We start from the raw sequence: 576,716 nt of genomic DNA, 5'->3' as shown, positions 1-576,716 counted from the left end.
TCACAATAAAAATGCTGGTGGTGACAACGAAGTTTTTCTTCGTTTAGTAATAGCGGTACTTTGATTTGTTCTCCCAAACAGTCCAGGACTGTCGTGAAAAGCTGCGTACGAAGATTATCACTGGCTGTAGTAGCGTCTCAAGCAGTCTGGGACAACAAATTGAAGAGGCCCAGTGCTTGCACGCATGATGAATAAAACAAACAGCCAAAAATAGCACAAGGCACATCCAGTGGCTAAATATTAATGTTGCAGATACAGCCATATGTAGTACAATGGATGTCCTGTGGATGTTGTGGACGTCTATTAGATGTTGCATATATCCAGCCCTGACATCCCCACAACGTACCACTTACATGCTCTGGATGCATTTGCGATAATCCATAGTACATCCATACAATGTTTTCTGGATAAATCTGAATATCTAATGCACATACTGAATGTACAAGGTGCACAACTAATGGATGTGTCTGGCTGTCTGGGTTGATGTGGTTGTAAGGTGACTTCACAATTTCGAAGCATACGTCCCCCTGTTTTATAGGCTGCTATTGACGCTTATCACCGAGGTAGCCAGCATAGCACTATCGACCAGTGCACCTGAACATAAGCGTGCCAAAGTCGTAGCATAAGCGCGTCAACGTTTCAATAATGCACGTTCCATTAGAGCAAGCGTGTTCAGTATAGGAAGTTCTGCCAAAGAAAAAAATGTATGTTGAATGCCGTCGACCATTGCTGCTCTCCGACATTACCCGCAGATGCCACATTACTTCGTGCCTGAGTCATCCAACAGACATTTATTCACACGCGTTGCGTGCGCAAGTGCTGCACATAATGCATAGATTCTCATATTTCATTTCATTTTATTACAGCCCCATACGGGCATTACATAAGGGGTGGACGTACATATATGTATTCTACATCAGTTTAAGGATAGCAGAGCATAAGTGTTAAATACAACACACGTGAGAATTAGGTACATAATTCCATCTAGTACACACATAGATTGCATATCCCGTACGCATTTTTTTTTTATTCTGAAAAATGGTCTGTTAGTTTTTGCATGAATGTAGGTGCACATGTTATGGCGGCAATTTGGTGGGGCAGGTTGTTCCAATCTGCTGCTGCGCGAAAAGGATGAGCCTGAAAAAGTGGTAGTATGAGTGCGAGGGCGGCCAACTTGGTAGGCGTGCCGAATGCGATGTGATATATGGGCAGCGGGAATAATGTATGGTGGTTCATTAGGTGAAGTATGATAACGTATACGTAGAAACTACCCAGTCTTACAAATACCTTACTAATGACTTACCCTTACTAATGACTTGACTTGGAGTTAAAATGCTACGACGATTATCGAGTGTGACCAAACCGGATTATTTTTTCAATGACGACACGCTGACATCATAGGAATACGTTGAATGGATTAGCCTTATGGCATGGTTTTGCACCGATTCAAGTGCGTTGATTAAATATGCTTGATGATGGCTCCATACGGCACATGTATATTCAAGTTTAGGCTTGATTATGCTTTTATAGGCTAGCAATTTCACATGCCTGGGCGCTTGCTTTAGGTTCCGTTTTAAAGAACCGAGAGATTTATTAGAAGATGAGATGACGTTAGTAATATGTGTGATCCAAGTCAAGTCATTAGTAAGGGTAACACCAAGGTATTTGTAAGACTGCGCAGTTTCTACGTCTACGTTATTCATTGTGTATGGGTAAGCTAGAGGGTTACATCGGCGGGAGAATACCATTAATTTTTATTTATTTGGGTTAAGTGTCATTAACCAGCAATCACACCATTGTTGCAAGCGGTTAATATCCTCTTGAAGGGAAATTTGGTCAGACATGTTAGTAATTGTTTGGTAAACGACGCAGTAATCTGCAAACATGCGAATATTGCAGTATACATGCAGAGGTAAGTCGTTAATATATATTAAGAAGAGGAGAGGCCCGAGGACAGATCCTTGTGGAACTCCAGAAGTTACCGGTAGCGAAAGAGATGGGCTGTTGTTAACAAGGACTAACTGTGAGCAGTTACTAAGGAAAGCTTCAATCCATCGCAATATATCGGAGTGCACGTTCGCTAGAGATCGTTTTATAATAGTCGCTGATGTGCTACCTTATCGAATGCTTTCGCGAAATCTAGGCATACTGCCTCTGTCTGCTGGTTAGTATGTAGATTAGTGTGAAGATCATGAAGGAAAACTGCCAATTACATTTCGCAGGAAAATGCCTTGCGAAATCCGTGCTGTGAAAAATGAAAAGTTTCCTACGTCTAAAATTTCATAATTTCTGTATAAATGACATGTTCCATGATTTTGCAAGGTATGCTGTTAGTAAGATGCGGCGATAGTTAAGTAGAGAGTTCTTGTCACCTGATTTGTAGATGGGAACAACCTCCCCACCTTCCAGTCATGTGGTATGATGCCAGTTGAGAGTGACTGCGAGAAGACCAAGCACAAATAAGCAGCACTGATGTCTTAAGTATCTTTTAACACTTCTGAGTTTATGTTATCTACTCCGGCTGAGGATGTTATTTTAAGATTCGCAATCAGAGACAAAATACCATCAGCAAAGAAGGTTACTGAGTGCATGACACTAGTTGAGTGGTTAACTGCATAGGGACAAGCTAGGTTCATACGAGAAGAGTGACACAAAAGCTTTATTAAAAAGATTAGGACATTCATCATCTTCGACCATTTCACCGTTCTATTTATTTATTCATATACCCTAAAGGCCCATTCGGGCATTACATAGGGGTGGGGGTGGGGGGGGAGCCAGTTACAATTACAAACGTGTAAAAAAAAGAACATTGGTAAGATACAGTCACATAATTATATACAGAAAGAATAACATACGCAAGTAAGCACTAAACACAGAAATAATAACACATTTAAAAAAACCTTCAACTTGTTAACAAAAACATCATGGTTAATGGAAGATACAATGTCCCTCGGTAGTTTATTCCAATGATATATTGCCAAAAGTACTGGTGAATGACGGTACAGATTAGTGCGAGCAAAAAGGGGTTGCACTTTAAACGGGTGATCAAAACTAACGCAACTAACGCAATACTGCTTATATCCCGAGGATTGATCACCTGCCTGAACTTTCTTGGATTAGTGGCTAACATTTTTGCTAAATCTTCGTGGAACAATTACTGTTTTTCCTCCCGAATAGCTGATCAATATGCGCGTTCCACTGCGTAGTATTTATCACAGGCACATGCGCTTGTCCTGCCTTGCTGCGCGGTACAAAGTTTTTTTTTTTTCGAGCCTCTTCAAAGAATTGGTCAACCATGGCTTCTGAAGTTGTGTTCGAAACGTTATCTTTGGAAGTAACCTGTCAGCTAGATCATTTATTTTTTCTTTGAACTTTTGCCAGTTAGCATGGATATCGTGTTTGTTAAAGGATGCCTCGAATAAAATAAAGAAGTCGTACAGATTATCGCGTGTAGCCTCGTGGATGCCTTTGTTAAAAAGACGTATTGTCTTTTGAAGTTTCCGACTTGGAATTGGCGCAAAGTGAAAGGAAGCGTGAATAACCTTATGGTCGCTAATTTCATTCAGATAGGTAATTGACGATAAACTGTGTGGTCGACTTGTTAGTATGAGGTCTAATACGTTAGCTGCGTCTTGTGCGACACGCGTTCATTCAGATACAAGTTGTGTGAGGTTAAAATTAAAAGAAACATCAAGAAAATTTCTTGCTTCTCTCTGATTTACTAAAGACGGAGCTATATTGTGCCAATCGATATCTGGAAAGCTAAAGTCTCCGAAGTGGAGGAGGTCAGTTTTGGGGTATTGAAAGGTTAGTTTGCAGAGTAAATTGCTAAGTTGGCAGGCAAAATCTGGGCTACTGCGAGGGGGTCTATAGCAAACGCCCCAAAGAACTCATTGTGGAGCGGCGTGACAATGAATGAAAAGGATTTCCAAGTCGGATGTGACGCTAACAACAGAACACGATAATTGCTGACTGGCAGCTATAAGGCCGCCTCCTCCCCGCGTTGTCGTGCGTTCCTTCCGAAACACGTTAAGATTCGGCAAATCAGTGAGCACTTCCGAGTCTGGAATGTGGTCACTAAGCCAGGTTTCTGTGAGTACCAGCACGTTGCCTTTAGATGTTAGTACAAGATTAGACACGTGTTCGCGTTTTGCAGTGAAGCTTCGTATGTTAGTAAAGGTTACTGAGATAGAAGTGGGTGATACAACTGCTATTCAGGGGTGTCGATTTATTTTTTGCTTACGAAGGGGTTGCTGTACTTCTTTAATCGCCTGCGAAGCTTCACCATATTTGACCTATGAATAGCGTTTTGAAACGCAGAGAAAACGGCACAGACTTAGCTTTTGCGAAGGCGACAAGGACGAGCATACCTAACAGCGGGCGAAAAATCTTCGGCAACGCTGAAGTCAGTGCCTTTAAGGTTACGGCCATTAGAAAGGACAGCTTCCTTTGTTTAAAACAATACAAATTTAAATATAATTGGGTGCTTGCAATCAGGGGAATACCGACCAATTCGATGCGCTCGCTCTATTTCCTCAAGGTCAAGCGGTACTTTCATATGATCCGAGCAGTGGCGTAAGATAATTTTTTCCGATCTGTTTGATGGCTCTGATGCTGATGGATCGGGCAGGCCATAAAAAATGTAATTGTTTCGCCTTGACCGGTTCTCAGCATCATCTACACGGACATTCAGTTTATGAACCAGCTGCGTCGTTCGTTCACTGTCTGCCCGTATGAATTGCATATCGGCTTGCATGGATAAAACGCTTTGGTAATTGCCTTCCAGGTGCGTCAGCCTCTCGCTCAGAGTCTCTAGAGATGCAGTCGTAGCCATATATTTGTCTTTGAGATCTTGCATCTCAGCGATAATCGCAACTTGGCCAGCGGATACCTTCTTCATTTCGGCAAGTAATGCTGCGTAATCCGGACAGCGATTACTTTCGATATCCCCAGAGAGTAACAAAAGGCATCTGATAACACAAAGACACTCAGAAACAACACACAATGAGCACTGCGGACTCGGTAGCTGCACAAGAGAATAATTATTGGTGTTCTTAGCGTAAAGAGAGCTTGGTTCACAGACCTGCATGAAGAACAGCAGCGGGTTAGTGGACCACATCGTGGCACTACCACCGAGCCCACAGTGCGCCAGGGGTGGTCGCTCCCCTTTTATAGGCAGCTGGATGGTTGTTCTCGATGGCAGCAGGGCCAGAGGCGTTCCGTCGAGGATCCATTCTTTCGCTGGCAGCGTCGCCAGACGGGTTGAATCGCTGTTGGTTATCCCATGTTATAACGCGGAATGTGGTGATTCCTTACATTGTTCTCATTTATGCTCCAGTCAAAATTCCCACTTTCACCGGCATGCACGCAACGCAGTATACGGAGAGTATTTTTTTCTCCACGCCAGGCCCTTCATCAGCTCGTGCCGTAACTTGCGGTAGGGAACGCGTGGAAATTACAGGAACAAGGGAACCGAGAAGGCTCTAATAAAAGCCCTCCTGTATGACAGAAAGCCAAGGGCTTGGTAATGCCTGCATCAAGCGCCGCGCAACAAGGTTCTTTATGCAATGTTTACCATGAGCCGTCAACCTTGTGAACCGGCGACGGAGGCAAGCGATTGGCGTTCTAATGCTTTGTTGTTTTACGCAACCAACTCTATCAAGGTTCCGTCGTTTTGTTCAGGCGATACAAACAATGCGAAACAGAATGGCCGACACGTCCGCGCACCCGTCCACTGGGCGCGTATCTGAAGAAGAAAGTCATTTGTTAGGATGATCTCCACAAAAATCAATCAACGCTGTTTGACCCGAAGCCAGGAATAAAACTGCATCGATCGAGATCCCACAATTATTTGATCGACATGTGCTGCAAAAGCGCGTATCGCCACAATTCACACGCGACCAATACATGCAGCTGGCCACCGCGGCCTCACAAGGCCAAGTGGGCGCGCAAGAAAGCCCTGCTCGCCGGGCGGCGCACCGCGAGCGCCCCCGCGCCGACCGCCGTGGCGAGCAGCGCGAGCAGGCCCGAGGCCCTGCCGAGCGGCCACACCCGACAGCAGTGAACAGTGGCGGCGCCGCGACGGAACGAGTTGAGTGTCGCGTTAACGTGCTCGTACATCTCCGGCTGGTGCATCTCGGCCGACCGCTGCGCGAGGAGAACGACCGAGCTGCGAGCCTGCTTGCTGGCACAGTGCGCCGCTTCGGACGTGAACAGCATGAGCGACGGGAGGCACACCGCGTTGAGCGTGACGCACACGCGAGACGGCAGGCACCACAAGTCTCCGGAGTCGATGGCGATCAACTGGTCGACGCTAGCCAGCGTCTCGGCAATAGAATGCGTGTACCAGGCAAAGCTGCAGACACTGAACGAGGCATCAACCACTTTTATCGTGCGGCAAAGCAGGCTGTGCGTTCGTCGGTAGAAACCGAGCGACTCGTTGTTAAGCTTTGGCGGCTCAAGTTGAAACAAGGTCATGTTTAGGCGCTTAAGCTTTGCTTCGATGGTCACGAGCATGTAATAGGCCAGCAGCATGCTCATCCACACGCTTCCTCGAGCAACTCCATAACGCACGGCGACTTGTGCCAAGCTGACGACAGCTGAAGGGTTTGCACATACGGTGTCATTCCCACGGAGACAGTCTGCAGCCGCAGAGTCGCTTCCTTCTGCGTAGCACCGGGACAGTTTGGAGACCATCGTGAGACCTTGCATGGCCCACGCACCGAAAGTGACGATGAAAATTCCTCGCTCCGGTGGAGAAGAGTCTATCTCGAGTCCATCGTCTTCGTTGAGTTTCCGAAGCGTATGGCCCAAACTGTTGGCGCTCTTATGCATGGACACGTACACTACGAGCGCCGACGAAGTGGTGATCACGCTGCTCACGGTGTCCATGGACATGCCCCACCTAAGTTCGCTGACGGCTAAGTGGCTGACATACGTGAACATGACAAGGGCGATCAGAAGCTTCCAGGTGCAGTCGAGCGTCAGAGGACACGAGCGTTTCTTCATGCCACCGTCTGATAGCGACGGACCGATGCCGAGAATCTTCACGCTGATTAACAGCGGGACAAAGGTAGTTAAGAGGTCATTTTCTTCAGTTGTGCCTTCCTTGTTGTCATCCGATTTTGTGATCTTGCTTTTACTGACCCTGTAGGAATCTTCAGCGATCACAGAGAATGGCGACGAACGTTCTTTCGGCGCTTCTGATCTCGTTAGCTCGCCGTCGCTCATTTCGTGTCGTTGCAAAGTTGAATAATTCAATTACTGCCGCTGGTATAATCGCTTCTTCAGCAGCTATTGAAATGACTAATAAAACTCGATGATGGTGCGGCCCAATGAATGCGAATCGTGTTTGGAGGAGCGTGCAGATGTGATATTCCCTAGTAGAATAACTAATCGGAAATGTGAGACATATGCTGATACTTCGTGTAAAAAAATGTACTGCTTGTCACTTTGACTTACGGGTAACTAGATGAAGTCGTCGGCACTCTATTACCGGCTGGTAGCTTTCGTAGGACTTGCTCATATTGGAATACATACAAGTGGCCATTGTTGTTCATAAATGTCGTCGCCTTGGCTACGGTAGCCATATCAACCGCACTGCATATTGCGTGACCAAACTGGCAGCAAACAAGTGATGTGGCGTGCCTCGGGGCACGCCTCTCGACTTCCACCTAACAAGCGGCAATTTCTGCGCATGATGGAGCGGGCAGTCAGTAGAGTATTATTGAACGTTCACTTCGCAAAGTACAAGCGATCGAGCTCACTTGCCTAGTGCGGCTGCCGGAAACGTTAGAAGGTGCACTACTCATAAAGAAAATGGCGAAGAGCATGACGACATGAAGGAGCCTCGTTGCAAAATACCTAAAACATTGAAGCTTGCAAAAAAGAATTACCGAACACCAAACAGACAAACTGATTCGTTTGATGACTGTATCCGCGCCAATCCTTCCGCACGCGCATGCTCATTTTAAGGAATTAATTTATTTACGAGGTTGCAGAGTTCCTCGTAGTGATTGTCGATTAACTCTAAGGTTTGGTTTGCTTTGTAAGGTTTGATTCTTGCATAAATGAACCACGTGGATGACTTTGAGACGACCTAATTACAACATAAGTTACACACTTAAAAGAGGCTACGCTCGGAGAGAATATTGAAATGCTGGCAGAAAATAGAGATGCAAACATGGAAATGCTGGGAGAGGACATTGCGTTATCCCTAGTGAACTTCGATCGTACGTGCGAGAAGAAAATGTTTTCCCAGGAACCGTCGCCAGAGTTTACACATGTCACCTGGCAAAGCGGCAGACTTTAATAACCGCATGATCTAAGAGGAGGCAGGGAACTGTGACAAGTTTATCCCACTAAGGAAGTACAGGCTGTAAACGGAAGCGTTTCATTGGTGTTGCAAAACTGAAAAAGCTAGTAATCAGTCATATACAGAGTTTGGCTTGAAAAAGGCCATTGTAAGATATCAAAGGGGAGTTCAATCAAGTGAAAGCGTTTTGCGGCCACGAAAAACCTCTTCAGTCATTTTGGACTCGAGTCATTTCAAAACCTGTCACTGGAGAAGATGAGGCACTGGGTGAAATTATGATCAATATTCTAGCAACGATTCGTGAAAAATACGAAAGAAGCCAAAGAAATTCATGATCAAGATTCATGATCTGTACGCATACCGCCTAATTTCTAAATATATTACGGAGCTCAAAAACAACGTCTCGTTCATTGCACAACTGGCATCACTGCAGAAAAGAAATATCACATACGCAACCAGAAACACCGATATTTGGCACATACATTCATTCAGAACAGGTTACTGACGACATATGCTAAGAAACGCTCTTCCATATTTCTTAAACCTGTGCCAAAATTACAATTTAAGTCTCCAACGCATTCGGCCAAATGATTTGCGTCATTTCGTTTCAATTATACGCGAAAGGGTGGCACTTTTTGTTTGAAATGTACGACATATGATATTATGCACATTGCTTTGTTTTTCGGAATTGTACATTTGAGTAAATATGGGCATTTGTTTGTGCATTGTGATATTCCTTTTTGTCTTTGCTCATATGCTAGTACTGTTTGCCTTTGTTTTCTAAACATCATGTATTTGCATCGGGTAGGCGAGAGCCCGTCAAGCTGGAAATCTAGCTTTTTCTCTCTGCCTCCCACATCCTTAGGAAGGAAAATAAAGGCATTATTATTATTATTATTATTATTATTATTATTATTATTATTATTATTATTATTTAAAGCAATAGGGCAGAAGAAACGCTGGCCCTCGAGTGATTTTACTATCCAAAATATTAACACAACTATATTTGGCACAACCATAATGCAGCGGGTATGCGCCAGAGGGGACGATGCTGAAGTAGCGCGGGTTTTTAGGTGAAGCGGGGAAACGAAGAAGACGTTGTTGTTTTCCCTTGGACGACTGATAAAGTGCATTTCTTGCTGCTCCGCATACTCGTCGATCCCACGTCGTTACACCGGTGGCGGTGCTGGGTATTCTTGATGCTTGGCACCCCTTCGCGGAGCCGACGATCGAGCCCGGAATCACTATCGCGCATCGAAACACCGGTGCACCGGTTCAGTCGTCGCCTGCTGGGCTTAGCGCCCGAGTCCAGTCCACTGCAAGAAACTTCGAGAAATCGTTTTCCTCCTACAAATAACATGGCCACCGCAGCTCCATGGCACGTAACACTACAGAATCCTATGGTCCCGGAGAGCTTTCATGGTGATGCCTTTGAAGACGTCCAAGATTGGCTAGACCAGTTCGAGCGCGTCGCCCAGTACAACCATAAGACTAGCTCGGCGGACAAACTCTCGAGTGTCTATTTTTATTTGGAGGACAATGCTCGTACGTGGTACGTAAACTGGGAGAGGAGCTTTGCCACCTGGGAGGACTTCCGCGCACAGCTGCTGGATGCCTTTTCAAGCATCGACAGGAGGGAAAACGCGCAGCGTCTCCTTGAAATCCGCGTTCAAAAGCCCAATGAGAGTGTTACTATGTTCTCGGAAGATATGGCCCGTCTTTTCCGTAGGACAGACCCAGACATGCCACAGGAAAGAAAGCTGCGATATCTCTTGCGAGGAGTGAAGGAGCAACTGTTTGCCGGCCTTGTGAGAAATCCACCGACAACAGTGGCACAGTTCGCAAAAGAGGCTGCAGCCATTGAACGGGCCCTGCAGCAACGAAACCGCCAGCATGACATCAGCAACTCGGCGGCGAACACTTCCGTACTGGCTGCAAGTAACGATATGTCACTGCGTGAAGTTGTCCGAGAGGTGGTGCGAGAAGAGCTTCGGAAGCTCGGCTTTGTTGTTGCGCCTACGGAACCGACGCCAGCGCTATCTTTTGTTGCTGATGTGGTCCGGGAGGAAGTCCGGCAAGCTTTTTCAGCACCAGACTGTGGGAACGTTCCGCGGCGCCTCACTTATGCGGAGGCTGTTCGTCGTCCAATCAACGCAACTTCAACGCCGTTGACACCCATAACTACAACACCACCTACGCCACAAACAGAGCCGACATCGTCACCCTCGTCGACTCTACCGACCCCGCCGATCATGCCAGCACAAACAATGCCGTATTTTCGACATGCGCACGCCACTCCTTGGCTCCATGGAGAGTTACCGCCTAACTATCAGCGTCGGAAAACCGATTTGTGGCGCACCGTCGACCGTCGACCAGTGTGATACCCTTGTGGCGAAGCTGGACACGCCTATAGAGTTTGCCATAAATGGAACAACTATCGCGCCTCTCAACATCCAAGCTTTCCTGCCAACTATGCTTATTCTCCGTACGACGGTAGACGCGCTGACAACGACGCTCCTGTGAACAGTCAGCCACAAAATACGACGACGCCTCGACCACGTTCTCCTTCTCCATCTCCTGCGCTCTACAATTTGCCGACTCGTCGCAGTTTTGCCGACGTCACTAGGGGCAGATCCCCTAGCCCTCGACGGGGAAACTAGCCGCAGCGATCTCCGGGGGTGAGGTTGCCAATACTCTAACTTCTCCACATCCCCCGTTATCGACGAACGGCGACGTGAAGAGTACGATGACGAAAAACACGCCCAGTACAACGACAAATACGACGAATACGACGGATACAAGTACGAAATACGTAACTGACATCGTCAGCGCCGAGCTCATCGTTCGCATTGACGGCCACCAAGTAGCGACTCTGGTTGACACTGGCTCCCATTTTTCAATCATAAGCTTACAGGTCGCCGACAAACTAAGGAAGGTGAAGACACCATGGCACGGGCCCAACATAAGAACCGCCGGAGGTCAGTTGATGACACCTGTCGGGAAATGCACGGCCCGACTCTTAATCGCCGGTTCGTCGCCACCCTCGCCATCCTTACTGAGCGTTGTAAATAACTTATATTGGGCATGGATTTCCTACATGAGTACGGCGCCGTGATTAACATCCGTGACAGAAGCGTCACCTTTGCCACGAGTTCGGATAATGTCACCCATGAGAAGCAACAACCTCGCTTACGTATTGCCGCGGACGACGTCATACTTTTGCCGCGGAGTTGCTCTCTCGTACAGGTGCACTGTGACAGCCTGCAGAAGGGGACTGGAGTAACTGAACACATCAGTGCGCTAGCACTGAATTGCGGCGTCTCCATTGCCAGAGCACTTATCAATGTAATCGACGGAAGCGCCGAACTCTTGCAGACGAATTTTAGTAAGGAGCGCCGACACATCGTTAGATGCATTGCTGTCGCCTATTTCGACGAAGTGACACAAATACAAGACTGCCACCTAGCGCAGGAGTCGGCCTCTACAATCCACACAGCTGCGGCTATTGTGGACGTTAATCCGACGTTAAGAGCCGTTGAGCTGAACCGTCTTCTTGAGCTCATCAATCAGTACCAGGGCTGTTTCTCCTCTGCGTCAAGAGTTGGTCAAACGCCACTTACCAAACACCGCATCATTACCGATGTCGACGCCAGACCCATCCGACTAAACCCTTATCGTGTGGCCCCAAAGGAACGCGAAGCAATACAAAAGCAAGTGAAGACGATGCTGGAAGATGGAGTTATTCGACCATATAATAGTCCTTGGGCATCACCTGTAGTTTTAGTGAAGAAGGACGGTAGCCTGCGCTTCTGCGTCGACTATCGGAAGCTCAATCAGGTCACAAAGAAGGACGTTTATCTACTGCCACGTATTGATGATTCCTTGGATAGGTTGCGAAACGCGTGCTACTTTTCCTCAATGAACTTGAAAAGCGGTTATTGGTAGATCGAAGTGGATCAGACAGACCATGAGAAAACAGCCTTTGTGACGCCTGACGGACTTTATGAATTTCAGGTACTTCCTTTCGGTTTGTGTTCGACGCCAGCAACATTTCAGCGTCTAATGGACACTGTGCTCTCCGGACTCAAATGGCAAACATGCCTGGTGTACTTGGATGATGTGATTGTCTTTTCCGCAACGTTTGACGAACACTTACCAAGGCTGAAAACTGTTTTTGAAGCGATACGCTCTGCCGGTCTCACTTTGAAGCCTGAGAAGTGCCATTTTGGTTTGCACGAGCTCCAGTTCCTCGGTCACATCGTCAGTAGCCAAGGAGTCCGACCTGATCAGGATAACATTGCCGCCGTCGCTAATTTCCCGATTCCATCAGACAAAAAAGCCGTGCGACGTTTTCTGGGACTCTGTGCATATTATCGGCAATTTATTGCGAATTTCTCTCGCATCGCAAGGCCGTTAACACAGCTCACCCGAGAAGATATGCCTTTTACTTGGGGCGAAGACCAGCAGCGGGCGTTCCACGAGCTCCGGTAACGCATGCAATCACCGCCCGTATTAGCACACTTCGATTGGGGTAGCCCTGACTATACTGTATACAGACGCTAGTAATGTCGGTCTAGGAACGGTGCTAGTGCAATGGCAGGGCGACAGGGAAAAAGTGATTGCTTACGCCAGTAGGACACTATCCCGAGCCGCAATCGCCGCCCGTATTAGCACACTTCGATTAGGAAGCACCGACTATATTGTATACAGACGCTAGTAATGTTGGTCTAGCAACGGTGCAAGTGCAATGGCAGGGCGACAGCGAAAAAGTGATTGCTTACGCCAGTAGGACACTATCCCGAGCCGAAGCTAACTACTCCACCACTGAAAAAGAATGCCTCGCAATGGTATGGGCAATTCTGAAATTTCGTCCGTATTTGTATGGTCGGTCTTGTACCGTCGTTAGCGATCACCATTCCCTCTGCTGCCTCATTAATTTGAAAGATCCTTCCGGCCGGCTCGCCCGCTGGGGTCTTCGACTCCAAGAGTTCGACTTTGTTGTTGCATGCAAGTCGGGAAAATGGCACGCAGACGCCGACTGCCTTTCTCGGTCTCCTGTTGAGCCGGCAGCACAAGACGATGATGACACGACCCGCCGTGGTTGCTCAGTGGCTATGGTGTTGGGCTGCTGTGCACGAGGTCGCGGGATCGAATCCCGGCCACGGCGGCCGCATTTCGATGGGGGCGAAATGCGAAAACACCCGTGTGCTTAGATTTAGGTGCACGTTAAAGAACCCCAGGTGGTCAAAATTTCCGGAGTCCTCCACTACGGCGTGCCTCATAATCAGAAAGTGGTTTTGGCACGTAAAACCCCATAATGTAATGTAATGTATGATGACGACACGGTCTTTCTGGGACTCGTGGATACTGCCGATCTTTCACGCCAGCAACGGGATGACACTGAATTGCTGCCGCTTATTGATTACCTCGAAGGACGAACCAACAGCGTGCCGAAGCTCTTTGCAAAAGGGCTGGCATCGTACTGCTTGCGTCGCAACGTCCTCTACAAGAAGTGCGCGCCTCGCGGCAGCAACTACTTGCTTGTTGTCCCATCATCGCTTAGGCGTGAAATCTTACACGCCTGCCACAACGAGCCGACTGCTGGGCACTTGGGCTACACTCGCACATTGGCACGGATTCGGCAGAATTACTACTGGCCGATACTTACTGCGGTCGTCAAACGTTACGTTCAGACATGTCTGGATTGCCAACGTTGGAAATCGCCATCCGTCAAACCAGCCGGCTTACTGCACCCTGTTGATGTACCGGCCACACCATTTGCACAAAAGGCATGGACTTTCTGGGCCCCTTCTCAACGTCTACTACTGGTAATAGGTGGATAATCGTCGCCACGGATTATCTCACTAGATATGCCGAGACAAGTGCTCTGCAATGGGCAACAGCAGATGAAGCGGCACGATTTTTCTGGAATCCATCGTTTTAAGGCATGGCGCTCCCGCAGTAGTCGTCACGGACAGAGGTACTGCGTTCATGGCCCAGTTTTTAGATATCGTTCAACCAGTGGCGTAGCCAGAAATTTCGTTCGGGGGGGGCTCACGTTGCAGGTGGACCTCCTCCTTAAGAGGAAACATTAGGTCGGATGCTCCTATCTAAATACGTGTATGAGGAGAATTCGTTTTTCTCGGCAACCACTGCTCCGAATTTGACGAGGTTTGTTGCATTTAAAATAAAAACTTACATTCTAGTGACTGCTTGTTTCAAATTTTCGATTTAGGTCGTCAATATTTTATTGAAAAGTGGCAAAAATCGAAAATTTTCAGAAAACGAAACAAGTATACAACTTTGTAAATCAGCAATGATAATTGATATCACAATTCTGTGAATTGCACATAATAGTACATCTACAGCGGACAAAATTGATATGTTACACATGAGTCTCAAAAAATTAAGTATAATGGAAATATGGCTTTTGCTGAACCCTTGTACATAACATAACCAATTCACGTAAGATACACATTTACATATCGAATTTGTCCGCTTTGAATGGTGTAATGGATGCCGTTTACAGAAACGCGATATCTGTTCTTGATGCATAGCTATTATTATTTAAACTTCGTGGTTCTATTTTTTTCGCACTTTCGAATTTTTCTAAATATTTTAAACAGAGTTCAGGCCCTGAATCAAAATTCCGCTTCCAACAGGCACTAGAATTTAACATACTCTCTCAAATGCAACAAATTTCATTAAAAGCGATTTAGGAGTTATCTCAGACAACCGTTTCTGCGTTTTACATGTATCTGAATAGGCCACGTCGGAGTTGGGCCCGAGCTATAGCTTTCTCTGAAACAATTTGCCTAGGGATCAAATACACGAATAATAACTGCATTGTCATTGCCAAAGATGCTGCAAACGAATTGTTGAACGCTACGCACTGTCAATACAAGTAAAATATGTATTTTTTCATAAAAGAATATACTCGTATGTGCCAAAAATTGTGCCCAACATAACTGATGTCAATGCTTCCATGTATGTTGTCTATTTAATAAGTAAAGATGATATCACACGAACTTTAGAACTACATCAGTTCGAAGCCAGCAAAGCAGTGCATGCCGCTGATATGAAAAATGTAAAGGCCATAAAATGAACAAGTTGAGGACAAATATGTTAATGACACTTTGTCATTCAATATCCTTGTTTACATTCTTGTACATATGCAACAGCCAGTGAAAAATCTCAATGACGCTTTCATTTGTTCCAGTGTATTACGCAGCAGCAGCTGTCACCGGTCGTGTATCGTGAGTAATTGCACCGAAATTATAGTCGCAACAGAGACGACGTATAAAAAGCATGAGTTCTGCAGAATATACGAGGGCGAGTCAAATGAAAGTGAGCTAATGCGAATATATAACAAACGGGGTATTTTAATTAAAAGTAGCCCCCATGAGCATTTAGACATTTGTCCCGATGACTAAAGAGTCGCGCAATTCCCGTCTCATAAAGCTCCTTGGGTCGCTCCTTCAAAACGTCTGCAACTGACTTTCACGACATCGTCCGAGACGAATCTGGTTCCCTTGAGCTGTTTTTTCGGTTGCCCCAAAATGTGGAAGTCGCAAGGCGACAGGTCTGAGCTGTGTGGCGGATGTTGCAGCGTTTGCCGCTTGAACTTTGCCAGTTTTGTATTGACCACATCAGCGACGTGGGAACGGGCATTGTCGTGGAACAAGATGACCGAATTCGTCAATTTTCCACGTAGTTTGTTTTTGATTGCGACACGCAGCCGATCCGGCGTTTGACAATATCGGAAACAATTGATAGTCTCTCAAGATTTAGCAAATACTATCAGTAATGGCCCCCGACGATCGAAAAATAAAAGTCAACAACACCTTACTGGTGGAAATGACGGTCTTTGCTTTCTTTGGGGAAGGTGAATTTGAATGTTTCCATTGTAAGCTTTGCAGTCGTGTTTCAGGCTCTTAGTAGTGGCATGATGGTTCGTCTCCGATCACAATTGCAGACCAGAAATCGTCACCTTTATTGTGATACCGGATCAGATGAGTAAACACAGCACTGATCTTCTCCGTATTCTGGCGGTGGTTCAAAATCTTGTGCATCCATTGCGCACACAAGAACCGATAACCGAGATGTTCATGAATTATGGCGTGAACCAAACCGCGACTGATGTTCACACGCTCTGCCAGTTCATCGATGCTTATCCTCTGTTCTTGTCTCATCAGCTCATCAACTTTTGCAATTTTGTTAGGGGTGATTGCACGATGGCTTTGGCCCGGGGTTACGATGTTATCGCACTTAAACTTTATGCGGAACATGATGGCGACGGCGACGGCGACGGCAGGAATGCGCCTAGAGTGTCTATATAATTGCTATCGCAATAATATAATAAGAGTATCCGGCAGCTTAAGCGTCCCATGGTCCATTAATTTCCGCAAAAGACATAACAAAATTGCACTTTCATCATACAACAATTCGCAGCACCGCAACAACGCTTCTTTTTTCGTTTTGTGGTGCGGGGGCACCGTAATGAAAAAAAAAACGCAAAGTATGTTGGTCACAATAGAATGCCTACTTTGGGCAACTGATATGGCTATTAAAGGAATATCGAAGAAAACACGAGACGCTTGGTCCACCAAGAACCAGGCGCATACTGCTCGGCATCCTACACCGGCGAGACAAGACTTTCTGGAGAGGTTGCGCTCAAGCGAACGCGGTGCAATCCGTCGAGTCCCCACAGTGATGGCGGCTAGCGACCATTGTTTCTTTTTCTCGTCTGCTAGCTATAAAGCGTCCAAAGCTCTGCCAGGCGAAAATACACTCGGCCAGAGAAAACCGAACGCGCACCGAAGTGCGTCGCGCGCTGGTCGGGGCAACACGAGAAAAACGCGTGCGCTCTGGCTGGCTCTGGCAGCGCGTGGGTAGGGGAGCGAGAACAAAAAATAAAATGAAGAGGCTCAATGTGTCTTCGCGATTAAAAGTCAAAGTAGAAAAAACTAAATAAGAACGTAGTTGCCTTGGCTGGCTTTAGTGTCTTCACTGGATGCTTTGGCGCAGGTGAAAAAAAAAATATTTTTTTATGTGACATGACGGCACGAATGAACCACCACAACGCTTCGTCTCATCGGGCCTCGCTACGGGCTTTGTCAACTTGTCTGATAGCGTGTTGATTTGGCTTGTCTCGTTGTATGGCCCGATGTGCGACTTTGGAAAAGTCAATGCACCTTTGGCGTGGGAGCATTAAACTTACAAAGTTCCGCAATTGAAAATCTAAAGCACACGTTTGGAAATGTCAATGTACCTATCACATCAGATGTTTATGAGAACTTTATACCCATAAAGTTTCAGAACTGATATCCACGCGCTCCATAAATTCCATGATAGAGTGCAGATTCCGCGGCCTCCGTGAAATGCCGCGGCGAGCCCGTTCGCCATGAAAACACCCTTGAAACTTTGTGCTCGGATGGGGCTGCTTGCGCTATGTGACTCCCAGTGCCTGGGCGTTGCCGCAAAATTCAGCCTGAGTTCGCAATTTTCGCGGTGAAATGGCTCTTCGAGCGTGAAAAAGACGCTCTAGACAAAATCCAGAATGATTTCCGGCGCCGGGGGTTGCTTTTGTCGGCGGTGCATGGACAGCACGAAAAAATTTCGGGGGGGGGCTGAAGCCCCATAAGCCCCCCCCCCCCTGGCTACGCCCCTGCGTTCAACGTCTAAGTGGTACCTCCCACCGGAAGACAACGGCGTATCACCCTCAAACAAACGGACTGGCAGAATGACTCAAAAGGACACTGGCTGATATGATAAGCATGCACGTAGATGTAGAGCATAAGAACTGGGACGAGGTTTTACCTTATGTCACCTTCGCGTACAATACGGTTCGTCAAGAGACCACTCGCAAGACACCCTTCAGTCTCGTATACGGCCGTTAGGGTACATTAGACGCAATGCTCCCTCATGAATTTGACGACAACGAGACGGGTGCTGAAGAGATAACACACCGAGCAGAGGCAGCTAGGCAGCTTGCGCGTCTGCGAATCCATGAACAACAAGACTGTGACGCCAGACGCTTTAATCTTCGGCACAGAGCCGTAACATACAACATCGGCGACAACGTGTGGGTCTGGACACCTATTCGACAGCGTGGGCTCTCTGAAAAGCTCCTGCGCAAATACTTCGGGCCCTACATAGTTCTCCGGCGCATCAGTGGCGTTAACTACGAAGTCGTTCCAGACAGCTCTCACTGTTGAAAGCGCCGACGGCGTTTACCCGAGGTCGTTCACGTGCTTCGTATGAAGCCGTACAATGAGGACTGACAAGACTGCGCAGTTCTTTACCGCTGCTTTCCAAGCCTCTATCATCGGGACGATGATCTTTTCTAAAGGGAGAGCAAATGACACAACTATATTTGGCACAACCCTAATGCAGCGAGTATGCGCCAATGGGGACAACGCTGAAGTAGCGCGGGTTTTTAGGTGAAGCGGGGAAACAAAGAAGACGTTGTTGTTTTCCCTTGGACTACTGATAAAGTGCATTTCTTGGCGGTGCTGCTCCGCATACTCGTTGATCCCACGTCGTTACAATATATTACTACATGCCATTCCTTTGCCTGCGCCTTCTCCGATGCACAGAAGCGGCTTGTCAGATATGTGGATTGAAACATCCCACAAAACTACATACAGAAGCACTGCTCAATGTAAGGTATGATGGTACTTTAACTTGGTGTATACAGGTGGTCTCTTCTGGGAGCAAAATTGTTGAAGCTAGTGCATTGTGTTGGTCAGCGTCTTCCTTCCCTCCTGGTCCGCTGGCACTAAAATGTTTTCCAAGACAGCCAGGGTACACTAATACTCATGTCCATAAAATCTAATGTCGAATGCATAACACGCAGCTGTTGACAAATGTGTTTAAATTCTTTATTTTACAGCGCGCTGGACGCCGTATTTACGCAGCTATTCATCATCATCTTCAGCTTGGCTACGCCCACTGCAGGGCAAAGGCCTCTCCCATACTTCTCCAACTACCCCGGTCATGTGCTAATTGTGGCCATGTTGTCCCTGCAAACTTCTTAATCTCATCCGCCCACCTAACTTCCTGCCGCCCCCTGCTACGCTTCCCTTCTCTTGGAATCCAGTCCGTAACCCTTAATGACCATCGGTTATCTTCCCTCCTCATTACATGTCCTGCCCTTGCCCATTTCTTTTTCTTGATGTCAACTAAATATCATAAACTCGCGTGTTTGTTCCCTTACCAGATCTGCTCTCTTCTTATCCCCCTTAACGTTACACCCCTCATTCTTCTTTCCATAGCTTGTTGCGCCGTCCACAATTTAACTAGAACCCTTTTCGTAAGCCTCCAAGTTTCTGCCCCGTAGGTGAGTACTGGTAAGACACAGCTGTTATACACTTTTCTCTTGAGGGATAATGGCAACCTGCTGTTCATGATCTGAGAATGCCTGCCAAACGCTTCCCAGCCCATTCTTATTCTTCTGATTATTTCCGTCTCATGATCCCGATCCACGGTCACTACCTGCTCTCAGTAGATGTATTCCCTTACCACTTCCACTGGCTCGCTACCTATCGTAAACGCAGCTATTAGCTTCTTTATAAATTTGGCTTCCTGTAACAATCTGCCTACAAACAAAAGTGCGCATTCAGTGGCGTCGGCTTGAATAATCTGCCAGAGGACCGGCCCCTCGTAACACCCTCACCTGTGCACAATGTTGCTTGTCATTAAGAGGAAGCTTTAGCTCTGGGGCTCCATCGAAATACATGGGAGATAAGAAATGACTTTTTTCTGCAACCACTGCCCCAAACTTTATTAGGTTTGTTGCGTTTAGAAGAGGAAGTTAAAATCTAGTCACTGTTGGTAGCTAATTATCAATTTACGCCGTTAATGTTTTGTAGATATTACCCAAAGTCGCACATATTCAGAAAACAAAAAGATCAAGTCGACTAGTCTAACTCGGAAACAAAAACCGATATCATAATTCCGTAAATTTCCTCTAACAGTACATCTATAGCTAACACAATAATGTGTTACACATGACTCTCAATTATACCCCTAATAAGTGAGCAGGATTTTTTCAAAAGCTATGTAATGAAGGTTACAAGTACACGTAAGAGATAAATTGATATGACAAACTTGTTCGCTTTGCTCTAACAAATGTAGTTAACAGAACTGCAATGTTTGTTCTTGGTGACGAGCAGGAAAACAAAAACGGAAAACGAAAAAAGAAATGTCGCAGTTTCTCCAGAAAGGCGAAGCATCGATTGCGATAGCATATTAGCAGACAACCATATGAAGTAAGGATATCACTTTTATCGACCGTATCAACATGTAAACATTTGCTTGCTAATTAAGTTAACAAGCATGGTGCCAGCGCGCACCGCAAACATGAGCACATCAAGCTCGAAAACCGCAGACTCTCGCTGTCGAAACGCTGGCGTGAGCAGCAGCGAGCAAGGTGACCCTCGTGCCTTCCATCGCTCAACGCAAACTGAGAATGCAGCACACACAAAGCTACGAGCCATCGACGCACCTAGACTCTGCCCCCAACGCAGATCGCTAAGCTACGGCAGCGTGACATTGCGCAGCCTTCGCATACGCAGCTGAGCTGGACCTTATAGGCGCCCCACCCTCGCAACCCCTACCATCGCAAGTGTTGGGTGCGTCGCGCGTGACGGATGACGGCGCGCTTCCGCTTTCCTCCCTAAAACCCCTCAATTTTTCAAAAGTAGCGCCATTCTTAGATCTTTCCGCCACCCCGCTCACCCTGGCGTGTCTTCCTCCACGCCTCCTGTCGCCCCAGCCTCCTCCGCTCCCCCATTGGCCAATCTGTGTCACGTGGAAGCAGGCGCCGCGCTTTTGTATATTTTTTCTTTCCAGCGCGGAGCAGGCGCCGCGCTTTTGTATATTTTTTCTTTTCAGCGCGCGCCGAGCTCCATTGTTGGGCCTGCGCGACGAAAGTACGGCAGGCGGACTGACGGAGTGTGTAGGGCCAAGAACTTAATTGCGATGCCATGCTGCTGCGCCTTCGGTTGCCGCAACAGGCACAGCGAGGGTAAAAAGCTTTTTGCTTTGCAGTCCGGCGGGCGCAACGCAAAAAGTGTGGATTCGCAGGATCGGGCGGGCTGACTTCGAGGAAGTCGCACGGCGTAGTGAAGAACGCACGGCGTAGTGAAGAACGCACGGCGTAGTGAAGTAAAGGCCACGGCTACTCACAACCTCTTATTTCGAGCCTAGTTCACGCCTTCCGCTTCGAAAAAGTGTGTGTTCATGCTCTGCGTGGTTTTTAGCGCGTTGTTTGACTTGTTTTTTAATGTGCTCTCTTTGTTTCATGTAGTTTCGTCTTGCGGTGAAATGCACGCATCTGCAGCTGGCCTGTGACATAAAAGCGACTTTATTCAGAGTGTGTTTTGAGCACCAGAAGTTAGCACATTCTCGACGCTTTTGCAAGGATCAATATGACTTACGATGCAGTCTTTCAGCTTCGAATGTACGCCCGCATGTATTGATTTGGTTTGTGGTGATTAACGTTTTTAACGTTCCGAAGCGACTAAAGCTATGATGCAGGTCGTAGTGGATGGCTCCGGATAACTTTATCTAGCTCGCCTGGGGATGTTTAACGTGCACTTTGATCGTAGAATCGTACGTGGGCCGGTAAATTCCTCGTTGGCGTTTCATAATACTCGCGCGGGCGTGCTAGCGCTGCTTTAGAAGTTGGCGCCTCGGCGCGATTGTATTTATTCAATCAATTTTGTTTACTAGCTGTAACACCTTGTCATTATTTCGTATTATTGACGGCGCCTCCAGGTAACCAAAGCGGCAATAGGAACACCAAAGCTAGAACCAGGGCTGGATGGGGCTCGCCGAAGCCTGTGTATGCCAAGGGGGTATAAGATCGCGGACAGTCAATTTTGTATGCGAACATTCGCTGCGAAGCCTGCATTATTTTAATGTCACGTGCTCTTCAGAGGCATCTGTTAGCCATTACACGTGCCCTCCTGCAACAGTACTTGTAAAAAAAAAAACAATATATCGTCACGATTACCAAAGTACCCCGCAATGAAAAGAACGGACCTGTTGCCAGGCATTGCTGACCGCACACAGCCATTCCGGCTGTGTGCGGTCAGCAATCTCTCACGCGCCGGCCGAACAAAAGTATCCTGCAGGTACGTAAATGAACCTACGAAACCACGTACACATACTTTCACGCTGTCAGTACCTGAAACTTTGGTAATTACGCGCGTACTTGAGTACTCCGCGTGCTTGCATCGTGTTTCAGCAACACGAACTCTCAACGTCGCGCGCTTTACGCCTTAAATACGCCTTGAATAAGGGTCCTTTTTTCTATTTCTTCCAACACGAAATTCTAAAGGCCAGTTACGGACTGAAGAAGAAAGATCTCGATTGAAAAGCTGCTCCGCAGGGCTCGAACGAACTTTTCTGCGGATTTCCTCCCGTAGCGTGTTAGCCGTCGTCTGCTACGGCAGGCCCACCACCGGCGGCGCCACCGTCGAGGCCGCGCCGAGCGGAGGAGGAGGGAAGTGAATGGCGCTACCACGACCTACTGTATAATATGCAGTGGGTCGTGAGCGCTACTTTGGGAGATTGCGGGGTTTTATTCCTCCCTCTCGCGCCGGCGAGATTGCGCCGCGACGTCGGCTCCCCTCGCACACGCAGCGCAGGGCGCGCGGCGGCGGTGTTATCGCCCTTGGACTTCATACCGAACATCACGACGATGGCGATGGTTTAAATGCACCTTGCGTGTAACTGTTATCGCAATAAACACGATTATTTTGACCGGAACTTCAACGTAACGGAAAAATTGCACATTATTTTGGTTCTGATTGAAACCGAAATATGTTATACTGGTTTTTGGTTCAAGGGAAAAGTGGGCAATCCGAAACAACCGACGTCAGCCAACGTCAGCATTAGCACGTATATCAGGCAGGGATAATGCGACCGATAGCCCGTTGAGCGGAGCACTAATGTCAGCCTGTCGCGCAGTGCACTAGCGGATTGTCATCCTGGCGCGCAGAAGAACCGATCATTTCGTTTTCTACGCGTACAATGCTTTAGTAACCAAGTTTTATATGTCGTTTAGGTTCGTTTTATTTGAACAGCGCTTTCGCATTTCGGCGAGTAAACTCGATGATGTGCTGCTTATGAGATCATGCTCCATGTCTTGGCTCAAGGCACTGAACACGAACTCAGAACTCGTAATTCACTCATTGAGAAAAATGTGTTTACCGGTACTTTGCTTCAAAATTTCTTGCACGCGAACAAAAACCGTTATAAACCGTTACGAATAATCTTTTTGTTTTTTTTGTTATGGAGCAGAACCGGGACGGAAAATTTTCAGTGAAACGAAAGAAAGCGAAAACCATTTGGTTCCTACACCCTGGTGCAGGGCTACAAATATGTAAACTTCTTGCTTCTATTTTTTAAGCTTAGCACTTTTTGGAAGCCTTCTTGAAAATATCCAGCCTTAAATCAGAATTTTGATTCCAACAGTGAGTGCGATTTAACTTCGGCTCTCAAATGCGACAAATTGACTAAATTAGGGCGAGTGGTAATTTCAGAAAAGCCTTCCTGCATCGAACATGTTCGCAGCATCGAATAGGCGGCATCGAAGGCCCAAGGTAGAGATTCCTCTAAACGCACTTCCCAGCCTGGCATATAACGTGCCGAAACCACAATTTGATTATGAAGCATGCTGTAGACTCCGCATTAATGTTGACCCCTAGGGGACCTTGCCGAAGATGCACGGGTCACGGGCGTTTTTGCATTTCGCCCCCATCGAGATGCTGCCGGGATTGCACCTCACGCTTAGCAGCGCATAGCCGCTAAACCAACGCGGTGGGTGGTAGCGCATGCCACATCACTCCCAAGCGGCATGTAACGAAGCCTGCTTCTCGTTTGAACATCTTTTCTTTCAATTACCACACGGCATAGACGCGAAAGTCTGTTCGGTGCGAAAATATGATGGGAACACCGCATTTGGCATCCACCTTCTTGGGGCGCTGCGGCAGCCAAGGCAGATAGGCCAGCGGGCGCTTCTCTGGTCGAGTGTTCTTTTTTTATTATTATTGTTATCAACTTTATGCAAGGAGATGTTAGACGGCACCATCTGCTCCTGTTCTCATAGATCCATATATGAGCTAAAAATATGCCAAACAAAGAATAAAGAAAAGAATATAGTAACAATCTCTCTAAAGTTCGGTCGACCAAGCGTACAGCTTGCCCTTTATACTTAGGAAGCAGATGGGCTAGTTGGTTGAAGTACATATTGAAGAAGTTTGCGCATCCCTGTCTTTTCTCGGCATTATCCCCGTGTCTCCGCGCAAGAGAGAGACAGAGAGAGAGAAGTGACGCTTATTTGCACGCGCGAAAAGAGCCCCGAGGAGACTTCCTGTCTCTTCGGCTTGTTCCACCCTTATCAGCTGGCTGATGCTCCTTGGAGCTCAGTGGTGTCCAGGGCCATGCGGATGACTTTTCTTTGATCATCTTCCTTCGAGCTGGTCATTAAAATCTCCCAGGATTGTCTATCCCTATCAGGTTTATTGTATCTAGGACATGTCCATATTATGCGGATCATGTCCGCCTTTGCACCGCAGTGTTCGCAATTTATGTTCTCTATATTATCGTGCCATCTCTTCAGAATGTAGGGGTTGCAGATCACCCCCGCTTGGAGTTGCCTCCATGTTACGTCTTCTTGCTTACTTAGTTTCTTATGCGCCTCTGGCAGTGTTTTCCTTCCCATTCGATAAGTGAGAATTTCGCTGTAAGTGTTTATGCCTTCTTTTTGTTGGGGCTCCCTGGCTGGAGAGGCTGCATTGGTGTACCGGTAAATAAGCTCTCGGGCCAATGCGTGCGCTTACTCGTTGCCGGGCAAACCTTCGTGGGCTGGAGTCCATATAATGTTTACTCATTCTTCTGGAATTGGTCCTTTCTCCAATATGTTGAGCGCGTCTTTGGAGATTATTCCTGCGTTATAATTCCTGATGGCTCCGCGCAACCTTTTGCAGTACAGCTTGACCCAAGGCGTAGGCGAACATGGAAAAAATCAAAGCCGACTTCTTAAACAAAAGTGGTTCAACGCGAAGCATTCCCCCAATGCAAACTGAATCAAAGCAAAGTCCAAAGCCAAAGAGCACGCAAAGAACCCAAGAAATGCTGAGCGACCCGATGCTATGCATATGTGATTTGATTGCTTGTTTAGGATTGTATTTTATTCAACGTTGAATTTGAATGAAGACACATATCGTTAATTTATAGCCTTTATTTCAGGTCATGTAGCCGTTAATTACACGCACACACTTTCATGGACGACTTTACACTCACACAGTATTTCCTTGTGATCGCTGTTGAAGACGGTCAGAGGTTCTGCCATCGGAACATGACAGCCTGCTTGCAAACGTGAGATCAATGCAGGAACGTTGTTGCGTCGCGGGTTCCTGTAGCGCCTTCAGTTTCAACAAGTAAAGATCTAGCATAAAACGCTCGACCGAATTGCCGTACTTTTTCGACAGATCAATTTTAAAGTCATCGCACACGAGGATCGGCGTACTGTGTGGCTTTAAAATGCCCCGCACCAGGTCTGGCCATTTTGAGCTGACAAGCGCAGAGCATACAATGCGCGCTAGTGATCGTGTTTGCAAAGTACTACATCACTACGCGTCGATGACGATCACAAGACCAGTAGGTAGAAGAACAAAACTTTATTGGTAGAAAGAACTTCGTTGCCCCTAAAACGCGGTAACGCCGTGTGGCCGGGACCCTATTCCAAGGCACCGCTGGCCCTCGCCATCCTTCTTGCCCTCCGGACGAGCCTAGCCTCCGCCCCGAGGGCAGAGCTGGATAGCAATGCCTCCCACCTCACTCTCGTGTTATTATCTTCTTGTTCTTCTGTGTGAGCTGTCCACTCCCATGTGATGTGGTAGAGCGTTGGTGTGCTCCCACACCACGGACATGTCCTTGTATGCTGTTGGATAGTATATGTGCAAGTTATGTATGTGTCCGCTTGGAGCCTGCGTAACGTCGCTGAGTCCACGGCTGAAAGGTTCCTATGCGGGGCTGGGTAGAGCCTTCTGAATTCCCTGTAGTGTTGCAAGATCGCTTTATAACTTGGATCGATGGGTGTCGGGTCCTCCACCATGTTGCCATGGGCAGCTCGGCAATTAGTCGCGACTTCGCGATCGCGACTGCACAAGCGTCTCCCACATGGCTTCTGCATGCCTTTGCCGACACACGGGATTGGCCTTACGGGCGCGATCTCGCTCGCGCTTACGTTCGTGAACAGCAGCCTCTTCTTCTGCCATGCGCTGCATCCACGGCCTACCCGTGGTGACGGCCGCGAATGCATTGCGTGACGCGCGTATTGCAATGCAGATATATACAGTTCATCGGGGTGCCGTGGCGTTCAACCATCTTTCCTTAAGAAAAGCGATTTTTCTTCCCCCCGCTCCTAAGACGAGCCCGTGTTCACGCGCACTTGCTGTCTCCGATAAGCAGGGAAGCTCGGTTAATCGAGACAGGGGCGGTGTCACGCCTCGCAGACGCAACTTGCGCTTCCAGTGAACTTTGTGCGCATGCGCTACTCATGTTGAGCTCGTCGCTTCGCGCCGTTATCAGGCACCGACTGGCCAGCCAGTCGACGCTGGCGCGGTACTGCGAATGTAAACAGTAGGGCTCTACACAGATGTGTAAGTTGGCTTTCCTGCAATGCGTTTTCAGCGCTCACGGACGAATCCGTGAGACATATATAACTTTACTTTATTAGATTGCCTGGGTAGAGATCATAAACCTGTAACCTTCTCGTTCATTACCTAACGAGGTTCTCGAATGCAGCAACATTGATGCCTTCAGGTAGCACATGTGGGTTTAGTCGGCCCGAAAACCCCCGAAAACTATAACGTACTCGTGACGCCTGCGGCAGAAAGAATTTTCCACATCCGCCGCCAAGGTTTATGACTGGTGGCTCTGGCTGACGGTCCCAGGGTTAGTTCTAGTAGTAAGACATAAATGCCCCAGAAAGTGGATGGGAAGATGGCACCGCGGTAGCTCAATTGGCAGAGCATCAAAAGCGTGGCAGTTTGGGCGAGTTGGTATGCCATGAATTTTTTAGCCTTAACCGCGAGTCGGCCTAGTTGGAACAGATTAATTTTTTTTTTCATTTTTTCTGCACGAACAGGGACGAAGAAGATGAGCAACACAAGGACGAGCGCTTAAGCACTCGTCCTTGTGTTGTTCCTCGTCTTCGTCCATGTTTGTTTGCACACAAAACGCTTTTTATGCTGTTGGTACTATGAACTTCGTGCCAACAAATCACATCTTCCCTTTCATTCTGCTCATTCTAAGTCGGTCAAGAGAGGCATTGCTAGCGTTGGCCTAAATAATGGTTTCCAAAAATCATGCAATCACAACATTTTGTCTAGCTTTGCCTCTCAGTGCGAACGGCTTTCGCAGGCTGGTTATCCTGTGTCCCTACAAGTGTCAGTAGCTGAACGCATTCTAAGAGAGTTTAGAAAAGACAATGGGCACGAAGATAATCGTCGGGGTAAGACAAGCATTATTCCGTATATCCACACCGTTTCTCATAATCTGAAGAAAATCGCCAAGGGAGCGAATATTCGTGTGGTGTTTTCTGCCCCTAACAAGATTATGAGCATTTGCAAGCTCACTAACCCGAATAAGGAGGCTCCTCCTAGCTGTGATAAGAATCATAAAATGAAGTTTGTTAATTACACACATTGTGTTCTTTATTGTTTTCCACTCAAGCGCGGAAAACGTTACGTCGGTCAGACTAGCCGATGTCTGAATGATAGACTGCGCGAACATTGTTACAATGCTAAGAATTGTATTACAGCTGGGGGTTTTCTTGCACGGCACTGCGAAACGTGTGGATGCGTACCTGTTTTAGAAGAATGCGTCATTCTAGCTCGTAGTCATAATCAGCTCACAACAGAAATCATTTAAGCAAAAGCTATCATAGGCCTTGGTCATGCGTGTGTAAGCTCACCTTCATTATCGCTATCAAGCAATGAATTGGCGTATCTCGGACTGCCGCCATAGGCTGTCTGAATAAGCTTTTTTTTTTTCATATGCTTCCTTTTGCTTTTGTTGCTTTGTTTTGAGTTGTTGTCTCTTCAGGTCACATGGTTCGCTGAGTGTATAAGTATAGCCTTCTGAGTCACGAAATAAACCTGTTCTGGATTATGCTTGTGCAGTGTGGATCCGTGGACGGCACGTGACGTGAACAGTTTAGAAAGAACTCAAAGCATAGCCGTTCGTTTTGTTTATTCAAATTACACCCGGAATTTCAGTGTTTCAAGAGCAAAAGAAAGCCTCGGTTGGGAGCCACTGCAGCAACGCAGGAAATATCTCAGACTTAAACTCTTTCATAACATATTCCACTCTCGAACAGGTATAGGTCCCGGGAAATATTTTTCCAAGCCTGATTACGTTTCTCAACGGCTGGACCATGAAAACTAGGTTAAAGAAATAGCCTGCAAAATTGAAGCGTTTAAAATATCATTTTTCCCCAGAGCGATAAGCGAATGGAACAAGCTATCATCCGATGTCGCCACGATTCTCTCAAATGATCTATTTTCAAACTCTATACGCCCACTGAAGTAAGATAGTGTTTTTGTGTGTATGTGCGAGTATGAAAGCGTTCCGGGTGTATGTTTTGTTTTGCCTGCTTTATTTATTTGTTCTTTGTTTCCTTCTCCCCCCCCCCCCCCCGCTGTAATGCCTACGGGCGCTGTGGGTATTGTGATAAATAAAATAAATAAATCAGTTGGAGGTTAGCGCTCACCCTGTTCTCCGTTCCTATTCATTACCGCTTTCACCTTCCTTCTTTGCTCGTTCTGAGCTGCGCTACAAGCCTAAAAAAGTAATGGTACAGCATCGCACGCGTAATGCGAAGACGTGGGATCGTTGCCCACCTGCGGCAAGTTGTTAGAATGCACCTCTTTGGCGCCCCTTCCCGCGTTTCGCGGCACCATCTCCATCGGCCTCGCCGTAACCAAGGTCATCACCCACGCGCTGCTCAAGCTGTGCGCGCTCCTGCTGCCATCTCTCGCTCGCGGCGCGAGTATTGCTCTCCTTTCCCTTGTCCTCCAAAGCCGGATCACCTGTTCTCGCCTATCCTCTCGCCCACTTCCTCCACGCAGCTAGGGTGGCCCAACGCAGCTCCGCTGCGGTGACTCTCGCCGCTAACGTCCACACCGCCGCGTGCCTCTAAATGTCGTACAAAAATCGCTCACGTGACCAGATCCTAGGTGCCTAGGGACAGAATCGTTTAGGGACTTTCGAGAAGGCGCGAAGTGAGAAGGTGGCGCCAAGTGATCCCGTTGCACCATGTGGCGCGTTGAATCTCCGGCCCACGCCGACCGCTGGTCGTATGATGTCTCCGCAGTGGTTTCAGTATCTGTTGGCGAATAGTCGTGCAGTAGTAGGGATGTGGCAGGTCGGCTTTTGGTCTCGGTGAACTCTGGTGGTGTGAGACCCGTATTTCTGAAGAATTCAGTGCTGCTGACGATCGAAATATTCAAGAGGCGTAGCGTCTCGGCAATGCAATTTTCGAACCGGCGCTGTGCAGCAGCATCGCCGTGTTCGCCCTTTTCGGCAGCGTCATTACATCGCACATGCACCTTTAGTTGACGGGCGTCGTAGGCGGAGGTATTGTACGTGGTGCTCGCCGCGACTTACGTTACGTAAGTAATATAATGCTTAAGGTGGTGTTTGCTCACAACTGTTCACGCGTCCTTGAAATGGGGCAGCGCAGGTTTTCAATCTTGTTCAGCGCTAGTGCGCTACCCGTGACTTCATGTAATTTACTTTTATACTGGGCTTTACGACAATTGTCGTGGAGTGCTGTGAACATAACGGAGCTTTAGTGGCATCACATGGTCTGCCAGAATTCCACGAACTAAAATGCAGAGCAGATGTTTAATACTACTGGTACTAAGGGCGCGCTAAACACAGTGAGGTGGAGCTTAATACTGCACACTGTGATGTTCAGCTGCATCTCTGCCCGTTTTCGCGCTCTTAGTTTTAGCAATGGGACGCAAGGTTCTGTGCAAAGTTGGGACAAATTAATGTGTATATGTGTATGCAATAACTTCACCGCAACACATTTGTGTAATGCGGTGAAGCAAGCAGTTTATTGCGGTAACGGGATGTATGGCAGCCCTAGTTCTAGCTTTGATGTCCCCGTTACCCTGAAGATGCTGCCCAACCCGCTTTACTATAATCACAGGTGCTCTCGAACTGTCTATTTGCTGGTATTTTTATTTTCACATGCTGAATGATCCCACCGCCATACATATATGTAGTGAGGTGAAGTTTATTAAAGTTGCCAAATGCTTTGACAGTGCCAGACCTAACAGTTTTAGAATAACATGGCCAATACAACAGCCCGGACCTTCACTTTAATAATCTTATTAGGACTGTCAAACTAATCTTGCAGCACAGAAAAACAATGTAAGCACCTCAAGAGTTGATTAGCGAGTAATACTGGAAAGCACAAGTCTAGTGGGCAAGGGTGTGAAGTGCTTTAAACAATCAACAAACACAACTTAAGTGCTTAAAAATTTCTAGCATATTGATGCAGGTTGATCAGACTTACTGCGACATTGGTTGCTTTACAATGAAAATAATAGTATTGGATAAGAGGATGCAAGGGACTCGTGTGCTGCTTGTTATGCAAGCCATGTGGGTCCCAGAAATACGCAAACAGGGTTCCTATTTACGCATGCAGCTTGCATCCACTAATCTAAAGCTCTCTAATGTCAGCAGTATAAAGAGAGGCTGTAAAAATAGGGCTTTGAACTTCGCAACTCCAATTTTGTTTCTTCTATACTCATACAACCTAACACTGCGCTGTCGTGACAGCATCTGCATAGCTCAGTGCCACATTTTGCGACAAAAGCAGTGATCAGTCAGTTATAGTTGCCTGTCCTAATATTACTACAAGAATTCTTTAAACAGTTCATTTTTTAAGCAGGAAGCATGTCATGCCCAACTAGAAAATTAACCAAGCAGTAAGTTACTAGAAGTAGATAAAACATCGGCAGTCTTCTGAAGTCAGCTTGATTTGCAGCTCCTAAAATTGGCTATCATAGAATTAGGGCAAAAAAAGAACAGCTTGAATAAACGTATGTCTCATCAGAAAGTTGTGATGGTGTGCTGCAGGCTAAGGCAGTAAAAGGAAGCCATTTTGGAATTGGTCTACCTCTGTCCCAAAACCAGGCACCACACCCGAGGCGACTTCACCTATTTATTTATTTATTTATTTATTTATTTATTTATTTATTTATTTATTTATAGTACTCTCAGGGCTTACAATGAAGCATTACAGAGGGAGGGGCTAATAAATACAGATAAGTATGCAAGAAAGAAGAAAGGAAAACACGAATACTAATCAGATGACAATGCATGGTACAATGTAAAATTAACGCGAGAGCGACACAAAAAAAAGCATCTTACGGTAACAAAAATAATTATACAAAGAAAAACGGAAAACTTCGGTAATACAGATTAAAATATAAATACATGGTATATAGGACAAGTTAGAGAGACAATAAGCACGGGATGATAGAAAATAAAGCATAATACAAAATACACTGTTTGTAGATAAGGTAGATAATAAAAAGAATACTTATAAACAATACTGATCAGGAGAAAACGGAATTGCTTCGTTATACATTCGCATTAAGGCATACTAGATAATATTAGTAAGCACCTTACGGAAGTTATCTGTGTTAGTCATATAGACTAGTGGATCCGGTAGGTGATTCCATTCCTGGCATGATTTTGGAAGAAATGAATTACCATAGGTAGACGTTTTGTGGAATGGGACGATGGTCCAAGCGTGCAGAAGTAAAAGAGGCTGGTTCGATAAAGCGTGATTTGAGTGTAAGAATTAAGTGGTATATTTTACGGAAGAGACAAAGGCGAGCGATTTTTCTGCGTTTGAAAAGGAGAGATATGTTGAGGGCAAGTCTGATGCTAGTTACGCTTGCTGTGCGCTGGTAATTGTAAAAAATAAAACGAACGGAACGATTCTGCACAGCTTCTAAGCTGTTAATTAATATTAATTGATGAGGGTCCCATATTGAGGATGCATACTCTAGATTGGGCCGAATGTAGGTGACATATAACTGTTTTTTCAGGGAAGAAGGTGCGAGTGAAAAATTTCGTTTAAGATAGCCCAGCATGCGGTTAGCTTTTGATGTAATGTGTTCGATATGTCGTTTCCATGAGAGATTATTTGTAATGTGCACTCCGAGGTATCAATAACAAGATACTGATTCAAGTAGGATGTTGTTAAGATGGCAGTTATAAAAACATACTTGGCTGCGTGAGATTCTCATGAATTTACATTTTGAGGTGTTAAGATTCATGTGCCAGCGGGAGTACCAGGTTGTAACGCTATCAAGGTCTGATTGTAATGTAACCATATCAGAATCATTAGTTATTTTTCGGTAAATTACGCAATCGTCCGCAAACAAGCTTTGACATGTGCAAATTTACTTTCCCCAGCACAGAATACTCAAAGTGAGCTCAATGCACATAACCCACATTGTGGATGCAAAGACGTACGGCCAAGAGGATGCCCCTTGATGAAGTAGACACCACAGACCTCAAATTAACAAATGACACCTACTATCCCAACTGCCACACCCTCCATTCAAACCAGAAGCGCAGTACACTTACTTACCATGGGCAACTGGGGCCTACATCCACACTGCCAGTGCGACTCTGTCCCAAGAGGCAACGACCATTATCCGATATAACACTTGACGTAGGGGTGAAAATGTGCCACATTCACAAAATCAGGGTTTCAGGCTGGGTGCATTTCCGTGATGCACCTGAGTCTGCAGAATGTGAAGGTGTTGAAAAATCGCTAGTAACACGCATTATTTACAAAGTACAAAAAGCGACATGCGAACTAGAGCTCACCGGGGCAACATCCAGCCCTGACAAGCACCTGCTGCAACGTTGGGGTGAGCAAGTCAAGCTACATAGTTAAATTGTGACCACACACAACAAACCTTGATCAATGTTCTGCACAAGACTGAGCAGTCTTATGCAGTAATGTTAAGAAACTTGCCAGAAACAAGTGGATGAACCACTGCGTGTCATTTGGATGCATATGTCTCGGTAAGCTGTGACGCATTGTCGGCAATAACAGGACGAAGCAAATACTGTAATACTATTGATCTTTAGTGCTCTGTCCCCGTCTTTATTTGCACTCAATATGATATGCAGTAAACACCAACTAGGCCAAACTGAAGTTCTTCTAGTATTTTTCCAATTGGACCCATTGACCTTTTTCGACTGGAAAAAGCTCCTTTACATGTAAGCGCGATAGGGACACGTCTTTAAAAGCATCATCTAAATGCTGTGAAAGTATTTATTGATGAATATCAAATGGCCCGACATGTAAGCCAGTTATAGGGTGGTAAACCAACAAGAAGCCACAAGATTTTTGTTCTGCACTCTTCCTATAGAAAAAATAAAGGGCAACAACAAAATAGTTGATCCAAGTGAAGAATCCATTCGAGACCCTTGCCAATTTGGCAGGTCTACTATTACTAGAAGATAAGAAGGCCAAGCATCTTGAATTTCAAGCCCACAGCTCACTAGCATCTCATCACTTATTTCAAGTAATATTTATTTCGTCATTTTGCCAGAGTAAAAGTTCTCGAAACCTGCTAGATTGAATGTTTGGTTCCATTTGAATGCAGCATAATCCATATTTAGTGAACTAGACCTTTATTTAATGGTATGCAATTAAGTAGATTAAAGCAGGTGTTGAAGTGCATGTCGCAGAGTGTTTGGAGTATGCTTTCCTGGGTGATGTTGCCCAGAAGGCAGTTGTGAGCTTAACGCACATAGTAGCTATAGCATATGAAAACGAGCACTTTAATAATGTTTTACATACCGCAGAATTTAGCAGGACTTCAGATACTGATGGTCGTAATCTACTATAATTTCAACCATATGGCCATTGTCATCGCATTTTTTATATGGTCCTACAATTTATTCCCACTGTGTATAATCAAACTCTGCTAAGGACAACAGAAACAATATGACTAGAAACTGCAGAATTCTCCATCTGCGGAGGTGGCTGGCTTATTGCCGAATGAGATGCTTCGTGAGCTGGCATTGATGCCTAAATCTCAACTGCTCTGCAAGCATACAAAGTGGGTTTTGGGTTGCTCTGACCACAAGAGGAGAGACTAGAATGACTGTTGCCTGTGACATAGGGCACATACCCACGACAAGAGATTGGCTAGGATTCTCCATGAATAAAACATCAAATCGCTTTATACTCCCACTAACTTGATAGTACAGAATACTGATATGTAACAAAAATAAACGACAAAGTAACTAAAAAACAAACAGGTCTGGTTATGAATGAGCCACAAGGGGAAAAATGGAAGCATTTGTGTTAAATGTATAAAAAAATTTGCTTATGATGTCATCCTCCCAAAAGCAACAATATGATTATGCACAAACGTTACTCTTCAGGCACAGTCCAGGCTGCTCACACCATTATCGATAAGATTCGAAGGCAAACATGCAAAAGGGGTAGCTGTCAAAATTTCTTTCGGCTGAATACCTTCTGCAGAGAAGGAGAAAGTTATCCTATTCCACATCCTCTCATGAAACACTTAGCACTATTGTTACAAGCCATTCCGCGCACTGAAGGCACCAGCAATGTGACGAAGACAACTTAAGAAGCACTCATGTTCTTATTTCCGTTACAATACCAACCAACACTCGCTCATTTGAAGGTGCAAGTGCCGAATGTGACATTCTAGAATACTAATTGACACCGTGTACTATTATGAGGAACATAGAATAACTTTATTTCCATATACTTGATGGAGGAAGCTGCAAGTAAAAGCTGCTCCAGTAGAGGCAGCTTGACGAGGCCCGCAGTCCCCCTACACAATATTCGGCAACAGCATGCACGCAAACACATATGCATTATACATATATATACTCTCATGAACCCACATACTCGCATATGCACATGCACACCCATACACATATACATACAGAGCCACTGATGACTAGATCAAAAATACTTAGGGTAGCTTGTGTGGTTCTCGTGATGAATACAGATGAAATAAGAAGATGCCGCTGAACATTATATATATATATATATATATATATATATATATATATATATATATATGTATACATACATGCATACACGCTCGTATGCATACCTACATATATACACACACATATACAGAAGCATATATACACACTTTATATACATACTAGCCGAGAGGATGTACACTTAGCCAGTAATTTAAAAGTCCTGCACATACAAGCCACTCAGTTGTTGGGCCGTTATTTGCGTGACGTCAACGCCTAGATTATTATATTTATTTAGAAGCACTGGCATTGCGCATGACAGCTTTTCCCTTAAATAATTTGTTCTGGGTGTGACCACCCGCCATATCTCTTTATGACGGGTAACATAATATTTGTCATTGAGTTCAAGGTTACAAAGTTCTCGTAGAAAGGAGCAATTCAGTTTTACTTCCCGCTTAAATGCAGCTGTTGACTTGTACTGGTATAGCTTTATGTTGGCTTCCTGAAATAAGTTTATAGCATGGGAGTTGTAGGGGACATTAAAGAGCAGCCGAACAAACTTCTTTTGCAAGACAAGTAATTTATGCAAATTAACAAAAGTAGTTGTACCCCATTCCAAAAAGCAATAATAGAGGTACGAATAAAAAAGCGAGTTATGAATGAGAAGTTTAACTTTAAATGGCAACAGTGATTTACATTTCCACGTCATGCCGATGGCCCTAGATAACTGGATTGTGACTGCGTCAATATGTTCGTCCCAAATCATATTACTCGAAAACGTTACGCCGAGAGTTCTCATACTAGTAACCATTTCTGTCGTTTTTCCCCGTACATAACGTCAATATTTGAATTCACTGGCTTATTGTTAGGACAAAAGAGCACAGCTTTGGTTTTTTTGTATTTATTTCTAACTGGTTCATTATTGACCGGTCCCTCAGCATAGAGAGCATGAGATTCGTTTCATACTCTATATCTGTACAGTTTGTTCCGGAAACAAAAATACTGGCGTCATCAGCATACAGGACATATTTCGCGTTTAGATAAATCTTCGTTACATCATTGATACAGGCGTTAAAAAGAAGGGGCCCCAAAACACTTCCCTGCGGAACGCCTCTTGAAATGGGCTTCATACTTGAGCAATGCATATCTATCTGAACAAATTGCCTTCTGTTTTCTAGGTAAAATTTAATTAGTGCTAAACAATGACCTCGAATGCCATAGCTATCAAGTTTTTCAATCAATGTTAAATGGTGAATATTATGAAATGCTTTGCTAAAATGCACATAGACGCCAAGCACGAGTCTTCTTTCTTCGAACTAGGATAAGATGAATTCCTTTTGTTCCAACAGTGCATATTCGGTGGAGTTAAGCTTTCTGAAGCCGAATTGGGCAGGTGATATTATACTTTACTTCTCGAAAAAAATAATAAATTGGTGACGTAAGATTTCTTCCAGGCCCTTAGAAAAGATAGGCAATATAGATATAGGCCTATAATTTTGGATATCATTTCTGTCTCCCTTTTTAAATAAAACACTCACTTTAGCGATTTGCATTCTTTTCGGGAAAGTTGCACTGGACAAACATAAATTAATAATATATGTAAGGTACGGTGTGACAATACCTAACACGTGCTTTATCGGTCTAATTAGCATGCCTTCAGAATCACACGAGGAACTATTTCGCAGTGACATGAAAGTAGAGAAAATTTCATGTTCAGAGACAGGCTCAAGAAATGAAGAGAAGGGGCTAGCAACAGGCTTCAACTTAGACAATGTCCTAGATGAACTGTTTTGATTGTTCCTAACAAAGTGATAATGAACATAGTGGTGAGAGGGATGCCAGATATATCATTGCGATTTATGTTCAGTTTTTCTATACGAGAATGTGATATATTACGATTAAGGACAGCATTTAATCTCTTCCATAAGAAGTCAGGTTTTGGTGTAGAGCACTCAAATTCAGACTGAATGTGCCGCATTCTACTTAGTTTTATGTTCTTATTCAGTTTATTTCGATATATATTGAATTGTTTCAGTGTATCTGGGTCCTTATTTTGAATAAATTTATGATACAATTCGTTCTTGCGATGTATTTTTGCAAGCAGTTCAGGCGGTATCCAAGGTTTACGAATTTTTTTTTGCCTAAGGTGATTCTTTTTTCGGGAAAATGGTACTTGTATAACCAGAAATTATATTTATGGACATTGTATATGCCTCTTCAGCGTTGGTGATTTGACCGATAACTTCGAGGTAACAGGTTAACATCTGAGTTCTAAAAGCCTCAAGGTTGGCTGCTGTAATTGGCTGATAAGTGAAGCATCTCACATCCCTCTCGTCTCAAAAACTATGTTTAGGTATCATGATAAATATTGGAAGGTGGTCGCTTATGTCGTATGATAGCACACCGGCGGTTATGCTTTGGTTTTGCATATTTGTTATGAATAAGTCGAGTAAAGTTTCACTGCTGTCTGTAATTCGGGTTGGAGAAGCAATCAGATTTTCAAAACCATTTGACGTCATTATAGTGATCATAGCTTTCTGGTATGTGGAATTTACAGACAGATCTATGTTAAAATCACCACCAGATATCAAGAACAAGTTAATCTCGGAAACCAAACGCAGAAACTGCTCAGAGATACAAAAAAAACTATTAAGGCTCCCATTTGGGGGCCTACAACAAACAGAGAACACGTATTTGCCAGCACGTGCCGTAAGTATTTCAATGTCGTCAGATACACTACAAAACGATGGAAGCAATTCGCAATTTATTGCATCTTTCAATAGCAACATAACACCGTCCCCTCGAGGATTTGGACGATTTAAAAAATAACAGTGATAAGGAGCCAAGCTAAGTTCGTCGCGGTCATCTTCGAACCAACCCGCCGTGGTTGCTCAGTGGCTATGGTGTTGGGTTGCTGAGCACGAGGTTGCGGGATCGATTCCCAGCCTCGGCGGCCGCATTTCGATGGAGACGAAATGTGAAAACACCCGTGAACTTAGATTTAGGTGCAGGTTAAAGAATCCCAGGGGGTCAAAATTTCCGGAGTCCTCCACTACGGCGTGCCTCATAATCAGATTGTGGTTTTGGCGCGTAAAACCCCATAATTTATTTTAATTAATCTTTGAACCACGTCTCCGTGACCATGACGGCGTCGAACAAAAAGGAAAAACTAGAGATGAAATCCACGATGTCTGTTAGTTTAGTGCAGAGCGAGCGTGCATTCAAGTGAAGGCATTTCAAGGAATTCTTATGTTCGGTTACACTAGCTGCATCTAATCAACAAAACGATGTGCAATTATGAAAGTACGAACTAAGCGGGAAGGTCGTGTACATTTCGTATCACAAGTGCTCGGCCGCCATCCGCCCGCCTCAGAAATACCTTGCCATTTCGGTGCCACGCGTAACGGAACCCTTTTTCTTTCGCCCATTCTTTCACCATACCAAGTAAGTGCCAGTTCTGACTGGTCAGGTTTTCGAGTACGAAGACACTGGAGTTACTTTCCTTCAATTTATGTCTGTTCACAAACCACTGATCTCGTGCCGTTTGCCTTGTGAACCTAACGATCACACCGGGGAACTTGCCAGGTCTTGCTGGAAGGCGATGTATGGCACTAACGTCTAGTTCCGTGAGTTCGGGAACCTCCATCATGTCAGCACCAGTGTTCACTTTGTTTAGAAAATTTTCTTGCTCAGAGACAGGAATTCCATGAAATTCTAAGTTTTGCCTTCGATTTCTCCATTCCAGTTCATGTAGCTCCAGTTGTACTTGAACCGTCTCACCAACTGTTTCTGGATTTTTGTTCTAGCATGTCCACTCTTTTCCGAATTTCCGTTGTTTCCCGCTGTTGTTTCCCCGCTCTCCAACCTGTTCACGAACTTCGTCGTATTTCTCCGACATCATATGAACTGATTCTTCAATTTTAGACACTGTTTCTTTAAGGGGCATAAGTTCGTCCAACTTTCGGTTATTGCTAAGCCACAGTGATCTAATGTCCGTAACCTCATCGGCACTGGCTGCAACTTTTTGGCCTTCTTTCGCGTTCTTCGAGGCCTTACAGGAGAGACACGACCACTTTTGCCTAGCAGACGCTGATTTGCTCTTGTACTGCTTTCCTGTGAGGCCAGAGCAATCTCCAATGTGAAATCGTGCTCGATGGAACAGACATTCCAAGGAAGTGCGAAATATTTCTAATCCAGTACGTCAAGGAGGGATTCGCTGCTTGTGTCGACAGAATTGGGCAGTCAGAAGGGTAAGGTGCTAAATACAGAAAAGACCCCTGTGCAAAAATGACTGTTGATTAACCATTAATATATTGATGGGCAATTGTTGAAACAATGCACTTCTACAAATTTTCAAGAGCAATTGAGTTCACTCAACCCTTGCACAGCAATATTACCGTTGAGTGTACTCAATAAACAATTTATTGGGTAATTTGTGTTGATTTTTCTAGTTGTTTTTTTGTTGTGTAGCAGTTGAGTCCAGTATGCAATAATTAGGACTCGCATATGAAGACATTCCAAAAATCTATTGCGAAGCGTTTCAACCTCATTCCTCTCACTATGCGGCAGGTAGGTTCTTCTTTCGCCTCGCTTTCATTAAACGAAAATAATGTGTGACCAATGGGATGAAATCGAAGGTCGGCCGTCGAGCCCGGTACTCTAACCAATAGGCCACGAGCGCGCGCATACTCCTTTCATTCGAAAGCCAGTAAGCTCTGAAATGCTTGGCGCGTGCGCCACGTGCCACTTCCTCGTGCTGTCGCTACAGCTGGCGCTTTGAAGCGCCTATCTCCGGGATCGCCCCACTTTCGTAGCCGTTTTCGCTACGTAAAAACTGCAACGTTAGACTAGATTCATGACCGCCCAAGTTCATAACGATTTATTTCTTCGCCGGTGTACAAATGGCAGCGTCGTTGTAACATACACTAGATGACATAGCCATTATTGGTACGATTTAAAATGAGCACGTTTCGGGGAGCAGAAGAATGCGAAATTCACTTGCAAACACGGTGACTACGCGCATGTGGAATTCACCGAAAGTAGACACGGCGGCAGCGCGGCCGGCGAAAAGACAGGCGCCGACACGCGGCGACGCTACCTTCGAGCATCGGACGCGCTGTGGGAACCGTAAGATGCAAGCGCGCACACGCTACAAACATACACGTGTGAGGTCTTCGAATTTCCTGCGACGTACCCTCTGTCCGTAAAGCAAATATAGTTTTTTTATCCAATGTCCGTGGTACTAGAGATCAAATAACGAAAGCGCTTTGAGATCGCAACGCGCAGCAGCTATAACCACTAACTTCAAAGAGCTTCGGATTCAGCAACAGCCGCAACAGTATCGCAGCTAATCGCTGTATCTGCGGCTGCTCCCGACTCTCGCCATGCAAGAAGCAAGCCATTTATTTGAGCCTCGCCGAACTGTCGTCCTCTCATCTCCCAAGCCTGCAAGGGCCGAATCTTATTACGGTTCGGTTGGGGAACCGTTCCTTTGGCCTCACCTGATTGGCCAACATTTTGATTACATCACAGGTCGCCAGAGGCAGCGGGACGGTATCGCAATTTTTGAATACGTCACGCATCTGTCAATCATCTTCAAAGCGAACCGGTCGTAGGAACCGGCGAAGGGATAGTCCGCTTTGGGTTCCGTTGCTGTGGCTTGGCTTTGGCTTGTGACCCTGGCCGCGCGCGCCGGTCGCGCGACCCCGGACACACGCGGGCGTCGCGCGCGCGTGCGTTGGTTGCTTCCGAGGCTATTACTTGCCTTCGTCGTCTGCTTGGCGTTCCTCTTTCGGTGTCGACCACGACTGGAAGCGCGATACGCGTTCGAAGAAGTGACGGATAATGAGTTGCACCGCCCTTGCTGGCTTTCTAAGTAAACCTTTTGCAGGCTACGCTATCAAATGGAGGGGACTCAGGTGCAAGCGTACGAGTGGCCATTCCACGCAGAGGAAGGAATATTGCGCGCTGCGGTTCATCGCCACCGGCCTGCAGCTCCCAGAGGTCGGTCGGACGTGAAGCATTCATCGGAATGACCTAGATCTCTGCTGCCGACACTGTCCACAAAGTTGCTCTCGCAATTACTGTGTTCGCCGGTTGAAGGGCTGGGTCAGCTTTCCCGTGACCTCAGCTTCAAAGCCAATGCCAAGGAGATATTTGCATGGTGACATCGAATTCTCAGTGCTATCGCCAGCGTGAATAGCTCGCATATCGCCGTTCAGCAGTCAGAAGGGTTCAACCTAGGCTCGTTCAGCACTTCCTTCGTTCGGCTGATAAAACTATACAGTCAGGACGGGAAGATATTGTGGAGATCTCTTATTTGGCTGCCCTTTCTTTTTTCTCTGGTTCGGGAGTGCAGCACTTTGTTACTCAATTTTACGGCACAGCGCGCACAGTCAGCACCACACTCTTCGATTTGACTTCGCGCAGGCAATGCAGGGCCCGTGTATCGTAATGTTCGATTTCAAGTTCCATTGCTTTTATCACGCGACGCGCCATGGCGCAGATCGCAGGGATAGCGGCAGCGCGGCGGCGAGCGAGTCATGTCCGAGCCGATGACGACGGGCGAAAAAAGATGGAAAATTGATATAGTCGGCTAGTAAAGGTGTCCCTAAGAACCAATTCACGGTTTTGTCGCGCTAGCTACTTGAGAAGTGCTGGCAGTGCGTTCCTGTTGCATACATCGTGCGAGCTCCTGGTAGCAGACGACATAGCGCTGCGCTCTGCCAGCTCATTTACGCTTACGATACCGCCTGTGGGCTGAGAATGAAAAAGAATGACATTAATAAATTACTTCGGCATTGCGTAAACGCTCGGCACCACAAGTTTATACTTCAGAACTTGGCGCATAATATTTAATTTATATTTTACATTTATTTAGCAAGCAGAAACATTCTGCAATTCCTCGATTAGCTCGTCATATAATTACGTACACTTCAGAGGCGGCACCCTCTCATCTATTGGTCGCGTCCTCCCCTTCTTCCACCGCCGGCTTGGGAGTGGCACATCTAGTGACGTAAGCGGCGAAGCGAACGGTTCGTATTCCGAACCGTTATAAGATACGGCCCCAGGTCTCGTACGTTCAGTTAAATAGAAGAACACCAAAGGGAAATGAGAGAAATACAGGTAACGGACTCTTATCATACCTTACTTGTCACCTCGTCATCTGCAGAGGCGTTGCAAACTACTTTAGAAGCGTTACTTTTGTAAAAATAGCAATATCAGTAGTAATTTTTATTTCTAGGTGGCGCTATAAACGTTAAAGTAGCGTTAAGGTGTGTGTGTGTGTGTACGCGCACGAGGTTGCAAGCGTTGTAGCTTCGTTTTGCGCATACTTTTGCAAACAGTACACATGGTTACTACTAGTTTCGTAGTCGCATTTTTTGGTCGTAGTATTTGTTGTTTACGCTACAAATTAGGTTGTTCTTAAAAATTTATGAAGCTTAGTTGATGAAAAATTACTGCTAATTATTTAGCGGTCTTTAAGTGCCGTTATTTTGTGTTTGAAAGGATTTTATAACTCAATACGATAGTGAAGCTGTGAACGGCTTTCGGATTCAGTTACTTCTTGCAGTTGTGCGGTAGTTCACGCCTCGCGCTTTTTGATGAAAGTGTTTTATTTTTCTTTTCGGACATCATGACGCACATTTTAGTGAAATGCTTTAACGACGATAAGTGGGACGTTTATCCTTTGAAGTCGTTGGCTCACCCAGCTACTAATCTTCGACTGATGTGCAAGCCTGGTTGTTTTGATGAGTAGCGCGGCAGAGGTCATGGTGCCTGTTGGAGAGAAGGCACCCCGAAACAGTCGCAGCCGAACTTCTGCAGATAGGTAAGTAATCTCGTTTTCTTGAGCACGTAGCCTCTTTTTTCTATTTTGACATTGACAAGCGTGAGATGTTAAGCACACCGTTGACTTTCTTCAAGCAAACCGCATGCCCCGGAGCAAGAGCGCGCGATACCAATTCTCGCTGCCGCCGTCACTTCGTTTGAAACAATGGGCTAGGCGAAGAGGCAGCGGCACCCCACGTGCGTAAAATTGCATTGCTTCATTTGTTCCTGTCTAATGACCTTTCCTTAATTTGTATGAGAGAACACAATTGGAACATAAGGATCGGCTTCTCTGCGCAGTGATAATTTTGTACACTGGCCACGTCAGCTTTCATAGGGGCTCACGTGGCCGTCTAAGCGCTTGTTGTCGCGTTCCGATACGTGAGAGGCGGGCTGCTTTTCAAGGTATTTAGGCAGGCACTACGAGCTTAGTAGAACCGCGACAAATAATTGTGCAGCAGGTGTGCAGCTGTGCTACGCTTGTACCACTCTCGTACCGGAAGGCAGTGTTGTACTTCACGCTTACGCATTTCGTAACTATGGCGGCCTCCGTGGCAATTTGGGGCTCGAGGTCGTGCATACGATCCCTGCAGCGGCCGCGTTCCAAAGGAGCGGAATGCAAAAACGTTCGTGCATTGTGCATTGTATGCACGTAAAAATTTCCAGGAAGTCAAAATTATTACGGAGTCCCCAACTACGACCTGCCTCATAATCAGATCGTTGGTTTGGCACGTAGGACATCAGAATTATTATTATTATTTTAATTCGTTGTGGCTCATCGTATACCATACGGTTTGTATGATCACCCTTTGTGCCGTAGCGGTTAAGCGCGCCTCGATTTAGGCTGCGGCTAATGATGCGGCGCGCCGCAAAATATATTTCGCCTCTTTGGGATTTGCGGAGAACGGCCAACCGATTAGTGACAGCTTCCGCGCGGTGCCTGTACACGGATACACAGCGCAAATGAACAGAGGTGTGGTCATAGAGAAAGAAATTCAACAAGAGGGGACACTCTTCAAAATCTGGCAACAGGAAACACGTCACGCCTAGTTTCAACTCCATCCGTCAGTTGACGCGAGCATCAGAAAAAAGGAATGTGAAATAAACTTTCAGACGTTTTATTTTTTTTATTCTTTCCCACTAAAAGTGAAAAAGTTTTGCGTGTAAATGAACTTGTACTTTGCAACTTATTTTTGTTGCGTTGCCTAGCAACAAGCTAGCGGCACGGCAGACGCGCGTGCATACGTCATGCGCCAGACAAGCCGCAGGAGTGAGCGAGGCCGGCAACGCATGTGAATCTGGCGTGCTCGGCAACCCGTCTGTTTTGAATGTTTGCGAAGCATATTACTAGAGCTCAACCCAGCTCCTCAGGCGCGGCGGCGACGCCTTCATTACCACGTGACACCGTGACGTCACGACAGAGGAGAAACGGGGCTCCAACTCGCGCCGTCGCTCGCGGCGTCGCCTTCAAGGCTGACCACGTGACACCGTGACGTCACGACAGAGAAACGGGGCTCCAATTCGCGCCGTCGCTCGCGGCGTCGCGGCGGTATATAAGCAGCTGCGCTTGTTTCTAGGTGGCTTTGGCTCAACTCTTGCAAGATGGGCTGGGTGGGAATCGAACCAGGGTCTCCGGAGTGTGAGACGGAGACGCTACCACTGAGCCACGAGTACGATGCTTCAAAGCGGTACAAAAGCGCCTCTAGTGAATGCGGTGTTGCCTTAGAAACGAGCTGTTTCTAAGGCTCAGGCGTGCGTCGCTTGTTCAGGCGCACATTTCGTTGCCGCGCCGAACGCTGCGTTGCTCGACGCTCACCGCGTCCAATGCGGGGCGTGTAGTCGCTGCGCCGTAGCCCATTGTCTTACACCCCTTGGCGGGTCGACGGGAACGCTGTCGCGTTCCACTCTTGAAGGCGAAGCAGAGTAACGCATGAGTTGTTTCTTCGTCTAGCCGAACCAAATATAGCCAAGCAACAGCAGTTCACCAGGCTAAACAGTGGTTCAACAACTAAAATAAAGGCTAGTGTGCTTCGCATCCTGGGCTTAACCTTAGCTAAGCCACAGCCATTTTTTTTTTTGGCCCCCACATTCTTTTGTGTTCCGACTGCGTACCCTTTTTGCCACAGTGAGTGACTTTTCACCATTTTACGGACATTCCTGTGCATCCGTTGGCGGCGTCAAACGAGCACTTCGGAGACCACGCCTTGGCCTCCGGGGTGGCTCAGTGCCACTCGTCCGCTACCATCATGGAATATCAAGTAGAGGGAGAAAATATTCTCCCGTAGGAAGTCACTCAAGAGCAGGGATGGCAAACCACAGGTGCTAGAAGAGCTGGCGCCAAATCGCGGGAAGCTAACCCGAACGCCATGGCGACGCCTTTGGCTCCCCACAGCTACAAGTCTAGCGGCGCAGCGCTGAAGACCAAGATTATCAGGGCAAGCCGAATGCCTGTTCTTCCCAAAGAAGACACGAAGATCGTTATTAGACCAAGAGGTGGGCTTAATATTTCCAAAATTGGAGCGGCCACGGTGGCTGATGCAATACTTGCAGCCTCCGGCATCAGCCAGCCCGAGCTCACACAAGACGCTCTGTGCCCGAACTTACAGCAAAGCATCATGGTGGCCAGCACTCCCAGACGGGAGAATGCCGATCGATATGCCCGCATCACGCAAATCCGAATCACAGGCAAGATCCACGAACTCTGCGCGTACGAGACAGCCCCGCACTCCACGTGCAAGGGGGTCATTCGTGGCATACCGTTACAAGACGACCCAGCGACGGTGGATGGCAAGATTGTTAACCAGAACAATCCTCTTGCACTAGCAGCCAAGAGAATCGCTCAGACTGAGACCATCATCATCGCCTTTGACGGGCAGCGGGTACCGAATTTTGTCAGGTACGGAACGCTCCTGATGAAATGTTCCCTATATCGAAAGCAAGTGGACGTATGCCACGCCTGCGGAAGACTCGGGCATCGCGCCGATGTATGTCCAACACCGAGCGACGTCATCTGTCGGGGATGCAGCCTGCCAAATCCAGATGAGCAGCATCAATCAATGCACACCAAAATGCAAGATCTGCGGCGGTCCGCACCTTACAGCCGGCAAAGAGTGTGCGCATAGATTCAAGACGCCATACATTGTTCGCCGACGACGCTTCGAGCGTGCCAGGCAGCAAGAGCAGCTCCCCACTCCGTCGATCGTTCGATCCTCCGATCCGCAAGCCTCATCCAGCACCAACTTTAGGGGCAGAAGACGCTTGCGCTCGAGAAGCCGCTCTACAAGCCGACGGGGCTCCATAAGTCGCTCTACCTCGAGATCGCGACTCACATCGCCTTCTCCAGCGCGCTCCAGCTCCAGAAGCTGCTCCAAGTCCCGTACTGGGAGCGACTCATCCAACAGCTCACGTTCGAAGACCCCCAACGACGGTAAAGGCAAGTCCTCTCTAACGTGGGCCGATAGGGCCCGTGGCAACCAAACGCAGGCGTCCAACTCTCAAGACTCGCACGACCTGCGTCTCACGAATGAGCTCGAAGAACTTAGCCGTGCCAATGATAGTCTTAGGAAGGAAAACGCTCTGTTCAAGGAGGAAATCAGTAGGCTAGCCGCCGAGATGGCGGAAATACGAAGATTGGCGCTCACACAGCCAGCTTCCCAGCCTGCCGCACGCTCTTCGGCCATGGACACAGTGGAGGCCCCTCCCAAGACGGTTGCAGTGAAGCGGCGTGCCCTGGATGACTCAAGGGGAGACGAGATGGTAGAACTCCTGTCTGATCTCAAGCACGCCATCTCCAACATACAGACAGGTCTCTCTCACGTACAAGAAATGATCGCGCATCCTCAGCTGGGCCAGGTCGCCCTCAGCGCTAGAATACTTGGGCTGGAGGGGACCAGCCACGCATCTTTGCCAAGCACATCTACAGCACAAGTCCCAAAGTTGCACAGCGTCATTGCCTCACCGACGGAGGGTGCCATTATGAATGTGGCACTTTCGCAATCCATTCCCAAGCCCAAACATGGATAACGGAACTAACGTCATAACAATGTGGCAGTGGAATTGCGCAGGGTTCTTCAGCAAACGGGCGACCCTGCGACAATACCTAAAAAGCGTAAAGGAGAAACCCCAAGTAATCGCCTTGCAAGAAACGATCACATCATCATCTATCAAGCTCCCCGGTTTCCTTACGGTGGCTTCCACTGAAGGAGGAAGGGGGGTCGCTATCCTAGTCAGTAAAAAGTTCACGTGCCTTCAGCGAGACCTTGGTCCCGCGGACAATGGGATCGAGTACGTCATGGCCGAACTCCTTGTCGACTCCCCTACGCAGCGCTTAAGAAGAAACAGTATCTTCATACTGAATGTTTACTGCAGACCCAGCGTTCACAGAGCCAGGCCTGGTGGTATTCTCAAGAAGGCCGTGCATTTGGCCGGCTGTCAGCCTCTAGTCGTCATGGGGATTTTAATGCTCAGCATCAGGCGTGCGGCTATTGTACCAATACCAAGAAGGGTGGAGACATATGGGACGCGGCAACGGAGGAAGATCTTACGCTGATAACCGATAAAGACTTTTCAACCAGGAGAGGGAACTCGGTGTGCCGAGATACGACTCCGGATCTTACCTTTGTCAAGAACCTGGAAAATGTCAAGTGGACCAACACAGCCATAGACCTCGGTAGCGATCATTGCATCATCGAAGCGGTGATCAAGGCTGCCCGTAACAAAACGAGGACCTTTAGGTTCACTGACTGGGACTTGTTCCGAGCCAACCGCTCCGAGCGCGTCCTTAACGATGATATGGACCTAGACTCTTGGTGCGACGAGATAAAGAAGGATGCGGCTAGAGCCACCAAGGAGGTGACAACCGATCTGGAGGTGGACAGGATGGACAGTAGGCTGGCGCATCTATTGGAAGCCAAGCAGGCACTGCTCGCGAGATGGAGGACTCAGCGCCATAACAGAAGACTACGCAAGAAAATTTCCGATATAAACAAGATGATAGAGGCTCATTGCAAGGTGCTATGCAAGTAGCAATGGGACGAACTGTGCGACTCGGTGGAAGGCCAGCTCAAGAACGGTAAAAGCTGGGGTATCCTTAGGCACCTACTGCACGATGGCAACACCAAGTCCAACCAGAAGAGAGCTTTGGCGAAAGCTGTCCATTTGGCGACCGACTCGACTCCAGATGAGGCAGTCACGGAGCATCTCATAGACAAGTACCTGGAGGCTACGGACGATCCGGTGCCCCCCCCCCCCCCCCCAGTTTCCCGAGTACGAAGGGCGTGACGTACCATCTATGGACGAGGATTTTACCGTGGCTGAGGTCAAGCGAGTTCTCGCATCCCTCAACGGCAGATCTGCCCCTGGGCCCGACGGGATCACCAACAAAATGCTCAAGCATCTCGACGACGCCTCAGTCGAGTTTCTTACGCACAAGATGAATGATATCTGGTGCAGCGGCCTCATTCCCAAGAGCTGGAAAGCAGCCTACACAGTACTCATACCGAAGCCAGGTAAGGCGCCGAGCATCGAAAATCTAAGGCCCATCTCCCTGACGTCGTGTGTTGGAAAGATGGCCGAGCACGCCATGCTTAACCGCCTCACTGACCATATCGAGTCTAACGAATGCTATACACACAACTTGATTGGCTTTCGGACAGCGCTTGTGGTGTCTTCTTGTCTCGTCCCTTGTCTACATTTTGCGCTGTTACTAGCAGGATGGAAAACCAACAAGCCCAAGCTGCTATTCTTTCGACTCAGGACGCCATGAGACTGATCAAGCACCAGATCATTGACTCTACCTCCGCCGACACTAAGGCAATTCTCGACTTGGATCTGGAAAAGGCTTTTGACAACATATCGCACGCCTTTATTCTCAAGAGCCTGACAGAGTGTAACGTTGGTAAACGGGCGTACAATTTCGTGCGCTCATTCCTTTCCTCAAGGTCCACTAGACTCAAGATTGACGAGTTTTTGACCCACGAAATCCAGCTTGGGCCAAAGCGAGCACATCAGGGGGTGCTGATCTCGCCGACGCTGTTCAACATCTCCCTGATCAACCTGTCGAGGGCCTTGAACAAAATCCCGAACATTAACCACACGATCTACGCGGATGACATCACCATCTGGTGCTCCAGTGGATGTGAAGGGCAGGTCGAGGGTGCTTTGCAAGAGGCCATCGATGTGACGGAGCGGTATCTTATCCCCACCGGGCTAAGGTGCTCGCCCGCTAAATCCGAGCTCTTGCTCTACAAGAAGAGGCCCAGAGGCGGTTCGCACCGGTCCTGGAAGCCAGCAACAGAGAGCCACATTACGTTACTCACCGGTAAGGGCTCCCCAGTACCGCGGGTAGACACTATCAGGGTCCTAGGAATGTTTATCGAGTCGAACGGGGCCAATGGAGCCGCCCTCAAACGCATTTGTTCCAAGACCGAAAGCGCCCTCGGCCTGATCCGAAGAATCGCCAACAGGTACCGCGGAATCAAGGAAGACAATCTGATCCCGATTATCCACGCCTTCGTGTTATGCCACCTCGCTTATTCAGGGGCTATGCACAACTGGCTCGTATCGGAGCGCAACAAGATCAATGCCCTAATCAGAAGAGTCTTCAAGCTTGCCCTCGGCCTTCCCATCCGAACGTACACAAAAGACCTCCTCAATTTGGGAATTCACAACACATTCGAAGAAATCGTTGAAGCCCAAGAATTTTCCCAGTTTGTCAGACTTTCCGGTACCCCAGCGGGCCGAGCCATACTTGGCAAGCTGGGACGTAACCCCACGGTCGTCAGTCTCGACTCTGTGAAGCTGCCTAGCGACGTAAGGTCCAAGATTTACTTACACCGGTTGCCACGAAATATGCATCCCACCTACAACGAAGGACGAAGACGAGCCAGGGGTAAAGCTCTGCTCGCCAGTGCCCGCTTGAACAAGGACCGAACATGCTTCGTAGACGCTGATTCGTACGTTCAAGAAGAGGCCTTCTCCTCAGTGGTCATCAACGGTGATTCTAAAATACTTAGCTGCGCTACCGTCCGCACTTCTAATTCCAGCGTTGCAGAGCAGGTTGCTATTGCTCTTGCATTGACGGACAGTGTACATGACACGATTTATTCTGATTCCAACGCTGCTGTCAGGGCCTTTCAGATGGGAATGGGGGCTCCCCAGGCCCTACGTATCATCCAAAGTGCCAAAGACATGAAACATCACCCTTTGGCCTGGTTCCCTGCGCACCTTGGAACCATTGAGGGTGCCTCTATCAACCCCAACGAGGAGGCGCACTCGGCTGCACGAGGTTTGACTGACCGTGCGCTGGGCAACGCGTACTCTCCTGGGCGACCCGAGCCTCTCTGCTCGTACAACGAAATCTGCAAATATAATTATCTGTCAAGAAGACTCCTACCTTCGCCGCACTCCTCGCTGTGCAGGGCCCAGGCAGTGACTCTAAGACTTCTGCAAACAAGCACTTACCCGAGCCCCGCGGCGCTGCACACAATGTACCCCGAACGGTTCCCAAGCCCGGACTGCCCTCTGTGTGGTGATTATGCGGACTTCGAACATGTCCTGTGGGGCTGCGCCTCTGCCGGTTCCCCTTTCACTCAAGAGGAAATGATGAAGCTAATTAAGGCCCAGGATCAGACCTCTCAAATCCTGGCAGTCCAGAGGGCTCGCGAGAGGGCCGTCAGGTTTCACCTGATGGTCCCCGAGTGGGCCTAGCCAGGTGACGTGGAGCTTGCTTACGTCTATACTGGACCGAATAAAGTGGTTTCTCTCTCTCTCTCTCTCTCCCCGACTGCATTCCGACACGGCACCGCTGCACTACTGGACCACAGCAAGGTAAGGAATTTTGTTTGACAGTCTGCGACGCACTTCAAGCACATTTAGGCTTACTGCACAAAACTGAACCTATATAGTGACGCAGTTATCGAAAAACATCTCCGCAGTCCAAGCCTAGTTAATATGAGTTAATTACTTGTACTGGAAGATGTTTGCGATGCTTTCTATGAGCCCAAGCATAATTATAACTTATTTCGGTACATTTTGGCCACGCTCGCCGCACCTGGCTTTCTGACGAAAAGCACCTTGGCCGTGTGACGCAGTTTCTCGTGTACTGAATCTTACCGGGACAAGTTTTGGCGCTTTCTCTGACCCCAGACATTATTGTAACTAATTTCACTACTTTTTGGGGTACTTTTCAAGCACAGTGGTCGCGCTCGGCGTAGTGGCGCAGTTAGCGAAAAGCAGCTCGGCTGTGTGCCGCAGTTAGTTTCGCGTGTACTGAATCTTACTGGTAGAAGTTCGTGACGCATTCTCTGACCCGAAAAGTATTGTAATTTATTTGGTAACTTTTTGGGACATATTGAGGCATGCTCGCCGCGCCTGGGGTCGTGAAGCTGTTAGCAAAAAAGCAAGCCGGCCATAGTGAGTTAGTTTTGCGTGTACTGAATTTTAGTGGGACAAGTTTGTGACGCATTTTATAGCCCTGCAGCAACATTTACCTTCTTTCGGTACTCACGGTTGTCGAAAGCGTGACGAGCGATTGCCGAGACTGATAACACGGGGGTGTTGCATGCGCCGGCAGGACGCGTAAAAGATAACACGGAGGAGCTCAAGAACATCACATTTATGTATTCTGAACGACTGAAAACAGGCTTTGCACCCACGAATCTGTCTTGAGTGCGACTAGAAGGCCTTCTGCGAGCGTGTAACATGGTCTGGCTGAGCCTGTGTTGTAGCCACTTCTGTGTACTTGGCGTACCATCGCGTGGACTGAAGGCAAATTGTTTTGGAAACGCGCAGTCACCCGTATATTCGCGCACTTAAGGTGCTGGAAATAATGCCCGGGAAGGCAGGGGTGCTTGAAAATCGGATGTTTTGTTCGGATTTTATGGCATTGTTTGGGAGGAGTCTTTGCTGCGAAATGTACGTAAAAGTGAATTTATCTGTAATGCCGCTCATTCACCACTTACGCAGGTTTCGCCTCTACGCGCAATACATGCTCGCCGGTCAATATACCAAAATGATCCATGCTTGTAATTTACTTTCTTTCAGCTGATGGCATCCGGTGGAGCTTCGTACGGCAACGACTGCTGCTTACCTGGTGCCCCAACCTTGGATGAATGTAGAAGCCCGGAACGAGTATTTATATAGAGCAAAATAAACATTTCATCATTGCAGAAGACGTCTTGTGTTTTCATTATGAAATTGCACCTGAAGGATTCGGCGGAGTCTTGTAAAGGTCGTTCGCAATCATTTTTACTAAATAATGAAACGATTCCACGCCAAGGCCACGCGGGGTTCAGCAGAAGTGAAAAAAAAAAATGCCGGGCCGACCAGCGGAGCCGGCGCGGCGTGTACCAACTGATGTTCAAAACGCGCGCGCCCAAAACCGAAACCGGAAGAAGTTAATACCATCCGCTTGGTGTGCTACAGTCAATTCGGCCGCTGGGCTCTATGGGAGTGTCCGCTTTTGTTGAAATTTCTCTCTATGGTGTGGTGACGACCTTGGCAAAGAACACAGCCGCCGACAGGCTCGCCTTATCGCCTATCACCGCCGCAACGACCGCAGTAAGCATCTTTTCTAGCGTGGCGGGTTGCCGTTGAAGGCGTACTGTACAATTTTAATAGGCGATAACCGAAACATGCCACCGTTCCCTGTTGCCTCTTTGAGTTGGACCGATCCGAATTTGCGTTGCTTGTAGAAGCGAAAGGAGCGCCAATCGGCGCGTTGTCGCCTCAAGCTAAGCGTCGCACTCGAGCACCGTTAGACCTCAGACTCTGCCCAGGCGGCGCTGCGGAAAAACCCGTCGCCAGCGCCCCCATCGCAGCCTTGGCGCTAAATGAGTAGTGCAAGGAGAGCTGTCCGCAAGCGAAGGTGCATAGGCCACAATGGACCCTTCTCTTTCGTTTGTGTTGAGGCACGGTTTCCTAAAAATCAAGGACCTGGAAAGCTTCTTCCGCCCATCCACGCTTCGGAAAGGAAGCTCAGCAGGGCGAAGTACGTGTACAATATAAAATAAAGTCTCAAGTGTTATTTCGGCGTGCTGCAACTCGCAAGTACAGAGAGCATCAGGTTTGTCTATAGGCATATCAGCATAAAAATCTAAGCATTTCAAATTTGTTAATATTGAACATGTCCTGAACACAAGACTTAAGTATCTCCTGTATTTTTATGTATTTTATCGTAATTTTTGTCTCGCAATTATTTACAGAGAGTAAATCCTTTCGTAGCCTTTTCCAGGGCAGCAAACAGAAAACGTTTTCCAAGGCAGCAAACAGCGTGCGATCATAACGAAAGAGCTTCCTACAGCGCCTACGCGCTGCATCTTTCTTTCTCGCAGGAGCTACAGCATCGCTCAGTACCTTAATTTGAAGTTTTCACAGACGCTTCGAGCAACAAGCGCGCACAAATAAATGTAAATAAACGCGACATTTTTTTTTCTTTACACACGTGCGTTACTTCGCAATTACTCATCCAGTGCTCCGATAGCAACTTCATTGCTCACATTTGAAAAACGCAGTCGAGCAGGCTCAGCACATTGCGAAGCGTGCTTGTTGTATCGGCGCAGGACATACAAAATGCCGAAAGTAGAAATGAGCTCGCGATACAACGATGCTCTAGAACAAGATTTTGAATTTATAAGCGAACCAAAATGTTTGGTTAAGCTGACCTGCCAAATCTTTCCGTTCCACTTGAGTCAAGGGGAGGCGGACGCCTGTCAAAAGGTGGAGATATCGATGGCACATAAGCAGGAGGGTTCGCAACGTTGTTTTTTCCGTTACCAACGAAATGGCGGCTGCAGATTCTTGAGTTTTCGCTTGGTTACCACGGTCCTCCGTCAGGGCCACGCAACACAATTACAGAAGAACAAAATTGTCGCACTTTCTCATGCGAACCGCTATGTTGTGGGGAATGTAAGTAATCCGATTACACAACAGGTTGAACGACCCGTATCCAGAGCTCTCGCCTTTCCCCTTCATACGATCGCGATGGAAATCAGTAAAACTGAACGTCGTTATTCCGACCTTCACGTTCATGGCAATTTGCAACACAAAAGTAGCGTCGATTGCGGCGTTTCGTAGCGCGTGGAGCTATCGCGGTTGCCGTTGTTTCCGCCATCAGTCTGCCAGCAAGCGCTTTATGGCAGTTCAGCGGCGCGTCCGACTAGCGTAGAAATTCATAGCTCTCTGTCTGGGTGTTAAATGCACAAAACACTCGCAATATGGACCAAAATCTAGTTAGATCGTTGTTTCGCAGTCGCTAGCTGCATAGGCAACTTAGCAAGGGAGTTGGGCTTCGCACTACTCAATTACTGCCTCTGCGCAACGGCAGGTGGCGCTACGCGTCTTGCAAAACTCCAGAGTCTGACGTCCTTTGCGCGGCGAAGAATGACGCCTGCATGAAGCTAGCTCACTGCGCAGACGCTAGCGCATAAAACGCGCAAGGGCTTGTACGCGACGTTCTGCACACAAATCGCGTGAGATGATCGGAGCCACGCCGGAGCGGATAGCTTCGAAGAAGCGGTACATGTTCTCATTCGTACAGACACGTTCACGGTCGCATCGCTCTCGGCGTATCTTTAGGTAATTCCTGCTGCTGGACTTCTACCCAAAGATTCAATATCTGCTTGGTATCGGCTATGCACTGTCGCGTGGTCTTTGGTTCTGCGAGAGCGCCCGGAATATTTCTCCCCGCTGTGAAACATCGCTGTGCGTGTTTAACTAACATCTACCGTAGCAACCCATTTCTTCCTTTTCTCGACGGCACTCGTAAAGGCCGATCCACACGACGGGCCAAATTGCTCTTTTGGACCGCGGTCCGCGCATCACGTGATAGGACGTCACCAGTTCGTGCGTACCGCCGTTGGCACGCGCAAGACCGCGGCCCTCGTGGTCCAACAAATCGCCGAGGCCTTTCCCGCTTCCGTTTTGGCGGCGGACCGCATGCAAACCGCAGCGATTTTGGCTTAGCCAACGAATGTTGTCCGGCAGCAGAGTGTCTTCAGCCAAATCCAATCTAGTTTTCGGCTCAGCAAAAGCCGGTCAAGCCAGTCGTTTCATGTCCGCCATTCCGCCTACACGTGCGTGCAGCAGATATATTTTTTAAACACCATGTCCTCATGAAGTGACAAGGAGGTTTTTTTTTTTCATTTTGTATACCTCGTTGAGCAGTTCCCGGCTTTGTGGGACTCGAGCCGGAATGATAACAATGATAACACTCTGGCCGAGAGTGTAGCTGGTTGGTCTGCTATGGCGGTCCGCCGTGTGGATGTACTGTGCGCCGGACCGGACCGCGGCGGGCCGTGACGTCGCATCACGTGACCGAGCGGCCCGCGGTCTTGGTCCGTCGTGTGGATCGGCCTTAAAGAGTCGCAAATTTTTACTTGCCAGTATAGTGTGTACTTCTATTTCGCGCGTATTTATGTGCAGTGTGGCAGATTCTTAATCCGCGTAATCTCATTTTCTGTGCGCATTCTCTTCTCACAGGTTACGCATGCAGCAAATTCCCAGGTGTTCTACGTCAAGAGCACCTTGGCGTCGTGCAAGAGACACTGTGGTCCTGTCGCGGACGCCAATTTGTGACGACCCCTAATATGGGGGCAAAGGTTCGTGTACTCAATGTTATGACGGTTCTCTTAGGCGGAGCCTCCGAGAACCCAATTGAGGACAAAGCCGTTGGTTTGAGCACACACACAGACTTTTAATCAAAAATAAAAAGGCATAAAGCAAATAGAACGAAACGGAAAGCATGCATAAAATAAACATTCAAGAAAACATTGCGGTAAGGAACACACTTAGGGCTTTAACGAGGGCGCGAGTCCGGGCTTTCCACGAGGGCGGGGACGCGTCGCAGTCTCGACGCGGCAACGCGGCGACAAGCTGGCAGAAGGAGTGGCGCCGGTCTCACCAAAGGTCGCGGCGTAGGTTGACCGACCGGGCGCCGGGAGCGCGCCAGCTCTGGCGAGGCGAGGTAACGCTGGCTGCTGGGTGGCAGGAGTGGACGGCGGCGGCGTTCTGGCCGGGCAGAGAGCTCGGGCCCGTAGCCCGACTGCTCCCCTCTCGCCCACGGCGCGCAAGCTCGAACGCCGGCCTCGGGCAGCAGGCGGCACGGCAGACGGGGGTGGCGTTCTGGCCGGGCAGCTGGCGTAGAACTCGGGCCCGAAGCCCGACTGTTCTCGTCCTGCCCACTGGCGCAAAAGCTCACCGGCCTTGAGGAGCTGACGGTACGCTCAGGTAGACGGGCGACGCACAGGAACAGGTTGGCAGGAGGCCCCGGGCGGGTGAAGTCCTGGTGGGCTCGGGTCCGGAACCCGACGGCCCGTCTTCAACGCCCGCTCCGGTGGTTGACCTCCTCCTGCCGTCGTTTCCTGGGACTCTCCTGGCGTCTCCCCGGCGTCTCCCTGCGTGTCCTCTTGCGTGTCGCCCCCCTTCTGCCAGCGCACCACGCTTTTTCTTGTGGTCTGGCCGATTTGGCATTTACTGATTGGCTGCCCGACGCCCCGTGGTCTTTTCTAATTGGTTGCTTTTTTTTCTTTTTGTTGTCTTTCCTGCGCCGCGCGTTCACGTGCCGGGCGCTCTTCGGCGTCGTCGTTTTCCTCCTTCCAGCTCGGCGCGCGTGCACTCAGCGTCGTCTGCTCTCGACCGCCCCGATCACCGCACCACGTCGCGCACCACACATCACATAAGCCCCTTTTTTTAACAAGTTTTTCTGAGGAAAAACTGCCGCTCAGTGCGCGACACAGTTCACAACACAACAGTCATGGTCTGTCCTCGAGATTGCACTGTGAGGTTTCATGCATAGTTCACAGAGTGGCACAGTTCACTGAGCACACAGATAAAAAGGTTAAAGGAAAACACAATTCAAAGAAACCACAACAACTGAAAAGAAAGAAACTAGCATCACAGGCTATCACGACACACTCTATAAACAATGAAGTTGAAGTCACCAAGTCTGAGGTCAAAAGTCCGTGAAGAGCCATAAGCGAAGCATCGGCTCCTTCAGGTGACCCTCTCCCACATGAGACGGACCAGAGATCTATTTTCTCGGTCAGAGAACCCTGGCCAGTCCGCGATAACATTGCTCCAAGCAATAAAGCCTCTGTATGCTGCCGACCAAATCACTGTCGGCGCTCTAAGGTAATCAACAGTGTAATGTGTGGTTGCAGCATCAGTGCCAGCGGTCGAACCACACACGAGTGCATGAGAAGGCAAAGGATGTACTGAATCCCCAAAGCCACGTGTTGATTGGGTACGGAAGCCTGAGCCCTCCCAAGTGCGCATAGAGTCACAAGCAGTTTGTGTCGAGGGACGCAGTAACGACCCCTGAATACTTTTTGGGGAAACCAAACACTGTTCCACAGGAGCCCTGATATTTTCAGGTTCTTCCTGATCATGATGCGAACCCTCCAACGTGCTATCTTTAGCCTGTAGGGGTTGCTCTGCTCTAACTTTATCAACCAGGCTCATGCACGGCGACTCGGAACCATGTACGAGCCAGTCATCGCCTGCGCTGTGCTCGCGCAGCACCGGTTGAGATACGGAAGCCATTTGCTCCCTGCTTCGTAAGCAAACATCAATATCTATGCCCACAATGGCATCATTACAAGGTGTCTCTTCTTGAGACACTGTCTCTCCTTGAGACCCTTTTTTCTCGCCAAGGCCTGAGGCCATGTCGGAGGGAACCCTAGGGTCGCCGCTGCACCGCTGTGCTGCATCCTCAACCGCGGATCTTGTCCCCTCGGAGCAAGCATCCGCGAGTGCCTTGATGCGAACGCGCACCCTGCGAAGCTCCTCCTCCAGGCGTGCCCTCTCATCCGCCTGTTCTGCCACTCGGCTTTCGCACTCCCTCCGAGCTTTCGCGCATATTAACAGCCACCTGTCTTGCACCCACCTGTGCAAGTCTTCCCCCTGCAAACCCAATCGCTGGGCTACGGTGGCTAAGTCAGACAGACTAATTTCTGGCTGTTTCTTGCCTACATATGCGCCTTCTGCCTCTGCGACTTTAAGCCGTAATTGTAAATTATTCTCTTCCAATACAAGTTGCTCCCTCCTAGCATTGCGCTCCGCTGCGCGCTCTTCTCGCGCACGCGCCTCCTGGTCGTCCAACCATGCCCTCAACTCCGCACCTTCTGGGCCCATGCGTTCGGCTAGCGCTAACAAGTCTCTTGTGTTAGCCATAGTTCCTAACCGCTACAAGAAAATCCAAACGAACGGCTTTGTCCTGTCGCGGACGCCAATTTGTGGTGACCCCTAATATGGGGGCAAAGCTTCGTGTTCTCAATGTTTTAATGGTTCTCTTAGGCGGAGCCTCCGAGAACCCAATTGAGGACAAAGCCGTTGGTTTGAACACACACACAAAGACCTTTAATCAAAAATAAAAAGGCATAAAGCAAAGAGAACGAAACGGAAAGCATGCATAGAATAAACATTCAAGAAAACATTGCGGTAAGGAACACACTTAGGGCTTTAACGAGAACGCGAGTCCGGGCTTGCCACGAGGGCGGGGACGCGTCGCAGTCTCGACGCGGCAACGCGGCGACAAGCTGGCAGAAGGAGTGGCGCCGGTCTCACCAAAGGTCGCGGCGTAGGTTGACCGACCGGGCGCCGGGAGCGCGCCAGCTCTGGCGAGGCGAGGTAACGCTGGCCGCTGGGTGGCAGGAGTGGACGGCGGCGGCGTTCTGGCCGGGCAGAGAGCTCGGGCCCGTAGCCCGACTGCTCCCCTCTCGCCCACGGCGCGCAAGCTCGAACGCCGGCCTCGGGCAGCAGGCGGCACGGCAGACGGGGGTGGCGTTCTGGCCGGGCAGCTGGCGTAGAACTCGGGCCCGAAGCCCGACTGTTCTCGTCCTGCCCACTGGCGCAAAAGCTCACCGGCCTTGAGGAGCTGACGGTACGCTCAGGTAGACGGGCGACGCACAGGAACAGGTTGGCAGGAGGCCCCGGGCGGGTGAAGTCCTGGTGGGCTCGGGTCCGGAACCCGACGGCCCGTCTTCAACGCCCGCTCCGGTGGTTGACCTCCTCCTGCCGTCGTTTCCTGGGACTCTCCTGGCGTCTCCCCGGCGTCTCCCTGCGTGTCCTCTTGCGTGTCGCCCCCCTTCTGCCAGCGCACCACGCTTTTTCTTGTGGTCTGGCCGATTGGGCATTTACTGATTGGCTGCCCGACGCCCCGTGGTCTTTTCTAATTGGTTGATTTTTTTTTCTTTTTGTTGTCTTTCCTGCGCCGCGCGTTCACGTGCCGGGCGCTCTTCGGCGTCGTCGTTTTCCTCCTTCCAGCTCGGCGCGCGTGCACTCAGCGTCGTCTGCTCTCGACCGCCCCGATCACCGCACCACGTCGCGCACCACACATCACAGACACCCGTTATGTGGCTGATTCACTAGCAAGCTCGCATCTCTGTTGCCACTCTCCATCAAGTGGGATTCAACTATTTTTTGTGCTGCTCTGTGGTGTACTAGCTGCCGCATGGACGCTGTGAAGGCTTACTTTCGATTTGCTCTGGCGTTTAGTAGTAATGGATGGGCTACCTTTTGAAGGGAGGATTTACTTTTGTTTGTGAGAATGTTTACCAGCCTAACCAAGCGATATGTGCGCACTGTAAACAGCAGCACGAACAGAGGCGGACGACGAAATAGGTAGGAGCACACACGAGCGCAGGCTCAACTAGAGGTTTACTTTTGATGACAGAGGTACAAAGACACTGGTCAACTTGACAAAGGTAAAAAGCCGTGCATGCGTGGCAGAAACAGCCACGTGCGACAAGAAACAAATATGAAAAGCCATGTCATGTAGAATAAACGTGCGTGAAAAACGAGAACTATCGGACAAATATTTCGAAAAAGCGAAAGATTTGTCCGGTAAGTGATACTACCCAATGAGAAATACTCTTTTGAGAACTGCAACATTTTCCCACTAAGGGCAACAGATAACTTGGTTATGCATTTGTTTCGTTTGTGATCAATAAATATTGCTTCTGGAACTCCTCTGGTGTTGCGGTATAGAGCAGAAAGAACGATTGTTTCATCACAAAGACCAGAACACAAGAGGACTTATGGAAGCATTATTTATTCATCACGAAGAAAAATTCATAAGCAAGATTTCTGTGACCCTTAGTGGGAAAGAGTTGCTGCAGTACTTCTCGTTAATATCACTTACAGGACAAACCTTTCCGTGTTCATGTTTTTGTTAGTTTTTGACGCACATATTTATTCTACAGGACGTCTTTCGGTTCTTTTTTGTTGTGCCAGGCTGTTTCTGCTGCGCATCCATGGCTTTTTCTTTGTGAAGTTGGCCAGTGCGTTTAAAATCTTCGTCTTCACGAATAAACTTCTAGTTGAGTCAGCGTTCATGTGTCTTCCTATCTTCAGTCATCCTTCTCGTCTCTGTTTGGGTGGTTGTCAAATATAAATGTACGCCGAATTGGCGAAGTGTCCATAGAATTGATACATGAAGTTATTTGCGCAGTTTATTTCAGGAAGAACGCTATAGGGTCTTCTCTTTGTTTTTAACACTGATGTACATTTTTCTAGTTCAACTTCAAGGAGTCCCCTGAGGTAGCCATTAAGAGTGATGGTAACTTCCTTTGTGTGTAAGATTTATGAATTTCATCCATTCAAGGCATGACATGTGACAGGCCTGTTTGTAGGTATGCAAGCATTCGTAGTTTTTAAACATACTAAGCTCTACTTTTCGGTTCTCATGACGCTGCTTTGTACTGTGCTGCATTCTCCAGGCGCAGGAACCTTTTTTTATGCGGTAAGTGCATGCGTTCTTTTTGTATATATTGGAGAAAAAATTGTAGTGAGCTTAAATATGCATACTATCACTTGCAATTTTTTTCAACACGGGTTCTGTATCTCCCTCCGTCTTTGTCACTGCTTTTTCCCAATTTTTATGCAACTTTTATGTATTTTATGCAATAAAATTCTCGTAGCATTTTAATAACATTTTACCTGCGCAATTGAGGTCATTGGTGTTTCGTATACGCATTTATTTGCGTTTTTCACTGTCTCACCAATCTGGCTGTCCAATCATTGGAAACTTTTCTCATCCTTTATGACTATTTCTGGGGTACTTGATACTGCAAGTGCAGGTGACCGTTTATTTGGCTGTTTGGAATTGTGTTAGCCATGTGTTACTACCAATTTTCTGTGCTTAATAATTATTTTTTCTCTTATCGTTCAAGGTGTTAGCTTTGCCTTATCTCTTTTATTGACTGAGGTACCACATAGTTGCTGGGTATAGGGAAAAATGCCACAAAAAGTGCTCTAATTTGCTTTGTGCAAGTCCAGAAATATTACCTGAAAATGAGCTCACTAAATTGAGGAAATGCCACCAACAAACTCTTCTGTACCCCAAATTAACATAACGAAATGGTGTGCTGTTTGTTCTTGAGTTGTGCCGGGGAGATAAGCTGCATTTATTACACAAGTTTTACAAGTTTATTTCTGAAGAAAGCAAACCTGGCTCGTCAGAAACATGTGATTCAGGTGTTCACCATGCCCGACAACTTTCTAAATGATGTTTAGCAGAATGCGTTGTTTTGCAAGTTGGTTCATTGTATTTGGAAAGATGATGCGCCTACGCTTGCATGGTCTGATATTTAAGTGTTTCCCTCGAATAAACCTCGGTTGTTAGTTTGCGCCTGTCCTGTCTCCTTCCTTGTGATCGTCTACAAAGCGCATCCAATCTTTCCAAATTCTAAATGATGGCGCGTCAATTAATAGCTGAGTTGAGTGATGTTATGTTATAAAATAATTGGGCAATATGAAAATATATACATCTCGAAGACAAAAAGCTCAGGCAAGTCTACTTTGGTACTTCATTAAATTTTGATCGCGGTGAAAGACGTGCTAAAGCTTGTATATATTTACGTGAAGTTATTTGTTTCAAGTCTGTTATTCTGCCTTCTGACAGTCAGCCGTAGCTCTTCCTGTGCTGTGTTAGTGTGCGAAGCATTTTAATGCAACATATTCAGATGTCTTTTGTGTATTCAAACGCAAGCAGCTTCAAGTGTTCATGTGTTCAAAGTTGGTTGTTACAAGGGTATGCTTAAGCCCTGCCTTTTGAGTCGCTTTGCCTTTAAGTCATAAACTTAAGTCGAAAGGGAAGACCACAATGATCGTTTTGATTGAATTCATATGTGTAGGTTTTTTTCAGATGTATTTACACTGCTAGAGTGCTGTAGGTACTAGCCTATGTCTCCAGGTTCGATATAGTGGTGCCTTATGTACTGTAATAATGTTTCATGTGCACGCATCTTTAGTGTAAATAAAGGTACTTCAAATGCATCAGTCTCTCATTTGCTTTTGTTTGTGTTTGGGAAAGTTATGAGCAGGCACCGGGGCATGCAAGTGTGAACAGCAAAGCAATTTCAATATATCAACAAAAATCCACTAGCCCAAAGAAACGTCAATCATATTTCAATGACGACTTCTGAAATCTCAATGCCATCTCAACTGGGCCACAATGTACTTTTCAGTGCTGTGACAATAAATCAAAAACAGGTCAACAGAACTACCACAACGTCAGTTTAACGCAGAATCGACGGTAACCCAACAACCATTAAACACAACAGGCCGTCTAAGCACAATGGACTTGCAATGGTAACTTTACGATTATTCAACATTGAGATACCCAATGGTTTTTCAATTAAATTTCAGTGGCCAATATTCAAGCGCCCTCAACACTCAACCCAACAATTCTCCAACAAACTCTCAATAATTCCTCAATAAAAAACTCAACATTGACCAACGATATTTCAATGCCATCTCAATAATTTTTTGTACTAGCCTGCAGGCCCACTGTGCAATGCTTTTGCCAAACTGTGCGAAACTTCTATGTGTGCAAGCCCACAGTGACCAAGAAAAGAAAAACAAATTTCTTGAAGATGGAGTGAAACAAAAAATGTTACGACGATTGAGAAATGAATCCTTTGTACTCTTTAGTGGCATACGGATAGAGACAGTCTGTGAGCACAATTACATGCGACACATGCTTCTGGATCTTGACTTGGAACTCGTGGAAGTGCTGCAGGTGCGAATACCCCACTCATACTTCTGAGAGGTGTAAATTACAATACTGAGTTGGAAGAAAAACATTACAAATACTTCTTCAGAAGCTCAAACATGTGACGGGCAAGTAGTTTAGCATGACTAGGGGGAAGTATAATAAATTTTACAAATAGCGCCATTCCAAAAGAAATGGCACTGCATTGATTTTTCAGCTGACAACTATCATGTATAAAAGCTTCTAAAGTACAGCCTGAGGTAGTTTCAATCTAGGTCACATGGAATCGAAAAATATAGTGCCGAATCTAACACTGAAATTTGATATCTTGTGAACTTGAGCGAAAACTTAAATTTGAAAAGCTTTGCTCGAAAGGATAACTTTCACGCCCGTAACGCTGCTGCCCATCGCGAGTCGCAAGAGAAAAGAAAAGGCGGACTGAAAAAAAAACGCAATATAATGTAAAATAAGCTGCACAATGAAGACATTTCGTTGATATATGAAGAAGACCGTTATAGAATATCGAGAAATGTGCAGTCGATAACATGTGGCAACCGACTGACTGACGGCGGAAGTAAGGCTCGCAGGGTGTTTTTCTCTATCTACACGAATAATGCAGCACGTATTGCGCAATTAAATCGTCCGCTATACGCAGCAACCGCACTCGATTGAAGTCGCCCATGCAGCGACGCGCCATTTATTATTTCAGGACCACGAAAAACAAGGTATTCACCTGTATATAGCGGCGGTTTACCTGTCGGCAAGCCGCTAATTCACATATGGCGAAAGCAAATCTCACGGAGTCCAAGCGCACGACTTCACAATTGTGCTGACAGTGTATGCGTCGTCTCTGTGCAATCCCGTGTCCACGAATTGCTGTCAGTGTATGTGCGCCGACAGCGCCGTATGTTCGGCTGCCGTCGTTTCTCCCATGTTTATGAACGGACAATGGAGGCCAGGCACGGACTCAAGGGAGTGCGTGTGTGGTGCAATACGAGTGCGCGAACTCTATCAGCAGGGGGGAAGCGCAGGTTCTCTCGCCCCTAATTAAATGGTGCGCGGCGAAGACCTTGGCACGAGCCAGTATACAATTGGATGAACTTGTTTGGACCAACACCACTGTCTGCCGTCCTCCAACCCAGGACACTAAGGAAAGGGGAAGTTATTTAAGCGCAGGTTTTGGACTGAGCTAGGAAGTCTAGAGTCTAGAAGCTGAGCCGTGTCTGAACTGCGAGTTACTAGCAGTAAAAACAGCGCTAAACAACAGGACGAGGAGAGGGACACAGACAACAGCGCTAACAACCAAGTGTTTTTATTCTTTCAGTCAGCATATATATATACTCCGCCACTCTCTCAATTAAGGCACAGAATCAACAGACTTCAGCATGCGCAAGGGAGAAAAATGCAATTAATGCGATATGAAGGTAATCTCCTCCGGAAGGAGAGAAATAGGGGGAAGGCTTACACATGCTTCGCCGCTAACATGAATGTGGAAAGCTTCGGAACTAAGACGTGCGCAGTCATCGCGGTATTTTGACAGGTAGGTCACATCTTTAAAAGATGGCTTGCAGCCGCATTCATTGCAATGCAGTGATAACTATCTTTAGCTCGTTTTTTGAACTTTGTTTGAGTGTTCGCGCATGCGGTCATTGATGCACCGCTCTGTCTGACGGATATAAAAACTCGCGCATTAAAGAGGAATATTATAAACCACAAAGTCGCAAAAGTCACCAACAAACCTCTGTCTGTGCTGCCCTTTACAACTTTTTGTGTTGTTCTCGGTCACCCGACTGACTTCATGGCACAGGCTACCAACTTATTTCTGGCAGAGAACAACAACCTACCGCCTGCCCTGCTGACAACCTTTTTGATATTATGCGCAACCTGGTGCACATATGGGATTACCACAACCATTTGCCGTGAGCGATTCTCAACTTGAGTAGCTGCCGATTGCTTTCTTTTAAGGCTTGTTGCGAGGCTTTCAACGATGCTGGTTAAAAGCTGTGCCGGGAAACCTGCAAGCTTCAGCCTGGCTACTTGCTTTTCGAAGCTTGCATCCACTTGGTGGTCGCAAGACCTGATGAGGGCCGCCTTCATGCAAGATCTTGCAATACCGCGCTTGACTATCTTTGAGTACGCGGAGGGAAAGGGAAGAAGGTTCTTATGAGACCGAGGAGCGTAACCTCAACATACATGATTGCTTGAGAACGATAACTCGATAAAGTCTAAGAAACGCAGCTTGTTGTCTGACGGATGCTCCGTGATCAATTCAAAGGAATCTAAAGCTATGCGGAACAGGTCAAATATGCAGTGGCCGACTTCAATGCATACATCTTCTTGAGGCAAAGAGTGATATAAGTCCTTCATGTCCACGGGGAAAGCTCGGGCAGCCTTTGGACATTTTTCACGGAGAAAGGTGGAGATAGTACCTGGCGTCTTTATGAGGAAGGGGTCATCAATGTCGAGGAGGCAGAAAAACCTTTGCAGGAACACCCCCACTTGTCGTTGCCAGGTTCCGAGCTCAGAAACAGTGGTCCGAAAAGGGCACAATTCCTTGTGTGTCTTGGCGCTGAAAAACACAGAAAGACTGATTCCATTGAAGGCCTTTATGAACGAGGCCAGCTTGGAGAGTCCGGCTTTTTCGCAAAGCTAAACAGCCCTTGTTTTCACATTCGCAGGAGCCACTCTATGCATATCCTTGAAGTGGCCTAGAATGGCCAAATCTGCTTTGCTCTTGTACAAGCCACCAGGCATCATGACAAAAACACCATCTTTGTCGGATAGGAGCAGCTTGAGCCCCGCATCCCGAAGGACGGTCACTGCTGTGCGCAGCCGAACTTTGTTGCTTCTTTAGCCTGCTGGGGCAGGCAGTCAACACCTTCTCTGATGCATCTGTCGGCTTCATCTGTTCTTGCTCTACCAGCAGCTGTCCTGACGAGGCTGAGCAGTTCCGTCTTATCCACAGCAGGATTCTCACAAAATTTAGGACCAAGCTTGAGTAGATCAGCAACATTCTTCGGGATTGAGGCATCTCCTAATGTCGTTACCTCTTGGCCTTGCCCCGGATTTCTACGTCCTCTCCTAGGCAGTCAAACCACCGTCTTATTTCTGCACGTCTTATTTCTGAATCAAATCAAATCAAATCTTTATTTTCCATCAGGTGCTACAGATGGAGGGGCTACGGAAAAAAAGCTGCCACTTGGCGGCTTGACGAGTCCGCAGACCCATATATAAGGCAGCGTCTAGACAGCACCAGAGCATAAACAAGCAATAAACAAATCGAGACACTTGATCAAAGCAAATAAATAAAATAAAAAGTCCTGAGCCAGATCAATCAAACACAGTCAACACAAAAGAATGAACAGGCAATAAGCGTATCAAGGCACTTGATAAATGCAGAAGAAAAGAAAAAGTCTTGAGCTAGATAAAAACAAACACCAGAATAGCTAAAATCAGGTTAGTCAATAAGCAAACAGGTCTCTAAGTGTAACAGTGGAGCAACTAAATAAATCAAAATTTAGTGACTGATAATAGTTTAAAAGAGATGGCAGAGAGAAACACAAACGTTCGATACCAGAATTCAAGCGTGGTACAGCAACCTTCCAGTTTTCTCCACGTCTAGTATTGTAATATTTCTTATTTGTTTCTAAATGTGCCAAGGCATCGAGGCTATGAATATTTTTTTTCACCTCATATTTAAACCGAGCACTCAAACGGTAGCGGTATAGCTTGTGAGCTGTAATAACATGTGCCCTGTGAAAGAATTCTGCAGTGGTTGCATTATGACGAGCATTGTATACGTGGCGTAGATACCGTTTTTGCATAAGAAATATTTTTTGTGTGTTAGAGAAAGTAGTTGTGCCCCAGACAAGTTGGCAATAGTTGACGTGTGGATAGAAAAGAGAATTGTAGACCAATATTTTCGTTTTAGTAGAAAGCATGTACCGGAGACGACCGACTACACCGGTTATTCGAGCAAGTTTGGCTAATACAAAATTCACATGCGGTTCCCAGGACAGATGTTCATGTTAGTGGCCAAGCATGTGTAAGCCTTCCCTCTATTTCTCTCCTTCCGAAGGAGATTGCCTACCTTGACATAAAAATTGTAACAGCGCAAACACATGCAATCACAAAGTACCAAGGACGAGACACAAGCGCTGACTGTCAACTAAACTTTATTGACGGAATACGGATACCTTATATAAGGGGAAAGGTAGAAGTGAAGGGGGGAGGGAGTGATACAATCGGGGAAAATGACATTGCGCATCGATGAACGAACGTGCCGGCAGAAAACGGAATCAGGCGCAGGAAAACAAGAAAACTAGAAGACACTAGAAAAAATAAAAAAGTAGGAAAGAAGGCGATGGATGGTAAGATACAATCAATCAGTAAACGGTCGCTTCCAAAAACTGAAGCTCTGCAGCAAAAAGCGATACAGAGGGGGTGCTTACGCACTTGCTGCCATATTTCTGTATGTGAAACGCTTCCAAACTGACTCTTACAGCACTCTTACGCACTCTTTCACTCTTACCGAGAATCTTCGTCTCTCCCAATCGAGCCTCGCAACCTGTGCATGCAATTACTTGCGCAACCAAATGTGCGTACTTGTCCTTTAAGTTACTTAAATTTCGGGCATGTTCCCCCAAGCGTTCATTAATGCAGCGGCCGGTTTGGCCGACATAAGCCTTTCCACACTTCAAGGGAATGGCGTATACCACTCCTGTGGAACACTTGATGAATGGCTTCTCATGTTTTTGCTGACAACCTCTTTTTTTCGAGTTGCAGATGCGTGGGCATAACTGTGCCAGCTTGTTGGGTGCCGAAAAAACAACGGACACCCCATGCCTGTTGGCTACCTTCTTGAGACTGTGTGAAGTCTTGTGCAGGTACGGCACAACCAAAGGCTTGTCGGTCTTCCGACGGTCATCTTTTCTTCGTGTTCCCAGTTTTCGCTTCTGAAGGAGGGTCTCAGACGCAGCAATCAAGACCGAATAGGGGAACCCCGCCGCCAAAAGTCGGCTGGCCTGATTCTCAAAACTTTTCTGCATTAGGTGCGGGCACGACTTCTGAAGAGACGATTCCAAACACTGCGACGCTATAGCTCTCTTTACAGTTTTGGAATGCGCTGAATCATACGGTAACAGATCCTTTTTTGCGCGAGGGAAATAGCCCCAGCAAACGTGCTTTTCATGAAAGGTTAGTCTAAGGTCTAAAAACTATAAAACATCTGCGTCAGGTAGTTCATGGGTAAAATTGAGCCCAAGTTCATGCTTGTCAAATCCGTTTAAAGCTTCACCTACTGTAGAGAGGTAGGTGAAGGCCGTCTGCTTTTTTAAAAGCACTAAAAGATCATCGACGTACCTAAAAACCTTTAAAACAAACCCCCCCAAAAAAGACCTATCTAAACGTTTATCTACTTTTGCTAAAAATATATCACAAAGAATTGGGGCCACGCAGGACCCAATGCAGATACCGTTGCGCTGCAAAAAAGGCAGGTTGTCATAAACAATAAAAGTAGATCTCAGGTAAAACTGCAATAACGATATAAAATTATTTACTGACAACCCTGTTGAATTCCGAAATGACACTTCGCCGTTTGCTTCTATGCATTCCCTAACAGCCAACAAAAGCTGATCTTGAGGCACAGAATAAAACAAGTCTTGCACATCGACGGAGAAACCAAAGCCAATGTTATCTGTGCTCTCAAGAAAGAGCGCGACATGCGTAGATTTCTTTGTTAGGAACGGATCATCCGAAGCAAGCGCTTTGAGATGCTTTTGCAAAAACTGACTAACGTTTATTTGCCACGAACCTTCTTCACTAACGATAGTCCGGAAAGGAATATCTGGTTTGTGGGTCTTGGCAGTAAAAAATGCGTTTAGGCTGCTACCTCTGCTATTACCAATATCCCTCGCAAGTTTGTCGAGATTTAATTCCTTACAGAAGTTAATAAACCTGGTCTTGACCCTAACGGCACTCTCCTTAACAGGCTCAAAATTCTTATTGATGGCCACTTGCGCTTTTTCATTGTACATTCCCTTTGGTAGAACAACAAACCCAGTCTCTTTGTCTGCTTGAACAAGCATAAGGCTGTTTCTTTTAAACAAAGAAACCAAGCCACTTAACAGTCTTCTATGATTCTGCGCGTCAAGAACGTTTGGTGAGCACTACCTATCGCATTAATTGCAGTTTTCTCTCCTGCACATGCTGAATTCTGTTGATTCTGTGCCTTGAGTAGCGGTGGAGTACATATATTCTGACTGAAAGAATAAAGACACTTGGTTGTTAGTTAGCGCTCTTTGTGTCCCTCTCCTCATCCTGTTGTTTAGCGCTGTTTTTACTGCTCGTAATCATGAACCAACCAGCCTAAATGCTTACTCTTCTGCGAGTCACTAGTTGACGTAAGAGACGACAAACCAACGTCTGCAACGAAGCTCCCGGTAGTTACCCTCAAGTTAGCTCAACCTGCTCGAGGGAAGACGTCATCCCGAATCTCCCGGGAAACCCGGCCCAGCAATCGCATCCACCCCAACGATATCGGCTTGTCAGCGTTATTCGGGAAAGCTCTGCAGTACAGTCCACGCTTGATGGACTTGCCGCTGCTGCCCGGCCATGCGTATGCCATCATGTGTTTTCTTTGAGCTTTTTGTAGTTGACCACCGTTAAGTGTGTTTTGTGTAGTCTTAATTTCTATATTTACTGTAACTATTTGTCGTATTTCTTTTGTATTCATCATTGATCTAGATTAAGTGCATGTGTGTTAGTGTTCTTGTGTTTTTTTGCGTTTCTTTTAATCTTTGTGTCATTGTCAGGCGATAAATATTTTTGTTTTGTTTTTCTCGCAACTCTGACTCGTTCGCTGTGTTCGCTTGAGTACGGAACGACCAACCGGCTTGTATACCCCGTCGACGACTTCGCGCCGACGGCGAACGGGTGACAAGCCGTGACATTAAACTGGCGTCCGCAGACAGAACGTTCTGTACAAAAGCAGCACAGTGAACGAAGAACGAGAATCGTGACATTTATCGATTAGTGCTACTGACACATTATTGGTAAATATCAAATGCACGTACACGCGAATTGTGAGCGCGCAAGTTTTGGAAGTGTAGCGGCATTTTGGAGGGAATGGAGTCCGAGAAGTGGATATAACAAGGTAAACAGTTAGGCCTGGAGGGCACTGAACTGAGGACATGGGTTGCGGAATAGCAGGGGCAGGCCCGAGAAGAGCGTGCATTGGCTCGAGAAGAAAAATAGAGGGAGCGACTGGCGGCTAAAGAAGCCGGAGAGCTGGAAATACTATTGTTACAGCTAAAGATTCAGCTTATTCAAGGTAGCAACGGGAGCAAGGCTAGCAACGAGCACCCAGAAGTGCAGGATTTTGAAGAAAAGCAGCAGAAATGTCGGGCGCCTGTAGAAGTTGCGCACGGAAGGTGCAAAGAAGTCGTATGCACGGTTCTACCGATGGTAGAAAGAGAGGCTAATCGCTGAACCTAAATATACGTTATTGGGGGGATGCCAGATCCGTAGACCGTGGCGTAGTTGCGGAGGAGCCCGTTGATGGGGACCTGATTGGCGAGATACGGTACCAGTGAAGTGCTAGAGAAGCAGCTGGGCCAGCTGTGAAAGATTTGGGACAGTTACCGAGGGAGTACGCCAGCCGAGGTACCAATGATAGGAATTATTTAGCCGCAAAGGAGGAGGAGGAGGAGACAAAGGGGAGGAAAGACAGGGAGGTTAGCCAGCGTAAGTACCAGCTGGCTACCCTGTGCCGGGGAAAGGGGTAACGGGAATAAAAGGAGAAAGAAGAAGAGGAGAAAAAACGAAACCGGAAAATTCACACAGGAACGCGATACTACGCGCTACAACACTCAAAGACGGTCGCACAATTCGCATGTCCTTAAAAACTTCAGCAAAGCCCTTAAGGCCTTGAGTGCCGAAGTCCGTTTGGACCAGTGTCCTAGAGCTTTTTCCTCTGTAAAGGGGCGATTGTCCAGTTTTTCGAGCGCTGTCACGAGCACTGTTCTTGGCACTTTGTAACAGGGACGGTCACAAAGGAGGTGCACAATCGTCTCCTCGCAGCCGCAGGTGTCGCAAGTAGGGCTGTCGGCCATTCCAATGCAGAATGAATAGGAGTTCGTGAATGCCACGCCGAGCCACAGGCGGCACAGAAGTGTTGCTTCCGATCGTGGCAACCGTGGTTGAAAACGGAGTTGTAAACTTGGATCCAATCTGTGAAGACGTGTGTTCGTGAATTCACTGGTGTTCCACAGAGTTAGCGTAAGCTCGCGTGCGAGGGGGCGAAGACTTGTGGCTGCATCTGTTCTTGACAGCGGTATGGGTATAATCTGAGCACCATCATGGGCCGACCGGGCAGCGTCATCCGCACTGTCGTTTCCCGAAATTCCGCAGTGACCCGGTATCCACTGGTAGATGATGTTGTGCCCCTTGTTTATTGCGTGATGGTGAAGTAGTCGGATGTCTGCGACTAGTTGCTCATTTGGTCCGTGATTGAGAGGCGACATCAGAGACTGGAGAGCTGCCTTCGAGTCACATAAGATGGACAATGAATGTGATGATTTGTGACCAATAAACTCCAGAGTAGCACGGATAGCTGCGAGTTCTGCAGCCGTCGAAGATGTAATGTGAGACGTCTTGAACTTGAGGGTGACAGACTCTGCGGGAATTACCACTGCTCCAGCTGAACTGTTAGACGACACAGAACCGTCCGTGTAAACGTGGATGCGTTCTGTGTGCTTGTCATGTAGGAATGAGAGCACGGTTTGTTTGAGGGCGAAAGATGACATCTCTGTTTTCTTTTTGATACCGGGAATAACAAGAACAGCCTGGAGTGGATGGAGGCACCACAGTGGTAGAGATGGTCGTGCTGCAGGCGTGAAGTTCGACGGTAAAGTTCTATGATTGGCGGCAATAATCTTGCTAAACGCTGAACGAGGTCGAGCGGCAGGAAGGGAGGCGAGATGATGAGATGGAAGTAGGGCGAAGTGCCTGATATGCATCCTTAACGCGTCGACTTGAAGATAGGTATTGATGGGGTGGTCATGCGCGATGGCTATTGTTGCTGCCGTGGACACACATCTGGGAAGACCAAAGCAAATTCGCAGAGCTTGAGCTTGTACAGACTGGAGGGCACGGAGATTAGTCTTACCGGTCCCACCCAGTACAGGTAAGCTATAGCGCAGGAGACCGAGGAACAGTGCGTTATAGAGTTGGAGCATCGCACTCACAGACGCACCCCATGACTCTCCGGCAAGAAATCTGAGCACGTGGGTTATCATGACTAACTTCCTTTTTAGGTAGGAGATATGAGGACTCCAGGAAAGGTCTCGATCTATTATCACTCCTAGACAGCGGTGCGTGTTCTCGTAGGCAATTGGCTGTCCATTAATTCTGATAACGTACGGTTTCATTGCGTTACGCGTGAAAGCGACTATAGAGCACTTCTCGCAGGACAGCTCCAGACCTCGTGCTCGAAGATAACCTGATGTTAGTGTGGCCGCTTTTTGAAGTCTGGCGCGCACCTGGGGACGCGTCGCTCCTGATGACCAAATGCATATATCGTCTGCATAGATCGTCGACACATGGACGGATTCCGGAAGGGTATGAACCAGGTCGATGAGCACCAGCTTAAATAGAGTCACGACCTACTGTTATTCGGCACGTTCACTGAAGTGACGTGCCGCAATCGTAAAAATGTGCTGTTATTGACGTATTTATTTACGCCGCTTTACCAAATTATAACGGCAGTCTAGCTTGAAAAATTCCAAGGGCGCTTTATTGTGCCATCACACAGACAGTCACTACACTTTAAGCACTTTTCTGGAGTTGGGCTTTTGAAACGAAAAGCTTCACTACGCTAGTCAACACCGCGCTTCGCGCGAGCCGGCGTATGTCGGAATTGGCTCCGTAAGCGTGTTCGGAGTCGGCGCAGGTGATATAACCGCTTGCCAGAGAACAGGCGTGCGCATTCAACATGGGAGAGTGTTACTACCGATACAGAGAGCTGTGTTTATGGCTGTACAGAAATCGCAAGACAATGTGCCCAACAATGATGAATAAAGAAGATTAATTATCCTGCATAACTTATGGTATATATCATTGATAAGCAATTTGCATAACTACACAAGGCACACGTATAGTATAACCATAATCTTACCAAAGCATATCCATAAGTGAAACCGTAAGCATAGCCATAGGCTAAATCATAAAGCATAACCATAAGCTAAACCGTAAGAATAACCATAGGCTAAATCATAAAGCATAACTATAAGCTAAACCATAAGCATCACCGAACCTTTTCGCTTCGAGATATCCAGGCTTAACCTTAGCTAAGCCCCAGCCAATTTTTTTTGTTCAGGTTTCAACCATTGGTTCCTAATATCGGTCACGGGGAACTCAAGAAATGAAATTCCTCTTGATGCTCGGCCGCTTGACTTTCACAACGGTATGCAGCTAGAAGTAAACCATCGTGCATGAAGAAGCTGCAAACGCGAAAGCCGGCGCCCACGGGGCTGAGAATCACAGTGTCACTGAAATAGAATCTGGTAATCAAGATCTAGCGACACCAACAGATCACCAAGCACTCAGCTAATCGATTGTTTCGCGCGCGTGCGTTTGCGTCCTTCCGTGTTCTCGCTGAAAATGCTTGCTGCCCGTGCGTGCGGCCGGCCACGGGGTTGGGGTAGGTGGGGGTAGTGTTCCTGTATATGCTCCCGCAGGGAGCAGAGTTGCGCATAGGTCCGGCTTATGATCCAGCCCTGCAGTGGAGCCACTCCTCGAGCGCGCAGGAGGCAAATGCCGCGCGGTGTTCCATTTGCTTTTTTGTCTGCTGGTCGCGAGCTACACGCAGCAACTGTACGCAAGCGCTGAGCAAGATGGCACTTTTTAATGCAGGCTAAACTCGCACGATTGGCGTAGGCGCGTAAATTTAAACGCATTTCAAATGTTCACATGCGCACATCTTATGCAAAGCTTATTTTTACGATTCATACCGCAAACTTAACAGCTGCTTCGTAGCAGCAAATCTGCAAATGGAAAAAGATTGAAGAGGCAAGAGCTTCTAGATGAAATTTATTTCGTACAAGGGAATGGATGAGCAATGGCTGGTGGTAGCAGGGGATGAGTGCTGGTTCTTGGAGCCTCGGGGGGAAGAATTCAAAGCCACTGGAAGGGCAACAAGTTATTAAAAGTAACAACAGGTTGTTTTTATTAGACTAATCACATAAGATGACAAACTGGCAAAGTAATTATTCACACATTGCAGACTGTAATATGACAGCACATCGTTCTTTATCTCTTCATACTACTCAGGTTAATTTACTATAACACAGCGCTTATTAAAAGTACAAAAATAATTTCGCATTCCTCACGTCGACTAAGGCTGATCGAACAAGCGACATATTGCGGGAGGTAAATGCTGAAGCTATTGTAGCTGTCTCATAAGCAGGAGCGCTCGGTGTCTTCGCTTACTACAAAACAATGAACACCAGCACATGAATCGACTTTACATGAAAAATCAGAACGCCACCATAAAAAATAACGGTGCAGAGAAAAGCCAGGGTGCAGCGGGCAAATTGTATCTGCTGGCATTTACTCTGTTCTGAACACACTTTTCTGGAGCCGCATAGTCAGAACAATCGTACTAGCAACAAAGCGAATTGAGAGAGTTGATGAGTTAACATTCTTGGCGTATATGTGCAGCGCGACACAGACGTGTCGTCCTTTCTTTGTACCGCGTCTGTGTCGCGCTGCACATATACACCAAAAATTGCACAACTGAACAACTTCTCATGCCAGGCGTACGCATTTCAGCGTGTACACGAGTGTTACTCGAGATAAAGGCCGCTTTAGTGTAAACAAGCCGAACTCACCTCTGTAAACAAGGCGAACGGACCTCGCATATCCCGGTCCCTTTCGGAGCCGGCCGGTCTCATCCGTCCGCACGGCACCGCGTAAATAGCTTTGCCACCTTCCGTGCGATTTGCGCAGTTTGGTGCGCTGCAACCCGTCATACTTGAATACAAGTGTCAAAATGATCTGCTTCGTAGCTCTTCACCAAAGTCATTAACTTAATATCCTCGAGTGCCATACCTGCAACCCGAAGCCGATCGTTGCTACGCACGCTCGCTCGACGGTCCGCTGATTGCAATTTTGGTGGCACTGGCAAAAACGAGTCGGCGCCATTTCCGTAAAGTTGGCTTCGGAGCGCGCAGTTGATCATTTGACGTCATTTTGCCCCACGTGATTGCGCTCGGCGAATAACGGTGTGAGCGGCGCCGGAAAAGGTATGCGCAACTCTGCTCCCTGCGGGAGCATATACAGGAACACTAGGTGGGGGTGAGCACTAGCGCCACTGTTCGCGGCGGCGGTTTGGAAAACTAAAAAAAACCACACAAGCAAAAGCAAATCAACGGCGCTGGCGCAGCGCCGCACGCGCAGGTCGCCCCTTATACAGTAGGTCGTGATAGAGTGGGGCTTCCCGTGGTGGGGCTCAAGACTCCGTCTTGTGGTACGCCTCGGTAGGTGTTGCGTTGTGATGACGCAGCATCCTCTGTTTGCACACAGAATGACCTGTCCTTCAAGAAGCTGGTATCCACCGAAAAACAAGGCCGCCTAGGCCAACATCGCCCAAGGCGTCCAGGATGGCTTGATGGGTTACGTTGTCATATGCGCCTTTAACATCCAGGAACATCGCCGCTGACAGTCTCCTGAGGCTTTTTTTCGTGCTGAATAGACGAGACAAGATCTATGACGTTGTCTATAGAAGAGCGTCCGCGTCGAAAGCCTGCCATAGCGTCAGGGTATAACTTGTAGTGTTCTAGATACCACTCCAGACACGTCAGCACCATCTTCTCTATCACCTTTCCTAGACAATTGGCCAGAGCAATGGGACGATAAGACGCCACGTCTAGGGGCGATTTACCTGGCTTGAGCAAAGGCACAAAGCGGCTGGACTTCCATGCAGCAGGAACTTCTCCATCACGCCATGAATTATTTTACACGTCTAGAAGTGCATGCCGGGCTGTTTGACCGAGGTTTCCAAGAGCTGCGTATGTCAACCCATCAGGCCCAGGCGATTAGGAACGTCTACACGCTGCCAACGCCGCCTGCAACTCCTCGATGGAAAACAGATTGTCCATACGAGAATCCCGCGAGATTGGAACATCACGGGGATCACGTGTAGCGAACGATGGCGGTAGACCAGCAACCTTGAAACAGAAGTCCTCCGCTACGTCGATCTCTCTGCGACATTGGTAGAGAGCCAGGCATTTGAAGGGGTGGCGTTGTTGCGATGTTCGAAGACCACGCACTGTTCTTCATATATGTGACAGGGGTTTAAGCGGATCAAGGAAATCACAGAAGGTTTTCCATCTTAGAGACTTCAGGGAGTTGATCCGACGCTGGATCTTCTTCTGTATGCGTCTCGCCTCCCTTAGGTCGTAGATGGACTTGGTGCACACGTACGTACATTCTTTCCGCGCGACGGCGGATTGCTCGAAGCCGCTCCAATTCTGCTTCGAATTCAGAAAATTTAGGAATAGGCCTAAAAGATCTTGTGGCTTCTTGAGCAGCGGCGTTAATTAGCTTCTCGATGTTGCCAGGCAGACAGTCCTGGATCTCTTGGCAATTCTTCTCCATGAGCAACGTGTATTTAGGCCAGTCGATGTGATAAAGAACTGTAGTAGAGTGTGACTTGGGTATGCCGTCGATTTTAACATGTTGCAACGTGGTCACTACCATGCGTTTCGTTGTCCGTGAACCATTTCACACTGGCACACTGAGGCATCTTGAAACAAAAGTTAAGTCCAGGCAAGTGCTGTATGTCAATCCCCGCAGAAAAGTGGGACTGCCATCATTTAGGCAGCAGAGCTCATGGTCCGAGGCGAAGGATAGTACACGTCTTCCTCGATAGTCCATCTTTAAGCTTCCGCATAGCGGATGATGCGCATTGAAGTCGCTGGTAATAATCCATGGTCCAGGTGTCGCTGTTAAAATTGCACTTAATCTTGCGTTGTAAAATCGACTCGAAGGTGAAATGTAGGCACCTACGAGCGTGAGTGCGATGTTCTTGCATTTTATAGTCACACATACGTATTGATTGTCGTCATCAGCTGCCACTGGGTGTAAAACATACGTGAAATCGCATCTGATATAAACGATGACATTGCTGCGATCGCTACAGGTGGCAGACATGAAAGCTTCATATCCTGATAGGCGGATGGCGCTCTCAATGTTTGGTTCACAAATGACGATTATTGGAAATTTGTTCTTAAAAACAAACGGACGAAAGACCGAAATGCGGGATTTAATGCCTCTGACATTCCATTGAAATATAGACGCTTCCTTGACCTCTTTAAGGAACGAGTGTAGAGGAGCAGCCATGGTGCTTCTCAAGACAGGACAGTACCGGATTCAGGGCATCCAGTATTTGAAGTGCGCCTCGAGCCGCCGGAGTGTGTATGGTAGTCAGTAGTACTCGTAGCTTGTTCATAAGGGCCCTTATCATAGTGACAACTTGTTTGTGGTCGTCTTGGTTGCTGTCAGAAGGTGAAGCATGATTCGGCGAGCGTGGTACATCTTGTCGCTCCGCTGGTGGATCTAGCCGTGGCAACGGCGGCCACTCGTCGCATGCGGCAATGATATTGGAGACTTTCTGCTTAGGATCCTCCTTGTTACTATTGCTAGTTGTATGCGGAAGTCTGTGGACTGTCAGTTGACGCGGTGCATCCTTAGCAGTAGCAGTGGGTTTCCTAGATCTCCGACGACGTGAACGTCGACGTCGCACCTTAGTGGCAGCCTCTCTGTGCGAGGAACCATTCCTGACCATTTGCCTCAAAACTCTCGCCTCATTTTTCACATGTGGGCATTTCTTTGAAGTTGCGTCGTGACAGCCTTGACAATTGGCGCACTTTTGGTTTTCTGCGCGACAGGCGTCGGAGCTGTGCGACCCAGAGCGTCGTGAGCACACGGCGGCATTTGTGCAAACCGCACTAACGTGCCCTATCCTTTGACATTTCCTGCACTGAAGCGGCTTTAATTGGCACAAAAGGCCGTACTGTGTGTCGCAAGTGACCGACCTTGACGTGTGACGGTAGGCTGTCTCCTTTGAAAGTTAACTTCACACACTGCGAGTTTCCCAGGCGACGGGCTCGCAATATGGCAATTCCCTCTGTCGCCGGCTTGATGAGTATATGCAGGTCAGCATCAATTATGGAATTATCGATGTCGTACACAACGCCGGCCGTAGAGTCATGATCATCTTGTTTATAGCAGCGTACGTTGATGCTATCCAGAACCTTAATGTTGCTCAGAATGTCTAACGCGCTGCGGTCTGTGACATCTATAGCGAGGATGTTCTTACGGGCGTTGATCCTGATATCTTTTATCTGACCCGGAACAAGTGCCTCGAGCGACACAGATGTGGCTTGGCGGTTGATCCGGTTTAGATTGTCGCTAGCAGCCACAGGCACAAATAAAATTGTGAGGTCTGATGGCTTTCGCGTCGGGATCACAGTTGCCTTACTTGTGGAAGGAGATGTCCTGACGAGTCTTCTCTTTGCTTTGTGCTTCGCTACCGGCACGAAATCACTGTCATCCGAGGTTTCATCACTGGTCGCTGAGTAGATCACAGTGTCCTCGCTGTCGGTGTCACTCAGGCGACTAGACCGCTTCCTCGGAGAGGCCGCTGTTGACGTAGAAGGACCAGGAACCCTTCCGGGTGACTCCACCTCCGGCGCCGTGGTAAAAGGAGCGGCGTCTCCCACAAAGGAGCTTCAAATTCACAGAGACACAAAAAAAGTGTTCCACACAGTAGACACTTCGTCGTCGTCCTCCGTAGCCGCAAATCATTCAGACTGTGCAGTTCAGATGGCAATCGTGACCGACGATGTGAGTGCCGGTCAGCACGAGACGCGAGCCGAAAACTCGGTAATGAGCACCGGGAAGCGTGCTGGAAAAAAGCGGCGTCGCCGAATCGGGAATGCGGCAGAAAAGACAACGCGACCGAATAAATCGAAAGGCGCTAAACCCTGTGGGGATCGCAGTTAAAAAGCTCGCAAGGCGCGTTTGTCACTTGGGAAATTTTCATTCAGAGCGCGCCGGAGCCGCCGGACTAAGAAGAAAGGGCCGTTCGGGGCGAAGGTGGACAAAGGCCCAGGGGCGACTATGCTCCCTTGGGTTCTTTTCGTGCACTAGGCACGACACCGGAGAGCGAGGCGGTAAGACGGCGGCCATGCGCGGCCGTGAAGTCGCAGTACGATAGACAGGAAGCATGTTGCCGGTATCTACAGTTTCGGGGGTCCGCAGCAAACGGGATTGCTGACGTGCCCTTTGCAATCCGTGGTTGACACGACGAGCTTCCGGACGGCGCCCGCCTCGAGTTCGGCGTAAAAATATGCCACAGCCCCAGGCTTTGCAGAATGAGAAACGGCAATGGGGGCTTCGTGGCAACAGCTATTTGCTTCTTAATTTTAGTGTTTGGTTGGACGTTTTGGGATCTCCGGAGTAGAGATCGTTTCGTTAACCAAGTTTCGAGCTTTGTTTGGATTGGTTGTTTTAGAAACTCATGATATTCTGAAGGCGATGTTTTGCACGCGCATCAGTTTTCGGTGTTCTTCAAACTTTGTTTTCTCGAAATGGATATCCATTTTCTTTTTTTTTTAGAAAAAGATGCGCTCGTAACGTCAAGTCCAAATTGTTCGTTGGAGGCTGTAATGTTGGAGGCTGTAATGTAATGTAAGTCGGGCATGAAAGAGATCGTAGCTAGCCCATGCCGTCGTCCAACTTATCTACGCTGAGGACGTTGTTGGTTGGAGACACTTGTTCTCAACGAGAACGAGGAATATGGGGTTATTTACAGCATTGACATGATAACGTTACAGCTCATCAGTCATCAGAGGAATGCGCACGCAGCAGCCGCACAACAGCTGCTTATAAACACTCTGTCCTCCCTAGATCCCTAGGTGAGGGAAAAACAGCCGTTCAACCTGCTACAAACTCGGAGCGTTCAAAGTCATCATAGCCGCCTTTAAGGGGGGGGGGTTACACACACTTCCGCAGACGTTTCACTGACCACGCCGAGGTGAGTGGGTTCTAGGAAACACGGTGTTTTTCCCCGAGCAGGCGCCTCTTCATCCCAGTGTTGACTCTGCAGACAATGGCCGCCGCGTCTGTCCATTACTTCTAAGCTGCGTGAGACGGCAGCGCAAGATATCTTCCAGGAGCTCCCTGGATTTCCACCGCTTCTAACAACCCGTGGCGGCCACGGCGAATCCACGAACAATACTTGGTCCGCCGACCGTGTTTAGTCATAGCGGCGGCGCTCGCTTGGGGACGCGGCGTATAGTTGTTTTCCCAGAACGAGTCATCGCAGCGGGCCGGGCGCGTTCCAAGGTCTGGTTCTCCAAATATCGCCACCCCACCGCTGCGGCTGGCTGGGAATATTTTGTAGGTCGGTACCCTTGCAGGCCGTTAGTAACAGCTCCTCCATGGCCCGGAAAATCTCGACTTGCCAGTGCTGATAACCGCTGGGCAGGAAGAGAATGGCTCGTGGCAAGGGGGGGGGGGGAGATGCCTTGGCTTGCAGGGACCAGCTGTGAAATGATGACACCGCCCCAAAACATCCAACAAGGACACGCAACTGCAAAACGAACCACGCAACACAGCTCTGCGCCGAGATGACGTATCTTGGATCTCACTTTAGACCCGCTAGGCTTCAAAGAAAACATAAGAGCAGAAACAAAAATGCTGCATTTCGCTACTACAATTTGGAAGGAATTTCGTGCTCACAAATTGAGCAATAATGGAGGGAGTCCTGCTAAATGAGAGGAGATCTTCCTGGCTTGAAATTTAAAATAACAACTCCAAAATTTAGGCGGGATCCATAAACGCCGAATTAAAATTAGCCCGCTCAAACCATCCGCATTGCTATGCAACTTTCCCTTCTTATATCTAACGGAGAACTTGTACTCTTGGAGACTGAGGCTCCATCGGAGCAAGCGGCCATTTTTGTGTGACATTTGATTGAGCCACGTCACAGGACAGTGGTCGGTCTCGAAGATGAACTTCGCTCCATACAAGTAACACGACAACTTCTCGGCTGCCCAAACTAAACAAGCACATTCCTTCTCCGAAGCACTGTAGACTTCCTCTCTTACAGTTAGTTTAAGGCTGGCATAGAGGCATGTTCCTCGTTATCGTCGCCGACCTGACTACGTACCGCGCCGATACCCCTGTCGCTTGCGTCGCACTGAACTACGAATTTCTTTGCGTAGTCTGGCGCGCGAAGCACAGGACGAGAAACCAATAGCGTTTTCAAACTTTGGAAAGCGTTCTCTTTGTCCTTATCCCAGTGCACGCTATTCGGTGCTCCCTTTCGGAGGGCGTCCGTTAAAGGACTTGCCATTTGCGAGTAATTCGGAATGTACCGTTGATAGTACCCCACAAGTCCCAAAGACGAACGAATGTCTGTTTTCGTGCGTGCCAGTGAAAATCCTCCAATCGTAGCTATTTTCAGTTCGGCCGGCCGTCTCGGGCCCTGACCGACAACATGGCCCAGATAAGTACCCTGCGAGCAGCCAAACCTACACTTTTTCGCCTTCATCGTTAAGCCCGCTTCCCTCAACCGTGAGAACACCTATTTGATGTGCGATACGTGCTGTACCCAGCTGTCCGAAAAAATTGTTACGTCATCAAGATATGGCAAGGTGAACTCCTGTTCTCTCTCCCATTCTTCTCTTTTCCTAAAAAGTTGTAACCGAATTTCAATGTCTTCCTCACTGGCCTGTTCGGAAAATAGCTGCAATAATTCGGATTTTAGCATTGCCTTGCGTACCTGTAGGCCCAGTGCCTCACCAACAATCAACAATTCGTCTCTCAGCAGTGTCCTTAACTCCATGATTATTGCTTTAATGCCTTGATCCTGCTCGTTAAACCTGCCTAGGAAAACACAACCTAGCTAACAATAAACAATCTAGCTTCCCTATTGTTCTAAACAAAACAACCACAAAATGAAGCCTAGAGAGTCAAAGCAAGAACCAAGCACTCACCGTAGACACAGCACCAGGTCGCCAAGTCCATCTCACCGCTGCCAGCCAGTTGTAATGTTTGGAGTCGCGCATGAAATAGATGTTAGCTGGCCCATGCCGTCGTCCAACTTATCCACGCTGAGAACGTTGTTGAAGGGAGAGGCTTGTTCTCATCGAGAACGAGGAATATGGGTTTATTTACACTATTTACATGAGAACGTTACAGCTCATCCGTCTAACATGACTGCAAGAGGAATGCACACTCAGCAGCCGCACAACAGGTGCTTATAAACACTCTGTCCTCCCTAGATCCCTAGGTGAGATAAAAACTGCCGTTCAACCTGCTACAAACTCAGACGGTTCGAAGTCATCGTAGCCGACCTGCCTTTAAGGGGGAGGGTTACACACACTTCCGCACAGGTTTCCGCACAGGTTTCCACACACTTCCGCACAGGTTTCATTGACTACACCGAGGTGAGTGGGTTCTCGGAGGCATGGTGTTCTTCCCCGAGCAGGCGCCTCTTCATCCCAGTGTTGACTCCGCAGACAATGACCGCCGCGTCTGCCCATGACTTCTAAGCTGCGTGCGACGGCAGCGCAAAATATCTTCCAGGAGAGTTGACTGTTGGGCTAGTTGGTCGGACATATTTGAAGTAGTAACTTAGCGCGATAAAAACACGGAAGCAGGACAGGCGGACAAGGACAAACGCTTGTCCTTGTCCGCCTTTCCTGTGTCCGTTTTTATCGCGCTAAGTTACTACTTCATCTTCCAGGAGCTCCCCGGATTTCCACCGCTTCTAACAACCCGTGGCGGCCACGGCGAATCCACGAACAATACTTGGTCCACCGACCGCGTTTAGTCATAGCGGCGGCGCTTGCTTGGGGACGCGGCGTATTGTTGTTTTCCCAGAACGAGTCATTGCAGCGGGCCGGGCGCGTTCCAAGGTCTGGTTCTCCAAATATCGCCACCCCACCGCTGCGGCTGGCTGGGAATATTTTGTAGGTCGGTACCCTTGCAGGCCGTTCGTAGCAAGGCCTGTAGTGGCGCGCTGGAGCGTCAGTTCGTTTTTCGGAAATGTTCACGAGATTTTCTCTTAAAGTGCAACGCGTTATTTGGAAGAGCCGTCGTTTGACTATACAACTTTAGAAAGTGCTTTTTTTGTTGCATGTGCGAAGCGTGTCTTGCGCGGGCATCAAGGAGTATTGGTGCGTGCCTAGCCCGTGTATTTAGAAGACGGCCGCATTTTAGCACTCTGCTGGAAATCGACACAGTGCGATTGCCGCAGCCTGTTAGAAGTTCATTGATGTGGTTCATTGCACGTATGTTGTGTTGTTTGCAAATATGAGTGCTACAAGTTTCATAAGTGATGATATGAACAGTCCAGCAGAACTTTTTGCTGGGCTGGTTGGTGCATGTTACTGAAAAGCGCCAAACAGACTACACAAGAAGAGACACGGACGAGTTCTCGTCCGTGTCCATCCTTGCGTCGTCTGTTTGGCGCTTTAGTACTTCTGTAATATGAACAGTACCGCCGTAATTTGCGCTGAGCGTAGATGCTGCCAAGTGGTGTGGTGACTAGGCGATGGTTGACCAGTCGTGTTCTTCGTTTTACCCAATGTAGCGTTGCCAAGGCAGAGAAGTTGTGATGTCTGGTGTCGCAGTGGTGCGTGCTCTGAAGTAATCAGTGCAGAAGCGTCGCTGGTGGCTTGTGCTCTTATGCATCTCAGTATGGGTATTGTACACCAAGTCAGCTTTCCTCTCTTTGTACGCGTGTTGTTTGTTTCCAGAGTTCTCTCTGGACATTTTAGATTTCACGAAGAGGTGAGGCTAGGGAACAGCTTAGAAGTTACATCCCTGCTCCACGTATTGCAATTATTCATTTTGTGCTGTGTCATGCGCTGTAATCTAAACTATATAAATGCACCGCGTGCAATTTTATTGCGGATATGACGACCCAGCAAAGCACCTTCTCTGCCACTTCCCGACCCTTCAGGCTCAACTATGTGCTCTGCAAGCTATACTCTATCTCAGTAGTTCCTTGCAAACTGAGGAAGCTGCAGGGCTCCTCAGCCAATAGGAAGGCTGAAAAAATGCCACTCAAGATGTGTTCATCAGCGTGGCGTCGCCTGCTCAGCGTTTACTTCCCATCCTTTCGGTAAATCCTACACGGTTGGTGGAGTGACGCAACAAATGTTTTTGTATTGTAACCATAGTCTGTGTTTCCATGAGTGCGACAGTGCGGCTTCGTTTCATCGATGAGTTTTCGTTACGCTTTCCAGTTTTAGTAAGAGCGAACGTTCCGATATGCACTTACGCACCGCACGATTTGCTCGGCGTCTCTTTGGCGCTTGTTCCCCGCCGTCGTCTCGTACCATCGCACTAGTAAATGAACGATGAAATGAACAATTACACCATTCGTAGCATGCTGCATCGCCAGCGCTACTGCTGTGGCGCCATCTGCTCAATGGAAATCGAACCCCTTGTACTGTCCGGTGCTGCCTCTGTTGTCCTAGCAGCGTCAAAAGAAAGAGCTGATCTCAATAATTACGAAAAAGTTCCTAAAGCATTGTCCTCAGCGTGAGATGAGACTAAGCTATGATGGATTTTACCATTTATTTGTTGCTGTCAGGGTGGAGAGGCCATAAAAGACACGAATTTGGATTGGAGGAAGTGGTCAGGGCTGCAGGGGGTGCTGCCATTCGGGTGCGTAATCAAGGTTAGGGCAGCTGCTAATGTTGCTGGTGTTAACCGCCACAGTAATTCGCAGCATAAGACGTGCATGTGCAAAGCGTCTAACATCTTGCGTATCGCTGAAACGTATCATGTGTCCAACAAAAATAAAACTCTCTAATCACACCTGTAATCAGACAGTAAAGCGCGGAACTATATTCTGCTGCGCAAGGATATCGCCTGTGTGCACCTCGTGCCTTGAGCAGTGCTGGAAGTCACTTGTGATATAAAGTCTCAGCAGCTTGTATGACAGACCGCTATCGGAGGCAAGGCCTATTGTGCTTCTGCAGCTGGACTGTACAAAAACGTGTGGACGTTGGCAAACATTCCTCTTCAAGTGCGTTCACACTGGCTCTGCCAATAAAGTTTATTCTTTCTCCTTGAAGTTGATCAAGTCTCTTCAAGCTGATAATCGGCGTTATGAAGCAGGATGTAAGTTGGAGGTAACCAAACTTGAACATATGTTACAGCGAAAATATTTACACAATCAAATAAAAAGCTTGCAGAAGAACATTCATCTTAAAACTTATTGTGCGCAACAAACAGGGACGATGAATATAAGAAACACAAGGACGAGCGCTTTCTAACAACTGGTTTTTATTTTTGAAGAACCACCTGCTTATATACCCACAGATCTGCGCGATCAAGTCAAACATAGCAGGCCTATAGTGCATATAATACACACAGATCTGCGCGATCAAGTCAAAAGAGCACATCTACAGTACATATACCACTTGTGATAAAAAACAAAGACGTGGAACAAAGCCACCCGGTCAACATAAGAACAGCAAGGTGCATGAAACATCCACTTACGATAAAATGCGTTAAAGATGTGATGATAGAAGTGAATTTTCTTTATCCAACAATGAAACGGATGGATGGCTGATGCATTTTTCTTTTTTGTTTTTCAATCCAGTGTGCTTCCACAATTTCCCTCGCGGTTTGATTCCTATTCCTATACAAAATGAGGGTGCTACTAAGACAGGGGGAGCAATCATGTTCATGGCAATGCATTGCCAAATGCGTGCTAGGGCGACCTTTCAGAGTGGACAAGGGTTCCCTTAACCTGGTGTTAATGCATCTCCCAGTCTGCCCTACGTACACATGACCACACGCCATAGGGATCTGATATACAAGGTTCATCGCGCAATCAACAAATTGGTTCTTGCGCGGATGTTTGACACTACATTCTTTCTTTGCATCATCCTTACTTTCGAACTTATTTTTAACATTAGAGCACACACTACCTATCTTGTTTTTCGCTGAATATACCACATTTACTGCGTAACTACCAGCCACCTTCTTAAGTCTGTGTGAAAGGCCGTGCACATACGGAATCACTGAAATCTTGCAAGCTACATCTTTTTGCCTTTGATTCTTTTTGCATTGTCCTTTATCCTGTTTAAGTTTCTTCATTAGCCTATCGCACGACGCCAGCATCACAGCGAGTGGGTACCCAGCCTTTCTCAACCTATCAACTTGCTCAAAAAATGCACTCTTTACTGAGTGGTGACATGAATTGAACAACGCTGACCGGAAACACGAAATGACTATGCCATTCTTCACAAGCCTGGAATGGTTTGAGGCATAATTCATTAGCGGTTTTGCAGCTCGGGGTGAAAATGACCGACATACATGTTCCGGTAGGAATTCTAACTTGACATCAAGAAATTGTAGCTTGTTATCTACCGGTACTTCAGAAGTAAACGTTAAACCCTTGCCCTGAGAATTGAAGGCTTCTACAACCCTATTCCTGAAAGCACTCTTGTCTAGATGACAGCCTAAAATCAAGTAGTCATCGACATATCTGTATACCTTATTTACTACACCTTCTAAATCTTTGGCCAACTCTCTGTCTATGCTTCCCAAAAAAAATGCTACTTAGGATAGGAGCTACCTTTGACCCGATGCACACACCCTTTGCCTGTATATACGTTTCACCACAGAACCCTACATGTGTACTCGCTAAATAAAAATGCAGAAGTTCAAGAAAGGATCCAACGGCCATGCCGCACGTGTTGCGGAAAGACACCTCGTCATTCTCATTAGTTATGCAATCTTTTACAGTGCACATTAGGGGCCCATGCGGTAAGGAGTAGTAGAGATCTTGAACATCTATGCTGAATCCCCAGCTGCAGCTAGTCTTATCTGATGCCAGAAAATTCACAAGGCCATCCGAGTTTTTCAATAAGTACGGATCCTGTACTTCTAAGGAACTCAACATATTTTGCAGGAACTCAGCGACCATAACCTGCCAACACCCTCGCTCGGACACAATTGGCCTAAACGGAATTCCTTGTTTGTGGGTCTTTGCTGTAAAAAATACCTCCAATTTCATGGAGATATTTTTGGATATATAGGTGTAGTAAATAAGGTATCCAGATATGTCGATGACTACTTGATTTTAGGCTGTCATGTAGACAAGGGTGCTTTCAGGAATAGGGTTGTAGAAGCCTTCAATTCTCAGGGCAAGGGTTTAACGTTTACTTCTGAAGTAGTGGTAGATAACAAGCTACAATTTCTTGATGTCAAGTTAGAATTCCTACCGGAACATGTATGTTGGTCATTTTCACCCCGAGCTAGACAACCGCTAATGAATTATGCCTCAAACCATTCCAGGCTTGTGAAGAATGGCATAGTCATTTCGTATTTCCGGTCAGCGTTGTTGAATTCATGGCACCACTCAGTAAAGAGTGCATTTTTTGAGCAAGTTGATAGGTTGACAAAGGCTGGGTACCCGCTCGCTGTGATGCTGGCGTCGTGCGATAGGCTAATGAAGAAACTTAAACAGGATAAAGGACAATGCAAAAAGAATCAAAGGCAAAAGGATGTAGCTTCCAAGATTTCAGTGATTCCGTATGCGCACGGCCTTTCACACAGACTTAAGAAGGTGGCTGGTAGTTACGCAGTAAATGTGGTATTATCAGCGAAAAACAATATAGGTAGTGTGTGCTCTAAGGTTAAAAATAAGTTCGAAAGTAAGCATGATGCAAAGAAAGAATGTAGTGTCAAACATCCGCGCAAGAACCAATTTGTTGATTGCGCGATGAACGTTGTATATCAGATCCCTATGGCGTGTGGTCATGTGTACGTAGGGCAGACTGGGAGATGTATTAACACCAGGTTAAGGGAACACTTGTCCACTCTGAAAGGTCGCCCTAGCACGCATTTGGCAATGCATTGCCATGAACATGATTGCTCCCCCTGTCTTAGTAGCACCCTCATTTTGTATAGGAATAGGAATCAAACCGCGAGGGAAATTGTGGAAGCACACTGGATTGAAAAACAAAAAGAAAAATGCATCAGCCATCCATCGGTTTCATTGTTGGATAAAGAAAATTCACTTCTATCATCACATCTTTAACGCATTTTATTGTAAGTGGATGTTTCATGCACCTTGCTGTTCTTATGTTGAACGGGTGGCTTTGTTCCACGTCTTTCTTTTTTATCACAAGTGGTATATGTACTGTAGATGTGCTCTTTTGACTTGATCGCGCAGATCTGTGTGCATTATATGCGCTATAGCCCTGCTATGTTTGACTTGATCGCGCAGATCTGTGGGTATATAAGCAGGTGGTTCTTCAAAAATAAAAACCAGTTGTTAGAAAGCGCTCGTCCTTGTGTTTCTTTTATTCATCGTCCCTGTTTGTTGCGCACAATAAGTTTTAAGATGAATTTGTTCCAACTAGGCCGACTCGCAGTCTTGCTTCAGTTCATTTCTAGTTCTTCCGGCCCTCTTTCTACTTGTCTGAACTACAGCTTATACAACCCAGCAGTTCTGGTCCCTATTATCGCGGTCTGTGAGTGCAGAGCACGGGTGTTAAGCTGGTTCCTGAAACTTGGGGAATGCCCTGATGAAGTGTTGCTGGTGACCGGATGGTTGCCCCCGTCTGCAGGACAGGGGAGAAGAATTATCAAGATCTTGAGGTCAGAGAGCCGGAGACAGGTTTGGCATTTCAAAGAATGTCTCAAGGTGGCCTGTTCGTCTGCTTCCGATGGTCTTTTCAACGTGAAGGCTTTTAGGGACTGGTGCAGACAGACAAATATTGTGACTGAGGCTATATGGAACGATGTTCGTCGAAAATTGCCGAAGAAGAAGAAAAGAGAAGTGCCACGCCTTTTATTACTAGGGGGTGCAACGGTGGAAGCACGGCATCAGCAGGTACTCAAGTTGGGGCCGAAGTTCTGCGTGGAACCAAGGATCGACATCGTCGACAGGTTAGCACTTACAAGGGACATTGCCAGGAATGTACCAGAGAAAGAAAAAGAACGATGTGTGGTGGAATGTGTGGACGTGGTCGCCAAAGCTTCAGTAAGCGATGGATCCAGACCCAATGTTGATAGGACTGCTAAGTATTTGGTTGAGAATAATCTGCGTGTTGTTCATGCAGACAAGGAAGGCTTTCTGGTTGTTTTACCAAATGATTGTTACTTAGAAAAGGCTTTCCTAGCGGTGAATAAGTGCTTTAAGAAATGTGACGTGAGTGTAGAAAACGTAAAAAAGAAGGCGGTGGAGTTATTGAAGAAATGTGACCAAGAAAAGCTTGCGTCGCATGTAAAGAACTCAAAAGGAATGAAATTGGAGGTATTTTTTACAGCAAAGACCCACAAACAAGGAATTCCGTTTAGGCCAATTGTGTCCGAGCGAGGGTGTTGGCAGGTTATGGTCGCTGAGTTCCTGCAAAATATGTTCAGTTCCTTAGAAGTACAGGATCCGTACTTATTGAAAAACTCGGATGGCCTTGTGAATTTTCTGGCATCAGATAAGACTAGCTGCAGCTGGGGATTCAGCATAGATGTTCAAGATCTCTACTACTCCTTACCGCATGGGCCCCTAATGTGCACTGTAAAAGATTGCATAACTAATGAGAATGACGAGGTGTCTTTCCGCAACACGTGCGGCATGGCCGTTGGATCCTTTCTTGAACTTCTGCATTTTTATTTAGCGAGTACACATGTAGGGTTCTGTGGTGAAACGTATATACAGGCAAAGGGTGTGTGCATCGGGTCAAAGGTAGCTCCTATCCTAAGTAGCATTTTTTTTGGGAAGCATAGACAGAGAGTTGGCCAAAGATATAGAAGGTGTAGTAAATAAGGTATACCGATATGTCGATGACTACTCGATTTTAGGCTGTCATCTAGACAAGGGTGCTTTCAGGAATAGGGTTGTAGAAGCCTTTAATTATCAGGGCAAGGGTTTAACGTTTACTTCTGAAGTACCGGTAGATAACAAGCTACAATTTCTTGATGTCAAGTTAGAATTCCTACCGGAACATGTATGTTGGTCATTTTCACCCCGAGCTGCAAAACCGCTAATGAATTATGCCTCAAACCATTCCAGGCTTGTGAAGAATGGCATAGTCATTTCGTGTTTCCGGTCAGCGTTGTTCAATTCATGTCACCACTCAGTAAAGAGTGCATTTTTTGAGCAAGTTGATAGGTTGAGAAAGGCTGGGTACCCACTCGCTGTGATGCTGGCGTCGTGCGATAAGCTAATGAAGAAACTTAAACAGGATAAAGGACAATGCAAAAAGAATCAAAGGCAAAAAGATGTAGCTTGCAAGATTTCAGTGATTCCGTATGTGCACGGCCTTTCACACAGACTTAAGAAGGTGGCTGGTAGTTACGCAGTAAATGTGGTATATTCAGCGAAAAACAAGATAGGTAGTGTGTGCTCTAAGGTTAAAAATAAGTTCGAAAGTAAGGATGATGCAAAGAAAGAATGTAGTGTCAAACATCCGCGCAAGAACCAATTTGTTGATTGCGCGATGAACGTTGTATATCAGATCCCTATGACGTGTGGTCATGTGTACGTAGGGCAGACTGGGAGATGCATTAACACCAGGTTAAGGGAACACTTGTCCACTCTGAAAGGTCGCCCTAGCACGCATTTGGCAATGCATTGCCATGAACATGATTGCTCCCCCTGTCTTAGTAGCACCCTCATTTTGTATAGGAATAGGAATCAAACCGCGAGGGAAATTGTGGAAGCACACTGGATTGAAAAACAAAAAGAAAAATGCATCAGCCATCCATCGGTTTCATTGCTGGATAAAGAAAATGCACTTCTATCATCATATTTTTAACGCATTTTATCGTAAGTGGATGTTTCATGCACCTTGCTGTTCTTATGTTGACCGGGTGGCTTTGTTCCACGTCTTTGTTTTTTATCACAAGTGGTACATGTACTGTAGATGTGCTCTTTTGACTTGATCACGCAGACCTGTGTGTATTATATGCGCTATAGGCCTGCTATGTTTGACTTGATCGCGCAGATCTGTGGCTATATAAGCAGGTGGTTCTTCAAAAATAAAAACCAGTTGTTAGAAAGCGCTCGTTCTTGTGTTTCTTCTATTCATCGTCCCTGTTTGTTGCGCACAATAAGTTTTAATATGAATTTGTTCCAACTAGGCCGACTCGCAGTCTTGCTTCAGAAGAACATTGATGAAAAACCCACAAGTAAACGGCGCCCGACTCTTGTACTTTTTCCAAAGCTAGAGCCCAGTACAACACTCTTAAAACAGCTGCACCCTTTGGGGTATACATTTGTCCCACAAAAATAATCGTCATCTGCCTCGCTTGCGTTTCCTTTCTTGAAAACGCTGCGCTCGCTACTTTCCTGACGGGAACGCTATGCCACGCTGATAACGTGCATGCCTTTCGTGACTTGGAGGTACCGAGCTCGCAGCGTTAAAGAAAGGAAATGCGGGCAAGACAGGTGACGATTGTTGTTGTAGGGAAAGATAAGCCCCAAAGGTTATAAATCTTTTAAAGAGGAAACTGTATCTACATACGAGCAACCGAGTCTGACTGTTCGTGGTTACGGCACAGACCAGCATTCCATCGTCCTACTGATGTATCAGTGTAGTGATTACAGCTGAACAGACTGGGTTGCAGGCAGTGTTTGAATCTACTTCAGTAAACAGCAAAAAGGCTGGCCCGCCTCAAGAATCTCCCGAGCGGCACGGGTGCCTTCGGGTGCCTGCGCCATTTGACCGCGGGCTGAGCTCCGTTCGCTTCTTGGAATCCCACGCTGGCCCGTACGAGCTTTAGACGCTTGGGCACAATTGGGGAATTCTCGGCATTGCCTCCGCGCTGGTCATGAACCGCGTAAGAGTTGCTTGCCATAGTGGGTCATCTGTCGTAGGCATTTAGACTTGACAAAAGCGCTTGCGACATCGCCCGCTATGGCGACGGTGTCAGAGCTCCTTCATGGGTTGCATTCGAGCACGCACGGTCCATTACCGCGCAGAGAGAAAGCCGAGAAATTGCTTAGTGCATCACGCCGCCTATTCTGCATGTTTGAGATATGAGCGGCTTAACACTTCCTTGATTATTTTTCTCATCTATCTTTTCCCCTTTCCGAAGTGTGGGGTAGCCAACTGAGCACAGGCTGAACCTCCCTGCCTTTCCCTCTCTATTTCTGTATAATAGTTGGCTGCATATATTTATCTCGGTCGAGAAAATTGTATTTTCTTTCTTGCTGCATGCACCTCTTTCATTTAAAAAAAATCAGTCCTGTAAGTGCAAAGTGGTGTTTCCCAGTGAAATCAACCTCAAGATGTTCCGGGCGGTAACCGAATATTTACGTGGCTTAAACGCATCCACTGCCGGATTAAGAAATTTTGAAGCCGGCCGCTAAATTTTCTTCGGGGCTGCGGCGATGCTGACTATGATGCCGACAACGATTACGGTGATCAGTTAAGGTGTCAAATATTTGAGCTGTTAGAGGTGCTGCTCACGGTTTTTCAAGTTTATTCTTAGATGAAAGGTTACTTTCCTATGAACAGGCATTTTGCATCTTGATTTACCATTTGCAACATGTCTGCTTTGTGAAAACGTGTTTCGCCGGTTATATTGTTAAGTAATTCTTAATGTCTGTTGCGGACATTGCTTTTATTTACGTGTGATATTAGTCACAAATTCATAAACCACTTTACTACGATCAGTCAGGAAAAACAGAGCTGCTTTGTTGTAAAGCAACAAACATTTTAGTTACACATGGATATTTTAAATTGCTCTGCATATGTGGCATAAAATGTAGACGAATACCAGAAAGAACATGTACAGTATGAGTCACAGTTGTCTATAGTGTTCAATTAGCTGCTATGTTTCGCAAAAATAAAAATCACAGGTTGGCGCCGCTGTGACACCACGCATGGTCATGCCGCAAGCTTGGTCTATTTGCTATAGGACAAACATGTGGAACCCAGAAGCTACCACAAAGTAACAGGTTCAGACGCTGGCACCGTTCACAGCTGGCCACTCAACCACATGTACGATTCAGACTGCACGACTCTACCTGGAACCATAAAACGGAATTTGAGTCATAGCAGGTCAACTGCGAAAATAACATTACGTATTACGCCATCAACCAAATAGAAAAAAAGACAGGCGCAGTTATTGGTTTGTAATAGAGGAGGAGGTGAATCCACATTTCTTTTATAGGCAAGAGAGAAAGGTCCCTTGTGCCCTGGTAGAGCAAAGGAAGAATGCCCCTGTACTCGAAGAGCAGGTCAAGGGCGTCCGCAGAAATTCTCGCGGAGGGCGTCATTCGTTGGCCAGGGGAAGGTGAACGTCAGAAAGGCACTGTCTGCGGTCTAAGGCCCGTATTCACAAACGGAACTTACCCTTAACTTATGACTTAAGTAGCCGGTCGATGCTTAACGCGTTTCATAGACAAATCTTGTACTTAAAGTAAACTTTAATCGACACTTGAGTGCCGGAAAGTAAAGTACGGTCATTGGCAACCTTAAGTGCGACTTTCGCTACTCTCACCTAGCAAGCAAGATGGCCGCCTGCTACGGCAGCCTCGCCGACTTTGCCGATTTCGCCGGACGTGTGCGCAATATTACGGAGGATGAGGCAAACCGATACTTGTCTCCATTACGGCCATGGCGTAAGGATCGACAGAATCCCATGGAAGTATACAACGACGCGGAATTCTCGTGGCGGTACTGCTTTTCCAAGCAATCGGTGCTACGGCTGTTGGAAATGCTGTCACTGGTCCCAAAAGACAACGATCGCGGTCACCCCGTGCCGGCGCTGCTCCAGCTTCTAATCGCGCTGCGATTCTACGGCGCCGGAACATTTCAGGTTGTCACCGGGGACCTCGTTAATGTTTCTCAAGCAACTGTGTCTCGAGTAATTGCACGAATGTCAAAAATGATTGCCGAGACTTTGTTCCCGCAGCTCGTGAAGTTCCCAAATGCTAATGATTTGGCATCCGTAATGGAGGAGTTCTACACCATCGCACGGTTTCCTTGTGTGAGCCGGTGCATTGACTGCACTCATGTACCCATCAGAAGTCCCGGAGGAGATGAAGTGGAGGTTTTTCGCTGTCGAAAGGGGTACTTCTCCATCAATGTCCAGGTATGTTTATTACGCTGTCGTACAATGTACGGAGCTGCGAGAGAAACTGTCGGGTCTAAAGATTACGATAGCAGTAACCAACGCAACCGATTTCACATATACCAAATGGGCACACATTTTGCAATTAGCTAACTCCAATATCAAGGTGGCGTTTATACATTTCGTGCCTTACCTTTAGAGTGCACTTGGAATGAAATATCCTGGGGATGTGTGTGACGCTGTATTACTAGCCGTTTTTAAACACAGCTGAAAATGTGGCTTGTTTTGTATGCAAACACAGGGCCTCGGCTTCAATTTTTTTATTTGGTTACCAGCTGGCCCGGCTCGACACATGACAGCCGAATTTTCGATAATAGTCGAGCCAGAGTGCAGTACGAAGAAGGGAATCTTCCTGGCATCCTACTTGGTGACAAGGGGTACCCCTGCAGGTCGTATCTCATGACCCCTATTCGAGAGACACAAAGCAGCTTTCAGCACAGGTGATTTGGAGTTTTAACACTACTATAAAATCCTGTGAAGTAACCATTATGTTCGAAAATAATGACTTAATTGAAAAACTGCTTTGTTTAGGTACAACAAGTGCCACTCCAGGAGTCGCTGCAGTGTTGAGAGGACGTTTGGAGTATGGAAGCGAAGGTTTCCATGCCTTGAAATGATTCTTCAGATAAAAACACGATCAGTTCCTATCGTCATCACAGCTTGTGCTGCACTACACAACTTCGGCCACCTGCAGAGAGACCCTGTCCCCCCTCCTGCACAAATCCAGGCAATACACAACGCCGCTTCGCAAGCTCCCACTTCCTCCTTTCAACCAACGCCACCAGGTATGCCTCCGTTGCCAGACACAGCAAGTGGTTTCAGGATCAGAGACCGCATAGTCGCACAGTATTTTACATAAATGTAATGAGACAAAATCACAGCAACAAGAAAGACGTTTACTATTTCTTCAAAGCTTCTAGCTGAAGCTTGACAATTTCCGCTTTTCTTCTTTGGTTGGCTTGTTTAAGCCGAAGAAGCTGCATAGTTTGTCCATGTTCAGCTTGCCTGTGCAAATATTTGTATTTGTGCTCGAGGCGCATGAATTTCATTTTCAATAAATGTTCCTTTTTTTTTCTTCACGGTCGTCCTTCATGGCACTGAGGCGGGCAGCCAGTTCAAGGGAGACCGCCGTCTGCCTCTGGCAGCTGCTTGTCGCAGGGCGTCTTGTTCCAGCTGGCACAGGAGCGCTTCAAGTTGCGGCAGCACCTGGCTCTGTTACAGCAGCTTCCTGGCTTGTTGTACCATGAACGAGCTCTCGGCTGTCTGTGGTCGTCGGTAATGGGGCAGCATTCGTTTCAGGTTCTGCTGGTGGCCTTCCAGCATCATCCCATCACCAGTAGTCGGGCTCATCAGCCGCGTCTTGACTACCTGCAGTAAGAGTTGTAAGTGACCACATAGCAAGATGGCTGCTGCATTGCTACACTGAACATTCTGCAATGTTCTGAGCACCTTGGTGCCTATGCATGGTCTAAGGTTGTATAATGCACGAGGTCGCAAATGTAAGTGGGAGAATATGCAATACACACTATACAGCGCAACTATAGTCGCTTTTCGAGCTGGGTTTCAGCGCCTATCGTTTCCTTCTCGATTAGCTTTACCTCATCTCCTGGTTGGTCACACTGACAACTGGTGCTTGCATGACCTACTGAGCTGTTTACCTACCGCGTAAACAGCGCAAGGCAATTTATTATTGCGTGTATGCTCCAATCAAATTGTTTAGTAACATGCCAGCACAAGCGATTACTCTGCAACGTTGGGTGACTCGTGTATAAAAGCAGACGCGCTTGACCCGCTGATCAGATTTCGACGATCGCCGACTGTGTTCGCCGCTATCGTTGTGCTTCGAGTGTAACTTCCTTTTGTGGGCACATGTTCGCCCACTAAAGAATCAGTTTCGTCATTCACACTTTCACGACTGTTTTCTTCACCGTCACTACTACGTGACAATATATAAGCGCACAAAACCTGGTTACATAAGGCATGAAAGTGTAATAATGATTTATGTAGTACCCACGATTGCCTGTGCCATTCAAGAAATTTTGGCAATTTTTGTTGTAAAAGAGCAGTTTAGCGTAAATGACATTTCATGTCATTTACGCTAAACATGACATGAAATGTCATGACACTGGCTAACCTCCCTGTCTTTCCTCCCCTTTGCCTCCTCCTCCTCTTGAGAGGGGCCACGGATAATTACAGCTGTTGAGGCTAATGCCGTGATGCCCAGAGAGCTCCAGAGGGCATTGTGCACATTTGCCACGGTGGGGTCCAAACAAGCTTCTCGCGTTGCCTTTCCTCTCTGACTCGCTCCCGTCATGTGTACACACTCTCAACCACGCTCCAACGCGGTGTGCCCGACAGCAGCAGCCACAGCTGCAACAGTGGTAAAGTCGAAGGAAGAGGCAAAGAAAGCTTCGCTTTGAAAATGGAGCTGGACAGACCATGTGATGCGTAGGATGGATAACCGGTTGACAGAATGGGTGCTAAGAGAAGGGAAGCCCAGTCGAGGACGGCAGAAAACTAGGTGCGATGATGAAATTAGAAAATTTGCAGGCGCAAGTTGGACTTCATTGGCGCAGGACAGGAGTAATTGGAGATCGCCTTCCTCCGTAAATTCATGATGGAGCTACGACGAGGAAAGTTTGCCAAAGTCTGGTACCTACTGTGAGCGGCGAGCGCGTTTGTGTACTGTGTCGCTGTGTTTTTTGTTGGACGTGGTGAAGTGATGCAGCAAAACTATTCTCCGGAGAAATGAGAAAAAGGTACGCAGGTAAAACAAACCCAGTGTCGCAACTGAAAATATTTGCGAAAACAACCTCCAACGCAAAGATTCGTTGCTGCCCGCTCAGCGCGAACAATCGTTGGCAGCATTGTTATAAGATGCGTCCAGCTAGTGGCGTCGTTCGAGCATTGTGAAGCACTGCCGAGTGATTGTTGTCCGTCAGTGCTAACAACCAACGACTAGCACGCACTCCCTTAGCCAATGTCATTGAATTAGTAACGGTTAGAAGTTTGGTCGCAGTGTTTGTTTCCTTAATGTCAGCCCCAGTACCAAGTTGTATAAAATTGTGACCGTTAGACTGGTGCCTTCACAAGGGAACTTGGCATAAATTCGCGTCGCTGTGTGGCTTAGTACTCTTTGCTGACTGCACGCGCCAGCTGTAGAATACCTGCTGTGGCGCAATCACGTAATACGATGTGATGCCAGCGCTCGATATGCTTTCCCACAACACAGCTCTGCGCTGTGTTTCGATTCTCGTAATATGCTGCTGCTAAAGATTCCTATGGCAGTGTTAGGGCAACGGTACAAAAAAAGATGACCAACCCTATCGAAAAATGCGGGTAAGCGAAGCTTGTCCTGCGTGCACCTGGCCGGATGGCATCTCCAACAAGGCGTTGCGAAATCTGGATGAAAAATCAATCGCATATCTCACAGAGGACATTAATGAAATTCGGAGGAATGAAACGGTCCCATTACCTTGGAAGACTGCTCTCGCAGTACTCATCCCCAAACCTGGCAAAACACCTAGCGTTGACAACTTGAGGCCCATCTCGCTTACATCCTGTGTGGTAAGGTAGCGGAGCACGCGGTCCTGAATCGACTCTCCCGGTTCCTGGAGACTAACGACATTTACCCCCATAGTATGAAAGGATTCAGACCAGGCCTATCCACACAAGATACCATGAAACTGATTAAGCATCAAATCATAGACAACGACTCTAGCGACACTCGAGCCGTTTTGGGACTTGATCTTGAGAAGGCCTTCGACAGCGTTCTACATTCGCATATCCTAGCCTCGATATCTCGGCTCAATCTGGGTGAGAGATTTTATAACTATGTTAGATCGCTTCTCTCGAATAAGAAGGCTACCCTCCGGGTGGCCGATCTCGAATCACAACTGCTGGAACTTGGCGAGAGGGGCACCCCACAGGGGTCAGTCATTTCCCCCTGTTTATTCAATATAGCCATGGTTGACCTAAGCAGAAAGCTTCTCGAGATTGAAGGCATCAAACACACTATGTATGCTGACGGTATAGCTATATGGTGCACAGGAGGCAATGACGGTCAGGTTGAGGGAGCCTTACAGGAGGCAATAGAGACTATTGAAATCTATCTCGAACCCACCGGTCTCAGATGCTCGCCCCTGAAGTCGGAACTTTTGCTGTATAGTCCCAAGAAACGCGGTCCAAGGCCCAAGGGATGGACATCGTTAGAAGACACAGACATTAACTTATATACAAGAAACGGTTGCCGTATACGCTGAGTCTATTCAATCGAGGTCTTGGGCATGATCGTTGAGTCAGGGGGTACAAATGGCAAGACTATACGCAAGCTAATTGCTAAAACTGAAAGTGCTGTTCGTTTAGTTCGGAGGGTATCAAATCGGCATCATGGACTCAAGGAGGATAACCTCATTCGACTAATGCATGCCTTCGTTCTGTGCCACTTTAGATACGTGGCAGCCATGCATCGATGGAAACGGGCAGAGCGGGATGAATTGAATGCACAGCTTAGGAAGATAACCAAGCGGTTTCTCGGGTTACCCGTATACACTTGTACAGAGCGCTTAATGCAGCTTGGCATTCATAACACTCTTGAAGAGATCGCAGAGGCCCAGGAGCGCGCACAGCTAACTCGCCTCACAACAATGAAGGCAGGGAGATCCATTTTGCAGGAACTCGGTTATCACCCCGATAGAGTAGCGGAGGACTTCTGTAACGTTCCTCCGTCGATTCGTGAGAACATTGCGGTCGCGCCAATACCTAGGAACATGCACCCCGATCATAATCGCGGTAGAAGGAGGGCAAGGGCAGCCAACCTCCTTAGGCAAATACACAGTGATCAGCGAGAGGTCAGCTTTGTGGGTGCCGCTTCCTGTAAGGGACGTCGGGCGTTCACCATCGTCACTGTTGATGGTCGGCAAGGAATCACCAATGCTGCCTCGGTTCGGACGAGGGACTCCGAAATTGCTGAACAAATGGCTATTGCCCTAGCCCTGCTGGATAGCTCACGGGATGTCACCTATAGTGATTCAAGATCTGTAGTCAGAGTATTTGAAAAAGGCACTGTTTCCAAACAGGCCCTCAGACTTATTGGGGGCCAGACAATCACGCACCACTTCATTTATTGGTTTCCGGCACATCAGGGTCAGATAAAGGGTGCTCCTCCCAACCTCAACGAGTCGGCTCACGGGGCTGCGCGTGAACTTGCCCACCGCGCTACCCTCGACCAATCGGAAGCCGACTCCCCAGAGAACAGGGACACGCCCTCCACCTACAACGAGATTACTAAACACTACTATCTCAGCCGTAGAACCTATCTTGTTCCTCATCCGCGCCTCAATAGAGCTTAAGCAGTAACGCTCCGTCTACTACAAACGAATACCTATCCCAATCCGTCGCTCTTTCATAAAATCTATCCGGATACTTACACCAACGCTACCTGCCACGATTGTGGAGATATAGCCACGTTAGACCATATGCTCTGGCGGTGTGCCCGGTCACGCTCTATCATCGCTAACAGCTCGGCCGGATGGGAGGCGGTTCTCCGCAGCTCTCTTCTGGCTGACCAACTCTGGGCTGCCCAGCAGGCCCACGATGCGGCCGAGAGGATCGGCCTTCCGGTTCCCACGTGGGAGCGGCCCGCTTCGTGAAGACTCACGATCTGCAGGACTTCTTTAAAGTTTCACCATACCATACCATACCATCTCATTCAAATGACCAAATCCTGTGAATAGTGACGCATGTATTCTATGCAGACGACGACGACGATGGGAGCACTAACGACTCTTTCTTTTGGTGCGACCTCACTGGGATCCAGCCACAGGGATGCTTTTCTCGCAATTTACAATTTCATTCGAGACACAAAAAGATTACATTGCTGACTTTCTAAAATTATCAATATTTTTCATTATTTCATTTATTTAAAATACGTTAAATTATTTTATCAAAATTCTTCACAATATTTTCATCACACGTCTAAATTACAGTTCTAGTCTCACGCTTCACAAATTAAATCTAGTTTGGCTTTACTTCTAAGCATACGAAAAACCGCCTGCTTCTTGGCCAATCCCCCATAGTGGGTATGTGCCACTGTCTGGGACACAAGACAAGACAAGACTTAGCCTAGTGGGTCAGAATGTGATTGGGTGATGACAAAGAAGACGTGTCTCTGCTCTGTTTGTTTTTGAACAGATTGTCCTGTTGTTCGTGAAGAACGTCCCCCTGTGTTCTGTCCGCGTTGTACCGCGACACTGGTGGAGGTGCGGGTTAGTGACCGCGTCTGACGCGTCGGAGTCCTTCTGGGAGTCGTTCATCTAGCCCGGACGCACTGTCACCACTTACGACACCCGTGCATCGCTTTAGTCGTCGACTGCTAGGCCTTGCCCGGAGTTCTCCGCTCTTCAACCACCTCTCTCCAGCAGCTGCACACATCTCGCAGTGGCCGAAACCAGTCCACCACAAGCACCCCAAACCAGTCGGTTTCCCAATCCACAAAGGTAACCGATCTGCATACGCTGGTTCCCGATCGCTATCGCGGTGCAGTTTTCGAAGACATTGAAGACTAGCTGGACAAGTATGAACGCGTCGCACAGATTAATCAGTGGACTGAGCAGCAAAAGCTCTCCCACGACTATTTCGCCCTTGACGACAGTGGCCGTACTTGGTTCGAGAACAGCGAGGCTAGCCTCACGAGCTGCCATGATTTTCGGCAGAGGATCACGGTAACTATTGCGAGTGCCGACCGACGCGACCGCGCCCAGCAAATGATGGAGCTACGCGTGCAACAACCTAATGAGTCGGTCACAATGTTCGCCGAGGACATGGCCCGCCTCTTTCGTAGAGCCAACCCGAACATGACCGAAGATAGGAAGTTGCGCTACCTCATGCGAGGTGTAAAAGAGCAGTTGTTCGCGGGGCTTGTGCGCAATCCGCCAGTCACTGTCGCTGAGTTTATCAAAGAGGCTACGGCTATTGAGCGGGCCCTTCATCAAAGATGCAGGCAATACGATCGACTGTCCACCAGCCCTACAATCAATGCCGCCGCAGTGACTGCCGAGTATCAGAACTCCTTGCGTGAGTTGGTCAGAGAGCTCATCAGAGAGGAAATTCAAAATATTGTCACGTGGTAGTGACGCTGAAGAAAGCAGCAATACGGTGGAATACAAAACTAGCTTTTATTGGGCAAACCTGTGCCCACAAAAACAGGCTACACTTATAGCACAACGATAGCGGCGAACACGGTCGGCGCTCGTTGGAAATCTGATCAGCGGGTCAAGTGCGTCGGCTTTTATACAGCAGTCATCGAATGTTCCAGACTAATCGTTGGGACCCGCATGCCTTCCACAAAGTTCTACAACATTCGAGTCACGCGATGAAATCAGATAACACAAGGTTCGGCGACAACAGACAGCGGATAGAAGCATCGATAACTTTCCAGAAACTTCGGATACATGCAGACGCGTCCTGCGCTGTGCGATAACATTTGTTAGGCGGCGAAACGTGGTCACCCCTTAAATATAAGTGCACGTGTCAAATCATGACAATGACTGGGCTGGCCTCTTGAATCTCATTACCGGCCGTGGTTGCTCAGTGGCTATGGTGATGGGCTGCTGAGCACGAGGTCGCGGGATCGAATCCCGGCCACGGCGGCCGCATTTCGATGGGGGCGAGATGCGAAAACACCCGTGTACTTAGATTTAGGTGCACGTTAAAGAACCCCAGGTGGTCGAAATTTCCGGAGTCTTCTACTACGGCGTGCCTCATAATCAGAAAGTGGTTTTGGCACGTAAAACCCCATAATTGAATTTTAATTTTTGAATCTCATTCAAGTCTTTCTCTCTCATCTGCCTTGTATTCTCAATCTGGCATCTGGCTGTGTTTTCTGTCTTTGCTTCTTGTGTTGTTGCCGCAATGTGATTAACCAACTTGCATGAAAAAAAAAAAGTTGTATCAGCTATGACGACAGAAATGTTTGCTGATACATTCTGTTAAACGCATCACGTGGGTTGCACTGTAACTTCACCTCTTACCTCTGTTCATATGTTTATGCATCAGTGCATGCAGCAGCTCGCCAGAAGTGCGCGTGAAAGGGTGCCATATTTTGAAACAGCACCTTGCTATTGTTGTGTTTTTCACGCTTCCAGTCTTAGTAAACAGACGGTTTCGCTGCCCATGACATATGGTGATGCACATTTTCAACACGAATACCATTGTGCAACGCGAATAAATAATGACGAAATGACACCCAACTGCACAATTTTATTGTGCAGTTGGGTGTCATTTCCTCTTTGACGCTTTCATCGTTACAAAGGCACTTTTCAGTGCATGGAGCCCAGCAAAGCAGGACACTGAGAGCTTTTGCTACTTTTACCACTTAATACTTCCCTAATTTCATTGTCTGAATCTGGCCGTCACATTGCCTAGGGCTTGTGCAATGAACAAAGTCCCTGAATGAAACACGTTGAACTTTACTCCATTTTTGGTGCAAAAAAATGCTAGCAGAGTTATTCAGGGTTAATAACTGTGCTTTCATTTGTGTTACTTGCCCAGTCACATAAACAATGGCTACGACATGACTGCGATTTGAAGTGCAGAATGCTAAAGGTGCCTTTCTCGTCGTTGCCTCGTCGCTCTAACCTTGTTTTTTACAGGATAAAAGATTGTCCGAATGAAAACTGACGAGAGTCTGAAAAACTAATTATTGATCACTGAATCCAGCACCTTCAGTCGCCTGTTGAACCACTTGAAATTGAACGTGCTCATAGGCTCGGAGCTTATCACCATGGCTGTTCTGACCAGTAATTGTTAAATTCGCTCACTTCAGAGACAAAGACCACATCCTTTCGCTAGCTAACAAATTTAGAGGAACAAGTTTCGGCATTTCCGAAGATTTTTCCCCCACGGTTCACCTAGCTCGTAAACGCCTAATTGAATTTGGAAAGACTAACAACATCCAGTTCAAGCTACGTTTCAAAAAACTCGTTTTTGGCCACAAGACCTGCATTTTCGACCAGCAAGCCGATAAGGTAGTTGAACGGAAGGCTTAGCAAATACCAAAGTCGAGGCCTCATTCCACCCTCCTAATCTTTCTTCTATTGCTTTTTTGTTCACTAATATCCCCAGTGTCATTCAAATGCGTGATTCGTCATGTGGCCTCATCAACTTATCTTCACATAATGTTGTTTGCCTAACAGAAACATGGCTTAACTCGTCTATTCTAAATTCTGAGATCCTGCCGCTCCTTCCCGACATATTTCGCAAAGGTCGAGCCGATGATACTTGTGGCGGTGGCGCCATTTACGTTTGCATCCCGGTAATTATATACTCGTCTCTTGAACTACTTTAGTTGTACCGCATCCTTCCCGCGAATGCTTCTTGGCATGTGTTATCGCCCTCCTACTGCTGACACTAAATTTCTGCCGCCTATCCACGACGTCTTATGCAAGATAACTACCTCGTATCCTAACACGCCTGTACTACTTTTACGCGATTTTACCTTCCCATCAATCGACTGGTCCAATCTAGCGTCCTCTGTATCAAAAAATAACATGGCCAGCGAATTCGCCATCACGCGTCTCACATTTGGATTAGCCCAAGATGTCAATCATCCCACCCGCACTACAGACCATCTTTCTAATATCTTGGATTTTGTGCTAACTTCACACCTTGAAGAATTTTCCCTATCGCGTATCTGAATGGCCTCGGTGACCATAAGATACTGCACGCCAGGGGCGTAGCCAGGGGGGGGGGGGGGGCTTATGGGGCTTCAGCCCCCCCCCCGAAATTTTTTCGTGCTGTCCATTCACCGCCGACCAAAGCAAGCCCCGGCGCCGGGAATCATTCTGGATTTTGTCTAGAACGTCTTTTTCAAGCTCAAAAAGCCATTTCACCGCGAAAATTGCCAACTCGGGCTGGATTTCGCGGCAACGCCCATGCACCGGGAGTCACATAACGCTAGCAGCCCCATCCGAGCACAAAATTTCAAGGACCTTTTGATGGCGAACGGGCTGGCGCGGCATCTCGCGGAGGCCGCGGAATCTACACTCTATCATGGAATCTACGGAGCGCGTGGATGTCAATTCCGAAACTTTATGGGTATAAAGTTTTCATAAACTTTTGATGTGAAAGGTGCATTGATATTTCAAAACATGTGCTTTAGATTTTCAATTGCGGAACTTTGTAAGTTTAATGTTCCCACAAATATTTGACGCCAAAGGTGCATTAACTTTTCCAAAGTAACACATCGGGCCATACAACGAGACAAGCCAAATCAACACTATCCGACAAGTTGTACAAAGCCCGCAGCGAGGCCCGATGGGACGAAGCGTTGTGGTGGTTCATTCCTGCCGTCATGTCACATAAAAAAAAATATCAACATATTTTTCACCTGCGCCAAAGCATCCAGTGAAGACACTAAAGCCAGCCAAGGTAACTACGTTCTTATTTATTTTTTCTACTTTGACTTTTAATCGTTACCCGCCGTGGTTGCTCAGTGGCTATGGTGTTAAGCTGCTGAGCACGAGGTCGCGGGACAGAATCCCGGCCACGGCAGCCGCATTTAGATGGGGGCGAAATGCGAAAACACCCGTGTACTTAGATTTAGGTGCACGTTAAAGAACCCCAGGTGGTCAAAATTTCCGGAGTTCCCCCACTACGGCGTGCCTCATAATCAGAAAGTGGTTTTGGCACGTAAAACCCCATAATTTTTTTACTTTTAATCGCGAGGACACATTGATCCCCTTCAATTTTTTTGTTCTCGCTCCCCTGCCCGCGGGCTGCGAGAGCCAGCTAGAGCGCATGCGTTTTTCTCGTGTTGCCCCGACCACCGCGCGGCGCACTTCGGTGCACATTCGGTTTTCTCTGGCCGAGTGCATTTTCGTCTGGCAGTTTCAGACGCTTTCTGGCTAGCAGACGAGAAAAAGAAACAATGGTCGCTCGCCGCCATCACTGTGAAGACGACGGATTGCACCGCGTTCGCTTGAGCGCAACCTCTCCAGAATGTCTTGCCTCGCCGGTGTAGGATACCGAGCAGTATGCGCATGGTTCTTGGTGGACCAAGCGTCTCGTGTTTTCTTCGATATTCCTTTAATAGCCACATTAGTTGCCCAAAGTAGGCATTCGATTGTGACCAACATACTTTCCTTTGCGTTTTTTTTTATTATGGTGCCCTCGCCCCACAAAAGGAAAAAAAAAAAAGAAACGTTGAGGCGCAGCGAATTGTCGCGTGGTGAAAGTTCTATTTTGTTACTTATTTTGCGGAAAGTAATGGGCCATGGGACGCTTCAGCTGCGGATACTCTTATTATATTATTGCAATAGCAATTATATGGAGACTCTAGGCGCATTCCTGCCGTCGCCGTCGCCCTCATGTTCCGCATAAATTCTAAGGGCGATAACATCATGACCGTGCACCGCATGCTGTATGTGCGAGTGAAAGCATGTGGGGGGTGAGGGGGAATGGGTGAGCCGACGATGGTGGCTCAGTCTTGCGTGCGCAAGGGCGAAAAGTGAGGAGCAAGCGCGCCGCCTTCGGTCGCGCACAATACATCGGGGGGAGTGGATGGAATGCGGGCGGGATCTAGGATTCTGTGAATCTGTGATTGCGTAACATGTTTATTTGCCTTGTTTGACCCATTATATAGCGTGACTCTTTCTTAGATACGTAGATTTATTGGAGACTTATACGTATGTTTTGTGTATACGTGCAGTGAACTATGTTTCCAGTGGCACTATTTTGCCCGTTATCAAGCTGTGTCTTCGCATTTGTATATTCCATTGTATCTTCGCATTTCTAATGTACGAGGGCAATCAAATGAAAGTGAGCCTACCCACCCCGCGCAATTATGGTTCTGTTCATTATCTGCAAGGCCTGCGCGTAGCACACAGGCATCTGTGATTTACAAAAGTGACACGCAGGTTTGAGGATAAATGTTCTTTAACGCTCTCATACACTGGGATAAACATGGTTGCGTGACGTAATGGACGCTCCAGAAGTCGAGCAGCGTAGTGCCGTGAGGTTTTTGACAGCTGAAGGTGTTTCCCAAAAAGAAATTAAGTCACCGTATGGCAGCCGTGTACGTCGAACATTGCATTTCATTGGCCACTGTGAAGCGTTAGAACAAACGGTTCAAAGAAGGACGTGAAAGTTGCAAAGACGATCCCAGACCGGGCCAAAGCCATCGTGCAATCACACCTAACAAAATTGCAAAGGTTGATGAGCTGATGACACAAGAACGGAGGATAAGCATCGATGAACTGCCAGAGCGTGTGAACATCGCTCACGGTTCGGTTCACCGTCACCGTTCACGCCGTAATTCATGAACATTTCGGCTATCGGCTCTTGTATGCGCAATGGATGCCCAAGATCTTGGACCACCGCCAGAATACGGAGATGTTCGGCGCTGCCTTCACTCATCTGGTCCGGTATGACAATAAGGGTGACGATTTCTTATCCGCAATTGTGATCGGAGACGAATCATCATGCCACTACTACGAGCCTGAATCACGACAGCAAATCTTATAATGGAAACATTTGAATTCACCACCCCAAAAGAAAGCAAAGGCCGTCATTTCCGCCGTACAGGTATTGCTGACTTTTATTTTTCGTTTGTCAGGAGCCATTACTGATAGAATTTGCTAAATCTTGAGAGACTATCAATTGTTTCCGATATTGCTAAACGCCGGATCGGCTGCGTGTCGCAATCAAGAACAAACTACGTGACAAATTGACGAATGGGGTCATCTTGTTCCACGACAATGCCCGTCCCTACGTCGCTGATGTGGTTAATACAAAACTGGCAAAGTTCAAGCGGGGAACGCTGCAACATCCGCCAGACAGCTCAGACCTGTCGCCTTGCGACTTCCCCATTTTTGGGCAACCGAAAAAACAGCTCAAGGGAACCAGATTCGTCTCGGACGATGACGTGAATGTCAGTTGCATACGTTTTGAAGCAGCAACCCAAGCAACTCTATGAGACGGGAATTACGCGACTCGTTTGTCAATGGCACAAATGTCTGAATGCAAATGAAGGCTACTTTTAAACAAAGTACCCCATTTTTCATATATTCGCACTGGCTCACTTTCATTTGACTCACCCTCGTATATTCTGCAAAACTCCTGCTTTTTATACGTGCTCTCTGTTGCGACTATAATTTCGGTGCAATTACTCACGATACACGATCGGTGACAGCTGCTCCTGCGAAATACATTGGAACAAATGACAGCGTCATTGAGATTTTTCACTGGCCGTTGCATATGTACAAGAATGTCAACAAGGATCTTGAATGACAGTTTCATTAACATATTTGTCCTCAACTTGTTCATTTCATGGCCTTTACATTTTTCACATCAGCGGCATGGAATGCTTTGGTGGTTTCGAACTGATGTAGTTCTAAAGTTCGTGTGATATTTTCTTTACTTATTAAATAGACGAAAAACATGGAAGCATTGACACCAGTTATGTTGGGCACAATTTCTGGCACATACGAGTATAATATTTTATGAAAAGAATACATATTTTATTTGTATTGACAGTGCGTAGCGTTCAAGAATTCGTTTGCACCATCTTTGGCAATGATAATGCAGTTATTATTCATGTATTTGATCCATTGGCGAATTGTTTAAGAGGAAGCTTTAGCTCGGGCCGAACTCCGACGTGGCCTATTCAGATACATGTAAAACGTAGAAACGCTTTTCTGAGATAACTCCTGAATCGCTTTTAATGAAATTTGTCGCATTTCAGAGAGTAAGTTAAATTCTAGTGTCTGTTGGAAGCGGAATTTCGATTTAGGGCCTGAACTTTGTTTAAAATTTTTTGAAAAATTCGAAACTTCGAAAAAGATAGGACGAAGTTTACAAATTAATAGCTCTGCATCAAGAACAGATATCCCGCTTCTGTAAACAGCATCCATTGCACCATTCAAAGCGGACAAATTCGATATGTCTATTTGTATCTTACTTGAATTGGTTATGTTATGTACAAGGGTTCTGCAAAAGCCGTATTTCCATAAGACTTCATTTTTTTAGACTCATCTGTAACATATCAACTTTGTCCGCTGTAGATGTCCTGTTATGTGCAAATCACATAATTGTGATATCAATTTTCATTGCTGATATACAGAGTTGTAAACTGCATTGTTTCGTTTCCTGAAAATTTTCGATTTTGCCACTTTTCAATAAAATATTGACTACCTAAATCGAAAAGTCGAAACAAACAGTCACTAGAATTTAAGTTTTTCTTTTAAATGCAACAAACCTCATCAAATTTGGTGCAGTGGTTGCCGAGAAAAACCAATTCTCCTTCTACATGTATTTAGATAAGAGCATCCGACCTAATGTTTCCTCTTAGGAGGAGGCCGAGCTGCAACGTTAGCCCCCCCCCCGAACGAAATTTCTGGCTACGCCACTGCTGCACGCTACCTTTTTATGCCATACATCCAATCAAACAAAAGCTTAAGAAAAAAAAACACTAACACTTTATGACAGAGGCGACTATGACAGCATGACCCGAGATTTAACAACCTTTTATGATAATTTCACAGCTGACTTTTATCTTCGTTCACTTGAGTCTAATTGGGTACTGTTCCAAACTGGATTCTTGCGTCTGGTTAAAATGTACGTTCCTACCATAACAATAATGAACGGGAACAATGCCCATGGTGTAACAGCACACTAAAACGACTAAAGAAACAAAAACGTCTCTTCCGTTCTGCAAACTCTTCTCAATCCAAACTTAAATGATAAGAATATTACCCTGTAGTCAAGCAACATGACAAGCAGGTCGCAGAGCCCAAACGTGGCTTTCTTTTTTTCAAACACGTCGCCCTCTATGTTGCACAATAATCCAGAACGTTTCTGGCAATGCATTAATTGCCAATGGTCCAACACTGTTTTTCTTCATGACAATTCTGGCTCCCCAGTCGCCGAAACCGAGGTCGCTGACGCTTTAAACACTGCTTTCTGTTCTGCTTTTACTAATGACTACCCTTAAATTCTTCTCGTATTACCACCTTCTACTTACCCTATGGCAACCATTATTTTGATGTCAACGGAATTGTTAAAATCATCGAGTCCTTAAAAAATTCGTCCTCGTGTGGTACTGACGGCAGCAACTCCAAGGTATTAAAAAGCACTAGGCACATTAGCAGTCTTTCTCTAACGCTAATATTTCAGCAGTCTCTCACAACTGGATCAGTCGGCACTGACCGGAAAGTTGGAAAAATAATTCCCATTCTTAAAAAAGGCGACCGTACAAATTCTTGCAACTACCGTCCAATTTCCGTCACCAGTGTTTGCTAGAAACTGATGGAGCACGTTACACATTCCCACACTGCCACCTTCTTGTCATCTGTCAATTTCTTTCATCCTAACCAGCACGTATTTCACGAAGCTCATTGTTGCGACACTCAACTCGCTCTGTTCCTACATGATTTACACTCTCATCTCGATCGCAACATCCCCGCTGACACTCTTTTTCTGGACTAGAAAAACGCGTTCGACAAAGTGTCACACATTCTTCTCCAGCATAGACCTTCGCACTTCAATCTTCAACCAGACATCGTTAATTGGCTCCGTTAATTTCTAACCAGTCGCCTTCAGTTCGTTTCTCTAACTCCATCTCCTCAATCCTATCTCCCCAAGGCTCTGTCCTTGGGCCCCTCCTCTTTCTCATAAATATTAATGACCTTCCACTTCTCATCCAACATACGCCTTTTCGCGGACGATTGCGTTTTGTACCCACAAATAACAAATGCTTTAGCCTGCTCCGCTCTTCAGGAAGACCTCCAAATCCAGGCATGGTGCAGCAAATGCCCCTCAATGTCAGTAAGTGTTCTTACGTGTGCGCTTTCATCGACGTCGTAATTATGTAGTACCTTCGTACTCCTTTAGCTACTCTACTTAAACAGAGCGTGAGACATTTAAATAACTAGGAGTGCATATATCGAGTAACTTATTTTGGACCCATCATATGAATCAGTTAATTCCTGCAATCGAATACCAGGTTATCTACGTTACCTACGCCGTAACTTGTCTTCAGAATCTCCTTCATTCAAACTACTTGCATATAAAACCCTAATCCGATCTAAACTAGAATATGCTTGTGGTTCGAAACCGAGCTGCCATATTCATTCTTTCTGACTACTATAACTCAAGTGTTTGAGCCTTAAAATCCTGGTTCTGTCATCCCTCGCTCATCTCCCGCCGCAAAAGTGCTCGTTTTTTTAATGTTTTTCGATTCTTTCATTCACAGCCCACAGTAAACCCAATCATCATTCCAGCCCATTGTTTCTCCCGCCACACGCATCATAATGCTGTGTATCTACCACGCGCTCCGTATCTACGCATCAACGTTCTCTTTTCTACACATAGCCCGAGATTGGAATGCCCTTCCTTCTGACATCGCTCCCATCACTGAAATTTTTCGTTTCAAAGCTGCCATCGAAGACCATCTTTCATGTCACACCACCTAATCTGACCCACCATTTTTCAATACGTGCCTACCCCTCATGTAATGTCCCATTTTGGGACTTTGAGGTATAATAAGTAAATAAATAAATAAATAAATAGGTGTGCCCCCGACTACTGCGATTTCACCAAGGGGCCCGTCAACCTCGCTCGACGGTGCCAGCCCGAATGAGTATTATGGGCCTCACTAAGCTAATGATGTTTTATAATTGTTCTCCTATTCGTTTTACTTGCCTTTCAGACAACCAAAATCAACAATGCAATCACATGAATATGTTTCGGCGTGGTGGCTGCTAGCAGTGGCTGTAAATTTCGCGTTGACTACTGCTATATCGCCGTAGGGCCTGTCAAGCTGGACTGTGGCTACCCGAATGAGTATTTTGGGCCCAACATATTGAATGTGGTCCCTCCCAGACGTGTCAAGTCTGAACTTCGCCTCCAGGTCCATCACATGGTGAATGGTCTTCCTCCAGTGTTCCGCCGTTACGTGCTTGATGTTTTCCTGCAAGATGTCTTCGACCGTGGACAGGTTGAATTCTGTTGTCCGCAGCGATGCAATGTTTTATCTTTGCCTAGATCAATGGAATTAAATTTGCAGTGGTACGGCGGGAGCCCGAGTACAATGCAACCGGCCCTTTCAGCTGCGCTGTCTGCGATGTAGCTCAGAAAGTATTACTTTACATATGCCACCAACTCAAGCAGCCGCTTCTTCACCATCCATTCACTGTAGGCGATGTTCATGCTTTTGAGCCACTCCTGTATTTTTCCCTTCTTCCAAGCCGTCGTTACCAATTTCTCTTCTCGTCGGGTATGGTAAAGTGCATTGCCTAAAGCAATAACGCAACCAGCCGACAACTTCTGTAGAACGTCAATGAACCATCCCTCGAAGCGATTGCCGTCCATTTCTTCGTGATAGACACCTGTTTTTTGGCCTCGGAATACATCCAAGCAGCCATGGATGAAGCCATCCTCGCTGCCGATCACGATCAGGCGCTGGGCTCTCACAGAAGGTTGTTCCAGACCCGGGGGCAGGCCATTTGCTCGAGCAAGCAGGCGTCCGTGCTTCTGCACCACGGTGTCTGTCAACACGAGCGACCGAGTGTGTCCCGCCGTCGCCCATTCTTGTCAAGCCCGGTAGCGCTCCACGTGCCGAAGGTGGCGATTCCGCCATTCGGCGATGTCATCGCGCTCGCAGCGAGTGGCGGCTCTCGTGCTTGAATCCGATCACGACAAGCAGGTGACGCACAGTACACCGCTTCAGTGATGGGAGATCCATACGCTTCTCGACCATCGGTATCTCGTTGCGGCGAAAGAAATCGTGCACACATGACCTCAGCGCGCCCAACGTGAAGCTGTCATACTTCGTGCTGCGTCTTCTTTTTTACGCACTTCGTGGGCGCTTTCGCGAGCGCGTCGAGTTTGCCACCCGAAAAATGGCAAGTTTAGACCTCCCTCCTCACCCTGAACACTATGCTTTCGCTGACACCGAGCATCTCGGCGATAAACTTGCTCGTGTCCTCCACACTGCGTTCCGCCAATACGTGCAGCTGTGGAGGATTATGTTGCGTGAATCGCTGTTCAGGATGTGGCCGCTCTAGTTCTTCTTGCCAAGGCTCCTCCGTGGTGTGGACATCGAGGCGACACAAGGCTCGTTCGGAAACAAAGGATCGCGTTCCGATGTCAGTTCGCTGGGCTCCATGGCGGAAAACTCGCTCAGAACTCCATGCATCAAGTCGCGAGATTACAGACTTGCAAAAGAACACCTGACGGAACGAAAATAATAATAAGAAGAAAACCGATCAAATTCTTGAAAAAAAGGTTTCAGAAAACACAAAAGCAAAAAAATAGAACCACCATACTATTTAAATAGGGGTACTTATTTAAAACGATGAATGAAGCATTTTTGTATCTTTCCTGCCTCTATCGTCTTCTCACGAGAGGTTTGTAATGGTTCCGATAAATGCATCGTTTTTTAAGTGCTTGTTAAATAGCACCTGATTTACCTTAAGCTTAGAAAATGAGTAGTCAATGTACCGTGTACATGTAAACCAGCGCAAAAGCCATGCAGAGGCTTTGTCCTTTGCGACGAAGCAGACAACGCGCAGTGTTGTAGAAGGCAGGAGGTCATTTTTCTCTCGCGATCCACCGCCATCATCATCGACGGAAGGTGGGACGGGACAGGGATTATTCCACTTTTCCCCCGTCTCGTGCGGAAGGATAATTGCCGGACCAGTTTTCAATGAAGTTTATTCTTTCTTTCGCGATCCGGCATGTGCTGTAGCATTCCAATCAAGAGATCTCTACCAAATCAGTCATCGAGATACAAAAGTCTTATTTATACCGAGAACTACGCGCTTTAGAAGCACGGTTTTTTGTACGGGACTACTTCTCTAGTCGGGGAGGCAATCAGCTATCGCGCTTCTGACATCTGGGCGGCGCTTCTCCCGTCTTCTAAAGCTGTACCCGACTAGATGGTGATTAGAACACGCCTGCTATGTCACTTCCGTCGTCTGCAGCAAGGCTGGGCATGGCCTTCGAGACTTGCTTCCAATAATGGCTCAGGGGTGCATTTGAGAGATGCAAACGAAGAGAAATTATCACTTTTTTCTCTTGACAATCTTTGCAAGTTGCGCTGTATGCACTTTGCATTGCTGAATAACCGCAATGCAAAGTGCAATAAAAAAGGAGAAACTAAAAACAAACAAGAAAAAAGGCATACAACAATTAAACTGTGCTATCCACGATAAGCTCCAAGTTCATAGCTCATAGAGATGTATTTGAGCCCGCACATTATTTGTTTAGTAAAATAAATTAATCCGCATTACATAAGTACTCACCATAGATAATGAAGGTAAATGAATAAGCATGTACAACGGTACAGAAAAAAAAAGACAGAAAATGACTAAGCGGTGGAAACGCCAGAATGTTCGAAGTAGGGCATGAAGTTGTAAAAGTACGGGCTCCATAGATGCGGTCGTATCCCTCTCTTGTGGCGCCCTGGAGGCATGAGCTCGGGCTACAGCGTGCGTACGCTGATTTCCACGGAGGGACTCGTGTCCTGGAGTCCATACGATTTCAACATCCGGGAACTGGGAGGCTTGTTTGAGGAGTCGGTGGGCGATGGAAGATATTCTGCATCTCGCGTAGCTACGGCTAGCTGCCTGGGAGTCAGTAAAAATTTTGACGTGCTCGTTGGTAATACAACCCCACAAATTGAACAGACGGCAATACACACCTCCACACAAGACCCTCTCACGCGAAGACGCCGTAGCATGGCGACAATTACAAACCAACACATAACCCCGTTTAAGCAGACCACGCGCAATACACCCGACACTACAGTCACACAAATGTCCCCTTTGTAGCGACTACGCCTCCCTTTATCACACCACATGGGCGTGCCCCAACGTGAAGGCAGCCCCGCCTAACCCCACGACCGAGCAGTGGGAGGCTAGTTCTGACCCTCGTGGCAACTGGTGCGGCGGGAGACAGCAAGAGCCCTGGGCTATGGGCGCCTCCCCACACAAGCAGAAAGACACCTGCTTGTCCTTCCTTTTTCAATAAATGTTTTTCCTTCTCCTTGAAGCAGAGCACGAGACAAAGCTGAAAAGATTATCCTGTGAAGACATTCCGCAACAGAAGCGACCCCTCCGACGGTCCGCCCTCGGCTCACCGCGCCATCTCGGGGCGGCCGAGTGGGCGACGCCTCTTTCGCTGGGCCGAAAGCCGACCAGTGCGGCGTGCATTCTCGCGTGCTCCGTCGTGCATTCGACAGGCCACGTCCTGTGTGCCAACGAAGCTTTGTATGGCGAGCGTCCGTCCGTCCGCCTGTACGCCGAAAACTCCGACGGAACCCCATGCGTGTGAGCGCAAAAAGAGAAAGGCGAACGATTGGCTGCGCCACTAGTGACGTCGTTGCTCTCCGTCACACACGGAGGAAGGAAACTAAGGAGAGGCCCTGACGTCACTCTTTGCGAAGCTAAAGTGAAGCCGGAAGTTGGCGTTGCTCATGGCGTTGCTCCGCCTATCGGGCCAGCTCTCCTCTCTTGTTTACATTTCTCGCGAAACCACGCCGCGCTGCGCGCAACCGTGCTGCTCTGACTCGCGCGCTCCGCAGCAACAATAAGCAATCGTTTGCACGTTAGCATGATTCCGCGAAAGAGGGCAAAATTTTCCGCGGATATTCCTTCGTCCGTAGCCATTGCTGTGGCGCGGTACATTGCGTACAGCGTTGCATGCGCGTTCATTTCACCAACTTTAGTTCCTCCTGTCCCACCTGGCCACAGCAACATCCGGTAGAGCACGGTCCAGATAATGCAGCGCAGCAAAACACGGAGACCAACGCAAACCTGCCCGCACAGCGGCTTTGCCACGGTACGAAACCTACGGAGCAACACGTGTGAGCGCACAGAACCATAACAAAGCCGCCATTGTGGCCCGAAAGGCGTGGCCGCTACAGCAAAGAAATAAAAAAATCAGCAAAAAAGAGGAGAACCTACTACGTCACTTCCTCCACACTTTTCTCCTAGCGCGCGGAGGGTGTAGGGCCTCTCCTCAGTTTACTTCCTCCATGCCGTCACAGGACTTTCTCTCTGCCTCCGAAATGGGTAGGCGACGCGTCACACGTACTCGTTAGGAGCAGACAGCTTTCGATCAGCAACGCCGCGAGCAGGACCAGGAACGAGCTCGTCTACGCCGTGCCGATGCTGCAGCCCGGACACAAAAACAGGCTCGTGCAGCCGACCGCAAGCAGCAACTGCTTACCGAGGATCCGGCAGCGAACCAAGCCGTCGTTTAATGAACCGTCGGGATTAACACATTGATAAAGACCGGGGACGCACGCTTCAGCTTCGCTAGTTCACCACCCACCCCCCAAGCACTCTGTCAGGAGTGCTCAGGTGGTGATTTTTATCGAGCGTCCGTGGCATCAGAATGTACCACACTTGATAAGGGGCACGGCGTATTCAAAAGGCTCCTGCAGTTAACTTCCACCACACATGAAGAAACTTGACGCTCTCCACCTTTCACGATACCCCTAATTATCCCAATACTACGTAAGCCCATCAAGCCACGTGTGCGAAGTGACCGCTCGTCACAGTTTTGTGCTTTTCTTTTTCTCATTATGGAGACGCGACATGTGGCTTCAGCAGCCTGTTGACGGAGAAACCGGACGAACGCAGGAGGGGCGAGCGACGACCGCACGTCCAGCTTGTTTGCCACGATGTCACGTGCCGACTATCCCGCGAGACAATTTCTCATGGCAAGCTGCTTGCGTCCCGGCACCTGGACTATGCGGAAATTGGTGCTCCGGGAGTCACGTCGGGTTCGTGCACATCGCAGGTCTCGCTGCCATGAGTGGCTTCTCGGCAGCAAAGACTGACCTGGCACGCAATGCGCTTTTATCACCGCTTCAACCTCTTTTGCTGCGCATTCATTCTTGCGTTGCAACATGCTCCGCGGCACGTTCGTCTAACCGTGCGGATCGAGGCTGCGAAAATGCACCGAACAGTTGGAAGGAATTGTACTAGGTGTGTATTATTCTTTTTTTTAAATCTATAATGCCACCGCAGAACATAATCTATAATTCCATGCAGAACATTGACACCATGCAGTAAGCGAAATCCCCAAGAGCACTAACGATAATAATATGAGAATACACACCTCTGTTTTACGGCTATACTAAACTATGACGGGATATTGGCAACTGAGCGCTTCGATGGTTTGGTTTCAAACTTGGAGGTACTGCACAAAACATGACATTTGTTGCCGGACGAATGTGGTGAATTGCCTTCTGCTATACCGCTGTGTGAAAGCGAGATTGGGAGACCTTGCATTATGAAATCGAATTGTAAAGTTTAACCAACTCGCAATTCACGGGATGTGAGAGGTCGGTTGATTTCGAACAACTGGAGTTCATTAGTGTGCGCCTCAGTAGATGGCCATTTTTTCCTTCAAAATACGACGCTATTATAAAAAAGCGTCGGACACACGGCCGCGTTTGTACAGCTGCTGCCAGGCTTGACCCGAACAGTTGCTGCACGTTAAGCTTAACAAAGGCGGCCTAAGCAATATCGCACGCTTAGGAAGGGAGCCCAACAAGAAATCTCCAGGAGAAGCGAAAGACACCATCGCGTCGATTACTTACACACCTACACATCAGCAGGAGGCGAGGGGTGGGGGAGGGTTAAACATTGCGAGGTACTGTGGTTATCCAGGCAAACAAAATCAAAATAACATTAAAAAGTGACAAAAAAGAACGTACAAGATGTAACTATAGCGCAACCAAGGCCAGATCCCGCAACAAGAAAAGGGCTTCCAAATATGCAAGTACTGAATAGCACAGAAACAGGTCTCCACCGTAAACCTAGAACACCAGGAGTGTAACTAAAAACTTTGCTGGAAGCCCATTCAAACAGCCATTAAGGATGATTGCGATTAACAACAACGGTGACTGTCGCGCACACACAAGCTGAAATGCCGTTCGTCACCGCAGAAGGGAGATTACGTTTTCGCAATTGTGAGAAATGACGTCCGTCGGCTGCTCTGGAGTGGACCGAAGGCCGCCCTGCGCACGCTGTCTGTCACGCGCCTCCGACGGCGAGCACGACGGGCGGGCAGCCATAACGGCGCAGACAGCGCGTCAAAGGCGAAGGTCAATGGACCGCGTGTGTGGCCACCGTCGCGCACGGCCGTGACGGCTCGACGATATGCGGACCATCGCCCATCTTTCCTGCGAACAGACGCGGCGCCTTTGCTGACCGTTTGACGTAACCGGTGTTTCCCCGCTGCCTCAGGGGCGTGAAGCAGCCCAACGGGTGATCCGCGCCGGCGTCGTCTGCGTGTGCGTCACTTCCTGTGCGATGCACTTCCGCTTCGAGGAAAGGAGGCCGCATATAAGGACCGGTCCGCCCGGCGGCTTGTCACCTTGTGCTGGTGGTGGTCACGGCGAACAGCGCGCGCTTCTTTGTGCTCGATGGCTTCGTACCTGCGAGCTGCCATCGTGGGTGCTCTGGTGCTGAGCTGCTCGTCGGCCCGCGCCGCCACAGACACCAACCTCTACGACGTCCTCCGGCTTATCTACACAATGTGCTGTGAGTGAAACGTGTCGTATTTCTCTGCCTTACTTAATCAACCACACTTGTATTCCGGCCTGTACACGTGCGCAGCGAGGCCACAATCGAAGCGGAATGACTTGGATTGCGCTGAACGCTTTAGTGACCTATTCGAGAACAAGGATGCGGAAGGATTTCGCATCAAATGAGAGAACACCTTTGACCCTCAATCATCTTGATGGGCTCTGGGTGCATTGGGAAAGCTAATTTAATTTGCCTTCCGGACATTGACATGCCGTGACTGATCGCGCGAAAAAATTCACCGCACGTTTGCCGGCTTCAGTTCGTACTGAGTAGATTATAGCGGCACTCTCTATTTGCCGTCAGCGAAACCGAGTATATCGCAGTCCGTGCCAATGCGTGTAGCGGTAGCCCTCTTTACTGGGCGCCTGCTACATGGCCGCTCCAGAGCGACCAGGGGAAAGTGGTTTTGCTGTTGGCGTTTCAGTTGAGCCGTATGGCGAAGGCGCGCGCTTACGCGTCTACGGCGAAAGCATGTAAGAGGCGCTTCCTGTGTGCGCTGGTTTGCCTTATTCCACCACTCTAAGTGCATGACCATGGAAATGCATCGATGAAAAAAACTCGGGATCGGTACAGAAAGACATGGCGTCCTGCCAGCCCGACGAGAAACCTCATTTGTGCAGCAATGAAAAGAATAAGCTGAATGTGCCGACATCGTTCCGATTAGTGTATCCTTCGAAAGGACTTTCGCCGCCGAATCTACGTAAGCCTTGTTCGCAAGTGTTGTTGGTCGTCTTACCTTTCGTCAAAGCTGACACAAGTGTCCGCGACGAGTGATCCCGATATCTTTAAAGGGGCACTAAAACGAAAGAATAAATCAGTTGAGACTAATTGTTTGGGAACCCTGCAGGCAGTCATTTCAAAATAATAGTTTGACTATTAGATGAAAAAAATGAACGTCCAAGTACCAATATTTGAATTTCGCGCCGGAAACCCGACGGCGGTGACGCCAGGTATTCAAAAGTATGTTTTCGCATTTGGGCCGCGTTGGCGGAGTAAAGGTTCCTGAAACTTGCCATGTTTAATATTTGGTTCCTTTAGAACACAATGTAGTCAATCTGTACCACTGTATAATTAAGTAGGCTCTCGAAAATGCCATCAACATCCATGCCGTCACAGCGAGCAGGTGCGGGAACTAGTCACTGGAAAAAATTTCAGAGTACCGCAAAGGTCGGGATTTGACTGGCAACACTGAGCGGCCACCGCCATATACCTTCCAAGCCGACTGCGTCGCGGGAAGGCCGCCGTGTTGGAAGAGCTTGATATTCGGTGACACATTCGGTTGAGTGTTTACTGAAGTACAAACACTTTGTGCCCGGAGATAATGGTTGCTAAGAACGAAAATAAAATGTTATTTTGTGCGAAGTAATGCAGGCTGTGGTTGTTTTGCACGCCGATCGTGTTTACTGCTGGAACTGTGCTATGATAGTGGGCAGCAGCTTAGCGCTGCTATCGGGAGCTTATGCACACGTTTTTTTTTTTTTTTTCCCCTTCCGCGGAGCGAGCTACGAAGGAACCATTTCGTCACTTCGAGCCGGAATGAGGCGAGCTTGTGCTTTTGGGCATGAACATCGTGGACCGCCGTCGGCTTCTATTGAATGGTTCCAAGCCGGATGAAACTAACACCTGACAGTGTCACAGGCACGTACGTTCATTGTATAATTTTACAAGCTAAATCGGATACATTTAATTTAGCTTGTAAACTGATACCGCGCGTCCTCGACTCTGCCGGGCGACTTCGTCCGCCGTGTAAGCACGACAGACATGCGACTGCCGTGTGCGCACCGGTGTTTGGCCGTGATCGTAAGACGATCTGTGCACAGCAGGCGTAAAAACCAACTTCGATTGCCATTTTGCGCACTAAATCTTGTGGAAGGTCAATATGAGCCATTTGCGTGATTACTGCAACGTATGTGTACTTCTGTACACTGATAATGAGCGACAGTTTGCTACATTGCGATTTATGAACGCGGCTGTCTAGTGCGTTCATGAGCGGCTACTCTTCTCAACTTATTTATGACTGTTTTCTTAGACTGCCAAGATTTGCTGCCTGGGAAAAAAAAAGCAGGAATGCCCGCTGGTGACGCAGCACTTTTTTTTCTAAGTTACATAGGTGATGTATAAAATTGTGCTTTTAGAGCAGTTTACGTAACATACATAGTGACAGTGAAACTAAAGCTACTGGGTGTTCTGTTGTTTTGTATTTCTTGTTATGCATCAAGCACAGCATTATTTGGGTATGGACCCTAGCATTTCAACATAAAACATAATATGTATGCTGACTTCAGTTCATTGCAGGTGCTCGGCTTACAAGCTCAAAATTTGACGCATGTGTTGTGAATATCACCTCGCCATTGGTTTCAAGCTCGAAATGCGTATGTATAGATGAGCAAAGGATAAGTGGAAAAGAGGAAGTATCATGGGCCTCGTATTGACCATGCTTTTATTGACTGCGATCGTCACGCTCTGCGAAAAACAAGTGCCATGTGGGTCCAGTGACTCGAGGCGAGAGCGCGCTCACGTGCGCGGAGAAATCGTGCGATTACCTGCATGGTGCACGTGAGGACGCGGAATTCTCGCGCGACAAGTGTGCCTTCGCGTGCCACGAGCACGGAACAACCGCGTTTGTTGAGCAACAAAAGCGTACACGTGTACCCGCGTCAAGCGTGCAAGATGCGAACGATCCCTGCAATGAACTCCTATTTTCGTAGCATCACTGACACCGCGTGCACTTCGCTTAAATATCTTCTAAAACAGTGCCGAAAAGCACAAGCAAGGTGTACTTATACCTCGCACACGCGGGTGTTTTTTGTAGGCTTGAAGTTCTCCCGGCCAATTCTGTGTAACCACGCAGAACGACGCTTTCGGTCATTTTTCCCGGGCGGAATCTAGAAATAAAGTATTTCCAGACTCAATTCGGTTGCTGCATCCGAAGGCGCAGCAGCCAGGTATGATTTCCTTGCAGTTAAATGCGAACGCGACAATCGGAACACAAAAAACGTAGGGAACCTGCGCTCTAACTCAGCCGGCTCGCCCGGCGCTTGAAAGGTATATGGCGCCCCAAAGTCACGTGGTACGGTTGGGCCTATGAACGCGTCGGCGGCGCGGGGAAAACGAATGCGGTACTCTGAAATTTTTTCCAGTGATTCTAGCGGGAACTTGAAGAAGGCGTCACCACCCGTCTTTCGTTCTTGCGCTTTTTCTGGTTTACCAAGCGTCTTATCATGGTAAGAGTGGTGTTTTTGGTGTCATAGAAAGGTAATTTACTGATGCAGAAGAAATCATTTTTCTCTTTAGTGTCCCTTTAACAAGCTCTGGTGAATAACAATAACACGGTAAAAAGCGGACGATTTTTGAACTTAAGAACAAGCTCATTCGAGATCGCCAAGGAAGGTTAGCAGAATTCTGTTCTATCAACCGGAATATCTTAAAACGTGGACGTTACTTGCCCGCCAAATAGTGTGATGATTACCGAAGTGCTGCAAAAAAAAATTTTAATAATTGACTTGAAAGCCCATCCTAGCTCCCAGTGCGGAGCAAAAGCTGATCATCAATAACGCTCAACAAAAATACTTTGCTTAGCCCCAATTACGGCGACAGATGTCCTCTAATGCTGTGGTCACATTTACACGTAAGTGTCCCACATATCACCATTGCTGAAAGCTGCGTTTTTGATAAGTGTTAAACAGAATGTACATGCACTTTGCCACAGATTTTCATTTGGTGCTAAGCACACTATTTCTGCTAAATACTTGGCTTGAATTCCGTGGTGTGCACCTTATAGTTATTAACTATACAAAGCCTATTAATTTGGCTTCCTTAATTTAAAAAGGACATATTAATTAGCGAAGGCGATCTCTCATGAGCGTTTCGATTCAAAAATGGATACCCACGCGTTCCTGCGACGCATAATCCCAAAAGCAGACGCTTCACTGCAGGGACGGGCGTCATGATTTGCGCGATAGCTACAAAGGTTTTAATAAAATATTAAATAACATTCTAATTATAAGGGCCAGGTTGTCCATGCGGAATTGAGCCACTACTGAAAGCATGCGCTTTGCTAGAAAACTGTGTGCGTGCACCATTCTCCAGGAACAAGTGCTCGGGATATTCAGCGCAATGCAGTATCGTGGCGGTTGACGTTTCTGCATGTGCGAAAATACAGCACGTTCGGTGGACCACTTCGCGGCACTTTCCGAGCCCGTATCTCTGTAAATTGGTCCTAGGCTTCAAGCAAAAAGTAATGCTTTGGCTTCGGTGGCTGGCCAAGCTTCCATGTACACGTCTAGTCAAATGAAGAAAATAAAAGCGATTTGTGACTTTTTTAAAAATAGTGCTCGTATCAATGACTTCTAAGAAAATTCTTGTCCGCCGCGCTGTGAAAGCAGGTGAGTGAAAGTTCCCATTTTGTCCAAAATACCCTGTTCCTAATTGTGCGTGAAAGATCAGGCACGTGTGACTGGCATCGACATAATAAAGTTTTATTCCAACTAGTAATTTTAAAGAAATGAGCCAAGCCTGCTTGTAAAATCGTGCGGCAATGCATACTACTCACAATCAATATGTATTTACTCTGTATTAAAGCTTTATCGGATGAAGCACCTAATAAATTGTGTACAAGCGCCTGAATGTCGTACGTCGAACTCGCATATCGTAGAACGAATATGCCTCATAATTTAAACAACTCCGTAGCAGCATTCAATATAGGCAAAGACGCTTCATATAAAGCAAATTCATTGCTTTCATAAGGTCATGTCGTTTTCTGAAGCGGAAAACAAATTGACGCGCTGATACTTATTTCGGCCCCGTCATACGAGTTGCGGCATGTAAGCACCATCGCAAGAAAGTTACGGAATGGTCTTCTTAAAAAGAAGCCATAATAAGAGTGCAGTCAGCCCGGCACATGTACTCTTATTTGTATGACAAACAGCGTTTGATGCCTGGAGGGGACATTCCCACAGCACGTGTCGCGCGATTATGCTCCGGCTGGAAAGCACGAGCAGTAGCCAGCCGTTTCCATTAATACCGTATTCAGTTTGAGGATTGAAAAGGCTTTGCAGTCACTGACCAATGTTGAATTCCAATGGTAGATCGCGAGCGCTCGGCCGGATCACGAACGGAGCGCGTCGCTCCGACTGAGATCGCTCTCATCTGCTCGCACCATATCTGCGAATGGAACGCGTGCGCTCCCGCGGGAGCACTTAGTACAGGAAAATCATGTGAGAGGGCGCTAGAATAGAGAGAGGAACAAGCGCTTGGAAGCGCAACCCACCACCCCATTTCACTGTGCGTGTCAGAAGAATCATCACTCGACTTGGAAATTGTACTGTGCGAGTCGGAGCTGTCTTGGAGCGCGAACAAAATCGCACGGCGCGAAGCGTCGTCCACGTTTCCAGTGTCCGCGACCGGAAACAGGCGACCGTGACAGGAAGCAGAGGCGGGTGAAGGAAATACGTCACGAGGATTTCCGGTCAAATCTGCCGATTTCGGCGGAGCAAATATTTTTGCTCCACGGAGCAATCCGGGATCAGCGGCTGGTCCCAATCTGCCATTGGAACACACAGCTCACGCTCCCATTCTGCCATTGGAACAGGATTGCTCCATACAGAGCAGAAAAACTTGATCTGGATCTGCCATTGGAATTCAACACAAGTCAAACTAAAAGAAATACATTTTAGAACCGTTCCGAAACGTCTTTCCTTTTGTTTGACTTTGTCAGTGACTGCAAAAATTTTGCACGTCAATGCTTCCAGACGAATTTTCGTTGAAACCTTGACTAAGTATGAGGATTGGCTGGAATTTTCTCTAACGAGAAATTATAACTTATTTTTGTGAATACGGGCTGTGCCGCATTTTAGTTGCTGTCTTATGTGCCGGACTTGTATGGCAGCTGGTCCGCTGACATATTTTGACTGTGTGGGCCTTCAACCGCGTAGGTCTAGGTCACCTAGTCGCACCCAAGGTACTGCACGAGGCCGCTACAGATAAGCGCCGAGGACGGGACGCATTCATCTCCACACTTTTAATTCCGACCTTCAGTCGAGAAGCGGGGCGAAGTAGGACGCCTTCATCGTCGTCGCAGAATAACTCTGCACATTGTGCCGACAATCCTTGACGCGAGACTCGAAGCCTTCTCACTGTGACCTGCTACAGTGAGGGTTACGAAGATTCAGTATTCTTGCAGAGTTTTACGTTACGGGACGTAAGCCGCACGGAAGCGTCGGGCGCACAAAAGAACCCAAAACGAGCACAGAACAAAGCGCCCACAGTGCCTCCCCCAACGCTTGGGTGCGGCGTGGGTCCCCTAACCGAAATCTTTGTTAGGTTGCAGTTGCGGTGACGAACCAGACAGTGCAAAAACTGACAACTACGAAGAAAGTGCACGCGGTAATATGATGTGGCACAGTCAAGACGCTCACGTGCAATGCGCACTGCGACTCGCTTGAAACGATCCGAATGGCTGCGCTTCCATGGCGTCTCTCTTCTGAGCGCTTAGTTTACAGAAGAAGCGCTCACATCCCAAGACCCTGAACACTTGAACGGCACTCGCAGAGCATCGCATTTCTTTTGCGGTGGATCTGCCGAACGGATACCAGCGCTTGAGGCAGGTTTCCGCGATATCCTTCGAATACGCTCTTGGCGTCACAAATTGGCGCGGCTTCTGCGCACTTTTGTACTTGCAACCAGCAAAGCAGGAAACCATTGTGTTGGTCTCGTTATGCTAAAGTGTTTGCTCAAATCTGTGGTCACAATGACGAAGCCTTTTTTTTTCTACTTTGCAAATTCCTTTCATCGGTCTGCACTTTCATAATTTGTTTCGTAATTCAAGATTGGCCTGCTCTTACGAAATGGCCTGGGAACTTCGTGAACAGTGAGGTTTCACTGATGAGAAAGAAGGGCATACGAGAGTTTTATTTCCAAAACTATGGCATTTGGTTGCATGTGGTTTCGATGCATTTCTCTCTCGCTCTCTATATGTGTCAACCATTTGATGAATATATTTATCATAGGTCCTATAAACGCTTCAATGAGCGAGGAAATCAATTATCTTGTTTTTAAAGTGTTCATTGTATATGTGCACTAAATTTAAAAGGAAAATGCCTTGCCCATGAAAGTTCCACAATATTGAATATGATAAAGTACAGCTACCGACAAATCATGCTTGCTGAAGCAGATTCTTCAGTAATAAATAACTGACGATGCATAACAACCATTAAAAATATTGGCCTATAAAAAGTGCGCTTAAAAGCATTTAAGGGCCTTGAAATGTAGCAAGAAAATGTTGCCGATCTGTCGTAGAGGCTGCTGTGAACACTTGAGCCAAATATTCCTGCACTGCATTCAGCATGGAATCTCGCGTCAGAAACACCGAAAAATATCTCTCTCGCTTACGTCGTAGCGTCATCGTAAAGCAGCTTACGTAGCGTTATCGAAAGCAGCTGGCACAGCAACGCTATTGGCTGATTTCCTGATCGTGAGTGCTTTCTCAGTAATGCATAATCGCTAATTTTGAGTTAAACAATAGAAAAATATATGTCTGCGATCCCAAAAGGACAGCGAAAATCATTTCATCTCTGCGCTACGCGTATCACGGGACGTTCATTTCAGGGATCGCCAGTCGTTTGTGCGCAGGCGCGAGTAAGAGCGTGCGCGAGAGAGAAAATCTGATGGCCTTTGCTCCTTGAATGTATGACTCTGCCTAGACACTACGGAGGAGATTTCTTAGCGTGTCGTGTATGCGTTTGTCCCCTAGACATGCCGGCATTGTGGAGTGCGGTCGAGTCGCTGGCTGCCCATGCGGTGACGCAGTGGGCACGGACGCCGCATTTGGTGATCGCTGTGTCTGAAGGGGCAAGGTTCTGACTGGTGTTGTATAAGTCGCGGGTCGCTTTTTTTCGTCGCGACGATAGGTTGGATTTTTCACAAGCACTGCTCCAGGAGGACACATGTAATCTGCAAACGGATGCCTCAGGAGAGCACTTGAGGTTATAAAAAATGAAGCAGGCAGCGCAGGATATTCAAGGCGCCCGTAGCGGGGGTATCAAAGCTGGAAGCAGGGCGGCACGTGGGTTGGGGCCTCTGCGAGCCCCAACCCACGGACCAGCCCTGGTTCCAGCTGTCCCCTTTCCCGCTTTGGTGTCCTGGAGGTGCCGCCAATAATGCGAAATAATGACACGTTGTTACAATTGGTAACAAACACGATTGAGTAAATGTAATTACGTCCAGCCGCCAACTTTTCACGCTAAGTTCAGCACTACCGCACCCCGCGAATTCTGCAACATCAGTCAGAACTTCACTTCTGAAGGTACGTAGGACAGACTTTCTCGCGCCTGCGGCGCTGGTGCCGAGTCTGTCATCGTCACTGGCGGCCTTTCACCCACTTGCGTTCGACCGCGGTTGCTAAGGCGCTCTGCCTTCTAGATTTTCAATATATGCTGCCAGGGCTCTACTACGGTCGCTACTGCTCCCACAGAAACATCTGTGATGTTATTTACAAGGCACATTGCCGTAAGGCGCGAGAAAGCTATGATCCGCCACGATTGAGTTAGCAGGAGCGCCGCAGGTGCGAGACAGTCTGTACGGCACAGCGGTCGCCAAATCGGCCGTCAGTGCCCTCTGCTTCACCTATTTTACCACGCCAGCAGCCAACGTCGGAGCGTAAGCAAACGACCCCACTCCGCAACCGGCGGCACGCCTAGGGACAAACGCCTACATGAAAACCTCCTCCGTAGTGCCTAGGCAGTCATATATTCAAGGAGCAAAAGTCCCCAGATTTTCTTACTCGCGCCTGCGCACAAGCAGCTGGCGACCCCTCAAATGAACGCCTCGCGCGTATCTGCGTCAGCTGCACGTGGCCTCCGAGATGACCGGCCACCACGGGGTGCCGTGACGAGCCCTGCCGCACTGCTTTCAGCGCGCTAGGAGAGTCCCTCGATTTTCTATGGAGGAAGACGAAAAGGCATTGGGGGGCGCGATAAACTCCACTTCAAGTTGAAGGATTCGAAAAAATTTGCGGCGTGAGATTCGTGAAAAAACGTCGTTTATAGCACTATGATTAGTTAGAAAAGTGTTTCAGGACTCCATTTGGTGGTAAATAGGCAAGTCTGGCAAGCTCATAAAATTTATTTTTATGAAAAAGAAGGCGGTTGCCTTAGTTTCCTGTGCGTGTCACGTCACGTGTAACATTCCTCGATTTCCACCAGCAAAAGCATTAGATATCAATGCCAAAACTGAGCCGTACAGCTCGAGAGCTGCATTTCGTGACGCCACTGGTAATGTTAGAACAGAGATGCACCGTGAGGACGTGTTCTGACTATCCAACTACACAGATCTGTGATAACGCTTGTGTGTGTGTGTGTGAAAACTTTTATTGTGATGAGGTCCGGAGGCTCGACTTCTTAAGCCAAGGCGGGCCGCTCCCACGTTGGCACTGTCAGGCCAAGCCTTTCAGAGACATCACGGGCCCTCTGGACTACCCTTAGTTGGTCCTGAAACAATGGTGCCGAACAAATATTCTTCGCACAGAAAAACAACCTAACACGCTCCTTTGCTATCTTCACAGAAGCAGCGCCATCACTCCGCACACATTGTTTACTTTCACAATATTTGTAGCTAGCTCTCCTGCTGACACCGCGACAAACACAAGGTGGCCCGCATAGCTAATCCTACTGAGATCACGGATTGACAGTCAGTATTTTGAATTATTCTGCAAGAACACTACACAAATTTTTAAAATTGTTTCGACGAGGGCTGGCGTGATTGTATGGCGCAGGCGGTGCACGCATGAACGAAACAGAGATTGCGCCGCAGGGTTTCGTGTTTTTCATGTGAGGTGATCAAACGGACGCACGTCCAGTTTGCTAACCTCCACGAGGGAAGGGGTGTAAGGGATGAAAATAAAGTGTTACTGTTCTGATTTTGTGTCGAGATAAGCAAAATTGCAATAAATCTGCTGGTCAGTTATTTATCTGTGATGCTCCAACAAGGCGTTTCAAATTTCATCGATGTCTCATCTTCAATCTCATTTTGCATAATACATGCCGCCTAAGTAGTCGGAAAGCATATGCATTTTATAGCGGATAAATAAACACCGCAGGGACACATCAGCATGACGTTATTTATGTCTCCCTCAGCTGAAGCGACCAGTCGTTTCTTCTTGGGCTACAAAGAATAGTTGTTTAAACCATGAGAGCATGTCGTACAATTTTTGTGCAGGAGAGCGTTGTAGCTTTTAGAGAAGGCTTTTTTGAGCCAACGGGCAGTGAAAGCAAAGCCTGTCCATGCTCTCAGAACTGCATTGGCGGGCCAATCTTCCGATAATGTTAAATATGCGGTCAAAATCAGTCCCGAGTCCCCCACTACGGCATGCCTCATAATCAAATCGTGGTTTCGGCACGTAAAACCCCCGAATTCATTCATTCATTAATTCAATCAATCAATCTTCCGACGGGTCTCAACGAGGCTTGATCGAATACTGGCTGGTCTCAACGCGCCAAGGGTGATCGGGGCAGTTCGGTCTAGCTCCCACGCCACGGCACTCTCAAACAGGATACGCGAAAGAACCTTGACCCACACGAGGAGCTCAATTGGGTTCAAGGGCCTGCTTCCTGGCCGTCGGCCTTTCAGGAAGCGTGTAGTTGCCAACGTCGCTGCCTGAACGCACCTACGAATAGCCGAGGAATTTCGTAGATTTCTTTTTCACCCGTCGCAGCTAAGAATACGCGCGCAAAGTGTGTGCGTTGCGCGAAGACGTCGAACCGGGGCGCCGAGCAGCCGTCGCCGGGCGCGGAACGACCCGCTTTCCTTCTTCCGGGGATTCGCGCAGCCGGCCGTCGTTTACGTGTTGAGGCAGTCGGGCGGTGGCGGCACAGCCTTCCCTCAAACGCGCAGCAGCGCCGAACGAGCCATACGAGTCCAAGTGTGCATCACGTGGTGTCTGAATGCAACAATGTTGCGTTGCAGCGGCTGGACCAGCCGACCTGGAGGTTGGCATCAAGTGCATGGACCACTACTTGGGCGGCAGAGGCGGCGAGACGTTGGCGGCGGCCCGCAGGTGCTTCTCGTCTTCCGAAGCCTCGCTGGCCGACCTCTGCCTGCAGCACACCGAGGTGGGCACATGGAAGGCCAACAACTCGCTGCCGCCACCGTCACTCACAGGGGTCAGTGAACTTCCCAGTCGACACAGAATTGTGATGTGTATGGGCACGGGAAAGTATCACTCGTACAGCCAAGAGCATTTACAAGTGACCTTTCGCGTTACTTGTTGTGGGGTCCTTCGCAGTGTGTGCCTTGTGCGGCAATTCAAAACTCATTTCAGCCAACTTGCCCATACATCAGTCTTGCGTCACACTGGCACAGGCTCGTCCTGGCTCCGTTAATGGAAACGTACATGCCCAATGGGACCTACCCATTGACCCTAGAACGCTGTAGGCCAAATGTAGAAACTATAAGAAACCGTTGAAAACTAGGCGCTAGTCTATTAACAAGTCTGCTAGCTATATAAACATGGGCCTGCGTTATACTTGCAGGTTTTCCGTGAATATTTGCCCGATTTCACTGAATTTTTCACTGATTTCACTGAGGAGTGTCGCGCTCGCCGGCGCTCGGTTTGCTGGAGCTTGCACGTCCGACCTGCGCAAAGCCTGTTGTGTATACCTGGTATTTCTAAGGCGCGCACAAAGCGAAAGTTAGCGTCAAATCGCGCGTAATTCTCAACGGCGTCGGCCAAGTTTGGTCATTCCGTGCCAAGTGTCCCAGACGTGGCGCTCGACTATCGCAGATTTGACTGATAAAATTTGTGCCTGTTCGCTGAACCACACGAGAATTTCTGAAGAAAAAAATTCCTTGCCGTGGTACCCTCTCAAGTTTCACTCGCTTTTATTAAACTGTGCGTAACACACACATTTATTTCAAATTTATCTTTGTATTTTAAACATTAAAATTTTCACGGCTTTGTGAAGGTTCTGTTTAGACGTCCTATTACAATAAATCCGAAATTTTTGTGTTCCACTGCCTGTTACATATTCTCAAAAAACAAAGACAATCTTCAATGTTCACGTTTTGCTATTTAACAAACTCTCATTCTCCTCGACCAATCTAGGTATTTGTGCGATCTTAAAGAAACTGTATTTCGGTATAAAAACGGTTGTGGGAGAAATATGCTTCAAATCTTCTTGAAAAAATTGCGAAACTAGAGAAAACGTACGATTTATTGCGTTTCGACGGTATTTTTTGTACTGACGCGGTCCAAGTAACCAATATTTTGCATGCGGAATCGGATAGAACACTGCGTCGACAAACATTGAGGAAAGCCTCATCAAATCAATTTCACTTTTAGGGAAGAAAAATTTTTTCAAGTTGGTATTCGTACTGGCAATGCTCCTTGTTGCCACTTTGCCGCACAGCACGTTGTCGCGCTTGCCGGTGGTGGCGAACTCTTTATTTCGCCCAAAAAGAAGGGACGAGTCCGAGGACCGTCAGTGGAGGTCGGCGGGGATCCCTTGGGCGGCTTCTTCGACGGCGCGGACCCGGCGTTGGTCTGCTGGCTACGTGGGAGAGACTCTGGGGTGTTTACGTTGTCTGCGTTGTAATGCGTATATGCATGTCCATGTGTATGAGAATGGCCGGAGCTGAGCAGTGTTTGCACCCAGGCGCTATCTGTTGCGGAAATATTCTCCTGTGCAAAAGTGGGTGCGGGAAGTTGCCTGTTTGCAGTTTGCGCCATTGGACGGCCTCGCGTCTTGTTAAGATTGCGGTGTGCGGGAGGATGTCCGTGTAGGTGGTGAGCAGAAAACTGTGCGAGATAATCGCGTCAGGGGATGCGGGGCGGTGGGTCCCACACTCTGCTCGGCAGCTAAGATCTCGGCCAAGTGTGTGCACACGTGCGTTGCCGGAGCACAAAGGCGGGTGATGCAAGAGGGGGAGTAGAAAGTAGAATATGCGACGCCTGGCGAGAGATACGGCTGACATCGTAGTTGCGGATCGCCTGTTGAGAGTCACTGATGACGACTTTGGTATTAGGATCAGTTAGCGCCAGCTTAATGGCAACTTCCTCTGCTGCGGTGACTGTTCCTGCGTTGCGAATGCTGCAGGCTGTGTACCAGCTACGGTGCGGGCCTAGGGCTACCGCCACCATCGCTGGCTTCGAGGGGTGGTAAGAAGCGTCCGTATATGTGACATCCACAGCTGCGCTGAAGCGTTTCTCGAATTGACGTGCATGGTCGACCGTCTCTCGGTGTGGTGTTCCGGATGCATCCGTTTGGAAATGGGAGGGATGCGGAGATTTCCCGGTGGAAGGTCAATACAATTGGGAGCCGCCCTCGTTGCCGAGTTCCGAACTTGCAGCACCGCTCGGCCACCGTGCGTGACAGCCGCTCGTATTTGGCGGTGAGGGTAGCTTCGAACAGTTCGCTCACAGGTGGGGGATGTCAGCCAGAAGCTTCGGCAGGCCTAGCAATGCAACGTTGAAAAGCAGCGGCGAGAGCACGGAGCCTTGCGGCGTGCTGCTGTTGCCAGGAGAGATGGCAGAGGGATGTCTCGTGCCGGTGCTGAGTTGTATTTTGCGGTCGGTGAGCAAGTCTCGGACGTACGCATACGTGCAATGTCCGACGCCGAGATTCTGGAGTTGTTGAAGAATCGCTTCATGGAGGATGTTGTCGAAGGCCTTGGCAACATCTAGGCCGACAACGACTTTCGTGTCTACTGTGCGACGCATGACGACCTGGTGATGGAGAAGCAAAATGTCTGGGGCTGCTAGGTGAGGGCGGAAGCCGAACCTCGTGTCTGGTAGGAGGTGGTTGTCTTCGAGGTATCGAAAGAGTCTGGTCTGGATAACATGTTCCATTAACTTCCCAACGCAGGTCGTAATAGAGATGGGACGGAGGTTGACCAAGGTGGGTGGTTTTCCCAGCTTGGGGATGAAGACTAGCTTGGCGCACTTCCATTCCTGCGGGATGGTACCGCTGGCCCAACACTCTTGAAGGTAGTCGGTGAGGGCGTGCATAAAGATATCGTCTAGATTCCTAAGCATCGTGTTATAAATGTGGTCAGGGCCGGCCGCCGAGTTGGTCTCGAGGCGATTGAGTTCTGCACGGACTTGAGGGGTGGTAAAGTGGTTGGAGAGTCTAGACCAGGGTCCCTTTGCTGAGCCTTAGTCTGGCTATCTGTTCTTCAACCGTGCTGCTCGACACCCAAAGGAATGTGATGATTCTGACGTTGCTCTTTGCCCATGTGAATAGGTGGGCTGGCGTGATAATTTGATGCTTATAAGGGCTTTGAAGGCTTACCCTTGTTGCCAGACGCTTTATAATCCTTCCAACGCCGTCGCACGCGTCTTCCCATGGGAAGTAGCGAAAAATATCCACAGCAGAAATACCAAAATCTTCAACATGGCGGCAAACGTTGGCAATGTTCTTTCTATTATCACATTGCGAGGAAGTGAGAAGTCTGAGAAGTAGTGAATATACTCGGCATGTCATTCGTCAATGTGCGGAGTAATTGTGCTAAAACTGCGTTGACGGCACCAGAATCGTGCTCCAGATCACAAATGGGTGGATTGGGGCTTGCGTGTTCACCGGCGATAGGACTGTAGGGAGTCTTGTACTGTGAAGGTATGATTTTCAGCGAAATTCATCAGAATAATTACTTCGTGATCTGCTAGGCTCCCGTGAGTATCGTGCCAGCTGTTTGCTGACATAGTGACGCGTTTCTATCTGATTCAGCATCTCCAAAAACTTTTCGCTGAACTCGTCCGAGGTCAACAGACTTGTTGACCTCGGACGTCACCTAGAAGTGCACCTAGAAGTGCAGCAATGGGTGAAACCCATTGCTGCACTTCTAGGTGACTCACACCTTGTTTATTATAGGAGCTAATGAGCTCCGCGGCGGAGCCTCAGCGTTCCTGAGCAGCTCTCACACCTATCGAATGTGCAGTTTTCATTCTCCAGTGCACACGAATAGTTCCTCCATTTAAGCCACCCGCGTGGAGCTGCAAGTTCTGACACTGTGTGCAGACAGTGTGCGTTCCGCTTCCACCTGCTAAAACGCAGTGCGGAGATGAGGCCTCAAATTTGCGAATATAGAAGAACCACAATCCAGAAATCTTTTTGCACTCGCAATGCATTTCCTTTAGGTTCAGCAGGAGCAGGCGCTTTTGTTGACCACGTAGCACGTCCTTTTTTCTCGGACGACAGTAAGAAACCCATTCGCACTTCGTGAAAGTGCCTCACAGAGGACTTCTTCACTTATTGGACGGCCCGTTTTTCTACACGGTGTCCCGAGTAACCCAGAGCGCGACCTCAGCTTCTGCGCTTCACGCACTTGCCATTCCGAGGCCCCAAAGAAATTTATCATCTCTTCTGTGGACCAAGAATTTGGTGCCAACGTCAGGATTTGTAATTTCTTCTGCTTACTAGCTGTATCGTCAAATTTCTTTAACCCTTTCACCAGTGATACGTAGTCACTTCATTTGAAATGCTTGTCTTTCTGCCCCGCAGGCTGAGGGAGGCCAAGTACGAACGCATGCTTTTCTCCACGTTCTTGAGAAGGCTGCTGACTTTTCTTTTTTGAACGTAGGGTCTCCACTCTCTCTTGAGTTTAAGAGGGCTCTCCCCTACTGCAGTGAGTCTTCAGTGATACATTCAACACCTGCGGCTTCTGAGTGTTCGACGACCTCCGATTTCTCCTCTTTAACTTCAGTCTCTCTTCATGATGTCTACGTAGTGCTTCTGTCGTTTATTTCATAGCATCGACAAATGCAGCTCTGACGTTCCCCTGGCACAATGCCACGAGCGCCAAACTGATAATGGACCGGCGATTATCTGTGTGCTCAACAAAAGGGCACCATCGGGAACTTTGATGTGTCCATCTCTATGTACAACTGATAGTGGTGCGCGCATGTTGTACTGACGTCTCTAGCGGGCCTCGTATGATGAGTCGCCTCTCCACGTCACTCGGATGTTGTGCCTCTAGGAGATATTGCTTCTTGGACTGCGTTGTTTTATGGCAACCTCTTGGACCCAGAGCGCACGGTGGAAGTACTGGCAGTAAAAGAAACAAGAATGATAACGTTCAATTGCATATCGAAGAGCTGCGTTCTCATATTCCTTTTTCTAACTTCAATAATAAACTACCAAGAAACAAGCATCAGCGGTACCTACTGAATAGAAAAATGTAAGGTAAAATATTTATTATTGCCATCTCATTTTCAAAAATACTTTTGGCGTCATGCTAGGGCAGGTGCATTCGTTGGCGATACAGAGTCGTATCGTCGCCTGGCTGTATAATGTTACCGTGCACTATGCCGCCCACCTCAGAGAGAGGCATCCGGACTTTCCGCTGCAAAACAAGTTCCCTCTTGATGTTCTCTCGAGCAAGTATAGCGCTGCACTCCGTGTCTTCCATTCGAAGTCACAGGTCTAGAGACGCAGCTACGCGCCTTATCGTAAAGTGAGGATCCTTTCAGACGCATATCAATCGAGTGACCGGAGCGCGCATCCGGATTGCGGCGTCGGGAGCTGCAGAAGACGAATACTGGCTGCAGCTTCTTTTCCGGCAATTGTGTGGCTTACGGAAAGCGATGTGCTGCGCTACCTCAAGCACCAACGAGGCAACAAGGAGCAGTACGTTCGGAAGGCCAACGTCAAAAGTCACTCTGAGGAGGTTGCAGACCTGCACAAAATAGATCAAGAGCGATGTCCAGCCCGTGGTGTGGGGCCGAGCCCAGGCTGGACCACATCACAATGCGCTCCTCGAGACAACACTGACGCAACGCGGGAGTACGAATACCCTGTTCTATCCACGTGCAAGATATTTTTGCTCGGACCGCATCGGTACAAAAAATACCGTCACAATTGCTATAAAGCGTACGTTTTCTCTTAGTTTCGCATTTATTTTTCAAGAATACTTGAAGCATATTTTGCCCATAACCGCTTTTATACCAAAATATAGTTTCTTTAAAATTGCACCAATATTTAGATTGGTCAGGGAGAGTGCGAGTTTGTTTAATTAGAAATCGTGAGCACTGAAGATTTTCTTTGTTTTTGAGAATATGTAACAGGCAGTGGAACACAAAAAAAATCGGGATTATTGTGATAGGACGCCTAAACAGAACCTCTATAAAGGCGCAGGCAAAGTTTCGATGTTTACCATACAAAGATAAATTTTCAGTAAATTTATGCATTATACGCACAGTTTAGTAAAAACGAGCGAAATTTTAAAGGGCACCACGGCACGGAAGGATCTTTTGCTTCAGAAATTTTTGGCCCCAGTGCTCCGTGCGGTACAGCGAATAGCCACATCTGCGACCCTTGGCGTTGAATGACCCATGTGCGGCGAGATACCAATCGATGGACGGACGATCAGACGTTCTACTGTGGTGGGCTATCAACGCGCCTGTGACGTGTATCTGCCTGTCTTCTTTGTGGTTGCGCCCTTGCGCTACATTAGGTCATTATAGAAATCAAGCTTCGCTTTAATAAGGCACTGCCCTCCGCTCGACATCGAAACATGGCTGTGCGTGCTGCTGCTGGGAAAAGGACGTCAACGAAACGAGGACGACTGAACATTTCCCTTGGGTAAAACGCTTACCCCAGAACGAGAGCAGTCGACAATTTGCCTCCCGGGAACTTTCCGGTGGACGCTCTCCGACTCCGTGGAGCCGTGGAACAGGTTACGATGCAACTTGACGAAAGTGCAACAAAATTAAGTCTTTGAATCCGGACGAGCGCCGCGCGCCCACTGCTGCCGTTGCAACAGCGCACGGCAGCGCTTGTGAGAAAGCGGAACGCGCTAGCATGACTGCGCGAAAAAAAGCTCAAGTTTGTTCTGTTGAGTTTAGAGTTGAATTGATAATGTCACCGGCTCGAATAATTAAAGGCCAACTCTTAAACACGCTGGACTTACAACTGAAGTTTATTGTGAACACATTCCACAAATCTCCGCCACGCATGCGTATACACCCAAGAACAATAACAAGGTTTGTAGTCAATTATCAACAAAAGTTATTCACGTACACAAAAGCGAAGTCACACCCCTTCCCGACAAAGGCAACAACACGTGGATTAGCATGACAAATTTAGAAATTGAAGTTCTTTATCATTGATATGAACCGAAGGTTCACTCACACATGTATGCGCGCCCAACTTTGTCATGTGGAATGCTTCGCTAATTTCTCTTTCCAGTTTACTACGTTCTCTCCCCACTATGTATACACTCTCAAAAACTGGTTGGCATTCGTGCTTTTTGCAATGCAATGGCAAGTTCCCTCCTGTACCTGTAGGTAGCAAATAGCGATGCTCACGCATGCGCTCATTAATGCAACGACCTGTCTGGCCGATATAGGACAGTCCGCATGAGAGAGGTATGCGGTACACAACTGAAGATGCACTGTTTTTGTGAAAAAAAGTGATCTGCTTTTTTCCACAACCACTAGTCTCATCTTTCTTCTCTCCTGTGATGCTTTTGCACAGCCTAACCAGTTTGCTCGGTGCCGAAAACACTAGTGTGACGCCATTCTTAGTGGCCACCCTCTTAAGATTATGAGACAAGTCATGCAAATACGGCATTACTACGACTTTTTTTCTTTTTGAAGATTCATTGTCGTCTGCGGTTTCCAGGAGTTTCTTTTTTGTGTACTTTCTAAACAAGGATTCTGGCACAGCCATCAAAATTGAAACTGGGTACCCTGCCGACATTAATAACGCCTTCTGTGCTTCAAAACTCTGCTGCAATGAGTGGGTGCAACTCTTGTTAAGAGCATTCGTGACGCACAACGAAACTATGCCACGTTTTATTAATTTGGAGTTGGACGATTCGTACGGGAGGAGCGATTTTTTTCGATCTAGGGCAATACTGCCAACACACATTACTCTCACTTTTAAATTTAATTTGCAAATCAAGAAATCTGATCAAGTTTTCTTTGCAAAGTTCGAACGTGAACCTGCGGTCCCGAGAGGACTCCTCGAAACATGTTAAAGTCCTTCTTGCATTTGAATCAAGGCTGTCATCGGAATTTAACCTTAAAAGCACTAAAACATCATCCTCCACTTCCGGCGACGTTTTATCTACTTCCTTTTTAAATAAAAAGATGTTGTTGATCCATAAATATTTTCATAAACAACGGTTAAATTTGTTAATTTTCGCTTTTCCTTCCTGTTTGGCTGTTGCCTTGGCTCTCTCCCTTAGTAGATCACTTAATTTCTCAAATCCTTGCGACTGTTTCCAGTTTTGCACGAAAAGAGCTGCACAATTAAGGAAAAACCAGGCGATTTAACGGGTGACAGTCATATTGCCTATGAGTTTAAGGGTTATTGCAGGGTTTGATGATGGCGGCTGTCTCGCATTATATTATTTTCCACCTTGTCGCATAACCCATACCACGTGTTCCGAGGATCTGTCAGCGTCGCGGCGAGCCATTACTCGAGGAAACAATGAAACAAAAAGAAAAGTTAAACGCAATTGGCATTTTCTCTGGTCGCAACTCGTTCCACGTGCATACAGACCAGCTGACCACGAACTGAATCCCTTTCCTGGTCCCTGGATTAGTCTAAACGAAGAAGTTTGAACTAACGAAGCAACAACGATGCGCGTGACCGTTGAATAGATGGTGACAACTGAATGCATCTCGAGTTAATCGTGCGGGCACCGAATTGATGAAGAAACTGGCCTTCAAATCCCAGGAGAGGCCGATAACTACCGCCATTCAAAAGGAGTGAAAAAGGCAGCAAAATGTTGACCGCCGAATAGCTGTCAAGTCACAACATTGATTTGGCGGCGCTTTACGAGTGTGTGCGAGAAGTGATGAAGTGGGCGGCGAAGGGGCGGTGGGGTATGAGTCTTAATTTCACCCCCCCCCCCCCTTGGGTACGTGCCTGCCTGGCCTGCTTGAGTTACTCCAGTATGCTATACATGTTTTTCATCCTAGCAATTCTGTACACTCTTTTTTTTTTTTCCCTCAAAACATCTTTAACTACATTGTTCCGCTACCCATACGAGTACATAAACCGGTCGCATTAATCTCCTCCCTGCTTTTTTTCTCACCAACAATTTAAACGTCTCTTCACTGCTGACCGGTTCATGCTTCCGTCCACTTGAAACCCAAGCGCTTCTGGAAGGTGTACGCTGCGTACTGGTCTCGCTGGGTGAATCCCTTCGCGTTCCATTAGGATGTGCGCAGCGGTCTCCGGATTTTTTTTCTGCAGTGTACGCATGCCTCACCTGCTTGCGAGTGCTTGCTGCGGTATCTCCTTAGGTGTTTGTCCAACCAGCTCGAGCCTCAAATAGCAACGCTTCGTGCTATTGAACAAATTTTCCTTTCTCATTAATTTTTTCTCCTAGTCAATCGTGGTCTTTCTCGTTTCCATTCTTTGCATCAATTCGCTGTCTCTGTTTCTCTCACGTTCATTCTGATTCCTCCTGTTTGTCTATCTACACTTTCAATTGCAACGTACTTGATTGCCAACTTTCTTGACCTCTTCCTCCATTCTGTGTCCACGCTTGTTGGATACAGATATTTGTGCACTTTAGCCACCAAATTCTTTCGATCGATGCTCCTGACTCTTTCTTCAAAACTAATTTCGCTCTGTGTTTCTCTGACTTCAAACGAGGCCCAACCCACGCCTCCTTGCACTGCCCCATTGGTGGTTTTGCGTGGCGTCTGAGTGGCGCCCTCTGGCGTGTGACGTCAGGAAGCGGACTTGGCGCCCGCTATACGTGCAGGCAACTTGGTGCTGTCGACCGACCTTCTCTGCGACGTCTTCACAAACGAGGATTGAGGAACAGTGCACATACGCTGCGAAATCGAGTCCCCGTCGTCACCGCGCTTAGCGTCGATTTCTGCTGGTGTCTTCCGCTATAACCACCTTCAGTGGGCACGCGTGCGTGTACGGCGCTGGTCATTCGTCATTGCTGTTCCGTAGCCGCGGCGCACTCGTAATGAACTCGGCCATTTTTCGACGATGGAATGCAGCATTTCGCCTTCAGCTACTGCGTGGTAATACTGTGTTTGTCTGTTGTTGGATGTAGAGGACAAACCCACCGCTTTCTCCCAGATATTGGACCTTGCCGTTGAGTGCGGGAGTTTGCCGAGGTTGAGGAGGACTTTGAGATGAAAACTGGAGGTTTATTCACATTATTTACAGTAAAGATACAAAGAAATTAACAGTAATAGTCATTGCTGGCCGGCAGCAACTCGGACGCTGCGGCCCGTGGCAAGAAGCCCGAAAGAGATGAATGAAGGAATGCTTTTTGCTGCTCCCGGTCTCTGGCTTTTAACCCCTTCGGTGTCTCGAGGTCACGTCCTGTTCGGCCAATCGTCGAGCCCGCTCAGGTGTCGTCATTTTCGGTCAGTGGTAGGCGCCCGTGCGAGTGTAGTCACATTCGGCTCAGAGGGTCGCTCCATGGGCTTTATAGTCCGAGGGATCACTTGCCTCCGGTAGTGCCCTTCTGGTCTGCAACTGCCGTCACAATAGGCGGATGGGGGGGGGGTTGCTCCCAGGATTTCACGGTGAATTACAGCTGTCGTTACAGTCTAGGTGGCGTTGGTTGTTCTCCAGCGTCCTTTCAGAACCGCCAAATAGCTTTGCTCGGGACGCAGGTTACCTGGAATCCTGCCAGGCTCCCGCTTCACTTTCAGAAAGAGTCAAGCAGTGGGAGAATAACTCCACATGCGGCGCACGAGGTGGGGGACACCCACTTGTCTGGACGTGCTGCGCCTCGCGAACGTGGTGCTTCTGCGCTCCTCAATGAGGTGTGACGGCGATTCGATGTGGTCTGGTGAACTCGAAGGAGGCTCAGGTCCCGTAGCTAACCAGCGCGTGCTGCGCGTTCGGCCGTCCATTGGCAGTGGACATTCCCGTTTTGTTGCTGCCCAACCCGTTAAGCATTTCACGAAAGAAGGTTGACGCCATTCTCAGGCGGTCGCTGCTTGCGGTGCGTTGATGCACGCACTGCTTTAGCAGCGTCCAAATGCCGCCTGGAACGTAGAGGGACGAACAAAATTAGGGGGCAAAACAATGCTACGTAGCCTTGTGCTGCTGTGCTGACCTTCGCAAGATAATTTGAATTAAGCTTAATTACTTCCATCGTGACAAAGCTCACCCCTGCAAGTTAGTCAGCGTAACCCTTTCTTTCTTTGCTCCTCCCATGGGTAGCGAGCACATTTTTGGCCGAGGTTCGTCCAGCGAAGAGGATTAGCGCTGTAAAAACAGGTGACAACTCTTGCATAGATTACCGTTTTCAATATAATTTGTTCTGCAAGCGTGCCTTACGTATTTAAAACAAAACAAAAAACCTTGGAGGACGCTTAAGCTTCGCCTTTAAGAGTGGAACGCGATCAAAGGTCTCTGACCGCTGCTCACGTTTCCCGGCAACTGCAGCGTACGCAACCGTAACTAGTAGACGGACTTCTAGCCACATAATGTGGTGACGGACGCCTGCTGGGACTGGAGTACTTAGACCTCCCTCTCTCCCCCGGCCCCTCCCCTTTCTTAAAAGGGGAATAAAGTTCATTCATTCTTAAAAGGAAGTCTGAGCTTATGTGAGGCTTCCGATTCTCTTTCCTTTGCTTAACGCGGATGGCAGGAAAACTGGCTGCATATATTGGCTTTAGAATATGAAGAAATATTTCACAGCCCCTATTCGCGTCGTTACACCTGTACACTTCTTCCGAAAAAATACATTTTATTTCACAGGCGCTCAAAGGCGTTCCTGCGTTTTCTTTCTTATAACAATAGTTGCATTTCTACGCTAATAAAGTGGTGTCTTCCGAGCGGTGTCTGGTAGCCTGAAAGTGCGTTGAACAGAAATAGTCGTATGCTAACCCAAACAAACTATTTTTGCATTAGGAAGTGGTAATGAGATTTGCCTGCAATAGTGTAAAGCATTCCTGACTATTGCGAAATATGATAGAGCATGGTGCAACTAATGTTCGAGATAAACCACTTCTCATTCATCAATTACATTTTTCTACTCATTAAGTGTTTTATATATGCAACACCAAGTGACTAGAATTGTGAGCGAAGTTTTAAAAACTTGGAGGACGCTTAAGCTTCGCCTTTAGGAGTGAAACGCGATAGCATTCATAGATCCCTGACTGCTTCTCACGCTTCCCGGCAACTGCAACGTATGTAACCGTAATGTTTACCGGGAAACGCTGGCGGCGAATGCTATGAACGAAGGCGGGCTTTCTGGTAGAAAAGCGGCCTCTTGCGTGGGCCGCGCTGCGGCGCAGGCTAGCGCCATCTGGCGGTGTTGCAAGGAAGCGGTCGCGCCGCTCCGTGGCTTCTGAGATATTCGCACGCGGCGCGCGCATATGGCGGACGCCGTGGCCGGTCTATGAATGGTAGAAACGCTGGAAAAGTTTTCGCCTGACAGAATTATGTTTTCTCGTATATTCCAATTACAATCCGACGCTATCATCGCTACTATAGGTTGTGTGTAAGTCGAACTTCACGATCTTTCTACGTATTTTAGCTTGGGAAATTCAATTAGCTCAGTAACTTCCTTGCGCCAGATGGAAGGCCTAGGTATGGCCGATTCGGAAATGTTTTCGCCAAAACGGCGTCCGACGCTGGACGCCGGATTTCGTGCGCCACGGTGCCCTTAACGCTATCGCGTTAAAATGAGCACTGAAGCACCACCACTCGCGTGACCGGAGCGCCCTTTCCCATCGGTCGCGCACGATGTAGAGGGCCCGCGGAGGTAGCAAAAAGTGAGAGGCCCTACCCAGTCCGCGAGCGCGGAAGTGTGTTGGAAGTCACCTAGTATTTTTCGCTGTAGCGGCCATGTTGTCGAGGCACAATTGCGGTTTTATTAGCTTGGTGTGTGTGCTCATGTGTTTCTGCTCTGTAAGTCTCGTAACGTGGTAAAGGCCTCGCATGTGCAGGTTTGCGTTAGTACCCGTGTTTTGTGCCGCCGTGTTAGCTAGACCGTGCTCTCCCAGCTGTTGTGGCCAGGTAGTACTCGAACAAGTAAAAAAATTCAGTGCCCTTCCACTCTGTGAAGAAGAATGACCAGCGAAGCTGTGTATGCGGGCCCCTTAATGGCGAACTGCACCTCCGCCGCGGCTCGGCCGGATATTGCACTATATTCGGGATCGGCCCACGTAAGGGGAGTGCTTAAAGCCTGCTTCACCTCCACCGCGACTCGGCCCGGTATTGCAATATATTCAGTATCGGCCCACGTATGGGGAGTGCTTAAAGCCTGCTTCACCTCCGCCGCGGCTCGGCCCGGTATTGCAATATATTCGGGTTCGGCCCACGTATGGGGAGTCCTTAAAGCCTCTTTCACCTCCGCCGCGGGTCGGCCCGGCAGTGCAATATTGTCGCGTGGTAGTGACTTTCAAGAAAACAACAGAAATAGCCATTGAGCGTTGGCGCACGCAACTCTCGGACAATCCTGAGCCAGTCCGGGATGACACATCGAAGAGGAACCACTGCGAACTACACTTGGAGAACATACGGGGTGACTGACGTGAACTTTTTAGGTGGTGACAGCGGTAGGTTGCAACATCTGCAAGCAGCTGCGTCGCTGAGGCAGCAGCCGCCGCCGTAAGCAGCGGAGGCGGCCGTCGGCGGCGCCGCCGATTCCTTGACCGCATTCTCCGCAAGCTTCCGCCGGCACTCGGGACGAACGAATTCCATCTTTCGAAACGGCGCGCCGCACAGAAAGACCTGCCTATCGCATGGATGAAGGAAACTGAGGAGAGGCACTACCCCCTCCGCGCGCTAGGAGAAAAGTGTGGAGGAAATGACGTAGTAGGTTCTCCTTTGTTTTGCAGTTTTTTTATTTCTTTGCTGTAGTGGCCCCGCCTTTCGGGCCACAATGGCGGCTTTGTTATTGTTCTATGCGCTCACACGTGTTGCTCCGTAGGTTTCGTACCGTGGCAAAGGCGCCGTGCGGGCAGGTTTGCGTTGGTCTCCGTGTTTTGTTGCGCTGCGTTATCTGGACCGTGCTTTACAGGATGTTGCTGTGGCCAGGTGGGACAGGAGGAACTAAAGTTGGTGAAATGAACGCGCATGCAACGCTGTACGCAATGTACCGCGCCACGGCAGTGGCAACGGACGAAGGAATATCCGCGGGAAATGTTGCCCTGTTTGGCGTAGCAAAGCCATGAGCAACGCCAACTTACGGCTTCAGTTTTGCTTCACAAAGAGTGACGTCAGGGCTTCTCCTGAGAGACCGCAGGGCGCGGCCTCTCATTGGTCGCCTCCTCTTCCTTCGCCATTTTCTGCTTCGGAAGAGACCAACATCCTAGGTCTACCAATCGGTGGATCGGATACTGATCCCGCGGCCTGGCACGCACACTCTCAAGTTCTACAAATGGCCACAGAGGGCGAAAAAATCGACCGCGCGGCGCTGCTAACAAAGCCAGCATAGTAGAATCTCTCTGCGCTTGGTGTGTCGTCTTCTTTCACGTCCGTATCGTTTTTATGTCGCGCAATATCATTTAAGCTCTGGAATGCTTACGTTAGTTCCAACATTTCCCGCTAGAGGCACCGTAATAAGCGCGATCTTCCTGTTCGGCTGATTAATGAACTATAACCAAAAAGTAAGGAAGCTCTGGTGAAAGCAGTGGAACAAACTTTAAAGGATAGATGATTACCAGACAGTTGGCGACAAAGTAGAATGAATTTCATTTATAAAGGCAAGGGGGAGAAAGATAGAATCCACTCGTATAGACCGTTGGCCATTACGTCGGTAATATACAGGCTAGCAATGCAGGCAATCAAATTAAAGCTTCAAACTCTGGCAGAGAATAATAGCATTTTGGGAGAACTTCAGAATGGCTTCAGAATAGGTAGACGTTTAGATAACTTATTTGTTCTTACTCAGTGTATTGAAATATCAAAAGTAGAAAGCAGACCGTTATATGTGTGGCCTTTTTAGACATTACAGGAGCCTATGAGAACGTAGACCGCAACATTTTGTAGGATATTCTGAAAGGGGAAAGCTTAGGTGACGATTGTCTACAGCTTTTGAGAGAGATTTACCTAGAAAATACCGTTTGCGTTGAATGTGAAGGGATGAGAAGCGAGGAGAAAGTTCATGTCAACAAGAGACTGAGACAGAGGTGCCCTTTATCCCCGCTGCTGTTTAGATGTACATGGTGAGGATGGAGCGGGCGCTAGAAGGAAGTAATATCGAGTTTAATCTCTCATACAAACAGGCGGGTACAGTAGTTGAGCAGCAGCTCCCAGGTTTATTTTATGCGGATGACATTGTGTTGCTAGCTAACAAGCAAAGTGATTTGCAACGTCTGGCGAAATTTAGTGTTAGAAAATCAGGTGTTATGGTATTCAATGAACAAACAGTGGAGATACAGGGCCAGGAAACACCTCGGGTAACAGAATATAAATACCTTGGTATATGGATACATGAGGGCCGATATATGGAAACACAGGGAAAAACAATAACAGTGAAGGGGAAGAGAAATGCAGCCATAATGAAGCACAGAGCGCTATGGGGATACAATAGATACGAGGTCCTCCGAGGTATGTGGAAAGGTGTAATGGTTCCAGGACTTACTTTCGGAAATGCAGTTTGCTTTAAATTAGGGGTACAATCAGGACTCGATGGGAACCAAAGGTCAGTGGGTCACCTCGCATTGGGCGCTCACGGGAAGACTACAAATGAAGCTGTGCAGGGTGATACGGGCTGGACTAGTTTTGAAGTGAGGGAAGCTCGCAGTAAAATTGAGTATGAAGAACGCCTAAGGAATATGGAAGAAAATAAATGGGCTCGGAGAGTCTTCAGGTATCTGTACAGGAAAAACATTGATTCACAGTAAAGGAAAAGAACTAGGAAGCTTACCAGCAAGTATGTGACCCGTAGGGTGGGCAACAGAGCAACAAAGACGCACAGTACTACCATACATCCATAAAGTCACGCACAGCCTGAAAAAAGTGGCTAACCGGTATAATGTACCGGTGGTGTTCTCCGCTCCCCAAAAGCTTGCCCAGCTAAGCCGTCGCATAACTTGCGAAAGCCAAATGCCTGTCTGTCAGAAGAAGCATGGCCAGCGTTTCGTAAAGTGTGCCACAGACGTCGTATATGAAATTCCTCTGTCCGGCGGGAAATCCTACATTGGACAGACGGGGCGTTGTGTCAACGACCGACTTAGGGAACATGCAAAAGGTATAAAGAATAATGAAGGTGAGCGCCTTGTAGATCACTGCAGGGCTTGCACCGATTGTTTTCCATGGTTCCGCGAGGCGAGGATTTTGGGTAGAGGCAGGCATCAGACATCGCGTGAAACATTGGAAGCCTTCTACATCAAGAAAGCGGGTCCTAACTGTGTTAGTGATACATCGGTTTTTTCTTTACGAGGCTGAGCTGAAGTTTCTATCATGCCTACTTTGATAAAACTTTGTACTCCCTGTTGCCTTGTATGCATGCGCGGTGTTTTGGAGGGCTATATATGTCGAGTGCGTTCACCCTCATTAAACAGTTGAAGTAGCGCCCGTGGTGTCGTCGTCTTTCTTGTGTGTGTTGTTTTTTGGCGCAAAATCTTTTTGGTATGCAAGATCACTAACTAGCCCAGCAGTTAACTCTTCTAAAGTTTATATATATATAGTCTTGCTTAGTAACTCAGGGGACCAACTGCAATGCATGCTCACTGACCTGGAGAGGCAAAGCCGAAGGGTGGGTCTAAAAATTAATCTGCAGAAAACTAAAGTAATGTTTAAAAGTCTCTGAAGAGAACAGCTCTTTACGATAGGCAGTGAGGCACTGGAAGTGGTAAGGGAATACATCTACTTAGGACAGGTAGTGACTGCGGATCCGGATCATGAGACTGAAATAATCAGAAGAATAAGAATGGGCTGGGGTGCGTTTGGCAGGCATTCTCAGATAATGAACAGCAGGTTGCCATTATCCCTCAAGAGAAGTTTATAACAGCTGTGTCTTACCAGTACTCACGTACGGGGCAGAAACCTGGAGGCTTACGAAAAGGGTTCTACTTAAATTGAGGACGACGCAACGAGCTATGGAAAGAAGAATGATAGGTGTAACGTTAAGGGATAAGAAAAGAGCAGATTGGGTGAGGGAACAAACGCGAGTTAATGATATCTTAGTTGAAATCAAGAAACAGAAATGGGCATGGGCAGGACATGTAATGAGGAGGGAAGATAACCGATGGTCATTAAGAGTTACGGAATGGATTCCAAGGGAAGGGAAGCGTAGCAGAGGGCGGCAGAAAGTTAGGTGGGCGGATGAGATTAAGAAGTTCGCAGGGACAACATGGCCACAATTAGCACATGACCGGGGTAGTTGGAGAAGTATGGGAGAGGCCTTTGCCCTGCAGTGGGCGTAACCAGGCTGATGATGATGATATAGTCATATATAAATCGGGCCCCTCGGTTAACCTCCTTTCTTCCTGTGTATATATATATATATATATAATATAAGCAGTAACGACGTTTGCAAAGCGCTGGCCAAATGACTAAAATTCGTAAAGGGGGTCGTCTTAATTAGCCCGCTTTCGTTCTTATACTCGCATAAGAATTTACTTGACATTCCTAGTCAAGTTAGACGGACTCGCACACATAGTGAGAGAGTCTTTTATTGTGCAAGGAAGGCTTGATAGCAATACTTATTGTAAAGATCGTGAAGTGGATGGGCGACAGTGTTGTTCCATTGTGCGCACGGCAATCAGTGCACCGTGTTCTACCGCAGATCATCAGCCTCTCGGGTCTCACGAAGATGATGTGCATCGTGGGCGAGAGCAAGGCCAACGTCCCGAGGTGGCAGTCTGGCTTTTCTGTAAGTACGCGTCAATTTCGAATGCTTGCCGGGCCTGTTTTACTACGGATGAGCCAGGACTATTTTAGGCGTCGCTGTTAGTGTTCAGCGTGCATAAAATGAAAGACGCTCACTGCAGTAGAAATGACCCCAAATAATACCGCCTGATTTGTAAAGCAATGTGTGAAAAAAGGATCCGCTCAAAGCTTCACACAAGCTACTGAGTGGCTGCTCAATATCTTTAAAGGGACACTACGTCATAACATTAAGCCCAGCTAGATTAACAGATAAGGCCTGCAATAACGAATTAGTCGTTCGTAGCGAGACCGGAGCAATTGTAAGAAAAAAAATTACAATGGAAAATCAGAGTGCCGGCACCTGTTGTCGACCATTGCACATTTCATGTGACGTCGGCACTGGCTGTTTTAGAAAGTGTGGAATAGAGGGGGTCACGTGCGAATTACATCAGCTTGTCCGTTTTGACGCGGGCTGATGAAACTCATCAGCAACAGGACCGTCAGCAGCATTTGTCTACCCAAGAAATTGATGTATCGGCAAACAGAAGGCGTTGATAACTCCAAGACAGATAATATGTCGCTCTAGTTCGACTTACTATTTTCCTTTAATGTCCCTTTAAGAGCATGCTTTAAACAGCAACGGAGGCTCGACGGGCTGTGGGCACCTAGTTATAACGAAACGGATGGCATGACGCATGAAGCGGAATTCCATTCGAAAGCCCCGTGTAAATGTTTTAGGACTAAAGTTCCCTGATCGATAGGGTGAACAATTTTAGCTCAAAGCGTAAGGCGTTATTTCATGTCCACTGCCAAATGCGTACTAGCGAAGCTAAGTGCGCCAGCCTGTGCGTACACCGGGAAAGCCGCTATATACCAGCGTGTGTATCGGCGTGTGCTCGGGACTGAACGTGCCGAGAAAGCCGCGCAGCATCGATTCCCGGATTTTTTAGCCGAGTTCGGACACCAAGCTGGCTGTTACTGTGAGGGCACACGGCCGAGCAGTTTAATCAGTGATTGCGCGAGGCCGCTTTCCTTATAGCTAAAAAAAATTAAAAAATACGAGAGAGCTTGATTGTGTTCACACCAGCCGTGGTTGCTCAGTGGCTATGGTATTGGGTTGCTGAGCACGAGGTCTCGGGATGGAATCCCGGTCACGGGGGCCGCATTTCGATGGGGGTGAAATTCGAAAACACCCGTGTACTTAGATTTACGTTGAGGAACCCCAGGGGGTCGAAATTGAAAGTGTAATCAGAAAGCGTTTTTGGCACGTAAAAGGCCATAATTTTTTTTTTAATCGTGTTCACCATGTGTTCATTTTCTGTGGCGCCGTCACCCAACAAAATGGCCAGACTAACTCGTTGTCCATCGGGAAAGTCGCCGTCTTTGCCCCCGGTTGTGGAAAGTTCACGTTGGCTGAGTTTCCGAAGCTCCCAGTAGCTGGTTGGCTGCCACTGCCATATCTTGCTCAGATGTATCTGCAGTTCATCAATTAGTAAATGCCCCAGTTGGAGTATTACATAAGCGCAGAGCATAGATAACACAAAGCCAGAAACATACCAATGTGATGTCAAGTATATAAAAATGTCGCAGTTTCGCCCGAGAGGCGAAGCGTCGATTGCGATAGCAAATTAGTAAAACAGCTCGATAGTAGTTTTATCGGCCGTATAAACGTGAAAGCATTCGCTTACTAGCTGATTTAACAAGCACGGTGTCAGCGCCCACAAGCTAACATGAACTCGATGAGCGCAGACACTCGCTGTCAAAGCGCTGGCATAAAAAGGGCGCTGGTGTGAGCAAGCGCGGCAGCAGCAGCGAGCGAAGTGACCTTCCTACGGTCTGTCGCTTCAACACAGCGCGCACAAAGCCATCTGCAGACACGGCGCACGCGGCTGCTCAGGGTAAGCACTTGGCGGATGCTCTTTCTCGCGCTGCCGGTATCGTCTGTTCACCTTGGTCGCGAAATGCGCAGTTGTTGCCGCAGCACGACGCCGCCCCCCACCTTCCCTCCCCCCCCCGCCCGCCCCCACGGCCGTTCGCGCTCCAGATTGAGCCACGATCGTCGGCTTCCTCAATCCGCCCTCGTCCGCCCGCTTGCCCAAAAGGCCGATGGTGCCGCAAAATACGGCGCACGCCCAATCTGCATGAGCGGATCGCATGCGCACTCATATTGGGCGACGCGGCCTGTTGACAACTGGCAACCGTTCGGCGGAGCAAAGGTGTTCAAGGTTGGCAACTACCTTTGACAGCATACATCGCCTCCTTTGCGTAGAGGAGGCGCTGCAGCAGACGACACTGGATCAGGTACATAAACATGCAAGGCGGTACAAAGAGAGCGAAGTGGTTAGAAATCGAACAGCAGTTAAAGGACGAAGAAGCAGGTGTATACGTGCTATGCGAAGCACATCTCATGAAGACCCACCGTTTATTAGCGGCTACGTCTGGGAAGGCAGCAACAGAACAACAACGGAGAAGAAGGGAGGAGGAGGAGGTATGCTGATACATCAAGGAACAAATTGGCAAAGAATAAAGTCAACTTGCAGAGAACATGTCTGGGTATCAGTACAATTGCCGGTAAAAAGACGTGGCTAGGAGTAGTTTATTTAGGGACAGGGGACAAATGCAGGCAAGAGAATAAGCATCTAGTGAAGTGTCTCAATGACAATATAAAGCAGTTTGGAGAAGGTGCCGGTATTTGTCGACTGGGTGACATGAATGGCCACGTCGAGGATCTGGATGGATACACAAATTGTAACGGGAAGTCGATGCTAGACTTCTGTGAGCGACACAACCTAGTTATAGTAAATAGAGAAACTAATTACTGCGAGGGACAAATGACGTGGGAATCCCATAACAGACAAACGACCATTCACTACTGCTTAATGTCACAGGGGTTGTATAGCAAGCTCGCAATAATGGAAATAGACGAAGAGGGAGAGTACAGCCTCAGAAGTGATCATAAGCGTATTAGTCTACAGTTGGGAGCCCTGCTCAAAAGACAAATGCAGGGAACTCAAAAAAGGTACGCAAAATTAAATGACGAACAAATAGCGCAAATAGCGCCCGGCATAGATGAAGCAATAGAGAAACATCCCATGGAAAGGTGGGATTATAATCAGTTAGAACTACTCATTAGTACAAAAATAAAAGAAGTAAAAGGAGTAAACCGCTGGAGAGGGAAGAGGAGGCCACGAAGGTAGTGGAATAAGGAAATTAGAGAGGCCATCGAACAACGACGGTTGGCATCACAGGAACACAGAGAAGCAAAGAGGGCGCAGTTATCTGAAGAGGAAATAGGCCAGAAATGGGAATCTTATCGACAAAAGAAACAACTGCACATCCTCGTCCAGGCTAAAATAAAGCAGTCCTCTGATCGCTGGCTGGCTGAAGTTCGCGAAGCAAATAGAGGGGGGTCAAGAAAATTCTGGAACCATATAAGCTGGCTGGGTAAAGCGAACCACAGGAAGCAGGAACAGATTCACGATGCCGAAGGAAATTGTTTAGAGGGAGATGACGCTGTGAACTACATCAGTTCAGTTATTGCAGACTAATAGGTAAGACCATAGGGTAATCGCCCCAAATGAGGGAGCAACACAGGATAGCATAATAGAAAACAGCTTAGAACTGACCAATCTTAACTGGAAAAAGGCGGAAGCAAATGTTCCAAAATGCACGTCCGTGGGGATAGACGAAATTCCAATCAAGTTAATTAATGAACTTGGCCCAAGAAGCAAGGAAACGCTGATAAAAGCATTGGAGGCAGTCATAACGAGTAAGCAAATTCCGCACAGCTGGAAACAGAGTAAAATGAATTTGTTTTATAAAGGGAAATGCGTTAAGAAGAACATAAAATCCTTCCGACCAATTACGATAACATCAGTTACATATAGGCTGGCGATGCAGGCGGTGAAATTAAAAATGCAGTCATGGGTAGAAAATAATAGAATACTCGGAGAACTTCAGAACGGGTTCAGAAGTGGTAGGCGCTTGGAAATAGCTAAGGCGGAAAATAGACCTGTATTTAGCCTTCCTGGACATAAGCGGTACATACGACAACGTGAACAGGGAACTCCTGTGGAACATATTAAAAGATGAAGGTACCGGTCAGAAATTGATTTTCTACAGGAAATGTATCGAGAAAATAATGTTGAAATAACATGGGAAGGAATTGAGAGTACGACAAATGTCGAAGTACACAAAAGATTAAGGCAAGGTTGTCCTCTATCACCGCTGCTGTTCATGCATTATATGATAATCATGGAAAGGATACAATGAAGCAATCTAGGGTATAATCTGTCGTACAGATTAGGTGAAAAGGTTGTTGAGCAACAACTACCGGGTTTAATGTATGCGGACGATATTGTACTGTTAGCAGATAGCCAGGAAGATTTGCAAACTCTGGTTAATTACTGTGGAGACGAAGGAGACAGTTTAGGTTTCAGTTTTAGTTCAGCTAAGTCCGGTGGGATGTTTTTCAACGATACAACTGATGAGGAGCTTACAATACAAGGCCATGAAATACCCCGAGTGGCCGAATACAAATATCTCGGGGTATGGATAAACAAAGGGCAGATGTACACGGAAAAGCACGAAAAGTCTCTCATAGCAAAAGGGCGAAGAGATGCCGGGATAATGAAAAATAGGGCTTTGTGGGGGCAGAACAGGTATGAGGTACTAAGAGGTATTTGGAAGGGAGTAATAGTGCCGGAGCTTACTTTCGGGAATGCGGTCCTGTGCTTAAGGGCAGAAGTTCAGTCGAGACGAAGTAAATCAGAGAGCTGTTGGAAGATTAGCACTAGGTGACCACGGGAAAACCACAAAGGAAGCAGTACATGGGGATATGGGCTGGGCATCGTTCGAAGCACGGGAAGCTCAGTAAAATCCTATACGAAAAATGCCTGAGGGAATTGGACGATAATAGGTGGGCAGCTAAGGTATTTAAATACATATACAGAAAGAGCCTTGACTCACAATGGCCGAAAAGAACTAGGAAGCTAACCAGTAAGTATGCCAAACACAAGGACGGAGAAAGACAGAGCATTAAAGGACAGGTTAAAAACACGGAAGGTAAAAATGGGATAAATTCAGTGGAAAAGAAGCGTAGTGTTGAACTATATCGATACTGGAAACAGCAGATCAGGAAGGAAACGTTTTATAATAACTCAAGAGGCAGTGCCCTACTCTTTGAAGCTAAATCAGGATGTCTTAGAACGCGGAGCTATAAAAGGAAATTTAACGAAGAGGAAGACACATGTACTGTGTGTGGTAAATCTGTAGAAACAAACCACGCTTCCTGAGGCCCTAGGGTTCAGAGATAACAATAGCCGTGTAAATAAGTATTAGGTGGAAATTAGCAAAAAGCGATTGGAGGATTGATGGGTCAAAAGCAGAGAGGTGACATAAGGTTAAAAGTGTAGGAAGAAGTATTTAAAGAAGACGACGAATTTTAATTGCTTACAACACAGTTAAACAAAAATTAAAAGCTGAGCATGGTGGCAACTGCCACCACCCTGTTTCAAAGGGGACGCTCCTACCTTCCATCCATCCATCCACCCTGGCATATTTTTGCAGATGTGATTTCAAGTTTCCGCGTCATGGTGAAAATGCGACTCTAGGCTGCCACATTCTGTTCTGCAGCCGCATGTGTTGCATTGGCACCGTCATCCTTCTTCAAAACTTCGCACAGTAATCTTATCTGCGCCACCTTTCAAAGATGGATTGCAATCGCATCATGTCGCAACATGCGACGTATTCTTGGATCATTACTTTCAGTGCGCGCTGCCTTGGCTGGTTGAGCGAAACCTCTTGAATTATCCAACGTGCTGCGTTCTAGGTCACGCGAAAGTGATAGTGTGGCCAGAAGCGTTTTGTCCAAAATCCCCGTGTTCGGTGCGATGGCGCAGTTTCTGTAGCGCTAGTGACAGCTTGCAAGAATACGGAACAACTGTTTCAGCGCTGTGTGTGTACAGTAATATAACTTGGCAAATCAGAGCTGTGGGTATGCAGTACACTGAAAGCAACTTTGCATGTGAGTTAGATAATATAAAGCTCCTACATATGGGTCAGCTTACTATTATCAGCCACTTTGTTTACTAGATGTTCACTGTTACGCCTGGACTATACAGTGCCACTGGACAATGCTGTATTCCTGCAGGCACGCTAGAACACCTTGGCTATGCACAAACATCCCTTTACATAGCGCTAAAATTAAGGTGGTGCAGCTTTGCTGTCAGAATGTGCTTATAAGCATAACTGCCGAGCATTCAGAAAAGCGTTTGAAATGCAAGAGTGGATGCTCAGCTTTGCAGGTGTGACATACTACATTTATAGTGCAAGGCCACGTCGATGGGCAGGAAGGATACCACACAATTGCTCGTGTTGTTGCCTTGCAGTCACAATGCAAGTAGTTCTATGTGGTTTTTAGCTGTAAACATGTGAAGCAATCTGTAAATTCAAAACTGTTTTAAGTAATGCGGGACACCATGAAAAGCAACATAAGGCTCAGGTGTACAACTTTTTTGTTCTCACATCAGCCCTTTGTGCTGCAGGTCAAATATATATATGCGCTATTTGTACCTGAAAAGAGCATGCATTTCACATTTAGAGCTCAAAATGTTCAATGGAAAACATTTTTAATGTGTCAAACATGCATATGGTACCTTGTCTAATGTTTTGCACACAGATAGTTATGTTTGGCACAACTTGAGTAGCACATTCATAATGCACTACATACAAAATCCATTTTGCACCTCTCCTTTGATATTCTAACCTCTAACACAGAAGTATAGACTAGAATTTTCTTTATGTAAAATTCAAAAGGCGAACAAGTTTTCGGCATCACACGTCTCAATGTTCTACACATGGCACTTATTGCATGTTCTGAATGTGCATTCATTGCCGGTGGTATGTCTTCTAAAGTAAAAATAGTTTGTTCAATGTAGCTTTACCTGTATATTTTGAACTTACCCATAAGTTCTCTGCTTTACTTGTATATACCTCCTTCAGTACTGGTATTTTGCGGTGCCTCCATTAGCACAGTAAATGTTGTGAAAGCTGTTAATTTATAAAATAGAAAGCCTATATCCAATATAAACAAGAAACTTGCAGGCAAGGTAATCATTACAAACCAGCTGAGATGGTGGCACTATTCTACTTGTTTTCACTTGTGATAGCACAAGTGTTCCCACTTGTTTTGCCGGTTGGTTGTGACCGATATGCTCACGAAGGTTTGGGTCATTCACATTTCAAGGGATGAGTAACGGTTGCATACGTGCAACATCTTCCTCTGCCTATATCAATGGCTTCACTACATGTAGCAGGTTCAGCTGTGTGATTATTGGTGTAGCTGAAGTGATGTATCACACATAGTCTCCGCACACTATCTGACTGGCGAAAAGCATGCAGGAATTGGTTTTCAAGCTATTGGTTCAGTGGTGGCTTTCCACTAAACTGACTGTTGAAGAGGCAGATTTCACTTCATCAAAAGGCCCATGTGAAAATTAGCCTAGAACTCATGACGCCAAATACAGACACCATGTGTGACTGAAGAACAACACGTGACAGAACGATGAACAGTGGAATTCACTTCACCAATACACAAAAAAGTGCACCTGCATTCAGTATTTCACTTCTGATATACTAAATACAAGCCCTTATATGAGTTGTTTGGATAGCATAATCAACAAAATCCCTCTAATAAGCAATGGCAAAAGCTAAATAAAAAGCTGCTGCCTCAGGTACTGTCATTGGTCTAAAATATTCATTCTCACATGCGGCGAATACAGCCCATAAATTGGTTTACATACAGGTATGAAACTTAATAACTGCACCATGTGATAAACTTTAAATCAGATCAGTTGAATACCATATAGAACATCTTTGATGAGGTATAGTTGGTGCAACATGCCTTGATATTAGAAGTATAGACTATAAACGTAAAGTTGTGCTGTTTTATTCACACACACATGCACGTAAATGCAAGGCACACATACATTTGTGTTTACGTGTTAGTGTGCGTATCAAATGAACAGCACAACTTATACAACAAGACATAAATACAAATAATTTTTTTTGTACCAGTCTAATTCCTATTAGTTATGCAATGATATTTACTTACTTTTGGAAATGCAGTTGTTTGCTTTAAATCCGGGGTACAATCAGGACTCGACGGGAACTAAAGGTCAGTGGGCCGCCTCGCATTGGGCGCTCACGGGAAGACTACAAATGAAGCTGTGCAGGGTGATATGGGCTGGACTAGTTTTGAAGTGAGGGAAGCTCGCAGTAAAATTGAGTAAGAAGAACAGCTGAGGAATATGGAAGAAAGTAAGTGGGCTGGGAGGGTGTTCAGGTATCTGTACAGGAAAAACATTGGTTCACAGTGGAGGAAAAGAACTAGGAAGCTTACCAGCAAGTATGCGGCCTGTATGGTGGACAACACAGCAACAAAGAAGGTGTTCCCCACAAACATTGAAAAAATGAACGTGAAAAGAGCAATTCAAGTTTTGTCTCCTGCCGTGACAGCTGCACTGAAGCTCCTGCAAGAGCAAGCGAGCCACACATGCGACTCAAGTTTCGCGGGTGTCGGACCGACGGTTGAATTCATGGACACCGTTCACCGCTTGTTCATGCTCTTGCACGTGAGCAATTGTACCCAGCACATACACCAGATCAATGCCGACTGCAAGCAGTTCGAATCTACAAGCGATGAATGGCTAAACCGGCTTGAAACAAGCTTCCTCGACTACCTGGTCGATCTCAAAAGCCAGTGCCTGGCAAAGAACTTCTTAACCAAGGAAACTTACGAAGGCCTGGTGTTGCCAACTCGTTTAAATGTTGACTGCATTTGATATCTTCTTGAAGAGATATGCTTTCACGTCGTTTAATGAGGAAAATGTCGTCTGACCCAATCGAGTCGTCTTCTGGCTGGTTAAGAAAGTCAGCAGGCTCAAATGATCAAACTGATGCCCGAGCTGTTCTCTCATGTATTGAGAGGACTCCAAAGACTGGCATCGCGTCGGTGTCAAGTACGAGCAACGTAATGGCAGCAGAAGGCAACGATTGCTTGTCAACCCTGCCGCAACAGAAAAACACAAGGGGAGGAACAGCAAGCAATTCCCTGCAGATGCATGTAGAGAGCTCACAGAGCAACTCAAGAGAGAACAGCTTCTGCTTCCTACTCCAGGTGTCACAGCATTGGCTATAGTAGGCGGCTACTAGGCAAGAGCTGTACAAGATAGATTGTGTGGAGTGCGTCAGCCTGTTAACAAAGCCACACACCTCGGAGCCCTCGCACTCGCTGATAAAGCACCAAGACCGTGGTGGACTCATCGACCCATCTGGACAACATTTAGCGGTTCTCTACGCATTAGAGAAATTTATCAGAGTTCTTCTCGCACGAAGAAGGCACATGAATCACCCTTTGAAAGAGGCTGTGAATAATGCCGCTGCAATACTCCGCGAGCCCGAAACCTTGATGTGCTCGACACCAGGATACGAAAAGAACCTGCTGAAACTATTGCTGACAAAGTTTTTTTTTTCTTATATTCACAAATTTTGCTATGAAGGCGATAGACAAACATGACTTGGCTAAGTGTTTGAAATAAAACCGCTGTCACAAAAGACCCTCAAAATGTGAACTATGATGTCACAGTTCGGCGCTTTCTGGTGAAGGGCTACCTCTCCACAACATGCTTTGTGTTGCTTACTTCCGATGCACATTGTCTAGAAACATGAATTCAACGTGCGATTTTGTTTTAGTCCCATGTCAAATACGAACGCCAAACGTGTCTCCACGAGCGCGCGCGTAAGGAGCGTCGTCGCGTTGTCCGTTCTGGGCACGACCTACTGTATAATTTTATACAGTAGGTCGTGGTTCTGGGACAGGATGGATGGATGGATGGATGTTATCAGCGTCCCCTATGGAACGGGGCAGTGGGTTGCGCCACCAATCCCTTGCTATTATACTGCCTAATGTCCTACCTTAGGTTAAACAATAAAAAAGAAAAAGAACACAATGAATTACCACACCCAAATTTTCTGATCCCCTATTGCGAACTGTGCTCTTGTACGTCTCCGTTTTTTGTCGTTTCCCTACTTTTCTTCCACCAATCCTCCAATCACCTCTTACTAATCCCTATTGCGGACATGTTTACTTTTCCACTGCTCTCGCTGAACCCAAGGGCTTCAAGGAGGCCAGTGGTGCCTAAATCGACCGCTGGGTAATATGTCTTCACATTCTAATAAAACATGCTCCATAGTTTCCCTAGCTTTACCGCAGCAAGCACATGCTTCTTCTTCCTTCTTATATCTCGCTTTATATGTGCGTGTTCTAAGGCATCCCGATCTCGCTTCGAAAAGTAATGAGCTTCCCTTTGAGTTATCATAAATTGTTTTTTTTCCTCTTAAGTAGTTACTCATGGCAGGTTTCTTTTCCATTGCCGCCACCCGTGAAATTATTTCGGCCTCTCTGACTTTCCGCTTGACGTTCTTTGTTGCTGTGTTGCCCACCCTACAGGCCACATACTTGCTGGTAAGCTTCCTAGTTTTTTTCCTCCACTGTGAATCAATGTTTTTCCTGTACAGATACCTGAAGACTCTCCCAGCCCATTTATTTTCTTCCATATTCCTTAGGCGTTCTTCATACTCAATTTTACTGCGAGTTTCCCTCCCTTCAAAACTAGTCCAGCCCGTATCACCCTGCACAGCTTCATTTGTAGTCTTCCCGTGAGCGCCCAATGCGAGGCGACCCACTGACCTTTGGTTCCCATCGAGTCCTGATTGTACCCCTGATTTAAAGCAAACAACCGCATTTCCAAAAGTAAGTCCTGGAACCATTACACCTTTCCACATACCTCAGAGGACCTCGTACCTATTGTATCCCCATAGCGCTCTGTGCTTCATTATGGCTGCATTTCTCTTCCCCTTTACTGTTATGGTTTTTTCCTGTGTGTCCATATATCTGTTGCCTTCGTTTATCCATATACCAAGGTATTTATATTCTGTTACCCGAGGTATTTCTTGGCACTGTATCTCCACTGTCTGTTCACTGTTTTAATTGAATACCATAACACATAATTTTCTAACTCTAAATTTCAAACCTAAGTTGTTGCCTTCCTGTCCACAGATATTAGCCAGACGTTGCGAATCATTTTGCTTATTAGCTAGCAACACAATGTCGTCCGCATAAAATAAACCTGGGAGTTGCTGCTCTACTACTGTACCTGCCTGTTTGTGTGGGAGATTAAACCCGATATTACTTCCTTCTAGCGCCCTCTCCATTCTCACCATGTGCATAATAAACAGCAGTCGGGCTAAAGGGCACCCTTGCCTCAGTCCCTTGTTGATATGAAGTTTCTCCTCGCTCCTCATACCTTCCCATTCAACGCTAACGGTATTTTCTAGGTAAATCTCTCTCAAAATCTGTAGACAATCATCACCTAAACCTTCCCTTTCCAGAATATCCCACAAAATGTTGCGGTCTACGTTGTCATAGGCTCCTGTAATGTCTAAAAAGGCCATATATAACGGTCTGCTTTCTACTTTTGATATTTCAATACAATGAGTAAGAACAAATAAGTTATCATCTAAACGCCTACCTATTCTGAAGCCATTCTGAAGTTCTCCCAAAATGCCATTATTCTCTGCCCATGCTTGAAGCTTTAATTTGATTGCCTGCATTGCTGGCCTGTATATCAGCGATGTAATAGTCAACGGTCTATACGACTGAATTCTATCTTTCTCCCCCTTGCCTTTATAAATTAAATTAATTCTGCTTTGTCGCCAAATTTCTGGTATTCATCTATCTTTTTTAAAGTTTTTTACACTGCTTTCACCAGAGCTTCCTTACTTTTTGGTCCTAGTTCATTTATCAGCCTAACAGGAAGCTCGTCTAGCCCTGTGGCTGTGTGCTTAAGAATTTTCTCTTTTGCTTTCTTCCAGTTGAAATTTGTCGACACCAGCTCCTTTTCCATCTAAATCCTGTATGTGGGCATTCATGTCACCTAATAGGAAAATTTCAGCGCCATTACCGAAACCCTTAATATCAGCACTTACGCATTCCACTAACTCTTTTCTTCTTTGTGCAATTATTTCCAGTCCGCAAATACGTAACGCCCAGCCAAGTTTTTTTCCCACTCATTGTACCTGATAACCAAAGATGCTCCTGACATGTTGAATTTACTCTTTTCCATTTGGCTCCCTGATGGATGAGCATTCCGACTCCCCCTCCCTTTCTTTTTGACTTATTCTGTTGCACCCTTCCCAAACATAATTCTCAATCACTGGGGGCTCTTCTGAGTCTCTAAAGTGCGTTTCTGTCACAGCATACTCTTATTTGTTCACTATTTAACTGCTCCTAAATCTCTGCCCACTTTTCCTTACTTCCGCCCTGCATGTTTATGTAGCCTATTGCATGGCGAGCTCTCTTTCTTGCTTTCTTCCTTTTTCTGTCATCGACGGCGATGCTCTTCTGAGGTTCCCCAAGGAGACCTTCATTACTACCTACTCTGGCCTCCTGAGGGCCCATGGGCCCCCTAAATAAGCAACAGCACGACCACGAAGTTGTCAGCCCACTTCTCGTGCCAGCTTGTAATTGAAGTTGATCCCGTCTCATTTAAAGCTTCCATACCTTCTAACTTCCCTTTTTATTTCAACAACCTCGAAGCCTTTCTCTCGGCTCATTTTCCATGTCGCCTCATTAGCAGCCGCTACGGCTCTTTGTACGTGACTGTCACGTACAGGCGCCCCCAGCGCCATGCACACCGCGATCTGCATCTGAGGGGATAGCTCGGGCAAGTTGTCCACCCCCTCCGCCAAGCGCTGGGCTAGTCCTGGCCCTTTCCTGTTTAGGACGTCATTTAGCTCACCTGCTACTATGACACGGTTGCGCACGTGGGCATTTTCCACGAGCTTTTCTTTTGCTCGCTCCATGACAGAACCCAGTGTCCGCCACTCTTTTGTCGCCTTTCACCTTCTCCACAATTGCTTTTGAGCACCCAGCCAGGATTCAGTCGCCAGTGATAATCACCCTTTCACTCTCTCCTACCTCGCCCTACTTCCCTTTCTCCTTTTCCACGTGATTCAGACTTGACAAGGGGGATTGTCCCCTGGGCTGCTGCTTTTTCCGCGTGGCGGCCTCAAGGCAGGTGCCGCTCTTTCCAGCTAACCCTTCATCACGATGCATGGATTCCACGTATTTCGCTGACCCTCCCTCGCCTGTCACGTCGGGGGTCTGCGTTCCATTGTCATGCACATTCTCGTTCACAATGGCGGCCCTGTTAAACTTTTCCTTGGCTGCTTCAAGTCTCTTTTCAACTAACTTCCGTGCATCACGCTCCCTGTTTGACTCATTTTTGAGCTCTTGCACCTGTTTGAGAAGCTCTTCCTGGAAAGCCTCCATTTCCTGCAGCCTAGTATCGACATCACATTGTGTGCCCCTTGATTCGATGCCCTCTCCATTCTCATCCGTCTCCTCATCTGCCTTGAGGGACCCCCCGCGCACTGCTTGCTTTACCGTCTTTCTCGCCATGTATTGCACGGCTTTTTGCAAATACTACAATACTATAATAATGCTACTACTGATGCAAATACTATAATACTATATCAATGCAGAGCGCGTGCCTTTTAGCAAAGACCGATACGCACAGGATCCAAATCCTCAAAATGTCGCAAAGCAACTCTCACAACTGTTTCAAAAGCAATTAATGTCGCGGAGACCGAAGGTATGACACGCTCTCGCACGCGCTCAACCACGCGGCCACGCTCTCACTTTCCTACCAAAACACGCACAGTAAAACCACTAATAGCGATTTGTCTTGCTACTTCCAAGCTACCATTTAAAGACTACAAACACTCAACGTCCCACCCGGCTGCACGTGTTGGAGCACGTGGTAGGACGCTCTAATATCCTGCAAAACCGTATGTACATGAAGCACACCCGCGCACCCAAAATAAGAGACAAAAAAGGAAAGAAACAGAAAACCACCCAATTTCTATTTAAAGGCAAAAAATCGGCAAATAAAAAAACAAGCAATCTCAAAGCATGCACAAAAACTTATGATTTCGACGCCGCCACGGAGCCCCGAAAAGCACGTCCATTCGCCACAAATCCAAGCACAACAGTCGTTGGCTGGTGCCCACGTGTGCGCCTAACTTTTTTTTTTACGTTCTACTATAAAACAAAAACGCGATAAAGTGGCGGGACATGCTTGACCCTACCATGAACCCCCTTAAACATCTCGTTTGAGCAATGAAAGCGTTAAATGCGAACGCTTGTGGCACGAATAACTGCGTACTATTATAGCCCACATAGGCCTCGGCATTTCACTACCGGTGGTTTAATAGTGCACAGTTTTAATAGTAGAATATTTGCGTTATATATATGTACATTTCTCAATATTTTTCAGCCCGCTGACATTATGCTAAATGCAGATTTTATCTAGTACAGTATTTTCGCAGAAATGCTGTTTATGAAGCTGCTCCCGAGTGGTTTTAGAGGCAGGATAGTTTCGTGGTGCCTCGGAGTGACTTCCATGCAGTGGCGTTATTACTAGTTGAATAAAAATATTCACATCTGCTTGAAAGACTGACATTTTTTCATGATCTCGAGGCAGAAACAACCTTACCTACCATTTGGAGAAGTGGCCTGGCCAAGGGTTTGACTTGAAATTTCTGGATGATTACTGCCGCCAATGGATAATTAGATGAATTTATGGAAAAATTACGTTCTCTGCACGAAGTATCCAGGCTAGTCCTTCGATCGCACTTTAGGAGGCCTTCAGATACCCGAGGCCTTCAGATACCCGTGTGTCGAATCAATATTTAGCGCTGTAAAGCGTGGCCATTCTACAGTCATTCTTGGCCATGCCTTGTTTTGCCTAGTTAATAAGTTTTTCCTAGCCATTTAAAAATTTTGATAGTGTGTTCTTAGTCATTCTTAATTATTTGTAATTTTGCCTTGTCATGTTTAATTTTGTTGAGTCATTCTTATTAATTCCTAATTTTGCAGGGTCATTCTCAGTTTTGCCTTGTCATGTTGAGTATAGCTGAGTCAGTATTATTCATTCTCCATTTTCAGAGGTCATATTTCTTTATTCTCAATTTCACTGACTCATCCATGGACATTTTTTAAGTAAGTGATTATTAGTCAGTCATTATAGCAGAGTCATTAATTATTCTCAACGTTACTTATTCATTCCTAATCACACTCAGTTTTACTTGTCATTGTTAGTCACAGTAATTACTGCATAGTCAGCTATGGTCACTATTAAATTATTACACTAGAACTCTTACTACTGCTATTATCCTCATCTATCCACCTTAGACATCTGCCAGACCTCGAGGGTTCACACAGACTGTGGATGGTTCGCGCCTTCATGGCCCTCCTAATGCTGTTGCATTAAAGGTCACGGTCACGTTCTGGTCAAGCCAGAAGCGTGCCTATTAGCTAGCAACAAAATAAATGACTACGCTGCAAGCATTTCCGCAGCAAATCCACACCGAGATTAAGAAATTGAAGAACCTGTTGTAAGCGAATTCTTCACACCAGCATTCGTTATTGCCACACACAGGGCAATGTCATCAAATTAAAAGAATAATGCTCGAGACGACGCAAAATGACAAGTGAGTTAAGCAAGATTGTCCGCATTCTCATGAACTCGCAATAAGCTTCAAGTGTACACAGTCGTTTAAGTACTTCACAGAGCACAGCAAGCTTGGTCGGAACGAAGTCTTTAGAGCCGGTGCTACGACTCCACTTCTTTCTACGTGCGGTGTCACTCTTTCTTCGAGGCATGGTGCACAGCGTGAAGCCATTTTCATACCAGCTGGTGCACTGAAACGCGCAGCACCCGGGCATAACAAAAACCACATAATAAGCAGACCTTCACGAGTAGCGGTGCGTACCAGCCCGACGGTGCTTGACTCGCAACAGAGGGAGGCGGCCTGCTAATGGCGCCGACAACATAGGAAAACACAAGGAAGGCGTCATTTCGCGTGCGCTTCCTAGGCGATGGCCCGAGGGGCCAATGAAAAGCGCCGATCCGAGAGGTGGGAGAGGAGGGCGTGCGAGGGCTTTCGGTGCAGCGGCAAAGTTCACAGAAAGTCGGTACTTTCATATGATCAAGGGACTTTATCTTGCACTAGCTTTAGACATTGAGGGGTTTTACGGCTACCCTCACATGTTTTCACTCGCACATACAGCATACGAGGCGCGGCGACGATATTACCGCCCTTAAACTTTCTCAGGGTGTCTACCAAGTTGACATTTTCAAATTCCCTGAGTTTTCCAGGTTTTCCCTGAGTGCCTTTGCACATTTCCCTGAGTGATGCAGAACTATGTTTTATGTCAAGACAAGCTGAAACCATATCGCCTGATGCTGTCACTCTCGAGTAAGCATATGAAAAGATTAAAAAGCGACTTAATCCAATTTGAATACTAAGGAGTAGTGTTTATGTTATTCAAAAAGAGAATAGAAGGCAGGGGTTAGTAAAATGCAGAGCAAATAATGTCGGACATTCACAAATACGAATAAAAAGGATATGCACATAGAAGCAAATATATTCGAATATGAGCTATTTCTATCAACTGACAGCAAGCTCAGTGGTATGAGGACCGAACTCTGTCACAATTGAGATTCTCTCTCAACCGCTCGTAAGTCAACCTCAACTGTCCTGAGATACTCTCAGCCCGCGCACGACGCCTGAGTGTTGTTTCACTGCTTTAAAGAGTTTATTTTGGTTTGGATGAGGGACACCTGCATCTCGGCATCAGCCAAAACTTTGTTTTTTTGAACTCAAGCGCCTTCAAAACGGCGGCAGCAAGCTTCCTTTCCCGTTTATTCCTCAATGCGTACATCATTTCTGTTCTTGTCCTCCTTCTGCCACTCGTTCACCCCAAGGACCATTTGAAGCATCTTGGTCAGTTACACAGTCCACGGCCGATTTTTAGAACTCCCTAGGGGCCGCGAAAACGTTCGAAAAATCGGGCAGTTGGAAAAAAAATAAATGCGTGTCATTTACTGCCCTTAGGGGCTCAAACCGCCACAGGCACGTTTGAAAACGCTCTGAAGGCCTGTCGGTACACATATTAGGCATATCGGCGCTCGTACTGGGACAGGAAATACCGGGTGCACGTGTGTATAATTAAGGAATACATACTGTTTTCCGTGGCAATAGCCCCTTCCCACGCTTGTTATGCTTCACTGCAATACTTTTGCGTATGCTGCACCATGTAACATTTATGTATAGAGGCGAAGCTAACTTTCGGGAACCGGTATTATGCAACGCACCGTGTTTTATAAGTTTCTAAGCCAATCGCGAGGACCACAAAGGCGGAGTCCGCGCCATTGCTGACAGCAGCTAATTCTTTCAATAAAAAACTCGGCACCCAACGGCAAGAAGCTTCATAGCTAACGTCGAAGCAGCTAGGCCTAGCGTTGCCGCAGTGGTGGCAACGGCTGCCAGCGGATCTGCGTGCTAGAGTGCCGGTTCGAGGTGGCGAAGTAATCAAAACGGCAGCGGTAGCGCCTTTGATTATTGTCGTTTCGGACATGCGGTCACGGCAAAACGTCCCGAAAATCGGACGGCGAAGAGTTCTTGCGTCCGAAATTTCACACGTTCTGATACGTTGACTCCATGGGGTACGTGGCGGTGCCGCGAAGCCGTCCAAATTATCGGGAACCCGGAAAGTCGGTCGTTGACTGCTCACTGGCAACTCCTCCAGCCGACGACAGGGCGTTAAAGGCGATTCATTACGATTCCTGTCTGTTACTCGAGCCAGCATTACCGCGACTTTCGACCCTTTCAATAAAATTGCCGCTGGTTTTCCCTGACAGAGGCCCAAATTCCCTGAGTTTTCCCTGACTTTTTCCAGACTACTATAAATCCCTGAAAATTCCCGGTTTTCCCGGTTGGTAGACGCCCTGCTTTCTTTATATGCATCACGGCAATGGCAATAATGTGCCTGGAGTGTCCGTATAATTGCGGTCAAAATGAAAATAAATAACGCTAAACTGTATAAAACTTGTACAATGCAGTGAAATACAACCACAAAGATTACAATTACAACCAACACACATGTTGCGCCCCATCATGAAGCTTTCCAGTATATTTAGAAAAAAAGGTTTGTTGAGCGCAAGTTCATGGGAAAGAAAAGGACAGACCGCCTGTATACCCTTTCTTCTTTCCCCATGTACTGGTGCTAAAACAAAAGCGTTTTCTAAAAATGCCATATCAACAGCCCAAACAGTCATGTCGCGATGGCTTTCAGGTAGTAGTTGGGACGAGGTGTCATTGATTGCGCTGGATGAAATAATTACTGACTACGTACAGCCGTTTCTGAAACAGAACTAAACCAGCGCGTGGTCGGGACACCCCATATAATATTTTCACCAGCACCAAATAGGCCTGCCAATACCGCATTGGGCTTCAAGGGCAGTGCCAACAGGCAGCATTAACAAACTGCAATATTGCGGACACCATGTCCCAACAGCAACGAGGATAATACAAAGCAACCAAATAGTGAGCATTGCAGTGATGAAATGATAAAAAAACCGTTGACTTTTTCGATCAGCGAAGTGTGTGTACCCTGTTTTCGTACTGCGCCAGTTCACAAAAATGCCGTACCAACTAGCCCACACTAGCCAAGCAGCAACTAGCCCACACGAATGCGAGCATTGAGAAGGCGACAACACCACAGCAGGGCAGTCACAGACCATGCACCCCACTCCTGGCCTCTTGTCACGAGCAGCTCTCTGTTCACGGCTCGAGCATGTTCTCGAAAAGATGCCAACTTCGCCATTCGCATGCCACCTGCTCGTGAGGTACAGCAGGCAAAGGCTGGTAAAATAACTGGCTGTAAACTCAAGTGGGTGGCATTGCATTCGGAATGCCCTTGCGTGCAAACGTGATTTTGATGGCTGACACATTGTTCGCTCTTTATCTTGCTGGCTCTTTGCTTCGCTGTTTCACTTTGCCCTCTCTCGCTTATTCTCTCTTCTTCCCTGGCTGTTTCGTTCACTTTGTTAGTCTTTTTCGCTCTTTCGTTTGCGCTTTCTCTCACTGGGTCTCTTTCGCTCGCTCGTTCGGGCTATTTGCTTACATTGACAATTATCGTTGATGGCTTCGGCACAATTTTCGCTTCAGCAGAATGAAAGAAATGAACGAACCAAGAAGCAATTTCCATTTCCCTAAGTCAAGGCAAATCTGTGCAGACCAAGTTTTGTACTAGTTGTATAGCGAAGAAGAAAATTGTAGTGGTCGCGTTAGCAGCTGTTGTGGTGTAATTGAATAAGGGCGATTTCCATGTCAAATTCTTAAAATTTATCTGAATTCATTTCTTTAGCCATTCAAGATTTCTCAATAGTGATTGTTTTCAGACTCAAATAATCTTTTTCTTAAATCACCCCGATTCTTGGCCAATCCCCCATAGTCGGTGTGAGCCACACTCGGAGCAAAGCAAAGCATTCGTACACGTGGAATGTGAGCATCAGGTCAGCAAACACGATTAGGTTCTTTAAAGCGAGATATAAAAAATAACATGAATCTCGACAGACCATATAGACCACTGCTTGTTATCTTCCGCAGAAATGCTTCCCGAAAGAGGAGGACTGGATGGCATCACAAAAAGCGCTGTAAGTATCTCGCCCTTCTTGCAGCGATGCCTTATACCGTTTTTGTACACCATGCAGAATTTTTAATGTCACCTGTGGAAGATATCACAATTTTATGCAACACATAGGAATTCGTTACTTTTGCATTTTCATGCATAGGACGGCAGTTTGTTGTTAATAAAGTAAGTGGAACACTGGTGCTTTGTTACTACACGTATTACAGCGCTTATTCCTAAATCCACAAGATTGCAAGAATCTTTTCCAAATAGATGTGCCTTACAAATTCACCAGCTCAATTCATAACTTGCTATATGTGCTGCAATGTAACTAAGCTAGTTAGTGAAAGTTTGTTAATGGATTATTAATTTCAATTTCTCATGTGAGTAATGTTCACCGCTTCAAGCAACCAACTTAAGGACAATCACACTTTTTTAAATTCTGTAGTCTAAAAAAAAAAAAAAAACCCTCCATAGGCGATATCCAGAATATAGTAACTATGACGAGTTATCAGCTCTGCAATTGCTTCTGGCGCATGCAGTTAGTAAAAGCATGGCCTTTGAGATTCATTACTCAGAGGTAACCATCGCTAGGGAGTGGATTTGGCCACCACATATTCAGTTGGCCATTAAAACAAAGGCCTTTCTTTTTTTGGTTCTCTCAGGTGGTTTATCGCGAGATACCTGCTGTCAAAACAATGAAACTCCACCGCATCAAGCTTCCTCACAGAATGGAAAGGTATGTACACTATCTGGCACAGACCTATCACGATGTCGCAAAATGTAAAGCCCACCACGCCATGACTGGTTACGACTTGTAGCTTATTGAAATGGCGCACACACAAGCACCAATATTTCAAGAGAGGCCACATGTGTGCCTGATAGGCGATATAAATATAGACACACTCTGTCCTATGAAGACACCTGTCAGTGATTACCTTGACATTATTTCAAAATAGGGCCTTGAAACAACAATCCGTTCTGCAACAAGCGAAGAATTTTTGGCTGGTAGCCTTACGGTTTCATGTATCGACCACATAAATGTGCGGTCATGTAATCTAGGTATTCATTCAACAGTAGTTCAAACAAAACTAGCTGATCACTGCTTCGTTTGTATTTCTCTAACACAGTCATCTGTCACCATTGCTTCTAGCGCCTCCAAGACAGAAATTTGAATAACTGATCCAAGGTTATTTGATAGACTACTCCAACAATATGATTGGCAGTTTTCTATCAACCGTGCCCCCGTCTGAAATTTATGAAAAAATTGTTGCTCTTTTGATGACTTTAGAGAGAATCCACTCGAATTATAACAGTTAAACAGTGCAGCACTAATGAAGGTTGGATGACAGCAGAAATTATTGCTGCTATAAAAGAAAAAGATGTGCTTCGGAGTCGGTGTCACTGAGCCCCTAACTGCAACACACTTCGTTTAAAATTCAAGCTTTGCAGAAACAAAGTTATTGCAGCTATTCGCCTCGCTAAACGCAATCACTTCTGTGACAAGTTTAGGAATGCCCGTTTTGACAGCCGTAAAACCTGGTTCCTAATAAATGACCTCTGAGGTGTTGGTAAAAAACTACGTAACGATAACTACTTTCTTTCCCACTTTTCATCTGATTGCCAGAGTATAGCAAATAATTTTAATGATTTCTTTTTCACAATACTGGGTTTTCCGATACCACATCCGGATACATGTACACTGAAAACAAGTAACCTGCAATCGGCTTATCTACCATTGCCGACTGATTGCAACCTAAAAACAATTCTTTTTAGTCTTAAACTCAACAAGCCCGTAGGTACCGATGGCATCTCCGTCATCGAGCTTCGAAGAAACTACAGCTACATCAAGGACGTTTTGATAGCAATTATATCTTTTCATGTGGCGTTATTCCAGTCAGACTGAAAACGGCAATCATTATACCACTCTATAAGATAGGATCTCGAGGAAAAGTTGGAAACTACCACTCTATATCAGTTTTACCTTGCATAACACAAATTTTAGAGAAACATGTGCTGCTCATTATGAATAGCTTCCTTGATACTAACACATGTTATCACCGCAGCAATATGGCTTTATAAAAGGCAAAGACTCGGGCACTTTTGGATGATTTTTCCGATTTCCTTAATTTCTGTTTCGAAACTAACCAGGTAGCGTGTGCATTGTTTCTTGATGTAAGCAAGGCATTTGACAGTGTCTGCCACGACTTGTTGTTAACAGAGCTTTTGATGATGGGATTCCGTGGTTTGTTTCTGTCACTTCTCGATAATTTTCTCCGGGACCGGTTTGAGTACATCTGTTTAAAACTTTCACAGCAGTTTTTTGCCAATCAAAGCTGGCGTTCCACAAGGTTCAGCATTAAGCCCTCTTCTGTTTAACATTTACGTTAATGATCTGTCTAATGCAGTCTCCATTAAGATATTTCAGTATGCAGACGATACAGTGTTAGCTTCTCGCGCAAATCAATATTCTGACGCAGCTTCTCATTTATAAGAAGCAGCAATGAAGGCAATGGACTGGTTCGCCACAAATTTAATCGACATTAACGTATTAAAAACGCAACTTGTCTGCTTTCGAAGTCCTTTAAAAAGAGTACACTTGACTAGGGAACTAATATTACATAATTCACATTGCAATCCATGTTCTTGCGATCCTATCAACTACACATCTGTAAAATATGTCGGTTTGCATTTTGACAGCGACCTATCATGGGTTTCGCATGTTTCTTATGTCTTTCAGAGGATTCATTCAGTGCTTTGCTTACTCTATAAAATCCGTCACCTCTTGCCGATATCAGTCGGGAAAACCACTGCGCATGTGTTGTGCTACAGTGTTGTCTGATACGGAATTACGGATACTGCCTACGGACATTGCGCTCTTCGTTGGCAAAAAAGAATGAACTCACTATTGCGCTCCCTTTTAAAAGTTATAGGTTACGACTTGTATCTTCAGGGCAACACCGACATTTTTAAGGTATTATCAATGCCAGATTTTTCATCAGTTTTGCTGCATACAATAGCCGCGAGACATTTCTGGGACAATCGTTTTAAAGTACCTTGTGTAACTTCCCGTAGCCTTAGACCAAAACGGCGTTATCAAATACCTAGTGCAACAAAATACTGCAAAAGAATGCACGAATGCTATGTTCCTGTATTGTTTAATTATTTACCTTGTAACGTGCTGCAGTCCACATCAAAATACAAGCTCAAGAAAGCATTAAAACGTGCAGATTTGAGCAGTTATAACATATAGACTTCACTTACCTCCTCCTGTGTTATGCTGAAAACTGGCTTTGGTCTAATATGTGACAAGACAGTTTGTTTCCGCAAAGGTTTCATGGAGCATTTCCGTTTTTTTTTTAAATCTCATCCTGTTTATAATCATCTACTAATTTTTACTGTGCCATGCAAACTAATCGTGCGGCATTGTGATAATTGTACGCGCCAAATGCGCTTCTCAAACCTGTATGTATAAGTGCGTATAATATGTGCATCAATGTATGTATATACATTTATCGCTTCCCTGTATTTCCTTTTTTTTCCCTTGATATTGTAACAGCTTGTATGCTGCTTGTCATGCTCTGCCAGTCGAGCCCAATGTGGCTTTGGCAGGCCTGATGAATGTATTAGGTTTTATAGAAATAATAAAAGAGTGTTGTTGTTATTATAAAAATTGCCGGGAAGGTTTTTATTGTTGAATTTGCTGCAAACAGACATGGAAATATAAAACCTTTTACCTCCTCCGATTATGCAATGTATTATACACGCTAGAATGTGTACGAATACATGCAGCATTTCATTTATATTCTTGCAAATTACACCAATCCTGGCACGTAAGGAAAATTTGTTACAAGGCCAATGTCTGCGGGATAGAAGAAGCATGGGCATTTTCCTGCAAGAAGTGATCAAGGCCATCTGCTCTTCGAACATCTTTATTCAAAGCCATGAAATATGCTTGTGGTATGACTCTACAGTGCCTGCCTTAAACTATTCATAAAGTGAGAGCACATCTTATGAGAGGAACTTTCATTACACGTTTTTTTTCATTTAATTCAGGTTACAACTGCAGCACTCTTGTACAGAGCTACTCTCCGGCTAAGCTGGACAATTTAGCTGCACAGTCTTCCTTGACAAGGCACTGAGGACTAGCATCATAATAAAAGTTTATTTCATTTGTGATTGCGCAGGTCCCACATGAAGGCACAAACAGAGGACCAGGCTCTGCCCAGTATTATGCCAAAAAGAAAGCGGGATGTCGCCATGTTCACCTGTACATAACATAATATCATTCTCTTGTTAATTTAATATTTAAGCCACCTGTGTACAGCTTGTTAGGTTACTGTTATTTCAGACGCCACTGCAGTAGGCTGAGCTGTCAGAAGCTTTCCTCGAAGCTTTCTCTCTCTTGGAACATTAAAGTGGATGTGACCACAAGCACCTCATCTCCACTGCTGCTATCTAACTTGCACACTTGACATTACAGGAAGTTCAGCCACAAAGAAAAGCAATAGTAGCACACGCATTTGTTTTTATAATTTGGCATGGACTGATTGAAAAAAAAAGAAAACACATTGCAGATTATATTATTGTGCTATGTAGTTCGATTGTGTTCTCTACAAGCCTTATAACATTTCTTTAGCCTAAGCAAAGTGTCACAAATTAATAATTTTGTTGAGTAATTTCCAGTGCATAATCAATGACACTTGAGTGCATGCTAACAGTTAAACATATATGCACTCACTTTGTGTGTATGTCCCAAGCAATTATTTCTCTTTGCAATGTTCCGAGGCCTCCATAGAACAAATTTTGATGCACACAGCTTCAAAAAGAGTCCATAACACTTCTATGCTCGCCACACCGGTGGTGCCATAGTTTCCAATCTAATGTAATGCAGCAAGGCATACTGCAGAGATTTTCCTTACACAGCCCTTAAATATGCAGTACATATAGAATCTTTTCTATTTGCAAACGGCAGAAAAGAAAGCTTTGGTGAGGCAGGCCTCGTTGATGTCCTTGACAACGACAGTTACCGACAGTCGCACACACACACCTTGCTTTAGGCCGGGGCAGTCAAATAGGGATCCACTTTGGCTTGACACGAACATAACAGTGGACTTCGAATAGCGAAAAATTTATACACTGAAGCGGTCCACCACACAGTCAACACCAGATGTAGTTCGCCAGACCATCGTGTGCCTCAGCTCACACTTGTGAAGTGCAAGAGCTATCACTGCAAGCACATATCACCGTCAGCACATGGCACTCTTCAAAAGAGTTCCTCACATCAAGGGGTCTTGCATGCAATGGTGGGATATGATCACACAGGTTGTGGAGCGCTTCACCTAACACTAGAACACTGACTTCAGCCAGCATACAAGCCATGTTTGAAGCCATCTGCAAAAAACTAATAGCCTTCAAAATATGTCTGCAATGTCTGATACAGCATAACGCACACTCCTTTTACCAATAATACTATATCTATGTGTACAAGGAAACAAAGTGAGAGCAACAAGTTCAGTATTTACAAGGTGTGCTATTTACATTACAAACAGTGATGCAAGCTCAAATGAGGATCGAAACTAGTCCCTAAATCCAAAAGTATTGACAAGCAGAATGTATCACATGGGTCACATGTGACCAGTCAAGGACACTGTGAAGGCAATGCATTTATGGCACGCAGCTACTACTGTCAATGACAGATGCCACTTGGCTGCATCAAAGCAGCTCAACGTATTACATGCCCTCTCTGACAACAGGGACCACCAACAAATGACATGCATCTATGCACACAGTACATATAGTTCCAAACACTGAAAAATAGACTGATTGTTCTCTAGGTATGCACACCTTCGAGCAACCAATACTGCCTGCTGAGCAATGCTCCAATATACACATAATGAACATGATGAACAAAACGGGTGATGTCAACAATGGGTGGCAACTGAATGTGTACGAGTGTTCACAAAACTGAGCGCTTTGCTTTAGTGCATGTAGCATGTTCTAAGAGAATAAGAATAAAATATCACAGTCTTAAGACGAGGCTTTAGCTCGGATGTTCTTATCTAAATACATGCAAAAGGAGACGCTGCTTTCTCTGCAACCACTGCACCAAATTTGATGAGGTTTGTTGCATTTAAACTCTAGTGATTTTGTTAAAATCGGCCCTGTGGTCATCTCAGAAAAGTGCATCTGCATTTTACATGTACTTGAATAGGGAATATCGGAGTTGGGCCCAAGCTAAAGCTTCCTCTTAACACACACTATAACCAGTTAGGTGGCCCAGAAGAACCACCTAAAGTTATCCACGTTGGTAAGTATGAGGAGTCCCTCGAAACTCTCTCAAAATTTAGGCACGACCTACTCACTAGTCAAATTTAACAGGGATAGGCGGGCTAGTTGGTGGTCGATATTGGAATGCATCGTGTAACCATGCAAACAACAAAGGACAAAGAAGGAAACACACAGGACAGTCGCGCCTGTTCTGTGTGTTTCCTTTTTTGTCCTTTGTTGTTTGCACAGTTACACGATGCATTCCAATATCACTGTGCCCGTGCGTTCCATGCTTCCACAACCCAAATTTGTAAATTTTTCTTTACACTGGCTTTACTCAAGAAAAGATCAAAGTAAAACATACTCCAAACAAATTATTATAGCTGCTTCATAGATAAGTAAGATGTAGTCGCTCTTTTAGGCCATTCGTGTTCTGATGATACTACCCACACATGTGGCAAAATGTCTATGCCTTGTTTTGATACTTCCTCAAGTAAAGCCAGTGCAAAGAAATTTACAAACTTTTTTTCACAGCAGCCAAATGGCTCTCTATCTCTGAAGGTGGATCCCCACAGTCCATCATCCAAAGTTCTTTACATAGTCGGACAATGAACGAATGTGCCTAAGCTGAGATGGGATGAAGAACCAACATTTGCCCAGCACAGGTGAAGTGTGATCTACATGCTTTCAAGACACGAGGTGAAAAGGAGAAAAGGTTAACAATATCTCATCTGGAATATGTTTGCCGAGTTAATGCCCTTAACATAACCCCCTGTGGGTGCTGACCATTGCAGTGGTTTTTCTAAAAAAGAATGTGTTACCGCAAAATTAGTCTTCTACTAGGATGGCATGAAGTATGCATAACCAATTATGAATTACACACTGCAGCCACAGACACAAAAGCTAACAAGCTTGCAAAAAAAAAAAAAAAGGGAAGAAACTGCCTCAACGCTGGTTCTCATGCTGGATAAAGCTGTTTATAACCGTACAAGAGTGAATCTGTTCTGTACCAACTTGCATGAAACCTATAGAAACCTAAGTCGGATTTCAATGTTAGGAACAGTACCAAATATTCAAGAAATGTATGCATTGTGAAATTTTATTGCAACAATCGACAATACCAAGAGTCGAACTCATTTTTGGTTATGAACATCGATAATTTGCAATTTATCTCAATCAACAAAGGAACAAGTAGACAAGAGGCAAGCCGATACGTGCAGGAGTGAATGTTCCAGAGCTGTGGGCAATCTACAAAATACTGAGCAAAGCTCACTGGGCCGCCACTGTTCCGGTGTTTCCAAAAATCTAGGCTTTAAGAAGACTACACCGACTATGGCTTGCAGCAGACAAAGGGTTGTCATGCTGCACTGTGTACTTATCAGCAGCAGCTGCTTCTTCCGAGCCTAAAGGCATTCCCACACCACCAGCTCTGGAGGGGAACATTCGCAACATTCCAGACACATCCACGTACCTTGGAATCTTGTTCATACAATTCTGCATAATACGTTTCTATTTTCATTCCAATCTCGTAGAAACAAAGTATTATTACATGTTTAGGAAGATAATATTTTTGGCCAAAATCAGGTAACACTGGATTTTGACACATACTTGCAAGATGCCGAGGCCACAGCATGACAGCTGTGGCTGCACAACATTTGGATGGGAGATGATGCTGTTGAGTGAAGGCCTTGCAGGCTTTACGAAAGCTTACAAAGTCCTCAGTTCTAAACACCGAGCTCAGATCCCACACTTTCCTCAGTCACATAAAGGAAACAAGCGAAATCAAGAATCTGAGGTAAAAGCCAATGCTTCGTCCCACTGGCTCCGACTGTTGACTTTACTCAGTTTGCGCCGGCTTTGACCAATGCATTGTCTGACATCGGGTGGCAGTTAAACTACCTTCCTTCACAGGACGTTTCACCGTACCAATAAACCTCAAATCAGCTGGCCCAAACACTCCTGCAGTAGGTGGGAGCATGCACAAATTCGAATTGACAGCAGAGGCTACCAAAACAGCTGTTGAGGACAAAAATGCCGACACACAGGGAAGACTGTCCTGGCAGGAGTCTTAAACAATGACCACAGCGAAATCGCTAACAGCTTTGATGGTCACAACAGTGGCCAGCAAGATCACGATTATTGATCAGGAGTCGGCAAGATCAGGATTATTCTGAGAAAAAGGAAGGGGACTCACTTTTCCGACTGCCAAATAGTTTACCAACATGATTACTAGTTGGATTAATGCACACTGCACCATTCTGCCTTTCAGTATCATTGTGAACAAAGAATCTGTATGGCCACAAAATTTAATTTTCATGTTTTTCTCTTGGTTAATGCTTGCTTTAAATCGTCACACATACTACTCGCTAAGTATGCTTCAATCAAGCACTTGATTAGCAGTATTAGAGCAAAATGGTAACACAAATAAGCATGTATTCTACAATGCGTGCTCTACTGATGTTGAGGCACTCACCATCTCTGCTTCAAAAGTTGCCGAACAAGATCTCATCTGTAACAGCACTGCTCCATACAGAGTTGAACCTCATTATGGCGAAGTCTCGTCTAACACGAAAACACGTATTATACAGTCGAATCTCATTAATTCCAACTGATGCTGTGGTCCCATCAAAATTATGTGTATTCCAATGGGCAATGAGCAAAAACGCCCAGTAATTAGAATGCGCAAGCATTTGCGACGGTTCATTCGAACATACCGTGCTCCACAATGCTCTCAGCAACGTGCCAAATCATGGGGTGGCGCCTCCGACCAGCATTGCTTTGACCCCCGCCATAGAGGAAAGCATTTTCGCGTGCGGTGTTGAAGGACCCCTCAACGCCGCGCGCTAAGATAACCAATAAGAGTGCGTACATCACTGTAGAGTGATGTACGTGCATGAAACTGGAGCCATGCAGACCCGCCCGACCGTTCTATTCGTACTCACGTCTGGACCAGCCGGGCCGTTTGTTCCACACTATCGTCTGCTCTCACTCTTGCTTTTTTTTACAATGACGAGTCTAAACTGAGATGTCCCAATGAAAAATTTGGAGACAGTGCGCCATATCAGATTCTGTACAAGACAGACCCTGAATACAAGGACGCAAAGACAGAACCTAGTACCTCACTCATTTGTCTTTTGAATGTTGCAATGCCGCAGTAGAAAGGAGCAGACCAACATGATTACGATCACTGGAAACAACTTCGTCATCTTGATAAGACATTACTCGCGTTAAGAACGTAGAAACACAGCGCCGATCTGTCAGCAGACGAAGGAAAAAGCATGCGAGCACGCACAGGGAAGCAGAGGCGGAGGCCCAGTCTGGCCTCGGCAATTCCGCTGCTTTGGTGGCAGTCTTAGGTGGGAGAGGTAATTAGCGCTATCCATCAAGCTGGCAGGAAGGCAAATCTGCTTCCCTCCCGCCCTCCCTTGCAACTCCCTCAACGGTCTCCGCGCCACAAGCCCTGCCGGCCCGGCTCTAGCTTACTCCAAGTTTCATTTTCTGCCGTTATCGGGAAGCGGGCATTGGTTGGCGTGGGCAGTATTGTGGTCCAAGTTCGCTGTGTGCTTGCACGCCACGATATTTCACGGCTCTCACCATTTGTGCATCGTGCTATGGTGCACGGATACGTCCAGAACAAGTCGTTTCAATCTGGACAAATTTTCGGGCCCCTTCAAGTTTGAATTATTGAGATTCGACTGCATCTGTTATAAGCATATTCAACTGCGTTGCGATTCTGTTATCCCGCACTCTAGCAACGCCTACCACGAAGCTGTTATCCCACTCTATGCCCCTGAGTGGAAGGTGAGATGGCGAAAGAAGTTTTAAAAAGTGGTTCTGCTTCTTCAACAAAAGTTGACACGATGTAGGATGACACATTTCTGTACAAGTTAGACTACTGTCAACAGCAACAACGCATGCACATCAGGCAAAGAAAGAAGCAGCAATTCAGTTCTAACATCTCTGAAGTAACATCATGCCATCTTGCAAAATGAACAACCCTGTGTAGCAACAACAGTCTGTCCACATGCGCAGGAGAATGCAGTTCATGTGATCAACCAACAAAAAGATCGCTCTTCTGAGTGCATAGCACAATGGAAGCAATCCACTTGCTGCACTTCAATAAAAGTGGACAAGCCGACCCTACAGGCACACTGCTCACCATTGTTGTGATAAGGCCAATCCATCCTGTGGGCAAAAGCACAGCCATGCAAAAGCTGTCTTCTGTCACAAACTAAAGATTCACATGCAAGCCTCCTGGTCCAAGAATTCTTGCTTTCGGACATCCCCCATAACAATCCATTCTGCAATGCAAACCTAGGGAAAGACTGCTTTGTTGGTGCGGCAAGGTCTCTCCATGTGCGATACGCCTGCCTCTATGTATAGCTGGCTTAAACACCTTCACATTATATAAAAAACACAGTTGACAAATTTTGCAGCAAGGGATGCAAATGGGAAGATTGTGCAGCAGCGTGGTCCAACCCCACCAGGCTGAGCTCATAATCCCAGCTAAGATGGGCAAGTTGTCTGTTATCCGTGATAGTCCATTGTGCCAGGGGAGTTGAGCTTCTCGTGTGGAAAGTGCGATGATGACAGGAGGGGGTCACCCGCACCACCCATGGGGTCATCGTCCATGATGGTGTCATCGTAGTGGCCAAGGTTGTGGCCCGGACTGGGCACCGAACTTAGACCCGAACTTGGGCTCGGGCTTGGTGCCTCATGCTTGATGTCATACGTGTCGTGCTGAAACTCATCTGGCTTCAGGTCCTCCTGGCCACTTTTGAAGTCATACAGGTCATTGAAGGATGTGGGTCCATCGGTGATAAGAGCACTCAGCTGTGACTCGGACGTGGGATGCCATGTCTGGCTCGTCAGTTGGATGCCATGCATTTGCATCGTCTGCTCCAGTTCCTGCACACAGCAACATGGTGGCACAACCAGGTTACTGGCACAACACATTACTGGAGGGCATCCTGTGAATTTAGCATGGTGACAATGATAGCACTTCAATTGCCCAGCCATTTAAAGACCTTAGAAAACACACTTCACTGAATAATTGAAGTGTTTAGTTATTGAATAAAAGGGACTACAGACAATAGCTTCTGCTGGCGAATATATACAGGAGATGTGGAGAGATGGATAATTTAGTATAACAGTCAAACCTCTTGATAACATATCCAAGTGAATAATATTTGGTTTGCCATGCTTTATTTCAATGAGGGTATTCTACTGCTATAACGAAAACAAAAATGTGTTATCAAACTTGATATCAGTTATAGTGAAGCAAATGTTTGTTTGCAGGTGCCTCAAAATATGTATTCTGGGTCGCGATCGAAAATCTCTGTTCGGTAACTGCAATGTCACGAAGTGGGCAGTATGCAAAATTTGTGAGAAAGGGAGGGAGAGAGCAGCCAATCGGCAAGCATTGAACTCACCAGAAGTTTACTTCCCTCGTGTATCGTCTGCTTGCAGACAATATACTATAAAATGAAATGTTTCTCGTTTTCCAATTAATGATATCCTTGTATAAAAAATGTATTTTTTTCTTCTCAAGCTTAAACAAGTTCTCCAATAGTAATATGTACAACTACTACAATTTATAACAAATAGTTTACCTGCGTGGTCCCTAGGTGGTGTCGCACACAGCGAGGAAAAAAGAAACGACGGGAACAGTGGCGCACATTTCAAGAAGAAACAACGACATTCCACTGGCTCACTGGCACCCGATGATGGGGTCGAGTTTGCTGCACAACCAACGCACTGTTTGTTTCATGAAACGAAAGTGATGCCAGAATTCGCTTTCTGTCATCGCTTCAAATGCGTTTCGCACCTCCAACCACTTTCCTTCCTGTTCGAGCGACGGCAACGCAACAACCGAAGTATGGTGCACTGGAATAGGGCAGTGTGTCATCCGGTGCTGGAAACGTGCCTTTTTTTTCTATGACGGCCAGTGGTGCTGGAGCACGCGGGCCTACTGCAACTCTATCTGTCGCTGCAGCCAGGAGTCATTGCTGGAAAGAGCAAAAACGGTGCAACCCAGGGCCTCCGAGATTGGCAGTTATGGTTGTCGCGGAGGTGCGTGCGGAGCTCGCCGATTGCTTGCTGTGGCCTTTCATACCTTGTTCGCAGATTCTTTATGTGCATGGCATGTGCTGGCTCTGTCAAGTCTCTCTCTCTCCGTGTGTGTGTGTGTGTGTGTGCGCACGCATTGAGGTTCCTGCATAATGACCAGAACTCCGGGCTGCTTCAGATCGGGCACATTGAGAACATTGGCTGTATACTTGCTCTTCGGTGCCTTCTTACAGAGTGAAATAGCCAAAGGATGGCGGCTGCATTCCTCACACAGCATTATTATTATTTTTTTTTTGTTCAGTGAATCCTGGCTACCGCTTTTCTGGCTGATGCAGCAGAAAGGAATCTCGTGCAACCCACCAGGCACAGTGCAGGTGCTCCTTCCGGGCTTCTCTTCCTCGTGTCTTTCGAAATACTGAAAACATATCTGTGCTTACTGAACGGAACGAGCAGACGAGTGTTTGTCTTCTGCAACTGAAAGGCTGAGCAGATGACCAGAACGACACTGCATGATCTGTGGTCGAAAACGTGCAAGCTTAGATGGCATTATTGATGTATCCTAACAGTTTGTACTGTTTATCTTTTGCAAATTATAATAATTTCAATTGTGTTTTGAGAGTGCTTTAGTTTATAGATGCACAAAGTTTTGCCCAAAATGTTTAAATTTCGTGTGCTAGACACGTCGGTTGATAGCAACACCATAATGGTGGTGTCATCACAGAAGCGTCCCTGGTTCTCCCATTGTATTTCTGTACAGACGACACATTGCCCCATTCCAGTACACCATAACCGAAGTTCCAATCGCAAGCGCCATTTTCTCGAATTAGACTATAAATTGGATCCGAATGGGCCATTCCACGGCCACAGCCACTGTTTGGATACAATCCAATCCACCAGAACCCGCCGTGGTTGCTCAGTGGCTATGGTGTTGGGCTGCTGAGCACGAGGTCGCGGGATCGAATCCCGGCCACGGCGGCCGCATTTCGATGGGGGCGAAATGCGAAAACACCCGTGTGCTTAGATTTAGGTGCACGTTAAAGAACCCCAGGTGGTCAAAATTTCCGGAGTCCTCCACTACGGCGTGCCTCATAATCAGAAAGTGGTTTTGGCACGTAAAACCCCAAATATTATTATTATTATTAATCCACCAGACCCGCCATACGAAGCCGGTCTCGCAACGAGCGTATGATCGCTCCAAGTTCACAACTCCCATCGCGCTCGGCTCCTAGCAGACGACGTACTCGGTTGCAACATGAATGACAGGAGCACGTCATTTTGATGTCACAAAGACCTGACCGCGCCCCGCGGCTGGCGACATCAGCGTGGCCTAGGCAAATCACGTGCAGGTAACGAACAAACATGCCGAACAACCATCTCCGATCGTGCGCCTGGTTATGAAATTTTCAAATACAGTTGCCGATCAATTTTTCAGGCACACAATTATTTGGACTTCCCTATGGCGCTGCCAACTACTCCCAACTAAAATAACTGAAGTTTCAGATGCCACACAGTGTTTTGGGCATACAGAGCATCTGCGATGCTACACACATGATGGCCCTGAAGAAAGTTGTTGCCATGTCAACTGGGCACAAAATGCAACTTTGGTTGCCAATTCCCCAAAAAGCAGCTCTAAATAGGCCTAGTGGTCTAAGCAGTTCTGCCAGCTTGCCATTATATTTGCACTCGTAGAACTTATCAGCGATCGAGCACAAGATTAGACCCATTGGCTAGACTGACAGCTGCAGTAGCGGTGTCCTGGCCCATTGGTGGTCCCCTTCGTGTCCAAAAAGTCTGCCAGCGGCAAAACTCAGCCATAGCAACATATCCTGAACATAGCCAGAACATAGCTTGCATATGTTCTGGACAGTGGCTTGGCTGGTCGGAACACATTAGGCAAGTCAACATTCCGATTCCATGTGATAACACCGATCGCACAGTTGCGTATTTGCGGTGATGCAGAGTGCTTGTATGCACCATACTTTTGTGTGTATAACTTGCGTCAAAAATTTAAACATTTTACCAGTAATCTCAGAATGCAAGTTATATGCGAATTTTCATTCCATTGCTCCTTGCACAGTCAGCTTCTCGAGCTTCTTTGCTAACCTTCAGATTTCTGCCCCATATGTTAACACCGGTTCAATGCAATGATATTACACTTTCCTTTTAACGGCAGCAGTAAGCTCCCAGTAAGGATTTGATAATGCCTGCCACATGGACTCCAACCCATTTTCCTGCTTCTATCCTTTCCTTCTCATGATCAGGGTTCCCTGTGAGTAACTGACCTAGACAAACATACTCCTGTTCAGACTAGTGGCTCACTGGTGGTCGTGAACTCACTTGCCAGGCTATACAACATTACCTTTGCCGTCTGCATATTAATATTAAACCCTACGCTTACATTTTCTCGGTTAAAGTTGAGGTATTCGCATACCGATGCCTTAACCTGGTTTCACATGCACTGACATGAGCAAAAATAATCAGTGTGATTGCACGTGATTTCATCCAATATTTTTACATGTCACAGAGATGGTGCAACTTCTATCGTAGCAGCCCGAGTGACACCCAAGGCCATCAGCAGCTTGCAAAAACCGTCAACTTCTGTTAATATGACTGACCAAGCTAACTGACCAAATTGTCTGATGGGTTGTTCTAAATTACAAGAGACAGAAAAAAGGACAACATCCAAACCTACCACTGCTTTATAGTTTATATGACTGTAGTTACTCTATTCAACAACAACAATGCAATACAACAAATGACTGAGGACTTTAACCGAGAAAGTAGACCAGGGTCGAAGATAAATATGGGGACAACAAAGATAATGTTCATTAGCCTGGCAAGCAAACAAGAATTCAGGATTGCTAGTCAGCTTCAAGAATCTGTACAGGAGTATGTTTATCTAGGTCAAATACTCACAAGGGACCCTGATCACGAGAATGAAATTTACAGAAGAATAAGACTGAGTTGGAGTGCATACGGCAGGTATTACCAAATCATGACAAGGGAGCTTCCCTATTATTGTTGAAAAAACAGTCTACATTTTTTAGGTTTGTAGGGCAGTTTAGAAAGAGCAAAAAAAGAAAAAGAAAAAAAGATGGAAGGGGTAATGAAAGGGAACGGAGAACAGAGTAAGCGCTTACTCTGTTCGCCATTCCCTTTTGTTACCCCTTCCACCTTTTTTTTTTTTTTTGCTCTTTCTAAACTGCGCTACAAGCCTAAAAAAGTAATGACATACCAACTCACCCAAAGTGCCACATAGTTGAACAGTCAACAATTATTGCGTTTTACCAGTGCTAACATATGGGGCAGAAACTTGGAGGTCAACAAAGAAGCTCGAGAACAAGTTCAGGACTGCATAAAGAGTGGTGTGGATCAGAGAGCAAATAGGAATAGCACATATTCTAGCTGACATTATGAGAAAAGAATGAAGCTGGGCAGGCCATGTAATGTGTAAGGTAGATAACCCGTGGATCATTAGAGTTACAGAATAGGTGCCAAGGGAAGGGAAGCACAGTCGACGACGGCAGAAAACTAGGTGGGGTGACGAAATTAAGAAATTTGCAGGTGAAAGTTGGAATCTGCTAATGCAAGATACGGGTAAATGGAGATAGCAGGGAGATTGCCTTCGTCCTGCAGTGGACATAAAGATAGGCTGCTGCTGATGACTCAATTCTAATGGACCCCTCTCTGCTGTTGGTGCTGCCTGTTCTCAAAGAGACAAACGATAATTATTTCAGCTGCACAGGAGCTAAACTCTTAATGCAGGAACAGCCATTTGAATGTTTGGCGCAGGTCTTGGCACAGCATATTTATGTGGTCTTCAATTTTAACTCAGTCAATAAAACGTACAGTAAAACCCTTTAAGTGGAAAACCGTAAACAATTGAGAAACAAAATGATGAATAGAAATCAGTTAGGGAATGGACTCCATAAGACCCACACGCGACGAATAGACCCATCAGCGACGACTTGCAACAGGCATTGCAGATTTGGTGCACTTCATACTAGCACAAAAAGATCTTGTGGAACTAAAGCAAACCAACTAGAATGCCTTAAAATCTGTACAGTATATGCACAGGACTAATTCCTTCTACACCATCTTCTTCAAGGCTGCAGCTGACTGGGCCGCATGTGGGAGTGCGCCGCCTTTGTTTGCCAGCTACCTTCTCGCTGTGCCACCATTTCCCTGGCGAAAAATTCACCGACAATCACAATACTTACTGATGCAAAATTTGAGCACAGCTTTATACGTGTTGCCATTTAACGATATATTGGCTGGCACGGACAACCTGTTTCATGCAGCACATTGCAAACGGAATGAAGTATGGGGCGACTGCCTCCCTAATCATGAGAGGCAGCACATAGGTGACACGTGGGCATGATTCATAGCAGCCGCTGCACAGAGACCCCTGCTCCTGCAGTGCTTTGCTTTCATACAGACAACACGTGCTACCCTACTGCCATCTCGTAGCCATAGTCACTGCAAAGCCCGTCTTGTGCGGCACTACGCATGTTTTCTTGCGCTTTCGCCATACCCTCCTCCACTTTCCTCCTTGCACTCTCTTCGCTATCGCTGTCTCATCTCCCGCTGCGCTCCGCATTCGCTTTCATCCTTCGCTGTGCTTGTTTGCTCGGGGGACAATGGCGACGCTCACCGCAGGAATGGTGCCTAAGAGCCGCACTCTAAAACAGGAACGGGTCGATTGACTGCATATTTTATTTTCTTGCGAATTCAAGTACTAGAGGCATGCATGCCTCTAGTTCAAGGGCTAGAGGCATGCATGCCTGACAAAATGTCGTGGCTTCCACATACAGTTCAGGCAACAGTAATTGCTCATGCAGAATTGAAAAATGAAGGAAAAAGAAACAACAATCCTACTTTACAGTTCATTATACAGAAAATAATAAAAAAAAAGAAACAATATATACTAGTAATGTAAGACAGTGCAATGATAATTATAAAAGTAGACGAACTACAAAGATGGGAAATTGGCACAAATTCATACACTAGGAAATGCACTCGGTTGTACGTCCCCCAATTTTGCGATGACCCGAGTTTTACGACGGATTAACGCAGTCCCAGAGAAGCAATGCATTAAAAACCCCGGTTATCCGACGCAATTTTACGCCTGACCCGCATTATACGATGACGCTCACGAAGCGCGGGACGGAACGGTGGACGAAAGAAAAGTGCCATGGGTCTCTCTGCTCTCTCCCCCACCAGCAGCCGCCAGCAACGCTTGCTGTGCTGAAATAGTGCCTTTTCTTCTCCGCAATCACTCTCCCCCTTCTCTTCTCGGCGGCGTCGCCTCTCGTGTTGGGGAAGCGTTTGTTGGGGAATCGCCAACAAGGTAGCGCAGAGAGGCCTAGGTTTATCACACGTGTTTTCTGCCCAACTGCACAAGCCGGCTGCAGCCAGTGGATGCCGGCATCATTAAGTGCATCAAGCAAGGGTATCGGAAGCGGTTAGTGCAGTGCCGGCTGGCGGCTATGGAGCGCAGCGAGTCGGAAAAAAAGATCACCATGCTTGATGCCACGCATTTTAATGCCAGTTCGTGAAACGCAGTGTCACGAAGCACAATCGCTAACTTGTTCAAGCACTGTGGTTTTAAGCGAAAGGCTGCCTCCTCTGCTGGGGACACAACAACCTCGATGCCGCTTGAGGCCGATGCAGGCTTCGCGATGGCGATTTCGAGGATTTAAACCTCATCACGACCTTAACCTTGTACGTGGAGGCCGACGACAACGTTGTGATCTGCGGCGATGTGTTGCTGGATGACGCCATCGAGGAAGCTTTGCCTAGTGCCGACACTGCTGCGACATCGGGCGAGGACAACAACGACGCAACAGATGCCGTGCCTGTGCCTACCATGTTTGCCGAGGTGCTACGGCACATAGACGGCATCCGGAACTTCATCTGTTCATGCACCGCCGCAGAGGACCTCCTTTTGGACGTTGCCAAACTCGAGCGAAAGCTCTTGGTTCACGGATCAAACAAGGTCCAAAAGAAACTTACCGACTTTTTTTAAAGTTCGTGCCGGCTGGCAGGAATCGCGGCAGTGGGCATTGGAGTGCCGTAAAGGTTCGATTGAATAAAGCATGATTGGTACCTGAACTGCAGCATTAATTCTTATCGCATTTACTTTCTTGGTAATTTGGGTTTCCAAGCCCTGCAGAGTATGTTTGTAGTTTACACTGAAGTTTCTCGTAAATCCGTCGTGCGAAATAAGTAGTATATTTATAGGCATAATTTATGTTCAGATTTTACGGCGGCCGCATTTTACAAGGCTTTTTCGTGGTCCCGAGCAAGTCGTATAATTGGGGTTCCACTGCATTAACTAAATATAGAGGCACAGGCCAACACTAATTAAAGGTGCGAAGAACATGCGCCTTTGTCCAGCAGTATCGCCAATGTTCAGCTCAGTCTGCTTGTGCTGCTGGTGGCTGGTGTCTTAAGATGGTGCCTCATGCTACCTCGGCGTTCCCACTTGTAGCATCCTTGAAGGAACACACCGCCAATAAATCTATCAATTGGTGGAGGTGCTGGGTATCAGTGATGGCACTCGAGAACATGTCACTTGACTCAAGCGTGGAAAGGGCATTCAGTTCGTTGGAGTCAATATGGTAAGACTCATCTGGCATGCTGACAAAGAACGAAGAGTCAAGGTGTTCCACGCGGCCGAGACATTCACTGACGATCAACGTAAGACGCAGAAAGGGGATTGTATACAAAGATGTTGCTGAGGCCGGCAGCGACGCCAAGCGTTGCAAAATGCAGTCGAACGGCTTCCCGATTCATGAAGCATTAGATGTTGTGAAGAAGACTGTAGCATTGGCGACTGCACCACAGGAGACTGGGACAAGGGCAAAACAGCCAGGCATGGTGTCCTCGCGCACAACCATGTTTAGGCGACCAATCAAGAGCTTCGTGGCATGCTGCGTCACAGAGCGGCGAAAATTCAACTTCAGCGCATGCACAGTCAATGACGGCATTATGACAGGGTAAGAAGTCCCACCTGAGGATGACATGAGGGCATGCAGAAAGAACAATAAACTTGACTATGTATATAATGCCTTGTATAAGCACACGGGCAGTACAGGCTGCGAGAGGTGCAACATGCTGTATACTTGCCGTGTGCCGATAACTACAGCTGTGCCGGTGTTCACAAGCACAAAAGTAGAAACGCCTTCGACTGATACTGCGACCGTGTTGGCAGGAGTGGACTGGAGCAAGGACTTGGGCAACTGCAGCGCTTAGTTTTCCTGGTCAAAGGGTGTGGGTTGGCGACGCATAGGGAAGACATTGGCAACGAGATGGTGAGCTGTGCGATGGAAACTCGGAGGTCAGTACAAACAAGCTGCGAGGGACCAGGAGCTGATTGGCACATAGGTCAACTGCCATACTGGAAAGGCCAGCAATGTCGCTGGAAGTTGGGAGGCGACGACGGCAGTAGCAAGCGACGTGTCCTAGAGTGCAGCAGGCGTAGCAAAAGGGACGATTGTCAGGTGTCCTCCAAGGATTGGCGACTCTTGGCTCAGCCCAAAAGGCAGTAGGAGTGGTGGGTGGTGCAGACTGTTCCAGGGTTGAGAAAGGCGGCCGGGGAGGCCTATGCACCACCTGCACATAGATAAGAGGTGTGGCCACAGGCTGCTGGTGGTGAGCGACGGGAACAGATTGAGCTATCTCTGGCAATTACAGCGTGGATCGTTGATGGCAGATGAGAGGACGACTCGTGAGTGAAAGGGACCAAGGAAAGAGTGCTCGGGAACGGCAACAAAACTTGATAAGGTGTCTGCATTCGGCTGAGGCTGGCGAGTCAAGGCGCATTGCTTTAACTCATCGTAGCTCTCACATAAAGTGATGACTACAGGAACAGTGTGCGGTCTCCTGGCCAGGAGCACCTGCAAAGTGCCATCATTCATGCCGTTGAGAATGTGCTGAATTTCATCAGCTTTGAGCATGACGGCATTGACGCGTTTACAAAAGTCAATGACTTCTTCAATGTAGCTTGTGTAAGTTTCTCCAATCTGCTGTGTTTGGGCACACAAGCGCTGTTTGGTGCGCAGTTTGCCGATGACAGGTCGACCAAATGCTTCACTGAATGAAGTCTTGAAAGTGGACCATATTGGCATGTTGCACTCGCGATTACGGAACTAGAGTTTGGCAACACCATTAAAAAAAAAAAAAGAGATGGTCAGCTTCGCGCCATCACCCTACTTGTTTCGTGCACTCACCCGTTCGCAAGACGTAAACCAGTCTTTGACATCGGTGTCATCTCGTAGCGCTGAAGGCCTTTGGATCGCATTGCCGAGGAACCACAGTGCATGTGATGGACTGGGACAAAGGCTCCTGTGGGTCTGTGTTGTCAGTCACGATGGGTGGAAGCATTCAGATTCGAAGCTCCAGACTGAAATCGAGTGGGGAACTCCAGCAACCTCCACCACCCATTCATAAGAGGTTTATTGGTGGTGCATTTCTTCAAGCCGAACACTCGGAGATTCTTCAACTTCTACACCACTTTAGAAATTCCATCCATGTTTCTCAGCGGCAACTGGGCTGCACGTCGAAAGAGCAGCACTACATTGACACCGGTTCACACCAGCCATTGTGTCAAAGACCGTACTGAATCTCTGCAGAATAGCGTCATATCATTAATGACCAAGTCGAAGAGATGCTATGCAGCGACATTATTCAGCCATTCTACAGTTTCTGTGCGTCTCCTGCTCTCGTTCAGAAGAAGGACTGGTCTTCATTTTTGCCTTGACTACCATTGATTAAATAAGGTAACACGCAATGACATCTACCCTTTGCCATGCATCGATGACTCCCTTGACAGCCTTCAAGGAACAGAATTCTTTTTCTCCCTAGACTTGCGTTCTGGCTACTGGCAGGTCCTAATGGCTGAAGCCGATTGCCAGAAAACTGCATTTATTACACCTGATGGCCTATATAAATTCAACATAATGCCCTTTCGACTTTCCGACGTGCCTGCCACCTTTAAGTGACTCGTGGACAATATTCTACATAGCCTCAAGTGGTTTATGTGTCTAGCGTTACCTCGACGATGTCGTGGTTTTCTATCGATTTTCCTACCCACCTACTTTGCCTTAGACATGTTTTAACATGTCTAAGCACTGCGGGCCTACAACTCGAGTTCAAAAAGTGCCGCTTCGCCGTGCAGAAGCTAGCCATCTTGGGCCACATTGTGCCCAAGCATGGCATTCTACCCAACCCTTCGAAACTTTGTGCAGTAGCCGAGTTCCCAAAACCTACTACCATCAAAGAACTTGGCACTTTTGTGGGCCTATGCTCATATTTCGGTGCTTTGTTTGCAATTTCACATCGATCATGTCACCCTTGACCCAGCTCCTATGCGGTGGCATGCCTCCTCCTGGTCCCCTCCATGCAACGTCACCTTTGCTATGCTGCGTCATCTATTTACCTTTCCACCTATTCTTCGCCACTTCAACCCAACAGCTGCAACTGAATTGCATACAGATGCCAGCAGAGTTGGTTTTGGCACCGTCCTCCCGCAACGAAAGACCAGCTACACTGAATACGCTATTGCCTATGCGAGTCACTCACTGACAAAAGCAGCAACCAATTACAGTGCGATTGAAAATGAGTGCTTGGCTCTAGTATGGGAACTTGGCAAGTTACGCCTACACTTTTATGGCCGCCCATTCGACCTTGTAACGAATCACCACGCGCCTTGTTGACTTGCCGTATTGAAACATCAATCTGGTCACTTAGCGCCTTGGGCACTCCGAGTCCAGGAGTACAATACTCATGTCATCTACCACTGCGGACGCAAGCACTGACACAGATGTCCTGTCCCATTCACCTCTACCTCCAGACTTGGCATGCGGAACCACTTGCACACACTCCATGTCATCCATGTCAACCCTGACTCACCGAACACCATGATCTGTGGATAGCTTTCTGTTTTTGCTTATCTCTCTGGATCATACGCCACCCTTTTGTCCCTCCGATGCCAAGCTGTTCATTTCACCGTTCGTGATTGGCTGCTACACTGCCCCTATGCCATACTATGCGTCTGAAGGCCATAAATGGCTACTGGTCATTCCTTGCAGCTCAGGATCACAAATCTGTGCCTCTTTTCACAATGATCCACAATGTGGCCACGCCGGAGAATTTATGACAAATGAAAGTATTCGCCATAGCTACTACTAGCGCGGAATGAACAATAGTGTATGAAAGTTTGTTTAGTGCTGCCCTGACTGTCAATGTCGCAAATCACCACCTTGACGCGAGTCTGGTGCCTAGCAGCCCCTCCTGTGCCCTGCCAAATGCTTCAATCGTGTCAGCTTTGACATTTACAGCCCGCTTCCAATGACACTGGATGGCAATCGATGGATGATGGCTGGTATGGACCATTTGATGCGATACACAGAGACTGCTGCTTTACCAAATGCTACAGAGTGAAATGTAGCCTCTTTCATCCTACATCGTTTCATCCTTCAACATGGCACGCTTTGAGAACTCTTAGTGATAGAGGTTGCACTTTCCTCTCCGAACTCGAAGCTCTGCTTTCGGAATGCCACATTATTCATTGAACGAGCACAGCATACCATCTGTGGATTAACGGGCTTACAGAACAGTTTAACCGCATTCTCAGTGGTATGCTCACGCTGTATGTGGCATCTGATCATGGCAACTGGGACCATGCTCTTTTTTTTTTTGCAACATTCACATACAACACCGCAATACAAGCTACTGCAGAATTTTCAACTTTCTTCCTCCTGTACAGAGGAGAGCCTTTGCATACCGTCGACACTCTCATTCCATACCGTCCTGATGTTTCTGAGTGTCGCCAGCTCGTGCACCTTTATATCACAGCAACAGCAGGAAAGCTGCACTGCCTCACTTCCAAATCCCACCTATGCCCCGCAGTCTCCTGTATGGCTAACTGTTCCTTGGCAAACTCCTGAGCTTTCCTTGAAACTCGTCCCAAAGCATGAAGGGCCTTATTGCATCTTGGAACGAACGTCCCCAGTAAATTTTTTCACTGAGCCACTTTGTCCATCTGGGGACACGTGCCGGTGTGAACGTGACCTCGTCCATGTCGCACATCTCAAGCCCTATCATAACCCTCTGCCTCCAACCTCTCAGGTTACCAGGATGGCTCTTTTCTTGCGGGGCAGTTGTGAAGAAGACCCGGATCCATCCAGCAGCATTGCAAACACTCTGCTCCCTCTGCTGGTCGCTCTTATCAAAGGGTATACTTAGCAGAAAATGCAGCACATCCAATGCACCAAGTTGGAATCTATGTACAGCAAACCATACAAGGCAGTGCTCACGTGCGCATTCTCATCCCGCTCAATGATTCCCCAAACGAGGAGCTCTGCAATGCAATGCACCTTTCAACATAACCAGTGTTGTAGGCGTTGAAAAAAGCAAGCTGGCTATCTGCGCCATTTGCTTGGGATGTGCAACCTCCTTTTGGAGGTGCAGATGCGACCGTGCATGCGGTTGCCAGGCGGCGCAATGCATGCACAATTCCTGCCCTCTCTCCCACCTCATCACAGCCTCCTCACCCTATCTACCAACACAGGCTGGCTTCCCCCCTCCACTGCTGAGGCAAAGTAGTGCGAGCCTTGGCTCCTAGATGGTGATGGTGATGCCATCATCCTGCAGCTGAGTGTGAGCTATTCAGCGATAATGCATGAGCAGCAGAAGTCATGGTCAGCAAGAGAGGCGCTGGGGAGGTTTGCAAACAAAGCTTTGCTTTAAAATGCAGATCCGTCATACAGCATAACAGCCTTCCAACCTATTGAAAGATAGAGTAATGTAGCTTCTCCCTCAGCAGTGGAGGTTGAATTTGTTCTTAGAATGTGCATGGTGTGCAAGTATAGTTAACCTGTCCTTCACTTTTGTTTAATATGAGAGAATACTTTGGTACATGTTCGCTTACTAACTAAATTACCGTATTTACTCGATTGTAACGCACAGCTGTTTTCCATAACCAAAACATTTAAAAAATGATAACCTCGATTGTAACGCACACCTGTTTCCAAGACAAAAAAAAAGTATACCGTATACCTCATGCTTTCATATAGAAATACTATTTTCTCTCATTTGGAAAAAACAGATTTATTCCCAATACACTAAAGTTGCGATGAATAAAAACACAAATGCAAGCGGCGTACCTTGCCGCCAAGATTTTCACTGCGCTCGTCGCTCGATATCACTCGTCGCTATCACATAACTCCTTATCGCTATCAACAGGCCAAAGCATGTCATCCTCGGTGCTATCCATGGCATTCGAAATCCCGCACTTCTTAAAGGCCTTGTTGGCCATGGCAGACAGGATCATGCACCACATCTTTCACCCATCCAGCAAAGTCCTTGAGCGAGACACGCTTCATTTTATTGGCGGGCATGAATTCGTGGCAGCCACTGATGAGCCATTCGATGTAGAGCGCCCGAATTCTATCTTTCACTGGCTTGTTCAAACGAACATCGAGCAGCTGGAGCTGCGATGTCATGCCGCCGGGTATCACGACAAAGTCGGTGTTGCATGCAGCCAGCTTGTCCTTGATGCGCTGGTCAAGGTGGCACCTGAACGCGTCGAGCACAAGCATCCCACGCAGACCCGAATGCCGCCGGGTCTCTTCCGCCAAATGTTACCAATCCAGTCAGTGACCAAGTCCGTGGTCATTTTCATTTGCACGCATAATCACAGCACTAGGAAACACGGTTCCTTTTGGTAGTGTCTTCTGTCTGAAGATAAGATACGGGGGCAGCTTGTGCCCATCCGCAGTGCAACAAAGCATTGCGGTGACTACAGTGGAATCTCGTTGATACGATTCTCACGGGCACCGAAAATAAAAACGTATTATCCAAAAATCGTATTATCCAAAACGGACTCCAAAAGATCGTGAATAATACATACTTGGCACAGAACTTGCTTTTATTAAAGCACTTTAAAATAATCCGTCACTTTGCGCTGCACTTTTTGCTTTTCGAGGTCCTGCAGCAAGCTTTTCTGGAACTCGTAAAAACGAGTAGCAGTTTCCTCGCTGAGCTCCGCAGACGCGACAAAGCCACGAAGCCCGTCCAAAGCTTCGAGAGCACCGTCAGTATTTAATGGCCGACGATCGCTGCTGCAATCTCCGGCGTCTTGGTTGTCATCGTCGTCGCTCTCCTCTTCAGCGGTAACATCTGCAATGATGTCTTGGACGGTGCGCAATTCACATGTCGCCAGTTGGTCGTCCGCCGATACAAACTCTTCCGGAGACGCGTCGACATTGAGGTCACCCCAGTCCGGGATGTCAATCTCTGCGCCGTCATCTCCATTTTCCTCAGTATCGCCAGGTGCACAAAAAAAGCCACACTTCTTGAAGCAGTTGGCGATGGTGTCAGGTTTGATGCGATCCCATGACATCGCCAGAAAATGGATGGCATCAAGAAGATCCACCTTCAAGCTGGCATCTTTCCGGTCAATCTTGGCCAAAAAGTGTCTGATCAACAAGCTCCTAAAGTGAAATTTCATGTTTCTAATGATTCCTGCATCTAGGGGCTGCAAGTGGCTGGTGCAGTTGGGCGGCAGGAAAATTACTTTTACGTTTTGCAGCCACGAAGTATCGACAGGGTGCGCGGCACAATTGTCGAGAACCAGAAGAATTCTACGGTTCGCGGCACGCATCCGGGCATCCAGAAATGTGAGGAACTCAGTGAAAAGGGCTCCGGTCATCCATGCCTTCTTATTCGCTTTATAAATGACAGGAAGGCGTGGGTTACGCGAAAAGCAGCGTGGCTTCCAGTATTTGCCAATGACAGTAGGCTTGAGCTTCTCGGTTCCATCAGCGTTGCAGCACAACAATACGGCGACTCTTTCTTTGCTTTTTTTTCCGCCTTGACACGTCTCACCTTTTATGCTGAGACTTTTCTCGGGCTGAAGATTGATGAACAACCCAGCTTCATCTGCGTTGAACACGTCCCTTGGCTGGTACTGAGCAATCACCGCCGGCAGAGTCGAAAGCCAGTTGGAGACCTGATCTTGGTCGGCAGACTTCTCTTCGCCGGAAACGGTTTTATACGACAGGCCATGCCGTGTTTTAAAACGATGGAGCCACCCGCCCGAAGCTTTAAAATCTTCGATGCCCAACGAGAGTGCTATCTCATCAGCTCTCTCGCGAACAACTGTCCCGTCCACGTTCACGCCCGCCGCCCTTACTTCCCTGAACCATGCCAGAAGAACCTCTTCCATCTTGCCATGCTGGGCGCCCCTTGTTTGCTTCACGCCGGCGCCGAAGACTTGAATGTTCTTCTGAATTTCTTCTCGCTTGCCGACGATCGTGTTCAGCGTGGAGACAGGCAAACAAAGTTCGCGTGCCAGGTCGACACGTTTCTTCTGCGGATTTTCGTCGACTTTTGCTAGGACGTCGAGTTTTTCTTTCAGCGATAACGCTTTACGCTTTCTAGACATGGTGAAGCGCACGGGTGAAACGCGGCACCAAAACAGAAGAAACGATAAGGGCGAAGTGCAAGCTGAACGCTCGAAACACCAAAATGGCAACGAGAAATGGCAGGCACAAAGCCAACAAAGCCTACAGCATCGTCAATGCATGCGCCAATCACTGCTTCTTGGTCACGTGATTTTACCGTGAGTACTATGTCTTAGGATAGATGGCGCTAAAAACCTTCGGTGCGTTTGGTGTGCGAGCTTGCGAAAATTGCTCCCAGAGGCCGCCACACTGCTGCAGGCGCTGTGCAGAAGCACGGCCGGACTCTAGCCGAGCCGAGCCAGGCCAAGCCTCGAGCATACAAAGCGCGCGTCGCCGCGTCTTTAGTCCGCCGTGCCTGTCGTTTCGCTCGATGTTAATTTCAGTAGCTCTGCCCACCCGCTTCAAAGGACTGGCTCTGATGTTATCATCATACAGAAGACGTTTCCGGGATCGTATTATCCAAACCGACGTGGAAATACGATCGTATTAGCCGTACAAAAATGCATTTACCTCTATAGGGCATCGGCCGGGAACGAAAAAAAAATGTATTATGCCGAAAAACGTATTTAGCCGAATCGTATCAACGAGATTTCACTGTAGTTCTTTTCAACGGTTGCGGTGGCAGGCATTTAAAAGTAGGGCAGCATCTGATCAGCATTTCCAATCTGTCCAAAGTGGTAGCAGTTTGTATGGTGCAACTTCAAAATGTACAGCTGAAAACTGTGGAATTTCTCTTCATATTCTTCGGGCAATTTTTGGCATATCCTTGTCCACTTTAAAAGAGAAAAGCCTTTTCTTTTCATAAAGTTTGATAGCCAGCACCTGCTCGCTTTGAAGTCACTCCACATTAGCCCTTTCTGTAGGGCCAACTGCATCGCCCATACTTTGAGCAAATCGCTTGTCACAGGCTGCTGTGCCGCTTGCTGCTCTTGCATGTATTTCGCGAGCAGCTCTTCTATTTCGGCGAAGCGGCACTGCTTCAGTTCACTGACACCCTTCCTTGTTGCTTTGCTGGCGAAAATATTCTCCTTCTGTTTGCACCAGTCCCACATGCAAGTTTCAGGAGCACCGAACGCCCGTGATGCGGCCCGATTTCCGTCCGTCTCCACGCGCATGATAACTTTCCTTTAAATGCGGCATCATGGTGGACTTGGTGGGTCTTTGCTGTCGGCGCTTCCGTGCTGATTGAACAAATGCAGAAAATGGGAAGACAGGTGGTAGACTAGGTTACACCAGCGCCTGGTTACACGTACAACATGGAGGTATGCACATGGAGGAAGCTACGGCAGCTAGGCTAGAAGCGCGTACGAGGCAGCCATTTTTTGAATGACAATGGCGATATGCTAACGTGGATTTAGGGTCGTAGTCAATTTTAATGCGCATGCAATTTCTGGACTTGTTTTACCGGAAAAAAGGTGCGCATTAGATTCGAGTAAATATGGTAACAAGCACGGTGTCCCGCGCCCACAAGCAAACGTGAATACTTCTCACTTGACAACTAAGGAAACTCGCTATCAACGTGCTGGAGCGAGGGGGTAGTAGGAGTGTGCGAATTCACCTTCGTGCTTCCTTTCACTTCAATGTGAACTAAGCAACGCGAACACAGCGTGGTGCGCCTAAGCGCGTAGACTTTCCCCTTCGCAGATCACTTTTAAGATAGGGGCTGCATGGCTGCGTTGTGCGCAACAGCTGCGGGAACTCCCAACGCCCATTATGTGGCCAGATTTCCATCCGTCTCCGCACACGTGATCACTTTCCTTTTAATTGCGGCTTCATGATGAACTCAGCGTCTCTTTGCAGTTGGAACTTCCATGCTGATAGAGTGATTGCAGAAAACGGGAAGACAGATGGTGGACTAACCTAAGCCATAGCCTCCTATATATTTAGGAGGCTAATATAGGAGGCTATTCCTAAGCAAAGGCACTACTGCACAAGAACAAAGCTACGGCAGCTAAGCTCAAAGTGCGTACGAGGTGCCCATTTTGAAATGCTGATGGCGATATGGTAACACAGATTTAGGGTCATACTCGATTCTAACGTGCGCACATTTTTTGGACCTGTTTTATCAGAAAAAAGTGTGCGTTAGATTTGAGTAAATATGGTAGGTGACAAGACGTCATGGTCAATGGAATCGAAAGGTTTCTTTAAGATTTTTTTTTAAAGTGAAATGCTTTTGTTCTATTTTCAATTATCTTTAAAGGGACCCTGACACAATTGACGATTTTGTACAAATGTACCGAGTTAGGGTAGGTCCTTCCGATCATGAAGTGACGCATTTAGGCACGCCACGTAAAGCATGTAATTTGTTATAAGGTTCTGAAGATGTGCATCGCTATTGATTGCAATGGCGCCACTCCCCCGTGATTTCAGCAACCGCCTCACAATGGACGTAGTTAGCCCAATTGACATTGGGCTAATTGATTGGGCGAGCTAGCCGACTGGCTATCCAGGTTGTGTCATTGATAATTTTTCAGACTTTATGGGAAAGAAATCTTGTTTGTAATAGCTGGAATGTTGGCTAATTTGTTTGTATAAAAGAAAGTAAAAGAAAGGATACACGACAATTTATCACTATACTCCAGCACTTCCGGCACACAACAAGTCTTGTCTGCTTGTGGTACATGGTTCTCCATGCTGATGCGAGCTGTGCAGTCAGTGTTTTTCTCAAGCTCTCTTTTTATGAGCACCATGGATCACCCATTTTATGTTGTGGGCTGCAAATCTAGCAATTGGTGACATGTCAAGCTGCGACATTGTCTCTTGGGAAGGCAACATGTGAGCAGAGTGGCTGCAGTGCATTGGGCTGTTGGTATTTGATCGGTGCCAGCATCTACTCGTTTGCAGCCATCACTTCATGTTGGAGGATTACTACCACAATAGAGAGTTTAAGCATGTCTCGTATTTGGGTAAACACAAGTGTAGGGGGACTGGGAATTTTGCCAGTTCAGCGGAGGCACAAATGTGAGTGGCCTGCTGGGTGTAGCCATCTAGTGGCACAGAGCTCAACCAGACAAACATAGCAGAAAACAAGTGTATTCAACTTTGCCGCTGGAGTAAACTTTCGTCAGGAGTATAATTGTGAACACGTCTTTTTAAATGTTTGAGATGTTTTACACTTTGCCACAGTAACAACCTGTGTGTTTAGCTGGTTAAGCTCAGAATGCTTAGCCGCGAGTCTGAAATGTCCACAAGCGTAGGGATCGGCCACGCTAGTGCGATATCCGCGTAGCGCCCGTTTTGACACGTCGAGATTACGGCGAGTAGAGACGTCCAGACTCGTGAGGTGCAAAGAGCCGAGCAGACGACACGAGCGCCGGACCAATGGCGAACCACGCTGTAGTCATGTGGCAGGCGCGGCCAATCGCAGACTCCGGCACGACCTTCAATCATTTGCTTTTCGTGCGCTTGTTTCTGTATGAAGGAGATCGCTGAAGCGGCCAATTTGAAGATGGAGAAACGCGCTTTCCAACGAGATCCAAGATGGCGGCGCTCGGTCACGCCGTTCCGGAGATATTGTGGCTTGAGAAACGCTGTTCTTTCTTGATTTCTGGGAGATTTTTCGCCACTTTCGCTGATAAAACGAATTTTTTAGAGCACTTCTAAGTGGTTTACAGTGATGATATTTGGGTCATCATTATCATCAGCCTGGTTACGCCTACTGCAGGGCAAAGGCCTCTCCCATACTTCTCCAACTAACACAGTCATGTACTAATTGTGGCCCTGTCGTCCCTGCAAACTTCTTAATCTCATCCGCCCACCTAATTTTCTACTGCCCCCTGCTACGCTTCCATTCCCTTGGAATCCAGTCCGTAACCCTTAATGACCATCGGTTATCTTCCCTCCTCATTACATGTCCTGCCCATGCCCATTTATTTTTCTTGATTTCAACTAAGGTGTCATTAACTCGAGTTTGTTGCCTCACCCAATCTGGTCTTTTCTTATCTCTTAACGTTACAGCCATCATTCTTCTTTCCATAGCTCGTTGCATCGTCCTCAATTTAAGTAGAACCCTTTTCGTAAGCCTCAAGGTTTCTGCCCCCTACATGAGTACTGGTAAGACACAGCTGTTATACACTTTTCTCTTGAAGGATAATGGCAACCTGCTGTTCATTATTTGAGAATGCCTGCCAAACGCACCCCAGCCCATTCTTATTCTTCTGATTATTTCAGTCTCATGATCTGGATCCGCAGTCACTACCTGCCCTAAGTAGATGTATTCCCTTACCACTTCCAATGCCTCACTACCTATCGTGAACTGCTGTTCTCTACCGAGACTGTTAAACATTACTGTAGTTTTGTGCAGATTAATTTTTAGACTCACCCTTCTGTTTTGCCTCTCCAGGTCAGTGATCATTCATGTAATTGGTCCCATGAGTTCTAAGCAAGGCAATATCATATTTGGGTATCAGATAGAAAAAGGGTTATAGAAACTGAAAATGTGATTTAAAAAAAATTGATTTTTTGGTAATTTTTCGCGATGCGAAAGCCGCATCCCCCCTTAATGTACAAGGACAACAGAAAATTTAGACACTTTACAGTGTGTCATGCAATTACTCTGACTCCGACTGCACGACTGTGTGTCAATATGAGTCCAACAGAAATAGAGATATTTTCATTTGAGATGTTACCAGCATTGTTGTTGGCCATGTCACTCTGCGAAACCGAAACAAGCGAAGCCTAGCCTATGAGAATTTCAATTGCTTGCATTGACTGTACTTTCATGAACCTGTAGTGACAGCATGACAATAGTTGAGATACGCGCTGCGATTTTTAAGTGATGCTTTCTGCTCGATTCTAAACCACACTTATTACCCACTCTTCATAGCTGGCTGAAAAGGCGTCTCTGTGACCACTGACGAAGCATAAAATGGAATAGCATAAAAGGCATTGCTAGAAAATGATGGCCGCTGAATGTCTACGCCAAGGGCAAGCGTACATATTTGCAGTAATGCACGTTGGAAAACTCTTGGACGGATTACTTTCAAATGGTACTTTCATTGCTGTGATATTTCACTCGATTGCACGGGACACGTGGACGGGTGGATGCGCTTCTGCACCAATGAAATAGCTGGCTTGGCACTGTGCCAAGAAGGCCATTGCTCCAAGCGTCTTGCGCTATATAGCAATGTGAAATTGAAGTTAAGTGACGATCCGAATACAGCACACTTTTTTTGGCCATTTGTGGAATAAAGTCACCTATTTTTTGGCGAATCTGGTATATTAGACTGCAGTTAATTGGACGCTTTGGCAATCCCCGTCGAGTCCGGATTATCGGTGGGTGACTGTATTCAATTTGCTATTGGCACTATTTGATTCAGTGTCAAAGTACTAGTATTCCATGCACACCCTTACCAATGGTACTTCTAAGCTATACAGGATACCAATCAGAGGTAAAATACCAGCAGTGATGATTAATTTGCTCCTTGGCGGAAGATCTGCTATCAGGGTTCGTACAGGCTTTGAAGGCATAAATTCAAGGGTTTTTAAGGTCTTTCAAGGCCCCCAAAAGTTTTTTTAAAGGACTCATTTCAATACTCAATTCAGTACTCTTTATAGTAGAACAACGTTTTTAAAACACGCTGCAACAAATTTATTGAACACTAAGAAAAAGACGCACTTACAGACTAGACTAGTTTAATAGTAAACTAAGACAGGTCGTAACAAGTGTTCATGAAAGCTCCTGAACCTTTGCGATTATTTCTCGCTTGATGTTTAGAAGTTCTTCCGTCTTGCTTTTTGCCGTTTTCCTAAGGCAATTTGACTTCACAATGTGCACGACGTCGCCTGTCTCTTCTGCTTTCTTAGCCAAGTTTTCTGCTGAAGCTGTCAGATCAGCAACGGTTGCTTCAAGTCTTGCTTTCTTTCGCTTTAAGTTATCAATTTCTTCCTCAACAAGGCGCCTCTTTTGACTCCGTTGCTTCTTCAAGTTGCTCCTTTTTCTGCGCCTCCAGATATGCATGATAACGATGCCTTGCAGCTGAAACGGAGGTCCTCAACTCCTTTGTTATAGGAATGTTAAGGATGCCACCTGCCTTATCAATGGCGTTGCATGTAATGCGTTGTGAGACATATGACAGACTTTTCAGGTTTTCTACACAGACCTGCCGGTTGACACTAAATCCTCTTTCCACAGTTGCCTGGCCGTGGCTGAGCACAAGCAAAAGTTAGACTACTTTCCAGAGCTCAGCGTATGATGAATTGAACTTTAGGAGTTCTAAAAAAAAAAGTCTAGCCTGTCAGAGCTCTTTTCAAGCAATCGCAGCTTGTGCTTCTCCATCTGCAGCATTTCGGCACACTCGGAGAGAACAGAGTCCCGTTGGAGATCGCTCAACCTTTTTGCAGCGATGAGGGCATTCAAAACATTCTTGAGTCCTGCTAGGCACTGGTTTGGCTTGGTGCACATTTGACGGGGATCCAGTGAGGAAAGGCCTCTAACCAAAGGGCATCTTAAAGGACTCTTCTCATGAACCTTTTTACATACACTAACAAGGAACTGCTTGCATTCCATTTTAAATGCAAACGCATCTTTTGCACTGACCTTGGAATTCTTCAAAATTTGTTCAGCTGCATAACCAATGTCCACTTTCTCAAGTGGTGTGTGACTGTTCACGTCTTCAATGTTGATTTTCAACAGGCCTGTAGTCCCAACTGACGCAGAGAGAACTGAACACTTCACAAACTTTGTGAGAAGCTTCCTGACAATTGTTTCGAGGTCCCTTGCCAGAAAAAACACAAGTGGTTGGTCTGCCTGATAGTCCGTCAGGAAAGGTTTCAGAATTAGTGCAATCCCAAGGGCAAAGTTAAGTTTTGCTGGGACTAGTGGGTCACTGGTGAAACTGAGCAAGTTTTGAAAGGAGGCACATTTCGGCTGGTTCACTTCTTTCTTTCTTGCAGACTCAATGTATATTCCCACACCAGGCCACAGTGAAAGGGCTGATTCAATTACCGGAACATTTTCAACCCAGTGATGGGCGACGTACTTAAGGGGAAATGTAGCCTGACCAGTCACCGCTACGAAGTCCTCTCGCCTCGCCGGGGAATCTTCAAACAATGCACTTAGACTAGACAACAGAATGTCCACTCCCCTCTTGCTGGCAGTTACACCCGCCCTGTAGGCATTGTGCACAACGTGCAGACCGCAAGTGCCTAAATCTAGGCATTGTACTTGATAGTTTTTTTTGCAGGTGCTCCTGAAAGCTTCTGAAGAATTTCAAGTTGACATTCGGTCCGTCCATAGACACTTGTAGGATCTTCACAAGTGGTAATGGCTCCAGTGCCTTCCACAATTCATCCTCGATGTCCTCTGCCATCGCGTGGCCCATAAAAACGGATGTGAAGTACCTTGTTGTTATTTTTTAAGATGCATCCCAGTACCTGACGTGTATATCCATCTGCTTCTGGTGGAGGTAATCATTTGCGGATTCATCAAACAGAACGATGTAATAGTCGCACTTATCTATCGCCCGATGAATGGATGATAGAAAGAATGGTCTAAGACCATGACACGCCAGGTACGCGCACTTTTTCTCTCCACATGTGAAGACCTTCGCCACTTCACTATCGGGAAACATTCTCTTGAACAGATCGCTTGTGTGGGCGGATGAGCTGTACGAGTAATGACATGTGACAACTTTCAAAGCCCAGAATATTTCCGTTTCTGTCACTAAATCGTGAGCCTTGCTTGCGGCATTCAAATTCGAGGACTGCGTTTCGACTACACGAACAGATTCGCCACACTCGCGCAATGTCACGTAGTTCAACATGGAGGTACCTGCTGCGTTCTTCATGCTTGCGCTGTATTTCGAACTCCTCTTGTGGCTCTTCAGCACAGACTCTCCCATCGACGAGATGTCAAACACTTTTCCGCACGGTCTACATCTAGCACAATGCGAACTCGTGGTGCCCGGCCCAATCCAGTCTTTGTACTCTTCATGGCTAAGCCATGATCGCTGGAAATTGCACTTCCCGGGCATTGCGTGCACACACAATTACGTCCACATCCAGCGCGTGCTGCAATACACGTGCTCTGAATAAGCCAACGGGAGGCGATTAACAAGCGGTATGAGAACAGCAACTATAAAAAGTGCGCGACCGCAGTGAACAAAAAAAACAACAACAACATGGAGGATGAACGCCCGAACCGGACTGGATTTTCTTGGCTTGGATCGAGAGGCAACCCTCGCTTTCAATGTGGCCAGTTGATCGATGGGCAATCGCTGAACGACGCCAATGACTATCATCACGGAATTCAAGGGTTTTTCAGGCACTACTAAATATTTCAAAGTTTTCAAGGCTTTGAAAATCACATTTTCAAATTCAGGGGTTTTCAAGGACCCGTGCAAACCCTGTGCTATGCTGCAATAAAGTTGGTGGCAAAAGGAATGATGGGGACTAGTGCGACTTACAAGCCCGCGGGTATCTTCTAATGTGCAATATCCCTCCTGCATATAACTGCATCATGAAACATGTGAAAACCGGTTAGATTACTAACCACGGAATCTGCCCTTATCACTGTGCGGCATCACAAAGGTGTCTCACTGCTAAGCAAATTACATGTCAGAAGTTCAGTACATGCATTACAATATATTTCCAAGCGGCACCGCCAACAACTATGCTATGCAATTTTGGGCCAGACTTTAAACAAGGCTTCTTTTTCATCAGAAGTCCTCTTCAAGTGATATGCAGCTACGAAAAATACTGGACTACAGCACAAATGGCACAAACAAAAAGACCATACAGTGGCAATATATGGAGACAAATGCAACAGATGTGTAAAAACAACAAATGGAGAACTGACAACATTGGCTCTTGCTGCTCCGTTGGCTTCTGAAGTGATGACAACGTCATGATTTAGGTTTTGAGTTCTACTATGGAAACCGTATTAATGGAATTTTGTTCCTGTGCTTCACTGGGCACATGCTGAGCCCCAGTGTTCCGTTAAAATGCCGTTTTGGAGAAGGAAGGTGCGACCTCCATTTTTCTTCTAATTATGAACCGCCACTTCCTGCAAAATTAAAAGGGGCTCTCGATGCTGTGGAAGCACACTGCTGAAGGGACACTAAAGGCAAACACTGAGTAAAGCTCAAGAAAGGTTTCCACAGTGTCATGAACAAGGCTTGACTGGGAAATGACTGCCTCAGGACATTCAAGTAAACCTCAAATATAACAAACTTCAATATAACAAAATTCTCGATATAATGAAGTATTTAACTTTTCATAACTTCTTGTCCGTAGAACACCATGCATTTAGAATCTCAATATAACAAAGTGTGTTTGTATGGAATTTCAATATAACAAAATTTCGCTTCTGTCGCAAAGGAATGCTGAGACAATGAAAACTTCAGCAGACGCAGATGGTCAAATGACTGAATTACAAGCGGCTGCTTGCAAACGCACCTCTTAAATCGGTCACCGCGCGACGAGAGCAACTGCCAAAGTGGAGCAGCATCATGTTCCGTATAAAGCTCAAGTGCTATAGCATACTATAGCGGCCTGCGCACATAATGCTTTAGGTGCGAGTGAAAGTGTGCAAGGGTGAGACAAGAAAGATGGTGGCTTCAGGAGTGCAGCCGTACCACACAAGCAAAGGGAAAGAAGGGGGAAGGGAGCTCGCTGGCGAGAACGCGATCAAGCAGTGGGAGGGGGGGGGGGGGGGGGGGAGGTAGAGGTAATCGACTGCATGTGCAAAGAGTGGCCGTGCCTAGATGGCGTGGCATGTTAGCGGTCTTACCGCGCATTTAGTATTCGAGGTTGCGTAATCTCGAGTTTCGGTAACCCGTTGGAGCAAGAGGCAGACGAAGCATTTGCTCCTCGCTGCCGGCGCATTTCCGAATAGCATCTCCCAGTGCGGGAGACGCTATCAGCTGCGGGGACAGAGTGCACGTGAAAGCATGGCTGGCTTCACTTAATCTGTACCGCTGATGTGAAGATATTGTCGACGCGACATGAAACCGTATCTTTTTAACCGACTTCCAAATTGATGTTATAGTTCTGCGGAAACCCGCAAGGTGGAGGGAAGTAATGAACAAAGGAATGTTGCGGATTTCAAAGTATTTTTCCATATTTGAGCAGTTGTGGCTCAGTACAAGTTGAATTGTGGGGTTTTACGTGCCAAATCCCTGATTTGATCATGAGGCACGCTGTAGTGGGGGACTCTGGGTTAATTTTGACCACCAGGGGAACTTTAATGTGCTCCCAATGCACGGGACACGTGTGTTCTTGCATTTCGCCTCCCCCCCCCCCCCCCCCCCCCACAGTAAAGTGGCTAGCGCGGTGTAGCAGTGCAACACCATAGCCGCTAAGCCACCGCAGCAGGTGACTCAGTACAAGTGCAGTTCTTTCAGGAAATGACGACCTTTAACTAGGCCCGACAATGCGCCGCCAAAATCTTTGACGAGCTGGTGCAGGAGCATGGTGTCCTTGCCCTCTACGGATGCTGCACGAATAATTTTTCTCTCCAGTACACCCACCTGTATCCTGAGCAGCAGCTGCCTATTTTGCTGCTCAAGTGTGCGCTGCTTCTCCTCCACAAGCGGGATGCGGTCGTTCTCCTTCTTGAGGGTGCGCACGTAGTCAACGGTCGCCTTCAGGATGGTTCCCTTGTTCTGGCGGATGTCTCGCACCAGCTCATAATGCCTACGCAAAAAGGGTTTGGGGTTCAACACAAAAAAACCTTTCAGGACTTCGATGCAATTCAATTATAGTGACAGCTTAATACAGGAAAGACAATTCCATGGCAACTGCTTACATTGAAAGGCTAGAAAAATTCCCATACTAGAATATACAAGATGTACAGCAGCTGTGTAAATAGTTGTTTCATTCAGATGTTCAAGGACTCTTCTCACCACCTGAGACAGACTGTTTCTGTTAGGCCCAAGATGTACTGGGGCAAATATTTGCAATAAGATGAGGCATATGCAGCTAAACTCCAGGGACAACTGTAATTGAATGCCAAGATATTCATCCGGAATGTTCACCTTCCAGAGGCACTGGGATTTAAAGGGCCCCCTAAGCCACTCGGAGCTGGAAAATTTGCCTCATAGTGCCAGTTGCGCACTAGTCTACGATGAACTACAATGAGCATCAACAATTTTTTTTTTTCAATGGTGCCACAACAGCAAAGTTACAGGCACTTGATTACAAGCAGCTGCCACAGTGTCATGCTTGCCTTTGCTGTAATCTCCCCTCCTCGCTGCTGCATACTATCACAAACTCCATGTATTACAGTGAACGCTATGGGTCACTCCAGGACCACAATTTTGTAGTGATGCCAGGCACCAGAAATACCAACTGTGGGGATGCGTGACTCTCACGCGTCTCCTGATATCTTGTTTTCCCGCATAGCTCCCCTCTCCTGCAGTGCGGCTTCGCCGCGGGCGCCAGGCCACGTGGCGGTCTGTGTGGTTGAAGCGCAGTACGAGAGATGGCGCAAGTGTTGCGCTGCTAACGCCGCCTCACGGCAGGGTTACTTGGGGGCGCAGGGGAGAACAGGCTTTGCTCTTGGGGTTGCGGGCCAGCGAGCGCCGTGGGCGCCGATCCATGCTTCTGCGAGACTGTCTCGCGTGGCCGCCTTCAAACGCGCCACCGTTCGCGTGACCGTATACGTGAACGACCAGGCGTTGGGATCCAGCATGGGGCGAACATATTCGCTCCCTATCCGGTCGCGGCGAGTCGGACTTCCTAGATGTGTCGCGCGCACATTGGCATGTTTTGTGGATAGCAACTCGTCTAGCAGGCATTGATCTATGAAAGGTGCAATAAATGCCCTTGTGATTGTTTGCACTACTGTGTTGTCGTTCCTTTGTCCAAAGAGCATGGTGTGAGAACCCCACACAACATAGCCAATGGTAGCGAGTTTATGGATCACCAGGGCACCTCCTGGTTTGCGAAGGTATGCGGACAAACATTCTTTTCATAATTATTTCAAGGAGTAAAGCATCTTCAAGACATTACACATAATACTGCACTCTAGCAAAAAATAGCAATTTGAAAATTACTAAATTTCTGCCTAGTACAACTAAAAACAGCCAAGCTCTTGCCCACAGACACTTCCAGATGCATACTGGTCAAGCAACTCAAATCTAACATAGTGATGGGGGAATGCTACGTAGTGTCCACGTCTGCTGCACAATTATTTTCTGTTGTTCGCATCTTTAATTCCGCGTGAACCAAAAATGTGCACAACGTGAGCAAGAAATTCAGGAGTTGAGGCTGCTGCTACATTCACGAGGCACACAGGGCAGTGAATACAGATAATGCATGAGCAGAGTGCAGCCAATAGATTTACTGGTGCTGTAGCAAAAAATGAAAATGTACACAGAGTGCAGAAGCGAAGGTGCACTTATCACGGTTGAAGTCGATGTCACAATGAGCGCTTGTTTTTACCTGCTGTCAGTTGGCACTTGCAAGAAGCCTGTCTCTTGGCCGAAGTTACTGCACAACCTTGTGTGGCAATAAGAATGGTAACTTGGATGACATTTCACATGTAGACCAAAATTGAAAGTCTTAACTGGTGTCAGGCGATGCCTTCTACTTGATTCCGTGTGGGTTTTATCATCCACCAATCACGGCCAGCCGATCCTATTGATAATGAAGTGGTCGCTCTGACCACTGGCACAGCTCAAAAAGCCCGAAAAAAAAATAGCATCGGAAAGGGCATCACTATAAAATTGCAGCCCAGAAGAAAGCCTCCATTGTCCATGCCATAATCATCGTTACATGACACCCACGGAATGAATGAAGTTTAATAATTTTGAGCGGCACTTAGCTACAATGACTATCCATGTAGCATTCTGGGAAAGTAGACTAGCATTCTTAAGAGGTGCAAATGTACTTATTGTACACGCAATGCGTGTTTATTATTCCATACACACTTTATTAGCATCCATCTTACCATAGGTACGTAGGATGCTACTGCTTTAGGTGTTGTTATAACAATTAGACACCCAGTGGCACATACCGTATATACTCGCATAATGATCGCACCCCTGAATTTTGTCGTCAAATTCGATTTTTTTCCCATGTAATGATCGCACTCCGAACTTGTCGCAGCGATATGTTATGTGCCAAGTCTAGCTAATGATGATCGCACTTACCATCCGTTGAATGCCCCGCGAACAACTCTTGAAGACATACCAAGCGGTCTGGTCGCACCAAACATTCTTAAGCAGATGCTCCATTTCATTCCTTTCATCACTTTCCGCACTTCCAAGAAAAAAAAACAAAAAAAAAACAATCAAATTTACCTTGGCTTTATTATTTGTAGGCTTCATAATGGTTTTGGTCAACAACAACAAAAAAAGTACCTTTCGATTCTTCCCGTCTGTGGGCACGCAACAAATCGCGAACGACGATAGTGGCCTCGTTTACACTGATACATTAGCAGTGTACCCTATTCATATGTCGACACTTGTAACACAGCTAAGATATTCACCCACCCTTAGAGGAAACGTGCCGTATTAGGACAGTAGTGAAGACAAATGCCAGTTTCTGCAGCATGCCCGCCATGTGTTTTTACGTCACTGGCAGCTATGCACGCCCACCTCTGTTTCTATCCCCTCAAAGTGGACATGGCTATGTTATTGTCCCAAGCTTGCTGATATTTACTATAATATTCCTTACTGATATGGAAGAAACTGTTCCAATGCACGTAATCGCGCAAAAATGCGCATAACGAAATTGCGTTCGGTGCGTTTGACTTGCTCCGCAGGCCGCCATTTTTGTTTTGGTGTCCCACACTGTTCAGCGGCAGTCGCCTGCTTGTTGACCTGTTATCCCGCATTTGCTGGGAAATGAAAAATTTTCTTTTTTTTCTTTTCGCATTTGCGTCAATTTTTTTTGACGAAGAAGTGTGACCATTATGCGAGCAAATATGGTAACCACAGACCCAAGTTGGCATTAAAGAGTTCACTGAAAAGCGGCAGGCACCCTGTGGCACATGCAGAGTGGCCCACGTGGGTTTTCAGCTGGACAGGCGGACAGACCTGATGCTACGCCAAGAATGCTGCGCGCGTTTTAAAAGGTTCGGGAGTGCACAATGAAGTCCCCTCCTCTAATGTCGGAACACCCTCATCACGTTGGTGCCATGTACCAACATGACTGTATTTGTCAGGTGCAAAGGAGGGAGAGGAAAAGCCCGAGAAGGAAAAGTGAGTGGTTTAGTTTGTGTCATTCTACAGCTTAAACTGCTGGACCAGTTGCAATGCTGTCTTTTTCGACTTCCCGCAGAATGAACTCAAATTCTTAACGTATACAGCTTACAGTGTACCCACGAGATGAAATACTGGTTATAATGCAGCTTCCGAAAAATCCTACGACAAGCAAGGCAGAGTGCATGCTTCTTAACAAGCTGTGCTGGCCGAGGGGAGAACGCCGAGGGCAATGCGAAGGAGGAGAGGGAGACCGGGCGAGCAAACAAAGAGTCTGCCGACAATGGGGCAGCAGTGTGCTGGCTCAGTGGGGGTTGCGCAGGCAACGAAGCGCTTTGCTCCGACCGCTTCTCGGTGGAGTGTGGTCTACACTGAGCATGTATGCATGCGTCACTCTTTGGCCGTTTAGTTTGTGTGTGTAAACCAGATACAGTCGCTGACTGATTTTTTTTCACACATGGACGAGTTTGCAAGGATGTCAGAATTAACGGGCATGCCATAAAAACGAATTTCGATGACAAAAGCAATTGAATTTTAACAACCCCACACAAAAATTGGTCGACGCCGTGAGTGTGTTTCAGGCCACCGCAAAGTGAAGGTGTCGTGCCTGCGGTCTTGACTCCGCAACGCTTTCAGCTTAAACTGTGTGCCGCAAGTTTATAAGTTCGGATCATTGTCCACACTCGAGCTTTCGCTGTGCCTACCAGTATGCACACAAACAAACTTTTGCTTTAAGCGTTCGCGATAGCTGACGGCTGTTCGCAGGTACAGTAGAAGCTTCTTTATACCTTTTGGAAAAAGACAGCAAGAAGAAACGTACTAACCACGTAAAGGTACGATCCGAAATAAGAAACAATTTGACAGACTCAATTATTGTTGACATCTATGTAATTCGAAGCGTCATAGAGATCGTTGCGGCACAAGACGCCGACGTGCATGCGTCGACCTGGTGGTGCTGTGTTCCGGCGGCCCGAGACGCATTTGCTTTTTTTTCCTTATGTGTGGTGTTTTAAGAGGGCAATGAGAAACTAAAACAGAATCACGCTGGCAGGTGACACGGGATGCCCACATTGCACTGCCTGCAGAAGGGAACAGCAGTGCATCGCCTACTAAAAGCGTGCAGTAGGCTACCAATGGCACTATGCCCCCTGTCCTGCAAAACAGATAGGTGGAGATGCTTATAACAAGTTTTTGCAGTGAATGTGACGTGCGACAACCCGGGCGGAAATTTACTAGTACCGGAATGAGAAACTGTGCGTGCTGTCATTTTTGCGTGAAACGGGCGGCTATAGTTCTTGATCACGCGTGCCTCACGCCTTTTCTTGTTCACAAAGGATCTAGCGGCCGGGAAATGTATACGATCACAGCATACAGCAAGGAACAGCAGTGCATTTCGGTTATCGCATATTAAAAGCGTGCACTACACCCCGACGGCACCCCATGCTGTTAAACAGATAGGCGAAGATGCTTATCGCAATAGAATCGATTGGCAGTGACAGCTGTGAACGCCGCGTGCAACGACTCCAGAGATTTGCTGGTACCGAAGTGAGAAACTGAATGCATGCCGGCGTTCTCACGTGAGACGAGCGGGCACGTATTGCGGCAAAGCTGCTGCGGCCAAGCAGCTATATACCGTGCCTGATCACACGCGCCTCGTGCATTTTCTTGTTTATATGACATCTAGCGGCCAAAAGGTGTATCATGTGATCGCAGTTTGGCCACGTACTGAATGTTGGTGCCGAAAAACTGTTTTTTTGGAACGTATGAACCGGTAAAAAATCAGCGTAACTCTATTGGGTTATTTTTTGTGTTCTCGATTGCAAACGTTCACCCCAGGAAAATGTACCTAACAGGAATGCATCAATTAGGTTGTGCTGTAGTTTGCTGTGAGCCCCGCTTAACACCAGATCTCTTACCAGATCTGTGTGTTTGTCTATAAGTACAAACATATATTAAGAGCGTGCCACCCGAACCCACTGCCACCTAGGCCTAATGAGTGCTGCCTCATAGGGAGTCGACGGCGAAATTTGTGGTTAGGTGCAACGACAACAAAATGCCTTACAGTGGTTGTATGGCACTTGGAAAACGGAGGCTCGCAAGCGAAAGTGAGGACACACACCGGACAGATGCGACTGCTTGGCCTACGTATCTTGCACGTCCGTAGCCTTTGGAGAATGATGTTTTGGTTATAGCGCAGTACTGCTTATAGTGCAGAAATCTGTGACTGGTGACTTTCACTATAAGCAATCTATGCAAATACACATTTTCCATGGGACCGTGAGAAAAAGCCTAATGCCCAGGAAACATATTACATGAACACGCTCTTTACCCTTTCGCTGTCGGACCTTTCTGGCCGTGACGCACACCCAGTGTCGGCTTGGTTTCAGGGAACGAGCATAACAGGGAATGAACATAGCAATTCATTTTTGAGTATGATTGGTATACAAATAACATAGTCAATGCAATATGCACATTTCAGTGTTCTGCAGCTGCTGTTAGTAAACATCATCATCATCATCAGCCTGACTATAAAATCCGTTCAACATCCGAATCTGACGATGCGGAACCCTCTTCCTCGCATGCGACTCTGTCCGAGTCCAAATCCGAGCTCGGCTCGTATTCTGAATCGGAATTGAGCCACCGCTCCGAAGAGCAGACGAAGCTCCCGCGCGCTCAGCCATCCGAAAGTAACCGCGCGCAGGGAGGATGCGCTTTCAGTCGCCCGCACAACGGAGAGAAATGAGACGTTGCGTGATCAAGAAGACAGAGGGAGATAGAAAAAGGCTAAACAAAGTTCGAAGGGCTTTACGTTTACTGCTGCAAGTCGGAAGCGAGGGTGCAGCAAGAGAGCGAAAGCAGCAATCGAGTCACTCTTTTCGTAGAGGCAACGGCACGTGCGCCTGAACTTGACGCGCCGTAGCAGAGACACCAACAGAAGAAAAATAAAAACCTTCAAACCAGCGGAGATGGCAGAACAACCCTTGATCCCATAACCACACGCGCACGACGCATGATCCAGTGAACGCGGAGCCACCGCGCCACTCAGCAAGGAGAAGGTGGGGAGTGGCAGTCGCACCGTACTCTTCAATAGATGGATTAACACAGATCGGGGCGAACATACGAACTTGTAGAAAGAGTCAACAGATGGCGTGGCCAATCCAGGAGCACCAGCTTAGCGCTCAGGCGTGAAATTTTGAACGCATGATAGAGAACGTACCGGTACATCAGTGACACTGCGGGGGGGAAGCGCGATGATGTACCGGTACGTCTGTGACAGCGAAAGGGTTAAAGTCACAAGAACATGCTCGTAACTAAACTTTGATAGCAGTAAAACCTTGCTAATTTACACCTTATTAATTCCAATTATTGGATAATTCGAACTGACTGTTGCAGTCCGGCCACGCATCATAGGCATCTATGAGTAAACAAACAACTTGTTGTTTTGCACATGCCTCAACTCCTCTAGCAATAATTTGAACTGCATGCCACCGAACTGCATGCCGCTTCGCAGTGATATTTCAGACTGCAGCTGCAAAACCTTTTTTGGCATAACGATAGGTGGTGGGAACAGCCCAAGAGCAGCGCATTGTCTGGATGTGTGGTGTGGTTGCGTGGTGTCCCCGGCAGTAAGAACAGCCGTTCTTCTGCATCTTGTGCGTTTCACCGTTCATGCTACTTTGCTGCCCCTTGTGTCGTGCCGGCAGGATCAGTCGTTAGGCCTACCATGCAATGCCTTCTTGCGGCAAAGGCTACAGCGCCAAAACGCTCAAGGAGAAGGTGGAAATCCTTCGTGAAGTGGACACCAGCAAGACGAGCAAACTCGAAATTGCCAAGTAGCACTGCATTCCAAAGAGGCCGCCCTCAACTTATGTAAAAAACAAGAGCGATTGAGGAGGCCTATGCAACCAAAGCTTTCGCCAGCTGTCGCGACAGGCTTCAGCCTGCGAAGCACCCAGAAGTGGAACACCCAGTGGTCACTTGGATAAAGATTAGAAGCCAGGATATTCCACCGAGTGGCCCAATAGTCATGGCGAAGGCAAGAGATTACGCGCTTAGCCCTAACATAGAGGATTTCAGTGCTTCAGAAGGCTGGCTACATTGTTTCCGGGAAAGGCATGAGATCATGTTTTGCGTTTTGCCTGGCGAAAGCAAGGATGTGAGCAGAGAGGTGTGGCACAATGATGCTTTGCAGGAGTATCTGAAGGCCTATCCACCGCGCGATATCTTCAATGTAGACAAAACCGCTATGTTCTACACGCTGTTACCAAGCAAGACAATGACATACAAAGGAGACAGCTGTGCAGATGGGAAGCGGAGCAACAAGTGCATAACCGTCTTGGTTGCAGCAAACATGATCGGGACGGAGAAACTGGCCCTCTCGTGCAGTGGTATGCTGCACTCTGACAAATGACAACATAATTGAGTAGGTAACTGGAGAAGAACCTCTCGTCGATGAAGATGACAAGGAAGAAGACGAGGCACTCGGTATCGCGGACCTATTTTTCAACTTCGAGAAGGGTGAAGCTGATACTCGGGCATCACGTTCGCACTTTGGAAGACAAACTGATGACCATCGCTTTCGAAGAACCAAAAGGTGATAACAGATTATTTTCATCTATAAATATTGCGAGCTACAAATGCTTTCTAGCAACCAAGTCTCAATTCTGGCTGTTTTTCAAGGACTTATCAGTTCAAATTCAGTTTAATTTGAACTCATTTAGCATGCCGATGAAATTTAAATCAGTGAGCCTTTGCTGTACAACGAATGTAACGAAATTATGAATATAACAAAGTACCCTATTTACTTGCATAATGATCACACTTTTCATCAAAAAGATTGATGCAAATTCAGTGGTGTGATTATTACGCGAGTTAAATTTCCCACGAAAAGACAATTTTTTTTTTCATCCCACATTTGCTGCAGGATGACACCAGGTCAACAAACAGGCGGCTGCCACTGTAACAGTGCGGAACACCAAAAACAAAATGGTGGCCGGTGCAGCAAGCCGAACGCGCATTGAAACGGTTTCTTCCGTGTCAGTAATGAATAATATTGTTAATATCGGCAAGTTTGCAGCAATAACGTAGCCATGTCCCCTTTGAGGGGACAGAAACAGAGATGGACGCGCTTAGCTGCCAGCGACAGAAACACATGGCGGGTATGCTGCGAGAACTGCGGCATTTGTCTTCACTACTATCCTAATACAGCACATTTCCGCTAAGGGTGGACAAATAGCTTAGCTGTGTTACAAGTGTTGGCAATGAATTGGGTACACTTCTAACGTACCAGTGTTAACGTGGCTACTACCGTTGCCGTTCGCGATTTGTTGCGTGCCCACAGACGAGAAGAATCGAAAGGCACTTTTTTCGTTGTTGTTGACCACAACCATTATAAAGCCTACAAATAATAAAGTCAAGGCAAGTTTGGTTGTAGCTTTTTTTTTTTTCATGGAAGTGCGGAAAGTGATAAAAGGAATGAAATGGAGCATCTGCTTAAGAATGTTTGGTACGTGCAGACCGCTTGGTATGTCTAGAAGAGTCATTCGCATGGCATTCGACAGCATTTGGCAGATGGTAAGGCACAATCATCATTAGCTAGACTTGGAACATGACATATCCCTGCGGCAAGTCCGGGGTGCGATCATTACACGGGAAAAAAAAAATCTAGTTTTGAAGACAAAATTCAGGGGTGCGATCATTATGCAAGTAAATACGGTACTTCATTTTTTATAACTTCTTGTCCTCAGTTAGAACCTCAATATAACAAAGTGCGTTTATACAGAATTTTGCTGCTGCCATAACAATACCAAGACAATATGTGTGTGGAAAAGTATACATCGGCCAAACGGGTCGGTGTGTAAACACAAGACTTTTGGAGCACAAAAGGTCACTGGGGGAAACATTCATTCTCACATTAAGGGGCACTGCTCACAACATGGGTGCTGGCCGCTTTACAATGATACCACAGTTTTATCGCAGCATAAGGATCAGCTAACCAGGAAAATAATCGAAGCCTTTCATATTCACAAGAGGGGAGAAGGTTGTATCAGTCAGCCATCCGTACATCTAAGCCATGGTGAGGTTGCCTTTTTGGAAGTGCACTAAAGAAAAAAAAAAAAAAAAATTGTGTGATAGAAATGGTTGTTAGGGGTGCAACAAGTACGATAGGATTGCACACCATGATATATAAGTGTCATATCTTTGACGCCCGAGTAGGCGCGAGCAAATGATTTTTAAAAAATGCCTTTAATCTTGCCTTGATTTTCTTTGACGCCTGAGGGTGCGCAGGTGTATAAATATGAAGTATGTGTTCTGAAATAAAATAGTTGCGGGTGCAGCGAGTGTCGTCTTTTCTTGTGTGTCTTCACTGTGTCCGTGTCGTTGCGCTGCTTCACCAGCAAGGTATGATGATTACTCACTAACTAGCCCAACTTTCCACGTTACTGTACACATATCCAATTTCTGTTTCGTTTCCAACGTTCCTGCCAGTTGTTGAAGGTTTTCCCCTGCTTGCTTCTGCCGTTGGAACGATTCTGCTGGCTGCACCATCTTTGTGTCATGCCAAACACTGCTCCTGCGATCACTATCGGCTGGCGACGACGTTAGGCCTAGCCTGCTCTCACCAGGTCCGCTGCATCCCGCATCGCAGCTGTCGCTTGAAACCGTCGGCAGGTGGGGCGGTCGTTGCTGTGTTTTTCGGCAGGGTTAAAGCACCTTTCAAAGTTGTAGCACGCTCACTTTCTTTTCTTGCCAAACTTGTTTCGTGTGGCAAACTTCCGACATTCAGACATCACTACACACTACACTAGCGGCTTTCAGAATGGCGTCGCAGTTCGCTTTTCAAGCACGTCTGCATGCCGTAGCAGACGACGCCAGCCGCCTAACCAATCGCAGGACTTTGTTTAGTCACGTGCACTGAATGGGCGAATGGGGTCGCACGCTGGGACTTCTTTCGGTGCGATATTTTTAAATAGCGAATAGGGGGACGAACAAAAATTTGGAGGGAAATTGAAGAAAAGTAGTTCTTTTCAATGTGACCAAGATGGCCATACGTCGTTCAGCAGCGGAGTGGCTTGAGAAAAGCCCCCTTTATATGCTTCTCTCTGTCAAAATATAGCTCGCGGCAACAGTTACATAAATTGATATTGCGGCTCAATGATTGATCCATGATGCCAGAAACTAGGTCAGAACATGTGGCAGTGTTTGTATATTATGAAAATATCACTTTCAAGAAACACATTCTTTTCGCGATTTTTGGTCTCCAAGACCCCCTGTCCCCCTTAAAATCTTCGCTGTAGGAAAAAAAAAAGGCGGCGGCACGGTAGCATAATTAGTGACTGCATAGTGGATTTGGCGTTGCGCTGCTTAACTCGAGCTCATAGGTCCAAATCAAATGGCAGAATTCGATGGGAACGAAACTGAAAAACACTCTTGTACTTCTGTTTAGGTGCACGTTAAAGAATCGCAGGTGGTCAGAACTGAACAAGGAAGCTCATAAGCATATCACCAGATGAATTTGTTAAAAAAAAAAAAGAAAAAAAAAGAAGGTAGCTGCGTCGTTCGGCTTTTTTCTAGAGGTGTGAATGAAAGAAATTATTCACGAGTCTGATTTCTGAGAAACACATGTTTCGCTTATCTTATAATTCACACCTAAATGTAATGCCGCTCCCGACTGTACGTCTGCTCAACTAAGCAGCTTCTGTATTATACACGGCTGCTTTCAGTTAACCTGTGCACTATCATAAGAACAAAAATGAAGCAATTAAAGGAAACAGCATGCCTCACATATATGTAGAGATATTTGTAGATCTGCTGCGTTCGTTGAAAAAGATAAGTGTGGTAACACACTGGGCACCCAATTTTAATGGGTTGCAGTCTTGCAGACACGGTGAGACTAAAAAAAAAACTTTTCCTTGCCTGAATGAAGTTTGCAGATGTACAGGCTGTCACAAAATGGCGCGTTTATATTGCATGACAGTTAGGAACTTGTTCAGCAGAACCATTTAGCAACCGTGTGTTAATCCTCTCAGGAACTGGTGCGCCTTGGCGCAACAGTCACGACTCTCCGGCAGCACAATCATCAGGAATAAGAGTCTTCACTTGCACTGGCCCCTCAGCTTCGAGATTTCAAATGTGCCGTTATTCACTACATTCGAATGCAAACGGCTATTTAATAATTTTTAATAGTGAATTGTGAAGTACAATAGGATCTCAATGGCAAGTACCATTCGATTATACTATGTTTCTACTTTATTTCACCTGCTGGCATATTGAAGGAGATTGCCAAACAAGCCACAGAGATTACTTTGGTAAAGACTTCCCGGTCTCCCCGATTCGGTCCGAGTACACCAGCAATATCTTGTTCCCAACACTGTTTTTCATATTAAAGTCCAATAATTGCCTTGATTCCTTTTCTCGGAAAGTCGATTGGTTCACCTAGGGCTGGTGCAGCTTTTAAAAGAAACACGCTCACTCCAGTCAGAAGTTCCGACTTCTTCAATCAGTGCAGTTAGAATATTTGACAATTGTTCTTTTATATACATGTCGTGGATATATATGTCTATGTACCATCAGATTTACCTAGAAGTGCATTGGTCATCTACATCTCGCTCCACGCAGTTAATAAACCTGGTTTATTTCAATATAATGTTGTTATTTTTTATCATTGTCCCTGATCAATATTCCACCATCAAGAAGCGTGCGTAAAATGACACGATATCAATAAAATTTTCTTACGTAGGTTCATCTTGCAGATAGGCGGATTCTGTGGCAAAAATAATGCGTTACTTTTAAAGAACTTAAAAACAGCAGTTTACCTGGCAAAAAGTACAATTGATACCGGCCGACAAGAGTCGCGGGCACGCCAAGGCAAGTACAGTTGAATCGCGCCACAATGAACACCGGTGCAACGGATAATTCTTAATTGCCTATCAGTATCCCATAGAAATTAATGCTTAAGTTTCTCTGCACAACTAGCCATTTTTGGTAAGCGTTTCCGCTTCAACGAAATTTTTGCGGTCAAAATCGAAACCAAAACAAGTGTTATTGGCAAAAGAGACGTCCAAGTCAAATCCAAAGCCATAGTAAGCATGAAATGACGCGATTGTAGTTTCACCATTTTGGCTTTTTTTCGTGGTCGCGTCACTCGCAGCATGTCTCTTCGACGACGATGAGCTTTCATCCGTGCGTGGGACAAGATGTCAATGCAAGTGAAGAAACGCAAAACCCTTTCCCTCGAGCAGAAAGCTGAAATCATCGCCCAAGTGGAGAGTGGAAGGAAGAAAGCGGCAATCCTTGAAGACTTTGGGATTCCGGCCAGTTCGCTGTCTACGATTCTAGGAAATAAGGACAGCGTAAAAAAGGCACTTGCTTCAGGCACATCTTCCAAGCACAACAAGGTGACGCGGCCCCTCCATGAAGAGTTGGACAAAGCGGTGCATGCGTGGTTTGTTGAAGCACGAGCCAAGAACGTCCCCCTCACCAGAAGCATCATCCAGCAAAAAGCCTTGAACTATGCGTGCCTACTCGGCATTGGCGATTTTAAAGCCAGTGTTGGCTGGCTGAACCGTTTCAAGGCCCGCCATGACATCATCAGAAAAGTATTGTGCGGCGAATTGATGTCCACAGACGTTGGAGCAACTGCTTGGAAGGTGAGCAACTGCCTCACAGGTGATGGACGCTTTCGATGTAATCAGAAATTTCGTTGCTGTCCGTGATGATGATGTCGCGATGGGTCTGCTGACTGAATGTGAAAATCCCGTGACGGCGTTGCTCGCCGTGAAGTGCAAGCAAGTCAAGCTTACAGATTTTTGCCGTCAAAAGTTTTTGCTGCAGCTTGGGCAATTATTTCTGCGTTTCATATCAAATTTTTGTGATAATGAAGTTCTGCGAGAACGAATTTTTTTGCGGGCACCGTGAATTTCGTTGTAGCGGGATTCAACTGTAATATCATAAAGAGTTTTGCTGTATCATAAAGAGTTTTGCTGCACAGACTTTTTGTGAGAGAAATTCGGTGTCCGCCAGTGTCTGCGCAACGAAAGCGCGCTTGCTAGCAGACAACGCACTTGACAATGACAGCAAAATTGAAGACGTTATGTTGTATAACCCATGCCTGAAATATTTATACGTAGAAAAAAGGCATCAATATAAGTTTGCAGTGGAAAGAAAGCACTATTATAAGAGCGTACATGTGCAATCGGTCTCGGAACCCACAGCGAAATTACGTTGAATATGCCGCAAAGCACGTCTCCGCCCCAATTTAGTTCGCTCGCAGCGCCCTTGCAAAATTTTTCCACCCACAGCGCCTCAGAAAGAGAGCGCCGTTCGGCCCACTCAACCAGTCTAGTACACTCTAATGCTAATACACTCTAATCATGTTCTGTATAAAGCCCAAGTACAATAACATCCTATCGTGCCCCTTGCACTTTGTGCTTTAGGTGCGAGTGAAAGTGTGTGAGGGTGAGACAAGAAAGATGGTGGCTTCACGAGTGCCACCTTTATGCGCAAGGAAATGAAAAAAGGCGGAGGGGAGTGCGTGCGAGGGTAAGTAGGTGCTTGCTTCGCGATTTCAGGCATGTGTCTCAAACGTTGCTGCGCATGCCTGTAAGCGCAGCCGAGCGCACCCTGCTTCAGAGGTAATCTGCCACTTGTGCCAAGAGTAGGAGTGCTGAAACGGTGTGGCATCATGTTAGCAGTCCTGCGCATTTAGTACTGGAGGTTGCGTAATCTCGAGTTTCGGTGACCTGTTGGAGCGACAGGCAGACGAAGCATTTGCTCCCCGCTGAGGGTGCTTTTCACAATAGCATTGTCCCAGTGCGGGTGGTGCTGCGGGAGCAGAGTGCAAGCAAAAGCGTGGCTGGCTTCGCTTAATTCGTGCCGCTGATGTGAAGATATAGGCGATGTAGCATGAAACCGTATCATTTGTCGCCGACTCCTAAATTCATCAAAATAAATTTTCTCATTCAAATTTGCTTTTTTGATTGCCTGATATTTCGGAAAATTCTGTGACTTCTTTCTTTACAAGAAAGATAGGTTGGCAATTGTACATTTTTTAATCTTTTTATTTTTTTTAATACCCTAAAGGCCCGATGCAGGCATTACATAGGGGGGGGGGGGGGATTCATCAAAGAAAACTTATAAATATACAATACAGGTTATAAATGGCTAAAGACAGAAATAAACAAGTTAAGAAGCCAGGTACAAGTTAATAAGAAAAAAATTATGGCTAGGAACAGGAACTGGGAAATTGCACATGTAGCAAATCCCACAAGACAAAACAAAAATCGCACCTTCAAAAGTTGAAAAACATGGCATCTAACATTTCATGGAACGATACGGCCGACACGCACACACTAAAAAAAAAAAAAAAAACGAACGACGCACATTATTTTACATTGGAATTTTCTATGTATGACCAAAGAGCTGTTTGAAATGATGTTTCAGCGATAGCCGCAATGCTAGAAGGAAGCGAATTCCACTATGATAGCCAGGACCAAAGGTGAGTATTTATATTGTTCTGTCCAAGCGGGTTTAGTCTCCTTCGTATGATCTACACGAGCCGATGTGTGTGGCGCCGGGAGAAGATGTGAACTTGCTAATGGTGAGAAATGCGTTGATCCACTGCGTAGTATGTTTGCATAAAAGGTGGACTTTCAACATACTTGCATAAAAGGTGGACTTTCAATACAACGAAATTTCTATAAAACAAAACAAATTGCTGATTTTACCTACGTCGTTAGTATATGGAGGTTTCATAGTAAGATTCGTTACAGCGCAACACAAGACAATGACAAAAGAAGGTATACAACGACGACACGGAGCTGTATATATGTTATATACAGGTAAGTTGGTAAGTTGGCAAGTATATATGTTAGGCATATCTTCAATAAAATATCAGTTGAGAGTCAGCGTCGTGTCGTCGTTTTATACTTTCTTTTGTCCTTGTCTTGTGTTGCACTGAACGAACCTTACTATGGATCCCAACCAACTGGCCCAACTTGCCATCTTGATATGGAGGTCTAACTGTATTAAAACCAAATTTCAATATTTTTACTCATTTCTGTGACCAAGCTGGCATGCAGGTGAGAGCAGCCAGAGTCCAAATATCGAACAATGTGCTGGCAAGTGTTTGAAATTTCCACCTTGACCGCACATGCCGTAAGACTGTTGGTCAGGAGTGTGCAGCTACGGTGGTGTACTTGCTTACAGATGGTACACTTTTTCTTGTAATTATATGCGTACATGTTATGTGGGAACGTTGCGGGAACAATGATGCATCCAAGGGGATTATAATCAATAGGTGCCTTTTGCTTGGACCGGGCTTCGGCGACGTTATACCCGGCAAAACGTATGAATGAGGAACGTATCAGGACGGTTCTAATTTAAAGCACGCGATGCATGTACTTAAGATGTGTAAAATGGTGTCCGGGGTCGTTTGGGCCTCTTAAAGCGTGGATGGGAGTGTTGACTGGTCAGTACTGAAGACAAGGAAGACTTCAAGAGTGGTGGTTAAAAAAAAAGTTGGAAAGAGATAGATAGAGCCAAGGTCGTCGCAGGCAGGTAGCTGCGCAATAGGTAATGAAGAAAAAGCAGACCAAAGAGGGATAGGCAACATGCTAGGCTGCAATATATGTGCAGACCCAATAGCTCAGACAGGCTACCCCATTTCTAAAGGGATGCCAACTGAAATCATCTCAGGAGGGACTAGGCAGGCTTACGAGTTACGTTACAAATTACTGGAGTCAGAAATGTGCATCTCATTTTCTTGTTGGCTATTGGTAGCGTTTTCACTTTGAAAATTATTTTGACCACTGACATAGTGGTGCCTTCCCTCTTCATGCTGTTATGATTGGGGGTTCAATCCCATCGCTTGTGATCCGTCGAAGGCCTCTCCCATACTTCTCCAACTACCCCGGTCATGTACTAATTGTGGCCCTGTCGTCCCTGCAAACTTCTTAATCTCATCCGCCCACCTAACCTTCTGCCGCCCTCTGCTACGCTTCCCTTCCCTTGGAATCCATTCTGTAACTCTTAATAACCATCGATTATCTTCCCTCCTCATTACGTGTCCTGCCCATGCCCATTTCTTTTTCTTGATTTCAACTAAGATATCATTAACTCGCGTTTGTTCTCTCACCCAATCTGCTCTTTTCTTATCCCTTAACGTTACACCTATCATTCTTCTATCCATAGCTCATTGCGTCGTCCTCAATTTAAGTAGAACCCTTTTCGTAAGCCTCCAGGTTTCTGCCCCGTACGTGAGCACTGGTAAGACACAGTTGTTATAAACTTTTCTCTTGAGGGATAATGGCAACCTGCTGTTCATGATCTGAGAATGCCTGCCAAACGCACCCCAGCCCATTCTTATTCTTCTAATTATTTCTGTCTCATGATCCGGATCCGCAGTCACGACCTGTCCTAAGTAGATGTATTCCCGTACCACTTCCAGTGCCTCACTACCTATCGTAAACTGCTGTTCTTTTCTGAGACTGTTAAACATTACTTTAGTTTTCTGTAGGTTAATTTTCAGACCCACCCTTCGGCTTTTCCTCTCCAGGTCAGTGAGCATGCATTGCAGTTGGTCCCCTGAGTTACTAAGCAAGGCAATATCATCAGCGAATCGCAAGTTACTAAGGTATTCTCCATTAACTTTTATCCCCAATTCTTCCAAATCCAGGTCTTTGAATACCTCCTGTAAACACGCTGTGAATAGCATTGGAGAGATCGTATCTCCCTGCCCGACGCTTTCTTTATTGGGATTTTGTTGCTTTCTTTATGGAGGACTACGGTGGCTGTGGAGCCGCTATAGATTAAAATTAAATTATGGGGTTTTACGTGCCAAAACCACTTTCTGATTATGAGGCACGCTGTAGTGGAGGACTCCGGAAATTTCGACCACCTGGGGTTCTTTAACGTGCAGCTAAATCTAAGCACACGGGTGTTTTCACATTTCGCCCCCATCGGAATGCGGCCGCCGTGGCCGGGATTCGATCCCGCGACCTCGTGCTCAGCAGCCTAATACCATAGCCACGGCGGGTGCCGCTATAGATATCTTTCAGTATTTTTACATACAACTTGATTCCGCAATGCCTCCATGACTGCCGAGGTTTCGACTGAATCAAATGCTTTCTCGTAATCAATGAAAGCTATATACAAAGGTTGCTTATATTCCGCACATTTTTCTATCACCTGATTGATAGTGTGAATATGGTCTATTGTTGAGTAGCCTTTACGGAATCGTGCCTGGTCCTTTGGTTGACGGAAGTCTAAGGTGTTCCTGATTCTATTTGCAATTACCTTAGTAAATACTTTGTAGGCAACGGACAGTAAGCTGATCGGTCTATAATTTTTCAAGTCTTTAGCATCCCCTTTCTTTAGATTAGGATTATGTTAGCGTTTTTCCAAGATTCCGGTACGCTCGAAGTCATGAGGCATTGCGTATACAGGGTGGCCAGTTTCTCTAGAACAATCTGCCCACCATCCTTCAACAAATCTGCTGTTACCTGATCCTCCCCAGCTGCCTTCCCCCTTTGCATAGCTCCCAAGGCTTTCTTTACTTCTTCCGGTGTTACCTGTGGGAATTCGAATTCCTCTAGACTATTCTCTCTTCCATTACCGTCGTGGTTGCCACTGGTACTGTATGAATCTCTATAGAACTCCTCAGCCACTTGAACTATCTCATCCATATTAGTAATGATATTGCCGGTTTTGTCTCTTAATGCATGCATCTGATTCTTGCCAATTCCTAGTTTCTTCTTCACTGCTTTTAGGCTTCCTCCGTTCCTGAGAGCATGTTCAATTCTATCCATATTATACTTCCTTATGTCAGCTGTCTTACGCTTGCTGATTAACTTCAAAAGTTCTGCCAGTTCTATTCTAGCTGTAGGGTTAGACGCTTTCATACATTGGCGTTTCTTGATCAGATCTTTCATCTCCTGCGATAGCTTACTGGTGTCCTGTCTAACGGAGTTACCACCAACTTCTATTGCACACTCCTTAATGATGCCCACAAGATTGTCGTTCATTGCTTCAATACTAAGGTTGTCTTCCTCAGTTAAAGCTGAATATCTGTTATGTAGCTTGATCTGGAATTCCTCTATTTTCCCCCTTACCACTAACTCATTGATTGGCTTCTTATGTACCAGTTTCTTCCGTTCCCTCCTCAGGTCTAGGCTAATTCGAGTTCTTACCATCCTATGGTCACTGCAGCGTACCTTGCTGAGCACATCCACATCTTGTATGATGCCAGGGTTAGCGCAGAGTATAAAGTCTATTTCATTTTTAGTCTCGCCATTCGGGCTCCTCCACGTCCACTTTCGGCTATCCCGCTTGCGGAATAGCCGAAAGCCGGCCCATGCCGTCGTCCAACTTATCCACGCTGAGGACGTTGATGAAGGGAAGGACTGCTTCTCATCGAGAACGAGGAATATGGGTTTATTTACAGTATTTATATCAGTCTAACGTGACTGCTTGAGAGAGAGTGTCCTGAGCAACTGCACAACAGCGGTTTATAAACACTCGGTCTTCCCCCGATACCCAGGTGACTGAATCGGCCGTGCAAACACCGTAGGCGAGTTGACCAGGCACCGTAGGGGAGACAAGGCACTGTAGGGGAGACGACGAGGCACCGTAGGTGAGTTGACGAGGCACCGTAAGGGAGACGACCCGGCACCGTAGGGGCATTTATTCCCCGAGCTGCAGCGCGCCTGCCGGCTGCCCATTGTCTGGCGTCTTGGTCGGCGCGTGGGAAGGGGTCTCAGTAGATGTTCTCGCGGGCTCAGTAACAATAGTTGGTCCGCCGAGCCCGTTTAGTCACAATGGCGTCTTCGTAAAACTCGGCTCCAGCGACGGAGAGTCGAGGACGCACGTATTGTTGTTCACACACAGTCGACTTAGTCCCGCCGTGGCTAGAGGTTTGCGGCGATGCTCCCGGAAAGTTGCCGCAACTGGCCAGCAAAACTTGCACTGCAGCTGGCCGTTCTTAACAATGCAAATGACATTTGCCACATTGGAAGCAGTCTCAAGGAAAAAAAGGAAAGCTGCGTGGGCACCTTATGGTGCAAACTTTCATGAAATGTGAGCTTTGCGTGTCAATGCTAGTTCATAGCCGATGCATTAGACTACTTGCGACAAACACACTGCTAGCGTGATGAACCTACAAGTCGGTGACCACAGAAGCCGGCCTCAGGTATAGAGGTGCTAAAATCCCATCATTTTCGAGAACCACGTGCAAGTCCTCTTGCATTTGTTTATTGGAACTTCACTCACAGTGATTCCACTCTGCACAGCGTTCATCGCTGACTCGTGGTGTGCCATGAGGAGAGCATGCTTACCTGTCATTTGTTCTTGGAAGCAAGGTGCCAAGCTCCTTGATGCGATCGTTTATGTTGAAGCGCCTCCGCCTTTCAACTGCACAGGGTAAAAAGGGCTCAGCTTAGTGCGTCATGACAGCATCACTGTGGAGCCAGGCGAGAAGGGAACATGGGCGTCAACAAGATAGACAAGCCTAGTGCACCTTACAACCATGCTTTATGAACTCGCATTTCCTTCCTTTTTTTCTAGATGGCCCCAGTCTCATCTTCATGCAACGATGTATAACTCATTTTACACTGAGAACATGACTGACATAAATGCAATGTGCAATTTTCTTGAGAATGTGCAACACGTGATAAACATAGGAAATCATAGCTGAACATTTAAGTCGGTGTTAGAGCACAATAGAGAACTGGAATGTAGAATTCATGTACCAAAATGCATGGAATGTGTGTCCACTCATTGTTGGAGCATTCTGCGAATGAAAACATGCCTTCGTTAGGTTGAATTCGCGTAAACAGTCCTTGATGTGATGTGGATACTATGAATCACTTGGATATCTCATTTGCCGCCTTGGACTGAGGCAGATGAAATGGAAACGCAATTTCACGAGTACACTACTGAGGCATATATGACCCCCTTGATGACGTAGTTTGTTAGAATGCATAGAATGAAATAGAAGAAGCTTGTTGAGACCCCCCCCCCCCCTCCTAAAAAAGAAAAGGAAGGGCTGAAGAGGTGATCTAAATGCTTAAGTCAACTTTATGGGTGCATGCGCTAGCAAAGACTAACTTTAGCCATGCGAACTGCGAACGCACAACATGGGACCAGAAATGCAGCTCTGTTTATGAATAAAAAGAACAGGGACACACTCATGTTGTGGTTGTCTTTCTTCTGGCGGTCCTTGGCCAGAGCGCGCAGGTCATTCTCGACCAGCTCTTCCTCCTTGACCAAAGCCAGGTCGGGAGGACACGAGGAAGACACAGCACCAGCTTTGGTCCCGCCTCCAGGCCAAACCTCCTCAAACTCCACCAAGGAGCTGGGCACGGTGGCATGGCCCCCCTGACCTGCACCTAGGCTGCTCAAGAAGTCCTCGCCATCAAAGTGGGACAGGTCATCAAACGCATCCTCAAACTGCAAGGAGAAAAAAGGAATAGAAAGCAGTGCACATGGACCAAGCTGAAATGCAAAGTGTGAAAGACTGCTGGGCACCAAAATGTTAACCATGCCGTGCAGTGATGCTTTGCCTGACATCTAGAACTTCCCGTGGTAAAGCATTGAGGCACATTCAGCATCTGCATGCCTGTTACCACCTAGACAGTTGTCCCAGCTCTAGCAAATTTTTTAAAAATCAGCATTGCATAAGAAGCACTCTCTTTCACTACACGCATACTGTCTACCTAGAAGTACTTCCCAATCCTTTTCAAAGGAAGACAGCAATAAATCTAGACTGGAAGTATGCGTAATAAAATGCATAATGTTTTCCAGAAAATTCATCAATGCTTCATGAAAACAAGATTATATAAAATTTGGAACACCCCAGCCAGTATTGAACCAGGCATCCTCTGAAAACTGACGCAGGTGTCACCCGTAACACCCCTTGCAGTTCACATCACAGTGTGCGAGGAGTCTCAAACCAGAATCAGTTTTATTCATGTCAGTAGTGACGTAATAGTTATACAAGGAATACAATAGAATCTCGTTATCGCATTATCCTACTTCACAAGATTATCAACAAGCGTATTTATGTTGACGCCCCCTTCTCTTTCACCAGTTCTTCAGCACGTGTCACGTGCTGTTCCAACCCGCTTAACATCGTGTCGTTTATGCCGTTTTTAGACAGCTACAAATTTTCATTTTTTCCTTTCACAGTTGAATTGTGGAACGATTTAGATGGCGCGTTACGTGAAATATCTGTTGATCATTTTGTGCGACAATTGCCAAATCATGTATCTTTTTCATGACACTGTACTGTTTTCTCTGTAAATCTTTACACTCACATTTGTAATTATGCACTTTCCTAATATTGTTTATGTATAATCTTCTGTACCACTCCTGCAATGTCCCAATTCATGGGATAGCAGTATTTGTAAATAAAATAAAAATAATAATAAATAAAAACGAAGTTGAAGAGGAAGCCAAAATTACTTTGTTCTATCCTTTACTTCGTTATAATGAGTATTGCGCTTTACTGTAGTATATAATATGAGTTAAAATAGACTCATTTATTTACAGGGATCCATCTTGACCACTTTTCTCGTTCCCCTTCCTGTTCTTGTCACATCAATCTTCTTCGCTGGAACATCACATCCTGCCGGACTTGAGTTTTCAGCCCTCCTGGGATGATAGGGTATGACATTTTCCACTGCCGCTATTTCAGTTTTTCCTTCCGGTCCCAAATAGTGTAGCAATTTCAATATTCCTTGATTGATGGTCTTTATCACTGCATATAGCCCAGAAAATCTTTACTTTGGTCCATCTAAACTCCTTCGGACTAAAACTATCTCCAGGCTCTATTACAGGCATCTTCGAGCTATATCGCAGATCGTAGTGTCTCTTCATGGTTGATCTGTAGCGTGTAGTGTGTCAGCGCCTCTTCCGTCTTGCGCCTTTCCTGCAGATCTACTTTTCCAACGATTCCAAGGTTGTAGTCTGCCGGTAGCCGAGTTGCTTCGCCTGATGCAGCAAAGTTAGGCGTGCATCCTAATCCCACGGTATGAGAATGGTCGCAGTGCCTGACTGCTACTTCCAAGGCACACTTCCATCCTCTACGGAAATCATGGTAAATTGCGATGAATGTTTTCAAGTCCCAAATAAGCCTCTTAGGCCGTTTTCTTCTCGATGGTGGGGTGCGGCTAATCTCGGGGCAATTCCTCTATCATGGGCCATTCTTGAAGCTCCTTACTGCAGAAAACTGGCCTGTTGTCGAACACCACTACCTTGACCTTGGTTTTCGTGAACATATTTCGCTCCAGTAAGATCAAAACAGAATTGGAGACTTCCTTTCCTAGCTTTGCAGCTGCCATGCATGTGCATTCATCTATTGCGACAAGGAATGCTTGAGTCTTACCGACTCCCTCGCCTCACGTTTTTATTTCAGCAGAATCTAGATGAATTACTTCAAATGGTACTTGGAAATGATCAGCGATGACCATTTGATTCCATCTTGGAATGAAATCATCATATTTTTCCTCCCGCTAACCCAGCTGTCTTAGCTTCACTAATCGCACTATGTGTGTGCCGAGCAAGAGTGGCCTCTTGGCATGTACGGCATTCTACATGCCTGCCTGATGTCCAAAGATTATGTGGCTTCATGAAACCGTCGATAGGACACATCAGAAGAATATGCCGAATAGTTGTGTCTGAATCGTGGAGGCAAGCGTGACACCATAAAAACTGCCTGCGTGTAGCGTGCAAGACACGGTGCGTGATACCAGCAGACGACTCTTCCTGGACTGGCGGAAAACAGCGGATAGGACAATGGAGTTCCTCTAGAACACGGTGAGACCGCTCTTGCCCACTGTCAAGAAGGCACCTTCTACAAAAGGAAGAGTGGTACGGCTCGGGGAATATTTTATTCCAGAATAGAACAAGCTTCTGCAGCTTGGGCCAAAGTTCACACTGGAACCGGCCTGTGTCCACCTGCGGAGCTGGCAGCATTGAGAGCAGTCTCCCAACTGGTTCCTGAAGAAGAACATGCAAGGCGTGTTTCTGAATGTGTAGACTCTATCGTGAAGGCAAAAACTGCATGTGCGAGTCCCAACCGGCTCAACCTAGTGGCAGGAGACGGCTTCTAGAGGGTTACATGTTCTTACCGCCGATAAAGAGGGATGTTTTGTTGTCCTACCTGATGGTATGTTTCGCCAAAAAGCTTGTGAAGCTATGAATAAACATTTCGAGAAAATAGATGTTAAACCTGCCAAAGAACAACAGCGTGCTATTGGATCACTTCATTCCCTCAATTTAGAAAGCCTGTGTGCCTCAGTCAAACAAGCAAAGGGCCTGCATCTTGAAGTATTTTTCTCATGCAAGACGCACAAACCTGGAGAGCCGTTCAGAGCCATGGTTACTGAAAGAAGCAGGTAGCATCGTTTATCCAGAAACAGCTTTCCATGTTAAGAACCCCCATCCGTTAGCAATGTAATTCTGAGACAGTTGTACAATATTTGAAGGAAGACAAAACAAAGGGATGCAGCACCTTCAGCGTTGACATACAAGATTTATTTTATTCAATTCCCCACACAGAGCTGTTAAAGCATGTTAAAATGTGTATTTGCGTAAATAATTATGAAGTAAAATTTAGAAATGACAGCGGAGTACCCGTTTAAAGCTTTATGGAATTACTATTCTTTTATCTTAGCTCTACCTTTGTCGGTTGGAATGAAGCAATGTAGGTGCAAAAATCAGTTATATGTAAAGGTTCCATGGTAGCCCCAATACTACGTGACATTTTTCTAGCTCGTGCAGACCAAAGTATTCAGGGTGCTTTAGGAAGCTTGGCAAAAATTTTCCTATTTGTTGATTGTTTGGCTATTTTTGATGAGAATGAACATGGCTGTAATGTGGGTAATGTACTAAAAGTGTTTTGTGAATGTTGCCTAGGCCTTAAGTTTACTCATGAGGTTCCCAAAGAAAACGAACTACAGTTTCTAGATTTGTCTCTGTGATTGCTACCCAAGCACACATGCTGGACCTACAGGCCTAGATCAAAAATGCCCATCATCATCATCAGCCTGGTTATGCCCACTGCAGGGCAAAGGCCTCTCCCTACTTCTCCAACTACCCCGGCCATGTACTAATTGTGGCCATGTTGTCCCTGCAAACTTCTTAATCTCATCCGCCCACCTAACTTTCTGCCGCCCTCTGCTACGCTTTCCTTCCCTTGGAATCCATTCCGTAACTCTTAATGACCAGCGGTTATCTTCCCTCCTCATTACCTGTCCTGCCCATGCCCATTTCTTTTTCTTGATTTCAACTAAGATGTCATTAACGTGCGTTTGTTCCCTCACCCAATCTGCTCTTTCCTTATCCCTTAACGTTGCACCTATCATTCTTCTTTCCATAGGTCGTTGCGTCGTCCTCAATTTAAGTAGAACCCTTTTCGTAAGCCTCCAGGTTTCTGCCCCGTACGCGAGTACTGGTAAGACACAGCTGTTATAAACTTTTCTCTTGAGGGATAATGGCAACCTGCTGTTCATGATCGGCGAATGCCTGCCAAACGCACCCCAGCCCATTTTTATTCTTCCGACTATTTCAGTCTCATGATCTGGATCTGCGGTCACTACCTGCCCTAAGTAGATGTATTCCCTTATCACTTCGAGTGCCTTGCTACCTATCGTAAACTGCTGTTCACTTCCGAGATTGTTAAACATTATTTTAGTTTTCTGCAGATAAATTTTTAGACCCACCCTTCTGCTTTGCCTCTCCAGGTCAGTGAGCGTGCATTGGAATCGGTCCTCTGAGTTACTAAGCAAGGCAATATCATCAGCGAATCACAAGTTGCTAAGGTATTCTCCATAAACTTTTATCCACAATTCTTCCTAATCCAGGTCTCTGAATACCTCCTGTAAACACCTGTGAATAGTATTGGAGAGATCGTATCTCCCTGCCTGACGCCTTTCTTTATTGGGATTTTGTCACTTTCTTTATGGAGGACTATGGTGGCTGTGGAGCCGCTATAGATATCTTTCAGTATTTTTACGAACGGCTCGTCTACACCCCGATTCCATAATGCCTCCATGACTGCCGAAGTTTCAGAAGCATGATGTGGGCGAGTTGGTTTTGCATAATTGATGAAAAGAGCGCTACGAAGACGCGGACTAAAAGAACAACATGTACGACAGACAAGGTGCTTGTCCGTCGTACATGTTGTTCTTTTAGTCTGCGTCTTCGTAGCGCTCTTTTCATCAAGTATGCCGAAGTTTCGACTGAACAAACACTTTCTCGTAATCAATGAAAGCCATATATAAGGGTTGGTTATGTTCCAAACATTCCTCTATCACCTGATTGATAGTGTGAACATGGTCTATTGTTGAGTAGCCTTTACGAAATCCTGCCTGGTCCTTTGTTTGACAGAAGTCTAAGGTGTTCTCGATTCTATTTGCGATTACCTTAGTAAATACTTTGTAGGCAACGGACAGTAAGCTGATTGGTCTATAATTTTTCGTCTTTGGCATCCCCTTTCTTATGGATTAAGATTATGTTGGCATTCTTCCAAGATGCTGGTACGCTCGAGGTCATGAGGCATTGCGTATACAGGGTGGCCAGTTTTTCTAGAACAATCTACCCACCATCCTTCAACAAATCTGCTGTTACCTGATCCTCCACAGCTGCCTTCCCTCTTTGCATAGCTCCTAAGGCTTTTACTCCTTCCGGCGTTACTTGTGGGATGTCAAATTCCTCTAGTATGTTCCCTCTTCCAATATCTTCACGGGTGCCACTGGTACTGTATAAATCTCTAGAATTCCTCAGCCACTTGAACTATCTTATCCATATTAGTAATGATATTGCCGACTTTGTCTCTTAACACATCTGATTCTTGCCCATTCCTAGTTTCTTCTTCACTGCTTTTAGGCTTCCTCCGTTCCAGAGAGCATGCTCAATTCTATCCATATTATACTTCCTAATGTCAGCTATCTTACGCTTGTTAACTTCGATCGGACACTGAAACCACTTAGTGCATGAAAATTTTGGTAATAGTGCCGGTAGATTTTTAATTGGTGATAGCAATCACAAAAACATGCATTCTGTTATAGTAAGTCCGAAATTTCTACAAGTAGCCCAAGACATTTTTAAAAATGCATTTGCTCAAATCTTTCAACAGTGTGGTTGTAGAGCCTGGAAATACACTTCACCAACTGATTGCATGGAGAAGCCAGAGTTATCAGCTACTGTGGATTATTATTCAGTTATATGGACAGTCCAGGTGCATTTATGCCGGTGGCGTCGGGGCCGCCGTGATGCTCCATGGGCACGACACCATTGAAGGCAGGATGCTCACTGCTTTCCTAACCTTCCAGGTTAGTTACTTACAAAATACTAAAAAAATTTCATAGCGACAATCGTTTCTTCGCGGTGTCGTGCCTCTGCGACTTGAAATGGTGTAGAGCTGTCCGTCTGCATTATGAAGCTGTTGCTTCTGCACTTCTGTCCGATCTAATTCTCTTGCTCTCTGGAGACGCTTAACTTAACCCAGACCCCAACAGAGACCGTTTCTCCCCTTTCATAGACGATTAAAGAACTAGAAGAAAATTTCAGAAATACGTACGAATATAAGTGAGCTGAGAGAAGCCAACATTCTCAAAGACAACGCAACAGCTGCACTGACAAACTGTATTTTTGTGCTAGAATATGACCATCAGGATGGAATAATTGAGACTAGACAAAGTGATGCCATCAAAGAGACAGCACTACTAAAAGCTCAGAGCACTGACACAAATAACAGAATGCGCTGTAATCGTAATACCGTCCTGAAAGAAAATGCCCGATAATTATCAAGTTGGCTCATTTGAAGTCAAAGGAAAACATCCTGGCCTGTGGGCGGAAACTAAAGGCAACAAACTTCGCTATACATGAAAGTTTTGCTCCTGCTACTTGCATCGCACGCTCCAAATTGTTAAATTTCATATAACCACAAGAATGCACGTTCAATCTACACGTAGACAAGTTGCTTGTTCACAATAAGCGCTATCACTATGACATTGCTTCTGACTGTGTGATCGAGGCTACGAGGTCATTCATAAAGCCGCATGGAAACAGCGCATCCCAAAGCACAATATGCAAAAACGTGCAATGATGTAGAACGAAGCCTATCACTTCAGCATTATCTAGCAATCATCCCTAATCTTTACCTCTCCTTAACATAGTGTTCACTAATATGCGCAGTTTGCTGCCCAAACGAGAACAACTTCGCAGCTTAACTCACGACATCGATGCTGACTGAAACGTGGCTAAGCGAAGATGTAAGAGAGTGAAATTTTCTCTCCAAATTGCGGCTATACACTATCGCCATGATCGGAGCAGCTGGAGAAGAGGGGGCGTTTTATTAGCTATTAGAGACACATTCTCATCTTTCCTGATCAGTCGGGATCATAATCTCGAGCTATTGTGGACCTGCGCTTACAACGGTCCTGGAAAGACAATTTTTGGCATGTGCTATAAGCCACCGGACAGCTGTCCGTGATTTGGCGATTTACTTCGTAAAGCACTAACCAACATCACTGGCAAATTCCCTAACGCACCGATTCACCTCTTCGGCGACTTCAATTACCTTAAAATTAACTGGCCTTTGCTTTCTGTAACTAACAGGTCACCGTTATACGAAGCTAAACAATTTATTGATCTTATTGAGCTGACTTCAACCTGCATCAGGTCATATGTCCTACAATAGGGGATAACACCCTTGACCATATGCTCACATCTTGCCCTGATAGCTTAAAGAGCGTTACCACACTACCCGGTCTTAGCGATAACCTCAGCCATATCTGCATGACAATAGCACTCAAGAAAAGTCACCCACAACAAAAATAATAAAAGATTACAAAAGGGCAGACTTTGATGCCATAAATAACAAACTGCAATCTTTTTAAATGATCTTCATCAGTCTTACTTAATAGGAACTGGTGACAGCAACTGGGAGCTTTATAATTTTCTTTAATGTATTGCTGAACTTAGAAGCTAAATACATACCAACAGTTCTCGTGAAATTCGATTCTTACAATCAATGATTTAATAAATGGCTCAAAGCTCTCCTCACTAAAAAGAAAAGGCTTTACAGAAAAGCCAAGCTTACCAATAATTCAGAAACATGATGAAAATATGAACTGTGCACTAACTAATATATTCAGGAGCTGACAATAGCCAAAAATAACTTCTTTAATCATGACCTTCTGACTATTCTACTATCAAATCCCAATAAATTCTGGAACTTACTTTCAGTGAAGACCCATACTAAACAGATTGAACTGACAGATTCGGATCGTAATCTCATTAACTCTAAGAAATGTGCATCAGCTCTTAATGGCTAGTTCACTTGTTTCACCTTAACAAAAATAATGTTTCCATTGAACCAATACCACCACTTTCAGTAATATTATTGCCAGACATTAAGATCAACCCTGATGGCATATATAGCCTGATTAATTCACTAAAACTAACCACCTCATCTGGGTGTGATGGCATTTATTTTTATTTATACAAAATACCCCTAAAGGCCCTCACGACTGAGGGGAGGGGAGGTACAGGCAATTGATAAAAAATACACAATACACCACAAATTTATTGAAAAAAAAATCAAGCACACATCATGACACATTAGAATATAAGTACCAAACACTGATAATTCCAATATGCACAAACAAAAAGAAAAGAAGCGATAACATGAACAAGGCAGTAGTAAAAAATTATATCAATTATACATCATCCAAACCGTATAAAATGAATTGAAACAACAAGATCTACATTATAAGAAATATAAAGTGAAAAGAAACTGTTCCAACATGAGATAATATATGCATCATGTTAAGCAGTAGTTAAGGCAGACAACAGATTGCAAAACTTATCGGGATCAGTGGCAGTAGCAACACGTGGAGCATTCCAGTCAGTCATAGTGCGTGGCATGAAAGAATGTGCCTAGTTAAATATATGACATTATAAGTGCTAAACCTTAAACGGATGGTCGCATCGGTCAAAGATGGAAGAAGGCAAATGAAAAAAGTCATGAAGTGTTGAGTGATGATACAGCTTATGAAAAAGTGATAAATGTGCAGCTTTTCGACGGTGACATAGTTCTTGCAGGCCTGTGTTTTCTTTAATGCTGTGATACTGGTATGACGTGAGTAATTAGAGTAAATAAAACGAACTGCGCGATTCTGCAATGATTCAATGTTATTAAATATGCTTGATGAGGGTCCCAAATAGCTGAAGCATATTCAATTTTAGGTCTGATTAGTGTACGCAAGGCCCATAATCGGGGGTGAGAAGGAGCATGCTTCAAGTTATGTTTTAGGAGACCTAATGACCGATCCTTATCCTAAGACCTAATCCTTAAATATAGAGCACTTGCCCGACGACTGGAAAAAGGCCCATGTCATACCAATCTTTAAGACTGGCGATCGCTCTCGTGCTATAAATTATCGCCCAATTTCTCTGACCAGCATTCCTTCTAACCTTCTACAACATATAATCTCATCCAACCTAATGGCTCACCTGGAATCTATCAACTTCTTTTACCCTCACCAGCACGGCTTCAGAATGCTGTTTTCATGCGAGATCCAACTCGTTGGGTTGATCCATGGCATATTGCAATTCATGCACCTGAATCTGCAGATTGCTGCCATTTTCTTGGATTACTCGAAAGCATTCGACCACGTTTCCCACAATCACCTACTTCAAGAACTCTCATCTATCAGAATTCCAAATAGCTTGCTTACCTGGCTTGAACACTTCTCAAAAGGGCATACACAGTTTACCTCTGCAAATAACCATAATTCGTCCCTTAGCAGTGTAACATTGGGTGTGCCACAAGGCACTGCTTTATCGCTGCTACTTTTCGTCATTTGCATCAATGACTTACCTGCTAACATTAAAAATTACGTCTTTTCGAAGATGACTGTGTCCTATATTCCCCTACCATAGCCTTGAGTGACATCACCGCACTACAACAGGATCTCGATTCCATCGCAGTATGGTGCGAGAAATGGTTCATGCCGCTTAACCCTACTAAATGCAAAGCTCCGTCATTCACCCGCAGCCACAGCTTAACCAGTCTCACTTGCACAATAAATTAAGCTCCTATCAATCATGCCCCTTCTTACAAATACCTTGGCGTTCACATGACATTGACACAATCATGGTCAACTCATATTGACACCATCTGTTATAATGCTTCAGGAACCCTTGGATATTTAAAATGTAACCTGAAAACTGCATCCCCAGAAATAAAAAAGCTAGCATATCTAACATTCATACGTCCACAGTTAGAATATGTGTCGTCTATCTGGCACCCTTCCCAATCATATTTTACCTATGACATAGAAGCAATACAAAATCGTGCTGCTCAGTTTATAACTTTCAATTACTCTCGTGAAACCAGCATAACCACACTAAAACGTACACTATAACTACCATCACTTACTTCCCGCCGAATCATCTTGCGTCTCTGCTTGCTTCAGACCTAAGTTTGTATAGGTGTTCTGTGCTATAGCTAAAGGGAAGCCGGAAGTTGGCGTTGCTCATGGCGTTGCTCCGCCTATCGGGCCAGCTCTCCTCTCTTGTTTACATTTCTCGCGAAACCACGCCGTGATGCGCGCAACCGGGCTGCTCGGATGCGCGCGCTCCGCAGCAATACTACTAAACAATCGTTAGCCTGTTAGCATGATTATGTCAAAGAGGGCAAAATTTCCCGCGGATATTCCTTCGTCCATTGCCATTGCTGTGGCGCGGTGATGACGAGGAGCACGAGCCACATGATGCCGGGGAGTTGCCAAATCCTAGCTTTGGAGAAGCCTTCGCGGCTCTGGACCTCCTCCGCAGTTACGTCGCACTTCACAGCGATGCTGACAGAAATGCGGCCTTCCAGGCTATTGAGAAACGTGTGGCGATTTCTAGCGAGCAAAAGAAACGGCAAGCCACCATTCTAGACTTCTTTAAGTTCTAAGCGCACTCTGTGGAAATAAATTGTCTATAGTTGAAGCTGCACTTTTTTCATTAATTTTCGGAGCTTTCCTCACTGTTGCGTTTTCCCGGCTGTTACGTTTTTTTTCCTCGGTCTGGTGAAAAACGTATGAACGGGGTTCCACTGCACTTGGAAACAAGGTTTTCATTGACTGATAGCATACACTGTGCCAGACTGAGAAGTCTGGCACAGCACAGTGCTGTGTGTGTCCCTTTGTGTCTTCTCTTGTCCCGTCTTTGAATCACGCTACCATACTCCCCTTGAAGATGCATTACCAACAAGCCCACATTGCAACCCTCGTGAGAAGGAAGGTTACTTGAAGCATTTTTCACACCATATAGCAAACAGAAATGTTCTGCAAAGGCATAAGCAGTGTTCGAGACAACACCACTACTTTCATGAAGAAGATGTACATCTTTGGCACTCTTTTTAGAAGAGAGAGCCCACAAAGCGCCAGAAATATTTTGAATTATGTGTCACGCTGGCTTCAACACAATCAATGTGGTCGTAGTGATGATTCTAATAATAATAATAATAATAATAATAATAATAATAATAATAATCTTAGTGTTAACTTGGCACACTAAACGAAAAAGAAGGCTGATGCCTGTATGTTAGAGCATCTGATAACCACCCATCTAGAGCAGGAATTTGCAGGATGCAGAAGACACTTCCTTCCCCTCCACGTGCACACACACTTGCTCAATAACACAGCAGGGCACACACGCACACATTCGATGGGTGCACAACACACAGGAGTGCCAATTCAGTCTGGTTGCAAGGAAGGAGTATCCAAATGGCCAAGGCGGGTGGAGAGAAAGCTCTGTATGCCAGATATAATCATGGAGTTGTGGTGTCGGGCCATAGAGGCGCGACAGGCTGTGCTGACCACTTTTTCATACGAACTGAAGAAAGATGAGTGCTGTTCAGAGAGCCGTCAATCACCCTGCAGTATAGACTAGTGCAATGTTGCGCTGGTATTGCAGGGTGTGCTACTTGATGGGTTTGAGGCAATACTCGTAGGCTGGCATGAGCTTGCAACAACCGAAATGACGGGAGTAGAGATTGCATGCTGTCCGGCGCTGAGCAAGCTTAAGTTTGTTAACATCGCGAGTTTGGTACGGGAACTATACTGATGAGCAGTACTCAAGTTGTGACAGAATTGTGAGTTGTGACAGTGCTCGGAAAACCTTAGGTCATCAGGGAAGGGAGACGCGGGACACAAACCCAAGAAAGGGCCGGTGCTTACATACAGTGCTGGTGACATATGCGGAAAAGTTGAGAGAACAGCTAAATGTTACACCCAGAATGGGAAGGGCCCGTACAGTCTGTATAGAGGTGCCTCCAAGGAAGAAGGTTGGACGTGCAGCAGTTTCGTTGTGGCTGATACGCATGGCAGCACTTTTTACGTTGCTACTACAAAGTTTGATATTGTAGGCCCAGTCGTTCACCTTTACGGAATGTATTTATTGTAAGCACATATGCTGCGCATCTGCATATTGTTGTTGTGGAAGTGTTAACTTGTTAATCAAACACATTCAGCGCAGATGCATTAGTAACTTGGTTTTGAGTAGATGTTTGTCCTGACTACAATTTATAGTATCGCAGCAAGAAACATTTTAGTAGAAGCTGAAGGGATTCCAGCAGTTTAAGCATACCGACTGCACAAAACACTGATGACACCTTTTCACCTTTCCCACAATGCACTCACACCACCTACACTTCCCATAAGCAAAAAGTGAGATAAAAAATCAATTACAGTTTCATTGACTCAGTACTTGCTGCTTCTGAAGCGGGCATCGAAGCAATCGTGGTATACGCTGCTACATGCATAGGTCTTGCATGATGCAGGTCCTGCTATGCACTGCACACAGGGCACACGTTGCAAACAGATAATTTCTTTTTGCAGTGCTCAACTATAAGGACACACTGACTCAAACATGACTGCGTTGTCACGTATGCTTCAGTGCGTCAGTGTTCTTGATTGCTACACGAGCGATTTATGCCCAACTAGCCCAAAAGACGGATGCACTTGAAAGAAGTGAGTGAATGAGTACAGTGAACATGTACTGAACTGGATTCACATGCCGAATAGAAGAGCGCAGTGTCAGCTGAAACAGGCGGCACGGCTGATTATGCAAGTACTTTCAATAGTTCGGCTACTAGTGTATTTCGCTTTCGGAAGTTATCTTTACCGCTGGAAACAGCGCAGAGCTTGCCCCTTAAACTTGAGTCAACCGACACCACACGAAACACGCCGCGGTTGACCAACCCAACTTCCACACGGTTCATTCACCACATCAAACATCACACGAAGTCAGAAGTGCCATATTTTAAATCACTGCAGCACCAAACGGACCTGAAAATTAATTTCCTTTGACAGTTTCTCAGGTGAGTTCGTTCACTTGCCAGTTACGAAATCGATGGACGCGCTAGGCCTACGCATAACGTAAGCAACATCGGTGATTGGCGAGTGCTGATTATCCAGACTTTGGAGCTCGTCAACATGTTTCCATTCGTCTTGAGCACAACAAAATACACATACAACAAGCACAGACGTTGCGGCAATCGTGATTCGGTTGGCTGTTTTAGCAGACGATCGCACTGAGCCCGGCGGAACCCAGTGGGCAAGTTGGATTAGTCGGTGTCGTTCGAAGTCGCTTTGGATCCACGTCGCACTGCCACAACCCACGGTCGTCGGTCGGTCGGTCGTGTCGTTGTCAGCCTACTATTACAACACTGTCTTTCAGGAACACTGTCGCGCGCGTCGTGCATGCAAAAAACTCGGACGATCATTGGTGCCGGCGCCTTCGCTTGGGCGGCCATTATAGGCACAGCAGCTAGAGGCTGCGCAGCCTTCGATTGCTTGACGGCTGCGACACATCACAGCCTCTCATTGGTGCACGCCACCGCGCGCGTCGGCATACTTCTAGCATCGGCAGTAGACATAATCGCTGCACGTCGTTACGCTTTGCCGTGTTCCAGACCGACGCTTTTGACGCTTCGGCGCGTGCCGAAGCTTTCCGACGCGTGCCAGTGGTTGGGGCATAAGAGCGTGTGCGAGAGAGAAAATTTGGGCACTTTTGCACCTGGATAGATGACTCTGCCTAGGTACTACGAAGGGGGTTTCTTAGCGCAGGTTGTAGGCGTTTGTCCCTAGGGGTTCCGGCATTGCGGAGTGGGGTCGAGTTAGTTTAAGCTCCGACGCTGGCTGCTGGCATGATAATATGGTGAAGCAGCAGGCGCTGATGCCCGATTTGGCAACTGCTGTATTGGACAGACTGCTTCACACCTCCTGCGCACGTGCTAAGTTAATCGTGGCGGATCATGGCTTTCTCGCGCCTTACGGTGACGTATTTTGTAAATAATATCACAGGTGTTTCTGTCGGAGCAGTAGCGACCGTAGTAGAGCCCGGGCTGCATAGATTGAAAATCTAGAAGGCCTAGATTCTAGAGTCTAGAATCTAGAGCCTTAGCAATCGCGGTTAAACGGAAGTGGCTGAAAGGGCGCCGGTGACGATGACTACTGACTCAGCACCAGTGTAGTAGGCCCGAGAAAGTTCGTCCGACGTACCTTCAGAGGCAAGATTCTGACTGGTGTTGCCGAAGTTGCAGGGCGCAGTACAGCTGAACTCAGCATTACGAGTTGGCGGCTGGACGTAATTATATTTATTCAACCGTGCTTTTTTACTAATTGTAACAACGTGTAATATTTCGCGTTATTAAAAAAAAATTTATATTATGGGGTTTTACGTGCCAAACCCACTTTCTGATTATGAGGCACGCCGTAGTGGAGGACTCCGGAAATTTCGACCACCTGGGGTTCTTTAACACTCTAAGAAGAGATTACACCCTTTGGCGTGCCCCTTCTGCCACACAACAATAAGCGTCATCTGCCTTGATGCGTTTCCTTTCGTTATCGCTGCGAGCCCGGAACTTTCCGGTAACGAACGGCACGCGCGTTATCAGAAGGGGCACTCCAAAGGGTGCAAACCGTTATATGCTGATAACGCGCGTGCCGTTCTTTACTGGAAAGTTCCGGGCTCGCAGCGATAAAGAAAGGAAACGCATCAAGGCAGATGACGATTATTGTTGTGTGGCAGAAGGGGCACGCCAAAGGGTGTAAACTGTTCGTAGAGTGAACGTGCACCTAAACCTAAGTACACGGGTGTTTTCGCATTTTGCCCCCATCGAAATACGGCCGCCGTGGCCGGGATTCGATCCCGCGACCCCGTGCTCAGCAGCCTAACACCATAGCCACTGAGCAACCGCGACGGGTATTTCGCGCTATTGGTGGCGCCTCCAGGACAGCAAAGCGATAACAGGGAGACACCAAAGCTAGAACCCGAACTGGTCCGTGGGTTGGAGCTCGCCGAGGCCTGTGTGTGCCAGGGGTGCATAAGATTGGTTGCCCACTATCGCGGACAGCCATTACCCACAACAGCAACTTGCCCAGCTTTCAGTATTACTATGGCTATTTCCTTTTGTTAATGAAGGCTAGCCTTATTCTTAAAAAATATTTCTTGAAATGAAACAATTCAGCAGCTCAATGTAGACGAGCGCAAGTTTAAAAAAGGCAACCCTAAATGAAATGACAGCAACCATGTCAAACGGCCGACAAGAGGCCTCAGCCTACGTTTTGACAGAGCTGTTGATCGCAGTAAAATACACGCAGGTGAAATCAAGGCATCCTAAAAAGTGTTCATCCTAAAAAGTGTTGCGGAATGAGTTGCACACACACAATAGACATGCAAGATCAGTTGCCCAAAGAATACAAGCAATAGTGGAGGAACATCCACGCGTTGATATCATATCAGTCTCTAGCCATTAACGGGCAAGTCCGGCTGATAAAGTGACATCATTGTAAGCGAAATGTGTCCGAGGAGAGATAAGACGCAATATGGTCATTAGGTGAGATAAGCAGGTACTTGTGCTTCAAAGCACGTTTATTAGTATCGCACTCTTGTCGCTGACCAAGAAGCTTAATTTTCTGCGCCAGTGCTGCCTGAGCAAATCTTGCATCCGATTGCCCGTGACGTTTGGAACCGCGAGGGGCCACTTTTTGTCAACCTGCATACTGCACACAACACACTTGATACACCTGTTGTCACTGTGAGCAGGTCTGCATACATTGAATAGCAAGACTTTCCTGCTTATACAATTGTGTAGATTCAAGGAACACACGCGTGGAACCAACAGTTTATGAGAGAAGCTAAAGCCTACTTAATTGAAGTAAAGAAATTTTCCAGTAAGAAGACAGTAAGAAAAGCATGAAATAGTGCCCGTTTACAAATTAAAAAGAATAGAAGAGGGTTATAGCGCCCAAATAACACAACACAGAGCAAGCGAGATGGGACAGGCGCAAAAGAATAGCAACACGTGGTTATAATTTCTAGGTTTTGGCAGCACTTATACTGACAGAACTGAATGAAGCCTCTGTATTTTTGTATGCTGGACAGCTTCATGCACTTTAGAATTCTTGAATGTTCATCTGTAAGCATCTCAGAAATTTCATTGTTAATGCGAATTAATTTCATTGTAAAATATTCATTTGCACGTTACACTAGACGTACATTTATTACACGTCTGGGTCGTTCATGGTGGTGACTTGGTTGTGTGCACTTTTGCTCGTACACTAAGCAAAACTGGCCGCACTAGGCCAAAGCAGTCGCAGCTTTCCGACTCGATAAACACTGCTCTATCCCGTTGGCATCGCCGTCGGGTTTCCAGCATGTATGGCGAACAGGACGGCCACTGTTACCGCGATGCAGCAGTGTAAGCGCTCTGGACGGTAAGCTCTCCACTGCATTAAACACCACAGACATGGGCCGTTGGTTGCTTTAAACAAACGAAGGAAGTGCACTGCCGATGCTGGAGGTGTTTAATGTGGGACATATAACGAGCGATGCACACACAGGAAGTGGTGCTTCGTTAGCGGATACATGAAAATTGACCAAAGTTATTTTTTAGACGCGCTATATGTCTGTCCAGCATACAAAAATACAGAGGCTTCATTCAGTTCTGTCAGTATAAGTGCTGCCAAAACCTAGAAATTACAACCACGAGTTGCTATTCTTTTTAATTTGTAAACGGGCACTATTTCATGCTTTTCTTACTGTCTTACTGGAAAATTTCTTTACTTCAATTAAGTAGGCTTTAGCTTCTCTCATTAACTGTTGGTTCCACGCATGTGTTCCTTGAATCTACATAATTGCATAAGCAGGAAAGTCTTGCTATTCAATGTACGCAGACCTGTTCACAGTGACAACAGGTGTATCGAGTGTGTTGTGTGCAGTATGCAGGTTGACAAAAAGTGGCCTCTCGCAGTTCCAAACGTCTCGGGCAATCGAATGCAAGATTTGCTCAGGCAGCACTTGCGCAGAAAATTAAGCTTTTTGGTCAGCGACAAGAGTGCGATACTAATAAACGTGCTTTGAAGCACAAGTACCTGCTTATCTCATCTAATGACCATATTGCGTCTTATCTCTGCTCGGACACATTTCGCTTACAATGACGTCACTTTATCAGTCGGACTTGCCCGTTACTGGCTAGAGACCGATGTGATATCAACGCGTGGATGTTCCTCCACTATTGCTTGTATTTCTTGTGCAACTGATCTCGCATGTCAATTGTGTGTGTGCGACTCATTCCGCAACACTTTTTAGGATGAACCCATTAGTGCCTTGATTTCACCTGCGTGTATTTTACTGCGATCAACAGCTCTGTCAAAACGTGGGCTGAGGCCTCTTGTCGGCCCTTTGACATGGTTGCTGTCATTTCATTTAGGGCCGCCTTTTTTAAACTTGCGCTCATCTACATTGAGCTGCTGAATTGTTTTATTTCAAGAAATATTTTTCAAGAATAAGGCTAGCCTACATTAACAAAAGGAAATTGCCATAGCAGTATTGAAAGCTGGGCAAGTTGGTGTTGTCGGCAATTCTAAAAAAAAAAAAAACACAAAAAGGACGGGATGCAAACAAGGAAAAAAACAAGCCAGCGCTGACTCAACTAAAATTGTATTGAAGAGATCAGGCTACCTATAAGGCTACATCAAACTTGATCGCCATAAAAAAAAAAAAAAAAACGTGGAAAGCTTAAGCACAACAGAGCAGCCACCACAGATTTAGGTCTACTGTGACATTGTTGCGACAACAGAGAATTACTCACTGTCAAAAGCGTCACTTGACAACGTTAACTTTTAATGAGGCGAACCTGTGCCCAGCAAAAGAGGTGCCATTCAAGGCCCTACAATAGCTTTCATGCACGGCTCCTCGAAGGTTCCAGCGGTGCCCATTCGAGAAAGTACTGCTTGATTCGTGTCGCGCATAGAATCTGATTACACAAAGTTCAGTGACGATGGACACCAGCAACACTCCAGAAACTTCAGATACAGAAAAGTGCTTCATGTTGCTGAGCGATAACTTCTAACATTTGTTAGCCGGTGAAATGTGGTTGCCGGTAAAAGATAAACAAAACAAAAAAGAACTTATGTCACTCATACATTTAGAAGCAATGTTTTTCACAGGGCGATACTTGACTGACTTCCTCGTGTTGTGATCGCGATGCCTGCACAATACGACAGTGTTATGGACACGGTGGAAGAATAAACTAGGTGTATGAATGGCGCCGCCTCTCCAGCGGGCGACGTCGACTGCCGGTTTGTGTTTTCAAGGAGTGCCGTGAGATGGCGCTAGCGGTTTAGAGGGTCACCAGGCAGCGCGTAGAAGTGCGGGTGGCGCGGGCGACCGTAGTTGGCCATTGCTCTTGTTGTATGCCACGTGTCTTTTCTTTTGCCGATTGCATTTTTTGTTGTACACTCGTATTAACTGTAGTGATAGGCAAAAGCTGTTTTGTTCCCCGCTGCTTTACGGGATACAAGTCCTGCCGTGAGAAGTACTCACTCTTCTCAGCACCAAAGGATGAAGAGCGACTAAACGTGTGGCGACGCGCCATACCAAGAAAGGACCGTCTTCTCCAGGCTACGAACTTCGTGTGTGAGCGGCATTTCGAGCCTCATCTGATTTCGAAGACTTGGACAGCAGAACATAATGGTGTTGGAATCGCACCGCTGGCCCGAGTTGTTGGGGTCTCGGTGCTGACGCCCGTTATTGCCAATGGGTCGCAAGCCCCAAGGGTAGCGTTGGCCTGGCGGCCTGGGGCACTGGAAGCATCCGAAGGTCCCGGCAAAGCATGAGAAGACTGGTAACAGAACAACTTGTTTATTCTAACATAGCAAAAGAGCGGCCGGTCAGGTCGACCGAAGTGGAGAGACGGGAGAGCACGTAACTCAACAGTACAAATCGGAGCCTCTCTCCTGGCGTCCGGGGGCAGCTGCTCTTATACTCCCGGCGTCGCGGTCCAAAAGGGAAGGAGGGAAGGTCACGGGATGAAGGTCACGGGACGGCGCAGCAGGAGCCCACGACGGCGCGAACTGTCGGGCCGAGAGACCTGCTGAACCGAGTGTAGTGACGCATCGCCAACCCTCACCCACACGACGGCGCGAACAGTTGAGCCGAGAGACCTCCAGGCTCCTCATTCGGGGAACTCCGCTCCCCGGCTGCCGCGCTTTGACAAGCGAGGGCACACACACACACACGCACACACGAAGACACGTGGCACTGAAACACGCCTGGGCACGCTTGGCGGGTAGGCGTTGCGGCGGCGTCGGACGGGCCAAAATGTCCGCCGCTTTGAACAAAGCCCCGGCGTCCGTTGCATCCGCGCCGGCATTACCGCGCGTTGTAGGCGAAACGTAACAATGGACACGTCCTGGTAAGCACGCCTCGTCACGCGCTATTGGCAAAAGACGCTGTGCCCACGAGGTTCCCTGATTGTCCTGCCTATTTGTCTAAAACGTTGAAAACTAGGAAGCGGCCAGCCGAGAGAGAGCTTCTCGCCTCATAGAAAAAGAAGAACAGCTCATCGTGTGTCAGCTCCAGTTGCGACAGTTTCGATGAGATCGAGGACTCTTGCATGCCGTCAGCACCAGTGCGTGGGGATGAATGCGCGGACGAAAGTGAAGTGCAAGAGAAAGCCGGGCCTTCAACTTTTTATATGCTGTTCCACGACCCGTCGCTCGTATGCCTGCCCTCCAAATTGTGGGGATATCATCGCATTGAAATGGGTGACACAAAGAGCATCGTTTTCCTAGCGCTGACGCGAACTAGTATCCCTGAGAACCACTCTTCCAAGTCAGCGCCTGCGGTTGCAGCATCAAGCACAGCGAAAACATGTCCTCCCGGGAATATTGGTGCCGGCGGTTTGTTCGCCGCTCCGCGGCTTGTTGAGATCGACGAGAGAATGGAGGCCCGCACAGTGTTGATGTGCAAGTCTGTTCCTAAAGAAGAGCTGCAACATTCAAACAGTTTGTTAACAGTCGAGGACGTGAAGTCTTTTCTACAGCACGTGCACGATATCAAACTTTGCGCTGGTGGACCAAGCACTGCTGAATACCCTCAAGCAGAAATAAAAAGGGCCTTCATCGACATTAGCAGCAAGTGGCGCCACAAGAAATGTGAATTCTTCCCGAGTGCGGATGTGTCAGTTCGCCAAAAATGCATCGACCTGTCGGACACTCTGCAGATCCACCAAACACGAGCACTGAAGAAGAAGAGCACCTTAAGGACAGCTAGCGTTCATGTTTCGCATTCCCAACAAAGCAGTGAAAGACTTGCTGCTCTGCGGTGTGCAAATTATGCCCTGAAGAGATCAAAAAATCGCCTCCTTAATCGTTTAAGGATCTTTTTTCGGAGCTAAAGGAAGCCCGTGAATGCTTGCAAAAAGTTTCTGAGGGAGAGCTCGAGACCAAACTTTGCAAGCTTGAACTTCCGAATGTACAGCTAACTGCTATCAAGGAATGCTTAGCGGCAGCAAGGCTCGCCAACAAGAAAAATCGTCGCTACACTGAAGAATGGCTGCTTATGTGCCTCTTGTTGCATATAAGGAGCCCATCAGCGTACGCATTCTTACGAGAGAACAATGTGCTCCCTCTTCCATGTGTGACGACAGTGCGGAAATATCTAAGCATGATCGGGGTCAAATGTGGATTTGACAGCAGGTTTTTTCCTGCATTTAAAAGGAAGATGGCGACCAAAGACGAGTATCAGCGCCACGGTATCTTGGTTTTCGACGAAATGCGTGTCAAAAAGGAAATGCGTGTGCATTTGAAATCAATGACTTATGTAGGGTTCAGCGACTTTGGTGACGGTGCAGGGACCAGTGATGACCTTGCTGACCACGGACTCGTGTTTGCCTTCCGCACATTTGGAGACCAGTATTCTCAGCCCATTGCAGTGTTCGCAAGCAAAGGGCCAACAAAAGGAACAGTGCTTGCACAGTTTGTTTTGAAAGCTGTCTTTATGCTGGAGGAGGCTGGGGCTTTAGTTGATGCAGTGGTGTGTGATGGAGCAGCCACAAACTGCTATATGTGGAAGGAGTTTGGTGTAAGTGGCAGTCTAAACTGCACCAAAAGCTCCTTCACGCACCCTGCTGATGAGAAGCGCAGCATTTTTGTTTTTTCAGATGCTCCGCATCTTGTGAAGTGCGTTCGGAACCGTGTGCATGCCCAGAAAGTTTTGAACTTCCATGGTGGTCGTGTCCAGTGGGCACACTATGATAAGCTGTTTGTTGAGGACAAGAAGCAGCCTGGACACTTGTGTGTTTGCCACAAGCTTACGTATGCTCATCTGAATCCTACGAATACTGAGAAAATGCGAGTAAAGCTCGCTACCCAGCTCTTCAGTCGAAGTGTTGCCAATGGGTTGGAGTTTTACTCGCAGAGAAAAGCAACTGGACTGGAGAATGTTAATGGGACAGTGGAATTTACATTGAAATTTAACGATTTGTTCGATGCACTGAATCGCAGCCATCCTAAAGAAGGCATCACAGCGGGAAGCAAGGACTTGAGGGTTCTTGCCTCTTTCTTGCACTGGTTAAACAAGTGGGAGGGAGAAGTGGTGGCTGGAAGGATATCCAGAGCACATTTTCTCACAGAGAAGACTGCAGCAGGTCTGTGAGTCACAGTTTTGTTGGCTTTGGAGCTGACAAGATATTTGCTCAAAGACTGTGGCTTTAAGTATGTCTTGAGTGGAAAATTTAACCAAGATGTACTGGAGCGTTTTTTGGGACAATCCACCAAGCAGGAGGTCAAAATGACCATCCCTCCTTACCTACTTTTCTTCAGCTGTACAATATGCTGTCAGTGTACAGTTTAATTAAGCCACCAAAGTTTGGAAATTGCGAGGTAGAGCGAGCTTGAGAAGCACATGTGCTCACTTTGGCCCATTTGAAGCTTGCCCTTCAGGCAGGTGAAAAACAAGAGACTCGTCTTCAGGAGTTGAAAGCCAAAATGGATGGTCTGGTTGCGGCTGAGATTGAGTGTGATGAGGCGTTTGTTGAGATCTGCACAGAGCCAGAAGCAGTTGATTGCATTGTGTATTATCTTGCTGGGTTTATGTGCAGGAAATTGCTCAAGTACTCAACATGCTCAGTGTGCTGGCAGAGCCTCGTAGAAGAGACTGAGGTTCACGCTCAGCCTGTGAGCACACTTGTGGATTGTAAAACGAGAGGTGGGCTCCTGCACCCAAAGATAAGCATTTTTTCTTTTCTGCAGGTGGCTGAAAAAGAGTTTCAGCAATATGCCACATGCAGGAATGCATATGAGCTGACGGTAGAGGCTATGCTAGAAAAGCATACCTTCTCCTTCCCATGCAAGGACCACAAAGATGACATCATGGCGAATCTGCTGCACTATTATATAGCCATGAGGATGACGCAGGTTTGTAAACAAACGATAGACCACAAAACAAACATGCAACATATTAAGAAGCTTTCAAAGCTTGTCTAAGGTGGGAAACAACCTTCAGGGTTTGTAGAGCTACTTCCACGTTTGTTGCTGTGTTAATGAGGCGTGCACTGGTGTGAAGTAATAAAAGTCCCTTTTGCGTGTCCCCGGCTGTCTTGCGTGAAAATTCAAAAGCACTGTCCGCAGAGTTTACCTGGCATGCGTGTGCGCTTGCAGTAAACACGCAGAATCTGCAACGCAGAGCATTTTGGAAAGATGCGGCTACCCGGAGTTCGTCAGGGGCCATAATTTTCGCTTATATATGAAGTTGCAAAGCAAGATATCTACTTCTGACAAATAATGCAGAAGAAAAAACTTGTACCAAGAAAAATCACCTTCAGTCAGCGGGATCTCGTTTATATGACATGCGTGGCCAGAACAGTCTAGACATCCAAATCTCTCAGTTAGGCACGGATTTGTAAGGGTTTTGCATCCGACAATAGCCATAATGTTTTACATTTGCACCGAAGTTGAGTACTAGTAAGCGCGCTGTCTCTGTACTTGACTCTTATGAGCTCGAATCAAATTTAGGTCTGGATAGCGCTACTAAGCTCAGATATTTAAGAGGATATACCAATGCTTGCTTCCCAAAGGCTCGACAGACACTTAAATTGGTACACAGGTATTTATGGGGCAATTTACTAGCGATTCTTCTACGCGCGCACATGTTTGAGGAGCGCCGCCCGCCTCACCAGCTGTTGCGGTTGAGCCCCCAATGATCCACGCCATCTGCCAAGAGATACGTAAACCACGAGCGAAAAAGTCATCGGTGCGGCAGCCTCGTTCAGACACCTAGTTTATTCTTCCACCGTGGTTATGGAGGAATACTACATCGCTTTCTGCCGGGTTCCACAGTGCGGCAGTTCCCGCATCGAATAATGTCATCAGGCAACACTGGTCTTTCTCATCGCTGCGCGTACACGAGACGTTTATTTGAGGGATCGCCAGTCGTTTGTACGTAGGCGCCAGTAAGAGCTGGTGCGAGACAGGAAATCTGGAGGCTTTTGCTCCTTGAATATATGACTTTGCCTAGACACTACGGAGGAGGTTGCTTAGCTCGTGTTGTATGCGTTTGTCCTCTAGACATGCCGGCGTTGCGGAGTGCGGTCGAGTTTGTTTAAGCGCGAGACACATGGTTCGATTTTCCGTGCGATCTGTCGTACGGCGCGTCGTGCGCGATTTGCCTCGTGCGGCGATTCGGGACACATGGTACGAATTAGCGAGTGGCGGGTAGCTCCGCCCAGAACCGGCGCCGCTGCGTGGAAGTCTTTCAATTCAATTTCAATTCAGTTTATTTTTCATTGATAATTTGTACAAAGGAACTGTTGGGCCTGTAGCCAAAGGCTAGTGTAGGCCCATAGTCATATATGTAGTAGCAGCTACAATGTCATGCGCATATCTAGTTTTTAATGATACAACCTAATACAGTTAGGTGGATACATACAATTAAAACCATTAAAAAAGAAAAACAGTGCATATCAATCACTGGTAATAAAACAGAACTGTCAGGAGAATACATGCACATACACAAAGAAAAAAAAGAACGAAATAGCATATACGTAGAAGTAACATATTTGCAAGGGTCTGTGCTGAAGTGTTTAGGCTTTCTGAATAGATCCATGAAGGAATAATCTTGCACAGTATGAAATAAGTGGAGAACAAGACCGTCGGAAAATCACATACTTTTTGATAGGTATAGCTTTTTAACAGCAGACACGAAATGGTTGGCAATTTTTACCTCAAAAGGTACTGTGTTCCAAATTTTGGCACCATGAAACTCAAGTAGTCGTTGGCCATACGTGTTACAAGTGATTGATAGGTTGAAATTTATATTTGTTGCACCCCTTGTATTGCGATTAGGTGTAATAAACAGGCTTGGTGATGAGTGATTCCCACTAAAATATTGTTAATCAAAATGGCAACTTTCATTTCGCATGCCAGAGATAATGGTAATATACTGAATTAGGAAGGAACAGCGCCAACTAAGACGATCACAAGTGGGGAGAACGACACAGGACAAGCGCCAACTTCATCTATCTTTATTCACCGAAAAATCAGCAAATATGAGAAAAATCACAGACATGCGCACAATGACCATAATGAATCATCTGCCAAACTGTTCTAGATAGGACATTTCACTTTTGAAGAGGGTCACGGAAGTATCACTAACAGTTTTTTTTTTCCCCCTTTCTTTATATGTAAGGCTTCCAAAACCTCACGTGCCTTTGTTTCCCTGCTTCTGCCAAGAATCTTGATCTCTCCGAACCATGGTTCACACTTCTTGCAGTACTGGCATTGTTTTCGTGGCAAATGTTCTGCCGCTCGGTCACACGCAGTGCAAGTTGCGCAATGTTGCGAAAGATGCGCACCTCCTTTTTTCAGCGACCGCACATGTTCAGCTGCACGGTCATTCACGCATCTGCCTGTTTGGCCCACATAGGTTTTCCCGCAGGTCAAAGGTACTTCATATACCACACCGGTGCAGCACTTTACAAACTGCTTTCCATGTTTTTGGGTGCAGTTGCTCCTCGTACCCTGGCTCGCGACGCGGGCGCAGAGCTGCGCTTGTTTTCGAGGAGCCGAAAACACGACTGGGACGCCGTGTCTGTTTGCCACCTTTTTTTCATATTGTGGGCTATCCTATGTACATACGGAACCACTTCCGGCTTTGCAGCTAGTTTTTCTTGTGCGCACAGTTTCGTGACCATGGCACCTTTGATTTTTTGCAAGATCCAATATACCGAGACGACTGTATATACGAGACGTATATTTGCAATGTACCGAGACGACTGAACAGCATGTCAGTATTCTCATTTGGACTTGTGTATGTCATAATGAGCAAGGCCCTTTTCTGTAACCGAAAGAAGTTATGCAACGCTGCGTAACTTCGAACAGAAAGTGAATGCAAACGTATCTGCGCAGCTCGCTTGTTTGAAACAAACGATGGCAATATAAAGACGTCTATGCGAACACTGTAGACGTGTTTCCGCAAGGCCGCGTGCACAGTATCGGCTCCGTTGACAGCCGCCGATGGCTAGGAGCCGGCAGGCACAGCTCGCTCGGCCATCAAATCCACTGGCGCTTGCGGCACAATCGCTTGCAGCTCGTATAATGAAGGGCCTATGTTAGTCGGCACAACGTGTACGCAGTTATTTCCTGCTTAAATTGCAGCACATTTGATTTCATTGGCGCCGACAGAAGCGAACGAGCATGCCAGGCGAGCTCGCCGGCCGTCTATCCGGGGCCGAGAGCCCTTGCGATGCGCCCTCAGCTCGTAATGAAGCGCCTAAATTCGTCAGCTCAATCAATGCCTGACCATTTATGTTGCTCTTAAGTAAAAAACGGTTATTTTTCGCGGTGCCGTAAGTAGCGATGAGTAAACACGCCAGTCAGGCGAGCCGCTTCATATAGACAATTGCTGGCGCGTCTGCGCTGACCACGTCCGAGTAGAATTCACGCCAACGATTTACTATTTCGCACAACGTTTTATAACAAGCACTCTTTCGAGGTGACTTTTTTCTATAAGGGGGAACGCGGGTTTTACATCGCGAAAAATGGCCAAAAATTCGATGTTTTGAAAATCACATTTTCAGTTTCTATATCTATTGAAAATCATATTTTCAGTTTCTATAACTTTTTTTATCTGATTCCGAAATATCATCGATATAAACCACGTAGAAGTGCTCTAAAAAATTAGTTTTATCAGCCAAGGTGGCGAAAAATTTCGCGGAAATTGAGAACGAACCGCGTTTTTCAAGCCACAATATCCCTGGAACGGCGCAACCGAGCGCCGCCATCTTGGTCTCGTTGGAACGCGCATTTCTCCGTCTTTAAGTTTTCCGCTTGAGCTATCTCCTCCGTACAGAAACAAGCACACAAAAAGCAAATGATTGAAGGTCGTGCCGGAGTCTGCGATTGGCCGCGCCCGCCACGTGACTCCAGCGCGGTTCGCCATTGGTCCGGCGCTCGCGTCGTCTACTCGGCTCTTTCACGGCTCTTTGCACCTCGCGAGCATGGAAGTCTCCACTCGCCGTAATCTCGACGTGTCAAAACGGGTGCTACGCGGACATTGCGGTAGCGTGGCCGATCCCTACGTTTGTGGACGTCTCAGACCCACGGCAATGTATTCCGATCATCGGCGACGCGGACTTCGCGATCAAGATTCGAGCGCGGAATCCTGGAACATGCGGCTAGGCCTTTCAGCACACGGTGTTTCGGAACCAAGCATATTGCGCGTTCACTCTATGATCATATTGTCACGATAGCTCGTAACAATACCTATCATACCCCCCCCCCCCTCCATAAAGAGAACCTCATCTGGAACACTGGAACTGTATTCACACTGGAACACTGGAACTATATTCATGCCCACACGGAGTTCTGCACCTCGATTTAAAACTCAGGCACCATGCTCTACAAAGAGCATGGTGCCTAATAAAGTTTCTTGTGCTAGTTCTTGGAGAACAAGAATTTGAAGGTAGTGCTTACAGAGCAGCTCCTGATAATACATCCAAGGGTTTCATCAGAGGAATATCCCAGGAGGAAAGTCCGGAGGACATAGTGACCAGTCTGGTCACGCCACGCAATCCTGGAGTCTTGCACGCCAAGAGAATGGGTAACACAGACAACGTGATCATTTTATTTGAAGGTTTTCACGTACCAAGATATGTGAGGTATGGAGCGATGCTTATGCAATGCTCCTTGTATAAAAAACACATCGACATATGCTATGGATGCGGAAGAACAGGGCACAGGGCTGACGTGCGCCCCAACCCTGAAGGCAAGACTTGCCGGGGGTGTGGGTGCAAGAATCCACAGCAGGATCACAACTGCGACGCGGAGTGCCAACTGTGTGGCAAAGACCACCTCACGGGAGACAAGAAGTGCCAAGCAAGATACAAGATACCGTACCTGGTCAGGAGACGCCGCTGGGAGCGACGGAGGAGGGAAGAAGAAGAGGCCGAAGAGGAAGAGTACTACTACCACAACTACAAAAAAAACAGAGGGAGCAACAACAATAATCATAAGACTGTAGCGAGCAAGCAGCCCTCAACCGACAGAGAAGAAACAAGCAGGAAAAACTATGGAAGACACCGCTCCGGTTCCTTCCCGAAACTGCCAGGGGAAGCCGGTCGCGAACGCTCCAGGTCCAGGACCAGATCGTGGACGACATCAAGGTCGAGGTCCGGTTCGAGAACTGATCGAGGGGGAGACGGGAGCAAATCACGGGTGAGCTGGGCAAGCGCGATCTCCGGCACTGATACTCAATCGCCTAAAGTTAAAGGGTCCGCTCTAGAACAGGAAATGACGCAGATTATAAACATGTTAGAACAGATTACCCGAGAGAATGCAACGCTTAAAGATGAGATCAAGCAGCTTAGGGCAGAAAACGCGAAGCTTCAGCAACAAAAGAATGGCAACGCACCCTCCGCCAGTACGACGTCGACGCGTAGTCGGGCTCCAACGCCCGTTCCCACGCAAGCGAACGGAGAAGCACCACCACACAAAAGGAGGGCGCAAGAAACGGCTGAAGAAAAGAATGTCTTTGCAATCAGCGAGGTTATGGGAACGTTTAAAGGAAAGTTCGATGGGTTACAGCAACAAATCACAAACATGTATGTAGAGATTAAACAACGATTCGATGGATTAGAGAATAGAGTAGCGGCACTAGAAAGCACACCAAAGGATATTAGGCCGGCAGGCGCAGGACCGGTTAAATGCAAACCGTATAGCAGGCCGATTGCGGTAGAAAATATCAAGGCCACCGGAGAAGAACAGATAAATCAACATGGCGCCGCGTAACCAATACGCGATTTGGCAATGGAACTGCCGCGGGTATCGTCGCAAGCGAGGAAACCTGCAGCAGTTCGTAACAAGTAAGGAGGCGCCAGATGTCATCGCCCTGCAGGAAACCGGGGGGATTGCAAAATTATCGGGGTATAAATCGTACAGTGCTTCCGGCGAGAAGGCAACCGTCACGACGCTGATACACAGAAACCTCTCGGCTGTCGAGCACGATACCGGTGTGCGCGGCATAGACCACGTCCTGATTGAAATAATCCCCTCCCGTAAAGAAGAGGGAAGTCTATTTATTCTGAACATATATAGTCCACCCCGGCACAAGCCCAAATTCGGCCCACTCTTCCGCAAAGTGTTGAGCGTAGTGCACAAGCAGGCACTAGTCGTGGTCGGCGATTTTAACGCGCCACACGTGGCTTGCGGATACAGCATAGAGAACATTAAGGGCCGAAGCCTATGGGCAGACGCTCATAACTGACCCTCAGGCACCAACCCGAATAGGAAACAGCGTAACCAACGACACGACACCAGATCTCACATTTACGAAGAATGTAGCAGTTTCTCAATGGACAAACATGCAGGAAAGCTTAGGTAGTGACCACTACATCGTCGTCACAACGGTACAAGCAGGCCCAAGGAAAAAGAGGGGGAGAGAACTGAAGCTAGTAGAATGGGACTCTTTCTGCAAAATCCGACAAGATGATGTGGAAGACACTATATAACGGACATTGAGAAATGGGCAGAGAAACTGCAAGAAAACATTAAACGAGCTACCAAAACTGTTCCAGAGGAGGCAGGTATAGAGAAGATGGACAGCATATTATTGCACATGTGGGAAGCGAAAGGTAGCATGCTGAAAAGATGGAAAAAGCAAAAGCATAACCAGAAATTAAGGAAGAGAATTGTGGAATTAAACAAGGAAATCGAGATATATGCAAATAGGTTAACCCAGCAGAAGTGGGAAGCCACGTGCGACTTGATGGAAAGGCAGATAGGAATGTCCAAGACCTGGAACATTCTCAGATGCTTCTTGGACCCCGGAAGTACAAAAACCATACAAAGACAATCTACAGAAGGTTATACTGTAGGCGTTGGAGGAAATCCCACCGCTGGCGCCAGTTGTAGGAGTTGAGGACGGACTTCGAGATGAAAACACTTGGGAGGTTTATTTACATTATTTACAGTGAGGGTCAACGAACAGTCTTAGAGTCATTACGGGCCGGCAGCAACTCGGACGCTGCGGCCCGTCGCAAGAAGTTCGAGAGAGACGAACCAAGGAATGCTCTACGAGTCCTCTAGAATGCTCTTCTGCTGCTCCCGGTCTGCTTCTTTTAAGCCCTTCGGTGTCTATCAGACACGTCACGTTCGGCCAATGGGAGAGCCCGCTCAGGTGACGCCATTCTCGGCCAATCGGCGAGCCCGCCCGGGTGTCGTCACCCTCGGCCAATGGTAGGCGCCTGTGCGATGGAGTCACACCCGGTGAAGGGAGTCGCCGCTTGGTCCCCCTGCGGTCTTGCCTTGCTGACTTACAACTCGCCGTCACAATAGCCAGGTGGGGGCAACGGCGGACCAAGACGGGCAGAATTTCACGGAGACACATGGTGCGATTATGGGTGCGATCGGTTGTACTACCATTCGCATCGGCAGCCGCACTCAACAGGTTTTCAACCAAATCCGCCGCACGCGGCGCCGAATCGCACGCCCCGCATGCGACCAACTCGCTGAATATTGTCGTGCGACTGCCGCATCGGTCGGGCGGCCGCAGCCAATGACAGCGCCGGTAGCGCGAACGTCATGGCCACGTCGTAGACCAGACGGGGCGGAGTCGGCGAGCGAGCGCCTCGCCGCTCCGATCATGTCCGTTTTTTGTTTTTTTTTTCTCCCTGGTCGAAACGAAGGCCTCTTTCGCCGGTGACGGCGGCACATAAATAAGCTGCAATTTGTTTCTGACACGAAATAACTGATAGAATAAAGTGGCCTCGAAAGAGTGCATGTTATAAAACGTTGTGCGATATAGTAAATAGTTGGCGTGATTTGTGATCGGACGCGGTCAGCGCAGATGCGCCAGCAATCGTCTATACGAAGCGGCTCGCCTGACTGGCGTGTTTACTCATCGCTACTAACGGCACCGAGAAAACTAACCGTATTTTCACTTAAGAGAAACATAAATGTTCAGGCATTGATTGTGCTGATGAATTTAGGCGCTTTATTACGAGCTGCGGACGCATCGGCATGGGCCCTCGTCCTCGGATAGACGGCCGGCGAGCTAGGCCTATACAGTCTCCCAACGATCGCAAGCTCGCCTGGCATGCTCGTTCGCTTCCGTCGGCGCCAATGAAATCAAATGTGCTGCAAATTAAGCGTATGATAACTGTGTACATGTTGTGCCGACTAACATAGACGCTTCGTTATACGAGCCGCAAGCGATCGTGTCACAAGCGCCACCGGTGTCGGATTCGATGCAAAGGAGCCGTTACTGCTAACGCGGCCTTGCGGAAACACGTCTACAGTGCTTGCATAGGTGTGTTTATATTGTCATCGTTTGTTTCGAACAAGAGGGCTGTGCAAATACGTTTGCTTTCACTTTCTGTTCGAAGTTAGGCAGCATTCCGAGCTTCCACGCCGGGGCGCCGGTTCTGGGCGGAGCTACCCGCAGCTCGGTCATTCGTACCATGTGTCTCCCGCTTACTTCTCCCTGCGGTCTTGCCTCGCTGGCTTGCAACTGCCCTCTTCAAAGGCGGACGGGGGCCACGCTGCTAGGTTGTCACGGCGCATTACAGCCGTCTTGCTTCTGCATTCCTTACTTAGCTGTGGTGCGATTCGATGTGGTCTGGGGAACTCGAAGTAGGCTCAGGAAACGGCCCCATATCTAACAATACACAGCTACAACGGTACAGAAGAAGAGCTCTTTCGAGAGCTCCAAAAGATGTACGTTGGAGATGCGGATAGAGAACTACTTCCGGATTACCTAGGTAACGAGAATCCTGATCTTGATACCCCTATTACGGAGGCAGAAGTCAGATATGAACTTACCAGGCTCAACTCGAAATCTGCACCAGGACCTGATGGGATAAGCAACAAAACACTCAGGAACCTCGACGATGTATGCATCCGAGCTCTCACGGACTACATGAATAACTGCTGGGCGCAAGGCAGCATTCCAAGTCAATGGAAATCAGCCCAAATCATTTTTATACCAAAGCCTGGAAAGAAACCATAACTGACGAACTTAAGGCCCATATCACTGACATCCTGCGTCGGTAAACTCATGGAACATGTGGTTCTCACACGTCTCACGAGATACATGGATGATGGAGGACTTTACCCACATACCATGGTTGGATTTCGACCAAAGTTATCGATGCAGGATATTATGCTCAAACTAAAACATCAGATCATAGATGTGGGTGAGAAAAGTCTAGACACTAAGGCAATACTAGGTCTCGATCTAACTAAGGCCTTTGACACCGTCACGCACAAGGCCATACTACAAGAGCTCCAAAAGCTGGATGTAGGACGTAAAACATACGCGTACATCAAAGACTTCTTGACAGATCGTACCGCAATGATTTCAATTGGAGAATCCAAATCGGACGCGCTCAAGCTAGGTAATAGGGGTACGCCGCAGGGTTCAGTCCTATCTCCCTTTCTATTCAACGTGGCAATGATCGGTCTTCCTGCGAGACTCGAAAAGATAGAAGGACTCGGACACAGCCTCTACGCGGACGACATCACCCTTTGGGTGGCGGGTGGAAGCGATGGGCATGTGGAAGAGATCCTTCAAACAGCAGTAAACACGGTGGAAGACTACATCAAAGACAAGGGACTGAGATGCTCTTCGCAAAAATCAGAACTTCTGCTCTATAGGCCCACATGCCGGGGTCGAAAAAGCATTAGGGAAAGGCCGGGCATTGTGGTCACAGTAGAAGGCACCACGATACCGATAGTGGAGAGCCTGAGAATGCTGGGACTCCGCATATCCGAAAACAGCCATAACGGAGAAACCATTAGACTACTCGACAATAGTGTTCAACAAACCATCAGACTAATAAAGCGGATATCCAACAGGCACTATGGCATGAAAGAGCACAATCTCATCCGATTCAAAGAAACATTCGTAATCAGTCGTATTGTATATGTGGTTCCTTACCTCAAGCTCTACGCTGCGGAGAAAGCCAAGATAGACTGCATTATTAGAAGGGCGTATAAGCAAGCCTTGGGACTTCCGGCAAATACGTCAAACGAGAAATTCTTGGCGCTCGGCGTGCACAACACATTAGACGAACTTATTGATTCCCAGAGAGTAGCGCAGTATGAAAGGCTTACACAGAGTTTGACGGGGAGACACATCTTAGATGACATCGGAATAACCTACGAAGCACGGCACGGAGTGCGGAGAGACATCCCAAGGAAAATAAGGGAACATCTATCAATACCCCCAATCCCCAGAAACATGCACCCGGAGTTTCACCATCGAAGAAAGGCACTAGCGATCGAGAGCTCTCCACAAAAGATTCCGTAGTGCCAGGGACGTGGTCTATGTGGACGCGGCGGAGTACGCTAATGGACAGAGTATGTCGATAGTTGCTACGAGTCTAGAGGGTGACTGCAGAGTTAGTGGGACGGTAAAAACATGGAAGGCAGAGGTGGCGGAGGAAGCTGCCTTAGCACTGGCAATAGCCTCCACGGGAGCTAACATCGTAGTAAGCGACTGCAAGACAGCCGTCAAGAACTATGCAAAAGGAAGAATCTCGCCGGAAGCACTGACAATTTTAAACAACTTTCGTGAAGATCGCGACATTCACATTATATGGGCACCCGCACACTCCTCCCTTCCCGGGAACGAAATAGCGCACAACCTGGCTCGAGAACTGACAGGCCGAGCAGGTGACACGCAACAAATACTGGGAACGGAGAGAGACCGGATGACCAGCTTTAAAGAGATCACCAAACGCTATAAATTGGGAAGGGCCCGTTTCCCCCCGTCACACTCCTCGTTATATAGACGGCAAGCGACGGCATGGCGTCTCTTACAAACAGATACATATCCGAACCCGGTGGCCTACCACCGCTACTACCCGGACCTTTACACGGATAGATGTAGATTCTGTGAAGAAAGGGCGGACCTACAACATATGGTTTGGGCTTGTCCTCGTACACCCATACAGAATAAAATAATTAAGACCAGAGAGCAGTGGTAGACCGCGTTGCTCAGCTGTGGACCGGAAGACCAACTCAAGGCAATCCAGCAGGCCGAAGATGCCGCCAGGGCCCAAGGGCTCGAGGCCGTCATTTAGGTAGAGGTCTAGGTCTCAAATCTGCTGTGCACAAATAAAGTTTATTCCTCCTCCTCCTCCTAATTCAGTGGCCAGTGTGCTATTATTTTGAGAATGTGCAGTCACACATTTAGTATGGCCATTCTTACAAAACAGAGCTTCAACACGGTGCCATTTGTATTGCTGTAGATTCACTTCAGCAAAAGCTAGATTTGTTTGAAACTTCAAATGCGTTTATTTCAGTTCGATGTTTTTGCGCACTGTGCTCCGCCTTACAGGTGTTTTTTCTGGGTTGTTTTTGGCAAAAAATAACAAGGGTGGTATCATTTTATTCGTATTGAAATGATCTTGGAAGGTGATGCTATTTTTATTACTCTTGCACCGCCATGAAAATTACATTCAGGTATAGTAATCGCTGCTAATTAGAAAAGGAATATTCATAATAAATGCAAGATTATTTTCTTGTCCGCTAAATGCTTCCGAATGAATAAAAATAGCATCACCCCCTACAGTAGGTCTTTAGCAATGGTGAAATGCATTTAGTTTTTGGTTTAGCAAGACGGAATCATCAAAAAACCCCGTAGCGAGTTTGAAATTAATTTGACTTCAGACCTTAATATTTTTTGAACTGCTACAGCTATCAAAAATCTAATTACAGATCTGAAATCAGCACAAAAAATTATCCCACACAGTGGAGTTTATTAAAGATTCACCTAAAAATAAGAAAAAAAAAATTCAGGACCCCCCGCGCCGACGGAAGCGAACGAGCATGCCAGACGAGCTCGCCGGCCGTCTACCCGGGGCCGAGAGCGCCTGCGATGAGTCCGCAGCTCGTAATGAGGCGCCTAAATTCGTCAGCACAATCAATGCCTGACCATTTATGTTGCTCTTAAGTCAAAAAACGGTTAGTTTTCACGGTACCGTTAGCAGCGATGAGTAAACACGCCGGTCAGGCGAGCCGCTTCGTATAGACGATTGCTGGCGCGTCTGCGCTGACCGCGTCCGAGTAGAAATCACGCCAACGATTTACTATTTCGCGCAACGTTTTATAACACGCACTCTTTCGAGGTCACTTTTTTCTATAAGTTATTTCGTGTCAGAAACAAATTGTAGCCGGTTTATGTGCCGCCGTCAGCGGCCAAAGAGGTCCGCGTTTGGACCAGCGAGAAAAAAAAGTTCATATTCTATGGGAGAAATGTTAGGGGCTATATGTGCTTAGTCTCAATTACAATCGCTGCAAACAATTACGGAACTATTTTCCTCCTATATGTATGGGTTACACAACGCGCCTGCAGTGTACTCGCTGAACTAAACGAGATAACTTGTTTATATTACACGGAACTAGGGGCAAGTTATGGGTAATGTACGTGCAGGCAACATTAATGTGTGCGTGGTTTAATTACGGCGCAGAATTTAGCTCACGCTACGCTGGGAAACCTACAATAGCCGCTGAGATCAAGTTTGGTGGAATAAAAAATCTGCTGATCCCACACTGTGGGAATCAACGCAAGCGAAGCTTTCTGTGCCGTTTCCTTTGATTGACGATAATTAGCAGTGATGTTGACGCCGTATGCTTAATTTCTTCAACGTTCAATCCAACACGGGAGCGGTGTGTTGTTGGTAAACGTTACTTTGCGCGCACCACTGCTGCTGCTTTGCGTAGTAAACAGAACACACAGGGAGACGTGTTTGCTTGAGGCGTTGTGCGGCATGGTTCATAAGCTCAGAGCATTGAGCATATTCATTGCCTCACATGGCACATCGCATAGTGGCAGAAGTACGTAATAAACTAATTGAATTATGGGGCTCTGCCTGCAAAGACCACAATCGGATCATGAGCCATGCCGTAGTGGCGGACTCCGGGTTATTTTTGACACCGTGGCATTCTCTGGCGTGTCCCTGTCATGGTGCGGCATTATTCGATTCGCCGAAGCACCGATCAACGGACGCCAAAAGGTCGTGGAGAACGGCGAGCAAGACGGGCATTGGGGGCGAGCTCCACCACTGTAAGGGGCTTTGCACCACTGGAAAAGCTGGCGCCACCGTCGGCATGACGTGGCATTAAGGATCACGTGGACACAGTGGCCGCGTCGGCTGCTTCGGAAGCGCCGAAGCGAGCTGAAAACGAAAGTTTAAAGTCTCACCTGCGCTGCGGTTCTGATTAAGTGGTGAGGCTTTCCCGCCTTGGGTGTCTGCTTGACAACATTTGAAAGCACTATAATAGGGTAGTGGCTGCCTTTGGAGGCATGCAGCATGGTAGGCTACTGTTCGGTGCCGCAGTGCCGCACGTACGCAACGGAGCCACGTGTCAGCCTTATTCACACGTAGCCGCAGGACAAGACGCTGCGTGAAGTTTGGGTCGCAAAACTTAGAAGCGGCAAACAGCCATCGGCTACAAGTCGGGTATGCAAAAAGCACAGACGCGAGGAGGATATTTCTGCTACGGCGCCGGGACTGCGCGATGTTCGGTGAGCAGCAGAAAACGCGCAATGAAACGTTCGCCCGCTGCCCGGCTAATGTCAAGACGGTTTGGTCTGTGAACCTGTTGATGCTAGATACTGGAAAGTTCACTGGAATGGAAAGGGAGCGGTAACACGCACATTAAATAAGAATTAATGCACTGGATTACAAAAAGAGAAGCAGAGGGAATTTGCACGCTGAGAAGACCGATAAACACACAGGGCGACGCAACTTGAGAAATAATATTGACACGTGTACTTGCCTATCTTTATCAGGCGACCACGTTTCACCGCCTAACAAATGTCGCACAGCGCAGGACGCGCCTGCATGTATCGGAAGATTCTGGAATGTTATCTATGATTCCATCCGCTGTCTGCGACCGAACGTTGTGTAATCTGATTGCATGTGTGCGCGACGCGAATAATGTAGAACTTTGCGGAAGGCACGCGGGTCCCAGCGATTACTCTGGAACATTCGACGACTGATGTATAAAAGCCGACGCGCTTGACCCGCTGATCAGATTTTGACGATCGCCGACTGTGTTCGCCGTTGTCACCGTTCTTTAAGTGTAGCCTGTTTTTGTGGGCACAAGTCACGGATTAAGGAACATTTAGGAGTGGAAACTCCGTAGTTTGTGGCGACCAGAAAAGGTCACAAGCCCGCGGAGCCGCTATCGTTCTGGCGGCCTGGAAAAAAATTACCGCCGTTGAGAGCGCGCCGCAGCCGCCTGCCCGGGCGCTGCATTTTTTTTTTTTCGCTGCGGCTTCTCCGACGCGCCGCATGCCGCCGCCACTGTATACGGCCCCGTCGGCGCATACAACAATTGTGACCTTATCTGGTCGGCCGCGCTCGCTCGCGCTGACGGGAGTTTCACCTCCTATACGTCCGTGGCGCAGGTTCGCCCAATAAAAGTTAGTTTCGTCTTTCACAGTATTGATATACTGTGTTCTTCATACGTCACTCCACGTGCCAATATTGAAACGTCCAAGCTGAAAAAAAAAAAAAAAAGATTGAATCGTCGCGACGGCACATCACAGTCGCCGTAGGCGTCGAAGTCTATGACGAAATTATGTTTGAACAGCTCTGATAGCGTCCACGCAACAATATTTGCTTGTGTACAGTCAAATGCCCATATTCTGCGCCCTAAAGCTCACGGCACGGTGCGAAAACGCGCTCACAGCGAAAGCAAAACATTGTGCGCGGACATGCATGCAGACGCGCAGTCGGTCGCTGCGAACCCGTGCGATCGCTGCATTGAGGCTTCAACCTGTTATGATCCATTCGGTTATACAGACAGCCCACTATAAGAACATATTTCACATAGTTTGCTCCCAGCGTTTGCCTACTTTTCACGCAAGAAGCTGGCTCGGGAGACTTCATCGCGGCGACCACGCGCAGTGGCGTTCACTGTACGTATTCGGTAAACAGATAGCGTCTGCAAACGATTCTGTGCTTTCAGTTTGCCCAAGATTATCATTTCGACAGTAAAAAAGCTTGCCTCGTTTTGAGAGTACGTACAGAAATGTCCAGGAGGGCTGCCACGTGGTGTTTTTACTGAGTGCCGTAAGCGAAACCTATGAGGAGTGCGCCGCGTGATCCCTCATACTACGCCAGGGCGGCGCTTCCGACAGATGGCGACTCCGTAAATCCTCGTTGTGGCAGTTCAGTGTTTCTTGCTTTCCTTTTTTCTTTTTTAACCTAGGAAGGACATTGGGCAGTATAATAGAAAGAGCTTGGTGGCGCAACCCACCGCCCCGTTCCAAAGGGGACGCTCATAAAATCCATCCATCTAGCCCTCAATTGCCAGCCAATCGGGCAAGCGGCCGAAAGAAGTCGAAGGCAGATTTAAAGGTGTTTTTTTTTTTTTTTCTTTTTTGGTCGTCGGCGCGACCGTGACGACCCGACAGCTTTTCGTAGGAAGCCCTGTGAATTCTCTGCACCGCGCGTCCATTAATGAGCCTACTACGAAGGCGGGGGTGCGAATACTCCGAAATATGTGGTGTGTCTGTGCAATCCAGTGTCCACGAATGGACGGTAACATGATCTTGGCTTCTAGCGCGAAGTGAACACGGACACAGAAAGGAGCAGACAGGACGAGCGCTCGTCCTGTCTGCTCCTTTCTGTGTCCGTGTTCACTTCGCGCTAGAAGCCAAGATCATGTTACCGTACCAACTCGCCCAACTGTCTATCCTTTTGCACGAATGGACGGTTGGATGGATGGATGGATGGATGTTATGAGCATCCACTTTGGAACAGAGCGGTGGGTGCGCAACCAAGCTCTTGCTATTATAGGTTATAGGTTTATATAGGTGAACGGCGGATGGATGGATGGAAGGTAGAAGCGTCCCCTTCGAAACGGGGTGATGGCAGTTGCCACCATGCTCACTTTTTTTTTTTAACTGCGTCATAAGTTATTAAAATTCGCCATTTTCTTTAAATACTTTTTCCTACACATTTAACCGTATGTCACCTCTCCGCTTTTGAGCCACCAATCCTGTAATCGCTTTTTGCTAATTTCCACCGCATATTTATTTACATGACTATTGTGATCTCTGAACCCTAGGGCCTCAGGAAGCGTGACTGTGCCCGCATCGACACCTGAATGGATACCATCACATTTTAGTATGAGGTGTTCTATTGTTTCTACAGATTTACCATACACAGTACCCACTGACCTTTGGTTCCCGTCGAGTCCTATGGTTCCCGTCGAGGCTAGAGTCACTGGAAAAAATTTCAGAGTACCGCATTCGTTTTCCCCGTGCCGCCGACACGTTCATCGGCCCAACCGTACCATGTGACCTCTGGGGTGCCATATACCTTCCAAGCGCCGGGCGGGCCGGCTGAGTTAGAGCGCAGGCAGCGCAGGTTCCCAACGTTTTTTTTTTTTTTGTGTGTGTGTGTGTGTGTGTGTGTGTTCCGATTGTCGCGCTCGCATTTGACTACAAGAAAATCATGCCTGGCTGCTGCGCCTTCGGATGCAGCAACTGCACTGAGTCTGGAAAGACTTTTTTCTCGATTCCGACCGGGAAAAATGACCGTGAGCGTCATTCTGCGTGGTTACACAGAATCGGCCGGGAGAACTGCAAGCCTACAGAAAACGCCCGCGTGTGCGAGATATAAGTACACCTTGCTTGTGCTTTTCGGCACTTTTAGAAGATATTTAGGCGAAGTGCACGCGGTGTTAGCGATGCTACGAAAATAGGAGTTCATTGCAGGGATCGTTCGCGTCTTGCACGCTTGACGCGGGTACAAGTGTACGCGTTTGTTGCTCAACACACGTGGTTATTCCGTGCTCGTGGCACGCGAAGGCACACTTGTCGCGCGAGAATTCCGCGTCCTCACGTGCACCAGGTACTCGCATGATTTCTCCGCGCACGCGAGCGCGCTCTCGCCTCGAGTCACTCGACCCATATGGTACTTGTTTTTCGCAGATCGTGACGATCGCAGTCAATAAAAACATGGTCAATACGAGGCCCATGATACTTCCTTTTTTCCACTTATCCTTTGCTCATTTATACATACGCCTATCGAGCTTGAAACCAATGGCCAGGTGATATTCACAACACATGCTTCAAATTTTGAGCTTGTAAGCCGAGCACATGCAATGAACTGAAGTCAGCATACATATTATGTTTTATGTGGAAATGCTACGGTGCATACCCAAATAATGTTGTGCTTGATGCATAACAAGAAATACAAAACAACAGAACACCCAGTAGCTTTAGTTTCACTCTGTCACTATGCATGTTACATAAGCCGCTCTAAAAGCACAAGAATTTCATACATCGCCTATGTAACTTAGAAAAAAAAGTGCTGCGTCACCAGCGGGCGTTCCTGCTTTTTTTTTTACACAGGCAGCAAATCTTGGCATTCTAAGAAAACAGTCATAAATAAGTTGAGAAGCGTAGCCGCTCATAAACGCACTAGACAGCCGCCTTCATAAATCGCAATGTAGCAAACTCTCGGTCATTATCAGTGTACAGAAGTACATATACGTTGCTGTAATCACGCAAATGGCTCATATTGGCCTTCCACAAGATTTAGTGCGCAAAATGGTCATCGAAGTTGGTTTTTACGCCTGCTGTGCACAGATCGTCTTACGATCACGGCCAAACTCCGGTGCGCACGCGGCAGTCGCAGTGTGTCGTGCGTATACGGCGGACAAAGTCGCCCTGCAGAATCGAGGACGCGCGGTATCCGTTTACAAACTAAATTAGATGTATCCGATTTAGCTTGTGAAATTATACAATGAACGTACGTGCCTGTGACACTGTCACGTGTTAGTTTCGTCCTGCTTGGAAACATTCAATAGAAGCCGATGGCGGTCCACGATGTTCATGCCCAAAAGCACAAGCTTCCCTCATTCCCGCTCGAAGTGACGAAATGTTTCCTTCGTAGCTCGCTCCGCGGAAGGAAAAAAAAAAAACGCGTGCATAAGCTCCCGATAGCGGCGGTAAGCTGCTGCCCACAATCGTAGCACAGTTCCAGCAGTAAACACGATCAGCGTGCAAAACAACCACCGGCTGCATTAATTCGCACAACATGGCATTTTATTTTCGTTCTTAGCAACCATTATCTCCGGGCACAAAGTATTTCTACTTCAGTAAACACTCAACCCGATGTGTCACCGAATATCAAGCTCTTCCAACACGGCGGCCTTCGCGCGACGCAGTCGGCTTGGAAGGTATATGGCGGTGGCCGCTCGGTGTTGCCAGTCAAATCCCGACCTTTGCGGTACTCTGAAATTTTTTCCAGTGGCTCTAGTCGAGGCAAAATAGTAGCGCCATCTGGCGCACAACAGGCAAAGCTGCAACGCTCTACGTGCGAGAGTATGCGGCTAGAGAGCGAGTTTCGTTTCTCGGCTGTTGCCTGGCCTCTGTAGCGGCAACCGCGTATGTACACTGCGGCAAAAATTGAAGACGCCGTCACTCCGTTCCAGTTTTCGTACCTGACATGGACCTCCGACTTCTCGAAGCGTACCATTCAAACTTATTGCGTGTGGCAGTATCTGCTTTCTATAACTACCACTATTCGCCAGGCTCATCGAGGCTCGGCATTGAAGGAAGATTACGTTAAAATAGATATATATTCAGAGGCTGCTGCTGCTGCCAGCACGGGGCTGATGCGAGCGACATGCACTCCAACGAAGAGCGGAATAGACGAGAAGCTTACGGTAGTTCTCGTTTATTACATAACGAGGGTCTCGAATCCGGCAACATTAATGGCTTCAGGTAACATGTGTGGGTTTAGTGACCGATTACTTTTTATCGTTTATTTTTTTATTAAGGACAAGTAATTTCCCCTATGTTGGCCTTGGTGTCAGTGTTTATTGGCTTCTTATGATATTTTAATCTTTGTGTCATTGTCATTTGATCAATTTTTTGTTCTTTCTCCCGACTGACTCCTTCGCTGTGTTCGCTTGAGTACAGAACGACCAACCGGCTTGCATACCCCGTTGACGACTTCGCGCCGACGGCGAACGGGTGACAAGCCGTGACAGTCCCTAAATCTAAGTGCACGAGCGTTTTTTATTTCGTCCCCGTCGAAATTCGGCTGCCGCGGTCCAGATCAAACCCGCAACCTCGATCAATGCCATAGCCGTAAAGCTACCGTGGCAGGCAGTAACCGCTTCCGTAGTGTCACCTAGACCCTACGGTGTGCTTTAATGTGGCTCTGCTTCTGCATGCCCCGCGTAAGTTGTCCGCTTGACACATGCATGGTGTTTAGTTTTCAGAAATATCAAACACACCGTACCGTACCTTGAACTTAAATTTATCCCGTTTGCCCGCAAACGCAGTGGTGTTAATAGAAGTAGCGTTTCCTTGCTTTTTCACGTCACCCCCCCCCCCCCCCTCTTGTACGGGAACTGCGAACGAAGAGTGGCAAGACAGTTATTCACTCGTTTCGCGACTGCATCGGTTCTACCCATTCTCTGCCTCCTCTGCCCCCTTCTCCCTAGCATTGTGTTCCCACTGGACTCGCACGTAAGTAGAACGGTAAGGGCTTGCGGTGGCACATAGATAATTACCGCTGTCAAGAGGCTAACGTGGTAACGCCCAGCGAGCTCTGGAGGGCATTGTGCACATTCGACGCGGTGCACTCCAGACGGGTTTCTTGTGTCGCCTTTACTCTCTGCCGCACTCCTGTCACGTATAGACGCTGTGAACTACTCGGCGGCAGAAGCTCCAGCAGCAGTGGGAAAATCGAAGGAATAGGAAAAGAAAGCTGCCCTTTAAAAGCGGGGGAGTGGGACATTATGACCCATGTGCATGCGAAGTTAAAAATGCGTGGGTGAAGTACGACGTTTGCTGCCAATTCCTGAAGAAAATGCTCGAAAGAGCAGGCAACGGTTTTGTCAGATGCGGGCAACGTGTGAAAGGGTACGTTTTGTAATTACAGGAAACCGAGTTTTCTAGTGCAACTGCCAGAAACAGCTTCGTTTGGGCTGCGAGGGCGCAAAAAGCGCGCCATCCACGTTGCACACACGCAGGGCAGCATCGTTCCCACAAGTGAATCGAAAAGCCTCGGCCAACGAAACACGCCGCTCATCGGAGACATAGGACATCGGTGTGCATAGGAAGAACCCGTTCACGCCGGCGACACGCACAGCTGCGAGCGAAAGGAGGGCAGCAGCCAACGGGAGCAGCGGAAATTCCCACACGGGTCGCGCATTATTGCTCGCAGTTTCGGATTCAAAGGGGCGCGTCGGTCAAACAGGTGAACTACGCGCGCATAAGAACGCTGCTCGCGCGGGAAACAAGCGGACTTATTCAAAGCCAGGGCGACGCGTCTAACGCGACCTTAAACGACAAAACAGCCACCACTCATAAGCTCGTTAGTATCCGGATGTAAATTAGAACCTCACTGCCCGAGGTCTTAAAGGGGAAAGGTTCTGTAAAAGGGGTCTACCCCAAAAATGCAAGGGAAGAACAAACAGCATCTGCGCGAGTAGGTTAATATGTTCCAGTTTAACATATACTCGTCTTATTCCACAATTTGCGTCATAAAAACCGTACGTTTCCGTTCACTGCAGTTGACCTTCTGCAGAATAAAAATGTTACCAGATTTGCGACTAACAACAATTTCTTGTTACCCATGGTTCATACCAATTACGGCAAAAAAATAGAAGACATCTGTGTTCGCTGCAATTTCTCTTTGGATTGAATTACCATCAACTCTTGAAATGTTTAAAAATTACCTTGACTATAATTTCCTGCGGTAACTCTACTACGATCCTGGCAGTGCATCCGACTTCTGTCTCGCATGTCACTTCTCGTGTTTCATTCATGCTTTTTCATGGCTTTCTTTTATGCCGTGCGTTTTCGTTTGCTTGATTTGAAATGAAATGTGTAATAATGTATTTAATCAGTCGATGTTGTTTGATAATAACGCTCATTTGCTGTGTGTAGATATCACCATCAATGTTAGTATTAACCGAGGGTCCCACTACAGTTCTTTCACTTTGGGACCCTCGTTTGCATATTTGTGATATTCCAATCTTTTGGAACTAATAAACCTGAATCAAACGACATTTCACGGCAACATATTTACTACTTGACGGTTTATTAACACGAACAACGGATCTTCAGGGGGAGAGAACTGCAGCAGAGAGAAAGGCGCGCGTTCTGCACACGCAGCGACGCGATAAACATTCATTCTCGCTCCGCATGCGAGAAGCAGACCATTCATTGCACGTGTCCTCACCCAGGGGACAGCATGCAGCACAAGGATGAGCGCCTGGAAATACAAGCTAATGCGGAGGTGACCATCCCCTTTGAGACGCGGCCTTAACGAATGGCCCGCTTGATATAATCAGGTGTGTTTTACATTTTTTTCATTGTGGCATATTACAGCGAAGCTGTCTATGGCTAGGATACGGAAAAAATATGTGTTCGGGATGCTGACAAAACAAATCATGCGGGCCGAATCTTGTCACAGTGCAGAAAGGGTCAAGGCTCAATGGCACATACCCCTGTGGCCTCGGGGACCACTATCGCGCCCGTGAACAACCCTTGTCACACGTGGGAGCCAAAGAGGTCCCATGGGCACAAGGTTAAAGAAAGATGTCTTCGGAAGAATGTTTTGTGCAACTTTTTCGAAAAGGACTTAAAAAATTCTCGGCGCCAACCGCGTTAGTGCCGCTGCTCGCGCGTTCGTCAGAAAGAAATAATAAGCAAAAAAATAGAAATAAATGAAATAGAGAATAAAAAACAAAGAAAAAAAAAGCCGAAACAAACAACGAAGTTATGATGTTCACAAAAACAATGCGCCGAAGCGATGAACGCTGTTGCCCAAACGCTCGTCTATGACGATGCGTGTAGAAACGTCAGTGTATATGTATCAAGTAGAAAAAAAAAATGAAAACAAATAAAAAGTTGTGTTTGTGCCTATATTCAACCAATATAGCGTAACGACTATATAGAACTTAACATAGCTATCAAGCAATGCATCTTCGGTGGTCTCCCCATATTGGAAAGACCCTGAATATTTTGAGAGCTCAGCGCCCATAACAGAGCGGTACGAAAGGCGGCGATAGCGAAGAGAGCGCGAGGAGGAAAGCGGAGAAGGAGGGTGCAGCGGAACCACGAGGCGGAAACAGCAAGACGGGCTCTGTGGCGACGACCGCTACGAGGTTGCGCCAGGGTGACGCGCGCCACACAAACAGAAACAAAGCACTGCATGAGCGGAGGTCTGTCTGCGGCGGCTGCTGTGAATCGGGCCCACGTGTCAGCCACGCGCTGCCTCTCGCGATCTCCCGATTGGCGAGGCCGTCAAGGTAAATGTACCTGGTACCGAAGCTTCCATTGGAGCCCATACGTTCCAAACATGGCGGTTCATCGGCGGTTCATAGGGCTTAGCGCCATATGTATGTGGAGGGAACACTTCCGGCGGAAGAAAAAATGTGACGCCATATGCGTTAACAGATGTGACGTCATTTTGTTTTCGAAGGCGCGAAATTTGTTTTGTAGGCCTGACTTTAGAGCTATATATTCAAATGCCCCGCCCTTCGACTTGATGGGCGTTTCGAGCTTTCAGGGCGGAAAGCGATGCAGGAAAAGGCCAGCCGTACGGTTGTCGAAATCGCACCCCTGCACAGAACATACTTTCTTTGGAGGCTGACGAAAGCTTTAAGTGTAGAGTGCTGATCCCATCTTCGGATGCCAAGCCCGTCGGCCGGCGCAGTCGCACGAAAACTACACAACTATCTGGCAGTCGTAACTCACTACTTTTGACCGAACAGGTTAAGAAGCGATGGAGTTACCCGCGTCACCAAATTCAGGCAAACTTTGACGAACAAAAAAGCATCACGTGTGAGGGGGGCGTATTTCAACAGGTGAACTTTACGAACGCACCTTTCTGCACATTTCAAGAGCTGCATTGCATTGCGAGTGATAGCGGCGTGAACGCCCTCTGTAAAGATGGGCGCTGAAATGTATTTATAATAGTAAAATTAAATAAACTTGTAACTCGTCACGAATATATAAAATTGACCCCGAATTTTATTTTCGTCGAATGAATCTAACTGTCTCGCCTGAATTTAAAAAAAAAGAGTTTTTTTTTTTTATTTCCCAATGTTTGTTTCCTCCAAACATAGTCGCGCTTCAATCGCTGCTCCCATACCACCCTTGCTGATGCCGGTGACAATTTGTACTGAACCGCTTTTCGGCCGAAGCTTGGCGATCTGTTTGAAGCGACCTTGAGGCAGTTGCGCCACACTTCGCTCCGTTTGCAACGTGCCGCATGAGACGACCCGGCTGGGTCCCACTTCGCATTCCATTAGGATGTGCGGAGTCATCTCCGCATTTTAGCTGCAACATATACATGCGTCGTCTTGTTGCGAATATTTCCTCAGGTATTGTGTTGTCTTTAGGCAACCAGCTCGAGCGTCAAATAGCAAGGCACTGTCCTTTGTGTTATCACACAGATATTCCCTTCTAATCTCTTTCTTCCCATTTTTGTAATCTCCGTGGTTTCTTTGTTTCAATTTTTTGCATCCGATTAACTGTCCCCATTTCCGTTACTTTTTTTTATGACTCCTAGTTGACTACACTTTCAATGACCCTGTACTTGCTTGCCAACTTTCTTGACATCTTCCTCCATTTTGTGCCCTCGCTTTTGAATTAGATACTTGCGCCATTTAACCACCCATTTATTTTGATCCGAGTTCCAGAGTCCTTCAATTTTTCTCAGAACTTCTGACTTCAAACGAGGCCCAACTCACGTCACCCTGCACTATCGTTTGTGTTTTTACCGTAGAGGTTCACTTCCAACCAAGACATACGATTTTAAGCACAGAATGGCATTCGCGAACGCTAGCGCCTGTACCATTATTCCTTTCCAAATTCCCCGCAGCACCTCACATTTCTTGTGGCCCCGTAGTGCTCCGTTTCATAATTGCTGCATTCCGCTTCCCCTTTATTTTCAAATTATCTTTGTGAGTGCTTGGGTAAGTCTTTCTTTCGTTTATGCATACGCCGATGTTGCTTGAATATGGGTATGATTCTCTGTTGAAATGACAGCACACAATTACTAGTGTCCATTAAATATTCCCGATTTCTCTGTGGCCTAGATTTGTCACTGCGTTGGCACAGATATTCGCCAGTGGCTGTAGATATCTTGCACTGTCGGCCAGTCGCACTATGTCGTCCGCATACCTTCTGTGTCCGGGCACCTTCTGTTGCACCATTTGCCCATTACGCATGTGTGATAAATCGAACCCTAATTCACTGTTCTCCATTCGTCTTTCTATGGCCTTAACATAAAGCGTGAACAACAATGGCGACAGAGGACATGCTTGCTTTAAGCTGATAGCTGATTTAAGTCTTAAAGGGTTAACAGCGCACATAAACGGGGACGTGAAGAACAACAAGCCACAGCGCTACACTACAACTGATACTTTATCGGAAGGAACAACATATATAGGCTAAACATAAACAGCCCATGGGAAGACTAACAACGCCAAACACTAAAAAGAAAACGAAAATTAGACTCGTGATATCGCCGTCTACCTTTTACCTAGTACCGTTATCCAGATATTCATAATTTTTTCTGAGTGGCTTCCTGAAAGCGTGCTTACGCAATTATGTTTATCACGATATAGCTTTTATAGGCTTCGACCACTTCACGTGTCAGCTTGTCCTTCTTAATCACTGTACACTCCCCGTAGACCGGTTTACAAGCGCAAGTTGTGCAGTGCACTTCGTTCGCTGCTGCTGCCGCACTTCTTCACGCCAGCGTTTCGACAGCGAGTGTCCGGGGTCATCGAGTGTGATGTGTTCATGTTTGCTTGTGCGCGCGAGACATCATGCTTGTTAATAGTTCGTAAGCGAATGTTTACAAGTTCAAACGGCTGATAGAACTACCCCTACTACGTATAGCTGTCTAATTTGCTATCGCAAACGATTCTTCGCCCTTCGGACGAAACTGACTCTTTTTCAAGTCTGGAACACCCTATGTACGAGCAAGCGCTAACAATGACGGAGTAAACAGTGGAGTCAAGATCAAAAATCGGGTGCGCGTTACTTGAATCAATCGCAGTTAGTCCGGGCGATCTGGTGCGGCGCGAATGGAACGCTCTCCGACGCTTCGCCACATTAACTCAGCGCGACAGCTTGTTCAAGCTTAAATGTCACAGAAATGTTGATAAAGGCTATCCGAAACATGCTCGTGTAGGATTCGAAGACCCGTTAGGTAAAGCGAGTGATAAAAATTTCATGGCTTTTCCGGTTTCTACAGGTTCAAAGGAAGAGGCAAACTTGATAAAGGCAAATGACACCATTGGTCAATCGACGAATCCATGGCAGGGAGTGCGCCCGCATTCGGCGAGCTCGACGTGTCTGCGAGCAGCAGCGAAGGAGCGCACACTCGCGCACATTTGTTATCCGCTGTTTGCAGTGCGCTGGTCGCACGCGTACCTATGCTCTCGTAGTTTTATGCAAAGCCAGCACTCGTCTGCACTTTGTAGATTTTGCCGCGTGAGAGCATAGTCGTGCAAACGAAAGCGATTGCGGCCGAACTCAGCAAACGCACGTGTTCCCGCTATTGCGCAACCCGCGTGGTGCAGAGGAGACAGCACCTTTGGCTGCACGATACATCACGATTGTTTGTAATCGAGTCATTTCGTTGTTATTGCTTCCCTTAAGACCCAGCAGTACCTTTTTACAGCGAAGCTGTGTATGGCTAGCCGATTTATCTGTCTGTCGGTCGCCTGTACGCCGAAAACTCAAGCGCAACCCCATGCGTATGCGCAAACAAAAAAGAAAAAAAGAAGAAGGCGCGCGGTTACCCAACTTCGCTTGATAGCACATGGCCTGTTTACACCGATCCATGTCGTGACGATATATGACCTTGAATTTCCATTGACAAAGCTGGTGTGATGACAGCGGTGACGTCAAAATCACTGTTGCCTACTAGGGGGCATCCAGATTAGATTCAGTGGCAGTCGGGCCAAGCAACATGACGTCATGGATCGGAGTGAAAAGGCCTTGTGCTAGATTATCTAGCTCGTGTTGGATTAGCAGCGCCAGTAGTGACGTCGTTTCTCTCCGTCACAGCCGAACGCGCGCGCAGCACTTTCTCTCCGGCTCCGAAATGGGTACGCCACGCCTCATACCTACTCGTGAGGTGCAGGCAGCTTTCGATCAGCAATGCCGCGAGCAAAACCGGCAACGAGCTCGTCTTCGCAGTGCCGATGCTGCATCCCGGAAACAAGAACAGGCTCTAGGAGCCGAGCGCAAGCAGCAACTGCGTAGTGAGAATCCGGCAGCCTACCAAGTCGCCGTTTAATGAACCGTTGAGATTAAGCCAGTGATAGACACCGTAACGCACAGTTTCAGCTCCGCTGGTAAACCATCTGTAGGGAGGGCTTCGGCAGTGATTTTCAATGTACACGCCAGCGCACTGTTGCGGTATCTCAACTGCTGTCCCAGGCTTTCTGTTGTGTGGTGGCATGACTTTACAGCGAATAGCTTTCTTTGCATGCCCTGACCGGCTTCACGCATCCAACCGAGTGACGGCACACACAAGTGGGGAGGGGGAGGCCCCCCTGGGGCCTCTCCCAGCCACGACCTGGGCTTTAGCGAATGTGCACCCTATTTTATTCAGTAGCGACTCCGAGCTGTTCGAGAAAAGGTAAGGGTAGCCTTCCGGTAGGCACCTTTACAATTGCTAGTATGTATAGCGGGGCGCGGCGTTTTTCGCGGCGGTCGACGTTTCTGCGCAGGCGCGAGTATGAGCGGGGGCGAGAGAGAAAATCTGGGGGCCTTCGCTCTTTGAATATGCGACTGCCTAGGCACTACGGAGGAGGTACCTTATGTTGAATTCCAATGGCGGAGTCGGAGCAAGTTTTTATGCTCGTTTCAGAGCAAGTTTGTTCCAATGGCAGAGTGAGGGTGGGAGTAAGGTGTTCCAATGAGAAAGTCGGAGGGAATTCAGAGCGGGAGTCACTCCGTGGAGCAGAAAAAGATGCTCCGCCAAAATCGGCGGAGTGGACCGGAACTCTGCGTGACGTATTTCCTTTACCACGTTTGTCTGCTGGGAGGCGCCACCGGTCACGACTCGCGAGGAAGCAAAAGCTGCTGCACGCTTGGCGAGATATCCATTCCGCACTTCTAAAAAAACAACAGGTGAACGGCGCTGAAGAGACAAGTGATCGGTGCGGCGGTGCTGGGAGAAACAGCGGAAGGAAATGACAACACGCAAGGTATCCTGGGTAACTCTGTGATAGAACTTCCGCTTCGGCCTTGCTCCGGCGGCGCAGGTTGTGTTCCACTCGCGGATCTGGAGGCGTTGCTCTGCGCCAGAGTCGAGTGCTCGCTCGCGGAGTCCGTCAGCTGCTCCGACTCCGCCATTGGAATTCAACATTAGCGCGTGTTGGACGCGTTTGTCCCCTAGACATGCGGTCCGGTTTGTTTACGCTTCGCCGCACTCTGCCCGCGCGGTGAGGCAGTGGGCACGGACGCCCCATGTGGTGATCGCTGTGTCTGAAGAGGCAAGGTTCTAACTGGTGTTGTATAATTCGCGGTTCGCTTTTTTTGTCGCGACGATATAGATCGCATTTTTTTACAAGCACTGCTCTAGGAAGGCTCATGTAACCGGCAAACAGAGGCCTCAGAAGAGAACCTCAAGTTATAATAAAGAATGCGGCGCAGGATTTCCAGGGCACCAAAGGGGGATGTGGGGATCAAAGCTGGAAGCAGGGCGGCCCGTGGGGTGGGGCCGCGTAGGCTGAAGCGCACCAGGGGGTGTTCGCATAAAAAATTGGCTGTCCGCGACAGCGGACAGCCGATCTTATGCAACCCTGGCACGCGCGTCTCTATAGAAACGCTTGTTCCCATAAAAAATAAATAAATAAAACGTCAGTTGAGCTTTGGTTCCCGTCTGTCTCCCATTCGTAGTGTAGTAACTATATGAATCTAAACCAATTCATCGTCCCCCGGCATTAATCCGTTTCGCTTTGTCGATTACCGTAGCTTCTGCTGCTACCTGCGGTCGGCTGCGATGGTGACGCGTCGCAATGCAAGAAGGCATTCGTGCAAGCAAGCCGTTCTGCACTACGCCAACAACGTTTTCCGCAAGGAGGCGCCCGTGTGTCGACTCGGCGGACAGCCGCCGTCAGCTCATTGGGATCGGCGCACTTGAAATGCAGCCCACAATGCAGCACTTCGCCAGGACAAAATCGTGCGCTTAAACGAGAGCGCCGTTGGCAGTGTTGTAATCGCACCGCTGGCCCGAGTTGATGGGGTCTCGGTGCTGACGCCCGTTATTGCCAATGGGTCGCAAGCCCCAAGGGTAGCGTTGGCCTGGCGGCCTGGGGCACTGGAAGCATCCGAAGGTCCCGGCAAAGCATGATAAGACTGGTAACAGAACAACTTGTTTATTCTAACATAGCAAAAGAGCGGCCGGTCAGGTCGACCGGAGTGGAGAGACGGGAGAGCACGTAACTCAACAGTACAAATCGGAGCCTCTCCTCTGGCGTCCGGGGGCAGCTGCTCTTATACTCCCGGCGTCGCGGTCTAAAAGGGAAGGAGGGAAGGTCACGGGATGAAGGTCACGGGACGGCGCAGCAGGAGCCCACGACGGCGCGAACTGTCGGGCCGAGAGACCTGCTGAACCGAGTGTAGTGACGCATTGCCAACCCTCACCCACACGACGGCGCGAACAGTTGAGCCGAGAGACGTCCAGGCTCCTCATTCGGGGAACTCCGCTCCCCGGCTGCCGCGCTTTGACAAGCGAGGGCACACACACACACACGCACACACGAAGACACGTGGCACTGAAACACGCCTGGACACGCTTGGCGGGTAGGCGTCGCGGCGGCGTCGGACGGGCCAAAATGTCCGCCGCTTTGAACAAAGCCCCGGCGTCCGTTGCATCCGCGCCGGCATTACCGCGCGTTGTAGGCGAAACGTAACAGCAGCCAGACGAGGAGACGCGTTCCTCGCCGAGCGCTTCGCACATGGCGACAACACGCGATTATTGTCGGCAGCTAGACTTCGCCGTAACACTAACGGCACAACGGCCCTATCTGCCGCACGACTGCTGTCGCGCTTTGTTGTTCCCGCGGGTTTCTATAAACGCGCCCGCCGCTCACTTTTTGCAGCACCACCTTTAATGGTTATCTTTAATGGTTCCCTGGCCATTCTGACGTCCGACGGAAGATTCCCAAAGTGCTTTGCACGAAGTTTACGAAGAAAGAAATGCGCCGAGTGGAATTACGGTCCCACACAGTGGCAGCCGGAGGTTGTAGCTCTCAGCCGCTATCCGTCGATGCTACATCACAGAACACTATACTGCTCCCGGAGTAGTGTTCGGTTACACTCACGGCGGCCATGACTGGCAGACGCTACGCTCTGCAGCTTGCCTCTGTAAACCAGTCCCGAGGTGCAAGACAACTATTCGTGTTCTGCAGGCAGCACAAACTCAAGCACTCAGAGTTTGCCTTGGTTTGACCAGATACAAGTCAACAGAGGTAACTATTGCGATTATTCGGGACCATCGATTGCAAACTCCCATTACGGTGGAAGCCCTGAGGATGCACATCAGACATTTTGCACATATGCCCCCCTATAACCACCTTGCAACACTACCTTCAAACAGGCACCAAGCATCATTCTCTAAAACTATCGTCAAGTACAAACTTCCCTCGGGCTTTACCGCTGCATCTAAACCATCGATACCCCCTGGTGTCCTATAAGCCCCACAATACATCTCAGGGTACCAGGAATCGGGAAAAGGTCTGAACTGTCGTCGCCTGTGCTGAAACAACAGTCTCTGCTTCTGCGCGAGAGGTACGCGGACAGCGCACACATTTATACTGATTGTTCCACAAACATCCGGTGTTCGTCCGGTGCTGTGGTTGTCCGAGCAAGAGCTATTGCCATCAGCTTTAGGAATGATCACCCAACGACTTCTGCGGAACTAGCTGCTCTTCGCGCTCCACTTTGTTTCGTCAATCGGGAACCACCTCGACAATGGTCAATCTTCAGTGATTCAAAGGCAGCCCTACAATCTGTGCTATCAGCTCTGCGTCGCGGACCGTTCGAACAGCTCGTATTCGATATTAGATGCCTACTCTATACATCACAAGAGAAAGTAAACCACGTGACGTCTCAGTGGCTGCCAAGTCACTGCGGCGTCATAGGAAACGAAGACGCCGATAATGCCGCTCGGGCACCTCTCGAAGACACACAGGAAGAGGCCATGCCACTTTCACGGTCCGACGCAGCCAGCAGACTTCGAGTACTTGCACAGGAGATCGCGCTCTTTCAATTGTGCACACCAAGCAGTCAGACCAACCGGAGCAATCGTCAATACTACCTGCCCTCTTTGATGCATCTCTGTATGCCAACTGGACACCGCCGAAGAGACGCCACTCTGCTTTATTGCTTATGGCTAGGGGTGGCATTCACGAAATCTTACTCATTTCACATTGAAATGGCCGACAAAGCTCTCTGCAATGCCTGTCTTTGCGAGGAGACGCTTGAACACATTCTGTGCGACTGTCCCGAGTTTAATGTTCAGCACACCTTTACAATAGACCATTGCCAGTTGAAACGATTTTCACACATTCACACAGAAGCGTCATTCGAAACACGCGCAATTGTTCTCCACTTCCGGTGGCGATTTCTCTACTTCCTTCTTAAATAAAAAGACGTTGATTCGTAAATATTTCAATAAACAATGGTGTTAATTTTCGCTTTTCCTTCTTGTTTGGTTGTTGCCTTGGCTCTCTCCTTTAGTATATCGCTTAATTTCTCAACTCCTTGCGACTCTTGTTTCCAGCTGCAAATTTTGCACGAGAAGTGCTGTACAATTGGCAAGAACCAGACCAAGTGACGGGTGACAGTCATACTGCTTATGGGTTTAAGGCTTATTGCAGGGTTTGATGATGGACGCGCATCGCAACAGCGATGCGCGTGACTGTTGAATAGGTGGTTACAAGTGAACACATCGCGAGTTAATCGCGCGCGCACCGAATTGGCGAGGAAACTGGCCTTCACACTCCAGGAGATGCCGATAACTACCGGCATCCAAAAGGAGTGAAAAAGGCAGCAAAATGTCGACCGCCAAACAGCTGTCAAATCTCAACACTGATTCGGCGGCGCTTTAGGCGTGGGCCGCTTAATTTCGGGGCGGGGGGCGCCAAGCGTGCAGGGGCCCTCAACAGAACGAGCGAGTCGCTGTGCGCCCTTGTTGGCGACACGCCGCTCACCAGCTCGAACACCGCGCCGTTCTGCTGTTGCTCGGCGCCAACGCTTGGAAGGGCGGAACCCTACCTGGATGGTGTGGCCGTGTTTTCCAATGGAACATACGTGAACGGTGCTTGAAAGAAGGGCGGACTTGAATATACCAAAGCCGAGAAGTGTCAGTTCGGTCAGGCCCACTTATTTGGGGCACTAAATAGGACACAGAAAACGCCGGCATATGAAAGCCAAAGTGGCGGCAATAGTTAGCTTTCCGAGGCCAATAACAAGGATTTGCGGTCATTTCTTGAGATGTCCGGCTAATATAGTACCTGCACTATATCCCAAATTATTCGGAGCTTGCCAGTCCGCTGACAGCCTCCGGAAGCGTGAATCAGAAGGGTTTACTTAGAAGCTGAAGAAAGTTTTGTCTTGACGGCCTGTGCTGGCCTCGCCAGACTTTCGCAGATTCCCCAGCGTGGTCTGGCTGTCGTCCTCGCCCGACTTCAGCACCGATCCGTACCTCACTGACAGCGCGAGAAAAAGCGTCGAGCACCTCCAAGTATTTTCCGAGCGTGAAAGAAGCCCGCGAATACAAGTGCCTCGAGCGGCCAGTCGCGCGGCGATATTGCGTGCATTTGCGGGCTTCTCTCACGCTCGGAAGAACACTTTTATGTAGCACTTATTGAGCCACAGAAAGGTGCATCGGGTAATTTTTCATGTCGCTTTTTGTTTTCATTGACACTTTTCACCTAATAATATTTGAGTTCATTAATTAAGCAATACTAATGCAATTGGCCGCAAAGCGACGCCAAAAAACATTACCTTGGTTTTGTCCAGCTACGTAGCATATGCATATTTTTAATTGTTGGTACACGATAGTTGGGACACCATGTGTATATGAAGACGGGCGAGGCAATGCAGCTTCAACTATTTCTGCAAGTTTCCCTCAAAAGATGCAAGTTTGCCTCAGCGCGGCTTAGATGACTAGCAGCCAAAGCGCCGTACAACACGATGCCTGCTCTAGCAAGCCGAGTCGCCACTCGAACAGTTCCGGCGGCCCGAAATACCTAGCGCCTCCGATGGCTTCAGTCCCGCGTCGACCTCTCTCGCTGCGCGAGTGACGACTGCCGACACCGGCGCACGTGAACGGAGCACGATGCGCTTCGGTGCGTCCGCATATATAAACCCGGCGAGAATGTTCAGAGCGCATTCTCGGCCGTTAACCGTAATTACCGGGTTCGACAAAACACCGATAAAGCACCGATGCCGCACAGAGCGACGCATACACGACGCGTGGAGGTACGGGGGCGCACGTCCCCGTCGCTCCTCTCTACGCCTGGGACATGCGACACAGTCTACGGTATTTTGGCATTTTTCGAAATCCCCAGAATGTGCCAAGGTTTCGCTCCCATGTGTTTCCCATTAAATTTCCTGGCAGTCTATGACACTGGAGCTGTGGGCACAAGAAAGAAACTGCATGCCAGACCATCATCTTCCCAGATTCTGCCAGTTTCCAGATTCGAGTGAACCATGCGTGTGGAACACACGTGCATTCGTGTGTTTTACGCATGTTTTCCAACCACACGGCCAGGAACACACCCACAAAACCAGCAAAGGACACCACAAATGGCAGATTGCGCAGGTTCCGTTGAAAGCATCCCTTCCTACTGTAATGTAAGCCATAACCACGGAGATAGCAATTTTGCCGAAGCAAGGGGAGTGAAAACTCCGCGCTTTCTTCCCGAATTTCCCAGAACCCTTTCATACTTGCAAGCGCAACGATCACACCTTAAAATACGTGAACACGGCACAGGACGTGCCTGTTCGCCAGTTGCTTTTTTTCCCCAGTTGCATAGCGCAACGGTGCATTAAAAGCAAGCCCGTCGGCAAATTGTTCACATCCATGCTGTAAACCCCTGTAACGCCCAAGCGCAATGCGGGGTGATTCTTGAAATAAATAAAGAAAGAAAAGACAAGTTCCCGTAAAGTTGAATTTCTCCCGGTTTTCTCCAGCTTGAAAGAAGCACCAGATTCCAATCCAATGTGATAGCAACGGCACAACATTTAAAAGGCCCAATTCGACGAGGTGCGTCCAACGAAAACCGGCTCCTAAAAAGGGGCACACAATCCCAGCGTGTGCGAGACGAGCACAGCTGCTCGTTGACGGCGGCTCGCGATAAGGGCGCCGACGCACGGCCACGGCGCTCCCGACGCGAAACGTTGCGCCAGCCAAGCATCGGCGACAGTCACACGACGGGGTGGATGGCCGGCGGCGGATCAATGCCGCCGAGCAGGGCAAAGACACTCTGCAATTGTACGAGCAGATATAATATACTACCGCAATTATTGTGTCCGATACTTTCCATTTGTACCGTAGGATACTCGGATACATTCGCACATTTCTTATTACAGATCTACAAAACGCAGCAGCTAACGCGTATGCACGAAAATGCTTGCTTCCAACTCCGACGAACTTTGTTTCGTTTGAGTCAAGTGCTTGTTACTATATCAAAATTTGTTTTCCTCAAGGTATACTGCCATTCCAGAACAATTGATTGAGGTTGCTTCATTTCACTTATTTCTCCTTAAAGGCCCGAATGCATTACATAAGGGGACACATTAAGACATGTGAATTCCATGATTTGAACAAAGATGCTAAAAATACACCAGAAATACAATCTGTCAAGTAAAAAAAATACAACCGATAAATACACTAAAATATAAAGGTAAACAAAAATCAGCACGCAGATATTTATTAAAATGTAGGGAACAGGCATCACCTGAGGCCGCGCAGTGCATTCGTAGTTCTTCGCGTTCGGTGTGCGCCACTGTGCGTTCCGGTTCCACAACGCCACTGCATTAGGAAAGAGTTCGTATATGCCGGCCGCTTTATTGCATGGCCGAGTCGAGAGGACGCTTTGTGGCGTGATTTCGGGGGACAGACGGCGCGCGCCATCTTTCGCCGCCGAGGGGCTTCGCGACGCCAACAGTTCGGCGGAGCAAACGAGGGCGTTTCCTCGCCGACTGCGCCACGGTCACTGGTTCACCCCAGCAACCAACACGCGCCAGCTGGAGTCGAGCGTCTACGAGGCCCCACTGCTTTCTCTGCGTTCAGTGGGTGCGGGAGTGACCCTCAACGACTTTGGACGCTCCGACGAAGCTAGGGCGGCAGATTTCTTTGGCCTAGGAAGGACAGGGCGGACTTTCTCGGATCCCCAGTGTGCTTCGATTCAGTCGAAGCTAGACTGGTGAGACGTAACGTTCTCAACTCTTCACGTAGATATTGCAAATAAACCCAGTACTCCTCGGTGAGAACAGGTTCCTGCCTTCAACAACGTCCTTAGCGTGGATGAGTGGCACGATGGCATGGGCCAGCTACCCCTTTTTTACGTGCCCGACCCCAACTCTTTCTTACACCGACCAGCTGGTGGGTCAGCATTTAATTACACGAACGTCAACAAGAAGCCTCTGCAGGATGCCACAAATACCGCTGCATCGTGTATGCACGGAGCACATAAAGCCGCAGTGACCGTTCATATTCTTATCTGCTGGCGTAAGGCGCTCGTCAGCGACATCAGAGTGCAATCCTCCTACGAGAAAACTTGCGCAGCAAAACCGACGCATTCTTTTTGGCACAAACCGCCGCAGGATACCGCCCTCGCTGGGGGGCTCTGGCGGAGAGATAAAGGAACGGCCTTTAGTCACGTGGCCTAGCGGCAGCCGTACGGGCTCACTCAGCGCGTACACACGGCGATGCTGCTATAGCGGTACCTCTACCCGCCGTGGTTGCTCAGTGGCTTTGGTGTTGCGCTGCTAAGCATGAGGTCGTGGCATCAAATCCCCGCATTTCGGTGGGGTTAAAAATGCAAAAACACCCGTGCACGCAAATTAGGTGCCCGTAAAGAACAACAGGTGGTCAAAATTAATCCAGCGTCCCCCACTATGGCAGCCTCATAATCAGATCGCGGTTTTGGCCCGTCAAACCCCGCAATTCTTAAATAGCCAGTTTCTTGTAGGTTAAGATTAACGACACATTCTTTAATGTATTGCAAATACAGATACTGCAGATGCACGTCTTGCCAGACGTAACAGGATACAGATACAAGTTATCCAAAGAGTAACATAGTATATACCGCCACACACGAGCTTTCACGTATCAGCGCGACAGGGCACGGCCGCCGCGAAATGCGCGAGCCAAGAAATGCGGACCGTTGGATTTTCTCGAACAGGTTCTGGAGCTCCAGTCCGAGTGGCGCCAGAATCGCGTTCCTTCTTCAAGGACCGGAAGTCGTGGACTGTCCCGGGACTCAAGGAGCTGCCAGCCATAGGGGCTGTCCGCAGATTTTTTGCTCGGACAAGACGGTTGTCTTAAAGGGCCACTCACCAGGTCCCATAGCAAATTTTGGTTATACGCTGGAAGTTGTTACGTGTCCTCTAGGGAGCGTCCTGCCACAAACATTTTCACGTCGGCTCATTAATAGCCGAGATAGAAATATTTCAGTGCCGCGAACCCAGGATTTCAGCAGGCGGGCTCCACTGCCGCGCAAGACGCCACTCCACTCGCCCCATCTAGCCTCCGCAAGCGAAATGCCTTCCCTGCGTTCTCCCATACCGGACCTCCAGGATCGCGTGATGCATACATCACAGGGCCCGCCGTCATATTTTTCTTTCTTTTGCTCCTCGCCTTTTTTTTTCGGCGCTACGGATTTCAGCCGACGGCGTCGAGCGCGAGCTGTTGTCTCGTTCGCAGCGCAAGATTTTGCGCGCTGCGCATAAGGACACACGCCTAGCGGTATAATTCAGTGCTACACGAATACTGAGGCAGAGAGAGAGAGAGAGAAACCTTTATTTGGTCCATTAAGGGTTTAGCGTTCGGTCTTCGTCTTCATCGCTGCTGACGCTTGACCTTCTTAGCAGGGTGGGCCCCTAGTCCAGGGCTCCACTGAGCCGCGCTGCTTCGCTTGCGTGCTGCACCATTGCCCTTTGGGCGGCGAGCTCGCAGCTGGTGAGCCGGCTCTCCCACTGCTCCGCACTCGGGGTTTCGTGTTGGTGGAATGTGTAGTTACGTTTACACTCCCAGGTTATATGGTAAAGCATGGGGGTTGCCCCGCACCACGGGCATGTGTTCCTAAATTCTGTAGGATACATCTTGCTTAGTATATTTAAGTTAGAGAAGGTTCCCGTTTGCAGCCTCCGCCAACTAGCTGCTTCTTGCTGTGTTAAGGCTTTGTGTGGCGGGAGTATCTAATTCTCTTGCCTCTGTGGTAGTTCAGTAAATCTGAATAGCCGATCTCCATGGTGAAGTGCTGTCCCAGGGCGTGTGGCCGCTCGACTCGGTAATTGATCTCGCGAGCCAAGCTGTCTGCCCTTTCATTTCCTTCTATCCCCGTGTGTGCCGGAATCCAGATTAGTTTGTGGGTTGCGGTGTGTGAGGTGTTCTGCCTTGCGGAGGATAGCTAAGGCAGCCCTGCAGATTCCACCCTTTGTGTAGTTCCTGCATGTCTCTTTTGAATCCGTTAAAATGACCATTGATTTGTCTTTTCGATAGCCCTTAGCCGCTGCCAACGCAACAGCGACCTCCTCCGCTTCCACTATCCTGGCGCTAGGTGTAGTTGCGCAGGTGATTAGCTTGCCTGCGTTGTCAACCCCTACCGAAGCTGCCTTAATGTAATTTGTATGTCTATTCCATGGATACAGTGTTGCATCCGTGAAAACCGTGTTTTCTAGTTTGGCTAAATGCCTTTCCACATAATCTGCCCACGCCTGCCTCCTGGCCGCGTGGAGATTTGGATCCATGTTTTTCGGAATGGGATTGACCTGCAGAGTCTTACGGATCACGTCGGGTATATCGTCGGATCGATCGAGATGCCTCCTTGGGTCGCGACCTAACCTTTTCAGGAGCGCCCTTCCCGTAGCCGTGTCTCTGAGTCGGTGTAACTGTGCTCCAAGCTGTGATTCTGCCAGTTCGGCGAAGGTGTTGCTAATCCCTAGCTGTAGCAGCTTGTCGTTCGGTGTGTTTCTTGGTAGGTGGAGAGCCATTTTGTAGGCCTTCCGCAGGATTGTCTCTGCTTGTTCCGTTTCGCTCTTGATCATGGGGTGGTATGGCAGCGAGTAGATTACCCTGCTATGAGGCTTCTGACGAGTTTTAGCGTGTCTTCTTTCATCCCATGCCTTCGGTGGGAGACTCTGGTTATCATTCTGCCTACCTGTTCAGCCGACTTGCTGAGCAGGCTGAGTGCGTGGCTGCATTTCCTGCTTGCTTGTAGCCACATTCCCAGGACTCTTATGTTCCTCTCCGGGATGTATTGCCCCTCCAGTTTCACCTCGAGTGGTGCATCAGTGGGGTGCCTTCCTACCCTTCTCTGTAGAGCAGGCTAGTCCTCTTTCCTTCACGTATCTTTCTACGCAGCTTGCTACTTGTTGTAGCTTCTCCTGCTTCTCTCCCAGGGATCCATGGTTCACCCAGACCGTGATGTCGTCTGCGTACATCGCGGGCTGGATGTCCTGGATTCTGCTGAGTCTTTCTGCTAGGCCGATCATCGCCACATTAAAGATATGGGCGAGATGACCAAGCCTTGGGGTGTGCCTTTGCTTGGGGTGGTGAAGACATCACTCCTCAACTCCCCTAGTCCCTCTGTGGCCGTTCTGTTGGTCAGGAAGTCTTTGACATAGTCATGGATTCTTCTCCCGCAGTTGGTGTTATTTAGCCCCTCCATTATAGCGGCATGGCTGACGTTGTCAAAAGCACCTTTTATATCAAGTGCCATGACTATGTTTTCCCCATTCTAGGGCATTGTCTCCAGGACCTCTTCTTTAAGGTGCAGAAGCACGTCCTGCGTCGAGAGGTTCGCCCTGAAGCAGAACAAGCGGATCGCAGAGCCTGATCACGCGCTGGAAAACGATAGAATATGGCATAGTTTCGGTACTTGTGCACGTGAGCGCACGACCGTGGGAAGCAGCAGACAAAGCGGACGTACACGTCTCTTGCTTCGGTGCGAAGTAAAACAAGAAAACACGCAGACATTCCGCTTGTGTGTTTTATTGTTTCTCTAAACTTCAATTCGTCAATTCAAACAACAGATCGCAGATAACAGATGTCCAATAATTATCGAAGTCACGTGTCACCACGAGCGACGTTACACTGCAGACACGATTACGTAGGCGCAGGGGCACGATTACGTCACGGTCCGGCATGGAGCGCGGCGGCCGCGAGAAGGAAAAACGGCGTTCGGATTAAAATTGCAGACCTTTCCGCGGCGCGTAGCGATGTAATACTTTGCGGACACGATCGTTATCGCGCAATGTATGCTCTGCGCTTGTCAGCTCAAAATGGCCGAACCTGGTGAGGGGCCCTTTAAAAAGATGCGCGCGGCGTTTGACGCCATGCTATGAACGATGCCGTGCGCTTCTGCGTGCTTTCCGCGTTCCAGGCGGCAAACATTGTGCACTCAGCTATCGCGTCTGTTATACCGCTGCTTTGTGTGCGATCATGCGAGCTTTCCAAGAACTTTCTAATTGATTTTTAAGAGAGAAAGACGCACAGCGATCAGGCGCACATGCTTGCTTTTTGTTTGTGTTTCACGAAATATGTCGTGCTCATTGCTACATATGCGTAGGAAACAGGTGGATTTCGTTTGTCAGGCGGGTGAAAATGTTGTCGAGGAAGCGTAACATATTGCATGTGGCTATTTCATGCCGTTAGCTGGTGTGGTATGTGATCGGAGTTTCGCCGTTTCCTGTCGATCCCTTTTGCTACATAGTTGGAGCGTTTGCTTTTGGAGCAGGACATCGGCGGGTGCCTTGCGCGTGAACAGCGACGTGGCACGACCGTGATTTTGCTCTTGTCCGTGAGGGAATTAGCGTGAGCCAGCTTAAATGCATCGGGGCATGAACAGCGAGGGCGCCACGTAAACTGCGCTTGGGGAACACGCTCTATGCGCTCAGGCTGGGACTCCACTACCCAAGCGTTGCGTCGGTGACGTGGCCCCCGAGACCATGTCGGAGGCCACGCCGGGTGGCGGGGCTACGACGACGGCACCTCCGGTGTCTCGAGCGAAAGCTCGGGCAGTCCCCGACACCGGGATCACGTGACGCGCTCTTCTGTCAGGCCGGAAGCCGCATGCGGACAGTGCGGGGTGCACAATCGAAGAGCACGGCTTGAGCAGGCGTGCACGAACGCCGCACGAGGCCAACAAAAGAACGAAGCGCGGCGGACGCCCGTCACGCGGCGCACAACTGCTGGGCTTCCACCCCGCGAGGAGACGCGGCATCAGTGCCACCGCGATCCTTCTCACGGTTACCGCTCTTATCATATTCGAGTTTGCACTTAGGCTTTTATGGTAAAAGCGATGCCCACAAGCAACTGGCCAGGTTAAAGGGTTCTTCGAACAAAGGCAGATTGCCGAGAGCGCCTGGCCGCATCTCGTCGTAATTACTGCTAATTACAATTAGACGTAGTCATGGACGTGCATCTAAATATGGTTAAAACAATCGAGGTGTCCGAGCGGACAGATACTGCTTTGCCGATTACTGATGCATATATATATCGCTTACACTCACCAACTTTAAAGGGACACCAAAGCCTAATACTAAGTCAACGTGGACTGTTTAAATACCATTCCAGAAACGTCGCAACTCTTGTGTCGTCAAGAAAAGACTTCGTTTAGGAGAAAATTGCACCTGAAGGGTCCGAATACCTTTTTCGTTATTCGAATCTCCCGCCGCCCAACCGCGGGAGTAGTGACGTTGCATACGCCATCACCGCCTTTTGCTGTCGTCGGCGAGTAAGGCGGGGCCCGACAGACGGCGGCACCGAGCCAAGTCGGCGGGTTCGCCGTTGCAGCTGCTTTTTGGCGCAAACCGTTCGGGCATCCCGCGATGGAAGTTGGATTCTCTGCTACGTGGACTTTGGGCGAGTTTTGTGAGCCAGCAAAACCAGGGCAGCACTATGCGATAACTGCTGAAACGCGAAAGTGTGGGCGTCGCGGAGTGGGAAACAAACGAAACCATTCGACCGACCGCGTCGCTGTCAAGGGTAATTTGAGTTCTTTTTTCTAAACATCCAATAGAACTGGTCAAGCAGCATTTTATTTCGTCTTATAGTACCATGCAAGGATGTTTTGTGCAACCAGTGGTTGCGTACTAGTGACCGAATTCAATTGAGGAGTGCTTTCGTCATCGGGCAAGTACTTGATGTCCCGGAAAAATCTCATGTTCTGCATTCACCTCAATTTCTCGATTAAGGCTCTGTTCGCGTTAATATTGACGCCTTAGAGATTCCCGAGCACTAATCTATAACTTTAGCTTGACTTAATATTTGCCTTTAGTGTGCCTTTAAACATTAAAAAACATGATTCGCCAACCCGGCCCTGCGAAAGTGCATGTTCAGCGAAGCTGTGGAAGACCGCCACTACAACTCCTGGGGGAGGGGAGGGGGGGGGGTATTCATGATAACGACGAAACCATATGGCCCATGAAGCGAAAAATCGGGCTTTAACGTCGGATGGTACCAAAACGCATGTGACTAAGTGGTAACGTCACGTTTGACACGATGATGTAACGTGATCACGTCATCACACCAAAGTCGCATGATGACATCACGCGTCAAATGTGACGTTACGTGATAACAGCATCGCCACATCTCCCGATGACGTCATCAGGTCAAACGTGACGTCACGTGATGAGGACTTCGCCAAGTAATGTCACACGATGACGTCACATGCCTCGCACAGTGCGCGCTTCCTGCTTCTTCGCACTGTCTCCGCTATCGGCCCACATTCTCGTGTGAGCAAAGGTCGCGGACAAGAGGCGATCGGCTTCGCTGCAAAACGGACAAGTGCGGCGCGCAGGTGGACGACCCGCTCCACAAAAAGCGACGCGCTCCAGAAAACAGCCGACACAGAAGACCGCGCATGCACGTCGACCCTCTCGAAGAGATGCCATCCAAAAGGGTGGCGCCCTACGTACGACGACGTAGTGCCATCACCGATCACGTGGCTCCGGTATCCAATGCACGAAGTCATCATCATCATCATTAGCCTGGTTACGCCCACTGCAGGGAAAAGGCCTCTCCCATACTTCGCCAACTACTCCGGTCATGTACTAATTGTTGCCATGTCGTCCCTGCAAACTTCTTAATCTCATCCGTCCACCTAACTTTCTGCCGCCCCCTGCTACGCTTCCCTTCCCTTGAAATCCATTCCGTAACCCTTAATGACCATCGGTTACCTTCCCTCCTCATTACATGTCCTGCCCATGCCCATTTCTTTTTCTTGATTTCAACTAAGATGTCATTAACTCGCGTTTGTTCCCTCATCCAATCTGCTCTTTTCTTTTCCCTTAACGTTTTTTCTTATATGCGGTTTTACGTGCCAAAACCACTTTCTGATTATGAGGCACGCCGTAGTGGAGGACTCCGGAAATTTCGACCACCTGGGCTTCTTTAACGTGCACCTAAATCTACGTACACGGGTGTTTTCGCATTTCGCCCCCATCGACATGCGGCCGCCGTCGCCGGCATTCGATCCCGCGGCCTCGTGCTCAGCAGCCCAACACCATAGCCACTGAGCAACCACGGCGGGTTCCCTTAACGTTACACCCATCATTCTTTCCATAGCTCGTTGCGTCGTCCTCAATTTAAGTAGAACCCTTTTCGTAAGCCTCGAGGTTTCTGCCCCGTACGTGAGTACTGGTAAGAAACAGCTGTTATACACTTTTCTCTTGAGGCATAATGGTAACCTGCTGTTCATGATCTGAGAATGCCTGCCAAACGCACTCCAGCCCATTCTTATTCTTCCGATTATTTCAGTCTCATGATCCTGATCTGCGGTCCCTACCTGTCCTAAGATGTATTCCCTTACCACTTCCAGTGCATCGCTACCTATTGTAAATTGCTGTTCTCTTCCAAGACTGTTAAAATTACTTTAGTTTTCTGCAGATTAATTTTTAGACCCACTCTTCTGCTTTGCCTCTCCAGGTCAGTGAGCATGCATTGCAGTTGGTCCCCTGAGTTACTAAGCAAGGCAATATCATCAGCGAATCGCAAGTTACTAAGGTATTATTCATTAACTTATATCCCCAATTCTCCCCAATCCAGGTCTCTGAATACCTCCTGTAAACACGCTGTGAATAGCATTGGAGAGATCGTATCTCCCTGCCTGAAGCCTTTCTTTATTGGGATTTTGTTGCTTTCTTTATGGAGGACTACGGTTGCTGTGGAGCCGCTATAGATATCTTTCAGTATTTTTACATATGGCTCGTCTACACCCTGATTCCGTAATGCCTCCATGACTGCTGAAGTTTCGACTGAATCAAACGCTTTCTCGTTATCAATGAAAGCTATATATAAGGGTTGGTTATATTCCGCACATTTCTCTATCACCTGATTGATAGTGTGAATATGGTCTATTGTTGAGTAGCCTTTACGGAATCCTGCCTGGTCCTTTGGTTGACGGAAGTCTAAGGTGTTCCTGATTTTATTTGCAACAGCTTTAGTAAATACTTTGTAGGCAACGGACAGTAAGCTGATCGGTCTATAATTTTTCAAGTCTTTGGCGTCCCCTTTCTTATGGATTAGGATTATGTTAGCGTTCTTCCAAGATCCCGGTACGCTCGAAGTCATGAGGCATTGCGTATACAGGGTGGCCAGTTTTTCTAGAACAATCTGCCCACCATCCTTCAACAAATCTGCTGTTACCTGATCCTCCTCAGCTGCCTTCCCCCTTTGTATAGCTCCCAAGGCTTTCTTTACTTCTTCCGGCGTTATTTGTGGGATTTCAAATTCCTCTAGGCTATTCTCTCATCTGCTCGATACTAATTAAATGTTTATCGCTAAACATGGACTACATTGCAAGAGAGCCAATGACAACTTATGCAAACTCAGGAAAAAGAAATTGGGGCAGTAACTCACCCCTGGGGAATAGTCATATAGGGAGTAGCATCTTTGGAATCCCTACTTTTGAAGTTTATATACTCTGGAACGCCAGGGGGCGCCGAGTAGTGCGGACGCGCAAACATCGGCTCCTGCTTCTTCAAATGATTTTGGTGAATTTTTCTGCCAAATCCCGGAAAGTTGTGCATCATTCGACGCAGTATGTAGCAAGGAACCAGCCCATACCGGACTCTTGTCGATAGGTGAGCTTTTCCACAATTTGAGAGACTTTGAACTACCGACCAAGGTGTTCGTCGGCTCACCCTACCGGACGCAGCCCAGCGTCGGCGCGGCGTTCGTGGTAAGCCACGGCGTACTCGGCGTTGTGGGGCGAAATGCCTGAAGTTGAGATGGTGGAAGGGGTCGAGATCGACCCCGCCGAAGCAAATTGCCCGGGCTGGACCACAGCAGTGGGCAGAAACAAGAAGGCTCGACCGGAGACGCCGAAGTCGACGGCCAGCACGGAGACGCACAATGGCGGGAAAGGTGGCCGCCGCACGGCTACCCGACAGAGCGCGATGAAGCAGCTCGTGAACGCCTCAAGACTCCCGAAAATGCCTCGGGATCATATACGCATCATCGTCAGACCAAGAGGAGGCCTCGACGTTAAGAAAGTCAGTACGATTCGACTAGCCCAAGCTTTGGCCATGGCGGCGGCCTTAGCTCCGGACGAAGTGGGTGAAGACATCATCTGCCCCAACGCTGCTCAGAACATTCTGGTCGTTTCTACGCCGGTGAGGAAGAACGCGTGTGCCTACGCGTCCGTTCAGCAGATACACCTCAGGGAAGGCAAGTACGACGTGGCAGCTTATTTAGTCGCCTCGGACAACACGTGCAAGGGAGTCGTTCGCGGGGTCGACGCCGACTTCAGCGATGCTCAGCTGCAGACAATGATTGTCAACCAACGGAACCCGAAAGCGCTCGAGGTGAGACGCATCAAGACTACTACGACGGTGGTGGTGCTCTTCGAAGGTATGAGAGTGCCGAACTACGTCATGTGTGGCGCGGGCATGCTGCCCTGCACGCTATACAGAAGACAAGTGGAAGTGTGTTACAACTGTGGTGATTTGGGACATCGAGCTGATGTGTGCCCGAACCCAAGCAGGAAGAAATGCAGGGGATGCGGTGTAGCCTCCCCAGCCGAAGATCACCAGTGCACGCCAAAGTGTTCCATCTGCGGGGGTCCTCACCTCATTGCGGACCGCAAATGCAAGCAGCGATTCCAGCTGCCCTACATAGTACGACAAAGACGACGACGGCGCAGGCGAGCCAAGATGTCACAGGCGGCCCAGGAAGTTCGTTCACGTGACTCCAGTTTGACAAGCGCGCCTGGACGTGCGCGTTCGCTGACTCCAGCGGATCCTCAACGCAGCCTCTCCAGAGGGCGCCCCCGGTCTCGCTTCAGGGACCGCTCCCACTCCAGAGGACCTTCCCGCTCCAAGGGGCGTTCCCAATCCCGGGCGCGCATCCAGGAAGGACCTGGACCCTCATGGGCGGACCGAGTCAAGCCCAAGACTGACAAGGCGCCAAAAAAGGTAACGCAGGTAACATTGCCAGAGCATAGGGAAGACCCCCGAGTAACACAGCTCTTGCAAGAAAACGCTAACCTCAAGGCAGAAATCCAAAAGATTAAGGCCGATTTTGAGGCCTTTCGGCAAGCAAACCTACAACAAAGGCAAGAGTCCTCTTCGGCAAACGGAGAAGCGCAGGCGCGTACTGCTAAACGTAGGGCTACGTCCTCGCAGGAGGCCGCCAAAGAAACTGCCACGACGGAGGCAGCGATGCAACGCTCGCTGGACCGTATACAAAAATCCGTGAATGAATTGATCAAGGGCAATCAAATGCTGCTCTTTAGAGTACAAGTTCTAGAAAACGTGCAAACTAAGCGCGCTGAACCAGTGAGTATGGAAGTCGCTCCAGCGGCAGCTAGAGATGCTACAGGTAGCGTCCTAGAGGCCCTCTCAAACCTTAACAATGGCGGGCCACACTAAAGAATTTATCATATGGCAGTGGAACTGCGCCAGTTTTCAGAGGCGAAAGGCCCCACTGCAGCAATTTATCGCGACACAGTCGAACAAACCACATGTTATTTTACTACAGGAAACTAGAACTGAAATTTCGTCATTTCCAGGTTACCGAGCTAGCTCGGCAACCGGAGAGGGCAAACTCGGCCTGGCGATTCTAGTTGCAAAGAAGTGTTCCTTTCAAGAGCACAAATTGCAGTTTGGCAACACGAGGGCGGAGGTAATGCTTATCGAAATCATTCCCAGCAGCTGGCTTAAAAACAGCATTTTCATTTTAAACATTTACAGTTCCCCGAGAGACCGTCACCAGGCATTCTTGAGGATTATAGCCAAGGCGGCGGCGAAAGCAAGGGATGCTCCACTTGTGGTCGCTGGAGACTTTAACGCGGCGCATCAGGCGTGGGGTTATGTGAGACACTCCCCTAAAGGAATAAATCTACTTCAAGCGGTTACAAACTGCTCATCAGAGCTAGTTACGTACCCACAGTTTCCCACGCGCATCGGTAATTCAGTCTCGCGGGACACCACGCCGGATCTGGCCTTCGTTAAGAATGCCACCTCTGTTAGTTGGCACAATAAGCAAGAAAACCTGGGAAGTGACCATTTTATTGTGGAGATTTCTCTGGAAGTTGCCGCAGCCCCCCTTAGGGCGTTCACCGTAGTAGACTGGGATGCCTTCCGTAAACGCCGGGAAGAGGACTTGGAGGAGTACGAGTCCTTCGAAGACCTCTTAAGGAGAATCAAAGAGGACGTCAAGGCTGTTACTAAAACAGTCGAAACTGACTTAAATGTAAACAGGATGGATGCGCACTTGGCGCACCTGGTAGAGGCCAAAAACTCCTTACTCGCCAGATGGCAAACGCAGAGGCTCAATCGGAGGCTGCGTAAGAAAGTAGCGATGTTAAATCGTGAAATCGAAGCGTATTGCCAAGAGCTGAGCAAGCAGCAATGGTACGAGGTTTGCTCGGCAGTTGACGGACAGATGCGTACGGGAGGCAAATGGAACCTCCTGAAGGAACTGTTAGATGACTCCCAATCCAAAAGCAATCAGGCCCTAGCTGTTGATAGAATAACTCATGATCTTAAAGGAAAGAGGCTAACAGATGTAGACATACTTCAGAGCCTAAAGGACAGGTATCTCCCCGTAGGCCCCACGGGGAACGAGGACTACCCAGAGTATACAGGCGAATCCATGGAGGAGCTTGATGCCCCGGTGACTAAAGCGGAAGTCAGAAAGGTGCTACACGAGCTAAACGGCCGCTCGGCACCCGGGCCGGATGGCATCTCCAACAGACTCCTGCGTAACCTCGATGAGAAATCAATTGAGAAGCTTACGGAACAGATCAACCGCACGTGGGACACTGGCTGGGTCCCACAGGACTGGAAAACGGCCTCTGTTGTCCTTATCCCGAAAACAGGTAAAACACTGACACCCGAGAACCTTAGACCAATCTCGCTCACGTCCTGCGTGGGCAAGGTGGCTGAGCACGTTTTCCATGAGAGAGTAACGAGATACATCGAGGAACGAGAACTGTTCCCGTATAACATGGTAGGCTTCAGGCCCTCTCTATCCGCGCAAGACATCATGCTTCTCATCAAAAGGCAGAGAATCGACGTGAACACCAGAGATGTTAGAGGCATTTTAGCGTTAGATATCGCCAAAGGCTTTGACACCATCACACACAGATTCATTCTGGAATCCATCTCGCACCTAAACTTAGGGAAACGCTTTGACGCTTACGTCAGCTCTTTCTTAAGGGACCGTAAAGCCACTATTAAAATCGGTCAACTAAGATCCGACGAGTTCAAGTTTGGGGCTAAGGGCACTCCGCAAGGTGCAGTAATATCACCTCTCCTCTTCAATATAGCGATGAAAGGCCTCTCGGAAAGACTGGCTAGGGTCGAGGGCGCGAATCATGCGCTCTATGCGGACGACATCACCGTTTGGAGCGGTGGGGGGTCCGAGGGGGCCGTGGAGCGTGCCCTTCAGGAGGCCTTGGATATTACGGAAGAGTATTTAAAAGGGACGGGACTGTCTATCACCCTCAAAGTCAGAACTACTGCTTTATAGACCGGATCGCAGGGGCAAGAGGCACTCTACCCCTCTCGAACAGATTCCTATTAACCTATACGCAGAATCTGGTCAGATGATCCCTAGAGTCGAATCGGTCAGGATTCTAGGTCTGATCCTAAATGCAAAGGGAAGCAACAATCAAACTGTTGTCCGCATCAAGGCAAAAACGGAAAACATGCTCCGATTAATCACAAGAGTCTCGAACCGCAGAGGCGGCCTCAGTGAGAGCAATCTTCTTAGGCTGTATCATGCGTTCCTGATGAGTCACATAAACTACGTAGCATCGGCGCTCAACTGGTCCCGCTCGGAGCAGGCCAAAATTGATGCGCTGATGAGAAAAAGCATTAAACACATACTGGGAATTCCCACTAGCGCCAGCACGGAGAAGCTCCTACAATTAGGGGTTCACAATACCCTGACGGAGGTAATCGAAGCACAAAGAACGGCACAAACCGTCCGCCTCTCGTCTTCGAAGGCAGGCAGAAGCATATTAATGTCCGCAGGTTTAGCCCCCTTGGTAGTCGACGAGAATGCCATCATGCTCTCTCACACCGTTGGGGCAACCTTTCAAGTTAGCCCTTTCCCTCGGAATGTACACCCCCAATATAATGCAGCTAGACGCAAGGCACGAGCCCGCTCTCTCATTGACTTTACGCACAAAAACCTGCAATTAACCACCTATGTAGATGCTGCCCAGTATGGGCGCACAGATTCATTTGTAGCTGTTGTAGCTGATCCTCATGGGAAAATTCTTAATGCAGCTTCGGTAAGACACACCACGGTAGCGGCGGCTGAACAGGCTGCCATCGCGCTAGCTATGAATGACCCCTCGCGGCCTTACATCTACACTGACTCGAGATCAGCCATACGAGCCTTTCTATCTGGCCTAATCTCGAAAGAGGCGGCGGCTATAATCAAGCAAAAGCCTGATGCTGTTCACACTATCGCATGGTTCCCGGCGCACATGGGATCCAATGTACATTCCAGCAAACCCCACCCGAATGAGCTAGTTCATGACCAGGCGCGAGGTCTAACATTCCGCAATGGTCCTGATACGCTAAGCAGTCGGGATTGTGAGCATAACTCTGATCCTCTACTCTCTTTTAATGAAATAGTGAAACACTATCAGCTTGGGCGCAGGCGATTCCCGCTGCCACACCCACAGCTAACTAGACCTCAATCTTCCACATTGAGAATGTTACAAACGGGATCTTCCCCTTCGAGAGGAGAGTTTCGCCGCTTTGCTACGGACATCGACCCACACTGCCCCGAGTGCAATGAAGAGTATTGCTCGTTAGCACACATGCTCTGGCAATGCTCTGCGTTACAAAACGCATCTTTTAATAAACAAGAGGACTGGGAAGAGGCCATTAAAAGCGGCGATCCCCAGGACCAACTAAGGGCTGTCCAAAGGGCCCGCGAACGGGCGGAGGACCATGGTCTTCCGGCCCCAACGTGGGAGCGGCCCGCAACTACGACTTAGTAGTTCCTTAGGACCTTAATAAAGTTTGTTGACTGACTGACTATATACTCCACCCTTGAAAACAAGACTGCCGTGTATTAACAATAGTTTCGGCCACATATGCTTTCCCACAATCGTTTACAGAAGGAACTCTGGCGCAGCAATCGTTCAGCCACCACGGCAATGATCTTCGTCCTTGTTCATTACGCTGTGCTTCACTGTACGCGCAATCATTACTAATTGCAGCTGTTCAGCCTGTCGAGCTGGTCAAATCGAAACGCGCCAAGCGTCTCAACGCGGTCGCTTCCTCGCTAAAAATTCACAGAGCGGTCTATGCCGCCTGTCGGTGGACGCGTCCGTGGCGTAATGGTTTTCAAGCATGAAACGCCTCCAGTTTAGAGAAGGGCCCGGTTTTATGGCCCGGGCCAGTTTGATGAAGTCGGTCATACCAGGCCCGACCCAGGCTCGGGACCGAGCCCAGCCCTGGCGTTCATTGCCAAGTTTGGCCAGGGCCCACGTGTACATGATTAGGCCCGGTCTGTACAGATCGCATGTGTCAGCCTCCTCGGGGTCTAATCAGCTGCAGTGTATAATCAATAAAAGAGTGAAACCTTTGTTTCTCCCATGGGAACACCAGTGTCCCATTGCCTGCGATGTTATTTTTCCACTGGTGCGCATACATTTACCTTGATCCAGCTATTCGGTCCCACGAGGTCGTTTAGCGTGCGAGTACATATGTGTACATATACAAACAGGCGAATTCACGAGCAAACAGCTTAAAATAAAGGCGCAAGCGGAAAGCGTCAATCCTTGCGTCAGCGCTAAAATAATACACTATCGGTGAGAGTTGAAATAGTGCAATCGCAAAAGCGGTGACAGGGAAAGTGTTTGAAAAGCGGTTTATTGTAAAACTTATTTTTGCTTACGTGGAAGCAATGTTCCTTTTTGAGGAAAAGAAGAAAACTAGAACACCTATTATTCAATTTTGTTTGCTAAGGTATACTAAGACTTGCTCGTGTCACTTTAGCTAGGCACAGACTGCCTTGGACCATGTAATACATAAGCAGAATTTTTTCCCACACCCCTTTACTCTTTGTTCGATTGTGCCATTTTGGCAAATAAACTAAGCGCTCAGCTTATATTATGTAGGTAATGTGCACTGACACCTTGACGAACTACTTCCTAGTGATACCGATTGTCTACACCAGTGTTTGTAATAATAACGCCGCGTCCCGTGCCCACTACGACGTGCCTCGTAATCGAATCGCAGCAGCCCCGCACTCGGTCCATTCCAGCTGGCCAGAGCACACCTGGCCGGGTTGCAGGCAGCGTCCACACGGACCGGTTTACAAGGCGCGGCGAACATGCACTGCGCCCAGTTCAATATTCCAACCAATCTGTTTTGCCGGTTGCCATCTACTCTGGATTATGCCAGAATTAATATGGTGCTTCTGTACTAGACGTCCTCTGTTCGAACCCTGCCGTCGGATAATTTTCGTGGTGCTTATTTAATTGCTCATAACACAGCACATTGTCTAAAATACTGCGTTACTTTGTTTAAGCTAGAGACACCAGCAGTGAGAGGCATTCCGTAATCAAGGAGTACATGAGGCATGCGTGAATAACTTGAAAAATATCTACAAAGATACCACATTTACACTGATTCTCCACAAGTATAGAAAGTTGCCTATCAATAAAGGGGTCATGGCAAGGAGACACTCTCCAATGCTATTCACTGCATGCTTAGAAGTGTTCAAACTATTAGATTGGGAAGGCTTAGGAGTAAGGGTCAACGGCGAATACCTCCGCAACCTTCAGTTGCTGAGACAGGACAATGTCATCGGTAAATCGAAGGCTTGTCGATGACATTGTCCTGCTGATCAACACTGGGGACGAATTACAACAAATGATTGAGGACCTCAATCGAGAATGTGTAAGAGTGGGGTTGAATATTATTATGCAGAAGACAAAGGTAACGTTCAATAGCCTAGCAAGGAACAAGAACTCAGGATTGCCAGTCAGCCTCTAGAGCCTGTACAGCAGTACGTTTATCTAGGTCAATTACTCACAGGGAACCGTAATCATGACAATTTACAAAAGACTACATATGGGTTAGAATGCACACGGTAGGCATTACGAAATCCTGACTGGGAGCTTACCACTGTCGTTGAAAAGAAAAATGTGCATTCACTGCATTCTACCGGTGGTAACATATGGGGCATAAACTTGGAGGTTAATAAAGAAGCTTGAGAACAAGTTGAGGACCGCGCAAGCAAGGAGCGATGGAACGAAAAGTGTTACGCGTAACTTTAAAATACCGGAAGAGAGCTGCGTGGACCAAATAGCAAATGGGAATGGCCGACATTTTAGTTGACATTAAGAGAAAAAGTCGCAGTTTCGCCCGGAAGGCGAAGCATCGATTGCGACAGCAAATTAGTGGACAGCTATACGAAGTAAGGATAGTAGTTTTATCGGCCGTGTAAACTTATAAACATTGGCAAACTAACTAATCCAACAAGCATGATGCCACGCGTGCACAAGCAAAGCTAAACACATCTCGCTCGATGACTGCTCGCTGTCAAAACGCTGGAGCGAGGAAGCGCGGCAGCAGCAGCGAGCGAATCGACCTTCGCGCTGCCCCTCGCGTCGACGCGAACCAAGCCACGAAAACGCAGGCGGACTCTTGCGGCCGTCGCAAACAGCTTTGAAGGTGCGTAGAACGCACCCCCCCACCGGAGTCCGTGCGCGACACGCGGTCGCTAGCACGCTTTCACTCGCACACACACGGCGGTGCCGACGGCAGAAATTCGCTTGTCCACACAATAAAAACTGAAGTTGGGCAGGCCACGTACGTAACGCGCAAGGCATGCATAACCAGCGGACTGTTGACGAAACAGAACGGTTGCCGAGGGAAGTCGAGGACGGCAGAAAACCAGGTCAAGTGACGAAGTAAAACTCTTGCTTGGGCTAGTTGGTTCATGCTTGAAGTAGTAAAGGCAAGGCGCAGAAGACCAGGACTCGAGAAGAACACAAACGACAGGACCGGTCCTGTCGTTTGTGTTCTTCTCGAGTCCTGGTCTTCTGCGCCTTGCCTTTACTACTTCAAATGACGAAACTGGGAAATCTGCAGGCGCAAGTCGGAATCAGCCAGCGCAAGACAGGGGTAATGGAGATCACAGGGTCCTGCCGTGGACATAAAAATAGGCTGATGATGGCTGTCTAAAATGACGAGTTTACTAAATCACGAAGCCGTTCGAAGCCGGAAGGACAAAGCTTGTAGCCAAATGCATGCAACCATCATGGAACCACCCCGCTTGCAGCTCCTGCATAGACAGCAGCGCCAGAACTCCCTCTCTGGCACGGCCTCGAGCTTTGCGCGCACTTGGCGGCTTTGACAAAACATCGTGTTCGCGAGCTGAGAAGTAGGTGGCAGAGAAGTGCGTATCAAACACAGGTGCCACTACGGTTTTTTGGGGACACGAAACGGTGCAGAAAATGACAATCGTAATAAAAATCCGATACCTTCAAAATGCTCTTGGAAGAATATTGTGGCTGGAATATTTTGCTCGCTTAAGGCTGATGCCACGGCCGGTGGTTTTTCAATGCTATAGGTGTATATCGCGTAATTGTTGAATGTCAACGTAGCTTACACTTCTGAAAAGTAAGGGTGAGTAAAGATACGCCCAGAAAGAAACCTAACAGGACATTCTAAGGTGTCACAAAACCATACGTAACTGTGAAACACTAAACGCCTGAATTAAGCAGACGAGAATCGCTGCGAATTGACTCCGGGATTGGTTCACGTATGCCATGCCCTTGACAAATGACGTCATTGTGTCTGCGCCATTTCGCGCTAGTAAAACATTGTGTACTTCGTGGCACATCGTTGCATAAGCGACATGTTCGTGCACGTGCAACCCTTCGTGTAATGTTGCGACAGATTTGAAGCTCATTGCAGACCCCGAACGAGACACGCACGCCCATTGCAGCGGGATGCCCGGAGGACTTCTCTCCGCGCATCTATTACCACCACGACCGGCGCAGTTTTCCAGCCAAGCGACACAGGTGTACCCGACGATGTTTCCGCGCCGAAGCACAGCTGAACAAGCACTGGAAAGAACGGCGCTCACAGCAGCAGTTGCCACTCGCTACGCAGGGAGCACTTCCTGCTGGGTGTAATAATTGGGCGCCTTTCTTTTGAGTGCATTATCGCAGGCCGAAACCCAGTAGACAGGAAATTACGCCCTACGCTTACGCTATACACGGTGTCCCACGTAACTTTAGCCTAACTTTAAAAAATGTGAATGCCACGTAGTTGAACAGAACCAAGGTAATGTTTGCCGTCGCTTGGAGATACACAAATTATTTTTTCATTCCGCCTAATTAGATTATTAGTGAATTAATTATTCAGCTTCTCAAATAATTAGATTAAAAGTGTAAAAGAAAATTGTAGAGCGACAAAAAACACTCCCGATATAGCTTTCTGTTGCTCAATGCGTGCTACATAAAAGTTTTTCCGAGCGTGGAAGAAGCCCGCGAATACACGCAAGTGCCGCGAGCGGCCAGTCGCGCAGTATTTTTGAGTCTATTCGCGGGCTTCTTCCACGCTCGGAAAAACACTTTTATGTAGCACGCATTGAGCAACAGAAAGCTATATCGGGAGTTTCTCGTGTTGCTCTACAATTTTCTCATTGACACTTTTAACTTAATTTCGTCTGAGAATTAATTAGACCGATTATGTAATTAGGCGGAATGCAAAAAATAAATAATTTGGGTTTCTCCAAGCGACGGCAAGCAACGTTACCTTTTGTCCGGCTACGTGGTATTTTTAAAGTTTGGCTAAAGTAACGTTGGACTTAAGAACAGCGTACGCAAGGTACCCTATCGCGTAACAATTAGGCAAGCGCAGAGCGCTGTTACGGGCGCATATGGCAATAACACAGCGGCTGTGCGCGTTGCGTGCCTCGCCTATAGTTTCGCAAGCACAGCTTAGCTCTCGAGGTGACAGCCGCCCGCTTCGGGTCTAGCGAGTCGTCCTTCACAGTTTGGTCAATCCCTTTTCAATTGACACATCCCATTGTACTTATGTTACGTCATCATCGCAACCTTAGCCGTCGTCCCGATGCCGTCGCACTCGTTCCACCCCACATACCATCGTCATCACGGTGTCGTACTACCACCGTCATCGCGCCCTCGTCGACATACCGCCTTATGGGTTAGTTTTCAGACGAAATAAATGCAACCACCGTAACAGCTTACGGCTTTTGACGATGGAAAGTGCAGTAAACAAATATGAGGCACACCACAAAGCGCCACGTGTCCCGTCTTCGTTGCCTGCACTGCTTTACCGTCGCACACCTGAATCGTCGAGCGACGCCCGCAAATCACCCTGGAGCGTTCGGTCCCTCTGGGAGCGCGCGAAAGCGGTCCGAGCTCACACCCCGTGGAATGTTTGCCTGCTCAGGTTGCTGTGGTATGCTGAACGTGGTCTTGGGCGCAAAAGTGCGCTTAGCATTGAGGCAATGCATAGCTGCCCAATCCTGCTGTTTGTCGCCGACTTTCCTGTAACCGACATCCTCACCTTTCTGTGTCGTCAATGCATGCTTGGTCTGGTGCCTATCGATATGGCCCAACCCACTACGGGTGATGCAGGTGCAGATCCTACGGGGGATCAATGCATGCCCATTCTGTTCACTTTCTCCACACTCGACTGCTTCTGACGGGGGTTTGCTGCACTACTGTGTATCCGGGCAGAAGCACGTACCCATTCTGGAGGATTGACCAAGTGCACTACATCTGCAGGCTTGGAGTGACGCCTGAGACCGGCGAAAGATGCCGAGAGCGAGAGGAGCTATACTAATCCAGGTACAACCAAATTGGGAACGCCCACTAAGCTTCAACAAGACACTCCCTCACCAGAACAGAAATTGGCCTCTCTAGTGCAGTATTCGGCCAGTCCCTCCCCAAATGACTCACACAATTACCCAATGGCCATCAGTCCCCAGCAGCTGCGGAACACCTGACCAAGGCGGTGGTCTAACCTGTGATGTAGCAGAGGGGGCTAAGAATATCTGGGTCCGGACAGGCCGCCAATGGAAACTGACCATTGCAATGTTTATAATTATAACGTGGGAAAGACTGAAGCCGTAAAAAATGGACGCAGCCTGAAATCAGTAAGAAGGAAACTTGGCATAGGACAGACCAAGATAAGCAGGGTAATATCATCAGCAATCTCGAAGGTACAATAAAAACAGCGGAAGAATTCTATACTGACCTGTACAGTACGCAGGTGACTCGGGAGTACTCTATTCGAAACAATAACGAACAGTATACAGAAACTCTTCCTATCACTAGAGATGAGGTCAGAAGGGCCTTGCAAGGCATGGAATGGGGAAAAGCGGCATGAGAGGATGGAATAACAGTCGATTTAATCAAAGATGGAGGAGGCATAATGCTAGGAAAACTGGCGGCTCTCTATACGAAGTGTCTATGGACTGCTAGGGTCCCAGAAAACTGGAAGAATGCAAACATTATACTAATCCACAAGAAGGTCGACGTTAAAGAACTTAAAAATTATAGGCCGATTAGCTTACTCCCAAGTATTACATAAAATATTTACCAATATAATCTCCAATAGAATAAGGGCAACGTTGGACTTTAGTCAACCAAGGGAGCAGACTGGCTTTAGGAAAGGATACTCTACAATGGATCCCATCCATGTCATTAATCAAGTTATAGAAAAATCCGCAGAGTACGATAAACCTCTATATGGCTTTCATAGATTACGGAAAAGCATTTGATACAGTAGAGATACCAGCAGTGATAGAAGCATTGCGTAATCAAGGAATACAGACCGCTTACGTAAATACAGTGGAGATATCCACACAGATTCCACAGCCGCCGTAATTCTACACTAGTAGGAATATAGCTATGAAGAAAGGGGTCAGACAAGGCGACACAATCTCTCCAATGCTATTCACTGCGTGCTTGGAAGTATTCAAGCTATTAAACAGAGAAGGTTTAGGAGTAAGGATCGACGGCGAATACCTCGGCAACCTTCGGTTTGCCGATGACATTGTTTTAATGACATTGTTTTAATGTTGTTTGATGACATTGTTTTGATGACACTGATGACACAGCGACACTGCGGACGAATTACAACAAATGATTGAGGACCTTCACGGGGAGAGTGTAAGAGTGGGGTTTAAGATTAATATGCAGAAGACAAAGATAATGATGAATGACCGGGCAAGGGAACAAGAGTTCAAGATCGCAAGTAAGCCTCTAGAGTCTGAAGGAGTACGATAACCTAGGTCAGCTAATTACAGGGAACCCTGACCATGAGAAGGAAATTCACAGAATAAAAATGGGTTGGATTGCATACGGCAGACATCGTGAGCTCGTCCCTGGGAGCTTACCCTCATCATTGAAAAGGATACAATCAGTGCATTTTACCGGTGCTGGCGCAGAGACTTGGAGACTGACAAAGAAGCTTGAGAACAAGTTAAGGACCGCGCAAAGAGCGATGGAAGGAAGAATGCTAGGCATAACTTTAGGAGACAGAAAGAGAGCGGTTTGGATCAGAGAGCAAACGGATATAGACGATATTCTAATAGACATTAAGACAAAAAAATGGATAACCGGAGAAATTAGATAACCGTTGGACCATTAGGGTGACAGAATGGGTACCAAGAGAAGGGAAGCGCAGTAGAGGACGGCACAAGACTAGGTGGTGCGACGAAATTAGGAAATTTGCGGGTGCTAGTTGGAATCGGTTGGCGCAGGACAGGGGTAATTAGAGATCGCAGGGAGAGGCCTTCGTCCTGTAGTGGACATAGGCTGATGACGATGATGATGTTCACGTGCCTATAGAAGTTACATTAGCAGGGTTAAAGTGAGTAAGGCCAACGTTTCGATACAAATGCATACTAGAAATGCATGGGGCAGATAGAAAGCACACGTACCTAAAGCAGTAGCCAACCGCTTCAATAAATACTGCCACACATTCGATGTATATGCTACGAACAAATTTCCGCTCACCGCATGAGAAGAAATACACAGAATCATACCTCATACAAAATTTAAGTGTCTACACCCGACGGAAATCGATTCGGCATGTGGCAACTTAGAATCGCTATATGGTATGATGTGGCAAAACTTTAATGAATTCCTGCAGATCGCGAGTCTTCACGAAGCGGGCCGCTACCACGTGGGAACCGGAAGGCTGAGCCTCTCGGCCGCATCGTGGGCCCGCTGGAAAGCCCAGAGTTGGTCAGCCAGAAGAGAGCTGCGGAAAACCCACCTGGCCGAGCTGTTATCGATGATAGAGCGTGACCGGGCACAGCACCAGAGCATGTGGTCTAACGCTATAAGCTATAACTTAACTCCTGAAGTCTTTATATCATTAACAGACAAAAGAAAATGGTAGTGAACCTTAACCTTTGACGTAGGTGTCTCATAAGGCACGTTTATAGTCCGTCGTTATCGGCGCGCGGGTGAGTGTCGTTCGCGGTCAGTCACGCTGCGTGGTTGCGCTGCGGCAGCCGAGATGCCATCCCCTCCATACTTCAACGCGCGCGCCGTCGGCTGCTATCTTCGGAGCATGCGCAGAAAGTTCGACAAGTCGCGCGCCGTCCGCAAACACCGTTGGCGGAATTGTGTTGGCGCCTTGTGCTTTGCGCGCAATGCATTGTGGTGCGAGAGTTCCGCCGACTCCGACGCGCGAATGGCTCAGGAGCCATATCGGCGCCGGGCCCATCGGGGCGCGTCGGAAGCTGCCGGTTACGTTGGTTGCGCCGGTGCGCCCGACTATGGAGGGGTCGTTTTCGCCTACGTGACGTAGCGCGCGCGTGCGCGTGGGTTACGTCGGACTATAAACGGCCCTTTAGTGGCACTCGCACCTCTGCGTTGGTGTTCTTTAGGTTAAGCAAGCTAAAACCCCTCCATCCACGTTTCCGCCGACCAGGTTAAGTACTGCCAACCTAACCTCCTGCTCCACGCTCCTCTCCCATTCACCCCCTTAGCTTCCGGCCTCAAGCGGAACTTACCTAGCTCCAGCTTCCTGTTCCGAGTGGAAGTGATGCTATGTTATTTAGCGTTGTTTACTTTCAAGTCGATGGAGAGGCTTTAATTGCACCAGCTGCGGTTTAAATTAATACGATTCCATCCAAGAACCACCACCCATTGTAATCGGCGATCTGGCCGTGTTCGCTGCTTCCCGTCAATCTGCCACGGGCTGTGCCACGAGACAACGTACTGTGGAATGTAGTGCCTGGGTGCTTGGTGACCACTGCCGTTTTTCGTGCATTTGGAAAACAGCGACCGCGAACTACTACTTCTGCGGAATACAACAGCTTCTGCCCTTTGCATTCTTCTTATGGTGACTGCCACAGCTCTGCTAAGCACGCGCGGGCGTCTCACCATCGGCAGTCAAAGCGGAAACAACTCCAGGAAGCGGAAACGCCGGAAACGGAAATGTCGAAACCGGAAATGCCGGAACCGGATCTGGTGCGAGGGGAAAAGGCGGCGCTCATCAAAAGTTGTCGCTACTTAAAGTGGCGGGGGCGCGTGGATGGAGGGGCTTTAAAGCAAGCGAACGTCTTTCCCCCAGGCACGATATGTGGTCGAGGAGGAAGCGCAGCGCGCGTCACCTGGTATCACCTAAAACCCCTCAAACTTGGTAAAGTAGCGACACTCTCGTCCTTCGCCTTCACTTCCTCCTCTTCTCTATTCCACGCTCCCGCCTCGAGCGTTGCCACGGCACCAATCCGCAGACGCTTCTCGAGCGAAAATGGCGCTGAAGCACGGCGCGAGGGACCACGTGACGCTATTAGGCCAATAGCGACGCGGCGTCGGCCAAAGCGCGTGAGGAGGAGGCGGTATTCTTCAAAGCGTGGCGCTACTTTACAAAGTTAGGGGTTTTAGTGCCACCTGGTATAACTTGAAGTGTCGTTCAACGCTCGTGCCACTAAATACATGTTATGGCACAAACTAATGTCGATTCTGAAGCTTACCTACTCATCAGTTTGCAGCTCTTCCCTGCCCCGCCCCTACCACTCAATATTTTCTTCCCATCATCACTTAAAGCAAAGCATTCGAGCCTATTTCCCACGCCCCGTGCCGCTTCTTTAGCTTTTCCTGCTTTCTGCGTTGTCCTGTGTATGTGTGTTTCTTACGTCGGTTAAATTCGCAGCATGTCGCACCAAGTGGCCCAAACTGTAGTACGCTTATTTTTGTTCCCTTGTTTTCATTTCTTTAGAGACCGCAACCGACACGTCCCAAAGCATCAAACGTCAGCATACGTCCTTCGGCACTTCCACCACAGGCCACTTTGTATACCGGCGACGCCTACGCCGATCAGCCGAGGTTAGCGTCCCTTTAAGGACCTGCTCTTGTTCCCCAGACTCCACGTTGCTACCTTATTGCCTCCGTAATTTTCACGCGCACTTCCTACTCATATCCATTAGGTTGCTGCCGCACTGACCGGACCATTCTTCTAAAACCGCACTCTGTCCAGTTCTCATCCTCCAACCCCATCCTTCCCGCCACGATGCCTACAAACGCGAAATGACAGCGCTATTTCCTTTCCAGTCTCGCCCTTTTAGCCGCTACAATTAACCCTCCGAGGATGACGCCTTTGACGAAGATAGGTCCACCTTCGCCAAACGGTGACCAGCCATTGTGAAGCAATTTATCACTGTTTATGTAACTTCTATACCAAAGGATGTACAGAATGTCCAATGGTCCAAGTTATCACAGTATTTTGCTGCGGATATCGACACGTGCGGGCAGCATAACATAGCACGGCAATGACTGCAGAGAGAGACACCGCTATCAACTAAATTTTACTGAGCGAAAGGGGGCTTTACACAGGGATGCAAGAAAGACGCGGGAACAAGGATTCGACCGCATGGTGACGCAATGCCTCTCTTGCCACGACCTCCGAGGACACGTGCGTCCGTGTCAGTCTTAAGCACGAAATGCTTTTAGCTCCGGCGGCCTTCAACAAGTGACATGCCTCTGTTTTTGCAATGCATGTGCGCGACGCCGGTAAGGCCTAGCGAACCACTGTTTCGGGAGATATCGTAGACACTGGGTGGACGACACGAAGCTTTGGCCACAGCTTCAGAGAACACGTAAAAGCGCTTTCAGAGTTAATTAAGCTATAGTCCAAACGGCGCAAGCAGCGTATATGGTGCTTGTTCTAAAAGCGGGGCTAAGTACGTGTTCCAAGCTATCCATACTTTCCGCTTACGAATCGAATAAGGATCAGCATGTTTTGCTCTTCGTTCTTCATTTGTCAAATACTTTGAAGCAGCGGCTTGCCATGTTTCTGACTAATTAAAGTTCCTCGGTACGGTCACTATGTGATTATTAAGCATGAAATGCTTTTAGCTCCCGTTGTTATCGACTTTCAAGTGACCTTGAGCCAAAAGCCAGAGCCGTCATTCGGGCACTCAAAGGAGGACATAATTGCGAAAACAAAACGAGATCCGCGCAACCAGTCAAAAGTTATGAAAATGAGGTCTCTGCCTCACAGCCCTTTGCACAGGACCGCATTACATGCGCTAGTTGCTGCCTAAACAAGTTACAAAATATATTGCTTCCGAGTTCTTCCTAACGTTAGTTGACAATATCGCTCAAGCTGTAACTCCTAGTACGCTGAAGTTTTGTCATTTCGAATAGGCGCCGTTCAAACGGCAGATACGGCGCGCGATACAGCGTCATCTTTTGGCGCTGAACGCTCGCCCTGCGTCACCTCGAGATGTCCGCAACGGAGATTAGCAAGAGTGGGGAAACGACAAAACGGAGACGTACAAAAGTTCGCAGTAGGGGGTCAGAAAATTTCGTTGTCGGAGTACATAGCGTATTTCTTTCTTTACCTAGGTAGGACATTAGGCAGTGTGATGGCAAGCGCTTGGTGGCGCAACCCCGTTACAAAGCTCATAAGATCGGTCCACCTGCACGCCGCCGTGGCTCAGCGCCGTTGCTGGGCACGAGGTTCGACGGAATGCACAAACACCGCGTGCACGATCCGCTGGTGGTCGAAATTAATCCGGAGTCCCCCATGCCTCACAATCAAGTCGTCAAACCCCGGAACTCAATTCATTCTTCTAGCTGGGCAGCGCGCACTGTCTACCTGGCGTCTCTCGCTGCGCGTCGGCCGCGGCCTTGAGCCGGCTTTCTTCCCCTCCATGTGGCGCACGCAAACAGGGAGGACGGCGCTTGACTCCGATTTCGTGCGAAGGAGAAAACTGTTAACCGCAACGCAGAAGAATTCTGTCACTTCAGAGAAAAGCAAGAGTGTCTTAAAAACAGCGCGATCCCTGCTAACCGGTATCAACTTGGAAGGTCTGACATCGCAGGTAAAGAAAGTAAAGAAACAATCACTAGATCTACTCTTTTCAATGAAAACTCATAAATCTGATATGCCGTTTAGGGCACCGAGAGGAACGCCTGAAAAAATATTGTACCAGATATTTACAGAAAGACTTTTACAAGGTCTCACTTTCAGGATTCCTCCTCGTCAAAAAAAGAAAAAAAAATCTGTATACTTGGCAAGGTTTCTCACGGATCACAATCTTTGTCATGACTATGCGGTCAGCCTTGATATTTAGCAATGGTATTTTATCCCACACGAAGAATTCATGACCTCTGTAAATGATTGCATAAGGAATATAACTGATGAAATTCAGCGAGAAAGCAGGTGTCAATGTACCGGCCTTCATATCACTCACGATCGACGTTCGTGGCTTGGGAGAACAAGTTATACATCCAGCGTTCGGGAGTACGCGTAGGGTTGCAGGAATACTTAGCGAAATAATTTTTGACCAAGTTTGACAGAGAAGTTAAGCGCCAATTTTTCGGCATTGCTAATCACATCTTCAGGTTCGTCGATTTCATGATCTTCACGCAGAACAGGGATCCTTCTCGTAAAGTGGTGAATGTTTTAAAAGTTTTAAAGAAATGAGCAGGACAGTTCCTAAGAATAATGAATTACAATTTCTAGATTTGCGAATGGTCCTCACTAAAGATCATATAGGCTGGTGCTACTGATCAAGGACTGTGAAACCTGTTCTGGGTGTCGCGTCCAGGCACACCAAGTTAATGAAGAGGGGCATAGTCAAATCCAGTATTACGTCAGCTTTGCAAAAACCATGTGTGCACTCCGTTAGAGTTTAAAAGGCCAGTTAGAAAAATTCCAGAATTCAGGTTACCTCACGCATGTAATCCTATCGGTATGCAATGACATAGCCATGGATTTAAAGGGCAAAAAGGAGCAACCGTCAAATGAGAGGGAGGCGGAAATGGCTTTTATCCCTTGCGTTCATAAGTGGCTACATAATTTGGAGAAAAAAACATGTTCGTCCAAGGTTGACTCGCAGCAAGATACAAGCTCGCGCGTACCTGCACACGCATCAACAAAGCAATAGAACCGTTCTGTTAAATGCCCAAAGGGGGCGGTTTCCGTGATCCGCTTGCGGTAACATACAGTCGCGGACAGAATAAAATGGACCACGGCGCTGCTATCGCGCTGGTGCTTGTCATGCTTGATACATTTCTGGTGCGCCGTCCGGCTGCTGACGGTCGGGACGCGTCAATCGCAGTCGCTCAGCGCTTCCGCGCAGTAGCGGACGGCCGCATGACGTCAAACCGCCGCGCTTCGAAAGAACCAGAACCCGATTGTCTTTTCGTCGGCGATTTGCAGTCGCGGAAACATTTAAATGAAGCACGGCTTCGGTTAAAAAACGTGGACCAGTGCCAACTTGTGAAAAAGGCGCCTGGTGTCTAGACGTCTTCGCTCGCATGCGCGTCCCTTTTAGCTCGCAGCCTCTCAAAACTTTTAGCATCGGCTTAAAGATCTTTAACAGTGGGCAGCAGCGCGAGATGACGCCGCTGTACCCGCGACGTCTGATGCGCTACCGGAATGGGTTGTCGGGGGTGCGATATTCATCTGCGCCCAGCTAACGCTGCAGCTGCCACCTTAAAGCCGCAGGCCTTATACATTATTATTTTTTTCTTTCCGTCGTGTGACCACGATACCGCGTAGGCAAAGCATCGCTGCGGCACCTCGTCTGCTAGGCTCAGAATTATCCGTGCGCGACAGGTTGTTGGAATGACGGCGCGCGACCCACTCTTCATATTTGCCCATGCTTTCTCGCACTGCTAGATTTATTCGCAGAAGATGAAGCAGCTTCGGTAAGCTTTCTCTGATAAGAACTGCTATCGTCAAATCTTGGGCGAACAGATTTTAATACCATGCGCCAGAAATAGAGGTAATTCCATCCAACACGGTCGCCACCCTAACAAGGCCCCTTCAGTGCAACTATCGCCTGGAAGATGCTGGAGTAAAAACTCCCCGCCAGCAAGCTCACGACACCGGCCAAGCACTCTACTAATATCGAGCCGCCCGCGGTAGAGCATCAAGCCACACGATTTGCACGTCGTCAAGCCCTCCACATTGCAGCAAAAAGAAAAAAAAAAGAAAAGATTCGATGATGGCAGTTCTTATAGGAAAATGCCTGCCGAAGCCACTTGATCTATTGCGAATAAACTCAGCAGCATCCAGCATAGCGAGATAGTATGGGCAAATATTAAGAGCGGGTCGAGCACCGTCATTCCAGCAACTGCACGGATAATTCCGAGTCTAGCAGACGAGACGCCGCAGCGATCCTTTGCCTACGCGGTATCGTGGTCACACGACAGAACAAAAAACGTATAGGGCCTGCGGATGTAAGGTGGCAGCCGTTAGCTGCAGCTGGGTGCAGAGAACTGCCGCACCCCCGACAACCCCTTCCGGCAACGCATCAGACGTTGCGGCTATCATCTCGCGCTGCTCCCTACGATTAGAGACCGCTAAGCCGATGCTAAAAGTTTTGAGCGGCTGCGAGCTAAAAGGGACGCGCATGCGAGGGAAGACGTCTCGACACCGGGAGCCCTTTTCACTAATTGGCACTGGTCCGCGTTTTGTAATCGAAGCCGTGCTGCATTTTATTGTGTCCCTGATTGCAAATCCATAGAGTATGGCAAATCTCCGACAAAAAGAAAGTCGCGTTCTGGTTCCTTGACAGCGCGGCCGTCCGCCACTGCGCGATAGCGCAAAGTGCTGAGTTACTGGCGATTCACGCGCCCCTTCGTCCCGACCGTCAGCAGAACAGCAGCCGAACGGCGCACTAGAAATGTATCAAGCATGACAAGTACCAGCGCGAGAGCGAGGGTGCGGAGAAGTTTGACGTCACTCGAGGTACTCTCGTCGCGAGCGCGCGATAGCAGCGCCGTGGTGCGGCCCCGCTCCGGCTGCCTTCGCCGTGGTCCATTTTATTATGTCCGCGACTGTATATACGGGGCAATCCGGCAGATGCGTAAACGACCGACTTGGAGAACGCATCGTTAAAATCGTCAAGCTATACTCACCTAGCCATGCACTGCAGAAACTGGAACAACGGTGGGTGTAAGCTACAGTTTAGTGACTAGAGATTATTCTCAAACGAAAAGATGCAACTCGTGAAATAGTTGAGGCATACCATATTAGGAAAAGGGGTAGTGATTGCGTCAGTGAAGCAACCATTAAGCTGCACGATAAAGAGTATGCGTATGTAGATAGACAACAATCACGATATAATTTTAAGAGGTCTCAAGTCTTGACACCATGATCTTGACGCCATCTTGCTTTGCTGCGCGAGAATACTGTAACAGCTTTATAAAAGCTTTTCGGCCCATCATTAAATTCAATTGGGTCAAGCGCCGTCCTGTCTACCTCGCTATTTGTGTCCTCGTCTTATGTGCGCTTCAATCCAATTACAAACACAAACGCCTACCAACTAGCCCAACTCGTCATATTGTGAGGTGGTGTTGCCAAAATGCACTACACCCACTTTAAGATCGTGGTTACTATCATCTCCAACCAATCTGCTTTGCCGGTTTCCACTCGATGCTTACATGTACTCTCTATTACGGGATAGCCGGTATTTTTGTAACACCGGGCTTCTGTACTAGACGTTCGGTGTTGGAATCCTGCCGTCGGACAATTTTGATGGTGGCTTTTGCCGGGTCAAAACATGGTGCTGCAACCACCGGTAGGGGCAATGTGCCGCCTTGCACCCGATTAGAGCGTGCGGAACGCGGCACGTTATTTCCGCGTTCGTCTCATCGGACATTCCACGTCACGCTAGCGCAGAAAGTGCGATTCGGCAGCGTCACGGCAAGACTGCGAGCAACTCGGGCGCCGCCGCACTGCGCGTGGGCTGCGGCACACAAACGGGATGGCAGAACGCTGCCGCCGCTTGTCCGGGCCTCCTCGTGGCTATCGAAGCAACGCACAGACGTCGATTGCCCGCATGTGTATTTGTGGAGGACACTATGAGTTCGGTAACCTTGCAAAAGACCCCCAGTCGGAGGATTCAATAAAAGCTAATCGGCGGCTCTCCTCAAAGTTTACAGGCCGCGAGTATGCGTCGCGGCCATCTTTAATAAAACACGGCCATGTGTCATTTTTGGCAACAGCTTCTCATTGGCACCGAAACTACTCACTGGTTTCGCTACAGTTCACGCTGCCACATCGACTGCACCTTTAGCGGTTCCTGTGACAACGTGGACTCATCCTTCGGTTAAATCGAACACCTGTCCCACTTGAGATCTGAACCACATTGAGCAGACACCGCACCCGCACGGAATGCCACGCTCGTCCGACGGCCGCTGTAAATGAGGCAGTCACCGAGGCAACCAAGCGCGAGAGTCTCCCGCAGCTGAATTAATGGCGGCGAATTTCCACGAGCAGCTACTGCGCCTCGCTCAGGCACGGCAGCACAACCTTGGCGGGACCTCACACAAAGAATGTGAACGACGGCACAGAACGTCGCAAACCACCTGCGCCAACACGGGCGACCCGACGGGCAGCGCACGCGCCGTCAGACTCACCACCAGGCTGGAGACCGGCGACGGCGGAGCAACGTCGACCACCGCGAGCGGCTTCTTCGCCCTGCGCGCAGTCTTGCGCGCCTTGGCAGCTCGACGGGCCGGCACGCAATCCAGGAGCAGGCCGGTCGGCGACGCGGGCTGCGAGCGGCGCCGAGTCATCGTGCAGCCAACACGTCATCACCACCGCGCGACAGAGTAGGGCAGAGCGGCAAACGCAACCCGCGAGAGGCGCGTGAGCGCTGCCGTCTGCTGCTGCACGGAGGTCGCCGCCTGGACGCACCACCTGTTCGAACATGGCGGCGGCAGCGCCAGTGGCGTCATCTGAGCGAGCGCGGGGTAAGTACTGTTGTCGTCAACGCGGCTGAATGATAAAACGCGCGATTCCAAATCGCCCACTGCAACACAAGGGACCAGCCGCAAAGCGGTCGCTTTTTCAGCGACCAACTGGTAGCCAACAAACGGCGCTAAAGACGAAGCCTTGGAAGACAACAAACAGAGAGCAATGCATGCTACCGTTTCGAACTCACCGCCACGCATTCGCCCGGAGTTATCCGAGAAGCGGCGAGAGATATCCCGTATCTGTCCTCGAACCACCCCCGCCAGACACTCCTCCGTGTGGTTTCGTATCGCGCATGACGCACTTTACGACGGTTCAGCAAGCAGGCCTCAAACAAAGGCAGATCACATCGATAATAGAGCGCTTCCCAATGGTTCCGGCAGTTTCCCAACCACCCCAGGACAGCAGCAGCGACGCGCAATATGTTCAAACACGTGAATCGACTGGTGAGGCTGTGCGCACGCAGTGGCTACTTGTTCGAAATATTCAACGCACATTCCCCTGCCGAGAAAGTAGCGTGAACGAAAAGCCGTTTTATAATGCTATTCTATTCTTCACAATAGTACTGCTTACAAGGAAAATTAATGCAAGCAAAAAGAAAAGCGCTACACTCAACTATTTATAGTGGGAAGGGTTTCGCATACAGGGACGGGCATATTTCGCCTAACGTGTTAGAAAAAAAAGATTTTGCACTTACCGCTGCACTGTCTTTGCTGAAATTTCGCAGAAGGATCGCATTTTGTAGTTTGCGTCGTTCGGTGTAACACTTGCCACAGTTCATTTCGAGGTTTTTAAAGGGACACTAAAGGTTCCTATGAAGTTAAAGTGACAAAGCAATGCTCTAGAACGTCTAAGGCGTCAATATAATAGCGAACACAGCTTTACTAACCAAAAATTTAGGTAAATGCATGACACGATTGGAGACCCCCCGGCGACATTCCGGTACTAGCCCTACGACGAAGGCGCTCCTCATCATAATTTATGTCACTAGTACTCAACTACTCGTATTAAAAAGATCATTTCATTAGGTTATAAGACGGAAGAAAATGCTATTTGTCTACTTCTGTTCGATTCTAAGAAAAAATAACATTTTGACGTCACAGTTCAGTAGTATGGGTGGTCGAAAGGTTTCGTTTTCGCTCGACTCTGCGCCGCGCGCGCTTTGGAATTTCAGTTGTTTCGTTATCGCGTCGTGCTGCGTTGGTTTTGCTGGCTCGCGAAACTTGCATTTGGAACAAGCAGCGAGAATGCCACGTCCACGTGATGTCGTGGGATGCGCGAACGGTCCGCGGAACTTGGCCAAGGGCAGTTGCAGCGCTGAATCCAACGTTACTTATCACTGTGTGCCAACGAGTGAACCTCTCCGTTCGAGGCGGTTAAGTACCGTACCTATGCCACAGCGCCTTGGCAAAGAGCCGAAAAATCGCATAGTGTGCTCGCTGCACTTTCGTCCAGAGGATTACGAGTTCAGCGCCGACTTACTGAAGTCGTGTGGAGTGCCTTTCAAAGCAATGGTTTCCCGTAGCGCTGTTCCGTCGGTCTTGCCTGCATTCTCCGAAGCGCAAGAACAACTGCAGGTCGAAGACGGGGCGGTGAGTGCGGCATTTGGTTTTCACGAAGGAAAAGCTACAAATGGTGCGAATATGTACAACCATGACATACAGTTGCCGTCGTAGTAGTACGCAACCACGCCGGCAGCGCGAGCCCTCAGTAGCAGGTCGCGTTCATCAGTGCTTAAATCGCTGAAGTCGAGCCCAGCATCGCGAGCCAATGTGTCGTTGTCAGGGTCGTCCATTGCTACGAGCGTAAAAGTTGGCGTCATAAAATGCTATTGCGTCATAAAATAAAGAACCAGGGGCTCTATTCTCGACACGCATGGCGGCTGCACGGCCGCCATTATCCGCCATGTTGACTCCCTGATTGGCTGTGGCGAGCTCACGTGCCTTGAAATTTGTGCCGGGAAACGGAAGTTTTGCGAAATGTCATTTTGCGTTTTCATCAAGATGACGAAACGTGACGTGGAGCTGCAAATTTTATATACTAATACATTTTTTTGGTCCTTGGCAGATATATTGTGATGTTAGCGCTTCAAAAAGAATGTGAGCGCTGCGTGCAGAAGCCAGTGCAATGCATCTGCAATTGCGCGAATATGTGGTGGCGATCCAAGATGTGCGCCATGCCAGCTTGCTGATTGGCTGAAGGAATATCTCGTGAGGAGCGTCACAGGAAGGGCTGTTTCGTAAACGTCATTTTGACGATGCGTGACGTTGCGCTGGGCCGCCATTGCTGAGATTTCCCGCCATAATTTTTGCTGCGACGAGCCGCGCGAATTATGCTAATGAGCAGCCATATGCAATGGCAGCCGAGAGGAATGCGTACCGCCACATTTTCCCCATCGTTTGGCGCCACGAAAATCTTTTGTTCATAACGCGTGCTCATAGTATTTGCATCGCTGTCGGGTGGTGTTGGCATTCGTGTTTGGGGCCATCATTTTTTAAAAGAACGAGTTTATACGAAATAATATTGGTTGAACATAGCAAACTTTCGGCAATGTTGTCCACTTTTCACTGCTGCATTTGTATTGTAATGAAGATTAATGCCTTTTCGCACAATCAAAAGTTATGACAATGGCCTCTTTATAATTTATAAAAAGAAATGTACGCAAGGCGGCGTCCTCCCGCGGTGCGCGTAACCAGCGAAATGAACAAGAGATGGCAGCGCCGGCGCTTGCGTCGCGCTAGTGGATATCTCTGGCGCGCGCAACGCTATCGGCGATATTCGGCCGTTTCTCAGCCAGCCGAGTCGGGCTGAGTCACTTGCGTTTCATGAGATAGCGATAACGTGGCCTAGAACGTACGCGCATCACCACTGGTAGGTCGCGTATGTTGTCTCAAGCAAGAAAACAAGCGCGTTGGCGCCAACTTGCGATGACTAATTCCATTTTCCGGGGACACGCATCCTAGCTATTAGACAGTTTTAGTTACACGCACGTAGAGGCTTCACGTACACAAACGTGAAAAGCCTACGTGCCTTACGTGCACGCCATCTGACACGCTTTTAGCTACACGTACGCTAGCACGCCAAGAGGGACCCCGTAGCTACATCTATCGGGAAATGTGAACACGGCGGTAGCCAATTCAATTCTGTCGCCGTGTTCCGATGCAAGCCGTCTGCGCGCGCGCGGCCCGCTATCGCTTGTTCGTGATCTCGCGGAACTCCCGCGCGAAGCTGTCTACGTGCGCAAGAAACGCACGCAAAGAATTGAATCTCACGTACGTCCGTGAGACGCGCGCGCGCCCGCTACGTTGTACGCATGCGCACTGCTGACACGTAGAAGCTCTACGTACGCAAAGCCTCTACGTACGTGTAACTAAAACTGTCTATTGAAGCAGACGACGGCTTGTACGCAGCAGACGACGGAAGCGAGAAGCGTTTTCGACGGAATAATCATACGCTTTGAGATAGCTGCTTTATTTTCACTAGTGAGGAAAACTGTTTTTGCTTTACTGATAACGCTACATCTAGTGCCTTCATTTGTTTCTTAGGCGAAACGTCAAGTTGGCGTCACGTTACGTAAGCAAAACTGGGCCACCAGCGCAATTTTGTTTGCGTCGCGCCTACGTCACGCACCGAAGAAAATGGCGGAATGTCTAGAATAGCGCCCAGCTTATCGTCGCGCGCTTTCCCTTCCGCTAGCCACCACAGTTCCGCTTTCGCGCTGCTGTCGGCTCTGTCTTGGCTCTGTTTCTGGCCGCGCGTAGTACATCACATCACGCGGCTACCCAACACTGCTGCTACGTCGACATGTGAGGGCCGACCGCGTCAGACCACCCACCCCCTGTGACGACGTAACCCGTATTGTTCGCAGCGAGCCTGTTTGCCAGCTTTCTCCGCGACGCCTCCCGATCCACCAGCAACCACGATTGCGCTGATTCAGGCCGTCGTCACACAGGAATTTGAGAACATGGGTCTGAACTCCGTGTGTTCATCGTCTCCACCCACGGTTCCCCAGTTCTCTAACAGCCCTCCTCTTCCCGGCAGTCCTTTTCTGCCACATCTCGCCGCAACCCGTCCGAATGGCGTACCCCTGATGACAGGCCAATCTGCTTCCACTGCTGTCGCATCGGCCACGTCGCTCGTCACTGTCGCAACCGATGGCCTCGGATATACACCGCCGCTCATTCCCGCCCCTTTAGACCTTCTGTTCCCTATGCTACCCGCCAGGAACCCATTGCCGCTGATGCTCCTGCCCCGAACCTTCGCTACAGCCGCTCGCCCTCACCTCGACGCCATCAGTCTCGTTTGCCCCAACCCCGTCGCTTCTCTCCGTCGCCTATCGCCTCCCGGATCCAACCGGAAAACTAGGCACTGCAGCTTCTGGAGGTGAAGCTGCATTGTCCACCCTGCCCTCAAATCCTCTGCTCACGTTACACACGAACCAAAACTTTCTTGACGTTGACGTTGATGGCTATCCTGTCACGGCACTCATCGATACAGGTGCACATCTTTCTATCATGGGTGCTACCTTCCGACGAGGACTGAACAAGCTCCTCACCACAGCGTCGGCACGCGTCATCCGCGTTGCGGATGGCGGTACTGTGCCTATCATCGGCATGTATACGGCACGTGTCAGCATCGCCGGCCGCCACACTCCTGTCCTCGTCACCGTAATTGCTCATTGCCCCCACGACCTCATTCTCGGCCTAGATTTCTCTCCGCACATTCTGCTCTTTTGACTGCTCTTCCAGTACCATTCGCCTTGAGTTGCCGATGCTCGCAGAACGTTCTGACGCACCCCAGTGCCGCCTACGCCTCACCGGCTTTATTCGCTTGCCGCCAAAATCAATAGCCTATATTGAACTCTTGTCTTCCCCACCAGTCCCTGATGGCGAGTACCTCGTCACTCCTCTGCCCGACATTCCACTACAGTATGACGTTACCGTGCCTCACAGTATACTTACTATTACTGCGAACCGCACTTTCATGCCTATCTCTAACTTTGGATTGGCAAAGCAAATTCTACCGCAAGGTATTTTCCTTGCCAACGTTGATTGTCTCGGCGACCATCACGTGGCAACATTATCGACCGATGCTTCTTGCGAGCTTAGCAGGCCCACGTGCCAGCCTCGGCCGCCGATCCTAAGATACAGAAAATGGTTGCGACGGACTTGTCTTCTGCGCAGGCTGAAGACCTTTACCAAGTATTATCGTCCTACAGAGATGCTTTCGACTTCGACGATCGCCCTTTAGGCCAGACGCTCGTGGTCAAGCATCGGATTCTTACTGGCGATGCTACTCCTATTCACCAACGACCGTATCGAGCTTCTGCGTCGGAACGCCGAGTAATTCAAAGTGAAGTCAACAAAATGCTAGACAAAACATCATTGAGCCTTCTTCGAGTCCCTCGGCGTCACCTGTAGTGTTGGTTAAGAAGAAGCGCACGTGGCGCTTCTGTGTAGACTACCGCCATCTGAATAACATTACTAAGAAAGAAGTCTACCCGCTCCCACGTATAGACGACGCCCTTGACTGCCTCCACAGTTCCAGCTATTTCTCTTCTATTGATCTTCGTTCTGGATACTGGCAGATTGCTGTTGACGATATGGACAGAGAAAAAACCGCGTTCATCACACCTGATCGCCTATACCAATTTAAAGTAATGCCGTTTGGATTATGCAGCGCCTCTGCCACCTTTGAGCGTATGATGGACTCCTTGCTCCGTGGTTTCAAATGGTCCACTTGTATATGCTACCTCGACGACGTCATCGTCTTCTCGCCCACGTTCGACACTCACCTTGAGCGTCTAACAGCTATCCTTGATGTATTTCGAAAGGCGAAGCTGCAACTTAACTCGTCCAAATGTCGCTTCGGCCGCCGCCAAATTACTGTTCTGGGCCACATCGTTGACGCTTCCGGAGTACAGCCTGATACCGACAAACCTTGCGCTGTCCGAGACTTTCCGGTTCCGAAGACAGCCGCAGACGTTCGAAGTTTTGTAGGGCTATGCTCGTACTTTCGTCGTTTTATTCAAGATTTTGCGGCAATTGCTAGACCCCTCACTAATCTTTTGAAGAAATGCGTACAATTCTCGTGTGGTACTGCAGAAGCCGCCGCCTTCTCTCGTCTCGTCACTCTTCTCTCCTCAACACCCATTCTCGCCCACTTCGACCCTGATGCCCCTACAGAATTGCGTACAGATGCCAGCGGTCATGGCGCTGGTGGCGTCTTAGCCCAGCGTCAGTGTGGCCAAGATAGCGTTATTGCTTATGCGAGCCGCCACCTTACACCATCGGAGCGCAACTATTACATTACGGAACGAGAATGCCTTGCTGTAGTCTGGGCGGTTGCGAAGTTCCGTCCTTACCTTTACGGTCGCCCTTTTTCCTTAGTCACTGACCATCATGCTCTCTGTTGGCTCTCATCGCTAAAAGATCCTACAGGCCGGCTTGGTCGATGGGCTTTGAGGCTACAAGAATTTTCATATTCCTTGGTCTACAAGTCTGGCCACCAGCACCAAGACGTTGACAGCTTGTCGCGTTACCCTGTTGACGACCCTGACTCCCCCAATATTACCAGTGCTGCTTGTGTATTCTCTGTGTCGCAGCTGCTTCATTTCGCCGACGAGCAACGTCGTGACGCCTACATCGAAGCACTCATCGACCGTTTTGAACACTTTCCTGCCGACGCCACTCTACGCCTCTTCGTCCTCCGCGACGGTACTCTGTACCATCGTAACCTTCATCCGGACGGCTCTGAGTTCCTGCTTGTAATACCTAAACACCTCCGTTCCACCGTTCTAGAAGAGCTTCACGACGCACCAACGGCAGGACACCTCGGCGTATCTCGAGCCTATGACCGTGTACGTCGCCGTCTTTTCTGGCCGACGTTACGTACGACGTTACGTCGCCGCTTGTGAACTTTTCCAACGACGCAAGAAGCCTTCCCAGCCCCCCGGTGGTTACCTGCAGCCGCTCGACATCCCTGCCGAGCCCTTTCATCGTGCCGGCTTAGACCTTCTCGGCCCATTTCCGGAATCTACATCAGGAAACAAGTGGATTGCAGTCGCGGCGGACTACGCGACCCGCTACGCCGTAACCCGCGCTCTTCCGAGTAGTTGCGCAACTGATGTTGCCGACTTCCTCCTGCATGATATCATTTTGATTCATGGTGCTCCGCGTCAATTGCTAACAGACCGTGGCCGTACGTTCTTAGCCAAAGTCAGCATAAATTTACCACCCCCTACCACCCTCAAACGAACGGCCTGACTGAGCGTTTGAACCGCACCCTTACAGACATGCTATCCAAATACGTTTCAGAAGACCACCGTGACTGGGACCAGGCTCTACCTTACATTACATTTGCGTATAACTCTTCCCGTCTCGAAACTGCTGGCTTTTCGCCTTTTTACCTCTTGTATGGCCGTGAACCGACGCTACCACTGGACACTGTGCTTCCGTCCACCACAGCTTCAACTAGCGCTTATGCCCGTGATGCTATCGCCCATGCTGACCATGTTCGCCAACTTGCGCGCACTCGTCTACAAGTCTCTCAAGGCAAACAAAAGCAACGCTACGACCTCCGTCACCGTGATGTCCATTTTGTGCCCGGCACCCTCGTGTTGCTTTGGTCACCATCGCGTAAAGTTGGCCTTTGTGAAAAACTGCTTTCCTGCTATACAGGCCCATATCGCGTGCTTCGCCAAGTAACCGATGTCATACGAAATCGCTCTAGCCACGCCCACTACGTCCTCCGCTGTGACAACTAGTGACATTGTTCACCGTCTCCCGACTCAAACCCTACAACTCTCCACGCGCCTTGGATATTTAACAGCACCGTGACGGCGCTTTTGCCGCCGGGGGGGTAGTATTACGATATCATCGAGCGATGCTCAAGGGACGAGCCGCCGCGAGAACGACGACGAAGGGGGTCTGTGCCCTTGGCGCGGGCGAGTGTCGGCCTGGCGGTCTGGCTCCAGTGTAAATAGCCTGTATATAGCCTTTTTCATCAGTGTTTTTCCACACGTAACAATATCTTCAAGTTTTGTTACCTCCAACTTGCCTCCTGCTTCATCAACGCCGATAATCACCTTGAAGAGACTTTGATCGACTTCAAGGAGAAAAGAAACCTAACTTGCGGGCCCTGCACTGCCTGCGCGAAGTAAAATCGAAGAGCGCGGTGCTGACGGTGCGCGCTGTGCCGTGAAATTAATGAACAAAGTGCGACACTCGCGAACTAGAGAAAAAAAGGGCAGGCACATAAGAGATTTCCAAAATATCTTTGCGTCCTGACTGTACAGTTTTATCAGCCGAACTAAGGAAGCACTGGACCAGCCTAGGTTGAACCCTTCTGATTGCTGAACGGCGATCTGCGATTTATTCACGCTGGCCATAGCACTGGGAATTCGATCTTACCACGCAAATATTTCCTTAGCATTGGCTTTGAACGGAGGTCACGGGAAAGCTGACCCAGCCTTTCTACCGGGCAACACAGTAATTGCGAGAGCAACTTCGTGGACAGTGTCGGCAGCAGCGATCTAGGCCATTACGATGAATGCTTCGCCTCCGACCTCTGGGAGCTGCAGGCCGGTGGCGATGAACCGCAGCGTGCAATTCGTTTCATACTGAAAAGATTTTGCGCCAAAAAACAACACACAAGAAAGACGACGACACCGTCGTCGTCTTTCTTGTGTGTCGTCGTCTTTCTTGTGTGTTGTTTTTTTGGCGCAAAATCTTTTCAGTATGCAAGATCACCAACTAGCCCAGCAGTTAACTCTTCTAAAGCAACTCGTTTCTCTGCGTGGAATGACAACTGGTACGCTTGCACCCGAGTCTCCTCCAATCGATAGCGTAGCCTGCAAAAGGTCTACTTAGAAAGCCGGCAGGGGCGGTGCAACTCATTATCCGTCATTACTTCGAACGCGTATCGCACTTCCGGCCGTGGTCGACACCGAAAGGGCAACGCCAAGCAGACGGCGAAGGCCGAAGCAACCAACGCACGCGCAAGCAACCAACGCAACGGTCGCGCGACCGGCGCGCGCGGCCAGGGTCGCGAGCCAACAGCCAAGCCGCAGCAACGGAACCCAAAGCGGACTACCCCTTCGCCGGTTCCGCTCTTAGCCAAAGACCGATTCGCTTTGGAAATGATTGACAGATGCGTGACGTGATCGTAATTTGCGGTGCCGCCCTGCTGTCTCTGACGCAAGCCAAATTTGGACCAATCAGATGAGGCCAAGTGAACCGGTTCCCTTCCGAACAGTTATAAAGATTCGGCCCCGCTGTTCGTAGACGCGGCAGAATACGAGGATCGACGTGCTTTTGCAGTGGCCGTCCTTAATACCGAGAAACAATTGGTCAGTTCTTGTAGCATACGTGTAAAAAACCCCGAGGTAGCGGAAGAGGTGGCGATAGCCCTAGCCATCGTTAACCCCAGTTGTAGATACGTAATCAGTGACTCGCAGACGGCGGTCAGAAACTATGCACAAGGCAGAATTTCGCCGAAGGCTGAGGCTATACTCAAAGCCAACGCGAACTATGTCACCTCCGAGGAGACGGAGGAACGACACATCATATGGTTCCCGGCTCACACGTCCCCCGACACCCCCGTACCCAACCTCAACGAGGAGGTCCACCGCGTAGCGCGAGGTCTCACGTTCCGCGCCCGCGAAGAAGGAACCTCTCTTGGGGTTGGAAATCCAACGGAGGCATGGACAGAGAGGGACAGAATGACCAGATACTGTGATATTACAAAATTTTATCAAAACTCAAGGTGGGTTTATCCGCCCCCTAACCCCAAACTCGACAGGGCCCAAGCGGTAGACTGGCGGCAGCTACAAACAAAGACCTTCCCCAACCCCGTCCATCTCAGGAGGATATATCCGGACGTCTACTCAGATGATAACTGCAAGTTATGCAGCAGGGCTCACGCAACTCTTAGACACATTCTCTGGGAATGTGACGTTATATGCGAAGAAAATGCAGTTTCTCCAGATGAAGCTGCGGCGCGATGGACGGCCGCGTTGCGCAGCTAAAACCTCGAAAATCAACTATGGGCCATCCAGCAAGCACGTGAGGCGGCGAGGAGACAGGATCTCCGGACCTCCTCGGGGGCGGCCTAGGCCCAGGCCACGAATTTGCCGGATTGTTAATAAAGTTGTTACCACCACCACCACCACTGGTTGATCAATGTGTTTGTTTTAAGCCAGTACTTGCGCCTGTGACGCGAGTGCAGTGAACGAGAGTGCGTCTGTGTGCGACGACAGCCCCAAGATGACGAAGGTAACGACGATTACATGATTTCGACGAACGATCGGATTAACGGGCGGCGTGAAGGTGAGAGAGGGGTGAGAAACGCAGAAACTCGCTAGCAGCAGCACTCGGAGGACACAAACGGGCGATGCAGCAGCAAAACCTGAAGTTCCTTGAATTCGGACGACTGGCGCTGTACAGCTGCTTGCCTCGGCCGAGCCGTGCATGCGACGCAGCGTTGTCGGACACTGTTGTGCACCAGGAAAGAGCACGCCTCGATGCTGAAAGTTGCTTTCCAATCGCCGTTTGAACACGTGTAGGCGGTGGATACTGTCGTCTTTTTACGCGTGCCACTACATGGCCAGGTGGCACGTGAGAATGAGAGGCGCGAGTACGAAGCTGGAATGACGAAGACCATCAAGAACACAAGCATGGGCCCAAGTTAGTACACAACTTGGCCCACTGGGTCGGCTTAAGTTCTTGCCATTGTAATGCCGCGCCATACGTGCAAGTATGCATGTCATGAATTTATCTCATTTTTGCCATGCATATCATGACATTCATGGGAATCGTGATGGCTTTATATACAAACCATGACCTTCATGCTAATCATTTTATGACATTCATGACATGTTATTAATGTCACACATGAATGTCATGACACGCATACTCAGACTATATCCAGGTAAAGAAATTCAGATCATGTCATTCAATCCATTATAGTCAGCTCATTTAATAAATGGTTAGCAAAACGAGAACAAAGCGAAAGCAGGAGCCACCGTTTCGACAAGTGGACTTGTCTCCTTCAAGAAGACAAGTCCACTTGTCGAAATGGTTGCTCCTGCTTTCACCTTGTTTTCATTTTGCTCATCGTCTTGCATTTCCATCTCCCACCTTCCCCCTGTTTTCCCTTAATAAATGGTTGTCATTCATATCAGTTAGATTTTCTAGCAAGTTATATTCAGGACATACATGACATGAATGACATGCATGCCATGATGTGATTGTCACGAATGACATAAATGGCATGAGATGATTACATCGTGGTGATTTCTTTAAGTGGATATGTCTCTGGATGTGTGGCAAGACATGCCTGACATGACAAGAATGACATGGAATGACATGCTCAAGTATGTCTTGCCATTAATGTGATGTCATGCAATTCATAGCATCTATGTCATGAAGTGCATGCTTATATCATTCATATCCAGAAATATATCAAGTTAAAGAAATGCTCACCCTAGCATCATGTCATTCACACCATTTCTCATGACATACATGCCATGACAAACGTGATTTTATTGACGTCATGGCATGACATGCGCTAGTGTCTTGTCATTTATGTCATAAAGACATTAAACGTCATGAGATTTATGTCCCACGTCCTCCATGTCAGGCCATGCACGCATTTCATTAATATCCTCACGTATATCCACCAGTTGAAGAAATGACCACGACATCATCATTACATAAAAGGATGCACAGACTCAAAACGCTCACGTTCGCAAAGAACACTTGGCATTAAAATAGCGAGACATCGCAGGTAGAACACGTGTAGGTCAAAGGTGGTTGCTGAAGAAGTAAAACTACGAGTTAGAAGTGTGATCGACGGCTCATTTATACAACGATTTCTGTTCTTCTTGATAAAAAAGTCGCAGTTTCGCACGAAAGGCGAGGTAGCGTTTGCGATAGCAAATTATTAGATAGCTAGATCAAAGAAAGATAGTATCTTTATTGGCCACATTACCATAAAAGCGTTCGCTCGCTAATTAAATTAACAAGCGTGGTGTTCTGTGTGCACAGGCAAACATGACCACATCGCCCTCGATGACCGCGGACACTCGCTGTCAAACCGTGTGAGGAAGCACGGCATCAGCCGCGAGCGAGTTGACCTTCGTGCTCCCTCTCGCTTCAACGCGAACCACGCCGCGAGAACACAGCGCACACGAAGCTATCAGCCCTCGGGACCCCTATCGTGGAAGCGATCTGCGATTGGGACAGAGTCTAGACTCTGTCCCAATCGCAGATCGCTTCCACGATAGGGGTCCCGCCATACGCCGCCGCCGGACTCTCCCCCCGCCCCCATGGTGCCTTGCGCATGATGAAAGACGGCGCACTTACTCCCTGCCTTCGTCTGCCCGCGAGGCGGAGCTTGGCTTTCCGTCGCACGCTTTCACTCGCACACGACGCGCGGCAACGAGGCCATCGCGCTTGGACTCTATGCGCAACGTCACGGCGGCGACGACAGCGGAAAGGCGCCCGCAGTGTCCACACAATCGCAATAAGAAAAAAAAACAGAAGGAAGGGACCGTGACGTGTACGTGACGCGAACGTCCGGCTCCGGTATGGGACAACGCAGGGAAGGAATTTTGCTTGCGGAGGCTAGACGGGGCACGTGGTGAGTGTGTTCACCTTAGCAGTGAAACTCGCCTCCTAAAATAATGAGTTCGTGAGACTTGAAATATTTATAACTCTGCTCATAATGAACCAATTTGAAAAATTCTTGCGGCAAAACGCTCCGTGAGGGTACATAACTACTTAGACCGCATAAACGAAATTCGTTATGTGGCCTGATGACGGGTCCTTTAGGGGAGCATGCGCTACATGCAAGCAAAAAAAGAACGAGGGCCCTAATATGGTGGCCCACGTTAGTGGCTGTGAGGCTCGTTCTTGCGAGACTCCTACTCTTGGCAGGAACAGAAACGCCTCTTCAAGACATGCGTCGGAAGCCCTTTATCAAAAAGAACAGACATATAAGTGAGCCGAGCCGTCGATCGCACTCCGACTTCTGGCGCAAACGCCTTTAACCTACACGTGTTCTACCTGCGGTGTTCTTGTGTGCGTGACAAGATTATATGTATGTGAAACCCTTTTCGCTATTGCACATTGGTGAGCGCGCGTCGACCACGCTCATCAGCAACGCGAGACTTCTTCGCAAGAGTACGCCACCGTGACGATGGTCCGCGACTAGCGCATCATTTTCCTTGAGAAAGATTCAGTAGTAGCATAGCATGTCCACGATGCAGTATAAGGGCTTAAACGCTCACAGGTTGTGGCGAAGTTCCAGCCCCCAATAGCGGTTTGTTAAGGGATACCCGTTACAAAAAAATGAGTCGAAACAAATACCCAAACAACTGAGGCTTTATGAAATAGTTTCGTCAAAACGATAAGGAATGCAACGAAGGCAGAATTCGAATCGAATTCACTCACGAAGGGGGGCAGATGAGCGGACAATAAGGGGGGCAGAACAAAAAGGTACGGAGGAATGTTACACATTTATATTGCTTCAAGCCCGCAAAGTTCCTCTCTAAGAGTGAGATCTGTTAATAATTTCAACTACTAGTTCACCAAAGCCTCAGTGGCGAAATTACTTGCGGTCAGGAGTTGGCAAATATACAGCAAAAACCTGAAAAAATTTTTTTTTCAGTATTGATATATGTTAATGAAGCTGCGATAGCAACATTTGTAACCAAAATGCCTGACAAGGACGCAGCTGGTCACGATGGCATACGCACCGAGCTACTGAAAACAAAATAGCAGAAATATTCACAACTTAAGCTCTGGGCACGTGTACGGCAAAGCGCACCACTTTGCCATACATTCAATAGCGCAACCACTTCTGGTTCGTATACAGATACACTGCAGGTATACCCAAGTAGTGCCAGTGTATAAACCTGGAGTTCGAAAAGACCCTATATTATTATTTTAAAAAAAGTAACACTGTATTTTAAAGAATTAGTATCGTTACAATTGAAGGAATTTCTGCAATCTAGGGTTCGACGGAAACCCGTTTGGTAGGGAAAATTCATGGCGGGAAATATCGAGCCAAAAGCAATCGTTGAAAAACCGAAGACGTTGCGGCCCCGGGGGCCTAGTTCACAACCTTTTCTTTTATACTTTGGTAAACAAGGCCCTCATAGCGGGGCCAAAACTTCTTTTGTTTTTCAACGACTGCTTCTGGCTTGATATTTCCCGCCATGAATTAGTTTCTAGAAAACACCACAGTTTGCCCGCAGCAACGTGGTTTTGTCCCAAACACGTCGACAGCTGTAACAGCTGTTTAAGAATTACCACCCTTAATAAAAAACAGCAGTCGCTGTACGGGTAGTGGTACGAAGACTGTATGAGGTATAAATGCACCGAACTCGCAGCTAATCTTTATTGGTGTCCCACATTATTTGTGCCAGAATTTTAAAATCTGCAAGTACCACGTAGCTGGACAGAACCAACGTAATGTTGGTTGTCGTCGCTTGTAGCAAACCAGACTATTTCTGATATTTCGCCTAACTGCATAATTAGTTAATGATAATTTAAGTGATCAAATATTATATTCAGAGCAAACGTGTAAATCGGAGAGAAATTGTAGAACATCCGGAAAAATTCGCGATCCAGCTTCCTCGTGTCACATGTTACGTATTGCATGAAAGTCTTTTTCCAAGCCTGAAACAAAGCCCGCGAAATACGGAAAAACTGACAGGCGGCACCTTACGATATTTGGCCGCTCTTCGGCGCTCGTCTCTAACACACAGCGGTCATGCGTTTTTTGTCATAATATGTCACCCTCCACCAATGCTGATGTCGCGGCATCTTCATCTTTCTCGGTTCACAAGGTAGACCAGACGCGTATTTACGCTAGTAGGTACAGCGGGGCGCGGCACTTGCGCAGACGACGGACGTTGGGTCAGAGAGAGGAAATATGGGGACTTTTGCTCCTCGAATATACGACTCGGCCTAGGCACTACGGAGGAGTTTCTTAGTACGTGTTGTATGCGTTTGTCCTAGGAGTGCCGGCAGAAGTCGCGGGGTGCGGTAGTGCTGAACTTAGCGTCGCAAGTTGGCGGCTGCACGTAATTATATTTGTTCAATCGTGGGTTTTTTTTTACTAATTGAAACAACGTGTCATTATTTCGCAATATTGACAGCGCCTCTAGGACACCAAAGAGGCAACGGGGTCATCAAAGCTAGAACCCGGACTGCTACGTAAGAAGGGGCTAGCCGAGACCAGCGCGTGCCAGGGGTGTAAAAGATCGGCTGTGCGCTAGCAAATTTTTTATGCGAACACCCCCTGGCACGCTTCGGTGCCAGGGGGTGTTGTGGAAGGAGCTCAGGTGCTCTTCTGAGGCCTCCGTTTGGCGGTTACATGTGCCCTCCTGGAGCAGTGCTTGTAAAAAAATGCAATCTATCGTCGCGAAGAAAAAAAGCGACCCGCGACTTATACAACACCAGTCAGAACCTTGCCCCTTCATACACAGCGATCACCAAATGGGGCGTCCGTGTCCACTGTCTCACTGCGCGGGCAGCCAGCGGCGGAGCGTAAACAAACCCGACCGCACTCCGCAATGCTGGCATGTCTAGGGGACAAACGCATACAACATGCGGTAAGTTACCTCCTCCGTAGTGCCTAGGCAAAGTCACATATTCAAGGAGCAAAGGCCCCAGATTTTCTCTCTAGCGCCCGCTCTTACTCGCGCCTGTGCAGAAACGGCCAGCGCTGTGAGGAACGCCGCGTCCCGCTGTACCTACTAGCAATTGTAAAAATGCAGTCCGGGCGGTCACCCATCCGGCAAAACTTGACATACGCCAAGCATACTACTGTATCGGCAGGTGGTCCTGCCTTCATCAGCGTAATCACTCTCACGAAGGCCGGACCACCATATTTATATATGTCATCAAAGAATAGACGTGAAGAAAGGGCGTTAACCGAGGGGCCCGATTTTTATTAGTCACATCATAAGAAGCCGACAAACACTGACACCAAGGACAAGATAAGGGAAATTACTTGCGCTTAATAAATGAAATAAAGAAACGATAAATTGATGGAAATGAAAGTGGATGAAAAAAACAACTTGCCGCAGGTGGGGAACGATCCCACAACCTTCGCATTTCGCGTGCGATGCTCTACCAATTGAGCTACCGCGGCGCCGTTTCCACATCCACTTTCTTGGTATGGGTTCCTTAGCAGAACCCTGTGAGTGTTAGCCAGCTCCACCACTTACAGACCTTGGCGGCGGATGTGGAATATCCTTTCATTTCCATTAATTTATAGTTTCATTTCATTTATTAAGCACAAGTGATTCCCCCTATGTAACAAAAAATTATGGGTTTTACGTGCCAAAACCGCTTTCTGATTATGAGGCACGCCGTAGTGGAGGACTCCGGAAATTTCGACCACCTGGGGTTCTTTAACGTGCACCTAAATCTAAGTACACGTGTGTTTTCGCATTTCGCCCCCATCGAAATGCGGCCGCCGTGGCCGGGATTCGATCCCGCGACCTCGTGCTCAGCAGCCTAACACCATAGCCACTGGGCAACCACGGCGGGTAATTTCGCCTATGTTGTCCTTGGTATGTGTTTGTTGGCTTCTTATGGTATGACTATGAAAGAATAGACGCACGCAGGAAAAATACCGGGACATTACTGACGTTTCGGGCGGGGATCGGCCTGCGTCGGAGTGAAGGCCGATTGTCTCGACTTGTCCCTCGCCCTTACTGCGCTATGTTACTTGTATCACGACGAATAACCAACATGTGCAAACCTATTTCCTTCAGACGTCGGTAAGGTCCCGGTATTTTTTTCCCTACGTGTGTCTATATTCTTTGACGTTTCACTGCAGGATCCTGTGATTGAACGGTTCACTGGCATACACATATGAATGCGTGTGCAGCACCCCCCCCCCCCCCTCTACTGAATGGAGAGCCCTGCCTTTTACCGAAGCTTTTACTACGCACAATTGACGAATGTCCAAGCACGCCTACAAACCACACAGACTAAACGACACTAACTGAACACATTATCACCACCGCCTGGCCAGTAAAGGCGGCGGTAGACGCGTGGGCAACCGCCGTCCGTGAACTGCTCCTGGACCTGGCGGTCCGCGAAAAACGAACACGACACAAACTGGTGCGGGGCCGCGGCTGGATAATGCGAGGGTGAATTTCCCATCCACATCACGGGATGCAGGCCTTCCTCCGATCTTTTCACCCGACGATGGCTGGCAGCAAGTGAGCGACGTTATCGTGAATGGAGCCCGCAATTTGCTCTTATCGCCAACCACCACATTTACGAGAATTCCAGCGGCTATCTAAACGAGCTGCGGTGACGCACACACTGACCGAGCAGGCAGCAGCGGCGGCGCACCACGTCGGCCCTCCGGTCGGTAGAGAGCCACGCCGCCACGAACGAAGCGAAACAAGTTACGCATGAACAGCAAATAACCTGCTCCGCGTAATTACATGCGAGTGCGACAGGGGAGCACTCTGTGTAGCCAGTCCCATGTGGACGTCTCGCAGCCTGATTAAACCACATGTACAAATGCAGGTGAACCCGGAGAGCGGAAGAACGCATATGTGTGGTTTCGGAACTGTTCACGTTTGATTTTCTAACAGTACAAGCACTTTACGTTCGTCGTAACGCCTGCTTTCCTTCGAAAAATACCAAGAATGTTACGGTGGGAAAAGAGAACAAGGTCGTCGACGGTGAAGACGACGAAGTGGCAACAGCCTCTCGGGATTCACGGCTGCTGTTTATATACGCCTTGTAAACACACAGCGTAAGCAGTTTTATACCTGTGACATTTTGGTGGAGGTGCGGGGCAATCAACGCAGAACCTCCATGAGCCGTCCTTCTTTTTGACCAGCACGACAGGGGACGCCCAGGGAGTTGACAATAGCTCAATGATGTCTTTCGCTAGCATCTGTCTACTTCCGTTTTGATGAAAGCAAGCGCCTGTTCAAGTAACTCCGTACACGTCTACGCTACTTCATCACAGCGGTAGTAGTATGGAGGGGCTTTTAGTTTACGCCCCCGTCCATCCGTAAAAACACCCAGCTCGCCTGTGGTTACCGGTATACCGGACACGCTCGTTGCTGCTACAGAACGTTCGCCACACACACGCTGCTTGGATAGCTCTCGCTGGGGGTCGACGGCCAGGCGGCTGGCGAAGAGCTTGGAGAGGCTTCGTGCGCTGGCTCCAAGACAACCCATGTAGAAAAAAGTATTTGAGGAATCTGCCAGGCCGCGACATTGAGAGGCGGCGGCATTATGGCAAGCTTGGCGGCGAAGTTCTTCTAGATAAGCCTAAACGGCTCTGTTACCAGACGCCGTGCCTTCAATATTTCCGCACTGTGCCAGCTACTTGTCTTTTGTTCACAAAAATAGAAAGCCAACTGGATCTGTCGTGAAGCACGCAAAGCATGCCAAAAAGGAGACTTGGGTGTCCTGTCGCCTCCAGCGTTCGCCATCGCTTTCGATCTCGCATTAAAAAAAAAACATACAATACAGATTTGGCCTTCTAAAAAAGTACATCACGCAGGTAATTGCTCTGTAAGTGACGAATTTCTTTCGTTAACTTTTCAAGGCATTTGGAGCTGGCGAAGAGGCGCAAGAAACGCACCCATTCGTGCCTAAAACGCTAGTGGTGAATCACTACCGAACGACTGAACCAGGGAGCCTCTTCGGAGAGCGCGCCGCGCGCCTTTCGCCTTCTTGCACCGAACTGCGCGAGGATGAAGGTGCCTCCCCGCGCCTCGTCGCCTCGCTCGCGCGTTGTGCTTAGCTCTACAGCGGGGCGGGGCGTTAATCGCGGCGCTCGACGTTTCTGAGCAGGCGCGAGCGGGTGCGAGAGAAAATTTGGGAGCTCCTTGAATCTGCCTAAGCATACGGAGAAGGTTTCTTGGCGCGTGTTGTATGCGTTTGTCCCCTAGACAAGCCGGCATTACAGTGCGGTCGAGTTTGTTTACGCTCCGCCGCTGGCTTCCCGCGCAGTGAGGCAGTGGGCACGGACGCCCCATTTGGTGATTGCTGGGTATGAAGGGCAAGGTTCTGACCGGTGTTGTATAAGTCGCGGGTCGCTTTTTTCGTAGCGGCGATAGACTGCATCTTTCACAGGCGCTGCTCCAGGAGGGCACATGTAACCGGTAAACGGAGGCCTCAGGAGAGCGCCTGAGGTTATAAATAAAGGAGACGGCGCAGGATTTCCAGGGCACCCAAGGGGTAGAGGGGGGATCAAAGCTTTAAGTAGAGCGGCCCGTGGGTTGGAGCCGCGGAGGCCGAAGCGTGCCGGTGTTCGCATGAGGCTGTCTGCGAGAGCGGACAGCCGATCTTATACACCCCTGGCACGCGCAGATTACGGCGAGCCCCAACCCACGGACCAGTCCGGGTTCCAGCTTTGGTGTCCCCGTTGCCGCTTTGGTGTCCATGGAGGCGCCGCCAATAATTCGAAATAATGACACGTTGTTTCGTGTATCTAGCCGCGTTCATGGCCGCTTGCGTAAGGGAAACTCCGAAATCACAATGTTAGAACCATTGAGAAATACTATGCCGTGCCACCTGCCGCGATCATCAAAACCCGTATACCGCGGATAATTCAAGCATGTTTTCAGGCATTTGAGATATACTAAATGGACTTAAACTGACTCTACCGACATGCCTCGTGCTGACTTTCTGTAGAGAGTGCCCCCCCCCCCCCCCCCAAAAAAAAAAAAATTGCAGCGCTAAAGGAAGAGAAAAATTGACGAGAAGGTTTGCAGTAGCACGCAAACAATAAGAAACAAATAACGCGAGGTCAACAGTTGCAAAGTTAAAATACGGATTTTCATAAAGTAAAAAAAAAAAGTCGTAGTTTGCGTCCAGTTATTTCTTCTACATTTGCACTTATATTCTTTTTGGCGGGTTTCTGTTTGTACTCCTGTAGATCCCGAGCATGTATTCACAACTGTGAATTGCCGTCGGTACGCCTGTAGGGTTTGCCAAGCCGAGTTCAAGGCCGTCTGCGCACGTGCAATTCCGGAACTACACGACTAGAACCATTTAGAAATCGTTCTATATTGAGTTACCTTATCGCGAACTGGAAAACACATCTATCGCGGATACATCAAGTTTTTAGGCACGTAGGGCCCTCTAGGCTGTACTTGTCGGCGATACGCTAGCCTCGCCGCCTATGGGATTATCTGACTGAGCTATGTCGAACGCTCGGTTGCCATAGTCGGAAGTTCGAATCCCTCAATAAAGTTTCTTTTATTGCGAAGCAATACTACTTTAGGTCGCACTTCAGCCCGTTCCGTGGCGAGGCGGTGGTAGGCACCATTGAGCTTTAGCGTGACTTCGCTGCGTGACGTCACACCACGTGACCTAGAGTGACGTCACACCAGCTGTGTAAAAACGGGGCCCCATCTCACGCCGTCGCGAGGCGAGGCGGTAGCCACCAACGGCGGCCTAACTCCCGCTCCTCTCACCAGGGGCGCAGCGCGGCGCCCGAGTCTAGTGTTCCTGTATATGCTCCCGCAGGGAGCAGAGTTGCGCATAACTTTTCCGGCGCCGCTCGCACCGCTATTGGCCGAGCGCGAAAAATGACGTCAAATGATCCGCGCCGCTGCGAAGCCAACTTTACGGGCGCATCGCCGACTCATGCGAACTCGTAATTTCTGTCAGTGCCATCGCCATTGCAATCAGCGGACCGTCGATCGTGCGTTCAGAGGAGCAGCTGCGGTTTTCAGGTACGGTATTCGACGATGTGAAGTCAAGGACCTTGGTGAAGTGATACGAAACACATCGTACTGGCACTTGTATTCCAGTATGACGGGGTGCAGCGCACCACACTGCAGAAACCGCACGGAAGGCGGTAAAGCACTCTACGCGGTGCCAGTGGAACAAAACTTGTCGTTCAATTAAACATGCTGGAAATCTGCGTTGTGCTTTGGTGAATGCTGTTTCCTGTGGACGGGAGTGGAGTGAATGCACTGTTGAATGACGTAAAATTTCCTTGCCTCTGATGCGATAGGTCACAAAGCTTTGTAACCTGGCTGTTTGGCCAAAGCCTGCTTCAGTGATTTCATTGACTTGATACAGTGTCTTCAACTACTGGCTCTTCTCTGAGTGGTAAGAGATCAAGAAACATGTGTTGTCATATTACAGTCTGCACTGTGTGAATAATTACTCTGCACGTTTGCCATCTTGATGTGATTAGTGCAATAAAAATAACCTGTTGTTACTCTTAATAGCTTGTTGCCTTTCCAGTTTCTTTGAATTCTGACCCTAAGGTTCCAAGAACCAGCACACTTCGCCTGCTGCCAGCAGCCGTTCATGCATTCCCTTGTATGAAATAAATTTGATCTAGAAGCTCTTGCATCTTGAATCTTTTTCTACTTGCAGATTTGCTGCTACTAAATAGCTGATTAGTTTGCGGTATGAATGAATCGTAAAAGTAAGCTTTGCTTAAAATGTGCGCATGTGAACATTTGAAATGCGCTTAAATCTGTGTCTGCACCGCATGTATCGAAAACGTGCAGCTGTTGTGAGCGGTGGCTAGTGATAAATGACGCTCTGTTAACGGTCACTGACATAACTGCAGGCACGATAGCTCTCTTGGCGACGGTCATTATTCGGCTGGTATCGGCAGCCAAAATGCGCTAAGTGTCCACCTTACGTGTGTGAAGTTTTCTTTAAACACTTTTTAAAACATTTCTTGCCTTCTGACCATGATAAGACAACTTCATATGCATGCTGAAAATCATTGCACCGCTTTTTGTGGCAACGTACTGCGCGTTTGCGAGCGATCTTTGGAGCTGTTCGAGCCACGGGAGTATTATATTTTGAGGAATTGAAGGCGGTCCTACCCCCTATTTGTACGTTCGTGTGTGTGTTTGTATATGCGTGTTTACATAGGTACATACAAAGTTTCGGTTGGTTGGAAGCCCACCCCCTCCGGCTGCACGAATGACTCGTTCGAGCGTAGCCTGTATTAAGAAGTGCCCTTTGCTAAGCGCCTGCGAACAATTGGCGCTTGTAGCTCGCGACCGCGGAACACCGCGCGGCATTTGGCTCCTGCGCGCGCGAGGAGTGGCTTCGCTGCAGAGCTGAGCACGACGGCGGACCTATGCGCAACTCTGCTCCCTGCGGGTGCATATGCAGGAACACTACCCGAGTCATCCTCGCGTGTCGCGACATCAGCAGCGGCCTCCTCGCAGCCGCCGACGTTCGGCGGGTGTCGAGCATCGAGAACGTCGTCATGCGCTACTTGGACCTCTCGTCCTTCAGCTCGATACGGGCGTTCGCCAACGGCGTGCTCAAGTCCGAGATGCACCTGGACGTGCTGGTGCTTAGATGATTCACTGTAAGCCGTAACACTAGCATAACCCAAGACTACCACCAGCCATACTACCAGCTGATCAGAGAATAACACACTATTGCTTCGCAATCACCAGGCTTAACCAAGCTAAGCCACGGCCGTTTTTTTTTTGACCATGGTGAGCTTGAAATTCACCTCCTCCAGTGCGCAACATCTGCAGCCTTGGAGTGAAGCCTGTCACCTGCAAAAGATGCCGAGAGCGAGTGGGACTATACTAATCCAGGTGCAACCAAATTAGGAACGCCCACTAAGCTTCAACAAGACACTCCCTCACCAGAACAGAAATTAGCCTCTCTAGTGCAGTATTCGGCCAGTCCCTCCCCAAATGATTCACACAATTACCCAATGACTCTCAGTCCCCAGCAGCTGCGGAGCACCAGACCAAGGCGGTGGTCTGACCTGTAATGTAGCAGAGGGTACTAAGAATCTCTGGGTCCGGACAGGCTGCCAATGGAAACTCACCCTTGCAATGTTTAACACCCCAGCCCTCTCGAGTGAAGCTAGCTTAGCAGGACTCTTTGAAGAACTATCAGACATTGTTTGGGATATCATCGGCCTTAGAATAGAACTGGTGAGGCTTCTACATTGCTGAATACCGGACATGTCCTCTGCTATAAAGGTCTCCTAGATAAGAAGCAATACGAGGTAGGATTCCTAATCCATAAGGACATAGCGGGCAACATTGACGAATTCTACAGCATTAATGAGACGGTAGCTGTAGTCGTAATCAATCTTAATAAGAGGTATAGATTAAAGGTAGTACAAGCCTCCAACATCCATTCACGACGATGAAGTAGATCAGTTTAATGAAAATGTTGAATTAGCAATGAGAAAAGTGCAAACTCAGTATACGGTAGTAATGGGCAACTTCAACGCAAAAGTGGGACGAAAGCAGGCTGGTGAACAAGCAATTGGCCACTACGACATCGATCCTAGGACCGCTAGGGGAAAGATGCTGGTAGAATTCGCAGAAAGGAATAAGCTTCGAATAATTAAGACCTTTTTCAGGAAGCTTAGCAACAGAAAGTGGACCTGGAAAAGCCCTAATGCTGAAACAAGAAATAAAATTTACTTTGTGCTGATCCCAACATAGTGCAGGATGTAGAAGTGATAGGTAGGGTAAAGTGCAGTGATCATAGGTTAGTGAGGGCTAGGATTGACCTCAATTTGAAGAGAGAAAGAGCAAAATTAGTCAAGAAACAGGTCAACCTTGAGGCAGTAAGGGTAAAAGCAGACAAATTCAGGCTAGTACTTACAAACAAATATGCAGCCTAAGAACAGAGAGAGGATGATGACACAGAGCTAATGAATGAAACCCTAACTAAACTGGCTTCAGAGGCAGCAATTGAAGTGGGAGGCTAGGCAGCACGGCAACCAGTAGGCAAGCTCTCCCAAGTAACAAAGGACATAATAAAGAAACTACAAAGAATGAAAGTGTTCAACTGAAGAGGTAAGATAGAATTCTCGAAACTGTCAGAAATGATCAAGAAGGCGAAAATAAGTGATATTCGAAACTATAACATGAGAAAGACTGAAGAAACCGTAAGAAATGAATGCAGCCTGAGATCAGTGAGAAAGAAACTTGCCATAGGACACATAAAGATGTATGCATTGAAAGATAAGCAGGGTAATATTATCAGCAATCTCAAAGATATAGTAAACGCAGCAGAATAATTCTATACTGACCTGTACAGTACCCAGAGGAGTCAGGATACCTCAATTAGAAACAGTAATGAACAGCATACAGAAACACCTCCTATAACTAGCTATGAGGTCAGAAGGGCATTGCAAGACATGAGACGAGGCAGAACGGCAGGAGAAGATGGAATAACAGACGATTTAATCGAAGATGGAGGAGACATAATGCTTGGAAAACTGACGGCTCTTAATACGAAGTGTCTATCAACTGCAAGGGTCCCTGAAAACTGGAAGAATGCAAACATTATACTAATCCACAAGAAGGTCGACGTTAAAGAACTGAAAAATTATAGGCCCATTACCCAAGTATTGCATAAAATATTTACCAATATAATCTCGAATAGAATAAGGGCAACGTTGGACTTTAGTCAACCAAGGGAGCAGGCTGGCTTTAGGAAAGGATACTCTACAATGGATCCCATCCATGTCATTAATCAGGTTATAGAAAAATCCGCAGAGTACGATAAACCTCTATATGGCTTTCATAGATTACGGAAAGGCATTTGATTCAGTAGAGATACCAGCAGTGATAGAAGCATTGTGTAATCAAGGAGTACAGAACGCTTACGTAAATACCTTGGAAAATATCTACAGAGGTTCTACAGCTACCCTTATTCTACACAAGAAAAGCAGAAAGATACTTATAAAGAAAGGGTTCAGACAGGGAGACACAATTTCTCCAATGCTATTCACTGCGTGCTTGGAAGAAGTATTCAAGCTATTAAACTGCGAAGGCTTAGGAGTAAGGATCGACGGCGTATATCTCAGCAACCTTCGGTTTGCCGATGACATTGTTCTATTCAGCAACAATGCAGGTGAGTTACAACAAATGATTGAGGACCTTAACGGAAAGAGTGTAAGAGTGGGGTTGAAGATTAATATGCAGAAGACAAAGATAATGATGAATAGCCGAGCAAAGGAGCAAGAGCTCAGGATCGCCAGTCAGCCTCTAGAGTCAGTGAAGGAGTACGTTTACTTATGTCGATTAATCACAGGAAACCCTGATCATGAGAAGGAAATTCATAAAAGAATAAAAATGGGTTGGATCGCATACGGGAGACATTGTCTGCTCCAGACTGGAAGCTTACCATTATCATTGAGAAGGAAGGTGTACCATCAGTGCATTTTACCAGGGCTGACATATGGGGCAGAGACTTAGAGACTGACAAAGAAGCTTGAGAACAAGTTAAGGAACACTCAATGAGCAATGGAATGAAGATTGCTAGGCATGATGTTAAGAGACAAAGAGATCAGTTTGGATCAGAGGAACTGGTTAAAGTTCTGTGGACGTCCTCGTGCATGCTTTTAATAGGCGATTACTCAAAAGCAGTGCTGTTCTCTGCTTCCTCTTTGAGTGAGACCACCTCAAAAGCGCGTCACTTGCAGATAAGTAGGAGAATTCTTAAGCTTTGCCTTTAAGAGTAGAATATGATAGCATTTAAAGATCCCTAACTGCTTCTCACGCTTCCCGGTAACTGGAGCATATCTAACCATAATGTTTACGGGAAAACACTGGCTGTGCGCTAAGGCGAGCTTCGTGATAAAAACGCAGTCTCTTGTGTGGGCCACAATGTGGAGGAGGTGAGTGCCAGCTGGAGGTATTACAAGGAACCAGGTGCATTGCACCGTGGGCCGCGAGACACCTGTACGCCAGCTCGTGCAAATGGCGGACGCCACGGCCAGTCTGTGAATTGTAGAAATGCTAGAAAAGGAGTTTCGTTGCGCTTTCGCATAACAGAATTATGTTTTCTAGTGAAGTCACATTACAATCCCAGAGCTATCATGTCTGTAGATTGTGTGTAAATTGTAGTTTACAATTCTTCCATGTATTTTAGCTTGAGAAATTCAATTAGTTCAATAAATTGTTTGCGTCACATGGAGGGCCTGGATATGCGTGGCTCAAAAATGTTTTTGCTGAAAGAATTTCCAACTCCGACACCGGATTTTCTGCAACACAGGCTCTTCAATGCTATCATGTTAAAACAAAGCACTGGCTTGTTGGCTCAATGAGGTGCATGCCGCACCTATGCATGGCCAAGAGCAGTACAGGCACAAAGAAACCGTACATGTAAGCACAGACATGAAACACAGGTCCAGGTTTGCCGGCAAATACGCACACACGCAATACAGCAGCAGTATCCTTTGGCAATCTCTTTTGGAGACGGGTTAACTTTTGTGAGACTTCGCACTAGGCGGTTCGCAGTACTTAAGGCTGACAGTGCTCTTGCCGCTATGCATAGACAGCGAGCTTGGCACAGCACCAGAAATGCTGTCGGCTGCATCACGGCCAAGTCCGGTGCTGAGTCACGCAAATCTTATGAAAATAAAACACTCTCCAGAAGCGAGCACCCAATAATGCTGCCCCACCAAGTGTCCTGACACAGTGAGAGTGTGCACTTAGTGGGTTATGCACTACATGCAAATGGCGTTTCAGTGGCCATGCTGGCTTGTTGAGTGGCAGATTGTACAAACAAATGCACACTTATGCATTGTGGAAGACTGTACCGGGGACAGATTCGATGCCAAGTCACACGAAAGTGAAACTGTCTCCAGAAGCGAACGCCCGAGAATACTGCCCCACTAAGTGTACTGGCACAGTGACAGTGTGCACTTAGTGGGTGACACACTGCACACAAATGGCACATGACAAGCGTCAAACGGCACCACGCATCACCAGCTATGGCATTTCAATGGCCATGGTGGAAGCGCACAGTAGAAGTGCGCTTTGTACCTATAGCGTACTAGAACATAGAAGAGTGGGTTGAGCGGCGGCACAACGCATGCTTTCCTGTAAAGCTGAAAATCTCACATGTGCAAGAGAGGTAAGCAGGGAGAAAGCGCGCGATGTTCATTGCGTGCAAGGCGCCGAGGGCAGGCGAAGGAAGGGCTATACTCTGGCGACTGCTGCATATGGCGCAGCCTATCTTGAAAGCGATCTGTGATGGGGTAGAGTGCGAGTGCTGATAGCCTCGTGTGTGCTGAATTTTCGCAGCTTAGTTCCCATTGAAGCCAGGCAGCACGAAGGTTGATTCGCTCACTGCTGCTGCCAAGCTTCCTCGCTCTAGCATTTTGACACCGAATTTCCGCAGTCATCAAGTGAGATGTGTTCATGTCTGCATGTGCCCGCATGATACAATCTCGTTAATTTAGTTAGTAAGCGAATGTTTACAATTATATACAGCCGGTAAAGCTACTATATTTACTTTTTACAGCTGTCTACTAATATGCTATTGCAATAGATGCTTCGCCTTTTGAGCGAAACCGACTTTTTATTCCAAATCTGCCATTAGGTCAAAACGGCTCAGGATTCACACATATGGGTGTAAAAAGCCGCAGTTTCGCCCGAAAGGCGAACGATCGATTGCGAAAGCAAATCAGTAGACAGCTATATACAGTAAGAATAATAGTTTTATCGGCCGTATAAACTTGGAAACATTCACTTACTAACTGAATTAACAAGCATCGTGTCAGCGTGCACAAGCAAACATGAACACATCACACTCGATAAGCGTGGATGCTCGCTGCAAAATGCTGGACAATGGTGTGAGAAAGTGCGGCAGCAGCAGCGAGCAAAGTGACCTTCGTGCGGTCTATCGCTTCCGCGCAGAAACAGCGAGAACACAGTGCGCATGATGGTATGAGCGCTCTGCAAATCCCTTTCAAGTCACGGTGCGTGTAACCGCGTACGGCCGAGCAAAGTTCATATTTGTTGTCGAAGTCGATGCCGCCTAAACCGTACCAGCTTACTGTGCACATATCAGTTAACACGTAATGTTTCCACTTTTCGTCGCGCAATCATGGCAGTAAGTCGGCTCAGAAGAACAACGAGCCTCAGAGATCGAATGACCTCCAAGTGCAAATGCAAAGGCACTTGGAAGGGTGAAGCCACATCAACATGAACATCATTTTGGTGCCGTGCCAGAGAGCATTGTGGCCTGTATTGTGGCATTGAGCAAGCTAGGACTGGCGTCATGCCGAAGCTTGGACAAAAACCAGGTGCTCAGTACAGGAGAAAAATTGGACATCACTCATGCCATCGAGTGTGGTACGAAGTCACTGCGGGCATGTGAGTGGAATATACCATTGACTATAGTGTGTGGCATTTGGAACGCGAAGAAGTTGCTCAGCAGCGCTGCTGCAACTGCAAAAAGATGTTTGCTACGAGGTTTGACTTTTCCAGGTTCGAGTTTTCACCATCGTTGCCTCTGTTATTGCCGAGGTATCGCCTAACGACAGTAATGAGGATGACACAGAAAGCGACAGCACGGGTGATTCAGGCCTGACAGTGGCAGAAGCCTTGAGCGGGTGTTTGCTGAGAAGAGGGGGCTGGTGGAAAAGCTGGCTTGCAGCTGAATGCAGCTTAAGGCCGCTGTCATCGGTGTCGTCGCTGCTAGGCCGCTGTGGCATCAAACAAAAATAACACGTGAAGTGAATAAATACTGCATGTTTTTTGCCCTTTCATTGCACTCTCAGAGTTCCATTTTTGACAGGTAAGTGGGCGATCTCACGCTATTTACAGTAAGCAGTACTACTGTTTAGTACACACTTTTTCCGAGCTCCGGCCAAGTGCGGTTTAACGAGGTTTCACTGCATATAGGCAGTAATGTCTATTGTGCTTTCAGAAGCTAAATAAAGTTATTTTGCACCGACAGAATGAGGCTAAAAACTCTTACCTGGTCAGTCTGTCTTGGTATAAGAACAAATAAGAGTTTTGTTTGTGAGTGGGGGTGCACCTTCTCTGCTGATACGTGTGGTGTGATAAGGTCATCTGTGCCCGATGAGTGGTGCTTGTTCGTGTACGCAGTGTTTGAGGCAGGGCTTGGGAACACAGCAGACACGTGCCACCCATAAGAAATTATCACCCTTGTGAAACGTGAATAACAACCGAATGGACCAAGTTGAGTTTTTTCCAACAGGATCCCAAACTTTAGGGAAGGTTTTCGAAAGTAAGTTGTATTCGTGTAAGTGCACGACTTGGAAGTGAACTGATCCATTTGTAACGCAATTTAGCTGTGTGCACAGTGTCGCAAAGCAAACTAGCAGTGCTGTGTGCAGGCCGAATGCTCTATACCTGGAACTAGCGCCATTTGCAGTTGCTTCTGAATTTCTTGCGAGCAAAATTGACGACTCACCACAAAGAATGAGAAAACTGCATCTTCTGCTTGCACCGCTAAACTAAACCATGCTATGAAAATGATATGTCACCTCATGGCATTACATGAGTCATGATCAACTTCAGACCTTCCAAGGCAGTTATCATTCCTGCTATCATGCCAGCAAACAAAAGTACATTAGCGAGAACATTCCTGCTGCTTAAACCCTTAGTAACACTAATGCTGGGGCAGAAAACTATAAACGAAAAAAAAGAATAGCAAATCAAGCTTAAGCATACATCACTATAATTTATCAAAGAGCCTGCTTGAAGGAAGTTCACTCCGCAATTTGAGATGCCAGCAAGATATTAAAAAAAAAAGAAAAGAAAGCGATAGTGTACTTGCTGGGAATAAAGAAGCCGACCGAAGTGAAGTGCTTCGAATACACCAGCGTAATACAGTAAAAGCTCGTTAATTCGAACCGCAAGGGTAAGCCGCTTCAGTTCGAATTATCGAAAGTTCGAACTAACAAAAGTGAAGGAGAACAACAGTACACGGCGATATGGAAGTAGTAGGGCATGCCAGAAATTTAATGCTTTAAAAAGTCCGTGATCATAGCCTGCCTTTTTTCCTTGAAGGCGACAGCTAGCACTTCTTGCTCTAACGAGCGAAGGTGGCGGAAGGCCTCCTCTTCGCCTTCTTTAAAACTGAAGAAGAGACGGGCAGCATTCAATCCAGCCATGACCTCCGCAGCGGAGGGCCTCACAGGCGCGTCGTCTTTCTCCTCCTCCTCGTCACTGGCAGCGACAGGTTCAGCGCTTCTGACCTGAGAAATTATGTCCTCATCTGTCAGCCTACCACACACCACTGCACTCTTGTCCACGTCGACATAGTCAGCAAAGGAGATGTCGTCCAAAACGTCCGCCATGGGAGCGGTGACGCCGTCTTCGAGCGCAGGTGGCTGGTTTCCTCCTTGTAGAGCTTGTGCACCGAAGCCACAGTGGCGATAGCAATTTGTTATCGTAACTGCAGTTACTTGCTCCCGAGCACGCACACCCATGTGTAGCGCACTTAGGAGCGTAACTTGATAATTATTGCACAAATAATAACAGATGGCGCCGGTAAAATGATTTAAAATTTTGAATGATACCTTGGTCCATGGGCTGCAGCGCCACTGTAGTGTTAGGTGGAAGGAAGGCTAGCTCAATGGCCTTCGTCTCAATGTCGAGCTTATGAGCCCAACAGTTGTCAACGAGCAGGAGGACTTTCCATCCACAAAGCTCAAACTTTTTGTCCATCTTTGCTTGCCACTGTCCGAACAGTTCCCCCGTCATCTATCCCTTTCTGTTGGCCGCGTAGTCCACCGGGAGGGACGGGATCTGGGCGGTCAACGTAGAAGGGAGACGAGGCAGCCGCTGCTGCCTTCTGGCCGACCCCGCGCCGGTTAGATTTTTTCCCGATTTTGCTTTCTCTCGCCGTTCTCTTTGTTCCGGAGGCGACGCAGCCTTGTGTGTATGCAGTAGGTGCGCTTCTCTGGCCGTGTGCCAGGCGCCATGCCGCCGGCACGGTGGCGCGTAGTGGAATTATCCGTGCAGAACCTTCTCGCGTTTGAATTAATGGGCTTTTCTATACACAGACTTCTGTGGAGCTTGGCCGGACCAAATCGTACAGTTCGAATTATCCATAAATTCGAATTATTGAAGTTCGAATTAACGAGCTTTCACTGTATCAATAACCTTTTTGAATGTGGAAGTTTCTTATCTGAGTAATTCTCCAATGTGCATCGTCTGCTTCTTTCTAGAAATGATGAAATCATACACTGCTATCTTTCCACCGCAATGACACGCATAATAGTGCACAACAAAAATCATTCTCGGCATTCGAATTCTTAATTTTTGGGTTTGTGCACGGCAGCATCACGACAATTGGATAACAAAGGTATCCAACGTATACCATGATAGGACACCCTTTTCGCTTTAAAGGGCCCCTCACCAGGCCCATAGCAAATTTTGGTTATATTGTTACGTAGGAAGACGCAGACGAAAAGCTATGTACAAGTATATTTACAAGAAAACACGCTGCGCTTGGCCAAGAGGCAACAGCCCGCGCTAGCTTCTAAATCGTCGTCGTCGTCGTCTTACTGCTCGGCTCTTCGTCATTGGAAATACTATCCCGTAGCATACCCTTGGCGGCAAAAGCACCGTCCCGGAGCGACTAAAAGCCGGAGTCTGGAGCAGTGTAGTAGGTCTTGAGCCTACTGACGTGCACGACATCACTAGATGCCAGAGTAGATGATGAGGTTGAGCTCACAGGAGCAATTGCGTACGTTACAGGCGTCACCTGGCGCAGCACGCGGTAGGGTCCTGTGTATCGCGAAAGGAGCTTTTCTGAAAGTCCGACGTGACGCGAGGGCGACCACAGGAGCACGAGTGCACCAGGCGAAAACTGTACATCACAGTGCCGGGCGTTGTACCGACGCCGCTGCGTGGTTTGCGAGTCCGTCATTCGAGCACGGGCAAGCTGGCGTGCATGGTCGGTGAGGGCGATGGCGTCATGCGCATACTCGGTTGTTGAGATCGCAGCAGGAGGAAGTACCGTGTCAAGGGGCAAGGTCGGTTCGCGACCGTAGAGTAGATAAAATGGAGAAAATCCAGCGGTGTCCTGCCGGCAAGAATTATAAGCAAATGCTACGTAAGGAAGGGCAACGTCCCAGTCGTGGTGGTCCTTCAAAACGTACTTGGACAGCATGTCGGTAAGAGTACAGTTTAACCACTCTGTCAGGCCATTGGTTTGAGGATGGTATGAGATAGTCAGCTTGTGTTGAATAGAGCAGGAACACACAATGTCGGTGATAACTTTCGAGAGGAAGTTACGACCACGGCCAGTAAGCAGCTGTCACGGGGCGCCATGCACTAAGATAATGTTACGCAAGAGAAAGTCCGCGACGTCAGTGGTGCAACTGGTAGGGAGAGCCCGCGTGATAGCGTATCGGGTGGCGTAATCAGTTGCGACAGCTACCCATTTGTTCCCAGAGGATGACATGGGAAAGGGACCGAGGAGGTCTAATCTAACACGAAAGAACGGTTCTACAGGGACGGTGATCGGCTGGAGATGACCGGAAGGTAGCACCTGAGGTGTTTTCCGACGCTGGCAGGGATCACAGGCAGCAACATAGCGTCGGACGGAGCGAGCGAGACCAGGCCAATAGAAGCGGCGCCGGACGCGGTCGTATGTGCGGGTTACCCCAAGACGTCCTGCAGTGGGTGCGTCATGCATCTCAAAGAGCACAGTCTGTCGTAGATGTTTTGGCACGACAAGAAGAAGATCAGGGCCATCAGGGAGGAAGTTCCTTCGGTACAGAATGCCGCCCTGTAGGACATATCGGCGAACGGATGCGTCGGTAGGTGTAGAGCGCAGACGCTCGATGAGTACTCGCAGCGATAGGTCTCGGTACTGCTCATCGGCGATGTTAGCGAAGGCAGACACAGAGAAAATGCCGTTGGCGGTACTACTGTCGGCGTCGTCAGGCTCATCTACCGGGTAGCGAGACAGGCAGTCAGCGTCCTTGTGTAGTCGGCCAGATTTGTAGGTGACAGAGAACGAATATTCTTGGAGGCGTAAGGCCCAGCGACCAAGTCTTCCTGTAGTGTCTTTCAATGAGTATAACCAGCAAAGCGCGTGATGGTCTGTGACAACGGAAAAGGGTCGGCTATATAAGTATGGGCGGAACTTCGCAACCGCCCAAATTAGGGCCAGACACTCACGCTCAGTGATGGAATAGTTGCGCTCCGCGGGCAAGAGGAGCCTGCTGGCGTAAGCGATAACATGGTCATGGCCACGCTGGCGTTGTGCCAGTACTGTGCCAATTCCGTGACCGCTGGCATCAGTACGGACTTCGGTAGGCGCAGAAGGATCGAAATGGGCCAGAACGGGAGGCGTTGTGAGAAGGTCGATTAGAAGCGAGAATGCAGAGGCCTCGTTATCGCCCCACTGGAAAGGGGCGTCTTTTTTCAAAAGCTCGGTTAGTGGTCGTGCTATAGCCGCGAAATTTTTCACGAAACGGCAGAAGTACGAGCAAAGGCCAATGAAGCTGCGCACATCCTTGACACACTTTGGAACAGGGAAGTACGTAACAGCATGAATCTTGCCTGGGTCCGGTTGCACTCCGTTCGCGTCAACGAGATGTCCAAGGACGGTAATCTGGCGACGGCCGAATTGGCACTTCGATGCGTTGAGTTGCAGACCGGCTCGCCGAAAAACGTCCAGGACTGCTGAGGGGCGCTCGAGGCGCGTAGCGAATGTTGGGGAGAATATTATAACGTCGTCCAAGTAGCACAGGCACGTGGAGTGGACTATTTGAAACCGTAAAGAAGGGAGTCCATCATGCGTTCAAAAGTGGCAGGAGCGTTACATAGACCGAACGGCATCACTTTGAATTGATAAAGACCGTCGGGTGTTACAAAGGCAGTCTTCTCGCGGTCGAGATCGTCCACGGCAATCTGCCATTAGCCGGAGCGAAGGTCAATAGAGGAGAAATAGCGAGCACCGTGTAGGCAGTTAAGGGCGTCATCAATCCGAGTTAGGGGATACACGCCCTTTTTGGTAACCCTGTTAAGGTGCCGATAATCCACGCAAAAGCGCCATGAGCCATCCTTCTTTTTTACCAGCACAACAGGTGACGCCCATGGACTACATGACGGTTCAATAATGTTCTTGGCAAGCATTTTGCGAACTTCGGTGTGAATAACTTGACGCTCAGCCAGTGATACTCGATACAGGCGGCGATGAATAGGAGGGGCTTCACCGGTATTAATGCGATGTTTGACAGCTGTTGTTTGGGCCAAAGGACGATCGTTAAAGTAAAAAATATCTTGGTAGGAAATGAGAACGCGGTAGAGTTCACGAGCGTGCTCGGACGGCAAGTCGGGCGCAATCATATTTTGTAAGTTGGCGATGGTACAAGCTGCCGACTGCGACGGTAGAGGAGGATCGGCTGAATTGTCGTCTACTGAAATTGAAGCTACAGAGTGATCCTCGAATGAGCAAAGTTGGGCCAGAGACATCCCGCGTGGCAGCACTTGGTCATCAAGCCAAAATTGACCACTGGCAGGCAGACGCCATTCGCCGTAATAGATAAAACTGTGTGAGGTACTGTGATCCCGTGTGTAAGGAGGACGTCTTGCATAGGAGCTGCGATGTAGTGACCGTTGGGGACTGGTGGGGATGACACGAAGTCAACGTAAGTCAGTGCCAAAGGTGGCAAGCGAACGAAGTGAACGGAACTGAGGCGAGTAGGGTGTTGTTCAGCGGGATCCAGAACAGGCAGGTCGAGGCGGAGAGTACTGGCGGAACAATCGATGAGAGCAGAATGTGCGGAGAGGAAGTCTAAGCCGAGGATGATGTTGTGGGGACAGTGAGCGATGACTGTGAATAGCACGACTGTTGAGCGATCGGCGAAGGAGACGCTGGCGGTACATATACCAATTACGGGGGCTGTTCCGCCATCGGCGACACGGACAACAGGCGTCGTGGCGGGCGTGATAATTTTCTTGAGCCGGTTACGAAGGTCAGCGCTCATTACGGACAAATGCGCCCCATTGTCTATGAGTGCAGACACAGAAGCACCGTCGACTTGCACGTCAAGAAGGTTCAGATGAGTGGGCAACGTCAGTAGAGGATTTGGCGGCGTAGGGAGCAATGCAGTGTCACCTAGAGGCGCTGCATCGTCTAGTTTTCCGGCTGGGAGCGGCGTCCGAAGGGAGTCGGCGAATAGGAGCGACGGAGCTGGGGAGAGCGAGATTGCGGCGGTGTTATCGGAGCGTGCGGCATAGGGACGAGAAGGGCCACCTGGGGGGCGAGAGTAGGCAGCATAAGTAGGCCGGGTCGGGGAAATCCAGCGACTGCGACAGTGCCGAGAAATGTGCCCGATTTGATGGCAGTGAAAACAAATGGGCTTGTCGTCAGCAGTGCGCCACTCAGATGGGTTGGGGGAACGTGGTGGGTAAGAAGATGCGGGACGGGGCGGAATCGAAAAAGCCGGGCGGGTATCAGGACGATGGGCCGAGCAGATGGTGTGAAGACCCATGTTTTCGAACTCTTGGCGGACAACTGCCTGGATCAGTGAGACCGTGACTGCAGATGTGTTGGTGGGAGTGGAGCCGAAGGCAGCCGGATAGGCGGCCTCGATCTCACACCGGACGATCCTGGTAACATCGGCAGTGTTGTTGGGACGAGGAGTGTCGGCACAGGAAGATGTCGCTGGGGTGTTGGGCAGACGGGCAAAATGCTGGTCAATACGTCAGCTTTTAGCGAGTTCCAGGCGGCTCTTTTATAACAGCATCCACCATCGCTACGTTGTTGCAAACGAGCAAGTTGAAGGCGTCATCGGCAACGCGTTTGAGAATGTGGGCAACCTTGTCGGACTCAGTCATGTGGGTGTCAACTTTGCGGCACAGAGCCAAGACGTCGTGAATGTACGTGACATAGGGCTCTGTTGACGTCTGCACACGGCCGGAAAGCGCCTTCTGCGCGGCAAGTTGGTGACCGTAGGGATTGCCGAACAAGTCTCGAAGCTGTGCCTTAAGTGAATCCCAAATGGTGAGCTCGTCCTCGTGCGTGCGATACCAAACTCTAGGTGTGCAACCGAGGTAAAAGACTACGTTGGCGAGCATAATAGTAAGGTGCCACCGGTTATTGCGGCTGACGTGTTCATACAGGCTGATCCAGTCATCGACGTCTTACCCATCTTTGCCCGAGAATACACCAGGATCACGGGGAGCGGGGAGAGTGATGTAGGTCGTCGAGGTGGCAGCAGGTGTTGGAGCCGGCGGAGGCGGGTTGTCGTCGCCAGGAGCCATGAAGGAAGGCTCGACGTACCGTCCACTGCGAAGCTCCGTGACGAGGCACAGGGAACGTCCACCTCCACCAGATATGTTACGTAGGAAGACGCAGACGAAAAGCTATGTACAAGTATATTTACAAGAAAATACGCTGCGCTTGGCCAAGAGGCAACAGCCCGCGCTAGCTTCTAAATCGTCGTCGTCTTCTTACTGCTCGGCTCTTCGTCATTGGAAATACTATCCCGTAGCAATATGCTGAAAGTTGTTACGTGTTCTCTAGGGGGCATTCTGCCGCAAAAAAAATTCATATCGGCTCATTAATAGCCGAGATACAAATATTTCAGTGCCGCGAAATTTTCAGTGCGAGAATTTCAGTGCCGCGTGACGCATGCGTCACGGGCTCCGCATTCATTTTCGATATCCGCGCTTTTCTTTTTTTTTCAGTGCTGCACACGAGCTGTTGTGATTGTCTGGTTTCACACAGCGCATGATTTTGCATGCTGTGCACAAGGACACATGACTAGCAGCATAATTCATGTGCTACACGAACACTGAGGCAGAACAAGTGGATCCCAGAGCATGATCATGCACTGGAACACGGTAGAAAATGACACAGTTTCGGTACCTGCGCACGTGACTGCACGACCATGCGAACAAGCAGACGAAGCGGAAGTACAGCTCTTGATTCAGTGCAAAGCAAAACAAAAAACACACAGACATTCCGTTTGTGCGTTTTATTATTTCTGTAAACTTCAATTTGTCAATTCAAGCAACAGATCACACAAATAACAGATGGTGCATGGAATAATTCTCTAAGTCAAGTGTCACCACGAGCGATGTCGCACTGTGGATGAGAGTACGTAGGCGCAGCGACGTGCGTACGTCACCGTCCGGCTTTCTTTAGAGTTTTCCGCAATGGGTAGCGACATAATTCTTTGCAGACACGATCGTTGGCGCGCATTGTATGCTCTGCGCTTGTCAGCTCAAAATGGCCAGACCCGTGAGGGGCCCTTTATCAAGGGACGCGGCAATTGAAGTAGTCAAATTGGCCAAAATTTTCTATTTTCCTATTTATACATTCTTATGATCCTCAGACATTCTTTTACCTCGTGGTGAAATATTATAACAAAATACGTCGTAGAAATCGAGAAAACAGCCCTTTCCTAGAGCAATGTCATCAAAAACGGAAAAAAAAAATCGGGCTTCGGAAGGCGCCATCGCACCGTGGATAGCTCGGTTATCCGATGATGCAGCCCGCCATCTTGGCATCATCGTCGAGAGGAGAGATCGGAGCTCAGGATAGCCGCAGCGCCGTATTTTTCCACCAAAAAATCAAACCAGCAAACGCGAGCGAAAAAAGGCAAAAACAGCATTGTAATTGGCCGTAGTGGTCATGTGGGGCACATGGCGTGCTCCTATTGGCTGTTGTACATCTGAATTGCTGACAAAATACGTGCGCATTGGCACAGCAGCGACCTGTGCACTCCGTTTATTGTGCTTGACGATCGTGGCAGCCGAACTGCCTTATTGCGCATGTTCTGTGATGAGCCTCAAAGTAAGCAAGTTCCGAACGGACCACGCATACGGAAAACGACAAAAGGCGTGGAACAGAGGGCGAAAACTACCTGCGGAAGCGAATGCCGCCCCCAGTGTCGATGACGACCGGCGCACGTGGGTAATCAGGAAAGCGTGTCTGCGTGCAGTGCTGACGACGCGACCGTGTGCTATGATGACGACGCAACCGTGGGCTGTGTTGATGATGCAACTGCGTGCGGTGGTGATGACGCGAGTGCGTGTGCTGGTGACGATGAAACTGTGAGCTGTGGTGACGATGTGACTGCGTGCGGTGGTGAAGGCGCGACCGTGTGTGATCATTAGGGCAATGTGACATTGGCGAGACCAGACGTATTCACGTCAAGTATTCAGCTGTGGAATTCAGCTCCAATTCTCACGAATGAAGAGGTTGCGCAATGAGAGGAAACAAGAGCAGATGTTTTGAATGCGCTGTCATCTACCTCTGCAACAAAGAGGAAATTTCACCTTTTGAAAGAGAGTGTGCTGACGACTTGGTTCCCGAGTCATCATTTTTTATTGTATACAAAGCACTCTTAAAAAAAGCTGCTCTCAGCAGTAAGCTGCAATCAGTGCGGGAAAAGACCAATTCGTGTCGAAACTGGGCCATGTCTTGGGCTTGCAACTAAAATGGAACTGTTGTGTGACGACTGTGAGAGGATAAACAATAGGTGGTCATACGAAAGATGTGCTGGCACTCAGCAGATCAACCATATTTAAGTGAACTTTCGTGCACTGAGAGCTGTGCAGTCAGTGGGCAAAAAGCAAGCCAAATTAATTTAATGTTATTTTTTCCCACATGGACATTTCCCATCGAGAACTGCATCACAAGTCCTATGCGAGGCAGCACCGTAGGCATAGTCACCCTGCCACTGCCTCAGCAGCCATGACAATAGAGTCCGAAAGTGCACAGAAGGTGCATGTGCACGAGATCTACAGGGAACTTGGACGTGCCTCAGGCAACGCTGATGTAATCTATGATGGCACTTGGATGACAAGGGACCACACAAGCCACATTGGTGTTGGCTGTGTTATTGAATTATATTCTGGCCTTGTCTTAGAACACTGTGTCCTCTCTAATTATTGCCATGGCTGTTCTCTTGGCCCCATGCCTGGAGACAGTATTTACTCAGAGTGGCATGAAGATCGAATGGGCAGTTGCAGGGCAAATGGAAATAATTGCGGCAAGAACCATGTTTCAGCAGTCTCTTCAGAAACACCAGCTCTGTTATACAAGTGTTCTTCACGATGGGGATAGCTACATTTATATTGCCCTCAGTGAAGACAAAGTGTATGGCTTCATACCCATACAGAAACAAGAGTGTAAATCACATGAAGAAGGGGCACTGCTTTGCGCAACCATGTTGAGAAAAACAAGAGCAAAGACTGTAAGCTCAGCATGAGTGGAAAAGGCCGCCTAAGACAGGGTTTAATTAAAAAACTCGCAAACTATTATGGCTGGGCCAAAGAAAGTAACCCAAATGATGTGTCTGCTATAAAAAAGGCAATCATGGCTACTTTTCACCATATAACATCGACCAATGATGAGCCGCATCACGAGCACTGTCCCACTGGAGTAAACTCTTGGTGCAAGTTTAATTCTGCAGTGGCTTCAAGTCAACCAGCCCCTGCACACAAGATGCAGCTTGCTGCCCGTGTTCGAGCAGCACTCCTGTCTATATATAAGTGTCTATCTGCAAGAGTATCTGCAGTACTCACGTACGGGGCAGAAACCTGGAGGCTTACGAAAAGGGTTCTACTTAAATTGAGGACGACGCAATGAGCTATGGAAAGAATGATAGGTGTAACGTTAATGGATAAGAAAAGAGCAGATTGGGTGAGGGAACAAACACACGTTAATGACATCTTAGTTGAAATCAAGAAAAAGAAATGGGCATGGGCAGGACATATAATGAGGAGGGAAGATAACCAATGGTCATTAAAGTTTACGGACTGGATTCCAACGGAAGAGAAGCATAGCAGGGGGCAGCAGAAAGTTAGGTGGGCCGATGAGATTAGGAAGTTTGCAGGGACAACATGGCCACAATTAGTACATGACCGGGGTAGTTGGAGAAGTATGGGAGAGACCTTTGCCCTGCAGTGGGCGTAACCAGGCTGATGATGATGATGATCTGCAAGAGAACTCCTCGAAAGATGCCAGCAAGGCAAAATACAGAATGCCATCGAGTTGCTGAACAATGTCATTTGCTCACTCCAATAAAAAAATCAGTTTGCTTCACTCCTGAGTGTTGAAAGTGCTGTGGCAGATGCAGTTTGCCGTTTCAATGCTGGCTGTGAAAGAGCAGTGCAAACAATTACGTTGAAACTAGGATACAGTCCAGGATCGTGTTCATTGCAGCGGGCTGCTGAAAAGGATGCACGACGTATCAAAAAGGCAATGAAGGTGCACGAAACTGTTGTAAAGGAGCGAAAAATTACCTCAAAATGTAAAGAAAATGTGTCCTCACAGGCAAAGGACTACATTCCAGGCGGGTTTTAGGTGCTCAAAGTAAATATTTTAATGTTTCCAGCAAATAAAACTTCGCGCTCAGTTTTCTCAGCTTTCATTTTTTGTACAGTCGCTTTCGGTCATCCCAGTGCCATTTCACAAGAAATGAAGACAGAATCATTTTGTCTTTTGCACTTAGATTGTGAAACATTGATGAGTGCAATAAAGCTCTCCATTTTCATCTGCACCTCATAAAAAAATTTATAATGGATCTTTTGCAAAGGTCATTAGTAAGACAATATGAACAGAAAAGTTTTAAAAAGCTCTTGTGCTTATTTTGACATTTAAAAATAAACCAACAGCTTTATCGCACAGAATGGCCCTTTCTGAACATGCTGGTATGAAAATGTTGAAAAACTTGGGTGTAATTAACTTAAGGATGACCATTAGAGGATGTCAAGTGTTGCAACTCCAAAACTATTAGATAGCTCAAAACTGATTTCAGTTATGATATCAGCATAACAAATCACACCTCCATGCCAAATTTCGTCAATTTATTCCCATAAATAAAAAAAAAGTTTTCATTGCCACGTCCCCCTTTAAGCCTGAACCTGAATCAGCTGTTTCTCGATGTGGCCACTAGGTAGCAAGCATTTACTTGGAATCATAAATAAGCTATTTTACATGCTAAGCAAGGAGCAACAAGTGGCATCACATTTTTTGGGTGTTGCAGAGAATGGTATGGGTAGTGGACAAACTAGCCAAGTGCTCACTCAAGGCATAGGACACAATCCCGTTTGCGATTGTTGCAGAGCCGTTTTATGAATGAGGAACATCAAATGCACCATGGACCACACAGAGGAGACATCTAGTGGTCCATAGTTATAAAAGTGTTGTCCGAGTGGGATGACGATGGGCATTAAGTATAAATACATTTCAATTTTGTCAGAGTAGAGTTTGCTGGTTTCGTCTTTTTCATATTGCCAGAATCATAGGCATGCTAAGTTTGGAACGACAGAAAGCTGAGCTAGTTGGTAAGCATTCATAATGCAAAGAAGGGGTAAGGCATGCAGACACGGACACAAGAGAAGTGGACAAAACGCAAGCCGACTATCAACTGAAGGAAGCACTGAAGCGAAAAAAAAAAACTCATCTGTGCATGCTCTGGAATGTTAGCACGTGTCAATCGGGTACACGTGCCGGTCTACGTGAGAGGTAACTCTTAAGGCATTTGATCTCTTCCTTATGTAGGGTAATCGAAGGCTGGCTCACGCACGCACTTCCACCATTTTGATATGCCATGCCTCGACCATAAGACGCGTATCTTCATTGCTATGCCTATACAATATCGCGCATTCATCTAACTCAGGCGTGCAGTTGCAATCTTGGCAATGTAAGGAAAGATTAGAAGGCGATCCACCAGTTAACAACCTTTTATGTTCCATTAACCTCTGATAGATACACCGCCCCGTTTGCCCTTCACAACAGCTAAAGGGAGCTTTAAATACCACACTCATATGACAGCCAGTAAAATTGTTGTACTTGATGTGCTTCACTGGACAAATATCTGTTCTTTTTCTGCCTTTCAGCTGTTCCTTTTTTCTCTGCACAGCAGCACCTGTGTTACCTAGCTTATTGGGAGCAGTGAAAGCAACATTAACACCATATCTACTTGCAACTTTTTAAGCCTATGCGAGCACTTGCTAGTTTTTTAAGACCCCTTTAGCTTGTGTAATTCTCAGGCATTAGTTGTTTTTGACAGAGAAAAATCCTAGTGATTGTACAGCTTTTAGTATGGATATCGAAGACTAGTATTACTTGTTGCCGCATGACAGCTTGTTAAACTCCATAAATGAGTGCATTAAAGAACAAGTGCGAGAGTCAGCTTTTATAGGTAGATGGGGTGTTTCTACAGGTGCTTTTCTAGAAATTATTTCAAGGTACTTAAAGTCGACGCTGGTTGGGTGGAGAGATTACGTGTTTCTGCAGAAATCGGGAATTCGTATTGGTTCAAAGGTTGCCCCTATTCTTAGTGATGTTTACCTGAGCAAGATTGACAGCTGCTTAGAGAAGGCCTTAGGCGATTGTATTATTAAGGTTTTTTGTTACGCTGATGATTACCTGACTTTCTGCAATAGGGACGAATTTGATTCCGCTGCTATCTCAGTAAGCGAGCAATTTAAGCTTAGTGGAGGAGGATTAAAGTTTACCAAGTAATTTCCTCAGAGATACGTAATACAGTTTCTAGACATTTCCTTGGTCTTTGAAAAAAGTCACGTGTGTTGGCAGTACTCCCCTAGATCTTCAAAGCCACTGTTTAACTTTCAATCCAAGCATTCCAAAATAGTGAAAAACAGAATTGTTACAGAAAGTAGCAATAGCAAGAAAAGAGTAGTGGCTATTCCCTACATTCATTCAGTATTGCACAGACTCAAAAAAGTTGCAAGTAGATATGGTGCTAATGTTGTTTTCGCTTCTCCCAATACGCTAGGTAAAACAAGCACTGCCGTGCAGAGAGAAAAGGAGCAGGTGAAAGGCAAGAAAAGAACAGATATTTGTCCAGTGAAGCACATCAAGAACAACAATTTTACTGACTGTCGTATGGGTGTGGTATTTAAAGTTCCCTCCATCTGTGGCCATTTCTACGCACGGCAAACAGGGCGGTGTATCAATCAAAGGCTAATGGAACATAACAGGTCATTAACCGGTGGATCGCCTTCTAATCTTTCCTTACATTGCCAAGACTGCCAAGATTGCAACTGCACGCCTGAGTTAGATGAATACGCGATATTGTACAGGCATAGCAATGAAGATACACATCTTATGGTCGAGGCATGGCATATCAATAATGGTGGAAGTGCGTGCGTGAGCCAGCCTTTGATTACCTTGCATAAGGAAGAGATCAAATGCCTTAAGAGTTACCTCTCACGTAGACCGGCACATGTACCCGATTGATACGTGGTACTAGCATTCCAGAGCATGCACACATGAGTTTTGTGTCTTTCTTTTTTCGCTTCAGTGCTTTCTTCAGTTGATAGTTGGCTTGCGTTTTGTCCACAACTCTTGTGTCCGTGTCTGCATGCCTTACCCCTTCTTTGCATTATGCTTGGTTCGTTTTGCTAGAAGTCTGACGAACTTTGCATTTCTGTTTTCTTCAGGAGCTTCAATGCTACGTTAACTTTCAACTTTGAACCCATAAAAAGTGGGTGTACATTTGGTTAGGGAGCATATTATAATCATGCGAATGCTGACAAAAGAACCAGTGATGTGCTTCGCCACTTTATTTTCCATCTCTTGCTTAATACGACCTGCTGGATAATTTGATCAATTTTGCCGGTCATGTCAGGGTTCAATTAATGAAAGTTGACAGTACTATACGACAAAAAGACACAGAAAAACAATATTTTTTTTAAGTGCACATACAGATCCTATGTTCACAATAAAATTAAAAGGCAATAGCTCTTTTTTATGAGACCATATTTTCGTAATGCTAACCTGCAGCGTCTCACTGCCTTCTCCATACACCGAACAGCCACACTGTGAAATATGAGCGAATAGCATATTCTTGACATATTTATTTTCATTTACTCGTGAACACGCTGTCAACTTGTGCATTTGCAAAACATTTTCCCATTGCCTGATGTGCTGGGCACCAATGGCTCCTCACATGACACATACTCGGACAGTGCTTAGCCAAATATAAATGACATGTTAACACAGAAACGGCTACAAATTTAGTCAACCGTCTCCTCATGCCACCCAGACACGCACTTATGAGATGCAACCAGATGAATTTGGCAAAAGTGAAAGAATGCTAACACTGCATGTGCTGGCAAGTATGCATGTGCACCCTGTGACAAAGAAACTTATCTACTTCAGATAGTGATTGCCCCCACTAAAATAAAAAGGCATTGTGTAGGCTAGAATTGCTTGGTATGCATCAAGAGGCGACAGCTGCATGTGCGCTAACATAGTGGCCTCTCAGTAGCTTCCCACAGCAGAATAGCACGATGACATTGGCAAAAATGAGCGCATTTGCAGCTGACAAGTGCCGCAGTTTGTGCATTAGAGCTTCAAACGCTTCTTTTTAGTGATTTTGAACACATGTAAAGCAGACTCAAGGGCTGCCATCCAGAAAGAGCTTTTGTTTATCGTGATGTCCCCACTCAGCAGCCAATGTGCCAAGACATACTTTGCTTTTGTCAGTGTAGTTAAAGAAATGCTAGGTAAACTGCGACTAGAACTATTTTTACGTCGTGTCAGCATCATCGTCAGTGTACAGTGGCAACTCGATATATGAACAGCACGGTCACCAATGACTCAGCTGATTTCCGGCATTGACATTGTGTCGGCATCAGTGTCACTCTCGTCTAGCGTGTGCGTGGTCACACGAGCCGAGTGCAGTCATTAATGCACCATGTCAGCAGCTCAGTGTAGCTGAATGGCCTATGAATTAGCAGACGACATCCCAGTGCACCTTCTATGCGACACATCAACGTGATGGTTGCTGCCAGTTTAAGCTCTCCATTTAGGTCGCTGCTTCTAGATTAATTTGAGCCTACAAACCTCTGAAATTTGTAGATTATGGGAATGGGCACTTTTCATTGCAATTTAAACTCAAATTTGCAAATGGCCATACCATGGAAGGGGCACAATTGATTTCACCTGTGAACTGCCCCCCTTCTACAGCACACACCATTTCTAGAGCGAGAAGAGGCTCCAGAAAAAAGTTCTCACAGCATGACATCACAGACGGCATCTGCTAGGGCCTAGGTTTCCAAGTAAAAATAGACTACATGGTGTTCCAAAGGAGACTGAACAGGCAAGTTTCGGGAACTTTTACTGAGCCAATGCGGCCCAAATACAAATAAATATTTTGAAATCTGCGACATAATACTGACATACCAACGCTGCAGTTCTGGCATGAAATTCAAACAAGAGAATGACTTTCATTTTCTCATCTAATAATCAACCTCTCATCAAGAAATTAACAAAAATAAGAGTTTTGAAAGGACACTTAATCAGTCCAAATAGATATGCTGTCTTTTCTCTTTATTGCCTGTTTATTAAATGCAGGAGGTGCCACTGAAGTAAATTCTAAGTGTCATTCTGTTCCATTTTTTTGGGGGGGAGGGTAAGTGGTTTGAATGCACAAACTCAAAAACAGTAAGAGCACCGAGAGGTACCTCCGAGTTGCTGGTTGCTGCTGAACCGCTGTGGGGTAGCGAGGCAGGGCTGTCAGGGCTGAAGGCCTCACCAGGAGCCGATGAGGCAACGTGCTGGAGCTGCGGCCGTGACAACAGCTGACTGCCTGTCAGGTACTGCTTCACCTGGCGACGCTTGCTCTGTTCCACGTGGTAGCGGGTTGGGTTCTCCAGCCGCGACTGCACCTGCATTCATCAGCAGATCCACTCATCTCCCTGGTGAGCAGCACCTTCTGGGCACAGTGCGTGGCTAAAGATGTGCTGTGTTATCTCAGTGTTCCCAAGACCCTGACAGTATATATGAGGACTAAAGTAACATCATGTCGGACAGCTTGACGCAAAGCAAACGAAATAACAAAAAAAGGCTTCACAAGCTGCCAGTAGATTAGATTGGTTTGATTTGCACTGAAACGAGGCCAGCCATCTAGTCAAACTCGAAGGCAGCTTAAGCATTTCATGAACGATAACTTGAAAGTGAGGGTTTGATATTCTATGCTTTCAAGGGTCCTATCATTACAGATATAATAACACTGCTTGTGTACAGAAACTTGACATCTTGCTTATTTTACTGTAACATCACAGTGCTTTTGAAACAGTTGGATATTTTAGGGCAGAAAGAGGCAACCTTGTGATGTTCTAAATTTACATGTGTAAATTATTGTAATAGGGAATGAATCAACTAGTCTCAGCAAGTAGCTTCAACAAGGTTTGCACTTGGGCTTGTTGGTTTTCCATCATGAATGTGTGCATAAAGCACCGACAAAAGAAGGAACACGGTGACACACACAAGGTATGTCACTGTGTTTGAAACCATATTCCTTCTATTTGTCTATGTTTTAGGCACGGCGCTTCCATAACGGTTTCAACAATCTCGGGTACTGCAAGGAGTTGCTGTGGCTAGTTCAATGTGGCACCTATCCTTCACAGTCATTTTTTTCCTTTGCAGACACATTATTTTGTGCCTACTATCAGTCCATCAGCCTAATCTATGTCCACGACTGAACTGCCTTTCCAATTACCTATCATATATCAGATCACTTTTGTCCCATGCCTGCAAGTTAAACAATCCAACGAATCCACATTCGTATACTCAGTGGGCACGCTAGCTGGTCATCCGTCAGAGCTGGCGATCCTGAGCTCTTGCTCCTTTGCCCGGCTATTCATCAACCTGTTCATACTGTTCACGCAGGTTCTTCTATCCGCTGCGACAGCAATGGCTGGCACCCTTCAAGATACAACCGGCAGCGTCACCCCAGCACTCCCCCTTTTCTTGCCCTGTGGAGACTGCGCAAACGGACCACTGCCACACATGGATTCTTGAGCAAGCCTTCACCAGAAACCAGCACACTCAACTTCCGTTCCACCCGACTACTTAAACACCCTCCTGCCCCAGGATACTTTCAGTGGGCACGCCAGCTGGTCACCTGTCAGAGCCATGACAAACCCATTTATGCTGTTCACGCAGGTTAGTAACACATATACCTCTGTCGAAACCTCTCATCACTATCTTGTCTAGCTGGCGTACCCTTCCAGTCTTAGTACTGTATGCATGTACGTGAAAAGGTGTTTGCTCTTGTTGCTGCTGCTTAGTGGAGATACTGAACCCAATTCTGAACCCATTACTGAGCAGTTGCTGAGGGAACTTCTTGATGGCCAAAAGAACTTGCAAAAATTATTCGACGCCATTGAGTCGAAACTTGAGAACATGGAAGCATATTGCAGCCAAATACGCGGAACTTGGAGCACACTTTCAGAACACGCAACGAATACAGATTCTAGAAAAGAAACTAATTGATTTAGAAAGGAGCAGAAAAAACAAGCTAATAGTATTTGGCTTTAAGGAAGATGCAGACGAAACACCGCATTCACTATTGACTACCCTTCAGAAGTATTTGTAAAGCATTTAGGTGTTCGAGTATCTTCCATTAAAAGACTGCATAGGATTGGCCATAAGCAGCCAAAGACGCACCGGCCTACCATTCTAAAATTTATGGACCACCGAGAAAAAACAAACGTGCTGAGCAACTGCCACAAGCTCAAAGGGTAAAATATCTCTATTTCGGAAGATTTTTCAGCAGACACGGTAGATAAGGAAGCACCGTTGGGACAGCACAACTAACGATAGGTAAGCAGGTATCAAAGAAGGCTTCAGTACACCAGAATTAAGGTTGAAAATCAAACATATCGATGGGACAGCATTCAGATGAATACCTGCCATTTTGCGTCGTCATCATCATCATCCTGTTTTATGTCCACTGCAGGACGAAAACCTCTCCCTGTGATCTCCAATTACCCCTGTCCTGCGCCAACCGATTCCAACCTAGCACCTGCGAATTACCTAATCTTATCGGTCCACCTAGTCTTTGCCGTCCTCGACTGTGTTTCCCTTCTCTTGGTATCAATTCTGTAACCCTAATGGTCCAACAGTTATCTAACCGGCACATTACATGACCTGCCCAGCGCCATTTCTTGCTCTTGATATCAACTAGAATATCGTCTGTACCTGTTTGCTCTCTGATCCAAACTGCTCTCTTTCTGTCTCTTAACGTTATGCCTAGCGATCTTCGTTCCATCGGTCTTTGCGCAGTCCTTAACTTGTTCTCAAGCTTCTTTGTCAGTCTCCAAGTCTCTGCCCCATATGTCAGCACTGGTACAATGCACTGATTGTACACCTTCTTTTTCAATGATAATGCAAAAAAGCTTCGAGTCAGGAGCTGACAATGTCTGCCGTATGCGATCCAACCCATTTTTATTCTTATATGAATTTCCTTCTCATGGTCAGGGTTTCCTGTGATTAATCGACATAAGTAAACATACTCTTTCACCGACTCTAGAGGCTGACTGGCGATGCTAGCTCTTGCTCCTTTGCCCGGCTATTCATCATTATCTTTGTCTTCTGCATATTAATCTTCAACCCCACTCTTACACTCTTTCCGTTAAGGTCCTCAATCATTTGTTGTAACTCACCTGCATTGTTGCTGAATAGAACAATGTCATCGGCAAACCGAAGGTTGCTGAGATATACGCCGTCGATCCTTACTCCTAAGCCTTCGCAGTTTAATAGCTTGAATACTTCTTCCAAGCACGCAGTGAATAGCATTGGAGAAATTGTGTCTCCCTGTCTGAACCCTTTCTTTATAAGTATCTTCCTGCTTTTCTTGTGTAGAATAAGGGTAGCTGTAGAACCTCTGTAGATATTTTCCAAGGTATTTACGTAAGCGTTCTGTACTCCTTGATTACACAATGCTTCTATCACTGCTGGTATCTCTACTGAATCAAATGCTTTTCCGTAATCTATGAAAGCCATATAGAGGTTTATCGTACTCTACGGATTTTTCTATAACCTGATTAATGACATGGATGGGATCCATTGTAGAGTATCCTTTCCTAAAGCCAGCCTGCTCCCTTGGTTGACTAAAGTCCAACGTTGCCCTTATTCTATTGGAGATTATATTGGTAAATATTTTATGTAATACTTGGGAGTAAGCTAATGGGCCTATAATTTTTCAGTTCTTTAACGTCGACCTTCTTGTGGATTAGTATAATGTTTGCATTCTTCCAGTTTTCTGGGACCCTTGCAGTCGATAGACACTTCGTATAGAGTGCAGCCAGTTTTCCTAGCATTGTGCCTCCTCCATTTTTGATTAAATCAACTGTTATTCCATCCTCTCCTGTCGCTTTTCCCCATTTCATGCCTTGCAAGGCCCTTCTAACCTCATCTCTAGTTATAGGAAGAGTTTCTGTGTACTGTTCATTATTGTTTCGAGTAGAGTACTCCCGAGTCACCTGCGCACTGTACAGGTTAGTATAGAATTCTTCCACTGTTTTTATTATACCTTCGAGATTGCCGATGATATTACCCTGCTTATCTTTCAGTGCATATATCTTGGTTTGTCCTATGTTAAGTTTCAAGCTGCGTTCATTTCTTACGGCTTTTTCAGTCTTTCTCACATTACGGATTCGAATATCACTTATTTTCGCCTTGTTGATCAGTTTTGACAGTTCCTTCTATCTTATTTCTTTGGTTGGACACTTTCATTCTTTGTCGTTTCTTTATTAGGTCCTTTGTTACTTGGGAGAGCTTGCCTACTGGTTGCCTTGGTGCCTTGCCTCCCACTTCTATTGTTGCTTCTTTAGCCAGCCTAGTTACGGTTTCATTCATTAGCTATATGTCATCATCATCTCTCTATTCTAAGGCTGCATATTTGTTCGCAAGTACCAGCCTAAGATTGTCTGTGTTTACCCTTACTGCTGCTAAGTTGACCTGTTCTTTCTTGACCAATTTTGCTCGTTCTCTCTTCAAATTGAGGTGAATCCTGGCCCTCACTAGCCTATGATCACAGCACTTTACCCTACCTATCACTTCTACATGCTGCACTATGCTGGGATCGGCAGAAAGTATGAAGTCAATTTCATTTCTTGTTTCACCATTAGGGCTTTTCCAGACCCACTTTCTGCTGCTATGCTTCCTGAAAAAGGTGCTAATAATTTGAAGCTTATTTCTTTCTGCGAATTCTACCAGTATCTCTTCTCTAGTGTTCCTAGAGTCGACGCTGTAGTTGCCAATTGCTTGTTCACCAGCCTGCTTTTTCCCCACTTTTGTATTCAAGTCGCCGATTACTACAGGATACTGAGTTTGCATTCTTCTCATCGCTAATTCAGCATCATCATAAGACTGGTCTGCTTCCTCATCATCATGACTGTATGTTGGAGCGTACGCTTGTACTACCTTTAATATATACCTCTTATTAAGTTTGATTACGAGTACAGCTACCCTCTCATTAATGTTGTAGAATTCGTCAATGTTGCCCGCTATGTCCTTATGTATTAGGAATCCTACCCCGTATTGCTTCTTATCTGGGAGACCTTTATAGCAGAGGACATGTCCGTTATTCAGCAATGTATAAGCCTCACCAGTTCTTCTAATCTCACTAAGGCCGATGATATCCCAAACAGTGTCTGATAGTTCCTCAAAGAGTCGTGCTGACCTAGCCTCACTCGAGAGGGTTTGGGTGTTAAACGAGCGTCAAGAAAGCCCTAGAAGACCGCAATGACCCCGCTTCTGTGTTAAAAAAGAAAAACGAGTTTCAGTGTCTCAACATAAAAGGCCAGAGTATTGTAAACAAAGCCATCAAATTACAGAGCATCGTAACTGCCCATAAACCCCATGTTCTAATAATAACAGAAACCTGGTTGCATAGCGATATCACCGACTGAAATAACACCTCACGGTTACGGAATTTACAGACATGACAGGGATTTCCATGGCGGCAGCATTGCAAATCTCTTACAAGGAACATTGAGTGTTTCTAGGCTGCCTGGTATAGGAGTCGAATGTGTTGTTGTGAAATTTTTCTTAATGAGTGGAATCTAATCATATGAGGGTTCTATCGGCCTCCAAATTGCAACACCACCTTCTTCGAAAACCTTAATGAGTTCTTGTACACCTATAGCAATAAGCGCTGCAGTATGCTACTGGTAGGTGATTTTAATGTTCCATCTGTAAACTGGAATAACGATTTCCCTGAGCCCCTATAGTAGTGCTTCACAACCTTTCCCAGCTGGTCAAAGAACCTACTCGTATTGAGAACAATACGCTATCAGACCTTTTCCTTGCAAATGCTACCACTGTCCGCTGCAACCCGCAAATTCAGGTTTCCAAAGGTATATCAGACTACAAAATCAAGTACCTTACGTTGGAAATTAGTTTTGTCCCACAGACTGAAAAAGAGGAAAGAATTGTCCCAGTTTTCTTGCGTGCCAGTGATATTGATGTATTATACACACTAGATGGCTCTTTTTCTGAATTTCATGCCATATGTGAATAAAGCAAACATTCTATTGATGAAATATGGGGCTACTTCAAGTTCCTGGTTCTGAAATGTATCCGTGACTTTGTACCTGTGAAGCAAAATGTTCTGCGGAAGCGCAATCCTTGGGTAACAAGTACAAATAGAACGGAAGCTGAAAAAGGCAAGAGAACAACACAAGCAATGCCTAACTGTTCCCACGAGTGATAGGTTTCTCGGCTTACGTACATTATTAGTTGACAAGATAAAAAAACAAAAAGAATACTACCAACATATAGCACTATAAAATGTTCTTGTCTCATCCCTGGGAAAGTTCTGGCAGCACTTATCGCCAAAAAAGATAGCTGCACCCAAACTCTGTATCGGTGATACCTTTTTAACCGACAGTGCTGAAATTGCAAATGCGCTCAACCAATACTTCTGCTCAGTGTTTACGCGTGATGACGGTATCAGCCTACAGTTCCCTAGCTATGAACACATTTTGCCGATTGGTGATGTTAGAATTACTGAGGAAGGTGTGTTAGCACTTATGCTTAACCTTGACGCTATAAAATCGCCCGAAGCTGTTGGAATCACGAATGTGTTTCTTTGCCGGTGTGCCGAGTGGTGTTTAAAGCATTTAACCTGAATATTTGAGAAATCACTGTCACGCACAAAAGTCCCAGCCGATTGGAACTACGCGAAAATCCTTCCCACATCAAAAACGAAAAATCCATCTCTCCCCACATCATACAGGCTAATATCTTTACTCTGCACATGCGCAAAATCCCTTGAACACATAATTTTCAAACACACTTCGGCCTTTTTAAGTGACAACGCAATTGACGCAAAACAACATGGTTTCTGGCGAGGTTTATCGACCGTAACTCAGCTCGTGGAAACAGTTCACGACTTAGCAACAGCTTTAGATAGACATGGCCAAATTTATTTATGTTTCTTGATTTTGAAAAAGCATTCAACTGCGTCTCTCACTCCAAATTACTGCTTAAACTAAAACCCATATTAAAGAACGGCACCTAGGTAATTGGATTGAAGCGCACCTCTCATTACGAAAACAATGCGTTCAACTCAACGATGCAGCTTCGACACCCACAACTGTAGACTCTGGAATTCCGCAAGGATGAGTGTTAGGACCGTTCTTCTTTCTCATCTTTATAAATGACATCATCAGTGACACACGTATCAAGATAAAGCTTTTTGCAGATGACTGCATCTTGTATAACGAAATGCGCAATTCAAGTGATCGGGAAATTTTAAACACCTCGCTGTCTGTAACACAAATATGGTGCTCGAAATTGCAGATGAGTTGATCTCAATAAGACTTGTAATGACCACTACTCACAAAAAAATCCTTTAACCTTTACGTATAGGATTAACAACCGGTATTTATCTGTCGTGTCTACATACAAATACTTGGGAGTAATATTTGCATCAGTTCCTAGGTGAAACGAGCATGTAACATACATTTAATAAAACAATGAAGAAACTAGGCTTTTAGGGTGATCAATAGGAAACGCTTAACCTCAAATAAAAACTGTTAGCATATAAAACATTTATCCAACCAATTCTAAAGCATGCTGCGATTGTCTGGGATCCACACAAGCGAACCAACATCAGTAAAATTGAGAAAGTCCGAAGAAAATCAGCTAGGTTTATTTTGAATTCGTACAGCTGGCACACGTCCCTATCATCTCTTCTAGAAGCTGCAGAACTGGAACAAAAATCACAACAAAACATCACAACAAAAAGGTTGGATATTTTTCCTGCAGGACCAACGCACTTAAAAATTATTTTTTCCTGGGTACTGTTTTTGAATGGAACACATTACCCCCTACAGTTGTTGACTGCCGAACGGCTTCATCATTTCTTGCTGCACTTGTGAATAAACCATGGCATTCATCCCCTGTCTCTGCCCGTCAAATCATGCCGATCAAAAGATTTTTCTTGTGCTGTTTATTATGCAGTTTACTGTTCAGTGTCAGCTATCTTGTTTGATATTTCTGTTCTGTTATAACTGCCCGCTCCTGCTTAAAGCCTGGTAACAAGGCTGGCAGTACCTGTCAAATAAGTAGATAAAACTACCACGTACCATGACTTCCCCCCTTCTGAACCTCGGCTAGACTCCATAATCCAGGCCTTTCTCAACCTAAAAGACATGCTTTCTGCCGCAATTTAACACACCCAAAAAGAAGACACATAAAGACTCAAATTATTTTATTCAATTCTACATGATGCACTTTTTGTTGCAGTAAAGATGTGCATAGAAGAAAGCGGCATTATAGCTTTTCAAAATGCAGCTGGTGTTACGCTTGAGGACTTTTTAACATTATTGGAAGCCTATCTTAATAGCACCTTATATAAGCAGTTTTTTTTGCAGGTGTTCAGCCCTGACATGGCCCATAAAAACTGATGTGAAATAGCATATGGTGACCAACTCTGATGCATCCCAGTACCTTAGATAAACGTCCATTTGCTGTTGTTAGCAATTCTCATTCAGAGACTCGTCGAACAAGACAACGTAGTAGTCACTGTTCTCCATCTCCCACCGCAGAGAGAGAATGGCCTCAAACCATGGCCCGCGATATACAAGCACTTCTGCTCTCCGCATGTGAAAGATTGTGCCACCTCACTGTCTGCAAACATCCTCTTAAACAATTCATTCACCTGTGATGATGAAGGATATGAATAGTGCGATGTTATAACCTTCAATGCCCACAGAATTTCTGCGTCCATCACAAGTTCATGCTTCCTGCACACATCCATCAAGTTTGACGACTACGATGGCACTGGCTGTGGTTCATTCGCTTGACGTTCAGATATCGTCAAGAAGCTCCGTATCATGCCGCTACTCCTGGCGGCTTGCATGTGCTCCTTATGCTTAGCACTTTTTAGGTGGCTTTTTAGTGCCAACTCCCCCATGGCAGTGACGTCGAAACACTTACAACAAACTTTGCATTTTGCCTTGTACGAATTTGACATGTAGGACGCAAGCCACTCTCAGTAGTTGTCGTTGTTGAGCCACGACCCGTGAAATTTGCATTTTCTGGGCATTGTTGGCACGCACGTTTACTGGCACGCACTATGCTGCAGATGCACAAAATGTCACGATACCACCATACACGCACACCGAAGCACTACATGTGCACTGAATCTCGCTATACAACCGCACATACACATATGAGCGCTATGCGTGCACCAACTGTCACGATGGAACAGCATATGCATGCATAAGCATTACACGTGCACAAAACGTGATGATACAACTGCACACGCAAGTGCTAAACATGCACAAAATGTAACGATTCGACCGCGCAACCGCATACACAGTGGCGGCCATTTCTCTACTCAACTGGAAAGTAACACAGGAAATGAGTGAGAGGAAACGATGGACAAGCCAGCGTCATTGTTGGCCAGACGTTCATGAGCTCCCGCTAGGCATGTGCTTACTTGACTTTGTACGAAACTTACACCTTATTTTTAACAGAATTGCAGCAGGAATTCAGGTTGGTTGAAATTTTATCAAATACAATCACTGGAAGTTTATTAAAAATAATATTTTAGGAAATTCAAGGATTTTCAAGGATCTGCAAAAACTCCAGGACTTTCAAGGCCTTGAAAACAATCTTTTCAAATTCAAGGGTTTTGAAGGGTTTCAAGGAACTGCACGAGCCGTGGAGAAAAAAGTGGTGCTGGGCAGGTCATGTAATGCGCAGGTTACAGAAGGGAAACGCAGTTGAGGATGGCAGGAGACTAGGTGGACCGATGAAATTAGGAAATTCGCGGGCGCTAGTTGGAATCGGTTGGCTCAGGACGGGTAATTGGAGATCGCAGGGAGAGGCTTTCGTCCTGCAGTGGACATAAAATAGGCTGATGATAATGATGAAAGTAACCAATGCAGATGACAGATACATTTTATTTTTTCTGAATAGGGATGTGTGTACTGCACTGCTGTGCAGGCACATGTAACTCCCTCCAAGGGGTGTACGAGCTCTCCAGCATTCGCTGACATGCAACCTAGGGGCACTGCACACATCGTCTTGTCGAAAAAGACTGGTCAAGCAAATCGATGCCTCATTTACATGCGCATTATTTATGCTTGACAACAACAGTGCTAATTATGTGTGTTCCCTGGTTGCTTTTCATGTACGCTAAAATATTTGCTAGTAGCTGAATATGTCTTTGTCCTACATGTATCTTGAGTCCTCTCTACTGAATTTTACACTGGTAAATCAAGTTTCAGTTTACAGAAGAGGGTTGTAGCGCCGAAAAAGACAACGCATAGCAAGCGAGACGGGAAACATGCACCAACTAGCCCCCCAACAAGTATGACACAAGTTTCAGAGCCCTTGCAAAAAATTAGCTCAGCTGTTTTGTTTGAAGAATATATGATGCTAAAAGCAGGTGCAAAAACAGTAATTCAAACACACCTGCAACACCTGCGTGGGCACCTGTATGTTGTCTGGGATGGTGTCAGGCACGCCCGGAACGCAGATGGCCAACGAGGGTTGCCGGGGTGTCCCCAGCAACTCGCGGAGACGCCGCTCCTCCTGCTCTGCCTGGTGACGCTGCAGTTGTTGTTTCAGGTTGGTGCGGCTCACCGGAGGACGCGAGTGCACGATGCCTCTGGTGCTTCCGCCAGCACCTCCATGCCCAGCACCACTAGAAAAAGAGAGGCATATTGTACAGAAAGCAAAACTTAGCAGGTCTAGCTTGTGTGTGCAATATGAAATAGTATAGAGCCCTCTAAAAGGGCCCATAGCCAATTTTGGTTATATGCTGGAAGTTGTAACATGCCCTCTCTTGGCAGCGTTGTAAGGCAAGAATTTTTCAAACTGGTTCATAAATAGCCGAGATATAAATATTTCAGTGCCACTAAGCCATGATTTTACGAGGTGAGCATCAACACTAATAAGGACACTCTCCACTTGCCCTGTCTAGCCTCCACAAGCAAAATTCCTTCCCTGCATTCTCCCATACTCATGCTGGAGGATCGCATGATGTATGTGTCATGAGCTATGGCAACCTTTTTTTTTTCTCTTTCTTTTCTTTTTCTCACTCGTTTTTTTGATGCACAGCACACTTCCACTCATGGTCGCAAGCACGAGTTGATGCATTTGTCTCGTTTCACACAGTGCAGGATTTTGCGCGCTATGCCCGAGAACACCTGACTAGTGGCATAAGTAAATGCCACAGTCACGAGCACTGAGGCAGATGCAAGCGGATCACAGAGCATGATCGTGTGCTGGAACATGGTAAAAAATGACAGTTTCAGTCTCAGTATGCGTGACTGCAAGATGTGGGAATAAGCAGACGAAACAGATGTACATCTCTCTTGCTGTGGTCCGAAGTAAAACAAACACACGCAGACATTTGGTTTGCACATTTTATTATTTCTCCAAACTTTCGTCTACTGAAACAACAGATTACCCAAACAACAAATGTTGCCTTGAATAATTCTCCAAGTGTCACGAGTCATTATGAGCAACGTCGCAGCACATACATGTACGTAGGCACACTTGCTGATGTACGTCATCCCCGTCTTGGAGAGCAGCGCACGCAAAGAGAAAGGCAAATGGCATTTAGCTTGAAATTTCACTCTTTCTACAGCACATATCGATTGAATTCTTAGCAGATATGATCGTGAGCGCACATTGTATGCACTGCGCTTGTCAGCTCAAACTGCCCTGACCTGGTGAGGGATCCCTTAAGAAACAAAGGGGACACTGGCGTGCAGTGCATGGCAACTCAAGAGTGATGCTCAGCCCGCACAGTGGCTTTTTGCGCCATCAGTTGGTGCTAGGGAGAGCAAGCTGATGCAGTGTGGCACAGAATGAAAGCCTCTGTGACATACTGTGAATGCATCTGGTGCTCCAGTGATCATCCAACACTCCCCGGCGACACAAGGAGTGCCAGCTACAAAGTGGGCCAAGAATTGCATTTCAATCGCTGAGCACTGTGCATCTGAAAGAGCTGAGGTTATTGTTAATATGTAGTGGGAGACAAAAACACAGAAGGAGATGAGGATGGGTGCTCTTTGATTGCTACTGCCTCCAGTTATGCACTGGGCATAATATTGCAGAAGCAAGCTGCCCAAAGATACGTTAACAGTCCTTGTGCATGTTTTTTCTGGCCACGGAACTGCCGCCTCAGTTTCATATAAAGCCAGCGCCCTCTGCTAGAGGCGCAACTGTGCATGAGAGGGAATGCAAACGCCACTATAGCGCCATGGTTGTGTGTGGGGGCAGCCGCAAGCCTGAGGTCTCGCTGTTCCAAAATGGCAATCTGTATGAACTCTTTCAGGACACAGTTAAATCTTTCTACCTGGCCATTTGCCTGTGGGTAGTAAAGAGAAGACAAGATATGCTTCATGCCTCTTTCTTTCAGGAAGTTTTCGAACCGTGCAGAAACAAACTGTGGTCCATTGTCGGCCACCATGGCATCAGGAAATCCTTCTCTACTGAATATGGACATGAGACTGCGCATGGTGGCCTCGGATGTGATGGAAGGCATAAAAGCAACTTCGGATCACTTGGAATGATAGTCAACCATGACCAAAGCAAAACGTGCATACTGTGGAGCACGATCAAGAGGGCGTATTATGTCTATGGCTAACTTTTCCCATGGTCTTAACGGCCATTCAACAGGTTGTAATGGAGCAAAAGATGGTTTGGCAGACTTACCTGCTTGCTGGATCACAAAGCAGTTTCCCACAAGTTCCTCAACTTGCAGAACCAAGAACCACCGATCTCGACACGCTTCTAGACAGCATGCAGTCACCACTTTAGTGGACACAGGGGCTGACTATTCCATCATGAGTGAGCCCTTCACCACCCAGTTGAAGTTATGGCTGCATGGGAAGGCCCTCAAATATGGACAGCTGGAGGACACCTGACGACACTAATTGGAATCTGTGTGGCAAGAATTCCCAATCATGACCAGACTTACCCTGTGACCTGTTATCCTCCAGTATTGCTCGTGAGATCTAATTCTCGGCACGGACTTCCTGAACCAACATGGCGTGATCATCGACCTCAATTCCAAGTCGATAATGCTATCCAATGACCAAGCGATACCACTGGAGTGTTTTCTGAGTCAACATGCTTTGAGTGTGCTAGAAGATCAAGTCAGCGTCCCGCCTCTCTCCAGTATCATTTTCGTCGGCACCAAAACACCAGCAGATGTGCAAGGCATTGTTCAGGGCGACCAACATCTACTGCTAGACTGCGAAATTTGTGTCGCAAGAGAAATCATTTGACTGGACAGAGAAAAAGCAAAAGTAAGGCTGACAAACTTTAGGAAGGGCATGACAAGCACATACATAGATAAAATTTTCCTGATCCACAGAAGACATCTGCCACTGCTGACTTTACATAGCCCACTGACAAGGGAGTGTGCAGATTCCTTAAACTGTGTGCATGTTACAGGCGCTTCGTCAAAGACTTTTCACCCATTGCCATGCCATCAACATATCTCACAAAGTCCAACATTGAGTTCAAGTGGGAAAGGCCGCAAATCGAAGCACTCAAAGAGCTTAAATGATGCCTGCAGTCACCAGCAGTACTCACCCACTTCGATAATGACGCCAATACCAAAATCCACACAGACGCAAGTAACAAAGGCCTCAGTGCCTCTTAGTCAAAAGGAAATACGGATTTCAAAGAGTCATTGCTTATGCTAGCCAGTCACTGTCAAAAGTGCAAGCCAATTATTCTATGCTGGAAAAAAAATGGCTTGCCATCATTAGGGCTACCACAAATTTCTACCGTTGCCTACAGAGAAAGTCCTTCAAAGTCGCAAGACCATGCCTCGTGTTGGGTGGCAAATTTAATGGACCCTTCAGGACGCCTCACACAATGAAGTATCAGACTCCAGGAATTTGACATCACCATCGTATAGAAGTCCCAATGGAAGCACTCTGATACGGACTGCCTATCATGCGTCCCACCCCCATTGACCCGCCGCCACGAGGCGACGAGGATGAGTTCACTTTATTGCCTTAAAGGCCCCCAGGATTGGGGGTATTACACAAGAGGTGGGTAAGAAAGACAAAGAAAACAAAATGCACAAGGAAAATACATTTAAGCACACTTTTTTCACTGTTAAATATGGTAGTTATTCAATTAGGTTTTCTTGTCTTTGAAGTGCTATTATTGAGAAATGTCACGCACGGTAATTCGCAGATGGCAGTTCCTGGTGTTTTGAAGCGCTGCCTTTTATTTAATTATTTTGCTATTGTGCGGGGGAGATATTGAAAGAAACCCAGGGCCTTCTACTGCGCAGATGAACAGTTGCTCGAAGGATAGGCAACAATTTTTTCTAAATTGTCGGCAATTGAAGATACCCAAAGGCAAACCAATGCTGATATAACTGAATTGAAATCACGTCGGGCTTCATTAGAAAGAAATGTTCCGAAGATAGAGCAAATGCAAACAGTAATGGATAATATAACAGAGCCGCAGCAACAAGACCAAGATACAATGTTCCTCGTTCTCAGGAAATTAGATGACATTGAAAACGGGGAAAGGCGTGTGAATTTAGTCTTCTACGGCTTAGAGGATTCAGCTGCCGGCAAGACTAGTGCTCAGGCTGAAGATTTGATTCTTAATTTGCGCTGCACAAAACTTGGGCTCACTTCCATAAATATTGAGCGTGCCCCACAGAATAGGGCCGTATCATGCAAATAAAACACGGCCAGTAATCGTCCGATTGTACAGTCCGAGAAAAAAAAAAAAAGCAACTTTGGGCATTTGCAAAAGGAAATAGGAAGGAGGGAGTGAAACTGGTTCTAAGGTTTGATACCTTATACCTGGGTGATAAACGATATCGAATCGAAAGCACAAATGGTGACGTAGTCGAAATGTGACCGTTGTTGCAATCTGTGGTGAGACGTCAGCTCAGACTCCTGATCGTCAATTGTAGAAGCCTTAGAAACAAAGTTGTGATGTTCATTTACTATTAAATTCTGTTGAGCCCGCAGTAGTATTAGGAACTGAATCATGGCTTGATTCTTTAGTCCTCGATAGAGACATATTCCCTCTTGGTTATCACAGTTTTAGGTGGGACCGCAAATCAAGGGGAGGAGGCATATTCATTCTTGTAAGATCCAACTTGCCCTGCATTCCTAGTTGATTCTGATTTGGAATGTGAATCTGTATTTTGCAAGTTGCGGGCCTAAAGTGGTACAATATTTCTTGTTGGATCTTATTACCAACCCCCTGGTGCTTCTTATCACGAGTTTGCCCAAATGACAACTTTTCTTGAGACAGTTCAAAGGGATCCCATTATAGTGGGAGGAGATTTCAATCTTCCCGGTATAGATTGGGGATCGGGCAATATGCTTACACATACTTCCACAGGCAGTTTATATACAGCTTTCTTTGAGTTTGTACACGAAAATACGCTCCATCAGTCCGTAAAAGACCCTTCCCGTAATAATGCCACTGGTAATGTGCTTGATCTGTTGTTTTGTGATGCACCAAGCATTGTATCAAATGTATGTGTTTTGTCTGGTATAAGCGATCAAAATGTTATTGTAGCCAACCCTATCTTTCAAAATGTGTGTGTATCAAAAAAACCTCCTAGAACTGTGTACGCATTAATAGGGCTAACTACGCTGCACTAAAATTAGCGCTTGGATCTTATTTTCCTACTTTTGATGCATTGGCCAATGACTAAATGTGGGAGAGTTATGGTGGGTAATTAAAAACAAGCTTTTCGAACACCGAGATTACTTTGTGTCTCTACGAACTCCGTTTTCGAAAGATACAGAAGATAAACCATGGTTTCACTGTCGACTCCGTTCCTTATTACGAAAAATTAGAAGCATCTATCGGCAGATTAAAACTAAGAAATTGGACAGTCGTCACATACAGTCAGTCGAGTTAAGATGTAGCTTTAGAGAGCTCGCTGGATCTGCTAAACGCACATGCTTTGCAAACTTGGGGCAGAGATTAGTGAACGATCCTAAGGAATTTTTGAAATATGCTAAGAGAAACGGTAAGGATGACACTTCTGTTCCACCCTTGCACTGGTTGACAGAATTGTTAATGATGACTCAAGTAAGGTGGAAATTTTTGTTAATTACTTTTCATCAGTATTTCAGTCTACTCATTCAAACAGTGGGGTTAATAGTGTTGATTTTCCGGTCGAAGCCGACGAAATGTCCGAGGTTGTGTTTAGTGTCATGGGCATCAAACGATTATTACAGTGTTTGAAACCAACAAAAGCGTGTGGTCCGGATGACATCCCTGCATCATTCCTTATAAATTGCTCAGGCATTTTATGTCTGTACTTGTGTTGCTTATCTCCAAACTCCTTAAATAACAACGTTGTTCCTGGTGATTGGAAACTAGCGTGAGTGGTGCCAATTCATAAGAGTGGACAGAGTTGAGAATTACAGACTAGTATCCCTAACTAGCATTGTATGTAAGGTTATGGAACATATGATTTATAGCTGCATTGTGTCTCATCTTAATAACAATAACCTTCTTCATCCTAGTCAGCATGGGTTTCGGCAGGGTTTTTCGCGTACAAACAATTGGTTGCATTCACTCATGAGCTAGTCTCAGAACGACAGAAAGCTGAGCTAGTTGGTAAGGATTCATTATACAAAAAGGGGTGAGGCGTGCAGACAGGACACAATACCGTATAATGCGGAATATAGGTCGAGGCGGAATATAGGTCGACCCCCTTATATTGAGGCAAAGAAGTCAACATAAAAATTATAAGGCACAAAACTGTTTTATTTAGTGGTGCCGCCAGACTCGTCACCTGCTCATTCGTCTGAGCTGTCTGAACTCTCGTCCGAAGACGACTGCTTTTCGCTGGCTGCATCCCACAACATGTCATCCTCGGTGCCATCCAAGGAGTTGCTCATGCAACACTTCTTGAATGCCCACACCACCATATCACCGGGCAGCGAGCGCCAAGCCTACGACACCCATGTGGCCACAGTGGCGAGAGGCGGCCTGCGCAGCCCGCCGGTTGGGGTCGTCGGGTTGTCGCCGGCCATCCACTGATTATATTGCTCACGGACAGGGTCTTTAACCCTTTCGCTGTCACAGACGTACTGGTACGTCTTCGCGCTTCCCCCCCACAGTGTCACCAACGTACCGGTACATTCTCTATCGTGCGTTCAAAATTTTGCGCCTGAGCGCAAAGCTGGCGCTCCTGAACTGGCCCCTCCATCTGTTGACTCTTTCTACAAGTTCGAATTTTCACCTCGACCTGTGTTAGTCACGTATTGAAGAGTACGGTTGACTGCCACTCGCCCCTCTCTCATTGCTGAGTGGCGCGGTGGCTCCGCGTTCGCTGTATCATGCATCGCGCGCGTGTGGTTATGGGTTCAAGGGTTGTTCTACCATCTCCGCGGGTTTGAAGGTTTTTATTTTTATTCTGTTGGTGTGTCTGCTACGGCGCGTCAAGTTCAGAGGCACACGCCGCTCCGTTGCCTCTCCGAAAAGGGTGACTCGATTGCTGCTTTCGCTCTCTCGCCGCACCTTCGCTTCCGACTTGCAGCAGTAAACGTAAAGCCCTTCGAACTTTGTTTTAGCCTTTTTCCATCTCCCTCTGTCTTCTTGATCACGCAACGTCCCATTTCTCTCTGTTGTGCGGGCGACTGAAAGCGCATCCTCCCTGCGCGTGGTTACTTTCGGAGGGCTGAGCGCGCGGACCTTCGTCTGCTCATTGGAGCGATGGCTCAATTCCGATTCAGAATACGAGCCGAGCTCGGACTCTGACAGTCTCATACGAGGAAGAGGGGAGTTCCGCATCGTCAGATTCGGATGTTGAATGGATGTTATAGTCAGGCTGATGATGATGATGATGTTTACTAACAACAGCTGCAGAACACTGAAATGTGCATATTGCAGTGACTATGTTGTTTGTATACCAATCATAATCAAAAATAAATTGCTATGTTCATTCCCTGTTATGCTTGTTCCCTGAAACCAAGCCGACACTTGGAGGGCGTCACGTCCAGAAAGGTCCGACAGCGAAAGGGTTAGCTGAGCACGACGTCCAGTGGCTGAAGTGTTGAGGTCGTGCCTCCCGGAATGACGGCGAGTTCCGTCCTCCCGTCACGGAGTGCCTGCTTCACACCTGCGGCCAAGTGCCCACGAAAGGCATCCAAGACGAGCACGCTCGGACACCGCAGGAGTGCGCCGGGTCGTCGATTATAGACGGTCTTAATCCAATTGAGCATGAGGGCCTCGTCCATATAGCCCTTTTCATTCACGCGAACGACAACATCCCGCGGGAAAGCCTCTTTCAGCGTCGGACACCAAGGGGGCGATAACGATGCGGATGCCGAAAGGTCTGCACTCCTATATGTTGCCAGACGACTATTCATGTTGTGCCAAGGGCCGGTATATAAGTCGAGGGGTGACCTTTTAGTAATATTTTTTGGAAAAAACCTCGACCTATATTCCGCACCATACGGTAGCAGAGAAGTGGACAACACGCTAGTCTTAGCAGTCAACAAGAAACAAATTGTTGATTGTATACTTCTGGATTTCAAAGAAGCTTTTGGCGTCATTACGCGTAGTCTACTGATCACTAAACTTCGACGTTACAAATTGGATGACAAAGTTATCGCATGTATTGCTAAGTATCTTCGCTCAAGACAAATGTCTGTGGCTCTCAACGGATGTTCCTCTGAATATGTACCTGTGACTTCTGGGGTACCCCAGGGATCAGTTCTAGGTCCACTTTTATTTTAGTTGTTCATTAATCACACCACTTAGGGCATTACATCATCATTTAGAATGTTTGCAGATGACTGTATAGTATATAGGGTGATCAACAGCGAATCTGACCAACAAGCACTACAAAATGATTTGGATTTGATTGCCACATGGTGAGAAAAATTGAAAATGTCGCTGAATGTGAAAAAGAGCGTCCACGTCACCTTTACCAGGAAGCGCTCATACGATGAGAGCAATCATTACACTATAAATAATGCTACTCTTGAACAAGGGTCAGAATATAAATATTTAGGTGTATTTTTTTCTGCTGACCTAAGGTGCAACAGACATGTTACTCATGTTAGGAACAAGGCTGTAGGAGCATTAGGTTTCTTGAAACGTAACTTTAGTAGTTTGCCACAGAAACTTAGGGAGCAACTGTATTTCACACATGTCCGCAGTACACTGGAGTACGCGTGTGTTTGCTGGGATCCATATACTACAGCACTTGTGCATAAACTAGAAAATGTGGAGAACAGGTCCGTTCGGTTTGTCCTTGGCAATTATGACAGGATGCTTAGCATGACAGAAAGCAAAAAAGCATTAAATTGGCTACTTCATGAACACCGTCTTCGAAATCTCAGATTAAAATTTTTTCATAACATATACTACTCTGAAACGGGGATAGCAAGGGAATTATATTTTCAGCCGGCCGCATATGTTTCTAAAAGGCGAGATCACAAATTAAAAATACATCGCAGCCGTGCTACAGTGTTGTCCCAGCACACGAAGCAGCTAGCAAACTATTATACAGGGTGTCTACCAAGATGACATTTTCAAATTCCCCGAGATTTCCAGGTTTTCCCTGAGTGCCTTTGCAAAATTCTCTGAGTTACGCAGAACTATGTTTTATGTCAAGAGGGGCTGAAACCACATCGCTCGGTACTGTCACTCTCTAGTAAGCACATGAAAAAAATGTAAAAAAACGACTTAATTCAGTTTCAATACTACTATTCAAAAAGAGAAAAGAAAGGAGGCGTTAGTAAAATGCACAGCAAATAAAATGTCTTCGAAAAAAATTGCAAATCGAGTCGAACATCCTCAAATACGAATAAAAAATAGATGCATACAGAAGCAAATATTTTTGAATATGAGCTATTTCAATCAACTGATAGCAAGCTCAGTGGCATGAGGCCCAAACTTTGTCACAATTGAGATTCTCTCTCAACAGCTCGTAGCTATAGGTCAACCTCATATCTGTCCTGACATACTCTCAGCCCGCGCATGACGTCCGAGTGTTGTTTCACTGCTATAAAGAGTTTATTTTGGTTTGGATGAGGGACACCTGCATCTCAGCATCAACCAACACATTTTTTTTTTTGAGCTCAAGCTTCTTCAAAACGGCGGCAGCACGGTTCCTTTCCTGTTCATTCCTCAATGTCTAGGTTCTTTCTGTTCTTGTTCTCCTTCCGCCACTCGTTCGCCCCACGGAACATTTGAAGCATCTTCTTGGTCAGTTGCACAGACCACATCCGATTTTTTGAACTCCCTAGGGGCCGCGAGAACGTTAGAAAAATCGGCCAGTTGTAAAAAATAAATGCATGTTATTTACTGCCCTTAAGGGCTCAAACAGCCACAGGCACATTCGAAAACGCCCTGAAGGCCTGTCGGTACACGTATTAGGCATATCGGTGCTCATACAGTAACAGGAGATACCGGATGCACGCATGTATAATTAAGGGATACATACTGTGTCCCGTGGCAATAGCTCCTTCCCACTCTTGTTTGCTTCACTGCAATACTTTTGCGTATGCTACACCAAGTAACATTTCTGTAAAGAGACGAAGCTGACTTTCGGGAAGCGGCATTATGCAACGCACCGTACTTTCCAAGCTTCTAAGCCAATCGCGAGGACCACAAGGGCCCAGTCGGTGCCATTGCTGACAGCAACGAATTCTTCCAATGAAAAACACGACACCCAACAGCAAGAACCTTAATAGCGAACGCCAAAGCAGCTAGGTCTAGCCTTGCCGCAGTGGTGGCTACGGCTGCCAGTGGATCTGCATGCGAGAGCACCGGTTCGAGTTGGCGAGGTAATCAAAACGGCAGCGGGGGTGGCTTTAATTAATGCCGTTTCGGACCTGCGGTCACGGCAGAAAGTCCGGAAAATCGGACGGCGAAGGGTTCTTGCGTCCAAAATTTCAGACGTTTTGATACATTGACTCTATGGGGTACGTGGTGGTGCTGCGAAGCCGTCCGTCCAAATTATCGGGCATCCGGAAAGTTGGTCGTTGACTGTACACTGGAAACTCCAGCCGACGACAGGGCATCCAAGACGATTCATTACGATTCCTGTCTGTTACTCGAGCCAACATTATCGCGAATTTTGACCCTTTCAACAAAATTACCACTAATTTTCCCTGATAGAGGCACAATTTCCCGGAGTTTTCCCCGAGTTCTTCCAGGCTACTCAAAATCCCTGAGAATTCCTGGTTTTCCTGGTTTTCCCAGTTGGTAGACACCCTGAGTATGCTAAGTCTGTGGCTAGGAGGCATCCGGGACCTGTTCGCCAATACACCAGAACGGAATACAAGCAGGGAAAGCAGACAGCACAGGTGCTGGTTCTCCCCATTCTTCACTGTTTGTCACTTCAGCTGGCCAATAATGGCAGTGTTCTTTTTTTCAGTTTTAGTGTGAAAAACATTTTTGCTAGCTCTTTGCGGTGCACTGGCCTGTATTTTAAGTGCAAGGTTTGGCACAGAGGCTACTGCATGTTTAAATTATCTGAAACTGGGCTTTTCATGTGATTGAATATATCGATGCAGTTGGTCTTTAACAGTGGGTCACTGAGATGAGTACTTATCTTTCTCTGGTGACTGCTTTTTCACAGACTAACAAATGTTAAAGATAGTTATCATTTGGCACAGGATGCGCCTGCATGTATTTAATGTTTCTCGAATGTTGACCATGGTTCTATCCATTGTCTGTTGTCATCGAACCTTGTGTAACCTGATTGTGTAAACATAGAATCTTGTGAAACCCAACCTGACACGAATTCTTTAGTACTTTCTGGAAGGCATCTGTGCACCAGCAATTACGCTGGAACCTTCAATGAGCTATGCATAAAAGCCGATGCACTTGGCCTGCTGATTACATTTCGATGGCCGCCAACTCCATTCTCCACTATCGTTGTGCTTTGAGTGTCACTTCTGTGGGCACAGGTTAGCCCAATAAAGATTTCTTTTCGTGATTAACAGTTTTGCTAGTATGTTCGTCACTCAGTACAACATGACAGTAGTTATAAAATGGCCCCCCTGGAGTACCTTTTTAAGAACAAGCAAGCTTACATTACCAACTCCTTTCTGTCACGCTCCGCAGGGTTGGCTATTCCGTGCACTCTATATCAAAAACAAGTACATGGGAAAAAGTTGCAATTTTAGTGCAGAGATTGAGCGCACAAGTACAGCAAGCTCATAATGGTAACTAAATAATGCAGAAAAAGCAGCACTCAGAAATTGATATATGAGAGAATACATTGCATTCATAGCAAGGCACCGTCTTGCTAAAAGCAGTTAGTGTGCTTGCAGACTGGCTATTTCAAATTAAAGTCACATTGAAGACGCATCTACTATCATAGATTGCCCTTCCTTTGTGGACACCGTCAGTGCAGAAATATTTTTCTTCCAAGCGAAGAAACGCGAAGTTGCAGCTGCACATGTATGCTTCCTTTGGTGCAGAGATGGCACTGCCGCACTCTGCCTCCTGTCCACGGTGTTGAAATCTACTCCGTTGAGTGGCAAACTGTTGTGACTGGTTGTCTGAAGATGTGGGATTCACTTTGCTCATGGAGGAGTAAGGGATCGTGAGGCTGGGCCCGATATCCAGGACATTTTACAAACACATTTACATTTACATATTTACAAGAAAATGCAAAGTAACACAGAAAAAGTTCATGAAGTTGTAGCAGCCAATCGCTCCCACTGTCCGTTGCTCCTTTTAATCCCTGCGTGGTCATTGTTCAGTCACTTCTCCCAATCCGGCTTCAGGAGACCGATGACATCAGGGGAGGTATTCTGTAAGAGTCCACTTAGTGGACATGCCCATTTCATCTGCTGTTGCAGTTCTGATTGGCGGGGCTGGTCTGCGCGTCCGCAGCAGTGAGGTGCCACAGCCAATCAGCACGTCAGCAGCAGACAGAACGGACATGTCCACTAGGTGGACTCTTACAGAATATCTCCCCAGGTCCCACCAATCTGGAGGTCTGTTGCCATTTTCCACAATTGGATTAACTGTGACCGGAAGACGTCGCAGGGTGAACGGCCGATCACAACAGCCCGTCCACCGCCAGGAAGAGGGCTCGAAAAGGGGCAGCTCATCGGTGCCCCTTGAAGAGGCCTTGGCCACTCAGCAGGCTCAGCTTCGGCTCGAAGTGCCGGGCTCACCGGGAGGATCACATCCAGGGGCAATGGCCACCTTGCAGGGAGGGTTGACTGCAGATCGTAGGCTGGGAGCTGGCATTTAGCGATCAAACCTGCACAGTGCCTGAGCAGCGACAAGGCAAGCACACAAACCCCCTCCGAGATATGCCAGGTAATCATACCCTCTCCCATAATTAATCCCAAGGCTAGAATCAGCGAGCATCAGAAAGACAGCCATAGAGGAGTGCCACGTAAACGACCCTAAGCAAAGTTCAAATGGTAGCGTGACTAACGTTTTGATCAATTTGGTTTCGATCATGTCTCAAAGAAGGCACAATTCACGCAGCTCTGAGGCAATCGACGAACAAAGTGAGATTGTTTAGCACACAATAAAAAAACCTTCATGTTCCCTATCAGGGCATAAACACTTATCAAACGACATAGCTCATTAAAATGACAAGATAAAGGAAAAGAAAAAGAATAAATCAAGGGTCTGAATCAAGTCAGTCCTACCAGACTGAAACGCCTCAGCTGAGGACAACTGCATTTTGTTAATTCCTTGCCTTGCTGTGCAGTGAAACTTGAAAATATGCTCGACTGAGTCACCCTGTCGCAGTAGGCGACCAACTAGGAGACATACTTCGCAGCTGTCACAACGGGCAATTAATTGAAACGCATGACAGAGAAGGAGCGGGCTAGCCCATGAGCAGGCTACATTTAGCCACCTTTGTCCCTCCCCCTCGAAACGGCCCCAAGACCGCTGTCTATTTGGTCACGGTACGGCTAAGTCGAAATTCTAAGAAAGAATTGGGACTCTCTCCCGGCAACGTGTCCTGTGTCTTCAAACTCTGCCTTTCCGAACTAAAAATATCCCATATGTGGCGACTTTGAACCATTGGATTCGTCACAGCGATTGAAATGGTCAAAGTGATCAGTGTCGCGTGCTGAGTCACTCGTTCAGTCAGTGCCACTTGCCAGTACCAGCACTTCTAAAGCGAAACGTACTGGGCTCTGCTGACCGCGTTACTTTAAACTAAACTAGTTCGTAGAGTGGCATTTAAAACCTAAAAGCTACTCTATCTTAGCGTAATAACCTATATAAAAATATTGCTTTACTAACGTGGAACTAGAAAAATGAAAAGCAATCCGTTCCTAATAAGTAACAATAAAAAATGCCTCGCGGACTATTACGAAGAGAAACAACAACAACAACAAAAAAACTTATGAATGCACTCAATTTTACAATTACTCTCTCTTCGTGAGCGCTCGATTGGGTCGCCGACTGACAGCCTTTGGGTCATGCTAAGCACAAGCACAAGAGGTGTAAGATCTACATCGCCCTCTGCTGTCACCTGCCACTCCATGTGCTCGCGGCTTGCAGTCCTGTCTCTGAAGGAGAGGCCATAGACGCGGGAAGAATAGCCATTCTCCCTTCGTCCTCGCTCTCACGGCACATGCCATCTCAGTGACTCTTCGACGGACCCGGTTCCAACGCGCACGTCTCAGCTTAGCTGAACTTTTCAGCAGCATCCTTATTCGCAGAGACACGCTCTTTTCTGTCATTATCAGCCTTTTGCAACGCCTCCGTTTTCTGAATCGTCACAACAAACCCTTTCCGGCTCTGCGCGACGGCCTGTTCCTCTTTCTCATACCTCTTGAAGTCAGCATCAGAAAGGTGAGCTAAGCAACAGGACACGCTACCAGGAAGTACCATCAACAACCCTACCGACCAACAGTCACGGTCCAGGTGCACCTCTGCGCAAACATTCTCGAAAAATTCAAGAAAACATTCTTTGTTTTCACCGTCCTCGAATACGTGCAGCCTAGTCTGTGCCTGCAGCGACCTGGAGATGCTGGGTTTCCCTGTCAATTTCCTCCATTTCCCTATTGTACTGTCGCTCATACCCTTCCCTTTCTCGTTTGCATTCATCCTGCTCTAGCTTTTTCTGCTACTCTTTGTCCCACTTTATTTCGGCTTCTTTCTCACGTTAGCGTTCCCTCTGGCCCTTCCAAGCCTCCACGATCTCCTCGTCGTCTGTGCCGCTTGCCTCAATCGCATTGATCACCTTTACCTTCTTTAGCTCTTTCCCACAATCAATCCCGAATTCCTCACACATCGCATTTAGGACCGTTCCGCGCAACTTCCTCCAATCTATGACTGCGTATCTTTTGCCAACAAGTTTCTCAAGGAATTAGGTGTAGAAGCAAGGTACCTTTCAAGAAGGCTTCCTACACCCTTGTTACCAGGAAAAATCCCGTTAAGCCTGGCAACTCTCAAGGAGAAAAGGTCGTGCACTCACCATGCAGAAGTCAAAGCGCTGTGCAGACTATCTCACCGTTGCCATCCAATGTTGCGACTGGGTGTCCGAAGATGTGGGATTCACTTTGCTCGTGGAGCAGTAAGGGAACGTGAGGCTGGGCCCGATATCCAGGACGTTTTACAAGCAAGTTTATATTGACATATTTACAAGAAAAGTCAAAGTAATACAGAAAAAGTTCATGATGAAGTCACAGCAGCCAATCACTCCCGCCATCTGCTGCTTATGTTATGCCCAGCGTGGTCATTGGTTAACCACTTCCCCCAATCTGGCATGAGGAGACCGACGATTTCAGGTCCCACCAATCTGGAGGTCTGTTGCCATTTCCCATAACCGCGTTAACTGTGACCGGAGGGTGTCACAGAGTGAACGGCCAATCACAAAAACACCTACAGGTGGCACATGCCACTAATAGAGAAGTTTTTGTGCACAAAGAATGTAACTTTTAAAAATATTTTAAGAATTTCAATAATGTAAAGCTATACAACAGCTACATAGATGTTATCACCATTATGGCACCTCTGAACCAGAGGCATCACCTGGCTGCTGCTGCTACTACTACTACTACTACTACTACTACTGCTACTACTACCTGTTCCTAGCAGCAGGAAAGTGGCGCTTAAACCTTTGTATGCTGCCAGAGTGAAGTCCACGCAATGTGCGAGAAGAATCAGCAGAGAAAGGGATTCACTCCCACCAGGGGAAAGTTGCACATCAAGGGAATTTGGAACAAATTGTTGGCATTCATTTGTGGCCATTGAGAGTACATATGTAGACAAAAAGATGCTTTTCAGCAACAACTTAATTACTGCACTAATTAATTAGCAATTGGTTTGTTAAATTGTTCACATCTGAAACTTCACTTCAGCATATCAAACACGCAACTGTGGGCTTTGCATTGTTTCGTGCACTTTAATCAGCATTTTGAGACATCAAACTCAGCGAAGCATATATGACACATTGGGCTTTATAGGGTCAATATGATTTTCATTTTACATTTCAACTCCCCTCCTTTATATTTAATTTACGTTTAATCATGTGCATTGCTTGGCTTCTTTTTCTTTGTGTGGGTTGGGCAGGTGCTTGTTGAAGTAAACATTCAGTCCTTACCGCAACATCTCTTCATCTCCTGTACTTGCGTCTATCCAACAGCAGCTATCCAGGTGCATCTATCCCAACTGCACATATCTGAGAATTAATCACTGGGCTAGTTAGTCTTGCACTGCTGATGAGGAAAATGAGCACAGCAAAAAGACAATGCACATACATTTTGTCTTCCCTTTCTGTGTGCATTGTCCTTTTATTGCACTAATTTTCCTATCAGTAATGTATGTGTTTGGTAATTAATTCAGCTTTGAGATGTCACAAATACTTGTTAAGAAACTTTTTGACACCCTACTTTCACCCTCAGTATATGTAATAAATGGAAGCACATGTACCGACATGTGGAGGCATGTGCCAACCGCGGCATAACGTCGTTAGCACCTCTTTTATCCCTACCTACAACATTCCTAAGTAAAAACCTGCCTCACACCCCTGGATAAGAACAGAGCCAAGTAGTATATGATTTTGCGCATGATGTCAAGTGGACATGAATTGTATTTTCCTTGGCAACATTCCCTAGAAAAAAGAAAGTAAGAAAAGGCCGCTTTATCAGCAAGGAGTGGGAGGCATTCAACAAGAGAGATATGATAGCCTCAAGAGATGGCTTCCTTTATGTTACGACAATGGAATGTATGGCACAAATGCCATTGCAAAGCTCAGTGAAAGTGTGCTTGGAGTAATGCAATGAATGGAATGTAACTGCTAGCCACAATGCAGGCCTGACAGTCAGTCATGAATTTATTTCAGCAACCGTATGAAACTAACAGATAATGAAGCCAAGAAAACCATAGGGGAAATTATGTTTTCTTCTTAGTTGAAACACAGAAATGATCAAGCAAAGATAAATGAAAGTGCACAAAACAGCATAGCTGGCCACAAGTTCTTCCATTTTCTTTTTCTTTTGTTTGCCCTAAGCACACACCTTCTGTGAGATACACAGAGATATTATTAACGATCATGTACTTTTAGACATGGCACACAAGCAGCAGCAAATGTAAAACAGCATATACTGCCAAGTAACCGATTTTCTTTAGATGGCAGTGACTTTCTCAGAAATTTTGTCATTGCTGATTTCCCTTAAGGAATGTTTCTGAAGAAAAACCTTGAAGCAAGATCTCTATGGTCCACAAGACCATGCAGCTACCGTCCCAATTTTTTTTTCGCACATTCTTTGTAATCTTAGGCCCCCATGTCTTTCAAAAGCATTATTACACTTTCACTAGCACAGTTTATTTGTTAAAATTTATTGCAACATTTGTAAAATCATAGAATCAGTCCAAATTCATAAACTTGGGAGAGTTGGCAGGTATGAGTGTGCTTTAAGAATGGCGCAGAATTCAACCTACTGCCCTGAAGGGACTATACATGCCACCAATATGAAATTTAGCAATAAAAGCAGAACCATTATTGCTAATGTGCTCATAAATAAAAATGTGTGTAGAAGAATTACTACTTGCTTAAGAAATTCCTTAAGAAGTACTCGAAAGTGTTATATGCAGGCAAAGTTCCAAGTGGGCAAGTGTAATGAGGCCAAATTTTAAAGTAAGTGATTTAGCTACAGGTAACTGAAATGCTTACTGCAACTGCTCTAAAGAAAAAAAAAATTGAGCAAAACCCATTGCACAATGACTGTCGAGATGAATGCATTTGGCATTGAACAAATAGATCCCCACAATGTATTGCCACCATCAAAACAAGCTATGTGAGAAGCGTGCACTGCAGCAGAACACTTAGCCTGCTTGTACAGATGATCTTAATCTTTCTTTCCTCAAAACTTCTCTATCTGCCTTGTACTGCTACCTATGCCTCTAGCGAATCCGGTTGTATCCATCTCTTCCCTTCTTTTTATCCACCAACACATTAAACATCTCTTGCTAATTTCGACTGCTGACCAGTTGTTGCTTTTCTCCACTTTTAATCCAAGTGCTCCTGGAAGGTGTTCATTACCTACGAGTCTCACTGTGTGAATCCCTAGACATTCCATTAGGATATGCTGAGTGGGCTTAGTTATCTCTACACAAATGAATGCGAAAGCAAGCATTGTGGCCACGTCAGCAAAAGTGCCATAACATCAGGTGACCAACAGTGCTCACAGAAGGTGAGCACTACGCAAGGTCGTGCGTTCAACTCCCAACAAAGGTTGTGGGTTCGAGCGCCTTAATTAACTTTGCTTTAACACAATTGAAACGACCCCTATGAGTTCGACTCCTGCCAAAGGTAGAAGGTTCGATGACTTTGGTCACGCCAATGCCAGATTTGCCACCACACAAGCCATATAATGCTTTTGCATTAAAATTATGGCAGAAATCATCTCATGATGTCTGTTGACGGGAATGCAATTAACATTTGAGCAATATAACACCATACCACATACCAATTCTGGAGAGTGAGAGAGTAAACTTTATAGAAAAGAGCACATGAGCGTAGGTAGCTCTTCCACTCTGCAGTGGGTAGTAGCCTCAGTCCAGCAGCCTTAGTTGCCCTTCTTGCTCGGTTGACCAGGTTGGGCTGGTCCATTGAGTCTGAGCTGGACAGTGCTGCCTCTCATTGGTGTGTGGTGGGGTGTGTTATGGGTGTGAGCTGCGGTGTGCTTGTGCAGGCCCATACTATGTGGCTTCCTCTCGCGTCAGAGCATTATGAGGTGGCGGTAGTGTTCTTTGTGAAAGGCGATAGTGTTGTAGAATGTGCGTGTAGGTTAATGGTGTGGGCTCGGGGTGGAACTGCTCGGCGTAACCCTCTCGCGGCTCCCGGTGTGCATGCGCTCGGGCATAAGCGTGTGCCTGCTAATTGCTGCATAAGGACTCATGCCCCCGGAGTCCACACAACTTGTATGTACGGCGGGAGCTGGTGTGCCCCAATCAGAATGCAATGTGCGGCCCTGGAAATCTTGGCCCTGGAAAAATTTCTGCATGCCGTCCGAGTCCGTCAGAACTATGACGCACTTCCAGTGTGGTCTCGTTGTGATGGCCAACGCTATCGCTATTTCCTCTGCCTCTGCAGCGCTCATTCTGGAAACCGACGATGCATTTATTTCGGTCCCGTGATTGTTAACTACACTGGTGACAAATGCAGTGCTTCTTGCGGTGCTGGCCACATCTACATATAAGACATATAAGTATGGGGTGGTTCCCATACTTCCTCACGAGTGCCTGCGCTCAGGAATGTTGCCGTCCAATGTGGAAGGTGGGGTGCATTTTTCCGGGTATTGGTGAGATGTGCATAGTTTCCTGTATTCGTCTGGGCATTTTTCTCAGTGCACTGGTCTTCTATATAGAATATACAAGATGTTTCAAGACGCAGTGTCCCACTGTTATGCGTTGTAGCCTTTCCTTCTGGTTTACCCGGTGGGCCTCTATAATTTCCTGTGCGTTGTTGCACACCCCTGTCTCCTCTAGGCGAAAAGTAGCTATTCCGGGTGGGAGTCCGAGCACTTGCATAAACGTCTTGCGTATTAGCAGGTCTAGTACCTCCACTTTTACATTGCTGAAATTTAAATATGGTGCTGACTACGCAATGTGGCTCACAACCAGAGCCTGCACTTGTTGGATCAGGTCCTGTTCCTCGAGTCCCCTCCTCCTGCTGGTAATTCATTGCATCATGCGCAAGACCTGTGTGGTCGTGTATTGTAACTTCTGTATGGCGCATCCTCCGCCCCCGTCCTTTTGTAAGTGTAAGACGAGGATACGAAGTCTGTCCCAGCGTGTCTACCAAGTTGACATTTCTAAATTCCCTGAGTTTTCCAGGTTTTCCCCGAGTGCTTTCGCAAAATTCCCTGAGTGATGCAGAACTATGTTTTATGTCAAGACCGGCTGAAACCATATCGCCCGGTGCTGTCACTCTCTAGTAAACATGTAAAAAAATGTAAGAAAAAAACTATTTAATCCAATTTGAATACTAAGGAGAAGTGTTTATGTCATTCAAAAAGAGAATAGAAGGGAGAGGTTAGTAAAATGCGTAGCAAATAAAATGTCTTCAAAAAGAATTGCAAATAGAGTCGGACGTTCTCAAATATGAATGAAAGGAGATGTATACAGAAGCTAATATTTTCGAATATGAGCCATTTCTATCAACCGATAGCAAGCACGTGGTATGAGGCCCGAACTTTTTCACAATTGAGATGCTCTCTCTACAGCTCGTAAGTCAACCTCAACTGTCCTGACATACTCTTAGCCTGCGCACGACGCCTCAGTATTGTGTTTCACTGCTTTAAAGAGTTTATTTTAGTTTTGATGAGGGACACCTGCACCTCGGCATCAGCCAACACTGTTTTTTGAGCTCGAGCTCCTTCAAAACGGCGGCAGCATGCTTCCTTTCTCGTTCGCCCCATGGACCATTTGAAGCATCTTCTTGGTCAGTTGCACCGTCCACTCCCTAGGGGTCGCAAAAACGTCCGAAAAATCGGCCAGTTGGAAAAAATAAATGCATGTCATTTACTGCCCTTAAGGGCTCAAACCGCCACAGGCACATTCGAAAACGCTCTGAAGACGTGTAGGTACATGTATTAGGCATATCGGTGGTCGATCTGTCACAGGAGATACCGGGTGCGCGCATGTATAATTAGGGAATACATAATGTGTTCCGTGGCAGTAGCCCCTTCCAACGCTTGTTATGCTGCACTGCAATACTTTTGAGCATGCTTCACCAAGTAACATTCCTGTACAGAGGCGAAGCTGACTTTCGGGAACCGACCGGCATTATGCAACGCGCCGTGATTTCCAAGATTCTAAGCCTATCGTGACGACCACAAACGCGGCGTTGGTGCCATTACTGACAGCAGCGAATTCTTTCAAAGAAAAACACGGCACCCAACGGCAACAAGATAAATAGCTAACGTAGAAGCAGCTAGGTCTAGCGTTGCCGCAGTGGTGGTTGGCTGCCAGCGGATCTGCGTGCGAGAGCGCAGATTCGAGGCGGCGAGGTAATCGAAACGGCAGCGGTGGTGGCTTTGATTAAGGCCATTTCGGAGCTGCGGTCACGGCAAAAAGTCCAGAAAATCGGACGAGGAACGTTTCTTGCGTCCAAAATTTGAGACGTTCCGATATATGACTCTATGGGGTACGTAAGTCGTGCCGTGAAGCCGTCCAAATTATCGGGCATCCGGAAAGTCGGTCGTTGACTATACACTGGCAACTCCTCCAGCCAACGACAGGGCGTCAAAGACAATTCAATACGATTCCTGTCTGTTGCTCGAGCCAGCATTACCGCGACTTTCGACCCCTTCAATACAATCACAGCTAATTTTCCCTGATAGAGGCACAAATTCCGTGAGTTTTCCCTGAGTTTTTCCACACTACCCAAATCCCTGAAAATTCCCGGTTTCCAGGTTTTCCCGGTTGGTAGACACCCTGTGTCCACCTTGGGGACTTCTCTAGGACCTATTCGCAGGTGGGCGGTTGGTGCCTGGGTTGTTGATCGTTCTCGTGACCCTTCTCATTTATGAGGAGCTCCGACTTCACCGGCGCGCATTGCAGTCTGCATGTCTCCGTGTATCTTGCTATGATGTCCACTGCCTCCAGCAATGCCTCTTGTTGTTCTCCTATGGACCCTCCAACGATCCATATCATGATGTCTTCTGCATACAAGGCATGTCTGATGCCAGTGTTTTCTCGAGTTGGGCTGGGAGTTTCATCATGGCTGTGGTATCCTGTGTTGGCTTCTGGTTTCGGTTTTGGGTTGCTTACATCAGGGCGCCACACTCAGCGCCCAACGCTGTAAGTTGCCTGCAGCGTTTCCCCTAGCGGAAATAAAATCATTCTCGGTCTGGTCCCTGACTGAAGCAGTCCGACTTTTTCTTGTGGTGCTGCGCGCCTCGGCCATTTAGGCCTCATGTTGTAGATCCTCCGGCCGGCCGCCCCATCGAAGCTACAATAAATTGGCAACGAGGTAAACCGCTTACTTTACTTCCTACGTCCCCTTGCCGTTCTACTTCTGCTGCTCTCCTGCTTCCGGCATGCAAGACGCTCCGTCTACTTTGACTTGTCCACCTCAACTCCCCCGCCTTTGTTCTCGGTGCCCAGCATGGCGTTCGCACCCCCCATGCCGCCTTTCTTTGCAATACCCGGTACTCCTTCGGTACCGTGGCTCACATGGAAACATTCCTTTTGCACGTTTCTCCAGGCGACCGGATGCGAGGCACTACAAGACGAGAGGAAGAAAGCCATTTTACTGAGTAACTTGGGCTTCAAGGGGCAGCGTCTCTACTATGACCTCGCGTCGGAAACGGACCAGATGGCTACTACGTTCGAAGACATTCTTCACATCTTCGACCAGCACTACGAAGAAAGCACCAATCCCCTGGTGCACCACATTATCTTCCGGGACAGGAAGCAACTACCTGGAGAAACCTTTCAGGACTTCCTCACCACGCTACAAAGGCTAGCGCCTGCCTGTGCGTTCAGCGCTTGGCACGACAAGTCCCTTTGCGACGAAATCCTCCAAGACGTCGCATCAACAAGAATACGAGAAAGGCTACTCTACGAAGGATCGTCCCTCACGCTCAAGAAAGCTGAGGAAATCGGACGAAGCGTGGAGCAAGTTGACAAGGAACTTCAAGTCTTCAACAGTTCGTCTGTTCAGCGCGTCTCGACGCAACGCCAAGATGGTGTCACCAGCCATCACCTTCCTCGCCCGGGTGCACAAGATGGCGGTCCCTGCCACCCTTCTCCCTCGACCCAGCGCCTTCAAGATGGTGATCAACGGCATGGTGGAAAGTCGCATCCTCGAGAGGCCGGCCAACGCGACGGCCGGCCAAAACTCTGCGAAGCCAGTCGAGACATCGCACCCCATTGTTACCGATGTGGTTCACCTCACCACATCGCATCCGATCCAGCCTGTCTGGCAAAGCATGTTACCTGCCGTGGGTGCGGAAAAGTGAGACATTACACATCGGTTTGCCATTCGAGGAACCGAACGCAGCGACAGTCTCCTGCTCAAACGCAGCTTGTTTCCATTACCGCTGATACAGAATCAGCCACTACAGTCCCGTTTGTGCTTACAATTCAAGCACCAAATTCCCGTCCAGCAACAATTCACGAAGTCCTCATTGTGAATATTACACTCAAGTTAAGTTGCTCATGGACACAGGAGCTACGGTGTCGCTGATGAACAGCTCCCTATACGAAGAACATTTCAAGGTTTTTCCATTATCTCCTTCGAGTCTTTGACTCAATAATTATTCGCAGCAAGAAATTCTGCATTCAGGACATTTCTCCGTGCTCGTCAAGTACCGCAACAAAGCTGCAGTAGTGACATTTCACGTCACGAACCAAGGCACTTCTCTTCTGGGCTTAGATGCCATTCAAGCTTTGGGCATTGACATTCAAGGGTCTTCACTCACGTGTCAACAAGTATCAGGACTTACAGCTGACCTAAGCGCCCAGCTTCCGTCTCTTCCACCCAACGCTCCAGCAGAGTTCGCCCATCTGTTCTCAGGACAATAGGGACTTGTAAAGGGCTTCGTCCACGACGTTCCACTCCGACCTTCAGCGCAACCAGTCTCAGCGAAACTGCGTCCTCTACCTCTGGTTCTCCAGGAGCAAGTCTCCGCCAAGCTGCAACGCTTGGAATCAGCTGATGTCATCGAACAAGTCACTGCGTCCGAGTGGATTTCTCCACTCATCGTCGTTTGGAAGAAGGACAATTCCATTCGACTTTGTGTCGATGTTCGAGACCCTAACAAGGCTATCATCATCGACGCCTTTCCGCTACCGAGGCTGACGAACTGTTGCATTGACTCGCTGGTGCTACTGTCTTTAGTAAGTTAGACTTGCAGTCCGCTTATCATCAGGTTTTATTGTCCAAGAAAAGCCAAGAGCTTACTACTTTTATCACTCATGACGGTCTTTTTTGCTTCAAGCATGTGTGTTTCGGTTTGGCATCTACGCCATCCACTTTCCAGCAGATCATGTCATCTGTTTTAAAAGACTGTCCAGGCATCTTGTGCTACCTTGATGGTGTTCTTGTATGGGGTCACACTCAACGTGACCACGACAGAAATTTGCAAACTGTCCCGTCTAGAATAAGTAATGCAGGCATGCAGCTTAACCACAAGTGCGTATTCAGTGTCCCAGAATCAACTTTCTTAGGCCATAAAATTTCTGCAAACGGCATTTCGCTGATGGATAGCAAAATTCAGGCAATCGTGGAGGCACCACAGCCTAAGGACAAAAAGGCTCTACATTCAGTTCTGGGCCTCACGGGATATTATGCTAAATTCATCCCGCAGTATGCCGACGTAGTGGAACCGCTAAGGAAACTCCTAGGCAAGGACAAGCCTTTATCTGGGATCGGGATACTGAATACAGCTTTCAGGCGATTAAAGACGTACTTGCATCACGCCCGGTGGTACGCATGTTTCAACCGCATCTTCCTATTGTTGTCACGGTTGATGCTTCCGACGTTGGCATAGGAGCCGACCTACAGCAAAAATGCGGAAATGAGCGCTTTACAGTAGCTCTTGCTTCTCGTACGTCGTCTTCTGCAAAACGACGGTACTCCACAGGCGAACGGGAAGCATTGGCATGTCTGGTTGCGTTTGAACACTGGCATGTTTGCTTGTGGGGTTGACAGTTCACTCTACGAACTGATCACCAAGCTCTAGTCGCATTGCTATCTTCAAAGGGTCGTGGACAGCGACCGTTAAGAATTTCAAGGTGGAATGCAAGATTGCTATATTACAATTTCACCATTGAGTACTGTAAAGGTGACCAAAATGGCATTGCAGACGCATTGTCACGCCTACCTGTCCCTCCCGAATGTGAACCAGAAGCACTAGATGAGGAAATAGTGTCTTTAGTTTCATCTTGTATTACAAAGGAGGAATTCCAAGCAGACACACAAACAGATCCAGTGTGCCAAGCATTAAAAGACAAAATAGTAAAAGGATGGAGAACTGCGGCGGACCTTCCGCCAGAGTTACAGGCATATGCTGCTGTACAGTCCGAATTAGTTAGGTAAATGGGGGTATTAATGGCGCAAAAGCGGCTAAGGCTATGTTGCGCCAAACACAAAGTGTTTTAAAATCCAGTTTATGAAGAAAATGGCTGTGTTAATAATCTATGTTTTATGTAAAAATCCAGTGTCTAGAAATTTACGGACGTCAGATAATGGGACTTGCGGATCATCACCTAAAATTAGAGCAGGATGTAAAGGTGTGTAGTTGGTATGTGTAGTTGATATAATTTGTGCAAAAGTGTTCGTCTGTGTGTTTCAATCTGCATACATTTGAGTAATATGTGCATAACTGTTAGTGGCTGTTGACATTTCTCGCATGTTGGTGTGTCTTCTTTCGTATGTAATTGTGTGTGAGGTGTGTGTGCCCAATGCGTAGTCGGCATAAAACTACTTCAATGAACCACTCCTGATGATAGCATGACTTCCACTCGCCAACTATGGGTTTCGTGAGATGTAGCTTGTTGTCGGCACAAGAGTCCCATTCGCGTTGCCATTTTACCGTGAAGGCTTTTCTAATTGCCCGGATGCTATCATTATATGGGAGTGTTGTGTTTGTAATGTCTTTGTGCGCTGCCATCAATGCATATCTATCAGCTGCTTCGTTACCCGGTATCCCAATGTGGCTTGGGACCCAGCAGAAACGAATTGACCTCCCGTATTCGTTAAAAGCCACCATGTTTAAGATGTCTCCAATCAGGGGTTCACACTCACATTTCAGATGTAGAGCCTTCAGTGTGCTTAAAGAATCTGTGTATATGACTGCATTTTTGTGTTTATCAGCGATAATCTTTTTAACAACAACCCATATAGCGAAAACTTCGGCCATAAAAACAGAGGCGTGTTGTGGCAATCAAATACTTGTTTCCCAATTTTCCATTACGACCCCCACACCCACGTGTTCCTTCGTTTTAGAGCCATCAGTGTAGAATTCCATGTTATTTTGATATTTGTCCTGAAGTGCACAGAATTCTTGTGTAATGTGTTCGCGTGGGGCATCTTTCTTCTTTAAATGTGTCAATGTCCAGTCGCATAACGGTTCAAAATCGTGCCACGGGGGCAGACGCTGTGGCTTTCTGGGAACCTGGAGGACTTCGCAAGGAATGTCATAATCCCGAACATATTCCTCATATCGCAGGACAAGTGGTTTAATCATGTTCGGTTTATTTATATAGTGTAGGCGTGAGTTGCATTGCGTGAGGATGTTGTAGCATATGTGCTGCGGTGATGACTGAATTCTGAGTACGTAAGAGAATGTGAGTAATGCTCTGCACTGCTGTAATGGGGGTTCATTACACTCGACGTATAAACTTTGAAAAGGTGAGGTTCTGTAGGCCACTTGCCAGTCGCAGTCCAAGGTTATGTACTGGATCAAGTCGTTGGATGTATGACTGTCTGGCTAAGCCGTAAACAGTGGAGCCGTAGTCTAAAAGGCTACAAACAAGAGACCGGTAAATACGTAAAAGACACGATCGGTCGAAACCCCAGTGCTTATGAGATAGAACTTTCAGGATATTCAATGCTTTATTTGCCTTAATCTTTAGTGTTTTAATGTGGGCTAGGAAGTCTAGTTTTTTGTCAAAGATTACTCCCAAGAATTTATGTTGGTGTTTTACCGGCAGCGCGACATCATTCAATTTTACATCCGGGTCTAAGTACAACCCTCGTTTTTGCGAAAAAAGCACTGTGACAGTTTTCTGAGTAGAGAAGTGGAAGCCACTTTTCTCAGCCCACTCCATTAGTTTATTTATCGTTATCTGGAGCTGCCTTTCACATGTTCGTAAGTTTGAGGCGCGGCACGCTATTTGCAGATCATCGACGTATATGGTGTGCATAACAGAGGTGGGAATGACGTTGACAGAGTTCATATTTACTATAAAGTGTGTTGTGCTAAGTACGCAACCTTGTGGCACGCTGTTTTCTAGGATAAATGTGCGCGAGAGCACAGTGCCTAGACGGATTTGGAATGTTCTGTTGGACATAAAATCAGCGAGACAGTTTAGCATTTTGCCACGGATTCCTAATGCGACGAGGTCACGTAAGATTCCAAATCTTGACGTGGTGTCGTACGCTTTTTCTAGGTCGAAAAGCACAGCCAGGCAATGTTTGTGTAAAAATGCTTCACGTATTTCGTGTTCACGTCGGACGAGGTGGTCTGTCGTTGAACACCCTTTTTTATAGCCGCACTGGTGAAAATCAATGGAGTTCCGTGTATCAAGCGTGAAAGTTAATCTCGCATTTACGACACTTTTGTATGATTTCGCCAAACAGCTTGTCAGGGCAATGGGTTGAAAGCTGCTTGGGGATGTGGGGGATTTACCTGTTTTCAAAAAAGGCACAACTATTGCGCTTTTCCAACTCTTTGGCATGCTTTCAGATTCAAATAGTTTGTTAAAAAATTTAAGGAGAGCCTCTACGGATGCTTGGGACAGGTGTGCAAGCATGGAATGGATCCAGTCAGGACCTACTGCAGTTTTTTTTGCCAGCACAGAGGACCCTGTTAAGTTCTTGTACTGTGAATGGAGCGTTGTATTCATCCCTTGACATACAAGCAGTTGGTAGCTTCTTTTTTTCTGCTGACAGTTTGTATTTTAAAAACGTGTTTGAATAATTAGCCGAGCTAGAGATGTTATAAAAATGTTCCCCAAGTATATTCGCTTGTTCTAAGTGTTGTTTGAGTGCCTGAAGGTGTAAGTATGGGTATTGTGTATGATGAGTAGTCCCCCTTAAACTTCCTGACCTGTTCCCACATCCTTTTGGATGTGACGGTGCTATTGATTGTTGATACATATTTTTGCCAGGAAGATTTTTCTGCCTGTCTCCGCATATATCGAGTTTCGCTTTGGCTTGTTTAAAATTTAGAAGGTTGTTATATGTTGGGTACCTGCGTAAGATTCCCCAGGCCTTATTTTGCTGCTTTTTTGCTACGGTGCATTCATGTGACCACCAAGGATTAAGCTTTTCCCGAATAACGCCAGAAGATTGCGGAATGGCCTTTTCGGCTGCAGAAATAATACAGTTAGTAAATTTTTCATTAATTTCGTCAATGCTTAAATCTGTTAAAGTAAGCTCCTCAAGCCTGGCACTTTCTGTGAAAACAGATCAGTCTGCCATTTGTAGTTTCCATGGCGTGGTTTGTGAGATATAATGGGTAGCGTTGAGGTGAGGTTGATTATAGCAGGTAGATGATCACTGCCATATGATGTCTCCAGTACATCCCATTGAAAATCGGTAAAAATGTCGGGAGAGCAGAATGCTAAATCAATGCAGCTAAAAGTACGTGAACTCGGTGAAAAATGAGTTGGCGCACCTGAATTTAAAAGACAGATGTTATTAGTCAAAATAAGATCTTCGATACGTTGTCCTCTTTGGTCATTCTTATCGCTACCCCAAAGAGTGCAGTGAGCATTAAAATCTCCAACTAAAACAAAAGGCTCCGGCAGCTGGTCAATTAAATCTTCTAAATCTCGAGTTTTGAAATGGCTATGGGGAGGAATGTACAATGAACAGATGGTGACAGTTTTAAATGACAGAACGGTGACAGCTACTGCCTCGTATGGAGTATTTAATGAAACGTTCCGTGTGGGAATGCCGCTTTGGACGACAATAGCGACACCTCCTGATAAACGACTGGAGTGCTCGCGGTCTTTTCTTACGACAGTAAAACCTTTAAGAAAATGTGTATGTTTGGGTCCTAGGTTTGTTTCTTGGAGGCAGAATGCCACTGGTGATAACTTATTTATAATATCTTTGATGTCACCTAGATTGTGGATTGGGCCTCTGCAATTCCAATGTATGATAAAAGCCATCTTATTGGAATTGGAAAAAAAAAATTACTTACGTGCACGAGCTTACAAGTTGTAGGTGACATGTTTTGAAAAAGCTGATTACCCTTATAAAGGGCGGTAACCGTTCAGTTTACCTTTCCATTTCTCACCGGAGTTACAATATGTTTCTCCTTCTGTAAATGCTCCAAGGAGCGCCAGTCTTTTGGCGTCAATGACGCCGGAGTTTTTGGATCGACCTCCATCGCCTTTTCCGAGGCACTGGACGATCGAGAGCCAGGCGCCGAGACGCGCATCTCGGGCCGTGGGGTACATTTCAACTTCGGGCCCTGCGGCAGTGTGGTTTGCCGCCCGTCTTCCGTTTCTGATGGAGCAGCACTGGCTACATCCACCAAGGGGGCGGTTGGGGTCTCTACAGGGGTACCGGACGTGGACCCTGTAGATTCCAGAGACCGGTGTGGCGCTGCCCCCTGCCGCGTCACACTGGCATAGCTTACTTGAGGTAAGTGCGCTAGCCTTTTCCTCGCTTCATGGAATGAAATCTTTTCCTTTACAGTTATTGCAATTATTTCTATTTCTCTTTTCCAGCAAGGGCAACTCCGTGAGTAAACTGGATGATCGCCCTTGCAATTTACACATTGTGCGGGAGTACTGCAGTTATCAGAAGGATGGTCACTGGCACTACATTTCGCACATCTTTCTTTGCCTCTGCATGATTGTGATCCATGCCCAAACCTCTGGCACTTGAAACACCGACTCGGGTTCGGTATGTACGGCCTCACGTTGATTTTCAAATATCCTGCGTTGAGTGAACTAGGGACTGTGCTGCTACCAAATGTCAATATCACATGTTTCATCGGAATCTGTTGGTCATTGCGTCGTAGTGTGATTCTCTGTACCTGTGATGCCCAAATATGGGAACAACGGTTCGTGTACTGAAAGGTTTTAACGGTTCTCTTAGGCGGAGCCTCCGAGAACCCAATTGAGGACAAAGCCGTTGGTTTCGAACACACACACAAACCTTTAATGGAACTAAAGAAGGCTTAAAATAAATGATAGAAAGAAATTGAAAGAATAAAATAAACACTCAAATAGACATCACGGCGGTAAGACACATTTGGGGCTAGTGTGAAGCTAACTAGTGCGCGAGTCCGGGCTTGCCACGACGGTAGGGACGCATAACAGTCTCGATGCGGAGATGCGGCAACAAGTTGGCGAAAGGAGTTGCGCGGGTCTCACCAAAGGTCGTGGTGCAAGTTGACTGACTGGGTGACCAGAGCGCGCCAGCTCTGGCTGGAAGAGGTAAAGCAGGTGTGCTTGGTGGCACGAGCAGACAGCGGCGGTGTTCTGGCCGCGCAGCTGGGTGTAGAGCTCGGGCCCGTAGCCCGACTGCTCTTGTCCTGCCCACGGGCACAGAAGCTCACCGGCCTTGAGGAGCTGACAGCACGCTCGGGTAGACGGGCGACGCACAGGAACGGGCTGGCAGGAGGCCCCGGTCGGGTGAAGTCCTGATGGCTCGGGTCCAGAAACCGACGGCCCGTCTTCAACTCCCGGTCCGGTGGTTGACCTCCTCCTGGCGTCGCTTCCTGGAACTCTCCCGGCGTCTCCCCGGCGTCTCCCTTGCGTCTCGCCGGCGTCTCTTCTGCGTCTCCCCCCTTCTGCCAGCGCACCGCGCTTTTTCTTCTCTCTGGCCGATGAGGCATTCTCCGAATGGCTGCCTGACGCCCCGTGGTCTTTCTTAATTGGTTGGCTTTTCGTCTTTTAGTTGCTTTTCTTGCGCCGCACGTTCACGTGCCGGACGCTCTTCAGCGTCGTCGTTTTCCTCCTTCCAGCACGGACTTTGCCTCAGCGCGCGCACTCCTTGTCGCCTGCTCCTGTCCCGTCCCGACCACCGCACCATGTCGCACACCACACATCACAGTACCTTAATTACGTTTTGCTCCTGAAATCCTTTGAGGAGCTCTTCATCACTGAGGTTCAGGAAGTCTTCTTCTGATATAACTCCTCTGCTTGTGTTCAGTGAGCGGTGTGGAGAGATTGTCACTTTGATGTCACCGATAGTGGTGAGTTAGGCGAGTTTTTCTAGTTGATCTTTTTTGGTCAGTTCAAGGAGGTCTCTGCTAGCGCCATCTTTGAGGCTTTGTAACCAGCTCCAATTGTATTTGCTAGGCATTTTGAAACTATGAATGGTGACAGTTTTCTTACGGCTGTGTTGCCTTCACTGTGAAGAACGTGGTATTTTGGAAATGAGTTTTTGGTTGGTTTTAAAAAGAACTGGAAAGTTGCTTCGGTGCGACCTATTTTCAGAGACCGATCTAAAAGTTGCGGGAACTCTTCTGCCATTGGAAAGTGAAAATTTGGCAGCGGTGGTAGCCACCCACCACCGAGCCCAACAAGGGGACGCTGCACTTTCCAAGAAACCTGCAGATGCCAGCTATACACCGCCACTATAACCTAATGTATATACCCAAGGTTGAATATATGACACACGGTTAACCCTTGCCGCCCGGAAATATGGAAGTAAGAATAAGTGAGTACAAGACAGGAAAGATTGAAAGTGAGGGAGACAGAAAAAGATTGAAGAGGGGGACAGGAAAAGGCGACTGCCGATTTCCCCCAGGTGGGTCAGTCCGGGGGTGCAGTCTGTGTGAAGCAGAAGCCAAAGGGGTGTGTTGCCTCCGCCGGGGGGCCTTAAAGGTCCAAACACCCAGCATCGGCTCAACCCCCAGGATCCCCTTTTCCCCAGACACGGCTAAGCCGCGCACGGCTACACGCGGGAGGGGCCAACCCTCGTGTGCTCGGGTACGTGGTGTCGCAACACACCAAACGCCTGCTGACGCAGACGACCCTGCGGGGCAGTCCGAATTGTCCTACATGGATAATCTGCTTCTCCAAGGTGAATGCATCATTCCTTCTGCTTCCTGGCGTCAGACACTCCTGTCTATTGCTCATGAAGGTCACTTAGGCATCACGAAAACCAAGCTAAGATTGAGAGGCATCTACTGGTGGCCTCACATGGATAGGCAAGTTGAGGAACTTCTGGGAAACTGCTTTGTGTGTCAACAAGCAGATAAATCTGCCGAACCATCTTTTGCTCCATTACAACCTGTCGAATGGCTGTTAAGACCATGGGAGAAGTTAGCCATAGACATAATAGGCCCCCTTGATCGTGCTCCAGACTATGCACGCTTTGCATTGGTCATGGTTGACTATCATTCCAAGTGGCCCGAAGTTGCTTTTATGCCTTCTGTCACATCCGAAGCCATCATGCACAGTCTCATGTCTATATTCAGTAGAGAAGGATTTCCTGATGCTATGGTGTCCATCAATGGACCACAGTTTTTTTCGGCACAGTTCGAAAACTTCCTGAAGGAAAGAGGCATCAAGCATTTCCTGTCTTCTCTTTACTACCTACAGGCCAATGGCCAGGTAGAAAGATTTAACCGTGTCCTTAAAGAATTCATACAGATTGCTATTTTGGAACAGCGAGACCTCAGGCTTGCGGTCTTAGAATACTTAGCAATTTACAGGTTTACTCCACATGTGACTACCGGTGTGTCTCTAGCTATGCTGCTCCATAGTCAATAACTACGAACTCGGCTGGACGTCGCAAACATGCCTCCAATTCATCCTGAATTTGCTACTCCAAAGTTGCGCCAGGAAGTGCAGAGTAGAGTACATGAAAAACAAGAAGATACTAAAAAGTATGTGGATCGTTGTCGCGCAACCAAATGTCCTCAGTTTCAGCCAGGCGATCTCGTTAGGGTAAGTACTTCAAGGAAATCTGGTCCTAAATACTCCAGTCCATTCAAGATTTATCACAAAGTAGGTCGAAGTACTTTCCAGCTTGAAAATGGAAAGCGTTCGAATGCGTCTAAACTTGTGAAGTACTCGGTATGTCAGGGTGAAACAACAAATGAAAAGAGTCATTTCAATGACGACACATCCTTTGACGATAGTTTTCCACCTTTTCTTCCAGTTCCTATGGGCAACCATTTTCCTGCTGCAGCCACTTCTTTGCAACCACCTGTCTCACCACCACCACCGGGTTCACCCCAAGCAGAAAAGTCTTCTGAACGTCCGTGCGACACTCCTCCCCAAGACACTGCCCCTGAAGGCACTCAGGGGCAGTGCCTTCAGGGGCAGTGACAGTACTCGTACAGGGACCTTCCAGTCCCTGTACAAGTAACACTCCCGCTGTTTCTCTTCTACAACCTGAACCAGTCCTCTGTAGGTCTACACGTCATAGACAACCCCCGAAACGCTTTAAGGATTATGTTTCGAAGTAACTTTCTGCCTTGGGTTACTGTCTACAGAGGTTTCAACCCTCCCATGCGAATTCGGCTCTTAACGCCAAAAGTCTTTCCTTACATGTTTGTTAGGTAAATATGGCACAAGTAGTATCCTTTAAATGGGGGGATTTCTGGCAGCATAAAGGGTGCAATGCGCACGCTGTACTTACTGCTATACTGCAGATTTATGAGTGGGTCCTAGCGGTAGGAACACTTTTGTTCATTTCTTAGCATCCCCGTAGAAGGGGTACATTACATTTCTTGCAGTATAAGCATGTAGTATGCACATTTTCACTACGGTAATAGCCGCTATACGAATTTGTCTTTCATGCCAAAAAGATTTTGAACATTACTTAGGTCATTGGCATCCTTACCCCCCACTATCCCAACTTCTTGGGAGTGTAAAGTGCTTTGTACGCACAATCTCCAATCCACGACAGCCACAGAGACTGTTTCGAGTCAGGCTCAGGGTGAATGAGCCACCCATCAGTGCTGTCCCAGGGGGCACACAGATGTTTACACTGTCTACTTTCATACTCTGTGATCTCTTTTTCATGCATAATGCCAACAAGGCGAGATAAAAAATCGAGAGAGATTTTATTTGCATGAACGTCAAACTTTCAGGCAGTGTTTGGAGAGTCCTTTTGCAGGGACCTTGCAGTAGCAGATCTTACTCACTTCAAAAATTTGTCAGAGTAGCTTTGCTCAAAACATGGTCCAGACTGACGGCCCTTCACTAGCAGCAGGTGCTGGAGGGTTGTGTTGCACATTGATCAGCGAAATTCAGTCCTAGTTTTTCGCGCCGTGCTAAAAATACTCACACACTGCACAGCTATGCGGTACCACGATTTAATCCAGCATCACCTTAGCAACTTGGTGAAACATGTTTTCCATCAGTGTTTTTCATTTTTCCAACTATAGACCATTGCACATCCCACATTTCTTCATTCAGAATGTCCTCTGGAAGACTGTACGCCTGTGGAGTGGCAAACTCAGTTTCAAGAGCATCTAAAACGTCCTGAGGAAATTCATTGCAATCTTGGGGCAGTAGCTAAGGGAAACTCTGAATAAAGAAACGAAGACTCGAAAGCGATGCTTGTGAAATAAATTTCAAGTTGGCCACCTCCACATTCTTCAGAGTTGCGTCCACATCCATAACGCTTTGCCTCGTCGCATTTCGGAAACATTTTCATAGAAGAGGCCTAACGTGGTCGCTGACACGAAGGAGTAGGTTGCGCTCGGCGAGGAATCCCGTAAACAGGCACTCCACACGTATAACACTGTCGTCGCAGTTGTTCCGGAGAAAGTTCACTATGTTGTCTTGCCGCTCAGCGATGCGAACATAGCTTTGATGCCTCGCCGTAGAAACGTGCAGTTTGAAGTCGCCTTTGCCAACGTGAGGCACGCTGATGTCGCATCCACACGTTCTATAAAATGCGAAATGTTCTCCTTTTCTTGATGTCATAAAGCACGGAAATTCAGAAGTGTAAGATCGCGAACACATCTGCAAATACCTTTTCTTGCTTTGATAGCGCCATGGCATCAAGCACACGAGGTTTTTAAAATTACATGGTGCACCGCACACACGGCCTAACCAACACTAATCATACACACAAACAGCAGTAACAATGCACCATGGAGGAACGCATGCATGAAATGCAAGAGCCAGGTTCGCTCTGGCTTTGGTCGGCTTACTAGTCAACGTAGTCGGCTGCTTAGTGGATGATACCGATGGCATTAGTGCATCCGTTGGTGATACTGATTACGATGTGGCTGCAGATTCCACGGCGCCGGTTTCGCAAAAACGATTATTGCGCTAACAGAGAACTTTTAGGGAGATATAAGACAGTTGTGAGATGTCGTGTCTGGCGAAGGACGAATCCCAAAATAAAAACGTAACGACTCTTTATTCGACTAACGATGGCAGCGGACGGGCATACCAACGCTATGTTCGTCACAGTAGTGGAAGGTAGAAAGCAGTCTTTCTCAGCCAGGCAGCCTGTTTTTATAGCCATCGTCGGTGACGCATACCTCGGATGACGTGGCAGTGGCGCTATGTTTTATCGACCATGCAGTCCAGCGTGCAGCTGTGTTATGCTGGGCCAGATGATAAGAAGACGGAGGGTGCGCAGAAATATGCGCGGAGTGTGTCACCACACATCACCCCCCCGCGGAGTGGAGAGCCCTCAGGGCTTGTAAAAATCTGGGCAGCGTACCCGACGTCCGCTGCGTGTAGTGACAGAAGCAGGCTGCGATGTCGGCGGTCGTGGATGGACGTCTGTGGGTGACACTGGTATTCCCTGGTTCGGCGGAATCGGTGTAGGCCGGTCTCAGCCGGTCGATAGAGACGCGAAGTTCACTTTAATGTGCAGGGTGAAGGTTTTGTCGTCGCAACGAAGAACTGGGTAGGGTCTGCTGTAGGGTGGCTGTAAAGGCCGGCGGACGGTGTCGTTGCGGAGAAAAGTGTGCGAGCACGTTGCCAGATCCTTGAAGACGAAGGGGGTGGTCTTACAGTGGTGAGCTGCAGGTGACGGGCGGAGGGCAGCGATGGTGCGTCGGAGCCGGCCGATGAAATCGGTGGGATCTGACGTCGCGGTGGTGGATGGCAGTGCAGCAAAAATTCGCCTGGGAGATGGAAGGGTACCCCGTAGACGAGCTCTGCGGATGTAGCCTGAATGTCGGGCTTGAAGGTGGCGCGATGACCTAGGGTTATGGCTGGTATGGCTTCAGGCCAGGTTGAGTCCGGGTGGCACATGATGGCTGCTTTGAAGTGTCGGTCGAAACGCTCGATCATCCCATTGGCGCATGGGTGGTAGCTGCTGGTCCGCGAGCGTTCGAACCCGATGGTCAGCCCGAGCAGCCGGAAAAGGTGCGATTCGAACTGTCGTCCTTGGTCGGTGGTGACGCGGCGAGGAGGCCCAAAGCGGGCAATCCAGCCGGCAAAGAAGGCCGAGGCAACGTCTTCCGCAGTGATTCCCTCGAGGGGCCATGCCTCAGGCCATCGAGTGCACCGATCGATGGCGGTGAGGCAGTAGCGATAGCGTTCAGCTGGAGGCAAGGGCCCTATGATATCAAGGTGGACGTGTTGAAACCGACCAGAGGTCTGGGGGAATGCGTCGAGTGGTGAAGTGACATGCCTGGTGACTTTAGCGCACTGGCATTGAATGCAGGAGCGCGCCCAGGTGCGGCAATCCCGCTGCATGGAGGGCCAGACATAGCGGTCGGCCACGAGGCATGCAGAGGCGCATATGCCGGGATGGCTGAGATTATGTAGCTGGTTAAAGAGGCCACGGCAATGGGAAAGGGGCACGTAAGGCCTGCTTCGTGCTGTTGATATGTCACAGTAGATAGTCGTTGTCGATTCAGGTATGGGGACTTGCTGCAGCTGTAGTGAGGACCCGCCCTTAAGAAGCTCCTGCAGTTCGGCGTCCGTAGTCTTGAGCCTCGGCGAGGACATCGGCTGTTATCTGCGAAGGGCTAATAGCTGCCACATGTGAAAGCAAGTCGGCAACCCCGTTGTCCTTCCCGCTGACATGTTGGATGTCGGTGGTAAACTGCGCAATGAAAGAGAGCTGGTTCTGCTGGACCGGCGGGAGTTTGTCGCGGCGTTGAGAGAAGGCGTAGGTCAGAGGTTTATGGTCGGTGTAGATAGTGCAGTGCTGTGCTTCAAGAATGTGGTGAAAGTGATGAAGTGCTTCGTATATCGCCAATCGCCAAAAGTTCTCTGTAGTAAGCTGGCGAACTCGACGGGGCGGGAGTCATGGTTTCGTCGGTGGGACTGGCCGCAGAAGGGGTCGTTTTGTGAGCTGAGAGTTTCTTGGAGAAGAACGCCAAGGAATGCCAGGTGTTGCCTACGCGCTGCATAAGGGCGGTGCCTACGGCGATGCTAGAGGCGTCCGTGAAGAGCCCCAAGGGAGCGTCTGGCACAGGATGGGAGAGAAGTGTGGCGGTGCAAAGAGCAGCTTTGCATTTTTCGAAAAGTTGCGTTAAAGCCAGTGTTTACGTGACGGGTTGGTTTCCTCGTAGACCAGCCAAGACATCATGGAGGGGAGCCTGGTACTCGGCTGCGTGTGGCAAGAAACGCCTGTAATAGTTCAGCATGCCGAGGAAACGGCGAAAGTCTTTAGCGGTGGTTGGTTGAGTGTAATTTTGCATGTCTGAAATGCGTTGAAGTAAGGGTCGAGTTCCCTCTGATGAAACTTCATGGCCGAGGAATTTGACGACTGAAGCGCCGAGCGTGCTCTTTGGGACATTGACGACTAGGCCGTGGTCATCGAGGCATTGGAAAAGCAGACGAAGGTGCCTGTGGTGTTCGTCAGTGTTGCGGGAAAAGACCAATATGTCGTCAAGATAGACGAAGCAGAAGTCAAGGCCGCGGACGACTTCGTCGATGAAGCGTTGAAAGGTTTGTCCGGCGTTCCTCAGGCCAAAGCTCATGAAGGGAAACTCGAACAAGCCGAAAGGAGTAATGATTGCAGTTTTCGGGATGTCGTCCGGATTGACGGGTATCTGTGTGTAGGCCTTGACCAAGTCTAGCACGGAGAAAACGTGGCAGCCAGAAATGCAATGGGCGAAGTCCTGTATATGGTGAACGGGATACCTGTCCGGAATGGTGCGGGCGTTGAGGGCACGGTAGTCCCCACAGGGCCGCCAGCCTTCGGTCTTCTTCGGGACGAGGTGAAGTGGCGAGGCCCATGGGCCGTCGGAGGGGCGGGCGATTCCCTCCCGGAGCATGGCTTTGAACTCTGCTTTGGCTATGCGCATGCGGTCCGGGGCAAGACGACGGGCGCGACAGAAAACCAAGGGGCCTGGGGTGGTCCGGATGTAGTGCACAGTGGTGTGTTGCACATCACGTGGCAACCCACTGGGGCGCGTCAAACCGGGAAATTTGGCGAGGATGGCGTGGTACGGTGAATTATGTTCGACATTGAGTACCTTGATGCTTGGCTGGTGGGTAGTCGTTCGCTGTCCTGGCGCAGAATGTCCCGTTGTCGCGTCGATGAGACAGTCGTGGCGGCAGTCCGGAAGGAGGTTGTAGTGCGCCAAAAAGTCTGAGCCGATGATTGGCTCTGTGACGTCGGCGATGACAAAATTCCAATGAAGTGACGGCGTAGGTTTTTAAGCTGGACGTGCAGGCGGAGCGAGCCGTAAGTTTTGATAGTGGTCCGGTTTGCCGCGCTGAGCTCGAAAGACGTAGAAGGACGGGGACCTTGAAGGTGGGCTCACGAGTAGCAGCAAATTTCGGAACTGCTGTCGAGAAGGAACCGCTGCTTGGTAATTTGGTCGGTGACGAAGATGCGACGGCCCCCAGGTTGGCAGCTCGCAGCCATGGCTACGAACTGCCGTTGGCGTTTCCGATTTCTAGTGGAGCAGGGTGGTCGACATCGTTGTGCTCTGTCCCCGAAGTGTCGATGGTAGTAGCACCGGTTGTCATCACCAGGCTGCTGCGACGGGGTAGTGTTCTGGCCACAGCTTTGTGGGTGGCACGTCGGCAAGTGTTGATCCAGGCGTCGTTGAATGGAGCTGAGCTGTCGGTTGATATCGTCGATATGGCGCGCAAGCCCTATGGTGTTCAGCGGTGCGGCGACAGCCTGGACGGCAGGCGACAACAGCGGCAAAGAGACCTCGATGACGCGATCAGCAATTTCGGCAAGTTGGCCGAGAGGTAGCGTAAGGTAGCCTGCAGAATTTCCTGGACGTGCGGTGGAAGTCGTTGAAGCCAAAGTGTTCGAAGTGGGGAATCCTGGACTTCCATGTTGCCCGCGAGAGCACGCATGTGGTGGAGGAGCTGCGAAGGCTTGGGCTCGGCAAGTTCTGCGGACTGAAGTTGGCGCACCTTCTGGTCTTCCAAGAGTGACAGGCGGCGAATGAGTTCAGTCTTGAGGTGTTCGTAAAGGTTGGCCGTTGGTGGGTTGGCAAGGATATCCTGGACCTCGTTGGCGTAGCAGGCATCGAGGTGGGCGACGACATAATCGTAGCGGGTCCGGTTTTGCGTGATGTGCGCGAGAGAGAACTGGGCCTCGACTTGGGCGAACCATACCTCGAGCGAGCCGGCCCAAAACAGCGGAAGCTTGACAGCGACACGCCAGACGCCGTGCGGGGCAGCGTGCGGGATGCCATCTGCCGGGGTTCTGACGTCCTTGGCGGAGCAGGCAGGATGCTGCTGCACGGAACCATTGAGTTGGTCGTGCCGTTTCAGAAGCTGTTGCTCTTGCTTCTGGGTGACCTCTTGCTGCGTGTGAAGTTGTCTGTTGAGAAGTTCCAGCTGTTGTTGAAGGGCGTCTTGTTCGTCCATGGTGATGCGTTCTTGTTCGTTGTCCGGGTCACCAGATGTGGGATGTCGCGTCTGCCGAAGGACGAATCCCAACATAAAAACGTAACGACTCTTTATTCGACTAACGATGGCAGCGGACGGGCATACCAATGTTACGTTCATCCCAGTAGCGGAAGGTAGAAAGCGGTCTTTCTCGGCCAGGCAGCCTGTTTTTATAGCCATTGTCGGTGATGCATACCTCGGATGACGTGGCAGTGGCGCTATGTTTTATCGACCATGCAGCCCAGCGTGCAGCTGTGTTATGCTGGGCCAGACGATAAGAAGACGGAGGGTGCGCAGAAATATGCGCGGAGTGTTGTGTCGCCACAAAGTCATCATACAATCGCAAAGTTCAGTGAAAAATCGGGAGTCTCCCGGGCAAATCGGGAGGGTTGGCATGTATGTTCATGTGTCATCTGTGTGTGCAAATCTGCATCTCATCATCTTCCCAAGATGGGTACTGAAACTCTTCAGAACTGTAGTGCAATCATGTTCATTTTCAGTTTTCATGTTGTGTGTTTTTCTTAAAATGGAGAAGCCAAAGATGTCATTTTCTATTGTATAAAGATGTCATCACCAAACACACGTGTTACAGTGCTAACATGTGTTGTTCTGTAACTCATGACTTACTTTTGTTGCGAGGAGGGCGAGTCGCGCATTTTCCTCTCAAGGGAGAGGTGATGTGGTATCCTGTGTTGGCTTCTGACTTCGGTTTTGGGTCGTTTACGTCAGGGCGCGACTCAGCGCCAAATGCTGCGAGTTGCCTGCAGCGTTTCCCATCGCGGAAATAAAACCATTCTTGGTCTGGTCCCCGACTGAAGCAGTCCGGCTTTTTCTTGCGGCGCTGCGCACCCCGGCTGTTTAGGCCTTGTGCTGTAGATCCTCTGGCCGGCTGCCCCGTCGAAGCTACAACAATGGCCACATTGAAAGTGCCAGCAACAGCATTGCTCATTGTGGCGTCCCTCTATTAGGTATGTCTGCTCACTGTGACATCATATTTCCCAGTCCTATCGTGGCTGTACGATCTCTGAGGAAAGCCTTCACATAGTTTTAAGTTTGTTGGCCTCAATTCGTGTCACTTAGATTTGCTAGTATGGCTTCGTGTCCCATGTTGTCAAAGGCCCCCTTTAGGTCTAGTGCAAGAATTGCTTTCGGGCAGCCATGGTGTTGCTGCATTCAGCACTTCCTCTTTGAGCTGCAGAAGCATGTCTTGCGTTAAGTTGGGCCAAAAACCAAACATTGTATTCGGCATCAGTTGATGTTCTTCTATATGCTTCTGTAGCCTGTCTAAGATCACGTGTTCCATCAGTTTGCTGAGACAAGACGCAACCGAAATGGGTCTTCAGTTCTCCAGGCAGGGCGTTTTTTCCGGCTTTGGTATCAGTGTAATCTCAGCATGCTTAAATTCCGGGGGCATGGTCCCTCTGCTCCAGTGTACATTGAATAGTTCAAGTATTGCCTGCACAGCTGAATCGTCCAGGTTACGTAGCAACTTGTTGGCGAGTCCGTCCTTGCCTGGAGTGGTGTTTTGAGTGAGTATTGCAATCGCTCGTGTCAGCTCAGAACGCGTTATGTTTCGGTCGAGCTGGCTGTTTTCCAATCCGCTGTAGTCAGCCGCAGGCTGTGCACTGAGTATCGGCTTGCCACTGTATCTACTTTGAAGGGCACACAACAGCTGACCGTCTGTGCTTCCAAAGTTGTGTATTACTCGGCTCATCGTGTGCTTGCTTTCTCTCACTCTGGGTCGGAGCTAGTAGATGTCTGAGTATGGCCCACGTCTTCACAGTGCCCAACATTCCTTGGAGGGAGTTACAGAACTGTCCCTAATTCTGTCATGCAAGTTGCAGAGGCCTTATCCATTAGCTTCACAATGCAAATTTTTAGCTTGTGGTGAATGAACCTCTTTCATGCCAACTTGGGTCATTGGGCATGTGCCACTGAGTATGTGCTGCTCCTCACTGAACCTCTTTCATGCCAGCTTGGTCATTGGACAGGTGCCACTGAATAAGTGCTGCTCTTCACTGAACCTCTTTCATTCCAACTTGGGTCACTCGGCATGAGCCACTGAGTATGTGCCACTTTTCACTGAACCTATCTCATGCCAACTTGGGCCATTGGGCATGTGCCACTGAGTTCAGTTCAGTTTATTGTCCTTAAAGACCCCCAGAGGGGGTATTACATAAGGGGTGGGTTTAACATAAGTTCCACATTTGGTACACTTCATTATTTATATTCAAAGTGATCAATCACACACTGTAGGAATAAAGACAGGCAAGTCATGCTAGCAATGTCAGCAGGAAGGCCGTTCCAGTCTTTAGCTGCTCGAGGAATGAACGAGGTGGAAAAATGAGTGCTTCGGGCATGCGGGCGTGCGACTTGCTGCGGATGACTGGTGCGGTGAGAGATGCGTGCTGCAGGAACGATGTATGGTGCGTGACGAAGGGTACTGAAAAAGAACTTGTGATAGAGCTCAAGACTAGCAATGTGTCGGCGATTAGATAGTAGTGTTAGTCCGAATTGTGTTTTAAGTGCCGAAATACTGACATCATATGAATATTGTGAGTGAATGAACCTAGTAGCACGGTTCTGAACAGATTCAAGTGAGGTGATATGTTTGGTGTGGGCTCCAGATGGCAGATGCATATTCAAGTGTAGCCCAAACAAGGGACTTGTAGGCAAGCAGATGTTTTAAGGTGCCTGGCGGAGATTATGTTTTAAAAAACCTAGTGTTTTATTACCAGATGATATGATGTTAGAAATATGTTTATGCCAAGACAGATCATTGCATACAGTGACACCTAGGTATTTATAGGACTCTGCTAGTTCGAGAGGCATGCTTCTAATTTTGTAGGGAAATACCAGGGGATTACTGCTACGAGTGAAAGACGTAACTTTACATTTTTGTACATTAAGTTTCATTAACCAATCGTCACACCATGTCAGTATGTTGGCGATGTCTTTCTGCGGGACCGTTTGAATGCAGGTGTTACGTACAGTGCGATAAATGACACAATCATCGGCGAACATTCGGATATTACAGGACACATGTGAAGGTAAGTCATTAATATATATTAAAAATTATAGAGGGCCAAGAACCGATCCTTGAGAGACGCCTGATGTTACTGGCACAGGGTTAAATAGGTGATTATTTATAATGACAGACTGGGAGTGGTTGCTAAGAAATTCAATGATCCAATTCAAAACATCAGGATGCAAATTAAGTCTTGTAAGTTTCAATATTAGACGTTGATGAGGAACTTTATCGAAGGCCTTAGAGAAATACAGGAAAATTGCGTCAGTCTGTACGTTACTGTCAAGGTTAGTGTGAACATTGTGCAGGAAAATGGCCAGCTGTGTTTCACAGGAGAAACCTTTGCGGAATCCGTGCTAGGCGGGATGGAAAAAGTGATTCAAGTCAAGAAAATTCATAAGAGAGTAGATGACATGTTCCATGATTTTGCAGGGGACGCTTATTAGGGAGATGGGGCGGTAGTTAAGAGGAGAGTTTCTGCTACCTGATTTGTGGACTGGAACGACCTTCCCAACTTTCCAGTCATCTGGAATGAAACCTGAAGAAAGAGACTGGGCAAATATCAAAGACAAATATGCTGCAGAAATAAGCTTAGTGCTTTTTTAAATTTTTGAGTTAATCTCGTCCATGCCGGAAGATGATGAACACTTGATGTTGTCAATGATCGCACAAATACCGTCTACATTGAAAGCAATGGCTGGCACTGACGAGTTTATACTAAGCGATGACGAAACGGGAGGCGCATTAGATTCGTTTGCGAACACAGAAGCAAAGGCCGAATTAAACACGTCGGTGCAATGAGAATCATTAATAATTTCGTTTGATTCGTTAGTTATCTTAATAGTGCGCATTTCGCTATTGTTTATAACTCTCCAAAATTGCCTCAGGTTATTGATTAATAGGTTTGGTAGATTATTGTGATAAAAGGAGTGTTTAGCGTGATGCAGTGCGTCAACGTAGCTCTGTTCGGCTTCATGATATTTATCCCATGCGCATGGGCATCCTCTCTGTTTGGCGGCGCGATACAGATGCTTTTTTTTTTTCTAGGAGTTTTAAGGCCTTTGTGAACCATGGTTTTTGCTGATAAGAACGAAAGGTGACTTTAGGAATAAATTTATTTGCAAGATCACTTAATTTGTTTATGAAGCGCATCCAATTGCTGTTAATGGAATGGTCTTGAAAAGTTGATAAATACAGGAAAGAATGTATTCATAGCTTCAGTTATAGCTTCGTAATTTCTTTTGTCGTATAGACATATTGTTTTCTTAAAGGTATCCCGTGTCAACAAATTGAAAGAAAAAGTGGCATGGATGACTTTGTGATCACTGATCTCAGGCAAATAAGAAATGGATGAAAGCCTGTCAGGGTGGTCGGTTAGTATGGGATTGAGGACGTTAGCAGTTTGCTGCGAAATCTGGGTTGGTTCAGTTACTAGCTAGAAAAGGTTATAGTTAAGGCAGAAATTGACAAAATTCTTGGCCTCTGTGTGTCCAGATACCAAGAATGATTGTATGGTACGCCAGTCTACTTGCGGGAAGTTAAAATCACCGAAGAGCACAATTTGCGCATTTGGGTGGGTGGTTACCAGTTCGCATATGACGTTAAGTTGATGGCAGAAATCAGAAGTAGCACTGGGCGGCCTGTAACAGATACCAAGTAGCCCTTTTTTTGGATAGGTATGCATTATCACCCATAACATCTCAAGATCTGATGTAACGTTAATTAGCGAGCATGGCAACTGCTCGCGAACAGCGACTAGTACCCCACCACCACGGGTTCCTGCGCGGTCGTTCCGATAGAGGCAGAAACCGGGCAGGTCGGCTAGAACTTCGCTATCAGTAACGCCGCTGCTCAGCCATGTCTCAGTTAGTAATAGTATGTTGCTACCGGTTGATAAAACTATGTTCGACACCAATTCACGCTTTGGGAGGAAACTGCGCACGTTCGTGTATATTATAGAAAGCAAAGCGCTATCTCTGGAGCAAGTCGGTGTTATGTTATTTTTCTGTTTGGGGTGATGTAGGTGATATGCCAACTCTATGCTATGCAAGCTTGGAGCGGCACCTACTCTGGGGCAGATGCCCACTGATCATAGTTGGCGTGAAATAAGTTCAGCAGAGTGGCGTATACCCAGTGAACCAAGTTGGCATGAAGAGGTTCAGCAAACAATGGCACAAACCCAGTGGCATATGCCCAGTAAACCAAGTTGGCGTAAAAGATGTTAGATCCGTAGATCCCGAAAAGTGTATAAAGTGAAGCTGTTGATGCAAATCACATTAACAGCTTCACTTTAAGCATGCACTTCATGCACTTTGACTCATCCTTGATAAGACCAGTGAGAAATCAGTCGCTTGCAGTGACCGCTGCCTCATATCGATTTCCTGAGAGGCAGGTGCTTTAAGAGTCTAAATTTACCACATATTCGGGGACCTATGTAGCATCATGTTCTGTTTGTCTGATGAAGAGCACATTATGCAATAATCACCTTCACAATTGTGGCACTACTGCAGAAGTGTAATGCAGCCTTGTAGAGCTGTATTGTTTTGTCTTGCAGAAGTCCTACAATAGAAGCCTTGTACCTAAAGCCCCTCAGGTAGCGCCATCCTTTGATCTTTTTGCACCATCGCGCGGGCTCTCTGCCTTTCTCCCTTATCCACTTCCCTTTGCGAGGGGACTATCGCCATCATGTGACAGCATGCACTTTTCCATTTTGTTATTCTATTCCTCTGGGAAAAAAAGTGTGCTTTCAGAAGTCTCTCCGGCAGTAAATGCTGCTGGAGAGACTTCTGAAAGCACACATCATGCTGCCACAAGCATGATGTGGAGCGAAAAAAGAAAAAAAGATATAGATGCACCGGATTGGCCATGCAAACTTCAACAGGCTGCCGTCTGTGTGCCTTTGTGAAGCAAGTAGGAGGTTTCTAAATGACACAGTGTATCCAAGGTATTTCTTCCAAAGCTTTTACACTGCGCGATGTTACCACAGATGCCGTGTGCTCCTTCACTGTGCACCCTGTTGACGCAGTTTGTCTACCTTGAGCAGTAGTGCACTCTTTTTAATGTATAAGTATTCCTTGGCGAATACCACAGAAAAATTTGTCTGTCACAGAAAAGTGTAATACCTTAATTGTATTTGCACAAAAGTGCGTAATTTGTGAAATCATTTCATTGTTATGCTAGTGCAAATGTAGATAATTGGTAGCTTTTTAAGCGATAAAGAACAATTGAAACAAAAAAAAATTTTAAATGATCAGAGAGTATACTCATAGGATACATAGTACTCCATAGAAAATGCATGGGGAAGCTAGGGATAGTGGTGGGCCGACTTGAAATTTGGGTGTTGAGCAACTTAATATTTGTTGGTGGGACAACTTAAATTTGGGAAAGGGCCAACATGAAATTTGCAGGTGTGCCAAATTAAGGGGTGGGCCACTTAAAATTTGTGCATGGGTCAACTGAAGTTTGTGCGCGGCCCAACTTGAAATTTGGGCATAAGATAACTTGAAATTTGGGTGGGGCAAACTTAAATGTGGGGTGGCCTGACTTGAATTTTGAGGGTGGGCTTCTTGAAATTTAGGGATGGCCAACTTGAAATTTGACGCTGGGCCAACCTAAATTTGAGGGTGAGCCAACTTGAATTTTGAGGTGGGCCAACTGTAATTTGGAGGTATGCTTATGCATACTTTGACAACTCCAGTGAAGTTTCTGCATGCTTTTAGATGCAAGAAAAATGAAGTGACATTCAAAGACTAAAATCTGCATATTTTAAGCTTCTATGTGCAGCCGTAGGAAAAACCACTGTCAATTAAACAGTTAGAATACTCAAGAAACAAATCAGACTTGCACACAATAATACTCCAACAAAAAAATGGTGTTTGAGCTTTGAAAATTCTGTGGGATATTCTGCTCATTCAATGAAAATGTACTATATACTTTAGAGTTTTTTTTTTTTTCATTAATGTTTGCGACAAATCGCTTGAGGGGCATGTGTTGTTTAATTCACGTACAATGTTTTTTGTGTTTTGTTTAATATTTAGGATCATTTTTTGGATGATCAATTTGAGCCTTTGATTATGCACGATTTCAGCAAAAAGAAGCTGAAGCCGAAGAATGTACCCAGCATGCTCGAAGGTTAGCAGCCAGACTGCGCAAGTGCCAGCGTAATAAATTTTGATGTTTATTGTAAGGCTCTAGGTGAAGCCATCATGTCCGAATGGCTGACGTGGCTTCAGTCACCGCTTTCGTCCGCTTTAACGACGCAGCTGTATAACTGAGAAGTCGGCGGGACTCAAAACAGATTTGTAGCTCATATTTCTGATGAACTCTTTAGGCAGCCGTGCTTCACAGCTACCTGCGATGATTCACAATCCGCACTCATCGAAAACTTGTACAAATAGACGTGGATGTGTATGCACACACTATGCCTGTCACGACTCCAAAGCATAAATTCTTTTTTACGTTCTTTCCCCCTAAAATTTCGTTAGTACCACTATTTCTTCTTGCCAGGGTTGAAATAAGGCTCTTGGATGTCATTTCAGTGCAATAGGAATAGGAGCTAAAACAAAAGCACCAAACTAAAATGTTATACCGCTCGCATTAACATGTGGTGTCGTCTGCTGCGTTTCATCGTACAAGGGGGCACCACCCTTGAGGGGTGAGAGCGCACGAGGAGAAAGAGGAGAAACAAGCCCGAAGTGGGAGAGGGTGGTAGAGATGGTGCTATGCTTAATCATTGACAGATTTTACTTGTACCTGAAGACTAATGGAGACCACTGGAGGCCTTGTAGAGCTGAATAAAATTAAAATGCTTTCATTTCCCTTCCCAACCTGTTTTGCTATTGCAATCAAGACATGGTACAATGTAACCTCCACCAGGTGGCTACAATGTAGACACCACCTACTTCCAGCAATAATTATTTTACTCTTGTTTGCACACAAGCAGCTGAGAGTAAGTTGCTTTGAACTGGTAGAAAGTGAAGCCCACTTTTCTCGTTACAGAACCAAAAAGAAGAAAGTGTTCACATAGGCCCCAAAGCATATTGCTAGAGGGTTGTTGTTCATTGTACTTTTCTTGATATTTAAAAAGTGCTGACGCTGCTTCACAGTGTTTTCTTCTCTTCAAGCTAAGCAAACTTTAGTTTGACCCAAATGTGGTAAAATAGATTGAGGGCTTTTTGTCCTGTCAAAAGCAATATGTATTACCTATGATTAAAATTCTTCTTTCGTTACAGAATCTTATGTGCTCCAAGGTTCTGTATTATAGCGCATACTTTTTCTCAAGAAATAATTGTTGGGCTACTTGGAATGAGCTCTTGGCAAATTGTGCTCACCAAATGCAGTCTAGCTTCCCTAGCCGAGTAGGTCGCCTTTTGGCAGCTAGCTTCCCTTTGTTGGTCGTGAATGCTGTAGCCAAGACACTACTGTAAAAAGTAAAGCGTGGAGCACAAAGGGTGAGGGCACAGGCTCAATGCCCGACGTTGAGGCTGGAGGTTATACCGTATGTGCACAAAGTGTCACACAACCTTAAAAAGGTCGCCATCTGTCATGGCGTGCCTCTAGTTTTTTCTACATCCCGCAAGCTTTCTAAGCTGTGTCCTCGAATTCGCAGTGAAAGCAGACGGCCTTGCCGTACAAGGCATAAGAAGCCCTTCATCAAGTGCTCCAGAGGTGTGCTTTATGCCATTCCGATGCCTTGTGGTAAAGTGTACATCAGCCAAACCAAACGTAGCGTGAAACGACTGCTCCATAGCCTCTGGGCTGCATGCCCAACTGGCACGCCGCACGATTGCAGCAGCCAAGGAAATGCCATAGGCTGAGCAGACTTGGCAATTGTGGAGCGCCGACTTTCACTAATGCCCTGATGCTATTGGGTGTCATCACATAAATCATGGGAGAGCAAAATGTGCAGCTTAAAGCCACGAAAATTCGAGTAGAGGGTAGCTCTCATTTTGCATGTATTTTGAATTTTCTCTGTCCAACAACTTGGGTTTGAGTGGGTCAATTTGCATAGCTCCTTTTGCTCTGTTTTCTTTGACATGCTGATAATAGATCTGTAATATTATCTGCAATGTGTAATATGTCAAGTCTGCTGAAGTGCAGGGAGCTAAAGGTTGCCATGGCACGAATGGGCACCCATTTCATAAAAACATGTCCTTCAAGGATGGTATCAGGTCAATGGAACAGCTAATCTTGTCAGACATCACCGCTTATTTCAGCATGGCTCGCAAAGCCAAAGCTGAAGAGGTGGACAAAGGCATAAGCAGTCGCCCCATACGTTGACAGAGATTTTTGTGGCCTACGATTGTTTGTGTTCTTACTTCAATATACATGAACTAGAAAAGACCTGTGAGAAGTAATAAGAGATGCTGTTATTAATGAACATTCGACCCAAGTGGCAAATAGAAATTGCAAGCTTCATTCATTGCAATTCATGGCTATGCCCACCCAAAAGACGTGTTCAATCTGGTGAGTGATATCCAGCTTTATTCATTGTGTTATCAATATTGTATTGGCTTTCTATTCAACTTTAAATAAACTTTTATGTGAGAGTACCTTTTTGCTTCCCCTCTAGCACTCCCGCAGGAATTATTGGATCTTACATTTTCCCCTATCAAAGCTTTTTTGAGTGATCTCCTGGAACATATCAACACCATTCTAAGATGCTTAATTACCAATAGATTTCAGACATACTGGGATGGCAAAACACTAATGAGTATAATGCAGAAAAGCAGTTAACTATCTGTGATCACTGCCTACCTACACTGAGCTAAGAAATGACAGTGACAGGTTTGATATGGCATTTTTTTTCTCAGACAGGTGTTATGGATGCAAATGAAGCTCGTATCCAGGTATCATCTCACCACCCTCGAGCCCCCACTGATGGCAGGTGTCTCATTCCACTATCCAAGGCTGCCTTTTGTATGCCACTATCACACTGAAGTGGCCACCTGTACTCCAAACTGGTGTGATGAAAACATAGTGGCTACAGCTCAGGTATTATTGATGTGGAATGCACAACTTTGTGCCCAGTCCTACAAACAATGCAAAGCGTTCTCCTATTGTTTGGCCGGCTTGTTGCAACCATTATTGTATTCTGATAGCTCGTTTGACGGCGTTGGTATAGACCATTAATGGTCTGCTGCCGTGTACTACAGACAGTAACATCTTTGTTGCCGTGGATCGCCTTACCTGGTATGCTGAAACTGCAACTCTCCCTGCGGCTGCCACTCATGACGTTGCTTATTTCATCTTGCATCATTTTGCCCTCCGTCGCAGTGCGCAAAACTGATCAGTGACTGTGTTGTCTTTCTTTCTAGAGTTGTCCACAAGTTCTTAGCCGCGCATTGCATTGTCCACTATCCGACTACTGCCTATTTTTTTTTACTGTTGCGTAAATTGGTATGTGCATGTTTGCATACTTTCGAGAATTTTAATTTTATTTGTTATGATTATTGACATGAATAACTTCCTCAGTGTCGCTCAGTCTACGTGTTGCTCTCGGTCTTGTTCACGCCTCACTGCTGTCAGAGCGTGTGTGCTTCTCAAGCAACACTACAAAAAGGCGGTCTTTGAGCAATAAAGCAGTAGTTGCAGTCCAGTGCCTGTGTATCTCCTTTTTCATGTGTGCGTGAACGTGTCTGTGTTTAAGTGCGCTGTTTCATCAATATCATAACTCACCAACTAGCCCAACAGTATCTATTAAACGAAATAATTTTTCACTGGGCATTGCGCCATGTTTGCGCTCAACGCGGCGGCGCTTGTTTAGTGCCTCGTTCCTTCGTCCGGTGTTGCGCTGTTCAAAAACTCTTCTGTGTGACAAGATGTACCACCAGCCAAAATGAAGACGCTATTAATTTGGAATTACCTGCAGCTTGCCACGCTTCACAATTAATAAAGCCGACCGCGCCAGCTAGCGACCTTTTTCGCTGGAGGCAAGATCCTCGATTAAGGTCACTTTTGCTTCCCCCCTCGAGAAATGGGAAGCATCGAGGCGCGCTGTAAACAAACGACAACGTGGCTTTTGCCTCTCGGTCTCGTAACGACTTGCGTTATCGCTTTTTACAGGGCCTAAATAAAAAGAAAAAAACGAGGTGAACCTGCGAAAACAGCGGTTTGCGCAGGCAGCGCCTCGCCCTATCGTTTTGCACCAAGCCCGATGACTCATTTCATGGAGGGCCCACAGGAGTCAGCTGTGTGAAGTATTCGATCGTAAACAAACCCGACCGCAACGTCGACGACGCTTGCGCAACGCGCAGCCGACGTCGCGGGGTTTCTCCCAGCCCCGGGCGCTCCATGCGCAGCGTGACACGCACAAGCTGTCTCCGGGCGGCGCGCCACTTGGGCCCGCGAATTGACGGGCACGCTTGCAATACGAGCACAGGCGCGCGCGTGTTAGGCTTATCGCGCTTACCTCGCGCACTGTGGAGGCAACGACGGCACGACGGTGCGATCCTTCACCTCGTAGAAACTGTACGGCGTGGTGTCCTGCAGTGTCAACGACGAAGCCATTATTTCGTCGAAGTTTAGGTCGACGCCCGACTCCTTGGAAAGCTGGGACATGAGCGACGTCGTCAACACGGCACCATCCAAGAAGTGACTGACGCACAGGCAGAGACCCACTCGAAACCGTTCAATCTAATCGCTGAGACAGACTTCTGCTGCCCTGCTGTTGCGACGTTCAGACGTCCTCACGTTCTCGAAGTACTAATGTACTACTGGTACTACGCGCAGCAAAGCGCGTCGAACTCTTGAAATGCCTAGTACAACTGCACGATACCAGGCCCCGCACACTCTCAAGTTCAACAAATGGCCACAGAGGGCGAAAAATCAATCGAGGCGTGTTTCAGCGTAAGCGCGTCAGTGGAGCTACTGTAATGAGGTCAAATACTTTAATTGGTGCTTTTTCTGCTAGGGGCGCTGAACATGCTGAATTTTTTACGTTACACAAACCATTGACATAAACAATCGAGGTGTCTAAGGATGTTTTTTTTTACCTCAGGCAAATAGGCAGTTGACTTTTTTTAATTTTTTTTGTTGAAGCTGCTTTTTAGTTATAGCGCCAAGGTTTTTGTACTTGATTAACCACCGACAGCCTATTGGTATCGATGTGTTTCCTGGCCGTCGGCGTTCGAATACTACGGCGGTAAAACATTTTCGAAAGCATGCTGGTTTCGTCTGCGAGTCATTACATAGACTTGCTGTAAAGAGGTCTACTCTTAGCAAAAAATAGTGCCTCATTTTGTTTAGGCGTTGATTATCATAATGAATGCGGCGGAGGTTGAAGGAGTGCGCTTGAAGGTACGTTTTTATGCCGTTGATCTCCATAACACCGTAAGTACGCAAACCGATGTCACAGAACACCCGATGCATCATTGTGTGTTCTCCGTCATCGCTTGTTTGCTGTACGCCTACTAATTCGTCATTTCTTCTTCAAGTGTTGTATCCTCCTTTTGTCCTTGTTCTCTTGTGCTTCACTTACAGTATGTCGTTCCGTCAGCTGTGATGCGCATTTGCAAAACCAATACGTTTGATAAGACGCAGTGGTTATCATAATTTCACTACACATGTATCAAGCTGGCACATATGGTTCAGATACAGATACCTGTATGCGGACTTGCACGACGTTGATGCGGAGATTAGAAGAATTATGACACCCGTAAGGAAGAGGCAGCTGACGGCCGTAAGCTGTTGCGTTCTTTCCGCCAAACTACCCGGCCTGGCAGTGCTGTAAAGATGCTGTATAAAAGTGACACGTGGTGACAGGGACATTATTATACTTAGCAGCCGACCGTACGTTTTGTAGCTTAGGTCTTCTTTCTTGTGCGTTTGTGCTACCCTTATTAATGAGCCATCTCTTGACTATGTTCTTGACTATGTAACCGCGTTTGTGTGGATGCGTAGACGTGTGCTTTTTGTTGTACTTGTAAAATGCAAATAAAATATTTTCAGGCTGACTCAATCTTTGGTGTCCTGTGCGTTTATTCCAGTCGAGGCCATCGTGCCATCTGGAAACCGCATTCTGTCAGTAGCCCTACACAAAATGCAACAGCTGGAGTGCGGCGGCACTACTCGGGGTAACGGCGGCGTAATAAACGAAAAACCGCTCGGGATGCCCTTAAAAGTCAGTTGAGAGTGTGCCTTAACTCGATATTACTCAGCGCTACATGTATTCTGCTGCGCCTCGATCGTGCTCCCGCCAGTTTGGTTGCTGTGTGGCAAACGTAGCGCCTACACATATATGCAAGCGCTACGTTTGCCACCCAGCAACTAAACTGGCGGGAGCACGATCGAGGCGCAGCAGCCAGAAACCCAGTAAAGCCACAGAACACCTGGTAGAGCGGCCGCCGTACTGTGCAAAACTATGGTGCAAAACCTCGGATGGATGGATGGATGGATGTTATGAGCGTCCCCTTTGGAACGGGGCGGTGGCTTGCGCCACCAAGCTCTTGCTACTATGCTGCCTAATATCCTACCTAGATTCCCTAATAAAAAAAGGCCGGCGCTGGGTGCGCGCGCGGCGTGCGTCTATTTGTCGTACAAAAATCCCTCACGTGACCTGATCCTAGGTGCCTAGGGACAGCATTACAGTAGACAGCATCGTTTAGGGATTTTTGAGAAGGCGCGATGCTGGCGCCGAGCGACGCCGTGGCGTGTTCGTCCTCGGCGTGATCAACCTCTGGACCGCGCGTTGTTCAACATTGCTCACGTAATCGTGCGTGCGTTGCTTGTGTGTAGGTTCTGTGTTACTTGGCGGAAAGCCGTGAGTAGTGGCGGTGCGGCAATGCGGCTTTGGCCTCGATGAGCTCTGGCACTACAGAATCTGCGTTGTGTGACCCGTGCTTTCTTGAGAACCCGGCGGTGGTGACAATTGAAATATCGAATTGGCCTAGCGCCTCGGCAGCGAAGTTCTGCGAATCGCGATGTGGCGTCGCCGTGTCCGACTTTGCTTAACGTACATCGAGGGATGTGCTGCTCGCTGCAAGTCATGTAAATGCAACTGCGTCGACCGCCCACTGTTCAGCGCTGAATGTGTGTTTGGGTTTGCGATGTGTGTGACTTAGGGTTTGCGCGTTCACAGACATGTGCTCCAGTCTTGGTCTCATTAGCGGCTGTCGCGGGATTGTGGTGTGCTAGCTCCTTGCCTAGTATGAAGTTTACTACGCTAACACACAGCATGTTCACGTTTTTCCGCGCTATATGTCATTTGCATGACGGCCGAGTTGAAAACGAGACATATAATGTTCTTTGCATTTGTGTGTTGTAAATTACTTTCTATTGTGGAAGTTCTGGGTGTCTTATTACGCAAGGAGTGCGAACGTAAACATAAACACATATGTGTGTCTGAAATTTTGAATTACCCATAATACCCTTTACGACTGATAAGTGGGCTACACGGCCTGTGTGAATGAGCTACCGTATGTTGCGACGCTCTTGCGTGTGGTAGAATGATGCATGGTGCGCGTTTATTTCTGTACTGTTGTAAAAACCATTTGTTTATTCACTCAATACAAATGTACGGCTTCTTCGCCGCAGTACAGCTTAGTTACGCGGTGAAGCATACTAGAAGTGGGAGGGGGCCGCTATCAGCCAGTATTAGTATGTCCTGAGGGGCGGCGGGCGCGCGAGTGTGTAATTTAAGAACTCTTATTATGTCCAGTGACAGTGGAGATCATTAACTGTAGCACCAAAGTAGTGGACCACTACCAGAACAAAGGCATGTAGTATGCCCATCTCAATTCTTGTGCTTATGCCAGTCTTATTTTTTACAGCAATAGCTGCTATGGGCTAACTCCCCTGGTTGTTCTGATGTCTACTGGTGTTGTCACTGGAATTCCCACAATTCTTGCTAGAATATTGCAAGTAACGTTCTCATTGTGCTGCGAGGATTCAAACATACGATCAAAATAGTTGCAGTCCACAATTCTACATTTCAGCCACTCTGCTGAAGGTACAGTCGTGGTGAATACTGATCCCGGAGAGCGTGATCTAGCCAACAGGTGCCTAGATTGGCTAACACCTGCTCAATGTCTGCATACTCTATATAGAGCTGGCATGCACACCTTCAAGTTCTTACACATCACCTTCCCACTTGTGAAGGCAGTCCTATGTTAAAGTTTTCTTCTTGCATGTGATGACAATGATTGGGTGCATCTGCTTCATTAATCTTCTTCGAGTGCTTGGCTTCTCAGATTTACTGGATGGAGCTGTTGGTGTCTTGTTTTCCTCAAGCAAAGCTCGAGATATAGCAATGCGTAGCCCAAATATAGATTTGAGAAAACCAAAACGAATTCAGCAGTAAGAAGCTAAAGGGTTGTTTTGGTGTAGATCAGTGGCTAAGTCCGGATATGAAAGAGGAGGAAGAAAAGCCGAGTCTTTCCACTTCAACACTGAGGCACAACTCCCACAAATAAATAGGACTCTTACTTATTTTACTTTTTTAAGGAGATTACTGACTTTCATTGGCAAGTGTTCACTTCAGCAAACACTGCATGAAGTAAGCTTCCTGTGCATATTTCACCAGCTACTGCATCATTGTTTCACATTATGAGTGAAACTGCAATTTTCTTTATGCCACAACTTGCCCAATTTTGTGTTTTGCAGTGGGATGTTAGCAGTGCTAATAAGGCACCTAAATACTCAATAGTAATACAGAGAAAAAAAAGTAAGAAAGCAGTGGCTTTTTGTGCGTAGACTATGCATACACCTGGTGCTCTTATGGTCATTTTTTCCCTATCCGCTCAGCCATTCTAAACAAGAAAAGTTTATACACGATAAGTTTATACACAGACCACAACTAAACCACAGGTATCGTTGGTAAGCAAAGTATATTTATTCGGTGACATTTTCTGCAGCCCTGCTATTGAGCTTTCCTTCCTTCTTTTCAGCTGTGCAGGTTCATTAAGAAGTGATGATACAGTTTGACAATTTTAATCATTGAAAGACTTAGCGAAACCTTTTTCGGGTTGTTTTTTCTTGGTTTCAGACTCTGCACATTGCATTTTAAGGCGTGTTTCTTGTGTTTGTTGCTTTTTCTTTATGGGTAGGGCGTGTCAACATTTTTTACACCATTTCAAGTATGTGGTGCCATAGACTGTTCTTAGATGAAGTCTTGTCCTTTCATTCTGTACAATATGATGTCGGTTTTTTGTGTCCAAGGCCGTTTTACAGCGCGATTGTAGCATTTTGCTAAGTTTTGCCTCTGTCACCCAAGCTTGAAAGATTGCTACCCACTGGTGGTGGCATGACACATGTCACGTTTCTTTTTCAATAAAAGGAAGTCTGTCACTTATCCTGTGCACTGGTTGCGTTTTGTCTCTTTGAATTGTAATTTGTTGCCTATATTTGCTCTTTTGTTGCATTTCAGATCAGGAATGGCTATCATAATTGACATTTAACCATATTGCACACAATGTGGATGATATGTAATTGCAATATATGGGCACCATAAATATAATAGAAGTTAATCATTCAAGAATAGTGCCTTTGCATGGTGGTGCAGCCATGAATTGTGGCTATAAGGTACCAGCACTGCAGATAGCACTGCTTGTGCAGAATATAGTGCAGCTCTACTACTTTCAAACATCATTGTTTTTATCTGCATTTGTATAGCTCCAGTTTCTGTGAACAACACACATCTGGTGGAAGGGTGGCTTGCACCTGCAGTTGGGTCCAATGAATAGCCAAATTTCTGCCCGTTTTTATGTTATTAGCATATTAGTAAAGGCAGTCGTTCTTATAGTAGCCTGTTTGCCCACTGTTGAAGCCGCTGCAGGGTGTCAGGATCTCATACACATCTTCAGCTTTGCAGGGGACACAGCATCTGGCACATAGTTTGTCACAGGCCATGTATTCGGGGCAAGTTGAGTTAACTCACTAGCAAAGGGAGAACCAAGCTTGTCGGATATGAAGTAAACCGCCTGTATACTCAGTGGCCTTCATTTCGTGTGACATATGTGGTTATAGCGACCCTTGTTTTAAGCACTTCTTGTCCAGCAGCGGTCGTTTGCTTTTGAAACACTCAGGATAGCTTTCAGCAAGCTGGACAGGAATAACATGAAAAACCAGCAGATGTTAATTGTCACACTTATCATGCGAAGCTTCATACAGTATGATGAGGGCGTAAATAAATGAGGTTGTTCCTCAAGGCCTTGTAGCACATGTTACGACTTTGGAGCAACATGATGTATAGCACTTTTTTGATCGCGTGCTATAGGTTTAGCAGGTGTGGCCATGGTTGAAGTGCAGTGCAAGGTCAAGAAAACAGATATCTATGAGCAGCACCCTGGTAAGGAGACTCTGGGAAAACTAGTGGGAAGCCTCTTGAACATCTGGTTGACCCACTTGCTGGCTCCACCAGGCAAAGTATTATAAAGAGAAGGAAGTCATCAACACATCAGAAGGTTTTTACATATAAACACTGTGCTAAGGTCATAACATGCCAACAAGTCTTAGTGCGCAGGCTATGCACGACCAACTACATATGCCTTCTGTTCGGACATTGCTCATTGTAACTAACAAGGATGGAGTGGACAAAAAAAGAACAGCAGCTCCATTAATTTAGTTTCACTGGTATCGACAGTGTTTTGTAAGCGTACATTGCCATACTCCCCAATGCCTTCTTGGGTGACATCAGCAAAGACCAGCTTGAGGCAAGGGGTAATAGACGTCTTTACAAGCTAAAAATGCATGAATGCATGGAGAGCACATTGTGTCCAAAAAGTAGGCACTTCACAGGGGCACTGGAGAAGGAACAGGTTATTAACAGTGGGCAAAGACAAGCTACTAAACACCCAACACTGTTGCCATGTAACGACCTCTGAAACAATCCCTCTTAAAGAGGAAATCATCTTTGTGTATCCATAAAGAGGGCAGATGGGCAAAGCCCCTTCAGTAATGTTGCCAGCTTCAAAAGCCTATTTTGCACATCCTGAATGCTTCCTTCATAAGACTTTGCTGGGTGCAAGCATTCTACTGTCCAAAAGCTGTCATTGAGAGCCCTGTTGGTTTGGTGGCAATAAAGTTCAGAAGCAATTGCAACAAACCTCCCGTCCTAGTTGGCCTGGATGCTCACGGTGCTTATGAAGCAGCACCATGAGGCAAGCAAGATGAATGGATGCCTCCAAGCCCTTGTTCGTTTATCACACTGTTCTGTTAGTAACAACCATGAGACTTGAAACCAACAAGCTCAAGCTCAGCACTCGCATGGTTACTGCGGAGGATGCACAAAAAGCACAAAGAGAGAAAACTCAAGGGAAAGGATAAAGCACCATTTAACACTTAGTATTGCTACAGCCCACCCCCTACTTTTATTTTGTCTGGTCGTGCTACATCTTTTTACTATACATAGGCATGAACTTAGGTGATGTTCCCAATCAGTGTCCAATATTTATATAAGCTATGTGCTGGTTCAATGAGGTTCGAAACACTGCAATGGAAGCTTCAAGTAGAAAAGGTGCCTGGAAGAAAAAAAAAAGCTGTGCAGCAACCATTTTGGCAACATCTTGTCCCCTTAATAAAAATTGTGCTTTCATATCAACTCGAGCCCTCCAGTTTAGAGTAAAGTACGAGTGCACTTATGAACAATGAATCAATTCTCAAAGAGCATGTGCAGTCCAGCCAAAAGCAGGGGCAAGAATCTGCATTGTGCTCCTGCATTGAAGGTGAATAACACGTACCATAATGGCGAATGTGCTTTAGTAAGCTTCATAGCAATATTAATTTGTAATGTACAAAGAATTGTCAATGAAGCTTACCACGAGCACAGATTCACTTGCAAATTATGTAACAATTGAAAGCAATGAGCACAGTGTAAACCTATGTGCCCTTTCCACTCTTACTATGCTTTAATGCACGATGCTTATTTACGCCCCTGTATTGCGGTGTAGCAAGCTACAAAAGAAACGTTGCATAATTAGGCTTTTTACGATTATCTTTCTCGCAATTCACTATTATTTCGCGGTGAAGCCTAAACAATGTACTGCGGTGAAGCATACTAAAGGTGAAAAGGGGCCACTGTCACTGGACATAATAAGACTTCTTTAATTATACACTCGCGCACCCGCCGCCTCTCAGGTCACATAAGTGGACATACTATGCTGGCTGATAGCGGCCCCCTCCCACTTTTAGTATGCTTCACCGCGTAACTAAAATGTACTGCGGCGAAGAAGCCGTACATTTGTATTGAGTGAATAAACAAATGGTTTTTACAACAGTACAGAAATAAACGCGCACCATGCATCAGTCTACCACACGCAAGAGCGTCGCAACATACGGTAGCTGATTCACACAGACCGTGTAGCCCACTTATCAGTCGTAAAGGGTATTATGGGTAATTCAAAATTTTACGTACATGTGTGTTTATGTTTACGTTCGCACTCCTTGCGTAATAAGACTCCCAGAACTTCCACAATACAAAGTAATTTACAACACACAAACGCGAAGAACACAGATATATGTCTGTTTTCAACTCGGCCGTCATGCAAATCACATATAGCGCGGGAAAACGTGAACATGCTGTGTGTTAGCGTCGTAAACTTCATACTAGGCAAGGAGCTAGCACACCACAGTCCCGCGACAGCCGCTAATGAGACCAAGACGGGAGCACATGTCTGTGAACGCGCAAACGGAGCCACTCTGCTCCTCCGCCACCCCCACTGCACGGCTGCACCACTCGTTTCAAGCACAGCACACCAAACACACATTCAGCGCTGAACAGTGGGCGGTCGACGCAGTTGCATTTACATGACTTGCAGCGAGCAGCACATGCCTCGATGTCCGTTAAGCAAAGTCGGACACGGCGACGCCACATCGCGGTTCGCAGAACTTCGCTGCCGAGGCGCTAGGCCACTTCGATATTTCAATTGTCACCACCGCCGGGTTCTCAAGAAAGCACGGGTCACACAACGCAGATTCTGTAGTGCCAGAACTCATCGAGGCCAAAGCCGCATTGCCGCACCGCCACTACTCACGGCTTTCCGCCAAGTAACACAGAACCTACACACAAGCAACGCACGCACGATTACGTGAGCAATGTTGAACAACGCGCGGTCGGGAGAACGATCACGCCGAGGACGAACACGGACCTTAGCATCGCGCCTTCTCAAAAATCCCTAAATGATGCTGTCCCTAGGCACCTAGGATCAGGTCACGTGAGGGATTTTTGTACGACAAATAGACGCACGCGCACGCGCGTGGCAGCAGACTACCCCAAGTGGAGTTATCGTTTTTTTGGTAAATGCACTACGCCTAAATAAATAAAGCATTTATATTATGCTGCGTTTTAAAATCGAAAATGACTGGGCGCCTACACACGCGTGCACGCAGTGGGAGGACCGTTGTGATTCCTTGTGGCCGTGTCATATGGCCGTGTGGTGTGTACTGTAGTACTGGATCACTGTGTAATATCGGCGAGTACGAATAACGTTGTCGTTACGAAGCTACAGAAGCTTCGAACGAACTGTGCTGCACCCACGAAACAGCACGACTTGTCGCCTCATTTGGACTGTCGGTTTCGAAGAGTCGTGGTAACACAGCGCCGACTGCATATGGTGCCGACACGGATAATGCATATTGCAGGGTGTGTCATATGTAGCGATTCTTTAAGTTGTGTGTACGCCTTCTGGCAAAGCCGGATGCCTGTTTGGCCTTGGTTTCACGTCGACACACTGCTCACGAGCTCGAAAACGCAGAAGTGGTGCGCGTCGGCATTGACGTCGATGTAAGGTGCATACACATTTCCAAATGCTTTGCAAGGTAAGGGCGCCTTTTGTCGATGAGCAAAGTACATTCAAACATTTCGCGTCGCCTTGCGCACGCAGAAGCCTAGTAACGAAAGCCTGGACGTGAAACTCGAATCTAACAGAAAGGCCTGTTCCCGCCTGAAGGCAATGTCAGCAAGTGTCCGTGACGAGTGTCAAGTGACTCGCACGAAGTTGGGCGTTGAACAGTGTGTGGAGTGCCGCTGCTTCAGACTGGCCAGGGCCCAACCCGCTTTCATGAACCATTTGAAATGCCCAGTGTATTAGTTGCTATAGATTGTGGTGCAGTGAGACAGCCATTCCATAGCAGCCATGAAAATTACCTGTGGAAGTAATAGTAATGCGATAGGCTTTCGTGGTGATTGTCATTATGTATCACATGCATCGGAGTGCGATCATTTACACCCTGTGCACGTGTTTAGATAAATGCTTTATCTTCTGAAGGCACCTGGATCTTGAGTGGATCTTTCACTGTACAGGCTATACCAAAACCTCTCTACCTTTGTGTGCTTCATTTTTTGCCAACTGTCTTTGCTCTACAAAGAAGGCCAAGTTTCTCTTGTGCGACTTGCAATCAACAGGGGTCAAACACATGTGGTAGAGCATTAGTGGTACAATATTCAATTGGGGGCCATTGTACATGCACCCCTAGGGAATCATTTGCTATGTCAAATACTAACGTAGTGGCATTTCTCTTTTAAATTTGTATGCCTTAATAATGTTGTAAAATATAGAAGTATGTCTGCAAATTTAATAAATTTTGAGATCCTGATGTAATTCCTAATGCATGTTGGTACATTATATTATTCCCAACGGACTCCTCAGTATCGCTTTTATTTCTCAGCATTCTCCCACAACAGGTATAGTTCTTTCATCTTTGAAACAAACGAAAGTCCTCCCGCTTTTCAAATCTGGTGACTAAGGCATTTGTAGCTATATATAGATTGATATCCTAAGCCCCTTATTCAAGTAAAATGTTAGAATACATAGTTTATACTGTTGAATTCATTGAATCGCATAATGCCCATGTAAGTTCTAACATGGCTTTTTGCATGGATTTAGTACCATGTCGCAGTCAACTCACGGCGTCACTCATGCTTGTGTTTTCTAGCAATGTCAATCATGATTAATAACTTGCACTTCATTTGCTTGCTTTTTTTTCACATTGCATGGTGTGTGCATATTGTTCTTGTATGTATACCTGGATAAAAAATTCAGTTGCAAGTCAGTGCTCCTGTTTCGTTTTCACTGTCCTTCATACTTTGTGCACTGTTTCTACTCTTCCAAAAATGCACTAACTCGTCCAGCTCTCAGTATGGAAGTTTAAAGTCAGCTGTTAAAATGAGAATCCAATAAACATGGAAACTGTCTGTAGGACAATATCAATGATTTTACTGTTTGCAACATGCAGTTTGTACATGTTGGTACAAGAAGATTTCAAAGAGATATACAGACTGTTACAGTGTGCAAGGTTGAATGGTCCCGTCCCTGCCGTGAATACTGCAATATCATCATAAGTGTGCACAGGTATTGCACTGCAAGCCAGAGACTTGCTCCAGGGCCTCCTTATTCTATTAAGTGTCAGCTGCTTGCATTCATAACGTGGTTGGCAAATTGCTTACCTACTTCCCATCTAAGTTCCCTGCATTTCATTCTGCTGTATTCATCAAATTATTTTCAGCACCTTTCTTTCAATGACATTAAGGGTTACATTCATTTTGTGTCAAGGTGTTTTCTAATGCACCAAGATTAAAGATTCTGACAAGTTTTCAAAGCTGACACAATGGCAAAAATATGCTCAGCCATAAAGTGTGCTCATTGAGACACCAGGCACCTCGTCCCACAAAACATCGATGAATTCTATTTTTAGATAAAAGCACATCAGTTTCTTACTTGTCAAGCTACATCTCTAGGCGCCACATGGTCTTTCCAAAAAGAAGGTTGCACAAGTATTTAAATGCACTGTTTAAAAGTTTACTGTTAAGACCTGTGTTTCCTTCATTTCAGTTGCAATATGTGAAGTAGGTAGCAAGAGTGTTTAGCTTTAGTGCATCTGCTGTTGACAGAGCTAAGCTGACATGAAGGTGAAAGGGCATCCCTACATATATCAACCCAACGTAAAGATATGGCTTGATAAAGACATGTTGTGCTGGAAAGGTGAATTAAAGGTCACAGGATTCTCTGGTAATGTAGCACACACAATACACCTGGGATACAATATGCAGATTACTTTGCAATTACTCATTTGCTTTCTTGGTGTTGCATGGCAGGAAAGAAAGCTACAGCGTAAGCATGCATGCTATAGTGTTATTTATCTTCATAACATCATAAAAAAATTGCAATTCATTGCTCCACCAAAGGCACCATCAGCCAGCTAAGCCATTCTTGACATAGAGCTTCTCAGCCTGGTCTCTACATATGTTAGCTTTGAGAATGTCTTTTCACACAAACTTGTCACAGGAACTCTCGAAAGGAGGTCAAGAACGCAACATAAATCTTTGGAAACTGATTTGTCCAGCCCAGTATCATTTTACGGTCCTGGCTTTCTTGATGCCAGTTTGGGACTTAAGAAGCTGCAGCTTAGCATGCAAGGTGTCGAATTATACATATTTCAGAGGAGTTAGACTTGAAAAGCCATTTTATTATCCCCCACATTAAGGTCCAAAAGGCTCTACATGAAAACTATGAGATAAGCTTGCGTAAATCCCATGCAATGTGGGAATTGATGTTATGTGAAGTATTTTACAGGTAGTTGGCTATGCCAAGGTGAGGTGTTGCTATCGGTCATTCCGAAATGAACATTCGCGTGAAACTTGCTTTTCAATCTCAAACGGAGGCGACCAACAACGGGTGGGTGTGCTACTGCTGAGACACCTGGATCTTTTCATGTGAGCCATCTGGTTCCAACGCAGGTAGCGTGAAAGTTGCATGACAAAGCTGGAATAACGACAACGCAACGAACACGATGGCATCACAAACACAACACATCCACACATCTAGATAGTGGCACAAGCTAATATACAACTTGGGCTATTGGGTTGGCATAAAAAAATGTAAGAGTAACAACCCCATTATTGAAACCTTTCAATACAAACTATTACAAAAAATTTTGTGCTTTGTTGCACCTATAAAACTACATCAAAAGATCGTACACTAACACAAGTAAATACACAATAAAAAGTCCATTACAGCAAAAGCAATATTGTATTACTTATGCGACTTTATTTTATCGATGAGGCCATGAAAGTAGAAATGCCAGGTGATAACACTTTGCCAAAGCACAAGCAAATGTCTCGTTTAGTCCACTTCCTTTTTGGTGGACTTCAATTTGCTAGTCATTGATGCTTTACATGTTGACATACCTCCTGCCAGTCATGGCAAAAGCTGATTTTTTATGGCATGCAGTTCTTGAACTCCAAGCCCAGCTGCTGCTCTTTTTTTTAGCATAGCTTCCTTCAGTTGCAGCAATAATATAAAGTTAATATGTTTTGGGCCAATCTACAGATATTTCTGTACTCTTGCATGTCATCCTATCTTTTTACTTCTCCCATTTCTGCCCAGAATGATGCAGTTGATTCGATTTCCAAGGTTGCTTTTGCATTGCTTGTAATTAAGCTAGGAAGGCAGCATTCTCCACTCTTTTTCTGTCCTTGCTGGATTAAGCAACAAGCGAGAATACTGCTTCAGGTGGCGCAGTGGTTGCTTTATTTTGTCCTCCAGTGTAGTATCAGTTGCTACGAACTTAGCAAGAACCTGGTCCAGATGCCAGCAGTCCTTTCTTCACCTTCGTCACAGATGTCTGACAATGCAAATTATTGGCAGAAAATTGGCAGATCATGCACTTCAACTTGCTCACCAGCTTCAACGCATGTTGCTAGGCAACGCTTGCAGTAATTTATCCAGCTGACATATTCCACTGCCAACAAAACTTGTGTGTCTGTATCAGCATCACTCTTTTCTCTGGTGTTTGGTTGGATGAAGTTCTGCAAGAGAAGAATCTGCCTAATCATCGCACGAGTACACATTAACCAAAATATTAATTGAATTGGTTTAAGCAATGTAGGTAGTTGGCGAGTTGGTTCAGCATTGCAGGCTTGTAAAAGTATGTAAAATACAAGGACAAAAGAAAGGACAAGAATCAGTAGTGCATGTGCTACGTGTGTGTTTTCCTTTCTTTCGCACTTGTATTTTAGGTGCATTTACATGTCTGAAATTGTTTAAGCATGTCGCATCTTAGTTTCAACAGGTATGGCTGACTAGATTTCGTGTGGTTTTTAGTTTTCCTGCATGGGGTTTACATCTGAGAGAGAAAGAAAGGAACAAGGAAGGCCGGTTAGGTTAACCAGACGTTCATTTAGTTGGCTACCCTGCATGGGGGTGAGGGTATGAGGGGTTAAAAGAAAAAAAGGAGGCAAATCTAGACAGTTCACTTGCACAAGACAGATGGTGTCTATAAGTATCTTTTCAGATTCGTTTATTTTAGAAAGTCATAAGAGTATGTATGCATAGCTTTCTTCATTAATATGGCCAAGCACCCAGGATCCTAGCCTCTGTGAAAGGTCAACTATCCAGTTGGGTGGGTACACTCTAAAAGGGCTGACATTGGACATCAAAGACTGACAGGGGAGGTGTTCAATGGTCTTTTTGCAGTTACAGTGGTCACATTTAATAACGAAGGGCAGTGAATTTGTAAAGGCACTTGATCAAGTATGCCTCTAAATACCGGGGGTTACAAAGAAGGCCCACATGACATAGACAGTTCTAATAGAGCTTTCTCTCACCTCGAAAGGGAGATGGTGATGTTGCAGCAGGTGAAAACATCTTTGAAAGCGGAGGCTAGTGAGTAACAATGGTTCTTGAAAATGTAGCCCGAGAGCTCATCACTTTCAAGCAAACAAGATGGTACTCAAGCAAGATGGTGGAATGTTGAATATGTGCTCTGAGCCCTTTAGTATGTATAGCTATGTAGGCCGAGATTAGGTCTCTCTGCTGATTGCAGTTGTAACAATTCAACTGTCAACAATCGCGAGTGTATTTTACACACAGTAGATTCAAGAAAATGCTACCTCGAGACCAGGGCTATATCACCAATTTAACCAGTTCAGAGCTAAACTTACATTTCAAAATGCTAAAGGTCTCGTTAACGGCCATGCGCTCAAGAGGGATTTATTTAGAATTACTTGTCCAGCATGCCATACATGTACCCACCTGTTGTGTTGACTAGGACAGGGACCATTGATTTATATTTGCAGAGGCTTTGTAACAGTGAGGGCTGTCCTTAGGAATTCAGTAGCCACACAATACACGATTTGTAGTGCAACCAAAAATATATCTGAGCTGTGCTCCACAAAGGCAATGAGAAAATCGCTTTTGTGATAGTGCATTTAGCATGGATGTAAGTGTAAGTCAGTGTGCTTTTTTCTTTTTTTTCTCACTTCCTTTCTTTAGTCCTTTGCCGTCTAACATGGAGAATATTTTTCCAAGCCTGGGGCTGGGGCTTATCTAGATGCAATTAAATTATCTCTCGAAAGAGAGAGAAGAGCAAGATGTTGAAGATTTCACAGCCACTGACAATCCACAGTACACTCTAAAAAAAGTTTACGCCCTTTGGGGCTTGTCTTGTCCTACAGCGATAATCGTCATATCTGCCTTACTTGCATATTTCCTTTCTTGAAAACTCGGCGCTCGATACCTTACTGTCGAGAGTGCTGTGTCAAGCTGATTACGCACAAGCCGTTCGTCACTAGGAAGTACCGGCCTCGCAGCATTAAAAAAAGGAAATGCGGGCATGACAAATGATGATTATTGTTTGGAGACAAAATACAACCCAAAGGGGGTAAACTTTTTTTAGAGTGTAGTCATAGCTTACATAAATCCACATGTGGGCAAGGTCTTGTATGCATCTCATCATGGTCGACAAATTTGCTTTAATTAGCTTCACCACAACATAGACATTTTATGGGCTCAATTGTACAAAACGCAGTGCAGGGAAGCATATGTTCTAATTAATATATATGTATACACACACACCTACACGTGGGCAAAGGTCTTGTATGTATTTCTTAATGGTTGTTGACAGATTTGCTTTATCTTCACCACAATACAGACAAGTTATGTGGTGAGTTATACAAACTGCATTGCTGTGAAGCATACTGAGATTGCAAGGGGGCTCAGTTCAACTCTCACGGGGACTATAATAAGAGTCCCTAATTACACACGAGCGTACACGTCGCCTCCGGTCACAGTATGAGCACTGAACCATCTAATATGTGTACCGACATGCATTCAGAGGTGTTTCTGGTGTGGTGTTTTAAGCCGTTGTTTTGCCTTCAGGATTCCTCTCTGTTCGCGCCCTCTTTATACACAACCACTCGCGAACAACAATAAAACCAACTAATAAACCCAGCTATTCGCTGCAATGCATAATTGTTGTCTGCAAATGGGCTTTACACCAGCATTAAGTATTATGCAGTGAAGCGCTGTCGGAAAAAAATTTAAACTCCGGTAAACACATTGGGCTTCATCATGTTTTCGCAATGTTCAGTGTCTCGCAGGTAGCCAGTATATATATATATATATATATATATATATATATATATATATATATATATATATATATATATATATATATATATATATATATATATATGTACATATATATATATATGTACATATATATATATGTACATATATATATGTGCAAATCAAGTTTTTACGATATGTTCTCAGCAGTTGCAGTGGCAGCGATGAACTTTTACACCAAAATCTATCGGCTTCATCGCATAAGATTTGTGCTGCAGTGAAAATGTATTCGACGTGTACTCTACATATCCGACTGCACTGGTACAATAAACCATCCGCAAAATTAAGCCAATAGCTGTTTAGCTTGAGTTTCGTCGTTTTAGTGTCTTCGTGCGAGTGAGATGTTTCCAACTTTCTAGTTTTTTGTCAGTGAGGTTCATTATTACGTTGTACTGCAAAGAAGCTGCATGTCAGAAGTACATATTCTTTACTCGTTGCGCAGTGACTAACAAATTAGTGGTTCTCGCCATGAACTGCTGTCCATATTCGCAATGGTCACAGTGATCTGACAACTAGTCCCTGCAAATCAGTACTCATTCCGCTCATACTACGTGTCTTTTGGTGTGCGCTACCAATAAGTGATTCGATCATTCTGTCTGCTGTTTTCAGTCGTCCATTAAAGCTGTATGTGCTAGTATTTAGAAACTTGGACAATGTGCAATGATTTTCTAATTTTTATGTTTTATATTTAAACTTGTTTTATGTTTTCCCTTCCTGTTTCCAATGTAATACAAGGCGTTGTGCAGGTTAACGATGGAGGACTTGTAAAAGATAGCGCTGTTTTTTGAACACTCTAAACATGCATGGTTTTGAATCTGGCTTCGATTATATGTGTAAAAGGCAGGAAGTGCTTTTCACAAAGGCAGCCCTGTTAGAACAACTTATTCTTATGTGAGAATAAACCAAAGTTATTGTCGAAATGTTCTTTCCCATACTCACTTGAATGACTGAGATGCCCTTGTACTTAACTAGAGATGGCCAGTTGGTCAGCACACTTAGACAATGGCCTGGCCAACTAAGGTACCACTTTGCCAGAAATTAATGGTGGCTTTAAATTACACCTTATTGTGCAAGGTTTTGTGTCGAGCAAGTAGAGCACCACACAATAAATTAAATGACTGACAGTCACTGAACAAGAGAATCTTCTGCCTGGAGTCAATGTTTGGACAAAGGGACTTGCCTTATTAACAACTGATTTCCACATAGCTCATCGCTCGCAAGGGTCGAGGAGGATAAGCAGGTGCGTAGGAGTAAAAGGAAGGCTATGGAAAGGGGAAGTGGAAAGCTTTGAAGGCAAGGATTAGTTTACGATAGTAAAAGGGGTGTGCTAAGGGTTCTCCCAAGTGGGGTGACGAAAACAACCCACAGAACTTCAAATGAACCATTACATACAAGTAGGCGTCAACCTACTGTGGCAGCCTTTTAGGGAAACCTTCTAATTAAAGTAAGGCTTGCAATGTCAACTCTGTGGACAGCTGAAAGTATCTCATAATTATTTCACGTAATGTCCTGGCCATGGCCAAATATAATCTGGAGCTCCTACTGTTCCACTTGCCCTTTGTATTTACTATGATATAGTGTTACCTGAAAACACATCTTTCTTGATGGACGGTTTTTAAACTTGCAAAGCCTTTGATCACTTTAACATACTCGTGCTTCTTAAGCACGATGTCAATATTATGAGCTTTTTGTCAATGGGTAACTGTTCTAAGACCTGCGGTGTACAAAATTTATTTATCTTCCGATGCTTACTTGTTCAACATCTCCCAATATTGCACATCATTTAATATTTAAGACAACAGCAGTTATAGTGGACTAAGGAGGGCTGTATTGACTGATGGAACTACCCACATGAAAATATTTCACTTTTAGCACTCTTAAGAGTTCAGCATTTGATTTGTTGAAACATTCAAATGTGGTCAAATACACTGGGTTACAATTATTGGATTGTGTTTGCATTAGAAAGAAAAGAATGTAACTGCTGCCATGTCATGTATGGAACACCTGGCTTATAAATTAAGTCATGAACCCAAACCCTAGCAGGAACATGGATTTTGTTTTTTATACAACAATGATTTTTTTGTAGGATCATTTATGATCACTAACTCAGCCACGCTAGCACCTATGAGTGGTATATATGACGGCTAAATTAATATTTGGTACGTTATATTTTAAGCTTGTTTTTTTAAGTAGTATATGCACTTGAATCGACTTGACTTATGGTTGTGCAGCTTTGCTAAGGTTCTCTTCTTAATATATTGGATACGCGTTTAACGGGTTCACAGCAACTCTATTTTCATTAATCACTCTGTTGTGGCAATCTAAATGTACCAACAACCATCATCTTGCACTCATTTCTCTCCTTCCAAGTTGAAAAAGAGACACAAAAGAAAGAACCATGGTCACTAATAAAAATGTTTTGCCTTTAGTGTACATATATGACTAAACCTGTATTCCATACATATTAATACAACTAGGAAGACATTACAGCATGGAGCCCCTCTGGTTGCTTGAAAGTTCCGAGATTCGTGCAGCTCTAATTAATATCAATATAAGCGACCTTTCCTCTGTATACGTTCCAAGTAGTACTTATTAATGAACTGGATTATGGAAATAGGCCTAATGCTGATGCTATTAAGCTCATTTGTCAAAAGACATTGCTACCTGATTTGTGTGAAGCCTGTCTGCAGCTCCTTTTTATAAATTTAGGTGTATAAAAAAGGGTAATATTATAAACCTGATGATAAAGTAGTCATTGTAGAGAGAATCTGGTTCATATTTTAATGATTGGAACAGGAGCCAGAAATACCACCGATGTCACCTGCCATTGTTAATGATTTGTGGCAGGTCCTACATACATTATTCTTAATCTGCTACTGAGCCCCCCCCCCCCCCCTTTGCTTTAAATCATTGTCCAAACAGAAAGAGCATGTAGGTGGCTGTGTTAAGACTTGTTCTTCATTATTGCCTTTCACTGAAAGCCATGACCCAAGCTCTTAACAGTATTCCTTTGTCTAAGCAATGCAATTTTGTGTCATCAAGCTTAGTATTAAAAAGAACTGGTCTGCCAAAGGCATTTTCATAGTAGCCTAATAATTTACCTGCAGTTTCTTTGCAAAAGCTACCCAACATTTTTCACCGCATGCCTTGCATTCTTAGACTTTTGTCCTTGCTGTCTAGTTTTGGAATCCCTGACGTACATCATTTCAGGCGTGCTTTCTAGCAAGATTGGTAGACTTAGCTTTCTGTCAATTGCACAAGCAATACTTGCCAGGTGTGCAGCTTGTGTTCCCCTACTTGATTCTGAAATGAAATACTTGTACACATTGTGGTATGTTTAACATTTTCCGTGCCTTCGATGAGCTAGGTTCGTCCGTGGCTTTTTGCTAAAAACGGCCAAAGACAAGCTCAGCTCATAAACAGTACTTTTCATTCTCTAGCAATGCCATGGACAAGCCAAGATGTGTCTCAATGCTTAGACAGGCTTTTGATCGAAGGCAATGCATAATGCATGGGACAGCACAAGAAGCAAATTTATTCTTTCTGAGCAGGTAAAACACATTGCCAACTAAGGTTTTAAAAATACGTTAGCCACTTCTCGTCAGAATGAAATGAATTGTGGGGTTTTACATGTCAAAATCGTGATATGATTATGAGGCACACCGAAGTGGGGGATTCCGCATTAATTATGACCATCTGGGTTTCCTTAATGCGCGCCAAATGCACAATACATGGGTGTCTTTGCATTTCACCCCTATCGGGGTAGCAGCGCGACATGGAAGGGGATAAAGAAGCGTTTGATAGTACATACTGCCCGAGTGTGCTTAACTGAGCTGGTTAGTGCACGTTTATGATTGAATTTAACAGTGCTGAAGATGGGTGGAGAGAAGACGACAGACAGCATTAGAGGGGTGAAACCTCAAAACGCTGTAAATAATTTAATATAGTAGCTTCTTTACAGCCAATTTTGTTTGCCAGGAGGATACTATGCCCTGATGTCACGATGCAGTATATGGTCATGTGGGAGCAGGACATTGCGATGTTACGACACTCGCTCTAGCTCATTCAGTCGTCCGCTATGCTGCTACATTGGTCTTCACAATTAGCAGCGCACAAGTCGACTGAGCTAGCCGGAGGCCTCAAGAGAGTGTCAAAACGTCGCAATGTCCTTCTCCCACGTGACCACATACTGTGTTGTGATGTCACTACAGTATCCTATTAGAAAACAAAACCGAAACCGGCTCTGGGAAAGCTATTATACTAAATCACGCCACTGCAAGGCTTGTTATTATATTTTTAGAGCTCGAAAGCCTTAATTTAACGAGAAAAAAAAGGAATAATTGAAGATATCATGTCAGTACCTCTTCAAATGCAACTTTGCAGACGATGTTCGGCCTAAAGTGTATCGGGTGCTTTGAATAAGCATTTATAGTCTGAGGATGTGTTGTAAATGCCAAAGAAAAGTCGAAGGGGGATAGCCCCCGGGCATAGCTTTGTTGGTGAAGTACTTTATTTGAAAAACCTGAAGGAGCTAAGTAACATTTTCTTGGCGCAAATATTGGCTTGCATAGCTGTAACTGGCACAAGAATTGTTGAAGCTTGAAGCAGCATCGACTCTGTCATGGGCACTCAAGAAGTGGGCAATCCTTCTCTGGACAAAGACCTAGAGTGAGGGGGTAGGGTAGAACTGAAAAATATTGCCGTCCAGCATGAATGCAAGGACATTTTATTTATTTATTTACATAATACTGCAGACCTCATGTGGTCCAAGCAGGAAGGGCAGATAACAAGGCATATTTACAAACGCCATAAAGTTATTACATAGACAAAAGGTTTGACACATGACACCAATGAGCGAAACAAGTCAAAGGAAATAATACATTGCACATCAATCTGCACATCAAAATTCATTGCTAAGATTTCTTTCAAAACTGTCACTTGAGACAATCTGTTCAGGCAGTGTATTCAAATCGTTTATTGTGTGCGGAAAGTATGAGTACTTAAACAAGTTTGTTTTCGCAAAATATGGTGTTAGGGCATGGGTATGTTGGTGACGGGTTTTTCGTGTAGTTGAAGGTGTAACATAAGGTGAAGAAGAAATTCCAAACTTTCCCTGGATGAGTGAATGAAGAAACGTTAATCGAGCAATTTTCAGTCTCATATGAAGAGGTTTCATTTCGTTGGAGGCCATTAAAGCAGATGGGGAATCAGTTCTCTTGAATTTATTGTAAATGAAGCGCACAGCCCGTCTTTGCACGTTTTCTATTTTTGCTATATCTTTTTTGGTGTACGGCTCCCACACTATAGCCGCATACTCAAGTTTGGGCCGTATAAGAGAGTTATAGGCTAATAGCTTAACGTGACTGGGTGCTCCTTTGAGCTTGTGTTTCAAAAATACAAGTTTTTTTAACACAGATGAACAGATGTAATCAACATGGTAGCTCCAGTTAAGCTGTGAATTTATTAAAACACCTAAATATTTGTATTTTTCGACTTCCGAGATAGTAGTGCCGTAAGCTGAGTACCTAAAGTGGATAGGACGTTTCTTTCATGTCATGCGCAAAAGCAGTCTTATCGACCATTCCTGATCTGTCACACCAGGCCACAATTTCGCGGAAAGCATCATACAGTAATATTTGGTCAGCCACAGAACTTATTGGGGTGTACAGCATGCAGTCATCGGCAAATAAACCAATTTTAACATTTCTATCAATGGAACACACGATCTCGTTTATATAAACCAAAAATAACAGTGGACCTAGGACACTTCCTTGAGGCACGCCAGATGTCACTGGAAGTAACGTGGAAGAGATACCACCGATATCCACAAACTGTGTTTGATTTTGTAGGTAGGAAGCAATCCAGTTTACTAAGGTCAAGGGCACGCCTATTAATTTCAGTTTTTCAAGAAGTTTATTACGGGGAACTTTATCAAACGCTTTGCTGAAGTTTAAAAAAATTATGTCCAGTTGTCCAGATTTATCTAATACGGAACTAAAGTTATGGATAGCAGTAACCAACTGCGTGACAGTTGAAAAACCTTTCCTGAAGCCGTGTTGAAGTGGAGACAAGCATCCTTTAGAGTTTAATATTTCAAGTATGTGGTTAGCGATAATGTGTTCGATTAGTTTACAGCAGGTACTCGTCAAAGAAATCGGACGGTAATTGCTTAAACATGCGCGGTCCCCTTTTTTGTGCGCAGGCGCAACTCTGGCTGTTAGCCAGTCGGGGGGCAATGAAAAAGACGATAAGGATAAACAGAAAATTTTGTTAAGGAATGAGCTAATGATTCAGCATAACGGCGTAAGAAGGCGTTTGGTATGTCATCTGGACCATGCGAACTTTTGGTATCTAACCGGAGTAGGGATTCAACAACACCTTCGTAGGATACAGTGATTGATTCTTCAGGTGGAAGGTCAAACACATGTTTATTGGCACTTTCTTCAGAAAATACAGAATGAAAGTAGGCATTGAAATGCGTAGCAATTGATTGAGAACACATAATCACGTTGTTATGCATAGTTATTTGATTTATTTGCTTGTGGGAAGTTCGAATGTGATCTCAAAATTTATGGGGATCATTTCGCATAAATTGTGGAAGACTCTCTGTAAAGTAATGTTTTTTTTTGCTGATTTAATGCTAGAAGAAAGCTCTTCTGCTAAAATAGCTAACTGACTAGCACTGGCGTTCTTAGCTTTTTTCAGCCGTTTAAGCCTTCGTTTTAGGTGAATAATGTGGCGATTTACCAGGGATTTGCTTTCTTTAAGCGCTTCTTCTTATCGGGTATGAAGCTATTGATACAATATTTACAGTGTTCCTTGAATGTGTTCCATAACTGTGTGACACTGGTTCCCTCAAAGTTTTCACAAGCCAATTCCAAGTAATCAAGGGTGGATTCATCCAGTGCTTTTGAATAATATTTTACGTTCTTATGCTTTGCTTTTTCTATACGTCCGTGGACTACAGGTAAAGATACGATTACTAACTTGTGATAAGATATCCCGTCATGAACAGATACTGTGTAATCACAAAAAGAGCGTTTTATGAATATTAAATCTAAGATTGACTCAGTAGAACCATGTATTCTAGTTGGTTCGGTGACTATTTGCTGAAGGTTGTGGGACAACATTATATCATAGATAGCGTCAGCATTTTCAGAACATCCAAGGTTTTCGTTAGATCAGTTCATGGTTGGCAGATTGAAATCCCCTGCAAGTATCAATTTTTAATTTCTGTAGTTGAACAAAAAATCCTGCAGCTTATGCAGATAGTCCAGATCTGAATTAGGGGGCCTAAACCCACGAAACACAGAACCTCTTAAAAACTTCTTGAAACGGCTACAAACGGCTATAGACGTCTTGGTCTATGACAAGACTGAAAATAGAATTTCTTCTAAACATAACCTCCGCACTTGGAATATGCTAGTATATATTCTATCTGCGGCAAAACCCACTACTGGTGTCACTAGAGTGTGCTTTGGTAAACACATTCAGAATGTCTAATTCAAGAACTTTTCTAGATCTTTTTGTCTAAAAGTGCATAAAATGCCAAACGACGTGTTAAAACTGCGGTTACCGTCGGCCGTCGGCGTTAGCGAATAAAAGACGCCACAGACAAATCGAACTCGTTGGAAGCAACATAAGTTAATTGGCTTTGATATTAAATAATTTCACATCAGAACTTCAACAATCAAGGGCGGGTTATTGTTTTCCATACGGGGCGCGCACACGACGCCAGGAAGCCATTCTATGCTCACGCAGCAGGTATACTGATAGCAGCAGGAGCGAAACGCCGGCGTTGCACAGCGGTGTCACAGAGCCACCGCGCTGCGATCACTTCGGCGACACAATCCAAATTTGTCGGACATCTCATTCTGTGCTGGAAACACTGGGAGGCAGGAAGTTTGAAAAAACGGCCACTGCCGCCCCCAATGTCTCGGTCGTGGGTTCGTTATGCCACTTGTGCGTCATTCTAAGCCGTTCTGTACATTTATACTGGATATTAATTGGAGTCATTTAGCTGTGCTGATTCTGCTTGCCGTGTGTTTTGCATCAGTGCTTCGTGACATCGGCTGTATTGCGTGTTTTCGCCGACGGCTTACTACCACAATGGCGTGATCTGCGTTCGCCGCCGTCGTGTCTCGGTGCGTCTTTGTATACGTCGCACGTTCGGACAACACTTTTTCCGGTAAGTGAAATACATTGCACTTCGTTTTTCGTCAACAATGTGAATATTTTTAGGTGTTACCCGCGACAATCCTTGATATATGGGCTCATCTGCCCTGCGAGTTTTCGTCATTACTTTTATACGAGGGTTTTTCTTGTGTTTAGCCTTTCAGCACTACCGCGCTCCACGACTTTCGCAACACCAGTCAGAACTTTGCCCTGCTTGTTAGTCATTGTAGTTAACGTAGCACGAACCAACCGAAAGGAGTGCATTCGAAGACGACGCGCTGGCTGTAATGCTGAACCAGACTGAACTCGCCCTATTTTGTGTCCTTTTGTTCTTGCGTGCGCGCGCGTGTGTGTCAGTGACTATGCAGTTTGTAGCGTTCCCACTTTATAGCAAAGCAAAAATATAACTGCATTGTTTACTTCATCTATACAATTCCAAATTAAATCGTCTGCTGATGTACAAATTTCACTTGTGTTCTAAATAAGCAGCAAAACCTTTAACCTACTAGGTGCTTCATCTGGGAGTGAAAACACGACAGCTTGGCATTTATTAATGAATGACTGTGACTGGGTCACCTTATTTGTAATTGCAAATCTGCCTTTCAACTGACTTGATGCTATCTTATTTTGTTCCTTTCACTCTATAGACGGCTGGACATCCTTCTTGTACCTTGGCGCTAGCTGGATGACGGGACCTCATCATGATCAGTGTAAGCCAATGTACTGTACCCTCTCTGGTCCTCCCAGTGCTTTTTATATGGGTTAAGGCCAGGTAGCGCTTCGTGGTAAAATAGCTAGTTGGTGTCTCACAAACGGGCATTTTTTTTTTTTGCACTGGTCCATTATAAACTGCCACTATTATAACCAATTTCTCAGTGCCAGTGTACCTACGCAGTTCTAGTAATAATTAGTTTCCCTAAGCCTTACAAAATGTACCTGTAGGTAGTCATTGCTATGTAAGAACTCAAAAATTAAGTCTGCTGTGTCATACAAGTATACCATACATAAGTAAAAATTTGCTACAACAGTGTACATTACACCTTGCTTCCCTAATGCACAAATGTATTCAAGCCAGTATTTGATTAGTTTCATGTTCTAAATGTTTTCTGTGTGATTTAGTTTCTTTACAGGAATTTACTGTACAGCATCAGCAAGCAGTCTAATTTAAGATTTATGTGTGCTGTAAAAGGTGTGCTTTGCCGCTAGAATTGATAAAACATGGGCCGAGGCTTCCATACAAGGACAAACTTCAATTTCGCTCTACCACTATCAGCACTTGGCTGGCGCTTGCAAAATGAATCACATCAGGTAGCTTGTGCTAGACTGTTTTTAACCTTATTGTGAGGAGATCACAAAGTGATGTGTGGAGGCGCCTGCGTCTCAGATGTAGATTGCGCTGCAACATATGTGCATGTAGAACAGGCATGATGCTGAGGGTTCCAGCAGTTTGCTGAGGTGCTTTTAAAATTTTTTCATAACTGCAATTTTACCTGTGCTGTTTTTTATCACCTATTTCAATACTATCATTGGAGGTGTTATCAGAATTTAGCAATCTATTTGCCCTAGCCCATTAGCCTGCCACATTTGCCTTTTCACTAGGTGGGAAATTATTCAGCATGGACCATTACTTGAATACACCTTTCTGTGTGCAGTGGTTTCTCAATTGCGAGTCAACATAGATTCTCAGAATTACCTGAGGCTATAGATGCACTGATGAATTTGCTACCTATATGAATAACTTTGCACTTTCTTGCGGAAACAGCATGTTAACACTTCCAAGACAGTGGGCAATGTTATCGTTTGATCACATCATGGGATACTTTCAATTTTGTATGACGCATCATCCAAGGTGTTGCATCATTTGTGTGAGGTATTGCCCTAATCCAATTAGGGTCACATGAAAATATATCAACAAAAGTGATTGATCCAGCTAGGAGTGTTGCTTTGGAACAATACTTTATCACCAGTCCTCCTTTGCACGCTACCTGCTTACTGTGTACTGTGTCATGTTTAAGGTTGAAAGAAAGGCAACAGCTAGGCAGCGCAAAATGCCAAACTTACTTTTAGTTCAACAATTTAAAACGCTATTTAACTTTTTAATTAAGTTAGTACATCATTTACCTGCAGAGTGAATTACTGTTTTAAACTGATTATATTTTGCAGGAAGCTTCTCAGAATTGTGTGACAGGTTGATAAGTGGCTGTTTAGCCATAAAACACCATAAAATAATTTAAAGGCTGACTCTGCTATGCAACTTAATGAATATATGCCAGGAACAAGGTCTCCGAGTTGTGGCGCTGGCTGACACTCCCAGGGTTCTACTAGAACACATAAATACCCAAGAAAGTGGATGGGAAAACGACGCCACTGTAGCTCAATTGGTAGAGCATAGCACGCAAAATGCGAAGTTTGTGGGTTCGGTTACCACCTGCGGCAAGGTGTTTTTTCATCCACTTTAGTTTTCATTAATTTATCGTTTCTTTATTTCATTTATTAAGCACAAGTAATTTCCCCTATGTTGTCCTTGGTGTCAGTGTTTGTTGGCTTCTTATGATAGGAAATATACTAGTCATTTTAAACATCATCGCATACATACCTTAAGATACCCGTAATTTAAGAGAAAGGAGTGCTTAAATTTATTTTCATTGTGAGCCAAACTTCTTACTTAGCACATATTACTAATTGAAGTTCCAATTTGAATATTCCCATTTCTTCCCTCACCTTTTTTTCCCTCTTCTGTGCAGGTATTGCTTGCCTATGTCTACAAGAACCGTCACGCGTGGCCTGTGACAGCAAGCTTTTGTGGGCAGCAAGTGCTCTCCTACGAAGGCTGGCCTACTCTGGCAGCGGCGGCAATCATCTTCAAGATTTATCCATGATCACCTTTGCTGCTATTTGTTACTCTTGTTGATTACACTTTCTGCATTTTTTCTAATTTATTAGGTAATAAAGTATGAGTATGTGACATGGTGTGAAGTTGATGTCTTGCTGCATTTTCGCATGCAATCATCTTTTATGCATGAAAAGCTCATCATACAGTTTATGAAAAAAAATAACAGCATATTATGATTTATCTTTCAGTTCTGGTAACATGCAATGGAATTCACTAATGGATGGTATGCCGAAGAACGGGCCATTATTTCTGCGTGATGCTGTGCAAGCATGTGGCGTTACTTACAAGAGGCACCCACAAAGTAAGTTACAATTTACTTTTAAATGAAGCATGGACATCAGAAAAAATATATTTATATTGCTAGTTAGAATGGTTCGCAGAGTGTTTTTCCAGATGTGTACTATCCATTATTTTTTAACTCATTGCAGCACAGTGTTCTGTTTCGTATACTGGTGTAAGGCTATTGTGACCCCTGTAGCTGAAACCAGGATGTAATTTTTGCCTGAACTGCAGCATCACTGACAAAATTTTTCTTTGCTAGAAGCTATTTCAATTTGGTGGAGACCCAGCAGGGCGAAGTTTTTTCAATAATGACGTGTTTCACGCAGAGATGTTCTTGTTTAGGTCAATGGGTGAACATCGGAATGATATCAGCATACAATACAGATCTTGTTTTATTTGCAAAATAATTCTGACAGGCGGCATTCAATTGATTGGTCTAATTAAAAAGCACTAATTGACCAACGAGACTGTACTACACCATTCCCATGGTTCACATCTGGAAAAACTACCTGTGCATCACTATCCGACAACATAAACTTTTTTTCTGATGTCCATGCCTCGTTTAAAATAAATTGTAACTGTGGGCAAACGTCGTGCTACTGTAACAGCTGCCGCAAAAATTTGAGGGAATGTCTAATAAAAGTCTTCAGTTGTTCTTGTCAAGCTGTCCATTAGCCAACTTTTAGCGTAACGTTAGCAGGGCTTACTGAAGTACTTCTAGACGTCCATGGCTACAAAATGTCTTGATCAAGACAGCTACTAGGCTTTTGAATTAGCCGTTCAAGACATCTTTTAGACATCAAATAGCTACTTGCGCGTTTCGTGGGAACAGTGCACATAACATGAAAGTGTAGCCAAGATACGTGATTTTCAGAGCAAGGCTTTCATGGTTTTCTGGTGAATTTAGAACTGTAGCGGAAACATTCGGTTTTAGTAATATGGCTACGCCACCTCCTCGTGACCCCCTATCATGCCTAAATACAGTGTATGGTGGAGAAAAGATGCAATCATTAGTGATATCACAGAGAAGCCAAGTCTCGGTTATAACAACTATATCAGGGCGGTGAGTAAACAGAGCGATCTCAAGGGCAGTTGCCTTGTTCACTATGCTTTGGGCATTAATGTTTAATATAACAAGGTCACGAAGAGCTGGGTTATCTAAGGTGGTCTGTCAATCAGAGTTACTAGAAGAGAGGAGAAAGGCTAATCCGTTGTTCAGTCGAATCGTTCCAAGCGTACATGCTGTTGCCGATTTTGAGCTTGTCATGAACGAGATAAGCCTTCTTTCAATCCTTCCTTTCGGTTTTGCAAGATTCCCAGAGCAATTTTCGTTTTCTTAGTGTCTCCTTAGAATAATCATTTTGTATGGAAAAAGCTGAACCTTTAAGTTTACTAACATTTGCATACAGGGCATTTTTTTCATCAAAATCTTGGAAGAATGCGATTACAGGTCGGTTTGAGTTATTTGCTTTTCCTATTCTATGTATACGGGCAATGGATGACGTTGAGACACCAAGGTGTTTTTCAAAGACCTTAGAAATCACCTTATTTTTAAGTTCCTCTTCAGTTTCAGAGGTATCTTCCATTATGCCATGTATAATCAAATTCGAGCGACGACTGCGATCCTCCAGGTCAGTGAGCTTTTGATGTTGCTTAGAAAATGACTGCTTTATCGAATTCATATGCTGTTCGATTGGAGCAAGTGGTTCAATACCGGCCTTGAAGTCGCCAAACAGATGTTCTATGCGATCTAATCTAGTTGCTAAGGAGTTGAGAGATATATCTAGCTTACTTTGGAAAGCTTTCAGTTCCGAAATTTCCTGCTGTATGATGGTTTGGGATTTCATGATTTTATCGAACATTTCCTGAACAGGAGGGCCAGGGTTGCTTTCTACATCACCGCATAAGAGCAGTTTGCACACAATTAAGCATTCATATGAAATGCACATCAAACGCCGTGGGCACGGCAGGACCAGCAACATACGGTTATCGCTTCTGCACGAGGAGTAGCAACCAACCTTGTGAGCAAATCGGTATGGCCGATTTGCTCACTAGGAACAAATTTTATTCCATATATTTCAGGCTTTCAGGTTGAGTTTGCACAGTTATGCAATTTTGGAGCCGTTTATAATGTTTTATGTATCGTACAGTGGGGCAGTGTTATTTTATTATAGTGTTCAAAAGGAAATCCTTTTTTTTTAACATAAAGTATTATTTTCACTCTTTTCTTGCATTCGGGTGCTTGAGTTATTTCCCGCAATTTTTCTGCATTCGAGTGCGTGACTCTGTCTGTCCAAGCTGCCAAGTGCCTTCGCTTCATCCTTGTGCTCTTCTTGATGCCTTCAGTATGATGCCTGTCTGTTTGATCACACACGAAAGTGCAAGAACTCTCCTTTGACTTATCGTTCTGGTTCTGATCCTAACTGCCACACCTTATATCAAAGAATCCTCGTCTCGTTTTTCTGCAAGCTTCATCCCCCCCCCCCCGCTTTGTTTTGCGTTTTTATCTTTAGGACAAATGTTTATAATTTCTTTAGCAGTGGTGCCAGATGGATTATCAGTCCCAGTTAAAGGAAAGCTGTCGCCATCTTCAGGGCAGACACAGCACCCATTGACTGACACAGCATAGCAGACCTGCTGACAGAGAACAGAATGGCTTTTGTGGCACAAATTCAGATTCGCCTCTGAGTTTCTGTGCTTTTGAAGCTATGACTGTTGCTTCTGCAACGCATCTATTTGCTGTGAAAATATCGCTACTCAAGTAGTGTTAAATTCTTGCAGCATTCTTTAGACCGAGTTACTTAGCTTCATCAATGGGCATCCTCTAGTCATGTGAACAAACCCAGCTCTATCTATGGCCTGCTTATTAAAATCCCTGTTGGCATAGCGGATGTGTAACGTGCTTTCTTGTCTAATTTGGTCAATCAGACCTCGAGCTTCACTTACTGCAGCAGATGTCCAATTCAATTTATTCACAAGCCTCTACGTCACTAATGTTGAAAGCAAACTAAGTTAAACTTAACAACTATTCGTGACATAGATGCAAGTATTCTATCACTTTTCTTTGATGTCAGTGTGCAAGAATATTCCCATACTTCTCAGCCACTCAATGTCCCATAATTCAGTCTTTTAGGTCCCTAGGGCACTCGTGAGTGCAGAGACAAGGATGGTGCATAATTCAAATCAAATCAAATCATATTTTATTCTCCAGCAAGTATCTGGATGGTCACCTGGGCTAAAAGCTGTATGAACAGCTTGACGAAGGCCCAGGAAACCATTACATGGCAGCAGCAGACAGAACGAAATAACAATAGCAATACAGAAGTAGTCATCAAATCAAATCAAGTACAGCAATAACACAGAAGTTTTCTTAAACGACATATGAAGAAATACGGATTACATGTGCACAAAGTATGTTCTCAGATGTTTTTGACTAAAACCAACAGTATCATTATGTTTATTGAGAAAAAATGGCAGATTCTGAGCAAGGATTGCAGCTTGTAATCGGTTCTAAACTGTGGTAAGGAGCAAGTGTCAGTAGAACGAGTGTTAACTATTGGTGTACGATATTCAAGGGAAGTTGTGTGAGGAAATTACTCATACTTGTGGAAGAAAAGTATGTTATTTGTAACAAACGAAATTCATATATATTATCTACACGGATCAAATTGAATGATACTATTGTGGGATTAACGCTCGACGTTGGTTCAATGTTAACGATAAGGCAAATAATTTTCCTCTGCAATACAAGAAGCTTGTTCATATTTCTTTTAGGTTTTGTAGCCTATATCAGTGTGCAATAGTTAATGTTAGAAAAAAATAGGGCATAATATATTTTTAGTTTAGCGCTTGTGGAAAGAAATGTGCAGCAGCCTGAGATTACACCTGTAACTGCAGACAGTTTTCTGGAGATGTAAACAGCATGAGCGTCCCATTTTAGATGGGCAGAAAAATACACACCGAGAACCTTGTGCTCGGTGACTGTTTCTATATGCTGGTCTTTAAAATGAATTCACCGGAGGAACTGCTTTATTCTGAGCACAAAAAATAACTGCTTTGGATTTAGTTGGGTTTACTTTGATTTTATTTACTCTAGTCCATGCCGATAGTTTAGTAAGGATATCATTGCATTTTGGCTCTAGTGTGCTAATATTACTCCCACATAATTGTTAGTAAACACCAGTGATCCTCGCAGTTCCTCCCATCTTTAACACTGCCATGGTGGTACTGGATGCTTGAAGGGCAAAGCTTCCAAATTTCAGATGGGATGACCTCAGCTTTCTAGCCTTGCAAACCTTGGAGTGCCCATCATGATGAAGGCGCAGAATATTGGCAGGCACACAGCTGGTGGTTTCAAGGGCTAGGCCTGCACGATCAGCCTTCCGATGAGACTTGCTATCCCAGCCTTGTGAGCTATGGAGCAGTCATCGTTGTGGTGGCGAGATAAGTGTGCACTCTATATGCCGTTCACTTCAAGGGCTAGGCTTTCAACGTGGATGTCACTGAAAAAATTTATCGTCCCAGCCTTGCAAGCTTTGCAGTTGTCATTGCAATTGTCTTTCGCATCGATAGGCAGGTCAGCGGCTGCTCCAAGGGATTGGCTGACAGGTTGTGTCATTCACCTCTGGGGGCATCCTGGCTTTGTGAACTTTAGGCCGGTGTGCCGTTGTGTAAATCTTCACGATTTACTTCCCCTTCCATGGGTGCATTAAACTTTTGTTGCATGTATGCGATGGCTTTATTTTCTTTTGGGTACTATGAGGTTTTGGGCAAGTCACCAATTCCAAATATAAATAACCAACATGATATCTACTGATTATTGGTAGCCATGTGGAAAGCAGGCAAATACAGTGAATATGTAATGGCTAAAAAATTACTCCACATAGTTAGATGGTCTGTTGAGATTTTTAGGCCTGCCAAAGCTATAAGAACACGACAGTGCAAGCCATAAAGTACTTAAATTTAGAACAATATACAAAATATTATTCGGTTATTCACTATGTTGACTGTTTATTAAATAAAGACTGGCAGATTTTATTCCGTAATGATGCTGTGAACAGCCATGCAGCTCAGTATAGTTGCAGCCGCAATGGGTCTGTGCTGCGCAGAAATGTATATGAAGTTTATTAATTAAATATTCACATAACATCTGACGAGAACTCCGTTGCCATATACATGCAGCCATGCAGGTAGGTCTGCCTGATCAATCAGTGCAAAAACAATTAGGCCATAAAAATCGCTGAGTGGCTTGTTTTATTTGAAACTGACTTTGCCCAAACTACACACAAATGAAAAATCATCACATATCTGTCTCAATATGACAAACATAAATGAGGGGGAAAATGGCAAGACAAAGAGGAGAACAAAGCCAGAAAGATTGGGCTTGGTTCGAAACCTGACAGCAGCTTCAAAGCATGGTCAGAAGGTTGGCCCAGGATAATAGAAAGTATGTGTATGTTGGGAAGAGTTCGAGGGCATTGTGGTCAGCCCCATGTTTGATCCATAGTACTATTTGCAATGCGTGTCAATAATTGGCCTCCTGAAAGTTGTTTCGTATGTAAGCATGGCTGTGTATGTTTCAGCTCAAGAACAGAAGTTATAGTTACCTGCTTCTGTGCCTGAATTGACAGATGAGCACGCTTAATAAATCAGGACGTGTCAATAGTGTACTGAGTAGGCATACGTTAGCAGGCTAGGATTTTCTTTGTCACCAGTTATATTTCACATCATTTTACCTGTTGCACAATGTAGACCAATGAAGGCCCAAGCACAAGAGGGAAGATGAAAAAGTGAATGCATACATAACTTTCTTTAATGACAAAATGAATGTTTTCTACATTAATTTCATAATACATACCTGCCAACTTTTACAATTTCATCACAAAATGTCAGATTTCTAGAGGTTGCTTATAATTCTTCTATTGACGCAAATAATTATAATGTGGACATTTCTTAGGCACTTCAGCATCTGCACATGATCATCATCAGATCGTGTTCTTCATCTTCATCTCTTGTGGGGACCCATCTTAAGATTGATCTGTGCCTTCAGTGTGATCGGTCCACCATGTCTTCGGGGTGTTTTAAAAGTCATGCTAAATGCTACGTCACAATAACATTTTTTTCATTTGTATCCTAGTAAAGGCAAAAACTGATCTTAACGGATGCAAATATTATCAATGGGCAATTTTCAGAGCCAGACTACTCAGACCCACTCAGTTATTCAGGGTTACTGGCAGCAGTGCCACAATAATACGGCAGGTAATATTTTGGCTGACGTTACATGAATATTTTGCAAATATCACAAACATTTGTTTTTCTATGACGCAGATTATGTTTGCTGCGAATAAAGAGCAGCATGCCTTTTCATAGCACCTCTACAGAATGAAGTCATGTAAGGTTCCCAAGTGTTGCATAATTCAGTTTCCCAAAATCAGCTTCGCTACAATACAGTCTTGTTATGCAGTGAAGCATATGCAATATACGGCGGCGAAGCATATTATAGAAGTGGAAAGGGGCCACTGTCACGGGACATATAATGTGTTCCTTAAAGGGACATTAAAGAGAAAAATTATTTCTTCTGCGGGGAAGAAGAAGAAGCCGAGTAGTACGTTCGTGCCGACATCGGCTCCTGCTTTCTTCGATATTTTTGGTGAGCAATTCATCTCAATCTCGATTATTTCTGCACCAGCGGATGCATAAGGAAAAGAGGAACCCACGGATACCAACTTTTCGACGGTGGGTGGCCTTTTCGGGGATTTTTCGAGCTGCTTCTCTTCCGTGACGCCGCGCTTCCGTCAGTCTGACGGCAAGGCCTAACCAGCGTTCGCCGGGCAGGGTTAATACCGCTTCGTCATGACAGAGGGAATGGTCGTTGTAATGGAAGGAGAGGATCTTCCTCCAGAAGAATTTGGTGCGGAGCACGGCTGGCGCTCCACCGCTGTCAAGAAAAACGCCCTGCGCGTCTCTCGTCGCGACAGCATCCGTGAAGCGGCAAGCAGCGAGGGGCACTGCGAGCGTCTCAATGGCAGCAGGAAGCCCATTAGCCTAAAGCACAAGATCATCAAGTCGTCGCGAATGCCTCAGCTCCCGAAAGAACACTGGAAGTTTATCGCCCGCCCAAGGGGTGGTCTGGATGTTCAGAAAACGGGCTCCGCAAGGCTTGGTCGGGCCGTCGCCGCCGCGGCAGGACTCACGTCCGAGCAAGCTAGCCACGACATCCTCTGCCCCAACGCAACACAAAATATTATCGTCCTCAGCACCGCGTCTCGCGATAACGCAGATGCTTATCTAAAAATGAACTGCATCACTCTGGGAATTAAACAATACGAACTCAGCACTTACGAAGCCGCGCCGCACGCCACGTGCAAGGGTGTCATACGCCAAATTGATGTGTCGGAGAGCCAGGCCGACCTGGACAGAAGCATCCTCAACGAGAGAAATCCCTTAGCCTTGGGAGCCAAGCGAATCAAGAATAGCGAAACGGTAGTCATCGTTTTCGACGGCTACAAGGTCCTCCACTTCGTTTTCTACGGCTCTGCGCTAGTCAAGTGCTCCTTGTACCTCAGGAAGCACGACTGCTGCTATGCCTGCGGTAGACTAGGCCACAGAGCCGACGTCTTCCCAACGCCGGAGGACAAACTATGCAGGAAATGTGAGGCCAACAACCCCGACGACAACCACACCTGCTCGCCTACTTACGGCCTCTGCGGCGGCCCGCACGCCACAGCGGACAAAATTTGCAAGCAAAGATTCCAGCTCCCGTACATCATTCGACGGAGGAGGAGGGAAAGAAATGCGGAATCGAGGAATCGAGACCCGTCACCAGCACAGACATGCGCCGGAAGCGAACCGGCTAGATCTCCGAGCCGGCGCTCCCGCTCGAGAAGCCGCTCGAGGTCCAGGAGCCGTTCCCGGTCCAGGTCCAGGAGCCGTTCTAGGTCCAGGTCCCGGGGCTCACAGAACAGGGTCCGGTTCGAGGAGCCAGCCGGTCCTGGGAAACAAGGCGCCACCTGGGCAGACAGGGTGCGGAGTGGAGCGAGAACTGCCGAAAAGGTAACGGGGGGTGCGGCGCCAGAGCATGGTTCCTCTGAAATAGCTCAGCTCAGGAAAGAAAATGCCGAGATGCGCAGCATAATCGAGCTAATGCGAGCCGAAGTAGCAGAGCTCGGAAAGGCTAATCAACCTCACCACGCTACAGTCCCTAGTTCAACCCCCTCAGGGACCCCCTCGGCGACCCCCTCGCCCCATCCCCCTCGGGGACCTCAACCCGTTCCAGTCCCTAGTTCATCCCCCTCGGAAACCCCCTCTCCCCAAACAGCAGACATTCCCATGGTCGTGGATGCAAGCCACTCGGGCAACCCAGCGAAACGAAAGGCCGTTCCCAGCATGCCCGATAATGTACAGGCCAAAGCCAAGTCGAAAGTTAGAGAAATGTTGAATTCCATTTGCTTCGAGATCAAGAAGATTAATGAACGACTATCTGCAGTGGATCAGCGACTCTTGGTCGTGGATCAGAAGTTAGACGCGCAAAACATCAAAATTCAATGCTTAGAAAACAGAATGTCAGAGATAGAGTCCAAGGTGCAGGAAATGGACATCAGGACGTCGACCCACGCACGTCCCGTTTACTTCCCGGATAGTGCGTCGGTACCTACGCCGCCACCACTGCACATCCCCGGACCGATTAATAAAACCATCTCCCTGGAGACCCTACTAGCAACGCCGGAAGGTGCTCTATACAGCAATGATGGGGCCACACACCCAATTTAGAATTTGGCAGTGGAACTGGAGGGGACTCCACCATAAAAGATGTACCCTGCAGCAGTTTGTTCGCACTCACAAAGAAAAGCCACATGTTATATTATTGCAAGAAACGATGACTGATCAGGTTTCACTCCAGGGATACAAAGCTCTGGCTCTCCGTGGGCACGGCAGAGGAATCTGCACATTAGTCTGCAGCAAGTTCACTTTCGTCGCACACGATCTAGGGTTCCGGCCTAGCAAGACGGAGACCTCCCTAGTAGAAGTCATCCCAAGTCAATCCAACATCTCCAGCATTTTTATACTTAACGTATATAGCAGCCCGAGCGATCACAGACAACGTTTCAAAACCATCATCACTAGGGCAACGAAAATCGCCGGAAACTCTCCACTGGTTGTGGCCGGCGATTTCAACGCCCCCTTTCACGCGTGGAACTACACGCACGACACGGTCAAGGGCAGAAGCCTGTGGCAGGAGGCGGGAGATGCGGGACTCTCTCTATTGACGGACCCAGCCTTTCCCACCAGACGTGGTACCTCCTCGACCAGGGACTCTGTCCCAGATCTCGCCTTTGTTAAAAACGCTGGCTCAGCCGTGTGGTCGAATCTGCTCATAGACCTCGGTAGCGATCACTACATCACGGTCACCAGCTTACAAGTGGAGCAGAAAAGAAAGAAGGCCTTCTCGGTCCCTGACTGGGACAAATTCCGTGAGGTTCGTAGGGCCCGCGCCGCCCGTGGAGAAAAGCCGGAGAGTGTCGTCCAGTGGTGCGCATTAATTTTGCAAGATGTCTGCTCCACCACCAAAACTATTGAGACGGATCTACAGACAGACAAAATGGATAGCAGGCTAGCACACCTTCTCGAGGCCAAGCAATCACTTCTCGAGAGGTGGAAAAGCCAACGCTTAAATCGCAAGCTCAGAAAAAAGATAGCCGAGATCAACAAGCAGATCGACGAGCACTGCCAAGCCCTGTCTAGGCAGCAATGGGACGAAATTTGCAATTCAATCGACGGGCAGACGCGCACGGGAGGCAAGTGGAATCTTCTCAAACACTTGCTCGACGACTCCGGCACCAAGTCAAACCAGAGAAGTGTCCTCGCTAAAGCACTCCACGAAGCCAAGAAGTCGTCTTCAGAAAAGGACGTGCTGGAGATGCTAGCTAAGAAGTACCTGCCGCTCAAAACTGTGGCCGATGATGCGGCATACCCAGTATACAAAGGGAAGCCGAACTCCGCGCTGGACGAGCCTTTCAAAGCCAGTGAAATGCGTCGTGCCCTACACGACCTCAATGGCAGGTCAGCGCCCGGCCCGGATCACATTAACAACAAGGCTCTCAGAAACCTAGAGGACGCATCGATCGAGTTTCTCACAGATGAGATAAATCGTATTTGGGAGGAGGGAATTGTACCGGAAGAATGGAAGTTGGCGAAGGTCATACTAATCCCAAAGCCCGGTAAACCGCCGAGCTTGGACAACCTCCGCCCCATCTCACTGACGTCATGTGTAGGGAAGGTGGCCGAGCACGCCATCCATAACAGAATTGCCGAGTATATCGAGACCAACGACCTTTTCCCTCATAACATGATAGGCTTCAGGCCAGGCCTCTCCACCCAGGACGCCATGAAGCTTATCAAGATACAAATCCTGGAACGCTGCACTCGGGACACGAGAGCCATCCTTGGTTTGGACCTGGAGAAGGCCTTTGATAACATCCGTCACGAGTTCGTTCTCGACGCCATCTCCAAACTTGACCTAGGCTCGTCCTTCCATGCCTTCGTCAGATCTTTCTTGAGCAAACGATGCGCCATCCTCAAGGCTGGAGATTTGGAATCGGAGAAAATGGAGCTGAGCAGAAGAGGCACCCCTCAGGGGTCAGTCATCTCACCGCTCCTCTTTAACATCGGAATGGTCGACCTCTCAAGGTACCTAGGCAAGGTCCAGGGCATCGGTCACACGATCTACGCAGACGACATCACTGTCTGGTGCGCGGGTGGCAGTGACGGACAAGTCGAAGCCGCTCTCCAGGAAGCTGTCGACACTACAGAGCGCTTTCTAACCGACACGGGACTCCGGTGCTCCCCAAACAAATCGGAGCTCGTTCTCTACAGCCCAACTAGAAAGGGCCGCAAGCCACATAACTGGAAACCCCCCACTGAAATTGACATTAATCTCTACACCAAGTGCGGAGATCCCATTCCCAAAGTCGCGTCCATTCGAATCTTGGGAATGACACTCGAAGGGGCGGGCACGAATAGCATCACCATTCACAAGCTAGCAAAGAAGACGGATAGCGTCATCGGTCTAATCAGGCGGGTGGCTAACAGAAAGAGAGGCCTGAGCGAAGAGAATCTGATAAGGCTAGTCCACGCTTTCTTGTTATGCCATTTCACGTACGTAGCGGCCATGCACGTCTGGAAGAGGGCCGAGCGAGACAAGCTAAATGCCATGATAAGGAGGGGGATCAAGAGCGCGCTCGGACTACCAAACTACACACGCACCGACCGACTCCTGCAGTTGGGTATTCATAATACCCTGGAAGAAATTGCAGAAGCACAAGAAAGGGCACAGATTCTCAGGCTCTCCGGCACCAGGGCAGGCAGACGACTCCTAACAGAGATGGGCGTCCCCCCGGCCACTGTCGAAGACGCCTATCAGGGCCTTCCGAAAGAGCAGAAAGATAGCATCCTCATATCGCCTGCCCCGCGCAATATGCATCCCCAGCGCAACGTAGAAAGAAGGAAGGCCAGGGCGGTGGCGCTCCTACGCCGCGCGACAGAACTCCCTGGCGGCAGCTGCTTCGCTGACGCGGCCCAGTATGACAACAGCAACAATTTCACGGATGTGTCGATCAACCACAGGGGTTAAACGACGGTTAACGCCGCTTCGGTACGAAGCACGTCGTCGCGTGCGGCCGAGCAAGTGGCCATTGCCTTGGCCCTCTTGGACGACAAACATGCCCATATATTCAGCGACTACAGGGCAGCCATCCGCGCCTTCAGCGTTGGCACTGTGTGTAAGGAAGCCTCTCGCATCCTCGACGGCAAAAGCATCGCTACCCACACCCTCACGTGGTTCCCCGCTCCCATGGGATCCATCATGGGAGGCCCCACAAACCTCAACGAGCTGGCCCACTCCAAGGCGCGAGGTCTCGCTTTCCGCGACCATGGAGAACTCCAACGCCGGCCCGCAGTGGTGGAGAACAGAGATCAACCGACCACATACAATGAAATTGCGCAGCACTTTTATCTCGGCAGGAGAGACTTTCCCCTTCCACACAAGAAGTTAAATAGAGCGCAGGCATTGACCCTCAGATTATTGCAAACAGACTCGTATCCCAGCCCAGCTTTATTTCACAAGCTTTATCCCGACACCTATGCCACTGATTCTTGCAGGCACTGCAATGACATCGCTAGCCTAGACCATATGCTCTGGCGTTGCCCCTCGTTACGGGGCACAGAACAAATCAATGAGGAGAAGTGGCTCTCCGCTATCAAGAGCCCCGATGCCGGGGCGCAACTATGGGCTGTCCAGAGGGCCCACGATGCGGCGGTCGGGCATGGCCTGACTGTCCCAACGTGGGAGCGGCCCGCAGCGCGCTGAGTCGCGTACCTCAGGACCTTCATTAAAGTTTTGCATCCATCCATCCATTCTGCATTAGTAAATTACCTTTCTACAACACCAAAAACACCACTCTTACCAGTATAAGACGCTTGGTAGGCCAGAAAAGGCGCAAAAACGAAAGACGGTAGGCGATGCCTCCTTGAAGTTACCGCACCTGGTCGCTGTGAAGTCATGGATTTGTATGGTATCTTCTAGGGCCTACTTAATTACATAGCGGTACAGACTGTCTACATTGTGTTTTAAAGGAACAAAATGTGAAGTTTCGGGAATTTTTACTCAGCCAACGCCGCACAAATGCAAAAATATACTTTGGAATCCCTGATGTCACACTGACGCAGCTGCGTCAGGGTTTCGGCACGAATTTCAAATACTGATAACTTCGAACTTCATTTTCACATCTAATAACCAAACTATTGTTTTAAAATGACTGCCTGCAGGGTTCTAAAACAATGCTTTATTAGTCTAAACTGATTTATTGTTTCGCTTTAGTGTCCCTTTAATGATACGTGTGTGCACCCTCCAATTCTTGTCAGTAAAAGCACCAATACACCTATTAATTGTACTAGCAGGCCATCAGAGCTACTTTGGACATGGCTGTGGCAATGTGAGCTCTTATTTCAACCACCTTGCAAGGATGTAGCTAATATTCTAGAAATAATAAACACTTAAAAAACATGAACACTATAAACTTTGGCTTGATAAACAAAACGTTACTTTCTTACGAGCTAGGGCCACACTTTTCACCCCAGAACCTGGGCCTTACATCTCCACACAAACAGCTTTGAATGGCTGCCAGTACAGTTATTACATGTGTCGGTATTTGTAGTATGACAGGGGACAGTAGATGTGCGCATGTGTAATTAAGGAACACACATGTCCTGTGACTATGGCTGTACTACGGAAAAACTGACTTTAGGAAACCAAATTATGCAACATTTTTAGACCCTTGCCCAAAGCCAACCAAATTTCTTGCGCGAAAAACAATTATCAGAATTTCTTACTATATTCCAGTGTTTTCTGTCTGCAATGGTAGTACTTCTTGTATATAAAGTTGAAGAGTCTAATATAAATGGTTTGTGTGTAAATTGTCTATCAGCATAGCTTAAGCGCCAAGTAGAACACATATGGAAGATGACATACAACACAGAAAAGCTGAAATTTGGCCTAGACAGCAACAAGATAGCATGAATTTTAGTTCTTGTGTAAATGTATTTTTTTCCATGAGTTGAAAAACCCTGTTCACTTAATGTTGAAGACAAAAGCTATAAGGAAAAGTACACAAATTCTTAAGGAATGAAAATGCACAGGGTAGGCTCATCAGAAAGTATAAGATTTGCCTTTTAGTGAGAGTTTCTCACAAATTTAAATGTGGTTTGTCATCATCATCATCATCATCAGCCTGGTTACGACCACTGCAGGGCAAAGGCCTCTCCCATACTTCTCCAACTGCCCCGGTCATGTACTAATTGTGGCCATGTTGACCCTCCAAATTTTCTAATCTCATCTGCCCACCTAACTTTCTGTCGCCCCCTGCTACGCTTCCCTTCCCTCGGAATCCAGTCCGTAACCCTTAATGACCATCGGTTATCTTCCCTCCTCAATACATGTCCTGCCCATGCCCATTTCTTTTTCTTGATTTCAACTAAGATGTCATTAACGCGCGTTTGTTCCCTCACCCAATCTGCTCTTTTCTTATCCCTTAATGTTACACCTATCATTCTTCTTTCCATAGCTCGTTGCGTCGTCCGCAATTTAAGTAGAACCCTTTTCGTAAGCCTCCAGGTTTCTGCCCCGTACGTGAGTACTGGTAAGACACAGCTGTTATAAACTTTTCTTTTGAGGGATAATGGCAACCTGCTGTTCATGATCTCAGAATGCCTGCCAAACGCACCCCAGCCCATTCTTATTCTTCTGATTATTTCACTCTCATGATCCGGATCAGCAGTCACTACCTGTCCTAAGTAGATGTATTCCCTTACCACTTCCAGTGCCTCGCTACCTATCGTAAACTGCTGTTCCCTTCCGAGACGGTTAAACATTAGTTTTCTGCAGATTAATTTTTAGTCCGACCCTTCTGCTCCGCCTCTCCAGGTCAGTGAGCATGCATTGCAGTTGGTCCCCTGAGTTACTAAGCAAGGCAATATCATCAGCGAAGCGCAAGTTACTAAGGTATTCTCCATTTACTCTTATCCCCAATTCTTCCCAATCCAGGTCTCTGAATACCTCCTGTAAACATGCTGTGAATAGCATTGGAGAGATCGTATCTCCCTGCCTGACGCCTTTCTTTATAGGGATTTTGTTGCTTTCTTTATGGAGGACTACAGTGGCTGTGGAGCCGCTATAGATATCTTTCAGTATTTTTACGTACGGCTCGTCTACACCCTGATTCCGCAATGCCTCCATGACTGCTGAGGTTTCGACTGAATCAAACGCTTTCTGATAATCAATGAAAGCTATATATAATGGTTGGTTATATTCCGCACATTTCTCTATCACCTGATTGATAGTGTGAATATGGTCTATTGTTGAGTAGCCTTTACGGAATCCTGCCTGGTCCTTTGGTTGACGGAAGTCTAAGGTGTTCCCGATTTTATTTGCAATTACCTTAGTAAATACTTTGTAGGCAACGGACAGTAAGCTGATCGGTCTATAATTTTTCCTCTTTGGCGTCCCCTTTCTTATGGATTAGGATTATGTTAGCGTTCTTCCAAGATTCCGGTACGCTCGAGGTCATGAGGCATTGTGTATACAGGGTGGCCAGTTTTTTTAGAACAATCTGCCCACCGTCCTTCAACAAATCGGCTGTTACCTGATCCTCCCCAGCTGCCTTCCCTCTTTGCATAGCTCCCAAGGCTTTCCTTACTTCTTCCGGCGTTACTTGTGGGATTTCGAATTCCTCTAGACTATTCTCTCTTCCATTATCATCGTGGGTTCCACTCGTACTGTATAAATCTCTATAGAACTCCTCAGCCACTTGAACTATCTCATCCATATTAGTAATGATATTGCCGGCTTTGTCTCTTAACGCATACATCTGATTCTTGCCAATTCCAAGTTTCTTCTTCTCTGCTTTTAGGCTTCCTCCGTTCCTGAGAGCTTGTTCAATTCTATCCATATTATACTTCCTTATGTCAGCTGTCTTACGCTTGTTGATTAACTTCGAAAGTTCTGCCAGTTCTATTCTAGCTGTAGGGTTAGAGGCTTTCATACATTGGCGTTTCTTGATCAGATCTTTCGTCTCCTGCGATAGCTTACTGGTATCCTGTCTAACAGAGTTACCGCCGACTTCTATTGCACACTCCTTAATGATGCCCACAAGATTGTCGTTCATTGCTTCAACACTAAGGTCCTCTTCCTGAGTTAAAGCCGAATACCTGTTCTGTAGCTTTATCTGGAATTCCTCTATTTTCCCTCTTACCGCTAACTCATTGATCGGCTTCTTATGTACCAGTTTCTTCCGTTCCCTCCTCAAGTCTAGGCTAATTCGAGTTCTTACCATCCTGTGGTCACTGCAGCACACCTTACCGAGCACGTCCACATCTTGTATGATGCCAGGGTTAGCGCAGAGTATGAGGTCTATTTCATTTCTAGTCTCACCGTTCGGGCTCCTCCACGTCCACTTTCGGCTATCCCGCTTGCGGAAGAAGGTATTCATTATCCGCATATTATTCTGTTCCGCAAACTCTACTAATAACTCTCCCCTGCTATTCCTTGTGCCTATGCCGTATTCCCCCACTGCCTTGTCTCCAGCCTGCTTCTTGCCTACCTTGGCATTGAAATCACCCATCAGTATAGTGTATTTTGTTTTCACTCTACCCATCGCCGATTCCACGTCTTCATAGAAGCTTTCGACTTCCTGGTCATCATGACTGGATGTAGGAGCGTAGACCTGTACAACCTTCATTTTGTACCTCTTATTAAGTTTCAGAACAAGACATGCCACCCTCTCGTTAATGCTATAGAGTTCCTGTATGTTACCAGCTATATATTCTTATTAATCAGGAATCCGACTCCTAGTTCTCGTCTCTCCGCTAAGCCCCGGTAGCACAGGACGTGCCCACTTCTGAGCACTGTATATGCTTCTTTTGGCCTCCTAACTTCACTGAGCCCTATTATATCCCACTTACTGCCCTCTAATTCTTCCAATAGCACTGCTAGACTCGCCTCACTAGATAACGTTCTAGCGTTAAACGTTGCCAGGTTCATATTCCAATGGCGGCCTGTCTGGAGCCAGGGATTCTTAGCACCCTCTGCAGCGTCGCAGGTCTGACCGCCGCCGTGGTCAGTTGCTTCGCAGCTGCTGGGGACTGAGGGCCGGGGTTTGATTGTTGTATTCATATAGGAGGTTGTGGCCAAGTACTGCACCAGGGTGGCCAATCCTGCTCTGGTGAGGGAGTGCATTACCGGTTCTGGTCACCGGAATCAGGCCACACTCCAGGCCTGTTTCTGCAATTTTATCAACACGCGGATTTTATTTTAGTCGGGTGGAAAATTGCGCGGCACCGGGATTCGAACTACGGACCTCTTGCACGCGAGGCGGGTGTTCTACCTCTACGCCACCGCAGCGTGCCCCACATCACCTGCGTCCACCCATGCCGGTTTGTAATGAGAGCTAATTTTGAATGCTGATAATTCTAAAAATTCTATCACATTGAAGTCATTTAATAAGGATCTAGCTTCTTCGCTTTTTCCTCCAAGTTTGGCGTTGGCATCTATCCAAGTAGACGTAGCAGGATACAGCTGTACAATGGACAGGGAGAACGTGAACATCTACAGGACAAAGGACTCCTGCCAGACAGACTTAGTGGAAGGGCTCTGCACTTACGTGATGGGTGTATTTAATAGCTCATGCAATTTAGAGATGCTCAAACAGTAAACATGTTTAATACCTTGTAGCAGCATGACTGTCACCTCTAACACATGCGAAAAAGATGAGCTCACATGCAGGTAGCGCGAGAATAGATCATGCTAGCGCACTTGACCAAAGCGGCCGCGGGTCAGCCTGCCCCGAGATCCCGTGGCACCATGGCTGGCTGGCCTAAACAAACAGTGGCTACGGTAGCTACTTCTTCGCTCCGCCTCCCTCAAAGTGATGACACAGCTCACCAAGCCCAGCCTTCCCCCAACTTGGTGACCAGGACCACTGAGCCCTGCCATGCCAGCATCAGCGCACCAACTTTACCAAGGCGAGTAGTGACGTGGCCTCGCACGGTTTGGCAGACGTCCTGCGATTGTAGGGTGCACGGGAATTCTACACTGACATGCTGGACATCTGGCTCATCCCGCTAAACAATCATTTTCTTCTCAACAAGGTTCCAGGCTCCGGCTCTCAGCCCCTGCTCTGACTTGTACAAGGACTCGTGCGCAGCCGTCCTTGCTCACTATGTCACCTTGAGTGCTCACTCTCCTCCAGCTGGTGCTCCATCACAACAGCTCTCGCCATCTATCGTGTCATTCTGCATCTGGTCGTCCCACATCACCTGCGTGCACCAATGCCGGTCGTCCGCATGCGCCGACCCCAGCATCAAACCTCTACTTGGTCCGTGAGTTTCCTCCCCAGCTCAAAGGCAGCTGCTCGACGATTCTTTCCAAGAAATACACTGGACTAAATGCAAGCGCTTTCGGCTACTCTACAGCTCGTGGCTCTCCTTCCTTAGACGTTCCCACAAGCTGCCTGCTTTTCCACTCGGGGCAACTCACTCATGGCCAATTCAGAGGCTCAGCCACCGACTCAACAAGGCACAGATTTCATTCTCGCTGGCACGGCGTTGCCACAAGCACAACCTTCGTGATGCATTGAGTGGCCACTGCAACCCTGATGCTATCGGCATTCGAGATTCCACTGCAAGCAGCAGCAGGCAAGCTTTCCGATGTTGTGCTCACACCTTCCGCGGATGCATGGCCTACCGAAGTTTTGCAGGAGCAACTTTGCCATCCGGTTTCTTCAGCTCGAGAATCACTTCTACGTCAACAACATGAGTGACCAACACGTGCGCTATCTCCAGGCAAGCCCCGAGCTGCCAGACGGTCTTTTTTTGGAGCTCCGACTTCTACAGGCCCGTGCATCTACGAGTGCCTGGGGCAGGTTGCGATTTCGCACTCTGGTATCATTGTGGCTGCGCCTCACTCACAACCTATGCTGCCGATGCTGCCTGGTGTATATCTCTCAGATTGCGTGAACCCGACACTACCAATGACGACACCGTCTGCACACTTTACCTGGGCTTTACCATTGGACTTTATTTCAATTGCACTTCGCACTAGGAGATGGGCTCTGTAGCAGCGCGACTATCGCCTCCAACACAGGCAAAGAAGATGGGCTCACGCACAGGCAGAGCAAGAATAGAACATGCTAGGGCACGCGACCTGAACGGCTGCTCCCAAGATCCCGTGACACCATGGCTGGCTGGCTTGAATAAGCCGTGGCTACCTCTTCATGCTGCCTCCCATAAATTGGTGACCAGGATGACCGAACCTAGCCTTCCCACAACTTCTTTGTACATACACCTCTGCTCACAGTGCTTCTTTCGCAAGTCAAGAAAGATTGCCTTAGCCTGCAAGTCATTATTGCATTCATGTAATTAACCATGAGGACTTGTTAATTTGCATTCCAGCAGAAGGGTTAAACATTTACACAAGTCGGAAATCAAAATGGAGCGACTCCCATGCATTATGGGAACCAATGTTAGGGTAACATTTTTCTGGTAACCCAACATTGTTATGATTAACGTGAAGTGTTGCTAGGCGGACCGACATGTTTGTGCAAAATGAACTGTGTGTAACGAAAGCAAAAAGACGTCAGTGATTATGATTGTGTGACACTGACGGCATGATTTCTACTCCGGCCATTTGAAGTCAGCTTACAACACGCAGACTGTTACGTTCTACATGTGTACTGGACGAGCTTATGAAAGAGAAGCATGGATTGTGAAGTTATCAGTGATTATGTGTTATACAATCGTACATACCTATGGTTATGTCATGTGATGTATGTTAAAACAACGATGGCTTCATAGGTTCCTCAGCCGAAAGCAGTTTTTTTAAAACCCATAAGGGATTTCTTTGAAAAAAAAAAAGCTTCATAGCTGAAAAAAATTTTCTCCAGGTCCTGGGATGGAACCCAGGACATTGTGCTAAAGTCAGGTTGATGAGAATTTTCCTTTTTGTGAACCTTCCTTGATTTTGCGGGCTTCCACAGAACTGATTTGCCATTAATTGGGCTTAGGAGCAGACAAATGGTCGACGGCCCTAACTTTGACCGCCTAAATGCCTTGGGGTAGCATACAAGAGTTTATAGGCTACTAGCCTGCTTCTAAGGTCACATGCAATTAAAATGAATTATATTAACACATGCAGGATCGTTCTAATAACATATGCCTCCATGAACTCATGCAGTGCCCAAGATCATAACACGTGAAAAGCACAGTTCACATTAGTAGGCCTTGCAAAGCGTGCCAAGATGCACACCATGAAATTTATTTGAATTGTTTGAGTGCTTCCTAATAAGGTCATTTAATGGGACACTAAAGGCAAATACGAAGTAGATGTGGCCAATTAAAGTAGCATTCCATGAACCTCACAGTGCTTGTTTCGTGCCAAGAAAAGACTTAGTTTACGAGAAAATTGCGTCTGAAGGGTTCGCATACCTAGAGAGCAATTCAAATCACCTGCTCCTGAGGACAGAGTGACGACATTGTGCCATCACTGCCCTTCACTACCATTGGTGAGTAAAACAGTACCTTACAGACGGTGCTACAGTTTTCTGCGCAAAATGCATATGCGCGGCCATGGAGCAACCGAGCAAAGACAGAACGTTGGACTCGCCGCTGCAACTGCTCTTGATCAAGTCGCATGGACTGTTCGGGAATCCCGCAACATCACATAAACATCGAATTCTCTGTAACTTGCATTTGTGTGAGTATCGCGAGCCAGAAAAGCCAGCTCAGCACTATGTGATAACGAAACTACTAAAACGTGTAAGCGTGGGCGATGCTTTCAAGGGTAACCTCAATGGGTTCTTTTTTCTAAATATCAAATAGAACTAGACGAGTAGCATTTTCTTTCATCTTATAATGCAATGCAGAAATCTTTTTTATTACTAGTAGATAAGTCCTAGCGACAGAACTTTAATGAGGAGTGCCTTCATCATCGGGCTGGTACTTTATTGTGCTGGGGCAGCCTCTAATTGTGTCCTGCAGTTACTTCCGTTTATCAATTACTGAAGCTCTGTTCGCAATAACAGTGATGCCTTCGACGTTCTCGAGCACTAATCTATTACTTTAGCTTGGCTTAATAATTGCCTTTAGTGTCCTTTTAGACACTAGTCCCTCTGACCTGCATAGGACTTGCCACAGCAGAGAGGTATTGTGCTGATAACCCCCACAGCACAACACACAAAGTGCTTGGCATGGTTCTTCATACATCCTTGTCTCTCAGTACTCGTGTTACAAAGACACAATTGGTCTAATCACTTCAGTGCGGGAGAAATCACTGGGGCACCATATCTACCAGCCAAGTTTTTCAATTTGTGGCTAATTCTGAGCACATATGGCACGAAGTCATATCTAGTGATATCTGTTCTTTTTATGTCCGATGGTGTGTGCTAGTGAGGAACGCTTCACCTTTCAAAGAACAGATTTGGTAACAGCATGTACAACAAATTGAGTGAAGCTGGATTTCAAATGCCTCTTCATTCAATGAAATCGCATCAACAGGCCACTTGCCCCAATTGGGCAAATGGCCAATAAACCACCGTACCACCCTATCTTAGGGCATCAAGGGGCAGCTGAAGTCAGAGCCCTTGAACAGTTGCCTGCCGATGTATTTTATGATGCCTGCAGTTAAGACGTCTGCTGCTGTGGCTGTGAGTGGTAGTGGATTATGCCAAGGGAATGGGAGGGTGAGTGCCACAGTAGCTGAATTGGTAAGCCGCCACATGCCTAATGAAGGTGGTGTGGATTCAGCTCCTACCTACAGCAAACTATCTTTTCGACCACTTTCATTTCCCTTTTCCATACTATTTATAAATCCCGAAAATGCACAATTAATTTACCCTATGCTTTCTCCGAGTTCATTACCTATTTTCATCATCTGGTCAAACAATTATGGCTCAGCTCGATACGGCCTACTTCAGCTTGGAAGATAAGAATGTCCGAGAAGGCCAAAGGAAGTGACTTGGTCGGCAATTGTGGATACTGTTCAGAATCCGCTTTAAAAACATAGAAGGTTTTCAGCTAAACGCATAGCAAAGACAGTCAATTAATCATAAAGGTGCTTAGAGTAAATACTCACTAGTGCACTAAACATGCAAGTTTTAGCTAAGTGTGCCCCAATTGCTGACAAGAAATGCGGAAATAAGGTTACTTGTCAATCTAGTATACGCTCCTGACAGTGCAGCTTGCCGGCGAGCGCCGCAACACCTGTCACAGCAGAAGCGCAACTAGGGGACAGATGGGGGCAATAGGCACCCTGCAAGACAGTGCAGTTTGCGGCTTTGAAGCTTGTTGGTGCACAGCATGGTATTGGCGTGTTCAATAAAAGCATGAATCTTTTTAAAAGGCGGGAGCTGACGTGTACGCTTTCGATTCCACGTTGTGGTACTTGTTAAGTGGTCAGTCCTCACATCACCGGCAACTGTGCTTTCCGTGCTCGTATGTTGACATTTCTAACGGCATTGCCGGACATTTGTGTCATTCTTCTGCCTGTCCGTGAAGAGGCTTGGTTAAGATGTCCTCTTTGCCACATTAGGGCGAGGCAATTGTTTAATAAAGCAAGATTCACATAAAATACATGTTTTCTTTAGGTTGTTGCTCCGGGTGATCTAGTGCCTCACTTGATTCCCCCCTCCCCAATGCTTCATAGGCTTCATCGCCTCTCTTGTTTCATGCTGGCGGCCAGACCAGGCTCTAGTTACTTCAGCGTCCAGTGAAGGTATGCGCCTGGGAGCTGCTATTTACATGGAGCAGCAGTGCCTGCCTAACCGGACCCTTTAATCTGATTTCCAACTAGAGACAAGTTTTACATTTAAAATAGCGTGAAGCTTGTCACCTACTTGTGATAGCACTGCAACGCATACTAATAATGCGGCAGAAGTCGACCGTGAGGCAGCCCTATTACAAAAATCTGGACTTATATCTGCCTTAACGCACCCCTAAATCAATTTTCCATTTCGCTTTCCTCAATGGCACTTGGACTATCTTGGACTATCTAGTGACGTAGATGCGCTCGTGGCATGGCTTTCCTCAATGGCACTTGGACTATCTAGTGACGTAGATGCGCTCGTGGCATGTTTTGAAAGCATTGTAAAATCATGTATAGATCGATTTGTTCCTTTGAAAACTAAGAAAAAAAAAACAATAACCTTCCCTGGATGAACCGAGAACTGGTGCACTTATCGCGACGTGCTGGCAGACTTCGCACTAAGTGCTCAAACAATCCTCAGGCATGCGTTTTGTACACTCAGGTAAGAAATGAACTGCAGAAAAAAAAGGCCAAAAATTTCTTATATAATGTTCAGTTGCCGAAACTGTTCAAGTCTAACCCCCATAAATTCTGGTCTTTCATATCTCCTGGCTCTTCTTCTTCCACATCTTTTAAAATCAACAAGTGTTGTTAACGATCCATTAGAGATTTCAGAAGCGTTTAATACATATTTTCAGTCAGTGTTTGCCTGGGATGATTCCAGTCTTTCAACACTTACAACTAACGATTCTTATGCAATTGATGATATCAACATTAGCCTATGTGTTTTGAATCTCGTACTAAACTTAGATACTAAAAAACCAGCCGGCCCTGATGGAATTCCGTATTCCTTTTTAGTACGATTCTCGCTATGGATATCTAAATATCTGTTCATTATATGTCAGAAGTCCCTTAATAGCGGCGTTGTACCTTCTTCCTGGAAAAGAGGTAAAGAGCTACCTTTATATAAACCTGGTGTCACACAGCTCTCATCTAACTATAGGCCTATTTCTTTAACCCCAACCTCATGCAAAATACTAGAACACATAATCTATAAGCATATAATAATGTTCCTAGAAAATATTACCCATTGAACATATTTCAGCATGGCTTCAGGCATGGTTTTAGTACTGTAACCCGACTTGCGGAGTTCACTCACGACCTTTCCAATTACATCGACTTAGGTAATCAGATTGACACCATTTTCATTGACTTTATAGCAAAGCTTTCGACACTGTACTACAATCTAAATTTCTTTTGAAACTCCATAATATTCTAAATAACCCTCAGTTAGTATCTTGGATTTCCAGTTTCCTTTCTATGCGTTCCCAATTCGTATGCTATGATTCTGCGGATTCATCTGTAGTCGACGTCACCTCAGGGGTCCCACAGGGATCTGTACTTGGCCCTCTACTATTCTTATTGTTTATTAACGACCTTCCAGACCATGTTACTTCAAAAATACGCCTCTATGCAGACGATTGTGTTATGTACAGCCCAGCTGACTCACTCGCTGATCATCAGCGCCTTAAAGATGCCTTTGTTTCATTTTGTGACTGGTGTGCTACCTGGAAAATGAGCATCAATTTTGATAGAACTGTTATAATGTATTTTACTAACAGAAGCAGGCCCGTATGTTTTGATTATATATGCAACGGTGTACCACTAACACGAGTTTTTCAATACAAATATTTAGGCGTCATTTTTGCACCCACCTTGTTTTGGTCCAAACATATAATTACATTTGTAGTAAAGCGCTAAAAAAACTTGGTTACATCCGCCGTACTTTGTCTGCTGCTCCGAGGGACACTAAATTAGTAGCATACAAAACACTGATTCGCCCAATTTTAGAATATGCTTCCTCTGTATGGAGCCCATATAAACAATGTGAAATTAATTGTATTGAATTGGTCCAGAGGAAGGCTATTCGTTTTGTTTACCGTCGCTTCAACAGACTTTTCACCGTCAGCTGCTTTGCGGAATTAAACCTCCAGTTTCTTTCTAGACGGCGGCACATAGAATCTCAGAAGATTTTCTATTCTTATAAGAACTCTCTTTGTCACCTATCAGATCCCTCCCTTTTAACGCCTGTTTGCTTGACTTCAACTAGAGCTTATCATGCCTCTAATGTTAGACCACTCCATCCACGCACTAACACTTTCAAATTGTTTTTCCCCCGCATGATTGAACAGGGGAATTTGTTACCTGCCGAAGTTCGTTTGTTACCCATTTCTCAATATTTAAATGCTGTTGCTGATGTATAGTTCCTTTACATTTTTCTATTTCTATGTTCCTGTTTCTGCATATCATAATTAGTTTTACTCGCACGTACACCCACTCCTGCCATAGCCCTAACGGGCTGCAGTTTGTATGAAAAAAAAAAAATGTGTAGTTTGTATGAAAAAACAATGTGTAGCAGACTTCACCAACTTGCCCAAGACGAAGTCCTAGTCAGACTCAAAAATCTCCTTCAGAGATTTTCTTATTGTGATGAGAATTTCTGTCACTGCAGGGCACTCTGTTCGAACAAGGCCTTCACTGATAAGATGGGAGAAAAGAAAGGTTATAGAGGCAAAAATTGTCGCATTGTCACTCAGATATATTCCTTAACGCAATGCCTAAAAGATTTTTTTTTTGTTGGACAAGAGGATCAGGCTAAGGCTCAAGACCTATGAGCATTCTATTGCACAGATGAAGGGATTAACCAAACAAGCCCTGCGAAGTCAAGGAAGATCCATACAATGGAAACTTGGCATTTGCTTGAGAGTGGCATGCATGGACCTGCAAACCCACACCGGTCATATTAGCATGCATCTCACATCTAAAACCTAATGCAGGTTCCTGCAATGAACCTACATCGTGCTTGTAAACAAGTTGCGAGGAACATTTGCGCAAACCTGGTACCTCGCACAGCGCCATCAAAAGAAGCAATACTAAATAGCAGCTTAGCAAACTAGCTGGTAGAAATGTAAGAAAATTTCTTGGTCTAGCCAAGCTTTACAACAAAATTGAGCCAGAGTAGAATTATGAGCGGCTGGGCCACGTTCTGCAATATTTGTCTTCATAGTTTACATTGGGTTGCTCAACATGTTCCTTTTGAACTGTGGCGAGCAGGTGCTCAAGCAAGGCGCGATTCGCTAGCCGCCAAAATCCGAGATCCGGTTCCTCCAGCGCAACTAACTAGAACAACATTCTATCACACAACACAGTAAGAAACCGTAAAATTGTGTTTTAGCTAGGCTGAACAGCTGAAGGAGCTCCAGCAGCGCGCGCAAAACTATAAACCGGAACACGCCATACTTGTTTAAACAACGTCATGATAACTGTGACGTCACTTCCGTGCGTGGCAGCAGCGTTTTAGTATGGCATTTCGCTTCTACCAGGCGCGTGTCACCAGTTACCGCCTAAATTCATAAGGCCGTTTCATTCGCTTGTCGATACATGCGTCCGTGGCTTAATTCTTTCAATATCGGGCCTCTGTGCTAGAGTTGCTGTGTTCGAATCCTGCCCTCGGGCAATTTTAATGGTGTTTATTTAATTATTTATCACTGAATGCACTGTTGAAGAGAAAGTGTCTACGTTCACCCGGTCGACGGAACGCAGGCGTTAGGTTCACCCAAACCTCACGTCCGGAATGTCGCATTCATTCTTTGTTTTTCGCGTCCGTGATGTCACATCCGTCTTTGGTTTTGGCGGCAGAATGGCAAGCTCAAAAAGGAGCCAGAGGGGCTGCACAAAGATGTGGAGCGTTTATTTTTTGGGGCTCGTGATAGCGTAAGCTATCGTAAGTACTTTTCCATTCGATGTGCATCTACTATGCAAACCGACGCATTCGGCTGCCGGATACTTCATTTCCAGGTTCCTTACTAGCTTATTTTCCTTGTGACGCATCCCACAGACCGCCGCACCGATAAGCCAGTGCTACAGTGTACTAGCGCCGAGAATGCATATTAGACGACACTGTTTATCATAGGTTCCTTAGAACTCGTAAGATCCTTTTTCACAATCGCTTAAACGTAATATTATCTGGTTACGGTGCTGCTACACGGCAGAATGTGTAAATGGCAGATGACCCAAGTGCGGCATGTACGCGCACTTATTTAGAGAAAATAAAGAGTATTCATCACTTATCTCGCGATGTAAACGCACATTCCTTGCGCATGATTCAGGTCTGCCGTCCGCCGACTAAGGGCGGTAGTGAATGAAGTCGCTAAATGAGTGATTTGCGGCGTCATTGCACGCGCGGGAAACAGCGTTCGTTTTACATAGCAATATCGCTGCGCTGTCAACAGCCGTTCTCTGGTAACCTTTCTCCTCAGCGTAACGCTCGAGTGCTCTGTGCAGATGTGACAGACGTTGTGTGTGCGGTCGGTATTTGTGATTTTCTAGAAATAAGCTTCATTACAAAGTGCATGATCAGGCTGCGTGGTCGACCGTTCTACTAGAGCGGGAACATAGAAACATATATATATAGAAATCAAGGGAATCCCGTTGTCAAAGAATGAAAACCTTGTGGAAGTAGTTAGCAAGATTGGCGATACGATTGGAGTATCGCTAAGCGAGCAGGACATTGAAGTGTGTCGCCGTACTCCGAACCGAAAGGACAATGCAAGCCAAAATATTGTTGTAGCTTTCAGTCGCCGAGCGAAACTTGATCTAGTCGTTGAGAAGGCGCGAAAAACGAGGTTCACCGCACAAGATCTAGGATATAGCGTGAGAGAACCCGTGTTCTTGAACGAACACTTGTGTCCCCAGTTAAAGAAGCTGCTTGGGATGACGATTGCAAAAAAGAAAGCACTGAACTGGAAATTCGCTTGGACGAAGGGAGGGAAGGTGTTCGCTAGAAAAACAGAAACGTCTCACGTGATTCGGATCACCTGCGAAAATGATTTGGACAAAATGGAGTAGACAGTTAAGGCCAAGATATAGTCCGACGTTCTCGGCGCGCCAGGCCGCGGCAGGCGAAGTCGGATACGCTGCGCTAGCGACGCCAGGGGTGCAAGAAATTTGCTTCCTCTACAGTTCGGCGTGCGCGCGCAGCGCGATGCTGGCGCCATCTCTGCGTCCGGGAGCGCAACTTCACGGCTCGCGCATAAAACGAAAACTTTTGCGGCATGGCGTTAACTTGTCCTGGAAGCCAGAACATCGCACTCATATTGCTAGTACGTCGGCTACGTCAAAAACGGAAGCGGACCATGTACATACGAAAGCTATTCGACAAGCGCCCTCAACTCGGCGACTACCACCAGCTAGTACAGGAGCTGCGAAATGCAGCTTACCTGTGGCGAGACCACACTGCTTTCGTATAGCTTCCCACGCGTTGTTCTTCCGCTCTGTGTCGCGGTAGTCCATGCGTTTCATCACATCGTATACACATGGATGGTTGCGAATCGCTTCAAGCAGGCGTCCTCACTCGCGCTGTCATCAGACACGGATGTTGAAAAAACCACAGCCGCACTGTCAGTACGCGCACCGCAGGCCGCCATTCTGCCTTCTGCTCGCTGCCGCCACAGCGCGCAGTGCATTCTGGTCTAGCGTCAGCGGCGTGAAATAGAACACGCTCTATCTCCGCGCCGGCGGCGCTGAGTTCGCCAAGCGCACCTGGGTACGCCGGCTACGCCGTGACGCCGAACTGTAGAGTGCGCGTTTTTCACCGACGTCGCTTAACCGCGACGCGCGTGGCCGCGCGCGCGCGTTACGCCGGAGTATATCTTGCCCTTTACGGATAAGCCCACGTCAACACTGTCTGACGGCTTACAATGACTGACCCAAAAGATCTAGTATGCCCTTTTGAACGCGATTATCTAGGTTTTCTACACTGTAATGCGCAATCCGCAGTAAACAAACATGTCATCCTAACAGCACTTCTTTCTTCAATCAACGTAGATTTTCATGTAATCATGATAACAGAAACTTGGTACGTTTCTGATATGGACGTGTTGCATTTACCTGGTTTTAACACGTTCTCTTTAAATAGAAAGCACCGTCGAGGTGGGGGCATAGCGCAACTTGTATCCACTAAACTCTCATGTTTAATTATTAGTGACTTTTCTAACATTACCGATGATTGCAATGCGGATTTGCAGTTGTCTACCGCCCTCCTGATGGAAATATTGGGAGGTTTCTTGGTTTCCTAGAAAGACTGCTCGACTTTTCCTCTTCTAATAAGCTAGACTTGGTAATAGGTGGTGATTGTAATATCAATATTCTACAACCCACATCTCATTCCCGTGAGTTACAACTGTTACTTGCCTCGTTTGACTGCATGAACGTCATATGGGAACCCACACGCATTAGTTGCGTTTCTGAAACCATTTTGGACTTGTTTATAACCAATTGCACAGACAGCAACATTGCGTCGGGCGTCATTGCCGCATATGTGAGGGATCACTTGCCCATATTTATGTTTTGCAAACAAAATGAGTTACAAAGAAAAGGAACAGATAATCCCGATACATTTATTATTCAAGATATTAACACAAGAACGCTGGATATGTTTCGTCATAAAATAGAAAACATAGATTAGACACCAGTATTTCAATGCACAGATGCTGATGAGGCGTATGTAATTTTTATGGAAATTTTTAAAATAACGTATGACAACTCGTTTAGACCTAGAACGATAAGTAAGCCTAAGAAAATCAGGAAGCCATGGCTTACACTTGAATGTATCGACTTAACACAAAAAAAAGAATGCAATGTACTCAAAGTTCATGCACACACGCGATCCTACTGACCTAGCCTCATTTAAAAAAATTAGAAATTATGTAACAAAACGTTTGCGCAGTACGAAAAATTTGTATTACGAAAACTTGTTCTTACGATGTATCGGCCGAGGGGAAGCTTTATGGCGCGAACTTAACAAGCTCTTGAATCGTAGTAGTCAGTTCAATGAACTACAGCTTACATCCAATAATAGGCTTATGAAGGGCCGAGAGCTAGCTGACCAATTTAATACATACTTTACTAATTTAGTGTCAGGCGTCCACAACAATGCAGCTATGAGCTTTTTAAATGAACCTAACATTCACTCCGCATTTTTTTCTCCGACTACACCCGAGGAAATTTATTCCATATTCTCAAACCTAAAGAACAGTAAAGCTCAAGATATTGATGGTCTTCAAATACGGCCAATAAAGTATGTACTTGACTCTCTTGTGCACGTGCCTAACCACATATATAACATTTCTCTTTCTACAGGCATTTTTCCTGAAAAAATGCAGCACGCGAAACTAACAGTTTTATACAAGAGCGGGGACAAAAACGATTTTTCAAATTATCGACCCGTTTCTGTTCTCACAGTTTTTTGTAAGGGTTTGGAAAAAGTAATTGGTAAAAGAATCACCTCGTTCTGCGAAAAACGCTCTCTGATGTCACCGCAACAGTTCGGCTTCCGCCAGCGCATGTCCACAGAACTCGCTTTGCTAACACAGAAAGAAGTAATATTACAGGGTTTTGAAGACAAAAAATTAACGCTAGGCATCTTTGTGGACTTCTCCAAGGCTTTCGATAGAATAAGTCATCGAACCTTGTTTGCTAAATTAAGAATATTATGGGTTTCGTGGCCTACCTCTTTCTCTTTTACAATCATACTTAAAGCATAGGAAACAAGCAGTAGCAATCACAAATCACCTTTCCTCTTTAGAAGATATTGTTGCAGGGGTACCCCAGGGGAGCATATTAGGGCCGATCTTATTTAACCTATATATAAATGATATCGTAAAAGTTAGTAACAGTGCGCAGTTCATTATTTTTGCCGATGACTCAATATACCATATAGCATATATACCAATATACCATATATAAAGAGAGATGACTCAATACTACCATATTCATCCAAGCATACGATGTTCAGGAGCTCTCTTGCTTAGCAAACTCAACACTTCAAAAAATGCACACCTGGAGTATGGCGAATTCATTTGAAATTAATACCAAAAAAACAAAATCAGTTTTATTCACACTTTCTCAAAAACCAGTTAACCATTCACTTGATCTGTACCTAGGGAGTGAAAAAATAGCTGTTGTGAGTGAGGTTAAAACACTAGGAGCTATCTTCACCGAACACTTAAGCTGGGATGCTCATGTACATCGTGTATGTGCAAGTCTGTCACGAGCGTGCGGTGTGCTTTCTAGGCTTCGTCATGTACCGACGGACAAGATTAAATTATTGCTTTATAACTCTTTCTTTGCAACTCACATTAACTTCTGTACTCTTATATGGGGAACTACTTCATGGAGGAACATTCAGAAAATGTGCACTCTACAGAAAAGGGCACTGCGTCATATAGCGAATGTAGTACACGATGCGCATACAAAGGATCTGTTTCTAAAATATGGCATACTTCCATTTCAGCTATTGTATGACTTTACTATTAAAATACAAAAACAGTCTTAAGTAAAGCGAAACCACCTTTCTTACTTTATGCACCTTAACAAAACCATCCGACATACCCTATACGCTCAGAAATAGAAGCACTTGGCTGACTCCCTTTTCAAGAACATGTCATGGAAGAAACAGGTTAAAATCGCGCATAGCTACACTTTTAGGTGACCTGGAAAAAGACAATATCGACATAGATAACTTAACCCGCAAAAAATGGAAAACTTTTCTACTAAATCGCTGGTGCTCTTAAAAGATATAGACCGTTCGTTGACTGTATGATTAGACTACTACATCGAATTGAAATATTTATGTTGTACTTCTGTTCAATTTTCTTGTAGAGAGGTTTCTAATTATTTTACGTCATGTGTTTAGCGTTTTCTGTAGACTGCTGTTCTGTGCGCTACTGTTCATTATATATTTTTCAGTGACATACTATAATAGAGCAGTCGCTACAGATTTTTGAGTATTCTGTATGATGTACTTTGTGTTTTTTTCCCATGATTTTACATGACCATTTGAAATCTGTAAATATTTTTTTTTCACTCAAATATATTTTCTGTCTCTTGTTTCTGCCAAGGGATGGGGCAAGCACCCAGTCAAGCTGCAGCTTAGCAGCGTTTTGTGCTTGTCCTAGCATTCTTCTGTTTGTACAAAAGAAATGCTGAAATAAATTGACTTGGCTTGAAATTGACTTGACAATCAATAAACGATACAAGCATGGACATACACATGCTGTTGCCAAATAAACCTTAAGGAGGGCTTATTTAATACTGGTGATTCAATCATGGATGAAAGACTGGGATGTTCTCTCTATATGCTTGCTTCAAAGTAGAATAAATCGAAACTTGGCCAACCAATTTTACTAGTGTTATAAGCGTTTGTGACAAAGGGCGTTGTGTATTGCTTTGTAACGAGTGACTTTAAGAGTGGTACATTGTCTCCCATCGCACGTGTATTATCCCGGCTGGAAGTTGTGTTTATGTGCTCAACAGTGCTTCAGGAACCCTCTGAGCGCTTACACGTTTATATTACAGCCACTTGTGAATTCTGGCCCTAATGTAAGCATTAAGGGGTTTTAGCACTCATTTTAGTGATAACTTTTGACGTTAATTCTATAGTGTATATTGTTGACTGACAAGAGAAGCTGGGTCTGGTAAGTTTTACATCTTGACACTAAGAACCTATGGCATGACGAGTTTATGCAAAAGAACAGTGCAGGTGCCATCACATATACGTTCATTGTCCTTACCTTGTTGTGCTTTGAGTCCTGAACATCACTGTCAGATCTTTTCCATCTCGTCAAAATGTTAAACGTCTATGGTAATTGATGTCTAAACATTGTAGCACATATGCCTTTGTGCTACCATCAGTGAGAAACAGGGGTCAAGGTTCCTGAACAAGAACAAACTTTAATTTGGCTTGTTTGCCATTGGGTGCACGCTCAATATCTGCTGAAGAATCTTCCCTGAAGCCCACTGCGCAGACTGCTTTGATAGCCTTATTGTGGAGTGTGACTCAGTGAAGCGCACAGCTGTGGCTGAAATGGCTGTGGCACTTTGGCATGCTACAGACATGATGGTTGATGTATTAAATAAGGTGTGTCCGATTTATGCACAGTTTACTGCACCATGCGCACCAGTCATGGTGTGCTGTCCCATAGCCCTCAATTCTTTGGTGCAAAAGCATGCCGCTGCACAACAGTTCTCAATTGTGGCATGGTGTAGGTGATGTGCCACTGCGTTGCAGGGAACCGCTGCACCTGCTCGTGAGCTGGTGCTGGTGATGTTCGCAGCACCACGCAAACGATGCTCACAGGGGTGATGTTTGCAGGCCCAATGGGTGTGCATACACTCCGTAACTTCTTTGACAAAGTTTCAACATGCAGCCAGAAAAGTGTCGCACACTGATATTTGTTGCGGGCACTGTTACTTTAAAACCTCATTAATATGTAGTTGGCGGGTAACGTGGATCAGGTATGCACTAATCGATGTACTAATTAGCCGACAATCACAGATGAGCGGTTATGGACTTACTGGCTAAAAAAACATGTTAATTCTCACTCAAACACACATGCAGACAACCTTTATTTGCGGGCAGGCAGCAAAAAACTTGTTACTTTCACTTACCACCGTAGCGACTTTGCAGTGGTGACGGCATCCTAAAACACGGCAAGTCCGCCAGCCCGTTTCTTCATCAGTCCCCACTTCTCTGCAAATGCCCTGATGATGGTCAACACACTAGCCATGTCAGATATGGAAGGGCCATCATCCATATCGTCATCCGTGACGATGACGTGGAAGTGCTAGAAGCTATGGGAGCAGGAAACGCGTCATGGCTACCGTGTTTTGACGCCACTATCGGTGGCAATGCAGTACGGGAGAGGTCCGTGTGCCACAATTCTGTTATCTATGATCTGCAAGCACAACATTTTGCCAATGTCACACTTGTACATGCCGGAAAATGAAGTAAATACTACGCATTAACCACTTGGCATGCATCAAGTGACCACGGTTTAAGCAGTCATTCGTCAGTGTCATGCTTGCACCCTCTGAAAGATGAAGTAAATACTACACATTAACCATTTGGCATGCATCAAGCCACTATGGCTAAGTGCTCAGCCAATACATCACGTTGAGTGGCGACAGGACAGGGGATTCATTATGGCTACATTTAAATTAGAATTGCTTATTAAGTGGGTACATATTGATACATGAATATTGCGTGTTTCTTGTAGACGATGCACGCGGGCTCCCTGACAAAGACGACGAATGCTTTCTGGCTCTCAAGCTGTCGGCTGAACTGGCCAGCACCGCATTATCCTTTGTAAATAGTCTCCAGTTCTTAATCCTTCGTTTGTGTAACATTTTGGTGGAGGGTGCTGTTCCTCGTCCTCGCCACGGAGCTCCGCAGCGGCTTCACCGTCCTGCTTTCCGCCATGGCTCCCGGTGACGACACCTCATCTGCTTCTACTCCTGCGACCCCGCCAACAACTTGCGTTACGGTTACTAACCCCTGCAATGCCGGCATATTCTCCGGCCAAGATAATGTCGACGTTGAGGACTGGCTCAACCTGTATGAGCGTGTTAGCCAAAACAACCGCTGGGACCCTACCATTATGCTAGCCAATGTCCTATTCTACTTGGGTGGAACTCCTCGTGTCTGGTTCCAGACACACGAGGACGAGATATCTAGCTGGGATGCTTCAAGGAGAAGCTCAGCGACCTGTTTGTAAATCCAACCGTTCGGCAGCTGGCTGTTAGAAAAGAGCTTGCTACCCGAGTTCAGTCTTCTACTGAATCGTATGTCTCATACATACAAGAAGTGCTCGCTCTTTGCCGGAAAGTCAATGACAAAATGTTTCAGGTTGAGAAAGTTGGCCACATACTCAAAGGGACCGCGGATGACGCGTTCAACTTGTTGGTCTTCAACAATGTGTCCACCGACGTCATTGTCAAGGTATGCCGCCGCGTCTTTCCACAGTTCTCCCAGCTCCCTAACACAGCTGCGAGGTCGTCTTGCGTCAACCTTACCGCTTCACCACCCTTATGTGAGCACGTCACACTTTTGTTCGCCGTGAAATCGAGGCTACAAGTCCTGTGCCATTCCATCCACACCCACTTGGCCCCACCATTGACCAACCAGCCCTAGCGATCACTCTCATTCAGGCAGTTGTGCGGCAAGAATTTGCCAACCTCGGTTTTCCTGCTGCCTACTCCGTCTCCCAACCTGACGCCTGACTGGTGCCGACAGCTATGCGTCACAGCGATCTGTATTCCCCTCCCAGGTACTGCAACCCTACCCAGTGGAGAACTCCGGACAACAACCTCTTTTGCTTCCATTGCCTCCGCATTGGCCACGTCGCTTGCCAATGCCGCACCTCCTGGACGTCGCCATATTCGAGCTCCTTTTCCCCGTCTCCTCACCCATATGCCGACCCACGCTGTTACTCGCCTCACCGTATGCCTCCTACCTCAGGCATCACCTCAGCGCCGTCGGTCCCCGTCGAACAAGCCACACCGCTATTCGTCACCGACCAACCATGGACCCTCCCAGACAGAAAACTAGACCATGCAGCTCCTGGGGCTAGTGCTGCATCATCTTCATCGTGTCGAAATCCTCCATTGACCCTCCCAACGAACCAGAACTTATTTGATGTTCACGTCGATGGTGTCCCTTTTACGGCGGGAATAGATACTGGATCCCAGGAGTCCACAATGAGTAGTAAGCTCCGTAGACGACTGAGGAAGGTTCTCATGCCTCCTACTACTCGAGCCGTACGTGTGGCCGATGGTAGCACTGTTGACGTTGCAGGAATGTGCACTTCCCATATCGGTATCGCCTGTTCGTTCCTGTTCTTGTTTCAGTGCGGATCAATTGTCCCCATGACCTAATCCCTGGACTCGACTTTCTTACGGTGCATTCAGCTTTGATCGACTGTTCTGCTGGTACCCTTTGCCTCGGACTTCCCCTACTCGTGCATATTCGTGCCGAACTGCCGAGCAACTTTAGTACGACCGCCTTCGTCCGCCTGCCACCTAACGCCTTGACTTTCGTCGATTTGCTATCATCTTTTCCTGTGCCAGATGGTGATTACGTCACCACACCTGTTCCTGATGTCCTTTTGATGCGCAATATCACTGCCCCACTCCGTCATAACCCTAGCCGATAACCGGACATGCCTCCCCGTTGTCAATTTGGCCTGACAAAGGAAGTTCTACCCCAAGGCATATCAGTTGCAAAGCTGCGTGCTATAGGAGATAACCACGTCACGACGTTTTCAGTAGATGTCTGCTCAGATTCTTCACCATGTCTACAGGATACTATTTGCCCTGACGCAACATTTTGTCCCATGATTACTGCGAACCTATTGCCTGAACAAGCAGCAACTCTGTGTCACCTTTTGGTTTCCTACCACGACATCTTCGACCTCAACAATCTCCAATTGGGCCAGAATTCAATTGTTAAGCATCACATAAATACTGGTGATGCCAGTCCTATTCATCACCGGCCATATCGAGTTTCTGCTTTAGAGCGTAAGATTCAAGATGAAGTGAACAAGATGCTTGCAAAAGGTATTGTTGAACCTTTGTCGAGCCCTTCGGCGTTGCCCATGGTACTTGTGAAAAGGAAAGATGGAACATGGTGTTTCTGCGTAGATTATCGTCGTCTAAACCACATTACCAAGAAAGATGTCTACCCCTTGCCTCGCATTGACATGCCGTCAATTGTCTCCACAGTGCCAAATACTTTTCATCAATAGACCTTCGGTCTTGGTTATTGGTAAATTTCATATTAAAACTTTTTGTGCGCAAACAAACAGGGACGAAGAATAGGGGCAACACAAGCGCACGTCCTTGTGTTGCCCCTATTCTTCGTCCCTGTTTGCGCAAAAAAATTTTAATATGAATCTGTTCCAACTAGGCCGACTCGCAGTTATGGTAAAATTTCTGTGGATGAAAAGACCAAGAGAAGACCGCGTTCGTCACCCCTGATGGTTTATATCAATTCTATAACAAGGTTTTACTGTACAATGGTAGTATTTATTATTGTTATTATAAAGGAGGTTTATTGGGGTTTGTAGCGACCGCCGGTTCTACGATGCACCGAGCACAGTCCCCGAGCTCGAGCTTCTGCTGCGCGCTTGATGCTGCCGATGCTACTGACTGCGCGCACGTTCGTCATCTTCCTTACATTATTATTATTTATTTATTTTTAAAGATTTTGGCAGATTTGCTTGACTATGCTTCAGGACGAGCAGGCAATGTCGTTTATGGCACAACTTTGTAGAAGTGTTTTAGAACTTTACAGAAAACATTAAAAGCTCGCACTGATTAAAAAAAGCAGTCATAAGCACGAGACCATGTAGTGACCCAATCAAGCAAATAACACGGCCTACACCTCATCGCTTGATATAAAATTTCGTGTAGTGTGCTGCATCAGCATCCATGGCACTGTTTATCTGCTGCACTGGCACCGCTGCCCCTTTTAAGCAGCTGTTCTGTGTACTCAATAGCTATGTCTACATTGACAGCTTTCTCAATCACCTCTCAGCATAAGCACAGGGTGCCATTGTTTCTAAGAGTGCTTTGTTGAATCTCTCTATGTTGTCAAAAGTGATTCGAAACAGAATTTCACTTGGAGTTTGGTTGTTCTTCATTGACCACATTTGCCCTGTTATTGTTTTTGTGCGTGTGTCATTTTATGGCTATTCGATTCACCAGCACCATTTCAAACAGTTCACATGGTGCTGAACCCTACCATTCATTTCAGTGCTTCATTGATAGTGCCTTCTAAACCTTGCTTTCATTTCAAAAGGTGCTTGGTTGGTTAGCAAATCTTCAGCGCCATCCTTTGGTGCAGAAGTACAGGTGCTAATCAGCGATGCAGCAGACAAGACACCATCGAAACCCCACTTACATCTTCTGCATCTACGCCATGCTAGTGCACATGCTTTGCATGCATGTACACTAGCATGTTCTGTATTTGCCGTTAGGCTGCGAATCAACCGTCTGTATTGATCAACTCAATGCTACTTCAGATTAAATATGCCTATGTCAATACATCTGCATTGGTAGTTTTCTTGTGCTCTTATTGCCTTGTAAAATTTAATACAGAAAAACAATTGTCTGCATTCTTGTTAACGAAGGCATGATTAGTTCATTCCAAGATACTGACGTTCACTTCCACGATGCACTTTGCTTTTAGAAAATGCAGTCTGATCATCTGTAGCGAAAACATTGATATTTATTAACATATAGCATGTATTTAAACTACTTCTCTCATCGGCAGAACTGACCGTACCGTTTCAAACATTTACTCATTTCTCTACATTATTTTTTGCTTCTAGTACAAATGGGACATTGCTTTCCACTATTTTTATGACCAATGAGCTCAAGTCATCAACTTGTATCTGGAGTTCAGGACCCGTCATTGCACTGTACTCTGCCTGTCAAGCTTATGCAGACCAACTCGAGCTAAAGGTTTGTCTCACCTGCACCATCTGAAACACTTTATGAGGTGCTGCACTGTTCCATTAATTTTAGTGGTGCAGCAATGGTGCCCTCTGAAGCCCATCATTCGTTTCAAAACGAGCAGGCATAGGTGCCGATTACAGGGAAGCTCCGGGGCCCGAGCCCCCTCCGGAGTTTTCAGGGGGTGCTCAGCCTCGGGTGATGCCAAAGACCACCCCATACACACACACACACACCACCTAAAGTGTCATTATCAGAGTTTTGTAACCCACATCGTTTGAGGTTTCTTTTGACTTTCCTCAACTTTTTCACTTGAAATTTTACAGGGACTAATAGCTTACTGCATAATTGTTGGTGTGGACGTGCACGGCTTTTAATTCATACTTTCGCTTTATTTCTGCAAGTCCTGACAATAGGAGGACACGCGTATTAGAAGCACTAGCGGCGGCTGCCTCATACAAATTTTCTCACTTCAACCTTGTTTTAAATTTCCAATTTAAGCACCATGCATATACACCATGTATTTAAATATACACACAGGACAAAGTTTATTGTATATTTGAAAGAGATGGAGGTAGCCAATTAAAATTTACTTCTAAAAGTATGGATAGCCTACGCCTAGAGAATGAATATGTTGCTGTATATTCACCACGCTTCAAATTGCTTTGCATGCTTTTTTGACCATAAAAAAACCTATGGACTTCAGTGACCCATTCGGCAGAGTCTTTAATCAATGGCGTGCGAAATTCATCTGAATGTTGTGTCTCAGTGTTCCTTCTCTATCCAGTAAGCAATGCTAACGACTCAAGAAAAAAGAACATTTCTAATAATTTACAACATATATTAGAGAAGGAAACGTCGTCAGTTGCACGCAAAGGTCATAAATATATGTAGGGTGTCCCGATTAACTATCATGCACCAATATTTTAAAAAAGGGCAACGCGTTGCCAAAAGAAACCTAGTGCATATTGTTTCCAGTACAGTGGAGTAGCTGCCAGTAATTTTTTGTTACTGAGAGTTAGTTAAGCAATTCTAATTAATTATCTAACTTGAGACATACTATCCTAATTATCAAAGTGCCAATGAGGCATTTTAAGGCACAGCCAAGGGACAACTACGGTATTTTCAGCAACAAACTAATTGCATACTATTTTTTTTCGACTGATAAATAAACGCCGCGAAATATGGAGAATACCAGGTAACTGCGCTCCCACCCAGATCATAAAGCAGTGCCTTCGGACAGGCTCCTTCTGAGTTATCCAGAAAAAAATAAGGAAAAACATCATGATCGAGGAAGTTCCTTATCTGCCGTGTCCCGGCTGAAGTAACACGTCGTGTTTGATGTTAGTTGGAAAACAGTTGTGATAGCTGTTGTCTTAGCATCGATAAAGTGCACAGATGTCTGATTTTTTTTGCCACAAAAGCAAATTGACAACGTCGGTGCAAAGGTTTGAATGTGCGTTTTGTTTTGTCCAAGTCTCCATGTCTTTCTCTATTGAGCAGAAGGTAAACATGATCCTTGCCTTAGGATCTGCGAGTGGCAAAAAGAGGAAGGCCACAAATATATAGATATATATATCAGTCATGGAAGGGTGGTGGTAGACCAAATGCATCGACTATCATCAGAAATTATGAATACCTGAGCCAAACCGGCAGCTTTAAGAAACAGCAGCGGAGCACTCCATCTTTGAGCCCTAAGCTACGCACAAGTGTTCTAGCATTTATGGCTTCAAACGCTCATGCTAGCGTGCAAGACATGGCCACTGAGGTACCAATTTCCAAGTCATCAGTTTGGAGGATTGTAAATGACGGCCTTTTGACCGTACCACCTGAACCAGCACCAATGCTTAGAAGAAGGGACCTGTAGAGATGTCTAGATTTCTCGAATTGGGCCATCACAAAAGCCTATCAGTTTCCAGACTTCTTGAGCAAGATCATGTACACAGATGAAGCCAGTTTTCGCAGAAGCACCTAGGTAAATTTGCATAATGCACGCTATTCGAGGGACTCCAATCTACATTAGGTAAAGCGCAATCGGCGCCAGTACCAGTGCTCGCTCTATGTGTGGTTTGGAATTTACGCCAGTGCAATAATCAGTACCATCTTCGATCACGCACTGACTGGACAGCGTTACGTGAACGAAATCCTTGAAGGAGTGGTGGATGAGTTTCTCAGCAAAGTCCCGCTGTCATGTCTTCCACTTTTGTGGTATCAGCAAGATGGGCCACCTGCATGCAGCAGCAGCCGAGCACGAAACTGGTTGGGTGCGACTTTTCATGCGCAATAAAATGGATGGCACGAGCCTGTAAATTGGCCGGCTAGGTCACCTGACCTCTCTCCGTTCAATGTCTTTCTTTGGGGCTATGTGAAAGATTATGCTTACATGATCGAGACGGACGTCAGATTAGTTCAAGGTAAGGATAATGGATGTCTGCCGTAGAATTCCGGCATCGGTCATCAAGAAAGCCACCAAAGGTGTGATAAAATAGACAGTACTGCATAGCTGCAAAAGGAGACCTATTTGAACACGTCCTCTAGGCTGATGTTCAACGGAGCTTAGGAATTCATAGATAATAAGAGCACATAGTGTTTTTGTTGTTTCTTTTTTGTCTGTGTGTGTGTGTGTGCCAACATTCTGATTGCCAGTTCGGCAATGCGTTCACGAAATTTCGTGAACGCATTGGTTTTGCCTTTTCTCTACCAGTTGGTCGCTTTCCAGTGTGTTTATTTTGCTTCTATTTGTTGACACGAACTTGTTTTTGCAGCACGTATACACTTTAATGAAAAATAAAACGCTCACTTTATAATGGCTTTTGTCCGAAGCAAGTTTCGGGTGCGAAATATAACTTCGCCCGCACTCTTTCGATGCGGTACTAGCAAAGGCTGGATTTTGAAACATTCTGTGCCTATTAGATTGCTCTTCACATTTCGTGTGTGGTCAGAGCTGCACTTTGACTGCGTTATCAAGGGGCTTTTGTTATCATTGATCAGTCGGCCTTGAGAGACTGATAATAAGTGTGACCTAGAGAGGAAGGAGTAGCTGCAAAGCCGCGAAACCTGCTGTTGGGGCTCCTTTTGTACCATTATCAAGGTGGTGCACTGTCTCTTCGGGTTCGCGATAGGCAATGCAGTTTCTTTCAATCAGCTTATTTGAGGGCACTGCTTTATGATGCGGGTGAGAGTTCACTCACGTGGTATTTTTCATAGTTCTGGAGGTTTTTTTGCCAGCAAAAAAAAATTGTACGCAATTAGTATGTCACTGAAAACACTGCAGTTGTCATTTTGGTATGCCAACAAATGCCGCTTTGACACTGAAAATTAGGAAAGTACTTCTCGAGTTAGATAATTGTAATTACCAAATTAAATCTCAGTAACGAAAGAATTACTGGCTAATACTCCACTTTACTAGAAACAATATGCACTAGGTTTTCTTCGAGTAACGGAACTGTTCTTTTTTTTTAAATCTTAGTGCATGATAGCTGTTAAACACTCTCTCTTTTCATCTCCATACCCCTTTCCCCAGTGCAGGGTAGCAAATCGGACATGCATCTGGTTAAGCTCTCTGCCTTTCCTCTCTTCTATTTCTCTCTCTCTGTATAATTCACTCAGTAACTGAAATGAGGCCAAGCCAGGTTCACTCGAAATCAGAATCAACAGCAGTCATGTGCGGCAGCACTTATGCTCGGACTAGCTGAAAAGAAGGCAGAGGCTGCAGTTTTGCAGAAAGACAAAGCAGTGTTAGTGATAGCCAAGTATGCGACAATTACACGAAGGAAGATTACACTAGCAAGGGGACTCAGGCTGTGAAATAGAACTGTCTCCTACTATGAGGTCTTGTATATACTTAGCGCCGTCACTTCAGTGCTCAAGTCTTCGAAGTCATACGAAGTTTCTTGAAGTGCAAGAAATATATATATATATATATATATATATATATATATATATATATATATATATATATATATATATATATATATATATATATATATGTATCGTAAGGAACCTCTTTATTCCTGCCAAGCTCGGGCTACTACCTCGAGGAATAAACTGTGCTGCTGGTGATGATATATGCAGATGGAAAAGATTCTCGCTCGCTGTGGAAGCGTAAGTACTATAAGTACTTACGCTTCCAAGAAAGGAACTGATGGGGGTACAGGAGTCGAAAGGAATGATACATCAAGAATGAAACTTGGTGAACAGCCATAGATGAAGAAAAAATGTACTAAAATGTACTATAAGTACTATAAAATGCGTCAAGTATTTGGTTTTAAGCGGGAGACATGCACTATCTCTGTCCCACAGCAACGGGAACCAGATGGCGTTCTAACGAGCGAGACATGGTAAATGACAGGTGATGTCTGCTCCATGACCGTGTAAAGTCAAATAAAATGCGTGAGAATTTTTTTGCATTAGCCAGGAACGCGCACAGGAGTCCAAAGAAGAACTTCGTCACCAGGAGAAAAAGTCACAGCACAGTGGGTCGAGTCGTAACGAAACTTGCGAGTGTCCTGGGAGACGCCGGTGTTAAGTGGGGCGAGGCGACTGCAGTCGGCGAGGTGAGACACAAACTGTTCAGAGAAAGGAACTGATGGGGGTACAGGAGTCGAAAGGAATGATACATCAAGAATGAAACTTGGTGAACAGCCATAGATGAAGAAAAAATGTTAGAAGCCAATAGTACGTTGCGTAGCCCTGTTATAGGCGAATGTCACGAACGGCAGGATTGCATCCCAGTTCGTGTGGCTGGGGCGGATGTATATCGCAATCATGTCAGAGAGGGTACGGTGAAAACGCTCTGCCAAGCTGTTGGTGTGCGCGTGGTAACTGGAAGTCGTCTTGCGAATTGTGTTAGAGGCCGGTAAGGATAGAAGAGAGGAAGACTGCTGCGGTCACTGAGGAGAACGTGCGAAGCGCTGCGGTGTAAGATAATGTTGTGTAGAAAGAAATCGGCGACTTCAGCAGCAGTCCCGGATGGTAGAGATGCTGACTCCGCATAGCATGTTGGATGGTCTACGGCCATTACAATCCAACGATTGCCATGTAAGATCGTGGGAAGAGGACCGTACAAGTCTATTCCAACTACTTCGAAAGGCGAAGCACGACAAGGCAGAGGTTGTAAAGAGCCAGAAGGAGCTGTTGGTCGTTTGCGGCTTTGACAATGAATGCAGGATGCAACATACTTCGCAACGGCTGAAGACGGGCCAGGCCAGGAGCAGCAACTTCATATTCTGTTGTAAGTCTTGTGGTAACCTGGATGACCAGTCGTCACATGATCGTGAAGGGCTTCGAGCACCTCACATTGCAGAGAACATGCTATGACCGGGACCCATTTGTTGCCATCGATGTGATAAATGTTGCGATGTAAAGCCCCATTGTGCAGCTTGAATTGATTAAGTTGTCGACGAAGTCAGGCGTTTGGAGGTGACGAATAATCTTCCATGCGTTGGAGAATAGTTCAGCAGTATGGGTCGATGCGTTGGTGGGACACAAGGACAGATGGGCTGTCGTGTCTTAGCCAATCGAGGGTTACAATGGGTAAAGCCGATGAAGGGGACTCGGGACGTACACAATTACAGAGATGTGATGGTGAATCGTCGTGATTCGGCAGAGGGTAGTGAGAGAGAGCATCGGTGTCTTGATGCTTCTTTCCAGCCCTGTAGGTGACATTGAAATCGTACTCCTGTAGGTGAAGCACACGGCGACCCAGGTGACCTGATAAATTCTTTAGCGATGAAAGCCAGCACAGTGTGTTATGGTCGGTAACGACTGTGAAATGGCGGCCATGAAGATATGGGCGAAATTTTTGCGCTGCCCAACAGCAAGGCACTCCTGCTTGGTTATGGTGTAGTAATTCTCTGCACTGGTTAGTTCATGACTAGCATAAGCAATTACTCGTTCGCGGAATGTGTTGTCACGTTGCAGTAGAATGGCACTGAGACAGACTGCAAGCGTCAGTGTGAAAGATGGTGGGCGCAGTCGGATCAAAGTGGCACAGTACTGGGTCTGACTTCGCGGCATGTTGCAAAAGCAGGAAAGCATTTTCACATTCGTCGGACCAAACAAAGGGCACATTACTGGCGAGGAGTTGATGGAGCCGGGATGTAAGCGTAGCGAAGTTGCATATGAAGTGAAGGAAGAAACAAGTCCAAGAAATCTGTGCATGTCTTTTTGACGCAGTGGACAGAAAATTCGAGGATGGCAGCAAGCTTCTCGGGGTCCGGTCGAATACCTTTTTTGCTGACTATGTGCCCCAGAAATTTGATGGTCTTGCTGGCGAAACTGCATTTGTGTGTCTGTGTGTGTGTGCGTGCGTGCGCGTGCGTGTGTTGAGCTGCAAACCAGCATTTGCAAGACAGGCAAGGACTTCATCAAGATGTTGCAAATGTTGTGAGAACGTGGTTGAAAACTCAATCTCGTTAAGGTAGCACAGACAAGTTTTCCATTTCCAGCCACGCAAGACTTATCGATCATGCGTTCGAAGGTGGCAGGCACATTGCACAGTCCAAAAGGCATCGCATTGAACTCGTAAAGCCCATTAGGGGTAGCAAATGTTGTTTTTTCTTTGTTGGATTTGGACATCGTTATTTGCTAGTAGCCTGGTCTAAGGTCAAGGCTAGAAAAATATTCAGCACCGTTGAGTGAATCTAGTGCATCATAAATCCGTGACACGGGGTAAACATCTTTGCGCATGATTTTGTTCAGCGCATGGTAATAGACGCAAGAACACACCGAGCTGTCTCCGTGACAACTGCAACGACATGAGTGTCAACAGCTCAAGTGACAGTTGGGGCGCTGTAACGTAAAACTATTCCAAACTTTTCTATTCCAATTCTGCTATCAGCCCTCCACGATTGGTCAAAAACTTTTTCGACCACCCCAACTTCACCTGTCTGTCACGCGACGTCACGAAAACCGCGATACCTCCCCATCTTATATGATGTACACACACTGATTATGCATGATTTGACAGAAAAAAGAAGAAAAAAACAGTTAATTCTGATTCGACCCCTTTTCGCCATTAGCCCTCGGCTATTGGTGAAAAGTGTTCGGGCTGCACCCACTTCACGTGCCTGTCATGCGACGTCACAAAACCGCAAGAACTCACCGCGTCAAATTGACGTGTACGCGATAAAGATACATTATTATGCCGAACAAAACTGAATTTTCTTCGGAATAACCGCAGGCTGCCCCGTTCCGAAAGGAATAAAAGATGGCTGCCGCCGATCGCTCAGACGCTGGCTACTCGCACCTGCCGGAGAGCATGGGTGTATTTGCGTATAATAAAGCTTCTTGCGTTGACGTGTAACGTTTTGAGCACTTTCGGCACGTTCACCTCCTCATTCTGCCAACTCTTCTTTGCTGAGGGTCCGTTTTAGCGTCATTCTTGAGCTTCCGTTGCATGCCGCCGCGATTTTCGACCAGCCACCGCAAGCTAAGTAAGGGAAAGCCGACCAATCGTAGACGCCGGCACCACCCTCTTCATCCAGTTATCGACTTTCAGGGCAGTGGCTCGGCCCCATCAAATTGAGCGTTCTCCTCGCCTCTTGTCAGCCAATTAGATACGACAAGCCGCTCAGTGTAGGCAATGTTATTCGTTTTTCAAGCAAACGAAAGTGGCCTCCTGTGAACGGGGAGAGCGTTTGATTGGTCTGTTCAGACAACCCTGCGGGTGACCGCCCGGTGCTTGCGTTGGTGGTTACGCAAATTTGACGTCAGGAGATTGGAATAGAAACATATTGGAATAGTTTTACGTTATAGGGCCCTTGATCCACGAGGCAACAGTTGGGATTCGAGTTTGGTTCATTGCGGTAAGCAATGCAGACCCCTCAGAGAAGCGAATGAGGCCAGGGGTAATCAGAATTGCTCGAGATAGGGTATGGTCATAGGGTAGAATGAGTACGTCGCCATCCACAATGTTACAGGAGTTGACACTTACAATCTCTTCTCTACGTGGCCAAAGAACGTAATTGGAAGAGGTGACGAGACGAATGCGTTCTTCGCGGTTAGGAAGAGAATTGCCAGTGACATCCAGTTGTGTGAGGCGCTGATGACAAGAGATAGAAGCGGACGCCAAAGATAAGAAGTCCCACCCCAAGATGAGTTCATGGGTCACTCACGAAATACCGCAAAAACAATGTGGTGATGAATTTTGTCTATGGACACACAAACAGTACACTGTGCGATTGGACGAATAATAACGTTGGTCGCTGTACAAAGAGAAAGGCCGGAGTAAGGCAATTCTTGTGTTTTATAGAGTCCCGAACAGTCACATGGCAATGATCGCCAAGCGTCTTGTAACATGGAGCCACCTCAGAATTGCACCAAACAAAGATGATGGATGCAGCCAGCCTTGCCAGATAACTACATTTTGACTATTCTGTATTGTTTGCATTTTTTTGCAAAAGGAATTCTCGCAGAGAGTTTTATCTTCAATGGCCTTCTCTTGACGTCATCCGATACAACTGGCACATGAGTTAACTCCATAGCACACCACTAGGATGGAGACACTGTGTCGTGGGATGCTTCCTTAAAAGTGGATGAAAAGATTCCAAAGGAAAAGTGTGAGATGGTCACAGTTATAACCAAGGCATTTGGCATGGGAATGACCCAGCTATAAAGATATTATCAGTTGTGGACAGGCATATCATCCTAAATGGCACCTTGCACGAGTCCCAAGTGTCAAATGTAATGAGTATTGTGCATTGAAAGGGCCAAAGATGTTTTGTACATGCAAGGGAGCACTGTAGGCATTTGATAGCAGTTGCTTAGATGTACCACATTAACAGGAACCAAACGAACTCCCTTAGACATAAGCATGCAGCAAATTCAAGGACTAGATGAAGCTTCAAAGAAGTAACTGTGTTTCATGTAGGATAGGAGTGAATGACCTTTGTGCATGAGATCAGTTACAAAAACACTAAATGAATGCAGTACAGTGTCTGTATCATATCTTATGCAGACCAAACTAGCCTGGAGTTTCACCGTTCCTTGTCAGTTCATTTAAATAGGCATTACATTGTTCAAAGTTCAATATTGTTCTACAAAACATAATATGCAAGATGTAGCATGCTAACCCTCGTGGCTCAACAACTACTGAACCGAAACCTCAATGAGCAGTGAAACTTCCTTGTAATTTTCATCGTAACCATACTTTTGCTCTTGAAAGTGAACCTCTTTAGTGAATTTGCTTGTGTATTAATTTTTCTTTAGGCAAGTATTCTTTGCACGTTAATGTCTCAATCCTGCTTTCTCTTTCCGGAGCTAAAACAAAATGCCTCTTATTTCAATTTGATCTTTTGACCTAGGAAGCCATCATCTAGTGCTGTGTACAGCAAGCACATGCTTCGGGCGAGGAGGGAGGCAGCACCATATCTACATCAGCAAGAATATCGGTGCTCAAAATAAACATTTTCTGTGCAACTACCTGTCTTTTTATACTTCCAGCATGAACTAATAAGTTTCTTTTGCCTTCACGTGCAGGAAGGTTTATAGGAATAAATAGTGACTGTTGAATGCCCAGGAAAAGCCTTGAAACCTTTCTACTTGTACAGTGGTAAAGTACATGTGTACTTGAACTTGATAGTACAGAAACGAAAGGCAAAATAACAGGCACAAGCTCGGGGCAGCAGCCGTATAAATGGTAGGTAAACACAACTAATTGTGCTGTACAGTTTCATTCAGTTTGACCAAGTGTTGCAAGAATTGCCTTCAAAATGAATCATTCAGTTTAGTCAGCTAAAGTCGAACTCGTACAAACTTTGGAATGTCTGCTGAGAATTTTAGCATAAATGGTATGTGTGGATCCTTCAGCAGCACTACAAGCCCAATAAGGTCTTCGCGTTACTGTCCCCCCTCCCTTGTGGTTATTGCAGTGTCTACTTCAAGTGCTTGAGGGTATAATGGAGAATGACTCCAATGTGCTATGAATATGTGCAGCGTTGACGCAGAAATGAGAAGGCTATATAAATATACAGGACAAGACCTGGTAGGCCTGGTTATAAGCATGAATTAGAAATTTATAGACCAAATGCAATATGAATACAATTTGTTAAATGACATCCATGTGTGGGAACTGCCCACATGAAAGGAAAGAAGCTGCAATACTTGCAACCTACCAACACAAACATCACTCTAGGGAAGGATTCTGTAAGGGTCCACTAAGTGGATTGTCTATTTCAGCACACACTGATTAGTTGGAACTCTAAGCTGGTATAGCAAGCGGCTATCGTCACCGTGGGCTCTCATGCTCTATTCATTCAGCGTGTACTGGAATGGACAGTACACTTAGTCAGCACTTACAGACTAGCCCCCTAGGGCTGTAGAAGCACGCAGTATATTAAGCTTAAGTCTGTGTGGAGTGCTACCTCCTGCTTATGTGGCAAGTCCTCCTGTTTACCTGTTCCTTTCAATTGAGAGCTAGGTTAAGTCAGAAAAAGCAACCAGCGTCCTTAGAATTCAAACTTTTACTATTTGCCCTGTAAAAGCGGACAGTAAAGCCTAAAATGACACTTGACTTGGGCCATATTTTTCGCAATATGGGTGAGAATATTGGGATTTCCCATCAATTTTACCCTTCCTACATCACATAGTGAACAACCCGAAAACTTAACACTGTTGTGCAGAGCGATGAAGGGACAGGATTTGAGCGAGAAAACAACACACGACACCTGAGCGCAAACTATGAACTGGTTTATTTTTCTGCAAGTGAAGCATACATAAAGCCTACACGCATGCACAGAAGTCTTCTTCCCAGTCTACCTACACCCTCTATTGTCAGCGATTATGCTAATCTCTTTATTGCTGAGTGAAATAGACGGCGCACTGACACATGAGCCCTGTGGGTCCATCTTGATGTTGTATGCTTCCACGACTTCTCTTTTCCTTTGGTTCCTACTTTTCAGCAGAATCATTGTCTTGTGATAACCACCAGTTGATGGTTTGTGCTCAGGTGTCGTGTGTTGTTTTCTCGCTCAAGTCCTGTCCCTTCGTCACTCTGCACAACAGTGTTAAGTATGCCGAATAAACTAGGCTACTGCACAATTTTCCTGAACTTGAAAACAATTGTAAACTAAAGTCTGTGAGAAACGAAGTGTTCTGTCATGACCTACTCATTTATGCATGATCACTTTGCTATATAAAGATACAATTTGAGCCAATGTTAACGAAAAGCTTCACTTTTGGAGTTCACTTAAATAATGTCTGTGATGCATTGGGACAGTAGGAGCTCCTGGAGATGCTACTGTGGAGATATGTCAACATATTGAGCCTATTCCTGTTTAATCTATGGATAGATGCCTTCATGAAGAGTTGGAGAAACTGCACAATAGAATGTTTTATATCACATGTAATAATTATGCTGTGATAAAGTGTACACGCTGAGCTTAATGTTTTAGAAAAGCTCAAGAAAAGGCTCCAGAATAGGTATGATGGATAGGTGACCTTTTACTTGGCTTTCTTCATAGTGAAGTCTAGACGCATCACCTCAGCCACACTTAATAAAATCTGTGGGCTCGTACTGCCCATGCCTTTACTGCACAAGTTGCCCTGGTGCTCCTAGTCTTGACAGGTAACACTTAAGCGCCCTCTCATGCACATGTTTGTTCCAAAGCTACAGTTGCTAACTAAAGTAGCTACCACATGCGATTCTGTAACCCTAGACCTAACTGCAAAAACGCATCCAGTACTACAAGTCTGGCATGGAGTCCACATGACATGTGCACAACTTCAAATTTCGTATAGGCAACAGATAACTGGTAACCTGTTAGAGTAACAAAATGGATGCCAAGGAAAATTCACCCAAAGCCTTAGGCAGGAAAATGAGGTGTTGTGATGTTATAAGTAAATAACAATCGCATTTGATCGACTGACTCAAAGCTGGAAGGGGTATTGCATTTGACGTGATTGAAATGAGCTGCAGTATGGCATGGTAACTGTGGCAGCCTTTACAATGTCACGCTCTCTGAATTACACTTATGTGCATCCATATGCTGCAGCGACCAACTGTTTTTATTCAAGAAAGCCAAGTTTGTGGTTCAGCACACATCATACGCTGGCAAACTCACTGATGAGTCAACGCCCTCAGATCATCCCATGATTCTGAGTGAGCCCAGCTGAGCAGTATTTTGGCGAGTTTGAGCCCGAGTGAGCTCGGCTGAGTAGTATTCTTATGAGTTAAAGTGAGCAGCTAAGTATAATTTTGGGGAGTCTAAATCGTGAGTTCCGATTATTTTGCCAACATATATATGGTCCGTGTACTTTCGAAATTCAGGTACGACACTTGCGCATAGGTTGGAAATTAAGCTTCTCGCCAAGTGACTACTGCAGAAATGATCATAGAGCTAGAGATGACCGATACGCCTCAATGATGCAGCGCGCCGCGCGCGGGATCCGTGTGTGCAGCGAGCCAATGGATGGGTGCATGTTTGGGAAATTAGGGGGTTTCGACCAATCCACAGATAATTTCCATAATACCTTTATTGCGATAGCAATTTTTGGACACCCTAAGCGAATTTTCGCCATCGCCCTGATGTTCGGTTTAAAGTCAAAGTGTGACAAAAATTATAGTGCTCCGTTGCATCCAACATACTGGGGTTAATTGCGAATGAAAGGGTGCGAGGGTGAGCCGAGAAGGATGGCAGCTTTATGCGCGCTGTCCACGTCCCGTGATCAAGCGCGCTAGGGTAGGTGAGCGCGCGTCTCTTGCCCGGCCGTGCCCGTGCATATGGCTGTCCGCGCGCAGCAGAGTGCATATACACGGCCCGCGCGTGCCACATTTTTTAAAAGTAACTTGCGGCCGGTGTAAAGGCGGCAAGCCGACGTGGCTGCTGGTTTTATGAGTGTTGGAAGTAGCGTTATCTAAGTTTCGGACGAAACTTAGAGAACAGTGACTTCCTTAGAGGGGCCAAAATTTTGGGGCGCATGAGCGGCACGTATAGTAGAATGCAGTGTTCCATTGTACAAAAATTTTGGATGTAACAAAGTAGAGTGCTGAGTGTTACGTCTTTGTTACATCAAGGTTCAACAAAAATTAAGCGTTGGAAATCAGCGCTGGACGCATATGAAACTCCTTACTCCACACTGAAAACATTTGAGAAAACATTTTTAAAAAATATTCTGTACATATCTGTAAATCCCTACCTGCAGATATTCCTCTGGTTTAGCCTAATTATGTGCTGCCTACTTAACTTATTCACGCAGCACACGTATCATTGCGAAATTTGCTTTTAGAAAAAGCATTGAGTTATTTAATTTTGCGAACAGAAAAAAAAAATTGCAACTTCAAGCATAGCGCGCTTCCTAGGCTATTAAATAGCTACAATGTTCAGGGAAAGTACTGTTTCCATGAGTGGTTTACTCATGCAGTAAGATGTACTGCTCATACACCTTGTAATAAAAAGCATATGCATCGACACATAGATTCTTGCTTATTTTCTCATCACAGAGGTAGATGGGGCACATGAACCTATATGCTCACACAAATCAACGTGACCAACTACTGCAGAGACATGGCAACGAATTCTTTGTTTACCTTTTACACCACAAGTGCGAGGTTTACGCATTCATTTGATGTCATGAAACCCTATTTATACTACAGGCTTTACGGCAATGCTTGCATACAGTGCGGTGAAGCGCTCGACAAAACTGCACATATTATATTGTCTGTTTGATATTAACTCGAGATGCAAACGTTTGTGCAGGCAGGCAACCAATGTTTTCATCCACGAAACGCACCAAAAGAGCGTGGTATATGCATTGATCTGGTTTCATGACATCGTACTTTTGCCACTACCTTTACGGCAATACTTGTGTATAGTGCTGCGAAGCGCGACGGAACTGCACATTATTATACGGTGTGCTCGAAATTCACTCGAGAGGCAAACATTTGTGCAGGCAGGAAAGGAATGATTTAATTCACGTAGTAAAACACGAGAGAGCGCTCTATGCAGTCCTTTGATTTCATAAAACTCTATTTCTGCCACAGGCTTCACAGCAATGCTTGTGTAGAGGGCTGTGAAGCTCGACGCAGCTGTAACAACATCCCACGGCCCACCCGATTTTTACCGAGTTTGTTTTAAAGGGCCCTTCACAGGCTACATAACAAATTTTGGTTATACGCTGAAAGTTGTTACGTGCTCTCTAAGAAGTGTTCTACCGCAAGAATTTTTAAAATTGGTCCATTAACAGCAGAGAGAGAATGACTGAAGTGCCGCGGACACATGATTTCAGGAGGCGAGCGTCCGCCTGTGTAAGCGAATTTCCTTCACTGCGTTCTCCCATACCGGAGCCGAGGGATCGCGCGGCGGGTATACCCTGCCGTCTTCTTTTTTCGCCTTCACCGGCACACTTCCGGTGACGGTGTCGCGCGAGCTGTTGCGCTTGTCTCGTTTCCCGTAGCGGACGATAACGCGCGCTCTACACGAGAACACGTGATTAGGGGTATGTCAGTGCCCCAGCACTGAGGCAAACGCGAGATGATGAAAGAGCATGATCGGAATGCTGGAACACAGTAGAAAATGACATATGGTTTCGTTCTCTGCGCGCGTGCAAACGTCGGAAAAAGGAGACGAAATGGAAATTCATCTCTCTTGCTACAGTGCGAAGTAAAACAAAAGCACCCAGGCATTCGGTTTGTATCTCTCATTATTTCTCTAAACTTTAATTAGTCCACTGAAGCAACAGATTCAGCAAATAACTGATGCTGTCTTGAATCTAAGTCACGTGTCACTCTGAGTGACATCACAGCACTGCCATGTACGTAGGCACACTTGTGCGATTGACGTTAACTGTCCGGCTGGGAACGCACGGCCGCCATGAGGGGAAGGCAATATGGTTTGAAATTTAAGCTCTTGCCATAGCCAATAGGGATGTAATACTTAGCAGACACGATCATTAGCGCGCATTGTACGCACTGCACTTGTCGACTCCAAATGCGCAGACCTGATGAAGGGCCCCTTAAGGCGAAAGCTTCAGATCTCTATACTTTAAGGTCGCTTTGCGAGGTTTCTCCATGTTTCAAGGTCGCTGGTGCTACTGCTCGCACGTTTGTCGCCTTCTTCCACATCGCTGCCACACTGATGCCGCTAATCATGCCAAACAAAAGGCACGGTTAATCGGAGCGCCCGCAACACTGTTCAAACGTTCGTCGTCGTCTTCCACATTGATACCACTAATCACGCAAAAAATAAAGGTGCAGTTAATGTAGAGTTAAAGCACTCGAACCTACGGCCTTTGGGGTTAATTAGGCCAAAGTTTATTAATGTGCAGCAAATAGAGGTTAATTAATTAAATTTTAATTAGCACTTTAACTGCATTGTGGGTCACCGTTGGGTTCATCTTTCTTGCTACAGTGCAAAGTAAAACGAAAGCACCCAGACATTCGGTTTGTATTTTTCATTATTTCTCTAAACTTTAATTAGTCCACTGAAGCAACAGATTCAACGAATAACTGATGATACCTTGAATCTAAGTCACGTGTCACTCTGAGTCACATCACAGCACAGCCTGTGCTCCTCCTATGCAGCAAGAAAGTTAAGAGTGTTCATCTGCTTGCTGCTGCGATAACTTTATGACACTTGAACTCAGAGGTATGATTTTTGTTGCGTGAGGTTATAGATAGCCAGTAGAATAGTGTATTTTGTTTTCAATCTACTCATCGCCGATTCTACGTCTTCATAGAAGCTTTCGACTTCCTGGTCGTCATGACTGGATGTAGGGGCGTAGACCTGTGCAACCTTTATTTTCTATCTCTTACTAAATTTCACAAGACCTGCCACCCTCTCGTTAATGCTATAGAATTCCCGTATGTTACCAGCTATGTTCTTGTGAATCAGAAGTCCGACTCCTAGTTCTCGTCTCCGCTAAGCCCCGGTAGCACGGGACGTGCCCGCTTTTTAGCATTGTATATGCTTCTTTTGGCCTCCTAACTTCACTGAGCCCTATTATATCCCATTTACTGCCCTCTAATTCCTCCAATAGCACTGCTAGACTCGCCTCAGTAGATAACATTCTAACGTTAAACGTTGCCAGGTTCATATTCCAATGGCGGCCTGTCCGCATGTGCTGCTGCACGCATGTGCATGCTGCAAAAGCTGCATGTGCATGCTTAAAAAGTGGTTTGGCAGAAAACTATGTGCGCAGCAAGAAGCAGCATGCTCGTGCTTAGCACATGGTTTTGGCAGAAAGGCCACGCGCCCTCAACCAAGAGCTGCAAGTGCATGCTTAGCACATGGTTTAGCACAAAACAACCTGCGCGCGCTAACAAAACCTGCTTGTGTATGCTTACAGTGGTTTGGAAGAAAACCACGTGCGCGCACTGAAAACAGCACCATGGACGCGCTTAACACGTTTGACAGAAATCTACGTGCGCGCTCTGCAAAAGCATCATGCATGTGCTTAGCACTTGCGCTTGGTAGAAAACCACCTGCGCAACCAAAAGCAGCATGCGCGTGCCTACAGCGTGGTTTGGCAGAAAGCTACGTGCGCGAGCTTCCAAGAGCAGCATGCGCATGCTTAGCACATGGTTTTGGCAAAGGCAACGTGCGCGCGGAGCCAAAAGCTGCGTGTCCATGCTTAGCACGTGGTTTGGCAGAAAAGCATGTGAGCGCGATACCAAAAGCTGCATGTGCATGCTTAAGAAGTGGTTTGGCAGAAAACCACGTGCGCAGCCAAAAGCAGCATGCGTGTGCATACCACATGGTTTTGGCAGAAAAGCCACGCGCGCGTGCAACCAAGAGCTGCAAGTGCATGCTTAGCAAGCGATTTAGCAGAAAACAACGTGCGCGCGCTAACAAAAGCTGCTTCTGCATGCTCACCATGTGGTTTGGCAGAAATCCAGGTGCGCGTCCTGCAAAGAGCAGTTCGCGTGCTTAGCATGTGGCTTAGTAGAAAACAACGTGCGCGCGCTACCAAAAGCAGCGTGCGCATGCTTACCAAATGGTTTGGCAGAAAACCACGTGCGCGCGCTTAAAAGAGCAGGATGGACGCGCTTAGGACGGTTGGCAGAAATCGACGTGCGCGCTCTGCAAAAGCAGCATACATGGGCTTAGCACTTGTCTTGGTAGAAAACCACGTGCGCAACCAAAAGCAGAATGCGCGTTATTATAGCGTGGTTTGGCAGAAAACTACGTGCGCGAGCTTCTAAGACCAGCATGCGCATGCTTAGCACATGGTTTTTGCAGAAAGGCCACGCGTGCGCGCTGCCAAGAACTGCATGTGCATGCTTAGCGCGTGGTTTGGCAGAAAAGAATGAGCGCGCGCTACCAAAAGCTGCATGTGCATGTTTAACAAGTGGTTTGGCAAAAAACCACGCGCGCGCGCCGGAAAGAGCAGCACGGGCGTGCTCAGCACGTGGTTTAGCAGAAACCTGCGTGCGCGCGCTACCAGAAACTTCATGTGCATGCTTAACAAGTGGTTTTGCAGAAAACCACTTGCGCAGCAAAAACCAGCGTGCGCGTGCTTAGCACGTGCATTAGGAGAAAACAACGTGCGCGCGCTACAAAAACCTGGATGCACGTGCTTAGCACATGCGCTTGGTACAAAACAACGTACGCACCCAGAAGCAACATGCGCGTGTTTATAGCGTGATTTGGCACAAAACTACGTGCGCGAGCTTCGAAGAGAAGCATGCGCATGCTTAGAACATGGTTGTAGCAGAAAGGCCATGTGTGCGCGCTGCCAAGAGCCGCATGCGCCTGCTCAGCACGTGGTTTAGAAGAAAACAACGTGCACGCGCTACCAAAAACTGCATGTGCATGCTTTTACAAGTGGTTTGCAGACAACCATGTGCTCAGCCAAAAGCAGCATGCGCGTGCTTAGCACATGGTTTTGACAGAAAGGCAACGCGCCCTCATCCAAGAGCTGCAAGTGCGTGCTTAGCACATGGTTTTGCACAAAACAACGTACGCGCTTTAACAAAAGCTGCTTGTGGACACTTAACAAGTGGTTTGGAAGAGAACCACGCGTGCGCGCTGAAAAGGGTAGCATGGGCGTGCTTAGCACGTGGTTTATCAGAAATCCACGTGCGCGCTCTGCCAAAAGTAGCCTGCATGAGCTTACCACTTCGGCGTGGTAGAAAACCACGAGGGCAACCAAAGGGACCATTTGCATGCTTTTGGCGTGGTTTCGCAGAAGACCACGTGCACGCGCTTCCAAGAGCAGCATGCGCGTGCTTACCACGTGGTTTAGCAGAAAACAACGTGCGCACGCTACCAAAAGCTGCATGTGCTTCCTTAGCAAGTGGTTTGACAGAAAACTATGTGCGCAGGCAGAAGCAGCATGCGTGTGCTTAGCATATTTTGTGCGCGCTGCCAAGAGCTGCATGTGCATGCTCAGCACATGGTTTGGCAGAAAACCACGTACGCGCGCCGAAAAAAGCAGCATAGACGCGCTTAGCACGTTTGGCAGAAATCCACGTGCGCGCTCAGCAAAAGCAGCATGCATGTGCTTAGAACTTGGGCTTGGTAGAAAAGCACGTGCGCAACCAAAAGCCGCATGCGTGTGCTTACAGCGTGGTTTGGCAGAAAACTATGTGCGCGAGCTTCCAAGAGCAGCATACGCATGCTCAGCACATGGTTTTGGGAGAAAGGCCACGTGTGCACGCTGCCAAAGCCTGCTTGTGCATGCTTACTTAGTGGTTTGGCAGAAAACCACGCGCGCGCGCTGAAGAGAGAAGCACGGGCGTGCTTAGCACGTGGTTTAGCAGAAAACAGCATGCGCTCGCTACGAAAAGCTCCATGTGCATGCTTAACAAGTAGTTTGGCAGAAAACCACGCGCGCGCTCTGCAAAAGCAGCATGCATGTGCTTAGCACTTGGGCTTGCTAGAAAACCACGTACGCAACCAAAAACTCCATGTGCATGTTTAAGAAGTGGTTTGGCAGAAAACCACATGCGCAGCCAAAATCAGCATGCGCGTGCTTTGCACATGGTTTTGGAAGAAAGGCCACGCGCCCTCAACCAAGGGCTGCAAGTGAAAGCTTAGCACATGGTATTGCACAAAACAACGTGCGCGCGCTAACAAAAGCTGCATGTGCATACTTAACAAGTCGTTTGGCAGAAAACCACGCGGGCGCGCTGAAAAGAGCAGCATGGCTGTGCTTAGCACGTGGTATAGCAGAAATCCACGTGCACGCTCTGCCAAAAGCAGCATGCATGCGCTTAGCACTTCGGCTTCGTAGAAAAACACGTACGCAAACAAAAGCAGCATGCGCCTTATTACAGCGTGGCTTGGCAGAAAACTACGTGCTCGAGCTTCCAAGAGCAGCACACGCATGCTTAGCACAAAGTTTTGGGAGAAAAGCCACGTGTGCACGCTACCAATGCCTGCTTCTGCATGCTTACCAAGTGGTTTGGCAGAAAACCACGCGCGCGCGCTGAAGAGAGTAGCACGCGCGTGCTTAGCACGTGGTTTAACAGAAAACAATGTGCGCTCGCTACGAAAAGCTCCATGTGCATGCTTAACAAGTGGTTTGGCAGAAAACCACGTGTGCAGCCAAAACCCGCATGCGCGTGCTTAGCACATGGCTTTTGCAGAAAGGCGACGTGCGCGTGCAACCAGGAGCTGCAAGTGCAGGCTTAGCACATGGTTTTGCTCAAAACAACGTGTGCGCGCTAACAAAAGCTGCATGTGCATGCCTACAGCAGTTTGGCAGATAATCATGCGCGCGCTGAAAAGACCAGCATGGACGCGCTTAGCACGTTTGGCAAAACTCCACGTGGGCGCTCTGCAAAAGCAGCATGCATGCGCTTACAAAAAGCAGCACGCGCGTTATTATAGCGCGGTTTGGTAGAAAACTAAGTGCGCGAGCTTTGAAGAGTAGCATGCACATGCCTAGCAGATGGTTTTCGCAGAAAGGGCACGTGTGCGCGCTGCCAAGAGCGGCTTGTGCATGCTTAGCACATGGTTTGGCAGAAAACATGGTACGCACGCTACCAAAAGCAGCATGTTCATGCTTACCGATTGGTTTTGCAGAAATCTTGGTGCGCGCGCTGCCAAGAGCAGCATGGGCGTGCTTGGCATGTGCATTAGCAGAAAACAACGTGCTCGCGATACCAAAAGCTGCTTGTGCATGCTTAACAAGTGGTTTGGCAGAAAACCATGCGCGCAGCCAAAAGCAGCATGCGCGTGCTTAGCATATGGTTTTGGTAGAAAGGCCACACGCGCGTGCAAGCAAGAGCTGCAAGTGCATGCTTAGCACATGGTTGTGCACAAAACAACTTGCGCGCGCTAAGAAAAGCTGCTTGTGCATGCTTACAGTGGTTTAGCAGAAAACCACGCTCGCGCGCTGAGAACAGCAGCACGGACGTGCTTAGCACGTCGTTTAGCAGAAAACAACGTGCGCGCGCAACCAAAAACTTCATGTGCATGCTTAACAAGTGGTTTGGCGGAAAACCACGTGCTCAGCCAAAAGCAGCATGCGCGGGCTTAGAACATGGTTTTTGGCAGAAAGGCCACGCGCGCGTGCGACCAAGAGCTGCAAGTGCATGCTTAGCACATGGTTACGCAAAACACAACGGGCGCGCGCTGACAAAAGATGCATGTGCATGTTTACCAAGTTGTTTGGCAGAAAACCACGCGCGCGTGCTAGGAGCAGCACGGGCGTGCTTAGCACGTGGTTTAGCAGAAAACAACGTTCGTGCGCTACCGAACGCTGCATGTGCATGCTTAAAAAGTGGTTTGGCAGAAAACCACGTGCGCAGCCAAAAGCAGCATGCGTGTGCTTAGCACTTGGTTCTGGCAGAAAAGCCACGCGCCCTCAACCAAGAGCTGCGAGTGGAGGCTTAGCACATGGTTTCGCACAAAACAACGTGCGTGCACTAACAAAAGCTGTTTGTGCATGCTTACCAAGTGGTTTGGCAGAGAACCAAGCCCGTGCACTGAAAAGAGCAGCACGGGCGTCCTCAGCACGTGGTTTAGCAAAAAATAGCGTGCGCGCGCTACAAGAAACTTCATGTGTATGCTTACGAAGTGATTTGGCAAAAAACCACGTGCGCAGCCAAAAGCAACAAGCGCGTGCTTAGCACTTGGTTTTGGCAGAAAAGCCACGCGCCCTAAACCAAGAGTTGCAAGTGCATGCCTAGCACATGGTTTTGCACAAAACTACGTGCGCGCGCTAACAAAAGCTACTTGTGCATGATTACCAAGTGGTTTGGCAGAAAACCACGCGCGCGCGCTGAATAGAGCAGCATAGTCGCGCTTAGCACGTTTGGCAGAAATCCACGTGCGCGGTCCGCAAAAGCCGCACGTGGTTTTGTACCACGCCTAAGTGCTAAGCACATCAATGCTGCTTTTGGGAGAGCGCGCACGTGGATTTCAGCTATACCACGTGCTAAGCACGCCTCTTTTCAGCGCGCGCGCGTGGTTTTCTGCCAAACGACTTGTTAAGCATGCACATGCAGCTTTTGTTAGCGCGCGCACGTTGTTTTGTGCAAAACAATGCGCTAAGCATGCACTTGCAGCCCTTGGTTGCGGGCGCGTGGCCTTTCTGCCAAAACCATGTGCAAAGCACGCGCATGCTGCTTTTGGCTGCGCACGTGCTTTTCTGCCAAACCACTTGTTAAACATGCACATGAAGTTTTTGGTAACGTAGGTGGTTTTCTAGCAAGCGCAAGTGCTAAGCACGCGCATGCTGCTCTTCGAAGCTCGCGCACGTAGTTTTCTGCCAAACCACGCTATAAGCACGCGCATGCTGCTTTTGTTTGCGTACGTGGTATTCTACCAAGCCCAAGTGTTACGCACATGCATGCTGCTTTTGCAGAGCGCGCGCGTGGATTTCTGCCAAACGTGCTAAGCGCGTCCATGCTGCTCTTGTCAGCGCGTGCGCGTGGTTTTCTGCGAAACTACTCTAAGCATGCACAAACAGCTTCTGTTAGCGGGCGCACGTTGTTTGGCGCAAAACCATGTGCACTTGCAGCTCCTGGTCGCACGCGCGCGTGGCCTTTCTGCCAAAACCATGTAGGGTGCAAGCGTATGCTGCTTTTGGCTGCGCACGTGGTTTTCTGCCAAACCACTTGTTAAGCATGCACTGAAGTTTATGGTAGCGCGCATATGTGCATTTCTGCTAAACCACGTGCTGAGCCCGCCCATGCTGCTCTTTTCAGCGGGCGCGCGTGGTTTTCTGCCAAACCACTTGTTAAGCATGCACATGCATCTTTTGGTATCGCGAGCACATTCTTTTCAGCCAAACCACGTGCTAAGCATGGACACGCAGCTTTTGGCAGCGCGCGCACGTGGCCTTTTTGCCAAAACCACGAGCTAAGCAAGCGCATGCTGCTCTTGGAAGCTCCCCCACGTAGCTTTCCGCCAAACCGCGCTGTAGGCACGCGCATGCTGCTTTTGGTTGCGCAAGTGATTTTCTACCAAGACAACTGCTAAGCACATGCATGCTGCTTTTGCAGAGCGCGCACGTGATTTCTGCAAAACGTACTAAGCGCGTCCATGCTGCTCTTTTCAGCGCACGCGCGTGGTTTTCTGCCAAACCACTGTAAGCATGCACAAGCAGGTTTTGCTAACGCGGGCACGTTGTTTTGTGCTTAATCATGTGCTAAGCATGCACTTCCAGCCCTTGGTTGAGAGCGCGTGGCCTTTCTGCCAAAATCAAGTGCTAAGCACACGCATGCTGCTTATGGCTGCGCACGTGGTTGTCTGCCAAACCACTTGGTAAGCATGCTTATGCAGCTTATGGCAGCGTGCGCACGTTGTTTTCAGCCAAACCATGTGCTAAGCATGCAACTGCAGCTCTTCGAAGCGCGCACACGACCTTTCTGCCAAAACCACGTGCTAAGCACGCGCATGCTGCTCTTGGCAGGGCGCGCACCTGGATTCCTGCCAAACCACTTGGTAAGCATGCACACGCAGCTTTTATTAGCGCGCGCAAGTTGTTTTCTGAAAAACGATGTCCTAAGCATGCCCATGCTGCTCTTGGAAGCGCGCGCACGTGTTGTTCCTCCAAACCACGCTATGAGCATGCAAATCCTCCTTTTGGTTGCGCAGGCGGTTTTGTACCACGCCGAAGTGCTAAGCACATGAACGCTGCTTTTGGCAAAGCGCGCGCGTGGATTTCTGCTATACCACGTGCTAAGCACGCCCATGCTGCTCAGTTCAGCGCGCGCGCGTGGTTTTCTGCCAAACCAATTGTGTCTCCCCCTGCCAGATCTCCGTGTTATCATACATTTACGTTTCGTAGTAGTCTGGCTAGATGGCGCACCCCCTTCTGTCATGTGACGAGCTTGAACCAATCAGGAGGTGTCATCTGGCGTGTGAAGTCCTTTTTGGTAATAAACGGCCGCAAGCCGGCTCAGTCCTTGTCCGGTTTTCATCAGGAGCAGTTAGCTCTGTGTCTCCCTCTCTGCGTCGGCGCTCGCCGCGCGTTCGCTGGTCGGGGGCCCCCGCTTGTGTGCCGCTGCCGACACAACATCTTATGGCGACGAGGATGGGATTCCCGCTGCGGTTCCGACCGAAGTCCCGGGAAACCAACGAGCTTCGTAAGTGAAGCCACCCTTCCTGTGTCTGCACGGCAAGCAAACGCCGCCGACGCACTTGGCGTCGCGAGGCTTCCGAGCCTAGGCCTTCTCGACCCCTTTCTTTTTCCTTGCCCCATTCCTGCTGCGAGCTCCGGCTTGTCTCCTGCACGCTACCGGGCATGGCTTTTTTTACAGCGAACCTTCCCGTTTTTCATGAATTGCGCGGGCCACCGTTAATTGCATGGTATCGATGGAAAAAAATTTTCAGGCCCACCTCGAAGCGGCCGGCGGTGGCGACTGGACGGACGCGCGACGAGCGTCTGCGCTCGTCAGCGCTCTCGGGCGTGAGGGACAACGAAAGTACTTTGCAGACGAGGAGCAGGAAGCAGCAAGGCAGTTAACCGGCGCAGCGTCAGCGTCAAGCGAAGCAGCAAGGCAGTCGACCGGCGCAGCGTCAACGTCAAGCGATACGGTCCCGCCAGCGTTAGAGTTCCAGAAACTCTCGCAGCGGCTTGACCGGCTGTTCGCCGCGTCAACAAATGTTCTGGCGGAGAAGCACGAATTCACCTGTCGAAGGCAGTTCGAGGGAGAAGGATTGCTGGAATTCGTTACCGCACTGAAAGAGAAGGCCGTACAGTGCAACTTCGGCACAACCTACAATGAGCGCGTCCGAGATACATGGGATAGCGAACGCCAGCGTTCGCGAAAAGGTATTAGCTCATGGCGAAACCCTGTCCCTGGACAAGGCAGAAGAAATTGGACACTCTTTAGAAGCCTTGCATCGAGCGAACCGCGCGTTCGGCTCCGAAAATGTACGAAGAATCGAGGCATCTCAACTTGGCGTTCCGTCGACGGGCCAAGATGACAGATGTCTTCCGGGAAGCTGTCGAGATGGCCGACTTAGTCCGGCAGGCCATGAATATGGCCGACTTCTTCCGAGAAGCCGCCAAGATGACCGACTTCTTCCGAGAAGCCGCCAAGATGACCGACTTCTTCCGAAAAACCGCCAAGAGGGCAGACTTTTTCCGAGAAACCGCCATGATGGTCGACATATCGCACATGGCTCCTCCGGGAACCGTGGTGCATGCGATCGGTGTGGCTGCAGGAACCATAGCGCGTCTTACAGGAATTGTCCAGCAAGAAATCGGCGATGCAACGCCTGCCACACGTTGGGCCATTTCGCTTCGGTATGTCGAAAGACCCGAACAGCGGTGCAACACGTCTATTCCGCAGAGACGCTGTCTTCGTCAACTTCCGCAGGACAGCCGTCCGCGTCTGTCTTGACGGTAAGCGCTTTTGAAACTAAAAAAGATTTGGAAGTTCCGGTCGTAGTTAACGGCGTCTCCATGCGACTGCTGGTGGATACGGGAGCGTCTGTGTCAATCATGACGGCCGAAGATTTTAGAAATCACTTTGGTCGACAGCACAGGCTGTCACAAACAACAGTGGACTTGAGAAATTTCTCCAAGCAACGCATCAACATTCAATGCCTGTTTCAAGCCACTGTCCAGTTTTTCCAACGGTCATGCTCCGTCACGTTCCACGTAACGACTACAGGAACATCACTGCTGGGTTTAGACGCCATCCAACGCTTCGGCATACAGATCGACGGTACGTCGCTGACATATCGTCTACCATCGCTTCCTTTAGTACAGAGCCCCACAGCTGTGCCTCCGGATTTTTATCACCCCTTCACTGGCGAGTTGGGTCTCGTCAACAACTTTGTGCACCGAATTCATCGGCAGCAAGATGCGAAACCAGTATCTTCAAAGTTGCGCCGACTACCCCTGGCTCTCCGTGACCAGGTCACAAATGAATTGCGACGTCTCGGACTGCGACGTCATCAAGCGCGTCGAGGCTTCTGAGTGGGTGTCTCCACTCGTGGTGGTGCGCAAGAAGGATAGAACCATGCGGCTCTGTGTAGATCTACGGGAACAAGACAGTCTTGTGCCTCAAGTTCAAGAAAGGGTCTTGCAGAAACAGTGGCAGACTAAACAGTACGTAGACAAACTTAGAGGTGCTCAGAAAACTCGTATCAAGGTGGGAGACACCGTCAGAACAAGATTTAACAGGAAAGGATTTTTTAAGTACAGTAAACCTCGTGCAGTTAAGGCCCAGATAGGACCATCTATTTTTCTACTCAGTGATGGGAAGACGTGGCATGTGTCTAACTTAACCCTAGTGATAAAGGATTCAGCAGATAGTACATTGTGTACAAGTGATAGAGACTTTTTGTACTCATATTCAAACTTGGATAGTCATTCCGATGACTCGTCTGTAGTGACATCGTCGTCTCATAGTTATAAGCATCAGCTAAGTAGTTCGTCTGACTGTATCACTTCCGAGTCTACACAGTCAGCAGTCGTCTCTGATTTCGGGGGGGGAATCGGTAGCCTCCCGGGACTTGTTGGGACGTCGAGAGGAGCTTCCTGGGCAACCCTCTCCAGCTTTGAGCGACAACCACATTCAATTGTCCAACCAGGGGGAGGGAAATAATAGTGGGACGACTCGGTCTTCGAAGTCGACCGATACGCGTCGCAACCCCCAAAGTTCTTCTGAGGTACGCCACGTCCTCATCGTAAGAGAAAACGGCCTCCGTGGCTCGCTGATTTTGTTTCTTGAGTGTAGAGCGTATTGCAGTCTTTGAAATACCACGGCTAGGGGCGTCGCTGTGACATTTAGGAGACAGTTCACATGTTTCGTTAACACAGGTATAAAATGTGTTCCTTGTCGGATATTGTCTTGAGTGACTGCCTGTGTTTTGATGCCCCAAGTCTGGTGCGCGTGTGTGTGAACTTGGGCGGGGACGGACTGCATTTGTTGTGGACTTAAGTGTGTGCCTTGTATGCGACTGGTGCGCGTGTGTGTGAACGGGGGGGGGGGGGGAACGAACTGAGTTTGTCTTTTGACTTAAGTGCGCGTCTTGCGCGCGCGTTTCACTGTATGCTTACTTTGTTTCCAGGGGGGGATGATGTGGTATAGTGTCTTCCCCTGCCAGATCTCCGTGTTATCATACATTTATGTTTCGCAGTAGTCTAGCTAGATGGCGCATCCCCCTTCGGTCATGTGACGAGCTTGGACCAATCAGGAGGTGTCGTCTGGCGTGTGAAGTCCTTTTTGGTAATAAACGGCCGCAAGCCGGCTCAGTCCTTGTCCGGTTTTCATCAGGAGCAGTTAGCTCCGTGTCTCCCTCTCTGTGTCGGCGCTCGCCGCGCGTTCGCTGGTCGCGGCCCCCCGCTTGCGTCCCACTGCCGACACAACACAGCTTTTCTTAGCGCGCACACGTTGTTTTGTGCAAAACCATGTGCTAAGCATGCACTTGCAGCCCTTGGTTGAGGGCGCGTGTCCTTTCTGCCAGAACCATGTGCAAAGCACGCGCATGCAGCCTTTGGGTGCGCACGTGGTTTTCTGCCAAACCACTTGTTTAACATGCACATGAAGGTTTTGGTTGCGTACGTGGTTTTCAAGCAAGCCCAAGTGCTAAGCACATGCATGCCGCTTTTGCAGAGCGCGCGCGTGGTTTTCTGCCAAACCACTTGTTAAGCATGCACATGCACCTTTTGGTAGCGCGCGCACATTGTTTTGTGCTAAACCACGTGCTAAGGATGCACACGCAGCTTTTCGCAGCGCGCGCACGTGGCCTTTCTGCGAAAATCATGTGTAAGCATGCGCATGGTGCTCCTGGAACCTCGCGCACGTAGTTTTCTGCCAAACCACGCTGTAAGCACACGCATGCGGCTTTTGGTTGCGCACGTGGTTTTCTACCAAGCCCAAGCTCTAAGCACATGCATGCTGCTTTTGCAGAGCGCGCACGTGGATTTCTGCCAAACGTGCTAAGCGCGTCTATGCTGCTCTTTTTGGCGCGCGCACGTGGTTTTTTGCCAAACCATGTGCTGAGCATGCACATGCAGCTCTTGGCAGCGCGCACACGTGGCCTTTTTGCCAAAACCATATGCTAAGCACGCGCATGCCGCTTCTGCCTGCGCACGTAGTTTTCTGCCAAACCACTTGCTAAGCATGCACATGCAGCTTTTGGTAGCGTGCGTACGTTGTTTTCTGCTAAACCACGTGCTAAGCACGCGCATGCTGCCCTTGGTAGGGCGCCCACCTGGAATTCTGCCACACCACTTGGTAAGCATGCACAAGCAGCTTTTATTAGCGCGCGCAAGTTGTTTTCTGCCAAACGATGTGCTAAGCATGCCCATGCTGCTCTTGGAAGCGCGTGCACGTGGTCTTCCGCAAAACCACGCCATAAGCATGCAAATCCTCCCTTTGGCTGCGCACGTGGTTTTCTACCTCGCCGAAGTGCTAAGCACATGCATGCTGCTTTTGGCAGAGCGCGCACGTGGATTTCTGATAAGCCACGTGCTAAGCACACCCATGCTGCCTTTTTCAGCGCGCACGCGTGGTTTTCTTCCAAACCACTTGTTAAGCGTGCACATGCAGCTTTTGTTAAAGCGCGCACGTTGTCTTGTGCAAAACCATGTGCTAAGCATGTACTTGCAGCTCTTGGATGAAGGCGCGTTGCTTTCTGCCAAAACCATGTGCTAAACATGCCCATGCTGCTTCTGGCTGCGCACATAGTTTTCTGCCAAACCACTTTTTAAGCATGCGCATGCAGCTTTTGGTAGCGCGCGCACGTTGTTTTCTGCTAAACCACGTGCTAAGCACGCGCATGCTGCTCTTGGCAGGGCGCGCACCTGCATTTCTCCGAACCGTTTGGTAAGCATGCACAAACAGCTTTTGTTACTGCGCGCACGTTGTTTTGTGCAAAACCATGTGTTAAGCACGCACTTGCAGCTCCTGGTTGCACGCGCGCGTGGCCTTTCTGCCAAAACCACGTGCTAAGCCCGCGAATGCTGCTCTTGGAAGGGCGCGCACCTGGATTTCTGCCAAACCACTTGGTAAGCATGCACAAGCAGCTTTTGTTAGCGCGCGCAAGTTGTTTTCTGCCAAACGATGTGCTAAGCATGCCCATGCTGCTCTTGGAAGCGCGCGAACGTGGTGTTCCGCCAAACCACGCTATAAGCATGCAAATCCTTCTTTTGGTTGCGCACGCGGTTTTGTACCACGCCGAAGTGCAAACCACATGAATGCTGCTTTTGGCAGAGCGCGCCCGTGGATTTCTGCTATACCACGTGCTAAGCACGCCCATGCTGCTTTTGGCTGCGCACGTGGTTTTCTGCCAAACCACTTGGTAAACATGCACATGAAGTTTTTGGTTGCGTACGTGGTTTTCTAGCAAGCCCAAGTGCTACGCACATGCATGCTGCTTTTGCAGAACGCGCGCGTCGTTTTCTGCCAAACCACTTGTTAAGGATGCACATGCTCCTTCTCCCAGTTTGTAAGTAGGTTCATTAGTGATTTTAAATTTAGTGAATGTTACCTGGTAACATTTATCAATATTCAGGCTAAGTTCCCAGTTTTGACAACAGGAGGCTATGCTGTTGAGGACCTGCTGGAGTACGTCTATGTCATGTTGATTGTGAATGGATCTGTAAACAACGCAGTCATCTGCGAAAAGTCTAATTTGTGAGGAAATGTATGAAGCGATGTCATTGATGTAAATTAAGAACAGCAGCGGCCGCAGCACTGAGTCTTGCGGCACCCCAGAAGTGACTTGGGCAAAACTAGAATTCTCTCCTCCTATAACTACGCATTGTATTCTGTCGTTCAGGTAATCTTCAATAACCTTCATGACTTTAGCATCCTAATTAAGAGTGCTCATTTTATGCATTAACATATCCTTTGATACAGATTCAGAGGCTTTGCGATAATCGAGAAAGACTGCATCTGTACGTATTCTTCTTTGAGCACTATCAGCAAGGTCATGAAATAGTTCTATCAGCTGAGCACGTAGTTTGGCGGAAAACCGCGCGCGCGTGCTCCCAAGAGCTCCAAGTGCACGCTTAGCACATGGTTTTGCACGAAACAACCTGCGCGCGCAAACAAAAGCTGCTTGTGCATGCTTACCAAGTGGTTTGGCAGAAAACCACGCGCACGCGCTGGAAAGAGCAGCATGAGCGTGCTTAGCACGTGTTTTGGCAGAAATCCACGTGCGCACGCTTCCAAGACCAGCATGCGCGTGCTTATAGCGTGGTTTGGCAGAAAACTGCGTGTGCGCGCTTCCAAGAGCTGCATGTGCATGCTTAGCGCTTGGTTTTGCACAAAACAACGTGCGCACGCTACCAAAAGCTGCATATGCATGCTCACCAAGTGGTTTCGCAAAATTCCAGGGGCGCGCGCTACCAAAAGCTGCATGTGCATGCTTAACAAGTAGTTTGGCAGAGAACTACGCACGTGCGCTGAAAAAGCAGCATGGGCGTGCTTGGCACGAGGTTTGGCAGACATCTACGTGCGCGCTCTGCCAAAAGCAGCATGCAGGTGCTTAGCACTTCGGCTTGGCGGAGAACCACGTTCGCAGCCAAAAGCGCGATATGCGTTCTTATAGCGTGGTTTGGTGGAAAACCAAGTGCGCGCGCTTCCAAGAATAGCATGCGCATGCTTAGCACATTGTTTGGCAGAAAACAAAGAGCGCACGCTACCAAAAGCTGCATTTGCATGCTTACCAAATGGTTTGGCATAAATGCCCGTGCACGAGCTGTCAAGAGCAGCGTGCTGGTGCTTAGCACGTGCTTTGCTAGAAATCCATGTGCGCGCGTTACCAAAAGCAGCATGCGCGGTCTTATCACTTGGCCTTGGTAGAAAACCACGTGCGCAGACAAAAGCAGCATGCGCGTGCTTATAGCGTGGTTTGGCAGAAAACTACGTGCGCGCGCTTCCAAGAGCAGGGTGCCTATGCTTAGCACATCGTCTTGGCAGAAAGCCTCGTGTGCGCGTTGCCAAATGATGCATTTGCGTGCTCAGCACGTGGTTTGGCAGAAAACAACGTGCACGTGCTACCAAAACCTGCATGTGCATGCTTAACAATTGGTTTGGCAGAAATCCACGTGCGCGCTCTGCCAAAACCAGCATGGAGGTGCTTAGCACCTTGGCATGGTAGAAAACCACATGCGCAGCCAAAAGGAGGATTTGCATGCTTATAGCGTGGTTTGGAGGAAAACCATGTGCGTGCGCTTCCAAGAGCAGCGTGCGCATGCTTAGTACAAGGTCTTGCCAGAAAACCACGCGCAGGGTGAAAAGAGCAGCATGGGCGTGTTTACACGTTGTTTGGCAGAAATCCACGTGCGCGCTCTGCGAAAGCCAGCATGCAGGTGCTTAGCACTTTGGCATGGTAGAAAACCACATGTGAAGCCAAAAGTAGGATGTGCGTGCTTATAGCGTGGTTTCGCGGAAAAGCACGTTCGCGCACTTCCAGAGCAGCATGGGCATGCTTAGAAAAGAGTCTTGGCAGAGAGGTCACGTGTGTGCGCTGCCAAGGGCTGCATGTGCATGCTTAGCAAATGGTTTGGCAGAAAAGAACCTATGCACGCTACCAAAAGCTGCATGTGAATGCTTACCAAGTTTTTTGGCAGAAATCCAGGTGCGCGCCCTGCCAGCAGCAGCATGCATGTGCTTAGCATTTGGGATTGGTATAAAACCACGTTCGCAGCCAAAAGCATGATGGGCGTGCTTATAGCGTGGTTTGGCGGAAAACCACGTGCGCGCGCTTTCAAGAGTAGCGTGCACATGCTTAGCACATGGTTTGGCAGAAAACAACGTGCGCGCGCTACCAAAAGCTGCATGTGCATGCTTAGCAATTGGTTTGGCAGAAAACCACGCGCACACACTGCCAAAAGCAGCATGCGCATGCTTAGCACTTGGCCTTGGTAGAAAACCATGTGCGCAGCCAAAAGCAGCATGCGCGAGCTTAGCAGTTGCTGTGGGAAGAAAGGCCACCTGCGCGCTGGCAAAAGCGCGCGCGTGGTTTTCTGCCCAACCACTTCTTAAGCATGCACATACAGCTTTTCGCAGCGCGCACGCGTGGCATTTCTGCCAAAACTATGTGCTAAGGACGCGCATGCTGCTTTTGGCTGCGCACGTGCTTTTCTGTCAAACCACTTGCTAAGCACGCGCATGCCGCCCTTGGCAGGGCGCGCACCTGGATTTATGCCAGGCCACTTGTTATGCATGCACATGGATTTTTGGTAGCGCGTGCACGTATTTTTCTGCCAAGCCAAGTGATAATAATGCACATGCAGCTTTTGGCAGCGTGCACGCGTGGATTTATGCGAAACCACTTGGTTAGCTTGGAAATACAGCTTTTGGTAGCGGGCGCTCGTTGTTTTTTGCCAAACCATGTGCTAAGCATCCGCATGCTGCTCTTGGAAGCGCGCGCACGTTGTTTTCTGCCAAATCACGCTATAAGCACGCGCATGCTGCTTTTGGCAGCGCGCGCAAGTGGATGTCTGCCAAACCACGTGCTAAGCACGCGCACGCTGCTCATGGCAGCGCGCGCACGTGGATTTAGGACAAACCACTTGGTCAGCATGCACATGCGGCTTTTGTTAGTGCGCACACGTGGCCTTTCTGCCAAGACTCTTTTCTAAGCATGCCCATGCCCCTCTTGGAAGCGCGCGCACGTATTTTTCCGCCAAACCACGCCATAAGCACGCAGATCCTCCTTTTGGCTACGCACGTGGGTTTCTACCAAGCCCAAGTGCTAAGCACGCGCATGCTGCTCTTGGCAGCGCGCGCACGTGGATTCTCTGCCAAACCGCGTGCTAAGCACACCCATGCTGCTCTTTTTAGCGCGCGTGCGTGGTTTTCTGGCAAACTACTTGGTAAGCATCCACAAGCAGCTTTTGTTAGAGTGCGCACGTTGCTTTGTGCAAAACCATGTGCTAAGCATGCACTTGCAGCTAGGAACGTGCATGCGTCTGTGGCTCCATACACACATGGTTTTCTGCCAAAGCACGCGCTAAGCATGCACATGCACCTTTTGCTAGCGCGCGCACCTTGCTTTCTGCCAAAGCATCTGCTGAGCATGCATATGCAGCTCTTGGCAGCGCGCAGACGTGGCCTTTCTGCCAAGAGCCTGTTCTAAGCTTGCGCATGCTGGTCTTGGAAGCGCACGCACGTGGTTTTCGGCCACACCACGCTATAAGCATGCCAATGCTGCTTTTGGCTTCCCACGTGGTTTTCTACCAAGTCCATGTGCTAAGCACATGCATGCAGCTTTTGGCAGAGCGCGCACGTGGATTTCTGCCAAACCACGTGCTAAGCACGCCCATGCTGCTCTTTTCAGCGCGCGCGTAGTTGTTTGCCAAGACCGTGTTCTAAGCATGCGCATACTTCGCTTGGAAGCGCGCGCACGTGGTTTTCCGCCAAACCACGCTATAAGCATGCAAATCCTCCATTTGGCTGCGCGCGTCGTTTTCTACCAAGCCCAAGAGCTAAGCACATGCATGCTGCTTTTGGCAGAGCGCGCACGTGGACTTCTGACAAACCACGTTCTAACCACGCGCATGCTGCTTTTCGCTGGGTGCGCACCTGGAATTTTGCCAAACCATTTGGTGAGCATGCATATGCAGTTTTTGGTAGCGTGCACACGTTTTTTTTGCAAAACCATGTGCTAAGCATGCACTTAGAGCTCTTGGGAGCACGCGCGCGCGGTTTTCCCCTAAACTACGTGCTATGAACGCACATGCGGCTGCTGGCTCCATGCAAACGTGCTTTGCTGCCAAAGCACGCGGTAAGCATGCACATGTAGGTTTTGGTAGCGCGCGCACGTTGTTTTCTGCCAAATCATGTGCTAAGCATGCACATGCAGCTCTTGGCAGCGCGCGCACGTGGCCTTTCTGCCAAGACCCTGTTCTAAGCATGCCCATGCTCCCCTTGGAAGCACGCGCACGTGGTTTTCCACCAAACAACGTTGTAAGCATGCGAATCCTCCCTTTGGCTGCGCACAAGGTTTTCTACCAAGCGCAAGTGCTAAGCACCTGCATGCTGGTTTTGGGAGAGCGCGCACTTGGATTTCTGCCAAACAACGTGCTAAGCACGCCCATGCTGCTCTTTTCCCAGCGCGCGTGGTTTTCTGGTAAGATCTTGTACTAAGCATATGCATGCTGCTCTTGGAAGCGCTGGCACGTGGTTTTCCTCCAAATCGCGCTATAAGCATGCAAATCCTCCTTTTGGCTGCGCACGTCGTTTTGTACCAAGCCCAATTGCTAAGCACATGCATGCTGCTTTTGGCGGAGCGCGCACGTGGATTTCTGCCAAACCAATTGTTAAGCATGCACATGCAACTTTTCGTAGCGCGCACGTTTTTTTCTGCCAAACCACGTGCTGAGCATGCAAATTCAGCTTTTGGCAGCGCGCACACGTGGTGTTTCTGCCAAAACGGTGTGCTAAGCACGCGCATGTTGCTTTTGGCTGCGCACGTGGTTCTCTACCAAGAACAAGAGATAAGTCCGCGCATGCTGCACTTGGCAGCTCGCGCACGTGTATTTCGGCCATTTTTGGCGCACCGTTGCACGCACACCATACGGCGCTGGGGGTGTCAATGGATCTTACCGCACTTTAACTTTACACAGAATATTACGGCGGTGGCGAACATTTACCTGGAGTACGTGTTCATATAATTAATATCGCAATAAAATTAAGCAACACATTGCAGAACACCTTAGGCATATGGGCGTTCGATCGTAATACATTTCGTTTGAGGAAAATCATAGCGGTTAGCAGAACACTCTATTTTCTTCATGTACGCAGGAGTTTCGAAGAATATTCAATGAAGCTTTACTCACCTGCTGATTTTACATTTAGGTGCTCTGAAAGCTTGATCTCATCGATGACGAGACCACCGTGTCGACTGTAAACATCCATGGCCTTCGTCTTTTCAGTCAAGGCATTGAAAATATGGGCACTGAGGCCAAAGCCACCCTTGAAGCGTTGCAGATACCTTTGCTGGCAAGTTCTCGCAGGCAGTACCATAATGGTTTCTCTGCGGAGATGTTCGTACAACTTCGGGCTTCGCATCTTCATCATCATGCATTCTACGATCCACTCATCATTGTATCGCATGCCTTTATGTGACTTCCGTCTTGCAGCGAGGAAGCAGTTCTTGACAGCGAGTTGCTGTTTGTGAGGAAGCGATTTAATTTTATTTTCAAATGCCGCTTCGCTAACAGCCTCATTTCGCTCTTTCATGTGTGCCACCTGTTCTTTTGCAGTTGCGAGTCGTTTCTTGGTTCTCGACAAATTTCGAGAAATGTTCTTACATTGTTTCTTTTCGCCATGCTTCCCTGCGCTTGCCTTTTCCCTCTTTGGTACTTGCAGAAAACGCAGGACTCCCCTTCAGACTTCATAGATAACAGGCATTTTTCCGCAAAATACATGTCTCTGTAGGAAGTGTGCTTCTTTGAAGCAGGCTTTAGGCCGCATCCACCACAAAGAACTGTCAAGGAAACGTTCTTGATCAGGGATTCGGCCTCATCACGAGTTTTGAGGACTTGTTTTGATTTCTCTCTCCCTCTCAAGTAAACCGTGGCTACTACTGACTGTCGCTCAGGCAAAGGCTTTTCGAACAATACCATTTTCTCAATGAAAAGGGTGGCGAAGTTATTTATTTCGGCTTCACAATAAGCGTAAGCTACTGATTCTGCTGGCAGAGATGGCAGTTTCATCCACACGACAGGAATAGAGAGGTCGCTGAACGGATGGCGACTTTCAGTAGTGTTTTGCAGGCACTGAGCTCCATCATTTTGCGCGCTTGCTGCTTCAAAGCAACTGCGTGGGATGCACTCTTCAGGTACAGCAGCATTCTGGTGGACACCTTCGAGACTCTGTTTCCGCTCCCTCAATGGCTGAGCACAGCTCAGAGGCAGCTGACTCACCGCGCTTGCGCCGCTTTGATGGAAGCTTTAGATCTTGCTCGCACAGATTTCTTGTTTTTCTTTTTACTGGCACTTTAGGCACAAGGTGCTTAGGATACTCAGGAAATATCGTGGGTACGGCGTCGGGTTTCAGGCGCGGTTTATCGCTGGGAATCTCGTGGACGACGCCGTTCACGGTGACAGAGAACGCGCGCTCGATTAAACTGCTTTCGAAATGTTTTTCACAAACCACAGCAGTAGGTGTTAGTCTTCTGTCTGTTCTCTCGATCATTCTGCTAGCCGCTTCACATCAGATGGTGCAGTGAATAAGGATACACGCTCTGTGTTCGAGCGGTAACCGCTTTTACACAACGGCACAAAGCAGGTCCTCTCCTTACACTGTCTCTTTAGCTACGGCATCTTTTCACAGGCACACAAACACAGCAGCGACACACTCACTCCTTGATAACACCAAGAACAAACACGCAACACTGTAATAACAATGAGAACGCAAACACGGAAACCGACGCAACCGCTGCGAAACTGATGTGCGAAGCAGACGACACGCGCAGTCTGCACCCACCCGTATGGCAGCGACCTCTGCCGGCCACCGTGGGCATTCATTGCAGGCAGCGCCACGCTCCTCCATTGAAAAGAGCGGGTGGACGGCACACTAGCCAGTGTATTCAAAGCACTATAGCCAAACTACGTGCTAGGAACGTGCATGCTCCTGTTGGCTCCATGCACACGTGATTTTCTTCCAAACCATGAGCTAAGCATGGACATGCAGCTCTTCGCAACGCGCAAGCGTGGCCTTTCTGCCAAGACCCTATTCTAAGCATGCACATGCTGCTCTTGGAAGCGCGTGTACGTGGTTTTCCGCCAAACCACGCTATACGCGTGCAAATCCTAATTTTGGCTGCGCAAGGTTTTCTTCCAAGCCCAAGTGCTAAGCACATGTATGTTGGTTTTGGCAGAGCGCTCACATGGATTTCTGCAAAACACGTGCTTAGCATGCCCATGCTGCTCTTTTCAGCGAGCGCGCATGGTTTTCTGCTAAACCTCTTTTTAAGTATGCACATGCAGCTTTTGGCAGCGCGCGCACGTGGCCTTTCTGCCAAAACCATGTGCTAAGCACGCGCATGGTGCTTTTGGCTGCGCTCGTGGTTTTCTACCAAACCACTTGTTAAGCATTCACATGCAGCTTGTGGTTGCGCGCACACGTTGTTTTCTGCTAAACCACGTGCTAAGCAAGCGCATGCTCCTCTTGGCAGGGCGCGCACGTGGATCTGTGCCAAACCACTTGGTAAGCATGCACATGCAGCTTTTGGCAGCGTGCGCACGTTGCTTTCTGCCAAACCAAGCGCTAAGCATGCACATGCAGCTCTTGGCAGCACGCACACGTGGCCCTTCTGCCACGACCATGTGCGAAGCATGCGCATGCTGCTCTTAGAAGCGCGCGCACGTAGTTTTGAGCCAAACCACGCTATGGGCACGCGCATGATGCTCTTGAAAGCCCGCGCACGTGGATTTCTGCCAAACCACGTGCGAAGGACGCGCACGCTGCTCTTTGCAACGGGCACGCGTGGATTTCTGCCAAACTACGTGCTAAGCACGCCCATGCTGCTCTTTTCAGTGCGCGCGCGTGGTTTTCTGCCAAACCACGCTATAAGCATGCAAATCCTCCCTTTGGCTGCGCACGTCGTTTTCTACCACACCGAAGTGCTAAGCAAATGTTTGCTGCTTTTCGCAGAGCGCGCACGTGGATTTCTGCCAAACCACGTGCTAAGCAGGCCGATGCTGCTCTTTTCAGCGCGCGCGCGTGGTTTTCTGCCAAACCACTCGTTAAGCATGCACATGCAGCGTTTGTTAGCGCGCGCGTTGTTTGTGCAAAACTATGTGCTAAACATGCATTTGCAGATCTTTGTTGAGGGCGCGTGGCCTTTCTGCCAAAACCAAGTGCAAAGGACGCGCAGGCAGCTTCTCGCTGCGCACGTGTTTTTATGCCAAACCAGTTGTTAAGTGCACATGTAGCTTTTGGTAGCGCCCGCACGTTCTTTTCTGCTAAACCACGTGCTAAGCACGCGCATGCTGCTCTTGGCAGGGCGTGCACCTGAATTTCTGCCAAACCACTTAGCACGCAGATGCAGCTTTTGGTAGCATGCGCACGTTGTTTTCTGCCAAACCATGTGCTAAGCATGCACATGCAGCTTTTGGCAGCGCGCACACTAGGCCTTTCTGCTAAAGCCATGTGCTAAGCATGCGTATGCTGCTCTTGGAAGCTCGCGCATGTAGTTTTCTGCCAAACTACGCTATAAGCACGCGCATGCAGCTTTTGGTAGCGAGCGTACGTTGTTTTCTCCTAAAGCACGTGCTACGCACGCGCATGCTGCTTTTGGCTGCGCACGGGGCTTAACAAGTGCATTATATGGATGGTTGACTTTAACTCTTTTTTTCCAGATTCCTACGTGTTTTTGCCATACGTGCGTGGCGAGCAACTCGCGGTCGACTGGCCGCTCAATACATTTCGCAGCCAATACATTATTTATATAGTGCGACCCAGGGCGATCCGCTGGGCGCCCACTAACAAAAATATGGGCTTAACAAGTGCATTATATTGATGGTTGACTTTAACTCTTTTTTCCAGATTCCTACGTGTTTTTGCCATACGTGCGTGGCGAGCAACTCGCGGTCGACTGGCCCCTCAATACATTTCGCAGCCAATACTTTATTTATATAGTGCGACCCAGGGCGATCCGCTGGGCGCCCACTAACAAAAATATGGGCTTAACAAGTGCATTATATGGATGGTTGACTTTAACACTTTTTTCCAGATTCCTACGTGTTTTTGCCATACGTGCGTGGCGAGCAACTCGCGGTAGACTGGCCCCTGAATACATTTCGCAGCCAATACTTTATTTATATAGTGCGAACCAGGGCGATCCGCTGGGCGCCCACTAACAAAAATATGGGCTTAACAAGTGCATTATATTGATGGTTGACTTTAACTCTTTATTCCAGATTCCTACGTGTTTTTGCCATACGTGCGTGGCGAGCAACTCGCGGTCGACTCGCCCCTCAATGCATTTCGCAGCCAATACTTTATTTATATAGTGCGACCCAGGGCGATCCGCTGGGCGCCCACTAACGAAAATATGGGCTTAACAAGTGCATTATATTGATGGTTGACTTTAACTCTTTTTTCCAGATTCCTACGTGTTTTTGCCATACGTGCGTGGCGAGCAACTCGCGGTAGACTGGCCCCTGAATACATTTCGCAGCCAATACTTTATTTATATAGTGCGAACCAGGGCGATCCGCTGGGCGCCCACTAACAAAAATATGGGCTTAACAAGTGCATTATATTGATGGTTGACTTTAACTCTTTATTCCAGATTCCTACGTGTTTTTGCCATACGTGCGTGGCGAGCAACTCGCGGTCGACTCGCCCCTCAATACATTTCGCAGCCAATACTTTATTTATATAGTGCGACTCAGGGCGATCCGCTGGGCGCCCACTAACCAAAATATGGGCTTAACAAGTGCATTATATTGATGGTTGACTTTAACTCTTTTTTTCCAGATTCCTACCTGTTTTTGCCATACGTGCGTGGCGAGCAACTCGCGGTCGACTGGCCCCTCAATACATTTCGCAGCCAATACTTTATTTATATAGTGCGACCCAGGGCGATCCGCTGGGCGCCCACTAACAAAAATATGGGCTTAACAAGTGCATTATATGGATGGTTGACTTTAACTCTTTTTTCCAGATTCCTACGTGTTTTTGCCATACGTGCGTGGCGAGCAACTCGCGGTCGACTGGCCCCTCAATACATTTCGTTGCCAATACTTTATTTATATAGTGCGACCCAGGGCGATCCGCTGGGCGCCCACTCACAAAAATATGGGCTTAACAAGTGCATAATATTGATGGTTGACTTTAACTCTTTTTTCCAGATTCCTACGTGTTTTTGCCATACGTGCGTGGCGAGCAACTCGCGGTCGACTCGCCCCTCAATACATTTCGCAGCCAATACTTTATTTATATAGTGCGACCCAGGGCGATCCGCTGGGCGCCCACTAACAAAAATATGGGCTTAACAAGTGCATTATATTGATGGTTGACTTTAACTCTTTTTTCCAGATTCCTACGTGTTTTTGCCATACTTGCGTGGCGAGCAACTCGCGGTCGACTGGCCCCTCAATACATTTCGCAGCCAATACATTCTTTATATAGTGCGACCCAGGGCGATCCGCTGGGCGCCCACTAACAAAAATATGGGCTTAACAAGTGCATTATATTGATGGTTGACTTTAACTCTTTTTTCCAGATTCCTACGTGTTTTTGCCATACATGCGTGGCGAGCAACTCGCGGTCGACTGGCCCCTCAATACATTTCGCAGCCAATACTTTATTTATATAGTGCGACCCAGGGCGATCCGCTGGGCGCCCACTAACAAAAATATGGGCTTAACAAGTGCATTATATTCATGGTTGACTATAACAGTTTTTTCCAGATTCCTACGTGTTTTTGCCATACGTGCGTGGCGAGCAACTCGCGGTCGACTCGCCCCTCAATGAATTTCGCAGCCAATACTTTATTTATATAGTGCGACCCAGGGCGATCCGCTGGGCGCCCACTAACAAAAATATGGGCTTAACAAGTGCATTATATTGATGGTTGATTTTAACTCTTTTTTCCAGATTCCTACGTGTTTTTGCCATACGTGCGTGGCGAGCAACTCGCGGTTGACTCGCCCCTCAATGCATTTTGCAGCCAATACTTTATTTATATGGTGCGACGCAGGGCGATCCGCTGGGCGCCCACTAACAAAAATATGGGCTTAACAAATGCATTATATGGATGGTTGACTATAACAGTTTTTTTCCAGATTCCTACTTGTTTTTGCCATACGTGCGTGGCGAGCAACTCGCGGTCGACTGGCCCCTCAATGCATTTCGCAGCCAATACTTTATTTATATAGTGCGATCCAGGGCGATCCGCTGGGCGCCCACTAACAAAAATATGGGCTTAACAAGTGCATTATATTGATGGTTGACTTTAACTCTTTTTTCCAGATTCCTACGTGTTTTTGCCATACGTGCGTGGCGAGCAACTCGCGGTCGACTCGCCCCTCAATGCATTTTGCAGCCAATACTTTATTTATATAGTGCGACCCAGGGCGATCCGCTGGGCGCCCACTAACAAAAATATGGGCTTAACAAGTGCATTATATTGATGGTTGACTTTAACTCTTTTTACCAGATTCCTACGTGTTTTTGCCATACGTGCGTGGCGAGCAACTCGCGGTCGACTGGCCCCTCAATACATTTCGCAGCCAATACTTTATTTATATAGTGCGACCCAGGGCGATCCGCTGGGCGCCCACTAACAAAAATATGGGCTTAACAAGTGCATTATATTCATGGTTGACTATAACAGTTTTTTCCAGATTCCTACGTGTTTTTGCCATACGTGCGTGGCGAGCAACTCGCGGTCGACTCGCCCCTCAATGCATTTCGCAGCCAATACTTTATTTATATAGTGCGACCCAGGGCGATCCGCTGGGCGCCCACTAACAAAAATATGGGCTTAACAAGTGCATTATATTGATGGTTGACTTTAACTCTTTTTTCCAGATTCCTACGTGTTTTTGCCATACGTGCGTGGCGAGCAACTCGCGGTCGACTCGCCCCTCAATGCATTTTGCAGCCAATACTTTGTTTATATAGTGCGACCCAGGGCGATCCGCTGGGCGCCCACTAACAAAAATATGGGCTTAACAAATGCATTATATGGATGGTTGACTATAACAGTTTTTTCCAGATTCCTACGTGTTTTTGATATACGTGCGTGGCGAGCAACTCGCGGTCGACTCGCCCCTCAATGCATTTTGCAGCCAATACTTTATTTATATAGTGCGACCCAGGGCGATCCGCTGGGCGCCCACTAACAAAAATATGGGCTTAACAAGTGCATTATATGGATGGTTGACTATAACAGTTTTTTCCAGATTCCTACGTGTTTTTGCCATACGTGCGTGGCGAGCAACTCGCGGTCGACTCGCCCCTCAATGCATTTCGCAGCCAATACTTTATTTATATAGTGCGACCCAGCGCGATCCGCTGGGCGCCCACTAACAAAAATATGGGCTTAACAAGTGCATTATATTGATGGTTGACTTTAACTCTTTTTTCCAGATTCCTACGTGTTTTTGCCATACTTGCGTGGCGAGCAACTCACGGTCGACTGGCCCCTCAATACATTTCGCAGCCAATACATTCTTTATATAGTGCGACCCAGGGCGATCCGCTGGGCGCCCACTAACAAAAATATGGGCTTAACAAGTGCTTTATATTGATGGTTGACTTTAGCTCTTTTTTCCAGATTCCTACGTGTTTTTGCCATACGTGCGTGGCGAGCAACTCGCGGTCGACTGGCCCCTCAATACATTTCGTTGCCAATACTTTATTTATATAGTGCGACCCAGGGCGATCCGCTGGGCGCCCACTAACAAAAATATGGGTTCCATTATATGGATGGTTGACTTTAACTCTTTTTTCCAGATTCCTACGTGTTTTTGCCATACGTGCGTGGCGAGCAACTCGCGGTCGACTGGCCCCTCAATACATTTCGTTGCCAATACTTTATTTATATAGTGCGACCCAGGGCGATCCGCTGGGCGCCCACTCACAAAAATATGGGCTTAACAAGTGCATAATATTGATGGTTGACTTTAACTCTTTTTTCCAGATTCCTACGTGTTTTTGCCATACGTGCGTGGCGAGCAACTCGCGGTCGACTGACCCCTCAATACATTTCGCAGCCAATACTTTATTTATATAGTGCGACCCAGGGCGATCCGCTGGGCGCCCACTAACAAAAATATGGGCTTAACAAGTGCATTATATTCATGGTTGACTATAACAGTTTTTTCCAGATTCCTACGTGTTTTTGCCATACGTGCGTGGCGAGCAACTCGCGGTCGACTCGCCCCTCAATGCATTTCGCAGCCAATACTTTATTTATATAGTGCGACCCAGGGCGATCCGCTGGGCGCCCACTAACAAAAATATGGGCTTAACAAGTGCATTATATTGATGGTTGACTTTAACTCTTTTTTCCAGATTCCTACGTGTTTTTGCCATACGTGCGTGGCGAGCAACTCGCGGTCGACTCGCCCCTCAATGCATTTCGCAGCCAATACTTTATATATATAGTGCGACCCAGGGCGATCCGCTGGGCGCCCACTAACAAAAATATGGGCTTAACAAGTGCATTATATTGATGGTTGACTTTAACTCTTTTTTCCAGATTCCTACGTGTTTTTGCCATACGTGCGTGGCGAGCAACTCGCGGTCGACTCGCCCCTCAATGCATTTTGCAGCCAATACTTTGTTTATATAGTGCGACCCAGGGCGATCCGCTGGGCGCCCACTAACAAAAATATGGGCTTAACAAGTGCATTATATTGATGGTTGACTTTAACTCTTTTTTCCAGATTCCTACGTGTTTTTGCCATACGTGCGTGGCGAGCAACTCGCGGTCGACTCGCCCCTCAATGCATTTCGCAGCCAATACTTTGTTTACATAGTGCGACCCAGGGCGATCCGCTGGGCGCCCACTAACAAAAATATGGGCTTAACAAATGCATTATATGGATGGTTGACTATAACAGTTTTTTCCAGATTCCTACGTGTTTTTGCCATACTTGCGTGGCGAGCAACTCGCGGTCGACTCGCCCCTCAATGCATTTTGCAGCCAATACTTTATTTATATAGTGCGACCCAGGGCGATCCGCTGGGCGCCCACTAACAAAAATATGGGCTTAACAAGTGCATTATATGGATGGTTGACTATAACAGTTTTTTCCAGATTCCTACGTGTTTTTGATATACGTGCGTGGCGAGCAACTCGCGGTCGACTCGCCCCTCAATGCATTTTGCAGCCAATACTTTATTTATATAGTGCGACCCAGGGCGATCCGCTGGGCGCCCACTAACAAAAATATGGGCTTAACAAGTGCATTATATGGATGGTTGACTATAACAGTTTTTTCCAGATTCCTACGTGTTTTTGCCATACGTGCGTGGCGAGCAACTCGCGGTCGACTCGCCCCTCAATGCATTTCGCAGCCAATACTTTATTTATATAGTGCGACCCAGGGCGATCCGCTGGGCGCCCACTAACAAAAATATGGGCTTAACAAGTGCATTATATTGATGGTTGACTTTAACTCTTTTTTCCAGATTCCTACGTGTTTTTGCCATACTTGCGTGGCGAGCAACTCACGGTCGACTGGCCCCTCAATACATTTCGCAGCCAATACATTCTTTATATAGTGCGACCCAGGGCGATCCGCTGGGCGCCCACTAACAAAAATATGGGCTTAACAAGTGCTTTATATTGATGGTTGACTTTAGCTCTTTTTTCCAGATTCCTACGTGTTTTTGCCATACGTGCGTGGCGAGCAACTCGCGGTCGACTGGCCCCTCAATACATTTCGTTGCCAATACTTTATTTATATAGTGCGACCCAGGGCGATCCGCTGGGCGCCCACTAACAAAAATATGGGTTCCATTATATGGATGGTTGACTTTAACTCTTTTTTCCAGATTCCTACGTGTTTTTGCCATACGTGCGTGGCGAGCAACTCGCGGTCGACTGGCCCCTCAATACATTTCGTTGCCAATACTTTATTTATATAGTGCGACCCAGGGCGATCCGCTGGGCGCCCACTCACAAAAATATGGGCTTAACAAGTGCATAATATTGATGGTTGACTTTAACTCTTTTTTCCAGATTCCTACGTGTTTTTGCCATACGTGCGTGGCGAGCAACTCGCGGTCGACTGGCCCCTCAATACATTTCGCAGCCAATACTTTATTTATATAGTGCGACCCAGGGCGATCCGCTGGGCGCCCACTAACAAAAATATGGGCTTAACAAGTGCATTATATTCATGGTTGACTATAACAGTTTTTTCCAGATTCCTACGTGTTTTTGCCATACGTGCGTGGCGAGCAACTCGCGGTCGACTCGCCCCTCAATGCATTTCGCAGCCAATACTTTATTTATATAGTGCGACCCAGGGCGATCCGCTGGGCGCCCACTAACAAAAATATGGGCTTAACAAGTGCATTATATTGATGGTTGACTTTAACTCTTTTTTCCAGATTCCTACGTGTTTTTGCCATACGTGCGTGGCGAGCAACTCGCGGTCGACTCGCCCCTCAATGCATTTCGCAGCCAATACTTTATATATATAGTGCGACCCAGGGCGATCCGCTGGGCGCCCACTAACAAAAATATGGGCTTAACAAGTGCATTATATTGATGGTTGACTTTAACTCTTTTTTCCAGATTCCTACGTGTTTTTGCCATACGTGCGTGGCGAGCAACTCGCGGTCGACTCGCCCCTCAATGCATTTTGCAGCCAATACTTTGTTTATATAGTGCGACCCAGGGCGATCCGCTGGGCGCCCACTAACAAAAATATGGGCTTAACAAGTGCATTATATTGATGGTTGACTTTAACTCTTTTTTCCAGATTCCTACGTGTTTTTGCCATACGTGCGTGGCGAGCAACTCGCGGTCGACTCGCCCCTCAATGCATTTCGCAGCCAATACTTTATTTATAGAGTGCGACCCAGGGCGATCCGCTGGGCGCCCACTAACAAAAATATGGGCTTAACAAGTGCATTATATGGATGGTTGACTATAACAGTTTTTTCCAGATTCCTACGTGTTTTTGCCATACGTGCGTGGCGAGCAACTCGCGGTCGACTCGCCCCTCAATGCATTTCGCAGCCAATACTTTATTTATATAGTGCGACCCAGGGCGATCCGCTGGGCGCCCACTAACAAAAATATGGGCTTAACAAGTGCATTATATTGATGGTTGACTTTAACTCTTTTTTCCAGATTCCTACGTGTTTTTGCCATACTTGCGTGGCGAGCAACTCGCGGTCGACTGGCCCCTCCATACATTTCGCAGCCAATACATTCTTTATATAGTGCGACCCAGGGCGATCCGCTGGGCGCCCACTAACAAAAATATGGGCTTAACAAGTGCATTATATTGATGGTTGACTTTAACTCTTTTTTCCAGATTCCTACGTGTTTTTGCCATACGTGCGTGGCGAGAAACTCGCGGTCGACTGGCCCCTCAATACATTTCGCAGCCAATACTTTATTTATATAGTGCGACCCAGGGCGATCCGCTGGGCGCCCACTAACAAAAATATGGGCTTAACAAGTGCATTATATTCATGGTTGACTATAACAGTTTTTTCCAGATTCCTACGTGTTTTTGCCATACGTGCGTGGCGAGCAACTCGCGGTCGACTCACCCCTCAATGCATTTCGCAGCCAATACTTTATTTATATAGTGCGACCCAGGGCGATCCGCTGGGCGCCCACTAACAAAAATATGGGCTTAACAAGTGCATTATATTGATGGTTGACTTTAACTCTTTTTTCCAGATTCCTACGTGTTTTTGCCATACGTGCGTGGCGAGCAACTCGCGGTCGACTCGCCCCTCAATTCATTTTGCAGCCAATACTTTATTTATATGGTGCGACGCAGGGCGATCCGCTGGGCGCCCACTAACAAAAATATGGGCTTAACAAATGCATTATATGGATGGTTGAATATAACAGTTTTTTTCCAGATTCCTACTTGTTTTTGCCATACGTGCGTGGCGAGCAACTCGCGGTCGACTGGCCCCTCAATGCATTTCGCAGCCAATACTTTATTTATATAGTGCGATCCAGGGCGATCCGCTGGGCGCCCACTAACAAAAATATGGGCTTAACAAGTGCATTATATTGATGGTTGACTTTAACTCTTTTTTCCAGATTCCTACGTGTTTTTGCCATACGCGCGTGGCGAGCAACTCGCGGTCGACTCGCCCCTCAATGCATTTTGCAGCCAATACTTTATTTATATAGTGCGACCCAGGGCGATCCGCTGGGCGCCCACTAACAAAAATATGGGCTTAACAAGTGCATTATATTGATGGTTGACTTTAACTCTTTTTACCAGATTCCTACGTGTTTTTGCCATACGTGCGTGGCGAGCAACTCGCGGTCGACTGGCCCCTCAATACATTTCGCAGCCAATACTTTATTTATATAGTGCGACCCAGGGCGATCCGCTGGGCGCCCACTAACAAAAATATGGGCTTATCAAGTGCATTATATTCATGGTTGACTATAACAGTTTTTTCCTGATTCCTACGTGTTTTTGCCATACGTGCGTGGCGAGCAACTCGCGGTCGACTCGCCCCTCAATGCATTTCGCAGCCAATACTTTATTTATATAGTGCGACCCAGGGCGATCCGCTGGGCGCCCACTAACAAAAATATGGGCTTAACAAGTGCATTATATTGATGGTTGACTTTAACTCTTTTTTCCAGATTCCTACGTGTTTTTGCCATACGTGCGTGGCGAGCAACTCGCGGTCGACTCGCCCCTCAATGCATTTTGCAGCCAATACTTTATTTATATAGTGCGACTCAGGGCGATCCGCTGGGCGCCCACTAACAAAAATATGGGCTTAACAAGTGCATTATATTGATGGTTGACTTTAACTCTTTTTTCCAGATTCCTACGTGTTTTTGCCATACGTGCGTGGCGAGCAACTCGCGGTCGACTCGCCCCTCAATGCATTTCGCAGCCAATACTTTGTTTATATAGTGCGACCCAGGGCGATCCGCTGGGCGCCCACTAACAAAAATATGGGCTTAACAAATGCATTATATGGATGGTTGACTATAACAGTTTTTTCCAGATTCCTACGTGTTTTTGCCATACGTGCGTGGCGAGCAACTCGCGTCGACTCACCCCTCAATGCATTTTGCAACCAATACTTTATTTATATAGTGCGACCCAGGGCGATCCGCTGGGCGCCCACTAACAAAAATATGGGCTTAACAAGTGCATTATATGGATGGTTGACTATAACAGTTTTTTCCAGATTCCTACGTGTTTTTGCCATACGTGCGTGGCGAGCAACTCGCGGTCGACTCGCCCCTCAATGCATTTCGCAGCCAATACTTTATTTATATAGTGCGACCCAGGGCGATCCGCTGGGCGCCCACTAACAAAAATATGGGCTTAACAAGTGCAGTATATTGATGGTTGACTTTAACTCTTTTTTCCAGATTCCTACGTGTTTTTGCCATACGTGCGTGGCGAGCAACTCGCGGTCGACTCGCCCCTCAATGCATTTTGCAGCCAACACTTTATTTATATGGTGCGACGCAGGGCGATCCGCTCGGCGCCCACTAACAAAAATATGGGCTTAACAAATGCATTATATGGATGGTTGACTATAACAGTTTTTTCCAGATTCCTACTTGTTTTTGCCATACGTGCGTGGCGAGCAACTCGCGGTCGACTGGCCCCTCAATGCATTTCGCAGCCAATACTTTATTTATATAGTGCGATCCAGGGCGATCCGCTGGGCGCCCACTAACAAAAATATGGGCTTAACAAGTGCATTATATTGATGGTTGACATTAACTCTTTTTTCCAGATTCCTACGTGTTTTTGCCATACGTGCGTGGCGAGCAACTCGCGGTCGACTCGCCCCTCAATGCATTTTGCAGCCAATACTTTATTTATATAGTGCGACCCAGGGCCATCCGCTGGGCGCCCACTAACAAAAATATGGGCTTAACAAGTGCATTATATTGATGGTTGACTTTAACTCTTTTTTCCAGATTCCTACGTGTTTTTGCCATACGTGCGTGGCGAGCAACTCGCGGTCGACTGGCCCCTCAATGCATTTCGCAGCCAATACTTTATTTATATAGTGCGACCCAGGGCGATCCGCTGGGCGCCCACTAACAAAAATATGGGCTTAAGAAGTGCATTATATTGATGGTTGACTTTAACTCTTTTTTCCAGATTCCTACGTGTTTTTGCCATACGTGCGTGGCGAGCAACTCGCGGTCGACTCGCCCCTCAATGCATTTTGCAGCCAATACTTTATTTATATAGTGCGACCCAGGGCGATCCGCTGGGCGCCCACTAACAAAAATATGGGCTTAACAAGTGCATTATATTGATGGTTGACTTTAACTCTTTTTTCCAGATTCCTACGTGTTTTTGCCATACGTGCGTGGCGAGCAACTCGCGGTCGACTGGCCCCTCAATGCATTTAGCAGCCAATACTTTACTTATATAGTGCGACCCAGGGCGATCCGCTGGGCGCCCACTAACAAAAATATGGGCTTAACAAGTGCATTATATTCATGGTTGACTATAACAGTTTTTTCCAGATTCCTACGTGTTTTTGCCATACGTGCGTGGCGAGCAACTCGCGGTCGACTCGCCCCTCAATGCATTTCGCAGCCAATACTTTGTTTATATAGTGCGACCCAGGGCGATCCGCTGGGCGCCCACTAACAAAAATATGGGCTTAACAAATGCATTATATGGATGGTTGACTATAACAGTTTTTTCCAGATTCCTACGTGTTTTTGCCATACGTGCGTGGCGAGCAACTCGCGGTCGACTCACCCCTCAATGCATTTTGCAACCAATACTTTATTTATATAGTGCGACCCAGGGCGATCCGCTGGGCGCCCACTAACAAAAATATGGGCTTAACAAGTGCATTATATGGATGGTTGACTATAACAGTTTTTTCCAGATTCCTACGTGTTTTTGCCATACGTGCGTGGCGAGCAACTCGCGGTCGACTCGCCCCTCAATGCATTTCGCAGCCAATACTTTATTTATATAGTGCGACCCAGGGCGATCCGCTGGGCGCCCACTAACAAAAATATGGGCTTAAGAAGTGCATTATATTGATGGTTGACTTTAACTCTTTTTTCCAGATTCCTACGTGTTTTTGCCATACGTGCGTGGCGAGCAACTCGCGGTCGACTCGCCCCTCAATGCATTTTGCAGCCAATACTTTATTTATATAGTGCGACCCAGGGCGATCCGCTGGGCGCCCACTAACAAAAATATGGGCTTAACAAGTGCATTATATTGATGGTTGACTTTAACTCTTTTTTCCAGATTCCTACGTGTTTTTGCCATACGTGCGTGGCGAGCAACTCGCGGTCGACTGGCCCCTCAATGCATTTAGCAGCCAATACTTTACTTATATAGTGCGACCCAGGGCGATCCGCTGGGCGCCCACTAACAAAAATATGGGCTTAACAAGTGCATTATATTCATGGTTGACTATAACAGTTTTTTCCAGATTCCTACGTGTTTTTGCCATACGTGCGTGGCGAGCAACTCGCGGTCGACTCGCCCCTCAATGCATTTTGCAGCCAATACTTTATTTATATAGTGCGACTCAGGGCGATCCGCTGGGCGCCCACTAACAAAAATATGGGCTTAACAAGTGCATTATATTGATGGTTGACTTTAAGTCTTTTTTCCAGATTCCTACGCGTTTTTGCCATACGTGCGTGGCGAGCAACTCGCGGTCGACTCGCCCCTCAATGCATTTTGCAGCCAATACTTTATTTATATAGTGCGACGCAGGGCGATCCGCTGGGCGCCCACCAACAAAAATATGGGCTTAACAAATGCATTATATGGATGGTTGACTATAACAGTTTTTTCCAGATTCCTACGTGTTTTTGCCATACGTGCGTGGCGAGCAACTCGCGGTCGACTCGCCCCTCAATGCATTTTGCAGCCAATACTTTATTTATATAGTGCGACCCAGGGCGATCCGCTGGGCGCCCACTAACAAAAATATGGGCTTAACAAGTGCATTATATGGATGGTTGACTATAACAGTTTTTTCCAGATTCCTACGTGTTTTTGCCATACGTGCGTGGCGAGCAACTCGCGGTCGACTCGCCCCTCAATGCATTTCGCAGCCAATACTTTATTTATATAGTGCGACCCAGGGCGATCCGCTGGGCGCCCACTAACAAAAATATGGGCTTAACAAGTTGCATTATATTGATGGTTGACTTTAACTCTTTTTTCCAGATTCCTACGTGTTTTTGCCATACGTGCGTGGCGAGCAACTCGCGGTCGACTCGCCCCTCAATGCATTTTGCAGCCAACACTTTATTTATATGGTGCGACGCAGGGCGATCCGCTGGGCGCCCACTAACAAAAATATGGGCTTAACAAATGCATTATATGGATGGTTGACTATAACAGTTTTTTCCAGATTCCTACTTGTTTTTGCCATACGTGCGTGGCGAGCAACTCGCGGTCGACTGGCCCCTCAATGCATTTCGCAGCCAATACTTTATTTATATAGTGCGATCCAGGGCGATCCGCTGGGCGCCCACTAACAAAAATATGGGCTTAACAAGTGCATTATATTGATGGTTGACTTTAACTCTTTTTTTCCAGATTCCTACGTGTTTTTGCCATACGTGCGTGGCGAGCAACTCGCGGTCGACTGGCCCCTCAATACATTTCGCAGCCAATACTTTATTTATATAGTGCGACCCAGGGCGATCCGCTGGGCGCCCACTAACAAAAATATGGGCTTAACAAGTGCATTATATTCATGGTTGACTATAACAGTTTTTTCCAGATTCCTACGTGTTTTTGCCATACGTGCGTGGCGAGCAACTCGCGGTCGACTCGCCCCTCAATGCATTTTGCAGCCAATACTTTATTTATATAGTGCGACTCAGGGCGATCCGCTGGGCGCCCACTAACAAAAATATGGGCTTAACAAGTGCATTATATTGATGGTTGACTTTAAGTCTTTTTTCCAGATTCCTACGTGTTTTTGCCATACGTGCGTGGCGAGCAACTCGCGGTCGACTCGCCCCTCAATGCATTTTGCAGCCAATACTTTATTTATATAGTGCGACGCAGGGCGATCCGCTGGGCGCCCACTAACAAAATAATGGGCTTAACAAATGCATTATATGGATGGTTGACTATAACAGTTTTTTTCCAGATTCCTACTTGTTTTTGCCATACGTGCGTGGCGAGCAACTCGCGGTCGACTGGCCCCTCAATACATTTCGCAGCCAATACTTTATTTATATAGTGCGACCAAGGGCGATCCTCTGGGCGCCAACTAACAAAAATATGGGCTTAACAAGTGCATTATATTCATGTTTGACTATAACAGTTTTTTCCAGATTCCTACGTGTTTTTGCCATACGTGCGTGGCGAGCAACTCGCGGTCGACTCGCCCCTCAATGCATTTTGCAGCCAATACTTTATTTATATAGTGCGACGCAGGGCGATCCGCTGGGCGCCCACTAACAAAAATATGGGCTTAACAAATGCATTATATGGATGGTTGACTATAACAGTTTTTTTCCAGATTCCTACTTGTTTTTGCCATACGTGCGTGGCGAGCAACTCGCGGTCGACTGGCCCCTCAATACATTTCGCAGCCAATACTTTATTTATATAGTGCGATCCAGGGCGATCCGCTGGGCGCCCACTAACAAAAATATGGGCTTAACAAGTGCATTATATTGATGGTTGACTTTAACTCTTTTTTCCAGATTCCTACGTGTTTTTGCCATACGTGCGTGGCGAGCAACTCGCGGTCGACTCACCCCTCAATGCATTTTGCAGCCAATACTTTATTTATATAGTGCGACCCAGGGCGATCCGCTGGGCGCCCACTAACAAAAATATGGGCTTAACAAGTGCATTATATGGATGGTTGACTATAACAGTTTTTTCCAGATTCCTACGTGTTTTTGCCATACGTGCGTGGCGAGCAACTCGCGTCGGCTCGCCCCTCAATGCATTTCGCAGCCAATACTTTATTTATATAGTGCGACCCAGGGCGATCCGCTGGGCGCCCACTAACAAAAATATGGGCTTAACAAGTGCAGTATATTGATGGTTGACTTTAACTCGTTTTTCCAGATTCCTACGTGTTTTTGCCATACGTGCGTGGCGAGCAACTCGCGGTCGACTCGCCCCTCAATGCATTTTGCAGCCAACACTTTATTTATATGGTGCGACGCAGGGCGATCCGCTCGGCGCCCACTAACAAAAATATGGGCTTAACAAATGCATTATATGGATGGTTGACTATAACAGTTTTTTCCAGATTCCTACTTGTTTTTGCCATACGTGCGTGGCGAGCAACTCGCGGTCGACTGGCCCCTCAATGCATTTCGCAGCCAATACTTTATTTATATAGTGCGATCCAGGGCGATCCGCTGGGCGCCCACTAACAAAAATATGGGCTTAACAAGTGCATTATATTGATGGTTGACATTAACTCTTTTTTCCAGATTCCTAAGTGTTTTTGCCATACGTGCGTGGCGAGCAACTCGCGGTCGACTCGCCCCTCAATGCATTTTGCAGCCAATACTTTATTTATATAGTGCGACCCAGGGCCATCCGCTGGGCGCCCACTAACAAAAATATGGGCTTAACAAGTGCATTATATTGATGGTTGACTTTAACTCTTTTTTCCAGATTCCTACGTGTTTTTGCCATACGTGCGTGGCGAGCAACTCGCGGTCGACTGGCCCCTCAATGCATTTCGCAGCCAATACTTTATTTATATAGTGCGACCCAGGGCGATCCGCTGGGCGCCCACTAACAAAAATATGGGCTTAAGAAGTGCATTATATTGATGGTTGACTTTAACTCTTTTTTCCAGATTCCTACGTGTTTTTGCCATACGTGCGTGGCGAGCAACTCGCGGTCGACTCGCCCCTCAATGCATTTTGCAGCCAATACTTTATTTATATAGTGCGACCCAGGGCGATCCGCTGGGCGCCCACTAACAAAAATATGGGCTTAACAAGTGCATTATATTGATGGTTGACTTTAACTCTTTTTTCCAGATTCCTACGTGTTTTTGCCATACGTGCGTGGCGAGCAACTCGCGGTCGACTCGCCCCTCAATGCATTTTGCAGCCAATACTTTATTTATATAGTGCGACTCAGGGCGATCCGCTGGGCGCCCACTAACAAAAATATGGGCTTAACAAGTGCATTATATTGATGGTTGACTTTAAGTCTTTTTTCCAGATTCCTACGTGTTTTTGCCATACGTGCGTGGCGAGCAACTCGCGGTCGACTCGCCCCTCAATGCATTTTGCAGCCAATACTTTATTTATATAGTGCGACGCAGGGCGATCCGCTGGGCGCCCACTAACAAAATAATGGGCTTAACAAATGCATTATATGGATGGTTGACTATAACAGTTTTTTTCCAGATTCCTACTTGTTTTTGCCATACGTGCGTGGCGAGCAACTCGCGGTCGACTGGCCCCTCAATACATTTCGCAGCCAATACTTTATTTATATAGTGCGACCAAGGGCGATCCTCTGGGCGCCAACTAACAAAAATATGGGCTTAACAAGTGCATTATATTCATGTTTGACTATAACAGTTTTTTCCAGATTCCTACGTGTTTTTGCCATACGTGCGTGGCGAGCAACTCGCGGTCGACTCGCCCCTCAATGCATTTTGCAGCCAATACTTTATTTATATAGTGCGACGCAGGGCGATCCGCTGGGCGCCCACTAACAAAAATATGGGCTTAACAAATGCATTATATGGATGGTTGACTATAACAGTTTTTTTCCAGATTCCTACTTGTTTTTGCCATACGTGCGTGGCGAGCAACTCGCGGTCGACTGGCCCCTCAATACATTTCGCAGCCAATACTTTATTTATATAGTGCGATCCAGGGCGATCCGCTGGGCGCCCACTAACAAAAATATGGGCTTAACAAGTGCATTATATTGATGGTTGACTTTAACTCTTTTTTCCAGATTCCTACGTGTTTTTGCCATACGTGCGTGGCGAGCAACTCGCGGTCGACTCACCCCTCAATGCATTTTGCAGCCAATACTTTATTTATATAGTGCGACCCAGGGCGATCCGCTGGGCGCCCACTAACAAAAATATGGGCTTAACAAGTGCATTATATGGATGGTTGACTATAACAGTTTTTTCCAGATTCCTACGTGTTTTTGCCATACGTGCGTGGCGAGCAACTCGCGTCGGCTCGCCCCTCAATGCATTTCGCAGCCAATACTTTATTTATATAGTGCGACCCAGGGCGATCCGATGGGCGCCCACTAACAAAAATATGGGCTTAACAAGTGCAGTATATTGATGGTTGACTTTAACTCGTTTTTCCAGATTCCTACGTGTTTTTGCCATACGTGCGTGGCGAGCAACTCGCGGTCGACTCGCCCCTCAATGCATTTTGCAGCCAACACTTTATTTATATGGTGCGACGCAGGGCGATCCGCTCGGCGCCCACTAACAAAAATATGGGCTTAACAAATGCATTATATGGATGGTTGACTATAACAGTTTTTTCCAGATTCCTACTTGTTTTTGCCATACGTGCGTGGCGAGCAACTCGCGGTCGACTGGCCCCTCAATGCATTTCGCAGCCAATACTTTATTTATATAGTGCGATCCAGGGCGATCCGCTGGGCGCCCACTAACAAAAATATGGGCTTAACAAGTGCATTATATTGATGGTTGACATTAACTCTTTTTTCCAGATTCCTAAGTGTTTTTGCCATACGTGCGTGGCGAGCAACTCGCGGTCGACTCGCCCCTCAATGCATTTTGCAGCCAATACTTTATTTATATAGTGCGACCCAGGGCCATCCGCTGGGCGCCCACTAACAAAAATATGGGCTTAACAAGTGCATTATATTGATGGTTGACTTTAACTCTTTTTTCCAGATTCCTACGTGTTTTTGCCATACGTGCGTGGCGAGCAACTCGCGGTCGACTGGCCCCTCAATGCATTTCGCAGCCAATACTTTATTTATATAGTGCGACCCAGGGCGATCCGCTGGGCGCCCACTAACAAAAATATGGGCTTAAGAAGTGCATTATATTGATGGTTGACTTTAACTCTTTTTTCCAGATTCCTACGTGTTTTTGCCATACGTGCGTGGCGAGCAACTCGCGGTCGACTCGCCCCTCAATGCATTTTGCAGCCAATACTTTATTTATATAGTGCGACCCAGGGCGATCCGCTGGGCGCCCACTAACAAAAATATGGGCTTAACAAGTGCATTATATTGATGGTTGACTTTAACTCTTTTTTCCAGATTCCTACGTGTTTTTGCTATACGTGCGTGGCGAGCAACTCGCGGTCGACTGGCCCCTCAATGCATTTCGCAGCCAATACTTTACTTATATAGTGCGACCCAGGGCGATCCGCTGGGCGCCCACTAACAAAAATATGGGCGTAACAAGTGCATTATATTCATGGTTGACTATAACAGTTTTTTCCAGATTCCTACGTGTTTTTGCCATACGTGCGTGGCGAGCAACTCGCGGTCGACTCGCCCCTCAATGCATTTTGCAGCCAATACTTTATTTATATAGTGCGACTCAGGGCGATCCGCTGGGCGCCCACTAACAAAAATATGGGCTTAACAAGTGCATTATATTGATGGTTGACTTTAAGTCTTTTTTCCAGATTCCTACGTGTTTTTGCCATACGTGCGTGGCGAGCAACTCGCGGTCGACTCGCCCCTCAATGCATTTTGCAGCCAATACTTTATTTATATAGTGCGACGCAGGGCGATCCGCTGGGCGCCCACTAACAAAAATATGGGCTTAACAAATGCATTATATGGATGGTTGACTATAACAGTTTTTTCCAGATTCCTACGTGTTTTTGCCATACGTGCGTGGCGAGCAACTCGCGGTCGACTCGCCCCTCAATGCATTTTGCAGCCAATACTTTATTTATATAGTGCGACCCAGGGCGATCCGCTGGGCGCCCACTAACAAAAATATGGGCTTAACAAGTGCATTATATGGATGGTTGACTATAACAGTTTTTTCCAGATTCCTACGTGTTTTTGCCATACGTGCGTGGCGAGCAACTCGCGGTCGACTGGCCCCTCAATACATTTCGCAGCCAATACTTTATTTATATAGTGCGACCCAGGGCGATCCGCTGGGCGCCCACTAACAAAAATATGGGCTTAACAAGTGCATTATATTCATGGTTGACTATAACAGTTTTTTCCAGATTCCTACGTGTTTTTGCCATACGTGCGTGGCGAGCAACTCGCGGTCGACTCGCCCCTCAATGCATTTTGCAGCCAATACTTTATTTATATAGTGCGACTCAGGGCGATCCGCTGGGCGCCCACTAACAAAAATATGGGCTTAACAAGTGCATTATATTGATGGTTGAATTTAAGTCTTTTTTCCAGATTCCTACGTGTTTTTGCCATACGTGCGTGGCGAGCAACTCGCGGTCGACTCGCCCCTCAATGCATTTTGCAGCCAATACTTTATTTATATAGTGCGACGCAGGGCGATCCGCTGGGCGCCCACTAACAAAATAATGGGCTTAACAAATGCATTATATGGATGGTTGACTATAACAGTTTTTTTCCAGATTCCTACTTGTTTTTGCCATACGTGCGTGGCGAGCAACTCGCGGTCGACTGGCCCCTCAATACATTTCGCAGCCAATACTTTATTTATATAGTGCGACCAAGGGCGATCCTCTGGGCGCCAACTAACAAAAATATGGGCTTAACAAGTGCATTATATTCATGTTTGACTATAACAGTTTTTTCCAGATTCCTACGTGTTTTTGCCATACGTGCGTGGCGAGCAACTCGCGGTCGACTCGCCCCTCAATGCATTTTGCAGCCAATACTTTATTTATATAGTGCGACGCAGGGCGATCCGCTGGGCGCCCACTAACAAAAATATGGGCTTAACAAATGCATTATATGGATGGTTGACTATAACAGTTTTTTTCCAGATTCCTACTTGTTTTTGCCATACGTGCGTGGCGAGCAACTCGCGGTCGACTGGCCCCTCAATACATTTCGCAGCCAATACTTTATTTATATAGTGCGATCCAGGGCGATCCGCTGGGCGCCCACTAACAAAAATATGGGCTTAACAAGTGCATTATATTGATGGTTGACTTTAACTCTTTTTTCCAGATTCCTACGTGTTTTTGCCATACGTGCGTGGCGAGCAACTCGCGGTCGACTCACCCCTCAATGCATTTTGCAGCCAATACTTTATTTATATAGTGCGACCCAGGGCGATCCGCTGGGCGCCCACTAACAAAAATATGGGCTTAACAAGTGCATTATATGGATGGTTGACTATAACAGTTTTTTCCAGATTCCTACGTGTTTTTGCCATACGTGCGTGGCGAGCAACTCGCGTCGGCTCGCCCCTCAATGCATTTCGCAGCCAATACTTTATTTATATAGTGCGACCCAGGGCGATCCGCTGGGCGCCCACTAACAAAAATATGGGCTTAACAAGTGCAGTATATTGATGGTTGACTTTAACTCGTTTTTCCAGATTCCTACGTGTTTTTGCCATACGTGCGTGGCGAGCAACTCGCGGTCGACTCGCCCCTCAATGCATTTTGCAGCCAACACTTTATTTATATGGTGCGACGCAGGGCGATCCGCTCGGCGCCCACTAACAAAAATATGGGCTTAACAAATGCATTATATGGATGGTTGACTATAACAGTTTTTTCCAGATTCCTACTTGTTTTTGCCATACGTGCGTGGCGAGCAACTCGCGGTCGACTGGCCCCTCAATGCATTTCGCAGCCAATACTTTATTTATATAGTGCGATCCAGGGCGATCCGCTGGGCGCCCACTAACAAAAATATGGGCTTAACAAGTGCATTATATTGATGGTTGACATTACCTCTTTTTTCCAGATTCCTAAGTGTTTTTGCCATACGTGCGTGGCGAGCAACTCGCGGTCGACTCGCCCCTCAATGCATTTTGCAGCCAATACTTTATTTATATAGTGCGACCCAGGGCCATCCGCTGGGCGCCCACTAACAAAAATATGGGCTTAACAAGTGCATTATATTGATGGTTGACTTTAACTCTTTTTTCCAGATTCCTACGTGTTTTTGCCATACGTGCGTGGCGAGCAACTCGCGGTCGACTGGCCCCTCAATGCATTTCGCAGCCAATACTTTATTTATATAGTGCGACCCAGGGCGATCCGCTGGGCGCCCACTAACAAAAATATGGGCTTAAGAAGTGCATTATATTGATGGTTGACTTTAACTCTTTTTTCCAGATTCCTACGTGTTTTTGCCATACGTGCGTGGCGAGCAACTCGCGGTCGACTCGCCCCTCAATGCATTTTGCAGCCAATACTTTATTTATATAGTGCGACCCAGGGCGATCCGCTGGGAGCCCACTAACAAAAATATGGGCTTAACAAGTGCATTATATTGATGGTTGACTTTAACTCTTTTTTCCAGATTCCTACGTGTTTTTGCCATACGTGCGTGGCGAGCAACTCGCGGTCGACTGGCCCCTCAATGCATTTCGCAGCCAATACTTTACTTATATAGTGCGACCCAGGGCGATCCGCTGGGCGCCCACTAACAAAAATATGGGCGTAACAAGTGCATTATATTCATGGTTGACTATAACAGTTTTTTCCAGATTCCTACGTGTTTTTGCCATACGTGCGTGGCGAGCAACTCGCGGTCGACTCGCCCCTCAATGCATTTTGCAGCCAATACTTTATTTATATAGTGCGACTCAGGGCGATCCGCTGGGCGCCCACTAACAAAAATATGGGCTTAACAAGTGCATTATATTGATGGTTGACTTTAAGTCTTTTTTCCAGATTCCTACGTGTTTTTGCCATACGTGCGTGGCGAGCAACTCGCGGTCGACTCGCCCCTCAATGCATTTTGCAGCCAATACTTTATTTATATAGTGCGACGCAGGGCGATCCGCTGGGCGCCCACTAACAAAAATATGGGCTTAACAAATGCATTATATGGATGGTTGACTATAACAGTTTTTTCCAGATTCCTACGTGTTTTTGCCATACGTGCGTGGCGAGCAACTCGCGGTCGACTCGCCCCTCAATGCATTTTGCAGCCAATACTTTATTTATATAGTGCGACCCAGGGCGATCCGCTGGGCGCCCACTAACAAAAATATGGGCTTAACAAGTGCATTATATGGATGGTTGACTATAACAGTTTTTTCCAGATTCCTACGTGTTTTTGCCATACGTGCGTGGCGAGCAACTCGCGGTCGACTCGCCCCACAATGCATTTCGCAGCCAATACTTTATTTATATAGTGCGACCCAGGGCGATCCGCTGGGCGCCCACTAACAAAAATATGGGCTTAACAAGTTGCATTATATTGATGGTTGACTTTAACTCTTTTTTCCAGATTCCTACGTGTTTTTGCCATACGTGCTTGGCGAGCAACTCGCGGTCGACTCGCCCCTCAATGCATTTTGCAGCCAACACTTTATTTATATGGTGCGACGCAGGGCGATCCGCTGGGCGCCCACTAAAAAAAATATGGGCTTAACAAATGCATTATATGGATGGTTGACTATAACAGTTTTTTCCAGATTCCTACTTGTTTTTGCCATACGTGCGTGGCGAGCAACTCGCGGTCGACTGGCCCCTCAATGCATTTCGCAGCCAATACTTTATTTATATAGTGCGATCCAGGGCGATCCGCTGGGCGCCCACTAACAAAAATATGGGCTTAACAAGTGCATTATATTGATGGTTGACTTTAACTCTTTTTTTCCAGATTCTTACGTGTTTTTGCCATACGTGCGTGGCGAGCAACTCGCGGTCGACTGGCCCCTCAATACATTTCGCAGCCAATACTTTATTTATATAGTGCGACCCAGGGCGATCCGCTGGGCGCCCACTAACAAAAATATGGGCTTAACAAGTGCATTATATTCATGGTTGACTATAACAGTTTTTTCCAGATTCCTACGTGTTTTTGCCATACGTGCGTGGCGAGCAACTCGCGGTCGACTCGCCCCTCAATGCATTTTGCAGCCAATACTTTATTTATATAGTGCGACTCAGGGCGATCCGCTGGGCGCCCACTAACAAAAATATGGGCTTAACAAGTGCATTATATTGATGGTTGACTTTAAGTCTTTTTTCCAGATTCCTACGTGTTTTTGCCATACGTGCGTGGCGAGCAACTCGCGGTCGACTCGCCCCTCAATGCATTTTGCAGCCAATACTTTATTTATATAGTGCGACGCAGGGCGATCCGCTGGGCGCCCACTAACAAAATAATGGGCTTAACAAATGCATTATATGGATGGTTGACTATAACAGTTTTTTTCCAGATTCCTACTTGTTTTTGCCATACGTGCGTGGCGAGCAACTCGCGGTCGACTGGCCCCACAATACATTTCGCAGCCAATACTTTATTTATATAGTGCGACCAAGGGCGATCCTCTGGGCGCCCACTAACAAAAATATGGGCTTAACAAGTGCAATATATTCATGTTTGACTATAACAGTTTTTTCCAGATTCCTACGTGTTTTTGCCATACGTGCGTGGCGAGCAACTCGCGGTCGACTCGCCCCTCAATACATTTCGCAGCCAATACTTTATTTATATTTTGCGACCCAGGGCGATCCGCTGGGCGTCCACTAACAAAAATATGGGCTTAACAAGTGCATTATATGGATGGTTGACTATAACAGTTTTTTCCAGATTCCTACGTGTTTTTGCCATACGAGCGTGGCGAGCAACTCGCGGTCGACTCGCCCCTCAATGCATTTTGCAGCCAATACTTTATTTATATAGTGCGACCCAGTGCGATCCGCTGGGCGCCCACTAACAAAAATATGGGCTTAACAAGTGCATTATATGGATGGTTGACTATAACAGTTTTTTCCAGATTCCTACGTGTTTTTGCCATACGAGCGTGGCGAGCAACTCGCGGTCGACTCGCCCCTCAATGCATTTTGCAGCCAATACTTTATTTATATAGTGCGACCCAGGGCGATCCGCTGGGCGCCCACTAACAAAAATATGGGCTTAACAAGTGCATTATATTGATGGTTGACTTTAACTCTTTTTTCCAGATTCCTACGTGTTTTTGCCATACGTGCGTGGCGAGCAACTCGCGGTCGACTCGCCCCTCAATGCATTTCGCAGCCAATACTTTATATATATAGTGCGACCCAGGGCGATCCGCTGGGCGCCCACTAACAAAAATATGGGCTTAACAAGTGCATTATATTGATGGTTGACTTTAACTCTTTTTTCCAGATTCCTACGTGTTTTTGCCATACGTGCGTGGCGAGCAACTCGCGGTCGACTCGCCCCTCAATGCATTTTGCAGCCAATACTTTATTTATATAGTGCGACTCAGGGCGATCCGCTGGGCGCCCACTAACAAAAATATGGGCTTAAGAAGTGCATTATATTGATGGTTGACTTTAACTCTTTTTTCCAGATTCCTACGTGTTTTTGCCATACGTGCGTGGCGAGCAACTCGCGGTCGACTCGCCCCTCAATGCATTTCGCAGCCAATACTTTGTTTATATAGTGCGACCCAGGGCGATCCGCTGGGCGCCCACTAACAAAAATATGGGCTTAACAAATGCATTATATGGATGGTTGACTATAACAGTTTTTTCCAGATTCCTACGTGTTTTTGCCATACGTGCGTGGCGAGCAACTCGCGGTCGACTCGCCCCTCAATGCATTTTGCAGCCAATACTTTATTTATATAGTGCGACCCAGGGCGATCCGCTGGGCACCCACTAACAAAAATATGGGCTTAACAAGTGCATTATATGGATGGTTGACTATAACAGTTTTTTCCAGATTCCTACGTGTTTTTGCCATACGTGCGTGGCGAGCAACTCGCGGTCGACTCGCCCCTCAATGCATTTCGCAGCCAATACTTTATTTATATAGTGCGACCCAGGGCGATCCGCTGGGCGCCCACTAACAAAAATATGGGCTTAACAAGTGCATTATATTGATGGTTGACTTTAACTCTTTTTTCCAGATTCCTACGTGTTTTTGCCATACGTGCGTGGCGAGCAACTCGCGGTCGACTCGCCCCTCAATGCATTTTGCAGCCAACACTTTATTTATATGGTGCGACGCAGGGCGATCCGCTGGGCGCCCACTAACAAAAATATGGGCTTAACAAATGCATTATATGGATGGTTGACTATAACAGTTTTTTCCAGATTCCTACTTGTTTTTGCCATACGTGCGTGGCGAGCAACTCGCGGTCGACTGGCCCCTCAATGCATTTCGCAGCCAATACTTTATTTATATAGTGCGATCCAGGGCGATCCGCTGGGCGCCCACTAACAAAAATATGGGCTTAACAAGTGCATTATATTGATGGTTGACTTTAACTCTTTTTTCCAGATTCCTACGTGTTTTTGCCATACGTGCGTGGCGAGCAACTCGCGGTCGACTCGCCCCTCAATGCATTTTGCAGCCAATACTTTATTTATATAGTGCGACCCAGGGCGATCCGCTGGGCGCTCACTAACAAAAATATGGGCTTAACAAGTGCATTATATTGATGGTTGACTTTAACTCTTTTTACCGGATTCCTACGTGTTTTTGCCATACGTGCGTGGCGAGCAACTCGCGGTCGACTGGCCCCTCAATACATTTCGCAGCCAATACTTTATTTATATAGTGCGACCCAGGGCGATCCGCTGGGCGCCCACTAACAAAAATATGGGCTTAACAAGTGCATTATATTCATGGTTGACTATAACAGTTTTTTCCAGATTCCTACGTGTTTTTGCCATACGTGCGTGGCGAGCAACTCGCGGTCGACTCGCCCCTCAATGCATTTTGCAGCCAATACTTTATTTATATAGTGCGACTCAGGGCGATCCGCTGGGCGCCCACTAACAAAAATATGGGCTTAACAAGTGCATTATATTGATGGTTGACTTTAAGTCTTTTTTCCAGATTCCTACGTGTTTTTGCCATACGTGCGTGGCGAGCAACTCGCGGTCGACTCGCCCCTGAATGCATTTTGCAGCCAATACTTTATTTATATAGTGCGACTCAGGGCGATCCGCTGGGCGCCCACTAACAAAAATATGGGCTTAACAAGTGCATTATATTGATGGTTGACTTTAAGTCTTTTTTCCAGATTCCTACGTGTTTTTGCCATACGTGCGTGGCGAGCAACTCGCGGTCGACTCGCCCCTGAATGCATTTTGCAGCCAATACTTTATTTATATAGTGCGACGCAGGGCGATCCGCTGGGCGCCCACTAACAAAAATATGGGCTTAACAAATGCATTATATGGATGGTTGACTATAACAGTTTTTTCCAGATTCCTACGTGTTTTTGCCATACGTGCGTGTCGAGCAACTCGCGGTCGACTCGCCCCTCAATGCATTTTGCAGCCAATACTTTATTTATATAGTGCGACTCAGGGCGATCCGCTGGGCGCCCACTAACAAAAATATGGGCTTAACAAGTGCATTATATTGATGGTTGACTTTAAGTCTTTTTTCCAGATTCCTACGGGTTTTTGCCATACGTGCGTGGCGAGCAACTCGCGGCTGACTCGCCCCTGAATGCATTTTGCAGCCAATACTTTATTTATATAGTGCGACGCAGGGCGATCCGCTGGGCGCCCACTAACAAAAATATGGGCTTAACAAATGCATTATATGGATGGTTGACTATAACAGTTTTTTTCCAGATTCCCACTTGTTTTTGCCATACGTGCGTGGCGAGCAACTCGCGGTCGACTCGCCCCACAATGCATTTTGCAGCCAATACTTTATTTATATAGTGCGACTCAGGGCGATCCGCTGGGCGCCCACTAACAAAAATATGGGCTTAACAAATGCATTATATTCATGGTTGACTATAACAGTTTTTTCCAGATTCCTACGTGTTTTTGCCATACGTGCGTGGCGAGCAACTCGCGGTCGACTCGCCCCTCAATGCATTTTGCAGCCAATACTTTATTTATATAGTGCGACTCAGGGCGATCCGCTGGGCGCCCACTAACAAAAATATGGGCTTAACAAGTGCATTATATTGATGGTTGACTTTAAGTCTTTTTTCCAGATTCCTACGTGTTTTTGCCATACGTGCGTGGCGAGCAACTCGCGGTCGACTCGACCCTGAATGCATTTTGCAGCAAATACTTTATTTATATAGTGCGACGCAGGGCGATCCGCTGGGCGCCCACTAACAAAAATATGGGCTTAACAAATGCATTATATGGATGGTTGACTATAACAGTTTTTTTCAAGATTCCTACTTGTTTTTGCCATACGTGCGTGGCGAGCAACTCGCGGTCGACTGGCCCCTCAATGCATTTCGCAGCCAATACTTTATTTATATAGTGCGATCCAGGGCGATCCGCTGGGCGCCCACTAACAAAAATATGGGCTTAACAAGTGCATTATATTGATGGTTGACTTTAACACTTTTTTCCAGATTCCTACGTGTTTTTGCCATACGTGCGTGGCGAGCAACTCGCGGTCGACTCGCCCCTCAATGCATTTCGCAGCCAATACTTTATATATATAGTGCGACCCAGGGCGATCCGCTGGGCGCCCACTAACAAAAATATGGGCTTAACAAGTGCATTATATTGATGGTTGACTTTAACACTTTTTTCCAGATTCCTACGTGTTTTTGCCATACGTGCGTGGCGAGCAACTCGCGGTCGACTCGCCCCTCAATGCATTTGGCAGCCAATACTTTATTTATATAGTGCGACCCAGGGCGATCCGCTGGGCGCCCACTAACAAAAATATGGGCTTAAGAAATGCATTATATGGATGGTTGACTATAACAGTTTTTTCCAGATTCCTACGTGTTTTTGCCATACGTGCGTGGCGAGCAACTCGCGGTCGACTCGCCCCTCAATGCATTTTGCAGCCAATACTTTATTTATATAGTGTGACCCAGGGCGATCCGCTGGGCGCCCACTAACAAAAATATGGGCTTAACAAGTGCATTATATGGATGGTTGACTATGACAGTTTTTTCCGGATTCCTACGTGTTTTTGCCATACGTGCGTGGCGAGCAACTCGCGGTCGACTCGCCCCTCAATGCATTTCGCAGCCAATACATTATCTATATAGTGCGTCCCAGGGCGATCCGCTGGGCGCCCACTAACAAAAATATGGGCTTAACAAGTGCATTATATGGATGGTTGACTATGACAGTTTTTTCGAGATTCCTACGTGTTTTTGCCATACGTGCGTGGCGAGCAACTCGCGGTCGACTCGCCCCTCAATGCATTTCGCAGCCAATACATTATTTATATAGTGCGACCCAGGGCGATCCGCTGGGCGCCCACTAACAAAAATATGGGCTTAACAAGTGCATTATATTGATTGTTGACTTTAACTCTTTTTTCCAGATTCCTACGTGTTTTTGCCATACGTGCGTGGCGAGCAACTCGCGGTCGACTCGCCCCTCAATGCATTTTGCAGCCAATACTTTATTTATATGGTGCGACGCAGGGCGATCCGCTGGGCGCCCACTAACAAAAATATGGGCTTAACAAATGCATTATACGGATGGTTGACTATAACAGTTTTTTTCCAGATTCCTACTTGTTTTTGCCATACGTGCGTGGCGAGCAACTCGCGGTCGACTGGCCCCTCAATGCATTTCGCAGCCAATACTTTATTTATATAGTGCGATCCAGGGCGATCCGCTGGGCGCCCACTAACAAAAATATGGGCTTAACAAGTGCATTATATTGATGGTTGACTTCAACTCTTTTTTCCAGATTCCTACGTGTTTTTGCCATACGTGCGTGGCGAGCAACTCGCGGTCGACTCGCCCCTCAATGCATTTTGCAGCCAATACTTTATTTATATAGTGCGACCCAGGGCGATCCGCTGGGCGCCCACTAACAAAAATATGGGCTTAACAAGTGCATTATATTGATGGTTGACTTTAACTCCTTTTACCAGATTCCTACGTGTTTTTGCCATACGTGCGTGGCGAGCAACTCGCGGTCGACTGGCCCCTCAATACATTTCGCAGCCAATACTTTATTTATATAGTGCGACCCAGGGCGATCCGCTGGGCGCCCACTAACAAAAATATGGGCTTAACAAGTGCATTATATTCATGGTTGACTATAACAGTTTTTTCCAGATTCCTACGTGTTTTTGCCATACGTGCGTGGCGAGCAACTCGCGGTCGACTCGCCCCTCAATGCATTTTGCAGCCAATACTTTATTTATATAGTGCGACGCAGGGCGATCCGCTGGGCGCCCACTAACAAAAATATGGGCTTAACAAATGCATTATATGGATGGTTGACTATAACAGTTTTTTTCCAGATTCCTACTTGTTTTTGCCATACGTGCGTGGCGAGCAACTCGCGGTCGACTGGCCCCTCAATACATTTCGCAGCCAATACTTTATTTATATAGTGCGATCCAGGGCGATCCGCTGGGCGCCCACTAACAAAAATATGGGCTTAACAAGTGCATTATTTTGATGGTTGACTTTAACTCTTTTTTCCAGATTCCTAGGTGTTTTTGCCATACGTGCGTGGCGAGCAACTCGCGGTCGACTCGCCCCTCAATGCATTTTGCAGCCAATACTTTATTTATATAGTGCGACCCAGGGCGATCCGCTGGGCGCCCACTAACAAAAATATGGGCTTAACAAGTGCATTATCTTGATGGTTGACTTTAACTCCTTTTACCAGATTCCTACGTGTTTTTGCCATACGTGCGTGGCGAGCAACTCGCGGTCGACTCGCCCCTCAATGCATTTTGCAGCCAATACTTTATTTATATAGTGCGACGCAGGGCGATCCGCTGGGCGCCCACTAACAAAAATATGGGCTTAACAAATGCATTATATGGATGGTTGACTATAACAGTTTTTTTCCAGATTCCTACTTGTTTTTGCCATACGTGCGTGGCGAGCAACTCGCGGTCGACTGGCCCCTCAATGCATTTCGCAGCCAATACTTTATTTATATAGTGCGATCCAGGGCGATCCGCTGGGCGCCCACTAACAAAAATATGGGCTTAACAAGTGCATTATATTGATGGTTGACTTTAACTCTTTTTTCCAGATTCCTACGTGTTTTTGCCATACGTGCGTGGCGAGCAACTCGCGGTCGACTCGCCCCTCAATACATTTCGCAGCCAATACTTTATTTATATAGTGCGATCCAGGGCGATCCGCTGGGCGTCCTCTAACAAAAATATGGGCTTAACAAGTGCATTATATGGATGGTTGACTATAACAGTTTTTTCCAGATTCCTACGTGTTTTTGCCATACGCGCGTGGCGAGCAACTCGCGGTCGACTCGCCCCTCAATACATTTCGCAGCCAATACTTTATTTATATAGTGCGACGCAGGGCGATCCGCTGGGCGCCCACTAACAAAAATATGGGCTTAACAAGTGCATTATATTGATGGTTGACTTTAACTCCTTTTACCAGATTCCTACGTGTTTTTGCCATACGTGCGTGGCGAGCAACTCGCGGTCGACTGGCCCCTCAATACATTTCGCAGCCAATACTTTATTTATATAGTGCGACCCAGGGCGATCCGCTGGGCGCCCACTAACAAAAATATGGGCTTAACAAGTGCATTATATTCATGGTTGACAATAACAGTTTTTTCCAGATTCCTACGTGTTTTTGCCATACGTGCGTGGCGAGCAACTCGCGGTCGACTCGCCCCTCAATGCATTTTGCAGCCAATACTTTATTTATATAGTGCGACCCAGGGCGATCCGCTGGGCGTCCACTAACAAAAATATGGGCTTAACAAATGCATTATATGGATGGTTGACTATAACAGTTTTTTCCAGATTCCTACGTGTTTTTGCCATACGTGCGTGGCGAGCAACTCGTGGTCGACTCGCCCCTCAATGCATTTCGCAGCCAATACTTTATTTATATAGTGCGACCCAGGGCGATCCGCTGGGCGCCCACTAACAAAAATATGGGCTTAACAAGTGCATTATATTGATGGTTGACTTTAACTCTTTTTTCCAGATTCCCTACGTGTTTTTGCCATACTTGCGTGGCGAGCAACTCGCGGTCGACTCGCCCCTCAATGCATTTCGCAGCTAATACTTTATTTATATAGTGCGACCCAGGGCGATCCGCTGGGCGCCCACTAACAAAAATATGGGCTTAACAAGTGCATTATATTGATGGTTGACTTTAACTCTTTTTTCCAGATTCCTACGTGTTTTTGCCATACGTGCGTGGCGAGCAAGTCGCGGTCCACTCGCCCCTCAATGCATTTTGCAGCCAATACTTTATTTATATAGTGCGACTCAGGGCGATCCGCTGGGCGCCCACTAACAAAAATATGGGCTTAACAAGTGCATTATATTGATGGTTGACTTTAACTCTTTTTTCCAGATTCCCTACGTGTTTTTGCCATACTTGCGTGGCGAGCAACTCGCGGTCGACTCGCCCCTCAATGCATTTTGCAGCCAATACTTTATTTATATAGTGCGACCCAGGGCGATCCGCTGGGCGCCCACTAACAAAAATATGGGCTTAACAAGTGCATTATATTCATGGTTGACAATAACAGTTTTTTCCAGATTCCTACGTGTTTTTGCCATACGTGCGTGGCGAGCAACTCGCGGTCGACTCGCCCCTCAATGCATTTTGCAGCCAATACTTTATTTATATAGTGCGACGCAGGGCGATCCGCTGGGCGCCCACTAACAAAAATATGGGCTTAACAAATGCATTATATGGATGGTTGACTATAACAGTTTTTTTCCAGATTCCTACTTGTTTTTGCCATACGTGCGTGGCGAGCAACTCGCGGTCGACTGGCCCCTCAATACATTTCGCAGCCAATACTTTATTTATATAGTGCGATCCAGGGCGATCCGCTGGGCGCCCACTAACAAAAATATGGGCTTAACAAGTGCATTATATTGATGGTTGACTTTAACTCTTTTTTCCAGATTCCTAGGTGTTTTTGCCATACGTGCGTGGCGAGCAACTCGCGGTCGACTCGCCCCTCAATGCATTTTGCAGCCAATACTTTATTTATATAGTGCGACCCAGGGCGATCCGCTGGGCGCCCACTAACAAAAATATGGGCTTAACAAGTGCATTATATTGATGGTTGACTTTAACTCTTCTTTCCAGATTCCTACGTGTTTTTGCCATACGTGCGTGGCGAGCAAGTCGCGGTCCACTCGCCCCTCAATGCATTTTGCAGCCAATACTTTATTTATATAGTGCGACTCAGGGCGATCCGCTGGGCGCCCACTAACAAAAATATGGGCTTAACAAGTGCATTATATTGATGGTTGACTTTAACTCTTTTTTCCAGATTCCTACGTGTTTTTGCCATACGTGCGTGGCGAGCAACTCGCGGTCGACTCGCCCCTCAATACATTTCGCAGCCAATACTTTATTTATATAGTGCGATCCAGGGCGATCCGCTGGGCGTCCACTAACAAAAATATGGGCTTAACAAGTGCATTATATGGATGGTTGACTATAACAGTTTTTTCCAGATTCCTACGTGTTTTTGCCATACGAGCGTGGCGAGCAACTCGCGGTCGACTCGCCCCTCAATACATTTCGCAGCCAATACTTTATTTATATAGTGCGACGCAGGGCGATCCGCTGGGCGCCCACTAACAAAAATATGGGCTTAACAAGTGCATTATATGGATGGTTGACTATAACAGTTTTTTCCAGATTCCTACGTGTTTTTGCCATACGAGCGTGGCGAGCAACTCGCGGTCGACTCGCCCCTCAATGCATTTTGCAGCCAATACTTTATTTATATAGTGCGACCCAGGGCGATCCGCTGGGCGCCCACTAACAAAAATATGGGCTTAACAAGTGCATTATATTGATGGTTGACTTTAACTCTTCTTTCCAGATTCCTACGTGTTTTTGCCATACGTGCGTGGCGAGCAACTCGCGGTCGACTCGCCCCTCAATGCATTTTGCAGCCAATACTTTATTTATATAGTGCGACCCAGGGCGATCCGCTGGGCGTCCACTAACAAAAATATGGGCTTAACAAATGCATTATATGGATGGTTGACTATAACAGTTTTTTCCAGATTCCTACGTGTTTTTGCCATACGTGCGTGGCGAGCAACTCGTGGTCGACTCGCCCCTCAATGCATTTCGCAGCCAATACTTTATTTATATAGTGCGACCCAGGGCGATCCGCTGGGCGCCCACTAACAAAAATATGGGCTTAACAAGTGCATTATATTGATGGTTGACTTTAACTCTTTTTTCCAGATTCCCTACGTGTTTTTGCCATACTTGCGTGGCGAGCAACTCGCGGTCGACTCGCCCCTCAATGCATTTCGCAGCTAATACTTTATTTATATAGTGCGACCCAGGGCGATCCGCTGGGCGCCCACTAACAAAAATATGGGCTTAACAAGTGCATTATATTGATGGTTGACTTTAACTCTTTTTTCCAGATTCCTACGTGTTTTTGCCATACGTGCGTGGCGAGCAAGTCGCGGTCCACTCGCCCCTCAATGCATTTTGCAGCCAATACTTTATTTATATAGTGCGACTCAGGGCGATCCGCTGGGCGCCCACTAATAAAAATATGGGCTTAACAAGTGCATTATATTGATGGTTGACTTTAACTCTTTTTTCCAGATTCCTACGTGTTTTTGCCATACGTGCGTGGCGAGCAACTCGCGGTCGATTCGCCCCTCAATGCATTTTGCAGCCAATACTTTATTTATATAGTGCGACCCAGGGCGATCCGCTGGGCGCCCACTAACAAAAATATGGGCTTAACAAGTGCATTATATTCATGGTTGACTATAACAGTTTTTTCCAGATTCCTACGTGTTTTTGCCATACGTGCGTGGCGAGCAACTCGCGGTCGACTCGCCCCTCAATGCATTTTGCAGCCAATACTTTATTTATATAGTGCGACGCAGGGCGATCCGCTGGGCGCCCACTAACAAAAATATGGGCTTAACAAATGCATTATATGGATGGTTGACTATAACAGTTTTTTTCCAGATTCCTACTTGTTTTTGCCATACGTGCGTGGCGAGCAACTCGCGGTCGACTGGCCCCTCAATACATTTCGCAGCCAATACTTTATTTATATAGTGCGATCCAGGGCGATCCGCTGGGCGCCCACTAACAAAAATATGGGCTTAACAAGTGCATTATATTGATAGTTGACTTTAACTCTTTTTTCCAGATTCCTAGGTGTTTTTGCCATACGTGCGTGGCGAGCAACTCGCGGTCGACTCGCCCCTCAATGCATTTTGCAGCCAATACTTTATTTATATAGTGCGACCCAGGGCGATCCGCTGGGCGCCCACTAACAAAAATATGGGCTTAACAAGTGCATTATCTTGATGGTTGACTTTAACTCCTTTTACCAGATTCCTACGTGTTTTTGCCATACGTGCGTGGCGAGCAACTCGCGGTCGACTCGCCCCTCAATGCATTTTGAAGCCAATACTTTATTTATATAGTGCGACGCAGGGCGATCCGCTGGGCGCCCACTAACAAAAATATGGGCTTAACAAATGCATTATATGGATGGTTGACTATAACAGTTTTTTTCCAGATTCCTACTTGTTTTTGCCATACGTGCGTGGCGAGCAACTCGCGGTCGACTGGCCCCTCAATGCATTTCGCAGCCAATACTTTATTTATATAGTGCTACGCAGGGCGATCCGCTGGGCGCCCACTAACAAAAATATGGGCTTAACAAGTGCATTATATGGATGGTTGACTATAACAGTTTTTTCCAGATTCCTACGTGTTTTTGCCATACGAGCGTGGCGAGCAACTCGCGGTCGACTCGCCCCTCAATGCATTTTGCAGCCAATACTTTATTTATATAGTGCGACCCAGGGCGATCCGCTGGGCGTCCACTAACAAAAATATGGGCTTAACAAATGCATTATATGGATGGTTGACTATAACAGTTTTTTCCAGATTCCTACGTGTTTTTGCCATACGTGCGTGGCGAGCAACTCGTGGTCGACTCGCCCCTCAATGCATTTCGCAGCCAATACTTTATTTATATAGTGCGACCCAGGGCGATCCGCTGGGCGCCCACTAACAAAAATATGGGCTTAACAAGTGCATTATATTGATGGTTGACTTTAACTCTTTTTTCCAGATTCCCTACGTGTTTTTGCCATACTTGCGTGGCGAGCAACTCGCGGTCGACTCGCCCCTCAATGCATTTCGCAGCTAATACTTTATTTATATAGTGCGACCCAGGGCGATCCGCTGGGCGCCCACTAACAAAAATATGGGCTTAACAAGTGCATTATATGGATGGTTGACTTTAACTCTTTTTTCCAGATTCCTACGTGTTTTTGCCATACGTGCGTGGCGAGCAAGTCGCGGTCCACTCGCCCCTCAATGCATTTTGCAGCCAATACTTTATTTATATAGTGCGACTCAGGGCGATCCGCTGGGCGCCCACTAACAAAAATATGGGCTTAACAAGTGCATTATATTGATGGTTGACTTTAACTCTTTTTTCCAGATTCCTACGTGTTTTTGCCATACGTGCGTGGCGAGCAACTCGCGGTCGATTCGCCCCTCAATGCATTTTGCAGCCAATACTTTATTTATATAGTGCGACCCAAGGCGATCCGCTGGGCGCCCACTAACAAAAATATGGGCTTAACAAGTGCATTATATTGATGGTTGACTTTAACTCTTTTTTCCAGATTCCTACGTGTTTTTGCCATACGTGCGTGGCGAGCAACTCGCGGTCGACTCGCCCCTCAATACATTTCGCAGCCAATACTTTATTTATATAGTGCGACACAGGGCGATCCGCTGGGCGCCCACTAACAAAAATATGGGCTTAACAAGTGCATTATTTTGATGGTTGACTTTAACTCTTTTTTCCAGATTCCTACGTGTTTTTGCCATACGTGCGTGGCGAGTAACTCGCGGTCGACTCGCCCCTCAATGCATTTTGCAGCCAATACTTTATTTATATAGTGCGACCCAGGGCGATCCGCTGGGAGTCCACTAACAAAAATATGGGCTTAACAAATGCATTATATGGATGGTTGACTATAACAGTTTTTTCCAGATTCCTACGTGTTTTTGCCATACGTGCGTGGCGAGCAACTCGCGGTCGACTCTCCCCTCAATGCATTTCGCAGCCAATACTTTATTTATATAGTGCGATCCAGGGCGATCCGCTGGGCGTCCACTAACAAAAATATGGGCTTAACAAGTGCATTATATGGATGGTTGACTATAACAGTTTTTTCCAGATTCCTACGTGTTTTTGCCATACGAGCGTGGCGAGCAACTCGCGGTCGACTCGCCCCTCAATACATTTCGCAGCCAATACTTTATTTATATAGTGCGACGCAGGGCGATCCGCTGGGCGCCCACTAACAAAAATATGGGCTTAACAAGTGCATTATATGGATGGTTGACTATAACAGTTTTTTCCAGATTCCTACGTGTTTTTGCCATACGAGCGTGGCGAGCAACTCGCGGTCGACTCGCCCCTCAATGCATTTTGCAGCCAATACTTTATTTATATAGTGCGACCCAGGGCGATCCGCTGGGCGCCCACTAACAAAAATATGGGCTTAACAAGTGCATTATATTGATGGTTGACTTTAACTCTTCTTTCCAGATTCCTACGTGTTTTTGCCATACGTGCGTGGCGAGCAACTCGCGGTCGACTCGCCCCTCAATGCATTTTGCAGCCAATACTTTATTTATATAGTGCGACCCAGGGCGATCCGCTGGGCGTCCACTAACAAAAATATGGGCTTAACAAATGCATTATATGGATGGTTGACTATAACAGTTTTTTCCAGATTCCTACGTGTTTTTGCCATACGTGCGTGGCGAGCAACTCGTGGTCGACTCGCCCCTCAATGCATTTCGCAGCCAATACTTTATTTATATAGTGCGACCCAGGGCGATCCGCTGGGCGCCCACTAACAAAAATATGGGCTTAACAAGTGCATTATATTGATGGTTGACTTTAACTCTTTTTTCCAGATTCCCTACGTGTTTTTGCCATACTTGCGTGGCGAGCAACTCGCGGTCGACTCGCCCCTCAATGCATTTCGCAGCTAATACTTTATTTATATAGTGCGACCCAGGGCGATCCGCTGGGCGCCCACTAACAAAAATATGGGCTTAACAAGTGCATTATATTGATGGTTGACTTTAACTCTTTTTTCCAGATTCCTACGTGTTTTTGCCATACGTGCGTGGCGAGCAAGTCGCGGTCCACTCGCCCCTCAATGCATTTTGCAGCCAATACTTTATTTATATAGTGCGACTCAGGGCGATCCGCTGGGCGCCCACTAATAAAAATATGGGCTTAACAAGTGCATTATATTGATGGTTGACTTTAACTCTTTTTTCCAGATTCCTACGTGTTTTTGCCATACGTGCGTGGCGAGCAACTCGCGGTCGATTCGCCCCTCAATGCATTTTGCAGCCAATACTTTATTTATATAGTGCGACCCAGGGCGATCCGCTGGGCGCCCACTAACAAAAATATGGGCTTAACAAGTGCATTATATTCATGGTTGACTATAACAGTTTTTTCCAGATTCCTACGTGTTTTTGCCATACGTGCGTGGCGAGCAACTCGCGGTCGACTCGCCCCTCAATGCATTTTGCAGCCAATACTTTATTTATATAGTGCGACGCAGGGCGATCCGCTGGGCGCCCACTAACAAAAATATGGGCTTAACAAATGCATTATATGGATGGTTGACTATAACAGTTTTTTTCCAGATTCCTACTTGTTTTTGCCATACGTGCGTGGCGAGCAACTCGCGGTCGACTGGCCCCTCAATACATTTCGCAGCCAATACTTTATTTATATAGTGCGATCCAGGGCGATCCGCTGGGCGCCCACTAACAAAAATATGGGCTTAACAAGTGCATTATATTGATAGTTGACTTTAACTCTTTTTTCCAGATTCCTAGGTGTTTTTGCCATACGTGCGTGGCGAGCAACTCGCGGTCGACTCGCCCCTCAATGCATTTTGCAGCCAATACTTTATTTATATAGTGCGACCCAGGGCGATCCGCTGGGCGCCCACTAACAAAAATATGGGCTTAACAAGTGCATTATCTTGATGGTTGACTTTAACTCCTTTTACCAGATTCCTACGTGTTTTTGCCATACGTGCGTGGCGAGCAACTCGCGGTCGACTCGCCCCTCAATGCATTTTGCAGCCAATACTTTATTTATATAGTGCGACGCAGGGCGATCCGCTGGGCGCCCACTAACAAAAATATGGGCTTAACAAATGCATTATATGGATGGTTGACTATAACAGTTTTTTTCCAGATTCCTACTTGTTTTTGCCATACGTGCGTGGCGAGCAACTCGCGGTCGACTGGCCCCTCAATGCATTTCGCAGCCAATACTTTATTTATATAGTGCTACGCAGGGCGATCCGCTGGGCGCCCACTAACAAAAATATGGGCTTAACAAGTGCATTATATGGATGGTTGACTATAACAGTTTTTTCCAGATTCCTACGTGTTTTTGCCATACGAGCGTGGCGAGCAACTCGCGGTCGACTCGCCCCTCAATGCATTTTGCAGCCAATACTTTATTTATATAGTGCGACCCAGGGCGATCCGCTGGGCGTCCACTAACAAAAATATGGGCTTAACAAATGCATTATATGGATGGTTGACTATAACAGTTTTTTCCAGATTCCTACGTGTTTTTGCCATACGTGCGTGGCGAGCAACTCGTGGTCGACTCGCCCCTCAATGCATTTCGCAGCCAATACTTTATTTATATAGTGCGACCCAGGGCGATCCGCTGGGCGCCCGCTAACAAAAATATGGGCTTAACAAGTGCATTATATTGATGGTTGACTTTAACTCTTTTTTCCAGATTCCCTACGTGTTTTTGCCATACTTGCGTGGCGAGCAACTCGCGGTCGACTCGCCCCTCAATGCATTTCGCAGCTAATACTTTATTTATATAGTGCGACCCAGGGCGATCCGCTGGGCGCCCACTAACAAAAATATGGGCTTAACAAGTGCATTATATGGATGGTTGACTTTAACTCTTTTTTCCAGATTCGTACGTGTTTTTGCCATACGTGCGTGGCGAGCAAGTCGCGGTCCACTCGCCCCTCAATGCATTTTGCAGCCAATACTTTATTTATATAGTGCGACTCAGGGCGATCCGCTGGGCGCCCACTAACAAAAATATGGGCTTAACAAGTGCATTATATATATGGTTGACTTTAACTCTTTTTTCCAGATTCCTACGTGTTTTTGCCATACGTGCGTGGCGAGCAACTCGCGGTCGATTCGCCCCTCAATGCATTTTGCAGCCAATACTTTATTTATATAGTGCGACCCAAGGCGATCCGCTGGGCGCCCACTAACAAAAATATGGGCTTAACAAGTGCATTATATTGATGGTTGACTTTAACTCTTTTTTCCAGATTCCTACGTGTTTTTGCCATACGTGCGTGGCGAGCAACTCGCGGTCGACTCGCCCCTCAATACATTTCGCAGCCAATACTTTATTTATATAGTGCGACACAGGGCGATCCGCTGGGCGCCCACTAACAAAAATATGGGCTTAACAAGTGCATTATTTTGATGGTTGACTTTAACTCTTTTTTCCAGATTCCTACGTGTTTTTGCCATACGTGCGTGGCGAGTAACTCGCGGTCGACTCGCCCCTCAATGCATTTTGCAGCCAATACTTTATTTATATAGTGCGACCCAGGGCGATCCGCTGGGAGTCCACTAACAAAAATATGGGCTTAACAAATGCATTATATGGATGGTTGACTATAACAGTTTTTTCCAGATTCCTACGTGTTTTTGCCATACGTGCGTGGCGAGCAACTCGCGGTCGACTCTCCCCTCAATGCATTTCGCAGCCAATACTTTATTTATATAGTGCGACCCAGGGCGATCCGCTGGGCGCCCACTAACAAAAATATGGGCTTAACAAGAGCATTATATTGATGGTTGACTTTAACTCTTTTTTCCAGATTCCTACGTGTTTTTGCCATACTTGCGTGGCGAGCAACTCGCGGTCGACTCGCCCCTCAATGCATTTCGCAGCTAATACTTTATTTATATAGTGCGACCCAGGGCGATCCGCTGGGCGCCCACTAACAAAAATATGGGCTTAACAAGTGCATTATATTGATGGTTGACTTTAACTCTTTTTTCCAGATTCCTACGTGTTTTTGCCATACGTGCGTGGCGAGCAACTCGCGGTCCACTCGCCCCTCAATGCATTTTGCAGCCAATACTTTATTTATATAGTGCGACTCAGGGCGATCCGCTGGGCGCCCACTAACAAAAATATGGGCTTAACAAGTGCATTATATTGATGGTTGACTTTAACTCTTTTTTCCAGATTCCTACGTGTTTTTCCATACGTGCGTGGCGAGCAACTCGCGGTCGACTCGCCCCTCAATGCATTTTGCAGCCAATACTTTATTTATATAGTGCGACCCAAGGCGATCCGCTGGGCGCCCACTAACAAAAATATGGGCTTAACAAGTGCATTATATTGATGGTTGACTTTAACTTTTTTTTCCAGATTCCTACGTGTTTTTGCCATACGTGAGTGGCGAGCAACTCGCGGTCGACTCGCCCCTCAATGCATTTTGCAGCCAATACTTTATTTATATAGTGCGACCCAGGGCGATCCGCTGGGCGCCCACTAACAAAAATATGGGCTTAACAAGTGCATTATATTGATGGTTGACTTTAACTCTTTTTACCAGATTCCTACGTGTTTTTGCCATACGTGCGTGGCGAGCAACTCGCGGTCGACTGGCCCCTCAATACATTTCGCAGCCAATACTTTATTTATATAGTGCGACCCAAGGCGATCCGCTGGGCGCCCACTAACAAAAATATGGGCTTAACAAGTGCATTATATTGATGGTCGACTTTAACTCTTTTTTCCAGATTCCTACGTGTTTTTGCCATACGTGCGTGGCGAGCAACTCGCGGTCGACTCGCCCCTCAATGCATTTTGCAGCCAATACTTTATTTATATAGTGCGACCCAGGGCGATCCGCTGGGCGCCCACTAACAAAAATATGGGCTTAACAAGTGCATTATATTGATGGTTGACTTTAACTCTTTTTACCAGATTCCTACGTGTTTTTGCCATACGTGCGTGGCGAGCAACTCGCGGTCGACTGGCCCCTCAATACATTTCGCAGCCAATACTTTATTTATATAGTGCGACCCAGGGCGATCCGCTGGGCGCCCACTAACAAAAATATGGGCTTAACAGGTGCATTATATTCATGGTTGACTATAACAGTTTTTTCCAGATTCCTACGTGTTTTTGCCATACGTGCGTGGCGAGCAACTCGCGGTCGACTCGCCCCTCAATGCATTTCGCAGCCAATACTTTATTTATATAGTGCGACGCAGGGCGATCCGCTGGGCGCCCACTAACAAAAATATGGGCTTAACAAGTGCATTATATTGATGGTTGACTTTAACTCTTTTTACCAGATTCCTACGTGTTTTTGCCATACGTGCGTGGCGAGCAACTCGCGGTCGACTGTCCCCTCAATACATTTTGCAGCCAATACTTTATTTATATAGTGCGACCCAGGGCGATCCGCTGGGCGCCCACTAACAAAAATATGGGCTTAACAAGTGCATTATATTCATGGTTGACTATAACAGTTTTTTCCAGATTCCTACGTGTTTTTGCCATACGTGCGTGGCGAGCAACTCGCGGTCGACTGGCCCCTCAATACATTTCGCAGCCAATACTTTATTTATATAGTGCGACCCAGGGCGATCCGCTGGGCGCCCACTAACAAAAATATGGTCTTAACAAGTGCATTATATTCATGGTTGACTATAACAGTTTTTTCCAGATTTCTACGTGTTTTTGCCATACGTGCGTGGCGAGCAACTCGCGGTCGACTCGCCCCTCAATGCATTTTGCAGCCAATACTTTATTTATATAGTGCGGCCCAGGGCGATCCGCTGGGCGCCCACTAACAAAAATATGGGCTAAACAAATGCATTATATGGATGGTTGACTATAACAGTTTTTTCCAGATTCCTACTTGTTTTTGCCATACCTGCGTGGCGAGCAACTCGCGGTCGACTCGCCCCTCAATGCATTTTGCAGCCAATACTTTATTTATATAGTGCGACCCAGGGCGATCCGCTGGGCGCCCACTAACAAAAATATGGGCTTAACAAGTGCATTATATTGATGGTTGACTTTAACTCTTTTTTCCAGATTCCTACGTGTTTTTGCCATACGTGCGTGGCGAGCAACTCGCGGTCGACTCGCCCCTCAATGCATTTCGCAGCCAATACTTTATTTATATAGTGCGACCCAGGGCGATCCGCTGGGCGCCCACTAACAAAAATATGGGCTTAACAAGTGCATTATATTGATGGTTGTTTTTAACTCTTTTTTCCAGATTCCTACGTGTTTTTGCCATATGTGCGTGGCGAGCAACTCGCGGTCGACTCGCCCCTCAATGCATTTCGCAGCCAATACTTTATTTATATAGTGCGACCCAAGGCGATCCGCTGGGCGCCCACTAACAAAAATATGGGCTTAACAAGTGCATTATATTGATGGTTGACTTTAACTCTTTTTTCCAGATTCCTACGTGTTTTTGCCATACGTGCGTGGCGAGCAACTCGCGGTCGACTCGCCCCTCAATGCATTTTGCAGCCAATACTTTATTTATATAGTGCGACCCAGGGCGATCCGCTGGGCGCCCACTAACAAAAATATGGGCTTAACAAGTGCATTATATTGATGGTTGACTTTAACTCTTTTTTCCAGATTTCTACGTGTTTTTGCCATACGTGCGTGGCGAGCAACTCGCGGTCGACTCGCCCCTCAATGCATTTTGCAGCCAATACTTTATTTATATAGTGCGACCCAGGGCGATCCGCTGGGCGCCCACTAACAAAAATATGGGCTAAACAAATGCATTATATGGATGGTTGACTATAACAGTTTTTTCCAGATTCCTACGTGTTTTTGCCATACGAGCGTGGCGAGCAACTCGCGGTCGACTCGCCCCTCAATGCATTTTGCAGCCAATACTTTATTTATATAGTGCGACCCAGGGCGATCCGCTGGGCGCCCACTAACAAAAATATGGGCTTAACAAGTGCATTATATTGATGGTTGACTTTAACTCTTCTTTCCAGATTCCTACGTGTTTTTGCCATACGTGCGTGGCGAGCAACTCGCGGTCGACTCGCCCCTCAATGCATTTTGCAGCCAATACTTTATTTATATAGTGCGACCCAGGGCGATCCGCTGGGCGTCCACTAACAAAAATATGGGCTTAACAAATGCATTATATGGATGGTTGACTATAACAGTTTTTTCCAGATTCCTACGTGTTTTTGCCATACGTGCGTGGCGAGCAACTCGTGGTCGACTCGCCCCTCAATGCATTTCGCAGCCAATACTTTATTTATATAGTGCGACCCAGGGCGATCCGCTGGGCGCCCACTAACAAAAATATGGGCTTAACAAGTGCATTATATTGATGGTTGACTTTAACTCTTTTTTCCAGATTCCCTACGTGTTTTTGCCATACTTGCGTGGCGAGCAACTCGCGGTCGACTCGCCCCTCAATGCATTTCGCAGCTAATACTTTATTTATATAGTGCGACCCAGGGCGATCCGCTGGGCGCCCACTAACAAAAATATGGGCTTAACAAGTGCATTATATTGATGGTTGACTTTAACTCTTTTTACCAGATTCCTACGTGTTTTTGCCATACGTGCGTGGCGAGCAAGTCGCGGTCCACTCGCCCCTCAATGCATTTTGCAGCCAATACTTTATTTATATAGTGCGACTCAGGGCGATCCGCTGGGCGCCCACTAACAAAAATATGGGCTTAACAAGTGCATTATATTGATGGTTGACTTTAACTCTTTTTTCCAGATTCCTACGTGTTTTTGCCATACGTGCGTGGCGAGCAACTCGCGGTCGATTCGCCCCTCAATGCATTTTGCAGCCAATACTTTATTTATATAGTGCGACCCAGGGCGATCCGCTGGGCGCCCACTAACAAAAATATGGGCTTAACAAGTGCATTATATTCATGGTTGACTATAACAGTTTTTTCCAGATTCCTACGTGTTTTTGCCATACGTGCGTGGCGAGCAACTCGCGGTCGACTCGCCCCTCAATGCATTTTGCAGCCAATACTTTATTTATATAGTGCGACGCAGGGCGATCCGCTGGGCGCCCACTAACAAAAATATGGGCTTAACAAATGCATTATATGGATGGTTGACTATAACAGTTTTTTTCCAGATTCCTACTTGTTTTTGCCATACGTGCGTGGCGAGCAACTCGCGGTCGACTGGCCCCTCAATACATTTCGCAGCCAATACTTTATTTATATAGTGCGATCCAGGGCGATCCGCTGGGCGCCCACTAACAAAAATATGGGCTTAACAAGTGCATTATATTGATGGTTGACTTTAACTCTTTTTTCCAGATTCCTAGGTGTTTTTGCCATACGTGCGTGGCGAGCAACTCGCGGTCGACTCGCCCCTCAATGCATTTTGCAGCCAATACTTTATTTATATAGTGCGACCCAGGGCGATCCGCTGGGCGCCCACTAACAAAAATATGGGCTTAACAAGTGCATTATCTTGATGGTTGACTTTAACTCCTTTTACCAGATTCCTACGTGTTTTTGCCATACGTGCGTGGCGAGCAACTCGCGGTCGACTCGCCCCTCAATGCATTTTGCAGCCAATACTTTATTTATATAGTGCGACGCAGGGCGATCCGCTGGGCGCCCACTAACAAAAATATGGGCTTAACAAATGCATTATATGGATGGTTGACTATAACAGTTTTTTTCCAGATTCCTACTTGTTTTTGCCATACGTGCGTGGCGAGCAACTCGCGGTCGACTGGCCCCTCAATGCATTTCGCAGCCAATACTTTATTTATATAGTGCGATCCAGGGCGATCCGCTGGGCGCCCACTAACAAAAATATGGGCTTAACAAGTGCATTATATTGATGGTTGACTTTAACTCTTTTTTCCAGATTCCTACGTGTTTTTGCCATACGTGCGTGGCGAGCAACTCGCGGTCGACTCGCCCCTCAATACATTTCGCAGCCAATACTTTATTTATATAGTGCGATCCAGGGCGATCCGCTGGGCGTCCACTAACAAAAATATGGGCTTAACAAGTGCATTATATGGATGGTTGACTATAACAGTTTTTTCCAGATTCCTACGTGTTTTTGCCATACGAGCGTGGCGAGCAACTCGCGGTCGACTCGCCCCTCAATACATTTCGCAGCCAATACTTTATTTATATAGTGCGACGCAGGGCGATCCGCTGGGCGCCCACTAACAAAAATATGGGCTTAACAAGTGCATTATATGGATGGTTGACTATAACAGTTTTTTCCAGATTCCTACGTGTTTTTGCCATACGAGCGTGGCGAGCAACTCGCGGTCGACTCGCCCCTCAATGCATTTTGCAGCCAATACTTTATTTATATAGTGCGACCCAGGGCGATCCGCTGGGCGCCCACTAACAAAAATATGGGCTTAACAAGTGCATTATATTGATGGTTGACTTTAACTCTTCTTTCCAGATTCCTACGTGTTTTTGCCATACGTGCGTGGCGAGCAACTCGCGGTCGACTCGCCCCTCAATGCATTTTGCAGCCAATACTTTATTTATATAGTGCGACCCAGGGCGATCCGCTGGGCGTCCACTAACAAAAATATGGGCTTAACAAATGCATTATATGGATGGTCGACTATAACAGTTTTTTCCAGATTCCTACGTGTTTTTGCCATACGTGCGTGGCGAGCAACTCGTGGTCGACTCGCCCCTCAATGCATTTCGCAGCCGATACTTTATTTATATAGTGCGACCCAGGGCGATCCGCTGGGCGCCCACTAACAAAAATATGGGCTTAACAAGTGCATTATATTGATGGTTGACTTTAACTCTTTTTTCCAGATTCCCTACGTGTTTTTGCCATACTTGCGTGGCGAGCAACTCGCGGTCGACTCGCCCCTCAATGCATTTCGCAGCTAATACTTTATTTATATAGTGCGACCCAGGGCGATCCGCTGGGCGCCCACTAACAAAAATATGGGCTTAACAAGTGCATTATATTGATGGTTGACTTTAACTCTTTTTTCCAGATTCCTACGTGTTTTTGCCATACGTGCGTGGCGAGCAAGTCGCGGTCCACTCGCCCCTCAATGCATTTTGCAGCCAATACTTTATTTATATAGTGCGACTCAGGGCGATCCGCTGGGCGCCCACTAACAAAAATATGGGCTTAACAAGTGCATTATATTGATGGTTGACTTTAACTCTTTTTTCCAGATTCCTACGTGTTTTTGCCATACGTGCGTGGCGAGCAACTCGCGGTCGATTCGCCCCTCAATGCATTTTGCAGCCAATACTTTATTTATATAGTGCGACCCAGGGTGATCCGCTGGGCGCCCACTAACAAAAATATGGGCTTAACAAGTGCATTATATTCATGGTTGACTATAACAGTTTTTTCCAGATTCCTACGTGTTTTTGCCATACGTGCGTGGCGAGCAACTCGCGGTCGACTCGCCCCTCAATGCATTTTGCAGCCAATACTTTATTTATATAGTGCGACGCAGGGCGATCCGCTGGGCGCCCACTAACAAAAATATGGGCTTAACAAATGCATTATATGGATGGTTGACTATAACAGTTTTTTTCCAGATTCCTACTTGTTTTTGCCATACGTGCGTGGCGAGCAACTCGCGGTCGACTGGTCCCTCAATACATTTCGCAGCCAATACTTTATTTATATAGTGCGATCCAGGGCGATCCGCTGGGCGCCCACTAACAAAAATATGGGCTTAACAAGTGCATTATATTGATGGTCGACTTTAACTCTTTTTTCCAGATTCCTACGTGTTTTTGCCATACGTGCGTGGCGAGCAACTCGCGGTCGACTCGCCCCTCAATGCATTTTGCAGCCAATACTTTATTTATATAGTGCGACCCAGGGCGATCCGCTGGGCGCCCACTAACAAAAATATGGGCTTAACAAGTGCATTATATTGATGGTTGACTTTAACTCTTTTTACCAGATTCCTACGTGTTTTTGCCATACGTGCGTGGCGAGCAACTCGCGGTCGACTGGCCCCTCAATACATTTCGCAGCCAATACTTTATTTATATAGTGCGACCCAGGGCGATCCGCTGGGCGCCCACTAACAAAAATATGGGCTTAACAAGTGCATTATATTCATGGTTGACTATAACAGTTTTTTCCAGATTCCTACGTGTTTTTGCCATACGTGCGTGGCGAGCAACTCGCGGTCGACTCGCCCCTCAATGCATTTCGCAGCCAATACTTTATTTATATAGTGCGACGCAGGGCGATCCGCTGGGCGCCCACTAACAAAAATATGGGCTTAACAAGTGCATTATATTGATGGTTGACTTTAACTCTTTTTACCAGATTCCTACGTGTTTTTGCCATACGTGCGTGGCGAGCAACTCGCGGTCGACTGTCCCCTCAATACATTTTGCAGCCAATACTTTATTTATATAGTGCGACCCAGGGCGATCCGCTGGGCGCCCACTAACAAAAATATGGGCTTAACAAGTGCATTATATTCATGGTTGACTATAACAGTTTTTTCCAGATTCCTACGTGTTTTTGCCATACGTGCGTGGCGAGCAACTCGCGGTCGACTGGCCCCTCAATACATTTCGCAGCCAATACTTTATTTATATAGTGCGACCCAGGGCGATCCGCTGGGCGCCCACTAACAAAAATATGGGCTTAACAAGTGCATTATATTCATGGTTGACTATAACAGTTTTTTCCAGATTTCTACGTGTTTTTGCCATACGTGCGTGGCGAGCAACTCGCGGTCGACTCGCCCCTCAATGCATTTTGCAGCCAATACTTTATTTATATAGTGCGACCCAGGGCGATCCGCTGGGCGCCCACTAACAAAAATATGGGCTAAACAAATGCATTATATGGATGGTTGACTATAACAGTTTTTTCCAGATTCCTACTTGTTTTTGCCATACGTGCGTGGCGAGCAACTCGCGGTCGACTCGCCCCTCAATGCATTTCGCAGCCAATACTTTATTTATATAGTGCGATCCAGGGCGATCCGCTGGGCGCCCACTATCAAAAATATGGGCTTAACAAGTGCTTTATATGGATGGTTGACTATAACAGTTTTTTCCAGATTCCTACGTGTTTTTGCCATACCTGCGTGGCGAGCAACTCGCGGTCGACTCGCCCCTCAATGCATTTTGCAGCCAATACTTTATTTATATAGTGCGACCCAGGGCGATCCGCTGGGCGCCCACTAACAAAAATATGGGCTTAACAAGTGCATTATATTGATGGTTGACTTTAACTCTTTTTTCCAGATTCCTACGTGTTTTTGCCATACGTGCGTGGCGAGCAACTCGCGGTCGACTCGCCCCTCAATGCATTTCGCAGCCAATACTTTATTTATATAGTGCGACCCAGGGCGATCCGCTGGGCGCCCACTAACAAAAATATGGGCTTAACAAGTGCATTATATTGATGGTTGTTTTTAACTCTTTTTTCCAGATTCCTACGTGTTTTTGCCATATGTGCGTGGCGAGCAACTCGCGGTCGACTCGCCCCTCAATGCATTTCGCAGCCAATACTTTATTTATATAGTGCGACCCAAGGCGATCCGCTGGGCGCCCACTAACAAAAATATGGGCTTAACAAGTGCATTATATTGATGGTTGACTTTAACTCTTTTTTCCAGATTCCTACGTGTTTTTGCCATACGTGCGTGGCGAGCAACTCGCGGTCGACTCGCCCCTCAATGCATTTTGCAGCCAATACTTTATTTATATAGTGCGACCCAGGGCGATCCGCTGGGCGCCCACTAACAAAAATATGGGCTTAACAAGTGCATTATATTGATGGTTGACTTTAACTCTTTTTTCCAGATTTCTACGTGTTTTTGCCATACGTGCGTGGCGAGCAACTCGCGGTCGACTCGCCCCTCAATGCATTTTGCAGCCAATACTTTATTTATATAGTGCGACCCAGGGCTATCCGCTGGGCGCCCACTAACAAAAATATGGGCTAAACAAATGCATTATATGGATGGTTGACTATAACAGTTTTTTCCAGATTCCTACTTGTTTTTGCCATACGTGCGTGGCGAGCAACTCGCGGTCGACTCGCCCCTCAATGCATTTCGCAGCCAATACTTTATTTATATAGTGCGATCCAGGGCGATCCGCTGGGCGCCCACTATCAAAAATATGGGCTTAACAAGTGCTTTATATGGATGGTTGACTATAACAGTTTTTTCCAGATTCCTACGTGTTTTTGCCATACCTGCGTGGCGAGCAACTCGCGGTCGACTCGCCCCTCAATGCATTTTGCAGCCAATACTTTATTTATATAGTGCGACCCAGGGCGATCCGCTGGGCGCCCACTAACAAAAATATGGGCTTAACAAGTGCATTATATTGATGGTTGTTTTTACCTCTTTTTTCCAGATTCCTACGTGTTTTTGCCATATGTGCGTGGCGAGCAACTCGCGGTCGACTCGCCCCTCAATGCATTTCGCAGCCAATACTTTATTTATATAGTGCGACCCAAGGCGATCCGCTGGGCGCCCACTAACAAAAATATGGGCTTAACAAGTGCATTATATTGATGGTTGACTTTAACTCTTTTTTCCAGATTCCTACGTGTTTTTGCCATACGTGCGTGGCGAGCAACTCGCGGTCGACTCGCCCCTCAATGCATTTCGCAGCCAATACTTTGTTTATATAGTGCGACCCAGGGCGATCCGCTGGGCGCCCACTAACAAAAATAGGGGCTTAACAAGTGCATTATATTGATGGTTGACTTTAACTCTTTTTTCCAGATTCCTACGTGTTTTTGCCATACGTGCGTGGCGAGCAACTCGCGGTCGACTCGCCCCTCAATGCATTTCGCAGCCAATACATTATTTATATAGTGCGACCCAGGGCGATCCGCTGGGCGCCCACTAACAAAAATATGGGCTTAACAAGTGCATTATATTGATGGTTGACTTTAACTCTTTTTTCCAGATTCCTACGTGTTTTTGCCATACGTGCGTGGCGAGCAACTCGCGGTCGACTCGCCCCTCAATGCATTTTGCAGCCAATACTTTATCTATATAGTGCGACCCAGGGCGATCCGCTGGGCGCCCACTAACAAAAATATGGGCTTAACAAGTGCATTATATTGATGGTTGACTTTAACTCTTTTTTCCAGATTCCTACGTGTTTTTGCCATACGTGCGTGGCGAGCAACTCGCGGTCGACTCGCCCCTCAATGCATTTCGCAGCCAATACTTTATTTATATAGTGCGACCCAGGGCGATCCGCTGGGCGCCCACTAACAAAAATATGGGCTTAACAAGTGCATTATATGGATGGTTGACTATAACAGTTTTTTCCAGATTCCTACGTGTTTTTGCCATACGTGCGTGGCGAGCAACTCGCGGTCGACTCGCCCCTCAATGCATTTTGCAGCCAATACTTTATTTATATAGTGCGACCCAGGGCGATCCGCTGGGCGCCCACTAACAAAAATATGGGCTTAACAAGTGCATTATATGGATGGTTGACTTTAACTCTTTTTTCCAGATTCCTACGTGTTTTTGCCAAACGTGCGTGGCGAGCAACTCGCGGTCGACTCGCCCCTCAATACATTTCGCAGCCAATACTTTATTTATATACTGCGACCCAGGGCGATCCGCTGGGCGTCCACTAACAAAAATATGGGCTTAACAAGTGCATTATATGGATGGTTGACTATAACAGCTTTTTCCAGATTCCTACGTGTTTTTGCCATACGAGCGTGGCGAGGAACTCGCGGTCGACTCGCCCCTCAATGCATTTTGCAGCCAATACTTTATTTATATAGTGCAACCCAGGGCGATCCGCTGGGCGCCCACTAACAAAAATATGGGTTAACAAGTGCATTATATGGATGGTTGACTTTAACTCTTTTTTCTAGATTCCTACGTGTTTTTGCCATACGTGCGTGGCGAGCAACTCGCGGTGGACTCGCCCCTCAATGCATTTCGCAGCCAATACTTTATTTATATAGTGCGACCCAGGGCGATCCGCTGGGCGTCCACTAACAAAAATATGGGCTTAACAAGTGCATTATATTGATGGTTGACTTTAACTCTTTTTTCCAGATTCCTACGTGTTTTTGCCATACGTGCGTGGCGAGCAACTCGCGGTCGACTCGCCCCTCAATACATTTCGCAGCCAATACTTTATTTATATAGTGCGACGCAGGGCGATCCGCTGGGCGCCCACTAACAAAAATATGGGCTTAACAAGTGCATTATATTGATGGTTGACTTTAACTCTTTTTTCCAGATTCCTACGTGTTTTTGCCATACGTGCGTGGCGAGCAACTCGCGGTCGACTCGCCCATCAATGCATTTTGCAGCCAATACTTTATTTATATAGTGCGACCCAGGGCGATCCGCTGGGCGCCCACTAACAAAAATATGGGCTTAACAAGTGCATTATATTGATGGTTGACTTTAACTCTTTTTTCCAGATTCCTACGTGTTTTTGCCATACGTGCGTGGCGAGCAACTCGCGGTCGACTCGCCCCTCAATGCATTTTGCAGCCAATACTTTATTTATATAGTGCGACCCAGGGCGATCCGCTGGGCGCCCACTAACAAAAATATGGGCTTAACAAGTGCATTATATTGATGGTTGACTTTACCTCTTTTTTCCAGATTCCTACGTGTTTTTGCCATACGTGCGTGGCGAGCAACTCGCGGTCGACTCGCCCCTCAATGCATTTCGCCGCCAATACTTTATTTATATAGTGCGACCCAGGGCGATCCGCTGGGCGCCCACTAACAAAAATATGGGCTTAACAAGTGCATTATATGGATGGTTGACTATAACAGTTTTTTCCAGATTCCTACGTGTTTTTGCCATACGTGCGTGGCGAGCAACTCGCCGTCGACTCGCCCCTCAATGCATTTCGCAGCCAATACTTTATTTATATACTGCGACCCAGGGCGATCCGCTGGGCGCCCACTAACAAAAATATGGGCTTAACATGTGCATTATATGGATGGTTGACTATAACAGTTTTTTCCAGATTCCTACGTGTTTTTGCCATACGTGCGTGGCGAGCAACTCGCGGTCGACTCGCCCCTCAATGCATTTCGCAGCCAATACTTTATTTATATAGTGCGACCCAGGGCGATCCGCTGGGCGTCCACTAACAAAAATATGGGCTTAACAAGTGCATTATATTGATGGTTGACTTTAACTCTTTTTTCCAGATTCCTACGTGTTTTTGCCATACGTGCGTGGCGAGCAACTCGCGGTCGACTCACCCCTCAATACATTTCGCAGCCAATACTTTATTTATATAGTGCGACCCAGGGCGATCCGCTGGGCGCCCACTAACAAAAATATGGGCTTAACAAGTGCATTATATTGATGGTTGACTTTAACTCTTTTTTCCAGATTCCTACGTGTTTTCGCCATACGTGCGTGGCGAGCAACTCGCGGTCGACTCGCCCCTCAATGCATTTTGCAGCCAATACTTTATTTATATAGTGCGACCCAGGGCGATCCGCTGGGCGCCCACTAACAAAAATATGGGCTTAACAAGTGCATTATATGGATGGTTGACTTTAACTCTTTTTTCCAGATTGCTACGTGTTTTTGCCAAACGTGCGTGGCGAGCAACTCGCGGTCGACTCGCCCCTCAATACATTTCGCAGCCAATACTTTATTTATATACTGCGACCCAGGGCGATCCGCTGGGCGTCCACTAACAAAAATATGGGCTTAACAAGTGCATTATATGGATGGTTGACTATAACAGCTTTTTCCAGATTCCTACGTGTTTTTGCCATACGAGCGTGGCGAGGAACTCGCGGTCGACTCGCCCCTCAATGCATTTTGCAGCCAATACTTTATTTATATAGTGCAACCCAGGGCGATCCGCTGGGCGCCCACTAACAAAAATATGGGTTAACAAGTGCATTATATGGATGGTTGACTTTAACTCTTTTTTCTAGATTCCTACGTGTTTTTGCCATACGTGCGTGGCGAGCAACTCGCGGTGGACTCGCCCCTCAATGCATTTCGCAGCCAATACTTTATTTATATAGTGCGACGCAGGGCGATCCGCTGGGCGCCCACTAACAAAAATATGGGCTTAACAAGTGCATTATATTGATGGTTGACTTTAACTCTTTTTTCCAGATTCCTACGTGTTTTCGCCATACGTGCGTGGCGAGCAACTCGCGTTCGACTCGCCCCTCAATGCATTTTGCAGCCAATACTTTATTTATATAGTGCGACCCAGGGCGATCCGCTGGGCGCCCACTAACAAAAATATGGGCTTAACAAGTGCATTATATGGATGGTTGACTTTAACTCTTTTTTCCAGATTGCTACGTGTTTTTGCCAAACGTGCGTGGCGAGCAACTCGCGGTCGACTCGCCCCTCAATACATTTCGCAGCCAATACTTTATTTATATACTGCGACCCAGGGCGATCCGCTGGGCGTCCACTAACAAAAATATGGGCTTAACAAGTGCATTATATGGATGGTTGACTATAACAGCTTTTTCCAGATTCCTACGTGTTTTTGCCATACGAGCGTGGCGAGGAACTCGCGGTCGACTCGCCCCTCAATGCATTTTGCAGCCAATACTTTATTTATATAGTGCAACCCAGGGCGATCCGCTGGGCGTCTACTAACGAAAATATGGGCTTAACAAGTGCATTATATGGATGGTTGACTATAACAGCTTTTTCCAGATTCCTACGTGTTTTTGCCATACGAGCGTGGCGAGGAACTCGCGGTCGACTCGCCCCTCAATGCATTTTGCAGCCAATACTTTATTTATATAGTGCAACCCAGGGCGATCCGCTGGGCGCCCACTAACAAAAATATGGGTTAACAAGTGCATTATATGGATGGTTGACTTTAACTCTTTTTTCTAGATTCCTACGTGTTTTTGCCATACGTGCGTGGCGAGCAACTCGCGGTGGACTCGCCCCTCAATGCATTTCGCAGCCAATACTTTATTTATATAGTGCGACGCAGGGCGATCCGCTGGGCGCCCACTAACAAAAATATGGGCTTAACAAGTGCATTATATTGATGGTTGACTTTAACTCTTTTTTCCAGATTCCTACGTGTTTTCGCCATACGTGCGTGGCGAGCAACTCGCGTTCGACTCGCCCCTCAATGCATTTTGCAGCCAATACTTTATTTATATAGTGCGACCCAGGGCGATCCGCTGGGCGCCCACTAACAAAAATATGGGCTTAACAAGTGCATTATATGGATGGTTGACTTTAACTCTTTTTTCCAGATTGCTACGTGTTTTTGCCAAACGTGCGTGGCGAGCAACTCGCGGTCGACTCGCCCCTCAATACATTTCGCAGCCAATACTTTATTTATATACTGCGACCCAGGGCGATCCGCTGGGCGTCCACTAACAAAAATATGGGCTTAACAAGTGCATTATATGGATGGTTGACTATAACAGCTTTTTCCAGATTCCTACGTGTTTTTGCCATACGAGCGTGGCGAGGAACTCGCGGTCGACTCGCCCCTCAATGCATTTTGCAGCCAATACTTTATTTATATAGTGCAACCCAGGGCGATCCGCTGGGCGCCCACTAACAAAAATATGGGTTAACAAGTGCATTATATGGATGGTTGACTTTAACTCTTTTTTCTAGATTCCTACGTGTTTTTGCCATACGTGCGTGGCGAGCAACTCGCGGTGGACTCGCCCCTCAATGCATTTCGCAGCCAATACTTTATTTATATAGTGCGACGCAGGGCGATCCGCTGGGCGCCCACTAACAAAAATATGGGCTTAACAAGTGCATTATATTGATGGTTGACTTTAACTCTTTTTTCCAGATTCCTACGTGTTTTCGCCATACGCGCGTGGCGAGCAACTCGCGTTCGACTCGCCCCTCAATGCATTTTGCAGCCAATACTTTATTTATATAGTGCGACCCAGGGCGATCCGCTGGGCGCCCACTAACAAAAATATGGGCTTAACAAGTGCATTATATGGATGGTTGACTTTAACTCTTTTTTCCAGATTGCTACGTGTTTTTGCCAAACGTGCGTGGCGAGCAACTCGCGGTCGACTCGCCCCTCAATACATTTCGCAGCCAATACTTTATTTATATACTGCGACCCAGGGCGATCCGCTGGGCGTCCACTAACAAAAATATGGGCTTAACAAGTGCATTATATGGATGGTTGACTATAACAGCTTTTTCCAG

General features: G+C 47.0%; 3 protein-coding genes, 1 long non-coding RNA gene and 1 pseudogene across 7 annotated transcripts; 3 read left to right on the top strand and 2 right to left on the bottom strand.

The window, feature by feature from the left end:
* Window positions 1-93,794: 93,794 nt before the first annotated feature.
* Window positions 93,795-94,985, top strand: LOC140219137 (putative nuclease HARBI1). The gene is made up of 2 exons (XM_072289025.1): window positions 93,795-94,376; window positions 94,947-94,985. Exons 1-2 carry the CDS (start codon window positions 93,795-93,797, stop codon window positions 94,983-94,985), a joined length of 621 nt encoding a protein of 206 aa, XP_072145126.1.
* Window positions 94,986-95,290: 305 nt separating this feature from the next.
* On the bottom strand, window positions 95,291-420,985 carry Mitf (transcription factor Mitf). 3 transcript variants are annotated; one of them, XM_055066826.2, is made up of 7 exons: window positions 419,452-420,985; window positions 368,576-368,807; window positions 358,321-358,524; window positions 224,507-224,768; window positions 223,655-223,730; window positions 203,646-203,811; window positions 95,291-95,783 (listed from the first exon to the last, which is right to left on the bottom strand). In XM_055066826.2, the coding sequence occupies exons 1-7, from the start codon at window positions 419,598-419,600 to the stop codon at window positions 95,631-95,633; spliced, it is 1,242 nt and encodes a 413-aa protein (XP_054922801.1). In that variant the 5' UTR covers window positions 419,601-420,985; the 3' UTR covers window positions 95,291-95,630. The 3 variants fall into 3 exon arrangements, with proteins under 3 accessions (XP_054922801.1, XP_054922800.1, XP_050028232.1); XM_055066825.2 differs by lacking the exon at window positions 95,291-95,783 and adding an exon at window positions 170,283-177,544 and having other exon boundaries at window positions 358,321-358,518; window positions 419,452-419,847; XM_050172275.3 differs by lacking the exon at window positions 95,291-95,783 and adding an exon at window positions 170,283-177,544 and having other exon boundaries at window positions 419,452-419,846.
* Window positions 117,812-170,803, top strand: LOC126523689 (uncharacterized). 2 transcript variants are annotated; one of them, XM_050172292.3, is made up of 6 exons: window positions 117,812-117,970; window positions 128,975-129,171; window positions 146,684-146,770; window positions 166,345-166,391; window positions 167,032-167,105; window positions 170,554-170,803. In XM_050172292.3, the coding sequence occupies exons 1-5, from the start codon at window positions 117,853-117,855 to the stop codon at window positions 167,066-167,068; spliced, it is 486 nt and encodes a 161-aa protein (XP_050028249.1). In that variant the 5' UTR covers window positions 117,812-117,852; the 3' UTR covers window positions 167,069-167,105; window positions 170,554-170,803. The 2 variants fall into 2 exon arrangements, with proteins under 2 accessions (XP_050028249.1, XP_054922802.1); XM_055066827.2 differs by lacking the exon at window positions 117,812-117,970 and adding an exon at window positions 118,595-119,653.
* Window positions 198,733-200,567, bottom strand: LOC140219032 (uncharacterized; annotated as a pseudogene).
* A 22,159-nt stretch (window positions 420,986-443,144) lies between the features above and the next one.
* LOC140218860 (uncharacterized) lies at window positions 443,145-446,468 on the top strand. Its single transcript, XR_011895053.1, has 3 exons — window positions 443,145-443,567; window positions 444,202-444,264; window positions 446,299-446,468. It is a non-coding gene; the product is annotated as an uncharacterized lncRNA (long non-coding RNA).
* The last annotated feature ends 130,248 nt before the right edge of the window (window positions 446,469-576,716 follow it).

This window comes from Dermacentor andersoni, chromosome 6 (assembly GCF_023375885.2).
Source record: "Dermacentor andersoni chromosome 6, qqDerAnde1_hic_scaffold, whole genome shotgun sequence".
Lineage (NCBI taxonomy): Eukaryota > Metazoa > Arthropoda > Arachnida > Ixodida > Ixodidae > Dermacentor > Dermacentor andersoni.
The sequence above is the reverse complement of the archived record's forward strand: the minus strand, read 5'-3'. Positions and strand labels throughout refer to the sequence as shown.

Bases quoted from the DNA above. Each gene is read 5' to 3' on its own strand.
- LOC140219137 (XM_072289025.1), top strand. From the start codon at position 93,795: ATGGCCGCCTGCTACGGCAGCCTCGCCGACTTTGCCGATTTCGCCGGA. The intron at 94,377-94,946 runs GTATGTTTATTA...TGCTTTGTTTAG, and splicing joins ACTTCTCCATCAATGTCCAG to GTACAACAAGTGCCACTCCA.
- LOC126523689 (XM_050172292.3), top strand. From the start codon at position 117,853: ATGGCTTCGTACCTGCGAGCTGCCATCGTGGGTGCTCTGGTGCTGAGC. The intron at 146,771-166,344 runs GTAAGTACGCGT...TATCTTCCGCAG, and splicing joins GGTGGCAGTCTGGCTTTTCT to AAATGCTTCCCGAAAGAGGA. The intron at 166,392-167,031 runs GTAAGTATCTCG...TGGTTCTCTCAG, and splicing joins ATGGCATCACAAAAAGCGCT to GTGGTTTATCGCGAGATACC.
- Mitf (XM_050172275.3), bottom strand. From the start codon at position 419,600: ATGTCCCAGCTTTCCAAGGAGTCGGGCGTCGACCTAAACTTCGACGAA. The intron at 358,525-368,575 runs GTGTGTTTGAAT...TGATGAATGCAG, and splicing joins TGCCCACGCAGGTGTTGCAG to GTGCAGTCGCGGCTGGAGAA. The intron at 223,731-224,506 runs GTGTGTCCCTGT...TACCCTGTGCAG, and splicing joins GAAAGACAACCACAACATGA to TTGAAAGGCGGAGGCGCTTC.